Below are 576,716 nucleotides of genomic sequence, written 5' to 3' on the forward strand. Positions count from 1 at the left end.
TCATATCTGTTTCTTTGTCTTGTACTCTTTTGTTGCACAATGTACATTTTAATATTTTGAAATGTTAACCCTGAGATTTACTCTCTGGAATGTCTGTTTCCTGGTTTTGTAACCAGCTGGTGATAAGACAGACATTTTCTTGAGCTTCAGTCCTCCTGTCAGGAAGGTCTGCCCAAGGTGAATGCACTGTGCTGGGTTTTCCCTGTCTTATTTGGTCTCCATCTTGTCCTGGGCTTTTGCTTGTTGGTTGTTTTGGAGTTCCCTGTTTACAGGAGTTTGGTTGTCCCCTCTGATTCCCAGAGGACAGACCTCCCTCTCCTGGGTATGTGAAGCCAGCAGACCTTTGCCCAGACTCTCTTCCTCTGTAGCTTTTTACACTCCTTTTTTGTCTCCTGGTGCTTTTGGCCAGAGGGCAAATTCTGTGAAGAAGGCCACCCCAGCGAGGACTTTCTCAGTTCTGTCTTTCCCCGCCAGAACAGGGCCAGGGACCACAAAATGGGTACAGACTGGCTCCAAAGTGCTTTGTGGAGGGGGGCCAGGAAGGGCACCAAAAACTTCTCCAATGTCTCTCCAAAGCTGCGCTTTCCTTGCCTGCCCAGTGAATACATCCCTTCAGCTAACTTTCCCCCTGCAGTCCTGAGGAAGCGCTGCATCTTTAAATCTCCACTGCTTCTGCCCTGTCTGGGGAGGGTTGAAACAATGGCTGCCATCGCCTTTGGTCAAGACAGGGTTGCCAATAGCTGCCCTCAGAGCCAGGACCCAGTGATCCAAATTGTTAATCAAAAGCCATGATCAGTGATTGGCCATGAACACCCTGTTCTTGGGGAAGAGGACTTTTCTGTCCTTTGCTGTCACCAGCAGCTAACCAGGGACTGGACCCCACGGGAGCCCGTTGTGAGAGTGGGGGATGAGCACTGGCAGCCGCCATGCAGAGAGGGCAATGTACAATTCTTTACCAGAATTTTTCAGCCTCTTCCTCCTGTTCTTCCCTGAATAGTGTACAGTGTTCTTCTGGCCTCTGGAGTTTCAAAATAGCCGTTTCAGACAGTTCTGGCTGTTCAATAGTTGTTTTAGTGGAAGGACTCAGTCCCAGAGCTCTTATTCCACCACCTTTCCCAGTACTCTCCTCCTCTATTAGGCTTTTAAGCAAGTGTTATGAAAATATGTGTACACAAAACACTTGTACAATAATATTCATAGCAGCTTTATTCATAATAACCCCAAACTGGAAGCAACCCAGGTGTCTATCAATAGGGGAAATTAATAAACACATGGGGGTAGATCTCACAATAGGATAATGCTCAGCAATTCAATGGAATGGATTACTGATATCCACAACGTCATGCAATAACCTCAGAACCATTATTCTAAGTGACATGTCTTACTCCAAAGAGTACAGACTGTGAGATTCTATTCATATGAAGTCCAAGAACTGGCAAAATCAATCTATGGTGGAAAATAATCAAAACAGTGTTTGCCTCTGGAGGGTAGAGGCAATGACTGACTGACAAGGGAACTTTCTGGGGTAATGGCTAAGTTCTGTATCTTATAGGAGTTTGGGCTGCACAGGGGTATATATGTGCCAAAAACTCAGCAAATGTAGCCTCAATATTTGTGCATTTCATTACATGTACATGTTACTTCAAATGAAAATACACTGAAAAGAAATATTGAACTATAGTTGGTGATGTCAATGCTCAAATACTTAGGGGAGTGTAAACTGATGTTGCAAATTACTTTGAAATGTACCAAAACAGATGAATTAATGGATCAATAGAGGGATAGATTTGTGGGTAGATATCTGATCACGTAAAATTAGTAAAAGTGTTAATGATAGAAACTGAATAACAGGTATGTGTGTGTTCACTGTATAATTCTTTCAACATTGCTGTATGTTTGAAATTTTTCATAATAAAATGTTGGAAATACAATGAAGAGGAGACTCCCAACTTCTTGAGTTTCCTAAATTTGAATCTTGTAGGAGCCCCATAGGCACCAACCCAGCCAGGACTGTGATAGTGGGACTCAGTGGGCTCTCATAGCTGCTAGAAATTCAGACGTAAGGGATCTCTTCTTTTTCACAACCCTTTTCCTTTGTAAAATGAGTTAGAATAGAATAGTTTCCTCTAATGTTTAAACATTCATTTATGTCTTCAAATTCATAAGAGGGATAGCAGAGAATAGCTGAGAAACAAACATATTTGGAATTTGACAAACGCCTGCCTGTCGACTTCACAGGAGAAGATGAGCCTGAGATATTAGGTGCTTTGACAGAACTAGTCAATTATGGTTTTCAGAAATAATAACCTGTAGTTGTTAAAAAAAACTATCAAATATACATGGAAAGCCGGAGTTTACCTCCAATCCATCCATTAATGCTCCCAGGCTGAACAATCCGCTTCTGGGGATAAAAGTCTTTGTAAAAGGATTCTGTGCAGTATGGGATCTGCAGACGCTGACGCAGGGCTGGAGGTAGAAATCTGAGGGAGGAGAGAAACACCACAGTGGGAGGGGAGTTGAAATCCAAGGTGATTTAGGTCACTGCAAAGTTGACTTCAAAGGCTCTCTATCAGTCTTTTGTTGATACTGGTTTGGACTCCATATGTTGCAGATTTTCCTGTTCAGTCCCAGTGTCGGGAGTTTGCTCACTGGATAAAGGCAGCACAATAAATGTGTAACTAAACATGTGTTCCTCTAGATGTTTTTGGTAAATGTCTTTCATATTAAGAAATTAACACATCAGAAAAATTTTATAAGCTGTCTTCACACAATTTTTTAATTCAAGAACAATCATTGGATGTAGCAATAATAGCGTAAGAACAATCATTGGATGTAGCAATAATAGTGTTAGGAACCTCTATTTACGGAGTGCCTACTATGTGTAACATGATTCACCAGATTCTATGCCCCCACTACCTCCAATCCTCAAAGTGTGCCAAGAATGTCCATTTCACACACTTGGAAACTACAGCTGGGACTGGATTAGTGCCAGCATCACACAGCTGGTAAGCAGTGAGGTCAAGATTTGAACTATATCTATCTCCATGTTCCTTCCATATCATCCTCTTCTTGTATTCTGCGGCTAGTCTGCTTCCACAGGGTTTCTCTGTCCACCAACTGAAGAAGGGACTCAGATCATCTCATAATTGAAAGCAGCAGCACCAGCTAAGTAACTCACTGTTGTATGTTGAAGACCATCTAAGGCTCCAAAAAAGCCAGACTAAGTCCGAGGAAGCCAGCGCAAGAGCCAGGACCTCGGTGGGCTGTGGGGCAGAATGAGCCCTCCTAAACCCTAGAAAACTCAAAATGCATTTTTCCCTTGATGGCTGGGGAGAGTACTGGAATAGAAGCTTCCTGTGTGTTATGGGCATTATTCCAGGAGGCTAGAACCAGTGAAGTGAAGCCCTCCAGAGCGCTTCCTCCTGCCGAGATGCAGGTCAAGTTCATGGCCATCTGCCAGATCTGGATTCAACTTCCCAGACTGTCCATCATTTGCTCCAGGAATTTCCCATATCAGGTTATCTAACTTAACCTGACTTAACCAACAAAATTTTCTCTAAGTTCCCTTCCGTCATTAATTAATCTCTCTGAGATCAGGAGTTTTCAGTTTCACTTTGATATAATGGTCTTTAGAAATCAATTGCTCTCAATTATTTTAGTAAATTGTTAGAAACATACACTCTTAAAACAAGCTCCGTCTAACGTAGCGTGAGGGACGAGGAGGGGTCGGGCCGTGAAACACATCCAGGGAATGAATCCAGTTCTAAATTTGGTTCTCTTTGGGCACCTGCTCTGTGCCAGGTGTCGTGTGTGGCACTTCACTTCTATTATCTTCCTTATTCTGTATAATGCTCTAAAGGTAAATATTATTAGCCACATTTCATGGCAAGGTAATTGGAAAGAAGAGAATTTAACTTGCCTGGTTAACATGTGGAAGAATCCAGGTCCAAGCCAAGGTTTTACTTCAAGCCCAACACCATAAAGCTCTGCTCTTAGCTCCTCAAACCCTGGACATTTGAAACTCTTATCTAAAGGGTTTAATTTGTATGCCTTATCTAAGGTAAGTGATCATAAAAGAACAATCCACCACGGCAGGTGGTTGGGGGCAATTTTACCTCCCAGGAGGTATTTGGCAATGTGTGGAGACAGTTTTGGTTGTCACTCCTGGGGATCCCCACCTGGATCCTAGTAGGTAGCGGCCAGGGATGCTGCTAAACATCCTACAGTTCACAGAAAAAAGAATAATCTGACCTAAAATGCAAATTGTGCCAAGGTTGAGAAATAGAGAGGTGAGAGATGAGGGTGGGGAAGGGCTGGGGAGGAAAGCATCTGAATTAATATGTCCAAAATTTTACTAGAGCATGATAAAAGAGATTTTCTTTCCTTTTGATGCTGGGTCTTATGCAGATCCAGAAGAATTAAGAAAAATCAAAGTTTGAAGACAATCATGCATTCTTAGCATTACAAAGCATAACAAACACATACCATTTATTTGATGGTAAGGTCCTTCAACACACATTCTGTCTGGGAAAGGGAAGGGATGCAAGATTTCAATGAAACCTAATATGGTACACTCAACTTGCAGGCTCTGAAGCCTGAGGGTGGATAATGAGGGGAGAAGGCCGTAGCAAAGATGTACTGCCAGAAATCTGCAAAGCCCTGCACAGGCCAAGCCTGCTCCATCGACTCAGTAATATATCCCCCACAGGCATGTGCTACAGATTTGAAATATTTGTAGTTGATGCCATGATCAATAAAATATAAATTCATTTAGAAATACTACTGAATGCATGGGTGCTTTCTCATGATTTGTCTTTTTAGTCAGTGTAATAAAAAATTAAATAACTATTATGGTGGCTGGAGGAGGGGTGATTGAGACTAACTGGAAAGCATTTGGAAGAGGTATAAAAACTGAGGCAGAGCCTGAGATGTCACTGGACCCAATATGGAAACATCACAAGCCCTGGATAGATTGACAACTGTGTCAACCCTGCGAGAGAAAGTGCAGAGTTGGTTTTAGTTGGTGGAGCAATTTTTCTGGTTAATGCTGTTATCAGATTAGACGCTGACATGATAATCAGTTCTGGGGATCCTAAATGACTGGTCTTCCAGAATCCCAGAGGGACTCTGGGTCCAGTCTATGGAGTAGAATAAAGGGCAGGCCTGTATCCCTGCAAACCCTGGGATCAGCCCGGGACCCCAGGCTTACAAAGGCAGCATCTTTCCCCTATAGAGAAAAGGCCCTTTTATTCACTTTCTGGCAGGAGCTTCATTTCCTGGGAACAAATGTCCCCACCACACCTCCCAATATATGAAGGTGAGAATGTAATTTAGAGATAAAAGGAAGAGAAGGGAACTAGATTTGGAAATAACCCTCTCACACAAATTTCTGAGTAAACCAATCTACTGGGTGCATAAAACACCTGAAACGTCATAACACCACTTGGGAAATATTCCTTTTTAAAAACCCTGATTATTGCCTGCCATTCATGAAACTCACCACTGGTCGAGTGTGCTCTGCCTCCCAGAAGCTCCTCAAAGTGGGCATCTGCTCGGGGCCCGCATGTGTTCACACGTTGGCCTCCCCCAGCGCCTGGGGGGTAGCGTAGGATGGTGAACAGCACGGGCTCTGCCATCAGCTAGACCAGGATCAAATCCCAACTCCAAATCCACCCAGGCGTGTGACCACAAAGTACCCTAAGCCTCCGTTTTTCTCCTGTGTCAAATGGGGCCAAATAGATCTACTTGTAGGGTTTGTCTGAGGTTGAAAGGGGACAGTGTGGGTTTAATCCAAGTGTCCTCAAGTCTGATAGCATTCAGGAGACACCCTTTCCATTCATACCCAGAAGAGCATAATAGGGCACAGCCAACCCCCAGGGAGGGAGTCACCTGGACTCACCTGGACTGAAGATTCTGAAGAGTCCCAGAGCCAAGGGTGCTCAGGTTTTGCTGGCACTGCTTGCATTGTATTTACGTACCTTTCTGTGTTCTTCTGCTGGAGGAATTTTCAGTCATCCCACCATGGGATGCCTGTAGCCCCTCTCCTCTCATTGCCCTGAACATCTCCATCTCCTTCATTCCCAAAGCCCAGCAGACCCAAGGTTGCAAGTGGATAGCAGGCTCACCAAGGTCTTAGAGCAAGCTCCTCAGCCTCAGAGCTACTGATGTTTGCAACTGGATCATTCTCTGTCATAGGGAACTGTCCTGTGCAATGTGGGATATTTAGCAATGTCCATGGCTTCTACCTGCTAGATGCCAGTGGCACCTCCCCCAAATTGTGACAGCCCAAAATGTCTCCAGACTGCCAAATATCCTATCAGGGAAAATTACCCCTCTGCTGAGAACCTTGCTTTGAAGGTAAAAGAGAAGGGATTAGACCATGGCATAAAGGGTAATGCAAGTAAACACTTAACGGTAGACATGGTAAGTCCTTCTTTCTCCTGGGCCCCTGATGCTTTACTGAGTTCTTCTCCTTCTCTCTACTTTTGCAGAACCCACCCCTCTGCATTTCCCACTTCTTGGGCCTGTTGCTTTACTCAGTAGGACCATTTCATTCTTTCTTAATCTTAGCCCACTCTTGCTTAGACAAACCACTAGTCCATGACCATCAAAGTGTTTTCCTAAAACAACAAGGAGGGTCTTTTACTCCTTAAAAGAATTACTTCACAGACTTGAGCAGAAGGCTCAGGCTGCCTCCACTTTTTAAAATAGCACTCTCCACACCCACTCTCCCCACCCCCCAAGCTACAAAGGCAAACTGCCTGACACAGGACCTGGCACAGAGCAGACCCTTTATGGACGACGGCTCTTAATTTTATGACTATTGTCAACGGCCCCAAAGCTGTGTGTAGGCTTTCTCAGTCATCCTACTAGATACCTTAGAAGAGGAACTTAATCAGCTCTTGACTCTGGAATTGGTCCATGGCAGTTAATTAAAAGCAGGACTTTTCCTTCCAGCTCTGTATCATTGAGAAACACAGGGAAGCAGTGTTTCCAGGAATGAAAATGCCTTCTGCTTAAGACAGGAAGTCACATACTCAATAACTTCTATTGAGCATCTAGGGAGTGGGGGGTGTGTGTGTGTGTCTGTGTGTGTCTGTGTGTGTGTGTAAAGGAGGAACTGGGGGCACAGTGCCATGATTTGGAGTACATGGAGGTAAGATCAAAGAAGGGCATCCAGGCTATTGAGCAAGGAGGGGGTTTAACACCCACTGCACCTCCAAAGGCCCATTTCCCTCTCTTGCCAAAGCCCAGCAGAGTCAGCCAAGTGCAGGCTGCCGATGCTACCGCTGCGTTTTAAGGCCTCACTGCCCTTGCCTTATTGTTTCCAGCTTCATGGGCTTAAGTGTCTCCTTTTGCCAATAACATTTCCCCTGATGCTTATGTCCTTTTCCATCTGACTTCTATTGATTGCCTCCTCCCAGGCCACAAGTTCAAAAAGCTGCAGTAGCCTCAGAATTGTCCTCTCTGCACATGGCCTGGGTGGATGAAGCTTCAGCCCCAGAGCAGACAGAGGGGTCCATGCGGAGGGCTTTGGAGCCACGTCCTGCCTAGAACGCCAGAGCTGGGAACGGCGGATCCTTGCTGTTCGTTTTACAGGTGAGAGATAAAGGCACAGGAGGCATTAAGGATTTTACCCAATGACATCCAGAGAGCTCGTACAAAGCTAGGACTCTAAGCCAGGGCTTTTACTCCTGAGCCACAGAGGACAGTTTCCTCCACTCTTCGCTCCGCTTCACCAGCAAAAATCCCTGATGACTGTGAAATAATCCTATTTGGGGTACATGCAACCCTCTTGGGGCTGAACTTGGAGGGTGAGCCAAGGGACTCAAATGGTGCTTGGGGTTTAGGGGCCTGACCATGCTGGGAGTTTCCCTGACATGGTGGCGGCTCCAGAGAATCTTCTCCCAACATAACATCCCGCCTTTAGAAGCCGTCATCTTCCAGGTAGCTGCTGCCGGTTGCTATCCCTGGGGCTTTCTGTCTTGCTTTACGTGAGAGGCGGATTTCTGAAAAAATTGCCTATCTAATGAAACGTTGATTCACCAACGCTCTGAGTCTAAATCTTTTAATGAATCCTTGCTGGATACTGCACAAGAGGGGCAGCCATGGGGATGGCATTTACCGGTAAAACGAACAGGACTTTTTAAATGAAATCCTATTTTCTCATTGACTTCCATGATAGTTCCCATGAAGCATTAATGTCTCATCGATTCTGATTGATTTAGTAGCTTTTAATACTTTGGCTTGATGGTTTCTTACTCTATTTCCTTAAAATAAGCAATTTGTGATCTATCAGTGCACACTTAAATATCTGGAGATGGAGGATTTTATTTGGGGGGGGGATGGAGGTGGGTGAGGGGATAGTGCTGTTATTAGGTGTCTGCTATTTAAACATAATTTAGTGGTGAATCCCTGGGTAAACCAAAGAGTCATGTAATAAAAATAATTGGCCTGTTTGGTAACTATGGATTGCTTTTTTCTTGTTCTATCAGTTTTCCTTGGGAGGCACCGTGGAGCATTAGGAACAATCTGTAAAGTGAGTCCAATAATTGGGGTTTGACACTCTGCCATTTATCTGTTTGACCATTTAGGGAAAATCGTTTACCCTCTCTAGGCCTCAATTTCTCCATCTGCAGGATGGGGTGATCCCGACAATAAATAACCACACAGCCTCCCTCCCTCTTATCGTCTTGTCCTCCCTCCCTCTGGCCACCTTTTTCTTTCTAGGGGCAAATAGTCCAGGCTGGAGGAGCCAAAGGCAACTGGTACAATTTAAGGGCAGAGTGCTTCTAGCTCCCCTACCACCGTGGTCCCAGTTGAGGCTCATGAGCATCACCATGTGACCTATCACTGACCTTCAGGGTCAGTCACCACCTCCCTTGGTGTGCTCCTTTCTCCCTGTGAGTGGATTCTGCACCCCTTTTCCAGCATCAGTGCCAAAGCCTTGCAGAACCCCAAACCCAAGGGCTTCAAGGTCCCCATAACTTTGTGCACACTGGTGCAACCACCAGAGCACTCTCCCTGCCCTCATAGTCCAACCCCCAAGCGTTTTGATGATTTCTGGAAAAACTCAACACAAGTACCACCTCTCCTAGGAAAGCTTTCTTGACCCATGCTCTTTCATGGCAGACCTTATGAACAGGGTCTTATCATTGGCTCCATAAACCTCTATAAACCTCTACTGAGCTTTCTTGTGGACACACGTGTATCCCCTATGTTCAACAAATCTGTAAGAGTCTTATGGAAAAAGACCTTGACATAATTGACAAGTTTCCGCATGGTGTCTGGCACAGACTAAGTGCTCAGGAAATGTTTGCTGAATGAGTGAATAGATGAATAAGCGTGTTAGCTCTAGGCTGAGGTTGATGGCTTAGTGGGGTAAAAGCTGGTGAAGCAATGAGAGGAAGGTCTTCTCCGACGTGGATCCTTTTCATTGGATGGATTCCCAACCACATCTCTCTAGCTTCCTCTCTGTCACTTTCTCACTTTCATTTTAAAATGTTGCCTCTTCATTAATAATGCCCATCTGCTCCATTTCCCACACCATTCTTACCTTTCCTGATTCCTCAACGCCCAGTCACTCCACAAACCTTTACAGAGCACCAAATACATACTAGACTCTGAACAGAGACCAAACAGACTTGAATACGATCCGTCCTGCCTTGGGGAAGTTCAAGTTCGCTGAATTCTCACAACTCATGAGGTGTTTATGATTAGCCCCATTTAACACTGGGAAACCTGAAACTCACAGGGGCTGGTTTAATTTCTTTAGGTCACACTGGCAGTCAAGGAGGGGCTGGCTTCTAAACCCAGGCTTGTCTGGCATCTGAAGGGTTCCTCTCGCCCCTGCAGTCCCCTGCCTGGACATTCCTGGAGAGGAGCCCCATGAGAAGGTGGAAGGTCTCAAACCAGAGCACTTCTATTATTCGCAGCTCTTCTTTCTTTTGTTACAGTTTGGGAGGCAGCCCAGCCTCTGGACTCATCTTCCTGGGCCCACTTCTGTCATCCCCACTGGTGATCATGGGCATGCCACCTCCCTTCTTTATACCTCAGTTTCCTGCCTTGTGGAGCTATTTTGAATTAATGCAAATGCAAAGCTCTTACTATGGAATGTAGTAAATGCTCAATAAATGTTAGCTCCTGCTACTACTACAACTGCTAGTTCATTATCATTACCATCATTATTTTTATTCTCAACTTCCACCTCCACTCTATTCCCCAGCCCCCACCCTCATCTCCATGATTCCTTTAGCCAGTCATGATATGCACCATCATGAGAAGACCCAGCTTTTTGAGTTCCAACCTAACCAAAGCCCAGCTCCAGACAGATATATTAGCTTGAGCCACATGGCATTGCCTATGTAAATTTCTTTCTGACCTACACAAATGGGACTTTCGTATAGTTCATCTATATAGTTTCTAATAGACGCCAACTCTCTTTGTCCTTAAAATAGAGGGACACAAACAAAGGTGTCATGCTAGGGTTTCCGGAAGAGAAATTTAAAAATAACAAAAATGGTAAATAGCCAGCTGGAAGGAGCTATGGAAACTTATGCCCTTTGCAGTCTCCCCTGGCAGGAAAGGACCAAAATCCAGGAAGTGGAGCCTCTCTGGGAGGGAGTGGGTCCCAGAGCCCAGCTCCAGGCTGCAACGCGAGATCAGGAACGAGCAGTGCAGCCTCCCTCCATCTCTGTGCAGGCAGAGGCTAAGACATCTGACCCAGAGCACAATAATTAGTAATTATGATGAGGAGGTTAATTTAAAAAACCGTGAGACAGAGAACAAGAGGATCTGTTCTTAGAAACTCGGAGCTGTCCTCTTCCACCCTCTAAAATGACCTTCAGATTGGCTTAGGGCAGGTGGGCAGAGCCGCCTTTTCAAACTCCTGGCTCAACTCCTTTGAAACCCTGCTCGGAATTGATTTCTCCCAGAAAGCCCAGCCTGCCTCCCTCCCCGGTGTTAGCACCTCATTAGCACCCTGCCAGCAAAAAATATCTATTTAAACAGCTCTTGCTGACACAGTAAGCCTTCCCCCTCCCATTGAGGATTGTCTTTAGGTCCCCTTCTGACTGCATAGCTGAGTGTGGAGCCCTGCCCTGCTCAGCCCCAGGACACCTGGTCTTTGAGCTTGTTCTGCCCAAGTCCTGCCAGCCCCTAGTCTCCCAGACCCACCCAGACTGAAGGAGGGTCTCCAATAATCAGGCTGTGTGTGCCCCCAGCAAGCCCAGTCTCCTCTGCCTTTGTGTGTAAAGCTTGGGCTTTCACCCAGGTATGGAAGGAGGCACCTCCAGGATGTGTTGTTAAAGGACTCCAGAGCCAGCCTTCTTTCAGAGATGTCCATTCCACCAGCACAAGCTCTCCCCCTACTTTTGGGTTACTACATTTCTAAGGGCTGCTGAAAGACAATAAATGTCAGAGACACATTATTAACCATTGACTTTGGCTTGCTTTGGTGTGCTCATGCAATTACTTCAACATTTATTGAACAACTACCATATGGGAGATCCTATTTTGGGTTTGCTCTGGTCTCAGCTTCTTTTGTCAGGGGAGGTACGATGACAATAGCGCCAGATGGGAATTGACAAGGGTTGGCCCAAATGGGTAATATCTTCAATGGTGAGTTTTGGAGGTTCTGACCAGATAAGGAGTCCTGCTAGCTTCAGAAAGATCAAAGATTTGCAGTATTTGTGCACCTGATGGGTGATGGCAAAATAAAAGGGAACAGCTAGGGGCACTGAATATTGCTGAAGTATCTCTAGCCTCTGGTCCTATTTAGAATTCCCCCAGCAATGTTGGAGTTTTTAGGATGTAGTAGTCTTTTTGGAGCCTTCCCAGCCTAAGTCCCTTCTATGTGAAACCATCTAATGCTAGCATCCACTCAAGGGTTAGGCTTGGGCAGCCACATTTTGTATCACATGATACATCCTGCTAACCCAGCTGATCCGGCCAGGGTGCACACCTTACAGGGGTAGCCCTTCTGTAGATTAGTGGTCAGTGGCTCTGTGCAAAAAGAGAAGCTGAGATCATCAGAATTCTCTTTGTCCTCTTGTGACATGTAGGAAGACAGAAGCACATAGCAGCAGAAAAAAGGAAGCACAGAATTATAGTTGGATGTACCTGAGTTTATGAGGGACTAAAAATGGTGAGTAAGCAAAGGAAATCAGGGGGGTAAAGGAGAAGTTTCCTATAAATGAGTAGGGATGTAGAGAGAAGAGAGGAAGGGAAGGGGAGGGGAGAGGAGGGGAGGAGGAAGGGGAGGAGGAGGAGGAGGAGAAGAAGAAAACAGGGACCATGCAGCAACCCCATGAGAGATTGGAAGAAAAATGTGGTATGTGTGTGAGTGTGTGTGTGTGTGTGTGTGTGTGTGTGTGTGAGAGAGAGAGAGAGAGAGAGAGAGAGAGAGAGAGAGAGAGAGAGAGAAACTAAAGCTGCCTCCATCTACAATGACTCTCCAGTTTTTCATCCAGTTCCCACTCTCATTTTTACAGCCCCCCCTTTTTCTGAGGTTCCTTGAGCATCCTAATTCCTTGCATTCAGAAGCTGCCAGCTAAACAAGACCAACATTCCATTACTCAATGCTAGTATGTAAATGGAAAATTATAAGAGAAGTAAGTGCTCTCTAAGTCTTTGGGGCCAGCTATGTTTCAGGATTCAGACTTTTTCAGACTTCAAAAAGGGAACACATGTATATGCTGTGCATTCCGTGACACCCTCAAGAGGGTCTGGGCTGCACCTGTGATCAAAGATGTCAGTACCCTGCAAGGAAGCATATGGCCATTCACACTAAACAGATAACCTCACATCAAATTAGGTCACATTTTGCAGCCAAATGAGTTGGATCAGTTCAGGTTTTACTGCCAAGTAAGTTATGAAGAAAGTTTCCATTTTCTGAGCTGTTTGGATGTTGGAATTGCAGATAAGGGACTGTGGACCTGCTGTATTTGGCAGGGAAGTACCAAACTCACTGTCTGTGGCCTTCTTACAACAAACACAAGGAAGTCCTGTGGTGCCTGCTGGGGCCATCAAGGAGATAGATGCCCATGCAGGAAGCCTCCAGTGGTCCTTGGTGTGCGGCCATCCCTCTTGCTGGCAGCCCCCTCCAGGCTTGGTGAGCTCTGGGCTCTGACAACTCACAGCCCCACCCATGAGCCCTCAGCCTCCTTGACTCTCCCGCTGAGCAGTGCCACCTTTCACAAGACTCCCACAAATCCAGCCCCGGAGGGAGCAGGCCCAGAGTCACCTGGCTGGTGCCAAAGGGACCTCATTAGGCTCTGCCCACCCTGAGAACCTGGGCCCTCCTCACCTCACCATTCCTGGACCCGTAAGAGGGAAGTTGTGGGTAGAGGCTTCCCTCTTCATGCACATTGCCCTTCCCCAGCTGGCTCTGTGCTCAGGGGAATTTGTCTGAGGAGAGGCCAGGGTCCTGAATCTGAGAATTGGCTGGTGCGTTCTGGCAGTGCAGGGGGGGATCTGCAGATTCACCTCAATTTGCTACCTCTTGAGTGAGCACCCACTGTGCAAGATCCCAGTCTAAACCTACTATCATGAGGCCCTAATCTCGACCCTTCAGGGGGCACCTGCTGTATGCAAGGCCTTAGTCTGGACACCGGAGTAAGCACCAACTGTGTACAGCTCTGAGTCTAGACACTTGGGGGACCACACAGATGAAGAAGGCATGGTCGCTGTTCTCAAGGAAAGGGAAGAGTATTTCTTGAGACTTGCTGAGTGTTAGATGTTTTACCTACACGTGACACCCGAGAGATTTCTGAGAGACCAGTTGGCTCATTGACGTTACAGTGGGGACCGTGGGCAATGGGCCATCTCTCTGCACTCCTGGGGGTCCAGGTCTGGGGAGATGAGAGAATAACAGCAGGACCAAAAGCCCCACTGTGGGCAGGTAGAATTTTCTTTAGTAGCTTCCCTCATGTAAAATGTCCTCACATCTGTATTTCATTTTGTCTTCCTAGACTAATGATATAATTAGGGCTGGGATTAATTTATATATATTATATCATAAAATAACTATACATATGACATGATTTAATGCAAAGCAATACAATATACTACAATACAATATAATATAATATTTATTTATTTATATATTCATTTTATGTATGGAAAATTGCAATACCAGGTAGATACGATACTTACCCAGGGCTGCCCAGGGTCACATCAGCATTTCCAAATTCAGCATCCCAGAAGGATATGTCCCAGACCCAGAATTATTCAAGTGAATTGATTTGTTGGTATATGCATGTGTGTTGAGTGAAGCTGGAGGTAGAAAGGAGTAGGCATTAACCCTGATTGGAAACTGAATTAAGACTGATCAGGGTGCAACTGTGAAGTAATGGGTTTGAACTATATAAGCTGTTTTGTTTCAGTAAACCTTTCCTAACCCTCTGTGTGGCTGGCTGTCAGAAATGCAAGTAATAAACTGCCCTCAAGGAGTTTGCCATGTTGCAGATAGGAGGATTTGTACCCAAGTCCCTGTAGAATAGGGCGATTGTGTTTTCTTTTAAGTTCCATGGCTCCTTAATACACACACCCACACACACACACACACACATGCAAAACCTTAGCAGAACTCTAGCACCAAGAAAACATGCTTGGTAAGGCTTGGGGAATGAATGAATGAACAAGTGAGTGTTGAGTCCTCTTAATCTTTGGCCAGAATCCATCTGTCTCCTGGTTGGAGAAACTTGATCCCTTTTCAAGGGCTCAGTGCTGCCCTAAGGCTGAGTACCAACTTGACCTTGGATAGGAAGGTGTTTTGGTTTGCTAAAGCTGTAGGAACGCAATATACCAGACATGGACTGACTTTTAACAATGGGAATTTGTTAGCTTACAAATTTACAGTTCTATGGTTGTGAAAATGTCCCGATTAAGGCATCAACAGGACTATACCTTCTCTGAAGACCAGTTACTGGTAAGCCTGGTCTCCTCTATCAGATGGCAAGGCACATGGTGACATCTGCAGGCCCTTCTCTCCTGGGTTTTGTTGCTTCCAGCTTCTGGCTTCAGTGGCTTCCTTTTTTCACTACAGTGGTGTGTCCTTGTCTCTCAGCTCTCTGGTGATTTTTTCTCTGTGAGCTTCTCTGGGTTTTCTGTGTGCCCTTTATCCTCTTATAAAGGACTCCAGTAAGAAGATTAAGACCCACCTTTAATGAGGTGGGTCACATCTCAATTGAAATAACCTAATTAAAAGGTCCCACCTACAATATGTTTACACCCATGGAATGGATTAAGAGAGTATGACCTTTTCTGGGACACATAAACCACCGAACTACCACAGAGGGTTTTAATCTGCCACTTCTAATAACCAGTCTCCACCATTCCTGAGACACTTTGAGACACCAAGTCCCTGCCCCCTCTCTTATAGCTCAGGTATGAATATTTCATTTCTGCCTGGTCATCACACCCTCTAGACCAAAACTTAGACTATTTTGACCAGTTGGTCACTGGAAGCAGAGTTTTGTCTTTAACTTCATTCTAGGGACTGGAGTCAAGCTGGTGGATTTTTAGTGTGTCCCAGGTGCTGCTTCCTGGACAGCTTTGGATGGGCCGTTGTTGGTTTCCTGACCCCGAGCTCTGCCCTTCTGCTGAGATCCCTGTGACTGTGTGCTAGACTTGGTCATGCAACACTGGGTGACTATTTGCTCCTGCACCACCTGCCTCCCATTGCCGAGCCTTCCAGTCACCGCACTCTGCAGCCAATACCTGCAGCTTGGACAGCCCCACTTGCTGGCTGGATCTAGTTCTGGGACTCACCCCAACCCAAGGAGCATATCGCATTACACTTGGCCCAGTCATGCTTAGCCTTGTCACTAGATAGAGCAGACAGTGTTGCCCAGGCCCATAAACTAGAGTGTTGCTGGGGGCGGAAACCTGCTTTGAGAGAAACAATGCAAGGAAAGGGCTGCAGCTTGCTGAGTGACCCAGAGCCCCAAAGGCCAAAGCCTATGCATGATTAAGGCAGAAATTGTTACAAAATACCTCCTATTTGTAGATATTTTTTAGCACAACTCCTCCCCTCCCCTGTTCCCTACATCATAATGCATGAGTCTGTGGCCCTGTAGAGGATCTTGCTTTAATGTGAAGCCAATCTTGGAATATGCAGATGTGGATGTATATAAACTGTGTACAGCATCCCTAAGGCAGGAAAATGCACTTACGGGAAGATAGGAGAATATGCACATATTATTCCTTGCTTTCTGACCCCAAATGCCCTGGCAGTTGCAGACGAAGGCTGAGCGCCCGCCATGAATCCCAACCTCTAGCATAAGCGTGAGCTGCTCAGGGGCCGCCTTCCTCCCTCAGCTCCCAGATCACGCCAAGACCTGAAATCCTCTCACTGGGGACCGAATACAATTTTCTTATGGTACAATTCATTTCATTCCCAGCTGCAGGATTAAATTTATTCCTTTCTGAAGTGTTTTCTGTGCTTATAAATCATTTAAGTTTATATGTTTTCGTTGTCATAGAAACTGGGTGGCTAATTGAATTCCAAAGTGTCTTTCTCAATTTCAGAGCCATGATAAAGAGCCAGAGCACTTAACGGTGGGAGTCAGAACAGAGGCATTGGAGGCGGTGGAAGCAAAATTAAAATGACACATACTCCAACAGGCTCCCGAGATCCCAGAACAATGGCGTTCTGACAAGCCGAGCAAGACAGGGCCCGGCCTTGCCACCAGGTGATCTCTACTGAATTGGTTGTCTGGGCTTCTTTGCAGGCGCCTCTGCAACTTTGACCCCATAGTTCCACTGCATCCCTCTTCTCATTCTACCAGGCTGCTCTCTGCCAAGAGCAGGGACTGTATCTTTTCACATTGAGCATTTACTAGCAGTTAGTAACACCCGTTCCATAAATGCTTGCAAATGGATGAATAGATGGAGCAAAAACATTTACTAAAATGCAGTGCAAAAGGAAACCAGCATTTGTTAAGTGACTGTCCAACACTCACCATCCAATGGCACACCACCACAAACTCATAGCAACTGAGAAGTCAGTGAGATTGTTTCTCTCTTCATAGATGAGGAAACTTCAGACTTTAGTTGCCTGAGAAACCCACAGTTAAATCCCCAATTCAACCCCCAAGTCTGTAAAACTCTAAATCCTGTATACATTCTACACTTTCCACTCTAGCTTACTCCCTCCTCAAATCGTACTCTTCCCGTGGGGTATCTGCCTATCTATTTTGGCTCCAATTCTCCTTCTCGCTTCCTTCCTCTTTGCTTCTTTGTTTCCCTCCCTTCCTTCCTTCTTTCCTCTCTCCCTCCCTCCTTCCTTCCCTTCCTTTCTCCTTCCCTTCCTCCCTCCCTTCCTCTCTTCCTCCCTTTCTCCCTTCCTTCTTTCCATCTCTTCCTTCTTTCTTTCCTTTCTTGAATGACTTAATTCTTATTTGTCAATATGATATATGAACACTATAAAAAATTAAACAACACAGAAAAAAAACAGAAAAAAGGTAAACAACAACAACCTTTCAACACCCAGAAGTAATACTCCCATAGGTGAGCATGGTTTCAGCATCCATCTGTACACACACCATATGCAGATAACATGTTTAATGGGTTCTAATAGACATGCTATTTTAGATAGAAATGTGGAAATGAATTATTGCTCAACTTCCAATCGATCTTTCCTCATCACAAGAAACAATAATTTCTAAAAGTCAATTCAAGGTTGAGATAAAAGATTATGAGAGCCATTAAAATGTTGGAGTCTTTTTTTTTTTAATTATTTGTTTCACTTTAGATAATATTGACCGACACACCACCAGGACAAAGGGAGAAATTAGCAATTTGCATTGTCTTCCACCAATTTTTGTTACTTTTAGAGTATAATTTTTATGTTATCAATTTTTATATTATTTCCACTATTTAAGCCAGAATTTTGACAATTTAAATACCAATAATTTAGACTGATGTTAAAGGGTTATTAAAATGGTTCATTGCTCATCATCCTCACAGGTCACCTTTCTGGAGTTGATTTCCCTGTTTTGTTGGTGGAGGAGGAGGCAGAGGGCAGTGGGGTTTTGCAGCACAGTGACCCCTTCTGTCCTTTAACAATGACAGTTTGTCTGGGTTTGTGTTTCTTTATTTGTAAACTTGTAGCAATTACTTTACTGTTTTAGAATACTGAGGGTGTAACTGGTATTTCCTTTTATAACCACAGTTCTTTGTTTAATTTTTGGATGACGAGATTTCATCCTCAAGGAGTTTTTTTTCCAAGTAGGGTCCTGTGGGTCTCTGTTCCCTTATTTTCTGTCATCTGAGAACACCTGATGGTACCTCTAATTTGAATAGCAACAGAGCTGCCTAGAATACTGTCTTTCCTTTCCTGCTGAACTTTGTAGACACAGCTCCATTGCTTCTACACATTATTTCTTTGAAAAAATATAAGACCAGACAGATTTTCTCTGATTGTAGAAAACTTGCTTTCTCATTCCTGGATGCCTCAAAGTTCTTTCTTTATATATGAAATTCAATAATTTAGGCAGCAATGTCTTTATGATCCTTTGGAACCCAGCTTGATTTTTCAATGTGAAAATTCATTTCTTCCTATATTTGAGGATAATTTTCTTTTATTATATCTTCAAACATTATTTGTATTCCATTTGTTAGATTCTTTTCTACAGGGACATCAATTAACCTGAGTTGATCTGCCTTGAACATCCATGTCTAATCTCCTCTTTCTGATTTCTTTAAGCTCCTTCACTTGCACACACAGTGATTTTCTCAAGCTGTTCCTCTGTGCCAGTAATTTCATTTTCGACTATGTCCTTTATATTGCTGACTATCTATTTATTTATTTATTTGTCAGAAAAGTATACTGGTTTTGGTTTTCAATTTGCTTTCTTAATTCTGTAAGTTCATTTGTTTTCTTTCATTCTGCTGTTTAGCATCTGATCACAAAGTTCATTTTATTAAAATGCTATCAATAATTTCTTCAATAATTTCAAGCATTCCTGGGGAATTTTCTCCTCCCTTTTTTATTTATTCTTCCAGAATCAATTCTCTGAATGTATTTTGAATGCTTTTTTTTCCCTTTTATCTATCTATCCATCCATCATTTATGCATTTCTCTATTTTTGTTATATGTATATTTATTCATATACATCTCATATATACCATCCATATATATACACACACACATTATACATATACCTATATATATCTTGTTCATCATTGCATTTTTTTACTAGTTCTTTCTTGAAATGGGCAATTCTGTCCAGACCTTCTATTTATTCTGATCTAGAGGGGGTGAATTCTCTTTCATACCCTTCCCACCCTAACCGAAACTCATGCCACCAATATTTCTGTAGCTTGAGAAAATCAGAGGCAAGGAAAGAGGGGCTACTCAGCAAGGACAGAGTTTTTGGAGGGCTTGGCTGGGTGACAATATTCTTTGAGAAAATAGTTGTCTTATATCCCAGCAGTGATAGGACACCCTTGTGGGATGACTGGATCTCTCCCTAGAGTAGACCTTGGGGTGAGGAAGACGTAAACAGATTCCCTACCTCTAATGACACCCCCACATTGTAACCAGGGGCTGCTATACTCTAGGGTTTGCCCGTGGCTTTCCTATGCACACTCAGGCCACTTCTCTGCACATCCCAGCATTTTCCAACTCACATTCTTTCCCCAGCATCATTTCTAGGGGCTGAGGGTAGGAAAAGGGGCCAAGTCCACAAGAATTAGTTGCTTATAATTTTAGCTACCACTTTTTGAGGTTTATGGCAAGAAGTTATAATCTGCTACCTATTAATGTCCTGCCAGTCAGTTGTTTTCAGTTTCTTTTTCATTTTATCTTTTTTAATTATTGAGAGGAGATTCTGTGCCTGTGTTTAACTCCACCCTCTTTACCACATGCCCTGCCTTAGTTTCTGATTCCTTGAGCTGTAAAATGGCTCTGCGGTTAGGATACCTACAGGCACCCACCTCCATCCCTTAGGACAGCAGTTAGCAACTGGGACCAATGTCTGGAGACATTTTTGATTGTTATGACAATCACAGGTGCTATGACAACCAGTGAGCAGAGGCCATGGATGCTGTGAAAGATCATACAGTGCACAAAACCCAGCCTTGGCAGACTGCAGTGGGCAGCTTTTTTAGCCTCCCTGAGCTTTGGCAACTTTGTCTTTAAAATGAGCATAATAATGCTTGTCCAAGACAGTTCTGACAGAGAAGATTTTTAATGTTAGTAACAGTCATAATAATATAATGACAATGTTTGTCATTATGATCAAGCAACATTATTATTAGTGATAAAATTGTCGTTTTTTGAACAGCTATAAAATGAAAACAATTACCTCGCTTATCCTGAGCTTTAATTATTGCAGACAAACTTGATTTAACTTTGGGGGCAGGATTGTCTTTTGCTGACTCCTACTGACTCATCTGTTTTTTTTTGTTTGTTTGTTGTTTTAACTTGTATTCTTTTTTTAAAGAATGTTTGACATTTTTGCTTGTTTATTGCAAATGTATATTTTGCTTGCTTCCTTTTATACAAATTTTTGATATTTCATGTCCTCCAAACTCGCACAGCCCCTGAAGGTCAGAGCTAGGATTATTTTTAGAGATCATCAAATTCTTGTCTTTTACAGATGGTGAAAGTAGTCTCAGACCATGGTGGCTGTAGCTCCAGAATGAAAGTGGGAGAGAGCCAGTTTCTAGCACCATGTGCCAGGAAGTTTGACCTGGACATCGGATCAGAGGAGCCTTGGTGACAGGGATCTCAGGATTGCAGAGTGAAAGGCTCAAATGTTTTGCTCTGCCTTAGTGGGAGAGAGTGGCCATAGTTCAAAAATGCCCAATACTTGTTTTTGGCTGTGTGTTCAAGCTAATAGCTCAGAATACCATTTGGTCATCCTATTGTAAGACCAGTAAAGTGGATAGCAGAAGCGGCCTTCCTAAGAATAGAGAGCCTGATACAGATGCAGTCACAATTTCCAGACTTTCTCCTTTTGCTTTGGAGTTCTCAAAGCAACGTGATCATGGTTCAGGGCTTCATAAAGCACTTCTTCCTTGACCCATGTCTTCAAGGAAAAAATACCACATGGGACAGGCCTTGGAGTCCCTTGCTCTGCAAGCTCACCAGCCCCAGGCCTGCTCAGAGAAGCCCCTGGGAAACTTGCAGTGTGTACACAAGCACGTGCAAGGGTATATGTGCCTGCAAGCCCTTGTGAATTTATAAAAGCAGCAGGGCATTGTGCAAATAGCATGGGCTTCAGAATCAGATGGACTGAGGTTCAAATTCCACCTCTGCCATTTACTAGCTGGGTGACCTTAGGCCAGCCAATTAACCTCTTTGGGATTCACTTTTCTTGTTTGAAAAATGGGAATAACGAGGTCCATCTAAGCAACCAGCAGATCAACCTAAAATGGCAGCTTCTGTCCTCCCCTGCCCCTTTACATCTCTCAGATTGTGACAGCAGGAAAATTTTTACTTTTGTAAAATATATTCTCCATCTGAAGCTCTGAGAGCCCTGATTATTCCTGGATCCATTAGTGGCTGCCAGTGACCTTCTCCTTGTACGACAGTCAGAGACAAATAGCCGTTACCAGGCTGGGGGAAGCTGGAGAGAGATGGATTGAATTTGGGCAATGCTTGGGAAAGTGAAGAAGCTGGGGTTTTCTTTTATTGTTTGATTTAATGAATCTCAATAGGGCTTGGCCTTGGGAGGCTCAAATCAATAATGCAATGTCCGTGTTGTCAGGGGGGCTGCCTGTCAACCTCCATACAGAGAAAGCCTCCCAAAGAATAGTAAAGCCCAGTCGATGAGGCATTTCATTCTTAGTAATTGGGGTGGGTGACAGAGACCACTGTCAAGCAGACAAGGAAAGTGGTGATGATGGTGATAGGGCAGTAATGATGGTGATTCCTACTGTTTATTTATGGTCTATTAAATGCAAGACCCTGCACTAAACTCTGTGCATGCCATGATACATCCCTTGCTACAACAACAGAACATCGATATGACAATGTGTCTTTTACCTATGAGAAAACCAAGGCCCAGAGAAATTAAATGACTTGCCCAAGACCCCCTCAATGGGCTAATGGATGAAGAAGATCCTGAGAGAGAGAGGAGTGGTTTTTTTTTAAGTTCCTACTTGGTCAGGGAGCAAAGTGGTGATGAAAAAATCAGAAATTTGCCTTGAAAAATCTTCACTAGTACCAAGTAGAAACAAAAATGTGCTTTGCAATCAGAAAGACATAGACTTGAATTTCTTCTCTACCTCATACTTGTTTTGTGTTCTTGACAAGGAAATTCATCTTTCTAAGACTCAGCCTCTTCAAGCCTCAGTTTCTCCATCTGCAAAAGTGAAGATAAAGGTGCATAACTCACAGTGGGTGGTAATAATGACTCAGTGAGGGTTTATTGAGGGGCCCCTCTGGCCTGATATGGCAGGAGCTTAGTGAAAGTTAGTTTCCTTCTCAGGGACACAGATGAGAGTGCAGAGCAGGGAAAGCTCAGGGTCGGGGCTGGCTCTGCCTTGTCTAGACTACAGAAGTTGGGGCAGCCAAGTCTGATGGAGAGTGAAAGTGAGGAGAATCCAAATGGAGGGTGTGACACTAGAGAAAAACAAACAACATGATGAAATGTGACCTCATTTCTCTGAGGAAGTGGAAAGTTCCCACAGAGAGATTCATAGCTATAAAAATAATAAAATCACCATTTTGTCTCAGGAAGATTTGCTGATCTCTCATTTCTGAATAAAAGGCCCTACATTTGTGGTATGAAGGAAAAAAACAGCTATAATGTCATGGGTTTTTGGATAACCTCCAATCTCTCCTGCTTAAGTATGGGAATCCTCTTGGACATTTCAGAATGGCTTTCTCACCCCCATCCTCTGGTTATATTTGAATGATGGAAATGTAAACATGGTGAAAACATCAACTAAAGGTCAGTAAGCCCAATTCTCTTTTCTCTGCATTAACCTTGTGCTTCCCCTAAGCCCCAACTAAGCATTGAAGACTAGTGGTCAATTGGTTCTATCTGTGGACTGGAAGGGAAGAAAGGAGAAGGACCAGTAGCCATCATTTAGGCAAGAACTTGCATGCCATACCCTGTCCCGACAGACCTCTTCCAAGTGGACAAGCACAGCTTTGACTCTGAGTTACTCTTTGCCATTTATTTCCACCAGTTCTGACTCATAAGAACAATCCATTACAAGTGGCCATATCTCTAAGATATAAACAGGTGTCTGCCACAAGTCACAAGAGGTAACAGTAAAGACCTCTCACTTTGGGGATGTCAGGGTGCTAGCCTCACCCTGATTGATAGACACACCCTGATAGAACTGGGGGTTCAGACCCCAGCTCAACCTGCCAGAGGACAGGCATGTCATCAATAAATACCTGAGCAGACACCATGAAATTCCAATCAGAAGAATTTATAATGTGAAGTCAAATGTTGTATAGTGAGAAATAAATAAACAGAAACTGTCAGTCAACTCCTAGAAGCTGGGGCTGGCATCAGAGGCAATAAATGAACTAACTCCATAAATCATATTTATGATCAGCCCCATTGTGCATAACTCAGCCAGTGGGGTTTTCCATCATGTAGCAGGAGACAAAGCCATGTTGTGTCTCACAGTGATGAGAAATGAGTGGTGCCAGAGTGTCCCTGGAGCAGTGACTTAAGGGTGTCAGACCATGATTGAGGTGTTGCCTTGCTCTCTAGGTCAGTGTGAGAATAAGGGCTTGGAAGATAGCTTCTGGTTTCCCACCCTGAGTAAAATCCAGGAGAAGGTCAAGGTTCCCACTGAATCCCGGTTAGATGTATCTCAAGGTCCTAGCACTTACCTTACACAGGGCAAGGCACGGGGGCAGGAGAACATGGCTGTGTTCTTCAAGAATCCCAGGGGAATCTCATCAAACATTCTTCTTTTAGACATCACTTTAAGCATGGGCTGAAATCCTCTCCTCCTTTTCTCTCCTTCTGCATCATGTTCCCTTGCTCTTAGCAACTAGGCAAGTTTTTGTCCACTGTGGCCTCCAAAATGTGGAGCACTGAGGGGGATGGTGTTGGGGGATGAGGGGATTAAGATTATATTTCCAGGGTCAAGCCTGTCTAAAAGTGCTCCTAAATGTATTCTGTGAATGAATGAATGAACAATTATCCTAAAGGAGATGTCTTCCAAATTGCATTTGCCTCTATTCATCTTTACTTAGAATCTTTCACTGTGGTTTTGGGTAACTATCTCAATGTGACAGCAGTGTCACATGTGTCCCATGTGACAGAGTGGCGATTACATGTATTAAACTCAACTGCTTGGTTCAAATCCTAATTCTGCCTCAGGTGGATCCTGGGGAGCCTTGAACAACTTCTTCGGAACCTTGATTAGCACGTCTATACAATGGTAATATTATTAGTAGCTACCCCTGTTAAAAGAATTAACTAGTGTACAGCCCTGTGCAGAGAGCTTAGCAAATAGTGGTTTGCCTTAAATTTGAATGCTCATTACCCCGTCCTGGTACTTCTCCCCTTTTATGGCATCTTTCCATCATATCTTAGCATGTTTAAGCTAAGACTGTTTGAGCTTGAGCGACAAAATGGGTGCATAGGTGTTCTCCAAATTCTGAGGAGGAAAGAACTATAACTAAGACACTCATAAAGATTCTCTGATTCAATCCAAAGACTGTGCTTTATCCTAAGTAAGAGTATCTGGCAATGATCTATAGTCAGAATATGGCATTATCCAGTAACCTATCACAGGCTATCCCATCTATCTTTCCCTGGTAAGACAGAGACTCCCAGAGAACTTTCCAAAGAAGCTTACCTGCCCCACTCAACTGTTTAAAAGTTATTCTCTGGTCTTTGCAGCTCATCAGCAAGAGATGAGCAGACCAGTAATTAGACCCTCTGCTGAGCCCTGCACTGGCGATTTGAATAATTGAGAACATTGCAAACATTGGTGATGGAGAAAAAAGAGTGGCTAAAATAGAACATCTCCCTTGTTACTAGCTAAGTAATCTTAAGTATCCCTGCCTGGGCAAGGAACAGGACATGATCAGGGAAAGGTGTCCCACTGTGCATGGAAACATTAGGGAAAATGTTCTGAGAGGATCAAATGCTATTCCTAGAAGCTCACTCCTACATATGTCAAAGATCCACACCAAGTGACCCCAACCTTGATATCAGCTTTCAGATTAATTGTGTCCCTACCCTGTCTAAGAGGACCTTCCTGGAACTGCTGATATTGATCCTGGGATAGGCAGCCTCCAGGTTGATGCTCAGGAATGGCCAATTGCTCTTTCTGAAGTTTCTCTGCTACACTGTGTTATTTCTTTGCATCACGTTTTTGGCCCATGCTATCTTTATAAGGGAAGCCATGCTTTCTGGCATTGAAAGATGCTTTCCTTTTGGGAGGTTGTCCTCATTTTTGTTTACCTGACAATTCTGGCTACGGGAAGGAAATGAATGAGATCAATCAAGGATATTCCAGACTTAGAAGCCCATGACCTTAATTAAGTAGTCAGTGAATTTTAATTTCAAAGTAGATGGCAGTAAGACACCAAATAATGCGGACATTCTGAAGTATCGATGAGAACTCCCAAAGTGTCCATGGCCTTTGTGTGGAGTAAGAAAGACTCTATGGAGAAGGATGAATTGGGGATTGAGGATTTCAGGTGGTGGAGATGGACCAGTTGTCCTTCACTACACTTTAGTGATTTGCTGTCACTGGCTTAGGCTCTGGAAAGTTAAAGCCAACAGACCTAGACTCCAGGGGTCATTCAGACTCTGAGAAACATCTACTTTTGCCTTAAGGCAACTCAATTCTGCTATTGATGCTGTTAAGGAAGCCACTGATGCAAAGGTAGTCACATGCTGGTGCAAATAGGTTGTCAGGCCTCTAGCTTGTCAGGCCATTCAAAATTTTGGATCTGAGTGTTTCCACGAGTGAGGCTCACCAGTGTAATGACAGCACTTTTGAGTGCTGCACAAATGATCCCAGGCCTTGGAGAATGATAAATCCAGCTCAACTCAACAAGTCCATTAAATGTGTAATAAGTGCCTATCACTGTCATTAGCCCTTGGCTGGAAAAACTTCAATGTGCATTCTACTTACTCATCAAAAGGGGTTTAAACACTGTAGACTTTTCTCTAAGTTCTAAAAGGAGCCACATTCTGACCTTGTAATTTATGTAACCATGTGTCAAGGATCAGTGGAAAATATGATTTGTTATAAAGGACAATTGATGGACAAAAGCTTTGGTCCATTAGGCACACCAGCTTCTTTCACAGGGACATAACCTTTGAATGGGCATTTTGGGTTTCTTCCCACTCATATCCAATGGGATTAACCACATACTAATCATAGATTTTTTTAAAAGGTAGTATGAATAGAGGTCCTAGGGATGAAGATATTTTCGATATACAGTGATGAGGAAGGTATTCCTATCGCTGTCTAAATTCCAAATATGGTGTTGTAATTTGAACCTCAGCAATTGGCTTCTAAGGGAGAAGAAGTGCTGAGAGAAAAGTGTCAAGTTTCCCACATGTTATAGTTCAGTAGCTGGTCTAGAAACAGCTGGAGCACAACCCAGGGCTCTCACATTTCCTGAATTTGATTCTTCTGTTAATACTGTGTGATGCTGTATGGTAGGATATAAAACCTTAGTCCAGTGGTTCCCAACTGGGGCAATTTTGTCCCCCAAGGGGTGTTTGGCAATGCTTGGAGACATTTTTCGTTGTCACACAGGTGCAGGGGAAGGCTGCTGGACAGTAGGGAGGCTACTAAACATCTGACAATGCACAGGACAGCCCCCCACAACAAAGAATTATCTGGCCCCAAATGTTAATAATGCTGATGTTGAGAAAGCCTACCTTAAACCTTTCTACAGCTATTGAACTCTTATAAGTGAAATTACAACATGTGCCTTTCTGTCTATCCTCCACATCCTTTTTCCTACAAGTCATTGATGCTTTTGAAAAAAAAAAAAAAATGAAAACAAGTTTTGAAAGCTCATTAAAGGAAACACACTATATGAATTAAAGAAAGAAAGGAGTAGAGAAAGAATGGGAGATTGGAAAGAAAGCAGAGAGAAGAGAAAAAAGAGAGAAGGAATTTTAAAGTAATTATGGCACAAAAATTATAAAATTTGGGGGTTAACAAATTTCAACTGAGCCTTACCTTAGGAGTTCACTTAAATGACCATAAGTGGGAAGGTGAATAACAACATACATGGAATGACAGGACATCACCACGACACAGTTGGAGGTATCCAAACATTTGCTTGGCCCCTTGCCTCAAAACATAAATGTGTGTGTATTCCTTTTGAAGCCCTCATCTCAATCCAATATTCAACTCTGAGCCACCTTAAAAATTGTGCAAGCCTCGTTTACCCTCAGCAAAGCAGGATCACAGCTCTCAAGAGGATGCCGGATCTCACAGTCTTTGTACACATTCAGACCTTCTCAAACTTCAGCCTACCCTTAGATTCAACACACTTCCCTACTAAAGAATGAATCCAAATAAACCAGGACATTGTTGTTTTATATTTTATTTGAGAAGAGACCCTACATAAACTATGTCAGGAGGATACACATCTACACACGATTTCAATCAATAAATGGAGCTGTTAACATAACACTGAAGATATGATGCTATGAGGAAGACAGACATATGACCAAGGAGTATTTACAACTCTCACATATGATATATTTATATTGAGATGGATATATACATATATACATGTACATGTGCATATACATACATATGGTCATACATACACACACATATATACATATATATGTATAAAATGTTTTTAAACAAAAATCAAGAAAAGTTTACCTTCTTGTAGCAATTAACCATTTGAAAATGAAGAATGGTTGGTTTTCATTAGTGTCAAATCTCTGCCCCAACATTTACTCCAACACTGATAGGTTCCAGTGAAGATACATGTTTGCTCTGAGATGGAAGCATGAGGGTGAAGAATGGGGTGATAGGGAAGGGGCCGAGAGTAAAGGGCATGCACAATGGGGAAAATGAACTTTGGTGATACCATTAAGTCATCCTTTTTGTATTAAACATAAATTATTAATACAGTTTAAAAAAATAATTTTCTGTTTTCTTTTGAGGTTGGGAAGGAAGGAAGGGTGTGGTCAGGAATAGAGAAAGGGTGGGCATTGCCCTTTCAACACATCCCTTTATACCAACCAGAGAACATTTTCCCCCTACCCTTGGGGCCATCTGACCAAGTTAGAATATGTATGTTTTTCACATAAAGGAAACCTTACATAAGAGTTTTGCTTAGACAATAAGCCTCTTCTCTCAAGATAAACGCAGTCATTATTTTTACCAAATTGATTCGCCAAGACTGGCCAGGATGCAAATTGATTTAACTTAACCAATGGATTCATACGTCACAAAGGAAAGGAAATGAAGAGATAGAAGTTTAAGGAAGAGGCAGAAAACCCAGTTTTACTAAAACCTCAGTCACCCATTGGAAGTTAACAACTTTGGGTTCCAAATAATGGGAAGCAAGCACGATCATCACTTCTCAGTGGGCTGGAAAAAACAAATGAACATCAGGGAGGAATATTTCTAAGCCATAAAAGAGAGCTGAGGAAAAATCAATTGAGATTAAAATAAAAAACATAGAATCCAGTTGAGCACACTCAACCCTGATGCTGTCAAGTTCTCCACCAATGAATGATGGCTTGACAACACTATGCTCATTGTTAAACTTCTTCCCAAGCCAATCCACGCTGTTTTTTTTCTAAATTCCATGAGTAAGATTAATGTGGCCTCAGAACAGATGTGCGCAGGTACCACATATTTCCCAGGTACCATATGCACCACTGTCCAGTGTTTACCATAATCCAATTAACCCTTCAGATGGCCAATATATTTATACAAACATTGGGAAGCACACACAAACACACAGGATCAGACACGATATAATCACTTTACATATATTTAGGACAGAAAGCTTAGGGATGGGAAATCAGTTACAACAGCACCTGAACTTCATTTGCCAAGTTGCTTTCGGAGAACATAATATCCTACTAGTGCACTGAAGTAGGTGCCAGCTGATTTTCCAGATATTGAAAGTTTGCTGCTCATCAGCCTAAAGATAAAGGGACATGTAATGTCCAGTAGGAAACAAATCTGTGTACATTATTTACACTGCAATAAATCCTTCATTTCCCTTGGAATAAGATATGTAAAGTAGCACTTAGTTTAATACAAGTTTTGTTCTGCTTTAGACCTAGCTGTAAAAAGCCATTCATGCAAAAAGTTACCTCCAGTTTTAGCTGGATGTTTAAAGGACACTTCTCCTGAAAACAAGACCCTTTCACATAGGGAAGGGGAAAGAAATCCCACTCGTGGTAGCCAATGCTGGCTGAGAGTGGAAAATACAAGACTTTGGTGTTTGTAGGGCATTTGCCTTAAGAACCCAGAAGATGCACTGAGCTCACCTATGAAGAGGAAGAGGGCTAGAAGTACCCTTGAAATTTGTAGGAATTTTCCAGAAGAAAGCACTAAGAACCTTTATGGGGTTGTATCCTCTGGCCTGTTGTCTCCTGAGGTTTCCTTTGGCATCACCCCTAATTCTAAAGATGCCTGCCCTGCATCTCCAGGCTCATGCCATTTTCTCCCCTGGCCAGCATTGTATTTGTTCCCAACCAGTCAGCTTGAAACTCCTTTATCTTTGTTCTAAGGAGAAAGAACTTCTCTGGTTAGGCTCTCCTCTAGCTCTTGGTCCTTTAAATACATATTCATCTAAACTAGGATTATTCTTTTATTTAAATATTAAACAAAGCTTCCCTATTCAAAAGGACTCTGATACAAAAATTTTGACCCTGCCTTCCCAAAATCCTCATGTAAATAATCCAGAGGAACTTGTGCAGTGGCCTTTATTGAGTGGTAAGTGTGAGCACTGCAACTGATTCACTCACGAGGACTAGAAATGGAGGGAATGGATGGCTTCTCCTTAGACCCAACCCAAGACCCAATCCAAACAGTTCCACTGAACTTTGTCCTCTGAGATCTGGCTCTGACCTGCTTCCACCAACTTATTTATAGTTAAAAAAAGAAGCCAGTATGGTTTACATCACTAAATGTTATGAATGATGCTAAGCAACACTGAGGGCTGGGAGGAAGTGGGAGAGAGGGTGTGGGGGAGATGGGTGGTTCAGAGGCATTTTAAGGAGTTTATCGAACATCTGTGAAACATAAGAAAGTTTTAAGATGAAATCCGTGGTGACTTTCTTGCCTTCCCAGCACAGAAGCTATCCGGACATGAGTGGATGCTACCAATTAGTTAAGGGAAGAGGACACTGCCTCCAAGATGATGTCTGTGTATTCTGGTGCTACATGACAGCTGTCCAATCACCAAGCAAAGTAGCAACATGTGCTTCTGCTACCCTCATTTTCTCAGCTGGCCTGATGGAGGCCATAGGGGCCATCTACACTCTACTGTGATTGCTTATGGCAGAGTCAGCTGCTCAACAGCACTCAGGGTTGAAGGATGCCTGTTGAGATTAAAGCAGTGCCCCACCTTGAGTAACCAAAAATGCTAAAACAGCACCACCCTGCACTCTTTTCTGACCCCACAGTTTGCAGCTTCTGCTCAACTCCCGTTTAATTCTGTCTCCAACTGCACACTGAGTTAAACATAGACTTATACAATGTGGGAAATGTGCGGAACTTTTAAAAAGACTTATTACCAACAAGTAGTGCACCGTTTGGGGGGTTACAAGTCAATGGTGCCTTGTAAAGGGCTCTTGCAGAAGGGTGCCCATGCCAAGACATGACTTCCACCAATGTGTGTCTTTCTTTCCATTCCTCCCAGCCAGGAGACCTGAGGGTTAGTCCAGCCCCCACCATTTGTTAGCAGGCCGAGAACGTGACAGAAACAGCTGAGCTATCAGGCTTGGGAAACAAATAAAATATGTAAGCACCAGAACTTAAAAATAAATTCTTCCCAGCTGAGGCCCCAGTGGATAAATAGTAAAAGAAAAATGCACCCTTCCTTGTCAGGAAGGACATTGAGAATAACGAGCCTTGGTTCAACTGAGGGGCTGTTTGCTGTCCTTGGTGCTGAAAAGAGAAACCCACGAATCGCTGACAGAATTTACATTTTGCGATAGAAGGAGCAAGCAACCTGCCTATCAAACTGCAACCTCTTTCAGCAGTGGTTGACCTTAGGTGGCAGGCCTCAAAACAGGTTTCAAAAGCCTCTTTTGGTGTGCCATTTCAAACAAAAGCAGTTCTGAAGTGCCCCTAGTTTTCCTGTGGGCCAGGGTTAATGCATTGCCAAAACACTGATGGGGTAGCTTATCTAAACCATCTCCCCATTGAGACCCTATTGGCTTATTCCTTCATGTGAATTAAGGACTTTGCACCCTTAGAAAATAAGCCTATAAACCGATGCAGCATGAGGGTCTGCAGAGGCTGCCTGCTGATTTCTTCACCCTGGTATCTACTGCAGACATTGGATCAATTTGGCGTGCCATGATAAATGTTTCTGAAGGAAATATTTGAGTAAAGCTTCTAAATTCCTCCTTGTCACATTCTGAGAAACTGGGCAGAGCTTTTACTGTGCTCAAGGAAAAGTCTAAACTCATAAACTACTTCCTATCTCCCCACCCCACCCCCACCCCCAGCCAACATGCACACAAGAAATCTCAGAAAGTAAAACCTACTTTAGAAAGAACATGATTCTTCCTTTAACAGTACACAAAGCTTTGCCAGAGAGAATGGGACTGCTGTTTTTCTCTCACTTACAATGTGAGAATTTTCTTGCTCCAACTTGCTTTCTTTTCATTTATTTTGACAATCCCCTTGAACTCACCCTCCTCGGCCCATTGATGTTATCAAGGAGGGTCCTGGATGCTGTGGATGACAGAAGATTCACATGTGTTGTTTTTGGTTGCCAAAAACTCCAGTGGTCTTTGCTTCCGATGTGAAATACAGTCAACATCTTCTGGCCTTGAAAAAGATATATCCCAAGGGCGTCCAAGAAAGGCTAAACTCTCAGAACTTAGAAAAAATTGAAATCAGTTCTTGTTGTTTCTTATAACCTATTAGATCAAGTATTTCCAGATCCAGTGAATTACTTCTCAAATGAAACCTTCGAAACCCTTAAATAAGCAGTCTTGTCGCTAGGAAGTTATACAGTGAAATTGCCTGTTAGAGGCAGGACTTAAAACTTCTGTGAAGGAGCCCATCTCCTCAGGATTGCCAGGATGAATCATGGAACACTACCCAGAATAAGCTTGCCTTCTCTGATTTCACAACATTATTTAAATTCTTAGTCATAAGCCAATATGGACTCTCATTTCAAAGAAAGCTGGGTGCTTTCTGTCTGCTGGACAGCTGCAGAAGGACAGAGCCTGGACAGATGCTCAGAAGAGAGTTATTGTTTTCTATATAAAATAAACAAAAACTGAACCAAAGGTAAAGAGAAAAAGGGAAACCAAGATAGTCTGAACTTGGGCAAAACATTTGTGAATTTCTCAGGGTTTCGGGTACTCATCTTTAACCTGATTTCTCTCTAGAGTGGTCTAAATCCTTTTTCTCTTCTTTTAGTCATGCACAGCATTTAGTCACTTGCATCACACCTGATCTTCGCTTGGAGATCTAAGGGAAATAACATCTGAAACATTTAACTTGCCAAGTAGTCATGATTGCAAGGTACTTCAAAAATAGTGGCTGGGATCACAAACACCTGGGATTTTTTTAGGGGTTGTTAATGACATCATTGTGGTATCCTTAGGAATCTGGCCTCAGGATTTATTGTCGGGGTTTCATTTTCAGTCAGATACAATTCTCAGTGGGAATTCCAGTCATGCCTGTTTGTTGGTGCCCAGGGATATAAGAAGTGTGGTTTAATGTTTGGTCTTTACAAGAGCAGTTCTTTCCAGTTTAAGTTACTTCCCCATATACAAATTCTGCCCCTAAATTGAAGGTGATAGTGCTTCCAGATCATTTTCACCTTGGGTGCTTCCTGCAGAATTAGTTTCACCATCCAATTTTTGGAGCAAGTTTCATACAGTGTTACCTCACAAAATGTTACATTTAAAGACATAGAACCTCATGAAAGAGACAATGGACAGGAAGGAGTTAAGTCCAGCAAGAGATGCCACTTTGCTACAAAACGTTCAGGGTTCCAGGCCTGAAAAAAATCTACCACCAATCCTCTTTCACTGAAATAGCCAAACAGGTAAAACATCCTCTTTCTGCTTGTATTTTTTAACGTATTGTCCATCACTAAATACTCAATAATGATTCAAAGAGGAAGATGCCAATGGCCAAAGCTCTGGACACCAGATGCCAAGACAGGCTCACAGAAGGGGTACCTCAAACCACATACACCCCAAAGGCAGGATCACGGTTCACCACCATCAGGACAGTTTGCAGCACTCACTACCTACAGAGTGGGTTCTGTCTATTGGTGGGGCTGCCCAGCCCACAGAGCACACTGACAGCTAGGATCTCATTTAATGCTCATAATAACCCTTTGAGGAAGGCAGGGAGCTGTTAGAAGTCCTTTTTGGTAGATAAGGAAACTGAGGTATAGAGGATATAATGCCCTTTTCAAGGTCACTCAGCAGGAAATCAGAACTCACAAGTCTTCTGCCTCTTACTTCCTTAGCTGACCCTTCTCCCTGTCAAACTGTCTTACCATTTTATCCTACACAGCATTTAAAAAAGACCTCAAGTCTTCCCAAAAGAAAGAAAAGTAAAATTTTTTAGATAGTTCATTGAGAAAAAAAATCAAACTATGCCCAGAGCTACAATAAAAAAATGATATTTTCAGAAAATAAGGGATTAGGTTGGGTGTGATGAACTTGTTTTAAAAGGCAAATGTGAATAGTTTGATCATGGTTCATTACTGTGTTTTCCAGAGCCATGAAGGGACAGGCTTGAAACATGTGTTGATACATAATGATTTGGAGAATACAGGGTCTGGTTTCACTGCTCCCCCGGGTAATTTCTTCCACCTCAGTGTTCCCTAGAGAGGGAGCATGTTATCAGGTTCAGTTCTGTTCTTAAGGTATAAATCTTTCTGGTGCCAGCACAGTAAAGACCTCATTTGATCGAAGAACACTCTTTTCTCCCCCTTGAGATTTGGATGCTGTTTCAAATCTGTGTGTCAATATTACAGCCGCTCACTCCACTAAATAAATAAATATTTTGGTGATAGTTGTTTTTCTAGTCCAAAGAGATACAGTACATCTCACTGATCAGGGTCTAGAAAAAGACAAAACCATGGTTTACCATTTGTTGGTATATTTAACAGCTAGAAAACAGCAGAGAGAATTGAAGGCAAAATGTTTGTAGGGAGGCTTGCCTTTCCTAACCAAGCCAGAAAGATGGGAAGACTTCAAAAAGACAGAATGCAGCATTGTAACAGGCTTGTTGTTCCGGGGTCTCTTGTGCAAAGGCAACTGATGAGATGCTAATGAGGAGCTAATCACTTGGTCCAGGGAGCTGGAAAGAGCCTGATGGATGCCTGGGAGAACACACTTGTTTTCTTCCCCAGAAACCTAGGCTACATCACAAGCTTAGTTGATGCTCAGGCTAGGGAAGCTGGAGATGAGCCATGGGGGCTTTCCTGACTTTCCAGTGATAGAATCCAGCCTTTATGAGGTCAGATGGGAAGCAGAGGATGAACGCCAAGAGTTCAGAATTTAGAGAGCATGCAACGGATTGCTCCAAGAGTTTAAGACGAAAATGGAGCTGACTCTCTGCATTGAAGAAGTTTACAAACTTGTTCTAGGTGAGACCTTGAGAAGATATATTTTAACGACAACTGATATGGGCAATAAATGAGAAATTGATTGGATTGCCCCATGACTGGAATCAGAGAGGGGTAAGAGGCTAGAACTAGCTGCCAGCTGCCTTGTTTAAATTAAGGACACCTCTACCTAGACCCAGATAATTGAGGTGACTTGTGTACAGTCACCCAGCCAAGTAATCTTTAGTCCTCCCTTCTCACTGCTAGCCCAGGCTCTACATATGTCACCATGCAGATTGCATGGCATATTCAGATATGATTTGAATGTTTTAATTTTATATTTAATTGTTTCAGCACAAAGACAGTTTCAATAACCTACGTGAACTAGTTCACATTCAAATTTGCAGTTAATGCTTTTTTCAAGCTCGTTTCAGTGTGCTTTTCTCCAGAATATTAAGTAAAATTTGAATCAAGGTTCAGTTTGGTTTTTGCTTCTCTGAGAAAACTAGTCCAACTTTTAAATATGAAGTTTCTGATTAGCTCAAGGTTTAGTCTCCCCTGGAAAAGTTGGAACTTCATAAATGATCCACAGTGCAGCGAGTCAAAGGCTACATGTTGATAATAGAAGAGAATGTGAGCTATATATATGTGTATGAAACACAAGAAACACACAGATGTACAATTATTTGCATGTGCATGCACACAGAGATCAATGCAAACACAATAAATGTGTACATATTGGTTTGTATACAGGTGAGGCATTTGTGTACCTGTGTATGCATAAATGTGCATGTGAATAAGAATCATAATATAAATCATAAAAAGGAAAAAGAATGTGAGCTTGAGAATCTAGAACAAAATACAACATTTATAATTGTTTATAAATAAGGTCATCAAGGTGGCCTCTCTATGTATAATGGTTACATTACTGGGCCCAGAACTCTATTTCTCAACCAATTTACACAATGACCTGGACTAGAAATTTTCATTTCTCTTAAAGAAATATCTAAGAATATATGAAGATATACTTATGGCCCATATTAAAGACAATAAGCAAAAAGTAAAACAATTTCAAAGAAAATCAGAATCAGTAAAACCTCAAAGAAATTTGTTCTCTAGGCTTTAGGGTAAAATATTCTAAAATCCTGAGGCAAGATTACAAAATCTCCTATGATGACGTGGAGCAGCTCCTTGGAGTCTGAAAGTGGCTGAATCCGAGTGGAAGGCCTTGTCTTGAAACTTTTGATGCAATTAAGTGCCCTCCTTTGCAAAGAAGGTGTTATTTTAGCTTTGAGATTTCAATTGTCTGCCGTGCCTCCACATGGCATCTCACAGTGAGTTAAAAGTTATCGGTTCATTCTGGAGCCCACCATCCCTTAGGGAGGGAGTTGACAACTGGGGGCTTAAAGGACAGCTCCACCTTCTGCCCAACCAGGAGAAAAAGGAGTTGGGGACTGTGTCTCTTGTAAAGACCATAAGAGACCCCTGCATCGACAAAGGACAAGCCATTTGTTCATCAGAATCCACCTACCTCCCTCACCCCACCCCAACCCCAACCCCAGTCTTTACCTTGTTGCTCCTGGGCCTTGAAGCATTGGAGGAGGATTGGGGAGATCAGAACAGGCCTCAGTGACTCAGGGCACAATTCTTTATAAACCATTTCACTTTGTGCAATGACAAGATACACTGCAAAACTGTTTGCTATCAGCAGAGTGGCTTCGGTGCCTTGATTTGCTGTCCCCTTGGCGGGGGAACAAATTGATGACAACCACTGGCACGCTTACTGAGCACAAAGCCTGGTTCAGCACTGTAGCTGGAGAGATGTCAAAACTCTTTTTCCTGGGGTCAGATCTCAGCCACGGCTCCTCTGCTTCTGGAAGAAGCAGTAGGAGATGTAGAGAGTAGGGGATGGGAAGGGAGAAGGGGGCTGCTGTGGGTGGGCCACCAAGGGTTCCAGATGGGATTTGCAGAGACACACCACATATAACTCAATGAGCTTTACAGTAAAATTCACTGCACGGAGGTTAATCTAGATGTCAACATTGTCTGACAGCACTGAAATTACTCCAGGGCAGGTCTCTTTTAGAAGTCTTAATATAACAGTCAATTCCATCCTGCCTTGCAGGAAATGAAAGTTTTCTGCTTTGTGTGCCAAATCATTCAGCAGCAATTTTCTCACTGTTTGAAGTCCAAACTGTTTGTGATCTTAGGATTCACCTTGTATTAAGACTTTCACGGAGTTTGAGAAGCTGCATTGTCAGTCCCACAGAAGCAGGAGCCAAAAGAAAAACTAAAAGAAGAAAAATGAAAACAAAACAAAACAAAAAAAACAATATATATTTCTTTACTGAGGACAGCAGAAATCAAATCACCTAGACCAGGTTTAATTTTTCACTCCAGAGGTGGACTCAGAGGAATAAACCACGTCAGGCTGCTGTTATATGGAGAGGGACTATGGACAGATTGGCGAGAAGAAAACAGAAAATGTTTAAGGAAGCTGTTCATTTGAGTATGTCCGACCGTTAATATATTACAAAATTAATTTATTTAATGACGTCCATGTACCCTTCTTACGTGAAGAAATAACTACTTTATTTAGATTTAGAAGTGTTCACATTTCTCATTGGCTTTTATGGATTTTGCATCCAAAGGAATGTCTGAATATACAGTGGCTATCTGGGCTCTCAATCTGACTTGGTCTCCCAGGAAGGAGGTCTAAATTTCTCATGGCTCAAAGTAAGAAGAAACTAATTCCTCTCATAAGATGTTAAACTGAAAAGCAAGAACTGAGTGCCTAGGCACTCCTGAGAAGTAGAAGTCCAATAGTTGTTTCCTCATATATGTTATCTTGATGTTTCTTCTATTAGAAACTTCTTGCTTTGTTGGCCATAAGTATCTCTCTTGCAAGCTACAAGCTTGTGCCTTGGCCCCTACTCCAAGCATCATTCATCTTGGTGACTAAGAAAAATTAATAGAGCTTACTGTCCTGCTTCTGTTTGATGGAAGAGGGAGATCCAAATTCATTAGTTTAAGACATTGTCCTCTACTTCAAATATCAAACCAAGACTCGTTTTGAATTTGGAACTTAGTAGTTAGCTAAAGAGAAAGGGGAATCTGAGTTTTCTTACTTTGATGAAGAATTCCAAGTACTTTGAAGGGGCTCCCGATTTCCACAGATCTCCTTATAAAACAGAAATGTGTCCATATCAGCACACTGAGACTTGGTCCAAAGACATCTTCTTTTGCAAAGAATAGAATTTTTATAGGCATTCAAGGAATGTTTGGAGGGAGTGCACCAGGCACACAGAAATCCTGTCCTAAGCCAAGATTCAGGTCCTTGGAGTGGAGCAGCCCACAAAAGTCCTACTAGCTAAAGCAATGACATAAAAATTCACTGCATCTGCCATTGTCAGTAAAGCCTTTCAGAAAGAGGCAGCAAAGATCATTATCTCACATTCTCTCTAACCCATCCCTCTTAGGGGGCAGATGTGCCTACAGTCCTTATGAGTTCAGTACCATGCCCCCAAACAGGACATGGTAGAAACGATACCTGTGTGCTGAACTGGTGAACTTAGAGAGCAAGTTGATCTATCAAAGAACCATGAAGACTGATTTTCAGATGCTCAGAATGTTATCATCAGCATAATTTAATTCAGGGAGCACCAACCAATCAAATTTTTACAAGACGACAAATGTCCCATCAGTACTTTTCTGAAGTCTCTTAGGCCAGTCCATCTCAGGATTTCTTATCCCCTAGAAACCTAAGGCTCAAAGAAAACCACAAGCATTTATAGAATCAATATGCTGACACCAAAGCCCTTCCAATAAAATATAGATAGAAACATACAATGTATGTATGCCTGTACTTAGGGGGACACTCAAAACATTTTCTGAAACTTGTATTGATGTCTTAATAATGATACAAAAACCTGGAATTTTCCTTTAAAACCTAGTAAGTGTTGTCAAAACCAAAATTATTTGGTGTCAAATAAGAAAGTGATGCTCCAGGGACCAAACAGTGGCTACAGTGACTAAGCACTGGGCCAAAGGTGCTGCTTTTTACCTTAAGTTAGGGGAACATTATAAAAAAAAAAAAAAAAAAAGCAAATGCCATTGAGTATTCTACTAGGTTGGCTCCCAACCAAAGCGGTCAACAGACATCTCAAGGGCATTTGAGGGCAGCTCTCTGGGCTTCCATCACACGGCTCATTCAACAAATATCTATAGATGTTTCCATGCTCTAGTCTCTGGGAAATGCACCAGGAAGACCCCAAATCTCAGCACTGCCCATTGCAATAACTACACCACCAGGTCAAGATAATACTGCTGCTGTTCGGTTTGGAGAAGAGGAGCAAGGAAGCTGTTAGTCATCCCTGAACTGAAAGGATATGTGTGAATAGTCTGCAATTTAAAATGCTACCCTTTTTCTAATGCTCTTTATAACTAGCAGTTAAGATAAAAATCTCTTGGCCTGGAACTAGAGTTCAGATCACCCGTGGCCTGCATGAGAGGTGGTCAGTCTTGTCTCCATCTCTTGGACTAGCCCTTGACAACTTTGGGCATGTCAATGTTGAATGGGGTAGGATGGTTAGTGGATAGGATAGTTAGTAGGATAGTTTGGTGCAAGTCAGCCAAGTGGCCAGGCAGGAAGCCTCCCTTGAAGAGTTTGAACACAGGGTCCCTGACTTGCCTATTGGCTCCCCCATCAGTATCCCTCAAACCTGCCAATCACCGAACCTTCCTAACTCGCCTTCTGTAATGAATTCCTTGGCATTGGTGGCTCTTCCTCCCTCATCCTCCTCACTTAATCTTTCATTTTCTCTCATTTCTAATAAGCAAATTTTAAAAACAGGTGGGGCTAGAATAGAGCTTTTTTGTTTTGTATTTTAGAACTGAAAGTGATCCTAAGGTTATCCATTCCTGCCTCTTAAATGTCTCAGATGATATATCTGATAATCTGAGAAATTAGTTGACCTGACCAAGGTCAGCTGGATATTTAGGAGCAAAGCCAGGAATTCCAATGGTCTTTCCACTACTCCACGTGCTACCAAACTTCTGATGCATCCTGTATTTTCCTGTCTTGACTGACTCACTTCTACTTCTGAGCTGAGTCTCATGCAGGCCTGGAAGTTGGCTGACAGCTCCCCTGTTGGTGTCAGTTTCCGTAGTGTTTAGCACCAAAGATCCTTGCACTAGTGTGTTCTGCAGAGTAAGCATCACCAGAGAAGAATAGGACAGTTCAACCTGAACCTGGAAGAATCAGTCCTCCTTTGCCTCCACTGAGAATTGTCTCTCCAGGGATCATTTGTGCATGATCTGCTGAGTAGACGAAGCAGCAAATCCCTTGTCTACTGACTAGACAAGGCTTAGTGACCCCCAATGTCCACTCAAGTTCAGGACTTTAATTAGAGGGCAGCATTTGGTTCACATCCAGAGCAAAGAAGAATCGGGAGGACCCTTGGCCATGGCACCCCACTGCAAGGTGAACATCCAATAGCAAGTCACTTTTGCTCAGTCCAGGAGGGGACCAGGTGAGGGCAGAGATCAGCCTGTATGTCCTGAGCATTGGAGCTGGCTTCAAGCTAAACTCTCACAGTTGTTCTGGCATAGTCTTTTAAAATGTAGATCATAGTATAGTAGGGATGAGGGTAGAGACTACTTAGGTGGCCATATTGGCTACTGGGATGTATTTCAAGACTCATTTAACCACATAGGTTCTTTAAGAAAATCAATGAATAAGCCTTCATCAATGCTTTACTAGTGTGTAGGAAGGGTAGGACAAACCCAGAGGAGTTTCAGACACTTCAGTCTCTGAGCTGCAAAGGAGGAGGGGTGTCTTATTGGAACCCACCCCTGCTCAGGCCTCCTGCCGCCATGCTGGGCCCAAAGAGAGCTATCCTAGCATTGCACACTGGCACTGAGAAAAATGACACAGTGACTCAATGCTGTCAGAATCTAAGAAAATCTGAGCCGGGAGGGGTCAGAGATTCAGACATGCACCTCTCATTTGGCAGATGGGGAAACTGAGGCACGGCAGTGTGAGTCTTGTACTGTCCTAGTATAGGAGGAATAATGCACTCCAGTCTCCTCACCCACAGAGCCCTAGAATACCCTATCAATTTTCACAGCCCTATTTGCTATTCTTCACACTCCAAAAAAGTGTTTCATATCTTTACATGCTCAGGTTAATATGTCAAGATGTAAACTCCACACAGAGCCTACAGCAAGGGCAGTGAGAAAGCAGGCCCTCCCTCTCTACCTCCTTGCTCTGCCATCCTCTTTCTTCCATAGGCAGCTGCTTACAAGGGGCACGGCAAAGAAATGACCCTGCAGACAACATGGAGACCTGTGAGACCAAAGCTAGGGCCACCTGATGACTTCAGTCTCTTTCTGTGCTCCAGGTCCCCAAGGGGATTGCTTTCTTTCATCAAGCCGTGATGACTCAGTGGTGCCCTGACTGAAGCCCTAACACATTCCTCATTTCCAGTTGTCACAACAGCCACCAAGACCTTCTTTCCAGCCCGCCCATGACTATATGAAGTTCCAGAAACACACAGCCAAGAAGATAGAAGCCACGCAGTGTCTGTTTGGGGGAGGGTGGGGGGAGGGACAGCCACTGGAGCCTTGGAATCTCACATCTGACTGGAAGAGACTTCCCCCTCAGGCCCCTCCAGATGGTTCCCTCCCTGAACCCCTTTCTCCTAGGTACCCAGATCAAAACCAGGCCTGGCAATCACAGCCCCAGGACAGACACAGCAGGGGCCTCCAGGTGGAAAGACGAGAGGAGTGGCCATGGGATAGCTAAGTGTTCTCTTCATGTGGTCAACCAAGGTGCTTTCCCCAAAGTCCTCAGGGGCTGTGAGCCCAGCACAGGGAGAAGACTCCCACCAAACTCCCAGCTCCCCTCCCTCCCCTCCCAGACCAGCTGGGCTGCCTCGCTGACCCCTGAGTCTCCACCACGGCCGACAATCTGAGCACAGCTCTTTTCTATTTGAATAAAAACATTTCTTGGTCTAAAAAAGAAGTAAAACCACATACACATCATTCAGTCCTGAGTCCCACATGGAGACGCCAACACTTTAGCTGCCTCCAGCTGACCAGGACGTCTCAGGCTGCCGACAGTCCCGCTGGCAAGGAAGGGGGCAGCTCAGAAGCCCCCAGGAGGCTCCAGTTAGGCCCAGGCCAGTCTGTGCAGGAGCTCTGTGCTTGGGTGAGGTGGAGGGGCTGGGTGGCCTGTGAGGGGCACTTCCTCTGCTCCCAAGAAGAAGGGCTCTGTGGGGTTCGGCTGTTGGCTTCTGCGGGCTTTCCGTTGTCATGTGCCAGAGATCTGACCCTGGAGCCATCCTTGGCAGCAGCCGGGAAGGCAGTGATCTCCCTAGTGCTGGGGCAGAGGGAGCTGGCCCCGGCCCAGATGCTGGGTTCTCTCTCCCTGGTCAGGGCTCCATCCTCATTAAGATACGCAGCCCGCAGCAGCGGCAGCTCATGGGCCGTTGCCCAGAGAAGCCTCAGCCCCTCCCCGCACCACAGCCCACAAAAGCGATTCCTCAGTCCCCGCATTTTCACAACAGCTCAAAGGCAGATGCATCAATCCTTCCAGGGGCTGGGAACGTGAGGAGAATGCCAAGGGGCCCAGTGCCGAGGCCAGGGAGACTCTCCGCTGCTGGCTCCTGCCCTCTCCCGGCCTGGCCCCAGCCTCTCACTCACCAGCCCTGGCTCCCTTCCCTGGCAGGGTCTTGGTGGAGACCCAAGAAGTGGGGGCTCCCAGCTGGGGGGGGGGGGGCAGGATATGAAATGGAGAGGACCCAGAGGGACATACCTTACCATGACCTGCAAGCAACTAAGTCCCCTTCTGTGGGAACCCTGAAGCCTGCCATGTCCACAGTCGCAGGGCCACACGGGGGTCCATCCCCTAAACCCCACAATGCTCCGGGGTGGGAAAATGGGAGGTGGAGTCCAGGGATCTTTCCAGTGACAGAAAGATGGGTGGCAGTGCCTTGCGAGGGTCAGGTTTCAGCTGTTTTATTCTTCTGCGGTTCTTGAGGTCCAGAAAGTCCAGTTCTTTAAGTTCAGAGGAGAGATGACACATCCCACTCAACTCCAGCAGGGATCTTGAGCATGGCTGACACCCAAAAGGAGGCAGGCTGCTGCAGTCGGGGTTTTGTGTTGTATTGTTTGTTCAGTACTTACCCATAGGCGCCACCATTGTAATCCCAAAGACTCAAGTCCACATTTTAAGAACTAGCAACTTAGAAAACTGTCCTGAAGTGGAGGAAAGAGGGAAAGGCGTAGAGGTGAGGGGTGGGAGAAGCACGGTGGCTTCCCAGATCCCCTGGTCCGGTGTCATTTCCTTGCCCAGCGCAGTCGAGGCGGGCTGCCCATGTGCACCTGCAGGGCTTCCGCGGGGATCACCGAGGCGCAGCAGCTATGTGCACCCTACCCCAGCTCCTCCCGTCCTAACCGGAAGATTGTCTCTCTGCATCGTCAAGCTCTTCTGCTCCGAGAAGCCGGAGCTGAAGAAGCTCGTGCCGCAGCTGAAGTCAAAGGGAATTTTCATTTGCATTAATTATATGTAAGATTTTCTGAGTTGTTGCTCAAGTCGTGTGGTTTTCTGTATCAGCAGCTTCTCTCTGTATTAGTGAAGAACATATCTCTCTGTAGATATAGATAGATAGATAGTTAGATATATAAATATATATATATATATATATATATACTCCAAACTGCCTTACAGGTTTTCTTCTTTCTATTTTTGTTTGTTTTCAGTGTTGTATGTATAGCAGGCACTTGAGTTTATATGAAGATGTTTGCTTCAGTCAAGGATGGGAGAAAGGAGCGAGGGAGGCAGGGAGAGAAGAGGCAACACAGTAGGGATTCTTGGCCACTGGCCACCACTAGCCAAGGATGTCCAGGTAGATTGGCGTGGCCTTCCCCAGAGCATGGAGGATTTTATAGATCTCCTTGATGTTCAGCCGCTGCTGTGGCTCCCTCTGCCAGCACCCCAGCATGACGTCGTAGACCTCCTTGGGGCAGACTCGAGGCCGCTCCAAAACACGACCTTGTGTAATGCACTCGATGACCTAAAGAAGAGCGGGAGGAGAACAAGGAAGTTACATCCAACGTCCAGCCTTGGCCTTGTGGCTCATACTCAGCAAAAGGCAACAACTTCACTGATGAGCTGCAATGCAGAGCTGGGGTACCCACAAGCATGGACTAGAGGCTGGTCTGGACCTAGCACTGCTTTTCTTGCCGGTTCTGTGCATGGGTTATGAGGCAACGGATGGTGGTGGCTGGTCAAGCCCTTTCTTCTCCACCTTTTGGGTCAGGCCTTCACGGATTCCCACTATATCTGACTCCCAGCACAAAGTCATTCTTTTACTTCACTCTTCCTCTCTAGTCCTGAATCTCATCTGATCACCTGAGCTGCATTCCTTTTCCACTAGGGGAATGGCTTCCCAATTTTGTGAACCTGCACAATCTGGGCCTCCATACCCAGCCCCTCTCAGCTCCCACTTGTTGCAGGCTCCCCTCTCCAGCTGCCACCATGCTCAGCCCACAGAGTATCTTATAGAACCCTTTCTCAGCAAGGTCCATGCTCCCCTGCTCTTCACACTAAACCATGTATCCTCTTTCTTTGAAAATCTTTCTTAACCCTGGGATTAACTGCTCAATTCACACTGCCTCGCTGGGCAGCCAGGGCAGGGCAGCCAACACTGCAGGATCTCAGCATCCCCATCTATAAGATGGGGATAGAACGTCTGCCTTGCCTGCCTCCTGGAAATGCTATTTGGACCAAATGAGATCAGGAAAAGGGACTGTAGTAGGAAGAAAATGAATAAAGCGTGGCTGTGCGAATCGTAGCCAGCCACTGGGGTTCATTTCCTGTTAATTTGTGGTCCTGTAATTTCCAATTCCTCAAAGGCACTTCTTAACTAACACAAAATATGTGCATTCTCAAGGTTTCATGTTCCAGCTTCAGGTTAGTCTTAACTCTTTCTAACTCTACCACTGTGCACTCTCAGGTAAGTTATTCAACTCGAACTTCAGTTTCCTCATTTGAAATTGGTTATGATGATAAAAATACAGGGAATAGTCTCTAGTTTAGTACCTGAACAAATGCTATTTCCCCTCTCTGTCCCCATTAGTCTGTATTTAGTTGGGCAAGAGAACTGCCTTTTTTCTCCCCATTCCTCCCTATACCACCCCAACAGCACCTTGCCTGGGTGCTGCCCCATGTCACCCGGGCCCTGGGAGGGGCTTGTCAAACCATCACTGCGACAGACACTTCCTGGTCATATTGGCTCCGGAGCCTGGGGTGGCCCGCCAGGCTCATTTCTTTGCCATCCTCGTAACTTTCCAGCTACTCATATTCCTTATTCATATTAGAGCCCCATTTCCACCCTCCACCATCTTCAGCTCCATGAAAAGGGACCCAGTGCAAACCGCAATGACAGCTGCTGGTGCTAAGATCCCTAGTGTGGTTGGTAGAGGTAGTGCCTCCTCCAGTGGGGGACTCTTCACTCTGTCAATTTCCATAGAGAAACCCATCACCAGTAACTACCAATCCGTGCATGCTGGGGTGGGTGAGATGGAAGAGGTGGCTGGGGGCAGGAACCCTGCCTTCGAGGCCGGTGCCTCACCAGGCAGTCTGAGAAGAGCTCAGAAGTTAAACACCCTGTTAACTACAACGAGCCAGCTTGGAGGTCCAGGACAATTCTTCTGCCGAGACCTACAGTACCCGAGGCCAGTTCCTCTCTTTACTGGGACCACCAAACTACAGGGACGCTGTGCTCAAGGGGTATGTGGCCACATGCACGTGTGTGCATGTGTGTATTCACATCGCTGTGTGCACATATGTGTTCATCACCAATTCACCCCTCAGGAAGATGGGAACAATTTTTTCACAATACTGTAACAAATAGGGTTCTGATATAAATTCTGTCATTTTTTAAAAGGTTGTTAAAAAGTTTTGTGTGACTTTGGGTGGTGTGGTCAGGCCCCACTGAGCTTGTGAATGGGAGCTAACACAGATTTAAAGAAAGGCCTTCTTTTCACTCTTTAACTGGTCAAGTGGTCAAGGCATAGAAGAGCAGCGATGGACACAACATCCTAGAAAAAAAGACTGTCTTGAATATTTTGGTGAGATTCCAATATTAAAAGTTGCTTCTGTTTATGTTTTCCCAGAAAACAGGAGACCATAAAAAGAATTGCCATATTGCCATTTCTTATAGGTCTGCTGGGTTGGGAAGCCCAGCCTTTTCCTTTTACAAACTGAACAGAGTTCTCTGGGCCAATGCCACTCTGATCCAGACATAACTGAGAAGCAGCTTCATGGCTTTGAAGGCTGAGGAATCACGTGACCACGGTCCACTCCTTCCCCTGCCCTGGAGGCTCTCAGCTCTGAGCCCTCGGCGAGTCCACTGCAGGAATCCAAAGAGCTCCCTTTCCTTTGTCCTCAATATTAACAGGTGCTTTTGTGAAAATTTACAAGTTAATATAGCTAACCTCCTTAGAAAAAATGCCTGGCATTAAGTGTTAGCTACTATTAAAATTTATTATTTTTATTATTGCAAATTAAAAGTATTAAAAATGTAAAATATTGCAAATATAAAAATGTGCTTATTATTGTTTATTTATGTTTATTATTCATGTGTTCACTGTTATGTTTCATTATATTCCTGGAACCTTGTGTAATTCTTCAATAACATGAAATTTACCTCCTTAAACTAGCCTCCTCTACATCTCTGGGCCCGGCATGCCTAAAATCTTTGGGTACCCAGACTATTTGGGCGTACTAAGCAAGGGGTGTTTCCACAAGATGGCACAATTGAAAAACTCATACTGTTTCCTTGTTCTCATTTTCTGCCTTAGTGAAACACTTGTGATTAAAGTGTAGCAGAAAAAACAGAATTGTGACTTGCATCTCCACTTTGATAACTGATTTCGGGCTTTTTTGACAATTCTGCCACATTTCCTCCAGTTGCACTTCTTTCCAACTCAGAGTTCTCCCCTCCTGACATGGTGCTTCTGCACCCTCATTCTGGTGGCTCTGACCCCCACCCAACATTATGTACACCGGGCCCAAGTCATCTCGGAGGTATCTCTTCTCAGCATCCCCAAATCAAGTTTCCCACTTCCCCCTTCTTTACCTCTGTGTTTGAGAGCTGGAACCACGGCTGTTTTCCGTAGGTGAAGATCTCCCAGAGGATCACCCCAAAGCTCCACACATCACTCTCTGTGGTGAACTTCCGGTACATGATGCTTTCGGGGGGCATCCAACGGATGGGGAGCATGGTGTGTCCTCCCACCTAAAAGGGGACAAGCAGAGGCACACGCAGGGTGACCAGATGGCCACACACTTCATACATAGATGCACTCATGACACATCATATTCTAACACAGCCACAACCTTATGTCACTCATGTCAGAGGGCAGGTGGATACATTGACTGACATCCAAGGCCTACAAGGCTGGGGCAGATAAGATGGCAATTAGAGAGAACACCCGAGGGAAGGTAGGCTCCTTGGCACTAAGTGTGAAGAAAGACCAGAAGATGGCTAATGAGGTAAGAGAGAAGGTTTTCAGAATCTGGTACTACTGCAAGCCCTTATCTTGAGAGGAAATCCAGAGGGGACTCAGCGGAATCACTGAGAGAGGCCATCAAGTATCAGAGTATTTGTAGATGTCAGGTTTAGAAACTTTGGCCAAGGTAGCTAGGGCACAATATATTCCATATGCATCTAATGTCTAAAACTATAACTCTATCTTCTATCTGACAATCCTGAATTTCTCCCCATGACTTAGGACTTTGTTTCAAGGGAAGGGGATGAGGAAATTCACAAAGTATGGAAGGTCATGGGCTAATAAGAAATCAGATGGAGCAAAGAGGACTCCTGACAGCTCTTGGCAGAGCCCCAAAGGTCAATAATGGGAGTCTAAAAATAGCTTAAGGGGGCCATCCAGCCATCCCGGGGTCTGCTGAGCTGACAGCTAAGAGCAAGATGAAATGACTGACAAGGAACACTCCCAGGGTACCCCTTACTGATAAAGACATTAGGGAAATCCTCACTGCCTGGCAAGTGAGTGGTATTGGCATAAGTGGAAATAAATTCATAACACAAAGATCAGGAACAAGCTGCTTGTTAGTAAATAAAGCATCAGAAACTAGAACTTTTGACCAATATATGGAATCTGTTGTTACAAAAATGCTTATCATTTGATTTAATAATTTAAAAAAAGAGCTCTCTCTAAATGTCCTAATAAACAATAAACTTGAAGTTCTCATTTCTCTAGTGGGCCAGCTGGGGGTGGGAGTGGGGGATAACAAGCACTTAAGAAAAAATAACTTATTGGGAGATGGGAAATCTTATTTCTAAAAAGGGAAATCATATGTGACTTATCCACTTGAAATATTTTGAGGAGATAAAAGATAATATGGGTTTTCAGAAAAATTATTTTCAACCTAGAATCAGGATAGCTCTCTATCAAGTGCAAAGACAAATGAAGATGTTTCTTCAGGCAAGCAAGGACTCATCAAGTTTACCATTCACAGACTTTCAGATGATGAAGGAGCAAAAAGTAATCCTGGGTACGGTGCAGAAAAACTGGAAAAAGTAACCAAAATATACAAGGACTTGAAACATAGCTATGCAGAGAAAATTAACCAGGAAAATGCAATTTAAATTTAAATAACAGTTGCTAATTTTGTAGTAAAATGTAATGCATTTGCTAATAAAATCTTCCTATAAAATAGAGATATAAAGTAAATAATAACACTAATAATGCTAATATTACTACTAGTAGTACTACCAACAATACTCATCTGGAATGAAAATTCCAGATAATTTCAAATATACGGGCACAAAACAGTAGGTAGGGAAATAATTAAAAGTCTAAAAAAGACTTTGTCTTCTATAAGAGAAGGAAAGAAAGGTTACAGACTGATCAATTGTTATTTATAACAGTTTAAATTTAAATATGCTTGTTAAATTTTAAAACAGCACTTAGAAGAATAGAAATAGAACATACTAATCTATTTCCAAACCATTTTTTAGGAAAAAGAGAACCAAAAATCTTTAATCAATGCCAAAAAAAAAAAAAAATGCAAAAAGAGAGGGAAGGGTGCGCATGACAAAAAAATATGAAATGAGACAAAAGTAAAAATAATATTACCATAAACAATAAACACAAGCGGGTTATACTACTTCTTAAATATAGATGTGTGTTGTTTAGAAAAGCCATATCTAAAGCAAATTAGCAGAAAATACTGAAAATGAAAGGCTGGAGAAACACAATCAACAATAAAAGGAAAATGTAATTGGCCATATTAATATAAGGAGAAAGAAGAATTCAAGAATGCCAAGAATTAACTGGTAACAAGAGGTCTATAGCATATTTAAAGATGACAAAATTAGTCATTATGCTAATCATGAACTTTTATGCACCAATCAAAGTAGCAAAAAAAAAATGTAAAGATTAAAAACAGGTCATGAATAAAAGAAAATTGACAAAGCTACAGTTATAATGGGAAGCTAAAACACCTGTTTCACAAATTCACAGCTCAAGAAGACAACATAGATAAATGAAGATACATTTTTAAAATATTAATAATGAATTGAATAGATATGAATGTATGTGATCATGTGTGATTTTCAACCTCCCTAAAGAGTTGCATCATTTAAAAAAACACTAAAAAAATTATAAAAGTCAATCATATACTAGATCTCAAAGAAAATCTTAAATTCCAAGAGTAAAAATAAACAGAAAGCAAAAACAAGAAACCTTTACCATACCAAAGAAAGTTAAAAGGAAATTAACAACAAAAGGATACATTTTTTAAAGAGCTGTCCTTGGGGAATTCAAAAAAATATTTGGTAAAGATAAAAAATAAAAATAAAATTTGAAGCTATTTAAATTAATAATAAAAAATTTTAAGAAAAGATAGAAAACCTGAACACAAAAACAATGAAAAAATGTATTAAAAAATCTGTCCATGTAAAAGCTACAAGGTCCAGACTTATGGGTGAGTTCTACTAAAGTTTTCTACACTAAAGTTATCTGCTAGCATATAATGATAGACTGTCCCAAGTCACTCTCTTTGGCTTAAATGTCTCTGATGACAAGACCAGCCAAATTTAGCATAGAGCCTTACTATATAAATTAAGATACAGATATCTATGTAAGTGTAAAACTATCTCTGTTATGACGATGCTCTCCAAATCGGAATACAATACTATCATTTTGAGTGTGCGATATAGTACAAGAATTCTATATTATAGCTCAATAAGGCCTATACTATAAATGCAAGAATGTATCAGCCTGAGGAAACATACTATTTAATTTGGTATATTAGGAGATGAAAGACAAAAGAGCATAATATCCTTTCAAAAGATGTCAAAAATTTCAATACCCTTTCCTGATTTCAAAGCCTTAATTCATTAGAAATAGAGGTGATTTTCTTTATTCAGCTCACTAAATATCATATATATTTATAAAACATTAGAAACATTACAATTAAAATCAAGAGTAGGATAGAAGATATCTTCTGTCACTGATTTTATGCAACCCACTGCTCAGGAGGTCCTAGCCAATGCAATACAGCAAGGGAAACAATAAGGCAGAAATAATGAAAAGAGAGAGTCGATACTGCCATTGTTTACATATGCTGTGACTGTCCCAAAAGTTCAAGACAATTAACTAAAATGCAATTAGAGTCAGTTACATGATTTAGTAAGTTACTCAGGTATAAGATCAGCATATAAAAATCAAACCACTCCCATACACCAGCAGTAATGACCTTGAAATACAATGGAAAGGAAGTAAGATTGTTTGTACAATAGCTACCAAAAAAATTTTTGAAATCTCCTAGGCATAGGAGAAAATGCATAAGGTCTATTTAAAGAAAGGTATTGAAGAATATAAAAGAATATCTGAATAAAATAGAAATATACACCATTTCCTTAGATAGAAAGACTTATTATAAATCTCTTATTAACCCTTCAATTTCATCTAAAAATCCAACCCAATCTAAATGAAAACCCCAGTGGAATGCTGGATGGAAATTCACAAGACGATTCTAAAATTAATCTGGAGGAGTACATTGTGGATAAAAGCTAAGATATATTGGAAACAGAATGACAAGGGAGATTCGCTGTACCAGATAGCAAAACATATTATAAAACTACAATAATGAGCACACCGTGTTATTGGCATAGGAAAAGACAAACTTGTCAATGAAGCAAAATAGAGGGTCCAGAAGCAGACCCATGTATAAATATTGTAATTCAATATATGAAATGATGGGTTAGTAATTAAAGTGTTGGGACAATGGACTATTCATTTAAAAATAAATACACTTAGATACCTACCTCACACCATATACAAAAATCATTTCCAGATGGATTAAAGAGCTAAACATAAAAACAAAACAATAATCATATTAGAAGAAAACTCATAAAAGTATTTGTATAACCTCAGGAGAGGAGGGCCTTCCTAAATAAGACACATGTCCAAGAATCCATAAAGGATAAAATTTATAAAAAAATTAAATACTTCTACATGGCAAAATACAAAATAAGCATATTTAAATGACAGAGAAAATGTTTGCAATATATGTAACAGAAAAAGAATAAAACAGACAATACAAAGTGCTCCTTCAAATTAGAAGAAAACATTCCAATAGAAAAAATGGATAAAGGATAAGAGCAAATGAGAGACAAAATAATTATGAATGTCCACAAATATATGAGAGGTGCCAATTAAAACAAGAGACACATTTGTCAGCAGCACTTGGGAAAAATTGTAAAAGAGTGATTCTATACAGTGTTGGAGAGAGAATGGGAAAAGGGTTACTGTCAAATGCCATGGCTGAGGCTGGGACAGACTTTTTTGAGGGCAGCTTGGCAGAATCTGACCACCTAAACATGCCTTTCAACTCAGCAATTTTACTTCTAGGAGTCTTAGAAAAACACTTGTTTGTAGAAGCAAAGACATTTAGTTGAAGACGTTTATTTTACTGTTTTTAAGGGCAAAATACACAGTAGTCAGAGATAATATAGCAGAGGTATGTGTCCTGATATATAAAGATGTTTAGGATATACTAAATGAAAAAGTAAGACATTGAAAATATACACTGGCATTCTCGTTCATGTAAAATGTACATGTGTATGCATAAGCAAATATAGCATTTCTTAAATGCATAGAGAAAGGCCCAGAGAGAGAGCTACAGAATGAGTGGTTTTCTCTAGAGAAGAAAGTGAGGGTGGTAGTGACCAGAAAGAAAATTCCGTTTTTTACTACATGGATTTCCATATTGTTTGGCATTTTATCATGATCCTGTGTAACATTTGAAATTTTAAACAATAAAAGGAAAAAAATAGATACACGAATAAAGGGAAACCAGTGGAAGTAACTTATTCAAGTTATCTATCAAAATATATTTTTTAAGGAAAAATTAAGTTGGTGATAGGATCTGGTGGAATCGTTTATGGTACCTGGTTTCTTGATGAAAACAGTTAGAAGTCAGGAATATAGGAACACTTCTCTTGATGAAAAATTTTAAATAATGGAGTCCTCCAAATTGTTCCTGAGGTTTGTCTCTTTTGATGATTTTATACACAATCCAGAAGAGGTGTTAGAAACAGAGAGAAATCCAGTGTGATGGGTATAAACTGTGATGTTTGGGCAGAAAAGTGTCAGAAAAATATTAAACACAGAGGCTCGTTAAGGAGTATTGTATCAAGATTTTCACTGGGCAGCACCACTGAAGTGGAAGAAATTTATACTGCATTCTTCCAGATGTGGCCCAAAATATTTCAAGAGGCCTCTGGCATAACAAAAAGAAAAATACATCGGAAGTCCTTGGTTCAGATGTGACTTTTGACAAGCTCTTAACCTCTTGAGCTACAATTTCCTCATCTTCAAAATAGAAGTTTAACAACCATCCTTCCTAAGGTGAGATTATGTATGTAAAACACACTGAACATCATTCAGTGCTAAAGATATACCCCTAAAGTACAATGACTGTTTACTTTGTCCTCATGTACAGCATAACAAACCTCATCTCCTGGACTTTCCATATTTCCCATGAAAAGCCTTCAAGACTCAGCTGATTTTCCTCTGGGGTCACCTACATCATTTTGCCACCCAGCCTGGAAAAGCTAGTAAGCAAATATCTTTCCAGTAAAAAATTACTGACAAATATCCCCTTGATAAAAGCTAGACAGGCAAGCAATGGGTTGAAATAATCATCTTAATGATAAACATAAATCTAATATACACTGAGTACCAGCCCTTGTGTGTTACATACATTCCTCATTAATCCTCTCTCCCATCCTATGTGAAGGAAACACCTATGATGCCCATTTCACAGATTAGGTGTGTGAAAAATATTAGCTAATGATCCAAGTTCTCAAAGAGATACATTAAGGATTAAGGCTGAGCCTTGAAACAGGAGTCATATAATAATAAGACACAGCAAAGAACCCGAGAAATGATCCTGGAAATAAAATAAGTAGTTGGAGGGAAACAGATCTTTGGGTTGCCGATGCCTAGCTTGGATGATAACCTCCTTCCACCAGGCCAACGACAGCCATCCTCTGCCCTCTCACACACAAACACAGACAAGGAGGGTGGGAATTGGGAAACGCTGAGAGGTTGGAAGTGCTTATGGGCTCTTTAGTTGGGGGTCAGGATGCTTGGGTTGTTCAGACTTCAGTGTGGAGGATTTGGAGATCATAAGATCCTAGGATATGTTCCCATTTTTGCCCCTGACTTGAATTTACTGGAATCTTTGTTCCTTTGAATAACCATGCTAATGTGAGAGGGCAATCCTGCTATTGGCATCGTTGAGTCTGTTTCTCAGGAAAACAATCACACCTGGTATATTTAGGGGATCATGCTATAACAGAGTGCAGGTACCACTATGCCCATAAAATTCCCTTTTCGTGCAGCCAGATGAGTTCTGAATCATTCCAGATTTCACGTAGCGACACCAGAGGTACCTTGTTGACTCAAGCTTTAGATCTGCCCCAAGTTCAACGGCAGACCAAGGAATTGTAGGCGAAGGTCAAAAGGTCTCAAAATCTAGCCAGGTCAGGGAAGCCCAGTCTCTGTGACCTCTGTACCTTCTCTCTGAACAGCTTCCTGGTGATATTTGTTGTCCCTTGGCAGGGGTGCCCTTGACCCCTTGCCTAGCAATATTTTGCTAAATGCTTTCACTGATTTCAGGTATTTCATACTTCAGTAGGGCTGCCAGAGAAAATACAGAATGCGCAGTTAAATTTGAATTTCAGGTAAAATGAATACTTCTTTATTATAATTATGTTCCAAATATGGTATGGTGCATGCTTATACAAAAAAAAATTATTCATTTACCTAAAATTCAAATTTAACTAAGTATCCCGTGTTTTTATTTGTTAAATCTGGCAACCTTAGATTTCAGACCCAGGTAGGGAAGTTGACGTTATGCCCTAGACGCCCCTTTTTATTTGTTGGGCTTTACATGTGCATTATTACTCAGTTTCTTCCTCCTTTTGTCTTCTCCCCTGTTCTAACAGAGACTGCTGAGTTAGGTATGCACCGTACAGAAATACTCCTTCTCCCTCCACCTGTGCTGTCCTCAGCCTCCCCTCCCTATTCCTCTTTAGCATTTTCCTGGGACTGAGTGTGACAGAGACAGGGCATGGCAGCCTGGATTTTACTGGAGAAACTCAGCCCTGCCACCTTCTGACTGTGGATCCCTGGGCAAATCACTTCTCTTGCCTAAGCTTCAGTCTTCTCATCCAAAATAGGGACTGACAACTATAATTACCTCCCAGGGATGCTTGCCTGACCATTAAGTGCTTGGCACACTTGTTAAAAATGCAGATTCCTAGGTTTTACCCCAGACCCAATGAATTAGACCAGGGATCAGCAAACTATGGCCTGTCCACTTGTTTCCCTAAATAAAGTTTGACTGGCACACAGCCATGTCTATTCGTTTCCAAATTGTCGATGGCTACTTTCACACTAAAATGACAGGGTTCAGTAGATGCAACAGAGACCACCCACAAAGCCTAAAATATTTTCTTTCTGGCCCTTTACAAAGAAAGTTTGATGACCACTCAGCTCAACTCAAAGGGGTAGAAGAACCAGAAACCTTTTTTAAAAAAACACAGAAACAAAAATAATGTTTCTTTTTGTTATGTTGTAAGATAACCAAAATACCAATAATCCTTTAATAATATCAAATACCATTCAGTGTTAAATTTTTCCATCATCTAAAATGCTTTCCAAAAGTGTGATCCAAAAGAGCTATACATTGCATTTAGTGATATGTTTTTAGCTTCTTAGTTAGGATCCTCCCCTTTTCTTGATTGAAGAAAGTGGGTCATTTGCCCCTAGAATTACTCACATTTGGGTTTCGCTTACTATATACTTGTGGTATCATTTCACATATTCCTTTACTGGCTGCATTTTCTGTGATCAGATAGCTACCTGCTCATACTTGATCATGAGCGAGGGTCCTGATCTGACCCGGATTCATAGACGGTGTAGGGACCTCCTTCTGCATCACAACAGGAGGCAAATGGTATCTGGTTGTCTCACTTTTATGTGATGTTAAGATCGACCACTGGGATCATCCATTATAAAGTTCCCTTTCTCCTAGTGATTTTAGCAGCCATTGATGACCATTGCACAGATGCATTACTTCATTAGTGGCTGCAAAGAGGTGAAATTCTAATTCTAGCATTCCCTCTTCATATTAGCTGGAAATCTTCTATAAAGGAAAACTTTTCTACCATTGATTATTTGGTTATCTTGAAGTACAGTCAACACAGGAAATGCAGGATAAATGCTTGATTCTTTCCCTTTATTTACCAGTTTTCAGAATAATGAATTGGTTCACTAGCATCCTCCAAAGGTCACTATTGAGAAGATTGTTTTGTTTTTGAGAAGAAATTTGAACTCTTATTTTGTTTTTTGTTTTTGTTTTTGTTTTTGTTTTTGTTTTGCTTGGTTGATTTTAACACATTTGAAAGGTTTCAATCTATTGAAGTCATTATTCCTTTGAAACTCAATATCCCATCTTTGGTCAATGGAAGCCTCTCCCATAATCCCAGCATTACTTGATAACATCCTTGCTTTCCAGCATGAAAAATATTCTAGGCTCATTTTATATAGTTACTACCCCAGACCTGGAATCAGCCATTCCTCCAAGAAGCTCTGGATCCTTTTTGTGGGCAATGGATTTAGAGACCACAGTACAGTGTGTTAAGAGTGCTCATTGATCCTGGGATGGTCATTATTTCTAGGTCTTTTCAGTGGAAATAGCTTTGGAAGAACTGTTTTTTACAAGAAAGTACACCATGGGACTCATATTGATTTTTCCAACTCAAATTTAGGATAACGGGGTTTATATTTCTTTGATTTTATATTTGTATTTTTTTCTCTTATGCTGAAAATTTTGATTCCTACAACATTAATGTTACTTATTTGCTTTATCCTAATATATGTAATATATATAGTAGAAAGAGAGCATTTCAAAATAACAGCTCAAATATTTTTACTAACAATGATTACTGTAAACAGCCTACAATCTTTTTATCCTTAGGATATACCTACTAGGAACATACAGCCACTTGAAATAATTCCTGTCAGTGTGGTGAAACCACTAAATTAATACACAGACTTTTATTTCATTTTGCTCTTTATTTTTAGGAATTTCTTTGCATTTTCTTTTCCATTTGATTTAATGTTGTTTTATAATTATGTAGAAAGTTACCTGGCTCCAAAGTCAAAACTACAAAGCAAAGTACATCAAGTAAAGTTTAGTTCCTGCCCACTCCCTCCCCTCTGATTCTCCCCCTCCCTCATAGTTAGCCAATTTTGTTTTTAGTTTATTCTTTCATTATTTTTAATATCGGAAAATATGGATTTATAATCATTTCCCTCATTTTCTTAGATAAAAGGTAATATCCCATACCTGCTGTATAGTTTGTTTTGTTTTGTTTTTTTCATTTACTGTATCCTGGGGCTCACTCATTTATTGTATAGCTGTATAGGACTCCACTATGTAGCTATGCCAGTTGATTCCGTCGGTCTCCCACTGATAGGTATTTGGGTCATTTCCAGTCTTTGGCTATGATCAATAGGGAAGTGCACTTTGCACATGTACCCCAGGTGATTCTCATGCAACCCAAACAGTGAGAGCCACATTCCATAGGATGAGGTCTTAAATCTCTTTGCAGTTTAATAGATCCCAGCATCCACTTTCCAATGTGTACACAAGATAACTTTCAAGGGTTTTGCAGATCGACTCCCATATATAGATTTTTCTACAATTGATTCAAGGACCTCCTCTGGTCCAGCAATCCCCTGTCCCAATTGCTCACACGCAAAAAGAAAGGCAGCCGGCTCTCTCATTCTAAATCTCAGGAGTAAAAACCTACAGACTACAAATGAAGGAACTCTGTGAAATACTGGTGTAGATGTAAAAAAACAATAAATGTCCCTAATGACTGGGAAACAAATCTTTTTGCAATGCTGGTAGTTCCCAATTACTTTTTATAAAGACTGAAAGAGAAACCTAAAAAAATTATCAGCTGAGAGATGATTTAAAATAATTTTTGACAAAAGACCAATATATAATTTTAGGCAAATGACTAGGTAATAATTTAAAGAATTCAGTGATATTGCTATAACAAAACTCCTTCCTTTCCTATCTGTTTATGTAATAACATTTCTCAGTTCTTACATCTATAAAAATGAAAAATAAGAATAGAACTCATACTGTGCCTTCTTTACTTTAGTAATAAATAATATCCATTAATGAATATGGGGACTAATTGAAAAACTTAAAGATGCATTTCCAGAAATATTTTACTTTTTATCTTTCATGTTCATCAAAAGTTGTAATACATTCACATTGCTTTGATCAACTGTATGTCTCCATGTATTACTAATAATTGTAATGATAACTCAATTCAGAAGAACTTTTATCATCTACAAACTTATGACCATTGGACATTAAAAATTAAATTTAAGTCTTTATATGTATTTTTACTGTAGTAAATTATGATGGAGTGACCAATAAAAGGCTTTCATGCATAAAAATACATTAAAATTCTGTGGGGTAAGTGGAATGAAAATATAAATTCAAGAAGAAAAAAGGAATCATGTAAAACTGACAGTTTAAGGGCTTGTTCATGTGTTTAATAGATGATGTATCAAATTGCTCTGGCATTTAAAGTTCATTAGATGCATTAAAGGGGTGATGTATTTATTTTTATAATATCAATATTTACAATGTTCTGGAAATGGCATAGTTTGCAACTGTTTAAAATTATTTTGAAGATTTTGGATGACAACTAAATGTGTGAGAGGCATACATGGTTTTTCAAAATTCTTTTAGAGGCATTAAAGTTTGAAGACCTCAGATCTGAGATTGAGCACCTAACGTGCAATGTCTAGGGTCTTGTCTTTCTGGCTAAATTCAATCACTCCCCAAGGCTGTACCCCAACCATTCCTAAAGCTATGGTGCGGGATACTGATTACGTGCTTCAACCTGGCGGGCCTGGGCCGGGGGACCGGATCCACCCCTGGGGAGGGTAGTGGGTACGGGTGACAGCGCCCTCCACAGCCCCCCGGGCCTGAGAAGGTGAGGCCGGAGGCAGGCCCCAATTCCTCACCCAAAACCAACCGTTGGAGGAAGCTTGCCGGGTAAGACCGCCTCCCTCGTCTAACCACTCAACCCCTCCGTTACAATGCAACGTCCCCTACTGCCAGTGCGCATGCACCAATCATTGTGCAACACCCAACAACCAAAGACAACCTCCGCGCCCTCTCAGAACCAATCCAAGCCTTTAACCTCTACAGCTACCCCGCCCTCTAAACCGCCCGTTATAAGCTTGCACTCTCCCCTAATAAACTCTCTTGGTTTCTTCACCCTAAAAAGAAACGTGTCCCGCCTGTTCCTTTCTCGCTGCCCTCCATACTTTGCACGCCTCCGCCAGGGACCTGGCCAAGTCCCCCGCCTCGCCCTCGCCTCCGGGAAAGAGCCCCCGCCGCCGGTACCCTCCTAGCAATCCTGAGAGCCTAGGACTTAGCAACCGGCCGCCGCCGCCACCCCCCCCCCAGACGAATCAACTGCGACCGCAACTGGCGCCCAACGTGGGGCTCGAACCCACGACCCTGAGATTAAGAGTCTCATGCTCTACCGACTGAGCTAGCCGGGCCTGGGATTAAAAGCCGACCCTGGGATTCAAAGTCCTCTCCACGCAGCGGTCCAGTGAAACCACCCGCTCGCCCGGACGCCTCTCCAGCTCCCCTTCTCCTCGCCTGCAAAGTAAGGGCCGCCTCTCCCTCGCCGCCCCGCGGAGCCACCTCTCCCTCGCCGCTCCACGTCTGGAGCCGCCTCTCCCACGCCGCTCCGCGCCCGGGCCACTCTTCCTTTCCCGCATTAACCTAGCTTTTGCCCCCGACTACCTTTCGTCTTCTCTTCCTATGTCCCCCCATTCCTCCTAACACTCTTACTCCAGTGGCTCTCCCTCTTCCCCTCCATTACTTTGCTGTGGTCCTTTGTGTCTTTGTTTCTTTGTTTGGCGCGGTGTGCCTCTTTGCGACCGCCCCCCCAAACTGCTCTCGCTACTAGAGGCTCCTGCCTTCTATTCTCGCCGTCTCCTTCGGCCTCGCGACCACGGTTTACCTCATTTTCTTTACTCAATAATCAACCCCCCTCTTTTTTTTCTTTTCTCACTCCGCTATGGGTAATCGTCTATCTGCACGCCAAGCACCCCAAGTTCGCGCTCTGGCGGGTCTCCTAGACACACATCGCTGTAAGGTGTCTGTCCGGCAGCTGCAAGTATACTGGGACCTCCTGCTGCCCTTTAACCCATGGCTCACCACTTGCCACCTTTGGGACCCCGTCACTTATGATCGCCTTATTGATCGGGTCACCAACGCCATGGAACATGAGAACAAGCGCTTCCCTCCCGGCTTGCTCCCCACCTTAATAACCGTCCGCTCCTGCCTTCAAGGCTCCCTCCCCCCTGATCGAGGCCCCATTAAATCCAAGGAGGCCCTATCAACCCAGTCAACAGATTCAGACAGCGATACTAATGTAGACCACGATTCGGACACAGAATCCTTAGTCGAGCAAATTAACAACACGCTCGAAGTCGCCCCCCGTAAACAAAGCAATACTAAGCCTCTCCAAAATGGCGAACTTCCTCCTTCTTCTTCCACTGAGGGGAGGAAGTGCTCTAGTGATGACGTCAGCCCTAAGCCGGGCCGGAAACCGCATGCGTTTTACCCCGCCCTTTCACAGGGCGGAGTTAGTCCGCCATCTTATGCCTTGGGCCCCGCCCTTTCACAGGACGGGGCTAGTCCACCATCTTATGCCTTAGCCACTCCCACCGCGCCGCTGTCTCGCGACGCTTGGGGCCTCCCACTTCCGCCTCCCCCTTAGGCGAGCTCCCCCTCGGAGCCGCTACCGACAGCTGCCGCCGCTCCTCCCACCCTGCCGACTAACAACCCCTGGCTGCCTTCTACACCTCAAGGCAACCCTTGGGGCAACGCTGCCCCTGCCCCCACCCCTGTGCCAGGCCCTCTGCAAGCGCGTCCTCCTTTCTCTCGTGCTTTTCGCTGCTTTCCTCTTAACCTTACCCCCACACCTCAGAAACCGTACGACTGGTATCCCATTGACTCAGATACTATCAAGCAGCTTCGCAGGGCCGTCAAGGAGGACGGGTTAGGTAGCCCATACGCTTCCCAAATACTGCAGGATCTCGCCATGGACTTTTGCCTCCCCCAAGACTGGGCCTCGCTTGCCCGTTCCATTCTTAACCCCGGCCAGTTTATTGATTGGCGTGCTCACTTCCAGGCGGAAGCAGCTAAGCAAAGCGAGCAAGACGCAGCCACTGGAGTCTATCATCACCCCGAAGCCTACTTAGGCACGGGAGCGTTTATAAATGCATCTGCTTATATTAACGTACCTGCCACCTTTTGGCCTATCCTTCGGGGAATCGCCTTGCGAGCATTTGCCAACTGTTCCGCCTGTCGGCCTACCAAATTCACCAAGCTCCTCCAAGAGCCAAATGAGCCTTTTGCCACCTTTGTCTCCAGAGTCGAAGAAACCTGCGCTCAAAAGGTAAGTGATCCCCAGGCCCAATATTACATGTGCCCATCCTCAAATCCTGGAAAATCGTACTGCAATTCCCCCAACGAGTACTACTGTGCATACTGGGGGTGTGAAACATTAGCCACTAATTGGAAGCCTCCTGTTCCTGATCAATACCTTACCTTAAAGTGGGCCCCTACAGGGTGCAAACTCCCTACAGTTAACTGGCTCGGCCAAGAAAGCGAGGAATCCTGCACACATCTTAATCTTACAGTGCAGCTCCCCACTGATCCCTCCTGGTTACTCGGTCGAACTTGGGGCTTCAGAATCTATGAGAAAGGAGCCGACCGAGGATCACTTATTCTCATAAAGAAGGAGGCTGCAAGCCAACCATGCCAAAATACTGCATTAAAAACACCCTCTGGCATAGGTCCCAACCAAGTCATTCACCCCCTTTTTCCACAGCTCTCCAGCCGTACCTCAGCTGCAAACAGTGCATCGCCAACTCCACCACCCCAACCTTTTCTGCCACCCTCTCGTTACTCCTCTCCCCTCCTCGGCCTTATCCAAGCAGCCTTCACCTCAGTGAATTCCTCCAACCCCAATCTTACCTCCTCCTGCTGGCTTTGCCTCTGCACCTCCTCCTCCCTGTATGAGCCAGTCGCCTCCAACCTCTCCTTTTCAGAAAATGCAGAAGACAGCCCCTCGGAATGCAATTGGAATACCTCTGCCGTCCCCCTAACCTTTCATTCAGTCTCCTTTACAGGAAAGTGCATCCGCCCTCGCTCAAGTAACTCTCCCAACCTCACAGCTTGTGCCAACTACTCATCTCCCAGCAGCCCTGCCAAATTTCTTATTCCTCACAACTCCTCTCAATGGCTCTGCTCCTCTACAGGACTTACCCCCTGCCTTAACGTGCAAACCCTCAATACAACTAATGAAACTTGCCTCCTAATTGTCCTTATCCCTAGGGTCCTATACCACAGCGAGGAAGACTTCTTCCTCCGCCTGGAAAGAACTGCAGTTCCTGCCCCTCTGCAAAAGCGAGAACCCATCACCGTCCTCACGATTGCCTCCCTCCTAGGTCTTGCAGGCGCTGGCACCGGAATCGCTGCATTAGCCAGTCAAGGCTCCGCCCTAACTCACCTCCGGGCGGCTGTTGACGAGGACATTCGTCACCTACAAGACGCTATTTCCCATCTTAAAAATTCTGTCAATTCCCTCTCTGAGGTAGTGCTCCAAAACCGCCGAGGTCTCGACCTTCTCCTCCTCAAAGAAGGAGGCCTTTGCGCCGCCCTAGGAGAAGAGTGCTGTGTATATGCCAATTCCACAGGTCTCGCCGAGGACAGCCTAAAGAAGGTCCGAGAGGGACTGGAACAACGCAAAAGAGACCGTGAAGCCACCAGCTATTGGTCCCACATCTTTACCCCCCTCCTCCCTTACCTCCTCCCCCTCCTCGGCCCCCTACTAATGATTATTCTAGCTCTCACCTTAGGACCCTGCATTATCCGCAGAATTGTCCAGCTTGTAAGGAAACAAACGGATGCTATTTTTTCCTCGTTCGTGCAAGTCCAGTACCAGCGACTCGCCACCTCTGACGCTCCCTACTCCGAGATGACAACCAACCCTCCGCGACCTCACCGCCACCGGTCAACCCGCCGACCGCGAGGCCCTTCTCGATCACCTGAACATCGCACCAACCTCGAGCTCCAGCTTCTCTGAACCTTCAACTTTAAACCCCCCACCCTCGTCCATCCCGCAAGCAGCAAGGCCCCTGTCGAGCGCCCGGGCGCCACACCAACGCCGAGCTCCAGCCTCGCTGAGCCACCGTCAACCCCTTTTCCCCTCCCCGGCCTCCCCCTTCCCTCATCCCTTAGCGGACCTCTCCGGTAAGCTTCTTCCTTTAATTAGAAAAGAAGGGGGAATTGCGGGATACTGATTACGTGCTTCAACCTGGCGGGCCTGGGCCGGGGGACCGGATCCACCCCTGGGGAGGGTAGTGGGTACGGGTGACAGCGCCCTCCGCAGCCCCCCGGGCCTGAGAAGATGAGGCCGGAGGCAGGCCCCAATTCCTCACCCAAAACCAACCGTTGGAGGAAGCTTGCCGGGTAAGACCGCCTCCCTCGTCTAACCACTCAACCCCTCCGTTACAATGCAACGTCCCCTACTGCCAGTGCGCATGCACCAATCATTGTGCAACACCCAACAACCAAAGACAACCTCCGCGCCCTCTCAGAACCAATCCAAGCCTTTAACCTCTACAGCTACCCCGCCCTCTAAACCGCCCGTTATAAGCTTGCACTCTCCCCTAATAAACTCTCTTGGTTTCTTCACCCTAAAAAGAAACGTGTCCCGCCTGTTCCTTTCTCGCCGCCCTCCATACTTTGCACGCCTCCGCCGGGGACCTGGCCAAGTCCCCCGCCTCGCCCTCGCCTCCGGGAAAGAGCCCCCGCTGCCGGTACCCTCCTAGCAATCCTGAGAGCCTAGGACTTAGCAACCGGCCGCCACCCCCCCCCCAGACGAATTAACTGCGACCGCACTATGGGTGGCTTAAGAGGAAAGGATGGAAAAAGAGGGAAGCAAAAGCAGCAGGAGTTGTAAAAACCCAAGGTTTTGCAACAGATGTTAATGAGAAGGTAAATCAATTAGGAGATTGTCTCTGCTCACAGTCTCCTACCTAAAAGCCCAAAAACCATCTGTCTCATTTAAGTCTCAGAGTGCAGCAACCCTCATTTCCAGAAGTGGAACCTGTGTTGGAAGTGGAGTGGCTGCTGGCTCCAATTCCCTCTGTGGGGAGAAGATCCTCCACTGCAGAGGATCCTTCTCCATGGACCTCCATTCCCATACCTGCTTTCCCCACTCATACACAATCGTCCCTTCTCTTCTGAACCAGCCTTTCCTGAACAAGGAATTGTGTTTGCTCATTTCCACTGCGTGACTCCAACTTCCCTGATGTCAGGGGAGCCCAATGCTCTGGGTTAAAGAGAAACTCAGCTGAGCTCTAGAAGGTTCTCAATCTTCCGTGGCTCACTGCACAGAAAAAGTGGCAGCTGTTGGATTCAAAAGAATACACAAGAAACCTGCAGTCCTCCAAGAGGTTCAAAACGCCTATCTTCATACAACTATGACAAGGTACAGAGGAGACAAAGTAACTGATATTCCAGACAAAAACCACTGAAACCCAGAAAAGGTAGACAAACATGGATTGACAGGCAAGGCACTTCTAGAACCACTGGAAGGATTCAAGTTTCTCCTGCTTGTGCTAAACTGTATGAGCTGAATCAGAATCTTCTCAAGCAGATGAGAAGGCAGTGACTTTCTGAGGAGTTGTAAAAACCCAAGGTTTTGCAACAGATGTTAATGAGAAGGGATTTTGTCATAAAGATTACCATGGATGGTAAGCACCATTATTTTTTATTTATTCAACTTTAATCTTTCTTGATTACATGTCTGAACACATAGAAGAGCCTCCATGTGCATTAAGATAAAAATAAAAGGCTTAGCAGATGCCTTCTTCACCTCTTCGAAAGTCTCCTGGTTTCCCAGATGCCCCAGCAAGCTTTGTCTCTTCTAACCTGCTCTGCCATGGCTGAGGGGAGCATCAGCTAGGGGTGGCCATTATCTTGAACATGACCTCAGAAGTACTCACAGCAGCCACAGCTACACTCTTTGAAATCATTGCTGCCCTTGTCACAGAAGGTTTGGGGATTTCACACATTTGGGATGTGCATCAATATTAGCTACCTAAAATATATACTACACATATCCATACATCTGAAGGGAGAAGGTTTAAACAAACATATGTGCATGGAAATGCTCATGCATTGGGTGTACATTGACAGACACAAACACAGGCCAGTAGATCATGCCCTGATCATATGGGGTTGATGAAATCTCACACACACATATATGTGTCCATTTGTGGCTTCACCCCAGATATGGAAATTCTATGGATGAAGAGATTGAGAATCTTCAGGCATTTCCTGAAGTACTTCTAAGCACCCTACCTAAATGTAGGAGGAAAGGTCCAAAGCCCTCTCCTAATATATCTTATCTCCAAGACCATAAAAATAAATGGTTTCGCTATAAACTAGTTGAATAGCTTTGCTTTCCAGAACGACTTAGCTAGCCCTGCTTCCTGGAATTTACATTCCTCTGGCCTGCCCCCTCCAGCTGCTGGGGACTTCTAATAGCTTCCCACCCCTCCCCTCCCCCCATATACAGGAGGCCACCAGAGCTTTAGAAATGGCAGGCTGCCTTGGGAAACTCTTCCCCAGTTCTATCTTCTCTTCCTTCCTTCCCCACCCTCTCCCCTCACTTTCTCCACTTGGCTGTCCTGAGTTGAGAATGCTGTATTTTGCATCTGTTTTTCACCTCTCTGTCTGGTCCCATGTGATCTCTCACTAGGCATGATTCTTTGGTGCTTGAGCCTACATTTCCTCCAGATGCCATCTGATGTCCTAGTTCTCCCTTGAGAGACCAGCCTTGACCTATAACTGTACACACTCCGGCTTCTTAAATCCAAACTTCATCAGTATCCAGGACTTAAAAGGAGAGCATTAATACTAAAGCTGTAGCTTATGAGCACACAGGATTAGAAGGAACCTTAGAAGTTACCTAGACCACCTCCAGATGTGGACGCCTTTGCTGAAACAGAGGCAGTGATTTGCTCAAGTTAATAATAGTAAGTGCAATGGAACCAGAATCTCAGTCTTTTTTGTTTTGTTTCACTCTTCATGTCAATTTATTACTGGATATGGTATATATATATATATATATATATATATATATATATATATATATACACATACATACAGAAGGGCATACAAATAAAAACAGAGATTGAATCTCATGAAATTTAAATTTCAATTCTATAGTTTCCTTCTTTCCCACCCTGATCTTTGTAGACCTTGGGCCACGCTTCTCCCAACTGTATGGGTGTGTGCCCAGAGATGTATTACTTCAAATATTCTTCTGATAGATCTACAATATGTGTGGTGCATGCACATATACGTGTCCATTTGTGGCTTCACCCCAGATATGGAAATTCTGTGGATGAAGAGATTGAGAATCTTCTACTGTCACACCAGACTTCTGACTTAAGGCACAATTGCTTGCCCTCTTTTGGCATCTGCTCTTCTTCTCGTTAAAGAAGAGCATACATTACCTACCTTCTTATAGACACAAATGGAAGATCTCAGCTCCGGGTGCTCTGAACTCTTTGGAGGGAAGGTGCAGAGAAACCTCTCAAGGCATCAACACTGCGTTGCCCCCTCCCAGCAGGACTTGGCAACAGCACATGCATGGGGCAGCCATTCAACACAACCTCAGTGGGAAGGTTGTCTCAGGCTGAGCCTCTAGCCCCAGGATTAGGAAAAACACTTCGAGTCTTCCACAACTATAAGGAGTTTAAGAGCCAAGCTGTTTAGCAGTGGGAGCCTAGAGAATAAATAGGCCCATTGTGATACTCTCCAGCTCTCTTACCTAGAGCTGCATCTGCCAGGAGCAAAGTTTCAGATGGAAGCCCCAGGAACACACACCTTTTATAACTTGTCCTTTTGTTTTCCCATTTCTAAATCCTGTCTAAACACTGGCACTCTTTCTGAGACCTCACTGTCCTTTACTGCCCCCAAGCAATATCTTTTTTTTATAGAGCAGACACTGCAAGTCTAAAGATGTGGTTTGAAAAATAATCCAGCCCTTATTTTTATTTCCAAATGCCTAGACTCAGAGTCTACCGTCTGCACTGAAATCTCCTGGTGGAACCAAAATTTAGGGATGTTGTTAAGAAAGCTCAATTCATTGAACAAAGCTGGATGTCTCCATTCAGCTCATATCCATGGATCATACTGGATTCAAATTGTTCCACTGAGACCTAGAGTGTTTGCTAAACATTAATGTGTAAAGGAAGGCAGGAGAATAATTCTTCATTGGTATAAACCTAGATTTTTAAAATTTATCCTCTACAGTTCAGGCACTGATAGTTAGATTCCAGTGTAGATTCACATACTTTATTACTGAAAATAAGGTAATTCCTTCCAAACAAGGTTGACTTCACCAAATACAAAGATGCCAAAAAATAAAAATTTTTAAATCTAAAAATTATAACTAATATTGAAAATTTGCGTACAGGATGGAGAAACTGAGGGTCCAAAGGAACTAGAGGATAATGTATAACTTATTCAGTGCCATTTACTAGCTAAGTAACCTTAGGGAATTTATCCTTTGTAAGACTCAGCTTCCTCATGTGTAAAATGGGGATAATATTACATTTACTCCGAACACATACAGAAATTAAACAAGATGTTCAATAAGACAAAGGCATTGCAGGTTTCCAATACACATACACATGCACGTTGCTTTGAATCTAAATGTTCCTCAAGGATGCTAATTTCTCAATGGTAATGTTTGTGTGCATTGCATAGCACTTCCCAATTTTTCAAGGAACTCTTGACATACTGACTAGCTATCCTTACAAGAATGAGGCAACCATCCCACACAGACCAACTCTGCAATGAAATGCCAGCAAGTCCGGGGTAGAGCCCAAACTAGAAGTCAATCCCTCACCACATTCCAAGTCCCTCTCATTATGCGCTTTGTGGGTTCCTGACAACTCCACCTACATGCATTGGGAGCAGCTTAAGGGCCTTCCAGGATCAGAGTGGCTGCCAATCTGAGTCCTTGGAATATTTGGCTGTTTACAAAAAGGAGGGCTTAGACATTCAGGAAGCTCAGCTAAAGCAAATCCCAGAGAAGACAAGATCAGGCTGGTTTGACTATGCAGTGTTCTCCTTCGGACTGAGGCTCAAAGACTGTACATCCTCCGTGTGAGTCCTCATGGAAGAAAACAAGAAAGAGCAAGGTGATTTGGATTTAATAAGGCAGACAATGAGACGGGTCTTTTTCCTCAAAAGGCAAACTTAGCTAGGAATCGAAGCCCCCAGCAGTCCTCTCACCATCTCTAATAACGATAACAAACAATAACACCTCCTGTTGATTGAATATCCTGGCAGTCTTACAGATGATGGGCACTGGTTTCTTTAATCACAATTCTAGTTTTATTACAAAATCTTACAAGCCTGCACTTCTGGCTTGAGTGCAATGGTGAACAGGCAGCAGATATGCACCAGGGGTGCTCAGAGAGAAGGACATTTTCTAATAATTGTTGGACCATTCAACCTCACAAACCAGCAAGACCCCCATCTCCAAGTAAGATCGGGCACTGGGTGCCTGCCTCTTAAGTTTGGGATGAGAGGCTAGGTGAGATGGCCTTCTTAACTGAAGACTTTTTCTAATCCCAAGGCTCTAGCAGCCTGGAGAACTCAACCTGCCCTTTGCATGGTCTGCTAAGCAGACCCCACAGCTGAATCCTGGGAGAACCTTGCACATCCACTACCAGAGCCCCACATTGGCTGCCCTAAAAGCAGACAGCTTAAAACAGCATCCGTTTGGTGCTCCTTATCTTCATTTATCTCAGACACAGCTTGTGAGGACTCATGAGGGAATGTTTATAAAGTGTAGCCGACAGCATGAAACTACCCATGTAAGTGTTAAGGTGTAGCATTATTTCCTACAATGACAAGGATTTCTGTGCTGATCTGACATCTGCTATAATTAGGGGCTGCTTCCAAACTGCCTCTGCAAGATTTGCCCACTGTGGTTTCCCCATATTCCTTGCTGTAAGAATTCCCAGTGTAGGATGCAGTTCATGCTCCTTTCGTCTCTCAGAGCCAAGGGTTCCTGGAGGTGGGGCAGGCTAGGAGGAAGCAAGCAGTTGTGTGTGTCTAGGGGCTGGGGAGAGGTAAACTGAGGCAGGGCCTGACGGTTCTTGCAAACTCAGCAGCCTGCACACTCCACTCAGTGCTGCAGGGCTAAGACCTCCCATGAGAACAGCTAGTGGTCCCCAGGATGGGAAAAGAGGGGAGCCCATCCTTGAACAGACCCGAAGGGAGAAGCAGTATAATATCGAGATTCAGCCAGACACACAGCCCCAAGTTCATTGCATGTTACTCAGTAATTAAGCTCTTTAAGCCTCAGTTTCCCATTTGTTAAACATCAACTGGATTAATCTCCTAGGATGGTAGTGAGGATTAGATAAGACAATGCATAATAAACATTCATCATTGCCTGGCTAATGGTAAGCCACAGTATATATCAGCAAGTAACAATCACAAAAATAGTGTGGTAGAGCTAGCAGTGTCTGTGAGAAACACTTTCAAGGTCCAGGATTTAGATAGCATAGGGGAATGGGTTTTGAATTTTTAGGTGTGCACCTAGATGGGGTATTTGGTGGTGAGGGATAGGAAACATTTAGACTGGTTTAGGAAGTAAATGTCCAGTGTTCTTGACTCTTTCCATGTAAGGCAACCCTGAGGAAAGATGAGAAGTCTTCTCTGGTTTTGTGCTGCTATAATAAGCAAACCATGCCCTTGTCCCTTTTCTCCTCCCTCCCTTTTCCCTGCCTTACTGAAGCATTTGCAGTTGCTTATGGCGCTGGTTGTAGGACCCACAGATCAGCCAGAAAGGCACGGCTGTTGCTTGAGGTAAAATCTGTTACTTCCAAACCACTCCGAATTAATCATTCTGGCTGAAGGGAGGCTCGGGCCTTTGGGACCCCCTTTTGTTTTATTAGCTGCCAACTCAAAATGCCAGGAGGAGCTGGGGAAGAAGCGCAAAGTGGGGGACAGGGAACACTTGCATATTTTAATGACTTCTGTAAACAACATATACCACAGCAGAAACCCACCATCATGGCTACATCCCCAGGCCAAAGGAAGTTGAAAGAGCATCATGGGAAAGGACATAAAAATACGCAATTCCTCCTTAGACTAGAGGCTGCCTTATCAAGCTTCTTGGAGCTGGAACCAAACATCCAACCCATTCACCGATTTAGCTGCTGGAACAGCTCTGAATAGGACAAGAAGGTAGAGAAAATCAGACTTTTCATGCACCTAAAGTTTTTCTGAAAACCAAATCCACCTCTTTACCTAAGGGAAGGAATGAGACTCTTTTCTGATTCATGAGACAAGACCCTTTAATTCTAAAACAAGAATGCTTGGCGCATGAGAGGAAGGAGCCCACAGCTCGCTTGCTAGATCTCTGGCAGGACCACAAATGAGAGGTAGTGGATAACATCCTTCATCATCACTGAAAGGTGGGAATCAACTCAGAAAAATTAACAGGCTTCATTTCTCAGGGGAAGCCTGAGGATGGGTGATAGGAGCAGTGAAAACACTCTGTGACCTGCAAAATGATTAACCAAGGTAAGTGAGAATCACTACTATTTTTATACATCACAGGTTCATAGTTAACCCTTCCCCTGAGAAATTCCAGGAAAAGGGGTCTTGATTAACCAGCTACACACAGTGTCTACCATGACTAGAGCCATTGCCAGCATCCCGGGAAGGAGGTAGCCAGAGGGAAGAGCTCACACCAAGGAGAGTCTGGATAGAGTGGTGAGAGCCCTGCTTGCAAGTCCAGCCATGCGCGTTCTTGTCCCAGTTCTACCAGGAAGTGCTACTCTGTGGCTTTGATCTCAATGCTCACACTGTAATAGTGACATAGTTGGACTAGAGGATTGCCACTATTCTTCTCCCCTTGGAAACTGCATGCTTTGCATGAGATCGTCCAAAGCATCATTTTCTTATCTGAATCAATACATCAAGAGTGCTGAACATCAGCTCAGCCCAAGGCCCTTCCCAACATCTGCAGCACTGGCAGCCTGACTTTCCAGAGTGGTGTTGGTGCATGTTACGGGCAGGCCAATGAGAGCCATGGGCTAGTACTCAGGGACTCTGGGGCCCGGCCTCAGGTTTACATCATAACACCTGGCTCATCCTTAAGGCCCTGTGTCCTCAACTATAAAATCGGTAGGGTGAGGGAAAGGTTGGACCAGTTGACCTTGAGGTAGCATCTGGTTCCAATACACTGTGATTCAGCAAAGCGGGGCCAGGATGACTTCTGGATGCCCCTCCCAGCCCTGAGGAAAGGTTAGAGTTCTGGGGCCCGCTTTTTTCCACATAGACCACTGCTCTGCAGCTACGTCCCAGGGTGCCTCTTTGCAGTGAAGGGTGTGGAGCACAGGCAGGCTCAGATGAAAGGGATGAAGGGGCTGAACCTCCACACAGCATCTGGCATCCCAGGCCTGCAGCTGTGGGCTGCTCCTTCTCCCTTTATAAACAGGCCCTACCCCTTGGCTTCGCCTTCAAGGTCAAAAGGCGGGGAAGACTGCACTGGGGATGAACCCAGGAGAAAGTCTTAAATGCTAAGCCAGCAATCCAGTTGGGCTATTTTTTTTTTTTTTTTTTTTTTTTTTTCCAGATCACTCCTAGTCAGTTATAGGCATTCATGTTTCCAAAAGCATAGAAAGAAGATGAGAGCAAGTGGGCTTTCTCTTCCCAAGTTAGTGAAACTGGGAGGAAGTGTCTTTCTCAGGGTCACCTAGTGGTAAAGAGGTGAAGCCAGGCTAAGGGGCTGGGGTAGGTAATCTCCAAGGTAGAGCCCCTGTCTTGATTTTTCTAAACCTTGGCCACCAACATAATAGAGGCAAAAAAGAGATGGTTTCAACATCCCAAGGGTGGCAATAGGGGCAGAAGGCTTGCCTTATTGCATGCCTATTCTGTGCAGGATCTCTGCTAAATGAATTAAAATGCTCTGGTTCATTCAATCATCCAACATGTCTAGGCACTAGGTTTTATTATTATCATCATTGCACACATGCAGAAAGGGTGAGTGATTTATGAGAATTCAAAAGGCTGAAGAGCAGAAGATCCAAACCTCAGATCTGAACTATTCCAATTCCCAAACCAATGTTTTTAGGTACCATAAAACACTCTCCCTCAAAATTGAAGGAATATTTACTAATAAAGTATTTTTTTTAGCACTTGTATCCCTCTGTTTATTTTTTAACAGTTTTATTCACACACTACACAATCCAACCTAAGTAAACAATGATTCCCAGTATAATCACATAATTATGCATTCATCACCACAATCTATATGAGGACATTCCCCTTCTTCCCCAAAGAAAGAGGAAAAGGAAAAAAAAAAAAATGAGATTAAACATACAAAAGACAGAAGAAAGATAAAAATAAAATACAATGAAAAGGTCAGACAACATCACCACCATCAAGAATCCCATTTCACTCCCATATATCCCCCTCTTACATACATTTAGCTTTGGTATATTGCCTTTGTTAGAATTAATGGAAGCACATTACAATGATACTGTTAACTATAGCCTCTAATTTGCATTGACTGTATTTTTTCCCCTATACCATCTAATTTTCAATGCCTTGGAATGTAGACATTCATTTGTTCTCCCTCGTTTAAAAACATTCTTATATTTGTATATTTAATCACCATCATTGACCACTCTAGGTTTCACTAAGTTATACAATCCCAGTCTTTATCTTCTATCTTTGCTCTGGTGTCATACATGCCCTTAGCCCTCCTCTTTCAACCATACTCACACTCATCTTTGTTCATAGTACTTAGGATATTATGCTGCCATCACACAGTATTGTGCTTTCCATTTCTGGATCTATACAATCAGTCCTGTTGAACCTTCTGTACTCCTTCAGCATCAAATGCCCAATCTCTAACCTCTTTCTATCTCCCAATAACCTGTGATCTCAACTCTCAAATTCTGCTCATCACTGTTAGTCCATATTGGTGAGATCCATCCTTTTGTTTCTGGCTAATTTCACTCAATATAATGTCTACTGTCTATCATTTTGTCTTTTGGATTTAATATGTCATATCTTATTTTATTTTTATTTTTTCATCTCTCACTCCTTTTACCATTACTGATAGTCTTCATTTCTACACTCTTCTTCGAACCTCTCTTTCCTGTCTTTTCCTATCTGCCTGTAGTGCTCCCCTTAGGATTTCTTGTAGAGCAGATATCTTGTTCACAAACTCTCTCAGTGTCTGTTTGTCTAAAAATATTTTAAGCTCTCCCTCATACTTGAAGGACTAATAAAGCATTTTAAGTAATATAAATCAGTAGGTTGGGGGTAGCAGATTTTGGAAATTGTGATAGAACCCCTGGAATTTGATTTCTATTGATGTTTTGGGTAAACATACATGAAGGCTGAGGGGGGATTTTCATGCAGAAATACCTAAATCAATGAAGGAAGATGGGAGCCTCTATCAGCCCAGAGAGTGTTCATAAAGTGACACCAGAACACATCATATGTTCCTCAAAAACAGATGGAAAACGCAGCCAGTTGTGGGCTTTGCTTCCTCGGGCTTTCCTTGCTGCTTTTGGCTGCATACTGCCCTGCCCAACTCCTGGGCACTGATTATTTCATGCCCGGTCAGCTGAATTCCTGATGGAAAAGCCTCCATGGTGCAGACAAGTCTTTGCTACTGAGCATCTAGGTCCCAGATAATCCATTCAACTGCTACTGCATTTATCATCATAATTTTCAATGATTGTTTGGAAATCTATTTCCCATTAATGTCTCTTTCTGTAAAATTGTTGTCTACCGCAGAAAAAAGAGGGAGGCAGAGTGAGGCAGAGGGAGCACAGGAAGAAGGCTGAGTGGAGATGAGAGGGAGGGAGGGCAAGAGGAAGCAACATAAATTGAGGCTGGTGACATTATTTGGGTCCTAGAATTAAGTCATGCCGGAAATCAGTCTTAAACCTGAATCCTCTTTTTTTTTTTATATTTTTGAGACAAGAAATTCTCTTTTTTGCTTACAGTAGATTGAGTTAGGCTTTCCGTCACTTGCAGTGAAAAGAATACTGATATACCACTGGAAAAGTCAACTCTCATTAGTCTCTATTTCTAGGATTCAAATATCTATTTCTAGAAATAATCCTAAGAAGAAAGACTCTGAGGTACCAGAGGCCCATGAGCAAAGCCACTTGCCAAGCCAAAGTGGAACTACATAAATCCTTTTCTCACTGCTGATTGTGGAGTTTTTTCCTTCCCTGCCCTGCTTGGCAGCACTCACACCGCAGGGCTTTACCAGCCACAAAGCATGGCAGAGATGCAGATCACTACGTGTGGCTCTGAAACCAGCATCTGAGCAGAAATCTTTCGTTGTATGGCTGCCTGAGCCCGGACGCCAAGCTTCTTTAACCAGTGGCATTTGGCCGGAGGTCACATCAGACAACCACTTTCCATTAGCGTCAGCCACAAGTGGCAGGATGGGAGGTGGCCACAAAAGTCAGAGGAACTAGCTAATGCTCAGGAGAGGCAGGAACCAGCCCCGCAGACCCGGGTCGAGGAGATGGCTTAACTCATGTCATCCCCACCAGAAGAGCCAGACAGGAGGTTGTGCCACAGTTCTTCCAGACGCACGAACTTCTCATGAGTCATTTGCCCCCAAAGAATTGTGGGAACAAATGGACTTGACCAACTTTGAAGATAAGACCCAGAACAAGGAGTATAGAATCATGTCCCAAGGATTAGGGCAAATTTCCTATTGAGTAGTCTTGGATGGTCCCCTTCTCTGTCGCCTTCCCTCTGATTCCCACAGCCCCTTGACATGAGGACCTGAGTCCCCACTTGATTCCAGGAAACTCCTGCCATCCTGTTCTGGGGACTTGCTATGCTCTGAGACACTCTATTTCTTCAGATTAGCAGAGAGCAAAATGCTAAGGGAACTAGGAGTTCAAAGGCTAATTGCCATTTAATGGGCAGAGTTCCTATCTGTGGATAAATCTCCAGGCGAGAACCCAGAGGACTGGGCTTGGGAACACACAACCAATTTCCCTGAAGTTATAAGGGCATGAGGCACCATACAATTAAGAGGCATCTGGCAGGGAAGAATGTATGGGGTTCCCCAAAGACCACTCTTAACTATCTCAAATAGCAAGATTGGGAATAACAATGAGAAGGTAGGAATCACATTCCACAACTTCAGGGCCATTAAACCATGTAGGCATTTGACTCCATCCAAGTCCTAGGGCGTTCTGTAATACTCTTGAGCTCACAGACAACTTCACTGCCACTGAGCCCACATCAGAGATAGCTGAAAGACAGTAATATCTAGCAGGCAGGGAAAGGAGCTCATCTTGAGTTCTCCTGGTATGTCTGGGCATGCGAAGAGACAGGTACGTGTTCTCAGGTTCCTTAGAAAGACTGGGTGTGTTTGGGTGTGGAGATAAATCCTGGGCTCCCTGGCAAAGCAAACAAGCAAACTACCTTTTCTTTCCACCCATCTCAATATCATTTGGCTTCTCTCTTCTGCATGCATGTGCTCTGTAGAGTCCTAATTGAGAACAGGGGTAAAGATTTGAGATGTCTGATGATATTTCAAGTGGACAGGGGTATCCCTTCTTTCTCTGGTTGTACGAGGCCCATCCTGCCACTCACACATACAGGTTGCAGCTAGGACAATGGCCCACCCTTAGACACAAGTCTGCGGGGGCACAGGGTCACAAGTGTGCTCCAGCCCAGGAGATTGCTGACTCAGGGGGAGAAGTCGGGAAGAAGTATCCTATGGAGGAAGAAGAATGATGAGCGTTGCTCCTAAGTCTTTAAGTATCGAAGTGAGGATGGGAACTCAGACTACAGGCGATAAGCAGTAAAGAACCAGGAATTGATAGGAAGCCATAATCCAATAGCTAGAAAACCACAGTGAGGGACATTCAAGTGACTGGATTATATTCCTAGGTGATGCTGACGTAATGATAAAGAAAATTCTGGGTGAAAGACAGACTTCTCCCTACCCATATGACACTTATCATGAAACTAAAAGAGGCACTGTCCTGAAGGGCATTGAGATACCTGGATAAATATGTTATAGAAGTCCCAGGAAATACCAGCATTGCAGGTGGAGAGAGCCTGCTTTCACATCAAAGGAAAACTGGAGAGGGTCACAGACACCCCAAAATAATCTTCCTTTTGCCGCAGCTGGCCTCTCTGGTGCATCTAAGTGGTGGTTTGTTTGCTACACAATTTTACCAGGAACCTACCTTATGCATATAGCAAGTCGCTACCCAATTATTTTTTTTTCTGAGAAGCACATGAATGTATACCACAAATAACTACAAGGTTATCCAATGATACTGATGTTCAGTATAGCCACAATATCTGAGATGCGGTCCAGAGACATCCTGCTTCTTGCTAATAGCAGTCCCAAGACTGGATGAGGTCAATCTGTGGATTCCATTCACAAAGGCAGACATGAAATTTAGGATAATCATCAAACTTAACTCTTCACTCAGATCCCTGTAGAAAAACCTTCTTCCAGACTTAAACTCCATTTGCATTTGCCCCACCCCTATTATCTATACACAGACCCCATGCGTCATCCCTCCTCCCCACGTGCGTGAAACCCAGGAACATGATACGCTGAAGTCAAGTCTCTGCCTCCTGCCGGGGGATGGATACCACAACAGGAAGACTTGCTTTCATGCCCCAAACAGTTTCCATGCCTGTCCCCATTCCCAGTGACAACAACACATGGAGAAGCAGCAGACATTGCTGTACCTTCATGCACAGTCAGCAAAGACATCGACAACCACCCCCACACATCCACTGCTCCACATCCGCTGGATCGCCATGCATATCAGCCCCTGTGCAGGACCTTCACATAACCCAGTGGGTCCTATTCCTCTTTTCTTTCTCCCACTACCTAGCGACTGGTATCTATGGATGGATGCTGGTAGTAATTGATAAAGGCAGAATTTCAGACTCAGTTTGATATAGGCTCCACTGTTTTCTAGTTCTGCCTTTAAACCTCAGTGTTTGCATCCGTTAAGTGTGACAATGATAACTTTTCATGGCTTCAGTGTGGACTGAATTAATTTACTCAAAGCGCCTAGCAAAGTGCCTATAGTAGTAGCTCAGCAAATGTAAGTTGTTTTCCCCCCACGATTCCAAAGGACACCGGATGAAAGAAAGCTACCAGATGGCTTAAAGATATCCTGAATAGCCAGTGCAATCAAAGAAAGGGGGACTTTCTATGAAGATCCTCCCCCAAATAGACTGATCCACTTCCTTATTCCTTTTCTGATGTTCTCTCAGTGATGTCAGGAGGGGATGAAACTTGCGTTAACCATCAAGCAAAGGCTTTAGACATCCAATGTCATGGCCACCTGATTCTTCAGCCTCGATTTTTGTCATTCTGAAGCTTATGAATATTTCTTGATTTGACTAAGATTCTCCAGATATGACTTGTTTCTGAAAGTTTTGGCCAAGCCATGGAAACCTGCTTTGGCTTAATAAACTAAAACACATTACATTCTTTAGGCAACTCAATTGCTTTGACTTCCCTATCTAAAACTCTAAAATTCTTCTCTCTCTCTCTCTCTCTCTCTCTCTCTCTCTCTCTCTCTCTCTCTCTCTCTCTCTCTCTCTCTCTCTCTCTCACACACACACACACACACACACACACACAAACAGTAGCAGCCAGCAGCATATCCACCCGACACTTCTTTTTTTCTTCTTGGCTGTATTTTTCTCCTAAGGACCTATTACTCTCTAACATACCATATATTTTACTTTGTTTATCTTTATTTTCTGTCTCCCTTTTGAAGGCAGGGACTTTTGTATATTTGACTCACAGCCATATCCTTACTTAGTTCATGGTAAATGGATAGAGTAACCATACTTCCCAATTTACCCAAGAAGATCCCAGTTTATGCCTTAATTCCTAGTTGATTATGACTAGCTTCTCCTTTCATTCTCAGAACTGTCAGAGTTTATTAATGATTAATAATAAATATTCATTTATTTTAATTAGTACATTTGACCAATTTGATACTTTAATGACTCTCATCAGCTCCTGAAACCAAGAATTTGACCCTGATGTGACTGAAACCCACATGATATTTTAAAAGCATGAGAAGAGGCTGATTCATTTCTTATAAATGCTTTCAAAATTTTCACTGTGTCAGCAAGCATGTTCTTTCTGATCTATCCTAGCTAAATACAGCTATCAGCATTGAAAAATCCTAAACTTCAGTGCTGTTCGTAGTAGCAGGACCAAGATGAGATGACTATAAAAATGTGATCCCGGGAGAATTTGGAAAGCTATGCTTAATTTGCTTCCTTAACCAAGTCATGAGAGAAATGAATGAAATTGTAAAAGCATTCCCAGGTACTTGCTGATAAGACTGCAGCATCAGGATAATATCATGTATTAAAACCAGAAGTTTCTCATTTCAGAATTAACTCAGCTACAGCACACCCAGTCTGTGCTCACAACCAGCATCTGGCCTGTGCAAAAGCTTCTCAAGATGGAAAGCAAGACTTCAGTCTTCCAAGTCTGGCCTGGATTTTTAAGACTGGATAGGTAAATTCTGTGATACTGTTTTCCCAAGTGCACCATTCCCTGAACAGAAGGAAAAGGTCCCTCAACTTTTGAAAGGAAGACATCCAAGTCAGTCTGACCATCAAGGAGGGGCAGGTGGGACTTGCACCAGCTCTGCAGCATGTACACCTCCATGCTGGAAATTAAAGGGGGTAGAGTTAAAGCCTCCCCCAAAATACTTGGGGATATGACCCAGTCCCGGAGGCTCTGTAATTGTTCTGCACACCAAATTTCCTAGGCAAAGCTTTATCTGAGGTCGATGGAGAGACTCCCGGTTCTCCAGACCCTTTAACCTATGTGGTTCCTTAAAGGAAGTCTCTTGTGGAGAGTAGGCACCCTAAGTGTACTCACAACTAATGCTCACACCTCCTGAAATGCAAGAAAGCAGCCAAACCACCGTCCATGCAGAAAGCCTCTAGCTACCACCACACACACGAGCCTGGATGGGGATCCCTGCCAGCCACCTTGTCTCCGCAGCAATCCCAGCTGTGCACCGACTTTGAGCAGATCACAGCACCTCCGTCCCCACCATGCTGCCTCCCGATGAGATATCCCAAGCATATCAACAGCTTTGGCAGGAAACTTCCGTGGAAGTTAAATAATGCTGCCATAGCGGGAGGCCAGGAAACAGAGGTTGGAAGCAGCAACCCCCCCAGCCCATGGAAGGTCCTCTCCAAAGCCTGCGAGCTGTCCATCTGTGTGTGCAAGACCCTGCCCAGGCCCCTGGCCCCAGAAATGAAATCCAAATCCAAACTCACTGTGGAAGCTGCTGGTTCTGCTAGCCTCTGCCGCTGCCACGACACGCTGAACGGGCCCTTCTGGCCTGGCCCTTCCTGACAGTGAATAGAGGGAGAGAGCAGGGTGGGGGGAGAGAGAAGAAAAGGGATGAAGGGAGAGGATGGAAGAAGGGGAGGATGAAAGCAGGAGGAGAAGGCAAGTGGGTGTCTCTTTAACTGAAGAGCACATCTCTCCTGGCCACAGGCTCCAAACGCCTCTCCCACATCACTAAAGAGGAAGAACGACCAGGGGATCCACCTCCAGGACCCTCACTCAGGAGTCCATCCAAAGACAGACACCACCTGCCGCTTAGCAGACACACCGCCGTAGCAGTCCTAAGGCATGACACCCAGCTCTCTCCCTATTTGAGCCACCGAGATTCAGATGTCTTGCCTCCAGGAACCCACTCCTACTCCTGATAGGATGAACCTCCCAGCCTCTCTACCACTGTGAAAGGAAATGAATTTTATCTAAAACTGTCAACCCATCATGCCAAAGAAATGTTACATCTCCAGAGCTTGTGAGGGAGTATATGTCCTTCCTGTTTCCAGCAGAAAATCCTTGTGTTCACCACCATTATAGGGCTTTCTGAATCTCCCTCCCTGCCTTTCTGACTTGGAAAGGAGGCTCACTAGCTGGATGCCATCATCAGGGAACCCCAGCACCCCTCCTCGCTGTCAACAGAGTCAGCATTTATGGTTCCCATTACATACTGTTCAGGGAAAACCCACTTCCCCTGAAAGGGTAAGAGGAGGTGGTGTGAGGGACAATCAGAAAGTTAGCAATGGCATTTCCTGGCCTGGATCAAGAGCTGTGTGCAAAAGGCGAGAGACACAGCCCTGGCCCTCAGTCGAGCCAGAGGCAGAGAAGGGGCACAGGAATGACCAAAGAGCACATTCACAAAGCGACACGTTCATGCGTGTGAGTCAATACGGTGATGCTGAGGAGACCTTTCGATGAAGACAATGAAATGGGGCTCCTGGGTTTTGATGGCAGTGAGGAACAGATAGAGGGAAAGAGGGAAGAAAGAGATGAAAGAGTATGTGGGGAGTTGGAAAGAGGCCTCATGCAAAGGTGGACATGAACCAGTGGCATTGTGCAGTAGGGGACAGGGTGGCTGGGGTGGAGCTGAGGGGGCTTCCTATGGGAGAGGCCAGGTAGGAGACCCGAAGAGTGCTTGAGGATCCTTCAGGCCAGAGTGGGAATTTCACATTTTTGAGAAATGAGGAATCACTCAAGGCTCTTAAAGAAGCGGGTGGAATGATGAAAAGATTGTGGAGTCTGGGGAGGGTGGCTTTGAACCTGAAAGTATGGGCACTACCCCAGGTGTTGGTCTGATCAGGGTGTACTCTAGGATACTTTCTACCAACATTAGAAAGAACAAGTGAAACTTAGGTGCTGCAAAGAGAGACCTAGCAGGATTTGGTGAGGAATTAGGTGCAGATGATGAAGAGAGAGTTTGAAAAATGACTCTGCTTTTGGAAACCTTTTGTTGAGGCTAACGGGCTGCCAATGAGCATGAATCAGCCATAGTAAGTTTTCTTTCTAACATGCCAAGTTTCCATGAGCTCTCCAGGGGAGCCTCACAGATTAGGCCATCCACGAGAGAAGAGATAGAGGCTAAAACTGTACATCCAACAGCTTCTGCATAAAAGCAAAAAGCGGTTATAATCATGTGCATATCTGAGGTTTCCACAGTAGAGATCTAAAACCGCAACATCAGAACTTGCAGCAGAAAGAATAGACGCCAACAAGAGAGGTAGATAATGGCTGGAAAGGGGAATAATTTGTGGAGCAAGGCATCACTAAGGCAATGAATAAGAATATTAAGCAGTGGGATGAAGGAATGAGGTGGTTATTAATAAGGTTATTCGATAGAGAGTTCAAAAAAGGTTTAGGCTGGAGGAAAGACACTTGAATTTGCCCATGATGAGATAATTAGTGACCCTCAAAACGCAGTTTCAATGAAGTGGTAAGATCAGAAGCCTTAAAATTAAGACAGAAGATGAAAACTACCTATTTCAGTAGTTCAGGAGCAAAATGGAATTTGGAAGGGGCAAAAAGGTCAAATGAAGGTCTTTTTTAATGTTGAAGAGAAGATGGATTTTTGTGGCAGAAAGGAAGGAGAAAGGCTTCAAGATAGAGTGAAACAAACATAGTCACAGAGATAGGTGGGCTAGAGGTTGGCAGGTGACAGAGGATGAGGAACGAAGGTAAGAGATTAGCCCTAGGATAAAGGATCATCTTCTTGTAGGGAAAAGAACGTGTGCATTTGTAGATTTTCAGAGGGTGGAGATGGCCTAATATTTTGTAGCATCACAGATATATATACGTGACACAGTTCCTTGCACATGCACAATAATGATTCCTTAAGTTACTATTCTTCTTTGCACTTACCTAAGCACTCTCTATTACAGAATCTGAGATTTGATGCATTGAATTCAGAATTGGAAAAAAGTAAAACTTTGAGGTCACCTACCACAACTTCATGTCTAAGGCATGTGACTCCATAACGTTTCTAAAATGTGGTTATCAGGATTTTCTGGAAAACCACAGGGGATGGAGAACCCACTGTCTTAGAGGTAGCCATTCCATTTTCAGATAATAAGGCTAACTGCCTGCAGCACTGTGCTTCACCACCCTCGTTTCTCAAATATGCCTAGACTTTTCTATTCTTGCCACCTCTGGGTCTAAGGGAACTTTTTGCAGAGTCATTTACCAAACCAAAATGGTGAAGACAAATCCATCAGAGTATCTCTGTACTGAAACCTGATTTTGTGATTTCTGATTGAGCCAAACTTGAGTGCCCATGAGAGCATTCCAGAGCAGCTACTCACCAAGAAGGACACCCGTCTCCTTGTTTATTTCATTTCACATGCATTTATGGGATGCCTATTGTATGCCAGGCAGGGTATTAGATACATGTGATATGTAACTGGGGAAATAATATATAGACACCGCCCTTGCAGGAATCCCACACTACTATGAACAAATATGTGTTGACAGATGCCCTTGAGAATGTATTTTCACAATAACATTTTACAAATCCCTTCCTGCAATGCATTTGGAGATTCTAGGGCAGCATTCCTCATCTCTGACCATCACCTCCTCTGCTTCTAGCATCCCTTCCTCACCCTTTGGTTTCACTGACTCTGTTACATTTTGGGGACTACTCTTGACTCCAATCACCCCAGACACCCCAAACCTCCTGAATTAGGGTCTCCTTTCTTGCTGTAGTGGCCATTGATGACTCATCCCACCATCTTCCTCCTTTACCTTGAATGACCTTGCCACGGAGCCCTACTCAAAAAAAAAAGTCATGGAACAGGCTCATTATAACTTCATACTTCTAATTCTAAACTCTACCTAACCTTGTAGAGAAAGTACTATTCTGGGACACTATTAACAAATCCTATTCACAAATAACCTCACATCCCATTAAAAAAACAAAAACAAAATATAACTTAAAAGTCAGAACCCTGAACCAACTCTGGCTCTCATTTATTTTGCAATCTGAGGAGTATTGATTAATCTCTTGGAGGCTTGGCTTGCTAGTCTGTAAATAGGAAAAATAAAGCCTGTCCGGTTGACACACAGTACTTTTATGATGATCATAGATGAGCACTGGACCTGTGAGATGGGAAACTAAGAATCTTGTCTTGATGCCACCATGAACTAGATGTATGAACTTGAGAGACACCCGCTTCCTCTCTGAGGTTCAGTGTCTTCATCTGTCAAGTAAGTGCCAAGAAGACCTCCAAGTTCATTTCCAGCCAGGAATTTACCATTTTACCAATCTAGATTGCTTATCCAAACTTCAGCAAAAAGGACAACTGTATATAGGAAAAGAGACCAATTAGGCAGACTCCATGGAAAGACCATATCCAAAGAACACTGAGAATTGGCTCAACATTCACTAGGGGGCAGGACCCCAGCTGCAAACCCAATCCTGGGTTGTTCAACTTTCCAAACTATAAGAGTGTGCTTAAAGGCATTGTTGGTGCATTGATAAAAATTGCACATGGCGCAAAGCTGAGAGGGACAGCTGTACCTGGGCCCACAAATCTTTGGCAGACGGGAAAGGGGAACCAAATGGACCAAAAGAGGCATTTTTGCTACACATAAGTACTAAATCACAACTGCTTACGTGAAATTTAGGCTGGCTGATAATAATTTAGGATACTGGGATACCAGTCCCATTTATGTGAGGTTGGGCAAATAAACCTAAATTAGCCTCAGTCATGCATGCCCACCAGCAAACTACGGCAAAACCCTATCTCTGTGGCTGATTCTGCAACACAGGTACATTCAATAAACTCACACCTAGGCATCAAGAGAAACCATTTGTGAGAAGCCAAGGTTAGAGCATGCTGAAAAGGGTCCAGTAGAAATCCTGATTGGGATGGCATATGCCAGGACTGGAAACAATATGGCACATTTGTCACAATTCCCCTTCCTATACTCATGGCCGACATCATCTGTTGATCACCACACACATTTCCAGTGAACTTAGATGGAGCCACCAAATTCTTCTCATCCCTCCACTCCAGGCAGCTACTACCAGTCAGTCCGAACTGGCACCTGAGATAAAATCTACTTGACATCCCTAGGGCATACAATATTTGGCATCAAGGCAATTAGATTTACAAACAGCAAAAGTTTTGAAAGCGATTCCGGGACATGGAAAGCACTGGGGACTATAATAAAGTGATTCCCAAGTATTTAAAAATGAAAAATATAAGATTGCCCTCTTTAGGATCAGCATAAAAGAGATAAAAGACCAATACCCCAAATTGTCCGAAAAAGTGGCTCCTAACCTGCTTGACACATATGAAGGAAGAATATGTCTTTTTAAAGGGGCACTGGCTGGTCACTGAGGCCTGGATGGATTAGTGGATGGTGGCAATATTCTCCCCATCCTGGCTTTGGTCACAGGAGAAGGGTATTTAGGGAAGGACGTAGAGTATTTCTGGATCTACTAGCAAGTCAAGGAATCCCTGTGAGGAGAGGGACATGTCGATCTTTCTTAGCAGTCTCTCATTAATCTTCTGATTCATCTGACTTTATCACTCAGATTCCTTCCTCCTTAAGCAGTCAGCTCATTAGGATCAGGCTTCCCATATAGGCTGGCTTGCCAGGGCTGAAGGTTTTGATCATATAGCCTCTGAATAAGCTGGTGCCCTATGTGCATTAATAAATTGTCCTTCGGATGTTAACTCCAGTCTCATGGGCATTTTAATTATTCTACATACTCTCAGAAACTCTTCACTGATAAGCAGGTATTTCGTCCCTTGGTTGGGAATCAGATCACATTGACTCTCCCTTAGGTGATACCATTTTACCTTCCAGATGTACACATCCAGAGCTCCCATGTACTCATCACTGGTGCCTAGCAATTGCAGAACCATGAGGAGCAACTTAAGAATGTTTAAGCCAGTGGGGGCACTATCCCTTACCCATGATAAGTATCCAACGTGGTACTGCATAGTTTAAAGTTAATGCATTTTTGGTAAGCACTTCCTATGTGTAAATCTCTCTGCTACAAAAGAGGTGGGTTCTCCAGACTTCAAGGGAATTGATGCTGTAGAAAGGTATAGGACAGAATGTACCCAAATGATTCAAGGGAATGAACAAAAAATTCGAAGATCAAGGAATTAGTGGTTGGTCTGTTGGGTAAGGAAATGAACAACTTCAAAAATAAGTTGGTTGGCAAATCAAAGGTCCAATCTAAATGGGAGGCTGGAGAGTATGACCCAGTGGAGGAGAGATAGCCAAACTGTGGCAATGATTGGCAGATTGGCAAAAATGGTGCACCAACCACCCCTGCCAACCAACTTTGGGATATTGTTGAACCCAACTCCTTTTTTCCCCCAAAGCACAGAGAACAATGCTGAAAAGGGTGATAAAACCAACTGCACCAAAGCCAGTAGTTTGCAAGGCTCTTGCATATCCATTATCTCATGTTATTCACAATAATGAGCAGGGATCAGCAATGATCATCACCTTTCTAATGATAAAGAGAGAGAAAGGAGGGAGGGGCTGGACTTAAGCCATCCCTGTCTCATCCCCAAGGCTCCAGGGTATATGACCCTTAAATCTTCCTTCCAGGCAGCACCAGGAGAGAAAACCCTAAGGAGGTCTGGAGAGTGGGGCTCTAATTCTGAAGACTTTCCTCCACTGCAGAATTCATGGTCCATAGTTATCAAAAGTCTAGCTCCTGTGAAGAGCTACTAATTCCACAATGGGAAATCTCTTGCTACAGCCAACTAGAAGGGCCTTCTTTTTACTCCCCAGCTTCCAACAGACCAACTCAGATGTCTAAACCAGTCCTGGAGCAGTGATCAGTAAAGTCTGAGTAAATTAATTAGGCACCTCTCCCCTTCAATTTCCATACCCAGCACCAAAGACTCACCATAGGAAATACCTTAGTTCGTAACCTAAAATTATTAAAATTTCTTGTAGGAAATTTCTACCTTATTCACTTATATAGAATGATAACCATCTACAGAGTGCCTAATAGGTACCAGGTAATTTGCATACCTTATCTGATTTAATCCACACAAAAGAAGAAATTGTTATCAGTTTTTTCAGATGAGGAATCAAAGACTTAGGCAATTAAAGTAAGTTTCTTAAGGTGATATAGCTAGTAAGCAGAAGCTCGGGCATTCAAAGGAACATCTGCCAGGCTCTGGAGATGGCAAGTGCCCATCCCAGCACCTGCCCACCTTCTCTGGGCCCTCCCCACTCCCCCACCTCCAGCTTTGTCTAAACTTGGGGGGAGGGGAACAACCAGAGGTTAAAACCGCACTTAACATTCTCAATTCCGGAGGGCGAATTGATCCTGTCTTCTGCTTCCCCCTCCTCCTGCAGACCCACCCACAGATCACACTAATGTTCCGCTTTGAAACTTAGGAGAGAAATACAATCCTGGACCAGGAGGAAGTCAAGGGAATAGGACGTTCTCTTTACATGCAAATATCTTAATTACAGCTGGTAAAGAAGATATTTGTATGGAAATTTATGTATCTTTATATGTTGTGTATTCAGTTTGACTCAGAGAGGAAAAAAAGGCCTTTTACCCTTGAGGAACCAAAACAGGGCCCTTTATAATACATCCCCTGTCAGGTGATCAAGGTGCTGTCATCACCCTCCAGGACCCCAGTGGAAAGTCGAGCCCCCACACTACACACATCCAGTCACCTGGTTCCTGGCCTCACTGCCTCCTCTCCTTTCTGGAGGATGGGCTCCAATTTAAGCACGTCTCCTTGGCTCCTAGGCATTCTTCTGATGGGGAACCTGCTCTGTCTTTTTTTCCACTATCTGTCAAGGTGGAGATAAGGCTGACAACTACACTGTCAATCCCAGGCCTGCCCCACCCTCACTGACACTCTAAAGCCATGAGATTTCAAAATTACAGGGAGACAAGATCAAGTTTAGGAGACCACTCACTGAAAATTAAATTGCTCTCAGAAAGAGGTTTTGTTTTTTTTTCCTTGTTTCTATTTTGCAGGGGAGGGATATAATTTTATTCCATTGGTACCCACCACTCAAGATACAACCAGCATATTGAAACTATAACCGATCAATCCATTTATCTATGAAAAGCTCAAGGCTATTTCGTTTACACTGAGCTGCTTCTTAGCATTCACCTGAGTTATAATGTCTATTTTATAATATAAATCACTTTCATCTCTGCTAAGGATAAAGGATGAAATAGACTTACCTTGCAGCAAGCGGGATTCTGGCTAGATATATCTAAGGACTTCCCACCTCTAAAAGGTGTTATGAATTAGAATGAAAAAGATAAATCTCTCATTGATAATAGCTTTCCTCTGTCACTGCTGGAAGGACTAAGGGGAAAACCTGTGGACTCTCAGGAGATGCACAGGAATAGAGCAGGCCAACCATCTGTCTGGGATGATTTTGATGCTATTCTGCCTGGGGCCACAGGGGTGAATTAGATGACATTTAAGGCTCTTTCCAGCTTCATGTTTCTTTAAAACTGAATGATCTGGCATTTGCTCATCTGTTTCAAGCACGCTAGGGATTCAAAACGGACTGGTGGCCTAAAAGACACATTTACAAAAATCCACCCTGACCCTCAATTTCACTGCTATTCTTTTTCAAGGTTACCATCTAAACAGCAAGGGTCCTTGAAGCCAAGGCCTTCACTTCATCTTTCCAGGTCCCACTGATTCCAGGCTTCTCTTCCACACTCCACGTCTACCACTGTGGCTAGAGCCTCGTTGCCTCTTTGCCTGGACCACTGCAACATCCTGCCTTAGTGTCTCTGCTTCCAGCCGTCTATCCACAACCACTGCCAGATGACTCATCCTCACATACAGCCTCATTTCTCATTTACACGTCTACGTTATTGTCCATCAGCTACCCAGGTCAGAACACTTGGCCTCTCAAAGGCTGCCATAGTGCAGCCTCGTCCTTCCTTCACAAGTATTTCCTTCCATACTCAGCTGCACAGGACACAGAAGCCCTCCCCAAAGCAAAGCTGGGCCAAGAGTCAGGAGAGGGTGGGGATGATGGGGGCAGACAGCTGTGGCTCCTTGCTCTCTCACTTCAACTACAGCAGCTCTGGGTTTGCCTATTTTATATGTTGGTCTGTTTTATAAGGTTCCTTTTGAAGAAAAAGTTTTCATTGTTGTAAAAAAAAAAATTGTTTGGGAAAACTATGCTTTGAATGCAACCTTAGGAGTTGAGAGCCAAGAACATTGATCTAAAGTCAATGGCCCTAAGTTTCATGAATGATGGAACTAGAGCCCAATCCTTTATGTCCCGGTCAAGGAAAAGGAACAATGAAGCCACCAATGCATTAAAAGATGAAACTTCAGTATATTCCTCAAACTCTCAATACCAGGTTTTCTATGAAGTGACAGAACACAAAAATGCAAAGCTATCTGTGCAGCCAGCACCTCCGAAGAGACAAAAGTCTCAATACAACGAAGAAGAGGGATGGGAACTGCCCACTTCACATGACGAACTCAGGTTCTCGGCAAGCAAGAGATGTGCTCCATGTCAGTGGAACTGGCAAGGACTGAACCTGGGCTTCCTGGCTTCTACTCCTGAATTCTAGTCACCACATTATTCAGTGAAGCAAAGATAGAAGAGACTTCCCAGGACTAGAACTCCCAAGCCATCTTGGGGGCGATGGGCAGTGCTCAAAATAATCTGCTCACTTCATTGTTACCGTTGGACTGTTTGCATCTCAACCTGCAAGTCATCTTGTCCTCTGCCAGACCATCTTCACATCAGATTTCTGGAGTGTCCCTTGGCTAAAAACACAATCCTGTCCCATATTTATTTCTGTACTTTGAGGGATGCCCATGTTGTAGGTAGGGTAGATGAACCCACAAAGTATAATATAGTCTAGGAAGGATGGTGGCATGGGAGTGTGGAGATGGAGAGAAGAATTCAGATAACCCCCATCACTGAAAAAATATCAAGAAATTCTGCCTGCCAGGCTGATTTTGAACAAATTGCCCTCAAAAGGGAAGAAGAGAGAGGGCAGAAAGAAAACTTGTGGCACTAAATTAGATCCAGGATAAAGTGGTATCTAGTTTCCAAATTGCTTCCAAATTGAAACTTGGTGCCTTATTTATCAGGAGGGGAAAAAGGGGCTGGGCTATGGAACAACCATGGTCTCTTCCTCTCCCTTCTTGAGATGGCCTTGGCTTTATTCTTGTACATCTGCCCAGTCTCCCTCCTGACCTATGGAAACTAAGCCTCTTGCAGCTCACTTATCATTACATACAGAGCTTAGTCTCACAGAAGATAAAACCTGGAAGAGATTATAGAACTGGAATCCAAACCCCAGATTTTACACATGAAAGTGAAGCTTCTAATTGGCAACTCAGATGCAAAGCTGGCCCTGAGACTGAGGTGTCCTAAACGTCAGGCCTGTCCCTCAACAGACTTTTGCATTCCAAAATGGTTGATGTTTTGTAGATAATTAGTGTGCAAATCCTTTGGCTTTAATCAAGGAAATAAGGTTGTAATACTTCAATTAGCATAAATCAATCCCACACATTTTCCACCATTTTCATTCCCTCTGCAGTTTTGTGCAGCTTTATAAGTCTTAGCATTTCAGCTTTTTGTCAAAATTCACTCGAGGTGTGTATACTGTGGCATCCAGGCCTACAACAGATGCTTGGGCGGTAAGAGCTGTGGTCATATCTCCCGGTCAGCACCGGGCACCCTTTCCCAAAGCTGAAGAAAAGAGTAAGAACATGACTTTGGGAATGGGAATCTCAGGAGACCCCAGGCTTGCCTCTAGCCTCCTGCTGTAAGCTCCATCAGGGAAAATTAACTCCAGCTCTGTCCTTTTGCAGTACAAAGATGGCCAACTGAGAAAGCATAGTTGTAAAGAATTACTGAAAGAGTCTAGAGTTTCCAATTGCTCAGGAAATAGGGTTCCTCAGCAGCTGTGGACTTTGGCATTGGCGGAGGGCTTCTTATAGCTCAACTACATTGCCCCCCACACACCCCTTCTAGAAAACAGTGAGCACTAGAACCCTGGGGTCTTGCATCAAGGGTAGTCCTGGGGGTGGGGGCAGGGGACAAGAAAAAGACTGCAGTTTCCACCCCTCTTCAACCAAGGTAGGTCAACTGCCATTAAATAGGAATTGGCTAATTGCAATCTGACACCCTGGAGTGGATTCTGGAACAGTAAAAAGGACAGTGCTGGAAAAACTGGTGAAATCCAACTAAAATCTGTAGCTTAGTTAATAATGATATACTGATGTAAATTTCTTAGTTTTGACAAATAACACCATGGTTATGTATGATGTTAGTATTAGGAGAAACTGGCTGACCAGGACAAAGGAACTGTCTGTACTATCTTTGCAACTTTTCAGTAAATCTAAAATTACTCCAAAATAATTAAAAATGCATTAAAAAATAATTAGGGAAGTCACATTTCTCGGGAATGGATTACAAATCTTCCCTATTGCTCTCCTTCATATAACCAAGGGCCATGAGTAACAAGTTATTAGGCTTTTTCCAAAATAGCAAGGGAATAATCAGGCCCAGTAACTGAGGTCTTGGCCACTGGACATATTGCACGAGACCCCACCTCGTCTGACTCTCAGCATCGCTTTTCCTTCCCTAGTGCCTGAGTCTACTCAGGAAAGCCTAATCGCTGAAACCACAGGGTCAAGTCTGGCTAAGCCCTCTCCAGCATCCCTTAAGGACTGGTATGCCCAGCTGTTGATCTTTTCTCAGCCAGGTAAGCCGGGTTCAGGTCTCCCTTCCCTTGCTGTCCAAGGAAGGAGCCCTGATTCTGAGGGTGATTGGCACGTGATGGATGGTGATGAATGAATGGAGCCATGAGGGCCCCTTGCCCTAGTGCTGCTTCAGGTTTCCAGCTGGAGGGACATCCACTGGAGCAGTACTCCAGGCAGCTCCGCAGCCCTAATCCTGCACCTAGGACAGAATGACTTGTCTGATTGGTGACCTTGTAGCCACAGCCCCTTCCCCCTTCTAATGGGACTCTGCCTGCCTACAAAGAGCAGAAATGAGCAGTAGAAACTGTGTCTTTTTAGGCAAAACTTGCAAAAATTCCGAGGCTGCTGTGACTGCACTGGCAGGTCTAATCTGAGATTCGGGATGAGGAAACCTGTTGTTGCACAGTGAGGTCACCACCATCAAAAGCCCTATTGGTATTGAAGTGTGCATTATGATCCACATCTGCCTGGCTTCTCTGTCTCAGTGGGCTCAGAACTCAGCTTTCAGGCAGGAAAGAGGAGTGCTAGTTACTGGCCAGGAGCATGGTGGCACTCTGTGATCTGAAAGTCAATTGGCTTATGTCCCCACCACCAGCTTTTAAAGGTAAAAATAAAGTACAAGTTATTTCATTGACCACTGGGTCTCCTCAGCACAAGGTCAATCGCTTGACTCCCATCCAGAAACCCTTCCCCACTCTAAGCCAAGGAGCAATTAGGTAAGGAGTCTTTGAGGAACCTCAGGCTTTCAGCTCAGGTTGTTCTGTGATCAGTCAACAATCTTACTGATCAAAACTGTGAGGAGCCTGAAGATGACATGATAAAGGCTCGGCCCTTCTTTGACCTCAGGACCTAATTCAACTAATAATGGGCTTCTTCTCTGTCCATCAGGTTGCTGGAGTTCCTGGGTCCCTATCTTGTTCTTCTAGGACTGACATGATATACATCTAGGAAACGCATGCCCAGGAAGGCATTGGACATTGGTTGTACATTGGACCAAAAACATCTTCAGGATTCTTTTGAAAGCTCTGAGCCCTCAAAAAAGAAAGGAGGAGGGGAACACCTCAGATGCAACATTGCTCATACAATTTCAGGGGATTTATAGTTTCTGAGGCCCTTGGACCTGCCACTGGCTGAGAACTTGGGCTTTACGTCAAAGGACTAACCCTGCTCTATACAGTACTGGGTGGCCTCAGTTAGAATTTGGAGCATATTCAGAATTCTAAGTTAATTCCCCCTTAATTGCCATGCTCTGGAATTGAAGCTGCTCTAGTTTGAATCTCTTTCCCATTATTCTCCAAGGTGTCAGTATTTTCCTATCTATGAAAAGGTTACCCAGTCATAAATTAGACTCATTTTGATTTTGAGCACCCACCCTCTTCACCACCTAATTCCTAGGATGTGTTTACTTGTGCACATGGCCTTTCTGCTTTCCAGATGGCAGATCCAAGGCACCAGGATGGCTGAGGGGGACAAGCTCCTCCATTGGACACCAAAAGTTCACAGCAGAAGGAAAAAGGAGGCCTCTCAGTTTAAATATCTCCATGTTTTGGATGGGTCAGGATAGGAATAGTAATAGAAAGCAAGGATGCTTTGTCCCATCTTTCCTGATAATTCATCAGACGTTGGATGACACGCTGTTGAGAAGGTGTGATGGTTAGGTTCATGTGTCAACTTGGCCAGGTAATGGGGTCCAGGTGTCTGGTCAAGCAAGCACTGGCCTAACCATTACTGCAAGGACATTTGTGGCTGGTTGATAAAACCAGACAGCTGGTTTCTTAAATCATCAGTTAATTGACTGCACCTGTGACTGATTACATCAATGAAGGGTGTGTCTTCCACAATGAGATAATACAATCAGATGGATTTAATCCAATCAGTTGAAGACTTTTAAGGGAGAAAGAGAGAGAACCTTCACTTCTTCTTCGGCTAGCTGGCGAAGTGCTTCCTGAGGAGTTCATCAGACACCTTCATCGGAGTTGCCAGTTTGCTGCCTGCCCTACAGAATTTGGACTTGTGCATCCCCACAGTTGCGTGAGACACTTTTATAAAATCTTATATTTACAGATATCTCTGGCTGGTTCTGTTTCCCTAGGGAACCCTAACTAATACAGATGGGATTTTAGAAGAGAAAGGAGTTTTCCTACATCCTTACTGAAGAAGAGGTTACCAGCTGTTCAATTTAATCCACATCCCTCTCTTCTACTTGGGGACCCAGCACACTCCACTTCTCAGGCTCCCTTATAGACAGGTAAGGCCAGGTGAGTAGGTTCTTTTGATGAGGGGAAGTGACCAGCACTATTTTTAGGCTAGGCCCATCAGCAACATCCCACACACATTCCTTCATGCTCTCATTTCCCCTTCCCGCAGGCTGGAATGGGGGTGAACGCTTAAGGTGACCTAAGAAAGCACCGAGGAAGAGGGCAGAGCCTCTGTCAGCCTGAATGACCATGTGGAAGAGGGCCAATGGTCTGGCGTGTTCACCTGCTCACACTGTCAACTAACCTGGAAATAAGCTTCTCTTCGTGTTGGAACCATTTTATACATATATATATATTTTGTATCTATGTGTCATAGTTGTTGGCCTACCTTAAACAACACACTGATGTAAGCCTTGTCGAGATGTCCATTTTGGAATGGAAGAAGACATTTGTATTTTAGCTCCAATAATGGTAAAAATAGTTAACATTTATTAAGCATTTGTTGTTCTAAGGAGTTTATATTTATTAACTCTCAGTCTTCACAGGAAGTGCAAAAGTTAGGGGCTACTATTAGCCCCATTTTACAGTGGGGGCACAGAAAGTTTAAATAACTAGCCCTGGGTCACACAGCCGCCAATTATGGGAGCTGAGATTCCAACCCAGGCAGTGTGGGTCCAAGAGCCTACACTTTAAATCACTCTGCTCTGGGTGTACCATGACATTAAAAAAAATCAAAGATCCTGCCAGCCATACCAGTTTCTTATCAAATATTCCTGTATCTTAAGGATAACTTTTATGTGCCTTTCCAGAGGATTCAAGGATCCCTGACACAGAATCCCCAGCTCGGAACCCATGGCCACCAGCTGCCGGGCCTGCCTTGTGTCCTGCCTGGAGATGTGTATCTGTCTGGATTTTTGGCATAGTTTTCCTTCCCTTGTCCTTGACACTCAGGTCCATCTGCTTCTGGGATCCCAATTCTGACCTTGAGGGGGTCATACCTGATGCAGACGCTGTGGACCCAGATACTGAGTCTACGTGCCTTGACAAGGCTTTCTCCTGCCACCTACTGCTGGATCCCCCGCATCAAAGGCTCACCTTACCGTGGGGCCATCCACTTGCCCTGTCAGGCTCTGTCTGGCCCAGGTCCTCTTCCTGCCTGACTTTGAATTCCCATTCTGACTTCATCCATCCATCCATTCATATTCTTTTGGGTGTCTACCAAGAGTCAGGTACGGTGCGAGGTACAGAGGACAACAGGGTGTCCTAAGAAGGCACCCTCCTTCCTGGCCACTGAGCCCCTCCAATCCCAAACTTCTCAATCTCACCACATCACCTCCCCTGCTCATCAAAACAGCTGAAAACATGACAGCATTTCGATTCTGGAGTCCCAGCCTCCTCCTCTTCAGGACTCTCAAAACTTTCTTCAATTCCAGACTTGACCTCCAATCTTTTAGTGTTCTCTGATTTTCTGATAAGAGTACGATGGTACCCCAAACTCACCCTCGTCAAAGCCACTTTAAAGGCAATCTCAGAAGCAGCGAGTCAGTAATCCACAGGAGGAACAAATGTCTATCAGTTTCCTGGGGCTGCCGTAGAAAATACCACAAACTGGGTAGCTTAAAACAAGAGCAGTTTATTGTCCCACGGTTCTGGAGGCTGGAGGTCTGAAATCAAGGTGTCAGCAAGGCCACAGTCCCCAAGAAGCCTGAAGGGGCACATCCTTCCCCGCCTCTCCCGTCTTCTGGTGGTTTGCCAGCAGTCCTTGGCCTTCCTTGGCTGGCGGCTGCAGCCCTGCAGTCTCTGCCTGTTGTCACATGGCCTGATGGCCTGTCCCCTACGCCTGTCCTGTGCCCACATTTCCTCTAAAAGGATACCAGTCCTATTGGAGTAGGGCCCATCCCAATCCAGTTGGGCTTCATTTTAACTATTACATCTTCAAGGACCCTATTTCCAGACAAAGTCACATTCCCAGGACCAGGGGTCAGGACTTAAATGTGTCATTTTGAGGGGACAAAATTCAACCCATAACACCACCTCTTTAGGCACCATCTTTAGAGGACAGAAGAACAAAGCGCTCTCGTGTTCTGGTGTGGGTATATTTGTTTTCTCTAAATGTGTAACAGGAAATTGAGCAGTTCACCTTTGTAAATCATTTGCATACCACTTGTGCATGAGCCAGATGGTAGCTCTTTGTTTTAAGAAATGAAAAATGAAAAAAAAAAAAAATAATGCTACCCCTGCCCTCACATGCACACTCTGGAGTAAATGCTGGGTAGGCACGCACCAACAGACAGACAGACGCGTGCATGCACACATGCACATGCACGCACACACGTGCGCACACACACACACCACAGCCCTGAATAAACTGTTGTATTGGGCATAGAAGCCAGCTCCTCAGGTGTCAGCTTGCAGAGAGAATCCTTCACAGTGTTCTCAGTGTCTGATAAATCACTGCGTTCCCCCCAGGGCCTCAGCCGGTATACACCAAACAACAACAAAATATTATATAAATCTCCTGAACCTGGACTTACCTCTGAGATTCATGAGCAACACCATATAAACCCTGACCAGAAGAACAGGCAGTGCTGAGGACTCTGTATTTCTATCTACATGGGAACCTTGGGAAGGATATTTTCGTGGGGTAGTCAGTTTAAAGACCCTACCAGTTTAGGAACAGCTGCATGATCCCAGCCCCATCCCACCCCAAAGAGCTCTCTCTGACCCAGGAATTGCATCAGGAAATAAGATGAACCCTGGGGTTTTCCTGCATTGAGTGCAATGATGGCCAAGTAAGATAAGAGAAACAATAGTTTGAGCAACTATTGTATTCCCGGCTGTTTACAGAAATTAACTTGTTTAATATCAAAATAACTCTGCTGACTGAATATTCCCATCTTCATTTTACAATTGAGAAAATAGGACAGAGGTTAGGGAAAAAGTATTGAGGTCACATGGCTGTAAATGGTGGCATCAGGATGCAAGCACAAGTAAGATTAGGCATAAAGCCCAAGAATTCCTGTTCCTTGATATCTCCCAACATGGGTAATGTCTTCAGGGTTCACTACTGATCCGATCTCAGACAAATCTCTTTCTGCTTTTCGTTCTGTGGAAGAGCAGGGGAGGAGAGCTGTGCATACATTTGGAAATTCTGAGTGATCGTGAAGATATGGCCCAAGTTGCTCTTTGAATATGGAGAGAGCAATATCTGCCTTCATCAGGCAATATGCAGTTCTCTAATGGTATGCTGAGTTTTTACTATAAAGGCTATACTTTTTTTCATTTCATACATACTTGGGACCAAAGGCATACATTTTTGGGGCCATCTGGCCTCAGCTAACACCTGGCATAGAATCCATGAAGAAGAAATTGAAAGGAATTGAGGATACTTGGAGTGTGGACATTTTCTTTCCCCACTCTTCCTTTCTTAAATTCCAGTCTGTGCTGGCACCAACAGAAATGAGATGGATTTACCAAAATCAAAGAGCAACAGTTGACAGTTTCAAAACCAAATGCAAACCAGGATCATTTAGAGATATGATTTGTTTTCCTTGTTTTTCATTTGTTTGTTTTTTTAAACCAGAATCAAGAAATACTAATTGCATGCCCTGAAGCCTGTTTGAAGGCTCAGTTTGCACACACACTAGTCAGACAGTGTCCCAAGACCCCAGTGAAGCCAGGGGAGACCAGCTTGGCATAATCAAACATCTGTCTGGCACAGAAAAATGGATACACCACTCTTTGCTTCCATTGACACCAACATAAATGTGAGCTCAGCTGGCCAGGTAAGAAACCCCCATTACCAAGAGTCCAAAGGCAATTAAATAGTGCCAGCACCAGCCAAGCTCAAGAATCTATGACCCATGGGCCCTTAGTAACCCCCTCACTAATGCCTCTCCAAAGGCTAGGGAAAGAAAAACTAGTCTGGATGCTAAAGAAAGTTTCCACTTTGATATTTCCTGGTAGGTCAGCCCTGGCCATCTTGCTCTTTCTACAGTACCTGGGGATGTTGGCTTGAGAAGCTGCCCAGTTCACTGTGGACACTCCACTCTGCCTGTTATTTGGTCTATTTTGCCCTGTGGTCTCCCAGGATGGTGTATCACCTTCCAACTTCTGCTTGTACCATGAACAAGTCACTTCTTCTGGCCACAGAGGGTATTTCCCCAACATTCCATTTTTCTCCATGCCATTGCTAAAATGAAATGTCCTGAGTGACTAGTTTTAATGTCTGAACAATCTCTTTAGGCAAAGCCATCAGGAGCACCCAGATAGAACTGATATAAAGAAGCCAACCCTAAACTCCCAGCCTTCTGGTCCACCATGCTCAGGCTAACAGAGAGTAGACACACATTTCTGGGCTCTTTGACACCCAATATGCTCATGTATTCCCTACAAAGAAGACTAGACAAATGGCTGCCATGCCCCTCCACTTCCAAAACATGGCCCCACTCTTTCCATACATCTCCCATCGAAACTCCTTGCCCCATTCAATATCCCCAAAGTAAATCTTCCATATCTTTGGAGCATCTGCCTCCCAATCAGTATGCTAGAAGTTATTCCATCGGTGTCTCAGTGTACACCCACATTTCACCTGTCTAGTATAAGTGACACTCACACCCACTTGTCCTTTCCCTGGCAATAATAACACTGTCAGAACCACTCAAACGATCCATGGAAAGTAGATTCCCAAGAATGGAAGGAGAAAATAACTATGGGAGCAAAATAAGACACCAGTTACTATATAGGAGGCAATTGTATATAAGCAAAGCTAAACATGATGTCTCTCTCTCTAAAGTCTAATGTGCACCTCTCTCTAAAGTCAGTAACAGATAACCTGCTTTCTTTCCTCGTCTTTCCTAAGCCATTTGGATAACTCTGCTCAGCAATGCATTAACTATATTTGTTGCCTTACTTTGGGTTCTGGTTCATCATCAAGATCTATTTTGGGAAACAAGATAAAGCCTGACAAGGTCAACAGATAATTTCAGCAAATAAAATCTGTAGTGGGTGAGGCTGGATTGGGGACTGGGCTGGGAGATGTTAAAATGTGGCACCAAAGTGGACTTGTCTGTGTGTGCATTTGAATATACATATGTGCCTCTGTGTATACACGAAGGATGGGAGTTAATTGCAAGTAAGAACACAATGCATGCATCCTTGCACTATAAGAACACAGCTAAGGTAAATGCCCAAGAGGAAGAGAGGAGTGGATTACAGAGAGTATCATAAAGATGTATGTGAAGATGAAGGAATGGCCTGATGTTTACTGTTGAGTATAAGTCTGGGCATGGGTGTGTATGTGTGTGGGCTGGAGTGACAGGGTTAATGGACAATGACAAAGACATGTGAGCAAGGTGCTAGCTCTGCCGCTGAATCCTGCAGCTGGGGAAGCCGCCTTACCCTGTAGTAATCGGTGCTGTAGACATCCCTCGACATGCCAAAGTCTCCGATCTTCACCAGCAGGTTGGCTCCAACCAGGCAGTTCCTGGTGGCCAGGTCCCGGTGTACGAAGTGTTGGGAAGCCAGGTACACCATGCCCGAGGCGATCTGACTGGCGATGTGGAGCATTTGGGAGAGCCCCAGCTCACCCTTTGCCTGGCGAGGCTGCCCGTCCACGAGGATCATCGCATCTGGCCCGTGGGCCCTGTGCAGGGTGGAAAGAAGGAGGTAGCAGGGAGAATTCAGGAGATCAAGAGGAAAGGCCTTGCTTCCCTGGTCTCTGGAAGGCCCCACTAAAAAATGAATGAAATCTCTCTTTTCAGTCTGCTGGTGGCCTATTTCTGTCTATCCAAAATGATATTACATGATATCGGGTATGGGTGAAATGTTACAACCAGGTTCCCAGCAGCTCTCCAGTAGGATGACACCTGACACAGACATGCTTGCGTGGGTCAGGGGAATCATCTACTCTCTTCCGTATTTTACTGCTACCCAAAGGTTTCTCAGGTTCTAGATGTCATTACAGAATAATCAGTACAACAACAATGACCAGCTCTTTCATAGCCCTAATTATGTGCCAGGCACTGCCCTAAGGGTTTTAAATACATTAATTCACTTAATCCTTCTGCCTCAATTTTGAGATAAAGAAACCGAGGCACAAAATGATCTGATCAAATCACTTGGCCAAAGCCACAGAGGTCACAGAGTGGCCACATGGTCATCAGCAGGCAGAATTTGGAACCAGACAGGTGGCTATGGACGGGGAACTTCTCCAACTTTAAGGAGCATGAGGAGGGCTTGTTAAGAGATTCCCAGGCCCCACCCCTGAGATTCCGATTCAGTAGGCGGGCCCAGCCCATTAATTTGCATTTCCAACAAGCTCCTATGGCTGACGCAGCTGGTCAGCAGTCCACACTCTGAGGGGCAAGACCCTGGAGGTGACACTGCCAACTGCTCCCCCACCCTGCTTAGGGCTGGGCAACACATCACAGGACCGGAAGCAGAGGTCTGGGAGCCCTGCCATACCTCCCATCCCAAACTGAGGCCAGGATTTGTTGTCCTCACACCTTGCCCTGTCATATCGGTCACTTTTAGTGTTCACTCTTTTCTCCAGAGAGCCCAACGAGCCATAACACACCCAGGGCCCCTGTTTATGAAGTTGTGGGCTGAGGAGCCCTGTGCAGAGAGAGGCCACAGCCTGCTTTACTGCTTCTCCAATCCCTACTGAAAGGCGCCGTTAAATACGAGCACACTCATTTTATTATCTCCTGTGAGCTCTGCCTTCCTCATTCCTACGGGGGAGAGCTGCTGCATCAACTTGCAAGGAAGGGAGTAGGTCAGCAGACAAGCCCCCACTCCTGTCTCCTGGGAGGGTAACCTCCAGCCTGCCCCTAAAACCAGCGACATGGAAATGTGAGAGCAGACGGGGCCAGATAGGGGGTCACCGAAGCTGTGTTTGTGAAAGCAGCCAGCCAGCCAGCTCCTGGGAAGGGCTGGGGAGACCCACTGCTAAGAACTTCAGGCACCAGGGGGCTCAGAAGCTCAAGCTTGACAGATTCAGCCCAGGAAGACAGATCCATGGTGTCCACTGGGAATTTGGTCAACAGTGGATGCCGAAGCCCAGACTGTGTTCCAAACAATACCCCCAGGAGGACTTTGGGGGCTTGATTTGGATAGACTCCCCCATGCTGTCTTCAGGAAGGGACTCCATAGAAAGACATAGAGCTCTTAAGACCTCTCAGTACCCTCTTGTGTCAATGTGCCTCCTCTCACAGCTTCCTCACCTGTTCCCTGCCATGGAGAACAAGGAGGCATGGGAGCATCAGGGGTTGCCCTGGCCAACACAGATGCTGGTCCCCACCTTCTTCTCTTCTTTTTTTCTGCATCTACCACTCTTTGCCTCTACTCTTGCCTCCCACTCTCTCCCCTCTACTCTTTGCTATCTTCTCCCTTATACCGGGCATGACAGTGGCACAGAGAGGCACCCAGGGGCTCTTTTTAGCCCTGCTGGTAGCACTTAGAGCTGAAGGCTCTGCTGAGCCAATGGAGAGGATGTGGTGGGAAACGGGGCATGTGCCCCCTACCCGGGAGGGGGGTGGGCATTGGGGCACACAGGGAGAGGAAGGTCCTGAGTGCTGAGGAAGGCTGTCCCCTGGATTAGAAGCTGTCATTGTTCACAGCTTTGATAAAATAATAAAAGTAATAATTGTAACAATAGCTACCATTGATTGAACACCTGGCTACATGGAAACCTATTCTTGGCATGACACAAATATAATCACGTAATACTCAAAATAACAATCTTGCTAATAGTCTTGTTTTCTGGGGGGTGGGGGTGGAATTAAGGTTTAATAACTAGCTCCAGGTTACACCACCATCAAATGACAAATCCAGCATTTAAACACAAGTCTGGATTGAGTTCTTGAAGAAAGGAATACCTTTCACCGTGAAACCAGGATCAGGGGACTTAAAGCATCTTACAGATACTTTCAATTCCTCCTGGGACTTTTTTTTTTTTTTCAGGCACTCTAGCTCATAAGCAGAGCTTTAATTCATTTCTGGTACCAACACTTACCATCTTCCCCTCAAAGCCACAATACCCGATTGAAGGTCCTCTTTCAAGAGGATGCTCATAAATTTTTGTTGGGTGGACTGGAGCCTTGTATAACCTGTGTTTGGACTCTGGAACTATGGAATTCAAAAGGTGATGGTGGCAGAGACCACATGCCAAGTGTCCAGGGCCTGAGCATTTAGCCTGCTTCCTGGGACCCAGACTCCACAGAGCCTCACACATGGCTCTGGGATCTCCTCTCCCCTTCCAAGCATTACTTGGATAAAGTGGAAGGAAGATATCTTCCCTTGGCTCTACTGGTGAGATGTTATGTCTTCTCTGGGGAAGGTAGATCCACCTGTGCAGCTCCATGCACAAATTCTGAGGGGGGTTCTAATCTCTTACCAGTTCTATTAAGAACCTCTCAAACTTCAAATGATCTTCCTCCAGGCTTGGGAAATCTTCTTACAATAAATCTACTCTTTCCAGGACTCTCTATATCCGTGGAAATGTTCTATATCTGCACTCCCCAATATGGGACCCACCAGTCGATGTGGCCACTGAGGAACTGAAATGCAGCTAGTACAATTGGGGAACTAAATTTTTAAATGTTATTTAATTTTAAATAAGTTAAATTTAAAGTCAAATAGCCACATGTGGCTAATGTGGCTACCATTTTGGACAGCACAATTCTAGGATTTATCCAAGGAAAATCTGATGACCTTCCTCCCTTTGTTTAACTGTCTCTGTCTCCTGATGAGTTTATAACTTTCTACTTTCTTATTTGTCATCAAAAACCCCCAGGCAAGGTTTCCAGGAGGGGTGTAAGATACTATCCTCATTTTGCAAATGAGGAACCTAAGGCATAAAGGGGGAAAGCTATTTGCAAGATCAGGGAATCTTGGTGTTGTAACCTCCAGCCTGGCTGGCCCTCAGGGCTCCCCCGAACCCCATTCCTGACACTGCTCTTCTTTTCAGCCCACCTTGGAATTAGGAAGGAGAGTACCAGTTACCTGTCATAACATCTCCAACTTCCCACCCCAGAAATCAGGCACAAAAGCCTGAATCCAGTTGATCAGGAGATGATGTATAAGAATGAAGGGTTGCTTCTTATTTCTTGTTCTCAGACTTAAGTGTTCAGAAAGGGAAGCGTGACTTTTGGCTCCAGAGGAAACCCCTGGGGGGTGGTAGGACCAAGAAGGGGGCAGCCCTTGCTTACCTGAGGAACTTGTTCAGGTCTCCATGCTTCATGTACTCAAAGACCATGATGAGGGGGTCTCCATCACCGCACACCCCGTAGAACTTGACAATGTGTTCGTGCTGCAGGTTGGTGAGCAGCTCGGCCTCCCTCTGGAAGTCCTTCCGGGCAGCCAGGGTGGGGTCCTTCAGGGCCTGAAAACGCAGGATGGGGGCCTTTAGTATCTAGAACTCAGGGGTCTGTTCTCATCCCAGGAATAAACCTGGCACCACACGCTGCTGAATTTCCAATAAATAGGACGCTAATTGGGGTTTAAAGACAGAGTCTAAATCACAACAGCAGGCCTGACTCCTTCCTCCTTCAGCACTTTGATCCTTGTAGCAATAGAAGCCAACTTTGCTGACACCCAAGAACCAGGCACCAGCCCAGTGATTTTAAACTGTGTTCATTTCAGAGCACTGGGGTTCCTCAGAGATTGGTGTAAATGCCTAACAAAGCCCCTTCTGAGGTTTCCTTTGAAGAAACAGTCCCACTGTTAAAATAAACAGGTTGAAAGCATTGCCCCAACTGGTTTAACTTTATAAATTAGCATACGCCCACGGTCTACAAGAAATCAGGCTGACAATGTACAAAAGTTCTCTTGCCCTTTCTATTTCCTTCTTTTTAGACTGCTAAGGAGTCTGCACTTGCAGAGGAAGGTGAACAGTTTGGTTCCTAGAAGACACTGTGCCCTCCTAATAGGGGTTTCAAAGGACGCACTGGATGGGGGTTAGTGGGGCAGCCGCTGTTGTAAGGGCAGCTGATGGGCAGAAGGTTTCAGGATGCTGAGGACCTGGTAAAATGCCAGTGTCCCAGGGCAGGACAGGAAGGCACGCCACGGCTCAGCCCCTGTGGGGTGAGAGACCCCATTGCATGGGAGAAACACCAGCTGAGGTAACTCCCCAGGGCCCCGGAAGGTAAATGGAAAGGTGATGGCCTGGGAATGTGGATTTCACAGAACCAGCATTGGACCACGAGATCAAAGCGGAAGTGTTTGAAGTGCACCTGAGGGAGCATGGAGAGGGCGGTGATGTGTGGATGCAGCAATGCTGGCCACGACTGGACATGAACTTTCCTGCCAGAGGAGCAGCCTGTGCAGGTGTGCCTCACACCTGTCTCCTGCCTCCACGTCCTCCCCATGAGGTCAGAAGGCAGATGGGACCAGGTATCCACGTGTGTAAACATACAGACCAGCCTCCCCTGGAGATCAGGCAAATGCAGACAGACCTCCCTGGCCAGAGATCTGCCTTCATTCTGCCCCAGCCCCCACTACCTGAAATTCACAGGTTTGCCTTGACTTAAGGCCAAGCAGGAGTGGGGATATGCAAAAATGTACCTGGGGTGGGGCTGATCAGCCTCTGTCAGTCATTAGCATACATTAGAGATGATGGGCTCTCAGCACTAAAAAGGTCTTTGATATCACCTGCTCCCACCTGCTCATTTCAGAGTTGGAGAAACTGAGGCCCAGCTCTTTCCCGGTATCAGCCCACATTCACACATCTTAAATTACAGGAGCTCAGCATTATTAGACTAAATGGCAGAGATCCCCCGGTCCAGGGCTCTGGGCTGGGCTCCAGGTGCATTGGAGCTCAGCAGTGACATCCCTGGACAATCAGGGGTCCATGGCTGCTCACCCAGAGATCAAGTCCAACTTCAACCAGTGCCATCTTTCATTCTTGTAAAATGTGGGGTTCCACAAAAATAGCATTTGATTAAGTTTTGACTAACAAAAACATTGATAGTTATCAAGTATAACTTCCCTTATTTTATGGATGAGAAAACTGAGATCCAAAATGGGGACTTTCCAAAAATCAGTCAGCAGGTTAGGGTAAGTGCTTGGAGCTGGAACCCAGGATACTTTCCCGTCCAGCTGGAATTAATTTACCCGATGAATTATTTACTAGGCAGATCACCAAGGACACAGTGGCAGAGGGACGAAAGATGTGGAAGGGCAGGGAAGAGGCTGGGAGGCAAGGGGAGGGGCTGTCAACGGGGAGCCTGGGCCTGGCAAGGGTGCCTAGTTTGAAGGGCAGGCCCAGGACAGAAGGAAAGTTGGAGATCCACTGGCCCATTGCTGACTTGTCCCAGCCCTGATTTTACATGCTCTGAGAGCAAAGAGGAAAGTAGGGCTCCACTCTGTCCACCCCACCTCCTCTGGAAGTTACCTCTTAATAAAGGAATGGGCTGTAGCCTCCACATGCAACCAGAAGAAGGATATTCAGGAAGCTTTGTTGATGTGAGTGGAAGAAGTCAGAGAGCGAGCCTCCCCCAGGTCCCAGCTCCCGACTGCAGCTCCCAGCCCCATGAGCTAGGACGTGGTTACAGTATGGCTGCCAGTGATCTATTTATTTTCATGGAGAATAAAAAAAAAAAGAACTCAGCATGGGTGGGATGGAGAGAATATAAAGATTTATGTGAACGCTGGATTTATGAGAGGGAAAAGTAGATCAAATTTGGGGCCAGCCAAATGGCCTCTCTCCATCTCGTTAAATCATTCTCTCACACAGTCTGGAACGCCAGTAGCAGCCTTTTGATATTTCTGTCCTCAGCCCTTAAGGCTGGTACCCTGCACCGCAAGGCAGATAAGAGGTCCTGAATGGGAGACAGGACACAAAGCAAATGCTCTTTTAGACTTCTGCACCTGCCTTCATTCCCCTGACCTTGCTAACAACACTACCTGCCTTCAAAATGGGTTTTCCAGTATCTGAGTCAAATCTCATGTTGTTGGCAAATAGTGGGGGTGCAGCCACTGGAGTTCAGAGCTGCAAGTGGCCCCATTCCCCAGGGCTGTGATGCAAATGGGGCAGATATGACAAGATGAGAATAATGAGGAAAGGAAAATTGGGCCAAAGTCTCTCTGCCCCTCAGTGGAGTCCAGATATGAAACAGGCAGTCTAGTTGGCACAAGTATCAAAAGTTCTCAACAGCTTCCAACTACTTCAAAGTCACTTCACATCTTCGTCTTGTTCAGCCTAGGGGTTCTGCTGCCTTCCATCATTCTTTTCTTTTGTTGGTGGGAGATATTTTAAGGGATAGCCATTTTCAAATTTCCTTAATACAAAAAATCCATTTTATTACTTGCCCATGGATGCACACACTCCTAAATTTTCAAACTTGAGAGGGAAACATACACATGCACACACACAGACACACATCAATCCTTTTTAATTACAAAAATTACCTTTTCCATCACCCTTCAGAATCTACTGTCACTTCCCTTTGCTGAGATTCCCAAACGACTTAACCAGAGTGGAAGAAGGGTTAACACACACAGATGCCTGTCCCTCATCTCTCTCTCTCCCTAGCTTAAAACTGGTCATTGGCTGCCTTCCCGTCATTTTTAGGATAAATCCAATCTCCTTAACACAGCCCTGGGCACTAAATATCTGGTATCTTCTCCAACCACCTCAACTCTTCCTACCTCCCACCCCCCATACACTACATTTCAGTCTCAGGGACTTTCTGTCCCTTGCACCCTCCAATTTTTTCCCTGCCTCGGGGCATTTACACTTGCTCCTTCCTTGGCCACAAAGACTCTCAACAGAGCTACATCTACATGACAGGCTAGATTAGTGGGAACATCCTAACTGATGCTCAGTATACCCTAAAAACTCCTGCTTAGGAGGACATACAGAAAGATATTTCTGTGCCAGAGAAGGATTTACCAAGAGTTGGTTATAGTTGTTCCCAAGCTCATTTATATGGTTAAACCTTTCAATGTAATTGCCTCATGTAATAAAATGTTAGGGAAACCGATGAAATATGCAGAGCGAGCTGTTTTTATGGGACCTAGGATGAATGCTTTAGACTGCCCTGCTAAAGGTCAATGGTTAAAAATAAAATGTTAAGAGTGGGAGGAAAAACTATTAAAAAGTTGAGAAAACACTAAACATCTGAGATTCTGCACTTACAAATCAAGATTGCCTCACAAATATTTCAAGTTCCTGCTCCAATTTAAAGTAACCAAAACTAGAAATCATGAACACCCCAAACGAAAACAAAACAACTCTCCAAACCAAATGGAGTCTGAAAGTTGAAATTCAGACATCTTGGGAGAAATCTAATGCTAAATCCAAACAGCTAAAAGATCAATATCCACAGTATGAGTCTCCTGCAGATAAAAGCAATTTCACGGGACAAGCTGATAAAGATTTTAAAATTAGTAAATGTTCAAAGAAAGTGAAGAAATAACAATCATTAAAAAGAGCAAGACAGTACATTGTAAAAATAAAAACAAGCGGAAATGAAATGAGTTCAGGTGAAACTTAAGAACTATTTAGAAATATTGGAAATAAAACATATGGCATTAAAAAAAAAAACATATGGCATTTGAAATTAAAACAAAACCTCTTACAGACAGGACAAACTCTAGATGAGGGAAAAAAAAAGAATGAATGAATTGAAAGGGTGCTGAGGTATTCACCCAGAACAAATTTGGAAAGACAGAAAGGGAAAGCAGTAAAAACTTACAAGGGCCTTATTTCCTCATCTGTAAGGTAAGAAAGAGGGTTGCTTGGGTTTGAATACCTCCTCTACCACTGAGTGGCTGTGGGACCTTGGGCAAATGGCTTAACCTCACTCTGTGTGCCTCAATGTCCTCTTCTGTAACATGGGGATACAATAGTACCTACCTCCTAAGGTTGATGAGACTTAAACACTAATATGCATCCATCACTTATAGCAGAGCCTGGAATATTGTGAGCACAGTGTTTGCTGTGAGATGCTATCATCATCATCATCACCAGCACCGCTATCCCCTCCTTAAATGTCCCTCCTGGGCTCAAATATTCTATGACTCTAACACCTAAGCTACATAGGCCTATGTGTCTCCTTTACTCTTAGATCCCCAAAGACGCATATGATTCCAGGCACTAAAATACTCAAGATAGATCAATAGATCGATAGATCAACAGATAGGATATAGATCTAAATATATCAATGTCCTAGTTTGCTAATGCTGCAGAATGCAAAACACCAGAGATGGATAGGCTTTTATAAAACGGGGGTTTATTTCACTACACAATTATACTCTTAAGGCCACAAAGCGTCCAAGGTAACACATCAACAATCGGGTACCCTCACCGGAGGATGGCCAATGGCCTCCGGAAAACCTCTGTTAGCTAGGAAGGCAGCTGGCATCTGCTCCAAAGCTCCGGCCTCAAAATGGCTTTCTCCCAGGACGTTCCTTTCTAGCAAGCTTGTGCCTCTTCAAAACATCACTCCCAGCTGCACTCTCTTTGAGTCAGCATGTTTTATATGGCTCCACTGATCAAGACCCACCCTGAATGGGTGGGGTCACGCCTCCATGGGAGTATCCCACCAAAGTCACCACCCACAGCTGGGTGGGGCACATTCCAAGCAAATCTAACCAGCACCAAAACGTCTGTCCCACAAGACCACAATGATAATGGCATTTGGGGGACACAATACATTCAAACTGGCACAATCAATATAATTTTCCATTGTATAAATGCACTACGATTTACTTGTGTATTGTACTATTGATAGACATTTGGGTTATTTCTAGTTTGGGGCTGTTATAAATAATGCTGTTATGAACATTCGTATACATGTCTCTTGGTTTCATATATTGGTTGGGTATAGGCCTCGGTCATGCGGTATATCAATGTTTGCTGCTACAGGAAATATGGCAACTGATAGTAGCAAAGCCTTTTCTTTACTGTCCCAAGCTATCCGATTCTCACTGTAAATCTGCACAGGCTGCTCAGTTATACAAAGCCCTGCAGGTAACGGACCCGAGAAGCTGCACCACAGGCACAGGCCTTTTCAGGGCTACAGCTCTGGACCTCCGAAGCCAAAGGAAGTCATTGTGGCCAGAGGAAATGTCATGGACCTTGGAGCAAGATCCCCTGATTGCATCTAAGGAAGTCAGTTCTGCCCCATCTTCTAGAATGGAATGAGCCTTCGCCTCCCACTCCCTGGGCCCTCGCCATCCCCCTTCCTGGTGCACTCAGGCCTCTGAGATTTACCTTCACTGCCACGAGCATCTTGTCTTTAGTTGGGCTGAGGTTGTAGCACTCGGCCAGGAAGACCTTCCCAAAGGCTCCCTCGCCCAGTTCTCTCTTCAGCACGATGTCCCTTCTCTTAATGTGCTGCACATCTGTAGAGGGGGACAAAGAGGAGACACAGTCAGTCCCAGGGGAACATCCACATTAGGGGCCTGGGACACAGGAGATGGCAGAGTCTCTCTAGAATGGAGAGAAGAAAGCCCTGCCTCCTAGGCCACCCCAGGGAAAGGCAGACTCTAGCACCCCAACCTCGGTGTGAAAGCTGGCATCGCTTTGTGGCTGGAGAGCCTGGCCCTAAATCAAATCTCACTCTGCCCCTTAGCCTCGCTAAACATTTTCTCAGCTGGAAAAGGGAGTCTCTCTTGGTTAAAACACAAGATTCTGGTATGAATTAGCTCTAATTGCTGGAGGTAGTATAGGGAAATCTCAAAATTCAATGTGCAGAGGAATCCCCTGGAGAAGTCGCTCAAATGCAGATTCTGACTCAGTGTGTCTGGGGTGGAATCTGAGAATCTGCATTTCTAACTAACTCCTAGGTGGTGTCTATGGCATTTGGTGCGTTGACTGCACACTGAATAGCGAGGTCTCTAGGGCATGGCTGAGAACTGGGCATGAATCCTGGCTCTACATCTTGCTAGTTTTTTGAGCTTGGGAACATTTACCCCAGAACCTCAATTTCCTCATCTGTAAAATGAGATTAACACTGATACCTTCCTCACTCAATTCTTGTGATGATTAATGAGATAATCTATGTAAAAAACTTGGCCTGTGCAAGGAACACACACACACACGCACACACACACATGCTCTTGTCACATAATGGATGTAACACACCTCGCATAGTGCCTGGCTCGTGATAGCAACCACTAAGTGGTAGCTGAAATTATTTGGAAGACCCCTCTACTTGACAGATCTCGCTCCTATGAGAGAGAGGGAAAGACCAATGAAATTATGACTGGGAAAGTTCACAGACTGCCCAGAACAAGGCCTGTACAAAGAGAAGGGCTGCCTTTGCTTCTGCTAATTTAGCGTCCTAATGCAAGTCTGACAGCCAGGAGAAAGCCAAGACGTGACCTCGGCCCTCCCAGCTATTTGGAAATAATGCTACAAAGGAATTGTACAAGCAGTGGGCTGGCAATGAAAGGAGCGAGCCCGGAGATTGCTCGCTGACCTTTATGTTAATTGTTCAACAGGCAGAAGCCCATTAAGTACCTGTATTAACCTAATGAAGAGCATCACGGAGCCAGGAAAGAAGCTTGTCTCAAACGACCTTGTCGGAAAGTGAAAACCGGACTCTGAGGACCACAGCAGAGAAGACAAGGGATGGGCACAGAGGGGCGTGGCTGGGAGGCTTGGGTTAGTGTTTGGTTGGCTTTGGGATTCATTTCAGAAAAGACTACCGTAATAATTTCTTTCCCCTATCAGAGTCCTTGGCATCCCCACTGTGTCCTGGAGGACCCACCAGGCAAGGATCTGTGCAGACCATCATCTTCGCCTCCGCAGCACGTTAGAGCTGCAGGCTGACAGCTGTTGGCAGCCAATCCTCCCAGGCCACAGGGCCACGGGGTCCACGCCATAGGGCTACAGCCCAGTCTTTACAACAAGGTGATTAAAAATTGGTTCCCTTCTCTGCACCCAGTCTCTACTTCCAGCTTCTGAGAAGCGGTATGTATTTGTCTTGAGGGGGAAGGCTAAGAGTCTCCCACTGACAGGAATTGGGAGATCAGGACCTCTTCCTGGAGGCCATCTGCTCAGCACTGCCTAACCATTTCCAGTGCCTCTGAAGGGTGGGCACCCCGGCGAGGCCTGAGCATGGAGATGGTGCCCCCGCTTCTGCACACACGGGGATTGGTGAGGGATGGGAAGGCAGGAGCACATGCCTCAATGCCTGGCTCCTCCGTGTATACCATAGGCTTGTGCCTCTCATAGAACATCTTGGCTCTCCATTTCCTCTACTTACCTATCATATGCGCTAATGCAGATAGAAGTTGTAAACATAAAGTCCTTAGAAATGCTGGTTGTATTTTGGTGTTTTGATCATTATCGATATTATTTTACAAGAAAGGGAAACGAGAGCCATGTCAGGACTCTCTAACCGGTGGCTGAGATGGGAAGGGGGTCCTCGGTGCACACACACATGCCAGAGGAGCCGAGCTGCTTGGGGAAGATGTTCCTCTCACCCCAGACCCCGTCTCCACTCCACCCTCCTCTCCATTGGAATAGGACAGTGGTTCTCAAACTGGACAGTACATCAAAATCACTTGGAGGGCTTGTTAAAATTGATTTGGTAGGGACTGGTTGGGGTCTGAGAATTTGCATTTCTAGCAAGTTCCCAGGTGCTGCTGCTGGTTGTGGTCCAGGGACCTCCGTTTCAGAATCACTGGAACAGGACAATATTGATGGGATGGGGAATTAACCAGGTGAAGACCAATGTTCACCTTCACAGCCTGGCGACAACACGTAACAGTGCCCACAAACATTTTGGTGATGCCTCACCTCCTGAAGATCAAGAGGAGGCTAGAAGTCCTGGCCTCATCTCAGAGCTCCTACCCTCCCTAGCTGTGTGACCTGGGCTGAGTCAAGTCCTCTCTCTGATCCTCAATGACCCATCCGTGCAATACAGATTATACCTCTTTTGCCTTCTTGGGGAGCAATGCCCAGGACACATCTACACAAAAGCAAAGCAATATTATTTATTTTCCTGGGTCCTTTACTTCAACCCTGGTCTGGGTGACCCAGAGCTTCTCACTCTCAGCTCCAATAAGTGCAAAATGAGCACAAAGGAGTTCCACAAAATGCCAGGCTCTGGTTTTCAGTTACTGAGCCTGGATCACATCTTGGAGCCCTCCCTTCCCCTCTGCCTCCCTCTGCCGTGAGAATCATGGGCCCTAAAAGAGTCAGACAAGCCAAGTGGGAGCATCACATGGAGAGCCATTTCCCAACCCATCCTCAACACTCCAAGGGCTGAGAGTCTGGCAGCTGCAGACCCCAGGCTGCTGGAGGGAAGCTTTGACTCTGTGGGCCTGGAACATAGCAGGGGGCAGGTGACCACATTTCTCGAAACTCTTCTGTTTCATGCAAATACATGGAAAAAAAACCTAGCATAAGCCCTCCCATGGGCCAAAGTGTCTTCCCCAAATCTGCAAAGAGGTCTTTTTCGGAGACGTGGAACATCCAGTGGCGCAGAATGGAAGAACCTTGGCTCGTTCATGTTGTCTTCAGGGAAAAGGCATTTTGAGACCAATGCCTATCTTAATTCATCCATGCAGTGCTGAGAGCTGGGGATGGGTGCCGGAGACTGGAAATAAAAACAGGCCCCTGTCCCTCATAAACCCTCCCCCAGGAGAGGACTTCTTCCCAGGGGGAGGGGATAAGAGAGGCTCTACAAGGTAACCAGCCATGTTGTTTTGACGAGAAAGGCTGGCTTTGGGCCAAATGCATAAAGCAAATAATTTCCATGTATAGACCCCCATGTGCCAGTAAGACCCCAGGCTGCAAAATCTCATCTGAGCATCTTCTTTCCCTGAACCTAGCTAGGAAGAAGAAGGGCAAAGGGAATTCATTTTTGCTCCCAACCCATAATTTTCTCAACATTTGGTTCTTATAATACCCTGAGAGATCAGTGTTATTGTATCCCTTTCACAGATGAGAAAACTGAGGCAAAGAGTAACTTCCTCACGTTCAGAGAGCAAAAAAGGTGGCCAAGGAAACCCTCACTCTTCCCGTTTTATAGCTCCCGAGCTGTGTTCTTTCCATTACACAGGCTGCCTTTACTTGGCTCTCCCCTACTTCATTGCCACCCAGATGATCCTGTCTCCACCAGCTCAATGCTCCATCATCCTCCTTCTAAATCCTGCCCATTTTTCTCTTATGCAATTCCTCCTGGGACTCTCTTACAGCATCTTCCCAAGGGAAAGGGCAGGAGCTCCCCGCTGGAGGCTGTTCTGAGCAGACAAAGCCTTGGGGAGGAGGGTGTGGATGGGGCAAAAATCTGGGAGGGCCGAGGTCTGCTCAGGCTCTGGGGAATGGCTGGAGCGAGCCGTTTCCATCTCTGACATCTTTTGGGTCCCTGTTGGTGCTTAATTTTAGCTCACAGTGCTGTTCAGAGCTGCCTCTGGTGAAGCCATCTGACCCTCACGCCAAAAAGTGATGGATTTTCCTAGGAGGAGAGGGCATTCGTCTGCTTTTACTGCCTGGCTGGCTGGCCCAGCAGCGTCTGGGTCACAAGGCTCAGATGCTGGAACACTGGAAAAATGGGGGAGAGAGGGGCATGCAGAGCCCAGGCCGTGGGAAGACCTCCCAATCTCCAGCCATGGAGGGGCTGCTGGAATAAGCAGGGTGCTGACGTACAAATGGGAGGGTTCCTTGGGAACTGAAAAGGGTTCCTGAATCTTCTGGCCTGGCTCTTCCCTAACTCCTTAGTTGCGAGAGCGCCACCAATTGGGTTCCACCGGAGAAAGCCACCTGTAGATTTTCTACACATGGACAACCGGCTCACCAGACATAATACACGGGATAAGGATGTCTATGTTTCTGTTATGACATCAAGAATTCTCCCTCTGTTCTGGGAACCAGGATGGCTATTCCATATGTCTGGGACTCACTTCTGGGAGGTCTTCCAGGCCTATAGCAAGCTTGACCTAGAGCAGGTCACCAGGCACCTCTGTACAGAAGACTTCCGAGCCCTAGGGGGTCAGTGGGCAGACTCGGGTTGGCCCCTAGCCCTGCCTCTGTTCACCTGGGCTGCTTCATTCCTTCTGGGGGACAGGGAGAGAATTTCCTGCAGCCCCTTCTGTGGCCTGAATAGGTCTACCACACAGACAGATGTGGCCACTGTCCATTTTACCTCTATGTTCCAGGGAAACTGGCTTTTCCCTATGTTCCAGGGAAACTGAGGCATAAATTACTCAGCCCCGCTGCTGATCAGGATGAAAACGAGGCAATTATCCCTCAAAATTGGTATTGTTGAAAGATCAAGGATTTCGGGGGGAAAAGAGTTCTGTGTTTGAATCCTAACCCTGCCACTTATTAATTATGTCTTATCCTCCCTCAGCTTCTGGTTCTTTATCTTTGAGATGGGAACAAGAATATCTACCTGGCAGAATCATTAAGAGGACTGAATTAAACTTTTCAGATAGTAGAGATAACAGGAAATATCTGTTTCATATCTGAAGCATAATGGGCATTTAACAAAAGTTTGTTTCCTTCCATTATGCAAGATTTTCCTTTTAACTAAGACCTCAACCTACCTGCTGACAAAATAGTTGCTTGGAAAGAAACTTGGAAAAGGATGAGTATTTTGTCCTGAAATAAAGTGGCTCAAGTTTGCTTGGTGTGAGCCAGCCCTGACTTGGGGGTGCACAGCCACCTGTCCAGACATGTCACCACGATATCCTACCCCCTTGTCCTTCCAAGTCCAAAATAGTTTGCGGGAGGAGGTTGGTGAGACAATGAAATAAAGACATCCAAAGCAGAGTCAGCCACCTGCTATAGATGCGTATTGATCAGTAGAGAGAAAGCAGATTTCCCAGGGCCTGTGGTTATAAATAATGGTGATCTTGACTCTGCCGTATGCCAAGCAGCAGGCTCAGGCCCCACAAGTGAGCATCCTCCTGCAGTCAGACCCAGAAGGCCTTCACAGGAATTCATTTGTCACCTCAGTTCCGGGGCTAGTTATTGTCCCTAGTGGCCGGGCACGTGGGCAGTGCTGAGATCAACCCTTCACTGAAGTCCCCCGAGGGCTGGACAGTTGCTTTCTTAGCCAGCCTCTCACAGTTTCTCCCGATCACCCTGCCCTTTCCTTCTTCGCTGACCCATTTTAACTTCCAGGTCCTAACTTGTCCCTGGCCTCACTGCTGAGACCTCTCAGATTTTTCCCTGTGGACTCCAGCTCACTCTGCCCTGTCTCTTTCAGCATATTGCTATCCCCTTGTGCCCTGTGTTAATAACAAAAATAACTTCCACCAGTTGGGCACTTAACCCTGAGTCAGGCACTGTGCTAAGCTCTCTGCATGCCTTCCCTCATCCATCTCACAATTCTCCTATACACAAGATGTTGCTATCTCAGGTCTACAGATGAGAAAGTGGAAACTCAGGGTGATTAAGTAATTTGCCCAAGATCACCTAGCTGCTTGAGGAGGAGCCCAGGACAGAAAACCAGGCCCATTGGATTCTAAAGTTTTGCCTGAGAAGAGTGTGGCACCTTGCCAACTTTAGTCATGACAGCCCCCTGCCCCTTGCCTCTACAACTCCTGCTCCACAGACAGCCTCTGCCTTCAGAACAGATAGTGGTACCCAAAACCAATCATATCTATAAGGACAGAGGCAGCATCATCTCATCACAGAACCCATTCTTGCTGCCCAGGTTGCCACCCTCTGAGCTCAGCATGAGCTGCTAATATTCCTTCTGGAGAGGTGGACAACACCAGAAGGCAGAAATACAAAGCCCCAGTGCCTCATGGAAGAACAGAGGGTCTCCCCAACCTCAGGAGCTCCACGTTACAAGGTAAGTTCTGAAGGCAACTGTGTATATGGAGGTGGAGGGAGATTCTTGGCAGGAAAGGGAGAAAGAGGGAGTAGGGAGAGGCAGGGAGGATCTCTGAGAAGTGTGTGTTTTCTTTGCACTAGCCAGACCCTAGGGTCTCAGGCTGCCAAAAATGCTCAGAAGAAAACATTAATTCAATACCACACATTTAATTACACATGAAATGCAATGTCCTTACATGGAGAAGAATAACATTCCCAGAGCTCCAACTGTGGGTTTTTGAAGTGCCAGGAGAGAGATAGAGGGCTGGCTCTGAATCTTTGAGGGAGATTGGAGACCATCAAGTGGATGGGGCCCCTGCCTTTACTAGTAGTAGGACTTTCTGTCTGCTTTGACAGGCCTGCCCTCATCTTTTCTTGTGGCCCCACTGGCTGTGTATTGCCCAGACCTACAAGCAGTGGGACAAATTGAGCTAATTCCCCTTCCAGTATTGCATAAAAGTGTAACCAAGTGAACATGTCCCCTGGCCAGCTACAAATGCTTTGTAGTGATCTGTAGCCAGCCCAGCTAGTTCTCCACCTGGACAGAAGAGCATAATACAGTTAAACTGCTCAAATAACCAGTCACTTCTTACAAAGCAATATCTGGATGGTTTAAGTGGTTTAAGGACTAGGTAAAAAAGAGGGCCTGTTGGGTTCATGACAAGGACATTTCTAGGAGAAGACATTTCAAAGCCTGGAGAGCTGATGATGAAAGAAGTTCACATAATTTTTCCTGGAGGTCTGGCACTTAAAATCTGCCCCTAGTGACCCACTGGAGAGGGTGTCAGTGATGTGGAAAAGGATTTCAGGTTGAATGAGCCCCAGAGCTCTCTGTTGCTATGGCCGCCCTGGAGAGAGGTTGGTCAAGATTGCCTAAAAACCCCAATATTTCTGTTGGCCATCCTATGTTCCATCCCAGAACCTGTTTCACTGGATTGGGGATTCCCTCCCACATTCTCTTCAAAGTGCTGCGGCTCTGCTAAGGGGGTCCAAATTGGGCTGGCAGCTGCTCAAGCCAAAAGGCCAAACTCATGTGTTACTTAACTTTGCAGACTGGGCCCAGCATAGGCCTAAGACACAGCAGCCACTCAATAAATATTTGATGAATAAATCAATGCCCGAATGAATGAAAACTCCCTCTTAAGTACTGCAAGAGACTATAGCAGGGAGAACACTACAAGAAGGGAGGAAGAAGGGAACCTGAGAGAATAGTAAAAAAAAAAAAAAAAAAGGAAAGATGAGCAAGAATGGGAAGGGAGCCAGGAAGTTCCAAAGAGCTGACTTATTTACGTCCTGTCTCCAAAACCAGGGTCATATGGGCCAGAGCAGGGCTAAGACCCACTTCCTAACCCTCAGGCTCCAGCACCTCGGATGTCCAAACATGGTGTCTCTGCTGCTCGTGTTTGATGAGCAATCATCAGGTCTCCTCTCCAGGGCACGTGTGCACCCTTAGGCTAGAGGTAGCTGTCTACGATGCAGACACTGTGTTCCCACCAAGACGAATAAATAAATAAGACACCCTGCTGTTCCTGGAAGCAGAGAAGAGAGAGGATCAGCAGAGGACTGTCTGTTCTGGGGCGATTTCCAGCTCACGTTTCCTGACGCAAGAAGTTCAGAGAATGAGGCTGAAGTTCAGAAGTGTCCCTGCCCCCAGGTGCTGCCCCGCTGAGCTTGGCCACCGTCAGTCCAGACACCTACTGACACTACGGGCTCCTGACCCTGGGCTCCCTGCCTACCCCTGCCCTTCCATACCCTCTTCCTTCAACTTCATGTCATATTGGCTTTATCTATGGCGAGAGGACCGCTCTGGCTCTTGTTCAGCATAGACTTCCCGAGCCAAGAGTAAAGAGCAAAGTAACTCCCCAAGGAAAGCCATCTGGAATTGAAAAGTTAGGTGCTGAAAGATGCATCTCAGATGCTGAATAAGAATCTGTCCCTCCAACTACTTGTCCAGTTTCCCCCTTTTCCCCCCTTTCTGGCCTGCAAATTTCCTTTCCAACTTGACAGTGACAAACCCTCATTCAAAATACCCATACAAGGGGCTCATTCCCTGTCTCAATCTCCCCACAGGCTCTTCTACTCTAGCAGCTGCCCAGGGACACTGCCTTGTTGGCTCATCTTTGGCATCTAACTCCAGCCTGCAAATCCTTCCTGGGATGTCACATTCCCTCATCAACAAACACAGAGGATAATGTGTTCAAATTTGTCACTTCCAGCTCTGGAGGGGAGCTCTGGCCCAAGACCTACAGACTGCTGGGCACCTTGGCTCCCCAAGGATGCAGGCTCGTGCAGAAGCTCTGAGGTCAGGCAGCAGAAACACCTCTGAGGACACAGGGTGAACCAGAAGAGGGTCAACCAAGGGACCATCATCACCAACTTATGGTTCGCGTCATTGACCTTTACAACCACCAACCACCTCGGAACGAGAAAAGCAAACCCTTTCAATCAGGAGGGAAAGGAAAGGGCATTATGAGACCTGAATTGTCAGTGGCAACAATATATCCAAATATACCAAACACATACAAAAAGAAGTCATTTACATGAAATATCCAAGAATAGCAAATCCATATGGTCAGAATACAGAGTGGTGGTCGCCAGGGTGAGGGGAAGAGGGAAATGGGGAGTGACTGCTTCATGGGTACAGGCTTTCCTGTTGGGGTGATGCCAATATTCTAAAATCAGATGAACTAGATAGTGGTGACGGATGTTCAATATTGTGAACATCCTTAATGCCTTTGAATTGAACACTTTAAAAATGCTTAAAATGGTGAGTTTTATGTTATGTTATCTGTATTTTACCACAATAAAAAATAAAGAGAAAAACCCAAAATACTAAAAAAAAAAAAAAAGGAAGAACAGGTAGAGGACCTTGAAAATAAACACAAGCATTATATAGCAAGGGGCGTGTAAAAGAGCATGGCTTTGGAATAAGGCAGACCCAGGTGTAAATTCACATTTGACTACATATCCTAGGAGATGACATTTGGCAATTTACTAAACCGGTCTCAAGCCTTGATTTTTTCATGAGTGAGATTAAGAAAATATCCGTCTCATTGAATTGACATGAGGAACCAATGAAATTATGTGTGCTAAGGGATGAGTTTAAGGGATTGTGAATCAATGAAAGACTGCAAAGGCTCACGAAGAACTGCGCCAGCTCCTTTCTCCCACCCGGCCCCTACTCAGTGATCTTCCCTGATGAGTTAACCTCTCTGAGCCCCAGTTTCTTCACCTATAAAATGGAGTTAATAAAAAGGAGCCTAGTGCATGGAGTTGTGGGTTTTTTTAATGATATAGATGGGAAATGCTTAGAACAGTGAGGGACACACCTTAGGTGGGTGCTCCAAACGCCTTAGCCGATGGTAGCATCAGTGTCTTCAGGGGAAAGCCTTAATCTTTCGTCTGATAATTGAGAACTCTAATAAATAGGTTTCTTCCTCTTAAATTCCCTACATATTGCTTTAAATAGGTCCACTGGGCTGGTCATTCCCATCCTCTGAGCACAATTTGGGAGCTCATGACTTGTACCCCCCACCACACCATTCCTCCATCTGGAGACCTTCTCCCACATCCACTGGTAGAAATCAACCCATGTCCCAAGACCAGGCTCCAATCCAGATGCTTTCCATGCAATCATCTTTCTTCTTTGAAAAGATCTCTCTCCTTCCTCAGAATGTCTATTCCTAATGCAAAAAATAGGTGCAGGGACCACCTGTGCTTACTCTGCTCAACTCACCCTTGGCAGCTCAGAGAAAACAATTCCCAAACATCCTTGCTACATAATTAGAGAGAACAAGGGGTGTTAGAAAAGACCAGTTTTAGATTTTAATGTAATATAAGTAAGGTATATGGAGGCACAGGGTTCAGGTTTATTTGTGGGCATAGCCCCACCCAGCCCTTAGATTTCCAACATGCACCAGCTGCAGGGAGAACATTGCTGCAAAATGTTGCTGCTGTCTTGCAGACTGAAGAAATTTGCACCCTCATTCCTTCCCCAGCAATGAACTTAGTGATATGAAAGATTTTGGTTTAGACACAAGAAACCCTAGGAAATCTAAGAAATGAACAGGTAACTGAGTGAGGCCATGGGACCCCTAACTTAGAGACCTGTGAGGTCTTTCTTTAAGAAGATTTAACTTGAGTCCTGCCTAACGCAAGGAGCAGGATTCAAACACCAGAGATCTGGCGATTCTATATTTCAGAAGGGAAGGGAGGCAGGACACAGACTCTTCAGAAATTTACAGAGAAATATCCCCACATGGGACAATCCCTAATCCTAAGAGGCTTTTTTCAGGAAAGCCTCATCTTTCCTCTTCTGTGTGCAGTGCTTCAACTGTAAGCATGATCTTTCAGGCCTTTCCTCTCAGAGCGGGAGGGAGACCTCGCCAGGCTGTTTTGGTCACCCAGAGCTTAGCTTCCCATCTTCCTACAGCTGTGTGTAGGGGTGCTGGTGATAAACCTCACCCGCTAATCCCCACATCCTCTCCCTGCCCCAGGGACTGACAGCTCCCTCACTCTCCCCAGCTCAGCTTGCAGAAGCTTCCTTTAGCCCTATCTGTGCAGTGTTCTTTACTGTTAGCTCACCGCGTACCCACCCCATTATCCTAGGCTGGTCCCCCCTTTCCCTGGCCTTGCCATTTGGATTCCCTTCCTTCAGACTCTGGTTGGAGACCCTGAAGCCCACCTCCATGGACTGCAGCCCATAGATTAAGAACCAGGGAAGCTGTCGGGGGAAGCCCAGGGAATCAGCAGCTGGGCCCCTTCCAAGGGGGGATGTTTCCATTTCTGGCTCCCACTCCTGGAAGTCAGGCTTCTGCCAGGCACCCCTTGCCTCCCCGGTTCCCAGTTCACCCTCTCTAAGCTTCCTGCTCTGGTTCTCTCTCCCTTCAGCCCTGTATCTGATAGGGAACAAGGTCAGAGGCCAAAGCCCATGGGCCCCGGCCACGCAGTCCCTCCACATGGGCAGCCTGAGCTGGGAACAGCCAGCAGATTCGTTCTGCACGGCCTCCGTGATCCGGGATCTGTGCTTTCCCCTGACGAAGCCCACTCGCTCTGCCAGGTGTTTTCCCACCACATTCTCTGAGCTGATTTCCAAGAGTTCCCCCACACCAGATGTTAAATTCACTGGCCGGCAGTTTCCTGGCCTGTCTCCTGAACCTCCCCTTACCCTACAACCCTTTAAAAATCAAAGAAAAAGTCAGAACTGATGGAACTCTGGGTGCCCCCGCATCCCTCTGGGGGCTTGGTGTTTCCGGTCGCTTGGTACTTCAGATCAAGTCTATTCAAATCCACCAAGTTCCAAGTTTGTGGCCCCGAAAATCTTCAGCAAACACTTACATGGAGCTTTAGATCAGAAGACATTTCTTTATGGTTCTCCTGGTGCCAAAAGAAATGGAGCCACAGAGGAAAGGGTGGGCTTCGAGCAATGTAAATAGCATCATCACTTACCAATTCTTTTGAAAGAGCCCAGAAGTTGGGGATCAAGGGGTGGCTGGAACTGCTGGTCAGTGGAAAGTCAAGCGTGGGGAGAAGTCTTCAGTGAACTTCATTACACCTGTGTTGCTGACAAATGGCCACCTCTTACTGGTTGGTCTAGACATCCTTGACTGAACCCCAAAGGGTCGAGATGGGGCCTCTGGCTTCGGGGACATCAGCCTCAGGAATCTACCTGAGACAGTCATACTCAGGAGCCCGGAGAGAAGCCAGCTTTCCCCAACCCTGTTCCTACCAGCCTTAGGGATGTATCCTCTCACTTTCAGAAGAAATTGTTTGCTTTGATGCCTGTGAGATGTGGAGACACCTAGACACCCTCTGTCCACCATGGTGACCACCTTCACCACAGACCCCCACAGCTCTTCCTCTGCTGACCCTCACCCACCACTGCCTCTACCCTTTTTCTTCTCCTGCCCTTTCTCCACCTGGGTTTTTGGCTTCCACTCTGGCCTGCTCTTTGCTGCTTTCTTCAGCTGCTCTGCTCCTTTTTTCAGTGTGTGTGGGTAGCTTTCTTTCCCTCTGGAATAGATCTTGATGGCAGGCTCTCCAGGCAGATATGAATGGCTCCACAAACCATCTTGCAGAGCCCAGGCTGAGCCCATGGCCCTGGGCTCCTGTCTCTCCTGCAAGCTGTCTGAAGGGACAGCCCTGAGCACAGCTACCTTTGCAAAGCATCTCTTTGCCCCACAGGGTGCAGCCAGAAGAGCTGTGTGAGACAAGGCGTTCCCCACACCAGCTCCTTCACCCCACAAACTGGCCCTGGCCCTCTGCACCTCTGCCCTGAGCATTCATCCATTTCCTCATCTTTGGCACATAAAGCCCAGAAGCTGAGTGACCAGGGAGCTATGGCCCTGAAAAGGCATCTTGCATCAATCGCATATGGATGTCATCCCGTACAACTTCTCCTTATCCATGGGATTTTGAATCAAACATGTGTGAATCTCCAGTTACTCCAGGTCATGACTCAGGCAGAATGATTTAGGGAATCCAAGGTTGTAAAATCAGGAAGGAATTAAATATTTGGATGGAAGACGAGTCATAAAAAAAAAATGTTATCTGCAACAGAGCAAAACCACTTGATGAATGTCCCATTGAAATGAAGAGCCCACAAAAAAGTTTCTGGCAGGCCAGGGTTTAGCAAATGGAATTTGTTGTAGAAGTGTCTGTGATTACTAATTCAACATATTTAAAAAGCCATGCTTTTCTCTTCACCTGTTGGGCTGTCTGTGCGGTTTTAGTTTAGTGACTGCTAATCTTTAATATGCAGATTAATACCAAACCACGTAGAGGTGCATTTGTAAGTTTCCTGATGGCCCAGGGATTTCAGAGGAGCTGATTTGTTTTGATCAGTCCTTTCATTTCTCACGTGTAAGTCTTTAGCCATGGATTTCCCACGAGGGTGGTAGAGAATAGCACTGAACTGCAGGAAGGTTTCCTGGTCTTGTGGGGACAGAGAGGCACTGCTCAAGCTGTGATGGTTTAAGGCTCCCGGATTGGCTTTAGACTTAGTCATCTCTGCTCCTGACAAGCTGTGTGATACTGGGTACGTCAGTTAACCTCTCTGATAAATGAGCCAATTGGAATATTAGTTGGTAATCCTCTTAGCGTGATGCCTGGCATCTGGGGAGTGCTAAGACAAAAATTCATCTCTACTTTCTAATGCGAGATTTCTCAGTTTGAGCTGCCACACAAACACTCACTCACCTTCATGCCCAAGGGGACAGAGACAAACAGAGATTCTCAGGTACTCCCCTGCTCTAAGAACACACCTATTCCAGCTGCCCACCTGAAACAGGAATTCATCTGCAGAAGCCTCTGCCTACCACTTCCAGCCATAGAGAACTCTGATGGCTCCTAGGTCATAGGTGTTCAAATGGGACTAGCTGTAGACAGTCAGGAGACCTGGGGACATAGCAAGGCCTGGAGAAGCTGGATGGCTGCAGACAACAGATGATAACCTCCCAGGAGGTGGAAGTCACAAACAGTGACCTTGCCTAGTGGCTTTTTCTTCGGCACATGGATCCCAGCCAACACCAGAGCCTTAGGAGTGGCTGAATGGTCCTTTGGTAAGTGAGGGGCTCTGTGCCTAGGTCCCGGCTAAGGGAGAGGGGAAAAGAGGGCATGGCGAGAGCTAGAAAATGTCTACCCACACCAGTGCCTTTAAGTAACTTGCTCCAAGCCTACTTGACAGGCACAGTCATGGGGGCTCACCCAAGCCCCCTGCATGATGGTCTTGGACAGAGAAGAGGCCAGTTAAACAAAAAAAAAAGATGGAAACCAGGGTACCAACTGTGGCCGTCCCACTACTTGCTGAGGGACCACATATCTGTTCAATTACATATTCAACAAATGTGTATTAAAGTTACAATGTGCCAGGAACTGGGCAACGTGTTGGGGACACAGTGGAGAACGACATTCTCTGGGTCCCCCAGGAGACAGTTAGTCTAGAGGGGAAGGCAAATGGATTTCTGGCAATTCCAATACAGCATGATAAGCCCCGTGGTGGGCTAAGGAAGGCCCCTCGGGGTATTAGAAAGTGCATATAGTTTGGTCTTGAGGGATCAGGGAAGACTATTTTAAGTGAAAACTTCCTAATCTCTCACCTCAATTTTTTTCATGTATAAATGTGAGGATATATATAAAAGTGACTGGCACACCATATCAGGAAGAAAATGTTCTAGGTCTATCATCCTCCAACCACAGCAATAAAATTTTCTTAGCAACGTGTTGCAAAGTGACCCCAGACCCTCATAAACTAGCCACTCTGCTTTGTACTTGTGTCACCCTATCCCCCTCCCTGGGGACCCTGAACATAAGCTATGTGGGGAGGGAGGGGGTTGCAGTTTAAAGCTACGCACTCCGGAAAAAAAACATGTTCCTGATTGTAAACCATTCATGCAGGTGTGAACCTATTGTAGATTGAATCTTTTGAAGATGTTATTTTTAGTTAAGGTGTGGCCACCTGAATCAGGATAGGTCTTAATCCTGTTACTAGAGGTCTTACAAAGAGAAAGCCACGGGGAAGAGCCAGAAGGCAAAATCAACAGAACCCTGAGGAGAAAAGAGAGGGTATCATCATGTGACATGAGGTGGACACAAGCCAAAGAACCCCAAGGATCACCAGCAGCCAGCACCAGAATGTTACATGGTTCGGGAGAAAAGTGTTGCCTTGCTGATGACTCAATTTTAGACTTCCCCTAGCCTCAAAACTGTGAGCCATTAAATTTCTGTTGTTTAAGCCAAACTTTTATGTGGCATTTGTCATAGCAGCCTGGCAAAGTAAGACAGAGGTTCATTCAGAGGAGAGCTGCCCAGGAAAGCCCACCTTATGGCCACATCGCATTCCCCAGGCTGGGACTAGAAATCTCCAGAAGCTGGAGCAGAGCTGTAGGTATTGCCTCCTCACCCAATCTGCTTAACTCTGGCCAACTCCATATGGGAGTTGACTTATGGGACCATACTGGCATGATCAGATCCCACCTACATCTAGAATTTAGCTCTGTGAGCTTGGGAAAGTTACCTAACTTCTCTTCTGTTTGCTTATGTGTAAAATGGATCTGATACTAATAGTGCCCACTTAATAGAATAGTTTTGAGTATAAATGTGTGTATGTGTGTGTGTGTATGTGTATATATATTTTCTATATAACCTAAATTAGGCAAGCATCATCAAGTGCTAGCTATCATCGTCATCTTCTTCTTCATCATCATCATCATCATGATGTCAAAACCTGACAGAGGGAGGCTCTACACTTTGCTTGATAAATCCTTTGCTTGGCTTACATAGGCTATTTGTCATGTGCTATATCAGGAGTGGAAATGTCTAGGAGTCAATATTTGGTAAGTTTTTATGTGTTGCTAATAATACCACCTTCCCTTATAACAGCAAGATTACAGCAAAGGCCACACCACACACAAACTTCTCATATAAGTGATGTTTTGAGCAGAAACCATTGAAAAAAAGGAATACTTCACATATTAGGGATGAAGATTCAGAAAAGCAACAGTCCATGGAAGATGCTGAGACAGTCTGTAAACTGACCCCTCTTGATGAATGCAGGGATTTTGACGGTTTCACAAGAGCAAGACAACCTCAACATAAGCATCCCTGGAGAAGCAAGGTGGGATGTATGGGTGTGGTGAGTTATAAGTATTTCTTCTAAAACTACTAGCTATTCTCTGGCTTGTGAAATCATCATCAAGGTCCAACCCCTGACTCAACATCTCGACTTGAGTGTCTAGTAATCTCTCCCATGGGAGAACTCTGTAATTCACCACCTGATCCTGCTCCTGTCCACAGCCTCTTCACTTGGTAAATGGCATTCCCATTCCCCCCGTGGCTCGGGCCCCTATTCTGGGAGTTTTCCTTGATGACTATTTCTATCAGTTCTCTCACCCCTCTACCCATAAATAAGTCCTATCTACTCCACCTCCCAAACATTTCTGAAATCTGTCCGTTTGTCCCCAGTCCACTGTCCCCATCCTAACCCAAGCAATTATGCTGTCTAGGTTGGGCCATGGCCTCGTAACTGAATCTCTGCTTCCATTGTCCCCCCACCCCCTCACCACCGTCCCCCATCTCCAATCCCCCACCCCCATAACACTTGCAGCCAGTCAGGGTGACCTTTAAAACAATGTCAATTCCCCTCCCCTATGTCAAACTCCAGTTTAGAATAAAATCCAAACTCCCTACAGCAGTGTTTACAAAGCCCACAGGACCTGACCCTGCCTAGCCCTCTGACCTCATCCCCACCCCCTCTTCTCCCACTCTCTCCACTGTACCCCACTGCCCTTCCTTCTTTTCTCAAAATCCCGTGCTCAGGTTCACCCTAGGCCTCGGCAGCAGCTGCTATACTGTCTCTGGAACGTTCGCTCCCAAACCACTTACCCAAAAGCCACCCAGTTGCTTCTCTCACAGGACTCTTATTTTGATTTTCAGGCTTTGCACTACCACCATCAGATAATTTTATTTACTTATTTTGTCTAACTGTTGGTTTATTTATTTATTTGTCTATCTGTTTGTCACCCAGTCTCCCCCGTGGAATGCAAGATCCATGGGCCTTTTGCGTCTCCATTAGCGCCATGCCGGCACCTTTGCCACTGCCTTGCACACACACGGGTGTTCAACAGGTACCTGCATCAGTGAGGGGTTCTTATTATTCCACAGGCTCCTGTGACTCTCTGAAAACATGGAATGAGGGATGGAGATCCAGGAGCAGCCCAGGGAGCTGCAGCTTTAGCATAACCAGATTCTGAAACCAAGGCAGATATGCTACTTATTAAACCAGGGCAGTGTCCAGCAGGAGGGGTAGCACAGCTTCCGGGTTAATATCAAGCTTAAGACCAGAGATGTCTGAGCACAGATTCTGCCAGCAAAAACATGAACCTCAAAGTTACTGAAAATTAGAACCTCAGGTCCCCCATCTCCCCTGATCACTGCCTCCTGCTTCTCAACCTAGGTCCTCCATTCCAGCCAGGGCTTGATCACGGCTAACTCATCAAAGCATTGGCACAAACAAGTCAGGGGCCACTTCATCAACAGGGGACACTGCAATCAAGTGGGCTCTGTGAGCCTCTTCATGGATAACAGGTAGGAGAGGACCAGGCATGGAAACTTTCCCCTCTCTGGAACACACGATGGGTGCCCTTGTATGGGCCCAGCCTACTCTGCCGTAGCTGCCAAGGTGAATTCTCAAGAGTGGAAAATTGGGGATGGAGGAGCGGGCCGGCTGCATTTTCCCAGCCACTCCCTGCCAGACAGAGTGAGGAGCAGAATCAAAATCTGACTATGACGTGAGCCAAAGTTAAATTTTCAGAGCCATTTAGTTCAGCTAAAATCCACAGTGGTGGAAGCAGGTGATTTTCTGCCACCTTTGCAAATGAAAGTTCCTCAATATCTGGGTCTCCTTCCCAAACTAGACTGACCCAGGGCTTCCTTCCAAGGGACCATGACAAAACTCATCCAGCATAAACCAACGCACTCCCAGATGACTTTGTTCTCTACTTCACCAAGGAAATAGGAATAATTTCACTCAATTTCTTCTCTCTTCAGCTCTACTTATCTCATCTTTTTCTTTCCCTCTTGTCTTGAATTAATGAATAGTTCTTTTGGCCCTGAGGTTAATCCCTCCATCCAAGCTTCTGCCTCCAGTTTTTTTCCATCTTACTTTCTGTATGTTGATCCATCTAGTCTACACCTCTCTTGAATGCTATAACCCTCTCCTTCCCACTGACTTCTCGCCCACAGGGTAAAAGTCCCCCATCCTAATTTCAGCCATTCCTTTGACCCCACCCCTCTGGAACACCTTGTTCCCCTCCATCACCAGACTTGTGGCTGAGTAGTCTACCTGCTCCTGACATCTACCATTCGTCACTCCACACTCATTTATTAAGCCTTGACACTCTCATTTCCACCCATTTACTGCATGACACACCTGTCACAAAATCACAGCGACTTCCCAATTCCCATGTTCAGTTGCTTTTTTATTAGCCTTCATTCAACACAGGAGATTCTCAAGTCCTTCACAGTCTGACCAAGCTCACCTAATCCCTCCCATCATTAGCTACCTTGCACATGACTGGGGCTACTCACTTATCTCAGCAGACATGGGTATGATCAGGATTCTGAAATTTCAGGGGGCACAGAATATACAAGTACCAGTCATAATGTGTCATATGACTTAATTATATATTACCCTCTTCCTATGATGCATTTGACCAGGTTTGAATCGTCTTTGTAACCCTGATGCATAGCCCAGCACTTTGCATTAAGTGAAAACACTGATTAAATGACGGACCATCATTGAAAGAAGAACATGTGCAACTGATAAATTAAAAAAAAAAAAACAAAAAAAAAAAAACCTCAATTAGTTGTATGTGTAGACTTCCAAGGAATCTGGAAACACTCCTTCCTTGGAGAATGTTAAAAATGAAAGGAACATTTAATCAGTACCTTTGCCGAATTTTAAAAAGTGAACAACTATTTGTTGAGCACCCACAGTTCTGGGCACTCTAGCATTAGATTTTCAGACCAGCCTACCAGCTACAATAGGACCTGGGAAGGGAGAGGGCAAAGGCAGGCAGGCAGGAAGCAAGCCAGGTCTGAAGTGGCTGCAGTGGTCATGCCAAGTCCTTGGTGGGAAACTGAGAGCCCCTGTTTCCTGAGCAAGGGTAGGTCCTTCCAGGGGCATATCCAGATGGAAGAAGCAATGAATGGACATTAGTGTGCCTGGGAAGGCCCCAGGTTAACTTCTGCCTATAGTTGGTTCCTTGCAATCTCAAGGAGGGAGAAGGGCCATCTCTCATACTCCCTTCCCATCCTTGTAGTCCTCTCTATTCCTTGATTACCCTGGCTTCCAGGAGGACACCCAGAGAATCCCAGATGACTGGACACACATGCTTGAGTGGGCTTCCAGGGCTGGCATCCATTGTCCCTCCTTTAGTCTGGTAGATAGGAAAGCATGAGCACTCAGGGATCCTGGAATGCACATGGCATCTTGGCAGCCACCTCTAACAGATGACCAGTGAGTAGCTTGCTTGGGCTGTAGGAAGTGACATAAACCTAATTGCACTCATTGGTTTCAACTCTACTGCTCCTCCCAAGCCTGGCTCTTTCCTCCTTTCCCTGTTGCCACCAGATCTTGATCTTTTTATCACCCCCATGCTTGTCTGTGCCCCCATATGTTGGGCTCCTTCTGCATCCTCTGCTCCACTGTCCATGGAACTTGGTTTCCCCCACAAGCTCATTTCCAGCAGACAAGAGTGCAGGAACTCAGAAGAGGGGAGGATAAATCCCACCTGCCCAGCCTAGCCCAGAAGGGTGCTCAGGGTCCTTTAGGAAAAAGAGGAGGAAATGTGTTAGAACCACAGCACAGGCTTTCCTATCACCACCGGAAGCTACCAGAGAAAAACCACGGCTATCATTTGGCCCTGAAAGCTGCAGATTTAGATAATCGCATGATCAATCTCTCCACCCCTTCACCTCTTCTGTTGCTATTTCCTTGAATTTGTGCCAGCTGGATGACTTCTCTCCAGTTTGGGGCCTCCCTGCCCCAAGCCCAGATCAACGGTTTGGCTGGAAACACCTCTCTGAATTGTGTGCGGCCTTTGAACAGCCGGCTTCAATCTCTACTGCCGTGCCCCACCCGGTGTGCTCCCAGGAGGCCACTGCTAAAAGGCCAGGGCAGGGGGGTCAAGACACATGGGTACTGCCTCCCAGCCCTCACACTGACCTTGAGAAAGTCATGGTGCCACGCATGGTTAGCCATCTGTATGACATGTGAGATCAGAGGCTCCGCACAGAATCCCATTAACATTTCTGGACTGTGCAGCTCAGAATCCCCAGCCATAAAGGCTCTGTCCAGAAGGGCCTTTTGGGGAATGGCAATTATGTGAATGTTGGCAGCACTCTGAAATCACTCGAGAAGAGGTTATGGCCTTTGCATATGCCGATTTTGCATCCTGAGCTCTGATGCCATCATGTTCTAGAAAGAGACAGTTGTCCCTAAGTCAGCTCTCTGCTTCTAGAAGACAGCTGTCTATCAAGAGAATCCTCTGTGTACACGCTCTGGGGTTTCTAAATATCCAGGAGTATCTGGAATGAGCCACAAGGGCAGGGCACACAGTGCCTCTGGTTGGGGCTGTCCCTGAGCCATCACTCTAGCTCAGATGAGCTGTCAAAAATAACTGGATACCTGGTCTGTTATTCATAAGAGTTGATAAACAAAGCAAAACAACCTGAGTTTTTCCAATCATAGGGGACTATTGAAATAAAATGGGGTCTCAGCCAAGGAACCTTAGGTTCAGCCATTAAAAATCAGGCCTTGACTTTCTGTTGTTGAGGCTACAAGGAGCCTCATTCTCCTAAATTAATATTGGAGGTATAAATCAGCATAACCCCAAATGGGTTGTACCTTCAAAACAGATGCACCAAATAGTCTACTGGGACTATCTGTCCTTGTATTAATATCACATTTAGGTTGAACCATAGGAAATTGCCATAAAACCCTTTGGTCCACCAATTGAATTTCCAGGAATATTTCCAATAGTAATAAATACACATGTGCAAAATAACATATAAAGAAGGTTATCATTGAAGAGCTACTTAGGAGAGCAAAACATTGTTAAAAAATTAAATAAATTTGGATCTATTTAAATAAATGGAACACTACGTAGCTATAAAAAAAGAAAAAGGAAGCTCTCAAAGCACCTTTATAAAAGAGCCCCAAGAAACTGGGGGAAAACTTTTTTAAAAAGTGCAGAAGAATATATAGTTTGTGCACAATAGAGGGAAAATAATAACATGTATTCATATTTATTTATATATAATTTGCTTCAATATAATTTATAAGGACACATAATAACAGCAGTTATCTGTCTGGTGACAATAGCAATAAAAACCTGCACATGAGGGATGGGATAAGGAAAGGAATTCTCACAGTGTTTATTTTACACACACACACACACACACACACACACACATACACCCCTCAACTTTATTGAAGTGCTATTTACATACTGTAACATTCACCCATTTCAATGTAGAATTCAGTGATTTTAGTAAATTTAGCAAGTTGTGCCATCATCACCACAATCGAGTTTTAGAACAGTTCCATCACTCCGATAAGATCCCTTGGACTGACTGACAGTTCATCTGGGTCCCCACCCCCAAAACCTGGCAACCACTTAATCTGCTTTTTGTCTCTATGGATTTGCCTTCTGGATAGTACATTTGAGAGGAGCCATACAATACAGGGTCTTTTGTGTCTGGATTCTTTCATATTGCATAATGTTGTTGAGCTTGTACTATATATCAATACTTCATTCTTTTTATTGTTGAGTCGTATTCCAATGGAGGCTGTACCGCATTTTGTTTATCCATTCATCTTGAAGGACATCTGAGTGATTTCCACATTTTTAGCTTTTATGAGAAACTCTGCTATGAATATTGGTATACAGGTCTTTGTGTGTGTGTGTGTGTGTGTGTATTTTTGAACCATGTGAATATATTACCTATACAAATTTGAATATTATAAAATATTAGGTATGTGGCCCATGCAAGCCATCTTATAAAAAAGGAAGTAGCAAAACAGTTCGTGTGCGTGCATGTGCACAGAGAATGATTTGATTCTGTTAAATAATTAAATAAGAACATAAAAAAAGATTAGATGGCAAAAAGCTGAAATGTTAACCATGTTGTCTCTGGATGATGAGATGGTGGATAATTTATGTGTTTGTGTGCTTTTCTGTATTTCACCCAATTTTCTACTGTGACTAGAAATTACTTTTGTAATCAGAAAAAAACAAAACAAAACACATTCCTAAAAGAAAAATACAACACTCTTCCCACTCCATTTGTCCAGGGTGTTTACTGCTCTGTCACAAGAGATTGCCTCTCAACAGTCCACAAACCGGGGAGGTGAGGGTGCAGCCCCTCTCGCTTCTCTATCATGCTGGTCACGGCATCCAGGAAACTGCAGCTCCCCAATAAACACGAATCAATTGTGGAGACCTTGCGATCAGTCTCCATGGCAACCTAACAAGGGCAGGACACTGCATGAGCACTGCCCCAGTGTGGAGCGGCGCTGGCAGGTAGCATGTCCATCTCGTGCAGCCCCAGGTTGCCAAAGGATCACGGTGTTTAGCCATGCGGCAATGGGATCGGGCTTCCCAAGGCTTGAGGAGACTCACATCTTTCAAAATGACAGCATATTTAAAGCCTTAATTGGCCATCCTGCTTGTAGGGTTCCCTGAACTGCCATTTCTATTTATACAGCTGCAAGCAGACATCGTGATTCAGTATTTTTAAGAACTAAATTTAAGAATGAGATGCCCCTCCTCTGTGTTCACCTCTAGCATAATGTCATCATATTGCTTTATCATCACTCACTTGTCTGTACCAGGCCTGTCCCTTACATTTGCAGGACCTGGTCAAAAGAGAATAATTGGAAACCTGCCTCTCATATGTGCAAAGCTCTATAAGGCAAGCTAATACACAGTTAAATAAAATGCATCTTACCCTCCTATCCTGTTACTTATAACTTCAGAATGACCTGAAGGGCCAGGTTTGAACTTAGACTTTTCAGGCTCTTTGGAGTGGTGAGTTGAGGTGGGTATGGCCAGGAATGTTGGCGCCCAGCTCTCTCTTCTCTTCCAATCCTGGCTCTATCCCACACCAAAAGGGGCCTTGTGTGCATATCTGTGCACACCTTGGCTGCAACGTCCACTTCCCATAACCAGCCCTTCCCTCGCACTCCCCACTGACCCTGCACAGCCAGCCTTGGCCATCCCTTGCATCTAGTGGTGCACACACCTGCAATACAGCCCCTCCTAAGGAGGACAGGCCATCACAGAGGCCTGCACAAGCCCTGGAGGTGGGCTCATGACCATTTTGGTAAGGAATTCTGGCTTGGACAAATGCAATGTAGCCTAGAAAGCTCCGGGTGGTAATTTTCCATGGCTCTTGGACTCCTGGCCACTGAAGAAGGACCAAAACAGGGTCCTGGAAAGTATACGGCCTCCCTGCCCAAGGGTGGGCCAGGTCTGTATTCCCAGTAAACTGGAGTTTCTCAACTTTGGCACTATTGGCATTTGGGGTTAGAGATTTTTTTTTTTTGGGGGGGGGGGGGGGGGGGGCTTCAGTAGCATCCATCCCTAGTTGGGACAACCAAAAATGGTGGCACACAATCCTAAATGCCCCTAGGGGGCAAGACCATCCTCAGTTGAGAATCACTATACCAGACCATGATGCTTGCAAAGCAGGAATTATACAGAGTGCATGGCTCAGTGCAGATGCCCAATAAATGTTGGAGGGAGGCATCAGTGCACTGCCATCCACTCGTGATCTCAAGGGCATTCTGGAAAGACCCTATTCTCTTGGGAGGGTTTTGAAATATTCATGGCAAAGAGCTCCTCGGAGCAGCTCAGAATAGTTCTTGCTCACAGGGGTATAAATGATGAATACTAGGAGTCATAAACAGTGTCCCCCACCTAAGATCTCATGATCAGTTGGCTCCTCTGCCAGATGGTGGGTTGGGAGCTACATGGAGTTAGCCTCTGGAGACTCCCTAAGACATTACGCATTTCATAGTCCAATCTTCTACCTAAGCTGCTCAGGTAAGGTAAGCACAGGAGGTGCCAGGGTCTCAAAACTTAGACTCCCCTGCGGACCCTGGCTAGAGCACTGCTGAGGCCCACATGTTCCCAAGGCAAATCCAAATGTGACACACAACACGGGCTGCAATATATCTGATGCGACTTCTGACTTGCAAGGTGCTGATTGTAAATTCTCTTCATCTCCCTGTCATTCATTCCTCCAGCTCTGACCAAGTGGATTTGCAAACCCCATTCGTGCTGAGTCTTTTTAATCAGCCGATAGTGTTTACTGCTGTTTCAAGCCCACGTTCCTTCTTTGCAGCAAGAAAACACCCACCGCCTAGTTTTCTCTAGTATAGATGCAGTAAGTCCTTTTTGTGCATTTCCCATATTCCTGGCAACTGAGTATATATGGTTACATCCAGTTTGGTTTGCATAAACACTTATGGGATAGTCAGTGAAGTTTGCATGAAGAAATGGGATTCTAACAGAACCTAAACTCAGAGCCAAGTGCACAGCCAGGACACTACCACCAAGGGGACCCAGACCCGTGATTTCAGAATCTGCTTGGGTCTCAGTTTTCCCTAGAGAAACAATTCTCAAAATGTGGTCCAGAGACCCCTGGCAGCCCAAGACACTTTCAGATCCATATGTCAAAACCATTTTCATAATAATACTAAGATGGCATTTGTATTTTTTCACTCGTTCTCTCATCATTATACCTGGGGTTTTCCAGTGGCTTTGAGTCATGATGACTCATCCGTTATGTGCATGTACATGTGTTTTGAGTTTTTCTGAATTTTAATTTCAAAGAACTTAAATAATGATAGATATAACCCATAAACACAAGACCTCTTTGGGGACCCCAATAATTTTTAAGAGTGTAAAAGCTCCTAAGACAAAAAAGTTTGAGAACCACTGCCTATGGCAATGATACCAGTCACACTTTCACATCATAGAAAGTAGGGAGTGGAGGAAAAACATTTGAAAGACCTTTCTGTGAGGTAGATTAAGTTACTGAGTATAAAAATAAGTACATTTTCAGAGTTTTATAACAGGAGTGTCACCGTGACATTTTAGCTGCAAAATGTTCTCTAGATTCTTCAAGGTGGAAAAAAACCAGTCTAGAAAAAAAGCAAAATTATTAATATTTTCAATAAAAGCATTCTATGTACAATGCTGAGTGCTTGGAGGTTTACTGACGATTCAATTTGCACTTTGGCCTCAACTCACCACCTCTGTCCAAACTTGGCCCTGTTTGTTTGCATCTCTGAGGGTGCAGAAACAATTAGAGGCTGAGAGCACATTCGTATTATTTGAGGAAAGGGAAGGGGCAGCATCTGAAGACTGTAATTCTACTTTAACTATAATTGTGGAACTGTTGGTGGATTTTAATCACCCATGCTAGAGAATGAGGATTTGATTATCAACTAGAAGCATTTTTTTACATATCTAAATGACATCACTGGCCAAAATAAACAAAGGACCCCATTTCCTCCATCTTTACAACCAATCTTTTGATCACTGTCGATTTGTCCTTTTTTTTATTTCTTTACTTTTCTTTCTCCATCGCATAACATAGATGCTATTTTCTCCCCCCAAGGTACTGGGGTCTTTTGAACACCCAGCATCATTCATAAGTCCAGCACAGCCAGAAGAGACGCATGACAATTGCCTCCACTTTTCAGATGGAAATCTGGGAAATCCACCTCCCCAGGTCCACATGGCCATTTGGTGACAAGGCCAAAGTCAAGATGTCTCCCACCCATACTGGAGCAGGGCCTCCCGGAGTCCTTGTCTGAAGAGGTACAGGCTGGACACTTATGGGCGTGGAGAGAGCTGATGAAGGAGGGCTGGAGACCCTTTCAGGGAAAGAAAAGAACCCTGCCTTTTGCAACAATCATTGCTAGGAAATGTTCCCAACCTCCATATCAAAGGATGTTCATGTTATTAATTACAATAATAATAGGTAACTCAAGGAGCGTTCAATGGCATGTCACCAGCAAGATAAGTTTTACCAGTTCAAGGCTGGGGCAGTTAAATAATGGAATTTAGATTACCATCCCAAGCCTGGCCACTTTTCTGCAGCCTGCTTCCATCTTTGGTACTATAAATAATACAGAGTTTTTTTTTTTCCCCCTTAAATATCACAAAACCAAGTCAGAATCTTTATGTGAAGGATTCTGCTGTGTCCCTCTCTCCCTCCTCCTCTCCCTCCCTAGCCAGTCCAGGCAACTCCCTGGGAAATGACCCCTCAAGCTTTCACATTTATTTTTTGACATTTCAGACTATTTCTTAGGCAGAGCTGCCTTCTTGAGATCAAAGTCGGAAAATCTTGCCGAGAACTCCCGCTTGGCCCTGTGCAACCATGACAGAGAGCGTGTATTAACCCTTAGCCATCTGCTTCTTCCCTAATCCAGAGAAATCCACCAGCCCTCACCCAAAAGGGCAGCTACGCCTCTCACTCTTCCAGGGGCAAGTTCACTCTTCCCCTCGATACACCAACACATTCAGCAGAGAGAAGGACCCAAGACCTAAAATCTGTCCCCCACCAGGAGACAAGAGTGAATCATGGGGCATAGCGTTGAGGGCCCCTATCTAGGAAGGATCTTTTACATGAGGAACGCCACACACTTCACCAGCTACTCCGAGGCATTGTGGAATAAGGAAAGGTAACTTACCCAAGACATTTTGCTAGTGGCAGTTCTGAGACGGGGATCCATGTCTTCATTCCTGGGCGCTACCGCTAGATGATGTCACTTCCACCAGCTGGGATGGTGGCCACATTTAGTGTTGAAGTCTCAAGCCCCAATGGGAAATGACTTACCATTTTCTTCTGAGGTATCACAGTGAAGGTGTCCTGCTCTTCACGAGAGTACCTACCTACTAACACCCAGAATCTTTTCTGACTCTATGTGAAGTAGAGGAGAAGTGAGGGACTGAAGCTATAGCTGGGCAGAGGTTCTGGGGCTCACCTTGACATAAGCTGGTGGTTGATTAACACATCCTCCTCGATTCTTCTTTAAAAGCTTCTAATTACATCATAAACCCAGTGTTTCCTAAGGCATGTGTGCTGAGCCCATTAACAGATTTTAAGCAAAGAACAGTCTATGTTCAATTAGGCTTGAAAAGTGGTAGGATAAGAAGGGTTATCTATAGCAGGACTTCTTCTAGCCTTTAATAACTTAATGCACATTGTGAATCTACAAGAAGTGGCTATACCATGCAACATTCTCCAAAGTCATTTAAAGGTCTTTGACTAAAAGGAAATACTTCTGCAGCCAAAAGAGGAGCACTTGAGCCTCACAACATCATTAACTGGAGTAACAGAAAAAGATTTTTCTGCAAGTTGGAGATTTCAACTTAAGAGAGAACCATATTGCAGAAACTTAAGCCTTGCCAGGAACACTGATCAATTCATATGGGACGACAGTTCGTCAAGTTGTTGACCCAAGAAAACTATAACATGGCCAAGACACAACTTGCAAATGCTCAGTGGGGTTATTCTGTTTCTCTCAATGACCAGATTGTCCATTTCGTAGCAAGGGTACTCTTCAGCAACTGCCTGTTACAGTGGCAGGAAATGCCAAATTGACAGCCATAAAGATTGAATGAGTCCATGAATCATTTAAACATGGACTCAGAATTTAAATTCTCCCAGGAAGAGCAATCTCAGAATATGTTCTACATTGATGTCGCCTCTCCTTGACTGTGGGAAACAACACCAGCTCTCATGGGCAGCTCTGCATCTGGCCCCTTCTGAAGCAAAAGGCCCCGGTCTAGAACTGGGAACTGAGATGGGAGTTCCCAGAGAGGGCTGCCGTTCCCTACTGTGCCCACTAGGCTAGGTTGAACTTTCAGAGACTAACCAGTCATGACAAAGGTTGCTTTGGGACACACTTTCTGGTTGTCATGTGAGTTTTCTTCTAGAATTAATAGCAAGAGAATGCTTACACTTTGATGTGTATATAAGACATAGGCTAGATTTCGTCAGCAACGAGCCAATCTACTGGAATTTTTCTTCTCCCTAAGATTGTTTTTATGGAGTTCTTGGGAGAGGCATCTACAGTGGCAGACCCATGGGACACAGACTTTAGGACTTGCCCTAGCCTTGGCTTTGGAAGCAGGAGGACAGATCTCGGAGACTGGACGCCTGGCCAATGCTGGGAAAGACCAGAGGTGAAAGAGTCTACGTAGGTCCATTGGTGGTCCCTGCGTCATGGAGGCTAAACTCAAGGACTCTCCATGTCATGTGCTCCCACACCCTCAAAAATCTGCTTGTGTGCAGTAAATAGTCCCCTAGGTCTGTGCAGTTGGTAAGAACTGTCACAGGCTCTGTAGACAGACTTCACCCCTCTAACAGCATATGTTCCCTCCTCCAAACCCCACACCCTTTCTTCCCTTGAGAAGTCCATTGGAGGGTCAGGATTTCATAGTTTTGGGCCAAAGGCTGTTGCAAGCTTTGCAGAGTAAAGAGTGTTGCAGTGGGATTTTAAGACAACATCATAACGACCTAAACAGACTGAAGCTAGAGCAAGTTTCAGAGGGAAAAAGTAGGAGGCATGTCAGAATTCTGTACAGGAAGTGCCACTGTGCCATATTTGACAGCAGTGAAAGAAAAGTCCCTTTATTGGGAATGGGTCCTTGCCCTTCTCACTGTAGGCTCAGGCTGAATTCAGGTACAAGGGAGAAAAGAATACAGCCTTCTAAGGGAAATGGGTATCTTCCTCTAGAGAGACCCCCAAAGGCGGAAACTGGCTCCATTTTGCTGCAGTCGTAGCAGCACACAGGCAACAGAAACTGAGGGGAGCAGACAAGTTGCCTTGACTTGTTACCCACCATGACCACCAGTTCTACTTACCATGATCAGGCTGGCTGGTGTTCTCTGTGGCTGACACGATGCTCTGCCCCTCATTTTTGGATGAAGCCACAAGTCAGGGGCTGCCTTCCTGGAATTCATATTTCTAGGCAGCCTCATTCCTTCCTCTTCAAACCCTCTCCATGGCTGAGTGGGGAATTGTTACCAGCCCTCCAGACTCTCAGACATCACTTGATGTTACTCTTAGACATAGGGTGGAGGGAGAAATGCTCAGTGTTTTGGGCTCTCAGAAGAACCAAGCTCCATATTCCTTGTCTTGGACCACATGCTTCATCTCCACTCTCAGCTACATCAAAGTCAGGTTCCACTACCTCAGAGAGGCATATCGGCAGAGAAAGTTCCTTCTGCTAGGGTCGCAGAAAACACCGTGATCCTGAGAAGCCCAGAGTTGCCTCTGGTCCCATGTGGGAACCTCATGTGTGTCCTGTTTTATAGGCTTGAAGGCCCCATCAAAGCCATCAAGCCAGGATTTCTCTACAGCTGTGGCTGTTCTCAGGGGACTTGGCAATCCTGCCTTTCCTCTCTGCCCCAGAGAGTTCCAAGTTCCTTCCTGAACAGGATCCCGATGGACCTGGGCTGGAGGTCCTTGGCACAGTATCTGAACTATTGGCACCCCCTTCTCAGGTGTGTGCCCCAGATAGGTCTGGATTGGAGGGAAATGGGACCAGGTAGAAGGGACAAAAAGGCAAAGAAGGTTTGGACCTTATCACCCATGTGGAAATCTCCCTGAGCGAGGAGTTTTCACTCCAAGGGGAAACTGGGGCCACTCTATGGAGTTTTACCCACTGAGTGGGAGGAAGTGGGATTAAAATCCTACTCAAAAAGGCCTCGGAATCCTGATGGAATTTCTGAACAACCAAGATAGCAGACAAGGGATCTTCTCTCTCTTATCCTTTGGCTCACTTTTGGTATCCCGGAGGGTTGGCGAAGGAGTGTGATTTAGCTCCAAGAAAATATTTGTCAGATCTAGGCTGAGGTTTTCTTGTGGGGTGGGAAGGGCAGGTGGTGGAATCAGTAGGATTTCTAAAGGGAAAATACAGAACCTCAGCTAGCCAAGAAACTAGAGACTGTGAGAAAGCCTGCCCATGTCCACCAGCCCTGAAGAATAGGACAGTGGCCAGTAGGGTAGAGCTGGGAGAGGAGGGGAAAAGGAAGAGCTCCAGGCTGTCTCTGGAAAAATCCAGACCCAAATAAGGCTCCTGGATGTCCCCCTACCCTCCCCCCTGCCTCACCTCCACCTCCACTTGTCAGGCTTGGCTTCCCCTCATCCTTCCCAGGGAAGCCTCAGGGCTGTGCCCTCTTCCATCCTCACCTTTGCTTGTGCCTCCCTGCACTGCTCGCTCATTCTGCTCTTGCTTTCAGAGTGACACTGGTAGCAATGCCCAAGCCAAGCCAGAACACACAGTTCAGAAAGTCAAACAACAGTGAAGTGGCCCCGCATTGATCTTTCCTATCTTGCGCTTTCCCCGTGGTGGAAAACCCTCCCTTGCTGCCTCACTTCTGTACCTGAGACTCTAAATCCTTCCCCAGTCCTGGGCTTGACTGGGGGAAACCAGGCCCCACCAGGCGAGGTGTCACAGCCCTAGTGTGTACTCCCATGGCTGGGCAGGCAGAAGTGAGGATGTGTCTGTTGGGAATCTGGGAGTCTTGGAATTCCCACACAAGAAGAGAGAGACACGAGGCCCGCTTCTTTGCTTCCCAATTGAACATGTTTAGCAACTGTTCTTTCCTTGGGTAGGAATCAAAGGACTGAGCTACCACACACCGGGAGATAGTTGAGTTAGGGTGAATAAAGTTCAAATAGGGGTGGGCTAATTAGGTAAAGATCTTCCTTCTACTATCTCCCTTTCTGAAGCTACTCACACTTGCCTGGACCCTGGACGACCTAAAGTACCTTCCTGGGGATTGGGTTTGTCACATCCAACAAGCCCTCCCATGCATCAAAGATGTCCTCATCATTCTATTTGGGAATCTCACAAACTACAGACTAGAAGATTTACCTGAGGCCTAAGACCAACCCACACTTGCAGGTAGCCAAGTCCACTAACTGCTAGAATGAATGAAGAACATGGCAGATCTTCTTTTCTGGAGAGTTTTTAAAATCACCCTGGACAGGTGGGTCCAAAGGATGTTAGGGGATGGCCTCACTTGATGGCCTCTGAAAAATTTTGTCTTGGGAGTGGGGTGGAAGGCAGTGATTGTGGAATCCGTAGGATGGCAGCTTTCTAGGAGTAAAAGATAGGGTTCTTTCCTGGAGCACAGAGTGGCTAAGAGCACTTAACTGTCAAGCAGGCCTCGTCTCCAGACCTAGTTCTGCCAGTCACAGACTGAAACCTCAGGCTTGTTATTTAATCTCTCTGCACCTCGGCTTTCTCATGGGTAAACATGCATGGCTCCAAGCAGGTGCTTCCTAAGGTAGATGCAGTGAACGTTATTAACGCTCCACAAGTGAGCTTCTGGCCCATTCTTTGGTGCTTGCAATTTGTTCTAGGGTCTGGCCACCTAACCCTGGGAAGTTCCTACACCTGACTCCACCACTGTTGTCCACAAACCTTCAGGCTTTGGGGAATAGGGTTCAGAAACAGCACCCCTTAACCACCCTCTCCAGAATAGAGACCCAGAGAGCCCCTGGCAAGTGTGGGGTTCATGGCCCATGCCAACAAAATCCCCTTGAGTCAGAATGTAAGCGTCAGTTCAAGAAAGCCACTCTGAAATTATCCTGGTAAGACTCAGAATCCAGACAGCAGGTCTCTCTGGTCCCCTGAGTATCCTGAATGGAAGCCAAGCCTCCTGCCTGGGCTGAGTCAGTCTCCAGGTCTGCCCTGTGCCTAGGAGCCCTAACACTGGGGAAGATGCCATGGAGGCTTTATTACCAAGCAGGAAAACACAGAAACTAAACATCATTTTCCCATCTCAGCCGGGTTGTCAGTCTGCCCGACAACACCACTAGGCTTCTTGTCACCTGCCTTGGTGTCTCCACCTGCCGTTTTAGACCTTCTCAACTCTCCTCAGATCTCATTCACAGCGCAACATCTCGCAGGAAAAATTGAAGCCACCAGAAAAGCACCCCCTCACATTCTTGCCCCCAAACCTGTCAACTAACCCACATCCCTCCATCCTTTCCTCTTGCCTCCTGCCGCATCAGAAGAGCTCTCCTTCCATGCTGTATTGTTAGCTGTGGATGCTTTTCCCTCCCATCTCCCCAGGGGACATTTCTACCAGTTCTCTCTTCTCCCATGCACTGACAGGCTCTATGCAGCAGAGTACAAGCAAGCTTAAATCTCACCCATATTAAATCTAGAAGGTCTCCTTTGAACCCCTGCATCCCCCGATGGGTGAAGGATGATCTCAATCTTTGGGGCACCCCTGTTCCAATGCTGGGCCACTGAGAACAGGAGAATGCAGAACCGAGGCATCCTGGGGGTGGGGTGGGGTGGTCCATTTGGGGCAGGGAGGCCTCAAACCAAACCAGCCTTAAATAGGAGACAAAGTATGCAGGAAAGTGGACAAAGTTGATATCTCATCTGATCAATTCCTTGTCAGATTTCCAACTTGAGCTCATGCACTGTACTTCACTTCTCACTTTTACCTCCTACGTAACCATGCTCTGATGCCCACTGAGGCAGGGTTCAGGGTCTAAATTCACCCAGAAGCCCCCTTGCTCCCCTCCCAAGACCTCATCCCCCACTCTACTCTTGTTCCATATCTCCCACATACAGACCCTTGTACAGTGTCCCTTCCTCCTTATAGGAGAGTGTGCACCCTATAGGAGGCATTTCAAACCTTTTAGCTGTGTCAGGGACAGAGAACAAGGACAGGCAGACATGCCCACACCATCTACAGATTTTACTCTCAGTAGGACCCTGGGACTCTTTAGCCTCCCCTCCTCTGGCAGCAAGGGGAGAATGAGAATTCCCATGGGGATTTGACCACCTCAGCATGTGTGTGCGTTTGCATGTGTAGCAACTCTGAATAATCAGTGGGTTGACCTGTAAGCCAATAGCCCACCTTTCTCTGGGCAAGGTCACATCCCCAAGATGCACAGTAAAGACATAAAACCACTTTGTCTGAGGGAGGATTCCACTAGCTTGCCGGTGAACCAAAGATAAAGTCTCCCCAACCCCACTCACAGACCTCCTTAAGCATCAGCTCTGAGGAGGGTATCTCAGTGAGCCTTGGCTGTTTGGGCAACAGAACGGTCCCCTGGCCACCAAGGAAGTAAGGATCTCTGTGGCCCAAGGAGTGTCTGAGAAGTCAAGTTAGACTCTTGTGTTTGCCTCTTGTGCTGTGTGACCCTGGGCATATCACTCAACCTCTCTGTGCCTCCAATTCCTTTTCAGTAAGGTCCAACTGTGTGGACCTGACCTATCTGAAGGGGTCCACTATAAAAGCAACCAATGGACCAGATTGGAAACACCTTTACAAGTGGGACTGAGCTGAGGAAATTCTTTAAGGAATATCAGGAAAAGAAGGAAAAAATGTGGGTAGCTCTGGAATTTCGCTATCTTACATATTCTTTCCAAAATTTCCAAATAAGAGGTCTGATCCAGTCATTTCATTAGAAAATAAAGTGTTTATTAAGAAACTATACACTGAACACTCCTATAAGTCTCTGTGGAAACACAACGCCCCATTGTCATAGCACAAGGTGAGGAAAATGGCAGAAAAAAGATGCTGGGATGGATGGAGCCTGGGCGGCTGGAAATGAGGTAATGATTTACAACAATTTAAAAACATCATCCTCAAGCTTACTCCGTGAAGCCACACTCGGGAGTAGGCCCTGGACCCAAAGATTCAGCAGGGCCTGATAGGGAGTATCCTGGCATGAAGCAATGGGGAGCAGGCTGGGGGAGCCAGAAGGGGCCAGACAAGCACACACGTTGAGGCCCTGGAGAAAACCTGACTCCCCATGGGATATTACGGAAACTTGGGTGCCTAGGAGGCCACCCCAGATGCTGGGCAAGAACTTGGAAAGCTCTATGATTTTATGCTCCATGGAGGCATCTGCAGAATCAGGCTGGGAACCTGACATGAAAAACCACCATCCAACAGGACCCAGGAACTAAAACCCAAAGTGGGAATCTTACCTCCCACATAAATTTTTCCAAAGGTGTAGGATCCACTACCTATTGCTGATTAAAACCACTCTGAAACTTAGAGGGTTAAAACCGCCACCAATTTTGTTCCAATAGCTCCCCATGGAGGCCCTTGTTCCATGCTCTTCACCAGCAAGTGGGCAGCTACGTTTACTTCTCACAACGGAGCCACCTGGAGTGGGGGAAGCTGGGCCAAGCCAACCAATCCGAGAGTTTCAGGTCCTACAACCATGCCCTTTCTAGTGAAGCAGGGGAAAGCCATCCCCTTCCCTCTCCCCGATGGATCAAGTTAAAAATGAGGGAAACAATCTCCTTCTTTGGGAGTGGGTGGCCATGGAGTAAGGCATGAGTCAAAGCAAACAAAGGAAACACATATATTGACCAGAGGACAGGATGATACTTCCATGGGAGCCATGAGAGGGGCTGGAGGAGGCCAATTTTTACTTCTCTTCCCCTTCAGTTCATCTTGGCCTTGAAATGGTGATTCCATTGGCTTCTGAAAGTTCTCAGATTCAAGAGTAAGTGAAACTGGGGGAAGAGAGCCATTCCCGGGACCACAGACTAGCAGGAAGGGCCTTGGTACCTGATTCTCTTGGTTCCTTTGGTGCTAGTAGGATGGCCAATTCACGAGCAGGACCTCCTGCAGCAAAAGCTTGTAGGAACTGCAGATTTAGGGGCCAAAGAAGAGCCCTGGAGAAATTCTCCTCTCCAAGGAGTTTTCTAATATCACACTCCCTATGAGACGTTCCGGAGAGAGGAGGAAGTAGGGGGTAAGTGTGTCCAAAAACAGTATGATTTTCTCCACCAAAAAAATATAAAATGATTGGTTTCCATTCTTTCCTCTGAGACCTAATCTGGTATCAACATTTGAGCCTGGCTCCCCCTCCTCTTACCACGCCGTCTCCACCTCTGCTTAGGTGCTCTCTGTGACACTTCCCCAGCTGGAGGTTGCAGGGTGACGAGGCCACTAAGAGGAAAGCGTGGTATCCTAGAGAGAGCCAGGGAGACCCGTGTTTCCAGGCAGGGAAAGTGAGGCCACAGGACGGCTGGACTTCATCAGGACTTGTCGTGGTGGTTGGGTTGTTTTTGGAAAGCAAGTGAATGGCTAGTATGTTTAAAAGATGGTTCCTGGTGCACAGGTTTTAAATTTTCTTTATTGGCTCTAAAGATGGTGGCAGGAGCTGCCTCATAGGCCGGACAAAAAATGAGCACAGTGATGACTGGAGGGAAAGGGTAGCCCTGCCAGTGGTAGATGGGGGAAAACACCCGTCTTGGCTGTGTTAGAGGGTGCAGGGGCACTGGTGGCTCATGCAGTCTCTACTTAGCATCCCCGGATCCAAAGAGAACAACGCCTAGAGCTTCCAACCTCTCAGAGGGCCCAGCCTACCAAGGTGACATCACAACAGGGAGGCTTAAAGGAGTTTCTAAAAGCCATGACGTCCTTTGCTGAAATAAACATTGACATCCTCAACATAGATGCCACGGTTAAGAGGCTTGGAATGTCCGGGAAGGCTTATTGGATTCAACATAATTTCTCTGAAACCTATAAAAAACAGAAACAAACAAAAAAAAAAACAGAAAAACAGAAAAAAGCAAAATAAAGTAAAAACCAAAATCCCTCAGAGAAGATCAAAACTAGGAGGGGAAACAGAGAGGGAGCTTAAAGGGGGAGGAACTGGAGCTATGGATGCAGACATATTGGAAATAGCCAAATGAATTGTCAGCAAAGGGGAGGGAGAGGAGGAGGGGATTAACTTAAAACCAAGCATGGTCAGAAACACTCCATTTTGCTGCTGCCTCCACCAAACTGAGAAAGGGAAGTGAGCAAAATATTTGGGGCTAGGCCTTGCATTGTCATGCAAAAGGAGGAGCATCTCATCTATGTGGGGCTTGGTCCACAACCATCATTCTGATGGAGGAGCCCATGACGACGATAAGCTGATGGCCAGGTGGGAGAAGGCGTGTGCTCGCCAGGGTCACTAGAGGGCTAAGGGTTGGGAGAAGAAAGCTATGCTTTCTCAGAACTTACATTTTCTTGGGATTCCATATGGTCGTTTCTAATTCTAGGAGCTGGAATTACATAGACGACTTTTGGCCTGGGGGTGGGGATGCTATACTTTCAAGCCTGAGAGCTCTTTCTCATTGGCCTGTTCTTTTCACCTCATTTTACCAGGTGAGTGGAAAGTTTAGGAAATGAAAGCTTAACCTTCCCATAATTCCAAGTCTTAGATAGGATGGAAATACCCTAGAGGAGTAACAGCGGAGTAACTGGACAATGGGCAGCCTCAAACAAGGAGAACTTCCATGACATCTCAGCTGCTTTCTGACCACATAGCCCTGGACTGAATTAGGATGTCTAGAGATGTTTGAATCTCCAAAGTAAGTTGCTCAATCAACCCCAGATTATAATAATGTCTGTGAAGAGTGTGTTTGTTTGTGTGTGTGTGTGTGTGTGTGTGTGTGTGTGTGCAGGCTAAGGGAGTCAGCCTACCTTTTAATGACAGCTCTGTGTGGAGGGTATAATGGGCAGCTGGATGTTGGGAATATGCTGGAGAGAGACTGAAATCCAATCCAGTTGAATTGAGAATGTCCTCTCCTGTGCCCAGGACATTACGATCAAAAAAGAGTTGCGTCATCTTGGGTGTTGGGGCCTCTCCCTCCGTAGAGATTTGTGAAGATGGAGGGAAACTTCCTTGTCTACAATATCATGTTTGGGGAGAGACTCAGTTTCTGCATAAGAAGTTGCTGAGATAGCTTCCCTGTGATAACCTGGGACAAGGGCCATCGCTTTGAGCAGCCTGCTGAAAAAGCTGTGACACCAGCTTCTCTCCAGGCCATTGACCCTCTCTTGCTTCCTCCACATTCCTCAACTAGGGCCTATGAAGTTTCCACTCCTGAAAGAGGCTCCTCTAACCTGAGGGCTTTTAGCAACAACCCCAAACTGGGCACCTAGTCATTCCCCGGTCCTCTGGGACGTATGGAGATTTGATGAAGTCTTAAACTCTTTAGAATAAAAATTGGTGGGAGAGGGGTCTATACTGTACAAAAAGATGTCAAACGAGGTAACTCACCATGTGACCTTGGGTAAGACACTTCCCCACTCTGGACCTCAGGTTCCTCATATATATAGTGAGTTGATGGGACTAGATGATCTCTATTGTCCTTCAAGTTTAATATCCCATGATTGTCTATGTTTGAAAAGACCCCTGGCAGAAGAGGCAGACATGGGGAAGTTAATGGTCAGTATTGAGCCCCAAGTGCAAACAAACAGGGAAGTATTTTTCTTAGTGCACAGTGCCAGAAATAGAAATCCAGGGGTTCCCAGCTCCTATACTCACACTGCTTCACCTGGACAGGTACCTGGTCTACTCTATGCATAAAATCTACATGCATTATCCTCTGACCATTGCACAGTAGCATTAAAGTACTAGTACAAGCCAGAATCCTGGAAGAAAGATTCGCCATCACCATCAACTATGTACATCCCTTTCCCTAACATATGTACCCCCCATTCTCCTTTCTGGACCAGAGTGTCCTGAAACGATACCCGTATTGTCACTCTGAGTGTCATTCCAGGGTCAGGAAGGATGATTCTGATGCTTGAGAGATGATCCTACTGGACCCAAGACCCCTTACCTCCCATAGAGGAAATTCAGTTAAACTCCAATAGGGAAGCAAAATGATAAGGGAGGATGATGAGGAGATGAGAGGTGGGGTAGTGTTCGGCTCCTTAAAATCTTCCTTGCCTAGTTAGAGCATAAACAGTTGGAACAACAAAACTGTTGGTTGACTGGAGACCCCAGGACTACAAACTCTATGAAAGCGCTGTCATTATAGCTCTGAGAGTGAAATCTCCTTTGGAGGCCATGCAGTTTCCATGGGCCCTGGAAGGCTCCATGTTGGATCCATTAAAGGCAGGGGCCAAGACCACTTGAGTCTCTGCCAAGGTCCCTGAAGCTGCCTCCATGAACATGAGCCTTTTCCCATATGAGCCGGGATCTGAAGTTTGTTTTCTCTGGAACTCTTTCCCAGGTGGAGCCTTTCCAAGATTCTAAAGGCTGAAGCCTGATAGCATAAGAGGCACTGTTCCAAAATCCTCCATTCTTCTCCCCCTTCCTTGAACAACCCAGAGCAGGAAGGAAAAGACAATTACTGAGAGGGTGGAAAGGGGAGACTAGGACCACAGTGGACACCGGGAAGAGGGCAGATGGGTGGAGGGAAGGCCAAAGAGGGGCAAAGAAATCTCCAAGAAGGTTGGTCAGTGGCCCATTGACTCTCCTATCTGACCTTTGCCTCCATCTGTCAACAGCTTCCCCCAAAGTCATTCAGCACAAAGTTACTTGTGGGCCCCCTGTAACTCAGAACAGAGTCCGGTCCTCGGGGATTGTCTAGGTATGTTTGCTGAGAGCAAGCCAGAGACTCTGGAAGCATTGTGGGAAAGTGAGAGGACTCGTGAAGGAGTAGGCTAGGGGAGAAGAGGGCTGAGCACCCATAGGGTTGGATGAGTGACTTTGGAGCCAATCTCACTGAGCCACGAGTAGGTTCAACCTTCCAGGGCGTGTCTGTGAATATTCACTGCAGTAAGGAAAGGGCCAGCTTCCTATGGTCCTGCAATGCAAAAGTAGATCAGGACTTTCAAACCTCTCTGTTGTCCCAAGGAGCTCCCAGATGCTAATCATCTCTCCTTTGCTGCGGTTTCACCACTGCCCACTCCTACACACTGACCTTGGGCTTCCAGAGCCATCAGCTTTCCAGCACCTTCCAGCGAAGCAAACTTCCCTGCATCTTCTGCCTACACAACTCTTCATCTCAAAGGCCGCTCTTTCTGTCCCTGCTTCTTCCTTTTGTTATCTGACATGATAATTTTATTACCTAACTCCAAAACGTGGTTAAGGTTATGGCCTTGATAAAAGGCCCAATACCAAATGCAGCTCTACTGGATTACTTGCAAACATTTCCCCTTTGAATGCCTTCATTTGTCATCTTAAAACTGCTACATCACAGTAACACTTAGCACTTACACAGCACTGGCTGTGAGAAAAGCACTTTACACTCAGGTGTGAGTTGAAGTGTACAGCAGCCCTGGTGCTGAGGTCACGTGCAGCTTACAAATAGGGAACCCGAGGCACAGAGCAAGGTGGATCCCTGTCCAGAGAAAGTGAGAACAGGAGGGGGCAACCAGCTAGGTTTGGGGCACAGGGAGCCTGCTCCCCACCCCTCCCCAGTCAGAGGGGTCTCCCGCCACGGCCTCATCTCTTCTCCCCAAGGGGCAAGAAGAGGTGAAATGTTCACAAGCTGCACCGCAGCAGGGACTGGATAAAGAAGGGAGCTCCATGCCATGCCCATCTGCAGCAATCCTCCCATCAGCTGCACCGCTGATCACCATGGACCCACAGACCATAATGGTTGCCCTGTATTGAGTCTATACATGGGCCAGGCACTGCCTACGGTTAATTCTCTATCGCCTCCAGCATCCTTACGAGGTAGGTATTATTAACTCTGTTTTACAAGTGGGAAAACCTGAGGCTCCATAAAATGAAATAGCTCCAAGATCACACAGGCACCTTGTGGCAGAGGCTGAATTTGCACTCAGCTCTTATGACCGCAAAGACCTTGTAATTCGCTACTTTGCACTATGGCTTCCATTTCTTGGAAAACAGTATCTGGGGCAAGGAGGCTGAGATGGAGACCAAGGCTGCAGTGGAGGGACATTCTCCAAGGGAAAGCAGAGCTATGAGTCTGGCCCCTCCAGCCAGCCCCATATGGGGGGGACAAGGGTTTTATTCCATCCTAACAGCTTTCCTAGCCTGGAGATAAACCTTCCCTCGCCCTGCCTTGCCCCTCCCTTCTAACCCTTTCACAGGCAGCTTCATTTCTGCACTCCATAGCCTTGTGATGCCCACCACCCCCACAAAACACTTTGTATGTCTTGGGACCTTCCAAGCAAGGCATCCCAAACTCTATCCAGCCATTCATGCCTTCATTTTTATGTTCCTTCTGGGAGTTCAGCTTGGGAAGGATAAAAAATAAACCTCATGAGCTAGAGCTATGAATCGCTCATAGTCAAACCCATGGCAAAGGTGTGGAATTACTGAGAAGGTCCCTGGGAATCCAGGCATGCCACCCAGAACTCTCTCCCTGGGCACTGCGGTGATGGGAGCTGCAGCTGTGGTGAACAAGGGCAGGCAGAAAAGAAGGCATCGTAGCAAAGAAAAGCTCCCTCATGGGCAAGCATCTCTTGCTTCATGTCCTACCTATGTGGCAGTGCCTCCAAGTTCATGGGTCACCAAGGATCACTGATGGTCCCTGGCATGTGCTTTTGGTTGCTTTGTTCTGCACCTTTGCCTCCTGATGTGGCTACTGCTCTTTTTAATCTATATCCTTTCTTCTCCTGCAGAATCCTTCAGATTCAATAGAAGGCTAGTGGTGCTGGCTCAAGGGGGTGAGGACCCAATGTCTAGGCTTGCTGGCCAAAAACTAGCTTACTTTTTAAAACTCTCATTCTTCTCTCATTCTGAGGTTACAAACCTAATGCATAGGCCATATGTGTCCCATAGACATGACTTTTTCTAGCATAAATGGTATTTTTAATGAATTTTTGACTTGGTTGCTGACATTTAAAAAAATGGAGTGATTTCACATTTAAAATATCCCCATTTCTAGCATCCCTTGAAAACCCAAGAGTTCTGGTAATGCTGGGCAACACTTCTGCACAGTGATAATCAGCTAGAGCAGAGTAGTGGCTAATTGATTCAGACAAGGCATAAGTTCTCCAGTTTGCCATATTCCCCACCCTGCCCTATTACACTCCACCTGGCCTCTTCATTTATTTGAAAGACTCGTCTGGTTTGTCTCGGCATTTGAGTTTAAAACTTTACAGTAAATAAGAAACCCACACCAGGCTTAAAGGCCGTGCAATAAAGATCAGGGAATGACATCCCAGCAAGCCTCACTCACTGCCCCAATAATGGCCAAACATGTGCTCCTTATGGTCATGACAAATTTTGAAGTGGCTGGAAACCAACAACAGAGACAAACCTACCACAGAAAGGGAAGATAGTTCAGAAACTAACCTGTATGGGTTGAGAAATCAGGTGCCCAACAAGAAAACATGCCGGAGATTGCTTACAACACTTCCCATGGGAAACAGGGTGGCACTCAGCTCAGCAGCCAACGGCATGTTCCATGTTTCCTGACCACAGGAAGCTCTCAACAAAAGGTTGTTGAGTGCCAGCTAGCAGGACTTTTTAGTGTCACTGTTATAGTTCATGGGGCATGAATTGATCCAAAGTATTCTCATTCTCCTATAAGAACAAACATGCTACAAAGGGTTCTGTATGATATTAAAATACACTTGGAAGCAAAATGTCCCTGCTGTAGATTCCTTGGCAACGAGTGTCAAACTGAGATCTCCAGCTTTAGGGCATGGCACCTCTTCCTGTAAAGATGCCTGTATACTGCTGCGAATGAATAATGACATTTGTCCTGGCCCACTCGCCAGCCTTGTCAAGTCTGGTTCCAGCTAAAGGCAGATGCTCCATGGGAGGGGGTGGAGGTTGCATGGACCACGAATATGATTTTGCTCATGGACTCATGCTCTCGGAAGTCACGGTGGGAGACAGAGTCCATGCCCGGGTGAGAGGAAAAAGCACAGAACACAGGTTCTCAGACAAAAGGAAAGGACTGTCCCTGAAGGAATCTTGAAGGCTCTCCCAACATTTCCCTGCCCAGTGTTTGAAAGTGCTCCCAAGAAAGGAGGAATGATGATGGGGGCTTGCCTTTGGCATCACCAAGACTGCCCCAATGATAAGCTGATCTTGGCTTAAAGGAGTGAAATGTTAGACCCAGAGAAAATGAAATTCCTTCCACTCTGTGACATGGATGAAGTGACCTCTAAAGTCAAAACACTTCGTAAGTCTTGAAAGTAAAATGAGCAATATGGCAAAACCTCACCACCCTTCTCAAAATTGTAACGGATGATTTGAATTACTGGAACATCTTCTCTTGCTTAATTGAGGAGAGAGAGCATCCGATTTAATAACCCTTCTCTCTCTTCATTTCCCTTCTTGCTCTTCAAATATGTCTTTATATCCAGCATAGTTTTTCCTTTCTTGATATTTTGTCTCTTCAAATTTTTGAAATATCAGGAATATTAGAAAAGTATAGAGAATATCAAAGCTTCAGTGCCCGTCACCCAGCATTAACAATTTATAATAGTTTGATATTCTCTTTTCAAAAAAGAAAGAATGCATTACAGCTGTGGTTGAGAATCCAGGTGAGCTCATCCATAATCTCGTCCCTCTCCCTCCCCCTCACCACTGCCCCAAAATAGACGGTTATCATTTCCACGCATTTTTAAAAATAATTTTTCTACCTACATATGTACCCATGAACAAACTTTAGTATTGTTTTGCATAACTTTAAGCTTTAAATAAAAAGGGCTGTTTTCTAGATGTGTCCAAGTGGATTCATGCAGCTCTCATTCATTAATTTTAACAGATGTAGTCCACGGTGTCAATAAACTACAAGTTATTTGCCTGTTCTACTAACTGACACCTGTTATTTTTCTATTTTTTATTATTCCAAAAAATGTTGCGATACAAATTATTATACAAGTCTCTTTATGTGCATGCGGAGGAGTTCCTCTAAGGCAGTGATTGGCAAACTTTTCCTGTAAAAGGCCAGTTAGTAAATATTTTAAGCTTAGAAGGCCATACGGTCTCTGACGCAACTACTCAGTTCTACCAGTATAGCCTGAAAGCGCCCACAGATGATATTTCAACAAATGAGCATGGCTGTGTTCCAATAAAACTTTATTTACAAAAACAGGCAGGGGCCAGATTTAGCCCTTGGCCAGGAAGCCAGTGTTCTGATCCCTGCTCTAAAGCCTTTCTACTCAAGTGTGGGTGCAGGGGCCAGTGGCATCAGTGTCAGCTAGGAGTTTGGTAGAAACGGAGAATCTCAGACCCCAGCGAATCAACAGCTGCAGTTTAACAAGATGCTCAGGTGATTCCTATGAACAAAAATGTTTGAGAAACCCGGCTTTAGAGAATATTCCTATAATTTCATGTATATAAATCCTTGATTTAATTCTACTGTTAAATGTTTTCCCAAAGCGATGGTACCGACTCATATTTCTTAATCACTAAATGGATGAGGTTTTACCCTGTATCCCCATATCTGATATTATCAAATATTTTTCTTTCCCGACTGCTGGGTGGTAAATGCTATCTTCTTGTAGTTTTAAGATGTGCTCCCTAATTACTACTGAGGTTGCACATCATTTCATGTTTACTGGCTGTTAGGGTTGCCTATTCTTTGAATTTTCTATCATATCCTTTCCTCAGTTTTTTATGTGTAATGGGTTGTTGGTTTTCCCTTTTTCTATTTGTGGGAGCTTGTTATTTATTTGGCATGCTAATTCTTTCTTGGGTACATATTGGAATCATATACTCTTAGTCTATAGTTTGTCTTTTACCTTTCTATGTGTTATATAGATTTGCTTTTAAATTAACATCATAAAATGTATTCATCTTTCCTTTATGTTATGCATTATCTGCCTCTTAAGAAATTCTTCCCTCCTCAAAGTCTAATAATCTTCTCCTTTCCTTTAAAAGTAGTACATTTGTTTTACCCTTGGGAAGATGGTTGCTGCAAAGGAGAGGCTAGGCCTCCCTATGGTTGTGCCTAAGAGCCTCCTCTCGAATGCCTCTTTGTTGCTCAGATGTGGCCCTGTCTCTCTAGCTGAGCCAACTTGAAAGGTGAAATCACTGCCCTCCCCCCTACGTGGGATCAGACACCCAGGGGAGTTAATCTCCCTGGCAACGTGGAATATGACTCCCAGGGAGGAATGTAGACCTGACATCGTGGGACGGAGAACATCTTCTTGACCAAAAGGGGGATGTGAAAGGAAATGAAATAAGCTTCAGTGGCAGAGAGATTCCAAAAGGAGCCGAGAGGTCACTCTGGTGGGCACTCTTATGCACACTTTAGACAACCCTTTTTAGGTTCTAAAGAATTGGGGTAGCTGGTGGTGGATACCTGAAACTATCAAACTACAACCCAGAACCCATGAATCTCGAAGACAGTTGTATAAAAATGTAGCTTATGAGGGGTGCCAAGGGGATTGGGAAAGCCATAAGGACCACACTCCACTTTGTCTAGTTTAGGGATGGATGAGTAGAAAAATAGGGGAAGGAAACAAACAGACAAAGGTACCCAGTGTTCTTTTTTACTTCAATTGCTCTTTTTCACTCTAATTATTATTCTTGTTATTTTTGTGTGTGTGCTAATGAAGGTGTCAGGGATTGATTTGGGTGATGAATGTACCACTATGTAACGGTACTGTAAACAATCGAAAGTACGATTTGTTTTGTATGACTGCGTGGTATGTGAATATATCTCAATAAAATGAAGATTAAAAAAAAAAAAAAAGTAGTACATTTAATAAATCTCTCTTCCAAAAGAATTCCAAATAATTTTTCAAGAGGCTCCCCCTTCAAGGAGATGGAGCTTTACTTCCCACCCTTTTAGTGTGTGCTGTGTCTATTGGCTTGACTCCAAAAACTAGAGTATGGCAAGGAGGAAACTGGACAAACACAGTCTCAGCCAGGAGACCAGGGTTCACATCATCGGTGACGAACCACGTGAAAGGTGTCAACTCCTGATGTGATGTGATGAGAATGGTTTTCCAGCTCTCTCACAGAGGTTTCCACGTCTGTGGTCTACCCCTGACCCAAACCCATGACCCCATCAGGCAAAACCAACTCGAGGGGCATTCTGTATAAAACCTGACCAGGGCTGCTCAAAACTGTCAAGGTCATCTGAGAAACCGAGGAGGTGAAGGAGGCAGGAGCACTAAATGGAACATGGTACCCTGGATGGGATCCTGGGACAGAGAAAGGGCATTTGGGGGAAAACTAGTGAAGGCAGAATAAAGTGCTGAGTTTAGGTAATAGTAATGTACCAATGTTGGTTTCTTAGTTACAGCAAATGTGCCAGGGTGATATAAGATGTTAACAATGGAGGAAACTGGGCAAGGGGTATCTGTGAATTCTCTTTTCTATTGTTGCAACTTTTCTGTAACTCTAAAACTATTCTGAAATTAAAAGCTCATTTTTAAAAAAAAGTTCAACTTATAAATTTCACCAGGAATTTGTAATTTATTTTGGGATTGGTATGAGGTAACAGTATATAACTTGATCTTTTTCCGATGTGGATAACCAAGTTTTTCCTACTATACATTGAATAGTCTATACATTTCATATTGATTTGCTAAGACATGTCAAAATGTATATATATAAATACACATATCTCCATACATCTGTATGTCTAGCTGTTTATTTCTCCATCTATCTACATACATGTACACATGTTTTTGGGTGCTTTAAAAAACTTTTTTCCATAGCCTACTTGTCTCCCCATATCTAAACAATACTATCTTTGTCATAAAATTATAATGTCTTTTTGTTTACTAAGGCAAGTCTCCTTCATCTTTTTCTTTTTTATAAAAAATATCTTGGCTATTCTTGCCCTTTCATTTTTCCATATGAATTATAGGATAAGCTAATCAAGTAAGTGCCTCTTTGGGATTTTTAGTGGCATTGTATTTAATTTATAGATTTGGGGGGAGAATCTATGTTTTTATTTTATTGGTTCTCAGATTAACAAGGTGTTTCTTTAGTTGCTGTTGTTGTTGCCTCTTGGAACTTCGATCACAAACCAAATCCTATAATGACGGTTTGAGGTCCTACAGGGTAATAATGAGGACATAGCAGAGTGCTTACCAAGTCAGTTGAGTGGCTTATTTCATTCTCTGGTCTCAAGGCTGAGTTTTTATCACCCTGCTTCCTTAGCTTACAGATTCTCTTTAGCTGCATTCCCAGACAGGGGTTAGCAACATTATTTTTTTCATACTCTTTCCAAAGACTATTTCAGACTTTTTCCAAGAGTGTGGAAGACTATCCTCAGTCCACAGCTTCCAGCAGTGAGCTTAGCTCTGATCTTCCAACAATTTGAAGCAGCACATATAGTACTACAAATCCTTACTCTTTGCCTCCAGACTGGGAACCCAGCACAAGCACGAATGTGGCTTTACACATCACCTTTTATATCTGTGCCATTTCTGGTCCACCAAGTTACTTATCTTGTTTTTGTGCCCAGCAATTTTGTTTTATATTTTTATGTCTTCGCTATATGTTTGGAGCAGAGGGGTGGCACTAAAGCATGAACTTACTGCACTATCTTGACCAGAGCCCAATTATCTTTTTCTTTCTATATTAGAGTAAAAATGTATTTTCCTTGTTTCCAAAGCCAACCTTTTAACGGGTGCCTTCAATCTTGTCTCCAACATCCTCCTTCCATAATTTCCTGTCTCTCCAACATATTCCATCTCTCCTGTTCTATTCCCCTTTCTATGGAGATCTATATATGGTCACCTCTATCATTTGGTATATGCACTTATACCAAAACTCCCATATGCCCACACACCTACTCTCTCACCTAGTAAGTGATCGAGACACGTCCTTTACTTTACCACCATTTGCAAACATCCCAATCTTTAGTTCCTTTGGGTATGAATATTTTGCAGGATTTTATTCCAATCCTATTCTCCACTGTCTCACAACTCACTCACACATAAATTCCTTTAATCCAAATTTTACTCCCTCCACAGAAACTGCCCCCTTGAAGGTCACCAAGGGTTACAACCCAGTGATAAGATTTTCTCCTGTCTTCTTTGCCTTGGTCATTCCATGGGGTGTGTCACCTTCACCGCCCCACCCCACCCCCCATGACAGGTAGAATGCTGGGCTACCCTGGTCATCATTCTACCTCTCTGTGCCCCTTCTTTCTGTTGGCTTCTCTTCCTTCACCTGTCCCTAATGTGGCTTCTTAAGAGCCAGTCCTCTCTCTCTCCTGGCTACATAACGTGTCGTTAGACCATCAGTGGCAGCATCTGGGAGCCTGCTATAAATGCTGAATCCCAGGCTCCATCCCAAGCCTGCTGAATCTGAAACTGCATGTGAGTACAATAAAGTGTGAAGTGTGGGAAGTGCTGCTCTAGCCTTCTGCTCCTCTCTCTCTTATATCTCCCTGTACATGTCATCATCAACGTCCACCCCCAGGGGGTGATTTTAACCCTTTATCTCCAGCCATAAACGTTCTTCCAAATTTCATTTTCACCATGCCAACTGCCTATTTGCATTTCCGTCACTGTGCATCATCACTACAAACATGCTATTTCTACAAACCCTATCCCAAATAATTTTCCTTCCTGACAGGCCAATTATTTAAAGTTATCACCATGCTTAAAATTACCTAGGCACAAACTCTTGGAGCATCCTCATTTCTTACTAGTGCTTTCCTAGGCCTCCAAATCTACTCAAATATCAGATTTCAAATACCCATTTAGTGGTATCTCATGTACCCATCCTTTCTCTTTCATTCTCACTTAAGCAAAAAATGGCAGAATGACCTAGATTTCAAATCCTTGTTCTACCACCTCTTAGTTGTGTGTGACCTTAAAACCTTAAGTAAATTACTTAACCTCTCTGAGACTCACTTTCCCCTTCTGTAAAATGGGGATATTGTTATCTGTCTCACAGGTACTGCTGTGAATAAAAGCACTCAGGTCAGCGCTTGGCACACGGCACACATCAGGTGCTTAACAAGAGTTGGTTTATGCCCCTCCCCCCACCGTCCTTCTTTTCAGGTCACTGTTTGGGATTTCTTATTTCCCTGCTTCCAGTCCCTAAAGTAATCCATCCAACACAGCATTGTCAACTCATGTCACTCAACCATCGCTTTCACCAATCCACCACCCGATTCAGAAGCCATCAATGACTTGAAAGTGTCACTGCATGACGCTCAGCAAGCTTAGACTGCCAGCTTGGTCTTGCCACAGCCTGTCTCCAACCAAACATTCCTGCCCCTGCTCCTCCCCTATCCACACCCTCTGATTCAGACAAACTCTAAGCTGATTACACTTCACACATTTTAGCTTCAGTCCTTAGTTCCATAGTTTTCTGAATTTATTTCTCTATATTATTTCTCTAAATTAGTTTTCTCTAATTTATTTTTCCCATCTAATTCTCATTAATCTTTCAATAACCAACTCAAATCCCACTGTCTCTATAAGTCACTTGGCAATTAATTTGGAATTTCTATGTCCTATTTTTCTCTTGCCATCTGGGGCTGTTTTAAATGCATACACTACAATGTTACTTTTCACGTATGTATTGCTCATTTCTCAACAAGATCATCATTAAAATCCTAACAACCAATATCTATAAACTTTTACCATGTGTCCATGCAATGTGCTAAGTACTGTGCATGGATTTCCTCATTTAACTATCATAGAATCATGATGAGGTGAGAACTGTTATGGTCATTGTTTGTGGGTAAAGAAACTGAGGAGCACAGACACTCAGTAATTTGTCCCAAGTTGCCCTGTTAATAAGAAGTAGAGTCAGGATTTGAATTCAGGCTTTCCCATTCCACTCCTATTCTCTTAGGCCCTCTGCTATTTTGCCACACAAGGTAGGAAGCACTTCCAACAGCTCTCCCTGTTTCCCACAAGGTAAACCAGAAGTTTAGAGAATAAAATACTTGTTTTTCAGGAGTATGTGATCTGACTCATATGTCTGTGAATCTGTGTAACAATATGGCACATTATTGTGAGGTTCTGCTATAGTATCTTGGCATTTGCAAAACATTTCTACTTCCAAAGGACTTGAAATAATGGTTATGTTAGCCTCAAAATAACACGGTGAAGAAAAGAAAGAAAGAAAAAGTTCCTTATATCAGTGCCTCCTACCCCAATAGATCATGTGGCCAAAGACAAAATCCTCAGGTTCCCTCTAGTACCCCCGGCGTGCCCAGCCCTCCTCAGCATCATGCCATGTTGTTTAGGATACGGTGGGCAAAGGGGAAAGGCTGGAGTTTAGCAGGAAATGTAATCAATAAAGTCCAAATCATTAGATGGCATCAATTTTAATCAGATTGTCTTAGAGCAATTCATAGCTAATAGGATCAGATAGCTGATGCATTTTAAATTTATAGCCCTAAAAGTCAAATAACATAAACCTTTGAGTTACTTTTTTGGCTCTGAATTTCTATGATGACGTTATTAAAGGTGATGATGACAGGGAAAATAGAAAATAGAGGAGAAAAAAACATTCCACCATACATCTCTATGGAGCAATCATCCTTCACCTTTCTTTGGACCTTTTTTCATTTGATGAAAGCATGCACATATACTCAGCCACATACCAAAAAAAAATAATAATAATAATAAAAAAATCCTAATTCAGTGTGGTTTGCAGGGTGTCATCATCTCCCTGAAGACCAAGAGTAGCAGATACTCACTGCACAGGTAATGAAGTGTCCGCACTTCCTGGTACTCTGGACACTAGTTAGGGGCACTGTAGCAGATCCCAGGAAATGCAGGATCAACTCCCTGCTTTCCCAGTGCTCCAGATCTCACTGGCACTATGTTTGCAACTGGGGAAAGGGAGAGGGAATACCAATGAGTAAGGCATAAACACTGCCCTAGAAAAGCTTAAAATCCAGGGCCAAGAATGTGAGGGCTATACTTTCCTAAGCTTAGTTAAGCAGTAATGCTGCAAAGGCCTGAGAATCGACCTGCCAGGAACAAAAACAAACAAACAAACAAAAGGAAGGAGAAGCTTATAGTCAATTGAGGTCCTACAACAAATAATTATACTAAGGATTATACTCTAACACGTGTCTAGAAATAAGTACCAACCCAGGGCTGTGGGAGTTATTAGTGAGGGAGAAATGACATGTGGGAAAGATGATCACCAAGCAACCAGGCAGAAGTGGGGAGGGGGATTCCAAATGGTGGGCACAGCATGGACAGAGCATAGCAAATGGGGAATGTTTTCCCAGAAAGGCAGAGAGTCTAACTTGGCTGGAGCATAAAGCAGGAGTAAGGGAGAAATGAGGCACCAGCTCAGAAGGGAAGTTTAAAAGCATGGTATCAAAGGCATACCTTTGAATGATCTCATATAAATGGGATGTCACCAATCAAGTGACAATTCTGGAGCTGCACTGGGGAGAGAAGTTGGAAGCAGGGACTGGTATGAATAGATGGATAGATCGATGAGGACAGGCAGATAGACAGATAGATGGGTAAATGAAGATAGATAGGCAATGGATCAATAGATACAGATATGGATGGATACATGGTTAAAAGACTTAGATTAAATAATTTATCATCAACTAATGGCAATGATCCTCCTACTTAATATGAAAAATAAATTTCCAAATGTTGAATTCTGTTTCTTACTTTCAAAACAATGTCTCTGGTTTTGAGAGAATAAAAGTTCTGTAAATTACTATGTTCTTACAGAGTCAGACCCCCTTCCCATTTTGCTACCATCCAAGGATTTACATACCTGGGAAAGTAGAGTGCACCTGGGAGCCCTGCTCAGGCTGCATCTGCCATCCCTAAGTGGGGGTTGGGTACTCAGCCCTTAGGGACCTCACATCTAGTAAGGGACATACAGCCTAGGCAGAATCAGCCAGAGCATAACAGAAAGGAACTAATATCCTATTCATAAAAGCAGAAGAGGAAGAGTGTTAGGACATCCCTGGGAGGGGATGGAACATTATAGAATTGGAAGCATCGACTTCTTTGGAGGAGGCTTACTTGTGGTAAGGCTTAAAGGAGAGAGAATTCAGTCAAAGAAGATGGGAAAGAAAGGACTTCTTGGCAGAAAGAACCATGTGAGTGATGCTCAGAGTGGGAAGATGCAAGACACACCTGGGGATGTGCAAGGAATTCCCACAGGGAAATAAATGGTGGTGATTAGCTTGGGGAAGATCATGAGGGAACTTCAGGAGTTTGGCAATGGGTGAGTCTTGAAGGATTTGAAAGAGGGGCGACCTGGCAGCAGATAAAGTTGAATGGAAGAAGCAAGGGATTGGCGATGGTGGGCCAGTTAGGGTGGGGGCCAGCAGTTTTTTTCTGAAAAGGGCAGATAATGAATCCTTTAGGCTCTACAGGCCATAGAGTTTCAGACACAACTACCCAACTCTGCTGCTGTAGCATGAAAACAGCTAAGGACCATATTTAATGAATGAGCATGGCTGTGTCCCAATAAACTTTATTTATGGACACTGAAATTTGAATTTCATATAATTTTCACATGCCATGAAGTATGATTCTTCTTTTGATTTTTTTGACTAGTTAAAAATGTAAAAACCATTCTTGGCTCATGAGCTGCGTAACAGCAGGCGGTGGGCTGGGTTGGGCTCGCAGGCTGTAGGTTATGGACCCCTGGTTTAAGGTGCAATCACAGCCACCTGGACAAGTAATAGATTAGGGCTGGGGCCATGGGAGGAGAACCAAGAGGGATGGCAGAGGAATGCAAAGGCAGAGTTACCGAGAGGCATCTGATTAAATGTGGGAAGTGGGGAAGAGGTGGGGTGTGGGTGACCAGGGGCTCTCCACTGTGCCTGATGGTAGGACTGTTAGCAGAACCATCAGCAACCCTGGGGAGTGCCAGAAAGGAGCCAGCATGGAAGCAGATAGTATGTTCAGCACAAACCCAAGAGAGCAAGGAGCACGCCCGAAACCCTCAAAGGAAGTGTGGCAACACTCAGAATAGGAATTAGGAACCTCATGCCCTTGACTTTATTTCATCAGACCTGAGGCAAGACACTTGCTGTTAAATGATGCTTGTCATCAAGCCTTGCAGCACACAGTGCTTCTCAGCTCCAAACACCGGCATCTATTCCATTTGGAGTAGAGCCACTTAAGAGTTGATAAGATCATTGGAAGAACTGTGACTAACGCCAGGTCAGTTTGTTTCAGGAACTTTTATTGGATGAATTCTTTAGGGCTCTCCCCATGTCTATTATCCCCCTAACAGGACTCGCTGCCTTAGGAGACAGGAAATATGATTTCAAGGCTCTGGACTACCGCCTTAGTCAATTCATTCAAAGCTTTAGTGCCCCTGTTTTCTCTTCTGTACAATGAGGATGACAGTATCTTTTCTAAGTGAGGGTGAAGGGGAATGCACAATTTCTGTGCTTTCTTTTTAATAGAAAGAGGCAGCATGGTAAAGGGGAATGAGAATATCCTGAGTTTCATTTCTGTATTGGCTTTGGATCATGCACAAGTGACCTCATTTCATTGACTCAGTCTTTTCACCTGCAAAATGGGGATAATGTCATTTCCCTTGGAGGCCTGAGGGATTACAGATGTGCATGTGGAGTGCACAGCACAGTGGCAGACCACAATCAATGCAAGTTTTATGCTAATTCCAAATGTGACCCCTAGACTGTGCAACCATGCAGCATAGGTCACCGAGGAAGGTGACCAACCATAGGTGGTGACCAACCATAGGTGACCAAGAAAGGCAGGCAAGGCAGTGAGATGATGAGACACTTGCTTTGTACTTTCAGGTGTAGAATCTTCTAATTCTTCACATCCTTCAAAATTCCCAGGCAAAGATGGTATGAATACAGCTGTATTCTTATCACTCTCTGTGACATTCTCAGGTTTATTGTCAACAAACACACTGATGTTTGAGGGGTGCATGATTGTGTATGTGTGTATGTGAATGCTTTTTGGCAGAGCATGTACTCTCAGTTCCACAGACCACTTCCTAGTGTCACACCAGACCATGTCACACACTAGGACACTTCCAGGGCCCCAAAGCATTTGAGTGTGTGAACTGGCACCAATCTATGCAAATAGTCAGGTTCTATCTACTGTAAAGACTCTCTCCCTGTCCAAGTATAAACTGTGATCAAGTCTTACCATCATTGGGTCCTTTTGATGGATATGTGTTCTTTGATACCCTAGGGAAATATACGGAGCCTAGTTACCTCTTCTACCTAAGGAGCCTGGGCTCATGATTTCTCCAAGATATGCCATAGGCATTTAGATAAAGCTTGAACCCCTTTGGGACACCTGTATAGATCCCAAAGTTCACATCATCACATGCACTGAGTGTGAGAGGGCAGGAAAATAAGAACCAGAAGACCAGTCGGATGACCTGGCCTGTGGGGGCTTCTCTGAGCTTCTGTTTTCCTACCCTCAAAATGGAGACACAATTTTTACATCTTTACCTCACAAGGCCATCATGAGCTTTAAATCAGGTAATTTAGGAGCCTGGTTTGAAAGCTATACTGCAGAATTTCTCAGCTTTGGCACTATTAACATTTGGGGTTGGATATATATTTTTTTTGCTGTTGGGAGGCTGCCCTGTGCTTTGTAGGATGTTTAGCAGCATCCTTGGCCTCTAGATGCCAGTAGCACCACCTGCCCCATTGTGGCAACCAGATATCCAGACACTGCTAAATGACACTGGGGATGGGGATGGGAGATGAGGAACAAAATCCTCCCTGCTCCAGTATGTTCTATACCAGGAGGGGATTTTCAGTGAATCCTGTATTTTAGGAACTGGGAGAATCGGGACCTGTAATGCTTACTAGAGCTTTGTCTTCAGCCCTAACGTCTTCAGATACTCCCCAAAGCCCATGGACCAATAACAAAGGCTGCAAACGCTGTGGCTGGATGTGTCCTGGTGGTGGGCGAGGTAGCCACGGAAGCCTTGGCTGCAGGAGTGAGCTGTCAGTGGTGTGGTTTTGGGAGCCGCGGCTGGGGGGGTCGGCAAATCAGCTGTGGATGCCTGCACAGCAGTGGTGTGGGCCGTGGCTGTGGAAGCCATGGCAACCAAGAACCCTAAGGAGTGAATTTTTTTTACAACTACGTGGGTTCACATAGTGGTGCAAACTCATCTCCAACCACCTCTTATTGTAACATATTAAGAGGTTGAGTCACTTTTAATCAGAATCTTTCCTAAATGACCAGAAACAGTAACTAGAGAACCTTCAGTAGTCATGACGCCAACCAGAGCAATCCATCCTGCCATTGGAGCAATCTCCTGCACTGCAATCATGCTAATTAAAGGCCCCCAGAAGAGTCAAGATAAAAATGTCAACCGAGATTTGTTCTGGACTTCAATGATTTACTACCTCACGTGACCAAATTCCAATGAGCCTGGGAAGGAAAGCCTGGGTTGGGGGCTGGGGGAGAGTGCTGCTGGCTGCAAGAGCCCACCAGCAAGGCCCCAGAAGTAGGATGTGATAGGGTACTGGGATGGGGGAAGGTAATTCCAACAATCCGCAACAACGGGTTCCTCAAAGGCTTCCCATTTCCAGGTATTGCCTGGGTCACCCCAGCGTCGAAAGGCTTCTCTCCTCCACCACCCCCCCCCCCCACCTCTTGAAGTGGCTTTTGTGCCAGAAGCTACTGACTTGCATCAAACGATGTTTTAACCAACACCCCCAAGAGGTGCACAGTTGAATCTATTGCCAGGATGCTGAAGATAATGCTGTTTCCTACACTCTGCCGTTTAAGAGGTCCTGAGGTCCTGAGGAGAAGCTCCTGGCAGGCCATGACACTTGGAAAATGTATGCTTCCCCTGAAAAAAGATCTGCAATCTATGATGGTGCCCTCTGTGCTTTGGCTTCTAGGATGCTCAAAGCCAAATCTGCAGGCCTCCTCCTGAAGCAGGAACTTAATATTCCAACCTTGCCACTAGCTTTTTTATTTTCTTATACTTATTCTATTTTCTTATACTTATATCGTCATCTCCTTAATTCATCTCATTGCATTGCCTGTGTATTTTTTGGCAAACCACCTCAAACTCTTTGCAATGAGATGGATTATCACTGAATAAGTAACATACATAAGTCTTCCCTGCCCCCATGTAAATTCCATTTCCCATGCATTGAGCCCTGTAGGAATTTCCCTAAGAGGGAGCTGCCAGACCCCACCACACAAAGCTACTGTGGGTAGGGGCATGATGATGAGTTGAGGAACATCGCTGACTTGGGAGAGTTCACCTCCAAGATCATATCTCTGAGATGTAGAATTCTGAACGAGAGGAGGAAGATGGCATTGGGACAGAAAACTGAGGCTTTCTGGAGAATTCAAATGAGCCTGATCACAAAAGAGAGAGAATGAGAGGAAATTTTATAATGCATTGCAATACGCTTCAAGAGAACTAGATACACGTCCACCATCCTCTGTCAGGCCCTCTGCAAAAGTACTGATTGAGATGCGGATTTCATCAGCTGCTGACCCACTGACTTCAGGGTTCTAAGACTGCAGAGCTCAGCATTCTGGGTGCCACAATGTTGATCATTAAGTCATGTGTGGGGCATATATACTTTCTATTGCTCCCAGTGGGCAGGAGAGGAGCCCTGAGTGGAAATCACAGGATTAAGACATGGTCAGTGGATCTGTACCAGGACGCTCAGACCTGTTGTTAAAGTGTTGAAATACTTCCATCCCAGTAGATCAATAGCCACTGCATTGAATACCCAGCCCTCTGACACTATCGAACTGACTCCAGGGCTATCTTCTGGGAATCCCCACTACCAAAAACAAGGGTTCCATGCCTGTTGTGGTGCAGCCATCTGTCGAAATTGTTCAGTGGCCATGCAGCACCAGATTTTGTTCTTTGAGAATTTTTTTATCAATATGTAATTCACATACTATAAAATTCACCCTTTTAAAGTGTACAGCTCGGTGGGTTTTAGTGTATTCACAAAGTTGTGTAACAATCACCACTATCTAATTTCAGAACATTTTCATCACTCCAGAAAGAAACTCCATACTCATTAGCTCTTACTCCCCATTCTCCCGTCTCCCCAGCCCTAGGCAATTACTCATCTGCTTTCTGTTATGGATTTGACCATTCTAGACATAAATGGAATCATACAGTACGTGGTCTTTTGCATCTGGCTCCTTTCACTCAGCCTGATATTTTTTAAGGTTCATCCATGTTGTACCATGTATCATCATTTCATTCCTTTTTTGTGGCTGAGTAATATTCCATCATATGTAAATACCACATTTTATTTATCCATTCATTTATCGATGGGCATTTAGATTGTCTCTCCTTCTGGGCTGTTATGAATAATGCTGCTATGAACATTTGTGTACAGGTTTTTGCATAGACATGTATTTTCAATTCTCTTTAATTGAATATGCTTAACTTTTTTAGGAACTGCCAAACTGATTTCCAAAGTGGTTAGACCACTTGACATTTCCACTAGCAATGCATGAGGGTTCCAATTCCTCCACATCCTTGACAACACTTGTTATTGTTCAAATTTTTTATTTTGGTCATCCTAGTGAGTGTGAAGTGGTATCTCATTGTGGTTTAGAATGTCTATTCAAATACCCATTTTTAATTGGGTTATCTTTTCACTGTAGAGTTGTAAGAGTCATTTATATATTCCAGATACTAGTCCTTGACCAGACATATGATTGAAAATATTTTCTCCCTTTCTATGAGTTGTCTTTTCACTTTCTTGGTAGTGTCCTTTGAAGCACAAAAGTTTTTCATTTTGATGATGTCCAATTTATTTATCTTTTCTTTCGCTCTTTGTGCTTTTGGAATCATATCTAAGAAATCTTTGCCTATTCCAAGGTCATGAAGATTTACGCCTATGATTTCTCCTATGATTTTTATAGTTTTGAATCTTATATTTTGGCTTTTGATCCATTTTGAGTATCACCATTTTTCAATTGCTGTAGGTTTGTAATAAGTTTTAAAGTTGGGAAGTGTGAGTCCTCCAACTTTGTTCTTCTTTTTCAAGATTTTTCAGCTATTCTGGGTTCCTTCATTTCCATACACATTTTAGGATAAGGATGTTCAATTTTTGCAAAAAAAAAAAAAGCAGCTGGGATTTGATAGGGATTGTGTTGAATCAGTAGACTGACTCGGGAAGTAGTGCCACCTTAACAAAATTAAGTCTTCTAATTCATGGACGTGTGTATCAGTTGTTATGTTAAAACAACATTTGATTAAAAAATAAAGTTTAAAAATTGTAAATATTTATGCACTGATATAATAATGGCCCATGGACGTTTGTAAGCTCCCCATCAATGGAAATCTTCATGGGAAGACTGATAATTCAGGCCAGATTTAAAGTAGCAGAAGAATATTGTTCCTTTCAAAGTGAAAATCCAGAAATTAGGGTATTTTGAGATTTCTCCACACTTCAAGCTATAAAGCACACAGGAGAACTATACAGCCATAAAATCTCAAAGGACAGTCATAAGTTCAGTCAGGGATGGAAAAAGGCAGATCTTGTTCCAGACATTTCCACCAGCAACCAGACCCTGCCCTCAAGGAAATGTGGAATCTGTTGATAGTGTTTACAACACCTAACCTCCTTCCCTGACAATTGAGGTTGCCAGAGATTACAAGGAAGACAGATGAGCCCTGCTCCAATCAACACACCAATCTAACACTAAACTAGGAATTGCCATTCAGGGAATTTTGAAGAGCGCTTCTTTAATCCATAAGATAGACTTTTGATGCCAGAGTAACAAATCAGAGCAATAGACAAATACGTGCACAATTTCACTGTTAACCCCACTTTGCAATGGAAAGAAACAGTTTTCAGAACTAAGACTCAACAGAAAACCTGAGAGGCTATGTAAAAAAACAACTTACTGGAAGCACAGGGAAGACAAGCTCCTAGGAATCAATGTACCCAGACCCTTAAAAACCAACAGAAAATGAAAACAGGCACAGATAACTGGTGAATTTCACCTTATCGCAACAAGTGGGTTATATTAAACAAAACAAAACAAAACAGACTCTCAAGCAAGAAGAGGAAAGAAGCCTGGGAAGCTTGACCAGCAAGCCCAAATCAGACCTGCCAAAACAGAGAAGACTTTCAATCTATCAAAGGCAGTACATGAATATTGGAATCCTTAGACACCTAATAATTACAGAGCAAAAGGTGTGCTTAGGGATGAAAAGGGGGCAAGGGAGAAAAATCAATGACTTCTTTGACTAATTCTTTACTGAGGACATCAAATGCTAGTCACTCCCTTGTCTTTTTAAAGAGAAAGGTGTGAAACATAAACAGAATATTCTGGATCTAATTGATAAATAGATGACGTGGTGGTTTGCAGCAATGTACCCCAGAAAAACATGTTCTTTAACATGTGGGTGAGAATTCATTGTAAGTAGGACCTTTTGATGAGGTTACTTCAGTTAAGGTGTGACCCAGGATGGGTCTTAATCCTATTACTGGAGTCCTTTATAAGAAGAATATAAACTCAGAGAGACAGAGTCACAGGAAGCAAAAAGTTGAGTATCAGCAGAACACAGAAGAGAAGGGAGAGCCCAGGAGAGGCCGCCATATGCATTGCCATGCGACAAAGGAGCCCAGGACCAATGACCACCAGCAGCCAGCCCCAGAGCACCACTCTTTGGGAGAAAGCATCATCTTGATGATGCCTTGATTATGACTTTTTCCCCATCCTCAAAACTGTGAAGCTACTAAATGCCCATTGTCCAAATAAGCATAATCCTGGTATATGCTTGAGCAGCCCAGGGGAACTAAAATAGATGAGATAAATTGGGGGGTCTGCAAGCAGCCATCTCTGGGTTTTAAAGCAATGCTATGAACTTGTAGGCTGTTGGCTAAAATATCCATGTGTCTTCATAGAGAGCCAGGGCCCCAAAGGTGAACTGTGTGCCACTGTTTTTCAGATCTTCCCAGAGAAAAGTCATAGCTGGCATTTTGAGGGCTTACTACGTACCAGACATGGTTCTGAGCACCTGCCAGGTAGTTTAACCACATAACAACCACATGATGTAAGTAACATACTGGCCTAATTTTACCGATGAGAAAAGCAAGGCACAGAGAGAGGTTAAATGACTTACCCAATGTTACTCAGTTACTAAAGGCAAGGCCAAGATTTGAACCTAGGAGGAAATCCTCCAGCATCCACACACCTAATGAATATAGTATTGTGCTCCTCTAAGAAGTAAGGACCATGGAACAAATTTCCAACTAGGGAATCACTCATTGCTTAAGCCAACATAACATATGGGCGAATAAACACTTTCTCCATAAAGAAAGTCAAACCTGATGAAAATCCTTGAGGGAGTAAATAGGCACGAGAGTATGGGGAACCAACTGCTATGATATATTTGGTATTTTTCCCCACTAAGATTTCACTGCAATGAATATTTTTAAGACAGAAAGCACCATGATAATTGAGGAGATATATCATCACAGATGGGAAGCTGGTCAAAGAATCTTTTGAAAATCCTTCTCTCATCAAGACAAGACCTCTTGCCTCATTCAGCTTATAACTATGTTTCCAGGGCTACCCACCTATAAGGAGAGACAGGTAAATGAACATCTTTCCTAGGAGCTGGCTTGCTTGTAGTGCTTCTGTTGCTGTGCCTCTTACTTGACTTGGCTTACAAGACCTTATCTGTCTTGTATCTAAGTATCTGTGCCATCCTCCACCCTGGTTTGATGCTCTATAAGTCATCTATCACAATCTCCATCACCATCCCCCTGACCGCTCCCTCCTCAATGCACCACACTGGCATCCGTGGTCTATAAGAAAGACCACACCAAGGTGTTTCTGACTTTCAAATGATCCTAAGCATTTTCAGGTAATATAATGCTAAGAAAAAAAAGGCATAAAGTACAGGTAGATCTCAAGAGATCTTCTGTTTTTGTGTGTGCTTTGGGGATTAGGCAGGGCACAGAATATATGCAGATGAACTTTTATGTGGGCAAGCAAAAGGGAGTGCTTTTCATCAATGGAAAATCCAAACCATGCAGCCTAGAAGAGTCTTACGACAGATTGAAAAGTATTCCTTTAGGATATGGTCTCAATATGCACTACTTTGGCCAGAAATGTCAACACTGTGCCAAGCATTATCAAAACAGCTATTGGCAAAAGAACATGTTGTCCTACCCCCGTGCACAAAAGGCACATTACTATGCATTACTGCCTTCCACAGGGTAGGAAAAATATGAAGAAGCTAGGGAAGGCTGAAGGAAGAGAAAACATTTAAGATAATTTGATAGGTGTGGGGAGAGGGTAAGAGGAAAAACTTAAAAGCTCTATGAGACTCAGCCCAGAAATACAGGGGTGAACATGAACAGAAGGGGAGGCTAGAGTGAACAATGGTCTTACCACCGTTCAACTCCCCTCGATCTGTGGCAGCATAAGGAAGGAATTCATCAAACAACTGGAATATTCCATATGTTAAATGGCCTCACATTTCATCCTTCTAATGCCTAGCAAAGTGAAATTTATTATTTCCATCTTTCAGATGAAACAAAAAAAGGAGTCCCAGAGAAGTTAAGTAATTTGTGCAAAGATGTGGCAGTAGAGCTTGTATTTTAAACCTACGTTTGTATAACTCCAAAGGTTCAACCACCTCATTTTCCCTCTATTCACCATGGGCTCCTTACTCACTGGGAGCCATCCCTGTTAGGCACTCGCTGTAGTTTTCCCTGATAGATGCTTCCTGGACACACTTGTACCACCCAAGAGAGGCTTAAGTACAGGCCACCATGTTTCCCCAAAGAGGAACCAGGAACACTACGAGGTGAGCCCCGAGGTCAGACAAGACTTCTGAAGGCCCTGTAGAGGCCCATGAAGTAATATTGTCATCACCTAGGATGTTTCTGCTAAGGCAAGAGTCTTGCGGGGCAGGCTTCTCTTGTCAACTGCCCCAAACAATTAGTAACTCCATCAATGAGTCTGTCAAAGGGCATGTCCCTAAACTGTGGGCTCACCCTGGTTTTCACAGTCTCCTTCACAAAGCCACCTGATTCGACCCTCTGTACAGGATTCCCCACTGCAATCTATGTGAAAATCCCATTCATCTGTAAAATCTTCAAACTTCACAGTCTCTTAGATATGTTAGAGATATCTCAGAGACAGGGTGATAACTTGTAGGGAGCTGTCTTCAGATACATGCGGTAAATCCAAGGTTAAATAGAGCATAACAGATTTCTCTAGCAAATATGGGTTTTTCAGCCCATAATATGCTGATATGCCATTGGGCTCTCTAAGAGGCAGATAGGATAGGCAGCATTTCCCAAATTATTTACAGAGGAACCCTTTCTTCAAGAGCTCCTCACGGGCCCATTGGTCTTCAGAACACACTTAATTTTAGCATCTGTCAAAATAGCCTCTGACTTTAAGGAAGAAAATAAAAATGCTCATTACCAGATCCAGCAGGCACTGGGGTGGGTGATTAAACAAGAACATTTCAGTCATCAAAAAAAATTAAAATAAAACAAAAATGTTTCCCACAACCTCCTCTAACGATTCTAGGCTTTTCTCTCCCTCTCCTACTCCCTCCATAACAGTATAACTTGGGAAAGAGATTTAAATTACACGGGAACAAAACCTCTACAGCTATCAATATCTTACACGTCTCAGGTGTCGGTCCACACCAAGTGCTTTTCAGATTAGCAATGGTGGCAGCTTTTCTCCTGAAGCACCTGGAGCAATGCTACACCCCACCAGGAGCTGTGGACACAGGATGGACAGTGATCATCATGAACGCCCACGGGTCAGGGGGAAATGGATCGCTGGCCGTGGTGGCGGCTTCAGCAATATGGCAGCTCCATCGGGGTGGCAGTCCTCCACATCTAGCACATGAGGCCTAAGGTTTGTAAATAAGGGATGAGCCGGGGAGCCCTGGCCCATGGAAAGTCCTATTTCTGGGACTTGAAGAAGCAGCAGGTACATCCTTGATGTGAAAAATTGACAAATACATCTGCAGTTTTAACATTGAGTTTGAGGGGAAAACGTGTGCACAGACCCATACACACCCATGGAGAGGCACACACCCAGACTGTCACACACGCACACACCCTTACAGATATGTTCACACACACACACACACACACGTGCGCGCGCGCGCCCCTCACACATGCATAGCCCATGACGGTCTCCCAACTGTGGATTTCTGGAATGTAGAGGCATGGAGTTAATGCCACAGGTCATTTCCACATTGCCTTCCTAACGCCCAAAGGAGAAACTGAGATCCATGCCTTAAAAATTCTGCTCAGCCATGACACTGTCAAAAAACACATAGACCACTTCAATGGGAGCCATGTGAGGAGCAACTGAAGGGAGTGTGAAGGTTGAATATGATAAAGGGAAGACCACAGCCCTCCAAAGCGTGGACGAGTGGGAGCCAAGGCACAGCACACACCATAGCCTGGGTTACGATCATGATGACTCTCCAATGCAAGCACCTTATTATTCCCATCTTGCAGACAAAAACTAAGGCTACAAAAGTTGAAGTGGTTTATCAGAGATACACAAGCAGTAGCAGAGTGGAACTAAAACCCAGACCTGACGTACAAGCCCTTGCTTGGCTCTGACGCCACACCATTTGCTGAGTGGCTCCAGGCAGAGCAACCAGATCCAGTGAGTGGGTCCCAAGGAGGTTGGTTCCACAGCCAAGACAGGATGGATGTTTGCACAATTAGAACTGCCCGAGGGAACTGACCTGCCCTGGAAGGAGCGAGCTTTGGGTCACTAGAAGCATTAACTGAGACCGGATGCTCAGCTGCAAAGGATAATATAGAGAAGAACAATCATGCAAAGAGTGATCTCTTGTATCTTTTTCCATCCCAAGATTTTCCAACTTGGACTTTTGTTGAGAAACAAGAAAAAGCTCACACTTAAGAAACCTGTTTCCTCCTGGCTTCAGCCTGTTTCCAGACGTGTGAAACTCTGTCACTACACATGTGCTCATTTGAATCAATGTGGTTCTGGTGGAACAAGGACTGGACAGGGGAATCTGAAGGCCTGAGTTCTAATGATTCCTCTCTTACAAACCAGCCACACCTGTGTCCTTGGCAGCCACCTGAACTCTGACCACCTCAGCAACTTTGTCTGCAACATAGGGTAGGTGGATGGGACAGGAAGTCTCCTTCCCATCCTAAGATACTGTGTTGCCAGGAGACCCCCTGTTCTGGTTTGCTAAAGCTGCCATTATGCAAAATACCAGAAATGGATTGGCTTTTATAAAGGGGATTTATTATGTCACAAATTTATAGTTCTCGGGCCATAAGTGTCCAAACCAAGGCATCAACAGGAGGATACCTTCAATGAGGAAAGGCTGATGGTGTCTGGAACATCTCTGTCAGCTGGGAAGGCATGTGGCTGGTGTCTGCTGGTCCTTTGCTCCTGGGTCCTGGTTTCAAAATGGTTTTCTACAAAATGTCTCTGGGCTTCTGTATCTCTTAGCTTCTCCCTCTCAGCCTCTGTGCATCGTTGCTTGTTCTCCCAGGGCATTTCTTTCTAAGCATCTAGGGGTCCTCTCTTAGCTTCTCCAGGGCAAACCTGGGCTTCATCTCTTAGCTTAGTATCTCCAAAAGTCCTTCGGTCTACATCTCTCAGTGTCTCCAAGTATCTGGGTCTGTGTCGGCTCTTAGCTTCTCCAGGGGGGCAAACTCTGGGTTATGTATCTTAGCTTCTCTCCAAAGTGTCTCTCTCAGTTTCTCTGAGCTTCTCCTCTCTGTGAGCTCTCTTAAAGGACTCCAGTGAACTAATCACTGGATGGGTGGGGTCACACCTCCATGGAAATGATCTAATCAAAAGGTTTCACCTACGGTTGGGTGGGTCCCATCTCCATGCAAACAACCTAACAAACATCCTACCCTAATCAAAAGACGAATAAGTCCGCCCCACAAGACTGCATTAAAGAACATGGCTTTTGTGGGGGACATAATAGAGTCAAACCAGCACACCTCCATTACTAGGCAAATACCCCTTTATGACTATAACTCTCCAGCTTCATGGGTGGAGAGCATTTGTCAAGGAATTACGTGGCCATCTAGAGATCTAGGGAACCAATATGCTTTCATACACTAGGAAGAAAAAGTATCCTATCCAGAATGGAAGTGTCTCCTGGTAGAAAGAAGCTAAAAAGTAAATTTGGATTGAGCCTATCCAAAAGAAGAATCCTGAGATGTACAGAAGAAGGAATATCCCTCCAGAATTTGAGAAAGGGAAAGGGGTGGTGCTGAGAGAAGTGGCATCTGTGGGGATGCCACCAAGTCAGTATGTCTCTAGGGGCAAGTATCTCAGCTATTCGGGGCTCCAGTTTACTCCATCGGTAAAACAACAGGATTGGACAAAATCAGCAGTTGCCAAACTTGGTCTTGCCTCTGAACCCGGTGAGAAGCTGGCAGGCACCACACTCAGGCCACAACCCAGGATCTCTCGAGTTGGATGTCTAGGACACAGTGGTTTTTAAAGGCTCCCAGGTGATTCCAATACAGACTCCTGAGGACATGTATTTGGTATATAGGGAAACAGGAGACTTTAAAAAGGTTTGTATTTTAAATTCAATGATTCCAGCAAGCGAGTTTGTCTTGCCCTTGTCAATCCCAGTCTCTGGCACTCAAAGTTCTTGGGGGCAGTGGAGTTACACTGAAGGATAACCGGGGCTCTGCCCAGTGATTCTTCAAGTTAAAAAGATGCTACAATTCCTTTGACCCATGCTCCATTATTCATAAAGTAGTATCAATTACTGAAATAGTATCTTTACCACTACCAGGAAATTGAATCATAAGACCCACCTCCATGAGCATCACCTCCCTTTGCTATCCCTGCTGGAAGATTCCCTTTCCATTAGCAGCAGCTCAGATGTCCCAGACTTCACAGCCCAGCCCCCTTCTTTGGCCCAGAGAAGAAACAAAACAAGACTGTAAGAGAGGGATGGGAACTCTCAGCTAAGAGAAGGAAAGCTTCCTCGTTTTGTTTTCTGTCTGCCTCACTGTGCCATCTACTTGAGGGAGAAGAGGTCAGCCCAGTGAGAAGAGTTGTCAATGTCTGCATATTTAGAAACTTATAAGGCTAAAAACATCTGGGAGAAATCCCAGTCTCAGTGGTATATTCAAGGACTTTAATTCTCCATTTGGTTAAAATTACAGTAATTTTGATGATAATGAGATGATGATGATGATGATGATGATGCAGATAACAATGTTAGCTAACATTCAATTTTTGGAGCTATTGCTATATGCCAAGTACTTTGCATACATTTCCTTTTTCCTGTCCAAAAAAAAGAGGGTCATATACTAAAATGCCCACAAAAATGAGGTGAGCAATGTAAATGAGTGGGAAGAGTCAGCTGTAAGACAATGGGAGTGAAGGGGACTCAAGCAAAAATGAGGAAAGCATGCTCTGTCTAAAGAGAACTGCTGCCTCTAGCAAATAGCTGCCATGCACAGATGCAACCCGGTGTTGCCAGATCCTTCCATGTTTCAAGAGAAAGTGAAAATGCAGAATTTTTTACTGCAAACTTTCCTGAGTTTAAATGGTTAGCAAACAATTTTTAAAAAAATCTAAAATCCTAGGTTGGCCAAACAACACACTTCTGTGGGCTGCACACAGCCATGGGGCTATTGGTTTACAAGTTCTAGTCTACAGGAACTCTAAAGATGAGAGGTTCAATGACCTGCTTAAGGACTCACAGATTGTGAGGGCTAGAGCTAGGGTTGGCACCCAAATCCAGAGTTTTCTACTAGGACATGAGACCTCTAGGTTCCTTTCCACAAGGAAATTTTGCTCATTGTCAGAGCCTCTTCAAATCCAGGTGGGAAAGAAAACACCATATACCATCCTTTTCCTTCTGAACAATATTGTGGACTCCTTTGTCCTCTGATTCACATAACCTATCCAAGCCCATATACAAGACATAAAAAGAGGAAGACATCATCTTCCAAAGGATCAGCCCATGGAACTTGGCCCTGAATTTCCTTTAACTCTAGAAGACAAAGGCTATGTGGGCTTCTACAGCCATCTTGTCTGTTTCTCATGATCGCTTCATTGGTCTGTGGCCTGTTTCCTCACTTCCAGCCACCTCTTGACCCTTGCACGCTGGAGATCACCTTCACCACCCTACTCCAGGCTTCCAGTGCCGGCTCTTCACCAAATCTGCAGGCTCACCTCTGATTCCTCCTTCTGTCTCCGACACCACCCTTCTTTTGCAAACTCTTTTCCCTTTGGATGCTGTAGCTCCTTCCAACAGCCCCTCTCATCTTCCTTCCACCTTCCCTTTCTCTCCCTAGCACATGGTCCCATGCAGGGCTCTAGTTGGAACTATTGTTCTTCTGTATATTCTCTCATTCCATGTTGATGGATTCTCAAGTCTCCAACCACCACCTCTATGATGATTTAAAACATGAGTATCCTGGGGAAAGGAGAACAATTTATTTAAATTAAATGGGTAGTTGTTTCTCCAAGCTTTTTAGTATTCTTTTCCCTGGAAGAAACAAAAATTGAGAAGAATTAAACTATACTTTTTGCGAATGATGAATAATATGTTAAAGATGTCCATATATTACTAACAGATTTTCTTCCTAAAAAGGAATGTAATAAATTTATTGAATAAGGATACTTTTATTTTAAAAGATACACATTGTATTTTTGTGCACTTTAAGGTCCAATAACAGATCTCGCAAATGTAAGAGCAAAATGTATTTTTACCTCCAGGGCTGCTGGAGTCGACACATACCCACACACACAGACACGCCAAGCTTTGAAGAATTGTCACACTAGAGATCCAGCTGGTCTAATCATATCACTCGCAGGTACAGTCACTCGGTTAACACCACACTGTGGGCTAACAGCAGCTACCTGGATCTGGCTTACCGATTTTTAATTCAGAATTTTCGCCATCACACAACACTGCCAACCTTACATTAGCCAAGAAGGGAAAAATAATCCATAATCCATCTTTTTGACAGATATTCTTCTTTCTGTTTCTTTCTGATCTGTGGCTTGTTGTGAGGCTATTCCTGTCCTTCAATATTAGCGTCAAATGGTTTGGAATGAATAAGCCTGACGACGGGCCCTTCTGCACCTGGCTCCTGCCCACATCCCTCAGCCTCTGCTCCTCCTGAGTTACTGGCACTTCTCAAAACACTCCTCCACACGTTGGACTTGGCTGTGCCCCCTGCCTGGTTGCCTCTAGCCTCTTGCTATCTATGATTCATAGATCATATGCATTTGCAGACAGAAGACTCAGTCTCCAGCTTGCATTGGAAAATCAGAACAGAGAAGAACTTGAGGAGTTTAGCTGGGAACAAATTAGAATGTGGCTCTACTTCGTCTAGGAAGGACTTCAATTCAATATTGAACAGAAGAGAGTCAATATATCTAAACTCAACACATGAAGCATGTGCTATAGATTTTCAGAAACTTTGGAAATCAAAATTAAAAGCTCACTAATCTGATGTTTTCTGGTCAAATCACCCTCACAAACTAGGCCATGAGGTGAAGTTTCGAGGTCGGATCATAGTTTGTGGTTAACCCTGAAGAGACTCATGTCCTAGATGCATGTAGAGAAGCCCGACACCGAACCACATGGCAAAATGGTGAAACTAGCGTCAACATGGGGTGGCATTTCCCTGCACACATTATTTTGTGGAGGGTAATGCGATTTGCAAAGGAGGTCAAACCAAATCTGCATGGCCAAATACCCCAGGATGACCTAGTAGGGAAGACGTGTCCTCACGGAATTTGAAATTCCTTCTTTAGTGTAACTGAGGCAGATAGTAATAGTAGTAATAATAGCTAGAAGGAAAGATGGCTTCCTGAATGTTCTGAACCCCCTATGCTACCCATCACCTCAATTATTCCCAGCATGACCCCGTGAGGCAGGTCCTCCCGTTGGCCCCACTTTAGGATGGAGACATGGAGCCTGAAAGAGATGACCAAGCAGCAAGGAGAAGCAACAGTGCCCAAATCTAGGTCTGTCTGACCACAGAGCTTGAGCCTCTCACTCCTGAGTCATGCTCCTGCCTCACAGACCATGAACGAAGAAATACAGGTGGTTCTTTGCAGAATTCTAGATCCAGCCATTAGACTCACATTCCTGCCGTCTCTACATCATCCACAACCCATGAGACAATGTGCTGCTGGATGGATTGGGATGTTCTGATGGCAGCCACTCTGACAGACCTGCTATGGGATGGTAGGCTTGACACAGGGGAAGCATTTTAACACAACCTAAAATACAAACTTTAGACTCTCATCCTTACTATTTCCAAATGAAATGCAAAACTGTCACCCTCACCCCCTTCCAGACCTTTCCCCATACCTTGCTAAAACCCCATCTCTCACTCTTGCAACACTCTGACCCCATGCTTTGACAGTTCCCATCCACAGCGGCCAGCCAGGGACAGCATAGAAGTCACTGGTGGGGTGAGGATAAGGGATAAGGGTGAGCGTTTGGCGCTCTTGTTTATAGTATTGTTACAAAAAAAAAAAAAAAAAAAAAAGTGTTTTACATATTTATATCAAAACAACCACATCAAAATGACCTATTTGCTTGTTTATTTGCATATCCCCACCACCCAATACAGGACTTAGAACTTAGTAGATGCTCAACAAAATGTCTACTGAATAAATAAAATTTTAAAAATAACAAAACAATTGTAATGAAACACCTCTTAACTTCTTCAAATATTTTAAGATCAGGAAGAAAACCTCACTATGGATATCTTACACAGAGCTTCTCAAACTTCTGCACACAACAACATTGTATGAAGAGAGCTATTAAAACACAGATTGTTGAGCCTCACCCCCAGAGTTTCTGGATCTGGAGTGGGGCCTGGAAATTCACATTTCTAACACATTTCCAGGTGATGGTAAGGGTGCTGATCTGTGGACCACTTTTTGAGAACTGTCCTCTTGCAAGAACAATGGGCTTCTGAAATTTCACTGCCAATAGCTAAAACCATATACTGGTAAGATGTTTTAAAATAACAAGTGCCATCTTACTTTGGGTCAGAGTATTTAACCAGGTAATGGAAGGTATGCAATGAAACAGGGAGTCTTGCCTAGTGCAAGGCTCTGGGCATAGTGGGCCACCAGCCAGAGTTTGTTGTTGAAATACCTGGGGACAAGAAGTCATGAACTTGGCGATGCTATTACCAATCAGTTTTGCACAGAAATAATGAAACGGAGGAAGAGTCCAAGTGTGGTGTTTGTTAACTGTAAATCATGTGAAGTCATTTAGAGGTTGGGGAGTAGAAATAAATTCCCTTTGTGAACTGACAGCAGTAAGTAACATGAAAGCTGAATGGGGAATCCAATAGATGCCTTGCCACACATTTGCTTCCTTTTTAATACCATTAGGAACTCAGACACTCTTCTAAAAGATCTATCAAGTGCAAATGACATTTAAGATCATGTGCAAGTGACTCCGATAGCAGCAGCAGTGACTTCAAGAAGCCAGAGGATATATTAGGACAATAACACTGTACCGCACTCAAGAACCCAGTGGGGGCAGAGTGGCAGTGTCCCTTGGAAGTTTACTAAACTAACAAAGAATCACTCCAAAGACAAACAGTGATATTTGAGGTTCTTAAAATTTGTGGAGGTGTTGGAACAATCAGTACTTGATAAGGATGCCTTCTGGATTCCAGTACAGAATTCCCCACAGACACTAAAACCAATTTCTGTAGCAATTACTGCACCTGAGCCAGACAGTTCACTTTTGTCAGACATTCCTTATTAAATGGCCCAGACAAAATCAACTTCCTTTGGTGAAATGAAAAGATTGCATTTCCACTTTCAGGCTTGGAAGACGAGGGACACATTGTGAGACAAGAGCCATTGGTTCTAAGTCCCACTACTGCGTCCAAATAATGATGCGGCTTTAGGTCATTATAGCCTGTTACTGGCCTCAGTTTTCTAATCATTTGAATGAGGAGAGATTGGTCTCGATAGAGCTCTTTGGTTTTTTTTTCCCCAGATTCAAAAATTCCATGTTCTATAAGGAAGTTAAATGAAAGAATTAAAGACTGGGAAAGGGAAAACTGCTTTCGGCCAAGTCCTACTGCTGGAATAACTTCGGGTCCAAGATTTGAAGACAAAAGTATAAATGAGGTTCACATTACAACTGCAACTGACTGGTTATAAAACAAAGCCCAGTCCAGCCTTGACATTGGGCTGCCACTTTTAAACATGGCAAACCTACAAGAGCTCTCAGGTGCTTGAGGAATGCAGGCTTCTGGGAATCTGCCCTGCATCTCTCTTCGACAATGTAGAATTAAGTTCTTATGGGAACATGCTCTCTAGTTGCTCTTTTTACCAGCTTCAGAGACTCTGGTTGTTTATTTTTGTTTGTTTTGTATTCAAAAGCAGAAGACATTGGTCTCTCTGTGTTTAGAAATACAGACAACAAATCAAGAATTGAAGTCATATGTGAAAGGACAGAAATGCTAGTCTCAAAATCCAGGCAAACTTCCATTTTTATAAGCCTACGAAGACCATATAAATAAATCAGGAGTAGAACCTGTTGGCAGCAATCGCTAAATCTGTCTCATTTTCCAAATAACACTTCTTGTGGTGAAAGGGGTATTGAGTGAGTGTTTCATCTCAGCTTCTTTCTGGAATAGGGGTCCCTTCCTTGTCTGCTTGAAACTGTGGCCACCCTTCAATTCATAAAGAATAAACATACTTCATTTTGCCTTTTTTATTACACTGCTGATGGTTTCTTTATTTCACAAGTCATTACCTACTTCTGAGCAACTGATAACAAGACAAGTGTGGTAAGCAAAGACTCAAACTATTTACGTGCAAATTCTATGAATAAATTAATAATCAATGCTTCAAGAACCTACACAATTGAATACAACAGCAGAACCTGCTACCTCTACCAGGGGTTCTTCACTAGTTAAACCTGAGCTGCAATTCTGCCCCTCCCAAGTCCTCTCTCTACTTCCAGCCACTCCTACTGCAGCCCATGCATCTCTTCCCATCTCATTCCTCTGTGACTTTCCAGCTCAAGTCCTCCCTCCTCCGTGAAATCTGTACCCAAGCCTCTGCTCCCCCAGGATAAAACAAGCCCTTGCTCTCCAGGCACCTGGCCCTTTAAAGGTCCTGTGGCGTGCATCACATTGTGCACGTGTCACTGGGAAGTGATTTGCGACCTGGCTCCCCAGCCAGAGGGGACGATGCCACTCTGCCCATGGCTCATTCTCATTCCATCGATTCTGCTGCGTGGGAGATGCTCCATAATTATGAAGTCTGTGGGAAAATCATCTCTGTGCTCATTTTTCTCCCACACTCTGTTTACTCTGGAGTTGGCACTGTGATAGAGAACAAACGGGTGTATTTTGATTGCTTGCCAGCATTCTGATGGCCCCGATGTGAATATGGCCCTGGCCATATAGCTGCGTAATTTTTAATGACCTGAAATCTATGATATATCGTTAAGTGACAAAACCAGATTATAAAACCATAGGCAGAGAATGATCTCATTTTTGTATAATGTATGTATGTTGCATGTGCAATCGGAATGCATACCCATGCAAAGAGAAAAGAGGTGAACCAGAGTTCCGAATCGTGGGTCACCGTCAGTAAAGGATGAGTTATTGAATATGAAATCCCAGTGACACTCAACAAACCCAATGAAGCTCGGTGCCTGGTCAGGATATATAGGGAGAAGCCAGAGAAAAAATCTGCTTAAGGACCAGGAATTTACATAGGTATCACTAACCACCTCAAAGCATTCCATCACCGTTCCCTAAGAACTTTCTCTATGGGAGTTTGAGCTAATTGGGTCACTTTGCAGAAACCAAGAGGAATGAATGAGTTTCACTCCAGTTTCAGAATTAGGCCAAGCTCCAGGGCCAGCTTCTTCCCCCGCAGGGAACTGGGAGGCATGCCCCTTCCCAGGGGCCTCTCATTCAATGTCTCCCGCCATTTACATTCCAACAATGTAAAATGACTGACACTTTTAATACAAGGGACCTGTCATTTATTTATTAGCTGGGGACAGGCTCTGCAGCCAGGAAGGATGCATTATAAATCAACTCCCTTCTCAGCCATTAAAAATTAATAGTTCATAATGTAGAACGTCAGTGATTTCTTTATTAGAGCGGAGTGTAATTTTTTCCTTTACTTCGAGGTTTTGTCTGTACCTCCTCCCTTCCTTAACGATATTGTTTTTTCTCATGTTTGGTTCGGTGTTAACATACCCTGAGAAAGGGGATACACCCTTTCTGACAGAGGTTAAATGGAGGAGTGGAAGCTCTTGAAAAAAGGCTGCTGACAGATTTTCCCACAGAAATATGATCTCACTGTCACTTCCCATCTTGCCTCATGCAGGCGCACTTGTGACAGTCCTCAGTGGCTTCTGACCCACCCTGCACCAAAAATGGAAGGCAGTCTAGGACTCTGACAGGCCAGGTGGGGAGAAATACACAATGTTTTCGGTTGTCTCTATGTATTACATGCTGAAGGTTGCTCCCTGAAGATGCAGGAGCCCACGTAACTCTTCTATCATCTCCAGATTCACTCAACAATAACCAAAAGAAGCAAGGGTATTAAAAGCCCAGGCCAAGAACTTGGCAGGAACCCACTGCCCTCCCCCCTACATGGGATCTGACTCCCAGGGGTGTAAATCTCCCTGGCAATGCAGGATATGACTCCCGGGAATGAATCTGGACCTGGCATCGTGGGATCGAGAACATCTTCGTGACTAAAAAGGGGAGGTGAAATGAAACAAAATAAAGTGTCAGTGGCTGAGAGATTTCAAATGGAGTCGAGAGGTCACTTGGTAGACATTCTTATGCACTATACAGATAACCCTTTTTAGGTTTTAGTGTATTGAAACAGCTAGAACTAAATACCTGAAACTATCAAACTCCAACCCAGCAGCCTTGACTCTTGACGACGATTGTATAACAATGTAGCTTACAAGGGGTGACAGTGTGATTGTGAAAACCTTGTGGATAGCACTCCCTTTATCCAGTGTATGGATGGATGAGTAGAAAAATAGGGTCAAAAACTAAATAGGGTGGGATGGAGGGGATGATTTAGGTGTTCTTTTTTACTTTTATTTTGTATTCTTATTTTTATTCTTTCTGGTGTAAGGAAAATGTTCAAAAACAGATTGGGGTGATGAATGCACAACTATATGATGGTACTGTGAACAGTTGATTGCATAGCATGCATGACTGTATGGTATGTGAACACATCTCAGTAAAACTGAATTTAAAAAAAAAAAAAAAAAGCCTAGGCCGAAGCCAGAAATCCTTCCCACAGCTCCCCTTTTAGGCCTGAGATTCAGGAATGCCTAGCAGTCACGATGGTCCCAGTCCACGCTGAAGGCTGAAGGGGAGATCCAAGTACCTCCCACTTCACTGACTTGAATTTAAGTGAAAGGGAGACTCCATCCCACTTTTGGACTATGAAGGGTTTGTAGTGGCCAGCTCAGACAAGATGACCATCTGAAGACTCCTGCAAAAGAGCGAGGGGCCACCCCAGCCTGCCCACATCCCCTCTGGCAAGCTGTGGTGGTCCTGGTGGGTCTCACAGGGATGGACATCATGGTCGAGGCACAAACCACCAGCATTGATGTCTTTGTCAACCCAGCCACGATTGAGTTAAAGCTCCTAAGTAACAAATCCCCACAAATCCCCAAGCACATATTTAAAATCTATTTTCAGAATTATACTGAGCATAATTCAACCAGTCAATAAGCCATTAGGAGTTTAGTCCCAACACTTCTTCATTACCAGTGGCCTTAGAGCCGCCCGACTCAGCAGAATCCAGTGCGAAGAGTTGCCGCGTCACCAGCAATGCTAGGTCTGGGGATGGAAGCTAATGCAGAGCTGATGAGAGCCCTGGTCACAATCTGGGTGACCAATTAAGCTACACAGCCACCAAGCACAGGATAAAAGCAGGCTTGGCCCAGCAAGAGGCCAACTTGGCTCCAAGAACTTTCATCCCTCTCCTTTGGTGTGGATCTTGGCATCACCTCCAACAATCTTCTCTAGCTGGACCCCCGCTTCTAGAAGTCTCACCTCCCAGGCCTCTGAAGCTCCAGATGACCTCCTGCTTACTTAGGAGCTCAGGAGCTCTAGAAAGGGACTGTGTTCCACTGCCTCCCTGGTGGGCACCAGGGCTCCTAAGTAAGCATCTGTCAGCAAGTCTCCAACATCATCCTCCAACTCCCAGAAGGTGGGGTGCAAATGAAGTGGAGGTCCGCTAACAGGGAGAGGAGGCAGCCCCAGCCAGAAGAGGCATGCTTGCAAACCCCTGAGCTGGAATCCTGGTTCCTCCAATGGCCAGCTAGCTACTCACCTTGGGCAGGTCCCTTAAATGCTCTGAGTTCCAGTTTCCTAATCGGTAACATGGGGTCATAACACTTACATGACCTAACATACAGAGAAAAACCTAATTAGAAGAGGAGAGGTGGTGGACTTGGTCAGAACCCTGTTTTGTCCTTCCCTAGCTGTGAAACTATGGCAAATGACGTAACTCTCCATGCCTCAGTTTCCTCTTTTGCAGAATGAGAAAGTCACAGCACTTACCTCATTTGGCAGGTGTGAGGATTAAACGACTTACTGTATTTAAAAAGTTTTCAGTGCCCAGCACATAGTAAATGCTGGATAAGTGTAAGCTTTTTTTGTTATTTTAACGGATTTAAAGTACAGAACCTGGCCCAAATAGATGCTCATTTGTTTCTCTTCTCTTCAGTATTCCCCGCCCCCGATTCCCTCCTTACCACCTCCTGCTCCCAACTACTCTCCAGAAACTACACTCTCTAGGGATCCCACAGCAGCTCCCAGGAATTCACACAGCTTGCTCAGCCAGAGGAGTCGGGTCCAGCTAAAACCACATCACAAAGAAACTCTTCTTTGCTGGGGCATAAAAGTATAGCTTTGAAAATTAATAGGCAATTTACCAGACTAGAACAGCAGTGACAGCCACCACAAATCACCAGCCTGCTCTCCCTAGGAGGAGAGATGCAAGGAGTAAAATTCAAATGGGATCCACTTTCTCATCTTCCTTCTATCACTCCCAACCCCACCCCGGAGGTTCCTACAAGAGCAGTACAATGGCTGTTTGCAAAGCTGAATAAGTGGGTGGGCATGTATTTAACCCTGGAGAAGAATCAGGGTGTCAGGCCCTCTAATTTCTTAAAACCACTCTCCCTTTCTTCCTGGCTTCCACAGCTATGATTCTGTGGAGGTCTTCACTCCCCTCCAGGCAGCCATATGCATCAGGGGAAGTAAGTTCCAGCCCCAGCCCCAGCCTTGGTGATTGGGACAATTTCATTCACCTCTGAGAAACTAGTTTAGGAGTAAACATAGGATACAATTCTGACCCATGATACAGGAGTGAAAGAATGCTGGGGGCTTTAGGGAAAGGCTTTCTCAATTTCAATCAACATAAGAAAAGACAATTCTATTCCACCCGTGGTCCATGTGACTGTGATGGAGCTACTGCAACCATCTTGTAACCATGAGGAAAGTCAGTGGTGGGAGCAAAGTCAAAACACTGAGGAAAGCAGAGGTAAGAGAACCACAGAAAGGCAAGGCTAGAGTCCTGCCATACCTCACCAGGAGCCTTCCCTACATGTTTACTTGGGTTATGTGATGATAAATGCCCTTCTTGTTTAAGTCCAGGGGATCAGGATTATCTAGTACTTTCAGTCAAAAGGGCCTCAACTGAGACAACTGGTGTCCAAAACATGAGACATATCCACTTGCATGAACAAAACTAATAGACATATACTTCTGTGTCTGGAGGTCCTATGTACAAATTTGCTGGGAAAGAATGAATGGACTGTGTACTCATGTATAAGGAAAAAGGAAGCCACCTGAGCACATAGGCATCAAAGTCCCATCTATGGTGGATAAACAGCATGGGCACAGACATACGAGTAACTCAGTGGGACACACCCAGGCGGTATACAGGTGAGCAGAGGAAGCTTGGGAGCACTGCTGTTTTCAACAAAGTTTTGCTGACAATGGGGAGGATAAAACAAAGTCAAAAGGATCTCACTCTGAATCTCTCTGCCATCTCCTAGTTGAGCCCACAGCTCCTTGGTCTCATTAACCAAAAAGGAAATTGGTGTGGGGCCTCTGCTCATCTACATCAATCATTTTCTGACAACCAACATATTACAATCCCATCTTCATGGCTCTGGATCTGGGTGATAAAATGCTATGTCTTAGAGTTGGGGGAAAGAAGTCACAGGATGGAAGGATAGTTATCTCTGCAGAAATAACTTAAAGCTTTGAAAGCATGTATTTGTAGTACCATCAAGTAGGTTTTCCCCAACAGCACATAATGAATTGTAATCATTGTAAAAATATTGTTGTAAAAGCAAGGATGATCACATATATCTGACTTATGTAGGTCCGCAGAGTACTTTCAAATTCTCATACCTCTTCATCTCAGAAATACCTGTTAGCAAGTGTTTCTTAGGGTGGTCACATGGTCTTACCTTACCTTAGAGAGGGCCAGTAACTTCCTTGCCCACAGTCAAGCACTCATCCACTTGGTAGGCTGGGACCAGGGTCTAAGACCACCCACTCCCATTCCACTTTCTTTTCTAATGAAAAGGGATCCCCTACAAACAAGGGTAATTTAAACCCTAGCCACTCAGTTGGCCAGACCACACCCTGAACTCTACAAGTCAACAGTATCACAAGCCCTTCTTGAAACATAGAGGGGTTTTGACCTTCCCCACAGTGGCTTGGAATCAGTGGCTATGGAGAAGGCAGCTTGCATCTTGGATTGTGCCTTTCTCCTGAGATTCTAATCCTAAGTGGCAGATCTGGCTGGAAATGAGGAATGCAATAAATATTTGGCCATGACCAAGATCTCCGGATATGGCAGTTTAGGGAGTGTTAGAAGCACCTGCAGGAGCTTTTAGGCAGTGAACAAGAGCCAAAGAGTCCTGATCCATTTGAATGAAGGGTACCTGTTGCTCTGCCAGAAATGCTGAAAAATGTCACCTCCCCAACTCGGTACTCCCATGGAAGGCAGCCACTTCCTGTCCCTCCCGGGGGCTTGGGAAGAAATGCAACAGTGCATTTGCCAGAAGGGTTCAGGCCCATCTGGGCATTCTGTCACAGTGAGTTCCCACATCTGCTGGGGAGGCACGAACTGAGCCCGGGACCACCAGAACAGCCTGAATGTAATCCATTGAACATAAGTGTCCACAGAGATATTGGTGGGTACACATCAAAAATTGGGTCATAGGCCCCATATATTTTCTGGAAATGCCACAGACCTGGATCCCCTCTTGGAAAATCACAATGTCCTTTAGCATTAAGGCTCTCTGAAATCTCACAGTAAGGAATTTATTTAATCCAGGTTTTCCCATACGTATTTGACCATGGAATGTTTTTTTGAGGAATGCCTATTGACATCCCTCAGAGCACAATTTGGGAAACACAGCTTTAAAGGCAGCTGGGGAGAAAATGTAAGGGCAGTTGGGCTCTTGGATTCTTGGCTGATGGATGGGTGGAGCTTTGGTTTTTAGTTATTGACCTTAAAAATTAGGGAATGAGAACCTCCTGATGGTCTCCTTGGCACAGCTCCCTTCAGGAATGTGACTCATGCTCATTCGTAGGACATGGAGATGATGACCATTTTCCCCAATAAATGGCTTCTTCTGGCTTCTGGAAAGAGAAGACTAATAGGGACCACCTCGAACAACAGGAGACCCTCATTGCCCCTAATGAACAGGAAGGCAGGGGTAGGGGGACCTATTTTCCCTTCTCTTGCCTTTTAACAGCAGCACCTGGTAAATCAGCCATCTCTTCTCAGAAATAGGAATTTCTGTCATTTTGGAGATGCTAGAAGTAATTCCCAGCCCTTCCCTCAAACCCTTTTCCTGGCTCTTCCCCTGTGAGAGAAGAAGCGACTTATCTGATTGGTGAGATGGGCAGAATAATCCGTCATCTACCATCCATGCTTCTCTTCTGGGTAGGGTTATTACATAAAAGGGAGAGTGCCCTGCATGGGTGGTCTTCCTGTGGACTCCTAAGCTCTCTGCCCTGCAAAAGGCGAGGCAGACCATGACTCTCCAAGCACCATGACTCTCCAAGCACCTGCTCTTTCAAACCCAACTCCTCTCTGTGCATTCAAGTTCAAGACTGGGGAGACATCAAGAAGTCCATTTTGGCCTCAAGTCCAAGCAACCTTCCTCAGTCCAGCAATAAAGCCCATCTTTTGACTCCTATATGACCCCTGTGTGTATTTCTCAGCTGGTTCAGAATTATCGCTCTTAAAAACCCTAACACAGATTGGAATCCCTTGATCCACCTGAAGGAGAAAAGAGTAAACTTATCTCTGGGAAAACTTGAGCTAAAGAGGATCTCGGGAGGGGATTGACTCCTCCTCCTTGAAGACAAGACTGAGGTCAAATCCATGCCAAGCAGATGAGCAGTACGTCAGTTTCTCGGACTCTGGGAAGGAAATGAAGGACCCATCCCCAAATCTTATTCACTCTTGGCTCTTGGGCACAACATCTCCCTGGGGTCCCATTGCCCTGTGAAATGACATTCCTCCAGGAAGCAGATGCTTATTCTCAAGTACTTTTTTTAGCCAATTACCATGTATTTACAGTGAGCATAATTATACCTAATTACTTAATTAGTATGACTGCATGCCACTACTAACTTTGAATATGTGATTATGGCAGTGAAGCTTGGAATAGATTAAGTCAGGAAAATCAACAGGAAGACAGGTTGTCTTGATCCAAGGAGACAGGCTTGAATGTGTCTCTTTGGATGAGTTGGCCACAGCTCCAAATGGCGTGCCCAGAAATGCCTGGGGTTTTCAGAAAATTTAGGGGAAATGACAGTATTTGATTCTTTTTTTTTCTTTCTTTTCTGGGATAGAGAAAAAAAATGGCAAGCACCATGCTTGGATTGTTCCAAGATCTAGGGAACTCAGGAGTCAGTGCCCAGCAGGGATTAATATCCAGGGGCTGAGACACTCAGGACAGGTTTGAGATATTACAGCTCAAACATGTGCACCCAGAACTTACTTCCTTGGTGCCCAGTTCCTCCCATTCTGGCACCATCTGCTCTTTCTAGAAAGCAAGAAAACTGGTAACGTGTTTGGTGAAATCCTTCCTCCAGAAACCTTGGGCTCACCAAACCTAGCATCACAGGATTTCTCAAGGGTCTGCTACTCATTCTAATTGAATCTGAATATAGGATTGAAAAATCAGAAGGGAACAATCCTAATTTATGTTCATTTAGAATGTGCTATAAAAGACTGCCTGGCAAGTAGGGCCTGGAGATATGCAACTGATAAAACAAGTAAGGCTAAATGTCGCCATTATCTTCACCCAGGATTTCACCTTTGTTTCCCCTAAGGCGGGCTGTCAAGATCCAACCTGCAGAATAGAGGAGGAGATGCAGAACCCCCCACCTCCATCATTCCTGCTTCTCTCCCAAGTCAGATCTAGTCACACCCGCCTCCTGAACCAACCAAGGAGCAAACAGCAGCTCCTGAGATGCCAGCCTCCTCTTCTCAGCTGCACTTCCAGAGGAGGGGCTCCCAGCCGAGCCCTGTAACCAGATCCTGTTCCTTTAATCAGACAAGTCTACTTCTACTAGAGAAAACCTAGAAAGGCTTATTCTGCAGCTGCCGCTGCCTTTGCTGCTGGTTCCAGAAGGGTCCTTATCCTCTGAGACAAAGGAGCCCATTTTCCATATTTCATCTGCGAGTCCATTATGCTGAACTAAATGGCTGGGAATAAACACCCACCATTACCCCGTGCTAAGCAATGTTTGTCGGTATAGAAGGTGACAGAAATCTCTATCATGCTGATGCACTATTAATACTGCATTGTGCACGAGGGGCTGTGCTGCCTGCTGCAGCTGGGCAACTGGCCTTGGCAGTTTCTGTTCCAGAAATGGTGAACTCCATGGCTAATTGACCTGGAAGAGGAGGAGGAGACAAGCCACTCGCTGACTCCTGAGGGAGGAAGCAGTGGTCCCAGGGAAGGGGACCTAGACCCAGAAGTTCCAGATTTGGTTATCTTTGTGGATGCCCTTGCTTTGTTGTTAAAGGGAGTTCATCAAGCAATTGCCCTGGGGAAAAAGAGTGAGGGCAGGACTTCCAAATTTGCCTTGTAGACAAAGAGGAGTAAGGAAGGATGGGTTTTCTACTCCACTCTGTCCCCTTGGTCGGTTACAGACTACCTGGAGCTTAATAAGGGCTCAATAGACATTGATTGATTGACTCGAGGAATGAAGGAGAAAAGGGAGTTGGAGAGACCTATCATCTTGACAGCATTCTGAGAGCGACAGGCTAAGAAGAGGACCCCCAGGACACAGCTGCCAGGTCAGCCAGGGGAGGATGCATGACAGAAAAAGGGAGGCAGCATGAGGGATGACTAGCCAGAAGGGGCTGAAAGTCAAATGCACACTTATATTCCCAAACTGCGGAGACTCATGTGGAAAAATGGAATCAATAAGGGGGGTCTGAGAGACCAGAGCCAGCTTGAGAGTGAGGCATGGGGAAAGAGAAGGCATTAGCCAGACTGCAGGAAAACCAAAAAGCAAAAGGATATGGATGCTTGGGAAGGTGAGGGCTGATGGGGGGCTCAGGGCTGGCACTGGAATGCTGGGTTGAAGATGCTATGAAGGCTTGAACACATCAAGGGGCCAGTACTATAGTGCACATGCAATTGGCCTCTGATCAACGACATGTGAAAAGTGAAGGATGCTCACTAGAAGCCTATAGAAATATCCAATAAGAATGGTGCAATCATCCCTTGCTGATATAGGTTGGAGCAGAAGAGAGACAGGTCTATGTGTACATGTGTACACACACACACACACACACAGCAGAAAGCACACTAAGAAAAGGTGTTGTGCAACTACAGTGCCTGGACATCCTTGGAAAAGAGCTGATTGGGGAAGCCAGTCTACTATGAGATGAAAAGAACCTGACTTAACCCCAGGCCAGGTATCATCTTGTCTGAAGGAAATATGGTCCCCTGGGGAGTTGATTCAGTGGGGATTTTTGAAAGGGAGAGAAGCACCATGGTCAGGCCAAGAGTCTCCTGGGAATCACACCCCAAACAGCTTACACACAGGCTGTCCTTAGCCTGGAAACTGGGAGAAGAGCCAGCCACCCTAAGACAATAAAACCATCCTCATCCTCAGCAGCCTGCTTCCCTGAGTCCAAGAGGTGTAGAGGAAATGTTTGTCTGCCGCTGGAATTCTAGGCAATGCAATTTGGTGGGGAAAGAATGGATGCTGGAGTCAGCAGATCTGGGTTTTAATCTCAGTCCCTCTCTTTTTTTAAAAACTTTTTACTGTAATAGCATATATACAACTCAAAGTTTCCCATTTTAGCACTTCCAAGTGTACAATTCAGTGATATTAGTAACATTTGCAATATTGCGCTACCATCACCAACACCCATTACCCCAACTTTTTCATCACCTCAAAAAGAAACTTAGCACCCATTAAGCAGTAACTCCCCCTTCCTCTACCCACCCCACCCCCCACCCCTGGTAACCTATAATCTACTATTGCTCTCAATGAAGCATGCTTATTCTAGGTATTTCATATAAGCAATGTCATACAATATTTATCTCTCTGTATCTGGCTTATTTCACTCAACATGATGTTTTCAAGGTTCATCCATGTCTTGGCATACATCAGAACTTCATTTCTTTTTATGGCTAAATAATATTCCATTGTACAGACACTTCTTTTCACAGCAGTCATCTAGAACAAGTTACTTCAGCTCACTGAGCCTCAGTTTTTTATCTATAAAATGGGAGTAATAATCCCTCCAGTTCAAACTGAATGAGATAAAACATGTAAAGCACCAGCACAAAAGGCTGGTCCACAGGAGGCTGTCGATACAGATCAACTACCTTCCCCCTCCCGCCCAGAGAGCCTGGGCTGTAGAGTGGGGGGCACGTTCATCCAGGGGTCTTCTTTGACTCTGGCACCCTGCTGTGCTTTCTACAGAAAACAGATTTGTGACACTTAGTGGCTACTCCTTAGAATGAACTCCAAGTCAGGTTTGGGAAACTGGACACGTGTATTTCAGAAGTGACAGGATGACCTAGAGTTTGAGGCAAAGTAATGCCAGCCCAGTACATGGCACTTACTGCAAACCACGAGTTTCAAGGAGAGAAAGGTCACCTGGGACCACATGGACCTCGGGAGAATCCACACGAGATCGGAAATGAACCAGGCATTAAAAGATGAAGAAGATCAGCCGTAAAAAGGAATGATTTGCTGATACATGTGTCAATGTGGATGAACCTTGAAGACATCATGTTGGGTGAAATAAGCCAGATGCTAAAGCACAAATTTTATATGATCTCTCTGATATGAAATAATTAGAATAAGCAACTTGATAAGAGTCAAAAACTAGAACACAGGTTACCAGGGGTCAGTGTGGGGGTAGGGAAGGGGGAGTTAATGCTTAAATGGTACAGAGCTTATATTTGGGGTGATAGAAAAATTGGGTAATGGATGGTGGTGATAGTAGCACAATATTGCGAAAGTAATTAACAGCACTGAATTATATATTTTAATGTGGTTAAAGGGGAGATTTTGGGTTGTATGTATGTTGCTAGAATAAAAATTTTAAAAACCACATAGGATTGTATAACACAGTGAACCCTAATGTAAAACATGGGCTATAGTTAAAGTACAATTATAATAACATTCTTTTATCAATTGTAACCACTAGACCACACCAATGCAAGGTGTTAATAATGGAGGGGAGGGTGTACGAGAACTCTGTATTTTCTGCATAATATTCTGTAAAACTACAACTTCCCTAATAACAAAATAAATCAGTAAAAAGAGGAATAGGGTTTAGAAGGGAAGAAAAGGATGTCAGGATTGTAGAGAGGGGAGATGGGCAGGAAAATTATTCTAAGGTAGCAACTGAAGGTGTGTGATCGGTGATCAGGAAAGAAGAGACCAGGGATAAAGGTAAAAGTTGAAAACAGGAGGTTTCTTGAGTTGTCCCAAGGGGGCAGAGGGAGTGGTGGCATCTCAGGACCAGCCCCGGTCAGCAGTAAACCTGTGAGGGGAGGGACCCTGCTTTTCTTGTTCTTTTTTCCAGAACCTAACAGAAGGCCTGATACAAGCTGTCAATAAATATTTACTGAATAAATGAAAGGGAAAAAAATCAGAACAGGATCAGTGACTCAGATGCTAACAAAGAGACTCAAAGGCATAAGGTCAAGTTTTGCAAAGAGCTCAAAGTTGGAGAGCTTGAGGAGTCCTGGGGAAATGGAAATAGAAATGGAACTGCAGAACAAGGAAAGTTAAGGGATTCAGGGGTGAGTGGAAGGAGCGAACAGACAATATTCAGAGAGGGAGATGAGCGGAATGGAGGGGCTGACCCGGAAGAGAAGAGAGGAATGGGGGCTGCGAGCGGGAAGGAGGGGCTGTCACCCATCTGTGAACAAGGGCAGGTATCTGATCTGGGCTGAGAAGGAAGAAGAAAGGAGACAGGTTACCTCGCCACATTTCTTCTGAAAATGGATTTCAGAAAAGAGGATGAACAGACAGCCCTGGGGCCTTGAAGAAAGCAGAGGAACCTTCCAACTGGTCTTACAGGAAAGGGCCAAGGAGCGATTCCTCAGACAGCAGCAAGCAGTCCAGCCCCAGCGCGTGAGCGACTCTATTGCAGCCGAAAGATGTCATAAGGTGACAAAGGTCACCGAGGGCCCCACGATGCTACAAATGCCTTTTCACTTCTCCCCGGTGGCCCATCTGGACTGGCCCCTTGACGTCTCATTCTGTAGGACCCAGCCCAAAGTCCAGGACCCTCAGCTGTATGATGGGGAGGACTGTCTCCATTTCCTGATGCTTTTGAGAACCAGGGGGGCTTTAAATAAATAATGAGGGGGCTCTTTCTATGGCTTCAGATTCCATACACATTGACAAGGAGGAGCATCTTTATTCAGGGCCTTCAGAATCCCTGGGAAGGCAGAAAAAATTTAGAATAAAGACAATGCTGAATGCACAGCCCTTGTTGGGAATGCAGGCAGGGGGGTGCCAGCATCTGATAAGGGATTAAACTGGCTGATTTCTAAATATCCTTTCATCCCTGACATGCTATGAAAAATGCCATGGACCAGTCTGAAGACATTAAAAGGGCCAGGAGAGGAGTGGCATTCTACCCATTCTGGTCAAAAATGTTCCACCATTTATTAATAAACGTGTGTAGAAGGGAGCATTTGTGCTAAATCCCTCACCAGGGGACGGGGGGAAGGATGTCTGAAGCCAGGTAGCTCTGTTGTACCTGTAATTTCTTCCCACCTGACACATTTTCAAATGGGATGAGAAAGAAATCAGATGGGGAGAGCCCTCATAAGAGCCAAAGATGAGTATTTCTCTTCTCTTAATCCCCCAGTTTCTCACCATCCCCCCAAAGGAGTGAACCCGGTCTTGTCCGCTGCACCATAAATGTACTCTGCTTAGTTACTGGCCAAGGCACATGTGCTTTTAATTATTTACGATGGTGTCTCATCACACATGGGGATGTCTTGGAGCGAGTTCCCCAGGCTGATCCTGACTTTGTAATCCGAGACCTCGCTGCCTTCTCGGCTGGTAAATCTCCGCCAAGGAGTGCAGTGGGTGCTCCCTTTGCTTTGTTGGGGCCAGCCACGGATTAGCAGAGGAGGATTAGCCAACTCCACTGACAATGCTCCTGCATGCTGTCTGTCGTGCCACACGTGTTTTACATGTTTTCTGAAAACAATTAGAAGCCACCTACTGTCTACTGACAGGACAAAACTGTCACTTCCCTGAAAAAGACACTTGTCCTAATACCAGAGGGTTTTGACAATCTGGAGTCACCTCTTGATTTTCCTGTGGCAGCCACTGGTCCCAGGCCCCTCTACTGCTCCACCCACACTTCATCAATAAACCTACTTCCCTCCATCTCCGCTGACCCCTTCTTGTTTACACAGAATTACCGCCGAGATCCTTAAGAGGAAAACTTTGAATCACAAACCTGAAGAGCTCTAGAAGGAAGGTTTTTCCTCCATATGGTTTTCCTGGTGTGATAGCTCCTTGGCTTTGTGCTCATGATTATCCTGATATTGAAACATTCACTCAAATCTCACAGCTCTCCACAGCTCCCAAGTTTCTACCTGGACACTTATTCTGACGGATCAGAGGAAACTTCCTTCTCACCCGCCAGATCCAGGCTTTCTGACAATTGTGCCAGTAACAGGGTATCATGCCAACAAAGACATGACTCGGGGATCACTTCTGCACCAGCAGCCCAGAACCTTTATTGTAGGGAATATATTCAACACAGCAATGCCTGATCTCTGTTCAAGTATCAACAGCTTCCTAGAAAACTGCAACATCAACCGTGGTCCAGAACTTGGAACCATGCTAGCAACACAGAAGGGCTTTCTTCCTTCTACACCCAGGTCAGATCAGGAGTGTGCCTGCTCCTAAGCAAGAGTTTTAACCAGAGCAGAAACTTTCTTTGAGCTATATTTCTCACTATTTATCTGAAACACAGGCACTTTCTTCCCTTGCCCAGCCCTGGTCCAGACCCCAGGTATCCTTCCCCTGATGCTGATGGCCAGTGTCTGATATTCACTGAGACAGAGTCTGAAGCACATCCAACCTTGGGAGGCAAATGATGACCTTATGCTGATTCCAGCCCACTCCCTCCCACTGTGCCAATCCTCTCCCTAAAACTCAGAGCCAGGGGGACTGAAGCAAAGGCCAAGGGCATAGCCAAATGCCCCCTCCTGCTGTGAGATAAAACTGCATGAGCAGCAGTGGTTCTGTGAGCTACAGAGAGTGTGGTCCAAGTACAGAGAGCTCAGCCCAGGGATGAGCAAGCTCAGAACCGACTTTTTTCTAGGCCTATGATGGGACCCACTGAAGGATGAAGAGAACCCCTGGTGGGAAGTTTTCCTGTCTGTAAAGTGAGGTCTGAACCTAGCCAATCCTTGCTGCCCTCCCAGTTCAAAGACAGTCACTGGAGCTCCTGCTCTCCTGGCACCTCTGTGCTCTCTCCTAAAGCATCGGCTCATTTTCAGGGGGCAGCAGTAGGGAAAGGGGGTGAGGAATGATGCTGCTGGGCCTACTGAACCTGCAGACACCAAAGAGGAACCCATGCTGGATAAAAGAGCAAGCCAGAAGCTCCAGGCGCTGAGAGAGGCCTTAGCAGAGCTCAGCCAGAAGTGCAAAGAGAGGGGCTGGAACCAAAAGGAGATGAGAGATGAGGAGATGGGTGCCCTGAGCCCTCTGAAATGAGGGGGGATGTCTGCAGTGAGGAGCTGAGGGTTCCTGGCTTGGGCTGGGATCCCCTTCTCAGAAAGAGAACGTTTCAGGGCACTGGAGGGGCAGCTAGAGAGATGTTTCCATCCAAACAGGACCCATGGCCCTTCATTCCTTGCCCCTATCATGGAGGCTTGGGTGGAGGTTCCATGGCCCCAAGGGATGTTGACTGAACAGTCGAGTTCCCTAATGGTCAGGTCCCTAAGAGAAGACTAGCTTCGTCTGTGTCCCCACCGCATTGCCAGCTCACTCCACATGAGGCTGGGCCTCCTGCCTCCAGGCTGCTCCCACCCCAGCCCTTCCTACCCAGGGCCCCGTTGAACCCAGGTGAAGAAAAGAGGGAAGGAGTCAGGCCTGGGGACCTCCCTTCCCAGCTGGCTCTGCCCCAGTAGGGTCTCCCTGCCCAGGCTGGTCTTCAAGTTTGGAGACAAGCATGAGGGGCCTGGTAGAGCGTGGGAGGCTGGCAGGAAGCAGGTCCCCCCAGAATCTCAGGAGTCCCAACCACCTGGTCTGGCCACACCACCCTCCCCTCCCAGGAGGGACAGCATCCCGTTCCAGTACTCACACGTGTCTGGCTTGTGGCAATTGTGGCCCTGGCGGAAGTACTGGGGGTTCTCGATGACCGGGATGCGTGTCATGCCGATGACCACCGTGTCGGGCCCCGTGTCCAGCGACGAGGGCGTGGTGATGCCGTGGTTGATGTGGTGCAGCGGGCTGGCTGAGTCCTCCTCGCCACTGATGACGGCCACGGGACCTGCACAGGCCACGGGGACAGGAGACCCCGTGAAGTCACATCCGGCCGGTCAGACCCCTACCCTCAGACCTCCTCACTATTTATTTGGGGAGGGGGTGCTCAACAAGCAATGAGGCTTTTCATTAATTAATATCGGTTTAGGTTAATATATCATATTATCACTTAAAGACCTCCCAGCAATGGCCCTTTTGTACACTTTTTAATTACCGTGGTGTTGAATAATGGCCTTCCTTTATTTTAAAGTCTTGAACACAGGAATGTTTTTTAGTGAGGGGAAATTCACTTAACATAAAATTAACCATTTTAAAGTAAACAATTCCATGGCAGGTAGAACATTCACACTGTTATGCAACCACCACCTCTATCAAGTTCCAAAACACTTCATCACCCCAAAAAGACAACCCCATACCCATTAAGCAGATACTGCTTGAGAGAAATACCCACCCAATCAAACTGTGGAAACAGCTGCAAAATAAAAGATTCAATCCAAATGACTATGCTATGAATTATTTTCACTTCCCCACAAATCAAATTCATTCAAAATAATAAAAAGTATAAATAAATATTGCTCAAATAGCAATAACAAGATTTGAAAAAAATCAGTCTAACAGCAGTTGACACCCCCGGCCTACTTCCCCTGAGGAGCTTTAAAAACTAGTGGACACCAGGGCGTCACCACCTGAGATTCTAATTTAATTGGTCTGGGAGTATAACCTGGGCATCAGGATTTCAGGAGCTCCCATGTGATGTACAGCCAGGATCTAGAACCTCTGCTGAAGACCTTGGAGCTCGAGAGCCTTCCCAGTGGCGCTGTCAGGTTCCTAAATGGTTTTGATACAGCTTTCACTGGACCTGCCATCAACCCTCACCTGTCCATAGGGACCTAAGCCCATCAAGGCCTGGATCTAACCTGAGCCAGGTTTCACAGGTGACAGCACTGTAATTAGGCTGCATCGCTGTTGGCCTGCTGGCAGCTGGGTCAACTTTGCCACTCTTGAAAAACCCCTATTTTCCCAAAGACTTCAAAGAACATTATTTATGTCTTCACCAATCCTAACACCAACATTTCCTAACCCAAAGAAGAAGCCTGATAAATAACATTATTCAAAAGCACAAGTTGACAGAGATAATTGATGCTGCAGTCTTTGTAGAACAATTATTGTATTTGGTAGTGCAGCTGTCCCATAGATACACATAAAACTCCTGTAAAGTGAATTAGCTGTGCTCATCCATGGCCTTATGTAGCTGGAGTTTGAAATGGCTGTTTGCTAGACACATGGTCTCCAGACAGAGTGCCCACTGCAATTTGGTTTTTCAGCTTGAACAATATTGCCACTGTAGAAATTTATTACATCTCACATAAGTTTATGAAGAGACTATTTCCCATCAAATAGCAAGGTAAAGCACCAACGAGGCAGAACTAAATGGAAGGCTGGAAATGCAAACTAAGGACACTGACTTCCACTCAGCACAGGCAGGCTTATCCCAACCCATGACAAATGTGTGACTGTGTTTGGAGAACATGTGGAAAAATAACAATAAGTGGTTGCCCAAAGACTTGCAATAATCACCTGCCTTGCAAAATGAAGCCAATTCTTTACACCTTGTAAACTTTTTGAGAAACATCATAGTGACTTCCAGTTAAATAGGGAAAGCTGAACCCTGGTCTTTATTCTCCTTGCCTCCCCAAATGCCACTAAAATACAAAGGAATTAAAGAAACATTTGTGCACAAGGACAAAAAAGAAGAGAGAGGAGACAATAGCAAATAAATATTTCAACAATAGTCTGGAGGATGCAAAGCCAAAGGAGAAAAGCTGACCTATATAGAGAGTGGAGGACAGAACAACCAATGGGCCTGCAGGGGTGGAATGTTTATGGGAAGGTCATTTCCCTGGAGAGTCTCAGTATTTGAAGAAGCAGGATACTTAAGGAGGCTGGGGTGAGGCTCAGGGCTGGAAACGGCACCCATGCCACCACCTCGTCCCACCCACAGCAGTCCAATGGTTTTTCTCCCGGAACCGAACTCAAAAGGCTTGGAGGTGGGTGGCAATGAAGCACAAAGCTGAGCGCCTCCTTTCTGCCCCTAAAACTAGAGAATCTAGGCATAACCCTGCCTACCCACACCCCCCTAAGCTCACCTCACACCATTACCTCGCAGGGATTACAGAGTGCTTTCCTGGAAGAAGTGAGTATCTCAAAAAAGACTTCTAGATATTTGACATGTAGGGGTCTCCCAATGGTAAGTCAAGCTCACTCTGTGATTATGCCCCAGGGAAGTTTGCCAGTTGACAATTCACACACACCACCCCCAACTCCCCATGGGATCTTATTTGCTTTCTAGTGCATAATTCCTAAATAAGAAGAAACAATCAAGGATCACAAGACTTCAGCAAAACTTTCAGCGTGAAAAAGAGCACAAAACGAACAGAAAAGCAAAGATTTGCAGGAAACAGAGGCACTGCAGAGAGCAGAAGAAAACTTTTAAAAATCACTAATATCCTCAGAATGATAAACAAAGACATCACATCCATTAAGCAAGAAGATACATAAAATGTGAACAATTAGAGAGTATGAAAGAGCCCTTGAGAATTAAAAACATGATCATCAAAATTTAAACGTCAAAAGAAGAGTGAAAGATAATGTCAAGGAAATATTCCAGAGAGTCAAACAGAAAGGAGAGAGATAGTAAATAGGAAAGAAAAGTTAAGAAAATTAAAGGCTCCATCCAGAGATCCAATATCTGATTAAAAGAAGTTACAGGGCTTCTTTGTTGAATCAGATAATTGTTTTCAAATACTGGAAGACTATTTCCTCATTTTTGTGCTATTTACAATGTGATGGCTACAGAAGCAATACACTTTTAAGTTACAGGGAGAGGGAGAGAGGAATAGAAAAGATGGAAGGACAAATGAAATCTTTATGGAAAAGTTTTCCCAAACTACCTTTCCAGTTCCCAGCACAATTAACACACCACACACACACATACACACTCATTAAGGCAGAACCCTGGAAATAAAAGAAGATGCTAAGATCTTCCAGGAGAGAGGGATTGGTCACATTTACAAAGGAACACTAATCAGAAAAACAATGGAATTCTCCAAAACAACATTGTTGTTTTTATTGTATTGAGCAATTCTTTTCAAGACATTTTGATGGACAAATTTTCAACCTAGAAGTCTACACCTAAAAGAAAAAATAGTATTAATCCACCCCAAGGGTAAAAGGAAGGTACATGCAGATGTGTAAAATTTCACCTTATATGTGCACTTTCTTTGGAAGCTATAGGAAGAGGGACTTCAGAAAAACAAGGGCGAGGACGGCAAACCAGGAAAGAGGAAGTGGGGGATCCTGTACCAGAAAACAAGTCTCAGGCCACAGGGCTGTGGGGAGGAGGTTTCCAGAGCAGAAGAGCCTAGAGATGTCCAGGGATACAGTGGCAAGGGCAGCACCCACGTGTGGGCAGCCACACTCCAAAGTTCATGCCCTTATCTTAGTCTGTCCACAGATCACTTGCTTTATCAGAATTATAGACCATGGACAATAAGAACCAAACAATAGAACCTCTCCCTTCTGTCATCATCATTGTTGTTAGAGCGACATAGGGGAAGGACACAGAATGGGGAGGAGTTTGGAAAAAAATTAAAATTGAGATTTAAACTCTTCATGAAAGGTTGTTTCTTTGAATCTGTTCTCATAAAGTTAACGGACAGTGAGTGGTCAACATAATTTTCCAAGAGCCTGATGTAAAACTCTCCCCATCTTCTCTACATTATTCTGGAATCTGGAAGGGCTGGAGTAAGAGCTCCAGGGAGAAGGCTACCAAGCCATGGGAAAGACTGCAGAGGGACAAAAGAATAAAGCCAGAGATCAGAACCCCAGAGAACTCCAATGTTTAAAATGTGGCCAAAGAAGAGGAGCAATAGAATGAGAAGAAATGGCCAGAGAAGTAGAGAAGAAGCACAAGTTCAAGACTACCATATCCTAAGGCCAAGTAGGATAAGAATGAAAATAGGCCTTTGTATTTGACAACGAGGAATTTACCTTAATGAGAGCAGCTTCCATAGAGTGATGGGTTGAGAAGTTAATTGGAGAAACCACCATGACCACCATCACCACCACTACCACCACCACCATCATCATCATCAACATTATCATCATCTTCATCATCATCACCATCATCATCATCATCATCATCATCATCATAATTTTTATTATTGACTGCTCCCTATATATTGGGCCCTGTAAATGCAACTTCTTTAATCTTGTAACAATTCCATGAGGTTGATACTATTATTTTCCCCATTTTATAGATAGAGACATTGAGGCACAGAGCAGTGACCTGCTAAGGACAACAATTAATAAAGTGGTGCTGCTGGAATTCAGACCAAGCATTCTGGCCCCAGAGCCTGTGCTTGTTACCATTTCCCAGCCCTGTCTGCCTGAAAGTGCAGACTCTGGTGGGGAAAGTAGCTGTTCAAGAGGACACTTGATCAATTCAGGTATATCATCCTCCTCATGAGCAGCTGCCTTTGTTTGCAGGTCCCTGGGACCTTTGGAAAAGTTGTTCCTCTTGACCCTTTGACAACGGGGATGAGAATGAGTCACTCATTAGACGCACCTAGAGAGATTACAGAAAATCCATCATCTCCTCCTCTTCCCAGTGCTGCTGGATGTTCTTAGCAAACTACTTCCAAATCAGAAAAAAAGGGCATTGTGCCCTCAGACCTTCATCATCTAACCGCTAAGACCCTCTTACTCACCTCTGCCCTTCTTTCTCTGCATTTCTTAAAATAAAGGCCAATAAAGAATACAAGACCTGTCACTTCAAAGGATGTAAGAGGAGACCCTAAAGCTTGGCCTGCCTGGGCTGCTGGTCCATGGTGCTCCTCAGTAGGACTGGCCTGGAGCACAGAAAGTCCCACTTGCAGAGCAGTGTTCTGGATATGGCAGGATATTTGGCACCCCTGGACCTGAGCATGAAAGCCAGACCCTTCTCTCCACATTACCAAATGTCCCGTGGGCTGCTGGAACTGCCCTAGTTTGAGAACTACTCATCCACCCACCAGCCTTTCCCTCTAAGAACCAATTTGCCTTTCCGCTCCAGCCATTTCTCAGGTCACCGGCCTCGGTGGAAAACTCATAGAGCTGTGGCCGCTCTGGAGGAGGAAGCATTTCTTTTCACTTTAATAACCCCAGCAGAGAATTTATTAAGATACCAAAGAAGGGACGAATGATAGAAACAAAAACTCTCAGCTGTCAGGGGAGCTCTCTTCTATTTTCTTGAAGCTGCCACGGGCTAAGGCAGGTCAGGGAAATGAGTCAAGCTTGCTGTATCTTCTGAGCTTGCAACACACACATACACACACACACACACACAGACTGTCTTGTACCTGCTATTGGCCTCTCTGCTGTCACTAATCCATTCCTAATTACACAATTACTTTGTTATGTAGCACTAATAAACAAAAAGAAAAAGAAACATCCTCGCAGCCTTTTTGGTAAGTGCAATCTTCTGAGAGAGATCTGCTCAGACATTCACATGGCATTCTCTTCCCAAATTGTTGCCTTTTTTCTCAGATCTGCAGTGGGTTTTGTTCTTCCAACCACACCGTAACAGAACAAGTGCATAATTAGGGAACGCTTGATGCCCTGACAGGTGTTTTGCCCAGCAGGATAGTCCAAAACTGTCTCTCCAGAGACTTTCCCTTTCCCTTTCTGCTCCTTTGATAGGGGAAAAACAAGGGAGCAGAGTTGGCAATGCCTCAGATTGTCCTAAGTGGTCGATTCCAATTTGGAGCTCCAGTTCCCAGAGCAGGCAAAGGTCTCTGATGAGAACACTGTAGACTGAACCTGGCTGCAGTAGAGTGAGCTCAGACCTAGGCAGGCTGAGCCCCATCAAGAGGCAGTGGAAGGCTGCAAGTCAGAAGGACCCGCAGGGGCATGAGCATCCTGCAAAAGCCTCTGATGATTCCAGAGATACTTGTTCTCAGGCTCCATAGTGCAAAAGTGGAAGAAGGAAAGGAGTGTATCCCACAAGATGATGGATTAATACATTAAGACATAAACACTCACTCTCCCTTTCAGATCTGGGTGTAGACTTAGAAACAGATCCCCAATGTCCTATCCATGTCATAGGGAAAAGTGGAGTGGTCACTAGAATCCACTTCCATTCAGTCAACTATCTGACATACAGAGGATTAACAGTTCTCGGGGATTTGGCCCCAGAAAGATCCAGTTATTGGATCAACACTGTGGCATGTGCCCAGCCAATCACAGAAGCAGTTCTCCAATTTCCCAAGGAAGGACTCAGGGTCCCAGGGATGTTAGTGGTTTATAACTAAAGGAAAAGGAAGGGAAATGAACTAACCTACTGTATGTCAGCTATGTCACTGGGCATTTTGTTCTTACCTTATTTGATCTTATTAGATAGACAAGAAAACTGAGCCTCACATAGGTTTAATTTGCAAAAAAATCTTCTCTACAGGAAGTAATGCAATCTTTATTTGAACCCAGATCTGTTGGTCTCCAATGTTCTTGCTCTTTCTACCAAACTACTCAAAAGTGGCTGACATCAATGAATTTTACAAACAAATGGAACTTGGTGTGAATATATGCAAAGAAAGTGACGCATCTGAACTGATGCATCTACAAATAAATCAACAAATAGCTTCAAGGTTGCACCAAGCTATAAAGGATAACTCTGGAATAGCCAAAACAGAAGAGACATGCTATCATGTCCCCACTGGGTGTGGGTACAACTATAAGCGCACTTGGAAGGCCAATGTTTATGGCTAAATTGTAAAATCCTGGGGCCAGAGCTCCCGCCTCTCTGCATTCTTTCATGTATCCTTGCACCTCCTCCCAAGCAGGGAAGGGTAACCTCATCTCCCCTTTCAGAAAGCCCTTTTAGGAACTGTGGGTCATGGCCTCCATTCACCAACATTCTCCTTCCAGGTACACGGTGGGCTTGGAGTATTCTATATCTCTGAAGTCAGGCAGCACCTAGCTAATGAAAACTGAGCAGAGGTGGTATGTGTCATTTCCACAAGGAAGCTTTAAGACCCAGTGTGTGATTTGCCATATTCCCTTTTTCCTGCCAGTAGGAAACAGCAGAGAACCCTGGCCAACCCCTGGTGATTGTGTGGCTTAAGTAAGAAATATAGCTTTGTAGTTAATCCATGGAGACTTGGAGGGAGGGATGTCTGTTGTCACAGCATAACTGAGTCCCTCCTGACTATTATAGAAATGAAGCCCTTTCCACATTTAACCATGTGACTTTTAATCTTTTGTGCATGCCTCACACCACCTTGAACCCATCTCTACAAAACTGCCTAAAGTAAAAGATGGGCTTGTTGCCCCCAATGATGTGATTCACCCTAAAATGCCTCCTCCCCACTCTGTGTCCCAAAGTTGAGCTTTAATCTTCCATTCCACAAAGAGCCAGCCCATGACCACCATTGGTGAAAGAGGCTCCCCCACCTAGCCCTGACTCGAGAAGTGAAAGAAAACAAACCTGGATGTGTCTCATGCTTTTTTAATGTGTCAGAATGAAGCAAGCAAGCCAACCTTTGGATTAAAAAAAGTGATTTTTTAAAAACCTCAACCTTTTCCTACCGATAAAAATCAAACATTGATGTGTCCCCGGTGGGCAAAAGCTTTGCAGCAACAAATCTGGGAGCAGGAACTCATAAAACAGAATAAGTGAAAGCACAACAAACACAATTAAAAATCCAGCCATGCTCAGAGAGGGATTCCATTTACCATCTCATAAAAAGAGCCCGGTCCTCAGAGGCAAACAAAGAAAATCAATTTCTTAATTTTTATTGGCAGATGCGGGACCGAGGCCAAGTGAACACAGGCTGCTCCCAAGAGCACGCCTGGGGACAAGTCACCACCTCCGTTCCAGGACCAGCTCCTCCCCTCCCTGTCTTCCCAGCTTCCAGACAGACCACGCTGCTGTGATCTCGGGGGCACATGGGGTCCCACTGGCTGCCAAATGATATGCTTCTTGCTTCTCTGCTCCTCTCCCTGAACCATTTCCCAAAAGATAAACTTCAGTCTCTGGCTTGAATTCCCTCCCAGCGTTTTACAGGAACACACAGCGTTGTTCATGCCTCGTAGCCTTCATAGCTTGGAGTTACCACTCGGTGGTTGAAAATGATGTTGCTGATCAACCAGCCTCGAGAACACACACTTAAGGAAAGGGGAGGCAGAATGGGTGCTCTGAACACGTGGCTTCCCTTATCTCACTTCATCATCATGACAGCCCCGGGGGTAGATCTTGTTATCCCCAATGTTGCAGTGGAGGAAACTGAAGCTCAAAGTTTCATTATGTGCCCAAGGGTATACAGTTAATACATGGCAGACCCCGGTCTATCCGATGTCATAGTTTGACTCTTTTCAATGCGCCTTGCTGCCTCAGACCCCAGGCTTGAGGTTCTGATAACCACAAGTTATGACAGGTCAGCCACAGTCTGCCACCCATGCCCAACCTTTACTCCCTTGAGACTCATTTGGAAGTGAATCAGCTTCACTTCCAGGGAACTTTAACCCATAACCCTGTGGCACCAGGTTGTAGGTGGATAGGGTGACCTGGAGCTCATAGGCAGAGCAATGTTGGATAGCAAGTAACCTGAGAACGCAGAAATTCGAAGCCTGGAGACAAAACAAATGTCATCATATTTCTCTGAGACTTTTTGTAGAGCCAGTATTTCAGATTATCCCAGGCATAAACAGGAAGCATCTTCCTTCTGATGGTATATGTAAGTCAAGTGGAGTACAAAATGCTGGTGTTTTGGTCCAAGGCCCCATAAAGGGATCATAGCTCAAGTCTCAGGATTTCTAAATTCAGCTCTAGCCACTGTCCTGTGACTAGCCAGCATTAACCCAAAAGAGAAGCATTTATTTCCCCTAGGGATTTTTTTCATCACTTTGCCCCCAACCTCTTGGGGACTTTGGGGTAATGGAGGAAACACTGTTTCAGATCAAGCTATATTAGGTGCTGCCAGGTCAAATCCCTGAGGTCTCCATGCCCTTTACCTATCTGCTCAGCTCACTTTCTGCATTAATTTAGTGTATGGCATAATCTGATTTTAACACAAAGACTGAGAGAAAAAAAGCCCCAAAGTCCTGGGGGCTAAGCCCAAATTGCCTCTGATTTTACCAGGCTCACAAGTGGGAAATCCAATATCTAAAATACCACTGGTTGATCCCTGAGTGGTTTAAATGTGAGGATCTTTAAATAGAGTGAGAAGAGATACAGCCAACTGATAACTAGCGCTAATGCTTTTCAGGAGAAAACTGGGGGCTTGTAAGACACTGGCTGAGCTGGGACTTCCAAACTGGCAAAGCCATTTTAGGGGCATGAGTGTCACACACTGCTTTCCAGGCAATAGCTTATCCAGAGAATGTCTGAAGAAAATCTTCCTCTCCATATTTCTAGGTATTTGTGGAATGATGCCCTGTCATGCTTCCACCCATAGAAAACCCAGCTTCATTCCCTGGAGCACTGGCCTCATACAGTCTCACAACAAAAGAGTAAATTAGCTAGTATCTGTTAAGCACTTATTGATGACTAGGCATTGTGCTGGGCTTTGTATATGTGCGATCTTATTCCGTGCTCAAGTGACTCAGGCTGGTGGGTCTGTAATTAGAATTAGAGCAGTCAGGTAGCCTGCCCAAGGTCACACAGCTAGCAAGTGGCAGAGTCAATATTCCAGCTGGGGAGTGTTCTCATCGGTTCTGTTGTTGGGTTGTCCTGGGGCCAACACTGGCCCATCTCCATGCCCATCCCAATTCAAACTCCTCCCCTGGTCCTGGAAGTCTCTAGATCATAAATCTCTGATAGTCAAGGAGGCTATCCTCTATATCTTTGAATTTCCTTGAGCCCTAGCAAAATGTCTTTAGTAGAGTAAGTGATTAGAAAATACATGTTGCCCAAGTGCTAGCCCAGAAAATACGTGTTGCTCAAGTGCCAGTCCAAGTCTTCCAGGCGCCTCACTCTCAGCACCCAGGTCTGAACTGCAAATGCAGGCACAGAGGATCAAACTGCATTATAAGGATGGCAGGTTCTGAGGCGGGTTGGGAATACACTCTGCAGGCATTTAACCTCCCAGGGCAACTGTTCAGTAATTGTAGCAGTGTACCCACTCCACAATCCTCCAAAGGGACCTACACAATGGAGTACATGATTCATCCCACCCCTTCCACATCGGCCTTTCCCACCCCACGTGTTCACCAAATTCTGCCTGAACATCCCATGTGCTAGGCTCTGAGCTAAGTACTAGGGAGGGAGAGGAAGGAGGTACAGTGCCAGCCCTGAAGAGGCCCCCAGGCCTACAGGTGGGACACACAGATAAACCAACAGAGATGGCACCTGTGACGAAGGCCATGTTACAGGTATGCCGGGGCACCAAGGGAGACACTCAGCCAGGTGAGGAAAGAGGGAGGGAGGTCAGAGAAGACTCCCCAGCCCCACAAACACTCTAGCTGTGAGGCCCATCTGCCCTCACCCTTCCTTTCTGCAAACAGCCCTTGCCCCACCCCCAGAGGACTTGGCTCCCTCCTGCCCTGCAGATCCTATCTCTGCTTTCAGAGTGGCTGGCACGTCCTAGGGCTGTCGCCTCTGAGGCACATTGAACCTTGGCCGCTGTCTCTTCTCCCCACACACCTGGGCAGCAGTTGGGCAAAGGCCTCAGCAGCCTCTATTAATCTCCTGGCTCACTCATCCCTTTCACAGACATACCATAAAAATGATATAAACATTTCATTTGAACAGCCCTGCAGAGGGAGTGGGCATGGTGCAGAAGGTCGATTGATTTCCAGCATGTGAAGGTATAAATACAACACCAAAATCAATCGAAATAACACTGTATCAGCTGTGCAATCTCTTCCCTCGTATGCCATGCTTTATATAGTGTAGTACCTGCTCCTGTTTACATACCTGTCCCCCATGACCCTCAGCAGCAGCTCCGCTGGCCAGGCCAGCAGCCATTGCCCCATGGTCTCTAAGAAGTCCCTTTAGTCACACAAGGCAAGGAGACGATGTCACATGCATGGTCACAACCAGACCCCCATAAGTGTGCCAGAAATCCTGTGCATGTGCTCATATGGCTGTGCTCCTGAGCTCATTTAACAGGTGTGTAAGGATATTTGCTGGCCTATGTCCCTTTACAACTTCATTCCCTCCTCCTACTCCCCAAAATATTTCTACAGATAATGCATATAATGCACTTCAGTGTGAAATACTCAAGGACACTGAAGACCCAAACAGATTACCCCAAAATGAGTGATGAAGTGCATGGTAGAACTCCCTGGTCATCAGTTAGCCACTTATTTCTTTAAAGACAGAAACACGGGCTAGATTGGTATAAGGAGAAAGGGAATGATCCAAAGACCCAACTATCTACTTTGAAAATGCACATTCTCCTTCAATTGCGTGACTTCCTGCAATCACTTTTAAGGCACTGTCCTTGTACTGACTGCCAGATCAGGTAATAATACTAAACTTGCAAATTCATAAAAACCCCTCACCTTCATGGGACCTCCTCCTCATCATAAACCTGTCTCCTAATGCATCCCTTAACCTAAAGGAGGTTCAGATAAGAAATTAAACCCTGCCAAAAAGGGAGTATCTCCTCCTTCCGCTCAGCTATGGCTGGCTTTATAAAACGGAGGGTGACCATGCGTACTGATTTGTCCAGGGCAGCTCTTGTTTATATCTGTTGTTCCAGCAAACCTATTCATAGTGCCCTCTTCAATTCTGGGTGATAAATGAAATAGCAGCCCTTGTTTATATCTGTTGTTCCAGCATACCTATTCATAGTGCTCTCTTTGATTCTGGGTGATAAATAAAATAGTCACCCTAATAAAAGGTAATTTAGGTCTCCTCTGCATGGGGTAGGTGGGTGGAGAAAAGATAAGTCATGGGTAAAAATCAACTGCCGTTTTGGACTCCCAACACTAGGGGGCGATAATACTAGTGAGGCTGAGAACCACTCTAGCCGACAGCCTTCTTTCCTAATCTTCTAAATTCCCTTTGAGCTGTCTATGGCAGGGCCTGGAATGTATGTTCAGAATATCCATCTAGGACATTGTCCTTCTTAGGCAGTCAATAAATATCAGTGGATGATGATGATGCAGCCATTGATTTTCCATTCCCTCTTCTCCCTCTGCTACCTTCTCCCTTCCCGCGTCCTCAGGGTACAGGTCAATCAATCTTTGGCCATCTTGATCTACTTGGAAAGCTTGACTGCCGTGAAACTAAACCACTTGTCCTCTGGCTCCAGTCTCTTAGAGAAATTAGTGCCAATGGAAGTGTCAGTATCAATTTCATAATGTTATTGGATGAAGGCAAGGCTGGACGAAGTCCATATTCCTGACGGGCTATCAAAGTGATGAGGATTATGGGTAAGGAGACAGACAACTCTGACAGGAGAGGGAATGACTCAAGATCAATTAGACTGACAAGACTATCTTTAAGCCTCATCGCTTAATGCTGACACCAGTCCACTCCCCACAGAGATTTGGGATACAGGATGCAGATTTTTCCTGGTATCTCCAGGGGTAACTGGAGAGCCTGGAGGCTCACAAAACAGCCCTTGGCCCTACACCTCTCCCAAGAGGATCTGAACAAAGGGTTCTAGTGAAAGGGAAGGACTTTCCCCTCCTGATGGGAAGACTGAATACCTGCCTTCCCCACCTTTTCCTTCTTTTTCCCACCTTCTAAAGAAAATGTCAAGATAAAACGTAAGCACCTTATTTAAATTTAATTCCTTTGCAGAGTCAAGGGAAGTCTTGGGGTTATTAAAATGGAAATCAAGATCTTGTAAAAGTCAAATCATCCTAGCAGGAGAGAAGATGTGGCAGGGCGAACAAGAACAACAGATGAATGCCACAAGGGTCCTGAGTTCTAATCCAAGTTATTTTCCCAGCATTACTGTGTGCACAACCGGCTGTGCACAATCAGGAATGAGTTGCTTTGTCTCTCTAGGGCTTCAAATTCCTCATGTAAGGTCAACCATAACCTCCCGTTGCCCTGCAATACTGTGAGGAAATAAAGTGTCAACAGTGCCAAGGACAACAAAGTCATAATAGGATGTTTTTAAAGACCTGGCAAAGTGAACAGAAATCGCTTTTCTTCTGTGCTGGATAGAAAATGTGCAGAAGTGGTTCTGCAGCTGAAGATGCAGCGGATGGTGGGACTGCACAAAGAGAAAAGCAAGTCTTCTCTCCTTCTCAAATGTACCGCACGCGAAGGGCATGGAAGTGGTACCCAAACTACTTCCATAGTATGCCTAGTCTATTTTAAACCCTCTAGCTTAACAGTTTATTTCTCCTAGTTCACATGAGTTTGTGTTCCCAGTGCAGCAGGCATAATTTTGAGCCTGTGAGGTTACAGCTATTTAAGCAGGTTTGCCTTATTATTTTTTAATTGCTTAACAATATTGTTTGTGGTGTTCTTTTAAAAAGCCCCACAGTGTTTTGTAATGGAATTTAAAATTCATCCTACTTTAAGTGTCCATTTCAGAGTAGGGGCCTGTATACATGTGTGTTTATGGGGTTAGCTAACAACAATATTAATGAGCTGATCTTGACATTGACCCTAAGCAGTTAAGCTAAGCAAAATGATTTATGGAAAAGATCATATTAGCAAGCCTTAGCTGGATAATGTCAACTCTGGCCAAGACACTGTTGTCAATACTATCTGGAACTGCTGGCTTCCCAAACACACTCAGAACCTTGGCCTCCCAAGGTGCCTTTAAATAGCAGGCTTTTAAAGGCACTGCTGTGCTGTGACTATATTTTAAGATCATTAACCAATTGAAAGAGAAGTTGGGCAGAGAAGCTTGAAGTGTCAGAAGTTAGTCTAGTCAAAGATGGTGCAGAATCAATGACTGAGTGTCTGCGGAATAGCTGGAGAAAGCTAGAGGAAAACATCATCCCATAAACAAGCTGTGGTAGACACACACATGGCCCCGTACTTCTGGTGATCACAGACGCGAGGGTGATGTAATTTACACTCGACAATTAGGAATCATATCTATGGGGAAACTTTGATCAGGTTATCAATTTTCACATTTTACTTTCACAAAATAGTATCTTTGTAGAAGGCAGAAGGCTTTCATTAAATCATCTCACCCCCAGAATTTAAAAAAAAGAAAAAGATGCAGTTAAACTCCACAAATATAAACAAGAAGACTTCCAAACACAGCATAAAGGAAGTGTCAATGTAGCATTAGAAATTTGGTTCCCTGTCCTTCCATACTGTTGGCATAAACTCCAGCCCTACGCAGGGAAAACTGGACTTGCACAGGTGGGAGGAACTCTGGGATCCCCAAAAGACCCCTCTCAAAGGTACTGACTGCATTGCAACTTTTAAGCATATAAGTGACATTTGCATTTCTCTCAGATCCTTTCCAAAGTATTTTTTGCCACTTGGTTGACTTCTAATGGGCTTATGCATCATTTCCATTTTGCCTGGGTTCATTGAGAATCTATACGTGGAATGTTTTCTACTTCAAATGTATGCATGCTTCTTCTCAAAGGTTAATGGGTAGTTTGATCTATGGAAAGATAGATTACACACACACACACACACACACACACACACACACACACACATCAGAAGGGAAGGGACTGGTTTGACCCCATCTTTTTATCCCTCCCAAGAAAAGGGATGATGTTCATCACTATGAGGTGAATATGTCTAAGTCATGAGCATATTTCCAATATTCTATTAACTACTGTTATCTTGGTCAAATCACTTAACTTCTTGAGTGTTCATGTCCACATCTATAAAGTGGTGTTAACAATAGTAACTGCTTCATCAAGCTAGTGGTAGGGTTAAATAAAATATTTATGTAAAGCACTTGACAAAGTATAAGTGCTTAGTAAATGTTAACAGATAATAATAACACTAATAAAGTTAAAAAAAATAATGGTTAGCTGACTCAAGAACTTTGCTGTTGATACTTTTAATCCCAACACTAGTTCTTACTTTAATATGGCCACTAATGACAGTGTGTGCATTTCCACCAGTCTTCCATTGCACACTAGCGAATCAGAGTTAGCCAATGCCTCCCATCCCTAATCAAAGAAGGACTTGATGCAAATAAGAAATTAGTTTTGTTAGAAGTAGAAAAAGAACCTTAATCAATAGATTTGCTAACTCTTCTTGACTTCCATGGACTTTAGCCCAATTCTACATCTATCTAGGCATTTAGTAGGGATTCAGTGACTATTAAAGGGCAGTGATGTTGACTATTCTGGATAGATACAGTTCCTTACTTTCCACACATAGAGGGAAAATGCAGAGGAAATAATGTAAATAAATAGTCCTGGGTGGTCATCTAAAGTACCTAAAGAGCACAAAGGGAAGTACGCAGCACTTGGCACAGGGATCCCTCAGCCCGCACCGTGTCCTGGAGGGAGGCTGGGGGGAGGAACTCGTGTGTCCTGTGGTTTAAGCTCCCAGTGTCATGGGGTATCTAGGAAGCCATGGCTCAGAGAGGCAAGGTGACTTGCATCACACATGGATAGAAAGCAGAAAGGCCAACTGGAACCCAAGTCTGTTGGACTAACAAGCTCTTACTCTAGTTTTGGGAAGGAAGGCCATTGCTGTAGTCCCAACACATCAAAGCCCATGGCCTCTTTTGAAGGGGCATCAGAACTTCTGCTACTAGAGATCTCGGGCTGCCATGTCCAACATCTGAGTCTCCCTGGAGCCATGCATTGTGTGATACTATAAGGTTAAACATAATTAATGCTGATTGTAATCACAAGGAAATAATAGATTTATTATAATAGTGAGCTAAAAATGGCTTATGCTAATTGATCAATGAGGAATGATGAGAAAGTGAAAAACCTTTGAGTAATGGTGGGGTGGGAAATGGTTGGCAGGGAGTGGATGTGCAGAAAGTTGCCAGTAGACATGACAGCTCAAGGAATCAATGCAACAGAAGCTCTCACCCAGGGAAAAGGGTGATCAGCCTCCAGATATTTTAGGAACAGGTTGCTGAAAATTAAAAAGAGGCTATGCACTCATGAGGAATCAGCTGATAAGTAAGGGGACATCATTAGCTGTTAGCTGTGTGATTTTAGATAAGTTGCTTAACTTCTCTGGCACCTCGATTCCTCATCAGTAAATGGGTAAAGTCTATGTCCTAAGAGCATCCATTAGTCAAATTAAACAGACATTAAGAGCCTACTATGTGTTGGTGCTATTCTAGGATCTGGGGTACAACAGTAAAGCAAAGCCCCCCACCCTTGTGGAATTAACATTCCAGGGCAGGGGCAGATTATAGATAAATGAACTAATAATCATATGTGAGGTGGTAATAAGTACCATACTGAAGGTGTACAGAAGGGTAAGGGGGTAGAGAGTGGCAGGACTAATTTTATATAGGGTGGTCATAGGTTAGAGGAGTTAATATGTTCACAGGGCCTGGCAGGGAGTCAGCACACAGTTGCTCCGCGTGGTAGGTGAGGCAGGTGATCTCTGACTTAGTAAAGAGAGGAAGTGTTGAGGCAACGAGAGGCTTGAGCAGCTTCCTGGTACTGATTGAGACTCACTACCCTTGTAAAGGATACTCTTCAGAAACAGACCTTGGAGCCCACAACCTCAGGTGCCTACAAATTCACCCTGAGTTTGACAAGAGCAAGCTAACATGGGATCTGAGCCCCAACATGCCTCCAACAACATCCCCAACCATAAGGCACATTAGTTAAGGGTAAGGGCTATGGTGGGAGACTCTCCAAGTTCAAATCCAGGCTCTTTGTGACCTTAGCTGGGCAACTTAGTTGGCCTCTCTCTGCCTCAGTTTCCCCATCTGAATAATGGGAAAAATAACACTGTTTACCTTATAAGATTGTTGTGAGATTCAAATGAAGAAATGACTGTAAAATATTTAGTACAGCATCTAGCATGCAGTAGGGGCTAAATGAGTGTTAGCTCTTCTTAATAGTGTTATTCAGTTTGTATATGTGTATGAATATTTTATTGAGATGAAATGTTGTGATTAATGGAACAGCTAAGAATTGGAATTTTATGTCCCTTAGCAATTTGCCGTGAGTTCTCTCCCCTGAAGTTGTGTTCTGCAGAAATGCACCAATTGTTTAATTTGACGCTATGGGAAGGTGATGGGTGGAAGGCTTTCTCCCTTCTGTGCCAAGGTAGATGGAATGTGCGTTGATGCCAAAAGAGCGGGAATAAGGCTGATCAATCAGCACGTGGTGATATCTCTGGCCCCGCCCCTGAGACTGATGGCATACTGAGCCCAGATCAGTATAAGCCTGAGGCCCTTTGGGGCAAAAAGAAATGGGACTAATAAAACCCACCTCATTTCTTTGTCCTGCCAGTTAAGCAGTCAGTCAATCCAAAAATATATATATATATTGAATGTCGGTTGTGAGCAAAGCATTAAATAATAACATTAATAGCTACCATTTGTTAGGAACTTAATATAAGCTAGGCATGGCATTCTATATATCCTACTGACCCAGCTCACAATCGTTTCCACCATCAAACCTGATCTGAGCACCATGCTTTCCTTCCCCCCAACCTGCCTCCAGCTGGAAGAAATCCCTCCTTCATTGGCATCCAACCCCAGTCCCCAGCCCGGCACACAGTCCACCTTGTGCTGTAGCTGGCTATCGGGTCTTAGGTGCTGTGCCAAGTGCATGCTCCTGGGGAGCAGGGACATATTAGAGTCAGGTTGATGTCCTGCAAAATGAGCAGTAAATCAAGAGGCATTCCACACCATTAGCATCAGGGAGCGATTGAATGAATGGATACAGCAAAACAATATGGTGCCTTATCTTTCAGTTGCTGAGTTTCTGCACAGGACTTGAGAGCTAACGTTATGGTGGCAACCCCAGGGATCCAGGCCAGAATGCTCTGGGGACTCAATTTCCCCCCTTGGTGCCCCTATCTTCTTAAAATAGTGACACTAGACAATAATAATAACAGCGATAGTAGTCACCGCAGGAAACATTTAGCCAGTGCTTGCTCTGCGCTAGACGTGGTACTCTGAGTGCCTTTTTTTTCCATTTGATTCTCACAAGTCTATGAGATAGGTACTATTAATATCACCATTTACAGATGAGGAAATTGAGCCTCAGAAATGTGTGTTCCTTGCCCAACATCAAGCAGGTGGAAAGGAAAAGAGCTGGGATTTCAACCCATATGTGTCTGACCTCAGAGCCCAACCCTTTCCTGTGCTTTAAAGAGCCATGAGGTGGCAGAGGGTCACGGGAAGGTGGTAAGTCTGAAGGTGTGATGCATGCTGTGAGCTTGGATTCTGGCTATGGATGCAAATCCCAACCCCGCAGTGGAGCCCCCAGGGTCTCAGCATTCTGTAGAGGAACTCAGAGCTCCTTGCCAACAGTACCCTGTTAGCCTACCCCACCTCTCTGTAGGAAAGATATTAAGGAGATCTGCACCGCTTACAAAATTAATGCAGAAAGAGTGGGCAGATGGGACATATGGCATCTTCATGACCACATTCAACCAATGCCACTGGTGAATCAGTGGCAGTTTCAGGAGAGAAAACACTTCCCAAGTTTTGGACTGGGCTTCAGCTCAGCTTCTAATAATGCAATTTTATAAGAACAACCAAATAACATATTTCCTGGGCATATAAAATGTATCAGTCCAAAGACCTTTGGAAACATCATATCACCATGATAATCTTCATCATAATATCTCCTTGAATTGGCACAGCACTTTGTGATTCCAAGTGGTCAACATTCTTTGGTTCATTTGCTTCCCTCTCACAATTATCTTCTGACACAGATAAGGCAGGTGACATCCTGCCTTTCCAAACAGTGCAGAAACAAAGGTTCATGACTTGACCAAGGCCATCCCATCAACCCAGAATGAGAACCGTAGATTTCCAACTTAGCAACCCAACGCTATGGAACCACGTCACTCGGATTCCGTGTTGTAAAATGGCCATGAGCAAGAGTGAGGCATTTAAATGGGGCAGCCACGGAGGTTTCATAAATCCAAAGTCAACATTTTCCCCTCCTGGCAGCTGGAAAAGACTTAGAATTCAGGTTGCCTTGATGAGGAGAGGAGGATCAGATTGAAAGGGGCTCCCATCTTATCTCCCCATCATAGCTGAAATGAGCTGACAAAACTGCAAAGAGCCTGCGATTGGCAAAGAAAAATGCTCCAGTAGCAGAATAGCACTGAATGTAGGTTAGGGCAAGATGTGCAGTCAAACCGGAGGGAAAGCAGGCAGGAGAGAAAAGGAGAGTGGAAGGTGTCTGGTTCCTTTGGTTGATGTTGCCTAGAGCTCTCAACAGAACAAATGAGTTAATACAAGTTGGGGGAGGAATAGTGAGCACAGACCCTTTTCATATATATGTATTTTTAATGTGGAACCTTGATCACATGATAAAGGATTGAAGAAATATGTGTATGAAATGGAACAAGAGCAAAATTTATGACTTTTTATGGCCAATGTTTCATCCAGGGTGATAGGTCTGAAATATTAATAATTACATTTTTAGGGCCTAAGTTTGGAGATGAAGGGAGATGATAAAATTTCTCCATTTTTTGTTCATGATCCAGATTTAGAAAAATTAACAGTGAAATATTTTACCTAGAGGCGGCAATACTTATATAGTTCGATATCTGCCTTGGGGCCTTCATTCTGCTTGGGAACAAATACACTGTTTCAACTTGACACTGAGATCATAATTTGGAGCTGAGAAGGAACTCGGGTGAAGAATTAAAATAATCTCACATCAATTTCAAAGATAAAAAAGAGACTGTATTTTCACAACAGCGTGCAGCTCACTCATCACCTACATCCATAAAACCTTAGCATGTTTCCTCTTGGTTGGAAAATCTCTGAATTAAGAGGGTCTTGAGGAAAAATCCCTTCTCCCACTCTCCTAGAGTCTTCCCACTGTGACTCAACAGAGGACAGAGAGCTTTTTCTCTCTGGCTGGCACTAGTAGATGGGCTTAGGGGAGGGACGAAGTCCCTTGTGACTGTCAGCCTCGCTTGAACAATGACTTCATTCAGGTGGCATCAGGAGTGGAGAGATATGTGACCTGTCCAAGGGCAGTGTGGTGACTTGGAGCTATCTACCCCCAAAAAAACATGTTCTTAAACTCATTCCATTACTGTGGCTGTGAACTCTTATAAATAGGAACTTTGAATGAGGTTACTTCAGATAAAGATGGATCTGAATCCTATTACTGAAGGCCTTATAGCAAAGGTGACAGAGAGAGAAAGCCACAGAGACAGCAGCCAGAAGCCGAAATCAACAGTACCCAGACAAGAAAGGAGAGGAAGAGAGAGACCACCATGTGCTTTGCCATGTGACAGAGGAAGCCAAGGACCAAGGATCACTGCAGCCAGATCCAGAACGCAAGTCTTCAGGAAGAAAGCGTCACCCTGATGACACCTTGATTTGGACTTCTCCTAGTCTCAAAACTGTAAGCCAATAAATTCTCATTGTTTAAGCCAACACATGGCATGGTATTTGCTTTAGCAACAAGGAAACTAAAACAGGCAGTTACTTGAGTTCCTTGGTCATTCTTGGACAGTGGAAAAACCGGAAGCTTCTGATGACCTTCAAGGAAAGGTGAAGGCACTTCTATGTTGCTATCAACTGCAACTTTAGGAGAGCATCTGGTGTGTAGGGTGCATTTCTCCCAGCACAGAACTCTGCACCCAGGACCCGCAAGCAAGATGCTGATACAACCCCTGACTCCCAATTTCCCAGGAAGCCAAGCCTGCTCCCATATCTGCCTATCTGACAGCTTTTGAGAATCCCACTTCTCAAGCCCACTCAAAATTGCTCCTAATATCTTTCCGGAGGAGGAGGACTGGCCTCTGCCTTCGGTGATAATGGTGGGGAGAAGCCTGCTGCCAGTGTGGAGGGGACACACCATGGACACAGTGATTCACTTGCAAAGAGAAAGGAAAGGCCAGCAATGAAGAGCAGATGCCCAGACCCCAGAAGCCGAGGGGTGACAGCTCACTCTCCCTGGGAGAGATCTCACAGGCTCTCCCAGCCCATCCCTCTTTCTGGCAAGTAAAATGTGAAAGCAGATGGCAGGGAGCAAAATCCAGTGCCCTGGACTTTGACAGGGTCAAGAGAGCATGTACAGGAACTCAGGCTGCTTTGGCCAAAGGAAAAAGCCCGAATGTACTGTCTAGCAATTAAGTACAAGGACTCTGGCAGCAGACAGATCATGGGTTCAAATCTGTTTCTTCCTTTACTAGTTAAGTGACACTGGGGAGGTTACTGAACTTCTCCCTCAGTTTCTTTGTCTATAAAATAGTGATAATCCCACCACCAAACTCATAAGGTTGTGGTGAGAGTTAAAGCTCTTAATACATGAAAAATGTTTAGCATTTATTATTATTCTCCTAAGTGTAGCTGAACAGCTTCCCTCCAAATGTCAAAGGTTGGTGAAAGTCTTTGGGGTGCCTTTGAGCCTCTCTCCTTTCCTAAAAGACTCCTTAGCATTCCATGTTCTCTCTCTCCCCAAAATTCTTATAACAACCCTAGCACCATTACTCTCTACCATGCTCCAGTATCCCAGTTCTGAGAAAAGAACTCTCCAGCTAATTCTCACTTTCTGCTTCTTCACCTGGTGCCTGGCAGGGTGCTGAACTCAAGCCAGAACACACCTCAGAGAGGCCGGGCTGGTTCCAGGGCCTCCAGACCCCATATCCAAGCCTCCCTCTTGGAGCTGTCTGCAAAGCAGTGTAGCTGTCAGAGACATTCGGAGCTGAGGTGCAGATGCAGTGATCCCCAACCACTCTATCTCCCTCCCTATATGACCAAAAACACATTCAGGAGAGCAATTCAAGAGCCATGTGTTGTTAGATTCTGGAAACATCAATGTCATTGAATGTGGGAGGATGACGATGGTGGTGAGGGGAGGATCTAGTCAGCAAAGCATCCCCTTTCACTGTCTGAATGGAGAGAAAGTGGGACTCTGACTCTGGCTTCTTCCCAGTGATGTAGACGTTAGTCATGAGCAGCAAGCTAATTGCTTATCTACGCCATAGAAGGTGTGCCACCGCTGCTTATTTCACACAAGCACTGCTCTCTGCCTGGGGCCTGTTACAGCTCTCCCGGAAAAGATAAAATATTCCAGCAGCAACAGGTCAGGGGTCAGGAGACGGGATCGTGCCATTTCAAGAATTTGACGAGCACCTGATACCAGCAGCATAAATAAGCCCTTTAATAAATTAGAGAGCTATTCATTTAAATGGATTCTGCTGTCCCTTCGGTGCCAGTTAATCTGTAATTCTGATAGATCAGGGAAGGCTCTGCTGGGAGACAAGAGTCCAGAATAGAGAATGATTTTATCCCCTGAGATCTGGAGATTTCACTTGGTAAGCAGCACACATGTCCTGTGTGTTCGTTTTACTACCTCCCCTCTCTCTCCATCACCTACCAGCCAGCGTTACAGGTACAAACCTGGAGCAAAATGCACCCTCTCCCAGAGGCACAAAAATGGTCCCTGTGCATGCCCCAATATGGCTAAATGAACATGCTGGCAAGTGCTTGCCCCATGGCCCAGCACACCTTCCATGTCCATAGTGTTCCCATGCGGGCCCACATCAGGGACCCCAGGGTCACTAAGCCAGTAGTGCACTGCTCCCAGTGTCACTCAGCCACCATCAAGGGGGCTCAACCAGTCAGCCCCTGCATGGGACCCTGCAGAGGGAGCTGGCGGAAGGCCTGAGATGTAGGGTAGTGTCCTTAGGCCACAAACAGATGTTCAAAAGGTCTGTCAACTGGGCCATAGGACCAAAGGTTTCCAGGCACTGCTCCTGCCTCTACTGTGGCATGGGTGAGCCCCAAGCAACAGCAGATGCTGAGCATCCCCAGATCGTCCAAAGACCACCGACTAACGACAACCATTACAGCCATAAAAGGACTGACAGTTTTGAGTGGCTCAATGTGCCAGGCCTGTGCTAGGCCCTTTCACCCCATTATCCCACTGTACACTCACAACAATCCCAACCAATCTTTATGTTAGAATGGAGGAAACTGAAGTTCAGAGAGATTGACGGCAATTGGATAAGTGATGAGCTGGGACACAAGCATGCATGACTTAGTCACTACAATAATTTAGGTTCTATTCGGTTCCACAAACATTGACTGAGTTTTCTTTTCCGGGCCCCAGGGTGGGAGGTGCTGGAAAATGTCTGGTCCTTTCGGACAGGTGCCTGCCGGGGTCCCTGAAGGTCACGGGCGTGGCCTCATAAGCCAAGATCTCCCTTGAACAGCTGATGCAGGTACACCAGAAAATTCGTGTCTCTGATGTGACTCAGTAAGCAGGGAGGGAAAGAGGAGAACTGGCCTGAGCACCAGGGGCCCTGGGTTTAGTCCTGGGCCTGCCAAGCTGGAGACCAGCTAGAGACCTCTCAGCAAACTGGGGGTCAGAGCATCAGTCCTGGCCAGCAGGCAGGGTTGCTGTGAGGTCTGAATGAAATAATAAAATGAGGGGAAGCATATGCCATGTCAAACAATGCAGCCTCACTTAACACACGTGTACTGAGTTTCTACCAGTGCCAGGTAGTGTTCCAGGCACCAGGACAGCAGTGAACACAGCAGCCCAAGTCCCTGCCCTCCCTGCATTTGCATTCCAGCAGGTGAGATCGATGATAAAGAGGAAATAATTGGATATACAATATAACATTAGGAAGTGATAAGCACTATGGGGGAAAATGAATTAGGGTAAGGGGCTGGGGCATGATGGTGGAAGGTGGGGGGTGATTCTGGATAGTGTGGTCAGGGAAAACTCCCTGAGGAGGTGACATCTGAGCAGAGGCTTGGACCCAGGTGGAGTGAGTCACAGAGGGAAGCACGTTCTATGCAAATGGGACCACAGGTGTGAAGGCCCAATCCCCAGCCCCAAGGAAACAGTGAGCTCGAGCTCAGCATAGCCAAGGAATAGCAAGGAGGCTGGTGTGGCTGGAAGGCAGTGCCAATGGGAAGAGATGGGGGAAGGCGCAGAGAGGCAGCCCCAAGGCAGTGATGCTCGGCCTCATGGCCAAGGGAAGGAATATGCATTTTGTTCCTAAACGTGACAGGTAGCCCTGGGGCACAGCATGCTCCAACTGCCCTAATTTAAACAGGATGGCTCTGGCTTCCGTGTGCAGAATGGGCTGCAGGTTTGGGAGGAGCGGAAGCAAGGAGCTCTGTTCAAAGGAGAGAGATGACGGCAGCATACCCCAAGTATGGGAAATTATTTTTGCTCAAGAATATTTACTTGTAGCCATTAGTATCATCTTCAAATTTACCATCAATTTATTCCAAAACTGCAAAGTGTGTTCATTTTATATCTTGCTATCAGATAAGGAGTTGCAATGCTTCACTTTTCTTTTCTTTCTTTTATATAATTTTTTAACTTTTAGAATGATCATCATTAAGAGATTTTAAAAAAAAAGAGTTGTTTTTAATTTGCTCATCCATTCCAATTTTTTCATGTACCTTTACTGATTTTTATATTGAAATATTTCTTTTAATATTTCAAAAACAGACTCCTTGTTTAGCGGCTTTCAAAGCTGGCACTGGGTAATAACTCGCTTGCCAAGAAAGTGTGCTTCTCCCCCACGCTAATAAAAAAATCAATAATTCATTAGAGATGTCTTTAATAAAGACTAAAGAAATGAATGAATTTAACTTTTACCTGACCATGAAATCCGTACTTGCAATAGTAAAACAGTTGGTCAAGTTTGAAGGCCTGATGATCAAACTGAGCAGAGAGTGTCATTCTCCACTGCAGGGTTTGTCCCCACTGGTCAAAAGGGACAGCAGATGCTGATGTTTCACTCCCCAAGATGAGGAGAGGGCCAGCCTGGGGCTGATACGGGCATCTTGAATGCAGGTCCACAGAAGGTGGGAACGGGCTGACATTAATCAAGGAAGCCAACTGGAGCAGGAGCAACAGCCCAAAACCATGAGGCAGCCTGGCTGAAGCGGGTGGTGCTCGCTGACCCTCCCCTCCCCACAGGCTAGTCCTTCTCACTTCCTGCTGCTTCACCTGGTGCCTGGCAGGGTGGTGAACTCAGGCCAGAGCAGACGTCAGAGAGGCTGGGCTGGTTCCAGGACTTCAGGATCCCATATCCAAGCCTCTCTCTTGGAGCTGTCTGCAAAGCAGTATAGCTGTTGGGGACACTCAGAGCTGCATTTGAGCCTCAGCTCTGCCTCTTACTCACAGTGTGATCTGTTTCCTTCCTGAGCCTCAGGTTCCTTGTCAATAAAATGGGGGTGTCTTGCTCAGCAAATACTCCACAAATGATAGCTGTTTCTGGCACTACCAGTTGCCTACCCACTAACCCATTTTTACTTGGGTATATGGCTTCCCAACATAAAGACTACATTTCCCATCACCTCTTGCAGCTAGGATGGCCGTGTGACTCCTTTTTGGCCAATGAGATGTAAGCAGAAGTGTTGGGCGATACTTCTAGGAAGTCTCCTTTAAAAGGATGGGGTAGGATAATCTTCTGCCCTATCTCCCTCCTGCCCCTGAAATGCTGATATAATGGCTAGAGCTCTCTCCACCACAAAGCAACATGGTGAAGATAGTGGAGCAGCAACATAGGAGGACTCTGGTGATTACAGAACCAAAATATAAACTTTTGACTATCTCCAGACTTCTTTTACACAAGAGAGAAATAAATATCTATATTTAAGCCTTGTGATTTGGGGTTTTCCTGCAACTCACAGTCAAACAAATTCTAAAGTATATCCATTTGTATCATTATTACTTTTGTCAGAAGGATGAAGAACCCTCCTTTCTTTGGGCTACCTGGGGGTCAGCCCTGGGTATCCCTCTCCGGTGGGCCCACTTCTGCCACCCTCCCCTGTATCAAAGACGTAAGGCCCCCTCTTCTCTCTAATTCCAGAATCCCAGGCATTTGTAACTTCTAGTTTTCTTGTTTTCTCCACATGAAGGTATTTGGAGAATAAGTCACTGTCTCATGCCCTCTCCCCTCTACACACACACACACACACACACACACACACACACACACACACACACACATACACACACACACACACACACACTCCCAGTAGTACTGGGGGAAAAGGCCAAATTCCTTACACCAGGGTGCAAAGCTGGGCTCCATCACTCACGGTCTGTGTGAAGCAGGGCAAATCGCTGAACCCAGCTCATCTGCACACCTGGGATCCTACCAGTGCTGTGAAGATTAATTCAAGTGATATGCTTGAAGAGGGCATGGTCCCCACAGGAGCACAGAGTAGGTGCTCCGTAAACTGTAGGGAGCTACTGATGATGCCCTTGCCCCCCCCAGCCTGCACACTCACACACCCTCCACAGGCAGGTCTAGCTGTTGGTGGCTCTCTGAAATGGCACGTTCTCTCATGTCTCCTGGTTTTACACTCTTTGGATTTCCTATCTGTCTGGATAAACCTCCTCCAACTAGTGGATGCTATATGTCCCTCAAGGCTCAGCCCAGATGCCACCTCTCTCAGGAGTCCTTTCTTGCAGCCTCTCCTCCCACTGCAGTCCTCATCTCTCCTTAGGGATCTGCTGCGCTCCCAGGCAGAGCACTCTGCACTCTGGGTGGCCCTCTTTTCATCACCCACACTCTTCCTCTCGATACTGGGAGTTCTCCTGGGGCAGCAAGCATGGCCTTCATATCTGTACCCAGGACGAGTGCAGCACTGGCCTGGGGGCCTCCGATCACTAGCGGCATGCTTCTATTTTATCTTGGGACCCCTGCACCTGGCACAGTTTCCATGTTGGTGCAGCAGTGTTCAATGGAAACATGTAGGCTGGGTGGATGGATGGATGAATAAACCACTCCCCAGAGCTTACTTTTTAAGGTCAGGAGCCCTGAAGTAAGAAATGGATGATATGGCTCTGTCTTGTCTCTTAGGAATAGACCAACTGATTTTATAGGCAGTCCATCAAGGCCACATGCTTCCTTACTCCAACTCTAAACTTCACGCCTATGACCTCCACATCCTCTACTTCCTTGCTCCCTACCCTTTCCTTTTCTTTTTACTTTTAAAGTGCTACAAAAGGTGCCAAAGGCTTTGTTGATGCTGTCTCATTTAATACTCCCACAGCCTTATGGAGTAAATTCTATTATGATTCCCATTTTACAGATAAGGAAACCAAGTTTTATAGAGCTAGAGTAATTTGCTCCATCTTGCCCAGTAAGCAGATAGATTCGGGACACCCATTCAGGTCTGTCTGGCTTCCGTGATCATAAATACTATATTGTCACACATTCCAGTCCTACTTCCACTGCAGTGGGACTCAAGGTCTAAATTAAGAAAGGCTGGAGAAATGTTTTAGGTGAGCAAGGCGGAGCCTTTGGAAGCACATATGGTCCCTGTCCTCAAATCAGATGGCTTGAGGCTCTGCCCGGTGACCAGATGGCTGCTTAGGGCTGCCCATTCTCTGGGACACCCTCCTTGTTCCAGACGGCCAGGACTGGGCAGATACCCCAGAATATTGCTGGAGCAGAACCCACACCCCTACCAGATACCATCTGGATGCCTGTCCCCTTGATTTTTATTCTCATGAATCCTCTGGGGACAAGTCCAGCTAGAGACTTGATGAGCCAAAGTCCTATTAGAAACCTTCTCTTGGAACTGTTCCTCTTCTTTATAGAAACCTTGCACATCTAAAAATATGGCAGGAATTTTAATCCAACCGTTTCTGTGCCCCAAGTTCCCCCACTGAATTCCATCTAAAAGTCTCTAATAAAACAGCATTAAGACTTCTCAAGTTTTTCCAGTGTGCCCCTGACTGATCCTTTCCGTGTGACTGGGAATCATACTGTCATAATTCTTGTCACACAGAGGGGGAGAGAGCTTGATTCAGAGATGGATGGTGGCTTTGCCAAAATGGCCTGCTGTCAGGGCCAGGGCCAGAAGAACACATCTGGGCTTTACGGCATGTAAACTAATGCCATAGCAGCTAAATCGTGTATGGAAGGCAAAATTCTTCATAGAAAAGAAACCACCACTGGGGCTCTGTCTCCCCATTAGAGAACCTCAGCTTGGCTTTTTTCCATTAAAGATTCTGACGTCAAATTCCTTAGAGATAAAGACTTCGCTGTTCCCATGCGTCATAGCACCTAACCCTCCCCAGAACTCAGTGGGTATCCCAAACGTGGATGGGAAAATGGTGGGTAGGTGTCCATCAAAGACAAGGTCCACTTCAAAGACAGTGTACGTCTTCCCCTTCCAACCTGGGAGAGGAGAGTGCAATCTAAAAACGGGATCACTGTCCTGGAAGAAAGGCCAGACCTAATGACTGTAGAACCCTTCCTATTCAATCATTCAAAGAAATGACTGAAGGCCCACGGTGAGATGGATACACTGCCCTGCCTTCCGGAACCACAGCCCTGTCCTGCCAATTTTGTATGCCCTTGAATGGAAAATTCTACATCCAAATAGCACAGCTATTTGCCCAACAGATCTACAGAGTCCTCCAAGCAGTCTGTTGGATGGACGGGAGAGGGAAGAGGCAGGGACCAGGGAGGGGAGAAGAGCACGTGAGTGGCTGCCTATCCCAAGTTCACCCCAGCTCTCCATAATCCTCACTGGCTGCCTGTAGGAAGAGCCTTGCCCGAGCCCATATCCAATCAAAGAAAGACATAATCGACAAAGACAGAAACAGTAAGTAAACCCTGGGATGGATTTTGCTCCCTGTGGTTATTATATTGGCGTGCAGCCTCCCAACATAACACCCCCCACCCTGGTGCAGAGAGCCCTGCCCAACTGGCTCACCTCTGGGATGGAAGGATGTGGCAGTCTTCTCTGAATGCCTACAGGGACCGGAGCCCCGACCCTCACTTAGTTGGGCAGCAGAAGAGCATGATCCCACTCCCCTTCATTCCAGCTAGCCCCCTTTCTCCAGGGCCCCGCTCAGCCTTCCACATCCCTTATGTCAGCTTCAAAGGCTGACCCCCACTACACCCTCCCAGGTCTGCCTTCACCCTCCCCCCACCCCTCTCCCAGCCCCACTCAGACAGGCCTCAATTAATTCCACTCACTCACTCTGCCCAGCATGCTGCGTGGCTCCTGGAAGCTTGCAGTCCACGTACATATTCAGACCTTCTCTTGGATCAACTCCATTGAACGTGTGGCAGTGGAGGGCTTACTCCCATTCAGCATAGACTCCCACACGCTGTTTTAGTTTCATTTCCTCTATATTATTCTACTATTCTAGGAATCTATATATTTATCTGTAGAGCCTCCCATTGAGCACAAATCCCTACAATAATTACCTGCGGTTTCCATGTATTTATCTCTGGTATCTATTTAGCTAGAGTATCAACCATCCCTCCTGGATCTATTTTCATGTCTCTCTCTGTCTATAGTATTTATCTCTATTTTAACATGCTTGCCTTTTTTTTTAATCCCTCAAACTGGGACAGTTCCCAGGTGGACGGGATTTTGCCTGCAGTTAAAGGCACGGTGTGACTCTACATGCTCAGCAGCTAAATTCGTGGTGGATCAGGTCAGTGGAATGATTGTTCAGCAGAAATGCTTGGACTTGTGAAAGCCAAGGGAGGCCGAGAGGATGTGAGGTGGGGGGAGAGGGCTGGAGGCCCTTCAGGGATCCTCCCCTGGTGAATCTACCCATGAGGGAGGAGGGTAGGACAGAAGAGGGGAAGGATGGAAGGATCTGGAGGCACATTTGGGGTTCAAATGCCAAGTCTACCTCTTATTTAAACTTTCAGCCTCAGTTTTCACTTCTCTAAAATGGGAATGAGTCCCTGACTCCTAGGATGGGGGCAGGATTAAACAAGATATTGCATGAAAAGTCTTTGACACAGGGCTTGAGAGAGTAAGCGCTCATTAATGATAACAACTATTGCATTTATCATTACCAATATTATTCACATTATGTTGTCATTCCTTGTAAGATAAGAGAGTCAATGCCCTCCAGGCTGTAACTGTCTTAGGATAGAGACTTAGGACATGTATATCCTAGCTCACGAACAGATAACAGACAAATGTTTAATGAATGGGCTCATCTATTCAGACTAGTTCTTTAAGTGATACAGAAGGAAAGGTGAGAATACAGAAAAACACCGACGTTTAGAAGGAGGAGTACTGCAAATGCCAGCAGTGAGCAGCTTCAAGATCAGGAAAGGATGTGAGATATTTAACTGACAGTTAAAAAGCTAAGCTATGGAGCCTAAAAGGGATGGGCAGAGCCTGGAACAGCTGTTGTAGGATCAACAGGAGCTGATCAAAGGCCTGCCGAAAAGCAGTGAGGGTCCTGCTGGGATTTGAACGCTGAATGTATGGTGGACCCACGTAGCACAGGTTCATGGTTTCCTGTTCAGCCACTTAAGACTAAAAATGTGCATGATGGGGATCAGAAGAGTAGAGGTTGTCAACACAGACATAGCAAGAAAAGCAAGGAGTGGGAGAGATTAGCACCCCCAGAAAATACCCCTGAACAGCTAACCATGGGTTTGGCCTGGATGGGGAAGCAAATGGAGCCAAGAGGATCCAGGAGCCAAGGGTCCAAAAGACTGGAGTTCAAGGTAGGGTATAAAGAGAAGGTATAGCAGGAGGAAGGAGGGGAGAGAGCTGGGAAAATCTGGAAATTCCAAGTCATAGGGCAAGCCAAGGAGTGGCCTTACTGTGTGCATGGCTGAAACACAATGGAAGTGGAGGGGAAGAAGGGGCCATGGGAATGGAGTCACAAAGAGTGTCACAGGTCATCAGCCATCAGCATGGACTCAGATCTCAGAACTTCAGTCCTGTTCTCAAGTTCTACAGCAGCAGAATGACCCTTCAGAATGACCTTACAGAAAGAGATCCATCATAACAACCCCCGGGGAAATTCCTCTTGGCTTCTCAATCCAAGATGACATTGCACTGTAAGAAGTTGTCAGCTCTGTGACTTTACTCCAAGTCCTGGTGTCATCATCATCTCTATGAGTCACTTTCAGCTTTCCAAAAGTTTCCCCCAAGAGGGAAAAAAATTAAAAGGTACCATGCAAATATCTGGGATCCCAATGTCCATGTAGTCGTGGCAGTAGGAGCAAGATATTTGTGGAAGCCACGCCAACGCCTCCCAGAAGGAGGCATGTCCCCTGTAGAGTAATGCCTATGGCAGGTGAAAAATAGTAAGAAGCAGGCCGCCGCCACCCGGGATCCAGAGCTGCCCAAGTCCATGTGAACAGGACTGGCAGACAGATGGGGCCACGACATGGAGGAAGTTGGCACAGAACGTGCAGGATTTCACTTCCAAACTGCCAGATGCCAGCTACAGCTTTCCATCTGCCTCTTCTCATCCTCCCCTTTAGCAGTTCACTATTTACATGGTACACATCCAAATGCATTCACGGACCTCACACAGGGAGGCTGGCTTGGTGAAAAGGCCAGGGACCCCAGCACCCACGCGTCTCAGACATGCAGGGTGCCTCCTCTATGGCATTTCCCAGGAAGCCAGAATTCACAGGTTTACAGCCTAGGGAGAGCTCAGAATAACTGGGGATGCCATTGCAAGAACCGTACTCATGATGGCAGAATGTGCACTAGCAGCCCAGCAGCTTCAGCCACTGCTCACCAATCTGCCACTTTTTCTGTCCTGCTCCCTTCACCCATGTGACATGGAACAACCAAGTGGAAAAATGAAGACCTCAATGGTGAATGGAACAGAAAACTGGCCTCCATGGAGGTGAATGGCTAGCAATGGAAGGAGCTCTAGAAAGTACCACCTGCCCTGGGACCTAACCCAGCCCTGGGCAGCTTCCTAAGCATTGCCCATGGCAGCTCTGATATACACAGCAAGAGCCCTCCCTTCTCCCTTCCCACCGCCTGCCTTCAGCACCCACCAACTGGAGCCCAGAGGAGGGCAAGCAGGGGTGTGGCACCATCTGAGAGGGGCACTGAGCTAGCACTCTGAAGATGAAGTCGGTCAGGACATGTAGGATCACAGGTCCAGAGGTGGTGAGAGGGGCAGAGAAACATGATAGATGTCGAGGGAGAACAGCTTCTCCCTTCATTTGGAGAAGTCAAGTTTAAGTTTAAGGAACTAGAGGGTTCTTTAAATTCAGATGGCCAGAAATTAGTTCTAGTCCTTTTCTGTCCACGAACTCCTTCTGCCCTAACTCCCACTGTCGTATTCATTCCCCCCCTTCCCCTCCCTGAGCATCATATGCTTCTCCTTGCCCCCCACGACTCCCCTACACCAATGAAACACAACTCTACCCACTTGTCTTCTCAGTGCCCATCGGAGTTTATAGGGTCATCTGGGACCACAGCAAAATACCCCTTCTTGTCATGACCTGTAAGTCAATGAATGATGCTCTTAGCATCCAGGAATCTAAGGACCACTTTTACCTGGCACCAAAGAAGAAAAGGAACAACTAAAGCCAAGGAGAGAGAAAGGAGGACAAGATGAAAGGAGGAGAAAGGACAGCCCTAATCTTCAAGCTGAAAAATAGATCAATAATGCCTATTAGGGAATAAATAAAAGATACAGAAAGAGACATCAGCCTGGGCCTGGTGTGATTTTTCTCCCTCTGGCTGCAGTAATGACCTGATTGGGGTCCAATCCTACCACATTCTTCACGTCCTAGCTCATCTTCGCCTCCGGGAGATGGATGGCAGTGACGTGGAAGGCGGCTCCGGTGAAGTCCCAGGCCCGAGGAGCTGGGGATTGCACACATCTCCCTGCACCTGAGGCCCGGGGCTACACCACCTCCTGGGGGTAAGGGGGAGATGTGAGTGCCACTTCCCCCATCGACTGATTCTGCAGGGAGTGGCCTGGGTGGCCTCTCTCCAGCTTGCCTGGATGCACGAAGGTAAAGGTGGAATAAAGGAGCTGCCATCCCCACTGCTTTGAAGATTCCAACTCACCCATTCTGCTTGGGTTTCTCTTCCAGTGTGTCTGTCCAGTCTGACCAAGGCTAGAATCCCAGGGGAGCACAGGGAGTGACCAAGCCAATAAATTCAAGAGCACCACCTTCATCTTTGGACATCTAGACCAGTGCTCCCAATAGAGCTGAGATAAGGAAGAAGGAACCCATATTTATGTCTGATTTTATGAATGTTATCGCATTTAATCTGAACAGTGACCCTATAGGGAAAGATGTCATTATTCCCACTTTATAACTAGGAAAACTGAAGCTCGGGGAGAGTAATGAACATACTCCAAGTCACATAGCTGGAAAAGGCTGATGCTTCTGATGGGAAAATGTAGGAGAAGATGGATTAACTAGTCAGACTAAAAGTATCAGGATTATGCTAGAAGCAGAAATTAGCAGGCATATCATTTTAGCTTTTGTATTTGCTATTCCACAAGGTGTCCTACCCCCAGCCTCTGCCCAGCTTTGAGTCCTGCTTCTGTGCTTCAGCTTGGTCTGCAAAAAATCCTGAAAACATTGTCTTGGTTCCCATAGAACCCAGGACAAAACCAACTCTCCTCACACTCTCTCAGGAAGGAGCCCTAACCCCAGACCAGCCCAGACCCAGGACGGCTCTCTCATGGGGACTCCAGGACAGTACACGCCACTGAAAGGAAGGCAGCAATTTATGGGGGGTGGGGAAGTACCCCGCCCTCCCAAATCTTACATCAGGATGAAGTCACCCTCTTATTTACTTTCTGTTACTGTTTTGCTTTTCTTTCTTTTTAACTGCTTTTAGTTACATTTAGGCAACATGGCCCAATGCCCCAGGTCATCTAGAAATAAACACAGTTTATTCTTATTGAAGCGCAGTGAATGCACAATTTGCTAAGACATGCAATTTGTTTGGGAAATTTGGGAAAGTGGTAGCAAGAGGGCAGAGGGTGGGCACTTGAAAGCTGAGAGATTTGACAGCCTGGCTGTGAGGAGAGAGAGAGCAGGCAAATGGGCCCTGTCAGGCTGGGCAGAGGCGCTGGCTGGGGGAGCGGAAAGCCAGAGATGGGCAAATCTGGAGCTATGAATAATCTGTTTCCCGGCAGCCTCATTGCAGCCCAAGCAGGACAGCTCATGTTTAGCAGAAAAGAAATTGGTCATTTTTAAAGCACCTACTATTAGTTTATTCGATCTTTTCCCATTAGGAGCCCTTATTTCCATTTGGCAGATGGGGAAACTGAGGTTAGGGAGCATAAGGTCACAGAGTGGTAGAAACGGGCTTTAGCCTCATATCTGACTGATTCCAGAGCCAGCATGGGTGTAAAGACACGAGAGGTTCTCAAAGTGTGGTCCCTGAACAAGCAGCACCAGTGTCCCTGGGGACTTGTTAGAGATGCCAGTTCTCGGGCCCCATCCCCAGACCTGCTAAATCAGAAACTCTGGAGCTGGAGTCTAACACTCTGTCATTTAACAAGCCCTCCAAGTGCATTGATATGAATATTCCTTCAAGGACATTCAGCTGACAGGTGCAAGCATGGATTAAAACAGTGATTCTCAAATCACTGGGACCAAGCAGCATCAGGGTGACCTAAGAGATTGTCAGAAATGCAAATTCTTGAGCTCCATCCCAGACCTACCCTCTGAAACAAGGCTTCAACAAGCTGGCCAAGTGATCCGAGTGCACTGTCGGGTTTGGGAAACACTGCTTTACCCTCTGCTGGCACTCCGTCATCTAGGCGGGGGCAGCATGTGTGAAAAAAACATGGAGACCTTCCCGGTGGGCCGTGAAAAGACACCCTCTGCTTGCCCAACTGCAAAATGATGGGGATTCCGTCACTTATTAACAGGCACTGGGAATTAAATGTTTCCATTTGCTACAGATGCATAAAGGACCCATGGAGAAGAAAGCGAGAGAGGAAATCTGAAGATGCAAGACCCAGGGGAAGGTTCAGAGCGCCACAGCCCCCCGGGAAGCGGAAGCAGCGAGGCTCAGCATGATGGCAAGAGGGCAGCTTTCATGTAAGAGGATGCAGGAAAAAGCAGGTGCCTCCCATTGTCTTTTTTTTCCTATTTCTGGTGATATTTATTCCGAAAGCCACTGTGATGAAGCAGCTGGATAGACTTGTGGTTTCAGGTAAATCAAACTGAAGGAGAAATGGGCCAGGCTGGGGTGTGGGGAAGAAGTTTGCATTTGTCTCTGCATCAACACGCAGGTGATGCCAGCCTCCGGTGAGCACCTACTATGTGCTGAGACCTACTATGTGCTTTACACCAGCATCTGGTTTAGTACTCACAATAGCCCCATCTTGCCATTTTACAGGAGAGAAAACAGAGGCTCAAAGAAACGAAGTGTTTTACTCACACAGTTTGTAAGTGGAGTGGCAGCATCCTCTGTTGCCTTACTGCTGGAAAGAGCCAAGTTCCAGCCCCTTCCACTGGAACGTGGGTGATGAGGGAAACATTTGGTGCTCTCCTATGTGGTACCCTCTTGCCACATGTAGTCATGGGGCACTTGACATGTGGCTAGTACCACTAGGAAGCTGCTTTTCACATTTTATTTCATCTTAATTTATATAAATTTAAATGGCCACACATGGCTAGTGGCCATTGTATAGGACAGGGCAGGTGTGGACCACCAGTGAGCCCCCTCTCTGATTTCAGGCTTATCCTTGTCCCAGGATGACTCAAGCTCTGAGAGAAGTGGAGACATAATTCTAGCCCAGGCCCTAGTCATAAAACTGAGCAACAGACTCTGTTTCACCAGGTTCACCCTGACCCACCATCCTCTTGCTGGTAAATGGTGATGTCGATAGCCAGGCATGGCCCGGCTTTCCTGGGGCTTTGCCAAAGCCAATCTCTCCTGCCCTGGACATTCCCATTCTACCTTCCAGCTAGAGAAATTCATTTTGATGTAAAGGCTTCCCAGGATTGGAGTCAGCTAGAACTGGTCAGAAAGCCAACTTGGTCCTTAAGTATGGTGTGGCCTTAAGCAAGTTACTGGGGCACCCAGAACCTCTTTCCCCATCGTAAAATGGGAATAAAATAATTACCTTAAGGGAACCACATGAGCTGATGCACGACGTAAGCACCTCCCACATCGCCTGGCACCCTTTCCCCTCACCCTATATGCCACTGCACAATTCCTCCCTGACCTGGAATTTCTCATGTTGTCCTGACTATTTGTGAATTATAAGACACTTCACATCCCTGCCTTAAAAAACATTGCCCCAAACTCCTGGGGTTAGGGTTCACAAACTATCAGCATATTGGATAGTCACCTGGTTTAGGGTGCAGCCAAACCCCCCAGCAATGTGCACCCCTCAGCTGCCTGAATCAGCTGGGTCTCATCTGCATGGGCTCAGCCACAATGGCTGCTCCATGCTTGGCCAGAACTGAGGCCGCTCAAGAGACTTCACTGCCATCCACAAGATCAACGATTCTATTCATGTAACTTTGGCCCCCGTCCAGCCGGGTCCCGCATCTAAGATGTCTAAAATAAAATTAATTTTGCCTTCACCAATGTGATTGTCAATAAAAAGTTATTATTCAGCCAGTGTACATTTTAATCACCCACACATCAAGCACTGTCATCTTCCATTAGCAGTTTAATAGTCCTAATAGAAAATGCCTTGAAAAGAACCCTAGGAGGCTCCATGCCCCACTCTTGCCCGAGAGGACCCCACCAGAACCCCTCACACTAACCATTACACATTCCCTTCTTAAAAGTCCCCAAAGGCAGAAATTCTCTGAGTCTCTTAAAGAGCAATCTGTGTACTCCAAAGTTCCCTTTACCCAGCTGGAATCTCTCTTACTTCATTCCTGTGATAGTTATTTGCAAGAACAGTAGACATCAGTTTGCAGGCAACAAAGTGGAGGGACTCTAAGCAGGTGTTGGAAGTCATAGGAGAGTCCCGATCTGCTACTTGCTGACTGTGTGCTAGGGGCCAATTATTCAGCTTCCCTGGGCCTCAGCTTCCACATCCTGCAAAGTAGGGATAGTCATACTCATATTATATGAGATGATTGTATGTGAAACATTTCGCCAGAAGCTCAGCACACACAGCATTCAGGGTATGGAGACACCTGCTTTGTCAGTGATGGTGAGATTGCTGTTGCTATATTTTAGGCAGCAATAGAGCAGATTCAGTGGAAATTCCTCCAGTCCTTTCCTGACTCCCCATGATATCCTCCTTTATTCCTCTAATGCACCATACAAAGCTTCCTCACTTCATTCATTTGTGGTTTCGTTGATCCAACTAATATTTATTGAATGCCTACCTTGTGCCCAAACTGCCTGCTGGCTGGTATTGCACAAAGAAGAAGGATAGGGTCCTTATCATCCAGCTTACAGGAAGGGAGCTGAATATTCAACCAATAAGCATTGTGTGCAAACACACGCACAAAAGTATTTAAGATTGTGCTGAGTGCAATGGAGGAAGAGTGCAGAATGCAATGAGAGGGAATTGTGGAGAACACTTAACACTGTCCAGCAAGACTGGGAATCACAGGACTTAAAGTACTTTAGGGAAAGAAGTTGCATTTCTCCAGCTAGACTCTGAGTTCCAGCAGGGCAGGCAAAGGACCAGTTCTCAAAATCCAGCAGAGTTTCCAGCTGATTGTGCATATTTACTAAAAGTTAAACTAATGAAGGAATTGGTGGTTGGATGGATGGATATAAATATTTTTGCCATACCTTGCATTATCAAAACTGACCCCGGCGTCTGGCCCTCTTCTCCTGTATCTGCCTCCATTCACTGTGGTTTTGTCTTCATTTTCTCTGCTTCTCAGCGTCATTTTGGCCCTGCCCCAATGCTGAGACTCCAATCATGAAATGCAAGCCTTCAAAAGCTCGCCTGCAATGCCAGTTCTCCTTAAAAAACCCTCACGTAGCCAACATTTTCCACTCTGCCCTCCCAGCCCTGCTTCCCCCCCACTCACCCTCACCTCAGAGTTGTCTCCACTTCTTCCAAGGGGAGTTTAAAAGTGGAAAGCCACGCGCAAAGAAAAGCCCCGAGAAAGCTGACACCTTGGAGAGGTGAGCACCTTCTGCAGGAATGAGGTTTATGCCAGCATCGTTTGTCTGGTTAGAAAGAATGCAAAGCCTCAGGCCTGACGGGATGACTTCATGACTCCGAGAGCACTGAGCACAGTAGGGGCACTGACCAAATCATAAATAACGATGGGGATGAGGCAGGAACTGGGAGGACAGTGTGGAAGGCTCTGTGGGAGCCTCCTTCCCACATACAAGGGGCAAGACGCCATTTCCAGCCTGTGCCTCAAGGCAGTGCGAACCAGAGCCCACGCTGGACCCTCACAGGGGGTCAGGGAACTTTACCCCATGGGAAAAAAGCAGACGGGTCTCCTTCCCAGACACCCCTATTTAGAAACACTGGCACTGGCAGCCACACAGCTTATATGACCCATGGGCACAGCCGAGTGAGGAGGGACCAGTGTGGGCTGCAAACAAGAAAGGCAGAAACTCTTGGGAAATCTCAGATCATCCCCTAATGGGACTCCCCAGGCCTCCCAGGCAATAAAGGATTCAACCGGCATTTCCTGCTGGTTTGGGAAAGGCGGAAAAGAGAGCCTCTCCCCCCAGCACTGGGGACCATACAGACGTCTCTCAGAATGGAGAGAAAACAGGCTTGGGAGCTGGACAGAATGTTGGCTCTACAAGTTGTTGACATCCTGACCTTAAACAGGTGCAGGTGAACATCTCTGGGCCTAGCTCTGCCCTCTGCAGCTTGGGGCTCAGGAACTGTTCAAGAATTTACCTCTAGCTGAAACAATGTAGACAAGTCCCTGCTCTCAGGGAGCTTCCATTCTAGTTGGGGAACAAGGAACACATAAATATCTTTTCTGGCAGGTTGCAATAGGTACTACAATGAAAAATAAGGCAGGTTAGGGGAAAGTGAGGTCAGAGAAGGTGTGTGTGATTGCATGATCTCTGAACAAGGACAAAAATGAAGTGAGGGGTAAACCAGGAGGAGGGCTCGGGAAGCAACATTCCAGCCAGAGGAATAAGCAGGGGCAAAGGTCCTAAGGCAGGAGAGGAGGATCAGCAAAGAGGTCGACCTGGCCAGAGGGGAGCAAGCAAGGGGGAGGTGGGAGGGGTTTGCAAGGTCTTTGGTGTTCTCCTGCATGAGAGGGAGACATGGTGGGTTTAAGGGAGTGGAGTGAAATCTGTGGTGTGTTCCAAAAGGATCTGTGTAGCTGTTGCGTAGACGATTAGCAGGCGGCGGGGCAAGGGTAAAGCAGGGAGACCACTGCAGCTGGGAAGCAAGAGGGGACAGTGGAGGGCACTGGTAGTACTGGCGAAAAAAGAGCAGAGTCTTGACATGGTTTGAAGGCAAAACTAAGAGGTTGGGATTAGATGTGGGGAAAGAGAAGTGAAAAATGTTCCAGGGTTTTGCCAAGAGCTAGCCCAGCACCTGGCACAGGGTGGGAGCTCACTACATATTAGAGCCCCTCCTCCCTTCTCATGCCCTGCCTGCCAGCAGCCACAAACGGGAGACCGGGAGAGGGAGACCAGGATATCTCCTGCTTCCAGAAGCTTAGGAGACAAACAGGTACTGGGACAACTTGGGAAAAGAAAGACGCCAGAGCCCAGGTCACCAAGAAATCCTATCTTCAAGGCCCTGGAAATCACATACTCCCTGCTCCCAGTTTAACGAAGAGAGTGGACATGATAAAGGGTTAATAAGGGGCAAGAGAATTCTAGAACAAAACCCTCAAAGTGGACATGCCGTTTGATTCAAAACTCTTCTTATATAACTTGTCAGAGGTCTGCACAAAAATTTAGATAAAGGATGTTCATCAAAGAATTATCGACAATGGAAAATTGTAAACAATCCAAGTTTCAAACAATTAAGGATGTATTAAATTCCTAATTTGAAAAATGGCAAAAGAAAAGCACAAACAAGAAAATAAAACTCACCAGTAATCTCTATACCCAGAAATAAGCATAATTAAATTGCTGATGTATGGCTTTCCAACTTTTTTCCACGCATCCATATGAACTTTTTGCTGTTTATATAACTTTGGGATTGTACCGAATACATTGCTTTACAATCTGACTTTTGCTATATAACAAATATTGTAAATATTTTTCATGCCGTTAAATATTATTCTATAACATATTTTAATGGTTTCATGGTGTTTCATTATTTGTATGAACCATGATTTGTATAACAGATTCTATATTGTTGGATATTTGTCATTTCCAATTTTCCATCATTATAAATAGTACTTCAGTGTACAACCTTAAACATGAACTTTTGTGAACATCTCTGATTATTTCCTTAAGGCAAAAGAAATGCCAAGATGTGGAATTGCTGAGTCAAAGAGAATATCCATCTTTAGGGCATTTGAAAAATACTGCCAAACATTCCTCCAGATAAGTTGTACCAATTTATAACCCCGTCAGCAGGAAATGAGAACCCCCATTTCTCCACATCTACACCATTAGGTATTATTATTTTTGCCAATTTAATAGGGGACAGCAGAATTTTGTAACTGATTTAATTAGTGTTTCTTTGATCCTTACTTAAGCTGAACAAATTTCCATATGTTTAATAGCCATTTTATTTTTATTATTCTGGGAATTGCCTGTTCCTGACTTTTGTTTATCTTCTTCATGCTGATTTTTGAGAGCTTATTAAAGCCCAACAGCAATTTGCAAGGGAAAGTTACTCCAAAAGTCACTGCAGGCTTGAGGACCAAACATCACTCATGGAAAGTCCCAGGAGGTTTGGCGAAACCGCATGGTGACTTGGCCCTTTGAACCTCAGAGTCAAAGGACCACAAGATGGTGATGAGGGGAGCTGAGAACCAGAGCAGAAAAGACAGAGGCCATTTGTGGCCTGGTTACCATCGGCGGTGAGCAGCAGAAGGCTGGGGAAGCAGGCATGGCTCTGGTGGCCTCAACATGGCAGAGATTTGGCACCTCCATTGGAAAAGGAGGAAAGAGGGCACACACAGATGCAACCAGCACTGTTGGTTCAACCAGTCAAGTCCAGAGAAATGACTTATCTGGCAAGAAAGAAAATCTCAGGCCATCGCAACTTAGGTCTCTGAGACTTGCCATGTTTGGTTTTCCTTGCCTTTACCCCGAGCAGAAAGAGGCTGGGACAAATTAACTGGGATGGAGAATTTTAAAGGAGAGTTGTGTATAGTTCACTTCTATCCCTGATTGGCAGAGGGCAGCTGCTTAGGTTGGAAAGAAAACTGCTTTCCAGAAGAGAGCTAAAATTCCCCTCCTGCACGAGTCTGCCTGGCCTGGCAGAGGTTCAGCCTCCACATATGGACTCTAGAGAGGAGCCAGAAAGCCCCAGGGGCTGGATCCAATGACCAGTGCAAAGGCTCAGGAGGAGACAGAAGAGTTGGGATGGGGCTGGGTGGGAGATGTCTCATCCCTGCTAGATAACAGAGAACAGCCCGAATGGCCCTTCCACTCTCATGCCTTGTCAGGACACATTCCTCAATCCCACTGACTGATAGCATTTCCCAACCAGAGCCACACTTGCTAGCCCAACAAGACTAATTCCATCTCATGGAGCAACCCTCCAAGTGCCTAGGACATGCTCAACTCCTTTCTGGAAGCCTGGCAGCCTGGTCGTGGGCACTGTCCTCTTGCTTGCTGCCAAACTGCAAAGTCCCTCACGGCATAGGAATGGGGACTGGGGGGGCCTGAGGGCTTTGAAGGCAATGTCCTTCTTTCTTCACAGCTCCAAGATTCCTCTGCATATCAGGATGGTATAGATTTGGGCTTAGGTGATTCCTCTGTATATGGTGGCAAGAAGTACCTGAGGCAGGCTGGCTCACTCACCTACATGTTCTGCCATACTGCAATCCCCACAGAGGCCCCACCAAGCCCCCGTCCATGGCCTCACACTGAGATCTACCTTGGTGATGAGACTGAGGTTATTCAAACATAAACCACTCAGGTGTCCTCGGCTCCACTGCGGCCCTCTTTCTCACTAAAATCCTGCTCTGAGGAGGAAATACAACCCTTATTTTCTGAGACTGACACTTCCCCATGCCTTGCTTCATCTGGATCTGCCTTCATCCCTGCACCACCAAACTCCAAGCCAGACTGTCAACACCTGTGCTAAGAGGTTAGGCTGACAGTGGTGCTCACCGACATTTCTGGGGGGAGGAGGTGATGATGATTTACCTGACTGCTTTCTAATTAACATAACACATACATACAATTTGGAGTATTAAGTGCACCAATCTTAAGTGAACAGTTCAAGAAATGTTCATAGGTATATATTCCTATATAACCATCACTCAGTAAAGACAGAACATTTCCAGCACCCCGGAAAGTTCTCTCATGCTTCCTCCCAATCACTACCAGAAGCAATGATTATTTGACTTCCATCACCATTGACTAGCTTTGCTTATTTCTGAACTTCATATAAATGGAATCATACCGTTTGCTCACATTTGTATCTGGCTTCTTTCACTCAGCATGATGTCTGTGAGATGTCTGTTAGCTTTGCTGGGATACTAAGGGCCAAAGAATTTAGCGATTCCTACTCTAGAATGCTGCATATGTTTTGAACCTATTTTCCAAAGAGACCTACAGGTTGACTGAGCAGAGTAGAAAGAGGCAAGAGGGTCTAATGGGGAGGGGACAGTTACCCACCGCCTCATCTGATGTTCTCCCTGTATCTATTTTCCACAGCCGGCTTCTATTCAGGTATCTCTCACCCAAAGAGTTCTAAGGAAAACAACAACAACATGGTTCTAGAAGCTTCTTAGAGTCTTGCCAAATACATTGGGTTTCTCTGCTCCTTGACCAAGGATTGAGAAAGAAAGGATAAAAGCAGCATGGCCAACACAGTTTGAGGCACCAGGAGGATTCTGGGCAGGAAAAGCTGATTCTCCTTTGGGCATCCCTATTCCCAGGATGAGCCAGGAGATCTCCCAGCTCCTGCTCTCTGCTGACAGCAGGAATGGGTATCTAGGAGATCCAAGACAGAAAGTTCTAAGTCCTTGGTCCTCTCCCACCACGGTCCTCCTCTTGGCTGTCACGGAGTGTGGGGTGGGAGTAGCAGGGGAGGGGGTATTTCTAACAGCTCATGTCTATTAGCAGGAAGGTTAGGACACGGTGGGCCAAATGGGATGGTTCATAGTCAAGAAGGGTGGGCAGCCACTGAATTGTATGCTTAAGAGGGGATGAGATGGAAAATTTTACATTGCATATATGTTACCACAATTTTTTAAAAAGAGAGACACTAATGAGATGATGACAATTAAATGTAAATACATTATCCTGGACTGGATCTATTAATGGAGGAGAATGCCCAAAAGGACACTGTTGGAACAAGTTGAAAAACAGAATATGGACTATATGTTTTATATCAATGTTAAGTTTCTTAAACTTGATAATTGTACTTAATGTGGTTTCATTAAGGGACTATCCTTGTTCTTTGGAAATGTATATGGAATTATTAAGTGTCAGAGGAGCATGATGAAGTATTACGTGTTAGAGGAGTGTGATGTATATAACCTATACTCAAATGTTTAAAAATATAACCAGCTAGCTAGATATATAGATAGGACGACAAATTATGTGGCAAAATTTCAAAAGTTGAAAAATCTGGATATCAAGGTAGAGGGTAGATTGAGTTCTGTGTATCATTTTTGCATTATGATTGCAACTTTCCTGTAAGTTTGAAATTATTTCAAAATGAGACATTTTAAAAACTAAAATAAAGAAGGGTGGGCAGCAATATCTCACATACCAATGTGGCTCATCTCTCTCTCTTTCCCCCGCAGGGTGAAGATCTTTGCAGGAGATAGACAATGGCCCATGCCCCGCAATTGGAGGCACAGGGACATGTGTGAGGAACAACTCGATTAGGAACTAAAGGACTGCAGGCTCGAGGAATGCAAAGAACAAACCCAGGGCTTGCTGGTGGCATCCTGGACTCTAAGCCTCCTGATTGGGGGCAAGAGGATGGGAAGGGCAATGGGCAAGCAAAGCTTCTCCAGCTGCTCCACCGCCTTTGATTGTGTCCCATTCGCGGAGACAGACACACATTTTGACAAACACTCTTCCCCTAATTTTGAAGCCCCTGTGTATTGCAAGGGAAATTTAATCCAGATGTCTCTGATTCATTTATACTTAACTCATCAACATGTTGTTTTGTAAGAGCTGCTTCGTGTCCAAGTGGTTTTTTTAAAAAAAGCTCTTAAAACCCTGGATTTTTTTTTATTTCGAAACAGGAAATTATACTATGCCAAGAGAAAAGGAACTTAAGCCCTCGAGGCCCAAACTGGGTTCAAAGCTCCTGCTCCCCTAGAGACCCCAACCAGCTAGAAAGGAATCTCACTGCCCTGCTCACTCCCCAGCACCACCTTGGGAGGCAGAGATCCTAAAAACAGCCAGATCAGACCAGACCTTTCTCTTTTCTGAGGAAGAAGCAGAGCTGGACTCTTTTAGAGAACAATCGTTCTCCGAGCCCACGGAGACCTGCAGGCTGCAGGAGGGAGAGAAAACAGGCCAGGAGTTCCGTTCTGCTTCATTAGAAGCAGCATCTTTACTCAAAACAGAATCGCTCCAAGCAGGTTCCTCTGGAAATGACCCAGAGCCCCCGGTCTGAGCTCAGTCGTGGGCTTTTTGTTGAGGTATCTGGAACGGCACTGAACTTGGAAGGTTCGAACCAGATGGGAGGAAAGATGACGCGCTGCTCCAGCTTCCCCTCCCTCTCTCCCACTCCCCTCGTCTCTGGAGGTCTCCCTCTGGCCCAGAGATGCTGAAGGTTGTCAAAGTGACAGTAAATAAGTGGGTCCAGTATCTTAAACGTCAGGAAAAGCTTTGAATTGCAGGCAAATCTACAACTGGCCCTCAGCTGAGGAGGTGCTACGAGCCACGGGAGCTCTGGGTGGCCTGTGGACAGCCATCTCCTACAAGGAGAATACAGAATCAATAGCCCGTGCATGCCCAAATACAGGTATGCACGTGGTTTCCACACTCTGCACAGCTCAGATAACCTATATTTCAGAGGGAGACACACCTCGACTATTTCCCTAGAGAGCAAGCAGAGAGTTTAAAATGAATTCTTATGTTAACTAATTCACTGGGTCACAAGGGTGGAAAACAAGACAGCCAATGTCAAATAAAGCAGAGGCAACCTCAATGCAGTAAGGAAGCTGGGGCTAAAAAAAATCCCCAATCCAATTCTCTTCTTACACTGAACAGAAATAAGCTTGAAATAAAATATCAACCAAGATGCAGGATACAGCTTTGGGAGGCAGGAGCCCCATCTCCTGCAGCCAGAGAAGCATATTGCAGCATGCTAGATTAGAATGTTGTTCAACAAATTTTCACTCCCCTCCCCCTCCCTGCCCTGCTGACTGTGTCAGCTTCACTCAGTGAAACATGGGTAGAAGTGACAGTGACGATGCCAGTTCCAAGCCGAGGCTTTAAGAGGCGTGGTGTGTTTCACTCATTATCTTGTGTTCCTGCCACTTACCGGGAGAACATGCTCTGCCCCTTTCAGCCTGGGACCCAGAATGAGAAGCCTGGAGCCTCCCTGAACCTACCGTGCAGCCTGGAACCAAACCTGGCCGAGCCAAGCTGGAATGAGTCAAACCCCAGCCAACCCAAAGAAAGATGAGCCGAGTTACAGAACCCAAAAATGCTTGTTGGAAGCAAATGAGTCTTGGGGTGGTTGGGGTGGTTTGTTACCCAGCATTATGCAGCAATAGCTGACTCAGATACATGGTTACAAACTCTACTAACCAGATGACAAAAGCATTTGTGTCAGCTCTGCTTTCTGCCCAGGACCTCCCCAATCTTGTCCCATAAACCTGGTCTCTATGGAGGTAGAGACTTCTCTCCATGTTATTGTCAGTTTGTTCCTTCATTCCATCAACATCTACTGAATAAAAACTGTGCTGGCACTATGAATACAAAGATTAATTAGGACATGACCATGACCTTCAGGAACTTACAGATTAAGTGGAAGACAGACACATAAACAGAGGATTCCAGTTACACACAGAGTACTGAGGTTCTGCAGTCTAAGGGATACACCCAACTAAGCCACAGGGCTGGGGTAAAGGGGTGGGACAAAGGCTGATGGGGGAAGGCTTCAAGGATGGGATTGGGGGCTGGGGCCTGAATCTGAACGTTCTCTGCAGAGAGTGCTGCCAATGCACCACATTTATCTAAAACTTTGGAGCAGCTGTCCAGTTTCACTATTAGAATATGACACATGGCTGCTTCCATTGTTTGTTCATTTGCTCAGAAAACCTTTTATTAAGCATCTACTACATACCAAACCTGCACTGTCCAATGCAGTGTGCTTGACTAATCGAAATCGAGACGTGTTCTCAGTGTACAAATGCAATGGATTTTGAAGACTTCATACGACGAAAGAATGAGAAATATCCAATGAATAATTTTTTAAGTGGATTACATGTTGAAATGAAAATATTTGGGATCTATTGGGTTAAATAAGATAAATTATTAAAAATAATTTCACCTGCTTCTTTTTACTTTTTTTTAATAGGGCTACTAGGAAACTTAAAAGTACATATGTGGCTCCCATTGTATTTCAATGAAAGAGTGCTGTGCTAGACTCTAGGCCCAAACTTGGCTGCATAATAGAATTATCTGGGGATCTTTTAAAAATTCCAAAGTCCTGCCCACACCCAAGACTTAATAAAACACAGTCTCTGGGGGCGGGACCCAAGCCTCAGAATTTTTCAGACCTCCCCAGGTGATTCCAAGGCACAGACAAGTTTAGGAACCATCTGTCTAGCAACACACAAGGGGAAAGGCTTTTATAGTCTCACAGGGAGACAGACATGGCCCCTGCTCAGTCACTGTGGCCTGTGTGTGATCAAGACAAATGGGCTGGGATCCTAGAGGCAGGGTCTGGCCTCTCGCAGACTAGTGGGCTCCCCAGCAGCTCTCCCCATCCAGGAGGAATTTCAGTGAGAAGTTGGAATGTCCCCCACCTTCTCCTTGCCTGATCAGCCAAGTCTCTCCCCTCACAGATGTCCCCATGTGCAGCTCTCTGCCAGCTGGCCATCAGGAGCCCCGTTTTTCCATGGGCCAAGCATGGCCTAAGCAAGCTGACAGCCATGGCCTCCTTCCCAACTGTGCACCACCCTGGGCTGTGATTTGATAGCAGCTACTTAACCTCTCTGTACCTTAGCAGACCCAGCTCTAAAATGGTTGCATCACTGCATTAGGTCACAGAGAGGTTTCTAAGAAATGGCACACACGTACCAACATGCACACACACAAACCAATTCAACATTGTTTTCCCCATACCGGGTCATGTGAATATTACCCGAGTGTGATGTGGTGATAATATCCCAGTTAACAGCGCACAAGTTCCCCAGAGGCACAGCGTGCACCCCAGGGAGTTAAAAATAACGTGGAACGTGGGGAGGGGAGGACTGAGAAGTGGCCCTGCAGAGTCAAGGGGATGAAGCAGAAAATGGACTGGGCCTCCAGCAGCCACTGGTCAGCCAGGTTTTCCTTCTACAAGTGGCCCAGGGGAACTCCAGTACTTCCCTCAGAGTGGGCTGCTGTCTGGGTCTCATCCACCTTGCATTTTTGCCCCACTGTGTTCCTCTTGCAAGAAGACACTGTCCCAGAAATAAATTCCCACTGTTGCTCCATCCTGCGAATTCTGATCCTTGGCCCCAGAAAGCACCATTCCAAGTGGGCACTGGAGGGTGACTGGGCAGCAGACACGCAGGCTGTGAAAACACCCTGGGCGGTGCAGGGACTCTCCTCCTGGGAGGCCACGGGAAGCCAAACAGGGCTGCACCCACAGACAGATGGGGGCTCCTCAAAGGAGGCCCCCCCAGCACCAGAGCCCAAAGGAGAGGTTCACTAGCTTCACTATGGTGACGGTTTCACAGCCTATGCCTATGTCGACACTCCTCAGTCGTACACTTTAAATATTCCCAGATTACTGTGTGTAAATTGCATAGCAGTAAAACTGTTCAAAGAAAGAGCAGGGCCAGGCTTTGGGACCTGGAATACTTTATGGAACTTTCTGGGCCTCAGTTTCCCCAACTGTAGAGTGAGTAAAAGGAAAGTGTCACCCTTCAGGGGGATGGTGTGAGGAAAATCAGCAAAGCACTTAGCCCAGTGGCTGGCTTGTAAATATCAGCCTATGTTTAATAAACTAATAATAATAAGTAATAATAGTAACAGTGTAAGAGGCAATAACTTAAGAGGCATGACACATTTCTGCTCACCCTCTGGTGTTCTTGCTGTCTGTCATGAGAAAAGCATGCTCTGTCCCTGCAGCCTGGGGCCCAGGATGAGAAGCATGGAGCATGGCAATAGTAACAATATAGTAATGGTGGTGACTGTATACAGTAATAGTAATATCATACGTAATATCAGTACATAGAATATTATATATGCCAATATATTAGTATAATAATATAACATACAGTAATAATAATAAAAGTAATACAATAATAATTGTAATCATAGTGATTATTATTAAAGCTAGAGAAGCATGGAAGCTGTCAGGTCAAGTGTGGGCAATGAAATGGATTATTGGCAGCTAAGGTGAGCTGATATTTTATTTATCATTCAAGGAACTACTAGAAATGATTGCCATCTTGGAAGGCACTTGAAAGAGGATGGTAAAGAAGCAGGCCTGTTTTCTAGCCAGGTGGGAGGCTTAACTGCTCTGACCTTCTGTGGCCTCACCTCATAGGGTTACTGGGGTGTCCAGTGGGAAGATCCACATTCTGTGCTGAGCACAGTCCCCAGCACAGAGCTGATTAAAGAAGGTCAGCTAGTTGCTGCTCCCCAGCCATCATCATCATCAAAGTCACCAAAGCCGAGGCCACCTGTCCCCAGGGCTCTGGGTTGGGCGGCATCTAAGCTGCCCTTCATGTGATGCATTGGAGAGAAGATGGGTCTGCAAGCCGCCATGGCTGCACTCAAGGCCTGCTCTCCTTCACTTGCTGGCTCCACGCCTGGGGACCAGTTACTCAACCTTCCTGGGCCTCAGCTATGGTATCTGTAAAGTAATTTAATAACCAAGAGCCTTAAAAATGCATATTATTTAACCCAACCGGTCTGCTTCTAGAAATTTAGCCCAGGGAAATAATCAGAGATATACACGGAGATTTATATACAATGAGCCCCACTGGCACATTTTTGAAATAGTGAATAAAATGGGGTATAACTTATATGTCTAGCATAGGAGATTAATTACATTATGGTACAACCAAATGATGTAATACTGTTCAAACATTAAAAAGCATGTTGTCAAAGACTATTTAAAGACCTGGGAGAAACGTTTGAGACATATTAAGAGGAAAGAGCAGTTTACAAAACTAGCTGGGTCACAGTCAGCCTTAGGGCACCTTGGATGAATGCAAGAAAGCTGCATTTATCTAGGTGGGCTCTGCCTCACTTCCAGGTGCCACCTCGAGTCCCCACCTCCAGGTGACCTTGAGCAGGGCACAGCCTGTACTACTGAACCCAGGAGCCCTTTCTGCTTCTCCCCTTACCCACTTTGGTTTATGTCCCACGCAGTGGCCAGCATGGTCTTCTTAAAATACAAGTTTGGTCATGTCCCCCCTCTGCTTTACACTCTTCATGGACAACCCCACTCACTCAGGAAGGTTGCCAGGGTCTTTACTATAGCCGAGAAGATAATCTCACCGACATCTTCTTCTACTACCTTCCTGTGCTCTGTCACTCCCTCCACCCCAGTCACGCTGGCCTGCTTGCTGTTCTTCTAACAGGCCAGACACACTCTCACCCCAGGGCCTTTGCACGGGAGGTTCCCAGAGCCTAGAATGCTCTTTCCCAGATATTAGATGACTTTCGGCCTCCCCTCTTCCACATCTACTCAAATACTCCTGTGACACCCTTTCAGAGAGGATTTCCATAGCCACCCTGTCAAAAGCTGCAGCACCACCTCCCACTGCTACTCTCTCCACCCCTCTGGGACTCCATTTTTGTTTGTTTGTTTTTGCATTTGTCACCACCTGACATTTTATGTGTTTTGCTTGTTTGCTGATTTTTCTGTATCTCCCTAAAGGCAGGTTTTTATAGTCTGTTTTGTTCACTGACACATCCCCAGTGATTAAAAAAGTTCCTCTCTAGGACATAACTGGTGCTCAGTACACTCATGTTGGATAAATGACACAGACAGAGTACAAGCCAATTTTGATTTTATATAAAGCAGTGCATTGATAGGAAGTCTCTCAGGATGGAAGAAAATCAGGCAACTGTTATTTTCTTTTTGCGCTTTTCAGTATTTGCCAAAACTTCAACATGACTATGTTAGACTTCAGCCCTCGAAACAACGAGTCCCAGGCATCCGTTTTCAATGGATATAACAAACCAGCTTTGCTTTGCATAAGGTAGTAAGACTGACTGCACTTCCCACATCAGGCAAGGCAATTTCAGGAAGGCAAAGTCAGTGTCCAGGTTATTTCAAGGATCACAAAAGAGAATAAGGCGATGTCCATTTGTATCAAAAAAAGCCAAACCAAAATCTGGGCCCTGCCTCTACCACAGAGGCCCTGCTTAATGGAGTCTGTTCCCCCAGGGGATGGAGGCCTGTCCTTGCCACCCATCCTGGGACCCAGGCCCAGCTTCCTGACTCCAGCCCTCCCTACAGCCCACTGCCCACCCAGGTCACCAGCGTCTCACCCTGGCCAAGCTGGCTGGATCCAGGGCCTCTGTTCTTACTGTTCCTTCTCCCAGAAACACCCTTCCCCCAGCTGTCCCTAAGAGTGCATCTGCTCTCGCCCTGCTCCCTGCATTCAGAGGCTCTCCTTAGGAAAAGCGCTCCCCAGCCCTCTCCACCAGCCTCCACCCTCGGAACTTTAGTCTTCCCATCTTAGCACTTCTCCACTAGAATGGAAATTTCACCAGAGCAAAGACTCTTTTATTTGCCAATTTACCACTAAATCCCAATATGTAAACTAACCCTTGGTTCAGAGCAAATGCTCAATCAGTGGTGGATGAGTGAATGAATGAATCAATGAAGGAGTCCCCAGCGCCACACAGATAAGCATTTTTCTATTCGTTTTTATATCAAGAAGGAGAACAAACTAGATGTGCTCAGAATCTCCCTCGCAGAGCATCACTTGACCACCCCAGTAAGAAACCTGAAATGCAAGTCCAGCCATGGCTATTTATCCTACAGAAATGGCAGGGCAGCGGATTTCTCTCCAGCCACTGCTAGGTGTGTAATGCCAAACAGATAAACACAGTCACAACAGCAGCTTTCTGATAATTCCAGAACTCAGCTTTGCAGCTGTGCTCCTCCTGCAGACCTCATCCCACCACCCCCTGACCCACCCACAGCCCCACGATATCCCTCTGCCCAGGCACCAGGCACCACACGCTGGCAAAGCCAAGGGAGAAATGGTGGCTCCTGCCTCACAGATGCTTCCTTCCCATCTCCTCCACACAGGCAGCAAGCACACGGCCTCCAGCCCTATGGGGTGCAAAAAAGCAGTTTCCAGGAGAAGCTGGACACCATCCTCCCCCCGCCCATCCCTCTGGGGCCTGGTACCCAGCAGCCTGCATGCTCAAGGCATCTGACCAAGATCCTCACCTTCAAAATACCAGTGACACCCTACCTTAGGAGAGCTGCTGATTTCTAAATTTAGTCCCCATGCCTTCCCGTGCGATTCCTGCAACAGGGAGAAGAGCCATGTGAGGCAGGAGGTAAGGGCCTCAACTCTCCTTTGAGTTTTGCCATGGCTGCAAAAGGAAAACCAGGGCAAACCAGGAAGTGGTTTTGCTACCTGCAGTTCATCTTTCCTCAAAAGCAAAAGCAGGTGTTAGACTTCTGTCGAATGGGTGCTTTAAAAGGGACATTGGAAATTCATACTGTCTTAAAGTTGGGGAAGAAATTAGCAGGAATGGCAAACATGTCACCTGACATGTCAACCCTGATCAGTTGGTAGTGGATTACTAATGCACTGTGTTGAGAAGGATTCCACAATTTGTGGATTGTGGGGAAGGGATAAGTGGTCCTCAGTCATGACTCTTGGACTAACTTTATCTCCATGACTCACCTGTCAGATGAGTGTCCCCAAAGTATGAGCAATTCCCAGTGTGCTAACTATAACCCCACCCTATCTTTCCAACTCAAGAAAACATATCAGAAAGCAAGTGAGTGAAAGCACCATGAATCTGCCCTAATTTATTTTAAAAATAAATCTTCTGCAAAAGATGGAATTTTAATTTGATAACAAATTGCTTGCATCTCATCTTGGGGTGGGCCGTATATCATAAAAGGCAGGTGAGAACTACAGCTCTAAGGCTCCCCTCCTGCCTTACAAAGGTGCAGCAATACCCAAGGCCCAGCTCCAAAGCAGCTTGCTTCTACTTCTCCCGCAGCTGAGACCCAGCCTCCAACTCCTTCTCAACAGACAGGCAGCCTCCACCAAGCAGTCAGAGCTGGCATGTAAAAGGACACATGATTGTCCTGTTTACAGAAGCCCTTTAACTGGTATCATCGTGGCTCCCATGTACAGCCACAAAAATCAGGGCCCTGGAAGTTCTGTCTAAGACCAGATTCCTCTGACCTTCAACCTGGAGCATCTGAACAACTGCCATGCCTACGGCAGGAATGTACCCAAAAGGAGGGGCGCTCAGTTAAATCTCATGTAGACAGAGGTCCCCTTTCCACATATCACCAGGATGCTGACCATCCCAGGGAAATCAGGCCGCCAGCAAGGTTGACCAGATGTTTGCCCTGGAAATGTCCATTTCCTGTGGCTGTATTGTATTGCTGCAAGTTTAGGGGCTTACAACAGAAGTGTATTCTCTCACAGTTCTGGAGGCCAGACGTCCAAAATCAGGTTCTGAATCAGGACTGAAATCAAGATGCAAACAGGGTCATGCTCCCTTCCTTGCTTCTTCCAGCTGCCAGTGGCTTCCAGCACTCCTTGGCATGTGGCCACATCCCTCCATCCTCAAGGCCAGCGTCTTCACATCTCTCTCTGCTCCATCTCCACATGGCCTTGTCTCTGGGTGTGCACGTCTCCCTCCGCCTCTCTTAGAAGGGCACTAGGGATTGCATTTGGGGCACACCCAGATAATCCAGGACCTCTCTCTACCTCAAAATCTTTAACTTAATCCCATCTCCAAAATCCCTTTCCTTCATAAGGTAGCATTCACAGGTTCCAGGGATTAGGACCTGATGTTTTTGGAGGGGACTTGGGTCTCCATTATTCTGCCTGCCACAGAAGGTAAAACCAAGTGTCACTTTTACTTATCTCCCTAAATGTTTCTCTCCTTGATCAGGAATCTCAAACAGAAGGGAAAGCATTTCCCCAAGGAAGAACCTCCATTTGAGTCACAAAGTCAAACATCTATTCTTCCTCTGGAAAAAAAGCCAATTCTGTCTGCAGGGAGCAGAAGGAAAAGGGGGAGAGGGGGAGGGGAAGGGAAGGAAGATAATATTATATTACCAACAACTTCAACCACAGGCAGCTGAATCTTAGGGTAGCATGACTGGGGAGCAGGGAAGGGAAGGATTTGGAAAGGCTACTTCCAGAAGGGACACTAAGTGTCCAGCAGCCTGCTGAGTGCTCCCCTTACACCCACTCCTCTGGGTATGCTTAAGGATGGGTGTCAGCATCTCTAGGTGACAGATAAGGAGACCTAGCACCACAAAGCCAAGTGGCTCTCCCTGGATCCCACAGCTCATCAATGGCAGAGTCAGGATTTAAACAGACAGGCACTGTCTGAATCTAAAATTCATATTATTTTCATCCCAGCAGCCTTGTCCCAGGAGATGCTTTCAGCAGTGATGACATGAGGACAAATGGGCAGCCTGACCCCACAGCCGGTGTCCTAGCTATGAGCAAGTGGGCTCTCTGGACTAGAAGGCAGGTTCTCGCCGCTGACACTATAACAATCCCTTTGCTTCTCTCTCCAGGCTGTGGTATTCCCTGTTAATATTAATAATCTTAGTCCCCTATTTATCTTGTATACATAGCTAACATTTGTTGTCTCTCTCAACAGCACAATGTGGAATCACTGTCCCCAATTCTGCAGGAAGCAAGGCTCGGGAAGGGAAAAGAGCCTCAGCAAGGGCACCCTCGTGGTGGAGCCAGGATTAGATCCGAGTCCTCCATCACTCCAATTCCATGACGCTGACTGCATGCTTGCTCCTCTCCAGGAACACTGTGTGGCTCCTTGGAAACTCTAGTAAATGCCGGTGCAGTGATGTTTGGAGGAAGGTAAGCAGCAGAAGGGGTCTTAGGAAAAAGAAGGAACCTTCCAGCACCAACCACAACACAGATCCCTCCCAGCCTCCAGAGAATGCAGGGTGGGGGGTGGGGGGGAGCATGAGATCATGCCCATAAAACACTCCACTGCCTGGGTAAGAAGATGATGTGTGGATCTGAGCAGAGCACGGATCCGGAGGTCTGGGCCTCGGGGGGACCATCGGGTGCCACACAACCCAACTGACTGAGCAATGCCCCGTGCCCTGAAGAAGTTAATGCACCTCCAGAAACACTGGATTTGCTCCCGGGGAATAACTTGGTGGGAAGAATATGGCTCAGTGTTTTGTAACACTGTGAATTATTACTATCATTATTGCTAAGATTAAGCTTGTCTAAACCCATCATAACAGAACACGTATGACTGGCTAAATGCTTATTGCAGAATTATTAGTAGAAATGTAATGGCTAAATGAGGATGGAAGTCTCCCAGATCTTGTTTAGGTGAGCAACGACTCCCCAGTACCCATTCCAGGGGAGTTGTGCAAATATTCAAAGCGAGGGTTCTCTGGGCTAGCAGCCTTAGCAGTACCTGTCACCAAGGGCCTAAACTCTCTCTTAATTCCATTGACATCCACTATTGCAAGAAGAAATAATGAAAGCATCTCACATTATCAAGAGGGTGACTGCCTTCCTATAAAAGGTCATGTTCTAGAATACAGTTAAAAGGGGAAATTTTGAGCAACTCTTTTGCTCTTCTCTGGAGGTGACTCTTAGGCTTAATTATAGGTGAGCTTCGTCTCCCCTTACAACCGTAAGTTTCACATGAGCAAGCCTCAAGATCAAGGACTTGATTTATAAAGTAGGGGGTTCCTAAGTTCACATAGCATCTATTATGTCCATGATAATTCATCCATATCTCCCATTATCATCACTTAGTTGTCTAATCCTCATCACTCTCCATTTTAAACAATTCTCATGACCCAAACACCCCATAGGGCGATAACCTCTTCAAGAACATCAACCAGCTGTGTCCCCTTTGCTCATAAACTTGACACCGCTCTTCAACATGAACAGGTTAGGGTGGTCACTGCCTAGACATCCCTGAACATCAGGAAAGTGATTAAACTAGAGGAAGGGGTAGAAGCAGACAAGATGGACTTTAACAAAGGATTATGAATACTGAATCTTTATATAATTTTCTTCTTCTTAGTTGCTAGGGTACTAGAATAGCTAGAAGAAAAGAATTGAAATGGTGGAACTGTAACCCGTAGCATTCTTCGAAATTTGCCCTATAGCTACTTGTTAAATTGTAATTTGAAAGTCATCACCTTTTTGTATATATGTTACATTCCACAATAAAAAAATATGATTTAAAAAGGGGGGGGAAATTGTAGGTTGTATATATGTTACTAGAATTTTTTTTAAAAATTACAGTGAACCCTACTGTAGGTGATGGACTATGGTTAATAGTACAATTATAAAAATGTTCTTTCATGAGTTGTAACAAACATACCACACTAACACAAGATGTTAATAATAGGGTGGTATATGGGAACTCTATATTGTATGCATGCTTTTTCTGTAAATCTACAACTTCTCTAATAAAAATAAAATAAAGTTCTAGAACTTAATATCACCCCCCTCCCCCAAAACACCCCGACTGGAAAGCCACATAAAGAAATAGCGGCTATTTGGAACAAGTTTAGGTCTAAAGATTTAGCTCCAGTAATTTGGGTGCTCTCAAGGAGGAGGTTAGGAGTAAAGGTGAAATTTGGATACAACAGGACCAACCCAATTTTACTCCAAAGGAACATACATTTCTGAGCCCAATCCCCCTTTATTTTTTTTTTTTTCCTTTTTATAGACCCACAAGAAGTTGTAAAATTAATAGAGAGGTCCCATGTACCCATCACACAGTTTCCCTGACTGGTGTCATCTTATATAACTACATTGCATTGACAGAAGCAGAAAACTGATTGACACAATACAACTAACTATAGATCTTACTCAGATTTCACCAGAAAGCCCAGTCCCCTTTTGCAGTGGACATTTGTCATTTTGGGCTGCCCAGCATCCATTCCCATTCCCTGGTAGCACCTTGACTTCCTATTGAGGAATTATCGTTCCTTCCATGTGTGTTATATAAGTGGAGGATAATTTTAAGAGGCCAAATTTAGGCTTCCAAAAGGAAGCCAAAGGGGCCATTCTGTCCATTTCAGAACAAGCAAGAGTCAATAGGGCATTTTAACCATACCATTCTGCTAGAAGATGTCCACTGGGCTGCCAGCTGCTGTATCATGGAAAAAGATACTATTCCTGCCCATTCCCAAACCTGCCCAGAGCCTCCCTCCCCAGCTCCATTGCATTCTGAGAGTCCCTTAGCATGATTTGCCTTACCTGGATAGCCAGAGTCAGCTGTCGCAGATATGCAAGAACGCAGACTGAATTGCCCATGATTGCTCTAGACTGAGAATGACCTGGCCTGGCACTACGGGCCATCCCAGGAGACTCCACTCTACTTGACGGAGATCCAGAAGCAGATGTTGCTGAGGCCCCACCCCACATCCCTGGCCCACCTGTGTTCACTAGCAATTATGGCAGGCAGCCTCTAGCACCCTGCAGCAGCCCATCTCAAGAGGCTGCATCTTTCTTCTTTGTCTGACAGCTTTCTCCAGTGGCCCCAAGCAGATGCAATCCAGAAGCATGGGAGAGATAATGCCCCTGCAGGCAACCCCAACTAATGGAAGAGAGGGGTCCATGAAAAAGTGTCCCAGCCCCTCTATAACAGTGGGGAGCAACTTTGAGGCATGTTCCACCCATGTTCTCAGATGGTCTCCAGATGAATTGTCCACAGCAGTAATCTGTATACTGTCATGCCCTCCAGTAGCCTTCTTGGTTTCCATCATGCTCCCCTATACTTCCTGGAATCACCTCCCAGATAGACTACCTGCAGGCCTGATCTCAGAGTCAGCTTTTGGGGGACTCTGAGCTAAGACCAAAAAAAACAGAAAAGAATTTAGCAGCCTAACTACCAGAAAGAAGAGAGGGTTTGATAGGGCATTGGGCCTACTGGGTCTAAGGCTGTGACGTGTAGTACAGGAGCCTCTAGTCACCTGTGCCCACTTGCACCTGAACTGTGGCTAGTGCCTGGAGAGGCTAAAATGGTAATGGTTTGGATACACTGGGTTAAACAGACTATAACATTACAATTAAATTCACCTGCTTCTTTTTACCTTTATCCTTATGGCTACTGAGAAGATTAACATCACTTATGTGGCTCTCACTACATTTCTCTCGGACAGTGCTGTTCTAAAGAATTGCCAGGTGACAGTCAGGATGTTCTCATTTTGACCACTGAAGCTGTCAGCATGACAAAATAAACACCCAGAGGTCTAGGAAGCATGCCAGGATTATTTATATGTCTATCTGAGGAACTCCTCTATCTGAGGGCAATAGTAACACATTGATAAGAATTATTTTTACCCAGTGCTGGAATAGGAGTGGGGAGAGGTACCCACACATCGATAATGGCTTTGTCGATTGATAAGAAGCTTCTGTAAGGCAATATGTGCATCCTTGTCCTTAGTACAGTAGCTCTACCACCAGGAATCTAAGCTATTTGAACAATCCTAACTAAAGAAAAATGTCATGCACAAAGATGTTCACCTCATTGTTATTTATAACAGTATTTCTACTTTAAATGACCAATAAAACGATACTGATTAAATAAAATAGATAGGTTTACTTGGATTGAAAAAGGAAAAGTATGCGATCTTTAAACATGGCAGTTGCAATGATTATGCAATGATATGAAAAATATTTATGGCACTATGCTATGTGAAAGCAAAAGCACAAAATCACATCTCTAGCATGATAAACATGTGAAAAGAGCTGAAATAAAATTTTCCAAGACATAAACCGTGATTATTTTGGGGCGCTAGGACAAGGGTGATTTAATTTTTTTTCTCCATTTCCCAAGTTAGTTTTACAGGGCCTCTGCTATTTTAATAGTGAAGAACAAAGAAAGCAACAATGATTTTTATATGTGAGCTGCTAAATGCGAGTACTTGTTTGCAAAGGATATATTCTTCCATGTTGCCAAATTTATATTATAAAATCTATTGCTTTCTTTGACCACAAGAAATGAAGGTAAATCTAGTTGAAGCTGTTTCTGATACAATGGAGCCAATATGAGCACATTTCATACATGGCACATGGAACTATAAGTATGAAAGAACAACCAGGGCTTATAAAGAGCAAATCACACCCTGCCATTGCAGTGATGTCTTTTCTTAATTGAAAAAAAATGGAGTGGCCAAGGAGACTGGAGGCAATATGAGAGAGTGGGACATCAGAAAAGCCACTGACATGACGTCTACCAAAATCTGCCTTAAAAAATTAATCCGGGTTGGCAGGAATATGCATGCTGTCAGCTCCCAACATCAGCAAGGATCATAAGCTTTATTTACAGCCATTATCTTTCAAGCCATTCGTGGAGCTTCAGAAATCCTCACACATGAGCCATTAAGACGCTTGGAGGAGGATAACAAAAACCAGGGTGGGATGGAAACACTGGCTGGTAAGCAGCAGAGCTGATGATAAAATGCAGTTTCTTTTCTTGAGAGGAGGTCCCCAGCTAAAGGGCAGGCTATGGACAGGTTGGAGAGAGGCCTAGAGAATGTTAACATCTTTATTAACAACCTGGAGGAACACATAAACAGAACATCAATTTCACAAGGAATAAATCTGCAAGGGTCAGAAGACTAGAGGAAGAGCAGAAAAGGATGGATACAGAAGGGAGAAAGGAACAAAACCAAGACAAGAGGGGCCTGGAAGAGATGAAGGTGTGAAAGCGCATGGAGTGTGAAAGATGGAGCCAGACTAGGGTGAGGCAAGCAAGGCATTCACCTTAGGAACAAAATTTAAGGCGGTGCCAAAAAACTCAGTAATCAAGATAAATAATATTTGAATGCAATCTTCTTAAATATTTATTTTTTAATTAAAAAAAATTAATTTAAAAAAATTTTTGACAACGGAGTTTTGGGGGCACCCCCTTAAATTCTGCACACAAGGCAAGTGCCTCACTCAGCTCACCTTATTCCTGAAAGATACTCAGGAAATGGGGTAAGGGTGTCAATGACAGGGTGTAACAGCAAATGCTGACTGGAGAGCACGGGATTGAAAGAGCAGAGCATGTGGCCTAAGCCCTGGATATTCCAGAACCGTGTCTCAGCACCATCCAGGAGACTGGGAGAGGTCCTGGATGGTGACCAGTGGAATTGCTGTGGGCAGCTGTTAGCTAGAAGATGGCGACAACTTGGAGGGAATTCACAGAACCAGGGAAAGCAGTCAACACCTGAATCATGACTGCTTTTGGAGGAGGAAGGGAAAACATGGCCCAGCTGATGAAAAGCAAAAAGACAAATTGGAGGGGGGACATGGGAAAGGGAAGGTGCCTTGGCAGCAGTGTCAGCTAAAAGCTGGCAAAGTCTCATCACGAGAACCTGGATGAGGGAAAATGATGGCAATGGTGTGTATTCCGAAAAACGGCATGAATTCAACATTCAGGTCCTAAATTTTTCTTCTTTACCCCCATCCCTTATTGGCTCAAGTATTTCCTGAAATTTTTAAGGATTCGTGAACAAAGAGGCCAGAATCTAAGCCCACAGAATTTTGAAAATGCTCTGGTGGAAGGAGCATGCATTGGGCATCAGGAAATCTGGGGTCTAGCCTGGCTGCACCCCTAACCAACAGTGTGTCCTCAGAAAAGTTACTCGATCACTCCAAGTCTCCATTTCCACCTCAAATGGGGGGGAGCTAAAAAAAAAAAAGAACCTAAGACCATTTGTCTTTTATTCTATCTGTTGACCTGATAGTGAAGAGTTCATCTGAAAGGGAAATGAACACTGAAACCTGAAATCAAACATTGCAGTGGGGCAGCCCATGGCCTTGGTGACAGCCCACAGTGAGGGCCCTAGTCCCCACGTGCACCTGCTGAAAAGGCTTGAAGATTTGCGAAGAGGAATACGGAGATGGCTGGAAGATTTGGGGCTTCTCTGGCCCTCTGAGAACGCTATGACTGAGTGTTTTTCCCAAGGGCAGTAATGAGCAAAGTTTAAACTGTAGGTGGTGTGCACACTTTACAAATTCTGCTACTGAAGAGGATGAAGATCTTAATGTTGAATTCTTTGAGGCTCACTCTCTCCCCTATATCCCCAATCCCCATTCCCAGCCCCCGTGTTGGCCACCTTTCAGCCATTAAGCTCTCCCCAGAATCTATTGTGAAAGTGAGAGACACGTAGCAAAGAGAGGAAGGAAGATCCCAGCTATGCTCCAAAGAACAATTCAAGGGTGTTGGGTGCTGTTGTAAGAGTACTATGATCAAAGAGGCAAGAGGGAATGATCTGACACTACCCATCTACAGAGCCACATGCAGTAAACAACGGCCAAAGGGGAAGCAAGCATCACATGGTTAGCCACTGGTCCAGCAGCCAGCACCCCAATAGAGAGTGCTGGTAAACCTTACCTGGCCTACACAGAGCTTTCCTACTCCCCGCTCTGTGGATTTAAGAGGGCCTCACCTAATTTACCCACCTCATAGCTGGCAGAGTAGGTGGAACAGTGGGATGCCCAGCCAGATTATGTCATAAGAGATGGTCATAAGAGAGAGTGATGGGTAGTGACATTTAAGGCATAGTAAACAAGCCCACTATGAAAACATGGCCCTATAAATAAATGTCCAGGGTTCTGTCCAAGCTCATTAGAAACTCCCCCTTCCTTGGGGATGGGCTGGCAAGGGAAAGAGGAGAGGGGGGCTCCCCATCCACCATGACAGCCAGGACCCACCCTGGAAGTGGTTTCCTGCCCCAGATTAAGAACAACATCTCCCCTGATTCTACAAAGCATAATCAATGCTGCTATGGGAAGAGGATGCTGACAGAAGCAGCAAGAGGCTCTTCCTGGTGGTGTCCCCACCCTAAGGAACATTCTGGAAGATGCTTCAAATTCCTCATGAGCTGCTAGACCTGAATGACAGTGCGTCTATTTAATTATACTAAAAATTCTTTCTACTAGTAGACCACCTGGAAAGGACAGAAAAAGAGAAACTCGGAGAATAAAGAATGTGCTTAAATGTTCTCAGAATCTGCCATCCCCCAAGGTTTCCCAAAGAAGATCCACCAATGGACTGCATTTCAGTCAGTGCCCTCCTTGCTGAGGGATGCCCCAATCCAGCCTGAGGAGGACCTTCCTGAACCCTTCAGCCCTCAGGGCTCGTCTGTACTAACATACAGGCCTGTTGCAAAAAAGCATAATCATCCTGCAGTCACAGCTGACGGAGAGTGTGTTTCAGCAGTCCCTGGTAGCTGATGGCCTTTTGGATGATACTGCAACTGGGAGCCGCCATTTTTGAGCACCTAGTGGGCACAGAGTGAGAACTATATGGATATCAATATATTTAATCCTCACCCAACTATCCTATAGTTATTGTAACTCCATTTTACAGATAAGGAACACTGAGGCTCAAGGAAGTTAGGCAACTTACTAAAGGGCACTGAGCCAGTGAGGAGAGAGAAGATTTAAGCCTTGATCTGTGGCCTCATGACCCAATTCTAAACCACTGTGTTGTCAGGTTATTACAATGATAAAGGATGACATTGCTATGGGTGGGGGGGGGGGGGGCAGAGTACAGCACCTGATTTCTGATTCTTATCCACTGAGTGGTGAAAAGGTGGGTCTGCTTCAGCACTGCCCATGGGCTCAAAGATAGAGACCTCTTTCCTTCTTTGCATCAAAAGCCCATCCTCCCATGTCTGACTTCTATCCTCAATAAAACTTCTGGGAGGGAAACCATAGGGGACAGTGACTCTCAAAAGGGCACAAGTCTTCAGTGCTGAGGCCACAAGTCTGCCCAACAGGTGGTGGGGAGAAGCAGACTTATAGGGATCTACCCCACATATCCCATACAGGGAGCCATCCATCCCTTACCTCATAGAGTCCCCACCTTAAAAGAGGCAAAGAGCCATCCCTTCTGAGAGCCAAAGAGCAGAAGGAGATTCTAGAAGCATCCCAGAGGTCCTGACTGGAGCAGCAAAGCCTGGACTTCCATTTAGGGCATCGTGGGAAAATTCTAGACTGTAGACATGCTTCTATGGATAGTCGGCCACTGACTTTGGTTTGCTGTGCTAGTCTAGCATTCCTGTTATAGTGGAGCCCCCAAATAGACAGATATCTGGAGCTTAGCTAAAAAGCTTAACACTAACTTAAGATTGCTGGTTTCAATGTGACAATTTTGATGAGAGATGTAAGGCACTTATCCATCTTTAATATTTAAAGACGTTGTTTGTTGTTGTTGCATGCAGGTATGACTAAGAGAACTCTTGCCCGGGATTCCTTCTGCCCAGGCATAGTTTCTAAGTAAAAAGCTATTTCTCAGCCTCCTTTTGAAATCCATTCTACTGTCCCTAATGAAGATGTGCGTTTCCTTAGACAATCAGTTCCCTCCTGCAATCCAAGCCCATGACTTCCTGTTTGGCCACTTGCTCCTTGCTGTGTGGACTTCCTTAACACTCTTTTATAAGCATGGTGATCACAGCTGTTGGCTTCGCACTTTGTCATTAGTACAGTGTTTTGATTTAACGTGAGTTGCCCTTGACAGCTTCATGCTGGCGCCACTTCCCAGCTATCAACACCGAAAATCAGTTGCTTCAAATTGCATGTGTGTGTGTGTGTGTGTGTGTGTGTGTGTGTCTGACCACTTCCTGGCTGACTGTCCTTTCCCAGTCCTTTCTGCAGCCTGAGGCCTGCACCTCAGAGTCCCCCGCAGATGAACTCAAGGAAACTGTGCCTGTGGCAGTGAGACGGGAAGACATTCCAAACATCTCACTGGCAGCAGCGGTGAAGACCGAGGGGAGAGATATCCACCTGGAAGGGCTAAGAGGTCAGAAGCAAGGGGTTAATTCTCTCCTCACCTGCCAGTTTAGAAGTTTAGAAGACTTCACAGTTACTGCGCTTCTGCCAGTCGAGCTACGACTTAGCCTGGTGGAACTCTGCTAGTTATCCCCGGACTTGATCGCGAGCCCTGACATTCTCAAGTCTTGGTGCTCTGAATGGACTGACGTCTCAATAGACATCTGCCAAGAGAAGGCTATGCAAGGGCTCTGATTACTGAGACTTCATTAATCTTCCCAAACAACTATGAAGGATCCTCATAAATAATTCAAACAAAACTATACTGAGAGAGCACGCATTCCAGTGGGGCAGAGGACGTACGATTGTTATCACGGCTTCCCCAGCTCATTCATGACATTGCCAAGTTCCAGCAGCTGCAGTGGCCCTCCTGGCTACCAGTGAGCCCTGCCCTGACCATCCACACTTAATGCTTCAGAAATACCCACCCAGAATGAGGGGAACAGCCAAGGATGGATGACCCCAGCCACTGCTGCCTTAGGGTCATAGAGAGTTAGGGTTGGAAGAGACCTTAGCAATGAGCTGGCTCGTTTTAAGTCATGGAAGCAGAGGATCAGAGAAAGGAAGGGACTGGCCCCAGGTCACACAGCCATTCACTACAAGAGGCAAGAGGAGAAAGTGCATCTCCTTACAATTGGTCCCCTACTCTTTCTCGACTCCATGACCTGCTGTTTCTTCTCTGGCTCTGAATTTATCTTTCTATTAAATGAGAGCAGAGCTGCATCTTTTCTCTATGCTTTACACCAATATTGAACGAAAATAACTCCATAAAGCACTCTAAGTTCATCCAAAAAAAAAAAAAAATAGCAATATCATAAGTGGAAATGCACCAAAAAAAAAAAAAAAAAAAAATGATAACGCTGCCTTTCTCCCACCTATGACAGCCCTAAAAATATGCCACTTTCTGAGCGCCAACTACGTGGCAGTCACTGTATCAAGCACTTCACACATGTAATCCCAGTGCATTCTCTCAAAGCCTATAAAGGAGGCATGACTTATTCACATCTGCAGATGAGGGAAAATGAGGTTTGGAGAGTTTATGGGACTCACTTAAGTCCCAAAGAAAGGGGCAAATCTAGGACCCAAAGACCAGGATTCCTCAAAAGAATGCATCCATAACCATTGCCTTCCCCTGCCTATGAGCATGTTGGGGTGTGCATGTATAAAGTTATGCATATGCTTAAGATTCTGTTGTCAAAATTACACATCACCAATTGGGTCCATCCTTGCTTCCCCAGCAGTCTCTGCTCCTAGAGGAACGTTTGAAACGCCCCACAGCGGGTGATCCATCGTTGTTGATTGCCTGCTGCTGTCGGCTGCCCCAGTCAACAGGAGAAGGCTAGCTTGGCTTCTGCCAAGCCTTTGGTACCTGATGCTTCCTACTGAACAAAGCAGGCCAAGGCACGCACAGACGGGGCTGAGTGCTGCCAAGGGCCTGAGAAGGCGGGGCCCGTCTCTTTCTTGTACTCACATTTTATAAATGCACCCTTTGCCCCTTTGCCATGCATCCTCAAGGCAAATGGATTAAACTTTGAATTAACTAAATGAAATGGCATAAAACACAAGCAACATGGAAAGAAGAAATATTAGCTTTGAAGAGAATGGCAAAACTAAAGAGATGGGCCTGTTTAATGATATGGGAAGATGTTTAAGAAATAGTTAACTGGGGAAAAAAAAAGAAAAGCCAAAAAACTGACTGGATTGCTAAAGGCCATTTTCATTTTAAATATACGTGTAAAATATTTATGTGACTATAAATACTTAGGTATAGAGATACATAGATACATGCATTCACATGCTTCATGCTAATACTGTAATCTCTCTGATTGATGGAATTACCACTGATTTTTTTTCAGTACTTTCTAGATTTTTCTATAATGAAGTTATACTCCTTTTACAAAAACAATTTTAAAATACAAAATAAGAATAAAGGCAAGCACCTTCCTGGGGCTACCTTATGACAGGGATCCACAGATTTTGATAGCTTTTGTTGGTCCAATAGATGGCAGAGGTGTGGCAGCTGTCCCACCCAGACTCCCTTTCCAAGCTCCATGGACTCCCTGGGAAAAGGCAGGCAGAGGATCAACTGTGACAGCCCCCTCCCCCGCCTCACTGCCCCCACCATGGCCCATTCCAGGCTTGCAAGCAGCAATGATAAAGACATTATTAGCCCAGACGTATCCAGGCATGTCTAGTTGGGAAGGGCAGGAGAAGCCTGCCCATGTGTGGAAACCTCTTCAGGGAGAACGAAATGAAAACATCACATAATGTCTGACCTGAACTCACCAAATAAAATAAGACATCATCCCTGAGTTCCAGTTGGCAGTGGGAGAGGCCAGACAGGAAGTGGTCAGGACCAGGAGCTCCAACAGATCAACCAAGTAGAGAGGAGCAGGCAACTGGGAAACATCCCAATAGCAGATAAGTGGAGGAACCCAAGGCAGAGAGCAAATGACACCCTAGAGACGTGGCAGTGGGTCAACAGGGGCAGGTGTCGGGGGACTCGAACAGCAATCCATAGGCAGAGGTCTAAGTTGCTGGGCCCACAGCATCAGGTAGAAGGATTCCAGTCTGAAGAACAAGGTGAGACTCAAGGTTCTGAAAGATACAGTGTTCTCTTAAACTCTGTGCTTGCTAAGAACAAAAATGTGCCTTACTCATGACTGCATTCCCAGGGTCTAGCTCCAAGTCAGCAGAGAGAAGGCCCCCCATGGAACCTGGAGAACGGCAGGTGACTCCAAGCACACTCCTGTCATCCAGAGAAGCTAAGCAAGCCAGTTAAGGAGTAAGAGCAAGTCAGTTAAGGAGTAAGAGCCAGGAGTTCACAGTCTACCCTGGGATCTTGAACACACAGCACAAAGAAAGTTCATTGCACATCTCCCTCACCTCAGGCCTCTCGGGATTCAACCCTGGTGATCCTGAAGGGACTTGCCAATTGATGCTGTAGACATCCCCCAGACTCCCACCTCCCAGTAATTCCCATCCACCCCCTCTTGTTTCCCTCAACTGATGGAACCATAGAATGTCACAACTGTAAGGGATCTTAGAGGTCACTTTATTCAAATCTCTCCTTTTATGGAAAAGAAAAGCAAAGCTCACAAGATATCTAAAGATAAATTAGAGTACAGCCAGGGCTAGAACCCAGATTTCTAAACTCCCACTTAGGCATATTTTCAACCATTCTTTTACGCTTCCCAAAATAGAAATTGCAGGGGTCAGAAAATAGACCTGGGTCTCTATCATGGCAAACTGGAGACTCGCTAAGCCAAGTGTGGTTGGCAGACCAACAGAATCAGCCTCCCCTGGGAGCTTGGGAGAAATGCAGACTCTCAGGGCCTTGCTCAGACTATAGACCTATGGAGTGAAAATCTGCTTTTAAAAAGAACCCTTAGTGCTGCATTTGCACAGTGAACTTTGGGAAGCCTTGAGCTAGATAATTCTCCTTCTGAACCCTTCTTGCAGTCGGGCAAGAAAAAAAATCTCTTCTCTGTGCTCACCACACCTCTCGCTTTTCCCTAACCCCATAGTGTCTGGAAATTGATGGCAATAAAAAACAAAGCAATAACAATGCTCCCATCTCTAATTGTCAAATGCTTCTCACCCCTGTCCATGGCAGGTCTTTGCAAGGCACTTAAATCTCTGTTAAACACAGGGCATGAAGGTGCATGGAAGAGCAGGAGGCAGATCACTGGCAGGGGCCCCCGTGAGCAGCAAGCGGGCTGGGTCATTACCACCAAAGATGGACAGGTGTCATAGCAAGCCCCCACATGCAAGGGGTGATGAAAACCAACTGGGGTGCCCAGTCACCTCACTGAGAGAGTGTGGCTATAGGAGGGAGAGAAGGCACTGAAAAAAAAGAGAGAATGCTCCAGCCCCAAACCGTTTCTTGGTCCTTTACCCTTAAGCCAAATGAAGCCCACTGGATGCCTGACCTTAAGCTTCCTTCCTGAAGCTCATACAAAAATCAGGGGGAATAATGCTTATATCACAAGTTCATAGCGAAAGTCAAATGAGAACATGCAATCAAGTGCCAGTATCATGGGGACCAAATAAATGAGAGCTTTCCCCACCATGGCTTGGTCTCCACCCTTCCCATCCTCCACTTTCTGGAGGGTCACAGTCGGTCTGAAAGCAACAGAGGTGGCTGTAATGTAGGTTCACAACTCTGACAGCACATTGAGATCACCTGGGCAGTTAAAAAATGTCCAAAGCCTGGATCCCAACCCTTGAATTCTGATTTCATGGGTGGTGGGCATAGCCCAGCCACTGGAATGTTTCCAAGATCCCAAGGTGACACTAATGCAGGACCAAGGCTACAAACTATAGATTACTTGTAGCCTTTCCAAATGGAGCAAAAATAACAATGATTTCTAACTTCACTACATTAATTGAGTGATTACTAAATGGCCAGGGACTAAGCTAATTGCTTCGAGTACATAACTTTCATTTAATTCTCATAAAATCCTGGTAAGGATTATCCCTCTCATTTGTCAGCTGAGGAAATGGAGGCACAGATGGTTAATAAGCCACAAGTCCCACAGCTCCCAAGCAGCAGAACTGGATTCAACTTCAAGCCGGTCTGATTCTAAGCTTTAAGGAGCAGAAGCAGCATGGTTGGGGAAAAAAAAATTTTAGGAATGTGGCATGGAAGAGGACACCATTTGATTGGCCTGGTCATTCTAAGGTGGTGGGTAAAGGAAGAGACATCGAGGGAGAAAGAGGACCAGATAAACATGGTGGAAGCTTAGGAAACAACAGTTCACCTCTAGAATCTTCCTCTCCATGGGAAGCCTGGGGTGGCAAGGGGAAAATAATGCATAAGAAGAACTATTAGCTGCAGTGGAATAGACTTTTCTCTACTGTGCCGGTTTAGATATATTATGTCCCCCTCAAAAGCCATATTCTTTAATGCAATCTTGTGGGGGCAGATTTATTAATCTTTCTGATTAGGTTGTGACCTCTTGATTGAACTTTTCCATGGAGATTTGACCCCGCCCATTCAGCATGGGTCTTGTTTAGCTCACTGGAGTCCTTTAAAGGAGCAGACCCAGAAGCTTGCTGACACTTTTGAGATGCTAGCCCAGAGTTTGTTCCGGAGAAGCTAAGAGAGGACGAAACTCCCAAAGAGCAGCTGCAAGAAACTTCTGGAGAGCTGCTTGCTGATGCTTTGGAGATGCTAGCCCAGAGTTTGCTCCAGAGAAGCTAAGAGAGACAAGCCCAGAGACATTTTAGAGGACACCATTTTGAAACGCAGGAGCTGGAACACAACCTGGGACAAGCAGATGCCAGCCACATGCCTTCCCAGCTGATGGAGGTGTTCCAAATGCCATCAGCCATTCTTCATTGAAGGTATCCTCTTGCTGATGCCTTAGTTTGGACACTTTTATTGCCTTAGAACTGTAAATTTGTAACTTGATAAATCCCCTTTACAAAAGTCAATTCATTTCCGGTATTTTGCATAGTGGCAACCCTAGCAAACTGGAACATCTACCTTAAGAGCAATTAACAGGCACCAAAAGAAAATGCCAGGATCCTTGCCCCATTACAGTAACACAACTGGAGGTGCTGGTTGGGGAAGGGGGAACCCAAGGCACCACCCCTTTGGCTGCTAAGCCCAAGGTGCCCAGTGGGCAGTCATGGCTCCCGATGCCCTAGGCACCCTGCCGGACATCAGTGACACTGTCTGAGATGAGCCCATGTGCAGGTCAGTCTCCTGGGAGAGGCAAGCATTACCAAACACTGCCATCAATCACTGTGGAAAGGTCAGGATGCCATGAAGGCCTGGTGCAGAGCATGAAGGGCATGCCTGCTTGGTGAGCAAATAGAGAGCCGGAGCCTGAAGGTTGGGGAGCTGGTCCCCATAAGTAGGGACCCCTGGAGGAGTCCAGGCAGAAGCCCTGTGGTCTTGGGGAGCATGACACAGTGGAGAAGCAGAGGAAAGGCTCTCGTAGAAGGAGTGAAAACTCTATTAGCATGCAGCAGGGGCCACACCATGCTGGGCCTGGGTCCCCATGTGCAGGGCTGATTTCTCCCATGAGGAAACCTGGGATGGCTGGAGCAGGGATTGGGAAGCAACTGAATTTCCATGCCAAAGCTCTGACTCTGACCCTGTGACTGCAGGGTAGAGAAAGTATCGAAGGGGCCAAGGGCCAAAGGGCGGTGGCGAGTGTAGCTAGCAAGACGAGGCAGGAGTGCTGGAGGGAAAGGACCTGGACCGGGGACCATTCAAGAAGGGCAGTGGTGTGCAAAGAGAGAGGGGGACAACTTCAGGAGCTAGTTGGGACTGGGGAGGGCTGGGGACGTGAGGGTGGGCAAAGGAGAAGAGGGTGACAAGAACGACTCCTGAGTGTCTGACTTCTGGGACGTTCCCTGCGATGCAGGTGATGGGGTAGGAGGGGTGGTACCCATGAGCACCGCCTGGGGCACTGTGGTGGCACAAAGCATCCCTGGGAGCTGCTGACCCTCACCTGCCTCCTCCGCCTCTTTGAACCTGGGCCACGCCTTCCCAGAGCAGGCGGCTGGAAGCTCACGACTTCGGAGGAATCTGGAAATGGAGTTCCTGCCAGGGGATGAATGGGTTGTTCCTGGGAGTGCTTGTGTACTTTGGAGAGACAGAAGAAGAGAGCACAGAAGGGGCAGGGAAGCACGGATTAAAGGGCCAGGATGGGGCCACAAAAGGCCCCATTAGCCTGCAGTCTAAATGTCCGCCTGAGGCAGGATGAGCAGCTGATTAACTGATAAGAGCAGTTGGCTTTAGGGAGTTTGCTACTGACTTGGGTGAGGCAGACAACTCTCAGATGGTGGAGGGAAATACAGCAGAATCTGTCAAGGGCTTTCAGCAGCTCTGGGTCTCCTTATATTCTGACTTTAAAATTCATGATAGTGGCTAAGGGTGCATATCTTGGGAGTCAGACAGGCCTGATGACTTTGCCAGGATTCTCTGAATCTCAGCTTTCCTACCTGTAAAATAAAAAATGGGACAATAACATCGACTTTGGAGGACCGCTGCAAGGATCCCTGGTTGCTATAATAATGGCAGTAATAATGTAACTAGCTAATCTTTGGTTGGACTCTGACTATGTTCTGACAACACACACGTGCACATATGGCCATTTCCACAGCAAGGATGCTCCCTAGGCCACTTTAAGGAACTGAATTCTGCCACCTCACCCTGCATTTTCCCCACACAACCTGGTGGACCCCAAGACCGCTTGGAACCCCACTTGGCTGAGGTGTCTGTGAGGTGCAAAGCAATCCCAGTACTTGCCCATCCCCAAGCACATGGCCGTGGCTATTCCTCCTTAGTTTGGGATTCAAGGGCACCTGATGACCTGGGTTGAGATTTTGAGATCCTTCTTTTCCCAAGGCCAGAGAAAAATGGGACTTGAGCATGACAACTTTCCCCCCAGCTTGGGATTCAGGCAGACCTGCTATTACTGACCATGTGGCCTTGGACTAATCAGTCTCCTTCAGTTCACTTGTGAGTAAAATGCAGATAATAGCTACTGTGCAGGGTTATTTTAAGGTTTAGTGTGTGTATGAAAAGTTCCTGGCATTTAATAAGCACTTGATAAATAACTACTTATAATATGACATGCTTCTTTAAATATAAGGAACTCTTGGCAGATCACCGCACCCCACCCCCCACCCCCCCATCTTCTGAATAGATTTTTAGGGTACTTAGGTCAATCTACTCCAGGGGTCTGAACTCAGATACACAGGCCAAATTGGCTGGCTGCCTGTATCTGTTAATAAAGTTTTACTGGGACACAGCCATGCCCATCTGTTCACATATCATCCATGACCGTTTCCATACTAAAAGAGCAGAGTTGAGTAGTAGCGACAGAGACTGTCTGGCCAACCAAACCTAAAACACTGGTAAGAGCGCCTAATAATATAAAAATAATGCACTGAAAAGTTAGCCTCCATCTCCCCTAATTCCTGCTGCTAAACCACTCTTCAGAGTTTTTTGCATATTCTTCCAGAGATAGTCAGGGCTTTAACGAAGATATATGTATCCCTGGTGCTTTTACACAGATAGGAAGCTTATATTCACCTTGTTCAGTACCATATTATTTGCACTAACAATCTGTCTGTGAGGTTACTTCATAGCCATTCAAAGAGATCTGCTGCATAGCAAGAATGCAATTTTAGAGCAATATTTACTGACTCGTGAAAATGTTTACAATATATTTCCAAATGAGAAGGGATTGCAGTTCTTCCTATTTTTGGTCAACAAAACATACATCTTTTCATACATACACCTAAGAAAAATATTGGGAGTATTTAGAATGCAGGCCAAAATGAAACAGCAGTGATCTTTGGGATGATGGGATTATGGACACTATTTATTTTATCCTTTGTGGTTTTTAAACTTTGTTTTCTAAGTTTTTTGCATTGAACCTTAAAACAAAGCAAAACAGATCTGAGATCCATGGGAAAAGCAGGGCTCCTGGGGATGCTGACCAGAAAATACTAAAAATCTCTTCTTAACAATCGTCATTTATAATGTCTACATCATCTGGATGGACCTTAATGGACTTAACTTTTATTGTTAGGTATTCAAACAGTTCTTAATTTATCAAGTTTTCTCTAAAAGCCACAGTGGGGTGACCATCCACACATAAATATGGCCATCCATTTAGTGCAAGCTGCCAAACCACCTTCCAGAAAGGCTGCCCCAACCCCCCCCACACAGCAACAGCCAATGTGAGTGTCCATTTTTCCTTCCTCTTAGATGCCCCCCTGATTTCTGATAGCACTTCTCAGAAGGCAGCAATCAGGCAAAACTTCCTCCTGCAAAACCAGCACAGGGGTGCTGTTGGAGTCAAATCTGCATGTAACAGCTAACAGCAGTGCACCGATCCGGCCTGCTTCTTCCAGGGGCTGGGCCAACCATGGGGTGCCCTCTGCACCACTCCACTGGTCCAAGGCCAACCACTGAACTCTATTTTGCAAGGATTCACTTTCAAAGGCAGTTCCTGGAGCCACCCAATGTCGGGGGGGTAGGGTGGGCACCCTCCTCGGGGCTTCACATTGAGGCCTGCCAGCAGACGGACAGACACTGGTTTTCTTCTTCCCCTGCCTGGGAGTAGGTTTGCACAGCCAGGACAGCGTAGAGGCCCTTTGAGTTCAAGATGCCTGCCAGGTAGAAAGACCTGGAATTTCCGGGACTAACAAAGAAACTGCTCCTGTCTTGGGCCAACTATGCAACTCTTATTACATGGTAAATTGGAGGGCAGGGCAGGTTTCCAGGGCAAATAGCAATGGAGCAGCAGGGCTGAGAAGAAAGGGCTCGAGGCCATGCAAATGGGATCCACCTCAGCATCTCTGAAGCAGGTGGCAGGCTGGGCGGCCACCAAATTAACCCACGGGCTTCCCCGAGGCGATCCTCTGATGCCTCCAGGGCCTCCCAGCCCAAGTTTCTCCAGTTTCCTACAGCTCCCACCACCACCAAGATCAGCTGTGGGAGGGAGAGCCAAAAAAAAAAGGACATGGAAGTTTCTGGAAAAGGAGACAAAAGCCTGCCCCAGCAGCACAAGGAACTCTAGGCTGGGAATGCCGGCCAGTTCACTGACTGCCTCTCTGGAGCTCTTCTCCCAACCTTTTTGCAATGGGGATGTCAGTGTGGATCGATCTCAAAATCGTCACTGAGATCAATTGGTTTTGAACCAAGGAAGCTACTTCTGAAACTGCTTTAGGAAAGAAGAGAGGTTTATTTACCCCAAGAGGGTAAAAGCAAAATGCCTTAGAAGTAATGGTTATAGCTTGTAATCTCACAGCCACATTATTCCAACCAGTGAGTCTTTGAGGCAGGTTAGTTGTGTTAATGGCACACATGAAGAAATCGAAAACAGAGAGGTGACCTAAGTCCCCAAGTCACAGGCCTGAGGTTTTTACCTGTGGCCTCGTACCCTGTGACTAGACGCACAGCCAAGTTGCAGAATCTTCTGGAAGCTCTCAGAAATGCTGACTCTCAGTCTGTTATGGTTTGCTAATGCTGCCGTATTGCAAAACACCAGAAATGGATTGGCCTTTAAAAAGGGAGTTTGTTTGGTCTCAAAATCACAGTCCTAAAGCCATAAAAGTGTCCAAACAAAGGCATCAACAATAGGGTACCGTCACTGAAGAACACCAATGGTGTCCAGAAAACCTCTGTTGGCTGGGAAGGCACAGGCATGTGGCTGGCATCTGCTCTGGGGTTCTGGTTTCAAATGGCTTTCTCCCAGGACGTTCCCCTCTAGGCATCTGGGGGTGTTCTCTTAGTTTCTCCCAGGCAAACTCTGGAGCAGCAAAAGTCTACTTTCAATGGCTGCCTCCAAAATGTCTCTCTTGGCTGCAGCACTGAGCTCCTTCTGTCTGAGCTCTTATAGGGCTCAGATAAACTAATCAAGACCCAAACACATCTCCATGGAAATAATCTAATCAGAGTTATCACCCACAGTTGGGTGGGTCACATCTCCGTGGAAACAGCCTAATCCAAAGATTCCAACCTAATCAACACTAATAGTCTGCCCCCACAAGATTGCATTAAAGAACATGGCATTTTGGGGGACATAATACATCTAAACCAGCAAATAGCCCTTACCCCAGCCCTGTTGAATCATTTTAACAAGATCCCCAGGTGATTCATAGGCACATTAAAGTTTGAGAAGCATTGGACATATTCTCATCCATTATTTCCATACAGGTATAAGACACTGGTACCCAAACACTGATGAGCATCAGAAACAGCTGGAGAGAGTGTCTGATTCATGGGTGTGGGGTGGGCCCCAGCCATCTATGTGCATCCTTAGCAAGCTCCCATGGTGCTTAGATGAGCTGGTCTGCAGTTTACGGCGCAGTGTAATAACCAGCTGCATCGGAATGATCCAGGGAACTAGTTAGATATGCAGATGACATCTTGCATTCAGACCATTTAGTCTCAAATTTGGCTGCACATTGGAATCACCTGGGGAATTAGAAAAGTATGCCCATGCCTAGGTTCACGTGCAGAAAATCTCATTTAACTGGTCTGGGGTGTGGCCTGGACTTTGGGATTTATATAATTTCACAGGGTAATTGGAATGTGCAGCTAAGGTTGAGGACTACTGTTTTAGTGAGACCTGGTTTAAACCCTGGTTTTGATACCTACCACCTACATGACCTTGAGCAAGTCAGCCACCCTGAGCAGCTGCCTCAGCTCTAAAACGTGGCTAATAGCTACCTAAGAAAACAAAGTATTAAAGGATCTGTTAGGTATCTGGTACAAAGTAAGTACTCAATAAATGTTCACAGCCTCCCACTCTCTTCTCCACTATGATCAGAGGGGGAAAACCAGCTGATATTCTTGCCTTTACCCCCAAAGGTACTTTTCTAAAAAGTAAGCATAGAAATATTTGTTGCTTCCTTCATCACCACCCAGGAAGACGTGTGTGAGCTAGGATCCAAAACCACCTCGGATTCTGTATTCAGAGAGCAGAGCCAGCTTCACGAGTGTGCCACCTGGGCAGGTGCAGAGGGCCTGCACTTGGGGTTCAACTCTCTGCTGTAGTTGTCCTGAAATTCTTAATACAGTGCATTTTTTATTTTGCACTAGACAAAATTAGGAAATTAGCTAGCTGGTCCTGATAGGCAGGAAGATGGTTTGAAGTCTGGGGCCTCTAGTTACTGTAGAGATGCCAGCTAAACCCTCTGCTTGTGACAGCAGAGTTAGTAGAAGAAAAGAGAATAAAGGCATGTGTATCAGAGCTATTCCATCCATATAAAACATGCCCTGGGGTAGCAAGGAAGGGAGGAGGAGAGGATGTTAGGAATGCATCTGTGTACGGGAGCCAGGAACAGACACCTGAGGACATGTCTTCTTTCCCCCGGTTGCTCCAGGCCTGGAACAAAAGGCAGCCACGCCTGGTGGCTGGGGCCTCTGCTGGACACAGGATGCCATCCCTCCTCCTGCAGTGCCCCCCACTCCCACCACCCCATCCAGCACAGCATCTCCCCGGGATGAACAAATGCTTGGCCAGAGAGAAGGGAAGGAGCAGGCCCAGGGATTTGCAGCGTTTGGCTTGTTTGCTGTTGTTTTCACCGTGTGGTTTTTCTCCTCTAATCTAAAAACATGTTTCCTGATTAACAGTTGTTTTGATCTCTCTGCTCTGCTGCCTGTGATTTCCTCTGTCCACGTAGAGACCTCTGCAGAGTTCACAGGAGAGCAGGCGGCTTAAACACAGGGCATGAGCGCTGAAGCCACACTGAAGTTCCCCATGAGCCAAAGCCCACGGCTGCTCCTCCTACGAGCTAGTGAAAGCCCCAGGGACCCGAGGGAGAAGATGAAGGGAGAGAAAGAATGTGCCTGGAGGAGAGAGGTGGGGATTCTGCTAGAGCAGTTTCTGCAACTTGACTTGGCCAGTACAAAAATCATCTTGGAAAAAGAGCATTGTGAGAAAATCCAGGTTAGCAACCCCCTCCCCTCTAGGTTTTCCATCCTGGTGCCTCGACACAGTGGGATGTCTGGACCAGTGAGGGAGGATGTCACGAGCATTTCAGATGAATAATAAAAAGCAAAAATTTGAGAACTTTAAAAAGTAAAAATCAGTATGAATGTGAATCCATTTCTTGCTTTAAAAATCCCTTTTGGTAACCCACCTTCTGACACATTATCTTATGCGTGAAATGATTGTGAAGGGCAGAGCTTTCTGCAAGCCGTTTATACCCACAGAAGTGTGGAAGGCATGCAACTGTCATCTGTCACACGTGTAGCAGTGGACGAAGGGTGAGAACCTCCAAACTAAGGTATCGAAAAGCTGCTAACCCTGAGGGAACCAGCTGCAGCAACACAGATCAGTAAGAACAGTGTTTCACTGCCAAAACGAAGTGAATGAGAGAGGCAATCACTTTGGCTAGAGAGCCAAGCCTATTGGCCATCCGTGGCCTTGCTGAACAGGATACAGGGACCTGTCAAGAACAGCCAGCTAGCAGATAGCCACAGAGGAAAAATATTTCATTATCGGACTCAATTTCCAGGGATTTCCCTTCAAATAGAAGAAACGGTGTTGGAGAACAGTCGGCTGCCTAGAACCTTGAGGGTAGGAAATGAAGAGGGGTGCAGAGAGCAGCCCAGCCTTACCGCAGCCAATGGTGACAGTACAGGAACTTCTAGGAGGAGGAGTCACTGCAAGCCCGCACAGCTTTCTCAAAGGACAGGGCAGCAAAGGCCCCATACTTAGCACATGACCTTCCAAGCCTTCTTCTCAAAAGCTGCATGGCACCACATTCTAGGGCTCAGTCACCAAGCAGGGTGGGGCTCCATCTGTAGCCAGACGCTCTCGATGACATCCAAAGCAGAAGGCTCCAGACTTCAATTAATTTGTGTCCCACCTGTGGGCTTGCCACAAACTTAAACCTATTTGATGTAACTTGGCCAAATGCTAGGCATGTTCTTTGGGATTGGAGGGTCTGTCAATGTCACTGAAAAGAGGGAAGGGGCATACAAATGTTTCGTACGATAATACAAGGACCTTAGGATAATAAGATAGGAAAGGAAGCCAGAAACCATCTGCAACATTATGTTCAATGAGTCATCTTAGGCTGGCATCCGAAGCCAGGAATCCCAATACAGGGTCACTGCAGGGCCCAAAGGTAACTTCCTCCCTTGCATATCTCAATTCAGATTCAGAAGAGGAAACAGAAAAAGAAGTCAAGAAAAACAGGCAAAAAGGGAGAAAAAGGGAGAATGGACAGATCGTGTTAAAAACTCAAGCAACCCAAGTGCTTCACCTAGTTTCATTTCTGACTTCCATTGCTCTTGGCTTCTGATTCCCTGTTAAATAGAGGTCAAATAAGCATACTTTTAAGGGCAAAAGACACCATTTTATCAATGACACCAATGACGACTCTGTCCGGGGACCAGGCCCCCTTTTGATAGTCCCACTAGTCTCCCACCCCCACAGCATCCTCATCGCACCAACTCCCCTGCCTGTATTCAAGGTTACAGACACACGGACCCTCTATCCCAGCTGAGAAAGAGATGCCAAGTTAGAGCATCAAACCTGAGGAGTTAAAAGCCCAAGGTCTCTCCTACTCCTCCTTCCACATGGCTGCAAGAAAACCTTCTCTGTCTGTCCAGTGTTCCAACCGTGCTTCTTCAACCAAGGAGTTAAACCAAAGGGATAACAAGACCACTCAGTGCAGGCAGCAGCCCCCGAGATCTTTTGGCAGGATCCATTCCCCCCAAATCAAGACTCTGGCATGATTCTACAGTCCACTCAGAGGACGGTTACCATCTGTTTATGGGAAAAAATGTTAATAACCCCCAATCATAATCAAATAGGCAACCGCTTTACTTTAAGTACCTTTTAACTAGCAGTAATTTACGATGGAACAGTTCTGGGAGCACTCATCCACAGGCCACCAGGGGCACCAGCTCAAATCCAACCATTAGGACGAAGAGCAAATGGCTGATGATGAGGCACTTAAGGCATTGCCGGAAGCTCGAGCGGCCATTCTTGAGTCCCTTCTTTTCTAGCCTTCTGGCTTCTGTGGCCCTGCCCCACCACACAGTCTCCACCGTGTCCGGTAAGAAATAAGGGAAGTCCTCTCAGCCTGGGAGCAAAGGTGAGGCTCTGGTCAGCTCTCACCTTTCCCCAAGGCCAGGTGTGTCCCAGGTTAAACAACTGGGTTAATAAATGGCATTTTGAAAGCCTCTATACAAGGAGGACAACATTCAAATATAATTAGACTAAGCTTCGGAAGAAATGGGCTGATAATTCACAATTGTCCCAGACCCTCCCAAGCTCTTTGCACTCACCAAGTACTTTACATATGTGTGTAAGTAAAACCTATGTACAAGGATAGCTCTCTCTAGCTATGTGTTGCATTTCTTTGGGCCTCGCTTTCCCTATCTGTAAAATGGGGATTTAGCCTAACAAGCCTAAGGTCCCTTTCAGTTCTAATAAACCATTATTTTATTCTGTTTCCTTGGTGAGAGTAAGTGGCCAAGGAGTATGAAGCTAACTCTCATGGTATCCCTGATATAGAAGTATTTGAAGATGGTACCTTGGCCCAAGTGTTCACAAGAAAAGAGGCAGATAATGCATATGCTTTTCACAGGCTGCAAAAATCCATATACTTCCTTTTTTCTCCCATTAAACAGAAATGATACTCACCTTATATGAAAACTACAGGGTGTTTTTAATATTTTAAATGATATTTTAAAAACAGGCTAGTATCTTTTACCTTGTTGTGATTCTAGTAACCATGTGCTAGAGAAAAGGAAGTCAGGTCTTATGCTGCAGTGAAAAGAAGGTAGGACTGCAAGGTAGGGAGTCTGGTTTTTAGACCCAACTCTGCCTAACCAGATGGGGAAACTGAGGCACATCACTTTCTTTTCCCTCAGTTTCTTCATCCATAAACACTGATGTTGGAAGGGCTGGCTAGATAATTGTGAAGGTCTTCTGATAGTTCATTTAACAATATTTTGTGAAGATGAGCTTGGCATAAAGTCTGAACCATCTGATTTCCAGGTCCAGGATGTACTAACTTAATACAGTGGATGTTAAGATACTGAAATGCCTCCACACTTCCTAGTAAGTAGCCACTGCCCTGAGCCTCCCAAGTTCCCACCTCCCAACCTGGCCACCGCATGATCCAGCAATCAAAGAGCTGACCCCTGGCACATTGGGGAGCCTCCAGGACCCTACTCCGGCAAAAGGGCTGGCATGCATATTCCGAAGGGTCGGTTTCCAGGCTATACCAAATACCTTAAATATCGCCCTTGCCACTCTAAGGCGTGGGGTTTCATCAACAGCAAAAAGAAGCCACCATCGTATGCTCATCACTCTGCTAAAACCTTGTGACTCTATCCATCTTCCCAAGTCAAGATTTTGATCAAGATGACAGTTGATAAAAGTAAAGAGTCTGAGGTGATGCATTTTCAGTTAGTTTCTGAGTTAGGATTTGGTTAACATATTCATCTCCCACAGATAAGAGTCCATAGGAATTCCTATACATACCATATGGTTAGATCTCTAACACATGTTTCAAGTCAATAAAGCAAAATGCACAGAGATATTAGAGCATCAATATTTACACACACATTATAACATACAAAGTAATGTTGTATTTTGTAAATGTTTACCTATATATACGTGCATGGATATGTATATACATATACATATGTGTGTAAGTATAAAAATGGGCTGGTTACCAGCCTTGACCACTAGCATTGCCACGTGGTGGAGGAAGGTGCTGGTTTGGCAGTCTGTGGAGTATGAGTTTGGCTGGGAGGGCGGCCATGAGGAGACAATAGGTGAGCAGAGAGATACAGGAGAGACCAGAGAAGTGGATATACAGGACAAGAGACAAAAACTAATAAACTGGTAGAAAACCCCCAAACTCAGATTAATGGCTGCCTAGGGAGATGGGGGTGGGAATGGGGCCAGGGTGATGGTTAAAGTAGTTTTAGTTTTATCTGTTTACTTCTAGGAATAAAATATTAAATACAAATATAAAACAAAACAGTAGCATTGGCTTTTTCTGGATGGTGGGAATACAGATGTGTGTGTTACATTACTCTTGGCATTTTTCTCTATTTTTTGTTTCTCAGAAGGAGGTAAAGATCATATCAAAAGGTTCTCCTCCCCCACATTACAGACGTGGATGGTGAGGAGATATTTTTAAGGTCCTCCGATCACGTCCACTCTATCTCCCACCACCCAGACGTCCTACACTCTTCTCTAGGATTTCCAAGTTGACCCTATCCAGCCCATTACTGACTTACAAATGAATTCATTCATTTGTGCATTCAACAAGCATTTGACAAACACCGTGCTGAGCCCAGGTAGACCAAGGCTAGCGATGCATGGCTTCTGCCACAGTCGCTCATGCTCTAGTAGGAGGGAGAAATGGTGTGGGAGCAAAATAATCACATTGCACTGAGATAAGTGGTATAATAAAGCATTTTTATAAAATGTTGTGTGGGACAAAAAAAGGCATGATTTACTCTTGTGGGGGCAGTTAGCGGTGGGGAGGGGCAAGGGCCTTTCATGGAAAAGCCTCTAGGGGAAGTAAGGAAGGGGAAAAACAAAACTCATAGAGCCCCTTTTATATGCCAATTACACTCAGATCCCAAAGCCCAATACTCACAGCAACCAGTGAGGTAGGTAGTAGTATTCCCATTTTGACGACGCAGTCACAGAGGCTCCCAGAACTTAGGTAACTTTCCTGAAGTCAAAGAGCAATTAAGGGGCATCACAGATTCTAACCTAGATTTGAACATTCAAAGCTGAGGATGGAGTGGACACGAAGAGATGGAGGTTCACCTAAGTCAGAACTGGAGGACTTCTGGTACACACACCTTCACTCTTTATCCTGAACTGGGATGTTCACCAGCAACAAAAGATGGAGACTTCGTACAGCCTGGGGCACTTGCATAGTCATCCTAAGACGAGACCTAATCCACCTTAATAAACATCAGAGAGATCCAGGCTTAATTCTAGACAAGGCTAGTCTTGGATACACCATTCCATCTTGCCTCTAACACTAGCCTAATTTCTTCAAGTTGCCTGACTTTAGCTTAGAGGATATTTCACTCCCACCTACATAGAAATGCACCCCTGGCTCAATCAGGGCCAAGGAAGGTAGCTCAGCCTGGAAGAGGGGAGCAGGGGCCGAGAGGCTCTGAGGACAGCTGAGGGGAGGCACCGCCCTGGGTGCTGCCTAATCCATCCGACATGGGGACACGTCGTTCCAGAAACCGGATGACAATTAATAGGAAAAATCTGCTCTCCCAGCCCTGCCAAGCAAGTTGCAGGCGCTCATCTGGTGGTATGCCTCCTCGGGGGGGATGAGAGATAATGCCCCATTCTTCTCTTTGGTCGAGGCCCTGATGTTTTCTCAGGAGGAAGGAGGAACAGCTAAGAAGGTTTCCAGGAACCCAAGGATCCGTCCTAAGACGGAAGTCTCTGAGAGCTGCCCCAACCCTTGGAGCTCGCCCAGTGGGTTGTCTCCCCTTCCAAACCTGCGAAGCCCTGTTTGGCACATGGTGAGTTATGGCAGATGAAACATTTCCAATCAAGATGCCCAAGATGGGTCTGATCTTGTTTAATTCGTCTGGCCTGGGGCCACACTTCTATCCCCTCTTTATAATTTGCCTGCCATATGTATTTCTGTTGACAAAAATATTTCACAGGATTCAAGTAAAACTGGCCTGCCTTGGTGTGCCTTGTTCAGATTAATCAAGACCAGAAAGAGTGTGCAGAAGCCGTCTGTTAGTCCCCATGCCTCTGTCCTTCTAGTTCTCCCTGGATATCTCTTTCTACATATCAGTGTTCTAAGCTCTTGGGGGAAGTCATGATATTTTTGAGACTAAAATAAAAGCTATGGTCTAGTTCAATGTTTACTTCCAAGCCATGAACAAACATTCTAACGTTTGCATATAAGGGCAGGGAATCCCTGAATTCTCCCTTAGTCCCTGAGCCCCAGGGTCAGAACCCCCACCACAGACACTATCTCTTGTACAAAGAAATCCATCCTTCTAGTTCCCATAATCTCATACGAAAACACGAACCTGAATCTGGCTCAGCAAACCAATTGTCTGACCTTTCGCCATTCCTCCCCACTGCCCCCCACCCCACCCCACATCCACCATGAATAGAAATCCGAACTGGGAGCAGATCTTCAAGTTCAAGTTTCTGCTTTGGAACAGGTATTCAGCCTCTGCTGAGCCATTTGGTCAGATGCATCCCTGTGACCAGGCAGATGGATGCTAATTCACCATGTTAACCCCTGTCATGCCAGTCCCCTTACCCGAGCCTTGGCAGAGAGCCACCCCTCCCCCTGACGATAATGGGGTTGAGTGCTCTGTGTCATGGAAGCTGGCCAGCAGATTAAGCAGTCATGTTGCTCTTGGCATCCGTTCTGGGACTTTGTGTAGAGCTACGTGCCGAGATACCACTGCACAGGCAGCTTTTCAGTGCTGGAGTCCACCGCCCTACATCTAGCTATGCTAGTACCTTTTCATCACCACTCCAAAGATGGGCGCCAACATGAGAAAAAACCAAGTTGCTCAAACAAGGAGTCACTTTACCCACCAATAATGAAAAGAAACATGCATCCTCTTCATTTGCCTGAAATCCAACTCCCCTCCCAAATTATCTTCACTGCTAAACGATGTCTACCGGCAGCTACAGGAAACCAGGTGGCCCACCACTTGGTCCACACAGATCACACCACTGCCTTCGAGCCACAATTACCAGTAACTAAAGGTGCAGACAGGAATCTCCACCAGCACCACTTAGGTCTCACCACCAGAGGCCCTTTCAGAGAGAGCAGGAGATTAAAACAGCTTTTGATGGAAAGGAACCATGCCCTCCACCCTCCATGACAGCCCCATGAGTGAAAATCCCACCTTACCTTTCATTCCAAATTTGGATCGTCGACCATACTTGTTGATCATGATAAAGAGAACCACCAACAGGACACAGGCAAAAGCAGCAAGTCCAACTGCTATGGAGACCTATTGGGAGCCAAAAAGCAGGTGTTAGGAAAGAGGCACAGAGAATGTGGGTGCCATGAGGACAGTTCTATTGCAGGAGCAGCTGTGAGCTGTGGCCCTCTCAGAACTTTGCAACTGGGCAAAGGCTTTAGAAATAAATTATGAGACCCTAAGAACATTTTTTTTAAATTGCTCAACTTGATGGGAACAAGTTCCAAGAATCAATGTTCTGAATACTTCTCATCTTAGGCAAGAGCAAGCCTTGCATTTGTTTGCCTGTTGTTTTAATAATTCTGCATCTTCACCTTGAAATTCTTTACTTAACATTTTTATCCAGGAGGTTCTAAGAGAGCTGAACTCTAAAAAGAGTCCTTTCCTCTCCTCTCCAGGGAAATCTCAGGCTCAGAGAGAGGAATGGGGGTGGGGGCTAGTGGCTTGAAAAATCTACCCAAAGAGATGCCCTTGGCAAGTGGGACTTTTGTAGAAGCAGGCTCCTAACAGAGGGGGGATTTTCAAACTGCTTTCTTCTGAACCCTAGGGCTCTGAGCAGATCCTCAAAGACATCCTCAAACAATGAGTTATTCTTCATCAAACAAGGAAGGTTTTAAACTGCCTGAAAGGAGGCCATTCATCACGGCTTTTTGCTGTCATAGACACTATGGTTCCAAGTAAGATAATATTTGTAAAAGTTGGCTGCTAAGACAAAGTCTGAAAACGACTGCACCCTCCTCTTGACCAAGAAATGACTCACCCCAAAAGTGTCTTCCTCTGGTTTGTGGGTCACAGTGATAGGAGGTGTGGGGCTCACATCGTATACTGAAGACCAAACACAAAAGGAGGAGGGTGGTTAGCTTAGTAGCCCAGAGAGGCTCATCCCCAGATACCACCCAACTCCCAGGGCCTTGGAGAGCTCTTGCAGGAGAATCACCTCTTCAAGCCAGATCCTACCCACTCCCTGACCTCTCCAGGCCTTGCCCGTGTCCCCAGATACCAGGTCCCCTGTCCTGCGGCCTGGCTGGTCCATATAGAGTAAAGGACCTTCAACCCCATCCTCCTACCAACACCCCAGAGAAAATAAGGTAACCTGGGCAATGTGGACCAGGAGCTTTTGGAGAGAAGAGGAAAAAGGTTTGGGATGCTGGCCAGCTCTGGATTAGGCAAATTTTGTTGGTGATGGCAGCTGCTGTTGACATTTTGCCACTCCCAGCCCCAGGCATTGCTTTACTTATCCTTGGCTCTCCCATGCACTTCCTCTTTCCCTCTTTATCCCTCAGGGAGATGTGGCTCCATAAAGAATCCACTATCTATTCTTCTAACACTGATTTCAGAACACAACGGCAGCTCAAGTTATACAGCAGATCCATCTGACTGGGAAACACCACCTTTACCCAGTGGGCACTGGATAGAAAGCCAAGTGTCTGTTTGCCCTCCATCTAGAATCACCTCCTTGGTGAGAGACAGCCTCAACTGAGTATTCTCTGACAGTCCTCTATAGGAATAAAAATATTTACATCCATGCTGAATGGCTGGTGGGGATGTTCTTAAACAGGACCGATGGGTCTGCTCCCTGAGGCCAGGCCCTGGAGGCAGGGGGAGGGAAGACAGAGCTACTTTTGCTCCCACCTTCCACAGGGGGAAATGAGGAGACAGAGGAATAGACAGGTTTCCCCACAGCCATGAGCAAAACCCCAAGTCTTCTTGGAGTTGTCTCACCCTAGTCCCAGTGGCTTAACAACTGGCCTCGATAACCCCATTTGAGCATGCACGAGTCTGTTGTGAGCCTTGTAAATCACAGCTCTACTCAAGGTGGGTCCCAGCAAAATTCTCAGGCTGGAAGCAGGTGAGACACACTACCAGGTTTATAGGTCCCATATTCTCTCTGCAAGGGCAATAGAAAAGATGATCATCAGGGGTCTGCCAGGGCAAGTGAAGTCCCACAGCCTTCCTGACACAGTCCATTTTCATCCAGGTAGGGAGACCCAAAACATGTTGAGACCTTGGGAAACTCCTTGGGGGAAACTGAGTCACGGAGGGGCTGCCCAAGAGATGAAGGCTTAGAAATGCTCCCACTGTCCAGTTACTCAGATGCCCTCAGCTGCCATGGAGCTGGGGAGGGTGACAGATGAGGGCAAAGGGCGATTTGGATTCAACAGTTAGAGAAAGTACCAAAATATGATTTCCAAACGAAAAATAAAGCAGACTTACAAGACACAAAGTTATCCGTGCTCTCTGAAAAAAAAGACAAAGAGGTAATTAACAACTGTAATAAAAGCCAGAACAGAAACAGTCTGTCTTCCCAACAGCTATGGCCTCTCCCCCTCACTATGGGCCCCTGTTATCTCGGCAACTGACAAACTAAAATCCTTGGCACATCACTCTGGCCCCAGGCAACCAGATCTTAGGGTATAGTTCTCAGAAAGTAGAGAAGGAATAAGTGATAAGATTCCTGGTTTCAAGGGAGGTGGTTCTTCTGGGAACCAGAAAGCAAGTTAGGTCCATACAGACCACCCTCAGCCCCCTCGTCCCTTCTCCAGGTGTCGAGAACCTAAGAGGAAGTACTGCAAGACCATCCAAGAGTGGGCTTCCCCGGACCTGTTTTGAAAATACCAGCTATGCTGTCGGGACAGAATTCCTCAAATCGGTATGTGGAGTTGATTCCAGTAGGTCCTTGAGAAGTTCTTGGGAATTACCCTAGCATCTGCCCACCCCCTGAGCAGAAATCCCTGGAACCATGTTCTGTGATCTTTGGCCTCTAGAAACGGCTCACCTAATAATGAAAGCTAATCCTTTGTTGGACATTGATTATGTGCCAGGGACTGTGCTAAATGCTTTACACACTATATATCCCTTCATCCTTATAGTCATCTAGGATGTGGACATCAGATAAAGAAACAGAGTTACAGAAATTAAGTAACTAATTCAAGGTCACTCAGCCAGGAAGGGGAAGAGCTGGATTCAAATCCAAGTCTACCAGAGGTTCTCAAGCTTTAGAATGCAATAGAATCAAATCATCCAAAGGGCTATTAAAACAAAGATTGCTCCCATTCTTTAATAAAAAGAAAGAGGACTCCTCGAAATGAAAGGCTGATTCCAAGGTTGGCTCAGGGAAAGTACAAGAGGAAGCAGGAATATCTTGGGGATTCCAATGGCCAAATTCAAGCAACAAAATAAGTAATGACAGCAATGAATTATCACCCAAAGAATAAAACAAATACCTGTGATCCCATCCTAATGTAAATAAATAGTTGAATAATTCCTTCCAATTAATAAAAGTAGAAGGAATGACAGAAATAGAAATATCACCATTTGGCAAATACCACAGTAATAATTGCTTCAGGCAAGAATCATCAATGGATGCTAAAATTAGTCGGTGAAAGAAGGATGAGAAAAAATATATTTACATAGCTTCAAAATACTAGACTTAGTAATCTGTAGATTTGACAACAGTGTTGTATTAATAATAATTTCCTGATTTGATGATTGTACTGTGGTTATGGAAGATGCTAACATTTGGGGGAGGTGGGTGAAAGATGTAAGTTCTTTGTAATATTTTGCAACTTCTGTCATAAGTCTCAAACTATTTCAAAATGAAGAATTAACAATCTTTACAAATTTTTGAAAAAGGAAACATGGATTGCTGGTCCCCACTCCCAGAGTTTCTGACTCAGCAGTCTTGAGAATTTGCATTCCTGACACATTCCCAGGTGATGCTGATGCCGCTGGTCCAGGGACCAAACTTGAGAACCACTGCACTAGACGACACTTCCTCCTGCCATATACCACACCTCCTTCTAAAAAATAAGAACAAGTGGTCCATCCACCCATCCATCCATCCATCCATTCATCAAGGGCCCTCATAGTCACTGCAATCACAGCTCCACCAGGAATGAATCAGCAAATATTCTTCTCTAACTACCTGCAGTGAAAATATTACTTTCAGAGTCCTTCAGAGAAAGTCTTATTTCAGTAAGTGCACAGTTGCCTGGTTGCTGGTTAGTTGCCTGCTTTGTATTGTTTTAGGGGAGAGCAATCATGCTTTCTCCAAATTCCTGAGCATGCTCTTCATGCCACTATCTTCTTTCAAACTGCAGGTCACCAAATGCCTGACTTGGGAGGTGGGAGGAGAAGGGGATGCTAGCCTTGACTTCAGAGCCCAAGAGAAGACAGATGCCAGCTCAGCTCATGGTTTACACTGATTTGTATATTTCTCATAAGGTTCCCATTTACTAGAGAATATTCTCACGTCAGCCAAATGTTTTGGCCGAGTCTGAGAACCCTGTAATCTCCCAATCAGCCTATGAATGCTTAACTCCTTTGTGGCTGCTTGAAAACACGTATACATCCAGGAAGCACATGGACCCTGGAACAGGGAGATACCTTGGCTGCCCTATGGTCAGTGGGGGGCACTCAGACCTTCACAGTGGAAAAGGACGGTACCCAGGCACGGTCCTCACCTCTGACCCCTACCAGCAGGACTGGCCCAGTAGGCCAAGGTACAACCTGAATGCAAACAGGGTGTACAGTGAATGCAAGGCACATGTCTCTATGGTCCCAGAGGCAAGACCCCTCAAGAAGGGCTCTTGGGGGAAAAGCCAGTGGGGTCCAGAGAAGGAGAAGAGAGGGAGCAGCTTGGGTCCAGGCAGAGGGAGATGGACTGAGAAGCAATGACAAGAAATGGCCCGACTTTGATGTGAGCAGGGAGGAGGGAGGAGACCCCAGGCACTGACCACCACTGCAGGTCCCTCAGGTCAGGCAGAGAGAAATTAAATGACAGCCTCCTTTTGCCCCAGCATCTGCAGGCTGGGACCACATTTTAGTCTCAAGCCGGCTTTTCAGGGGAAGGAAGCCAGCCTTGACAAGGCTGAGGGCACAGGGCAATGGTTTCTCCCATTTTTCACAACCAGGGCCCTGAGGGAACTCTGGTTTCTGCTGTCACAAAAATCATGACGAAGGCTCTTCCTGGCCAAGTAAAATATGAGAATTCAAGTCTTATGGTGGCTCACTTATTCCTAAATATTTTCTCAAAGTTCCTCAGATATTTGTTGCATAGACATGTACACACACACACACACACACACACACACACACACACACACACACAGACTCCTTGGCAATATTCCTCCCTCCATCACATCACCATCGAAGGATTCTCCAACTTTACGATCTCTCTCATATTGTTTCAGCTGCCGCCTCCTACAGTGACGTGATTCCCAGCTTCCCCTGCTCCTCACCGCCTGATCCACTCTGATCCCTAATTCCATGTGGCTTCCCACACTTATGCCCAGATCCCATCCGACAGCTCCTCTAAAGACCCGAAACACCAAAGGGGATTTGACTTCATGCTTCCCGAATGAATCTTCTTAACCAATTCCTCCAGCAACCTCTTAAACTAAGGCTGAATCCCATGTTGAACATGCTAGTGCTTCTCTGGAGATGCAGAAGGAACACAACGCCAACACTGCACAGCATGTGCAGTTTACAGAAAGCCTTCCTAGAACATTGTTCCTTTTAGTTCCTTACTCTGAGCAAAGCCTTACTGATGGAAGCCCCTGTGCTTGCAAATTGCTTCAGTGAATATATTCATTCTACTCAAATCCCTCCCACTGACTCTTGGGCCCATGAATAGCCAGGAAAGAAGACGGTTATTTCCAGATCTCTACCCTCTCCCTTCCCTCCCCTCCTCCCCAAAAAAAGACTTCCTTTCACTTGCCCTTGGGTGTTCTCAAAAAACAAACCAAAAAAAAAACAAAAAACAAAAACAAGAGTAATCTCATGCTTACTATGTGCCAAGCACTGTTGCAAAATACCTTACATGGATTAGCCCATTTAATCTTCACTACAACCCCACAAGGTAGAAGCAGGGGGCTAAAGAATTTGTCTGAGGTCACAGAGCTGGGAAGTGCTTGAGTGAGAATTTGAATGTGGGCAATACGGCTCCATCACCACTATCCTAGACTGCCTGAAGATTAGGGTGTAGAGCTTACTGGGTTGATCAGAGAATGTCTACTGTTCTCATACTCTTGAACTCAGCCCATCACCCCACCTCGAGAATCCTAACAGCCAACTACTGAGCCTTGCACGGGGCTAAGTACTCTGCTTACAGCACTTCATCTGCTCCCCCATGAGAACTGTAGACAGGAGATGTTATCATTCCCATTTGGAAGATGACAAAGTGGAGGCAAAGAGTCATGGGGGTTGTTTGTTGAGTGACCACCATGTACTAATCCCCATTCTAGGAGCCGAGGCCATCTGACAACTGGGGCCAGAGATGGGATTTGTACCCAGTTCTGTCGGATTTCAGAGCCTTGCTCTCAATCTCTACGCCTTGCTGTCTGAGAGTGAGAGAGAGGTGCACATGATAAATATGTCTCCACACTTCCACTTCAAGACAGTAGATCAGGAATCACGGACCGGCTTTGTATCCAGGGCTTAGCAGGTGTGAGGTTTAGCTAAATGGCTTATGATGTATCCTTGCCCTGCTCCCTGAGATAATTTACGGTCCTGAATGTGGAAACATTTTGTCACTTGACACGACTGGCCCATTTTTCCCTGTCACTGCCTGTTCATCATCCATTGATTCCTTTAACATCAAGGCTCACAAAACAGAGTGGCCCTGGCAGGGTTTAGATGGATCTGAAGAAGTGACCTCAGCTGCTTCCTTTCAAGCCTCTCTGTGACTCTATCCTCCCTCTCTCCTCCTGAGGCCAGATTCCAACCATGGCAGAGGGTAGCAAACTCGAGTGGGCATCAGAGTCACCTGGAGATCTAGTTAAAACACAGAGCGCTGGGTTCTGCCCCAGAGCTTCTAAGTCAGTGGGTCTGAGTGGAGCCCGGAAATTTGTTTTAACACACTCCCAGGTGATGCTGAGGCTGCTGGTCCGGGGACCACACCTTGAGAACCGCTGACCTAAGGAGAGTTGACAAACAACTAAATGGTGACAAGGGTATTCAGAGACTATAGAGAAGGGCGTGCTATGTCTCATGGGAATACAGGAGGTGTCAGCATGACTGGGAGGATGCAGAGAATGGCTTCCCTCCCAAGCCGAGGGAGGCAATGGAAAAGCTGTGTCCACCACCCTATCCCACTGCTCCCTGAGCCTCGGATGCCCCATCTGCCAAGTGGAAAGAAGGGCTCTTAAGCCCCAGGAGCTTCCCCCTGGGAGAAGCACTACTTCATCCCTTGCCTAGTGGGGAGTGCAGACTCTCCTCTTTATAACGAGCATTCATTCCCTAATCGGTAGAGGTGCACAGGCAGGGCAAAAAGTCACTTGAGCCCTTTGTGTCAACAGGCCTGCCCTGACTTAACGGCCCGTGGGAGCAAAGCATCTGCATCCAAAAGCCTCTACTTCCAGAGCATAGACCCGGACTCTTCTACCTCCCTCTTCTACCACCGCCGTGGCCCATGGTGGGAGGTGTCCTAAGACCTTTTGCAGAGGGCTTGCTGGGGATGAGGTTGGAAACGTCAAACCCCATGGGACTGCCAGGCTCTCAAACTTCAGCACGTTCACCATCCTCTCCTGAAAGATTGTTCCATTACCCTCTGGACCTAAGTGGCAAGCATTTGGCGGCAAGCATTTAGCTTCACATGCAGCCTCATTTTTCCGTGTTTTCACTCCCAGGGCCTAGAGGTCATCCACTGTATTCCCCAATAGAAAAGCACCAAGGTCATCAATAATCTGTGGTTTCACTGACAGAAACTTATCAATCACTGAGCCCTCCAAGAGATGCTGCACTTGCTGCACTTGAAATAAGCTCTTTCAGTGTTTTCTTCTCCTCCAACTTCAGGAAGGTATTGGGAGTGTTCTAGCCCCAACACGAAGGACAGAATCACCTCCCACTTATTCAATCAAGCAAAGTTCTTTACTTCAATTATTACCCCTGGTTTGCTTGACATCAGCCCCACTACAGGCTGACAGCATCGGTGCTTCCCATTTTCTCGCCATGAAACAAGAGAGGCAGAGTCACAAACCCAGAGGCCTAGATCCTGGCCAAGCCCTGTCACTAACCAGCAAGTAAATGGAGTTCAATTTACTCACTGTTAAATGTGGGGCTGAACAAAATGGGAAGGTTATCAAGCCATCATTACGTGCCAAGCCCTGTGACATATACTTTCAAGACTTGAACTCATTTAAAAGGCACACGACACTTACTGGAGAAGCATAATCATGCCCATTTCACAGATGAGGGAACCGAGGCTCATAAAAAGTAAACCAGCAGGCCCAGGGCCTCGAAGACAAAGTAAGTGTTGGGTCAAGATTCCACCACTATTGTCCAACTGCAAAGTCCCTTCTTGCACAATTGCATGTTTTTAAGGGGACATTTTTATTTTTTTCAAATTAATCTAGTTTTTAATTGGACGAAAACTTCTCTTTATTACAGAAGTTGCAGGTTTACAGAAAAATCAGATTTCCAATATATTCCTCCTATTATTAACACCTTGCATTAGTGTGATACATTTGTTACAATTGATGAAAGAATATTATTATAATATATTACCTATAGTCCTTGATTTACCTTAGGGTTCATGTTTGTGTGGTACATTCCTATGCTGATTTTTTTTTTTTTTATTCTAGTAACATATATACAACCTAAAATCTCTCCCCCTTTTAACTGCATTCAAAAATGTAATTCAGTGCTGCCATTTAGCATGCGGTATATTTAAGGGGTCTGGTTCATACTGTGACAGCTACTGGGAAATGGGGAGCGTGTCCTAATTTGCACAGCATGCTGACGGGTGACTGACATGTTCCAGTGTGGGCTTGGTTATCCGTTAGACAGAATCAGTGTTGCTGCTGCTTCCCCACCTCGACTACCACACCCCATCCAAACCCACAAGCTTCCAGAAGGAACCTGTGCACCCCAGCGCTGACTGCACTGCCCTCACCTGGAAAGGGTTCCTTGAGGAAGTGGCCATTGATGGTCTGGTTGGCCGAGCCCAGTGGGTTCCTGGCGATTAGGGTGTAGTTGCCGTTGTTGTAGTGGGTGGGCTTGTTGAAGAGCAGGCAGCCCTCGGAGACCTCGCCCTCCTGGTAGAACTCCACGTGGGCGATCTTGGACTCCCGCAGCGGCTGCCCGTTGTGCAGCCAGTGCAGCGTTGGCGGGGGGTTCCCGCGCACCACGAACTCGATGCAATGCTCCAGGCGCAGCTCGGGCTCCTCCAGGCTCACCACGCGCGGGGGGTCTGTCGGGGAGAGGCCAGCTGGAGCCCAGGACACAGAGCTCCCCATGTCCTGGAGCAGCCTTCTAGGAACTCGATGGGAATCCCAAGACTTCCCCACCATTATGCATTGAACTGCATTCCCCAAAAAGGTATGTTCAAGTCCTAGACCCCAGTCCTGTGACTGAGGCCCTATTGGGAAATGGGGCCTTTGAAGATATTATGAGTTGAGTCCAAACTGGATTAGGGTGGGTCTTAATTCAATATGAACAGTGTTCTTATAAGAAAAAGGAAATTGGGCACAGACAGAAAGAGGCACAGGGGAGAATACCGTGTAATGACTGAGGCACAGAACACCATGGATTTCCTCCAAAGCCACCACCAGAAGCCAGGAGAGAGGCAGGAGACAGATTTTGCCCTACATACTTCAGAGGGAGCATAGCCATGCCGACACCTTGATTTTGAACTTCCGGCCTCCAACAGAGTGAGACAATATATTTCTGTTTTTTAAGCCACCCAGTTTGTGGCACTTTGTCAGGGCAGTCCAAGAACTCTAAGACACCCACCCAACCCAACCCTTAAAAGGCTTGAAGGAACCAGAGGTCCCTATCACCACCACCCCACAGAGAGGAAGAGATGTCTGTCTTCACCCAAGTTTCCTGGATCCACCTTAGCTGGAGGGCATCCTCTCAGGACTTCTTATGGATTTAACAAAAAGCAGAATTGGGCAAACCTGGGAGCATCCTAAAGACATAGTTGAGTTGGAGGCACAACATCTTCTGAGGGTCAGGGACACCCTTTCTGGAGTTACTACCCAAGCGCCACTTGCTCAGTCTTGCCCTCCAACAGTCTGCCTGTCCCTCCTGGCAGACCAGGCCCCCTATGCCAGCCCGGGGACACCCCTGCCCCTCTGCCCAGGCTCCCGCTGCACAGTAGCATCCACTTACAGTAGACGGTGAGGGCAACACTCGCGTTGCTCATGCCCACCACGTTCTCTGCGATGCAGGTCAGGGCAAAGCCATTGTCCTCGCTCGTCACATTCACCAGCGTCAGGTTGATGGCGTGCACATTGGTCCAATTCAGGTTTGTCTGAAGACCCCGACAAAAGGACAACTGTCCAAAGGTTTCTGCATGGGCAGCCTCTCACCCACTTAACTGCCAAATACTGCTACAGGCCAAGAGGTGAAGGGGGCTTTCCAGTGATTGCAGAATTTTAACAACACATTTTATTGATTATTTATTCTGTAAATATGTATTGTATCAATATTGAAAAATTAGTTAATATATAAACAATACATAAATATTAAGTAAATACATTATTTAATAAATTTCACATTATCTATTAAAATGGCACCAACCAAATGCCAGGCTCTTTATAGTCCATATCTCACATCATCCTCAGATTGACCCACAAGGTGAGAGCTACTATGATACCCATTGTACAGATGAGGAAACTAAGGTTCAGAGACATTTAGTGGCACGTATAATGGCAAAATGGCTACACAACATTGCAGCTGGATAGAACCCAAGTGTACTTGCTTCTTCCTGTACAGACAGAACCACAAATGTCCCCTCTTCTTCTCCTTTATTCTCACATCTCTTGCTTCTGCTCACATTTTAGCTCAGTAAGATGAAGAGGCAATGGCTCCCCAGCCTCCTGGGTGGGGCCCAGCCTAGGACACCTACCTGGTGGGTGTTGATAGACTGCAGCCCTGTGACTATCCAGTCCACATCAGGCAAGGGGGACCCAGAGCCATTGCAAGTGATGACCGCGTTGTCACCCTCTCGTACAGTTAGGTTGACATGGCTCACGCTGATCTCAGGAAGGTCTGGAATGGGGAAGGGAGACAGCATGGGGGGAAAAGACAGGCAAGCACTTACTAACCAAAGGAAGTTCTATCCTAGGGGTGATGATGCCATTTCTTGCCTTGCCCAGTACCAATTCCCAGTACAATCTGCTTGAGATCTTGGAAGACCCTCAAGCCCCAGAAGCTTCGCATCACTCCTCAGAAAATGTCAGAGCTCAGATTTTAAGTATATGCAGTTGGACTTGCCTACATGACAGGGGGATGGGGTGGGGCGGAGAAGCAGTGGCTGCTCAAGAAATGCAGATCTAGCAATTAAACCAAATTGCATCATTCCACATTGGGGGCTGGTTCTCAAAATTTGGTAAGCTTCAGAGTCCACAGGCAGCTTGCTAGAAATTCAGATTTCCAGGACCCATCCCCAGAGATTCTGATCTAGTAAGTGTGTGGTTGGGCCCAGGAATCTGCTTTTATAAAAGCATCTTAGTTGCTCTGATCCAGGGAGTGTGAAGGCCACACTTTGAGATACACTACTACTCTACTTCAGGTTTGAGTGGCAGGTAAACTCAGAGAGAAAGAGATTCTTGTCTGATGAGAAGGGGTGCACTTAACTCCTTTCTGCATTCCTGAAATCGACCTTCTCATGGCTCACTCATGAATGGACAGGAATGACCAAGGAGGTTACAAGATGGGCCAGATCTGCACCCAAATGCAGAGTTCCCTGGGAGGGCAGTGGGGAGAGGAATGCCCTAGGTCTCTGGCATAAGGTGTCTGGGAGATGCCTCCCTGGAGCCAGCTCGGGCCAGGCTGCCCACTCACCACACTGACTGATGTTCATGCGGAAGAGGGGCAGCTGAGAGCCGTCAGCACTGATGCAGTAGAGGTTCTGGCTGTTCAGCTTGGCCTCCCCCTGCTCCTGCCACAGCTGCATCCAGCGGATGTCACAGCTGCAGTTGAAGAAGTTCTGCTCCAATCTCCTATGGGCAAGGAGAGAGGGGAAAGGAACTCCTGAGCCAAAGATGGCCCAGCTCCCTCCCACAGCTGTGAGGCCAGCAAGGCCCTACCCGCTCTTCAGGGATCAAGGAAAGATGGAGTTTAGCAAAGTCTTGAAAGAAGCAAAACAAAAACAGTCATAAGTACATGAATTGATTTAGTTTATAAACTAATAGGCTCATTTTTAAAAAGTCTACCCCACCTAACTCACCTGGCAAAGAGACCCTCTTAAATATGTCAACCTGGGATGCTCCTCTCCTCAAAACCCTCCAATGGCTTTCCATCCCATTGAAAGTCAAAGCAGAGGCCCTACATGATCTACACCACTCTCCATCCTCTCTGACCTCATCTCCTATTTACTCACTCCTTTTCAGTCACACTGATCTCCTTGCATCTATCCAATTCACCAGCATGACTAGCATGCTCTCGCCTCAGGGCCTTTGCACTCACTGCTCCCTCTGCCTGCAATGCTCTTACCCAACATATCTGCAAGATGGGCTCCCTCACTTCATTAAGGAATCAGATGGCCTTCACCCCATCAGAAAAGCCACCACCACCACCCCTGCCCTACCACTGCCGACTCCTTTACCCTGCTCTATTATTTTTTCTAGCATTTATCAAGCATTACTTTAAATATTTATTTGTTTGTTTATTAACAGTCTCCCCAAATACAAAGTAAGCTCCACTGAGGTCAGAGATAAAGCTTCTTTTATTCATTGCTGCATCCCCAGTACGTAACAACTGAGCCTGACACATACATATTTATTGAATGAAATAATGAATGAATGAATGAATGAATGAGTTACTTCCCCTGGGGGAGAAGGTGATTAGCTCTTTCCAAGATCTGTTATCTCCAAGGTCCCATCTTGGGACCAGTTTTATTCCCTCATGAATTTAATAAATCCTTAATAAAAATCCATTTCCGTATCTGGCCCTGGGCTGGGTGTTGTAGATAGAGAGAGGAATAACACAGTCCCTGTTCCCAAGGAGCACTCGGCCTGGTGAGTGAAGACTGTCTGATGAGGGAGGAGTTGAGTTCAAGACCCACATTCTCCACTGACTTTCCTTGGGACTTGGACCAAGTCACCTCTCCTCTCCACCGGGTTATCACATCAGGAGCCAATGAGCAGCATTCATTGATCTAAAACTCTTAAAGTAAAGGGCACCCGGTAAATCTGAATGCTGGATTTTGAGGTGGAAGATGATTCTCTTTCTGGGTCACTCAGGGGATGAATCTGTTGGTGCCCAGAGGGAGTGGCTCTGAGACCCACAATATTTTTAACAGCAGCAAATTCCAAAATACCTAAGCCTGCATCGGACTTAATCAGCTTTCTAGGAAAAAGTGAAGGAATCAACGTTTTCTAGCCACTAGGAGACCACAGGTAGAATGTGGGTTTTTTCCCATTTCTCTGGACTTTCCTCGGGGAGAATGAAGCACACACACACACACACACAGCAAAAAAGCATTTGATTCTTAAAACAATGGCGCCTTGGGCATCTGGCTGAGCAAATCCACAGCATCTTCATTTCCTGCCAAGCAAGTGTTCAAACAGTGAGGTGGGCAAGAAGCAAGCAAGGGCAAGCCCTAGTTCTGAATGATGCAGTCCCCTGGTGTCCCTTCCTCCATCAAATCAGGTCTCTAGCAAAGGAGACTTCCTCCTTGGCTCAAGGGACAGCCTGTCAGAGCCCAAAGCAGGGCTTTCCCTGCTCCATCAATAATGCAGGTGGCCCCTGAATAATGTAGCAGCAGTGCTTCAGGGCAAACCTTACCAACCGCCAGCCCTTGACCCAAGATGGCCCCAGGCCTAGTCACTGGGCCCTGGGGACTTCCCACAGATTAGCTCAGCCCCATTCCAACTCAGCCCCATTTCGGCATGTGCACACTTTGCCCAAAACACTGATTTGCCTCCAGTCGTCATTCTGGTTGCTTGCTTCTCTCCTCCACAGCATCAATGCTGAGTGTGGCAATCCCTTGGCAAGGGAGTGAAAATTGGGGAGGGAACCCAGCTCTGCAAAGGCAGCCCTGCTCGGGGCAGCAGACAGGATGTCTAAAGGGCTGAGCAATCAGCACAGGCCTTCTTGAGATTACTACAGTCAGATGGTGGGAAAAGCATATAAACAGAAGCTCTGAGTTGGGCCACTGGGTCACCTTGGATAACTGTAGTGGGTTGAACTGTGCCTCCCAAAAAGATATGTGCAAGTCCTCACCCCAGTACCTGTGAACGTGACCTTATGTGGAAATAGGGTCTTTGCAGATGTAAAGTTAAGGAATTCAGGAGGAGGTCATTCTGGAGATAGGGTGGGCCTCTCCTAAAAGAAAGGAGAGGAAGAGAGACCCAGAGACACAGCGCTGAGAAGACACAGGCAGAGATTAGAATGAGATAGCCATAAACCAAGGAACACCTGGAGCCACCAGAAGCTGGAGAAGGCATGAAAGGATTCTCTCCGAGGGCTTCAGAGGGAGTGTGGCCCTGCCAACCCCTTAATTTTGGACTTCGCCATGGGAGAATAAATTGCTGTTGTTTTAAGCCATCAAGTTTGTAGTAATTTGTTACGGTGGCCATAGAAATCTAATGCAGCAAGTAACTTAATTCTCCAAGGCTCTGTCTAACAACTGTAAAATGGGGATAATTGTGTTCAACCTTCCTTCTTCACAAAGTTATTATGAAGATTCAAAATCATATATGTTAACATGCTTTGTGAATGAAAAGGGGCCATAAAGAGGTGAGAAATTATTACTATTGCAATGCTAACATAGTATCGTTTATTGACCACTCTCAGAGCCTTGGAAAGTAGTCATGGACAAGACTGGGAGAAGAAAAGTGCCAGCCCAAACCCATCCCCAATGCTGAATTAATATTTTACCAAGTCAATTAGATTTTCAAATTATACTAGAGATATTTATCACTTTGATTTAAGAAAATGAAATCTTCCCATCTATGTTAATCACATCTGCTCTCTGTGTGCAGGGTATTAAAGAAGCCTGATTAGGACACACTAATGGTCCTTGGGACATTTCTGTTGGGTTTCTGGGCTGTAGGCCTATGTCTTCTGATGCCTCTTGCCTTTGTCTATATTATATCATGTTATTATGACTCCAAGTTACTTTCCTTTCTAATTCATTCTTTCCCTCTGAGAAAACCTCTTTGATTCTTGCTGATTTCTGGATGGACAGTTCCAGTCTTCTCTATAAGGAAAAATACACCCTCTTGCCAAAACCAGAAATTTCTGAGTGTCCTACTCAATACCAAGGCAAATTTCTTCAAATCCATGCCATGAAAATAGTACCAGCTACTCCAAACCAAGTCTCGACAGATATTTCCAGTTTGTTCAGTAAGGAAAACACAACCTGGCCTGGCAGGAGGCAGTGGGCCAGGGACTCAGCCAAAACTATCCCCTCATCTCACAGACATCAATAAGATAAGGTAAATAAAGGGTCTGGCCTGTAGCAGATCTCTGAGATGATAAATTTTGTTTATTTTTTTTTATTTTTTTTTTTGGTCCTGTGATTCCATTCAGAGGAGCCGCCATCTTGAAATTGGCTTCTGGAAGGTGATGCTAAGTACAGAGGGTGTGAGACCAAGTTGTATAAGGGAAAATGTATGGTCTTTGGCAACAACAGACCTGGATGGCGGTAATGCTAATAATCACAATTCTAATTCCCAGAGTTGCCATTTACTAGCCATGTGATCTCAGACCAGTGTAACTTGGCCAAGCCTCAAATCCCACATTTGTAAAACTGATTACAATAACACCTCCCTAGTGAGGATTGTTTCATCTGAAGATAAAATGAAATTATGGATGTGGAAGTGGTTTTTATAGGGCAAACATATGCCTCTTCCTTCTCCGTCTCACTACTAAAAAAGTTTCCCACACTCAGCCCTTCCAATGGGGAATCTCAGCAGCATCAGCATCAGTTCTTATATCAAGGATCCTCTGATGGAGGAAGGGACTGGTTGGGGTTATGCCAGAGATCCTCAAGGATGGACTGAAATGTGCTAAGGAATGGTTGAATACCCTAGGTTTTCCCTTCTGTGGGACCATCACCCATATTTTCCCCAAGGTCACTTGAAACCTCACACTATGGCTTTGTCACACTGAGCCATCTCCCCCTGGTCTCTCTTCTCCGGGGCCAGAATTCTTCCTTCCTGGCAGTACCCGACCCACCCCCACTCCCCAGCCCACAGCCTCCATTGGGCAGACTCTGGCAGTCTAGATGGCTCATGACAGATGGCGCCATGTGGACTAATCAGGAAGTCAGACAAGAAAATACTACCCCCTCTTCCATTTGCCAGGAACTGGGATTGTTTGGATTTTAATCACAGTCACAGCTAAGAGCCAACACACAGCCCCTCCAGCCACCAACATACAGCCCCTCCAGCCAAAAGATAAATTTTCCACACTTAACATGCAATTCTTGCACACAAAATAGACCCCTACCAAGGAAGTTGTTTCTTAGAGAAAGGCTCCTTTATTTTCCATTATAATTTTTTCTTATTTAACAGTATGAGAGAAATAAAATGCTCCACGGACATGGTGGCGCTCTCACACTGACTCACATGGGAGGGAAAGTCTTCATTCCTCTGTAAGTCACATCCAGCTCACCAGGGCATCAATCCCGGCAAAGATGGATGCAGAATCCCATGATCCTCTGGGAGAAATCTGGCATTTCCTTTAAATATATATCTACCGACCAACTGTTTCTAAAACTCCACAAAACAGGTCACCAGGGATGTACACCATTGATTTTGCATCCAGTGGTTTTATTTGAAAGGACCACTGAACGTTTTCTCAATAATTCAGCCAACTGCAGACTCTAGATGTCCCCTAGAGAGACACTGTCCCTGGTCTCCCAAAGATGAAGGGACAGGTGTCTCAGGAGAACCAGACGCAAGGCTCCCAAGAAAACTCCAAGTGGCTCCGTTACGGCAATACCCACAATCGGTTCTAGGGCAACTTAAGAAAGAACTATAACTACACACTTTTTGGAGTAATGTGAGGGGTAGATCCTTGCATTGGAAACAGATTGAAAAGCCTGGGAGATAAGTGAGCCTAGTGGTCAAGGGCTTGAATCCATACTCTACCATTCATTTAATGGATGAACTCAAACAAGCTACTTAACCTTGTCAAACAACTCAGTGTCCTCAAATGTAAAGTGATAGTAGTAATTCCTACCTTATAGAATGGATACAAGAATTAAATTAAATAATGCATATAATTTCATAGATTTCAAGACACAGTGCTTGGCAGAGAGTAAGGTCTCAGAAAAAAAGTGTCAGTCATCATAGTAGTCATGTTCATTTACTTCTAAAGTCTCTTCCATTCACAAAGATGGGACTGAATACAACATATCAAGTGTAACAGCCTGACATTTAGGTTGTCTTCTGATAACCTGTAACAGAGTCTATTTTTTTAGTGTTTTATAGACAAAAAAGTATTCATTTACTTTATTCCAAGCTCAGGTAGAAGTTTCAACTAATGAACATCTGGATTTCACCATACATGACAAAAGAATGCTCATCACTATGCCTGTTCCACCCATACCAGAGCAGCAGACTGGTGGGGAGGAGCAAAATTCTGAGAAAGGAAAGCAACCCACTACAGGATGGTCCTGGGCAATCCAACAATTAAAGAGAGGACTCCAGTACTTCCTAACCCTGGAACGGCCTTTTGAAGCATTGTATGGACACTCATGCTCTCTCTTTCCAGAGGCAAGCAGGGTGCACAAGGCCTTCCTGGGGTGATAGGTTATGGGGATGCTGCCCAGATGGGTCTGAAAAGGTAAGGTCCTGACTCATCCGTGAACTCAGCTCTTGACAGGTGGAGGGAGAATGAGTTGAAAGACCAACAGGATGGGCATGAGTTCAAGGTCATTGCCTCTTGTTAAAGACAGAGAAGCAATCCACACTCAGAGACTTGGGATCTGAGTCACCAAGTAAAAGGGAACACATGAGCAGTGTCTCTAGAACTCTGACGTCCTAATTTCATCCCTGCCTCAATTCCTTTCCAATTTATTCCTTGATTTATTCCCTCAACATAATATGCTGTCCTTCATGCACAGAGATGACCCCAATGACTCACACGTTAACATGAGTTATTTTTTTCCAGCAGTGGTCATGAATTTTCACTCATCCATTCAACATTTGTTTGCACAAAATGGCTGGCTGGGCTAGGGGGCACATTGATCAACCTTGGAATGCAGCAAAGCAAGACAGCCCACATACTGACTGAATCAATACATTGCCCTGGCCCCTGGGATGCCTGTACTCAAGCCAAATAAGCTGAGAGACATCAGGAGTGGTGAAAAGGACACGGAACTGGAAGTCAAAAGGCTTGAGTTCAAGACCTGACTCTGCCAATCTCTAGCAATGTGATCTTGGCTGAATCCGCATATGTAAAATGTAGAGAGTGATAATACCTACCTTCCATGACGCTTGTGACGATAAAACTAAGGTCATGTAAGTGAAAACACTTGATAATCTGTAGAGTCATGTATTAGAAATGTTATTTATTGTATAAGATAAATATTATTATAAATATTAATAGTGGTATATATTAATAACCTACACATCACGAACTAGGTCCTGCTGAAAGATGAGATCCCCATCTTCTGAAACGTATTGTGCCCAGAAAAAAGATGAGAAACCAAGTGATGGGTGGATCTTCCCACCTCTCACTGAACATGGTACACCCTGTGTCATCTGACCCCAGTACCCCCTTAGGGTGGTTCCATCTCTTGGTCTGCCTCCCCACCCACCACTCCACAACTTGGACCATCTTCAAAACTGAACTTACAGTTCCCGAAGACTCAGCGTCTGGAAGAGCTGCCAGGACAACGTGGTGAGCCGGTTACTCGAAAGGTTTCTGCAAGATTAACACATCACGGGGCAAGAATTAAAGAACAGATCTGACATAAATAATGCTCTCCATATAAGCTTGGTGATTTCCCTTCTTCTTTGCTCTATTCTGCTAAAGACACATCCGCTAATAGTTGAGGCCGCAGATCAGGTTTGGAGGGGATGCTGAGGCCTCTCAAAGGGCAAGGTTTTACAAACTGAAGAAACAGTAAAATCCCGTTAGTCATTCTTCCATATCCCCTCACCACAAAAAAAGTTCAGGAAGCCCTTCGGAAGCCACTCCTCCGCAGAAGGACAGAGAACTCATAGGGCCAAGGAGCCAACACGCCTTCTTGATAATCACACAGATCAAAACAAAATCCCGCAGGTCATCTACAATTCCTTCTAGCCGGTCCCTCCCACAGCAAGCATGCCCATCAAAGATCAAGACGTCAGCCTTTTGTTCACACTTCTGTTCTCCTCCTAATGGCCATTTAATTGTTCTCATTAGGGTGTACAGGGAAAAGGAGCAGCCATTAGTCTTCCAAATAAAAGAAGAAACCCACCCACGATTATTTCTTTGCCAGGCTCAACAAATAACTTTTGATGTGATAAGGGCCCTCGAAGGCAGCAGTTGGTCGCTGCTGGAACGAAGTGGCACGCCAGGAACAGCGAGCTCGCCTACTGACGGGAGCAGGTGGCAGTGCTGAATTCATTCCGGTGTAACCTCTGCCCCCACATCCCCGAGCTTGTGCATATCTGTGTCTATTAAACACGTAGGCATTAAATGCAGACACAGACTCTTGTTTATGCTCACACACATATGCTTACCCGTGGACCTGTATTTAGATGACTTCTATGACAAATATTTGGTGAGAGTCATGTGTAGGCTACATTGAGGAGTGAGGAGGTAGACCATACAGAAAAGGTCCCCCTGGAACTTCTATTCAAGTTACAGATGAATAAACAAGAGAATAGCAGTTTGTGCTAAGCAGAAGGAAGGGTATAAATAAAGGGATGTAAGTCGCTGGTGCAGGAGCAGGGAGAGGCTACTTTCAATGGGAGGCTCAGAGCAACAGCTTCCAAGAAGGTAACATCTGAGCTGAGACAAGAAGAGCCAGAATGAGCCAACTGAGCCCAAGGGAAGGAGGGATCCAGGCAGCGCAAGTAGCAAGTGCAAAGGCCTAAGGCGTGGTCAGGAGGCCAGAAAGGAGGCCAGCGAGGAAAGAATCAGGGGGAGGTAGTTTGAGAATAGGGAGAGAGGGAGGCACAAAGTTTGGATTTTATTTTAAAGAACGATGGTCATGGTATGTGAATAGATCTCAATAAAATTGAATTATTAAAAAAAAAAAAGAACAATGGGAAGGCAAATAGGAATGAAAGAGGTTTTCATTCAAAGCAGCACCACAAATATAGATAGGTGCTTGCATGATATACTTCTAAAATATGACACTAGCACAGAGAGTTGACAAAAGAAGAGTACATTGGAAAAATCTACACATTGCATACTAGGGACTATAATTAATAGGAACACCATACTAGTATTACACAAATACTAGGGGCAAATAATTAAGGGCTGACAAGATGTTTTGGGTCATGAGAATTGCTTAAAATGGAGAGTAATGAGGATTGTGCAACTAAGTGATGATAGTGTGAGATATGGATGGATTATCGTAGATATAACATATGTTATGTGAACTTAGGAACCCCCTATTATATAAGTCAAGCTCTCGATATTGAGGCTTGCTCTGGTGAAACTTACGGCTATAAAGAGGAGGCTGAGCCCACCTGTAATTATGCCTAGGAGTCACCTCCAGAGAACCTCTTTTGTTGCTCAAATGTGGACTTTCTCTAAGTCTAACTCTGCAAATGAATTCATCACCCTCCTCCTGATGTGGGACAGGACCCCCAAGATGAATGAGTCTTCCTGGCGACATGAGACATGGATTCCCGGAATGAGCCTGACCCTAGCATCGAGGGATGGAGAATGCCTTTTTGACCAAAAGTGGGGGAAAGAAAAGCAACAAAATAAGGTTTTCATGGCTAAGAGAATTCAAATAGAGTCTGGAAGTTGTCCTAGAGGTTAGTCCTATGCAAGCTTCACCTAGATATGCAAAATGACCGCAAAAGCCCAAGTCAACAGTTCTCCCGAAAACCTTAGAGAACACCAGGATCCCTATCTGAGACTCTATAAAGTTTCATTCACTAAGTTTATCCTTCAGAGACTTAAATCTGTCAGAGTGCTCCTTTGACAGCTAAGTCCCAAAACCAAGAGGCAATAGCCTCTTCAAGAATATCAGCTAGATGTGTCCCCTTTGCTCATAAAGTTGACACCCCTTTTCAACATGAACAGGTTAGTGCAGTCACTGCCTAGACATCCCTGAATATTGGAAAGTGATTGAACTAGAGGAAGGGGTAGCAACAGACAAGATGGAATTTAACAAAGGATTATGAATGCATCCTTTGAAATTTGTTCTATAGCTACTTGTTAAATGGTAACTTGAAAGCTATACTTCTTTGTATATATGTTACATTTCACAAAAAGGAAATGTCTGAAACTATGGTACTATAACTCATAATAACTTTGGAAATTTCCCATATATCTACTTGTTAAATCATACTTCAAAAGATATTACCTTTTTGTATATATGTTATATTTCATAATAAGGAAATAACTGAAACTGTGGAATTGTAACCTATGATATTCTTTGAAATTTGCTAACTACTTATTAAATTGCATTTGGAAAGTTATCACTTTTATGTATATATGTTATATTCTACAATATAAAAAAATATGATTTAAAAAAAGAGCAATGGGAGGGAATTGGGTGGCTATAAGCAGGGAAGTGACAATCTAATTACCATTTTTAAAACTAAGAAACCAAGACAGGAAGCTGGAGAATCAGTTAGGAGGCTGCTTGCAGTATCCCAGGCAGGGGAAAAGGGTAAAGAGAATAAAGCAGTGGATTCAAGAGAATAGTGTTGGAGCCAGCCAGAAATTTCTATTGGATTGGATCTGGGAGAGGAGGGAAAGAGACTTGGGCAACCAGCTGAGCTGAGATGTCATTTATTGAGATGACGAAGACAGAAAAAGGATCACCTTGAGAGGGCGGGATCAAGAATCCTCCCTCCCCTTTGCAAATGTTAAATTTGAGACCACTGTTCGATACTCAAAGAGAGAAATCCAGTAGGCCATTGGGCACATGGGTCGGAGCTCATGGGAGATGACACAGGAAGAGGGTGCCCACAGATTGCAATTGGAACAGAAACTCAAAGACAAGAACAACCTAAGGGATTGGGCCTCCACTTCTCATTCGATGCAGCCCTTTGGTGGCTTGGCTTGGTAATAGATTGGCCTGAACTGGATAGACCCTGAGACAGCTCTGGACTGTCTTGGGGATGTGGCCCCACTCCGAGAGCCCAGGGCCCTGGTAGAGAAGGAAAGGTGGCCCCCAAGTTTACTGAACCCAGCAGGGCTATTCTGCTCTTCCCCTCTGGAGTCTGGATTTTATCTTAAAGAACAACAGGAAGGCATCAGATGGTTTTAAGTGGGAAATTGACATAATCGGCACCCTCTCTTTTCAGAGTCAGTAAGCCCACACAGTAATCTCTGGACAAGCCCCCCAGGCTCCCACGTTCTCGCCCTATCACCCCTCTGCATGGCTGCAAGGCTCTGGTGGGACAACACACACTCCCTAAAAACCATCTAGCATGCTCAGCAAAACCCCAAACAACTGTATATCTGACACCTATCAACTTCCAAAACTCCCCCACTGAACAGAAGGAAAGGGGTGATAAAAGAAGAACTTGAGGACACACTGGGGCAAGGCTCCTGGCAGGGGCCAGCTCCTGTTGGAAGGGTGGGACAGGGGACCAGACGCGCCCCCTCGTGTGAGGACCTTACACAAGGCATGAACCTGGCACTCAGAACTTGGGGTCAAAGGCAACAGGTTTAGGGACCATTCTGTGAGTCCCCATTGGCTTTGGTCTTTATGGTGTTTTAATAAACACGAGTCTTGATTCATCCAGGTGAAAGCTTTTTGTTTGTTTGTTTTGCTGGTTGACTGTCTATGCACAATAGCGACAACGGCAGTGAAAGCTAGGCAAACCCCAAACTTCCAAATGCACTGGGGAATCCCTGCCGAGCTTTGGGAAGACTTCCAACACCCTCCTTGCGCTCCCTCTGCCACTCCAGTGTTCTCCTGAACAAAACCTGGGGTTCTGAATCCTGTGGGGAGTCAGCAGCCAGAACCCCCAGACGCACTGATCCTGGGGAAGCACATCCTCAGAAAAATTCAAAAGCAGCTGCCAGGAACAAGTAGGCCAGAGGACAGGAGTATTCCAGGTGTAATGGGTGCCTGCACCCAACCTCGAGTGAGGAGCAGGCAGGGAGCCTGCCAGGAGTTCTTGGGGACCATGAGGCCGCGAGCAGGCTGCCAGCAATATCCTTTCTCAAAGGTCATGTTTTGCTACATTAGGCAGAAATGTCAAGAGAAAATTGGATTCTGAAAGAAAGAAAATAACAGGCATTCCAGACAAATAAAGAGTAAGAAATAGCATTATCTCCTTACTGCACGTTGGAGGAGGGAAGGGGTCCATGACCCCCAGGTAAGGGGGTGGTGGGGTCCGGCTCTCCCAGCCGGTTCTCCAGGAGTGTCTTGGCTTCATCTCCTCCCCTCCCATCCCTGCTCTCACCAAGCCGCACCTGGAAGAGAACATTCCCCTTCGATTCCTCCAGCCCTTTGTCCAGATACACCACGCATCTTATCGAGGCCAGCCATGGACTTCACCACTGCCCGCTCTCCGCCTCCCCAGCTGCCTCGCCAGGGTACAGATCATCTTTGCCTCTTGCTGGAGCTTAAGGGCTGCCCTGCCTTAATCCACATGCTAGCTGCTCTCTGCTGCTCCCTGTATCACCACCACAATCAACATTTGCCATTTATCCAGTACATGTGCCCAGAGACAGGGACACTGCATTGCACAAGTCCAGGAAGGGGGTTCGTGCACACAACCTGTACGGTTGTACGCAGCAGCCCTGCCAGAAACACACAATAGAAGCCTCTATCCCACAGACAAACGTGTCCATGCAAAAGACAAGCAGCAAGGCCAGCAGATACACACCACAAGACAAGGAGAGCTCACCTCTGGTCATCCTGCCATCATGGGAATCTATAAATGCTCAGGGTGCAGGACAAATGGGGAAGCTGAGGCACAGGGCTTCAACAGGGCTTCCCACCCACTCAGAATTCTGCCCCTGATGTTCCTTCTAGACAGCATCTCACCTGTATTCACCTGTCATCAGTTGTTGATGAGCTGGTGACCCTGCTCATCAGACAGGAGCTTAATTAAGAATCATCCTGCCTCTGAGTCCCACGGCAGCTTCCTCCCTAGCAGACCCATCATCACCATCTCTGACTTCTTCTTGGGTCAGTGGCCAGTTTCCAAGGCACCTGACCAATGGAATTAATTTGGTGAGCAAGATTTTACAAGACGATGCATCAGACACTTTTCCAAAATCAGGCTCCATGACATCGCCCCCTCTATCCCTCAACTGACACTACCAGACAAAGCCATTAATTTTGTCCTGCACAACTGGCTCTCTCCCCGTCTGGACTCTGGGGTCTAGAAGTGATGAATGATGTTGATGCAGCCACCGGACACTCCGACAGCAAGGAGCCAGACACACACACGTGGCCAAATTCTGGGTCCTGAGGGAAATAGCGCTGAAATGGCTCCACCTGCATTTGATCTGTGGTGAATGGAGATCCCTCCTGGACCTACCGATGCCCGGGCAACCTCACCGCTGACCAGTGGAAGCCTCAGCATGGTAAGCAGACCCCTGGCCCTCCCTACAGCAGGGAGGGAGCCCCACGATGGGGGAGGATGTCACTCTGTACCCGTGAACCCCTGACACCCTGCATGAGGTTCACTCAAGATGAGCCCTGTTGCCAAGAGGAACAAACCAAGTGAGTTCTTCTCTTGCCCCAACACAAGCCATGTCCTTCTTATACTAAGGGTTGAGAAGGAGCCATCCATAAAGCTATGCTGAAGATGGAAGTCTCCATGGCTTTCTTCAATTAAAAGTGGGTCTGCCATTAGGAAGCACCTCCACATCTCCAGGCAAAGGCTGTCCCAGTGGGCAGGCACGCCTTAGGATTTGAGTGTGTAAGGGATTGTTGGTAGCCAGTGTCCTGCCGTCCCTATGCCACTAAACCAGACTGCCCCCACCTTCCCACTGTGCAGCCAGGCATCCCCATCTGTTTGCATCCACATCAGAGGTGCTTGGTTAGCTCTGCTCTTCCATCTGCCCCTTCCTGCTCACTCCATCCCTGCATCTCCTTGGCCCATCTCTCTTTGTTCTTGCCCCCATTCTCAGTCCCTTATTTGCCCTGTGGTCCTGACAGCCACATTGACTACCTAGTTGTGATCCTTGAAAGACTCTCTATCATGCTTTTCCATCATTCCCTTGCTCTGTCTACTCCTGGTCATGCTGGCTGACCAGCCTCCCTAACAGGTGCCTGCCCCTAAGATTTAATCTGGTGTCTGTCCAGTTAGCCAGCTCCCTCCCCTGCACAGCCCCTCCTGCTGAGGACTGGTGAAAGAGAAAGCAGAGAACCAGGCATAAGCTCAGCTTGCAGCCCAAAGTCACTGAGTTTTCCTAGAGGATTCATTCTGCTGCTTGCAAGAGGCATGGCTATGAGCAGTTCCCAGGCTCAGTGCACCGAGTACAGCTAGTCAGTAATACAACAAGTGTCTGGCAGGCTCTCAGAGGCTATGGCTTACTGACCGCAGTCATCGTGAGGCAAATCGTACTTCTTTCATTTACAAAGGCAGCATTTTCACTTTGAAAGGTGCAAGGCCCCCTTTTTTAAGATCCAGCCCCTCCTCAGCAATCTGCCCGTCCTCACCTACGTTTCCCCATAAAAGAAATAGCTGCTTGGTCCTCTTGGAGAAAACCTGCCCCTTCCCCCACCACACATAGCCAGGATTCTTTTGAAATTGCAGAAGAATTTGGAGGAAAGGTCAAGAAAGGAGAATTCCCTGATGCAGCACCAAAGCCCACACAGTTTAATAAGAAGGATCAAAAGTTGGGAGAAGGATGGTGCTAGCAGCCCAACACCTACATCCCCAAGAGCCAGGGAGTTCTCACACCCCATCATCTTGACACTTTGAGTCCCATGCACAGTCTGTCGCACATCAGAGATGGCTGCAGCCAGTTCTAGATGGCTGAGAGTAGTTGAAGTGGCTGCTGTCAACTTCCTTGGGTTGAACTGGGTGGGAAGGAACGAAGCATCCTGCAATTTTGTCACCAAGACCTGCTGCCACTCACCAAGGAGGCCCTGCTTGTGACACGGAAGCAGGTACAGCTGTCCAATGTTCCTCTAGAAGGCCAAGAAATATTTTTCTACATCATTGATATATTTGCTTTTCCCTCAATTAAATTGCTGTAAAGGGGGAGTGGGAGTTAAAGCCATTTGAGCCATTTTTATTCAGCTAAATTATAGTAGATGGCTCATTTAACGAACTTTAATGAAGCCAAAATGCTTTCTCTAATCAAATCTCAAGTGATGGGGCTGGTGTCTTGACCTTCAATCAGGAGACAGGAGGCAGCTTTGCTACAAGACCCTGTGCTAGGCTAAACCAGGGCTTCCCAGAGTGTGTCCCTGGGAATATGAGGTCTGCAGAACATTAATAGGTAATACAAGGGGGAAAAATCATATTGCCTGAAAAATGTTGTACTAAACAAAATTAAGCAGACTTAATGACTGCAGAATTTTTCCAAGTCTTTACCAAGAAAGGATCTGGCCAACTCAGTCTCCCAAACTTACTGGACCACAGAACCTTCTCCATGGACAGTCTACAGCCACATAATGTACTTAGAACAATCAGTTGTGATCTAGATCAGGAGCCAGCAAGCTACAGCCTGTGGGCCACCAGTCTGTTCTTGCAAATACAGTTTACTGGAACTCGGCCACACCCTGTCATTTACATTTGGTCTACAGATGGCCTTGTGACAGGCAGAATAATGGTCCTCCAATCACGACCACATCCTAATCCCCAGAATCTAGGAGAATGTGACCTTAAATGGCAAAAGGGACTTTGCAGCTGTGATTAAGAGCCTGGACCTTGAGATGGGGAGATGATCCTGGATAATCCAATGGCCCCAGTGTTAACACATAGGTCCTTAATAGTGAAGAGGGAGACAGAAGAGAGAGTCGGAGAGAGATGTGACTATGGAAGACAAGCACAGAGGGATACACTGGAGCTGGCTTTGAAGAAGGAGGAAGGTGCCACAAGCCAAGGAATGTAGGCAGCCTCTAGAAGCTGGAAAAGGCAAGGCCATGGAGTCTCCAGAAGGTAATGCAGCCTTGCTGACACCTAAATTTTAGCCTAAGGAGACCCGGGTTGGACTTCTAACGTACAGAAGTATAAGACAGTAAATCGGTGCTGTTTTAAGCTGTGAATTTTGTAGTCATTTGTGATAGCAGCAACAAGAAACTACAACAGGCCACTTTCATATTACAATGGCAGAGACCAGGAATCCAAGGAATAAATGCAGTTCAGTATGAGCAGGGTGTAGCTGCCACCCCCTCTCTACCACCCTCCCTCACCTACTGTCCTGGGACCTCTTTCTGCCCATGTGATACTTGACCTCTCCACTGCCATGAATTCACACAACCACTGGACAGCCAAGCCAGGCACTTCCAAAGCTGCCAGGAGGGTGAAGATACCCCTCTCACACATACTCACCACACACACTCACCACCATACATACACACACACGTGCTTACACACACCTCAACACCACACACACACGTACACAAACATGTACACACCTACACCCACACATGCACACACCGTAACACTCATATACACACTACACACACTCACCCTCATGTACACATACCACACACACATATGTACACACAACTCACAACACATACATACACACACACATACACATACACACTCACTATAACACTCATATACATGCTACATGCACTCACCCTCATGTACAGACACATACCACCCCACACACTTGCATGCTCACACACATACACTCATACACAAGTTCTGAGAATTCTGCCTCCATGGCCCTTCCCTGCCTCTAAAAGGATTCCTATTTAGCTTGCATTTTGATGGCAAGTTGACTTGCCTCAACAAACACATTCAGATTCCTCCCTTGAGGAGCCTGTACAACAGCCCCCCACCCTAGCTGGGGACTCCGCTCTCCATCCCAGCCTTCAGTCTTGAGCCACGTAGGCAAGGCCAGCCCCGTACCCCCGGCATTCTGGCCAGAGCGTGAATGGGTTAGCAGGACTGCCAGGGGCTGAGCCCATGAGCCAAGCATCCTGGAGCCGACAGCCCTCCCCACCCTGTCGAGGCACAAACCTCGGCATCTCAGGGCTGAGGGTCAGAACCTCACAGCTGGAAGGGACAGTGGAGAGCACCAGGTCCACCTCCCTTGGTTTACACAGCTGGGAATTGAGACCCGTGAGTCCAGCCTGTGGAGACGGCTCCCTGATGTCACCGGGCAAGTCAGGACTGGAGCCAGGACCCGAGCCCAGCATTCTGGGTTCTGCCTGCAGGAGAGGAAAACAGGGACCTGAGAGGTTAAGTAATTTCCCCAAGATAACCCAGCTGAAGGGCTGCAGCAGCTGGGCAGTGACCCAAGTCTCCTGACACCTAAACACTGTGGCTGAGGATCCTCTCCTCTCGGCTGATTGGGGTCACGGGGGGACCGCTGATCCTCTGTGCAGCAGGGTGGGTAAAGCCATGGTCTCTGGCATCACACAGCTTTGGGTGCCAGCCCCACCTCTGCCACTTCCATGCCCCGGGACCCTGTGGAAGTGACAACCTCTCAGAGCCTTGGTTTGCTCATCTATAAAGTGGGCCTAATGATAATAGGGCCTGTCCCTTTGGATTATGGTGGAGATCAAAGGGGATATGATCTGGAATCACTTGGCACAGTGCCTGGCCCTTAGCCAGCCCTCAATAATCACAAGCTCTCCTTGTTCTTGCACCGCATCTTTCCCCTCTTCTGCCCAGCTCCAGTTACTCCCAGAGTCACAGCTGCTCCAAGCCCATTCAAACATATACCAGGCAGTCTCTGGGCAGCAGGAGGAGATCAGAGGCCCAGACAACAACTCCTCAGTGCAAGCGTGATGCAATTCAGCAAAATTCCAGTTCAGCAAAATAATGCAGAAGCCCATTTTCAAGAGACAACAAGTAACATTACTTCCCTGTGGATCCACTGGTGCCAGTGCCCTTGCCTCTTGGCAGAGCCAAAAGCCCCACAGTGCAGGGAAGATTCAGCCCTAAAGGTCCCAGGAATGGTAGGATATTGTGCTGCATCTGGGTGTTTGCCACCCCATAAGGCCCAAGAAACAGCCATTAAAATCAGCATGGTTTCTTCATGCCATCTGATTCACACCAGACCTTGAGTGTTATTGAGATTATTCTGAGGGATTCTGCTCCTTGGGAGTTTCTTTTTAGACAAATTAACCGAAAGCTAATTGCTTTGAAAGTGTGCAAGCTCTCTCTGGAGCCCTGGGTGAACTCTGTCTGGCAGGCGCTGAGCCCTCCCACCCGTGGCCCACCGGGGGGCAGAGCAGGCTGGGTCTGGCCGGTGGAGCCCACTGACCCCCAGGGACGTCCTAGTGTGTGAACAATGACGTGGGGATGTGGCCCGGGCACTGTGCTCATTTTTTACTCCAGAGCTGTCAGGACAAGAGAAAAACAAAACACAGGGACCATTTGAGGAAAAATCGGCTGTGAGGTTTACTGACTAAAAGCAAAGCAGAGTTTGCTGAGGAAGGAGGACCCGAGCACCCATGGCTGCAGGCCACACCCCTGGGTGGAGAGAGAACTGCCAGAGGGGATCATCAGGGCCACACTGATCATCCTGAGTCCAAGGGAAGGCAGGCAGGGAGCAAGCAGAGGGCCAGGGCTCCAAGCTGCTCTTCAAAGATGGAGGAAGCGCATGGCCTTCACCTACCTGGTCTGGTAAAGGGTTGGGTGCCTATCCTCTTTCTGAGATCAACTCTATGAATTAAAGGAAAATCTACGGCGCTCTTAAAAACAATAAAATTGTGAAAAGAAATCTACTTTGGGCATTTTTATAAAGAAATCTGATAAGGCAATACTGTATCTGATCTCTCCTAGAGGAATGATTGGAGGGAACACAGGGCAAGTGTGGATTTGGAGGGTGTTTCTCAAACTTTGGAGTGTTTCAGAATCACAGTGGAGGGCTTGTGAAAATGCAGATCACCAGGTTCCACCTACCAAAGTTTCTGATTCACTAAGTCTAACAGAGAATTTGCATTTCTAAGCAGTTCCCAGGAGATGTTGGTGTTGCTGATATAGCAAAATTTCGCTTACCTGATGAGCTGACTTCAGCTCCAATCAAATCCTCCTGTCCTGAGAAGTTGGATGATCATACATACATGAAATATTAAAACAGCCCTGTTTGCCAGACACGGAGTCACTTCATCAGGAGCCAAAGAATTACTGCAAGGGCTCCCAGGAACAAATGCCATTACTGATAACTGGAAAAGGGAGTTAACAACTGGGTTCTGACCCATGGTGGGGGTGCCACTAGGTGGCCCGGAAAAGGCTGTCCCAGCATTGGAAATGGGCAAAAACAAGGAAGTTAGGACCCTGCTGGCCAACGTGCCTCATGAATTTGCAGGATGAATCTTTTCAATCTTCCAAAAAGATAGCCATTTGCTCAGTGGGATTTCTCTGGGTGTAAGGCCTGAGTTCACCATCTGGAGACTCTTTAGGGAAACGCTGGGGTGCTCCTTTGAGCTCCATGCCTGCTGGTGCCCAGAGGTAGGGGGAGGGTCAGAAACTAGAGAAAAGGAGAGGGATGAAAGAGGTCCAGGCTGTCCCAAGGGAGATGGACCAGAGAGGGAAGGAGATAAGACCAGAGCAGCTAAACGGATGAGTGTGACCAAAAGCTGGAGCTGGGGAGCAGTGAGAAGAGGGGAGGCTCAGTGTTGGCCAAGAGGAGGGGGCTGGGCAGGGAGGAGAGACAGGGTGCAGCAACAAGGCGGGCCGGAGTAGCATGACTGTGCTTGGGCCTACTGAGGGGGCCCACACGCCTGGCTGCTGGGCAAGGGAGTCCCCATGAAGCCAGAGGATGAACAAAGAAGCAGGTGCCTTAACCCAGAGCCTGAGCATTGTCCTAGGAGCTCAGGGTCAAAGGATTAAGTTGCTCTCTGGAGCACCAGGGAAGAACACAGTGGGGGCTTTGCTGACAGCTGCCTGAGGCCTTTGGGTGCCTTTGAACCAGAGCAGATCGGCCTCCCTGCCCCTCTCCCTTCCCAGACCAGATCCTGCAGATGTAAAGAATTCTAGCTGGACTCAGTCTCCTTCCCTCCAGCAGAGCCCAAAGGGACAGGTGAATGCCACCAGCAGCGGGGCCTTCTTGTCCCCCAGGGCTGATCAGAAGGCTCAGTCATGAAGTTCATGTGAGGAACAAGGCAACAAATTAACTTTTAGGATGGAAGGAATGAGCATCTGACATAGCAAGGGAATCCCAGTCAAACTCTATGATGGGGAACCTCATTATGTCCTTAGTATCCCACTCCGAGAGGTCAGTGGTTCTCAAAGTGTGGTCCCGGGACCAGCAGCTTGTTAGGAACGCAAATTCTCAGAGCCCCACCCAGACCCCATGTATCAGAAGCTCTAGGGATGGGGCCCAGCACTTTGCATATACTCCAGTGTCTCAAGCCCCCAGGTGATGCTGATGTGAGAACCACCAGCTTAGCGGCATGTAAGAGCAGGGACTTTGGAGCCAGATGGACTTGGGCCAGACCCTCCTGAATTGTGTGACCCTGAGAAAGTTATTTAACCTCTCCAGGTCTCAGTAGCTTCATCTCAACCAGAAAAGTAATAATACTGTCAACCTTAAGGGGCAGCACTAAGGGTTAAAACAAATCAATACACTTGAAGTGCCCAACATGGTGCTGTCACATAGTAGGAACTCAGCACTTGGCTGCTGGGGTGGCAGGGTATTGGAGGTGACAGTGACAATGCTAACACACACACACGGTGCCAACACCATTTGAGAGTTTTAGATATAAGGGTTCACTTAACACTACACTAGTTAAACAGTAGGCACTACAAAAACCCTATGAGGGACAATGTGCAACTGCCATCATCACCAAAGTCATCATCATCACCATCATCATCAGCACTATCATCATCGTCTCATCATCACCACCACCACCATCATCACCGTCTTCACCAACATTATCATCATCACCACCACAACAAGCACCATCATCATCACCATCATCACCATCATCATCACAATCATCATCTCTGCATTACAGAGGGGAAATCACAGGGCAAGGAGGTTAAGTAACCTTCCCTGAGTCATCTGCTGCTGCATGGGGGAGCCAGGAATTGACAGCTCCCTGCAGTCTGGCTGCAGAGTCTGTGCTCTTTACTACCTGCTGCATTACTGGGGTCCTGTCTCCTGTGCTCCCAATGATGTCCATTATCCCCCTTCCTGTCACCACCACCAGGACAGGATCCTACTGTTCTTCAGTAGAATTTGGAAAGCCATCTCTACCCTCAAGTCTGGAAGAACTAGAAGTCCTGGTCTCTGAAAGGGGAACTTGAGTCATGTTTTCCACTGTGTTCCCTGGACTAAGTGGAGCCACGTGTGGAAGCCATAAAGGATGGAGAACCGCTAGCATCGAGGGGCCCACACGGGCAGGTGTGAAGCACGGTCCACCAGACACAACCTACCTATTCCCACTTTGGCTGCAGCCCAGACCCCAGGCAGTAAGGGGTTTGCTAGAGTCATGTGCATGCTAACAAGCCCAAGGTAGGCACATCCTGGAGCCCATCCCCAGAAGAGATCGGAAAGAGAATTGAGTCTGAACAAGTATGCCAGGCTGCCCATGAGGCTAGCAGAGGTTGGCCTTTTCGTGTGATTGCATCATGCTGGGCTCTGGGCATAGTCGGAGAGATTCTCCTTATCCACAAGCATTCTGCTCTGCACTCAAGCTGCTGAGGAATTCCTTCTGCATACAACAGATTTTAAAGACAACATACAAAACTAAAATGCAATAAAGAAAGACCAGGGAAGTCCAACTTCACATCAAATGCTTGTTCCTCTGATGAAGCAGCAGTCCCTGGGACTAAAGATTCTACATAAGACCCTAACCACAACCACCCAAGTCTCCTCCCAGATACTCCTCAGAACCAACCCCATACAGGTTCCAGAAGGTCTCATCCTTGTTTGGCCACTCTCTAGCCATATATTCTTGGATGGCTCACTCAGCTGTGCTTCTGTCCTCTGAAATTGGGGAGTAAAATCTCTACCGTATCCGGTGCTGAGAATCAAATAAAATAATACATATGGGACACACCCAGTATGGTGTCCCTCAAAGGCAATTAATGGAAATGGAAGCTATTATTATTAGGGACACACAAAGAAAAAAGCTGGTAAGACAGCACCTCTGAAGCTAACTGTGTGCAAGAGGAGGTCTACCAGGGCAGGGAGAGGGATGGAGGGCAGTTTCCAAATCCTTGGAGGAAAACAGGAGCGTGGAAGGAACCATCTCTGCAGGAGCAACAAAACAAGAAAACTCGCACCAGACAACGCACTCGGCAGACGCTGCTAAATGGTTTCCAATTAATTAACTGATTACATGATAGAACAGAAGGGGATTTGAAAGAGCGCTGTTAACCTTTAAGAATAATTAATATCATCAGGATAGCAAACTCATCCAAGGAAAATAATGAGGAACATTTTAATATTGCATTCAAAATCTCTGGATGGGAAGGCAGATGGGCCTTATCTAAGCAACATCCCAGCTCCCTCCTCCTCCTCTGGCTTCCTGTCTGCTCTTCCCAGCATCCCACTACCTCCCACTAAGCCTCCTCCTCGCTACCCTGAATCTCCCAGCACTGTGGCCACTCTGTTTGCCCAGGCTACAACAGCAGAAAGAGGAGGGCAAGAAAGAATGCTGAAAAGGTTACGCCAAGCCTCCCCTACATAGTCCACTTGGGCATCTAGAAGCCTCTCTTGTCACCTAGAAATGACACCACCCCAGATCTGGGTTAAGTGTTCCTCATCCTGGCTCCCATCTCAAACCATAGTTCCCCATTATAGCCTGATGGGTTCGATATTGTATGACCCATGAGGTCAAGGGCCCTATCTGTCTTAGTTGCAATTCTGTTCCCAGCATCCAGGAATGTGTGCTGTTGAACTCATCTGGAATAACATCTCTGCCTTGGACAGACTTCCTTGACTCTGGCCCCTCCTGGAATGCCAGGAAAATTCCTAATCATTCTCCTTGACTCCCCTGAAATATCCCTCCTCTGAAAAGACTTCCTTGGCCCCACCCACATGCTCCTGGAACATTCTGTCCATCCCTTTGGTATAGCAGTGATCATAGTGTCGGAAAATGTTAACTGTCAGCAGTCCTTTGTCCTAGAAGATAGTGGGCATCCCGAGAGTGAACACAGGGTTTTCTCTGTCTTTTTGTGTCCCTGGTGCCTAGAAAAATACCTGGTACATAGTAGGTATCTTAGTAAATATATTTTGAATGAGCCCAAGGATAAACGAAGTTAATTTGGCTAAAAGGAGGCAAAACTCCTAAAACTTTAATTATTCTTCGGTTAGCTCCAAGACTAAAAGATTAATTCACTCAATAAATACTGATGATAGGTGACTGCACATCCTGATCTGTCCTGGAATCCCCATCTAGTTGGCTCCCCTTTTCACTCTCAAAAATGCCCAGTTTGGACAATAGATTATATGACTGCCCCATTTACCAAATTACTACTAGGTGCAATGCACTGTTATAGGTGTTAGTTTACAGAAACAAACAAAAGAAATAAGCAAATTCTCTAAACGAAAAAAGTATTGGAATCATCCTAGCCTCCTATAGAGTGAAAGGCAATCTTCACTCACTCATCATTCTATGTACTAATATTCCATATCGAGCAATACTCAGGTCTGGGTGTTTGGGGTTAAAAAGACATGGTCTTCCATGGAAATCTGTCCACTTACTATGTTTACAAAAGAATCCAGGGAAGGGAAGGGACTATAGTGGGTTGAATGGTGACCCACAAAAGATACATCCACGTCCTAACCACTGGAACTTGTGGATGTGAACTTATTTGGAAAAGGGTCTTTGCAGATGTGTTATGTTAAGGATCTTTAGATGAGGTCATCCTGGGTTACTCCATGAGCTCTAAATCCAATGGCCAATGTCCTTATAAGAGACAGAACAGGGCAAGACACAGGCACAAAGGAGAAGACCATGTGGTGGCAGAGGCAGAGGCTGGAGTGATGGTGCCACAAGCCAAGGAACACCTGGAGCTATCAGAAGTTGGAAGAGTCAAGGAAGGATTCTCCCCAAGAGCCTCCGGAGGGAACACAGCTCTGCCAGCACCTTGATTTCAGACTTCTGCCCTCTACAACTGCGAGAGAATATATTCCTGTTGTTTTAAGCCACACAGTTTGTAATAATTTGTTATAGAAGTTCTAGGAAACAAGGTACCTGGCTGAAAATGTTTGCTGGTGGCTCCGAATATGAACCTGACCCATGGTATTGAACCCTTGCTAACCCCCAGATGGGATGCAGGGAGCCTGGTCACAGACCCCATATCCATATATATTAGCTGGCCCAAGACAGGAGCCCTTGTTCTAAAATGCCTTGAGTTATTCTAATCCTTAGAAAAGGCAGGTCAGGGGGTATTTGCAAGCAAGTCCAGAGCTGCAGATACAAGACACCCTGGAGAACAATCCCCAGAACCCTCTGAATCCAAGGAGACCCAGCCTACCCCTGATGCCCCTCCTCATCCCTCGGGATCTCGTGTCTTTACAAGGAACTCTTCCATCTCAGCTTTTTCTCAATTACTGCAACATTCAGGGTCTGACTGTTATCCTCATTTCCAAAAACCCATGTGGCTCTGCCTCTACTAAAATTCTCCATGTCATCACTCTCTCTCTTCCCTGCTTTCAGGAACGCTGGCCTCCATCCTCACCTTCCTTGGATGCCAGTAGCAGCCGTGCCCTCTCCCTCTTCTGGGGACTTGGGAATGGCCCCCATCTACCCACCCCACCCCCATTTATATCTCACTTCCAGTGTCACCTGAAAACATCTCTTTTCTCCCTTTAATTACATTTCCTCTGCTCCCTCTCTGGTATTGGTCTCATGACTCAGGGCTTTAATTTATTCACCAAACAATGTCATTACACCACTGTTTTCTATAATTTATACAATGCACTGTCTGTTGGCCTCCATTGCCCAGCTCTGTGAAATGTTTGGGAAAAGCAGTGTTCACTTCTATTCCCATGGCTTCTCTCCTGCTGACACCTGGCAGAGACCACGGAGACAAGGTGCAAGAAAAAGAAGAGATAGGGACTCTCATCTCACACTGAATATTTGGAGCCCAGGACCAATCCCCACCCCACTCCATCCCATGTAGGTTCTCAAGAAGCTGTTTCTTCGACTTTCTCCCAGGCTGTCTGAGGATCGAATGTTAACTGGACTGGAAAGCATTTCTCTACATGCACAAAGCACTTTGAATTGAGACTCAGAGAAATGAGAGGGAAAAGAAGAATGAGCACCTGGATGCCTGGGCTTGGCCAAAGGCTGGCATTCCCAGAAACACCATCAACATTAGGATCTGTGAATTGTGTTTCTGCTCATGGCTCTTGTCACAAAGAGGAAGGAATAGTTCATACCTTGGTCATAATCACTGGGAAATAAATGCGCATGGGTAAATTTCAATGCATGGTTTGAATTTCATGAATCTTACACTGAACAAGGTGACAAACTCAACTAATTCTTCTTTATCCAGTACTACTATGGCTGACCTCAACTTAATTTAAAGCCTTGAGCTTTCAACACAAGTGCAAACAATTAATTAACTTGCTAATTATTTTTCCCAGCTATGGGGATTGTCCAGAGTCATTAACAATAATCATGTGAATAAACTAAAGAAAATTGGGATACAGAAATAATTTTCTGAGAAACAAATGATGGGTGACATTTATTGAGTGCTTGTTAAGAACTAATCATCATATGCTTTAAAGACATTAATCCATCAAACATTACTAATAACCTTTCATGGTCAGTATTATGATGATGATTTGTTCTGGTTTTAAGACAAAGAATCCATGGCTTAGAGGTTAGATAGCTAGTTCAAGGTCATGAAGCTGGTAATTTTAAGCCAGGGACTGAACCCATTGTGTCTGATTCAAAAGTTAATGCCATGTGTGTGTGTGCCTGTGCAAATGAGTGTGTGTGTATTGTGTTCTGTGTGCACAATCACACATTGGAAGTTAGAGGTTGTCCAGTTTTCTAGTTGGGAACTTTGTTTTACGTCATCCAGGTGGAAGCCTTCCAAGAATGAAGAAGGCACATCATCACGACAGACAAACTTACCTACATCAAAACTCAGCCACCTCTGCTTCTCCCACTGTTTTTCTGCTCATCCCCACTGGCCTACTCCTATATTCCTGAGAGAAAGCAAATGACAAACCCACTTGCTCAGGGCTCCCTTCAAGAGAAACAGAACAGGTTTGATAATGGGAAGGACAGAGCAACCCTGGACAACAAACACTGAGTTTTTCTCAGTGTTTTTTCTCCAGGGAGAAAAAACAGTCTCAGGCCCTTCGGAATCCCAGGGCCGCTAACCGGCTCCCCAGTTCAGGGAAACCAAAGGAACAAACCATAATCCTCCTCCCTTTGGTTTGGGCCGGGCCTTTCTCACATCCCCTCCCCTGCTTAAACCTGGCTGCCACGAGGCGGGCCCATAGACGGGAGCAGGCCACCTGTCTACCATGGGTGCCCAGCTTTGCAGCACTTGCTTGGGAACACAGGTCAGGCGTCAACATTGTGGTGATGCCAGACGGGAGATGAAGGGGAGATCAGGACTAAGAGCCCTTCTCAGGGGAGCTGGTCACAGCTCACTATGTCATGGAGGGAAGGGAGAATGAACTGGGATCTGGCCATGGTGCTGAATCCCCAGGGAGGGGGACGTGATGGCTGAGAGTGGGGTAAGCAAAGATAATGGTAGTATTTGCAGGGAAAAAGAAAAAAGGAGGACCCCTGCTCTCCCACCATAAACAAAAATCAACTCAAAATGGACCAAAGACCTTAACATAAGAGCTAGAACTATCAAACTTCTCAAAGAGGACCTTGTGTTAGGCAAAGGTTTCTCAGACTTTACACCCAAAGCACAAGCAACAAAAGAAAAAACAGACAAATGGGACCTCACCGAAACGAAAAACTTTTGTTCCTTAAAGGACTTTATCAGCAAGTGAAACGACAACCTACATAATTGGAGAAAATATTTGTATCCAATAAAGGTTTAATATCCAAAATATACAAAGAAATCCTTCAGCTTAATAAGAAAAAGACAAACAATCCAATTTTAAAAATGGGCAAAAGATTTGAACAGACATTTCTCCAAAGAAGATATACAAATGGCCAGAATGCACAAGAAAAGATGCTCAACAACATTAGCCATCAGGGAAATACCAATCAAAACCACAATGAGATACCATTTCATACCCATTAGAATGGCTGCTATTTAAAAAAAAAAAAACACACAGAAAATAACAAGTGTTGGAAAGGATTCAGAAAAATAAGAAAACTCATTCATTCCTAGTGGCAATGTAAAACGGTGGAGCCACTGTGGAAGACATTTTCGCAGTTCCTCAGAAAGCTAAATAGAGAACTACTGTATGACCTGACAATCCCACCATTAGAGATATACCCAAAAGAATAAAAGCTGGGACTTGAACAGATATTTGCACACCAATGTTCATAGTGGCATTATTCACAGTTGCCAAAAGATGGAAGCAACTCATGTGTCCATCAACAGATGAATGGATAAACAAAATTTGATATATACATACAATGGAATGCTATTCAGCCATAAAAAAAGGAATTAAGTCCTGATACATGCAACAACGTGGATGAACCCAGAGGTCCAGGAACCAGGCAAGTCTCCTTCCAGGTATAAGGAATGGTAGGAAACAGTTCAGTGTAGCAAAAAAGACATAGAACTTGGAGCCTGAGACCTGGGCACTGTCCCATATTCCGCTACTTCTGGCTATATGGCCTTGGGCAAGTTCATGTTCTCAGATTTTTCAGCAATAAAAATGGGAATGATAGTAATTGCTACTTCCCCCTCATAGTGCATATTAAATGAGATGGCACTTTTGAGAAGCAACTTATAAATTGCTATAGCAGTGTTGTTTAGGCTCGCATATTGCTTAGGGAATTGGCCTTCAGCAATTAGAGGAAACATGTCAGTGGGACCCTCAGAACAGGACCCTGGGCATTACTGATCTTCCCCACTCTATGGCCTCCTGCAGGGCCCCAAACAGATGCATCCATTCATTTCACAGGTGTTCAGGGAGGCCTATAGTTGCCTGCTATGTTCTATGTACGTCAGTGGAAGTGTGCGTCCAGAACAAGGGAAATAAGAAACTCAATAAAATTCTGGTATGATCTAAAGGTACAGAAAAGATCTAACACTTATAAGGAACTTGCTATGTGCCAGGACTTCAAATGTATTATCTCAACCAAGTCTCAAGACAACCTGATGAGGGAGATGTTTTTATTGCCAGAGGAAAGAATCCACTCAATGAGATTAAATGACTTGGCCAAGGTATCACTGCCCATTATCAGCCAAGCTGGGAATGGAGGTTAGCCTTGACTGACTCCAATAACAGTGTCCTCAACACAATATTATGCCACGTCTCAGTGATTAACCAAAAAAAAGTTGGGGGAGGTAGAGCAAGAAAATCCTAGTACAGCCCAATGCTCATGAAATCACTTTAGGAATGCTGTTGATGATCTTTGAAGAGCCCAGTGTGGGCTCACAGCTCTATCTGGTCACAGCCAGGGAGGTTTTCCAGGGATTGCTGAGGTCCAGGAAGGGGTCTGCCCTGATGAGGGAGACAAAGTGGGAGACGGATGAGAGGAGAGGGGAAAAGCAGAATGAGAGACAGCGGCTGGGGATCAGGGCGGGGAAAGGCAATTATTAATATTCTAAATGGAGTCATGACTGCTTAAGCTTTATTTAAGAACATGCCTGACTGTATAACTACAAGGGCTTAATTTGTTTTCTTTTCTGCACAATAAATAAGGAGCACACAGTTGCTCTTTGCAAACACCACACTTCTGGCATCGGCAGAGGCTCCTAAGCTGCAGATGGACAGCTGGTATGAGGGGAGCCCCGTTGCTGCCTGGAAGGGCTGAGCCACCTGCCCTGCTGTTGCCCTGCTGGGCTTGCCAGATGTGTTGAAAAGCAAGAGGATCAAGGTGCCCTTTCCCTCTTGGAGGCAGACACTGGGGTGAGCAGTGGATGGGTGGGTGGCAAGGCACTCTCCCTAATTCCCCTATGGAGCAGGCGCTACTGGTGGGACCTGGTTCTGCAAGGCACCGATACCACATGGATCAGGCATCAGAAGAGCCTGTTCAGTCTCCCCCAGGGAGAAAAAGTCTACTTTCAACCTGCCCTGTGGCTTTGGCCAACTTACCGGCTGGAGGTTACTGGGCTTCGTACCTAACCAGTGAGTAGAAGGAAACAAGTGATCACCCAGCCCATCCATCCAATCACCCATGCATTCACTCGCTGACTCACAACTATGTACTGCTTGTCTGCCGTGGGCCAGGGCTTGCCACGTACTAGGTATTATGTGGTAAAGCAAAGAGACACGATGCCTTTTCTAGGAGTTTTCAGTCAAGTCAGAAAGACCGGCATCACTCAAATGATCACACAACTATACACCTACAATTATAATTATTACAATCAAATGTATAAAAATTCAGATGCACTGATTGGGACAAGTGCAATGGAAGCAAAGAGCAGTGACCTAAAGAGAGAGACAGGGTAACAGCATCTACTTGGGAGGGTGACGTAAGACTTTCAACTTACACTTGGTCTGAAACTTGAAGGCACCAACTAATGAGAGTCAGAGGCTGGATAAAAGCCTTCCTGCCTGAGGGACCTGAGTAGGCAACGACCCTGAGTGAGAGATAGCAAGGCACACTGGAAGTGCTGAGAGAAGCACGGCACTGCTGGAACAGAGAGCCTGAGAGGAGGTGTAGTGGGACATGTGAGTGGAGACGCTGAGCGTGGTCTTGCCCCCATAGCACGCTGTCCCTCCCAGGTCTCTCTGCCTGGCTATGCACCCACTTTGTAGACAGCAGCTGGGGGTATGGCTCTTATCCCAGAAACTTCAGGGGCATATTTAGAAGAGACATGATCAGATTAAAATTTTTAAAAGTCTCCCTGCCAGTTGCATGGCATATGAATGCAGGATGGAGTGGAGAGTGACAGCTCCAAGGAGATCTCTTAGGATGCTGTAGCCCTCAGGACCTTTGTATGTAAGAGAGACTGTGGACCTGGGGGCGGGGAGGGGCGGGTATGAGGAGCTCCCTCTGGAAGAGGCATAGAGGTATCAGACACCTGCAGTCTGGCAGCAAAGGGGCACACCAAGAGGGGATGCTATCCTTCTGCAGCCCTGAATCCCCCTTCTGCACTGGCCACTTTAACATACATGCTCAGCACCTCAACTTTAAGGAGAGGGGTGTCAGGTCATAGGATCAACCTGGAAGGAAGGGGAGCTACAAGCAAAGATTCTAAAGACATTTGTGTTCTTAAATTTAAGGCCACAGGGCAGAAAGATGGTGACAGTCATATTGTCAGTGTGATTCCAGTATCAGCGCGGGGAGCCCATGACTTCACACACAGACGCTACTTTCTCTTTCATATCCAGGTCTCTTGAGCATACACCACATGGTTCCCTCTACCTGGAATTGCCTTCACTGAGCCCCCAACATCATTTCCCCCACTAAGACTTTCTCAGCTGGCTGGCTCCCACCCATCCTCAGGTTCCAGGTTGTCTCTCATCACCCCAGGAAGCCTGCTCAGCCTGCAATTCTCACCCTCCCCAAAGATGCATCACCTGCATTTGCTAATTGCTCCCAGGGAACCCTGAGAACTCATCACATTGTATAGGAATAACTTCCTGTATACTTTGTCTCCCTTCTCTGCCCCCAGATGATCTCATTGAAGCCAAAGAGGTAAGCTTAAATCACATTTACATCTTTGCCTGGGACAGGGCAGGATCTCAATAAATGCTGCTGGAGGGAATTAATGAATTCATGTCTTGGGAAAGTCCATATGACCCAAGGCCAACCATATGACCCAAGGCCAACCATATGACCCAAGGGTACTTTACAGGATTCTGGGGCACAAAATAAAGATGTTAATGGTTGAATGCCAGGCTCGGGAGAGAGCCTCAGGGATCTCTCAGGGAATAAGGTCAAAGGCACTCGCATCAGCAACAGTCTTTATAAAACCTTTATAACTTGATCTTCAAGAAAAGACAGAATTTCATTTTTGCCTCCATGTTTAGCCAAAACCCAAGAGGTGGTCAAATTTTCCCAGAGCACCCAATGCTTTGGTGAGATTCCCTCCCTACATCCCATATCAGCATCTGCTCTTGAGCACTGAGGTCCCAGGAGAGTGACACACAGACCACAACCCAATACCCTCCACCCCCAGCCCAACATCACAGGACACAACAACCTCTTGACTGTCCTGACGGTTCTAAGGTTCTACACCCATCAAAGTCCTTCCCCCAAATTATTCACTCCCGGACTCCTCGCAATAACTCTGTGGAATGAAGACAACAAGCCTGGACCCATTCAATATGAGAGGAAACAGATGCAGAGAGGAGGAGGTCACCTGCTCACTCTCTAAACAGAACAGGTCTTCAGATTTCTACTTCCCCATAAGAACATATTGACCATCACAAGGACACTAGAGATCAGACCTCCACCCAACAGACTGCCATGTCCTCAGGGCTGGGCTCTGGGTACTTGGGTCTGAGAACTTTGTTCAGGTTTCCCACAAGCCCCCAGCAGGGTCACCAAGGGCTCCTGAGCTCTCATCACACTTGGAAGTCAAATGAGCCGAGATGACCCTGCTAACCCCGATCCCAGGTAATTCTAATTGGCAGCCCAGGTCCTAGATCAGGCAAGACAGATGCAGCCCCATTCAGCCAGTCTACCATCTTGCAGAGAGAGGCAGGTGGCCCTGAAGGGTATCTAGTGCCTTAAAACCCAGGCATGGGGCAGCCTTCTGGAGAATTCAACCCCTTCTGCCTGTACAAACTGGCCCTTTGCCAGAGGCAAATAGAATGGGAGTTATTCTGGGTGGAGGCTTGAGAGTCATGGAAAAAGCCAAAGGCTTAGTCACATTAAAAAAAAAAGAAAAAAAAAAAATCAGATGTAAACTCTGAGGTGAAGAGATGACCAGAACCAAGGAGAAACTTCCATCCAGGAGGAAGAGCAGGGCTCTGGGCCGAAGTGGGCAGCAATGGGTGCTGAGGAACCAGAGAGCCACATGGTCTAAATCCAGCTCTCACCACTCCCCACATGACCTGCTCCAAGTCACTACCAGCCCTTTTATCCTATCTCACTTCCCTCATGGAGGATGACAATAATACACTAATACAGCTTCCTCCCTGATGATAATAATACACTAAGACTTCAAGTTTGTATAGCAACTTGATAGTTGATGCAGTGCTTCCATATCACTTATCTCCTATGAGCCCACAAGGGCACCAGAGCCTTGAAATTGCCCAGGAAGACTTAGAGGAATTCCACAGGGTTCCAGCCAGCTCCCAGTAGGATCCTCTAACTTCTCTACCCCTTGAGTTCCTGGTCTCCCCACATAGTGGGTCAGAATTTCTCAAGAACCTCAGAGAAACCCCAAATCCACTTGCTCAGAGCTTGAGCTTCTGAATCTCTTTAACAAAGATCAAAGTTCTGAAATAGCTACCAATGAGGAGAAGGTAATTGTTCTTGAGCACCTACTAGGTCAAGTCCCTGAGGAAGGTGCTTTACGTTCACTCCATGTTTTAATCCTATAACCACCACCAACCCTGATGAGACAGGAAATATATTCCCAATATTCTAGGTAAGCATACCAAGGCTCGATTCCTTGGACAAGAAACCAAATGTAAAGAGTTGGCCAAATCGGGGTTCAAGCCTGGTCTGTCTGGCTCCAAAGTGCATGCTCTTTCACTCATTCATTTACTCCCTCATTTATTTATTCACTTAGTCATTCATTCTTCAAATATGCATTCAACATTGAAGAAACATGGTTGAAGAAGAACTAGCCTTTGTCCCTCAAGGAGCTTGCACATCAGGGGGAGAGATACAAGTTTCTCAACATGTACTTCAGGTCTGACCTGGACTCGTCAAGTGGGTTTCAAGGTGTACCTGGGGAGCAGGTCCTCTCTACAGCCAATGATGAGGCCGGCCAGGTGCAGCACATGGCGTAGCCAGCCCCTGGGCGACCCAATGCTCCCAATCCCAGAACAATTCTAACAGCAGTGGATCACCCAGAAGACCACCCAGGTCTCCACCCAGTGGGGAGAACCCTCAGGACCAAGGCAAGTCCCAAGGGGTTAACCCAGGAACAAAAGAGGCTTTCGCAGATCCATCAGGAAGAAAGAAGGAGGACAAAGACACAAGGCTGCTGGGCTGCTAAGGAATGAAGAGAGACAAAAATTAATAATGGTTCCAAAATAGCCAAGAGACTAAACTCATTTTCTAAATCTGTTCTTAACAAGAAAAATGGAGAAAAGAGATGTGGACAAATGGGAAGTAATGAAGCCTTAGGGGGAGGCAAAAAAAGAAAATAAGATCTATTGAGAGTCATCAAGGCTGGAAAATATGAGCACACTGTTCAATCCCCAAGACTAGGAGACATGTGGCCTGGAGGCCAGAGTGTTTACTCACTCAGTATTAGATGGAGTTTTTAAATAGCAAAAACTGACAAGGTGATCAGAAAACCCGAAGTTCAGTCCAGAGGATCCTACAGAACAGAGATTCCTGCAGTCAGGTATCTGATTCACCTCTAAGGTGAAGGCAGGGCTAAATATCGTAAGCACAGAAGAGGGGTGTGGCCACGTTATCTGGGCCATGCTTTTTCCGCAGGGTGGATCAGAATGTTAACCAGAAAACAAAGAGGACACAAAAAAAAACGATCAGGGAGGACCTGGTTAACCCCAGAACCCCAGGAAGTCTGGAGGAGAGACACAAATGGACAAGAAAAGAAGAATCTCTACTATTTGCAAAGTGAGGGAATGGTGTGACGTAAGTCACCAATAACCCACAACCTCTAATAAAGAACCACCTTTTGAGTGTACTTCTTTATTCATAGAAATTGGTGCTATCCCCGTAATAGCACCCCTCTCACTTGTGTTCTGAGACCCTTTCTTGAGTAGGAGAGAAAGGGGCAGAGTGACAGTTAGGGCACCGAGGATTACCAACCACCCCCCACAGCCAATCTATCCCACACATTGATTATGGGCACTGTCATTCCTGCTTTATCTTTTACTGTTTGTTTGCTTGTTTGTTTTCACTACTACAAAAGTTTATTTCTCTCTTACCCTGTGGCTCTCCTCCCTGCCGTCTTCCCTGCAAAACTCAGGCTACAGCCTCCATCTGGAACACTGACAGTCTTGTGGTGGTGGGAAAAGGGACATGGTAGACCACCCGCTGGCTCTGAACACTTCTGCTAAGCAGTGATAGAGGCCCCTTACACACATAACACACACACACACACACACACACTTAATTGGAATATAATTCACATTCCATACAATTCACCCATTTAGAGTAAACAATTCAAGGGTTTCTAGTATATTCGCAGACTTGGGCAACCATCACCACAATCAAATTTAGAGCAATTTTAGAGCACCAAATCCCATACCAATTAGGCTCCCGGTTTATCTCAATCTATAAATTATGAAGGCATGCTTTCATGCCCACAAGAACATGACAAAATAAATAACAACCGTCACCCCTGGAAGAGTATTTGTAAAATGGCTGAGATCTGCTCAGGGTAACCCACCCACCCCAGCCCCTGCACACCTCTCTCCAGAACATCCCTGAAAAAGAGTTCTTAATCCAGGGCCTGAGGGAAGTCTGTAAATCCATGAAAATATGTAAGAAATGTTCTGTGTATGAAAATATGGGACATTTGTTCAAGGAAGTCCATAGCTTTAGACAAATCTCAAAAGATTCGAGAAAAAGAAATAAAGATTAGGACTACTGTCCTAACTTTGTCAAGGTTCCATGTTCCCAAATACATGGCAAGCTCCTTGAGGACAGAAACCATGTCTTGCACATTGAAAAATTTCCTGCAGCATGCAGCACTCTGGAAGGAAAGTAGAAGACTCCAAACACATACATCTCTATGTGTTTATTCAGCTGCATCCTCAAAGGGGGACTGTCACACTCTCTCCTAAAGAATAATAATAATAATGGCTAACATTTATTGGGGTTCTTATTATGTGCCAAACATTGTTCTCAATGTTTTATATGTATTAACTCATTTAATCTTGCCAATAACCATATTATCCCCATTTTCCTAGTGAGGAGACTGAGGCCCAGAGTTGCTAAGTAACTTGCCCAAGATATTCTAATAAAAATGACAGAGTCAGAATTAGAACCCAGGCAGTGTGGCTACAGAGCACATACTCATAATCACTCATTCAAATAGCCAAATTAGTGCCAGGGTTTAGTTAAAGGTCATAGCTCAAGCAACAGTGTTTGATTGAAGTTTCTGAGCACATAGAGCTGTATGAAAAATGAAGCTCAAAGAGATGAGTGGCCATCAATGCACATTATTGTGTGGTATTTCAGTAGAGTGAATGTGTGATATGATTCTGTAGTATTTATACTTATACTTTCTTATTGTGTCAATGCTTCATATAAAATATTTGCTCATACATGCTTCCCCTTAAATAGGAGTACAATGTGCTCTGTCATACACACACACCTGAGGAGTGCTGGTTAGATGGGACCCAAGGAAAGTAGACATGATGATCGAGTGGAAAGAATGTCAAACCAGGAGGACCAAACCCTGGATTCCAGTCCAGCCTAGCTCTTACTCATGGGGATCTTGGATAGAATTTCCTCCCGCTCTGGACATCTGCTCTCTTATCCATACAATGATCAGGTTAGACTAGATTCACTCGTGCAGTCAACAAATAACTACAAGCATTGTCCTAGGTGCTGGGGTTACGGCAGTGTACAGCACAAATCCCTGCTCCATGGAAGTTCACATTCTAGTGTGTGAGATACAAATGACTGATTGAAATACTTGCAGAGTCAGTAGTGATAAGGGCCATGGGGACTACTAAGCCAGATGATGCAATAAGAGTGACAGATTGGTAGGGAGAAGGAAGGCCACTAGGTTTGAGTGCTCAGAGAAGACCTTGTCAAGAAAGTGACGTTAGAGCGAATAATGAGGAGGAGTCATCCACACAGAGATCTGGGGGCAGAGCATTCATTCTAGTCAGGATCGATCAGCAAAGACAAAATCCCCAAGGAATGTTCAAGGCACTGGAAGAAGGTACACAAGGCTACAGCAGAGAGAGCAAGGGGAAGAGTGAAAGGAACTTAGAGAGGGAGATAGGAACCAATTCCATTTGAATCCTGTAGCCGTGGTAAGGGGCTTAGATTTTTATTGTAAGTAAAAAGGAAAGTAATTGGAGGGCTTTAAGGAGCAGAGAGGCACAATTGAATTCATGTGTTTAAAATATCACTCGGGCAACTGTGTCGAGAATGAAATGTAGGGGATAAAAGTGGAAGCAAGAAAACCTAACTTAGGAGGCTATTGCCACAGTCCTAGAAGGAAAGCTAATGGCATGGATCAAGACGGTACATACAGAGGAGAGATCAGTGGGTGGACAAATAAAATACTCTATGACTTGATGGATTAAATGGTGAAAGGTGGGGAGGGCAGGTAAAGGAAAGAGAAGAGTCAAGAATGACTCCTAAGGTTCTGGCCTCAGTAACTTTGCAGGAGGGTGCTGTTTACAAAAATAAGAAACACTGAAGAGGAACAGGTTTGCAATGAGGCAGCAGCACAAAATCAAGAATTCTGTTTCTGCCAAGTTACGCTTGACATGTATCTTAGCCACCCAAGCCAAGGTGTCAGGTAGGCAGTTTGATCCATGAGTCTAAAATTCAGGATGGGGGCAGCGAGAGGAATACAAATTTGAGAATCTAGTTTGGGGGCCCCTTCCAGCTTTAACCATCAATGATTTTGTGAAATTAGAGACCAATGAGCTGGGAAGAATTAATTAATAGTAGCAAAAGATGTATTGAGTCTTTTGTAAAGCACTGTCTTCAGCACTTTCTCAGCATTCTTTTCTTTCAGTCTCAGAACAATACTATGATGTAGCAGCTCTCACTTTCCCTTCAAAGGTGACAGCAGTTTTGTAGCTGCTCTGAGGTCAGCAAGATAAAGAAGATCTATGAGTGAAGCCAAGTCTCTCCTTCTCCAAAGTCCATTCTCCTAAGGGTTAGCAACCCAGGCTTCAATGTCTGAAGGCCCCAAGGAGGGGGGCACATGTGGAGAAACAACGAGGGGGCAAGTGTGCTGGTTTTCAATCCCTTTTGGACTCAGAGAAAAGTTTCAGTGCAGAGGTAAGGGGCAGGCAGAGGCAACTTTACTAATATGGTATCTGCATATTGTCTCAGAACCCAGAATAGGGAGTTACTTCAAGGAGAAAAAATGTTTAGTGATTTACAATCCCTCACTGTGTTTTCACTCAACAATCTTAAGAGAAACATCCACCTATTCTTCTAGGGTTCTGACAGAATAGCAACTCTGGCCATGTCCTCTTTTGCTACCTGCTCAGTAGGGCTGACTTTCTCTTCTTGTGACCATAACACAGAGACAGCTGACATAATCACGCTCAAATTAGGACGCAGTCATTGGGATGGAATGCAAAACTCCCTGAGCACAAAGCCGAGGGGGCATCGTTTTTCTCCTCCCCCCTGCACACCCACCCTCGCCTCCCCACCCCATCACGCTCCCGGATGGGTCAGCTCTGGGTCGGCTCTCCCACCTGAAGGTCCAGTGCACATTTGCTTATGACAGAGAGAGAAATAACACAGTCTGGAGTCCAGAGCTTTCTGGGAAAGAACAAGAAACTCAGCACAAGGGAGATCCGTCCACAACCAATCCTAAGGGATTAAGTAAATTCTTTTTGCTTGCTGCAATCTTACACTAAATATTCTTGGAAATAAGTGGGCCATGGGCTAATGCTTAGAAATCTTCTGTAATAGAGATATTCAGGTTGTACTATAACTCTTGTTATAGGACTTGACCTGAATAGGAAAAGAAACCAAATGGAGCTCTTTAAGGATGGATTGTGCTATATTACCAGGGGAAATAGAAGTTCTCTAGAAAAATTTTAAAGACCAACCTCCCCCCTCCCCACCCCCAAGGAGTTCTTGTCATAAAAACTGGAGAGAGAGGCAAAATGTTCCTAGGATAAAGGAAAGTGTGTAGACTTCAGCATCAGAGGGATCAGAGTTCAAATCCCAGCCGTGCCACTAACTGACTCTGTGACCTTGGGAAGATTGGTTATGCCTTCAGAGCCTCAACATTGTCATCTACGCAATGGAAACAGAGGAGCACTAATTCATAGTTCCTGGGAGGAGAAAGGGAGATTGTACTTGGAAAAGTATCAAACACAATCCTTGACACACAGTAAGTTCACAAACAATATTAGCCTTTCCCTCATCTCTTATGATACCAGCATTTTTATGCCACTTTCTAAACATTTTAGCAATTTTTTTCAATTACTTCAGGGAAGAAACATTGCCACTTCTGGCCCAGGAGGTATAGTGGGAAGACTCCTTGAAAGAGAATCGGAAGACTTAGATGCAATTCTAGTAAAGCTCTTATATATTAGACACTCTATGGATCTGTCTCCTGGGCTGTAGACGAGGCTGCCGACCCCACTTCAGGATGGTTATGAGAACTAAATGTGAGCATGAATGGGGGAGCACTCTGCAAAGGGTGAGGTGCTCTACAGAGGAAACGAGGTAGCAGGACAGTTCATAGTTCATATCAACTGTCCATGCAGTTCATCGGCAAGTGTGAGCATTACCCTACTTCTGGGGACCCCAACCGTGGAGACTGGGTCTGTGTATGAACCCACTAGAGCAAACAAGCTCCCTGAAGGGAGAGATGAGCCAGCTGCAGAGATGGAGCTCAGTGGGCTCAGGGAACAAGCCACGTTCAGTTTTCCAGATGAGCAAGCATCTGCTCCAGTTTGGCTTCCCCAAATCCTTGGGATCAGGAGAGGCATACAGGTGTCAAGAATATTCCAGTCTCTCAAAAGAAAGATTTTCCATAATGGATATTAACCCACACCCTATTTTTCACATTCCATAAAAGGTAGAGAAAGCAGTCAAAAGGAGATGGCAAATCACTCGTAAACCTTGAAGTGGGCCTCTAGAGTCCTGATCTGCAGCCTTCCTTGAGGCAGACAATTTGGCCTTAACATCGTTGTTTCTTTTTCTGGCATCAGGAAGAATTACACTGACTGACGTAAGGGCAGCTTAGGGGTGGGGGACAGTTAAACCAATCGGAAGGTTTGACATCTGTACACTGGGCAGTGATTTCACTTCCTGCTTCTTATTCTGTATACGGGGAGAAGAAAAGACTTCTCAGCCATCGTCCAAAAAAAAGCCACCAAGTCAGGGCTGGGCAATTAGTGTTGGAGTAAGTGATCATCTTGTGATTGCTCAGCTGGGGCCTGAAAACTTGTAAATGCATTTAGAGGACAGAAATAGAAGATGTTGTGAGAGAGAAGAGAAACCTGGCCCATTTGCCAGGAGAAAATGTCCCGGAGCTGCTGGGAAATGGACTCAGTTGGGATGTGGGGTGTGTCTGTATAAATGGGAAAAGCGAATAAATAAAACCCCATCATTGAAGCTAGTCCCTACACCTCATCCTCCTGGCTCCCTCCCTGCATAGCCAGGCTCCTCTGGAAGCCCCCCTGCACCTATCAGAGCCCCTTGACCGGGTACCATCCTTCTCCCACCAAGATCAGGATCCCAACTCAGCCCCAATGGGCAGCCAGGCTAAGGTGGGGACCGTTTTCCCCATGGTGGGGTGGACTACTGATGCCCTTATAGTCAAAAGCAAGTACTGGGTAAGAGCTCCAATACGGCCAGGAGAAAACAGAGCCCAAGGTCACGGGCAGGCCATTGGCATTGCTGGGCCCTGCTCCAGCCAGGCATGGGCCTCCCTGCCTCCAAAGTCTTGGGAATCTTGCAAAGCCCCATGACCTGTCACTGCCACCACCCAGCTGACCCCAGATCATCCCAAAAGAGACACTGGGTCACGCCCCTCTTCTGGGGGTCCTTAAGGTATAGCATGTTCTGGTACAGCTCACTTCAGAGGCCCCTATCCCCCGAGATGCCCTTCCACTCCCACTTCTGTGGCTGGTAGAAGCATGATGGGTCCCAGAGCCCTCTCGACATCCCTGAATGCTGTAAGTGACACAATCCCCTATGAGGCTCTGGGGCATGAGCACCCAGCCCCTATCCTCAAAAGAGATGAGCTTCCCCCACATCGATGGCTTCCCACCCACAAATATGACTCTAGACCACTAACTGGCCCTCCACGTGCCATATGCCACATGCCACACATGGAGAGGTTGTGTTTGGCCTCTGAGTTGAAGGATTTTGTTTTGGTTTTAGTTGCCAACATTAAAACTTGAGAGGTTCCACTGGATTTCCAGCTCTTCTTGAAAAAACGGCAAGCTTGGCAACACTGGGCCTCATTGCCACAGGGCAGCAGTCAGCTGGAACTGCTTACAGGATGCCCCCCTTCAGAAGGACATGTGGGCATTTGGCTTTCTGAGCCTTGTTCAAGTCAGTATGAAAACGGAGATTTCTCGGATGCTGAAGACCTCTTTTCCTGGGATGTTTTAGAGCAAAACTCGAAGCCCCAATAAAATAAACACCTGGAACATCTAAGCCAAGGGCCTCCTCTTGTCCCCACCATGCCACCAGCTGGAAAGACCAGATGTCACAAGGATGCCACCACAGGGGCTAAAGCTAGGCTAGAGGGCAACAGCTAAACAAGACAATTGGAAGGGAGGCCTCAGTCCCCCATTGCTAACAAATCTGGTCCTGAGCAAAGGCCACAGAGCTTTCTATTTCCAGAGGCAGGAAAGAAAGTTGAGTACAAAGCAGGGGTAGCCATAATTGATAAACAAATATTTTTTGAGCACTCACTTTGTGCTTAGGAAAACATACAGGGCCCTGGGGGTGAGGTCTGGATCCCCCAGAAGAGAGGCAACTCCCCCAGTGATTCTCCGGAATCTCAACCCTTTCCCCACCCCCACCCCCACCCCCTGCCCTCCACTTGCCAATGGCTTCCCTTGTCTGCTCTGCCTCTTCATCTGAGATCCCCATCCAGACATGCTGCCCATCCACTATCAAATGCAAGGTGCCTCTGCCAGTAAGACTCTCAAGTAGCCAAGGGTGAAGCCTTGTCTGCACACCATCCTTCCACATGTCTCCCAAGATGCAGTAGACCCCACCACCACCACCACCTGGCTCCTGAGGAATCTCTGCCCTTTGGAGCATGCCCCATGGTTGTCCAAGGTTGCACCATCCTAAAAGAGTTGATTCAGAAGAGCTTCTGCCTTCTGGGGGCAATGGGTTGGCATTTCCCCTGATTGTTCAGCCTAAGCAGGGCCATCCCTCCCCGGGCAATGGCAGCCCTCACAGTGAACCCCAGGACCTCTCAGCCCAGACCTGGGCTCAGAGAGGAAGCATCAAGCTCTGGTGATTCTACCCCCACTGGGTCTAGCCAGAGCCAATCTGAGGAGGTCATTCCACCATCAGACATGGTAAGCTGGGGAGAGGGGAGGGGTGAGTGAAGGAGGCCCACACTGACAGAAATCTCCACCCATAGCCATGTGGCATCCAGCTTGACCTAAACAAACCTGTGTGACCTTCTACAGGTGCTTCCACTTCTCTGAGCTCTTCTCCACTGAACCAGAATCTATATAGGCATAGTGCTTGGTCTGGCCCTGTTTTACAGCCCCCATCCCCCCCACACACACATACATGTACACACACTTAAGGACCCACAAATGGTCTCAGAAGTATTTGTATCATGTATCAGTGGAATTTCCCATCATTTATAAAATTGCAAATTTCATCGTGAAAAGTGAGCAAACATGTGCATCAGGAGACCCTCCCTCTAAGCTCTGGTCCTAGATTTTTCCTCTTGAAGTGAACCTTAGAGATCATCAAATCCAAAATCCTCATTTTAAGAGGAAAATCTGAGGCCCAGAGATGTTGAGGGACTTGCCCAAGGGCAAACAGCAACAAAGTCAGGCCTAGAACTCAAGGCTCTGGCTTCCTGTGAGGACTCCCTCCCTGCCCCCTGCCCCCCACTCCAAACACCCACCCCCTGCAGCCCAGGACCCAGCTCTACTCACATATAGCGCAAGTGGGGGTTCTTGGCAAAGGCTCTGGGCTGGATGCTCCGAAGTCCTGAGTTCTTAATGGTCCTGAACAGACAGGAAAAGAGGGTCAGCAGAGCCCAAGAGGCACAGGGACATTTGCTCTGGCTTGAGGCTGACAACGGTCAGGCCAAGGCCAGGACTGCTAGGGGTCATCTGTATATCTTCATCTCCAGCCATCACTGGGTGGTCCTACTGGTGGGTGCTCAGTGGGAAGAATCTGGGTACACACCCCATGGGGACCTGGGTGAGGACCCAGGATGTAAGCTGGCAGGTTTGGGGAAATATGCTGGCAGGTGAGCCAGCATGGGGATCCCAGCTCAAGTACATAATGACGGCAGGGCACAGCTCCTCCTGTGCCTCCTCCCTGCTCCCCACCCAGAACACCCATGGCCAGTAGCACTTAAGTCCAGAGGAGGAGGTGGCTGGAAAACTTATTCTCTAGGGGACCATCAGCCTGGGACCTGGGTTCAGATCCTGCCTTAAAATCCTCACTATGGGGTGTGACTTTACACAACCCCCTTTCTTCTCAGGGATAAGCTAAAATGCAGGGGTGTGAAGAGATAGCTTTTGAAGCCCCCAACACCCCTAAGTGGGTGATGCCACTTCTACCTAAAGACAGGAACCATAGAGGGGAAGGGCAGGCAGCAGCCTTGCTATGCCCAACACCCAGCCCTAGAAGACCCCAGGCAACACCCCCAGCCCCTGGCCAAGGAGGCCTCTCCCGGGACCGTGTGCACTCACAGCTTCTGGAGTCCCGTGTAGAGCTCCATGTCCACAGCGTTGAGCGTGTGCAGGCTGCGCCAGTTCTCTATGTGTCTGCAGGGGAGGAAGAGGCAAGGGTTTAGGTCAACTCGGGGTGTGCCAGTTTGAATGTATTGTGTCCCCCAAATGCCATTATCTTTGTGGTCTTGTGTGGGGCAGAAGTTTTGGTGTTGGTTAGATTTGCTTGGAGTGTGCCCCACCCAGCTGTCGGAGACAATTTTGATGAGATGTTCCCATGGAGGCGTGGCCCCGCCCATTCGGGGTGGGCCTTGATCAGTGGAGCTATATAAATGAGCTGACTCAAAGAGGAAAGGGAGTGCAGCTGGGAGTGATGTTTTGAAGAGGAGCAAGCTTGCTAGAGAGGAACGTCCTGGGAGAAAGCCATTTTGAGGCCGGAGCTTTGGAGCAGATGCCAGCTGCTTTCCTAGCTAACAGAGGTTTTCCGGAGGCCATTGGCCATCCTCCGGTGAGGTTACCCGATTGCTGATGTGTTACCTTGGATGCTTTGTGGCCTTAAGACTGTAATTGTGTAGTGAAATAAATCCCCATTTTATAAAAGCCTATCCATCTCTGGTGTTTTGCATTCTCCAGCATTAGCAAACTAAGACACGGGGCAACAGGAGAGACTCTGGGGTTAAACCAGAAAGGGCTGGGCTTGAATCCTGGGTTGGCCAAATGCAAGCCAGGCCTCCCAACAAATCAACAAGAACCTCTGAGCCTCAGTTTCCCCCACTGCGTGCCGGGCTCCGCACCATCTGCCCAATGGGGTTGTGGTGATGTGGTGAGGGCCAGGTGGACTCACTGACCCAAAGCGCCTGGCCCATGGGTGGCATTTAACGTCTTCCCTCCTCTCTAGAAAGTCTGCAATCTTTAGAGACTAAGTCTTCGTGACTCAGTTTCCCTCTGTTCCCTCTCTTTCCTTTTCCTTTTTAGAGTCTCCTAAGGACAAGATCTTTGTCTTAGTTCCTGAAGATAATACAAAAATACCAATGACACAGCAAAAGCCGGGAGGTGAGGTCTCTCCAGCATTGCCAGTGGGTAGAGCTTCTGGGCAGGGAAATCCCACCTCAGGCTGGGGACTGCTCCCCGCCGTCCCCCACTATGGCCCAGAGAGCAAGAGCCCCTGTTGGGTCAGACCATGGTCCAGTCCATCCTGGAGCTTAAGAGAACCAACTGCTTGATGTGGCAGAGCTCACTCCAGAGGAGCAGGGGACCACCTAAGAACCAGGGAGCACTGTGTATCAATGGGGAAATGTGAGATTGGTATCTGAGAGCCAAATCTAGCTTCATCTCTGGGACTTAAGTAGCCGGTGACTGGGCAAGTGTCTGATCCTCTCTAGGCCACTGTTGTCTTCATTTGCAAAGGCAGAGGGTTGCACTTAGATCAGCAGTTTCTTCCCTTTTCATCACGAAGATCTCCTTTTAGAACATTCCCCCAAGGACCTCATGTTTTAAGGAGGTTTTTGTCTAGCAAGCACAAAGCATTTATTTAGTAATAATTAATTCATCTGCTCAGATTTATTAACCAAAGCTATAAATCACTGTTAACCAGAGCTTTTTATCCACAGAACCAAACCAGTGTTAATTCATTCAATGGATAAATTCCAATCAAAACAAAAAAAACTCAAAAGTTGGGTTGGAGTGGGAATACTTGTCAAGGGCATAGGTTTGGTTTCTGTTAGTTATTTTGATACAAGGGACAAACACCCCCCATTATTGCTTTTTGGGTCCCATTAGGCAATTGCTACCCAAAGCCCTCCTCAGCTGTAAAGCTGTGTGAAAGATAGCCATCCACGGATGCCGTGCCACAGCTATCCCAGAGAGCACCACAGGGCCTCAGGACAAGGCCTTCCTTTGCCCACCTCTTCCCTCCTGGGATCTGATTTTCTGGTGCCCATGCACTCTAGTGCCCACTTAGTGAGGCATGCAGCACAGTGGCAGCTCACCCTGGGGCCAAGCAACCGAGGGCACACTCAGGCCAGAAATGTGACAGCCCCTTGTCCAGACATCCCACCCCTGGCCCACCACTCCCATGGCTCTGCCATCTGCCACCAAGTCGAGCCGGAGCCAGGAAGGCAGCAGGGTGACAAGGTATACTGACAGCCCACTTTGTGCAGCATTCTCTCAGAGCCCCTGCTGAGGCGCCAGAGATACTGGTGTCTGCTGAGGACGAGAAGCAGGTGGCCAGGTGGTACAGAATTCCAATTCCAAAGTCTTTGCCCTGGAAGCGTCATGGCCCCAGCCCAATTTGTTTGGTCTGGCTCCACGTCAGATGAAAAGGGAGGCCGGAAGGAGCAGAGCTACCTGGGCCGATGGATCCCCCGATGTATTCCCTGAGCCCTCGGTCCATGTAAATTACCAAGTAGTAACTGGGGAGTGCCATTCATTCAAGACAGCCTAGCCTCATACAGCGATCTGCTCCCAAGTGCTAAAAACCAATTGCTCTAAATAAACGAAAACATTTTTCTCAGCACACATAAGAATTCCAGAAATGTGTTTTTCTTACATGCCAACCATTATGGCGTTCTAAAACTTTCCCCTTCTCAGCCCTAATGTCCTTATGCCCACAAATCGACCCTCCCTCAACATAAACACACACTGAAATAAGACAGGGAAATGAATGAACTCCTTGGGGTAAGGGATCCTTGAGTAAAAAAGAATAACAACCCTTCCTTCCTCTTTTGGGTCTGAGATTTTCTAAATTGGGGAACAGCATTTTTGCAGCCACAGTGCAATTGGTGTGGTTAGGAGGTGGGGCTCCAGAGCAGGAGTCTGCAAACCAGAGCCTGTAGGTCAAATCCAGCCCACTGCCTGTTTTTGGACAACCCAAGAGCTAAGAATGGGTTTAGTCATTTTTAAAAATCAAAAGAAAAATCGTATTTCGTGGCCCATGCAATTAAATGAAATTCAAATTTCAGAGTCCATACCTATCCATTTATAAATTATCTATGGCTGTTCTCTTGCTATGACAACAGAGCTGAGTAGTGGCAGCAGAGTCAGTACAGCCCACAAAGCCTGAAATATTTACTTTCTGGCCCTTTGCAGAAAAATACTGCTGGCTCCTGGTCTAGAGACAGACTCCCCGGACACACGTCCTGGCCCATCTCTACCTCGACCTGCGTGACCTGGTCGAGGTTACATCAACTGCCTGTGCCTCAGTTTCCTCATCTGATAAATGGGGATAATAAAACTCTTCCCTCATAAGAACATGGTGAGGATTAAATGACTTCCTTTAAAAGCCCTCACGGCAGAACCTGGCACGCAATTAGCCCGCAGGAAGTGTGAGCCGCCAGGATGAGTTTTCCCCTGTGCCTTCCAAAGGCTGAGCAGTCTATTCTCAGACATTTTCAAGCTAAAAATGGTTGGAAGTTGTCATTACTAAGCAATCGTTGATTAAAAAAAAAAGAAAGAAAGAAACGTGGAAGGATGGAGGGGTAGTAAATCTGTCATTCATGACCTCCAGGGAAACGGCACAAGTAGAAATTACAAACTGGTTCAAGGAACGCATGGGTGGCCAGTGATGGGGCAAGTGCAGGACGGTTAAGGTGCAGCCCTGACACTGGCAGAGGACATCGGCAGGGCACCTGCCAAGCTTTCCCGTGACTCACCACTTGGTACCAGACCAGGGGCTCAGTTATGGTAACTCCGCTGGCTATTAGGGAGGCCACGGGTCTAAGAGGGAAAGGCAGGCTCTGTAGGAATAACCCTACTAAGACACAGTATGAAAGCAGGTTTGGTGGGGTTTTGGTTCACTGTGAACAGTGGTTACCTCTGCCTTGTAGGATTACACATGGCTTCTCCTTCTCTGTGCTCTTCCCTATTGTCCAGATTGTCTTTACTGAGCATTTATTTCGTAATTTGAAAAACAATAACTATAATTTTTTAAAGCAAGGTCAGGCACTTGAGTCCTGGGCAGGGCAGTCTCTGGTCACCCTGTACCAGGACCACAGGCTGGACCAGCCTCCCCCTGCAGTGACATCTCACAAACCCACCCCTGCTGCAGGAGGGGGGAGTAACTCAGAGCAATGCAGATGCACAGGCCAGTGAGAACACATGATTCTGCATTCATCTGCTTGTGCACAGGATGCAAGGCAGTGGCTGGCCCTCACAGAGACCTGCAGCCTCAATCTCAATCTATATGTCCCTGCTTCAATCAGAGGCCAGGGATGCTGCCAAGCATCCTACAAGGCACAGGACAGCCCCCCACAACAAAGAACCATTCAATCCAAAATGTCAGCAGTGCCAAAGTTGACGAACCCCACTTTATTATATACGGCTTCTGCCTAAGCTTGCCTTTGAAGAAAGAGTTCCATGGCTTAAAACAACAATAAGAACAATTTTGAAAATGACTACTTTGCAGCAAACACTAAAGAACCCCAGGCCAAAGCAAAAAATCTTGCTTCTAGGTCACTGGGTTCAAGTGAGAGGAGAAAATTGAAAGCCATGGGTCCCAGGACCCTCTCAAGTCAAAGGCACCACTTGAAAGGAAACGAGGGGCTCTTTGGCCCACTGGACCATGCCTCAAGCCAAGCCAAACATTCCAGAAGCAACACAATGGTCTCTTCTCATGAATGCGCCAGTGGCCATTGGCGGCCCAGTCGCCTTTCCCCTTCCCTGCCCAACTTGAAAGCATCTCCCCTGCATTTCTAAGACCTCTTTAATCCACGGAAAGGAGAAACACCCCATACAGAAAGTCAGCTCAATGCCCTGTCCTTATCCGCTCGCCACTGCCCTTCCTTGACACCACCCAGTCTGTTCCAAGAGCTAATGTGCAAAACTTTTCCAGAGAGGAAGGAAGTGGGGAATAATGCATGACCACATTGACCGCCAGGTCCCGGTTAGGGGTGCAGCTCAGAAAAGCTCAGCACGGTGAAAGTGGCTCCCCATAATCAAAGAGCACCTCCGCAGTCCTCTCAGGTGGGCTTGGGTGGGACGGAGCCAGGTGACCTCTACTCAGGGTCTCTTTAGAAGTATTAGAAAAACTGTCAGTGACAAAGTCACACTCGATTATTCACAGTAGCAACACCGAGTCCTGGAACAGATACGCCCAAACCACAGACACCCATTTTTGGAATGAAGCAGGGCGTAAATTAAATATTAATTGATACACCCATACGGAATACAAAAATCCTGTGTGCTAGACGAAATTAGATTATATTTTTGTACCATAATGTTCTCTTTCTCCTTCTGTTTTGCTCGTGCCAATATGGAAATGAACTGGCAATCTCCAAGCATCTACAAATTAGATGATACGGGAAGAGGACACAGATACACATGGTGTGGGGAGAAGGGTCTGTATTGTAATTTAAAACATGTCATGTATATATGTTTAAGGAGCTGTTTATACCTTCAATATTTAAGCCCCATACACAGAAGACACTAGAACCCTGAGACATCCACCTCCATCCAAATCCAGGGGATTTAAGAGGCAATTGGGACACCTATGAGAGAAGCAAGTTATCCTTCCGCCTGGCAGAGCGTCCCCTGGTCATGTGGGCAGCCGGCAAGTCAAGGGCATGGCTGACTTTCTTTAGGTATGGCAGGCCCAGTATTGCCTCATTTTTCCAGTCCTTTCTCTCTCCTCCCTTGCCGTCAGATTGCTGTTATTTTCATTATGACTTCTCACTGCTATTAATGAGCTGTTCTTCATAACCAAATTTTCCAGACAACTAAATTTAAATGCAAAACCTTTGCATTTTCAACTTCCTTGCTGGATGTTTCTTTCTTCCCCTACAATGCATTACACACTTCCTTGCCTTTTAAGCAGAGAGGACAGAACACGATTTAACATTTTCTTAATGACCTTCGATCATAACGACAAACCTAAAGTGTCTGCCTGGCTACAACACAGCAACACCCTCAGAGGCTCTTGAAGTATACAGAACTTGCATCACTACCCAAAATGGCCCTCACCCGATATGAATTTTGAACTCTAATGGTCATTGTGTCCATTTTTAATGGTTTTATCAGGCTGTGGGCCATCACCTCTGGCCACCAGGGACCCTCCTCCCCACTGATGTGCCAGGCCCAGTCTGCAGAGTGGCCTTTTGGAGCACGGCAGTTAAGAGCTGACACCCTGGAGGTGGGCTGACCTGGAGACGACTCCCACTTTGGCACTTGGAAGCTGAACAGCCTTGGGAAAGTTACTCAGCCTCTCTGGTGGTCAGTTTCCTCCTAGGTGTAACAAGGATCAAAACACCATGCCCCTGTCTGGTTGAGAAGATGCATTCGTCCTCAAACCAGTGCTGATTGAGAGAACTAGAACAAAAAATAAATAGCTAGTTCCATTACTTTATTGGAATTGTGTGTTAAGAGCAAACAGAATCTGAACAAGGATCTAGGGGGATATGAAGAAATTCAGACACACCTACACACACAGAAAGAGAGTTATTTGCCCTTGTTTTCCTTCTTATTTCTCATCTGCTTTCTTGATAACTGAGGTTGCCAGATAAGTGAAGCATTCCTGAAGGCGTGGTCATAATTCGCATTTACCTGTTGGTACCCAAGTGTATCCCACTAGTATTATGTTCGGTGTATCCATTCCTGGAGGTACTTCCCAGCAGGAAGAAATTGGAACTGGTGTTTCCTCCATGTTTTCATGTTATCAAGAGCCTCTGATAACAACAAGGCAGTGCACAGATGTCCCTTCCATCCAGACGGTTCCCCGAGGCTCCCAGCACCTTCTCACCTGAATCCTGTGCTGAGAGGGAGGCCCTAATGGAGGTGGAGGTTTGGGGGCCTGGGGTAAACCAGCCCAGAATTCCATTTCCTAGCAATGCAGTGCTGGAGCAGCAACATATGCACACACACACACGTGCACACACGTATACATGCACACACGGGTGCACCTGTGCACGCACACACACACAAGAATGCACTGGGCACTTGACTTCAAAGCCTTGTAGGGCAATGAGGAAATTGATTTGTTACCCAGGCATATTATGTCTAGTGATCCAGACAGAAGCATTAGCTTTCAATTATCTGATATGTTTAGCATTATAAACAAGCCGTCTGGAGCAACGGCTCCACGTGCTCAGGCACCAAGGGGGCTGGGGGCTGGGGGGGAGCTGCACCGGATCGCGCCAGCCAAGCCACCCAGCTCTCCCTCCCTTGGCATCTGTTAAGGGGGTTACTAGATGCCTGGGGAGCCAGACACAAAAGCCCTGGGGGTGGGCATGGGCTGGCAACCCACATGCCAGTATGTCAGCACACAGCCAGCTCTACAAGCAGCTGCATGCCAAGGACCAGGGTGAACCAGCTCCGCATCTGGGACCCCCAGGGGACCGCAGAAAGGAACATTCAGACCATGCAGTGAACAGATGGGAGACGGCAGCATCTGTGTCAGCTTCCTGATCAATTCCAAAGCGCGTGCCGGAAATAGGGAACGTTTGTGCACACACCTGTGCTCATCAGGTGCTGAGATGCTGCATCTCCCAACAGAAGAGAAAGATCAAAGGCACAGCCTCTCTGCCACCCCCCCTAATAAGAGGCAGTAAACACCCAGGAGCAAGATTCCCTCAGATAGCAGATAGTCAGGGACTGCTCTGCTCTAATCTCAGCCTGTAACCAGCCTGCCCTACCCCTCGCCAATCTGTCAGGGTCTCCCCAGTTTCCGCTGCTGCTGCCTGGGTGCTGGCTTGGGCTGGAGACCCCCACACGCCCACACAACATCAGTTCCCTAAGTTACCAACACTTCCAGCCTGGAGATGACAATCGCCTCCTAACTGGCCTCCCCGATTTCACTCTTCTCCTCCAACAGCCTCTACTCCAGGGAGATCACACCTTCCCCTGCTTAAAACCCTCTAATGGCTTCCTGTCGCTCTTGCAATGAAACCCAAACACCACGTCGTGGCCCCCAAGGCCCTGCATGAGCTGGCCACTGTCTACCTCCACAGCTTCTTCTCCCAACACGCCGCCTTGTTTCTCTGGGCTCTCACCACACTGTCCAGGCTTATTCCCAACCGGAGCCTCTACAAGAAACACCCGTCCCCAGCTCCTTTTAATCCCTCAGTTCTCAGCACAATAATCACCTTCTCAGGAAAGCCTGCCCTGACCCTCCTAGGCTAGCAGCCCACCCCCTTCTCCAGAAACTCTCTGGCACACGCCCTCGTCTGTGTCCTCCACAGCACTTATGACCATCCATAATGATCTTATTGAATTATTCGATTAAACATCTGTTGTCAGGGTCTCTACACTAGAAGGATAATGCGTGAGAACAGGAATCATATCTGTCTTATTCACCACTTATTCACTACCAGAAGCTCAAACAGGGGCAGTCACCCCAGGATAAGCACAGGCCAGGGAGTGATGCCCCAGCTCACCGCCAGAGGCTCTCGAGGCTCAGCACCCGCCTGGACCACGCCCTGCCCTCCTCAGGGGCCAAGAGCCCCGGCCAGACCCTGGGGGCCCCTTGAACTTGGTCTCTAATGAGGAACGTGGCTCATCACTCAACATTCCACCAGGGTCAACCATCCTGGGGAAATCCCTGCAGGGCAGGTCCACAACACGGAGGCGGGTCCCACATGCACAGCTGTCTGCCAGGACCCGAGCCTCAGGTCTGATTGTTCCCTACCGCTGGTCAGCAGTGGGGAAGAGGGCAGGGCCCCCGCCGGCCAAGCATGGGGGGGACAGGAATGCCCCCAGCACCCTGTCATGTCTTCTCCATCTTTCCTTCATCACAGCATGAGTTTTCCGAGGGCAGTGACCTGGAGTTTGGATTCCCAATGTCACACAAATGCTCAGGGACATCTAAGTGAATGAATGAATGAACGAACCCCCCCACTCCCCTCCAATGTGAGTCAACAGCTGAACTGAAGCCTTTCAGACTCTATCAGCTCCCCACGTGGAACTTGAAGCCCTCTTGCCTTCTCAAGGACTTCTCAAGGACACTGTTCATTTTGTTTCCCCTCTCTTCTCCGTAGCACTAGATTTTTCCATCATCATACAAACACGGTCTAGGAAAGCAAGACTTTAAAACAAGAAATCTCCTTTACTCTATGTCCTGCTCCAACTGCTACCACATGTTTCTACATCCTTTTATGGCAAATATCTTTAAAAGAATTGTCTATGCTCCCAGTCCCCACATCCCCACCTTCCTTTGATTCTTTATCACAATTTGTCTTCTGCCCCCACCACTCTACTGAAACCACATTGTCAAGGTCACCAGTGACTTCTACGTTAGCAAATCTAAGAGGCCTTTTTCTGCCATCCAATTACCCACTTCTCGGCAGCATTTACCTAGTTAGCCATTCTCTCCCTCTGGAAACATTCTTTTCTCTTTGGCTTCCTTGACACCACTCTCTTCTGGGTTTCTTTCTACTCCCTGGCTATTCCTTCTAAGTCTCCTTTGCTGTAACAGATTCTTTGCCTTATCTCTAAATGTTGGAGTCTCCGAGGCCTCACCCTGGGTCCCCTCCCTGCTCCCCACCTGCCATGGTGATCTCACCCAGTGCCCAGCTCTGAATACCATTTATGTGCTGATAGTGCCCAAATTTGTGTCTCTAGACAGACTCCCCTGAGTTCCAGGCTCTTTCCTGGTATTCTAGAACAAACCCTTGCTTTCTTCCCACTGAGCAGTCTCCATTTCAGTAAATAACACCAGTATTACCCAGTTGTCCAAACCAAACTCCATCCTTGATTACCACCTTTCCCTCCCCTCCTAATGTCCAAGCCACCAGCAAGTCTACCTCGAAGAAAGAGCTATCAACTCGGTCCACTTCTCACCATCTCTTTTATCATCACCTGGCTCAAGACAACTGTCTCCTCTCCCAAAGGCCACTGCTTCCTGCTTCCACTCCAGCCACAAGACAATCTGTCCGCCCCCACAGAAGCCTGAATGAAGTTTTTATAACATTAATCTGATCATGCTCCCTTCCCCCCCCCCACCCATCCCCCAAAAGAACCTCCAATGGCTTCTCCCACACTTGGAATGAAATTCAGAGTCTTCCCCACATCAGGGCCCTATATGACCCGGCTCAGGTCTCTCCCTCCTCAGCTCAAACAAACCTCACCCTCGTTCACTCGGCTTCAGCCCCACTGGCCTCCTTTCTGTTCTCCAGAACACCACGCTCCCTCCCTTCTCTCAGGCTCTTGTGCTTGGGTTTTCCTCTGCCTGAGATGTCAGATTCTGGATTCTCCTTACGTGTCACCCCCTCAAGAGCCTTCCCTGACCAACTTAGCTGAAGTCATTCTCTAGAACCTCCCCTACATCAGTGGTTCTCAACCAAGGGACCAAGGCTGCCCCCCAGGAGGCATGTGGCAAGGTCTGGAGATATGTTTCATCGTCACAACTGGGGCAGTGCTATTGGCTCCTGGTGGGTGGAGGCCGGGGATGCTCCTAAACATCCAACAGTCACAGGATGCAATTCCCCACCCAGCAGAAAATTACCCAGTCCAATATGTCCATAGTGCTGAGATTGAGAAATACCACTCTCCATATTTCCCTTATATCATTTGTCAAAATCTATAATTGGCTCACTTATGTGTTTGTTTATTGTGTCTCTCCCCTAACAGAATGCAAGCTCCATAAGGGCAGGCAATGTGTCTATTTTGCTCACTACTGTAGCCACAACACTTGACCCAGTTCCTGGTACACAGTTGAAAATTTAAGTGAATGAATGGATAAATGACTGTCCCTCTGCAGAACCCTGAGCCCTTGTGGCAACTCATCAAGAGGCTATGGGTCTTGATAGGGGACAGCACTTTCTCCAAACATTTGATGAGACTAAAGCATGAAGAAGCAAGTTGTAGCCCTGGGGTGGGGAGAGGGGTCAGCAGCCCTGGGGGCCCTGGGAACCCATCCTCTCCTGTCTAAGAGTGAGAGTCAAGACTCAGTGATGATAAAACCTTCCATCCCTACTAGACGTCTCAGCTCTGAGCCAGGAGAGAAAGAGAAGTCCTTTGATCCAGAGCAGGGACAGCCTGAAGCTGAGAGAGAGAAAAACACTGACTGTGACCCTCTCTCCCCATAGGGCCTTGCATGAGAAAGTCAGAGCAAGAGCCGCGCTGGGTGCAGAACCAAGCAGCTGGCTTGGAAACAGTCCAAGAGAGGAAGCAGTTGCTCTGTGCTAAGAGCAGTTTGCCCCCAGGGGTCCTGAGAGTGCTGCCCTTCGGGTGGCCAATTTCCTTAGGAAAATATGAAACGGCCAGGCCACCCTTTAATGAATTATAAACCACTTATCACTTCTTTAATAACTACCCGCATGGAGGACTTAATTCACTCAATATGGAAGTTATAAAGCCGAATTGGTAAGTGAGCATTAAGCTCAAGTGCGTTGCATGAAGACTTACGAGGGCAATATTTTCCCCTATTAAGAGGGTAGATTTCCTCACTGCAACACTGCCTCAGAGTTAACACGGGACAAGTCGCTCCAGGGCTCGGGGGCATTTCCATTGTTAGAGGGTAATTCCAGGTCACCGGGAGGAAAGGGAGTCCTTGGCTCTGCGGGAATAATTATGCCGGGAATGTCAGAGTGATTAGTCAAGGTAACCACCAGCAAGGCAAGATCGCCTTTGTGCGGCCCGGGTCTCTCCTCTCTGCACAGTAAGCCGGGATATGACCAACTACAGAGAGGAAAGAGAAGTCACTGAGGGAGGAGGGAGGCAGGCTCGGCAGGAGAGAGATGTGGCGTGGGAGGCTGCGAGCAGGGCAGCCTGCAGCCGGCTCCTCTGAAGATGCAGGCATGGAAGAAACACTGGCTTAGCCCTTGTATCTGTAAGGAAACCAGCCCTGGACCCCCTGAAGGTTCCAAAGGGTTCCATTCAGGGGGGCTGGAGAGATGCTCTCTCTCTCTCCCCACCCAGTGAGAGAAATTCAGGTTTCCCTCTTGTGAGCTCTTCTCTCCCTTGCTTCAGCAAAATGAGCAGTTTTCTTCTGTCTGGCAATAAACAGTCTGTTCTTTTCCTCACATACTCTCCAGGAAGGCATCTTTCTTCACATGACTTCAATTACTGCCTAATTAGAGTTTAATTCCAGTTCCATGGCTCCACCCTTGACGTCTAACCTCTCCTCTGTCCTGGGGTTCTTGTTCTCACAATATGCCTTCTCCTCTACACCTAACAGATACAAACAGAACAGCTTGCTCTTAGCTCCGGAAGTCTCCCAAACCACCTCCACTGAGTCCTCCTGACTGGAAACTTAAGAGCAAGGACAGCAAGTCGACATCACCTTATGTACAATGCCAGTGGGCTGGCAAGAGCTACCCAGATTGCTGTATTTAGGAGTCTGTGGTTGAGCAGGAAAAAGAGCTGTGATCGATTAAGGATGTCTGCCATGGGCAAAGTACCGGAGAGACAGAATTGCAGTCATCCATTATCTGGATCCATCCAAGAGACTTTTGATCTCTCTCCCTTAGAGTCAAGCCTTACCAATCCCTCTTCCCTGGTTCTTCTAGTAGTTTCCCTATCTTTTCATTTCCACAGTCTCTACGCTAAGCGACCCTCATGACTAGACAAATCCAACTGGCTCTAAGCAGAACTTTCAGCTTCCAGCTTTTGTTTTCTAACCTGCTCTAGACTCCACTTTCTCAAAAATGACTTTGAAGGTGTCCCTCATAGGCTCAAGACCCTCCCAATGGCTGTCAAATGCCTCTCACCCCACACTAAAACTTCTGTTAGGAAGCCTGAAGCCTGCAGGGAAATCTGTAACTGAGGAAAAGGGGTTGTGAAAAGAGTCACACATACCCCTTGAGGACAGAAGCAATTTATTCTCTTCTCTGTGGGTCCAATGCAACCTATTTAAATGCTTCCCTAAGGCTCCAATCCAGGTTGAAGTTGAGAGGGAAAGGGCATTGTTAGTGGGCCCTGCAGGAATAGCTTTTGTGGCCCTATATTCCTTCTTCATAGAAAATAAAATAATCAAGCCACTCCAGGGAGTGTGCTCATGTTAAATCAACAGAAAGTCAGTCTGCCAGGCATCGTTCTGCCTTCCCCTCCATGGTTCTCCTCTGGACTTTTGGAAACAGTTATTTTGGAAAAAAATAATGGGCTTTGGAGTGGTTTGAATCTCTAGCCTGTCACTTCCTAGCTGGTAAATCTCCCATGGCCTTGGGTTCCCCATCTATAAAATGGGGATAGTACTGCTGACCTCACAGATGCATCCTAAAGCTGAATTAAAATTGTCTTTAGAAAGGACCCAGCACAGTGCCTGAAACAGGCTGGGATTCAGTGAATGGTTCTTCTACCCTCCAGAAAGAAAAGAAGCCATTGAAATAGGCGGGGATTAAGGTTAGGAACTGGGAACACCATGGCCAGGAGAGCAACCCTGCTTGTAGCTTCGTGGCTAAGTCTGTGACACAAGTGTTGCGCTGAGACACCCCCGCCCCCAGCCACCTCTGCCCCATATCTACCCACTGCTTCCTGCTCCTGTTAGGACCCAGCCTGCACTTACATTCAGCCAAACAAAGCCCTTGCCACCCAGATCTGCTTCCCTCCCTCCTCCTCTCCCTGCCAGCCCCGAGGTCCTCAGTGAGCATTTGTGCACCCGAACATCTCCTTCTGAGGTTCCAAATCTCTCTGTATCTTCCTCCCTCCACTAAGCTTTGATCAAACCCTCATCACCCAATCGCAGCCAACCAGTGATCCCAACCTCACCCTTCCAATTACTGCAGAATTATTTCTGTGTGGCTGCTGATGTACGTGTGTGATCCCATCATCTGTGTGTCTAGGTATTATTTGCCCAGCTTCCCTCACGAGAGCATAAATTCCTTGACAACAAAGACTGCTGCTGCATTCTATATTTTGTTCACCCTCCTCTCGCCCTCTGTTCGATTCTGCGCTCAGCGAGTGTTCAGACCCCACAGCGATTTCCAGCAGCTTCTCCTTGAAACTGGTACCATCTAATCTCCATCCTGCATTTAGAGAACAGCTCTCTGGGGTCCGAGGCAGGGCTCAGGGTCAATGTCAAGGGCCAGAAAAGCACAAAGCACCGAGCCAAGGAGAGATGCTCACTGGCACACTCTCACCCCCAAAGCTCAGCTCAGGAGTCACCTCCTTCTGAGGGCCTTCCTTGAGCCCCTCTTTCTAGATCATGAGCCCCTCTGCTGCACTGTCACAAAATCAGGCTGGTATTGGAACTAGGCAACAGCTGAGAGAGCATCACCTCAGAACAAAACAGGCTCCATGAGCCAAGGTCCCAGGGCTTCCTCCTGAGCCAGGCAATGACTCTCAGTTATGGGACTTTGGGAAGGTCACTGGTGAAGCGGCCACTGCTACCCACCCACCACTACAGAATTATTTCAATATTTCAACAACTTCTCGGCCTTAACAGGTGTGGGCTGGTTGGGTATCAGGTCTGAACAGAATCCACACTTTGCACAGGACACACATTATATTGTCTTGTCCTCTTGGACCTGCCCATCTCTCACACAAGACTTTGAGATCCTTGGGGGCAGGAACTCTGTCATATTTTATCTCAGCATCCCCAGCGCCAAGTGAGACACCTGGGTCCTAGACAGCACTCCATGACTGAGGCCTGATGCTGCAGGAATTCTCCTTGCCCAAGCTGTCAGCTTCACCGTCGGGCAAGAGCATGTAATATCCTGGAAGGAACCATCAAAACCAGGGAAGGGAGGCCTAAGGCACCATCTGGGGAGCGCCACATTGGGAAAGGAAAGGAGAATATGGCAAGTACACTAACCAGAGCCCTGTTGGAGAAGTTGGTCAAACATGTCCACTGGAGATGAACATTCATTATAGGGCTATTAGAAGATGGTGCTTGGCCTCAGATTCCAACACCTGGGGAAAATGTCTTGGGAAACCCAGCCTTTGATCCCCACCTGTGATGGTTTGGAGGCTTTATGGACCCCAGAAGATCATGTTCTTAAAGCTAATCCATTCCTGTGGTTGTAGACCTACTGTGGGTGGGATCTTTTGTTGATTTTATTTCATCTGAGGCATGCCCCAGGTGGGTCTTAATCCTCTTAAGGGAGTCCTTTATAAAAAGATGAAAGGCAAAGAGAAAGAAAGACACAGAACACAGAAAGACATAGAAGCTCAGAGAGAAAGCCATGGAAGCTGGAAGCTGAAAGCAATGAAGCCTGAAAGAAAACAGAGACCAGCAGATACTCCTCTTTCCCTTGCCATGTGACAGAGGAGTCCAAGACTGCTGGTAGCCAGTCTTTGGGGAGAAAGCATCGCCCATCAATGCCTTAATTTGGACATTTCCACAGCCTCAGAACTGTAAGCTTGTAAAGTAATAAATACCCATTTAGTAAAAGCCAACCAGTTTCTGGTATACTGCACTTCAGCAGCTTTAGCAACAAGAATACCACCCTTGCATGCATTCTGCTTCTCGATGCCCCAAAATGCTGGGGTTCAGTCAAGGAACCAAGGTGCCTGTCAATGAGGACCCCCACAGCAGGCTCCCAAAATGGAGTCCACCAGGCAGGACAGCCTGGACTCTCTCACCCAGGAGGAAAGAGCAGTGGAGCCCAGTGAGTAAGCACAAGGAAAACACTACACCCTGGACAGGGGAGTCCAAGCCAGGAAGCACTGGGGATTTTCCCGCTGTACCCTGGTCAGCTCTCCTCTCTCACAATGTGTTGAAGAGAAGCACAGAGCGCACGGCTGGGTGGGCACAGGGTAGCAGCCAAATAAACAAGCGGCGCTACTGAACACAGATGGTCACCTCTGACGACTAAGTGAATCCCAGACCAGTGGATACTGAGATGAGGAGAGATTTGAGGGCCTGAAGCCGCTCCTCAGTGGCACCAGCCCCACCCAGCCTTCCATGTGAAGCACCTCCCGAGCCCGCGTCAGGTTGATCCAGCCAGGCCAAAACCCAGCAGCAGGCTGTGCCAACAACTCAACTCATCCATTCATTTATAAAGCACCTAACTCTGCACCAGCTGCCTCAGCCCAGTGTCTGGTGTCCCTACAGAGACCAGCCAGCCGCAGCCCTCTCTCCATGCCCACTGGGAGCCCCTCATCCCCATGACAGCGTCTCTAGCCCAGTCTTGACTGGCTGCTTCAACGAGCCAGTGAGTCTGGCCCAAGGCCTAGCCACATGATGGGGCCCTGACAACCACCCAGCCAGCAACCTGTCAGCCTGTCTTACCTAGTGGGTGGATCCAGGTTCTGCTCATACATTCTCATTACTGCTTTGCTGTCATCTAGGGACCAGTTTCAAACCGTGTGGACCCCCATCTAACCCTTGGAATCACAGCACTATCAATTTTCCACTAACAAGTTTCACCACCTGGATCCACCATACGAGATCCCACAGTTAGCCACACAAGCCCAGATCAGACTCCTGCCTCACTCCCCCATCCCACCATGATGGTTGGAATTGGAATCCTGGCTAGACCTCTGGGGACCAGCCGAACACCTGTGTTCATTTCCCTTGGCATCCTCACCACTACGCCACTGGAAATTCAAATGCTTAAGAGCTGCCCTTCATGAGTGTTAAAAACACCACCAATGGGTCCCTGGGCCTAAGGCTGTATGAGGGCATGCAGGGACCACTCATGCCATTCAAGAACACAAAGCTCAGACCGCTGTGGGACTTGCCTGTGCATTTGCTAAGGTGAAAATCCACCCAGGAGTATTCAGCTCAGACCCTGGGGAAACTGTGTGTGGTACCAAACCCTCACTTCCTGAGCACTTCTCAGATGCTACATGGGTACAGGGCTCCCAAGGAAGACACTCTCGGCCATCTGAACTAAACGCTGGCTTTGGCCAGTCTGCTAAGGAAAACATGACATCGAGTCTCTGCTCTTGCCCCTACTTAAACCTGTGTAATGTTAGCCATTGTTGGGGGATGCCACCCCTTTAGAACGCAAGGCCAGGATACCATGATGGTGTGCTTTTCTCAGTGGAACCAGCCTGCTTGCTAAGGAGGGACAGTACCAAACTCCACTGGAGCTGCTTCTAATGGGTTCCTTTTATGCCACTGGAATAAACATTTGCATAGAGCATACAAAGCTCTTCTTATCGATGGCAGCTTTATGAAATAAATGTGAATGGTGCTCTAAGTGACCCTACCTCTCTTCTATTCCCTCCCTCCTTTCTTTGTAAAAGATAGCACACATCTATGAGTTCTGTCTGGATTCCCGAAAAGACTAGACCAGTGCTTAAATCTGCAAATCTACTTGCATCTAAAAGGGCCAGGGGTCCACAGATCAGCATTCCCAAACACCCTTTAATGGCTTTTCACCAATTGACTGCTGCTGCCTAAAGCCTGCGGGAGCCCTCCTCTTGCTCTCCATTTCTTTCCTTCTAGGAGCTCTCGTAATTAATCTAACCCTGGCTGGAGAGGCAGGAGGGAAGCTTTTCTTCTCCTCAACCTTGCATTTCAGCAGACTGGTTGGGTGTCCTCCAACCCTGCTCCCATCTGACATCTCCCCCACATCCTTGGCTTTCTCTCCCTGCCTTTCCCTTCAGTCATTCATCTCCATGTTTGGGATAAACGGCTCCTCTCCCAGCCGGCTGATTTGTGCAGTCTGAAATCATAGTTGGCAGCAACTGACAGAATGCCCCATTCTCTAAAGCAGAAGGAGCTTCAAAGAACCCAAAGAGTGAGTCAGGGTTTCGGAAAGCCATCCCGTGCTCAGCCATCTCCTCTGGACAGTTGTTAGGAGGACAGGGATAAATGTATCCGTGCTCCATGCTCATCTTCAGCTCAGCCATGCACCTGTCCCTGTCCGAATCCCCCGGGGCACCTCCCATCGCTGGTCCAGCCCCCTCCTCTCCACTTTTGCAGCTGTGTACAGAGCTTTCCCTGGAGAGGAGGATGCTACCCGGTGTCTTAGTTTTCTAGGGCTGCCTTAACTTAGGACCACAAACTGTGTAGCTTAAAACAACAGAAAACGTATCCTCTCACAGTTTTGGAGGCCAGAAGTCTGAAATCAAGGTGTCGACAGAGCCACACTCCCTCAGAAGGTCCCAGGGAAGAGTCCTTCCTTGCCCCTTCCTAGCTTCTGGGGGTCCCAGGCATTCCTTGGCTGGTGACAGCATCGCTCCAGTCTCTGTCTCCATCTTCCCCGGATGGTTTCCCCTCTGCCTCTGGGCCTGTGTCCAAGTCCCCCTCTTCTTCTAAGGGCACCCGTCCTATTGGATTTAGGGCTCACCCTAAGCCAGCATGACCTCATCTTAACTTGATTACATCAGCAGCAACCCTATTTCCAAATAAGGCTACATTCGGGGGTTAGGGTTTGAACATGTCATTTTCTGAGTGGGAAAGAATTGAACCCACAGCACTATGAGAGCATGCACATTTGCAGTGTGATACCAATCTGCAGCCCCACGTAGCTGAGCAGGTCCCATGGACCTGTTTTTCAGAGCCTAGAATGGACAAGGCCAAAACCCAAAAGGGGTATAAAAAAAGGTCGGTGGGGAGCACTGCTGATTCCCTAGGAAATAAATGTGCAGATTGCTAGCAGAAAAATATGGTCAGGCAGGGGCCGGCGGAGACACCATGTGTGCCCCATGGGACCCCTGGGACTTTCCCAGTCCAGTGCTCCCTGCTGACTCCAATGGCCAGAATCTCTGTCTCTTCCCCTGAGAGCTCTCCCCAGGGCTGGCCAAGTGAGAGGGGGCAGCCCTCCTGGGGGTGATGGGGACACATATCCCAGGTCCCACACCCCCTCCCCTGGGATGATCCTGAGGCCTTTGCTCTACCAAGGGATTAGGCTCAAAATGTCCGTGGTGGTTGCTGGGTTGGAAAACACACCTCTTCTGGCTTCCTTTCCCACTCCCCAACTTGTGTTTCCTGGTATTACTTCCCAAATAAACTACTTGCGCTTGAGTATTATTTTCAAGGTCTGTTTCTAGGGGGTCCCGAACAAAGATACCTTCTTGCCAACCAGCTGCTAGACACAGGGTCCCATGTCTGCCCTTCCTGCTACTTCACATATTATGTGACTCAGACCCAACAATCAATTTAAAAGAACAAATAGTTACCACTGTTAATCTCTTACTGTATCAGGCTTGGCACTTACATAATCTCATTCCAATCCCACCGTTGCCCTAATAGATAGGTTTTATCATTCTTGTTTGGAGATGAAGGCCGAGCTTATGAGACATAGGGGGACCTTCCCAAATGTCACACAGCCAGGAATGGGGAGCACAGAGCAAACCCTGCTCAGTTGGGTTCTGAAGCAATTGCTCTTAATCTACCTGTTTTCCTTTCTACCATCTGGGTTTCTCTATGTTCCTTGTACTTTCTCTCCCTCCAGCATACCCCTCTTCCAATATCTTCTAAAAATGCTCTGTCTGGTTCACACAATTATTGAGATGACCAAACTACAGTATATAAGAAAAACCATACAAAACTCTAACACATAAGAGAAATGTACGAGAATGATATTATGATCATTATTTGTCCATTCTTAATGCCACTCACTCTGCAACGTCTTCCCTTGATCACCCCATCCTGGCCCAAGATTCTCTTTGAGCCCTTATCATGCTCTGCTCAGAGCTGGAGCTTTTTTGTGGGCACATCTTCTCTCCCCTCGGGAAGGCCCCCTCTTTGCTCCCTACTCGCACCATAGGATGTGCTGAAAACTTCTTTTCAAATGAACTTGTCGGTTATATCTAGGTGTGACTAGTGGGAATACACAAGAACCATATGTCCTCTCCATTTCAGTATCCAGAGCTGCAGGTGGATGAGGAGCAAGGCTGTACTCATTTGCTGGATGATCCCTGCAGGCCTGCTACCTGTCGGCACAGCCCTCTGCCCTGGCACATTCAGCAGGTGTCATTTCCAGCAGGGTGAGCTACCTGTGTGACTGAGTGACGAGGCCCAAGACCATTACAGCTGGGCCAATCCCAGTTTGCCCCATTGGGCTCCACCATGATGGGAAGGGAGGGGAAAGGGAGGGGAAAAGATGGAAGAGACTATGCATTTCTAGACTCAATGTTTAATGAAAAGCAAATTTTAAAGTCTGAGCCATACCCTCCCCTCACCCTCCCACCAGGGAAATACACATTTCCAGCAGCACCATGAAACTGGGGAGTAAAGAAGAAAACAATCGACAGTCATTAAAAGTGGTTTTCTCCCCCTACTGCTAGGCTTGGCATTTGGTTCTCTACATGGGGTGAAGACAAGAGATTCAAGTTCCAATCGGAGGCCTATGCCTTGGTGTCTGTGTGGGGTGAGAAGTGGGGGGCAGGACCTCTCTGGCCTGAGAAAACACATGAGCAGCAGCAAGACAAGACAAGCCCAGCACCCAGATCTGCCAGTGGGGGTCTGGGCTCTCAGACCCTCCCACCTATCACCCCACAGGCCTTTGGGTCACTCTGGCAAACATTCGTCCAAACTTCTATGGGGGTTCCAGACCACCGCAGAGTAATGATCTTACATGGAATTACACTCATTACCTGCTCTGCCATGGACTTCTCAGGAGGCTCTGACCTTCCATAGATACAAACTCTGGCAAAGTCCTCCTAGGGGTACAGGAAGCCACCTAGCCAAAAGCCCTCAGGTTCCTGAGCACCAAGAGGTGATTTAGACACATCCAGTCCTTCTGTATGATGGCTATACTAGGCCCAGGCCTGGTGACTGCAGGGTCAGCCCTCTCAAGGGTCAGCTGGACCCCAAATGATAAAATGGCAGCCCTCACTGCAGGAGATGGGTTCTGGGTAGTTTGGGGATGGAGGGCACACAGGCTGAGGAGAGGTCTTCCACGACCCCCCTTACCTTATTTGAACCTGTCCAAACCCCTCTCCCAGCCATGCACAAGGGAGTCAACAGGGTCCTGCTCCCACCCGCAGACATGGAGGGTGCCATGGGATATACAGCCGAAAGAAGAGGTATTCAGTGGCAACGGCTGCCTATCTGGTCTTCCAGGATCTGTTGTGCCCACTTTCCATTCCATTCTCTACAACGGCTAGATACGTTCTTAAAACACACTTAAAGCTTTTCAATGGGGGCCCCGGATCTGAGGATAAAGCCCAACCCCTTGACATGGCCAAGCAGTGTGGGGCTGGCACTTGCAGGCCCCCCAGCCTCCTCTTCCCATCCTCCGCCTCACTCACCTCACTGCAGCCACAGGAAACCGCTGGCAACGTCAGGCCCCTGCTACTCAGGGCCTTTGCCAGGGTCTCCCTGGGAGACTATCTCCATCCCCCTTTCTACCTGTCCGGCTCCTTCAAGTGCTGGGGGATGTGCTTTCTCAGAGAAGACCTTGCAGCCTCCAGGACCGGGCTGGGTTTCCCGAGGTGGACACCATCACAGAGCCTGTGGTCCCCCTTCATAGTGCCTGTCGTTAAACATGTAGTAAATGGTTTGGTGTTGAGCTCCTCTGCTATACTGTGGGTCCATCAGGGCCTGCCGTGTTCATGGCTGTACCCTCAGCACTTGAGCCAGGAGCACAACAGTATTTGACAGGCTGCTTGATCCAGAAAGGATAGTTTTACAGGAGAGTGATTGCTAGGACTGTGCATCAGCTCCTCCCAGCAAGCGTCCAAGCACCTGCATCCAGGATGACACTGCTCGTGGAGGTGTCCCTTGAGCTGGTTGGTTGAGCCAGTTTGGACATCTGAACCTGCCCAGACAACTGAGTCAAGATGCTGCCCCTTCACCCGAACTTTCTGACTCCCTGCTCACAGCCCAACCTTAATACATCATTCCTAAAATAAAATCCGGTTCCTCCAAAAGCTTCTGTTTAAACACATCTGAAGAGCTCAAAGTGAAATACACACAGCTTCCATTCTAAAGCAGGTTATGTGTTAGCACTGTGGACTAATCCAACAACAAACTTGGGAGGCAAAGCAGCTTGTTACAGGAGCTAGAGCTTTCTTCTCCAGAGAAGGGTATCCCATTGCTTGCTTGGCCTCTCAAAGATCCAGCACTGATTGTGAAAAAACACACAGCGGAGGCCTCTGTCAAAAGCAAAGAGGCAGATCCCAGAGAGGGACCCAGACCAGGGGCCCTCCCAGATAAGACACGGCCCCTCCTGGCTTTCTGACACAGAGGCCAGACTCTCCAGCTCTGCAGAGTTGGCAGAGACATAGTCAGTTATGGAAAGGGCCTTGTCCTCCTCCAGGTAGTTTTTGCAAACACAGCTCATCATGTTGCATTTTAACTTCAATAATGGATAACCTTGTAGCTCCTGATAGGCCAGCCTCCAGAAACTTCCTCCTGGGCATGAATCCCAAAAGCATGAGGCAAGCAAGGCTGCTTTATGTACGTCAATGCCAACCTGCTCCCTGGCAATCAGATCTGCCGCCGGCCTCCATCAGACAGCATACCTCCAGCACACCTGAATCATTCCCAAGGGATGTCAGAGAAGGGAGCCATGACTTCCAAGCAGCCCCTCCCCAGAGCCTCCCATACACTGGTAATCAGTGTGCCCTGAAATGCTCCCATCCCTCAAAGGCCACCCATCCTCCTCCTCTTTCCTCCAACACTCAAGGGAGCCACATCTCTCACATCTGCCTGGCCTCAAGCCCCTTTGGATGTTCCATTTTAGCTGGAGAAAAGAATATAAAAGAATGCAAAACAGAGTGGGCAATTAAAGGAATAAGAGTCACAGGGAGCAAACAACTAAACCTTTCTGTGATGTCTGTACCATTGCTTCTCAGACTCTCATGGGCATGCAGATCACCTGGGGAACTTGTCAAGATGCAGATTCTGACTCAAGCAGTCTGGGATGGGGCCTGAGGTTCCACCTTTCTAACAAGATCCCAGTGAGGCTGATGCTGCTGGTCCAGAGACTACACTTAGAGTGGCAGCGCTCTGTGTACACGTTGCTCGGCACAGAGCCAGCACTTAAAAAAATATCTGTTAAATCAAATTAAATTGCAAGAGGAGCTGGGCTCATTAACAAAGAGCAAGTGATAAGTTAAAGCCGTCAATTAAATCCATGGTTCACAATGCTGGCGCACAGTAAAATTACCTAGAGAGTCTTCCTAACATGTCTGGACCCCATCCTCAGAGATTCTGATTTAATTGGTCTGGGGTGGAGTCCGGACATTGGTATCTTTTAGACGCGCCCCGATGATCCAGATATGCAGCCAAGCTTCAGAACCACCGAATTCAATAAAATTCTCCACCGCCTGCTCTGTGCCAGCCCTTGTGCACTAGGTGAGATGCTGGACGTACAAAGTTGAGTGAAACAAAGTCCTTGCTGTCAGTGGACTTCTAGATTAAAAGAATAAACAGGTCCCCAACTGACTATAATGGAGAAAGTACTAGGAAGCATACTTATGTAAACTGCTCTGGGAATACAGATGAAGGAGCATCTGATCCAGCTTGGGGAAAAAGGAGAAAAAAAGGACAGTGACCAAGAGGTAATATCTGGGTCTTGAAGGTGGAGTAGGAGTTTTCTAGGCAGTCAAGGGAAGTAACTGTCCCAAAGTTCTGCTCTTCCCGGTTATTGGTCACGGAGACTTGATGTTTGGCCAGGACCTGGGGTGCTGAATTATAAGCCAGCTGTCTTCTGCTGCCACTGGTTTATGAGGAAGGCATATGCACAGAGAACAAGGTCAACCCAGCACATGTTCTCTGTTACCAGCTGGAGCTATTTGGAAGGCCATGTGTGAGCCGCCAGGATGCCAGATCAGTTGGAGTCCTCAGAAAAACGGAGCCCACACCAGATACCTGATAGGGGAAATTTGATAGGGGAACTAGAGATGGCTTGGAATTGCTGAAAAGCCAAAGAGGGAACCACAGCGCAACCCAGAGATTAGCAAAAGCAGGAAGCCCACTAGCTGTAGGGATAAAAGGAAGAGGTGGTGTTACAGAGCCCATGGTCAGAACCAACAGGCAGGAGATGGAACCAGCAGGGACAGCACAACAGAGGCTGGAGCTACTAAGAAATACAGCCACTGCTAAAGATGGCCCCCAAAGGGAGATGGGTGGGAAAGCCTGGCTTTTCCCTTCTGCCCACCAGCCTGCACTAATGCCTCTCATAGACCAAACCCAGCCAGGAACCAGTTGGCAAAGGAGCCTGTGAGGTGTAGTTTTCAGGGGTCATCCCCTAAAGGGCAGGAAATGGATCTGAGCACTTACAGATAAATAACAGGATTCACTATGGGTGTGTAGCAAAAGCAGGCTAAGCAGCAACCTCATCCCATTCCCTTACACTTAAAACTTTATCTTGGCCTAAAGCAGAGTTTTCCAATCAGTGTGCTGCAGACAGGGTCACCCCAGGACTGAGGAGGCCTCTAGAACCCTGGGCAGGTCACCTTGAGCTACAAAGAGCCTCTTTCATTTACCACCATGGTGCTCCAGAAATATAATCAATTTCTCTGCAATGATGTAAAAATGTTTGGGAAACTTGCTCTAGGAAGAAGCAAAGAAAGAGGGGTTAGAGGGAACCCACATCTAGGAAGGGAAGATTCTTCTCCTCAAGCAGGAAGGGTCTCTTAAGGGGATGCAGTCCCCAACCCATCTAATTGTGCTGGCTATCTGGGAGCACCAAGAGAGAGGCAATCCAAAGAGGCGGCTGATATCAAAAATGGACAGTATGACCAAATCTATCTCCTTCACGGAATCCTGAAGATGGAGAAATACTTAAAATGAAGCCAAAAGATGCCCCAGCCTCAGGTTTTGAAGGAACTAAGAGACACTACAGAATGTCCATTATCTCATGTAGTTGGTTCTCTCACTTCCTAAATTCCTTTCTAGGATTCCCACATGATGGTTTGGGAACTGACCAGAGGGAAGCTCAGATGCAGTAACCAAGACACCTGGGCATTGCCCCTGAAAATGACCAGGTCAGGTCCCACCCAGACCCATGGGGGGCCTAAGACCTGGAGTCACGTACCTCTGGTTTCATTTAGAAATTCTCTACGTTCATCTCCAGCAAGTCCATGGAGAAAGCTCAGGCCCGCCCTCACGACAGCCAATATCATCAAGTTCTTCTGATTTATTTATTTGCAAATGGACCATGAAAGCTCATCCTGAGATTCCAGCCAAGAAGGTAGAACCACTACTGCACCTTTGACCTTGACCTGGGACCGTGGCCATCTTCAAAGGGGCACAGGTCCAGGAGAGCCCCACAGCGAGCAGTGAGCAAGGAGGGAGATGGCCTCCCTACTACCCAAGGCATCCAAACATTCCATCCCGATCCCCATCACTCCATTTCTGTTGAAGTTGGATTCTTATTGCACTCACTTTACAGGATATTAGGGAACATAAAATATATACATGGTATAAAATAGGAAAACTGGAGAAATAAACAAAGCACAGATCTTTGAAAGGAAACAGACTATATGTTAACAGGAACCCAAAGATAAACTAATTCCCACAATCGGGCACTGAAATTGGCCATCAGTTTCCTAGCAGCTAAGGTGCAAAGGGAAACACAACAAGTCAAGGTCATCTTAGAGATAAACCTTTTTTCCCTGACATTAAATTCAGAAAGGCTTCTATAACACGGATCCTTGTCTAAAAGATTGTGTGTGACATTGCAGAAAAACATATTTTCTATATTTCTGCAAGAGAAAGAAATGGCTCTTCAGATTAGTGGTTTGGTGTTTTTTCTTTTTAATCAACTCTATATGGATCATGAATACATTTAAACCGTAATTCAATAAAGTCAGTTCTGTAGGATAAAGATAGGAAACTACTGTCTAGACACTTTGCTTTCTAAACACCAAATTTAATGCATGAATCAAACATGTAGAGTTCCAAAGAAATAATAGTTGAAGTGCCCATTAAAAGTCCCTCTCTAACAGTTGATTTCTTCAGCATGCCTCAGAATTCTTTAACATGCATCCACAGTGCAGATATTTTGTGCTGCTGTTTAAAGGCAGTGTTAAGCAAGCACAAAGTACAGTTGTCATTCATTTGTGGAAGTTTATGAGTCAGATCTGCCACCTCTTGCCCTCCCTTCTCCAATTCCTCCCACCTCCCCAACCTGGTCCAGGTGTCGTCCCAAGCTATTCTGATTGCTGCATGTCACACAAACACACACACACACACACCTGACAGGCCCTCCCCAGCCAGCACCATGTCACACTGCCCATGACGGCCATGGGCTGAAACCCACCAGGCAGGCATCCAAATACTTTGGCTGAGAGTGCATGTTAGAAGAGGAAATGTTGGGGTCTCTGGACTGGGTGGGCCAGACCCTGCCCTCACCCTACACTGGGGTCAGAAGCAGCTCCAGGAATGCACGTCACTCCGCAGCATACCCACCAAGCCCAGCAGGGTGAAGAGGTTCCCGCCCTCCAATGCCATGTGACCTCAGTGGTCTGAGATTTAGCATTTAGTGAAAACAAACCTATGGCCATACCTGACAGGTATCAACTTTCACCTTGCATGGATCCTCCTGACATACGGGGAAGGGTAAAGGAGCATTTGACTGATCACCTACTACCTGCCAGGCATCATATAGGTCTTCCTTCACATAATCCCCCAGCAATCCTTTGAGGTTGTATTATTGTTCTTGTTTTAGACGTGAGAGACCCAAGGCATGAAGGATTGAGCAACTTGCTCAAAATCACACCGCGGGTGGTTCACAGCCTGTCCTGGTCAGAGAAAACTGCTTTCCCCTACCTCCTTGCTTTGGAATCTGAATAACATGAAAGGCAGGACAAGGACAAATGAAAGAAGACAAGGACAAGTGGCCTGCAATATCCACCTGAGATTCTGTTCAAGTTTGTCCACAGCCCTACTCTAGGAAAAGTTGAGATTGGAAAGCCCAGACAGATGAACAAGGCAGCTTTGGTATCACTCACGGTGAGGGGAGAGCTCTGTAGTTCAGAAGAATGAGTATAGGTTGACTTCAAATAATAAAAGCAACCACACAGTGTTTACTGTTTACGAGGCACTATTTTAAATGCCCATGGTAACCCTCACACAACCCTATGAGGTAAACACAGCTACTATCTCCATTTTACAGAGATGAGACCAAGGCACAGACTGGTCAAGCAACTTGCCAAAGGTTACACAGCTTAACCAGGATTTGAATGGAGGCAACATGGCTGTGGCACTTATGCTCTTAGCCACCATGCTCTACTGCTTCTTGAATGGAAGGTATTTAGAGCTATGACCCCTTTAGGCCAAGAAAATATAAAGCAGAAATGAAACCAAGGAGAATCAAGAAAGAAGATGTGCCCCCAGTGAACACTTCTCCATCTTTCCCAGATGAAACACAGGTAAGCCTTCCTTTACGATCCTGGCTTGGTTTGAACTCGCCATCTCTTCCTCGTGACCAGCTGGCTACAGTCTGTCCACTAGGAGGTGAGCTCCTTACAGGTAGGGCCCAGGAAGAAGCCCTCATGCCCCAGTGCCCAGAGCGGTGCCCGGCACGTAACAGAGTGGGGAGAAGACAGCTGTCTGGACATTTCTCTTCTCCCCACCCCTGTCCCTGGTTTCCCCCAACCCAGCATGCCACCTCAGGGAGCAATTCTGAAGTTCAGGTGTATCAGAGGGCAAACATCCCAGTTTGTTCACAGCTTCCCTAATAAATCCAAATTCAAATCGAGCATCACCTTTAGGGGTCCGGGAAGGAGAGCTGCTGCCACCGGGGATAGGCCATCACAGCAGGCCCTGCTCCAGGGCAAACAGACTGCTTGCAGGCTCTCGTGATCCTCAGCACACACTGCCTCATTCATTTACTCACTCTACATGCATGCGTTCATTCCTGCATCACACAGTCACTCACCCAGCACCCTGCAAGACTCAGTGCTCGGTGCCATGTCCTGGATGCCAGGTGGGAATCAAGAGGGTCAACTGGCAGCTCTTAGTTGACTTAGGCTGAGGCAAGGGTAAAGATGGGAACAGAACAGGCCTAAGGAATTCTAGAAGGAGAGATCCAGAAACTTAGCAGCTGATGCTAGCAATAAGAAATACAGGGGCAAGATGCAAATTGAATACAAGGTGGACCTTGTATTACTGGCTATATCAAGGGAAGAGCACTGGCCAGTGGGCCAAGTGGTAGCACGGCAGTTTTTCACTAAACCTTTTGAATACTGAATCACATAGAATGAATGACTTATTCCAAGAATAAATAAAACTGGAAAAAGGAAACATGAATGCAAAGGTTTAGAATTCACTGCGCCATTCTTCCCCAAGGGTCAGGGCTCCTCGTGATTCCCCTAGGAAGGGCTGGGGTGGAGATCTGGACCTAGGTGGCCTGGCTTGGGAGGGTCTCTGCTCTTAATCATAAAGTGGGAAACCATTTTGCAGCTCATTAGATTGTTATGAGAATTGAGTAAGATAATGTCCATACATCACCCAGGATGGTGCCTGGCCCAAGTCACTGCTCAGGAATGTTATCCAACCCCCAACGGCACCCCCGTTTCATCTGGAACCAACTAAAGGAGAGGTGGATGGGGAAGGCAGGTTGCCATGTTGTAACTCACCTGGGGCAGGGAGGGCAGGAGCTATTGACCACAACCCCAGAAAGACAAATTGCCACGGTATCAAAAGGGCACCCCTGTGCCAAGTTTGGTTTGCATTAGTGCTGCCTCCTGAAATCAGATGGTATATCTTGCCCCTGTGGCTCAAGATCCAATATTTTGGCCACGGCTGGCTGGGTAATGAAAACAACACATGGCAGCCCCAGACACTTGTCTCTGCTCAGAGAAAAGCCACACCAGTGAGCCTGGAATCTGGGAAGGAGAGAAACCTTACTGCAGAATAAAGTGGGTGCCAACACCCCTCCCCGGAGCCAACCAGCCCAGCAGGCCAGGCCCAGTGTGGGGGAAGGGGGGAGGTTCTGCAAGGCCACACTGGAGATGCAGCTGTCACTCCTGACAGAGGGCTGCTGCATGTGGGTCCAGCCAGAGGGAGAGCTGCCTCTTTAATCCATGCTCAGCAGCTGAAACTGCCTTCTGCCGTGACAACCGTCCTATCCTAGAAACAGAGCCCATGAGAATGGGGAGGGCCAGACACCAGGCCCTTGACTATTTGCTCAGGAATTACCATCACTCCTCGTGGGGGTGCCCAGGTTACCTCCAAGTCACCTCCTGCTAACCCTGCAAGATCCCCAGAACCTCTTATCTGCCCCTCTCCTAGGGAACTTACCTCACCCTGCCTTGCCCAAGCTGTCTCTGGAATGGCCCAAGGCCCCTCTTGTCTTCAGCTCCAAATCCCTTCAGGAAAAGAACTATTTTGGTTGTGGCCCCAAAGTACACAGGGAATGAGGTGACCTCAGCAGTTTGGGGTTTGTGGTTAACAGGTGTTTTCATTTCCCAGCTGCTAAAACAAATACCATATGAGGGGTTGGCTTAACACCAGGAATTTATTGGCTCACAGTTTCAGAAGCTAGAAGGCTTCTGGCTTGCTGACAATCTTTGGGATTTCTTGCCTTTTCCGTCACACGGCAATGCACATTGCGGCATCTTCTCCTTTCTCTTCTGGGTTCCATTGATTTCCAGCATCTGGCTGCTCCCTGTAGCTGCTCTCTGTGGCCTTCTCTATAGGAATAAGACCCAACCTGAAAGTTCTGTTCAACCAAGATGAAAGCAAAAGATGTTCCAGAGTGCTGTTCCCCACATAAGCTTTGAACAACTAGCAAAATCCACCAGAGCCATTTTCCTCAAAACTCCAAAAAACAGTTAAAGGTAACTAGACAAGTGATGGATCAAGAAAATGCAGCTTTAAAAATGAAAGGAAAACCTCATGGTGTGTAACAAAGATTAAAGACAAACAAAGAAACAGTAAATGATGGCCCATCCAAAGGAACAAGATAAAAATCCAGAAACCATCAGCAAAGAAGACCAGACTCTGGGCATACCAGACAAAGACTTTTAAAAAAATGATCCTCAATGTACTCAAGGAGATAAAGGAAAATACAGAGAAAGAACTAAGCATATGAGGAAAACAATGAAGAAATAATATGAGAATCTCAATGAAGAGACAGAAATTTTTAAAAAGGAACCAAATGGAAATGCTGGTATTGAAGACCACAATAACTGAAATGAAAAATTATCTGAAGGGTTTTGGCACCAGATTATAGCTGGAAGGAGAGAGAATCCATGATCTCAAAGACAAGACAATTGAAATGATTCAGGCTGAGAAAAGACAATTTTTTAAAAAGCAAGCAGAGCCTAAGAGGCCTGTGAAACACCATCAAGTATATCAATATATGCATTATGGGAGCCCCAGAAGGAGAAGAAAGGGAGAAAGGGGTAGAGGACTATTCAAAGAAATAATGGCAAAAAATTTCCCAAATTTAATGAAAGACATGAATATGCCCATTCAAGAATACCAACAAACCCCAAACAGGATAAACTGGAAGAGAACCATGCCCAGAAACATAGTAGTCAAACTGTCAAATGCCAAGGAAACAGAGAGAATTCTGAAAGCTGCAAGACAAAAATAACGTTATATAGAAAACAGTCCCAACAAGATTAAGTGCCAATTTCTCATCAGAAATCATGAAGGCAATAAGGCAGCAGGACAAAATATTTAAAGTGCTAAAAGAAAACAATTGCCGCCCAAGAATTTTAAATCTGCTTTCCTAAAATGAGGGAGAAAAGAAGACATTCCCAGACAAACAAATGCTGAGGGGGTTCATCACCAGTAGACCTGCCCTAAAAGCAATGCTAAAGGGAGCTCTTCAGAATGAAAATTAAGGGCACTAGGTGGGATGTTAAATTTAAGTGTCATGACCACAAAGAAAATATATGAAATGTATACAGAAAGAAATGAGAAGAGACTCAAAATGGTACACTACAAAAAATCAAATACAAAAGTAGGCATTAACCAGAAGCTTTACAAAGACTAAAACGAAAAACAGCACAAAACAGTTTTGTATTGTCAATACTTCCTTTAAATGTACATGGATTAAACCCTCTCATCAAAAGGCAGAGATTGGGAGACTAGATTAAAAAAAGCATGACCCAACTATACACAGTTTACCAGAGACTCGCCTTAAATTCAAAGACACAAGTAAGATGAAAGTGAAAGGATGGAGAAAAATATATCATGAAAATGTAAACAAAAGAGAGATGGGGTAGCTACACTAATATCAAATAAAATAGGCTTTGAGTCAAAACTGTTATAAAGGACAAAGAAGGTCACCATATACCAATAAAGTGTCAACACAACATGAATACATAATAATTATATATACACCTAATGGCAGAGCCCCAAAATATATGAAGCAAATATTGACAGATTAAAAGGAGAAATAGATAGTTCTAGTTTAATAGGAGGAGACTTTAATACATCACTTTCAATAATGGCTAGAACATCTAGACAGGAGGTCAATAAGGCCATAGCAGACTTGAACAAAACCAACTGATCTTAGTGAACATACATTGCACACTACACCTAACAGAAGCTGCATACACTTTCTCCTCTGCTGCACATGGATCATTCTCTAAAATAGACCATATATGAGGTCAAAACACAATTCTCAACAAATTTAAAAAAACTGAAGTCATACACTGTAACTTCTGTGATTACAAAGGAATAAAGCTAAAAATATATAAAAGAGGGAGAAATGGAGAATCCATAAATATCTGGAAATTAAACAACACATTCTCAAACAACCAATGGGTGAAAGAAGAAATCACAAGGGAAATTAGGAAATATCTTGAGGCAAATGAAAATGAAAACACAATCTACCAAACTTGATGGAATGCAGCAAAAGAAGCGCTGAGAGGGAAATTTATAGGCCTAAAGGCTTACATTAAAAAAGAAAAAAAATCTCATATCAGAGACCTAACCTCACAACTGGAGGATCTAGAAAAGGAAGTGCAAACTAAGCCCAAAGAGAAGTAAAAGAAGAAAATAACAAAAGATTATAGCAGAGACAAATGAAATTGAGAATAAAAAATAACAGAATCCATGAAACCAAAGGATTTTTTGTAAAGCTCAGTAAAACTGATAAACCTTTAGCTAGACTGACAGAAAAACAGAGGGAAAGAGAGAGAGAGAAGACACAAATAACTAAAATCAGGAATGAAAGGGGGGATGTTACTACTGTCCCACAGAAATAAAAAGGATTATGAGGATATTATGAACAACTTTACACCAACAAATCAGATAGCCTAAATGAAATGGAAAAAGTCCTAGAGATAAACAAACTACTTACACTGACTCAAGAAGAAGTAAAAGATCTCAACAGACCAATAACAAGTAAATAGAATTAGTAATCAAAAACCTCCCAAAAAAGAAAAACCCAGGATCAGATGGCTTCACTGGTGAATTTTACCAAACATTCAAAGAATTAACACCAATACTGATCAAAAAAATTGAAAAGGAGACAAAACTTTCTAACTCATTCTATGAGGCCAACATCATCCTAATAACAAAACCAGATAAAGATACCACAAGAAAATAAAATTAGTTCAGTACCCTTATGAATATAGATGCAAAAATCCTCAACAAAATACTAGCAAACTGAATCCAACAGCACGCTGAAAGAATTATACACCATGATCAGGTAGGATTTATCCCAGCTATGCAAGAGTGGTTCAACAGAAAAAGTTAATTAATGTAATATACCACATTAACAGAACAAAGGGAAAAAAACACATGATCATCTCCATTGATGTAGAAAAAGCACTTGACAAAACCCAGCACCCTTTCTTGATTAAAAAAAAAAAAACTTAGAAAACTAGGAACAGAAAGAAACTTCCTCAATATGATAAAAGGCATTTATGAAAAACCGACAGTCAACATCATACTCAATGGTGAAGCCTTCCCTCTAAGATCAGGAACGAGACACGGAGGCCCACTGTGACCACTGCTATCTAACACTGCACTGCAAGTTCCAGCCAGAGCAGTTAGACAAGAGAAAAAATAAAAGGAATCCAAATTCGAAAGGAAGAAGCAAAACTTTCCCTATTTACAGATGACATGATGCTATACAGAGACTATCCCGAAAAATCCACAACAAAGCTAGTAGAGTTAATAAATGAATTTAGCAAAGTGGTAAGGTGTAAGATCAACATGCAAAAATCAGTAGTGCTTCTATACACACAATGAACAATGTGAAGAGGAAATCAAGAAAAAATTCTGTTTACAATAACAACTAAAAGAATCAAGTATCTAGGAATAAAGTTAATCAAGGATGCAAGGATTCATACATGGAAAATCAGAAAACATTGCTAAAATAAAACAAAGATCTAAATAAATGGAAGGACCTTCCATATTCATGGATTGGAAGACTAAATACTGTTAAGTCAATTCTATACCCAAAGTGATTTACAGATTCAATGCAATCCCAATCAAAATTCCAATAACCTACTTTACAGAAATGGAAAAGCCAATTACCAAATTTATATAGAAGGTTAGACCCCAAATAGCAAAAACCATCCTAGAAAGAAGACTGAAGTTGAAGGACTTACACTTCCAGGTTTAAAACTTATTACAAATCTACTATCATAAAAACAGCATGGTAGTGGCACAAGGGCAGACATATAGACCAATGGAATCAAACTGAGAGTTCAGAAATAATCCCTCACATGTATAGTCAATTGATTCATGACAAGGATGCCAAGTATAGTCAATGGGGAAAGAATAGTCTCATCAACAAATGAGCTGGGAAAACTGAATAGCCATATGCAAAAGAATGAAGGTGGACACCCCTACCTCCTACCATATACAGAAATTAATTCAAAATGGATCAAAAACCTAAGATAAGAATAAAAACTATAAAACTCCAATAAGAAAACAAAGGAAAGTATCTTCAGGACCTTATGTTAAGCAATGGTCCCTTAAACTTTACACCATAAGCACAAAAAACAACAGAATAAATAGATAAATGGAACTTCATCAAAATTAGAGACTTTTCTGCATCAAAGGACTTCATCATGAAAGTACAAAGACAATTTACAGAATGGGAGAAAATATTTGGCAAACACCTATCTCATAAGGCTTTGATATCCAAAATATGTAAAGAAATTCTACAATTCAACAACTAAGACAACCAACCAATTTTGAAAATGGGCAAAAGAATTGAATCAACATTTTTCCAAAGAAGATATACAAATGGCTAAAAAGCATGAAAAGATGCTCAACATCATTAGCCATTATGGAAATGCAAATCAAAACCACAATGAGATGCCATTTCACAGCCGCTAGGATGACTATTACTAAAATCACAGAAAATAACAAATGTTGGCGAAGACAGAGAAATAGGAACCCTCCAAACACTATTGGCAGGAATGTAAAAATGGTGCAGCCACTGTGGAAAACAGTTTAGCAGTTCCTTATATGTTACCATGTAACCTGGCAATGTCATCTGTAGACACATACCCAAAATAATCGAAAGGAGGGATTCAAACAGATATCTGCACACAGATGTTCATAGCAGCATTATTTACAATTACCAAAAGATGGAAGCAACCCAAGGATCCATCCACAGATAAATGTGGTATATACATACATTGGAATATTATTCAGCCATAAAAAGAAATGGAGTTCTGATATACGTGACAACACAGATGAACCCTGAAGACATCATGTTGAGTGAAATAAGCCATTAACAAAAGGACAAATATTGTATGATCTCACTGATATGAAATAATTAGAATAAATATATGCATAAAGTCAAAAACTAGAATACAGGTTACCACAGGCCAGGGAGGGGGTAGGGGATGGGGAGTTAATGCTTAATTGGCACAGCATTCCTGTTTGGGGTGATGGAAAAGTTTTAGTAATGGATGGTCGTAATGGCAGCACAACATTGTGAATATAATTAACACCACTGAATTATGTATTTGAATGTGAATAGAAGGGGAAATTTTAGGTGGTATTTTTGTTATGAGAATAAAAATTTTAAAAAACATGTAAGTCTATACAACACCATGAACCTTAATGTAAACTATGAATTATAATTAATAGCACAATTTTAATGCTCTTTCATCAATTGAAACAAAGGTACCACCTTAATGCAAAGTGTTAATAATAGGGAAAACTGTGCGTTCGAGAGGGGTCTATGGAAACTATGTATTTTCTGCATTATTTTTCTGTAAACCTATAATTCTTTTATTTAAAAAATAAAAAAGGTTGAGCTTAAAAACAAACAAACAAAAAAGACCCATCTTGATTGACAACATAGATGAACCTTGAAAGACATCATGTTGAGTGAAATAAGCTATTCCTGGGATGGAGTCAGACAGACCTGGGTTTGAAACCTGCCCATGCCTTTTAGTAGCTTTGTGATCCTGAGTTGAGCCACACTGTAACTGAAGTAATCTCACCAAAAGGTCCTATTAACACCCCTACAGGAATAGATTAAGTTTAAGATCATGTTTTTCCAGGACACACACCTCTGCAACAGGTCTCAAACACCTCTCTTGTACCTATTCTCAAGGCTGCCCCCGGGGGCCACCTTGGAAGAACCCCAGAAAGAATGGAAACTCAGAGCCCCGGAACACCTCTGTTCCCCTGAGTGGAGCAGAGAACCCTGCAAGGAGCCACTTCTAATTCAGCCTGAACCACTGCGTGGCACCATGCAACCACATGACACGTTGCCGATAAAACTGGAGGAGGGGCGTCTCCTTTGGGTATAAAAGGGAGCCCTGAGCGAAACCTCTTAGGGACATACTCCAAAGAAGACTACCCAAGGGGACATAACAGGCCTTTGTTACCTGGTGAAGGAGACCTGGGATGGAGTCAGACAGACCTGGGTTTGAAACCTGCCCATGCCCTTTAGTAGCTTTGTGCTCCCATGCAGCTTTCTAGATCTTTCTGTGCTTGAATTTCCTCCTCTGTAAAATGGGATAATAATGCTTTTCTGCTAGGGCTGTTCTAAGGATTAGCAATAAGGCTTGTTATGAAGCCAGCACATAGAAGGCACTTGATAAGTGGTATTATCGTGTTTATTCTTACTGTCATCACCATTCTGAGTTTTAACCATCGTGCCATGAGCTGGAGCCCCCACAGTTCTGCTCTCAGCCACCAGGTCCCACTGCAGGGCCCGGGGTCCCCGGGAGGTGCCCTCCCCAGGCCACGTGCACCTGGCACCAGATGAACTGTGTCAGATCTGCTCCAAGGTCTCCAGCGATGCCCCTGCCAGCTTGGAGCCTGCGTCAGCTCACAGGGCGCTTTCATTTCCAAGGAGCCCTTCTAGAAGGTGGTGTTTTAGAGTGCCAAGGTTCTGCCCAGGCCTGAGGTTCTGCAATCTCATCCAAGCCCCCTGCTGCCCATCAGCGCCTTTCTCCATCCCAGCAGTAGGGACTATCCTTGCTGAAGAGGCCTGAGGTTGCCCCCCTGGTGTCACTTGCAGCCCTGCCTGGATGACAGATGCCAAATTAGCACACCAAGCAACAAGGACAGGAGACAATCTCTTGCACACGGACTGAAGGGAAATATGGAAACAACAGCCAATGGTGTATGGAGCAGGGGTTGCGGAAGGCCAGAGCACAGCACGTGCCCAGGGCGGCACTGCTCAGCCCCAAGGGGGCCCCCACAGCTGAGGCGACCTCCCCTGCAACATCAAAGCCAGCTACTCAATAGGAAAGGGACAGGGGAGGCCTGAAATCCCTTTGACCTGCAGCAAATTTAGTTTAATCCTCTCCAGCCAGCTGTGTGGCTGTTGAAGTGCAACTGTGCTCTCTCCTGGGTAACTGACAGCTCCCAGACAAACTGAGGGAGCTAAGTGGAGAAGCCTGGCCACGGCGGAGACAACCCAGAGACCCCCGCCACTGCGGCTGGGCGCTCAGGGCAGAAGGCTATGGCCTCCTGGCTTCAATGTCCATCCCCAATGGAGCTGGGCAAAAGCCTAGAAGTTAGAGCCAATCCTCTTCCCTGGCTGTCACTGAGGCCGACTCTGGAAGCTGTCATTCTCCCTAGACAAGGTCTCCTGAGCCCAGGTCTCCACCAGTTCAGGAAATGGACTGAAGCTCCTGGAGTGGGTGACTTGTCCAGGCTTCCAGGGGCAGTCAAGGTCAAAGTCACAGCCAGAATAATATTGGTGGTAATGACTAACACACATGAGCCCTTCCGGGCACCGGGTCCAGCTCCATGTTATAAGTAACTTCTCTTGCCATACTCGCCACCCCCATCCGGAGTGGAAGCACAAATGATGAAGCAAGGCCCATGGGATGACTTGCCCAAGGCCACACACACTCACATGGGAAACTTGTTCTCACACCCAGGAACACCCCCACCTCCTCCCTCGTTCCTACTAGCCCAGCCTCAAATCTAACCTCTACTGCCAGGAGAAAGACCACCTGAAGAAAATCCCCAAGTAAATCTGGCTATAATTTAACAGGCTTTGGTTTCAGAGACGATACAATCAGAAAACCAAAATACAATAAGGTAAAATAGAATAAATGAAATAAACAAAAGAGAAGATTCCAGCCGCAAGGATGAGAATGACCACAAGGGCTCTGGATCTTCACCCAGGGACACTGCAAAAGGTCCCCACGTGGCTTAAGCGTTTCCATGTGGGATCGTGCTGGAGGCGAGGAGAAGGCAGGAAGACTGCAAGAAAAGCCACCAATAATAAAACTCCAGCTTGTCCTACCCAGAGGGACAACTGGGACCCCAGAGAGCACCCTGCCAGAGACTTCGATGGGAAATGTTCGAAGACCAACTGCCCCAGACACACAGGGACAGATGGGGTTCGAATCCAGGCTCTGCCACACAGTGGCTGTGTGACGTTGGGCAAGTCACTTAGCTTTCCTGGGCCTCAGGTTGCCCACACAAGAAAGGGGCAGAGCAAGACCGAGCTCTAGAGGATGGACTGTGATCAGAGATGGGAAATGGCCCAATCGTGGCAGGCTGTTAGGAAATGTTGGCTAAGGAAAGCCCCCTCCAGGCAGCCATGGAAGCCCCACATCTTTTTGCAGGCCACTCGTTTCTGAGGGCTGTTTCTTTCTGCAGACAGCCACACACGCCTGTGCCAGCTTCTTTCCAGCTGGAGCAGGAAAAGTCTAGAGGCACCTCCCTCAGGCCAGATCTGGCTCTCCCAACCCCACCCCATTCACAGCAAAGGGCCATGTCAGAAACGACCCAAGAGATCAACCCATCCAGGGTCTGGACCCTGTGTGTGCCTTTCACAGGTGGGGAAACCAAGGAACGGAGAGGTCAAAGACTGGCCTAAATAATGCAGGTCACCCAGTTATGAGGTTGAACTACATAAAACTGCCGTAAAGGTAGATCAAAAACAGCCAGATATTGGTACTTTGACATGAATTCACTGCTTCCTGGAGGTAATCGCCATAATCTATAGCCGGAGCACCCACTTCTAGGATAATGTCCAAAATGCTGGTTCCTGGCTACTGGATCAGACCCTGGGGATGGCACTGAGCCCGCTGCACCGTGGACACGTCCTCCAGGCATTCTGGTACTCGGTCTCGGTTGGGGATCTAGTCCAACTCTTATTTCACAAATGAGGCAACTCTATCACTGGTGGACGGAATGCTGATTCATTCCAATCACGCATTTCCTGGTTATAAAGTAATACAGATTCATTGTGGGGAGTCTGGGGAGAAAAATGAAAAGATATAAAGACAGTTAATGTCCCTAACAGTCACATCTCCCCGAGATAACCACGCTGGATGTCGGCTACATTTCCCCCAGTCTTCATTCTCGGTGGATGAGTTAAGGATGAAGGCGCGACTTGAATCCTGGCTGCTTTCCTCTCGGTATCTGATTTTCTGACATCATTACAAATACATAAGAAAAAAAATCAATAAAGATGAAAAAGCTGGGAACCAAAGAGATTTTAAACATGCTATCAAGGTAAATATCTAGTGAAAGCCCAGGGCAGGGCCAGAGCCCAGGTAGCTGGACTCCTGGTCCAGTGCTCATTTCCCCACCCTCCGAACGCCCATGCCTTAACAGGGAGCCCAGGTCAGGACGAAGGGGGTGCTGGCAGCCAGTGCCCTGGGGAGGGGAGCAAGGGGAGGGATGAAGGCTGGGGTCCCTTTCCATGACTCACAAAGGCTAGCCCAGGGAGGCAGCTTGCAACGAACATAAACTAATGACACAGATGTTCAGACTGATTAGGCTGCACAATAGAAAAACTACAGAGCTGTTTGGGCCCAACAATATGAGATTAATTTATCAATACAGCTTATGTGACCCTGGAGAGATAACAAACCGAAAAAAAGGCTTCTTGCACACCCTGTATGCAATGGGAATTTCCTGCCCACAGAGGCCTACCATGACTGAAAGGATGAGCCAGGGAGGCTGGCTACGCCAGGTCGGGGAGTGGGGCACGGAGGAGTTGGAATGGGGTCTGCTTTCCAAGATTCTCTCTCTAGATCCTGGAGCCCATCTAGGACACATATGTGAACCTACAAAATTGTCCACTGCTTGCCTAACGTGGAATCTGACACAAAGCCAGCGCTCAAACCTCCCAACAACTTTGAGATACTATTACGATTCCCATTTTACAGATCAGGAAACTGAGGCACAGAAAGGTTAAATGACTTGGCCAGGGTCGCACAGCTGGGAACAGCAACCTGAGGATTCACACCCAGGCAGCCAGGCCCCACAATCTGTGCTCTTAACCCTGAGACTGCCTTTCGCTAATGCAACAATAACATTTTTAAAAATAATAATTAAAAAAACCCTTCAATCTTCCCATCACTCTCACAAACCATTTTGCATTGAACTCACAGCGTATGACTTCCATTTGATAGTTGGGGAAATGGAGGCACAGGAGGTCAAAGACTTGCCCAAGATATTTAGTTGCCCAGTTATGAGATTGGACTATATAAAACTGCCAAGATTGTAGATCCAAAAAATAGCCAAGTCAAAAGGACAAATACTGTATGATCTCACTGCTTTGAAACCATTAGAATAAGCAAACTCATAGAGTCAGAATCTAGAGTTAGGTCACCAGGGGATGGATGGGGATAGGGAATGGGTAGTTAAGGCATAAAATGTACAGGGTTCCTATTTAAAATGACAGAAATGTTTTGGTAATGGATGGTGGGGATGGTAGCACAACATTGTCAACGCAACTAAGAGCATTGAAGTGTATATCTGAATATGATTAAAAGGCAAAATGTTACAGTGTATATATGGTAATAGAATAAAAAATTGTTAAATAATCCATGGAGCTACATTACTCAAACAGTGAACCCTAAGTTAAACCATGGACTGTAATTAATAGTACAAGTATAAAAAAGTGCACTCATCAATTATAAAACAAATGTTCCACACCAATGCAAGAAGGTTTGGGGTGCAGGTATATAGGAATCCTGTATTTTCTGCATGGTTGTTCTGTAAGCCCACAACTTCTCTAACAAAGAAACAAAAAACCAGCAAATTACTGGCACTTTCCTGGGTGGACAGCGTCCCGGAGGTAACTGCCAAAGTCTATAGCCAGATGCCCACTTCCAGAGAGTGCGGTGCTAGGTCCGGTGCTCGGCACCTGGAATGATCACAACAGCCCTAGGAGGTGCCACTATTAGCAGCAGAAAAGGAAACTGAGGCCCAGAGAGGCTCGGTGCTCATTTAACGTCCCATAATCAGGCAGTGGCCCAATGACCGTCAAGGGTCATTATGAGGCCAACAAGATCCTTTAGGGATGAGGGCCTCCCTCACACCCTGCACTGAGTGCCCTCCAAACTCAACCCAAGCAGTGGGGTGAGAAAGGCCAGGCTGGGAGAGGAGCTGGAGGCAGGTGGGGAGGGTGTACGGCAGGGGTGAGAGGGCACTGGCTTCCCTTAGGCTCCAGCCAGAGCTGCAGAGGCTGGGGCGGGGGCTGGGGCTTGGCAGCGGAAGGCAGATGTCAGCAGCTCCAAGCTGGAAACCACCCATCAGCACAGGGGCCCCAGGGAAGACAGTGACCTTCCCCCAAATCAGACGCGTGGAACGTCCTTGACCAGCTGGCTGGGACAGAGCGTCACAGCGAGGCCACCCTGGAGAACTCAGTGGCCCGTGTCACCAGGCATGAGTGCTGGAGAGGAGGGGGCGGGAAGCTGGTCACAGCTGTGCCCCCTGCTGCCTCATTGCCCCTTCCTCCCCAGAGCCCCTGTCTGCCCATGTGTTCAGAGGCAGGGGGAGCAGCTGGCAGGCGGAGGACTGCCCCAAGGACGACAAGGCAGAGGCCACGGGCAGAAAGGGCGGACAGAGGGTGAGTTTCCCAGGGCTGGACATCCTGGGGCAGGGACTGGGCAGGCCCAGGGTGCTCCAGCGCTGGCCAGCGGAGGGGGAGGGATGTCCAGTCCAAGGAGAAAGGATGATATCTGAAAACAACAGCAGTGTTGCATGGCCTTGGACAAGTTACTCCACCTTTCCGGATATCCATTTGTTTCTTTATACATTAAAATGGGTATAAAAACATTATCTGCCTCTCTGGGCCATGGGAAGATTTGAGATGCTGCATATTAAAAGCCTGTAGCATAAAGCAAATGCTTGATTAAAGGTGGTCATTATCATAATAAACGGGGTGGGAGCAGAAGATTTGGAAAGCTCTGGCCCAAGGTGCAGGCTGGAGACAAAAGGCCATGCCCCAAAGGCAGAGGACCAAAGGGACAATATTTGTTCTGTCTGCAACTCCTGGGAGTGCAAAGTTAACAGGACACAGGGCTGGCCTCCAGCAACACTGGCATAACCAAGAGGCACCAACCACGCCCCAAGGCCTGAGGCTCCTGCCCTCAGACCCACCCAGAGCAGTTGCAGATGCTGTAGGACAAGAGCCACGCAGCTCCCGCCCTGCGGAGTGCCTGAAGGCCCCTGTTTGAGCATCAGGCCTGAGGGGCGTGAGGCCCCAAGTTCGGATGCTGGGTGAGGGGTGATCCCTGCACCAAGCACCAGGGCTCAGAGCCTAGAACTGCAGGAGAGGGTCCAGGGCAGGCTGGAAACAAGTAGCTGGGCATCTTCCAGAACCTGCGGACAGCCCTCATCCCCCACCCCACCAGTCTGTGCTTTGGGGCCAGAGCAAGTTGGGTGGGAGCACTCTCTCCTCATCGGCTGGGTGACTTTGAGCACGTGACCTACAAACCTCTCTGACCCTCAGTTTTCTCATCTGTCAAACGGAGCTCATGGAGGCATTAATTCCGACGTCAGATAAACACTGCAATTATTAATGCAATCATCTCCATCAAGTCGGCAGCAGGGTCTGGTAGCTGTCACGATCTGTCATTATCCTTCGTGTTTATGTTCTTTTGCCTGTGACGCTCCTCCTTGGACCGGAGTGTCCCTGCCCAGGCACCTCCCAGGAGAGCGGTGATGCTGAGAAGGCAAGTAACGGTAAGACGCGCTGGCCGCTGACCTTGAGGAGTCCCAGCTGGTTAGTGAGGCAGCTGAATAAATAACCGAGGCTCCGCGGAGGCGGGCAGAGCAGGGAGGGGTGCACAGAGACCCCCGCAGGCCAGGAGCCACAGAGGCAGCCTCACGGCAGGGGGAGGTGGGAAATTCAACCAGCCCCCAGGAAGCAGGAGTAACAAGAGCCCTTTACTTTGAAAAGCTGACTGTTTGGATATTGTTTGCTTTTTTTTTCCCTCTATAATTATCTCCACTTTATTCTCCCTTAATACATAGTGAAGTTCTTTAAAAAAAAAAAAAAAATGGCAGCTGGTACCAAAAGGAGGCAGGAAAGATGGTGTTTCTCATGGGGAAGGGGAGGTGGGGAGCGTATCCCTAGGAGTGATGCCAGGAATAATCAAAGGGGATGAACCCGAAGATGAAACTAAGGGGGACACATCAATGGATCTCTACCCCACCAATGATGGGGGAGCAGCAGCCTTGGATGGCTGGGGTTGTGTTTGAGCCCGAGAAGCCATTTCTGCACAGAAAACATCAAATGCTGAGCTGAAGCAGATGCATGCCCTCTGCTCGGCTGGGGAGACCAGGGGCTGCACCCTTTGTGCCCCTCCCCACAGACGTGCAGAAGCTGCCCACCCCTGCCTCCTAAGAATGTTCTGGTTCCTGAAGGAGGGACCCCTGGTGCTGTTCAGAGCAGCCTCCAAAGCAAGCAGCAGATGAATGAAATGTGACGATGAGGAGTCCAGGAGAGGGGACAAGAGCAGCACGGAAGAGTGGGGCAGGCAGGGCATGGGAAGGCCCCTCTCCTGACATCTCTGCCTTAAGTCACCCCACAGTTCCGATTCATAAAGCAGGACCACACTTCTGAGAGCCGGCCAGGCAAAGCCCACTTCCCCTCTTCTGACAGTGCCCATGTTTCCACCCAGACCTGCTCAGGCCAGATCTTAAGTCCCTTCCAGAAAAGCAAGGACCTCTGGCAGCCCCACACGCAACACTCCATGGAAGACAAGGGAAGGCTGAAGGAAGGGGCAGAATAACAAGGCACAGATACCTTCCTAGGGCCCAAGTAACCATGGCCAATGGTCACTTGAGGCCACAGCTGCTTCCAGTGCTGGCCCTGAGCCCCTCAGAGCCTGGACCCCAGACAGGTGCCCCTTCCAAAGGGCCAAGCACTGGACTGAGAGGTAAAGGCACTGGGGGACTCCAGGCAAGTCCTCCTCATCTCTGGGCCTCGGTTTCCCCACCTGAGAATGAGGGAAGTGGACCAGACCATCTCTAAGTCCCACTCCATTCCACGCCCAGCTCTGACACTAGGTGTCCTAAGACCAGGGCAGAATCCTGCAGAAATGCATCAGGAGGACCCAGCAGCACCCACTGGTAGCCCTGTCTGCAACACTGGGCCCCTCCACCCAGCCATCCACCCCCTTAGGGGCCTCTAACGCCACTCTTCCCTGCTACCAGGGCTGCCAGAGCCCTCAGAACCCCAGAGGGTGCAGCCCCCGGAGGACCTCTCGGGGTATAAGCTGGGGAGTGCCAACTGGGTGGCATGAATGGATGGGAGACAGGTCCCCCAGTGGCCTACAAGGTGGTCCGCAGATGCCCAGGGAGGCTGGGATTGGGGTGCACTAAGATGACCCATATGGGTGGCATGTCTTCATTCACCGTTTTCACTTCCTAGAGAACTGTCTGGCTCCAGCAGGTTCAGATACACGTTGTTCCAGACTCGGACCCACAGTGGGTGGGCAGAGGGGCCTAGAGGATGCTGGCCACCCCAGGATCCTCTGGCCAGGCAAGGTCTTGGGGCCAGAAAAGTTCAGCCACAGGAGCCCTTCCTCCCCATTCTCGGGCCCACCTCTGTCCTGACTCCCGTGCCCAGGTGGAGCATCAAGCCTTCTGTGCATAGCCCGACACCCATGGCTGATAAAATCAGCTCCATGTTCCTCAAATCCCCATCCCAACCCATGGGCCCATGTACATGTGAAGCAGGTGATCTTATGTCCTAGTCCACTATTAGTGAGTCAGTGTAATCATAACGTCCAACTTGTATAGAGCCTTCACCGTGTGTCAAGCAGTGTGGTGACCGTTTTGCAGAAGTCATCTTCCTTAATCCTCTCCATAGCCCATGAAGGAGGTACTTATTACCCCCATTTTACAGATGAGGAAACTGAGCTCAGAGAGGTTAAGTGACTCATTGAGAAGCTCTGAAACATCTGACTTGAGCTTTCTCATCTTCTTTCCACTTCCCTAATGCATCTGAAGATTCACCCTGCCCACTTCCCCTCCTTTTATTCATTCACAAATCCAGTGTTCTGCCAGGCACTGCAGAGCCAGAGCTGTACAAGATCTCCAGAAAACCACAGTTTAGGATCGTGTCCTTCATTCTCTCCCTCCCAACCTCCAGGCCTTTGATTTCCCCCCTGCCCCATCTCTCCTGCTTCCTCAGGTTCTCCTTTCTACTGGCTCCTTCCAGTCTGCCCACAACCACATTTGGGTCTCCTCAACTTTTAAAAAAAACTGCACTACCTACCAGCCTAGCACTGGCCTTCCCTTCCCCTCCAAGGAAGAGTCTGCGCTCACTGCTTCAACACGCTCATTTCTTCCCCTTGCCCCTTTTTTAACCCACTGTCACTTTGTGGCCCCCGGGGTCATGGTCACTGCCCTCGTCCTTGAAGCTGCTTTCCTCCTTGGTAGCAGCAGCACGGGGCCAGCACTGGAAGCAGCTGTGAGCCGTGGATGCCAGAGCTGCTAGTGACCACTGGCCGTGGCTACTTGGGCCCTAGGAGGGCGTCTGTGCCTTGTTATTCTGCCCCTTCCTTCAGCCTTCTCGTCTTCCATGGAGTGTTGCATGTGGGGCCATCAGGAGTCCTTGCTTTTCTGGAAGGGACTTAGGATCTGGCCTGAGCAGGTCTGGGTGGAAACATGGGCACTGTCAGAAGAGGGGAAGTGGGCTTTGCCTGGCCGGCTCCCAGGTTCACTCCCTCTCTGGTCCTTCCTCCTGCCTCCTGCCTGCAAATGTAGACAGCTGCGTTTCCCTCCTTGGCCCTCACCCCTTCTTAACGGTCCACACACACCATTGGCTTCCACCCTCACTTCTAGGCACATCATCTACAACCCTTCAGGCCTGGTTTTAGGCCCAGGGCCAGCCCTGCACTTCCAGCAGCCAGCCAGACACCGGCCTCTGAATTGCCAAGCCCCAACCCACGTCCAGTGTGTGAAGTCAGGCTCATTCCTTTCCTTCCCACGTCCACTTCCAGCATGATTTTCCCCTCTCTGTGGGCACATCACTCCTCTCTCTCCCAGGCTCCCAGCTAGGAACCCCAGCACTCAGACCCCTAATCTGCTTCACTGCATTATATCCCATCGTTTGTTGAATGACTCAGTGAGTGAAAAGATCACTCAAGTTACAAAATCCTCTTCTGTATGACTCTTCAGAGATGTGGGGAAGGGCTCCATCCTCCCCAAACTGGGTACCCTGATCCCTCCCCAGTTAGTCGCTAATGCATCTATAATCAGGCTGTTAAAAGTAACCTCAGAGGAGCCTTCCACTTGCTTGTCACAGTGAGATGTGAGTGCAACAGGCAATGCCCCCGGGGCCACCAGCAGCCCTGAGGCTCTGCCCTGTAGGCTCCACACACACAGGCTCGTGCAGCCTCCCTCACCTGCTCACGTGCACCTGCTCGCTCCCACCTCCTGTCCACACGAAATAAAGCAATCAAAGGCACACATGTTTTATCTAGCTCCCCACACGGTTATTTTATTTGAGGTGAATGAATCACTGTAGCCCAGGGAGTATGGAGCAGAATTTCTCATTGAACTGACATCAGGAACATTTGTTCCAGCTTGGATAATCTAAACCAAGTTATATTGCAGCCAATCTACAGAGCTGGGGGACAAAGAGAGGCCTCACCAACTCCAGGTACAGGCAGGGCCTGGACCCTCATCCAGAAACGCAGGGGTGGGAGCTCAGGCTCTGGGGATGCTGTCAGAGCTCCAGTCCACTTAGAGCTTGCTAGCTGGGTGACCTGGGGCACGTTACCTTAGTTCTCGTTGCCTCTGTTTCCTCACCTTAAAAAATGGTAATAATAATACCTACATCACTCAGCTGTATGAGGATTAAAGCTACAAAATTATTACCCAAGCTGCAAAGAGCTCAGCTGTAAACATCCAAGGTGGATGATGCTAGTATCAAGTCTGTCGTCAGCATCATTATAAACACTTCTTCAACCAGGAAAAGGATGCCTAGATTTTCCAAGACAGCTCAGAGATGTTCCCATAAGTGTGCTCATCTCTCCAGAGCATGCATATTTATTTTCAATTCAGAGAACATGATGGTGGTGAGGCTGGATATTGTGTAAAGGTCCACATTTAGCACTCAACAGACTGGTGGATCTTGGATAAGTCGTTTGCCTTCTCCCCCATGCAATCTGACAAGACTTCCTCGCAGAGTAGGAAAAAGTTATTTTGAAAAACTACTTGAGGGTAAGTTGACAATTAACATTTTAATTTTTCACATCCTTATTAACAATCATATAACCCCCAATCTTTTCACCACTCTCCCAGAATGCCAGCATCTGGACTCCACCTGGCAGCACACCTGCTCTGAAGTCAGCTTAAAGCAAGACAGAGGCATGATCCTACCTGCAGAAGTGGCAAGGTGGAGTGGGGGGAGAACAGGCAGAAAGAAGCTAAAAGGACCCTGTAAATAAAGACAAAAGTAAAATGGATTTGGAGCCACCCATTTTTAATGAAGCTCCCAAGAGAGAAAGCCCCTCTCCTGAGGAAATGCCAGTTGGTTGGACACCCACCGAGAAGATCGAGAAGACTGGCTGGGAACCAAGAATGAGCTCCGGGAACACGGCCAAGTCTTGCCCTGCTTCTAACACGCATCCTGTTGGTGAGATGTAGCAGACACAGGCTTCCGGGTCAGAGACCACATGGCTTGCTCCAGACCAGTTTCGAACCTGCCTGCAAATCATCTCTCACAAGCACCATCAACTCAGGTGTCCCAAACACCAGTTACCATCCTTTCCACCTGACAGATTCCCGCTCCAGACAGCACCATGACCCCCTCACCCTCGCTGGAAACTTCCGTGCCCTTAACCCCTCCTCGCTCATACTCAATGCATGGAACCGGTTGCCAGAGTTGTTTCAAATGCTTGAATAGGCTTTGAAATACTTTCCCTCCCATTCCCCTTGCCCTGCCCACATCTCCCACCCACCCCCAAGTCACTGCCACTGCCTCCCACCTTCTTTCTCTATTCTCTGCTTCTCCCCGTCTTCAATCCACGGCGCACTCGATTTGCAGGTTCTTCTTCTTAAATCGAAAATACCAACTCAGATCAGACACATGGAAATACACGCACATGGAGCGGTGTCGCTTCATCCTCACATTTAATTTATGCAAATTTAGCCACATGCACCCAGGGAGGGTGAAAAGAGAAATAGTAACTGCTTTTAAAGTGCTTTGTGCTTCTGCCCCCATCTCGCTCCATAAGGGAGGCAGCCTGCATCCGCTGTCCCCTCATCTGGCCTCAGCACTCACAGCAGGCACAGCTCGCTGGCGCTCCTGGGTGATTTAAAGGCTTGCAAAGGTCGTGCGTTGACTCTAGAGCCAACCCTACTATAAGACTTGAAGGAAATCCTTCAAAATAAGGGGGTATTTCTCAATGCTTGGACTACGAGTGATTTCTTTTACTATTTTCTACTTTCTGCTACTTCAAATTTTCCATTAACAACGTACTTAAAAAAAATATTTAAAGCCATTTGAACTTTCTTTATTAAAGATTGTCTTCCTCTACCTTTATCAACTCCAACACAAGCTCAATAAAGTACAAATGCCCCAGCCTGACACTCGCCCCACCTCCACCCCCACCCCCAAGTGAGTCCCAGGGCTCCCTGCTCTGCTCCTCCAAGATCTCTATTCTTTGGTCTAACTGGAACCGAGATCCTCATGTTTCCTCAAACCCACAGGGCACTTTCTGCCTTATACTGCCCCCTCGACCCAAAATGTCCCCCTTCTCCTCCCTCCCGCTCCATACCCCACTTCCTTCCTCTCCAAATCCCAGCTGTCCATCAAGGGACACCCCTGTGTTGCCTCCTTCACAAACATTTTCCTGAAACCCCCAGCCCCACCGTATCCTGCTCTGTGGCGACCTCACTTGGTCCATCTGCCTTCTCTTGAACAATAGGTCTGCTTGTCTGATCTCTCCCAGATATCATTTATTCATTTCTGTATCCTCTGCAATATCTCACACCCTGCTTTGCACACCACAGAGGCCCAAAGACAGAGGGAGTGAACTGGGTAAATCAGATGGCACCAAATCAGGCTCCCAGGATAGGACTGGCTTGACTTGGTTTGATTTAATAATCATATTTCTCCAATCAAAATGTTCATAATTTTGGAAAATTAAACATTCAGCAAACAGCTTTTTGGTGAAACGCCTGTAGGCAAATTGGCCATTGGCTCAGTGGTCATTTGGGCAATTGGCCCTCCAGTCACTTGGCTTCCGGTGAATTGGCTCTTGATAAGTTGGTTCCTCAATGAAGTGGCTTCTGAAGAGCTGATTTTTGAGAAATTGACCCAGACCTGCTGGTGAGTGGCTGGGAGAGGAGCAATGGGATGGAACAAGGAACCACTAATCCCTGAGCTCTGTGGGGACACTTCAGAGACACTCCAGAATATTCCAGCTACATGTGAGCTGGGAAAAGTCAGGCATCACGCACCTTAAAGAGTTTAGGTGTCACTACCCCCAAGCACCCAGGAAACTGTCCATCCAACCTAGAACTTCCTTCTTGAGGACTAAGAGCTACTGGGGGTTAAGAAGGGTTCCAAGTTGCCCCTGCCCTCGCTCTTCTCCCAGCCCAGAGCAAAAGTTTGACTAAAGCTCAGTGTCTTTGCTTTTATAAATCTCTGCCTTTTAATGATGGCTTCAAGGCTGAGGGGAAAAAGGACCATTAAACTCACTGAATAAGTTAATGGGGCAGAGAGAATCTATTTCAGAGCCACCCCAGGCTATTTTCCTCTGGAGCTAAAGCCTGAATAAGCAAAAAGAAAAAATTAAAACCGTAGAGCACATTGCCAATAAATAACCCCCAATGTAATCTCACAGCATCCAGGACTTCATTTGCAGAGATATTATAATGCAGATCACTTGTGAAATACCTCTGGTTTCACAGCTACCTAGCAGCAGTGGTAGCTGGGGGCCTTATCTGTCCAGGTTCTTCCACACCTGAGAAGATGACACACCCTGAGGGTGTCACCCTAAGAAGGAGCACCGCACAAAACTTAGCACGCTAAGACAGACGTCCTCATAAGGAGAAACCCCAAGACCCTCCAAGCTCCCAGCTGTAGAGATTTCCCCAAGGACTCCCTAGTTCTCACCAGCCTTCTTAACTTGCAGCCTGATCCCACTGTCCTGAAACTCCAAAGGTCTCTCTACTCTCTGCACACACCAAACACAGTATCTTGGTTTCTTTTGCCTGGACAGCTCCACCTCTTCAGAAAACTCTCCTCCTCTCCAGCCTTCTCCTCCTCCTGCTCTTTACCTTCCTTTCCTCCTTTCTTCCCTCCTTATCCTTGCTCCCCCTGCTCTGACTCCCTTCTCCCCTCTGCCCACTTCCCTGCCTTGTCCAGGGAGAACCTACACTCCCCAGGGCTGGAAACAAAATGGTTAGGGAAACACAGATAATTAAATAAGTCAGAACTCCTATTGGTAAATGTTGAGTCCCACTAGACACACGTTGTTTACTCTTTAATATTTAAACACGTTAATTAAATCTCTGAATAAACAAATATATTTTAGCAAGTGGCATTCCTGCGCCGGAGTTCCTTTCCGCCAGCACGTACCTCGGTGCCTTTCAGGCGGGGCCAGGCCTTCCCTGTTGGCCAACGAGGGCCAGAACCTCTGCCCCTTCTTCCGGTCAGGCAGCCTGGACTTCCGGTCAAGAGGTGATGGGCTCCGCCCCAGTCCAACCCATCCACCCCTCTCAGGACCCAAGGCTCCCGCTCATCAACCCTAACCTTCAGAAAGCCCTCACAGCCACACAGGTCCCAGCCTGAGCTCTCCTCATTCATTCGTTCATTCATTCATTCATTAGTTACCCCAACATTTTTTTAGCCAAGCACTATGCTGAGCAGTGGATAAACAAGACCACACCTCAATCCACCAAGAGCTCACAGCTGTCCTTAGGAGAGGCCCAAACCCCTCAGGCCTTGCATGGTCTGGCCCTGCCCCCCTGCTCCAGCCAGAATGGGCGCCCTTTTCTTCCTTAAATGTTTGCTTCCTTTCAGGGTTTTATTCCGGCGCCTCCCTCTACCCAGAATGAGCTTCCCACACAAAGGGTCCCTGAAAGGAGCTGCCGCCTGCCCTGAGGTTTCAGCTCAGTTGTCCTTTCCCAAGGAACCTTCTCTGGATACCCCAGCCTGGATTAAGTACCCTCCCTTGGGGTCCCACACACCCTGTGCTTCCTCTAACATCTATTGCACCCATCAGTTAAGATGCAAATCAAATCATATCCTGTTTAAAAAGAAAATCCCTCCAGGGCCTCCTATCTCATGAACATTGGCATGTTTGCCATTCCCATGGTCCGCAAAGCCCTGCTTGATCTGCTCCCTAACCTCGCCTCTCTCCCTTGCTCACTCCACTCCTGCTCTCGCCCACACGCCTACTCTTTTTCTGTCCTTTCAACAAGCATCTACCCCGCCCCCACCTCAGAAGCGGTGCCCTGGGCCTGGAACATTCTGCCTTCAGATTTTCAGGTGGTCCTGACTCTTCCTCATTATTGAGGTCTGAGCTGGGCTTCCCTAGAGCCCACCCTGCCCCAAACACACACCAAAGTTGCCTCCCCACCTCCTCAGCAGCTCCATATCACACCACTGGTTAGTTCCAGCATAGGACATATTGTTCCCTGACATTTTCGTAGTGATTTCTTCACTTACATATATACCTATGGCCCCTGACCACTGAATTGTAAGGTCCCAGGCCAGACACCGTATCTGTCTCATGTCTCACAGCACCACCAACCTGAAGAAATGAAACCTGCCTGTTTCTCCATCTGTCGTCCACGGGCCCCTCAAGTCTGTGGCCTGACTGACTGCTCTGCATGCTGCCTCGGAACACACACTTGTCCCGGGGCATCTCCAGACTCCATGTTCTGAGCAAGCAGGGCTCCGATTAAATCATTTCAGGTGGGAGATGTAAGCCCAGGGGAGTTGCCTGGCATCTGTCTGTCCATTGCACACTTGGCCCAGCCAAGGCCCGTGGGAGTGGCAGCATTCCTGGGGTGAATGGAGAACTCTAAGAGTGGAGAAAACCTGCCACAGAGACTGAATGCCCATATGGACACAGCTCCCTCAGTGTCAGAGTGAGCAGGGGGCTCCAAGAGGACAGGACTGGGGACACTGGAAGGTCAGCCACTTGCTTTTTCTGCCTGCTGCAGCCCTGCCTCTGCATAGCAAAAAAACAAACAAAGAAACCCAGTAGGTCATCATGGAAACCCCACCAGCTTTGAGCCACACAGAATCCCAGCTCTGACATCTACCAGTTGGGTGTTCTTCTCCTCATCTGCAAGACAAAGGTAGCATAGGACCTGTTTTGATGAGTCACTGACATGTGTCTGTCCTAGTGACATCAGTCCAAATGAGTCCAATTGTGTGAACTAGTACAACCACTTTGAAAAGAGCTTGGCAGTGTCTTACAAAGTTCAACATAAATTTATCACACAACTCAGAAATTCCACTCCCAGAGAATGACCCAAGAGAAATGAAAGTGGATATTCACAAAAAGACTTGTGCAAGAATGTTCCTAGCTGCTCTATTCACAATAGCCCCAAACTGGAGTCAACCCAGGGTTTCCAACCACAGAAGAGATATGGACAGACACACATACCTGTGGGATGGAATACTACTCGGTCATGAAAAGGAATGCCTTGCTGATGTCTGCAACAAGGATGAATCTCAAGAACATTTTTGTAAATACACACTGATGATTCCATTTATAGGAAGTTGCAGAACAGGCAAAATTAATGCATGATGAAAATATCAGAACAGCAGTTTCCTCATGAGGTGGGGACAGAGACTGACCAAGGAGGGGCATTAGGGAAGTTTCTGGGGTGATGGTGATATTCTGAATCCTGATGTGTTTGGGTGCCACAGGTGTTTACATTTGTCAAAATTCAGAGAACATACACTTAAATTTTCTGCATTTCATTGAACATAAAAACTACCTCAAAAGAAAGGAATGAAAACAAATATTGAACCTTAGTTTAATGACAGTATTGCTAACGTATTTAGTGGAAGTATACCGACGTCTGCAATTTACTTTCAAATGCATCAGACACAGGATGGATTGACGGGTGGAGAGAGGGATGGATAGACAGATTATGGGATAAGCAAGTAGAATAAAACACTAATTGTAGACTCTATGTGGTGGGTATATGGATATTCACTGTAAAATTTACAACCTTTCTGTAGGTTTTTAAATTTTCATAATGAAACAATGGCATGGGGAATCCTATTTATTTACATGTCCCAAGGAAAGCAACTCCATAACCTTGTTTTGTGGCCTGCCCTCTTGAGAACTTCTTGGTTACTGCTAAGCCAAATCCCCACAGGATGCAGTCCCAGCCAAGCTTGACGACTGCCACAAGAAAGATGCTCACTCATAGCTGTTGAAATAATTGATTAATTAGTTAATTAATTAATGAGAGAGATAGTGAAAATTGCACTCGATGCATGAGCTGTTTTGCTCATTTACACCTGCGATCTCCTAAAGGAAGACAGAGAACTGTACCCCTGGGTCCTTCTCGGAATTGGCACGTGCCTGTGCACGTCCTTCCCCTTATCCCCTTATCCCCCTCCTGTGCACAGCCTTCTCCCAGGGCTGCCCAGCTCGCAAGGCAGACAGAGCAACTGCTCGGGGAGTCTCTGGGGAAGAGGCACCAGAACACGAGAAGAACGCAGCTGGCATGAACTTCTGCAGATCTTTGCACTCAGAAAATCTAAGGAAGACTATATTTGAATTTCAGCAGACATCCAAGTAGTTTCGTTTGTTTGTTTATGATTTAATATTGTTTTCATTTTGAATTATAAAGAGTATAGATATGATCATCTTTTTACTGCTTGGGGCTTCTCGAGTCATTTTTTTAAAATAGAGAAAAAAACAAAGGATGATATATTGAACACCTATTTTCCTGTCACCTAGAATTAATACATATTACCATTTGGTCTTGTGCTAAGATCTTTTTTAAAAAAAAAGATAAGAGAAGGAAAACGTAACAAAATTCAAGAGTCCCCTGGATACCCTTCTTTTCCCCTTCTCCTGGAGGCCAAGGCTATCGTGAAATTGGTTTGTACCCAGTCTGTGATTTTATCTTTTTACTACATATCTTTGTCCATAAGCAGTATGATATATTGGTCATTGGGTTTTTTAACTTACATATGATGTATAACATTCTGCAAGTTATTTTTCTCATCGGCATTTTGTTCTCAAAATATAGCCATGTTACTGCCTACAGAACAGTGTTTTATTGTACCTGCTATATAATGTTCCATCTTATGAATATGCCATGGCTCATTTACCTCTTCCCCTCCTGGTGACACTCTAGCTTATCGCCAGTTGTCCTGCTCTGGTGCACACTGCTGCAATAAACACAGGACTGTGGGCTCCAGAAGCAGCCCGGGTTTGAACCCTAACTCTGCCCCTTTTGAGTGTGGCCTTAGGCAAGTCCTTGCAACTAATGACCTCAATTCCTTTAGCCGTCAAACATGGATGTCAGCTGTTCTTGGGATTTGTTTCTTGTGGGGATTTCATGAGATGCTATATATGTAAACTTCCTGGCCTGGAGAAAGTGCTGAACACATACTGGCAGCTATGACTGCACCCCTGGGGCTAAAAAGATAGAATAATCAATAAAAAGAGGGTCTTGGGTGACGGGTGGGGCCAGGGTAGGCAAAAGGAAGGTGGAGGCCTTCCAGGATGGGGGATCAGCATGGCCAAAAGACCAAGGGTGGGAAATGCTTGGCGATATTTAGGGAATGAACAATAGGTCCCGTATGGCTGGGGTGGGGGGTTCCCACGGGGGAAATATGGAAGATGAGTTTCCACAGAGAGACGATGCAGACTGTGCAGGAAATGCTCTGGCTGCCACACAGAGGAGTCTGAGCTTTATCCTGGGACAATTGGGAGCCAATTATGTTCTTGAGCTGCAGATGTAGAATTACTTCCCCTGCCCCACAAACAGTTAAAAAGAATTCACTTGAGTCTGGCAGAGCATTTTGAAAAACACAATTGTGTGTCCATTTCCGAACTGCATGTCAGATCATGTAGGTCAGAGGACATTTAGGTCAAGTCCAGCTCTGTGGGGCAAATGAGCATTGGGCTGAGGTCAGGTTGGGGTCAGGCACCCTATTTGGGGTGCAGAGAGATGAGGTGAGAGGGAAACCGAGAGCAAGCCTGGCACAGGGGCAAGCTGTCAGAATGTGCTTGGGGGTGGGCTCACCTTCTTCCAGAACGGGGGTTTTCAAACACTTTGCAGCCTGGGAAACCTTATTCATCAAAATCATATGCAGAACACCACCCCACCTTGGATCCCATTCCAAGGAGTACAGCTGGAAAGCCAGTGATGTAAAGTCATTTTCAAGGTGCAGGCCCCGGGACCAGTGGCACCAGCAGTGCCTGGGAACTCATTAGAAATGCAAATTCACAGAATCGGAAACCCTGGGGGTGGAGCCGGCAGTCTAGGCTTCAACAAACCCTCCAGGTGACGGGGCTGCATGCTCAAGCTTGGGAATCACTGGGCTCTGCTCTCCAGAAAACACACACAAACACCTACTCTCAGATGTGGGACTGGTCAGGTTCCCAGCCAGGCACAAGGGACAGGGGGCAGTCCCCGGGGCCCAACCTTCCAACACCATGTGGAGCCAAGTCTCTCCCTCCCATCCAGGGCACTTATCTGCCCCAGGCTCACCTCCACTCTGCACTTGGGGGAGACAGGCTGCCCCCAAAGATCCCTCTGATGGAAACTCCTCTGGGGGTCCTTCCAGGACCCTGGCTCTGGGGCCTGAGGGACTCTGCCAAGCCCCCTCAGCACACCTGGCCCACCTCCCCCACAGTCCAGAGGCCAATTCTGATGAGCACAGTCCAAGCGACAAGAGATAGAGACCAAGAGCTGCTTGGCCTTGCATACCTTAAAACCCGAGTCCCACAAGGGCAGGGACCCCCTCTTGGCCGGTTCACGCCCGGCCCTCCTGCTTTCACAAAAGTGGCTGGCCCACCCAGGCTCTCAAACCAGCACATGGTGAAGAAATGCATGAATAAAGAAATGAATGACGAGGGGCCTCAGAGAGCTTGCCATACCCCTCCATACGGTAACGACCTCATGAGCACACCCTTCCTTGGCTGATTTCCTTCCCTTCCTGGGATCACCTTGCAAATGAACTACTTGCTCCCAACTCTTTGTCTCACACAGCCAGAAAGTGACAAAAGAAATGGGACTCAGCCCTCTTGCCTTCTAGGTGCTTCCCCCGAAAGCACCACGGGCCCTCTAGTGGGCAACAGCCAAGGACAACGGATCAAGTTCATGGCCAGAGGGGCAAGATCTTGACAAGCTACTCCACTGTCACCCACCTTCAACAGACCTGAGAGCAGGTCAAGCTAGAAGCTTTAAATCGCAATTTAGAAAAAGTGCGGCCTGCTCCGTCTTAGGGAAGCCACATTTTCAAATATGTACATTTTCCTTTAAACTTTTATATTAAATACATTTTCTACAATTCTGCTTCCCTTAAGACAGTCCTTTCAGCAGGACCATCTGTCTAATGTCTGCCTCCCCCACTCAATTCTAAATACCAAGAGGGAAGGGTCATGGCCTCTTGTTTACTCATCATTGTGCCCCAGGGCCTAGGGGCTGGGGCCAGGGACCAGGATGACAGAAGGTGGTGGCCATCTCTCCTCTCCTGTCCTCTCTGGGCCCTGCTAATGCATCAACTCCTCTTCCTTTGCTAGTCCAGGTGCTCGGATGGGCCTTGGCAGGCAGCCCAACACCTGGGAACCCTGCAATCCAGGTGCAGATGCAGCTCAGCCTTCACAGCAGGGAGCACACACCGCCAGTAGCTCCCATTAGCTCCTGTTACGTACTTGGAAGACAGTCCTTTGTAAAATGGAATATGGGGCCCTCCCCTCCACCACCTGCCCCAGACACAGAAGCCAGGAGCCCCCATGACACACAGGGCCCTACTTTGAGTAAGGAAAGCCATAGGCCCCATGCCCTACAAATCAGACACTTCTTTCCCAGAGCTCTACCTCTTCCCCCTCCTTGCCAGGGGCTTCAGGAGGCCCTAACTTCTCTCCCATTATTCTCTCACCTCCAAGTCCCTCAAGGGCAGGGTTTTTGCCAAGGGAATAAAGCTGTACCCCTCCTCCATCCCCCCTGCCCTCTCCCCATTTCTCGTGTTATTTCCCACTTGGTGTCATATCACCACATTTGTTAAAATGACTGCCACTTAAGAGGTGGCAGGGAGTCAGAAACACAATCTGGAGCAAAGCTGATATTAAATAACTTCCTGAGCCTGGCAGGTCTGCCAGTGCTCCCTCCTGGATCTCAGGTGAATAAATGAAGAGGCTGCACAAGACGAGGAGCCAGAGACACCCCAGTTCCAGCCACGGAGCCACAGCTCCGCTAATCGAAGTCCTCTCCCTTCTCTGGGCTGGAGTTTCTGTACCAGTAAAGCCTGAAGCTTAGCAATTGTCACTACCCTCCCTTCCCAGTGTGTGCAAACACACGGACACACTCACACTCACACACACACTGAGCAAAAGGTATGAAACAATGTCTGAAGTTCAAATTCAAGCTGGAAGAGCCTTCCCAATCAATCAGCCCAACCCCACATCTTCCAGAAAAACATACTGAAACCCAGAGAACTTCAGTCTCTTGGCTGAGGCCAACCAGGTTGATGGTATTTTTAAACATCTCAAAAAGAGCAGTACCCAAGGAAAACACCAGAAAGTCTCTGGCTAGTTGCCAGAGGATTGGTCGGCTACAATAAAGTTAATCAGTCACACATATGTTTTCTCCAGCTGTGACTGCATAACATTGGCCCAGGCAGGGAAAAAAAAAAAAAACCATCCCCTACAGCCATCATAAAATTGACTCCCTCAGGAAAACATCTCTAGCCACTAACATCTGAAGAGGAGAAATTCTATTGATGGATCTTCTGGAGCCAATATCCCTTGACCCAGGTTCGGTCTCAATTGGCCCCAACAACACCAAACAACTCGCCAACAATCCTTACCATCACCCTACAAGATTACCAGCAGAACACACTTGCTATGCACCATACCAGCCACTGGGTGTCACTGCTGCCCCCCACTGAATTGGAACCATAGAGCAGGGGAAGTAAAATGACCCCACCAGGCAGACAGGATCACAAATACATTTCCTGACTTCATCCTCCTTCCAGAAAGTAACAGATAGCCAATCACTGAGTATCCACCATGTTCCAGACACTCTCTGTACATCATATAATTTAATCCTCACAGCAACATCTCACAGCAACACCTCCTAATAACACCTTACTTAGCAGGTGAAGAAAATGAGATCCAGAGAAATTAAATAACCTACTCATAGTTTTTTAAAAAATAAGCAAGTAGGACAGCAAGTATTGTAACTCCAGTTTCATGCCAAATCCCATAAACTTTCCTTCCACTAACAATTCAGCCTCCCTTGAGATATCAGATTCAGTGTTATGGGCTCTGGTTAAATCGAATTGTTTTGTGATGACCCTCAGATGCTGGCAACCAGGAAGAAACCACTTGCAGGTCAGACTTTCATCAAAGAACAACCCCATCAGGCAGGGCTGAATAGGACCTCCCTCCCTGCAGAAACCATGGTCTAGTGCCCTCTTGTGGCTGAACATGGAACTGGGATGACTGCATCAGGAGCTCTCAAGGATGGTTTGGAGGGATTTAGAGGTCTACCAGTCACCTCCATTCCACTGGATTTTTAAATTATTCCTACAAGGGTTGGTCCTGGAGTCCCATCTGTGGCTGCCAGACTTGGTCTATTACAACAGCCAGAAAGAAATCAGCTAGTGGCTGGGAAGATGCATGGAGCACGAATAACAGTAAAACCACATGGGGCGGCATGTGCAAGGAGCTAGATGCTACTGAGCTGTCCTGGATGAAGATTCCTGGCATCTAAACTCTTGGGGTGGGAGTGAGGTGAGGGTGGGGAAGAAGGAAGGCTTTGCCTGGGACAATCTGCCACTTAGTATCCCAATGGGGTCTCTCCTCTGTGGGAACCATGATAATCTCCTTGTCCCTGTGGCAGACACGTGCTCAACCACTTCATCACCTTTTCCTAATATAGATCATCTTGGTCCTCCTGGTGCCTCCCTCAGCCTTGGCCCAAGTACCAGTTCCCATCATATAATTCCAAGCCCACTCTTCAAAGACTCAGAAATGTCTCTGCCCATCACCTCTTAGAAACTCCCACAAGCCCCTTGCCAGTTTGGCCTCTACACACCCATCATATACCACCATCTCATTTAATAATCATGACCACCCTATAAAGATGGTTATACTTAGCCCAATTTTTCAGATGAGGAAGCTGCAGCTCAGAAATGTTAAATAACTTGCCTAAGCTCACACAGAGACAGAGACAGGATTTAAACCAAAGGTCATCTGACCAAAGAAGCTGCTACTCTTCTCAATACACTGAGCTGCCTCTCAAAGAGAACAGGAATTGTTCCAGCTGAGCTTGCTATGTTAGAAGGTTAATCTGTCAAGGTGTGTAGGGTGAGCTGGAAGGAGGAGAGGCTGGAAGAGGAAGAACAGAGGAGGGCCATAAGAATTATTCAGGCAAGCATGGACGAGGTTCTGGAGTGTGGTAAAGGGAAGGAGGAGGGAACGAGCACTAAAAGTTTTGCGCGTGCATGCATGCACGTTCTCACTGAAATTCTTACAATAATCCTGAGGGATTTGATAATCTCCGTTTCCTGAGGTTTTTTATAATCTCCACTTTCTAGATGAGGCAACTGAGGATCCAGAACATTAAGCAGTCAGCCCAGGGTCATACAGCTGGTAAGAGGCAGAGTTGTGACCTGAAGCTGCACTTAGTAGTTGCCACAAGTAAGTATGATTGTATATGCAAATGACCTCTGTTCCAGTAGGAGGGCCACAAACCTAAGCTTCATTCTGCTCTCAACCTAATCAGCCTTGAAAAAAGAATCATAGATAAGAAGGTGGAAGAGGACTGACCCAAACAGAAAGGGCCCTGCCCTCAGCCCTCAGGACAGATTTGCAAGGCCTACCTGGGTAAACCCAGCACCCACCCAGCAGACCCAGGCCCCGAGGCTGCTGACCGAGTCAGTGGGGCTCATTCCTGGGCCAACTAGTTATGGAACAACGAGGCACCTGCTCAAATACAAGCCTGACTGGGGCAGACGGTGAGGGGCCCAAGTACTCACGGGAAGCAGCAGTCAAAACCAGCTGGCCCAGGGCAGGGCCCATTACCGTGACTGGCGAGACAGCGTCACATCCATTGCTTTATACCAAAATCCCTGAAAGCAGAGACAGGGGCTAGAGCATTTAAGAGTCTGCCTCCAAGATCTCAGCTCTGGTAAATGGCAGCACCTGATATTTACTGAGCAACTGCTTTGTACCTAGTAATTCCTAAACTTGGGAGGTGAGGAGACAGAGAGAGATGAAAGACACGCCCACACTTGAACAGGGGTATCAGACAGCCTGAGGGGGTACATAGAGCTCACTTCTCCCATGACAAAACCATCTGTCAACTTGTCTGCGTCCTCATCAAGACCGTGAACTCCTGAGCAGGAGCTTTGCCCCATTCATTCGTCTCCATCACTGCCCCTGCAAATGCACAGATCCTTCTGCATTCCCAGCAGACTTCCATCCACCCAGAGCACTCTCCTGGACATCTCCAGGAGGAAGCCATGAGCTCCTGGGTCAGAAAGACCAGGTCTGCGAGACTTACCTCACAGAGCTGCAGGGACACGATGGGGGCAGGGCCAGCTCTGCTGAGAGAGGCTCCACCTAGAGGAGAGCCGACATCCCTGGTCCCCCTAGCTCAGGAAAGACTCTCAAAGATGAGTTGCCAAGCATATCCCACCAGGCTAGCTCCACAACCCCAGCTCCCACCCTGCCGCAATCGTCTTGTGCGCAGCACTGCCCTCTGGTGGCCACTGCGGGTCCAGGCGCACACGATCTCGGCAGGCAGGAAGCCAAAGGCTTTAGGGTTTGTTTACCCAGACCTCAGACTTGCTGAGCACAGAACACAGGAGATGCACTTGTGCATGTGCAGGGACGCCCCCAGATGCACCCAGTTTACCGTGGGAGGCAGCCAGGCTTAGGACTGAGAAGCTACGATTGCTGCCTTCATCCTTCCCCTCTCTCAGCAGGAAGCTGAGGGCTCCAAGGAACCATGCTCCTTTCCCTGCCTCTGCCAGAGCCCACATCCCTCGGCCTCAGAGCAGACAGCAGCACAGGGCAGGGGGCTGGAGAAGCACACCAGCCAGAGAGGCAGGGCCCGCTGTTCTGGTCTGGCTCATGCCAGCAACTCCCTGGGCGATTGGGATACATAAAGTTACCTCTCATAAGCCACAAATTCCTCATCTATAAAACTGGGTGGCTACTAAGACCCTTTCCAGGTCTAATGATTTATGGTTTGCAGTCTTGATCTTCCTAATGCAAAATCCCTCCCAGATGACTGGAAATGGAAATAGCCAACATGGTACCTGATTGTTTACAAAGCCCCATCAAACATGTCATCATTGATCATAAGTGACCCTATGAGGGAGCCAGCCTGAAGATGGTAACTCCCAGAAATGGAAACTGAGGCCCAAAGAGGTTCCATGACTTGGCAAACTCATTCAGCCAAGCAGCAGCAAACTGGGGGTATTCACGCTAATGCTTGTCCCCAGTCTTAGGTGTGTTGCAGGACACTCCAGCTCTCTCCATGGGGACTAAGCCATGGCCATCTCCATGCCCACAGTTCACTCCCGCAGCTGCATCCCTGCAGGAGACAGATGGCTCTTCCTTGACAAACGAGGGCAGAGAGATACGGACATGAGGGAGAATGGGGAATTAAGGCCACTCACTTGAGAAAGGGGCAAAGCACCCAGGCAGACTTGGAATTCACCCTTCAGGAAAGATGCTCTAAATATCAGCTTCCAACTCTAGCTGCCCAGCACTTCAGCAAGCTACCCTTTTGTTCTGCATCCAGAAGCAGCCCTGGTACCCAAAGCTCTATCTGGTAGAAGCCACCCATCCCTCTCCTCACACCACCCCACCTCCACCCAGGCCCTCAGGCCCTTTCTGGCCATAGCAGCCAGGGGCATGGTCCCGCTGGCCTCGTCTCAGCCCACAGTGGAACTGGCTGGGACCCAGCCACCAGCTTCCTGAATCCCCGCCAGCCTCAGCTGGCACCTGCTCAATGGTGGGGTTGACCTGGCCTCAGAGGCCAGGACATCATGGGGTGGTCAAGGAAGCCTGGGGAGACGGCTTGGCTGGGACACAGCCTCAGGGGACCTGTCTATGGGGAAGAGGTCAGGAGAGACACCCAAAGCCTCCCCCACCGGTAAAGGCTTGTGACTCTGCGGTGGCCCCCACTATACCCAGAATTATCCCATTTGCCTTCCCGTCCAACCCCAGCCACAGCAATTCCCACCAGGGAACTGGAATGGTACAAAATAAAGGACCCTCTAGTTCTGCACATCAACCCTTTTATTCTGCTATTTAGTAGTAGTAACAGTCGTCATTTATCATAATAGTCACATATTCATGCATGCATGTGTATATGTATATGTGTATAAAATATTAGCATGCAAAAGAGTATAGCAAAAGGGTACAGGCAATATGGCTTAGCAGTTAGACACAAAATTGCTCTACCATTGACTGGCTGCGTGAAATGAAGCAACTCAAGTTCCTTCTTCGGACTCAGTATCCCCACCAAGATGAGGCTAATAACAGTACTTATCCCTCTGGGTTGTTGGGAGGCCACAATGAGGGATGGCATATAAAGAGCTCAGAACAGTGTCTGGAATGTAAGGGCTCAGAAAACGCTGGCTATTATTAGTTATCATGCACTGACAGCTTACGATTTGCCAGGTATGATACAAGGCACTGAATTTCAACAGAGCGCTGCTATAAGGTAATTATTCTCCTCATTTTACAGATAAGGAAATTGAGACCCAGAGGAGGGAAGCAGTTTATCTAAAGCTAGGGAGGGGCCAGGCCCAGAGTTGCCGCTGGAAACACCAGGGCACAGGAAGAGGGCAGCTGCCAGGGTCCTCCCCACACTTGGGATGTCTGGCCAGAGAAGGAATCGAACTCAACAGAAGCCCTGGTTCAGTTTCCTTCTAATTGGCATGGGCTACAGGCTGTGAGGAGCCCTGGGGCCACCAGCCTCGCTTAGTGGCTGCCTCTGGGGATCCTGGATTTGGAAACATCACCCCAGAGGGGAGACACAGTCATGGGGGAGGCACTGGCTTTGACAAAGTGCCTGAATCAGTAGCCAGGGAGGACTAGGAGAAGGTGGCACCTGCACCAACAGCAGAGGAAGCTCGGCCGAGAAGAGACATCTTCCAGCCACCCCCTGGCCTCAGGAAGTTCCTCCCCAGTAACATGCGGGAGGAGCTACTGCAGTGGCCCCTCTAGCTCTGGGTGCTGTGGAGTCTCACCCTTGGGCCTAGGTGGCCATTTGGAGATCATCTGGGAGGGTTCTGAGGGCCCCACTGGGCACCTCCAGCTTTTGCCTTGGTTTCCTGAAGTCCTCGCCCTTTATGATCCAACCCATCTAAGAGGAGCTGCCAATGTATCCAGAGCACAAGGACTATTTGTGTTTCCCAAAGTAGAGTCAGATGAAGCTCCAGGAGACAGATGACTTGAGAAGGTCACTCGGTCGGTCACCAACAGGCCTCCACTCGGCCCCTCTTAGACCTGCTTGCCAGGACACTCAGCCACCCTCCAATCAAGGCCTCCAGAGACATGCCATTCCCATCTTGGGAGATAAGAACTCTCCAGGTGAAATCACCTCTGGGTCTCCCTTCCCACCACACCACGATGTGCCCAGCTGAAGGGCCAAGGGCCAGTAGAGGAGGGAGCCCCAGACCAGAGAGGTGGGGCAGCGAGAGGCACCCCAGAGGAGGGGCCAAAGAGACTCGGGTCCTCCTTCTAGACCTTTCCTTTCATGAGCCAAGGCAACTTAACCACGTGGGGCTCAGGTTGTGCTGTTGTGCTTTGTTCATCTGTAAAATGGGACTAATAATCCCTGCTTAGGTACCTCAGGCAGCTGTTCCAAAAGTAATCTCAACAGCTGTTAAATGGAAAGCAGGATATAAATGAATGATGAGGACCTTATTAATGGAGCTGAAAAATCTGCTGCCTGGGGACAGAAGGCAGGCTCCGGTGGGCACTAGGACACTGTCTTTTGAGACCAGCCCACAGGAGGGGGTGAGTGGGGCCTTAGGAATCTGACAGGGAACCGACGGCCCCTATTGCCCCCAGCCCAATGCCTTCTCACATTCCCCCAGCCCCCTAGCTTAGCAACCCCTCCTTAGAACAGAGCCAAGAGGGGGAGTCGGGGGCTTCAGGGTGGCCTCTCCTGCCACCAATCTCAAGCTCAGACCCTTCTGTCACCAGAAGAGTAGGCACCAAGCTCTTCTGATCATGTAGGCTTCATCAACTAATACATTTTATCTGGTAACCCCCAATATTCACATTATTTATATTGCATGCTTACATATCTTCAATCCATATATTAAAAATTCCTTTTATTGAGGTAAAAAATAATTTGAAATAGAAGCCCTACCATTTTCTCCTTGCATCTAGCAGCGGCCCCTGCCCCAGGGATGAGGGAAGGACATCCCCTCCCTGCCCTGAGCTCAGAGTGGGGCGTGGGGAGCCAGCCAGCCGGGGTCAGGCCTCTAGGGAACGCTGGCAGCCCCAGCACTTTCTTGTTAAGTGTGGCATTTGCTCTGGGCGTTAGTTGCACTTTCTGGAGGCCTAGAGGTTTCTAGAGTGGGAGAGGAAGGAAGGGGAGAATGGCCAAAGCCTGTCAGGCAGTGCCCTCTGCTCTCTTCCTAACCTGCCTACCCCTGGGGCTGTCACCTGGGTGGGCCCCAAATCCCAAAGGAGGTGCCCTTAGAAGCTCCATCCAGTGGCCTTGCCAGGCCTCCAGGGGTGTTCCTTGGGCCCTGGAATGGCATGTGTCCGAGCCAGGAGGGACATTGTGCTCCGTGGCCTCAATTCACAGTGGAATTAGACTCAGAAAGACTATACGCTGCTAATAAGGCTCACAGAGGGTCAGGCGCAGGGCCAGGGGTGAACCCACGTGTCCTGACTCTTTCCCTAGTCCTACCCCACCACTGGCCGACTGGAGGCCACCAGGGGAGGCTGGAGCTGGGGCCCAGCAGCCCATCACAAGCCGCGCAGTGGAGGGCTTGAGACGGGGCGGGGGCAGCAGCAGAGATGTTATGATATTGGCAAGGCCTTCCCCAAGAGAGGGCTGCAAGCTACCCACACTCCCACCCAAAAGCCAGCAGGGCTGGGGGCCTGCTCCCTCCCCAGAGCCAGAAGGAGCCAACAGACAGACAGGCAGAGCCAGGGTGGAGAGCACCTCCCTTCGCAGAGCACTCACTTCAGCTGGGCAGGGGGACAGGCAGCATCTCCTGGGACCCACCCCACCCCACCCCCAGGCCAGTTGACAAGCATTTTCCGAGCTCCAGCCAGGCTGGGCTGGTTTTGTCCAAAGCGGCCATGTTCTCAGGTACCCTGGAGCTCCAGAGCTGACGTCCTAGCCCCGGGGTACACAGCCAAGGACTGACCCAGGGCCCACCAGCAGCCCCAGCCTCCATGTGAACTCAGGGCCTCTGGAGTCCAGGGTCCCAGCTTTCATCCTGGAAGGACCTCATCCCCCAGGACTGTGCTGCCCTCCCTTAAAGGCCTCCCAATTCTCTGCCTACCCTTCTGACGCCTAGTCCCAATGCTGGGTCTCCATGACACGTGACACGTGACTCACACACCTGCCCAGGTCCTAGCTCTCACTGGTAATCATCATGATTGGGTCTCCCCTTGATCCTTAGGCTGAGAATCAAGGAGCCAATACAGCAACCAACGCCCCAAATGATCCATGACCCAGCCAGGGGAGGGCCTAAGAGGAGGGGAAATAAAGGGTCCAGATGGCCGCCAAACCCCAGAGACCCTAGGGTGGCTGGGGTGAGACCCAGCTGGAGGCTCCTAGTGCCACTCAAGAGCCCAGGGTCTTGGCAAGCCCAGGAAGCCATCCCCAAGAACGCTGGCCCAGGTAGCACACAATGCCATCCTCTCCCCAGTGATCTTTCTAACAGCCAGAGTCAACCCAGACAGCTCCCTCCCAGCCACCGCCCTCCTGCCTTTGTGATGTCACAGTGAGGACACCATGGATGAAGCGTTTTGCTGGCAAGAGGCTGGGCCTCCTGACCAGAAAGAGGCCAAAAGGGAGGCACCTTTGGAGCAGCTTGGCTCTCAGAGGGGTGGAGGTGAGAGCCACACTTCCGCCCTGAGGCCATGCAGCTGATTTCCCCCTGATACTAACCGGGCAGCCAAGTGGAGAGGCTGCTCCTCACCAGAGGCAGATCTCAGCCAAGCCCTGGAGAAGTCACCAGAGCCACCCCACGTCAGCCCCAGGAAGCAGAACCACAGGCTTTGCTTTCTCTCTGACCCCTCTTAAAGCTCAGGTGCCATGTGTCCAGCACTTGAAGGGAGTCTTCAGGATACCACAGGCCAAAATAGATCAGCAAGCCTGAGAAGAGGAGGGGGGAGTCTGTGGGGACCCAGTGGCTCCAGACCCATCCCCAGGTTCCCTTCTCTGGGCCTGAGGGAAATCCAGCTTCTGCCCCCAGCCTCTTCCTCACACTCCTAGAGTCTGCCCAAGGCAGCACCAGCACCAAGCGCTTCAGGCTGGTGGGGGACTGGGGACCGCAGGAGCCCACATCTCTGGCAACAGCAGAAACCTGAAGAATGCCCATCTCTCCAGCAAAGCACTGACCTCCTCCTAGGCCACACTGAAGGAAGGCCCCTCCCCTGCTGGGACAGCTCCTCTCTGCCTGCAAGCCCCTGCTTCATGCCTGCCCTCCACGGGCAGCCCCCCAGAGTGGTGGGCCTGGGCTTCAGCACTGGGTAGTCCAAGGTTCTAAACCAGGCTACTCCCCTGGGCTGGGCGCACCTGGGAAAGTTCCTTTACCACCCTGAGCCTCCATTTCCTCAGGCATAAAATAAGGAGGGCAACATCTGCCACCCAGGGCAAGTACAGTCCCCCTGGCTCTCTGGACTCAGGGACGGACGGCTGGGCCCTTCCCCGGTTTAGTCAATACCAGCCACAGATATAACAGGGCACTGGGGAGAAGATGGGGCAGGAGGGGTCATCTGACCCATGACCTCCGACCCTCCCCCATCTGCCTCTCCTTGCGTTCCTGTGGGAAACCAGCTCCTTTGCTCTTAGGTGTTGAGGTGGGTTTAGGGAAAGGGGTCATGACTTCCAGCCACAGAGTCAGAGCAAGGACGGGGGACACTCACAGAGGGGATCCCAATCTATTTCCTGCTCACTGTTGCCCCAGCTGCCCCCCTGGGGCCCTCCAATGACCAAGGGGTTAAGAGGCTGCTCCAAACCCCTCCATCACCAACCTTTCCAGCAGCCGCATCTTGGAACTTCAGCCTGGAGAGACCAACCCAACTCTTCCCTATCAAACTGCTTCTGCAAGCATCATTTACAGAGGAGCGACACGACACCTCCGTGTGGCTCTGAAGAGCCTACGTGATTGTAACCATGCCTGCCTCCCCACAGCTTCCTACAGATACAACAGCCTTCCATCAGACAGCAGGCTGGCTGGGGCACGCCGCTCCCAGAGACACACAGTGGGCACCCAGGGCACTGTCCCTCCAATCCTTGGCCCATCCAGTCCCCTGGAAATTCCTAGGTGTGCCCCTGAGCCCTTGAACCTGCCACTAAGCCCCCCACCCCCACCCCCAGCCTCTCCAGTGTACTTCCAAGTCTGAGTTTCCCTGACAATCCCACTCTGGACCCTCCTCCCTGCATGCTTTCACGCCGGAATGCCATGGCCTGCAGGGAGTGAGAGGCAGGATTGGCTCCAGCCTGTTTCTTCTGACCTCCTCCCTGTCCACCGCCCCCCATGGCCATTTATCGTGTCATCTCTGGCTGGGTTGAAGGGTGTCGAGGGGGCAAGTGGCAGAATGGGCAGAGCAGGGATATGGGTCGAGCCTGCCTCCTGGGCTGGAGTCAGGGGCATTTCCTGGGTTGTGCATTTCCCTCAAACTGTTAGCTGCCAGAGCTCCAACGGGGTCTCCATCGAGCCAAGAGGGCCAGCAGATTTTTGGAAGGGGAAGGTAGGACTGCAATTCCTCTGGGCTTTGCAGCCCCATCACACTGGGGCCAAGGCAAAGGGGAGCTGCTGATGCCTGGGAGAGCAGCGCCAAGGGCAGATCTGGCCCATCTCTATTCCGCCCAAGGGGTAAAGGGTCACCCCAAATGTCTTCCTCTGATCCCAGCCAGGACTTCGTGCAAACCCTTCTCAGCATCCCACCCACTCCCGCAGGTCCCCAAGGGGTGGGGTACCTTGGAGGACAGTAGGCATGAGCTATTTCCCGAACAATCCCAGTGCCATCCATGCCTCCTTCTGGCGTGGCAGGATGGGAGGGGGTCGCCTGGCCTGGTGGGCTCCCCAAAGCTGAGGTGGGTGGAAGACAAGATGGGCAGCCTCGCAGGTCCCTGAGCTCTTGCTTTCCCCGCTTCCATGCTTCTGCTCCTCCCGCCCCATCCCCACTAAAGAAAAATAACAAGAGAAAAGAGCAGGCCACCACAGGCAGAACTAGACAAATGTCAGTCAGAGTTGGCTTTTCCAAATAAACGGATCTGCACGATCACATATCCCCTTTCCCTAAAACACACACCCTGTCCTCTGCCTGCACCCTCCTGGCTCGGAATTATCCGAAGCAGTTAGCAAAACCCAAACAGGGAAGGGATCTGTAGGCGCCCAGATGCAGATGAGGGTGGGAAAAGGGGGTGTCTCGGAAATGCCCAAAATGGGGTTGGAGAGGGCGGGCTGGAGGGAAGGGGAAGAGGTAGGCGTCCATGACGGCCTCGACACGTCCAAAGTCTCCCCACGAGCAGCCAGCTCCAACTTGTTTACCTGTCAGCACGTTTTGCTGTTTCCAAAAGGAAATTGTTAAACATCTCGGCTGGGTCGTGAGCAGTCCCTATCTGTCACCTTCCCTCTGGGCTAAGCACTGCCGCCGCCGCCGCTGTCGCCGCCGCTGCCAGGGAATCGAACCTCGTCTACTTTATTCCACTTGAGCGTGGCCAAACTGTTGCTATTTAGTGGGGGGCAAAGAACCCGATTCGCATCCTAAACATCAGCCAGCAGCGGGTGGGGGCGGGGGCGGGAGCTGGGCCCCGCGCGCCCTCGGCGGGCTGGGGTCCTCTCCGGAGAGAGTCACACATGCATCACCGGATCGCGCCTCGCCAGGGCCGGAGACACCTGGAATACGCAGCCCGTGAGCATCTCCCGAGCCAGAGCGAGCCTGACGCGCGCCCGGCGGACGGCGGGCAGCGGCGAGCTGGGGCGGGCGGAGGGCCCGCTCCGCGCCGCGAGCGGTGGACAGGGCGACGCTGAGCCAGCGGGGAAGCGGGCTGGGGAGCGGCCGCCTGACTTACATGGAAGTGATGTTCCTTGAGATGTCCGTGATGTTGATGTTGGCGTTCCCATTGCTGTTCCCTGAATCCTGCCCTTCCAGGAGCGGGAAGAGGTTCCCATCGTCCGGCCGCCGGCAATTGATCTCCGTCTTGCTGCAGACACAATTTGCAGGGCAAGCCAGCACAGAGCCCACATAGTCCAGCCAGACGCTTCCCAGCAAGAAAATCCTCCAGAAACTACACTTGGCTGGGCAAAGAGAGACATCCATCTCCGATCGCTGCTTCTAAAAAAGAGGAGGAGGAGAGGAGAGGGGGGTGGGGTGGGGGGAGTGGGGAGAGCAGGGGGGGAAGGAAACAAAGACAGCAAGGGAGGGGGGAAGGGGGAGGGGGGCCTCTGCCTTTGAAACGCCGAGCGATCAGATGCAAAATCCTTCAGCGTCTGAAACCATCGCGGCCGCCGCAGCCGCCGGGTGGGAGCCGCGGGGAGCGCCTAGTGGCGCGTTCTGCCGGGCATGGTGGCCGGCTCGGCGTTCGCCGGCTCGCCGGGTCCGGGGGCTCGGGAAGCGAGCCGCACTCTCCGACTCCCGAGACTTTGCAGGGTTGCAACAGACGGTGGGGAGGCAAAAAGAAAAAAGGAAAAAAATGGTGCTAAAGTCACCAAGTCCCACCTACTGGGCAGAATTAAAACGGACACACCTGCAAAACACACATTCACACACACTCACACACACACATATACACACACACCCGGAGCCCGGGGGAAGGAGGAGGAGGAAGATGCAGTCCGAGCTGCAGCAGCCGCCGCTAATGGCTCTCCGCGCGCCTGCAGAAATGTACAAGTGCTCGGAACCTTACGAAACGCACGGGTTATCGGAGCGTCTTTCACGGCTCCCTCCTTCCCCCTCCCTCCTCCCCTCCCTCCTCGCAGCCTCCTCCCCCCGTCCCCCGCCCAGGCTGGGAGCGGCAGAAGAGCGGAATCTCCCCCTCCCTCTCTCCCTCTATCCCCTCCCCACACCCCTCTCTCTCCTTTCCCGTCCTCTCCCTCTTCGCTCCCTACCCACCCACCCACCCACCCACTCGCCGGCTCGCGGCTCTCGGCGGCTCCGCCACCCGCAGCAGCGCAGCCGCCCGCACGCCTGCTCCACGCCCTGCGGCCCCGCGCCCGCTCGCCGCAGCCAAGGGGAAACCGAGACCGAAGGGAAAAAGTTGCAGTTGGGATTGCGAGGGTCGGGGCTGAGGAAGGGGAGTTGACGAGCTGGCTGCGCGACGCGGAAGGGCGCTCTCCTTTCCACTTTTTGGCCCTCGCGCTGCCCGGTTTTGCTGCAGTCCGGACCGCGGGAGGAAGTGAAATGAACGCGGCCAAGGTGGCCGGGGAGTGCTCCCAAGCCCGGGTGGGGGGGCGCAGGCTCGCGGACGGCGACAGGGGGAGCCGGGAGCGCACAGGAACCCCGGAGAGAGCCCGGAGCCAGGGAAAGGGGCCGCGGACGTGCGGTCCTTCGTCTGAACGACACTCATTTCCGTAATCAAGAGTCCGGGGAGCCGGGCTCGGCTGGGAGGGGACCCTGCTCCTCCTTGGCGGTGGGTTTTTTCGTTCGGCCTTGGGCAGGCAGGGAGCGAGAAAGCAAGGAACGAGCGCCGAAAGAGCTGCGCTGCGGGGCCGAGGTGGCCCGGAGCGAGCCACGCGTGCGAGAGAAACGGCCAGAGAAATTGAGATGCAAGGGGCATTTTTTGGCAAGCGCCACGCCAGCACTGTCAGAGGCCGGCTTCTGGGGCTCGGCTCTCTCGGATGCGCTGCGCTGGCTGCCGGGTGAGGGGGCGGGCGGGCTGCTTTCCCCGGAATCGGGGTCGCAGAACCTCCCTCCTTCCCTCCCACACAGGCACCCCTTCCTGGTAGGGCGTAAAGCAGGTGCAACCCTAGACGCGAGCTCAGATTCTGTCGAGAAGACAGTGTCCCCGCTTTTTGCCTTGGGTATGTTTTGGTTTTTTGTGTGTGTGTGTGTGTGTTTTTTTTAATAAAACGTAAAGATGCCAAGTGTGAGTTGTTGGCTGAGAAAACCCGAGCATTCGCTGTCAGGAAGGAAAAGAAAGGGTTAGGGGAGTTAGAGCAAGCAAACACACTACGGCATTCACACACAGAAGAAAGCTGGGCTCGCCTCCCCGAGCTTGGATGAGGGCAGGCGAGGGAGCAAAATACGTTGAATTCAACTGCATCCAGTATCTGAAAGGATTCTCCCCTGCCCCCCTCTGAATTCCGATGCAGGTCATGCAACTTGCAGGCGAGATGGGGGAAGGGGTAGGCGGGTGCCACCGGGCTGCCCCAGGCGCAACCACAGACAGGCTGGGCGCCTGCGAGTGGCACTGTCACTTGGAGTCAACTTGGAAGAAGAAAAAGAAAGAACGAAAAGAACATGCCTATAAAAGGCAGTTTTCCCGACTTCCCGGCACATTCCGCCTTCCCTTGGCCTCAGTGAGACTTTTACCCCCTGTCGCCATTATGGCCTTGTCCCCAGACTGGCATTTTGCCTTCCCACCAGCAGGAGGGGACAGAGAGTGGAGACCTCCTTGGATTCTCAAACCAGTTCCTGCTGGCCCTATGCCAATCGCTGGCATTCTTAGTCCACTGGGAATCTCCCTGGCACTTCCAGTGCCATGCTGTGATTGGTTTTAGAATATCTGTTTAAGAGTCGGGAAAACTGAGATGTAGTCCAAAGCACTACCTTGGCCTCTATGGGGAGGTGACAGGTGGTGGCAGAGAAACACAGGGAACCTTTCTTGGACCTCTCCAGGGGAGGATCCGTAAGCAGGAAATGCCACGTGGATTTAGCCCAGCATCAGCATCAGCTCTCCAGCCTAAAATTGTTGCGTCGAAAAGATACTTTTTTTTTTTTTGAGGGGGTGGGGGTGGAGAGAAAGAAATGATTTTTAACATTTCCAGCAGAGAGGGGGAGGTGTCCATAAGAACAAATAAAAAAAACCTTTGGAAATGGTAAAAATGCAGGCTGTGAGGCAAGGGGCCCCGATAGAACCAGAGTTCTTTCATCCTACCAGTAAATGGAATTAAAATGAGATGTTATGTTTTTAGAACTTTGGGCCTGAGCGGGAAATGGCAGCCAAAATGGAGGAAGGCTGTTTTTAAAGATGATGGACTGGGAATGAGGAGAGCTGAGTTCTATTTCTGACAACAGGCAAATTTCGTCAGCCTTCTGGGCCCCAGTTTTCACCTCTAAAAATGACTAGGTTGGAGCAGTTCCTTGCTACCCAAAATGGTGCCCTCTGACCAGCAGAATCCACATCACCTGGAAGCTTCTTAGAAATGCAGTCTCTGGGGCCTCATACTAGACCTACTAAACCAGAATATCCATTTTCACAAAATATCCAGGCGACTCAGAAGCACATTATAGTTTGAGACGTACTGAGATGGTTCCCAAAGTCCCTTCCAGCTGAAATGTTCTCTGATTCTACATGGACCTGAGCTGGAGGAGCCATTATGGAAAAAAGAGGGGTCAGTGCATTGGGTTCTCAGAATATTATTTATTTAAGGTGAGATAGACTGGATATTTCAGATTCAAGGACCTGGTCAAAAATAGACCTGTGAATTTCCACTACAAGTTCAAGAGAATAAACTGCTCACATTGCCCACAGAAATATACTCATTCTGCCATAGTTTTTAGCCTCCAAGGTAGGCCAGGTTTGGGGATTTGAGGAAGCAGAAAAGAGACTCCAACTTAGAGACCCTTCTCTCAGTTAACGGGTCCAGAGCATTTGGCGGCAGCATTTTTCCTGTATCTTCTCTTCTTAGTCACCCAGTAACAATGTCCCAGATGACAAGGAGGAATACCTGTCATGTCATCCAGACTTCCCAGTCTGCAGACATCACAGGGTCCTGGGGAGATTCCTGGCCCATCTCAGCATCCTGCCAGTCCAGGGATAACTCCCCTCTCCCCATCTGCTTTGCTACCTGCTGAAGCCCTAGAAATGACGAAACCCACCAGTGTACCCCCTGCTGATCAATAAGAGGCAGGGATGGGCAAAGTTTTTTTAAACAGAAAGTAAAGCTGAGCAGACACCTTGCGGTACCAAGGCTTTGGAGAAGATGGGAAAGTTCCCAAGATTCAGATGTGGTTTCCTACCCGACAGGCCAGAGTGGTGGTTCAACTTTCCTATGACCCAGAGAAACTGAACACGTCTCTTTCCCAAAGGGAATGTTCAAGCTCTGTGAGCACCAGAGATTTCTACTTGTCTACTTGTTTTTGAAGTCTCCCCAGCAGCCAAACTTCCCTGCCATCCAAAAATGGAGGAAGGGAATGGACACTCAGGACATATACACAAACATGCAATGTTGACCCCAGGAAGCATCACTTCCCAGTACTTCCAAGTACCTCCCAGACACTTGTTGGTCCACAGCTTGCCCGTCTGACTTTCCAGTCCAGCCTCATCCCCTTCTCCAATGGAGCCACACCTCTGAGTCCGTGGTCACATTATTAAAAAGGATGCAGGCGAGACCCCATGCATTTTGGATTGCCCCATCATCTAGAGTCAGCCTCAGTCCAGGACCTGTGCACAACTTTCCAGTTTAAGCAGAAATATGACTCACTGCCCTACATCTGAGCTGGGAAAGGAAGTGTGGTACCTACCAGTAGTGACTGGTGATGGTGGGGTGTTGCAGGGGGCGAGGCAGGGAAGACTGGGCCCTGAAGAACTTACTGTTCCAAGGAGCTAGCTGCAGCTGGCAGGCCTGGGCTAGGGTCGGGGGAAGAGGGGATATCCCAGGTAGCCCATCCTCAAGATGCGTGGTGGGATCTGGGGAGGTGTAATGATGTCCAAAAGGCCAAATGCCAAGGATGGAGTGTGGAGGATGAAAGCCCACCCATAAAGGGAAAGCAGTCAAACGCCAAAGTGGTCCCAGAAAACAGGAAAATCCAACTGCAGGTGGCCCCAGTCAGGATCCTGACTCAAGTCCCAAGATCTTGGACTCACACCTGCCAAGAAATTAGAGCTACTTGTCAGGGGCAAGGAACTCCCTGCCTCTCACTCTTGTCCTTTTAAGGAAGATTTCTTACAGGATTCCTAGACTCTCCCTGCCCTGGCAGAGATGTGCAGGAGGGGTTGGACCTGAATGACAGATTCATAGAGTCTCACTCTGTCCCTTCTTGAATACCTTCAGTGACAGAAAGCTCATTACCACCCAAGGCCTCCCACTGTTCTCAGGCAGCTTTATTCCTGGGCATCTTTCATCCTTTAAATAAGCTTCCACCCTTGGTACTGGTGCTGCCACCTAGAGCCCCAGGAAAAAGTCTAATCCCTTTTCTACAGGACACTCTGGAGGCTGCCTTCCTCCCACGTCTTCTCTGAGCAAAATACCCTCAATTCGGCCCCTATACTTCAAAAGCCCAGCTTTCTGACCTTTCACCACCCTAGTCATTGGGGATACATTTGGGTTTGTCAATGATCCCTTTAAAATGTGGCTCCAAGCCACAGAGCCTTCAAGATGCTCTGTCACAGCTGTATTATGACTAAATATGGTGTCATGTAACAGACCCACTGAGCTGAATTCATCATCTGTGAGCATCTGAACATAGGCAAGGCACTTAACTCCCCGTGCCTCGGTTTCCCCATCTGCAAAGTAGGGGTTCAACCGTACCCAACTCACAAGGTTGTTGTGAAATGATGCTGTAAAGCTCTTCAAATAGTACCTGATACACAGCTAAGTGTTAACTTCGGTATGCCTAGTTTTGAGGTTCCCAGAGGGCTTTACTGTCAGCGACAGCGAAGCCTAGCACCGCTATTCCCAAACAACCAAACACACCGCCACCCTAAAGCTGGCCCCACAGACGCGCGGAGCAGCGCCCCCTGGCAGGTTCGCTCTCCAGGCTGCGGAGCTGTCCGTTGCAGCCTCCGCCCACCGAGGCTCTCGGGTTCCTCTTCCAGACCCCGGGGGTACTGAGTTGCGCGCCGCCAGGGAAAGTGCGGTGGGTCCTGAGTTCCTGGGAAAGAAGACCTAGGACCCAGGCTGGCGTGCGCCTCCTCTCTACGAAGCAACCCCTCGGTCCCTCGCTGGTTCCCTCTCCCTCTCTCTGCTCCTCTGGGTCGCGTCCATAGCGGCGAGTAACCCCTGCTGAGTCACCGCTGGTTGTGAGCGGTTGCACTGGGCTGGGAATTCAGCGCCGCGCGGTCCCTGGTCCCGCGTAGACACCGACAGGTGGAGGTAGCCGGGGCCGCTCACATCCTCGATGGGGGCCCTGCCCAAGCAGGTGCCCGGGGCCCGTCTACAGAGAACAGGGTTCAGGTCAAACAGATGGACTCCTGCCAGCAGGTGAGCACCGCTGGCGGGAGGGGAGGAGCCCGGGAAGGGGCGCCTCCCGCTCCATCGGCCCACTTCCCTAAGGAATGAAATCACGGCATCACGAATTATGCTTCTGGGGAGTCGGAGGCGTGAGCACTGACACGTGGTCAGAAAAGGCTCCAGCCTCACTCCTGACAGGGAGTGGGGGAGGGGGGCTAGGAGAATTGTCCCTTCTCGCCCCCAAGGTGCACCCACACACCCACCCTCCATCATATACACGGCCCTCATGTGCCTTCCCACATCAGCTTTCAGCAGTAACTTCCTCATTGCCTCCCTTTGCAGGATGCCCAGCTATTTACCTGTTTACTGGTCAGAAGGCAGCCAGGACAATGGTCTTCCTTTTGCAAAGGGGAACCTAAGACTGACAGGGTGGGGTAGAGAAGTCTGGGAGTCTTCCTGACCCAAAGCTCATGTTCTCCCTATTACCAACTTTTAAAATGTAAGTTCCTTCAGGCCAGGAACTTTGTCTGTTTTATTTACTGATTTGCCAACCCCTTGAAAAGTACTAAGAACCAAATAGGGGCTCAATACCTATGTGTTAAATGAATGACTGCTTCCAGCATCCCCTGCACTTTGCAGCACTCAACACACTTGTAGTAAGAGTTCAATGTCTGCCATGCCCCTGGGCTGTAAGCCCCAGATGTGTGAACAATGCATATTTGGGGGGGGGGGCGGGGGGCGGAGTTTAATGAATGATTTGTTGCCTGAAATCCCATGAGTGTCCAAGAGAGAAATTTCAGACTGGGGATGCTTTGAACTAACCACACTCCCAGAACTGCACTTTCTGCTACAAACTTCTCCCTAACAGGGCAAATACCAAGGCGCTTCCAGAAGCAGAAAGATAAAGAGCTCCTGTTCTCAGCTCCAAGTCAGGAAAAGGTTGGGAACAGCAGCTTCCAGGGCAATGTCCAATCACCTGGGTCCTTGCCAGTCTTCTCCTGCCCCCAATCCCCTGGCCTGGGGCTGTGTGAAAAGCCTGCGCAGGACCAGCAGCCCCAAAACTGTGGCCCCTGACCCACAGAAGCCAAGACCTTCTCCAAGTCAGTCTCCCCGTCACCCCACCCTGTCTCCAAAGGCCCCCCCTAGATCCCATTGTCTATAGCCCATACAGCCCACTCCTGCTCAGCTCCCGCCTCTGCATTCACCACTTCCCACAGCTGCCCTTCTCTCCACCTGCTCCTCACCGGAGTGTCCTGTGTCACATCTTCCCCCTGCCCTGGCTCTGAGCCTCTGATTCAGACATGCAGAATATTGGCTTATCAGACTCAGCATGACCACTAATTCTCTCATTTATACACCAAAACCATATTGGGCTCTGTCACCGTGGGTATGCTACTTCACTTCCCTGGCCCTCTGCTTCCTCCTCTGTATTCTGGGGGACCAGTGACCACAGGGATCAAATATGATGATAGATGTAAAATGGCTTGTGGGTGTTAAACACTGCAGACACGAAAGCCACTGGCTCCTACTAACCAGGCAGTGGGCCCCAGGATCTTTGCATGCTCCATTAGCATTTCATATCTGTCTGACCTGATCAACCTCCAGATGATCAGGGTAGGGGAAATGCCAAGACAACAGCCTCCATCTACATGGGGCATTACATTCTCTCTGTACGGGGGCAGCTACAGCATGAGCTTTAGCTCCAGGCAGATATGGTTCAAACTCCAGCTCTAGCACTTACTAGCTGTGCCTGGGCATATCACTGCAGCTTGCTGAGCCTCATTCTCCTCACCTGAAAAATGTACCCATCAATATGACTCATGGATATTTCCCAGGGCTTGACATATAGTAAGTCTCCCTTCCCTTCTTTCTCTTTCTTTCTTCTCTTCTCCACTGGGGTCCCCCTGTACCAGATGGCTCAACCCCCATATTAGGATGCTCACAAACTCCACTCTCCCCACTTTCTAGAAACCATCCTGGTTTCTATTTCTTTAAACAAAACAGAACTCCAGCAGCCCAGAGGGCCTGAGACATAATGCCCCAGTATCCTCAGACCTCGAGAAGAGGAAACCAGATACTGGCCAGCAGATTTGGGACTCAGAGCAAGAAATCACCAATCTGCTCCAATTTCCTCTGACACTGACAATTACTAGGAACAGTGCACACACGTGGAAGTCAGTATCGAGAGCAAATGGAAAACCAACAAATTAAATCTTATTTGCTGAAACACTAGTGTGAAAATTTGGGAGAGCATTGTACTGGGGGGAGGGGGCTTGGGAAGCCACGCTTGCCTTTGGAACTAAGAGACAGCTCCCTCCCACGGGCTCTCTGCTGCACCCTCCACCCCCTCTCCTGCCCACAGCACCAGCTGCACTGCCTGGGAACCGTGGGAACAGGAGCCCAGCCCAGAGAGATGTGGGAGTGAAGGTGGCAGTGGAGGAAGATGCAAACCAGGCCTGATGAGCCCTGCATGGAGGCTGGGTCAGACCCAAGCTGTGGGGGAATGTACAGTGGGGGGGTAGGTGTCTCAGAGACCAGGCCTCTGGGAGCACACCTGAAAGACACCTGAAAGGTGGGTGCTCTCAGTCTTCTCCTTGAATGCCCTCTTCCTGGTGTCACGTTCTAAGAAGCATCCTCAGTACTCCAAGGGAGAGAGCACAGGAGCCAACCCTGCAGGTGGCCGGTTGTGACACTGCCCCAGTGTGCCCTGGAGGCTGTGCTTTCCTGGCTCATGGGGACACGCCCTGGGATGAGAACTTCCCCAGAGCTAGTCTGAATGTTGAACCTCTTTCCTGCATAGAGTTCATGGCTGCTCTGGGGCTCAGTTTCCCTCCTGTGTTTAGATGTAGCAGGGGCCATCCAGAGGCTGCACCCACATACTAAAAGGGGAGCTTCACCTTGGGCCACAGCACACCAGCTGCTAGGATGCTGGGGTTCCAGAGACAAAGGTGAACAGGGTGATGGTGACATGACAATGGTGACAACCACAACCACTACATATTGCCTTTTCTATGTGGATCAATTTTCTACACTTACAAGCACTGTTTCATTGAATCCTCACAAAAGCTTTCTTTTGCAGGTGACAAAACAGAATCAGAGAGGTTAAATCACTTGTCTAAGGTCACCCAGCTGGTATGCGGCAGAGGCAGTTTCAAACCTAGGTCTCCTAACCTCTAAACAGAACCACTTCTCTCAGTAAATTACCCCCTGAGAAGCTGTGAGGAAAGGGGGGGGGGTGGTGCCACCTCCATGGGGGGCAGGGGGAGCAAGGATCCTGCCCCTTGGCCCAGATTTTCTGGTTGTAATAGGGAAGAGGAGGGAGAGAAGACCCCAGCTGTGGTCACTGGTCCGGGCCAGGGCTAGTACAGCTTCTGGCCACAATGTGGTTGGGGTGTGGGCACAGCCTGCGGCCTGTCCAGTGGGTGTCACTTAACACCCAGCTAACCCCTTCCCAAGAGGAGATTAGCAGCCTAGCCTTCTCTCTGGGAAAGGCAGGGACTCTAGAGATGGGTCCTTGGCTCAGCAGCCGCCTTGAATGCCCTACCCAAGCGTCTGTAATAAACAAATCAATAATTAAGAGAGGATGCACATTAGCCTTTGAAAAGGTTCCAGACAGAGTTGATTTTTGATCTTACACGAGGTGAACAAGTGTGTGTTCCAAGCCTGGGGGAGGCTGTGGGCAGTGACAGAGAGATGGGGAGTGGGGGGGAGGGGGACAGGTGTGGATGCACTGCCTGAGGCCCAAGGCACCTGCTGGGGGTAGCAGGAACCTCCAGGGGCCTGAGGGTGCCTGGCTGGAGGTGAGCACTGGGGAGTGGGGTGGTGGGTGGGCTTTTCGAATGGGCGGCATGGTAGGTGGGTGGGCTGTAGATCATGCTGGATGTGTACATACGTGTGCAGGCGTGAGAAGAAGGGAAGGGAGGGGGAGAGGGACAGAGAGTGGGGTGCCTGTGGACTGTGTGTGTGGTGAAGGCAGGTGCCGGGGCTGGGGACAAGGAAACTCCTTTGTAAAAGGTGTTTGGGGGCAGTCTTCATTCCCTGATATCAGACTGAGTGAGAAGCCATGCTTTCAATCTGTTAACTCTCTGGCACCAGGATTACAAAATGGAACATTTTAAATATCAAGCCCACTTCCCGACTCCCACTTCTCTCTTCTCTCACTCATGCTATCCCGGGGTGACCAAGGAAGCCCATGCATTTTCCTTTCTGATTGTTTTCCTTCTACTTCCAGGTCCCCTGGGTTTCTATCCTGATGAAGAAAAAAGAGAGGATTTTATCCATAAAGTCACTATCAGGAATCCCCCTCCCCCCCCAACACACACACTGAAAATAATAACCATAATAATATGGCAGATCTTATAATTATAGAATGCTGACATTTCAACAGACCTTAGAGATTAACCAGTCCAGCAATGCTCACATTTTCCAACCAGAAGCCCCGACAGATGAGGAGGATGAACGAGTATCTGTGGATGAGGGAGAGAAAAAGGGGGCCTGTAGGAGACCACAGCAGGCATGAAACTTTTTGGAAGCTTCACAATAAAACATGTGAATGTTTTATTCTACATACATGAAGTGCCCATGTACATTTTGGTATAAATTAATGTTTTAAAAATCTCTCCGTGTAGTGAAATGGATGCTTCTGGAAGTTGCATGCCACGTCTACTTATCCCTGTGTTTTTCAAGACCACTGGTCCATTATTGCAAAACCCTCTGTGGAAACTTGCAAATTTAAGAAGCTCACATTTAATCTGACCCCACCACCACCACAACCACCACCACATCCCTACCGTTTTATAGGTAGAAATCGTAGGCCCAAGATGGCTGAGTAATGGCCCCAAGGCCCTACAGCCACGCAGCTAGCTAGGGCCTGAATCGAGGCATCCATTCTGCCTATCCAAAAAGGCAAAAACTAAAACCAGATTCTGGCTGGAGTTTTCAGCACCTCAAGTCCCAAATGCTGCTGACCCCTCCTGGACCACCTTTTTAACACAGCACCATTTTATGACAGTTTTTTATGACATCGTCTCCTTAAGCATCTCTCTCCAAGAAACACAAAATTTTCCAACACAACCTCACCCAGCTTTTTGCAACATCTCTCAGAATTTGACAGAGTATAGCAATTTGGGGTATTTATTGAATTCATATTTATCTTGCCTCTTTTCCAAAATGGATTTGCAGATAAATGTGATGACCTCTCCATTTTACAGATGGGAATAAGGTGGGGACATGATTTTCTCAAGGTCACATCATAAATTTTGGGCTGTGCAGTAGATGAGTTCTCTGGCTTAAATTGTACACTGAAGGAAGTCTACCTGGCCTCAATGGATGATTAGATCAGCTTCTGCTCTGCCCGGGCCTAGGCTATGAGGGATAAGACTTGACGAGGCTGAGCTGGGCAGGAGCTGTGGTTGAGCTGGGGCTGGGCTGGGGTTGGGGTTAGATGGACAGTGGCTCTGACTGCCTCCTGCTGAGCTCAGGAGTGCAGACTTGAAAATCTTCTAAAAATACCAAGCATGTTTCTTGCAGGGGGCTGATTCAGCTGACCTTTCCTGAGGATGGCCAATTTGCTGACTCTGTGCTGGGGACCTGTGGGCAGAAAGGCCCCCTGTTTCTCTCCAGCAGCCTCTAGGGCTGAACAGAGGCAGGATGAGAATATCCTCTTTGTCCCAACATCCCTCACCTCAGATGGGCCCAGTGAGAATGAGAAAGAAGGACTCTATAGCATCCCAGGACAGGCAAGAGGAGGGCCAGAGACAAGGAGGAAAGACACCCTGAAGATCAGGCTGGCCTGGCCTCAAAGGTGTAAAGTCTACAGGACTGAGGTTCCCAGGCAATCAGAGGCCCATAAGCCAAACCCAATCTGATGCAGCAAAACTTTTGCTGGGCACCTATTGCCAGGGTGGAGGATGCAGTGAGGCCCAGGATACAGGTGGCCCTGGCTGTCACAGAACCTGTGGTCTCCTGCATTAATCTACCCCACAGCATCCATGACAAGTGCTCGTCACACCTCTGCTCAGACAATGCCAGTGATGGGGGCTCATTCCCTCCGGAAACTGCCCCCTCCGTAGGTGGTCAGCTGTTATGATCAGAAAGGTCTTCCTCATGTGGACTTTGGATCTGTCACTGGTGGCCCCCAATCATAATTTCAGGCTCTGTTCCTGGGACCTCCCCCATAACGAGTCAGAGCCTCCTTCCATGTGGCATGTGGGGGCCCCAGAAATGCTTGAAGATCGCTGTTAGGGCTTCCAGAACCTGCGCCCTAAGGCCCGTCAACCCCGTTAGAGGTGACTGGTGTCGTCCTCTGGGCCCAGAGCTGAGGTGCCACAGTGACATCCGGGTGTGGCAGCCCAGGGACGCACAGCCGTCTCCTCCCTGCTCTGGGCCCTGTTAGTGCAGTCGGAGGGAGGGGTTCTTTGCTTATGGCGTCCAACACTCAGCTCTTGGCCCTCTAACAAGGGCCTTTGCAGAGCAGGCACAGAGTGGTCTCCCTTGACAGAACGTTCCATTCAGCTGTGCACACATGGAGTCCCCTCTGGAGGGGGGCACTCTGCTAGTGCTAGGCATCCCAACACAAGGACACCATCCCTGCTCTAGAGGAGCCATGGCATCTCCTTTGGCTAGCCACTCTGGGATAAAGGGAATCAAGAATCTGCTAGGAAAGGGTTGTACTGAAATAGGACCAAGAATCAGCCGTGAAGCCAGAAAGAAAATGAATAAGCTGTGCAATCTTGGGCATCACACTTCTCCCTCTGGGCCTCAGTCTCCTCTGCAAAAGGCAAGGCTGACCTAAGGCACCCCCTAACACCCCTCCCGGTCTGTGAGTCAGTGACCAACTATGCAGGAAAGACGGAGTGCTCGTGCAGGGGAGAAAGGTGAGGGTGGTGGAGGGAAGAGAAGAAAAGACAGTCCTGGTGTCCTTCTCTCCTCTTCCCAGCCCTGGATTCTTGCAACTCTTTAACCCCTCGAACATTTAGCTAGCATCTTCCAAGTGCAAGCAGTGGGCTAGGGGAGACACCTGGAACTGTCAGACTTACTCTCTGGTCTCAGGTAGCTCAAGGTCTGCCCAGCTCAGCTAAGAACAGCAGACCATCACCTGTGACACTTTGCAAACACCGGAGGCATGGGAGGGTGGGCTGCATTTGATCAGGGAGAGCTGAGGAGCTGCAGTTCTCTTCACTTGTTCATTGTTTGTCCAAGATTTATTGGGAATCTGCTCTGTGCACATGAAATCCTAAGCCAGGCGACTCAGGACTAAGACCCTGGTCACCCAATCAGCTCCCACCTGGGTCTCATTTTCCTTATCTGTAAAGTGGGCACCCAGTTTAGGGTGATTTCCAAAGCTCTTCCCAACTGGGACATCTGAGCTGGCTGGATCCCAGCAGAAGTGGGAGGTCTCCGTTGCCCAAGTCCCAAGGTTCTGCAGTGCCACCCAATTACCATCCCCGACTCTCTTGGAACTAGTTTGTGCCCCGCCCCCATAAGTCACTCAGAGGAGGAGGAGAAGGGGGAAGCTGTCCTTACTGGGGTCTCTATACCCAAGTTTCCTGGTGGGAGATGCTCTTTCTTCCATCTCTGGCAGATATAGCCCCTGGCAAGCCTAGGTCTCACCCTGGCTCCCTGGCATTCGGGGGAGAAGACTCTAGTCTCCACCGGTCTGACAGCTCTTGGTTTCTGACCCAGGGTTCATGTGGGCCAGAAAGGTGGTTCAGGGAGGACAGGCCCCTGGGGGAGTCACAGCACCTGCTGTTCCAACCCACACAGCCCTGTGGCCCTCAGGTGAAGAATCAAGGCACTTATTCAATGTAGCAAGTGAAGAGACCAGGAGTCAAACTTGGGTCTGTCCAACCTCAAAGCCCAGTCTCTCAGCAGCGAGGGAGCAGTGGGCTGGTGGGGGAATGAGAAGGCAGGTCCCTGCTGTGAGGAGAAGACGGTGTCAGGAGGGGTGAGACTGGGGAAGAAGAGGGGAGGGGAAGCATGGAGGAAGAAAGACGCGACTCCATGTCTCTGGAGAAACGGATTCTGTCTGAGGAAGATGTGAGGAGAGGACAGGCCAACTCCAGCCTTTGTGCTCGGCTGCTCCGGCCTAGGAGTAGAGTGGAGCCAGTTGCCAGAGCCTCCCTAGGCCTGTCTAAGACCTCTGTCCCCCAGGTTTGGAAAGGAAGGACAAGACTGCCCCTGTGGAGGAAAAGGCTGGCCCAGTTCCTCATTTAAGAATAAAAAGGAAAAGAGGGTCAGGGATAGAAGTTGCAGGGTGGCTGATATTTTGTCAAAAGATGGCTGGGTTTCTGGCTCTCTCCTGCTTTAAAACCTTCCACAATTTACCACTGCCCACAGAGTCTATTCCAAGCTCCATTCCCTGGCAGCCAATACTTTCCAGGACCCCTACTCTGCCTTCCTTTACAACCTTCTCAGCCACCTGCCTGCCCTTTGTCCCCAGTGCCCAGGCTACAGCCCATCTGAGGTCTCACCTTCCCTCACCTTTCTCTTTACTCTTGATCCTTGTATCCCCACAGCCAAAAGGGTGCTTACCCCAGCCGTTACCTGTCAAAATCCTGCCCAGCTTTCAAAGTCTAAGGTCTTCCACTTCCTAAGGCGTCCCCACGTTCTACAACCTCCTCCACCACCTGTGTGTTCAGAGGGTGCCAGCCCTCTATCACAGCATTCATCAGAGCCTTCCACAGCTCAGCGATGGCCGTGTACCTTTATTTCTCCCTCCCTCCCAAATCTCTAAGTTCCTTGGAGCCAGGGTTACTGAATTAGCCCAGAGCCCAGCGCCCTGCAGTTGCCCCATCAATGTGTGTGGATCTGCATGGAATTAAACTAGAAGATAAAGTCTCCTTTTCTTTCCCTCTCCCTGCCTTCCATCCCAACAGAATTTTTCTTTGGGTCTCAAGGACAAAATCTGCAAACTGTGCAGAGTGGTTTTTGGACAAGAGTTTTAAGTAAAAGGCAGGCGGGCTCAGAGGCCCCTGTCCAACTCTGTGTGAAGACAGAGTTTGTGTTTCTAAGGAAGATTGTTCTTTAAATGGTCTGGAAGGAGCTTCAGCAATGTGGGATCCCGTGGTCATTAGGAAACTGGCCTCACATTCCCACAGGGCTTTTGGACAATTTGAAAGGAAGTCAAAATATCTGAGAACTGAACCAGTAACCGCAATCATTTCCCTGCCCCAAGGAAAGTCATGTACTGAGCCCAACATCAACTTTGCTCATCCCTGGAGAGTGAGGTGTTTTCAAGAAGAGGACCAGGCTCCCAGAGGCCACAGGGCCATCAGGGTTTACTGGAGACCACAGAAAGCAAAGGCTGTGGCCCCTGCAAGCTCTGCCTGAACCCGTAGCACCTCCTCCTCCTTATCCCCGTCTCTCCAACAGTGGATGGCCCAGGGCACTGGATTCCCAAAATGGAATGGAGGGGAAAAGCTATGTTAATTTCCAGATCCATCAGCAATTCCAGAGGAGAATGAATGATTGCCAAATGGGAAAGGGAGAGGCAAACCCTAAAAAGTGAGATGCTTCCCTCGGGCCCTGGGGGATTACAAACAGTGTCGAGATGAAGGGACAGAGCATCACACCTCAGCATCTGCCCCCAAGTCATCTTTCAGCAAGTCCCTGGCTTAGGACTGACAGCCAGACTTGGCTAGTGGCCAGGGAAGAGAAAGATGGATGGGGTCTCCAACCAGGGTGATCAACTTGTCCTAGCTTCACAGTGACTTTCCAGATCTTAGCACTGAAAGCCCCACAACCCGGGAACCCCCTCAGTCCCATGCAAACTGGGGCAGTCCATCACCTTACCTCCAATAGGTAGATGTTGTCAAACCAGGACCCAACAGCCTCTGGTTGTAGGTGTCTCATAACACAGTATGGGAGGTGGGGAGGATGGCTCTTAGGGATGGCCCATGAAAATGGTACCTGCTACCACCCAGCAGGTACCCATTCTGAGGCTCAGGGAGATTGTCTGACTTGTCCAAGACCACACAGCTAGGATTTGAACCCTGATTCTTTGCTGGGGAGGAGATAGGAAGGAAGCAGCAAAAGCCTGCTTTTGTCTGAGCTGTCCTGCCTCTAGGAGCCATGGGCGTGCATGCTCTGCTGATGGCTCTTGCCCTCACCCACAAGGGAATTCGGCGCAATTAGCAGTCCCAGGATCTGCAAAGTGCTGGGGCGCAGTGCCACAGGGCTAGTGGGAGGGGAGGAGCCAGGAGGCCACTGACCCTTACAGCTGCTTGAAGGAAGCCCCCAGGGTACAGAGGGATTGAGAGAGACTGCTCTTAGTTTCTGAGGCCCAGAAGGAAAATTGGGACTTCAAACTCAACCCCCTTCCTGAACGGGAAGCTCCTCTCTGCTTGTAAACCCCTGGGGAGCTCATCAGCTCTTGAGGCTGCCCATTTCATGTCCATTGAACCGGTCATCTCAAATTGCTCACCCACAGTTTTATGCCCCCCAGGCCTTTTTTTCTCCAAGATGAAGAGCTCCAGGTCCTTCAGTGGTTCCTCCTGTGAGCTGGTCTTGAGTCTTGACCTCGTCCTTCTAGCCCCACTCTGGGTCTGTTTTAGAATGTCTTCTTGTATTTTAAAATGGGGTTCCCAGAACTAAATGCAGAATTCCAACAGTGGTCTCATCAGAGCAGACCAGAACTCAGCTCTTCATTTTAACACTCTCCCAACACTAAGCTCTTGTTTAGCATCCTCAGGCCATGGCTGATTCCGTGCTGTAAGAAATACTGAAGTCTTCATATGGGCAACCCTGGAGCCATGTCTCCCTCATCCAGTTGGCTTTGGAGCAGAACTTTTACTTTTATTTTTTATACCCATTAAATCTCATCTCATTTGATTCATCCCTTCCCAGTCTTGCTTGTACAGATGTTTGGGGATCCAGCAAGCTTCCTATCCCTTCCTCACTTCACAATCTGCAAGTCCGGTTGACCTGCCTCATTGGAGTCCTCGAGAAAATTGCACCATTCTGCAGAGTTTAAGCCTCAGAAAAATAGTTTTGTCTGAGGAGCAAATGCCTGCCCAGATCCCTTCAATGCTTGTTCACCTAATTGCCTAGAAAATATCTCCCCCATATACACACACACTGGCTGTGCATTCTAAGCCCACCAGCTCTGGTCCTGCCCAGCAAGAGCTCCCAAGAATATCCTCTCTTTCCATTTTTTGATGGTTAGTCCCCAAAATCCAGCCATTTTTTCCTAAGTCCTGCACACCTGGGGAGCTAAGACCAACGTCCGAGTGCTCCAATGCCAAGGCTGCATAACATTCTTCTTCTTTGTGTAAGTGTGGAGGTTTCTTTGCTTAGGGAGAGGTATCTGGCACGTTGTGAGCATGCAATGAATGTTCATCAAATGAAGGAAAATGGAACACAAGACCAAGTCTAGGAATCCATCCATTCATTCACTCATTCAACATATATTCACGAGGTACGGAGCTAGGGTGTGCCTTCAGTGGTCTTCAAGGTCCATGTTGCCCACAGCTTATCCATTGGGCCGTTTTTAAAGCCCCAAGTCAGAAGCACTACCTGTCCTCTGAGATCTCCAAGAGAGAAAGGCAATACATTCTCTTGGCAGCCAGCAGGAAATATTGAGCTCATGCACTCATGGGCCCCGGCACTCATTTACTGAGCGTATGCTATGTGCCAGGCCTGGGCAAAATGGAGATGATTAGAAAATTACCTCCGGTTGCTGACAGTCCACTGAGGCAGGGAGCTATGGGCACAATTCATTTCTGCCATGTGTGGAGTGGCACAAGGGAAGGAAAGCTTGTTAAGTGTGCCTACAGGAGGGAGACACTATCCCTACTCGGACGGTAAGTTAGAGCAAGGGTGGAGGCAAGTTCTTATAACCCAGAAGTTTCAATCTCCTTGGGGAGGAAAAGGTGAGGTATGTTCCCTTTTCAACCTTTCCAAATTCCTAGAGGGGAGACCAGCCAGTAAAAAGGCCATGGGGTTTACTGAAAGGAAAAAAAAATGTATTTTCCTAGCCCCTCCTATGTTCTGAACCAGCCTGCAAGCCCGCAGTGCCTTGCATTCTCACCCAAAAGGGCTGCTTGGCAGGCACAGCCCTTTCCTGTAAAGGATGGCTGCAGCTGCACTGCCAGGGCTCCAGCTGGGCCTCGACCGGCATCTAGCACCACCTACCGGCCACAAGAGGAAAAGCGGAGGCTCAGCCGCTACCTCTCCCCCTGTAGGGCTCCGGAAGTCACCCCTGGCCTGGCTGTCACAACCCTTCACCCTGGTGGTCCCCAAAGCCAGAAGGCAACCTCCAAAGGTGACACGGATGCTCTGACAGAAACAAGGAGGTGGTCCCACACAGTCAGCCGGAGCATTAAGACACCCAGGAACAGAGCCTGTGCCCACGAGCAGCAGAGAGCTTAGACAGAGCTAGGTCACTGGCACGGCTATGCAGACAGAGCAGGAGGGCTGCTGGCAAAAGGGATGGGGCACAGAGAAAGAGGGAGGAGAAGTGAATCAGGGTTAGAATCAGGCAACAAAGACATGGAAGATGCCCGAGGCTTGTATGGAGTCTTCTTGGAGAAGGGCTCAAATCCTCTGAGAAAGTTTGAGGTCTCGGGAAAGAGTGGCATTCTGGCCACTGCCAGCCAGCCAGGTGCTGATAGCTGCCTTCTTTCTAGACAATGTCACTCCTCTCGTACCCAGGTGCTTCGAGGTAGATTCTCCTGGCTGTCCAACCTCAGGTGAACTGCAGTTGTCCATGGGTTCATCCAGAACTGGGACCTTGAGTCCAGAAGCATCTTTCCTGGTACCTGTAGCTTTAGCTCTTCTTGTGGGAGACAGCAACGGGGTGAGGGCTCCTACACAAGCTGATATAAAATGAATTTACACGTAAAGTTCCCCAGATAAAATTTATTCTCAATTAAGCATCCCTCTGTTTTAAATCACCAGCTCAGGGATATCTGCTTAGAACAGAGCTTCCTGGGCACTAGCAGAAGCTGACAACCCTGCTGGCCCACGCTCCTTCCTCTGCCTGGCACTCCACAGAAGGACCACGCCTGACCTACAGCCCATGGAAGAGTTTATGGAGCTGCAGATAAAAGCATTGACTTTGGAATCTGACAGCCTCGCTGTTGACCTTGGGCAAGTTGCTTAACCTCTCTGGGCGCCACTCTTCTCCTCTAGAAAACAATGCTAACAGTACCATTTCACAGGACTATTGTAAAGTTAAGTACTACAAACCACTTAGCACAATAACTGGAAAAATAAGCTCAATAAATGAAGGCTACAAAAAAAAAAAGAGAGAGAGACAGACAGACCTTGCCAGCCTTGTCACTCAGCGCCCGGCAGTCCCTTGCTTGGAATTCTACGGCTTGGCTTGGCAGCCTCCCCCAGCCAGCTCTCAGCTCCCGTGGGTGAAGAAAAAAAGGCGGGGGCCGAGGCCTTTTCTCACCCGAGGAAGATTGCTCTTGGGGTGGGTGATGACTGTGCACCTCACCCACTAGGAGAGGTGCTCAGTGAGCAAACAGAAAAAGCCAGCACCCCTCTCTGCTGCATTCATTATTCAGAACTCCCCACAGCCTGGTGCCTGCTATGGGGGTGTGTGAGAAGCACCAGCCAAGGCTGGTTTTGCCTTCTCTGCCTGAGGTGTGGACCACAAACCCTGTGCAGAGACCCGAAGGCAGGTGGGGGCTGTCTTCCGGAGCCCTGGCTCTCCAAAGATGCAGGAGACCAGGTGGCATTCAAAGAGGAGCTGGGGCTTCCCAAGGGGTTGGTCCTGGTTGGGTGCTTCTCAAACTTCCCTGTGCATGAAAACCGCCCCAAGGGTGCTGGGCTCCACCCCCAGAGAGTTCCATCCAGCAGGTCCGGGGTAAGACCCAAGATGCAGCATTTCTAACAAGTTCCCAGGTGATGCTGACACTGCCAGCTCGGGGGCTAGTAAACCACTAGTCACATGTGTGGCTATTACTTTTGAATTTAAGTTCATTGAAATGAAATAAAACTAAAAATACAGCTCCTCAGCTACACTGGCCACATTTCCAGGGCTCAGTAGCCAAGTGTGGCCAGTGGCTACCATATTGGATGGCGCAGATCTAGAATGTCTATCTTGATTGATGAAGCTAAGCAAGGAAGATGAGGGTGGAGAAAAGGGAGTATGCATCTAAAGGCTTTCTTGGAGCTTGAGGAACCCAAGGGGGAAAGGGGGACAGGCCCCTCAAAGACTTTCCAGAAGGATCAAGGCATAGTGTGAAGTTCCAAGCAAGTGGTAGCCCAGCTCCTTGCTGACCATGATGGAGAACCAGGAGGCGAAGGGGCAGGGCATTTTTTAAAAGCCTGCCCAAGGGAGGCCATGGACATGAGGCAGCAGCTGAAATCTGCAGGGAGGGTGAGTCTGGTTTTCTGCTCAACCATGATCTGCTCGCCCACGAGCCTGAGAGTATCTGCGTCACTCAGGACGCGAGCAAGTGGTGGGGTTTTGTTTGTGGGGCAGGGGCAGTCTGTGCCAGAGAAGGTCCCCGGATAATTTGATGCCTGCTCCAAGGAGAAGCATGCCTCAGAGTTCTGAACAGATGGCCCAGCAAAAGGGGTTAAGTAAAGACATCATTGCGAGGAGATTTGTCACTCGCATTCAAGCGGAGACCCAGGAGGAACAGACTTTCGGTGGGTCAGAAATAGCTAGTGCCAGGGACGACTGCAAGGCAGCCTCCCGCCACCCCCCCAACCCCCTCCACCTGCACGCACACCCTCCCCACCGCCCAGTTCTCCCTCCAGGGACAGATAGGGGCTTCGTACAACAGCTTTCCAAGGGAGGGGAGGAGGAGCTCAGGCATGTGTGTTTTTGTCACACAGAAAAGCAGCTCCATCCTTGAACACAAAGGAATCGGCGTGGCGGGGCAAGGATCCTCCCAGCTTGACTGCACTCAGAATTCTGGGAGTTCAGAGCTCTCTTCCAAGTGTTCTGATCCCAACCTCACAGTGTTTGCTCTTTCCTCTATGCTTCTTTTCATGCACTTTCTGTTAGGGAGACTGCCAAGCAGACTGCTCCCCACCCCACGCTCCACCACCAGCCACCCTAGGGCACAAAGCTGCTTGGCTAGATGTAGAAACCCGCGACCAAAGGAGATGCTGGTTCACTTACAGGGGCTCAGTCCCCCACTTGTCAACCCTCAGCCCATTTTATCCCCTTTGCTTCTGCTCCATTTCCAGACAGTGTTCTCAACTGTCTGCCTTTCTTTTCCGCTCTCCTTTCACGTGCTTCCTTCCCTCTCCTTCTTTCTCTCCCTTTCTCTGCCTTTCTTTCTGCCCCTTGGATCTTCCTCTTAAGGAAGCCAAGTCCATTCTCTAGTTGTAGGTGGAAACTGAGCTTCAAAATGCATCTGACCCCTGTCTCTCCTGCCTCAGGTCCCAGCAGTCCCCGGGACTGGTCTCTCCCCTTGACACACAGACCAAGAACAGCATCGACTGCGTTTCTCCTCTCCTGGAGGCTCTGTCTATCTAGACCTTTCATCTCCAAGCCTCTTCTAACTACTCCTTTCTGGCAATCCCTCAATCCAGAACCAACAGCTCATGGTGGATTTTTCTTTTCAGTTTCCCCAAGTTATGTAACCTGGACTCTGGTCCTATAGTCCTTTTCCCTGTCAGGCAGTCATATCTTTGCCATTTATAAAACTCACTTTTATATCTGATAACTTTTTTGGTGTACAGGGAAAGAAGATTTTATGATGCCTTAAAAGAAAAAAAGAGTATATATTTGGCATATGAAAAATTGCAAATGGCAAAAAGAAATCACCCACCAACTGAAACTTAATACTTCCAAGGAACTTTGCCTGGCTGGGCTTCCTTCTGGAATATGGTGAAAAAATTATCACCACCTTGGGCTGAGGGTGGGGGTGCTATTCTGATAGGAGGAGTACAAAGGCACAAGTATTTCTCAAATTTCCTTTAAAAATCTATTTCTTGCTGGGAACACCTGGATCAGGGTTTTTCAACCTCATCACTATGGTTTGGGTCTGGATAAATTGTTTGTTCTGGAAGCTGTCCTACACATTGTAGGATGTTTAGAGGCATCCTTGGCCTCTACGCATTAGAAGCCAGTGGCACCCTCCCTCCTCCCAGTGATGCCAGACATTGCCCTGGTTGAGAACCACTGACCTGGACAAAGTCAGGTTGTTTTCATGGGAGAGGGAAGAGATGAGTGGCTTTGGACAACCTCCTGAGGCCCCAGGGGAAGGCATTTGATTCTTTCTGACTTGAGCAGGGCCATTTCTCAGCTTGGACCTAAGCCTTGGCCTCTTGGTCTCAAGAACAGTGATGGTGGCTCATGCATATTGAGCTTCTCCATGTCCTAGGCATGGAGCTATAGACTGTTTCCTACCCATTATCTCATGCAATCCCACCACAGCACGTGAGGAAACCAAGGCTTGGGGAGGCTGAAAGTTAGACTTAGCCCTTAATCCTACCTCTGTGTTTGGATGTCTGTCCCTTATCCTCTTGGTCGCCTCTTTGTGGAAATGGATGAATGCAGAGCAAGTACAAAGCTTGTGCTATAAACCCCACTGTGCAAGATATTTGCAAATATTACTTTCAAGAACTTTGTATAATTCTGATCTTAAGCTTCCTTCTGCCTGGTTGGCAGAAATGTAGCCTTAGTCCTTCTTGAGACTTTCCCACCCCACTCTCCAAACTACCCAGGCTGAGGTCTGGGTCTTAAGCTGTGCCAAGACATGACAGAGGAGAATAGGCAGGTGAAGGATGATGTCAGCCATTCAGACACCACTGTTATTTTTTATGTGGCCCATTCAGGTCTGATAGCTCATGACTTCATCTGCATAGTACTTAAGACAAGGCACCCTTTTTCAAGGCTGTATTTAGTCCCAAGTGGCAAGCTGTATTTTCCAAAGATCACCACAACAATATCTTCCAACCCATATGTTCTTCTTATAACATGACTTAGAAGTTCAAGAGGTGGGGCCTGATGACTGTGGCAAAGGTGACCCTATGTGATTTCTAAGGTCCTAAAAATAGATACAGCTCTGCCTGTTTCTCCTGGGATGCTTGTTCTTGGAGCATAGCCACCATGCTCTGAGGAAGCCCAAGCAGCCCCATCAAGAAGACACACAAAGGTATTCTGGATGACAAATCTCAGGTGAGATACCAGCCATCAGTCAACATTGGCTGCCAGATGGAAGAGTGAACCAGTCTTCTGATGACTCCAGCTCCCAGCCAGCCAGACTCCCCACCTCCCATTCTTGAAGTCCTCCCAGACATCATGAAGCAGAGACAAGCTATCCCTGCTATGCCCTTTCTGAATTCCTGACCCAGAAAATGCATGAGGGTAATAAAATGATTGTTTTACAAAATACAGGATGGTTTGTTTTGCATCCACAGTAGCTGGGACATTCTATCTGCACAAATGCATCAATATGTAGACACCTCTCTGGGATCTTGCCTTGTCACTGGGGGCCTTGCCAGGAAACAAGGTGCAGGTCCTCCACTGATGTGGAATTTCCAAACCTCTCTCCTCCTCTCCCTTGCCAGGGGATCTCTTTCCTGTCCAAGGTAGGAAGTCTAGCTTGCTTTTTTGTTGCTCCAGGCATCTCTTTGTTTATACCCAAGCATCTCTTCCTCCTTCCTTTTACCTCTTCCACAGCTCATCAAACTTTGCCTAATGGTTAACCTTTTGAAGCACAAAGGCAATAAGACCTGCGAGCTTTTCGCTTTTCCCACCAGTCCTAGGGTAAGGGGTACAAAGTCAGTTACCTTCTTCAATGGGAGAAGGTAAAGGGAAAACCCCTAGGATAAGAATAAGAAGATGCATCGATTTTTAAGAAAAAACAGCTTTATTGAGATATAATTCACATATCATAGAATTCACCCATTCAGTGTGTACAACTTTCAGTAATTCACAAAGTTGTATAACCTTATTGCAGTCAATTTTGGAGCATTTCCATCACACCTGCACCCCTTAGCCATCACCCCAAACACCACTCCCCTGTCCTCCCCCCAGCCCTAGGCAACCACTAATGTACTTTCTGTCTCCCTAGATTTGCCTATATTGGACATTTCATATAAATAGACTCATACAGTGTGTGGTCTTTTGTTACTTGCTTCTTTCACTTAGCATAGTTTTCAAAGTTCATCCATGGAATAGCAGATGCATAGATTTATTTAACTCAAGATATCATCAAGCTAAAGATATACTTTTGGCTTCTCCTACTCCATCCCAAATTGTGGAGAATGTTCTTTGGTTGTAAAAGGGAAGTCCTGCCCTCGCCCACACAATCATTCCACATATGAATTGCAGTGGGGATCAGCAACTGAGCCCCAAATTTCACAAAGTGAAATGGTCACGGAGCTCCTGACAGACCCTCTCTCTGGCCCCTTTCCCTGTGGGAATAAAGCCCCTGCTGAACCATATGGATCTGTCCCCATACAGATGTGTGCTACCCTGGTGCCATGAGCTCAGATAGAAGTCAAGGAGCAAAGGGGAAATCCGGAAGGACTCCCTAGCATTGTCGATGGTCTCCAAAACACAAGGCTAAGGGCAAGGGCTCCGATTCCGGATTCTCAGGATTGTTGGCAGGTGGAGAGCCGTGAGCAGGCAGGACTTAGGACCCAGAGCCAGTGAGGGTGGCAGTGGGGGCTGCCAGAAGAGGGCTTGTGGTTCACCTAAGAAATGGATGAAGAATGGGCTGGAGAGGAACATGACCATCAATGAACCACAAAGCCTTTTAGCGTCCATTTGCAACTGCTGCTGAACAAACAATTGCAAACACACAAGTCACTAACTGGGGCTTGGGTCTGTCTCCTGGGACAGCCTTGAACTCTAGCCCGGAGCCCCATCCCCAAACAAAGAAGAGTTGCCCTCAGCAGCCCCATCTCAGTCTCTGCAGCTAAATCCAGACCTGGTATGTTCCAGCCCTCTGTCTCTCCTGCCACCCCCATTCCTGCTCTGCCCCCTTGGCAAGGAGGAGACCCCAACAGCTTTAGCTCGGTGAACTCTGCTCCTGGCTCAGGCAGCTCTGTGATGAATAGAGATAAGTTGTCCGGGCTTTGCTGTCTCAGTAACAACTGTAAGATATCAGCTTTCAGCCTCAAATCCTGTTTATCTAATCCACCCATCGCTTATGATTCCATTGCTGGAGGAAGACGCAGTTCCTCTGTGCCTTGAGGATTGTGCAACAAGTTCTGTTCCCCCAAAACAAAAGAGAGGGGGCTTGGAGAGCCATGTGTCACCTCAACATTCCCCTTTGGTCTCCACTTCTGTAGGGCACCAGACCCAAAAGTCTGATCACCTAGGCTTGGCTTGAAGGCCAAGAGTAGGGTTTGGAACCATCAAAGCCCCAGTGAGCCCCATAAGGGGATATTAATTCCTCATGAGGAACAAAAGATAAGGCCCACCCACCCACACCATGCCCCCTCTGATTGTTGGACCAGCCAAATCCTTCTAGTTCTCCTTCCCATCCTTTGTCCTTTCCAGGCAGAAGGGCTGGGGATGGGGTGGGTAGATGCTGTCTCTCCACTCAGAAGTAAATAAGAGAACTAAAGCATTGGGAGGACCAAGGGATCAGGGCAGCCTTCCAGCCCCACTAGCTGACTCTGTTGTATCCATCGGATGGAGCAGTAGATTTTACTAAGATGGAAAACTCCTATTTACAGACCAGAACATAGTAGATGCTCAATAAGGTCTTGTTTACTCTGAATTTGTCGATTCCCCAGCGCTTTAGGACTCATTGGTGAAGCAGGGCTAAAAGGATATCAGGGGAAGTCAGATACTGTGAGCAAGGGCTCAACATGAAATTTAGCCAAGGCGAGAGATCCCTCTCCCCAGATCCACGGCCCCAGGGCTACAACTGAGCAGGTAGAAGGGTCAACATCACTATAGAGCTCTGCCGTGAAACATGCCCCTTGCCCCCCTCCCCCATCCTCCCTGCCCTGCTGCCCCCTCACTCCCCCCAGCCCACCCAATGGCGTCCGCCTGTTTATTTGCTGAGCCCTGGTTTAACAATGCACTGTTTTTATGAGTTGTGCTGTAGTTCTTGGTAAAGCACTTTAATCCACTTTAATGCCCCCACTCTGTTCCTCCATGACAGCCTGGTGGTTACTCTAATGCATCCCTCTCACCTCAGGGTTACTAATGAGGTCAGAGGGAACGCAATATCCCAACTGAATAATTCACTAATCAGATGCTACAGACTCCAGTGGTAAAATTTATTTCTGACACCTAAACAGCAAAATGGGTTTGTGGACACACTCCCACCCTCTCTCTGCTCCAGAGCTATTTCTGCTAAATGGAGGGCCGCTGTGTTTGCTTAACAAAAGCGCTCTGATCTGGCCACAAACACATCTTGTCATCTGGGGCCTTGCATTTCTTCAGGGGAGCCTGGGGGGCTGGTGGGAAGAGAGGGTGGAGGACAATTGAAGTGGGGCTCACGGCAGGCTCCAGGGTGAACAGGCCAGGCTCCTGCAACCTTCAGACCCCACTTTCCCCTTTCCTGACTGGCCACAAGTGACCCTCTGCACCCCTGTTGCCCCCAGCAGTGGACTTGAAAGCCTGGAACCCTGCTCCATGTCCTCCACCGTTTGATTAATGATTCTAGACATTTCTAGCTGCAGGCACCTTTGGAATATACAGAAAGCTCTCCAGGAAAATGCACACATTTGTCATCATTTGGTCCTCCGTTTTAAGGGGTTCCTGGCTCTCTGAAGGCCTCAGTCTCAGAATAAGACTCTTCCCTCCTTAAGCTCTGGTAGATTATCACTAGATTCTTTTCCATCCTAGGAATCCATTTTCCCAGTTTGTAAAATGGGAAAAAGCACCAGGGCCCAGTTCTTTACGCATCAGCATGCCCCAGGGGCCTAGGACCCCTAGGTGGACAGCAGCCGGGCAGGGAGGGCCCTCTCCTCTCACCTCCCCTCCCTCCAGGGGCTGGAAGGACACAAACACATTTTGCGATTCCACTCGGGGAGAGCTTTCCTTAGACATGACGTGAAGCTGCTGTTTGAATTCCAGCCAAAGCTTCTGCAGGAGCCAGAGCAACTTCCCTTGCTCTGGAACATTCCAGGCTCCGTTGGATCATGCCGGGTCTCATTTTACCCCTTCAAGTAACCAGTGGCCGTCAGGTGCAAGTTCACCCACCGTCCCTGTGCTTGGACTCAGAGCCTCAGAGAAACAGGAATGCGGAGCCCCGCTCAGCCTGCCTGCCTTTCAGGGTCCCATCTCTCCCAGCCTTGGCCCACCAAGCAGAAGGCTCTGTTAACATCAACTGAATTTAATTGACTAAAAAAATTCATACATGCATATATGTACATGAGATGTGAACCTGCATATCCCTCAAAAACATACACTGTAAATTGAAACTAGCTTCCGTTCTCAAACACACTCTACCAATCAGACATTGTTCTTCACGGAATTCAAATCAGAACCTCGGGGGGGGGGTCCCCGTCCCCTTCCCAAAGCCCTGCACAGCTCACTGGGGGGCAGAGCTCTCTCAGGTACCTCCCTGCTCTGACCAAAGGGCTGAATGGGGGAGAAGACTTGCACAGGTGGGTCCAGCCACAGCCTCTTCCCTGCCCAGGGGCAGGAGCAGAGTGTTCCAGAAGAGGCGCTGGCAAAGTGTGGGATTTCCAAAACAGCCGGCTGACGGGAAGCAAGCACGGCGCTCGTCCATGGGTTTTTATTAATCAGCTCCCGTGCCACCTGGACACACCGAGATGCTGGAGTCAGGCAGCTAATGAAGGGCCCTCGTTGCACAAGGGGGAGGACAGGCATCACAGAGGCTGGCAGCACCGGCAGGCTTAATTGCCTGGCCCCTGGCCTGGCCCCTCCCGGGCTCCCTCCTTCATCCTGGCCCCCTCTGTCTCTGCAAGAAGATAAATGGGCCTCTGCTCTGTGCCCAGAGGCCCCCAGGGTTGGACCCTGGGGCTGAGGTCCCTCGGGCTGAGTCCTGTGTGCCTCCAGGTCTGTTTTCTGTAAACAGTGGCCAAGGTGTCAGCTCCCCACCACCCTGCCTGAGCCTCCCTGGCCTGCTGAATGAAGCAGCTCCCCTGCTTGACCCTTGCTCTGAGGCGTGACCCCAGCTTTGCACTCTGATTCTAATTTAGGAAGCTTCTCCGCGCCTGGCTCCTGGGAGCCTTGTGCCTGGGATATGGAACCTGGGTTCTGCGGGCAGCTTAACACCATCACTCCCGGCCCTGAGCCCAGCTGGGCTGGCAGACTCTGTCACCAGCTAGGCCAGCCACCAGGGTCCAGCTCTGGGTCCCTGAGAGCAGGTAGTGCTTGTTGCTGCTGTGTTTTCCAGAATCCATCTCTGCCCACTCCCCAACTCGGGCATCAGTCTTGAGCCCTGAAGATTTCATTCCCTTTGACTCCAGAGTAAGACTCACCCTCAGCCTGACACTCTATGACTCGGAGGCCCCAGGTGCTCAGAAAAGCCAAGGAAACTGATGTTTGATGAATTGCTTCCATGTGCCAGGCCCTGTGCTGGAGATTTTAATTCTCGAGACAACCCTAGGACCAGTCACTATTACCATTCAAAGATGAGGAAGGTGAGACTCTAGTAGGTTCTGTAAGTCATGTTGGGAAAAAGTGGAGGAGCAGGGATGAAAACCCAGGTCTGACTCCAACACCTATGCCCCTCACCTCTTTGAAAACTCATTTAACTCAGGAATAGAGTTGCTGAGGCCAGAAAGACATGCTGAAGACGGACAAGATGCTCCATGGGAGCATCAGGTGCCCCACAGCAAGGAAGAGAGAACCGTAGTTCAGGACCCTTAAGCTGGGAGCGAAGTGCCCACCCCAACAGGAAGTTAGCACAAGCTCCGGTTTTCAGGGGGAGGCTGCGGGGGGCGGTGAAAAGAGAACAAACAGGATCTTATAGCAGGGCTCTGTCCCTTATCAGCTGCATGGTCTTGGACAGGTCATTTCACGCTCTAACCCTTGGAGTCTCCATAATGGGATGGGCTGGATGGGCCAATGGGCACAGATATTTTATAAGGAACGTGATGATGAACATGATATGACCAAGATGCTAATGATAATAAGTCAGAAAAGGAACTAACATCATGTGCCAGGCATTGCTTTATTTAAGTGGATTATCTTATTTCACCCTCACATCAATCCTATGAAAGCCAGTATTAACCCTGTTTTCCAAATGAGGAAACTGAGGCTCAGAGATGTTCAGCAGCTTGCCCAGGGTCACACAGTCATGTAATGGTAGAGCCAGGAAATCACACTCAGGCTCTCTGACTCCAGAAATTGTGCTCTGAGCCACAATGCTGGACCTGTCTCTACTGTGCTACCTAAAAGGCTTCACCTATCCCTGGCCAGGCTGTCTTGAGCCCCAGTGTGAGAGACAAGGCATGTTATTCCAAGGAGCAGCAGACTGAAAGGAAGCTGGGACACATGCAATGGCCTTGACCTGCTCCATGGCTCAATTTTCATCAGAAAAATGGGACAAAATAATCCTTCTTAAAAGAACCTGTGGAGGGACGTAAATCTCCCTGGCAATGCAGGATATAACTCCCGGGGATGAATCTGGACCCGGCATTGTGGGATTGAGAACATCTTTTTGACCAAGAGGGGGATGCAAAATGAAACGAAATAAAGCTTCAGTGGCTGAGAGATTCCAAATGGAGTCGAGAGGTCACTCTGGTGGACATTCTTACGCACTATATAGATAACACCTCTTAGGTTTTAATGTATTGGAATAGCTAGAAGTAAATACCTGAAACTATCAAACTCCAACCCAGTAGTCTGGACTCCTGAAGATGATTGTATAACAATGTAGATTACAAGGGTGACAGTGTGATTGTGAAAACCTTGTGGATCACACTCCCTTTAGTGTATGGATGGATAAGTAGACAAATAGGGACAAAAACTAAATGAAAAATAGGGGGGGGATGGGGGATGATTTGGGTGTTCTTTTTTACTTTTATTTTTTATTCTTATTCTGATTCTTTCTGATGTAAGGAAAATGTTCAGAAATAGATTGTGGTGATGAATACACAACTATATGATCGTACTGTGAATGGTTGATTGTATACCATGGATGATTGTATGGTATGTGAATATATTTCGACAGAACTGAATTTAATTTTAAAAAAAAATAGATTGGGGTGATGAATGCACAACTATATGATGGTACTGGGAACAGCTGATTGTACACCATGGATGATTGTATGGTGTGTGAATATATTTCAAGAAAACTGAATTTAATAAAAAAAAAAAGAAAAGAAAAGAAAAGAACTTGTGGAAACTCAAAAGGAGTTCCCAGGTGGAAAGATTGTCTATAAATGCAAAGTTAGAAGTGTGGGTTCCCTCACAGTTCTGTCACTCAGGATGAATTTTATGCCCTGCCTCATTGACTCAGTTTCTCCCTCCAGGCTGCCCAAGTGAGGAGACAGGTGAGAGGACCTGGCAATCACAAGAGGATGTGCTGTCTTCTTCACTGACTTACTCATATATCCTTCCACTCATGTTCATTCTATCCATTCATCCACCCATTCATAAACTGAGCAGGTTAATGCACTCAAACATTAACCCATCCATCCATGCACCCGTCTGTACATCTATTCACCACGCACCCATCCATCTACCCACTGACTTATTTACCTTTCTACTCATCCATCTATCCATTCATCCATTCATCTACCTATCCACTCTCCCATTTATCTACCCAGCCATCTCTCCATTCATCCATCCTTCTATCTCTCCTCTCATCCATTTATTAATTCTTTCATAAATTCCATTCATTAACTTTTCCATTAAACTACTTTCCCATCAGCCCACCTACAAACTCATCTGTCTATCAATTCACTCATCCACACATCCATCAATCCATCTACCTTCCCATCCATTCTTCCACTCATTCACCCAATACATTTTGACCACCTAATATATTCCAGGCCCTATATTATGTGCTGGAGATAAAGAACTGAATAAATCACAGGTTCTGCCTTTAAAAAGTATGAAGAGTATAAGCTTGGAGAGACATGGGGCTTGTAAGAAGGGTCTCTGACCCTGAATGATGTGGGGGTCAGGGAGCTGACACTTGGCCGGGGTTTCAAAAGATGATCAGGAATTTTTTAGGTGAGCCCAAGTTTTGCCTAGAAATCTCTGTTTCTGGCCATTCTGAATATAGAAACCATCTCTGCCTGTCCCCATCTGTTTCCAGGGGGAAGGGGCAGCCCACACAGATGACCCAATGAGAGCCTGCCCCTATAACTTTTCCAGGTCATTCTGGAGGGACAGTGCTGCTGCCTTTTGGGCATCACGTTCACCTCTAAGAGAGCTACACACTCTCCCACGATCCCTTACCACCCTACCCCTATACCCCATCACTCACACACAAACACACACACACACACACATATATACACACACACAACAAGTCTGAGGCTTTAATGGACACTGCTCATCACACAAGAGAGATGGTTTGCTAAAGAAAAAGCCTGTTCCCTGGCCCCACTGCTCTGAGCCGCAGCAGGGTGAAAGGCTCACAGAGAATCAATTTCATCCAAGAAATCTGAAAAGAGACAGGGAAGGGGAGGGGCTGGCTTTGGCAGCAGCCAGAGAGAGAAGGAAAGGGAGCTATAGCCCAGGCCAGGGAAAGTCTTTGCAAATTGAATTTCTGATCATGGTGGGGAGACAAGTCTGGGCAGCAGGAGAGGCCTGACCTCTGGGAAAGGAGCACAGTGCTCCTGGGTCAGGCATTGCCCTTTGCCTTCCTCAGGAGACAAGGGAAAAGAATAGGGAAAACCTGTCCCAGGGGAGCAGACCTTCTCTGCCAGGCTGCCCCACTGGCTTCTCACAGCCATCCCTTTCTCCTTCACCCCCTAGCATCTCCGCACCCTCCTGGTAAAGAGAGGAGAAGGGAGGGGACTCCAGTGACCCTGAGGCCTGAGAAGCAGGGCAAATCCAGGCAAGAAGGAGGCGTGATGCTGAGACAGGCCATTACCTTCTACCTGTAGGGGCCCCAAGGAGGAGGCAGCTCCAAGGCCCTGCTCCATTGCCCTGGATCCAAAGGGAACGTTCAGCCACTGATCAACTGGATTTGGTGGCCCCTGCCTTCCACTTCTCCCCTTAGAGAGCACCTGAGCAGACTGTGCTTGGCTGAGCTGGGAGGTCATGGTCAGTGCTAGTCCACAGAGGACTGTGCTGGGGAAGTATGGGTCATGGGTGTGGGAAAAGGGATGTGTGTGGATGTATGCATGAATGTGCATGTTTGTGTGTATATTTGTGTGTGCATGTGTGTGTATTCATGAGTGTATACCCATGTGTGTGTATATGTGTGCATGGGCATGCACCCAGAGCACCAAGCAGCAGGAGTCATCCTTCGCCTACTTCTTAGGAGAGAGGACAGACTGCCCGGCCAGCCTTCCCTGGCTCTGAGCTGATGGACCAGACACCATTGTCTTCACTTGGCCTCAGCTGTGAAGAACAAGACCTCAGAAGCTTGCAGAAAGAAACCTGAGGACACAGGCTTAGAGAGTGCTGGGAAACCAGTCCCTCCAGCCAGCAAAGGCTGTCCTCACCCTGGAGCGAGAGGGCAGGGCTGCAGTCCCTCTGCCTCTGAGACGGGCAGACATAAGGGTCCCCAACAGCATTAGCAGCAATGCAAACCCTCCCCAAAGTAAAAACCTCCCAAGTGGTACCATCGTGGTTCCTCCCCCATTTCATCAAAGATCTGTCACCCTGCCAAGTACTTTTATATGTATTTTATATGCATTGCATGCGTTATATCCACCAGGACTGCTTTGTTTAGTGAGGCAAAGCCCCCGGAACAGGGCCTGGAATGTCCTAGGCTCTCAGTGAATACTCCTTGAAGGAATGTATGTATTGCTTTATTTAGTCCTCACAGCAGCCCTGGAAGGAAGACAGTGCTATCATGCATGATTAGCGGATAAAGACGCAAAGGCTTACAGAAGCCAAGTACTCACCAGGTCCCTTAACTGGTAAGAGGCGGAGGCCAGATTTGACTCCATGTCCGCCTCACTCCAGAGCTCATGTCCATCCTTGTCCCGACACTATGTGATCTCACATCACAATCAAAGATGCATCATATCCAACATGAGAGTTGTGATGCACTAAACAGGCTACCGCTGAAATAAAAGAGTGAACTCCCATGGCCCGAACCAGCTATAGGATGGAGGCCTCATGAGGAACCAGTTGTGGGGAGGGTTGGGGGGAAGACTTCAAAGAGCCCCAAGGCTGTCTCTGTCCGGAATGGTAAGCACAGGGTCCGCAACGAGAAAGGCCATTCACCAGCAGCCATGGAAAGACCTTAGAGGGACACAGAACCCTTAGGGTCAGGAGCCTGCTTGCCACAAACCCTGGATCTGGTAGAGCACATCCACCAGCACAAACAACCGAGCCATCTTTGAATAAAGAAATGATCCCCTGTCCCTTGATATTGGGCATTCGTGATCTAGGACCTCTGTCCCTGCCCCAACCCTCCCTTTCCCCACCCCTCCCTGGTAAATTAGCCATCACCATTCTGGGGCATCTGGTGGGTTTAGACATGTGAGTGACAACCAAGTCCTGTGGGTGGGTCCTGGTGCTGCTTCCCCAGCCCAGCTCATCTGAGACCCAGCCCCCTTCCCATCCCCCTCCCTTCCAGCCCAGGCCCTCTGCACCCTAACAGAGCATAATTTCCCGTCCCAGTGGCCCCTCCCCCAGACCAGGGCTGCTCAAACCACTGCAGAGGGGTCAGGCTCTCTCGACCGTGGGAAGATCATTATTTTAGAATGTGCCCGCACCTCTGGGAAGTGTCAGTGCACAGAGCAGAGTGAAAATAACGAACCAACACCACCCAACAACAAACGCCACACATCACAACAGGGACCTGACAAATGAAGAAAATAACTTGGAAGAGGGGGGAAAGTTCAAGGTTCTGAATCTTGGCAGGGCAAGATTCACAAAGGGTGAGGGACCCCAAACTAGGGCATTGTCCCCAAGGCCCTTTCTGTGATCCTCCTCCCCAAGTCAGGTGGCAGGTGGCAAGGGCAAATATGGATTCAGAAAGCAGACCCTGGAAGTCCTATCAAGAAGGAGGTTAAGTTTGGGGCCAGACTGAATTATCTGAAATGGGGTCATCAACCCCAGGGCTAAAGAGAGAGCAGGGGCCATGGAGAAAAGCCAAAATGGGACTCAGAAACTAGGGGAGACACTGACTGTGGTGGGACACAGTGGGAGAAGGGGATGGGCATGAGCTTCAAGAAATTCCTAAGCCCAGGGTAGCTACTCCTGCCCTGCTCATGTATCATGAATAGGCTTTGAAAGTGGGTCTGTGTCTCTGCCTCTATTTGTGTTCATCAGATAACAGCACCCAGTTCTCCTTCTGGGACCCACTTCTCCCTCATGCTCAGCCCAGGCGGTTGTGGGAGAGAGAACTGCACCCACCCACTGGTTCAGAGGTGAGCAAGTGACCTCCCTGGACATATGAAGAGCTCGTGGATGGGCTCAAGACTAAATCCTATGGAGAAAAAGAAACTTGGGACTGAGTAGTAGCCAAACGCTTGATGTAAGCATATTGCTGCCAAGACTCACCATGTGGAGAGGCCCTGCCTGACACAAAGACAAATGGAAAAGAAACGGCGGAGGGAGAGAGTTAATGGCACCATTTGAACCCCTGGAGCCAGCTGTATCTGACATTTTTAACAAGTCAATAAATTTTATTTCAGTTTAAGCCAGCTTGAGTGTGGTTTCTGTCACTTGCAACCAAAAGAGACTTGATTCATCCAGATACTCTAAGTGCATTTAAAGAGGCCAAAACAGGATGTCAGCTCTGGCTGATGCCAAAACGATGCAAGCTGTGCCTTATTAGAAGGTCAGAGAAGCCATTGGATGGGCAGAAGATTTCCCAGATTATTGCTGGGGCTGATTCCAGAGGGCACCTTACAGGAGGTCAAGGGCGCCAGCAGATTAGGCCATGAGGAAGGTTTCACTGCATCGTGGTCTTGCCTCCTTGTTGCCATAGAGACACACTTGCTGGAAGCCTGGGCTGCATGCCAGGACTAGAGGTCTGAAGCTTGCCTATAACCCCTTCCAACACAGGACTGAATGCTTGGGGTCTAACCTCACACAGTACCATTAGCCTCCTCACTATGTTTCGTACACTTACCTTGAACACTTGGGTGGTGACACACAATGCTCATTCCATCTTGAATCCTGGTCTGTGTCGTTGTGACTTTTGTGCATGGGTTATCACCCCACTAAGTTGTGCTCCCTCTGTTGTCTCTTTTATGTAATGATGTTCTCAAAAGTTTTGTTTTATATTAGAGAATAAGACTCCACTACTATTTTTTTTCCACCACTATTCTTTAAATTTTGAAAAAAGTGCATAAAACTCATTCTGAGGCCATGATTAGCCTTTGCTAGGACAGGGAGTTAACCTGTGCATCTGCTTACCTACATGTCTCAATACTGCAAATTGCATTTCTTGTCCTTGCAGTCCCACAGTAAGCAGCAGTGCTTTTGAGACATTTTGTGGGCATATCTAGAGACCGGGATGCTGCGACCGTTTTCTGAGATGGCCAACGCACTTCACTTCATACCTAGGGAAGGTGAAGTTCCGAGAAGGGAATCTGTGTTTTAAAGTACAAGCCCAGCACCATGTCAGCAGACTTGCATAATTACTCCCAGAACTGAGTTGCTCTTTCCTGATCCATCTGGTAAACCTTCCTCTTGAAATCCTTGAACCAAATGATGGCTCTATCCAGAAACCCTCACCCCCCAAAATAGAAGAAGGTGATCTCATGACTCCAGGAAAAAGTGTCTATCTGTTGACTTGCTTCTCCCTCCTTGCATTTCCATCTAACCTCCTAAGTTTGGAGGATGGTGGTTGTAGAAAATCTATAGTCAGGTTAAGTGTGTGATGCCTTGCCCCGTCTCAGAAAATAAAACTTTTATCTGAGCAAATTGAGTGAATTCACATGGACCTGGAAATGACTGACCTATTGTTCCTGAGACTCCCATTTAAAAAAAAAAAAGAACCAGGTGTACCCATGGACGTACTCACACATAAACTCCATCAGAGGACACTGGATCCTTCTTCTGGAACTTTTCCAGATCACCCATTCCAACCCATTACTTCTTTCTCTAGTCATTCCTGAGTTCTATGTGAGTTTTCTCTGCAGCTAGGTTTCCACTCTTTATCTCAGGCCCCCAGCACTTTGTAGATGCTCCAACAGCCCTAACCTAGCATTCTCCCTCAGATGGTTGAGACTCCACCTCTAGCCCCATTCATTGTCCCAAACCAGCTTTGGAGTCCAGCTGCTTCTGGTCCCAACCTCGAAAACAAATGGTCCAGGCTCATTTCTTGCCAGGGAAGGGGACTGGACAGTACCCCTGGAGAGCCATTTCTCCCACCACATCTGATCCTGGCCCATGGGGGGACAAAAGGAAAACCTGGCATAAGCATGTACACACATAAAACAAGAGTTCTCATTCCTTTTGACTGGTCTTTTCTCCAGCACAAAGCTAAGGGAATCTGTACATACTACCTTCTGTCCTACAGGAACACCCCTTGGCTTAGCCAGGAAGATAAGGCCAATGGAGAGTAAGCCTACCATGTACCTATTAGGAAAAAAATGCAATACCTGACATTGCCTTTTAACCTAGGTGAAGTCACTTGGGCCTCATATTAGGGGCTAGGCTTGATATTACTAGAGATTCTGTGAGACACTTGATATTCCCCTGGTTGAACTGACAGATAAGTTTTGCTACATTGGCATGATTAATAAGAGCCTGGATTAGAAGTGGATTCAGAACTTGTGTGGTCTCTTTCATTATCCAATAAGCAGACCTGTCCCACCTAAGTGGACAACTGGAAAATGGTAGGTGGAAAGAGATCTGAATGGGTCCAGATTCAAATGCTGATACTTTTTTGATTCTTTTACATTAATTTTGCATCCATAAAATGAAGATTATAGTTTCTACTTCAAAGGATTGCCAATAATTAGTGAAATAGTGGATGAAAAGCGTTTCACATATTGCCTGACACATAGAAGATTCTGAGTGTCCCCTCCCTTCCTCTCTCCTTCCCTCCCTTCTTTCTTTCCCTCCTTCCTTCCTTCCCTCCTTCCTTCCTTCTTTCCTTCCCTCCCTCCCTCCTTCCTTCCTTCCTTCCTCCCTTCCTCCCTCCCTCTCCCCTTTTCCTCAAATAAGCAATAATTTACTGAGGGATTAGAGCAGCTTAGGCATTTCCCTTCCAACTTGCCCACAACCACCTCACCACAATCCCAGGAAGAAAGAAGCATCTGATTGTTCAAGACATAAAACCTGAACTGGGCCATGTGCACCAGTGCACTGCATCGCTGCATGTTTAAAGCTTGTGCATCCACACTCAGCCCTCTCTTCCCTGCAGTCTCTGCAGAGTACCCTCTTGGGTCCTGGATGTTGATCTCTTCAATGCCTCCCTCTGTTCAGCTGGCCACAGGTAGTAAACCCCAAAGATTTGCATTGGGGCTTTAAGGCATTCTTTACCATAGAGTCCCACATGGGCCCAGCATGGATAAAGTAGCTCTTTATTCTCATTTGGCTCTTGTTTCTTCCATAACAGGGCAGTTAGCAGGTCAAGACAGGGACCTTCCTGGGTCTCTGGCAGATGCACCATCAAACTTGACCCTGACTTGTGCTACCCCTCCCCCACCAACAGAACAACTTCTGCAGGGTCTGGCAGTGTTCCCTAGGTGCTAGAAGGAATTCCTTCAGCCTTGACCCTTACCCAAGCCCCAGCAGACCTGTCCATCTTCCTCAGACAACCTCCCCCTGGCCAGGACACACACCCCCCATCTCTACCCCCATCCATTCCCTGCAGTGGGGAGCTGAGGGAGGTGTGCAAGAGGCTGACACCCACCCACAAGGAGACAGCCAGCTGGCAACACATAATGCACAAGACAACCCTTCACGCAAGAATACTCATTAAGAGAAAAAGGCACCTAACAGGCTGGAAGGCAAAAAAATTTTAAAAAGGCAGACTCTCGCTAAAGAGGTCAGGGGTCTCCACCTCCAGCCCTAGACCAGCAGTCCAGTTCTCTTGCCATCTGTTTTAGGTAGGTCAGATTTTGTGGCTAAAAAAATTGATGCTGTCCCCATAAATATAGTTCATATTGCATTGCACATATTTATAAATATAAGTGCTGTAGCACCACCACATCGCTTGTGAAGAATACAAGCAGGTTGTGATTAGAGGTGAGCCAGTTCCTGATTGTGGGTTAATTAGCTCTGCTAATAAACTGCCTGTAGCTTTACTTAAGAAAAATAACATATTTCATCTCAGAGAGAACAATTACAGTGCATGTAAAATACATATTTTTGCCTAATGAGCATTTGAAATGCTTTCTTTGGGGGAAAAACACACACACACACACACACCACTTTCTTTTCTTTAAAAACAGAAAAGACATCCACCCCACACACACCTCCACCCCCAGCTTTCCCCTACTTAGATTGTGGGGAAGATGAACTTCAAAGGAGTTTGAGTGGTTTTCCAGTCCAAAAACTGATCGTCACCAATGGTCATTGGCAACAGAGCAAGTCCTAATGAAATCAAAGTTGGATCTCAGTGGGAGTCTGGGGGCTGTGGGATAAAGAGCAGTATGAGTTGCTAAACAAGGGGGCTCAGAAGAAATACCTCAATTAGCAAGGAGAGGGAAGCCTGGGATGGGCATCGCTAGGACTTAGGGAAGATGCCAGCAAGGAAAGAGAGCCAATGAAAGAGTGGCAGCAGCAGCAGACTGCAGAAGTGTAGGTGGTCCAAGGCAGCAGGACAGAAATATTATTCCAGGCACCATATGGGGGCATATTTGGATCCTGGGTCTGCATAAAACTCTGATCAAGAAGGATCTTAGAATCGTGGGTCAGGAAGAGACCCTAAAACTCATCTGACTCTGGGATGGCAGGTATCTGACATAGACACTACCATCCTCTCCTCCAGCATCCCTTTGCAGACATGGCTAATTGCTCATGGCATTCTTACTGGCACTAGAAAGCCATTATGAATTGACTGGAACTGGCAAACCTCTTTGTCAGCCCCAATCTCATCTTGTCTCTTTGTTTCAAGGTCAGAACACTGAGATCCAAGAGGTAAGTGACCCTGAAAAAGGTCTCCCAACTTTTTCCACTATCAACCACATCCAGGAGACTTCCAGATATCTGTAGTCCTTGGGTTCATCAAGGCTGCCCACAAAGGAGTCAAGAGAAACCTTCCAGAAACCAGAAAAATAATCCACAGGGATGCAGGCAAAGAAAGAGAAGGAAAAGAAATGTTTGATTCAAAGACTTAACTGAGGATGAAGGAAGACCCAATAATATGGATTGGAGGGAGAGGAAGGATCAACAAAGCCATTTGGTTGCACACCAGCAATAAAATTCCTCCTGAGCCAGGTGAGATGGCAACTTCAACTAAGATCAACACTGCTCCAGCCAGGATCGTCAAATTGCAGCTCTTAGAGCTAGAGGCATCTGCTCCTACCCTCTGTCCAGTGCAGGGCTCCCTCTTAGGACATGAGGACGCCCTTCCAGCCTCTGCCCCTCCAGCCTCTGCCCCAACAGTGACAGAAACTCCCCATCCACACAAACACAGGTGCATGGAGGAGGAGCTACCGATGCTGCCCAATGATGCTTATCAACCTGCCACTGTGGTAGGCAGGATTACAGACCCCCAAAGCTGTCTGTCCTAGTCCCTGGGAACTCGTGAATGTGTTAGGTGACATGGCAGAGGGGAAATTAAGGCTGCAGGTGGAATTAAGGTTGATAATCAGCTGACCTTAAAATGGGGAGATTTTCCTGGATTATCTGGTGGCCCCAATGTAATCACAAGGTTCCTGTAAGAAGGAAGAGGGAGGCAGAAAAGGAGAGTCGGAGGAGGTGTGACCATGCCAGAAAGGCACGGAGAGATGCCATGTTGCTCGCTTTGAAGATGGAGAAAGGGATCAGGAATCAATGAATGTGGGCCGCTTCTAGAAGGCAAGGAAACCGATTCATCCCTTAAGCCTCCAGAAAGGAAGGCACCCCTCTGACACCTTGATTTCAGCCCAGTGAGAACCACGTCAGACTTCTAACATACAGAGCTGTAAAGTATTAAATTTGCATTATTTTAAGCCACAAGTTTGTGGTAATTTGTTACAGCAGCCATAGAAAACTGAAATAACCACCTGGACACTTATGAGGTTCTTCCAAATACTGAGAAAGGAGAAAGGACACAAGCCCCAGAAGGAAAACTGGCAGATGGTCCAGAAAAGGAGAAACGGCAGGTCCCCTATCACTAGGAGAGCCCCCCATCCCCACCGCCACTGCCACAGTTCCCAGTTGATAAAGCATCTTACACACGCACTCACTTTGCCAAGTGTGACGAATCCATGCACACAGCTCGGTGCCTGGCACAGAGCAAAGACTCATCAGCATTTCTTACAGCTTCACGGAGCCCCGTATCATGGGGCCTCTAGCCTCTCAAGGACAATATTGGTTGGCAGGAGTGTCTACAGCCATACTGCCAGCTCCTTGGGTCCGAGCTATCAGCTCTTCATAAGGGTTACAAGATCATTTTTGGAGTCAAGCCTGGGTTTTCAATAAACATTTGAAAAGAAAAGAGACCCAGGGTTCCATTTGCCTATACAAAAGTTAGCCTCCTTAAAAGTCAGGCTGTAAAGTCTTTTCTTTCTGACCCAGAGCTCTTCGAGGTAGCAACTTAACCTGTTGAATGGGGCCTTGCCTGGAATGTCACTGTCTTCTTTCTGAACTGTCCCCTAGGCCCTTGGTAGACAAGTCCCTGAGCCATGGAGATCTCAGCCCTGCCTTGGGCAGGTTCCCTGGGGAGGGGAGAAAGCCAAGCAGGGAAGGAAGGCAGGGGTGCCTTTGAAGCCATGGTTCCTGCCAGGCAAGGGAGCCAAACTGAAGAAATTCTGTCCAATCCTGGAGAGATTGGCACTGACTAGCACAGTCAGTTTTCCCTTCTCTCCCAGAGCCCGGAACCCAGGGACATGTGCAAGGCACGTCTGGGCTTCAGTGTAAAAATAAACCCGGGGCTGTCAAGCCCCAGCATATTAACGACAATTAATGATTCGCTCTAATCCTCCCCAGCTCTCCGTGGGCATGTGTGACATGCTTTGGGCTGGACACCCCTCCCTACTCCCTCCGCCTCCTGCAGATTCCATCCATATGCTGAGCTGTTCGGGAACGGAGGTCTAGGGGGGAAATTTTTTAAAAAATAACAATAATGACTACATTAATTGAGGACTTATTAAGTGCCGGGCATAGGATACATGTATGATCTTCCCTGCAACAAATCACGCAGTAGGAATGATTACGCCCATTTGACAAATGAGGAAACTGAGGAACAGAAAGGAGACATGATCAAAGACCTAGGAAATTATAGGGATTAGAACTTGGGTTCCCAGAATCCAGAGCCTGTAGGCTGCCCAAGTGAGCTCTCCACCCTGGGCTACTACACAGGACTGTGTACTGCCACGCTTCCTTGTTGCATGGCTGGGAAGGCTTCACTCCTGCCTTTCTCCATCCATTCCTCCACCTGCACCTGGCACCTTCAACACAGCCCTGGGCATCTGGCTCTGAGCCAATTCCTTGGCTTGGGGTATAAGGGCAGAATAGAGCCCCAGGGCATGTGTTTGCATCCAGGTCTGGGGCTCCAGGAGGAAGGGACAGAAGAACTAGGAGGGTTGAGTGAGACCTTTGTAAGGGGGGCATTTGGGAGGAGTAGTGATAGAGGAATGTTCTATTGATTCACACTTTCCCTTGGAGAACTTCTGTGTGACCTTGGAGATATCGCTCAACTTTCAGGTACCTCATCTGTAAAATGGGCCTGACAGGTCCAGTCCCGCCTGCTTCTGAAGGTTGATGGGAGGCTTGACCTTGGGACATGATAGTCATTGTAAAGTGCCATGGACCTGAGAGGGGTTTGTGGTTCAGCAAGTGGTGGATACTGAGTTAGGAAGGGGGAATATTGCCACTTTTAACCTTATTTGGAACAGGCAAAGTAAACATAAAACAGATGGGGTGTTTGTTGCTCAGCTGTGGCCCTCTTTCTCTAGCTAAGCCAACTCAGCAGGTGATCTCACTGCCCTCCCCCCTACATAGGACATGACTCCCAGGGGTATAAATCTCCCTGGCAATGCAGGATATGACTCCTGGGAATGAATCTGGACCCGGCATCGTGGAATTGAGAACATCTTCTTGACCAAAAGGGGGATGCAAAATGAAACGAAATAAAGTGTCAGTGGCTGAGAGATTTCAAATGGAGTCAAGAGGTCACTCTGATGGACATTCTTACTCACTATATAGATAACACTTTTTAGGTTTTAAGGTATTGGAACAGCTAGAAGTAAATACCTGAAACTACCAAACTCCAACCCAGTAGCCTGGACTCTTGAAGACGACTGTATAACAATGTAGATTAGAGGGGTGACAGTGTGATTGTGAAAACCTTGTGGATCGCACTCCCTTTATCCAGTGTATGGATGGATGAGTAGATAAATGGGGACAAAAACTAAATGAAAATTAGGGTGGAATGTGGGGGGGGGGGTGAGTTGGGTGTTCTTTCTTATTTTTATTTTTTATTCTTATTCTGATTCTTTCTGGTATAAGGAAAATGTTCAAAAATAGATTGGGGTGATGAATGCATAACTATATGATGGTACTGTGAGCAGCTGATTGTACATCATGGATGATTGTATGGTATGTGAATATATCTCAATAAAACTGAATTTAAAAAAAAAAAGATGGGGTGTAAAACCAGCTTCTCTTCCTACTCTCCTTTGCTGACGGTGCAGGGATATTTCAGCACTCACTGTGCCTTTCTGTTTACCTTCTGTGCAGCGGGACTGTGGTTGGTGCTGTGCAGAACATGTAAATTTCTTAGTAACTCTCAGCAGCAAGGAAGGTGCCAGGTGAGTACAAGAGGTCACCACTGCGGAGAGTCCCCTTCAGGGACTTGGCATCACCGCTGATTTCTAGGAGAAAAATGTAATAGGAAGAAATGTCAAAACGCCTGCCCCGAAGGTCGTGGGAGAAGGGCGGCCCATCAGAAATGGGTGGGACCTGCAGGGGTTGGGTTGCCAGCCCCTCCTTACAGGAACCCTGGCACTGAGAGCCGGAGCCAGGGAAACTGACACCTCAGAAACACGCTCCAGAAGGTCACCCTTCCACCTTTCAGGGGCTCAGGCATATCAGCTCAGACCTGACCCAGAGAGCAGCACCAGGTCCGAAAGGCGAATGAATGACAGCCCCTCCCAGCACCAGAAAGACTCCATCCTCCCTTAACTGCTCCTGTGGGCTGGAGTTTCTCAGAGACAATGGGGCCCCTTTATGCGTTCCCACGGCATCCTGTCTTCCCCCGTGAAGCACCAGGCCCTCCATGGCGCGTGCACAGTCTCGCAGTCTCCTCCCCCAGATGCAACCCGGGAAGGCATCTGCTCATTCACCAATCTGTCCCCATTACCTGGAGCGGCGCCCAACAGGTCACAGGTGCATAATAAATGCAGGCCATGTGCACCGAGGGCTCCGGGCTGCACCTTACCTGTGCTAAGTACCCTGTGAGGGTTAGCTCTTGCTTTTGCACACACACTGCCTCATTTAACCCTCCCACCACCCTGTGCCTTCAGGACTATTATTACTCCCATTATTTAGAAGAAGAAAATCAAGTTCCTACAGCTGAAATAATTTGCCCAGGCCTCATAGCTCACCGGAGCTGAAGCTGAGAGTCAAACCCAGGTTGTGTCTGCTACTTTACGCCAAGGTCACTCAGCATGAAGATATGTCACAGCCCGGCCAAACCCCAACAACTAAGGTCATTTGCTCCTGGGTGACCAGTCTGGCCTTCACAGCAGTCCCCAGGAGCTGGATTTTTGTTAAAGACCCCCATTTTACAGGTGAGGAAACTGAGGCTTAGAAGAGCGGAGTCAATTTCTCCAAGTCACAGAGTGGAGCTGGGGTTCCAAGAAAACATTTGTGGATGATGATGATCTGCACATTTCTGCCTGGTCAATACTGTGGGTAGTGGGTGCAGAAGGCTGAAGAAGGAGGGCCTAGCAAAGGCAGGCGGGGATGTTCAGAACACTTATCCTGAGGTCAGGGTTCATCCCTGTACAGTTAGAGGCAGGAAGGCTGTTGGGGTCGCAGGAGGTAAAATTATTTGCATTGCTAATCATCAGGCCCGAATTTCTCTGCAAAACCAGGGGTGTGTGCCTGCGGGGCTGAAGCCCAGCCCCTGCTTCTGTAACCCACGCACGTTGGAAACGGGGCGGGGCCTCCAGAGGCTCTGCCAACTTCTCCCTGCACAATGAGCAAGAGATAAACTTTGCCTAGATAACGCACTGCCTTTTTATGCTAGTTACATTTGGAATTAAAACCACGATGAAACAAAGTGCATCAGAAAGGCCCAGGAAAACCAAGTACCTTGAAGACTGCCCCCCACCACCCTCACCCCCCGCCCCGCTTTTAAATCACTTTAATTGGGTGCTTATCTGGGGGCAGGAACACAGGCTTTTCCAAGCCATTACAGAAACACGCACAATGAGGAAATTGTTGCCTTCTTAGTCTTATAAGGAATGCCTATTATTCCTTGCTGAGGCTGCACTTGGGTTTCCACACTGAAAGTCTTTGGTGGTAAAGGAACGCTCCCTCCCCAAGCCCCCAGCTGGCTTTAGCCACCAAATTCTCTCTTTAAAACACAACCCCTGCACAAGCAGTCCTGTGATGTGATGCAAAACACCCAGTTCTATAACGTGCATGCTTCCATTTCAGGCATCAAGGCGGCTGGGAGGATTTAAACTGCTCACTGCTGTGCTTTCCTGTGGAGTTCAGCGCTCGCCTCTGCTACTGCTGCTTCACTTTCCACACAGCCTCTCCATTCTCTGGCTTTTCTCATCTCCTTCAGCCTGGGTGTGGCTCCCAGGGGGACCCAGGCTGAGAATCGCCTTCTATCCTTGTCCTTCCCCGAATCCCCAAGACATAGAATTGTGAGATTTCCATCCCAGCAGCAGTCCTCCCTTCCTCAGATTTAGGTTTTTTTAGAAAAAATATCAACAGTATCCACCCCTTCACCTAAGGAACCAGCACATTCCTTGAGCTTTTCTTAAAGAAGAGGAGGGAGGTTTGGGCCAAGCCTCTGCTATCTTGACCTGTGTTCCTAGCAGGAGCAAGCACAGAGTTGACACAAAACACATACCTGTTGAGCTATTAAACCAAATCCTGCATTAGGGTCTGTGCTGGTTTGAAGCTGTTATGTACCCCAGAAATCACCATGTTCTTTTAATCCATCCCTGTGGGGGCAGACCTATTGCAGGTAGGAACTTTTGATTAAGTTGTTTCATTTGAGATGTGACCCTGCCCATTCAAGGTGGAGTCCTTTATGAGAGGATAAAAGACAGAGACATTTGGAGAGAGCTTAGAGAGAAAAAAAAGCCCTCAGATGCTAAGAGAGAACCTACATACACTCAGAGAGAAAGCCACTGGAATCAGAAGGTGAAAGCAATGAAACCCGGGAGCAAAGGACCAGCAGACACCAGCCATGTGCCTTACTATCTGTCAGAGGAACCCCGGATGCCAGCAGCCTTTCTTCAGAGAAGGTATCCTCTTATTGATGCCTTAATTTGGACATTTTCACAGCCTTAGAATTGTAACTTGTAACTTAATAAATCCCCCTTGTTAAAAGCCAACCCATTTCTGATGTATTGCATTCCAGCAGCTTTAGCAAACTGAAACAGGGGCTTTTATGACTAACCCCTCTCCTTTTCCTCTTCCCATTGCCTCTGCCACCGTGGTTATCCAGGCTGTCTTACCCTTTCTCCAGACTATTGCAATAGCCTCCCATCCGGTCTCACATCGCTTGTCTCTCCCCACTGATCCATCCCTGCACACTTTTCCAAGCTTGGTGCCTTGCTCAGAACCTGCAGTGTCCTCCCATTGCCCCCAGAATAAAGGTGATCTCTTCAGCCGATATGATTCAAAACCTTTCCTAACCTGGCCCCAGCAAGTCTCTCCAGCTGCATTCTTCAGGCCACCCACATGTCCTCTGGCCAACTGGCCTACTCCCCATCCCCTGCATACACACCCACGCTTCTCCTCTCTGTGAGTTTGCTCATTCCACATCCTCCCCCTAGATTGCTGTCCCTGCCATCTCTACCTGTCAAATCCCACCTAGCCTTCAAAGCCCAGCTCAGGTGTCACCTCCTCCACAAAACTGCCCACTCTTCACACAGTGCCTGGAAAAAGCAAGACATTTTTACATGGCCAACTTGATGCAGTCTTTGCAAAGCAACTGATTTGGCTCAGCACTGCCAACATTTAAAAACCCTCAATCCTTCCTTATCCTAATTCCCATCCCATCCCTGATTCTCACCCTTGGGGTAAAGGTTGACCAGGGGATGAAGTTCAGGGATAAGGTGAGGTTTGGGGATGGGGTGAAGAGGTCTGTTTTATACATGTCTTAGTTAAAAAAAGAGCTGGGAGTGTAAAGGTTTTGGTTTTCAATGCACCAAAATGCCTCATAAAATATCATAAAATATCCTGTTCTCTGCCTGCCCCATGGTATGTCCTCCATATGCTTATTGAATAAATGGTTGAATAGGTGAATGAAGGACTCTCCCACAGCTTGTTGTAGCTTCTTCTCTCCGTGGCTCACTCTGAGGTAAACAGCCTGACACCCTCCCCACCTCCCCACTGCTGGAACCACTGAGCTCCCCCCATCCTCTCAGCCTCTCCCTGCCCTTGATGCTAAGGCAAAAAGAAGGAAATACAGGAGTTCTCTGGCAACCCACCTGCTTGGAGACAGGTCACTGCCAAGGGGTCTCCATCTTTTGCCTCTGCTCTAGTCAGCTTTTGCCTTGATCTTGAGGCCAGAGCCTAACATTTCCCCTAGTCTTGAACTTCACTATATTCCCAATTCTCCACTTCCTTCTACCCAGAACCTCAGCTACAGGACTAGAACTCAGCCCGGCGGCCCAACTTCCCTGACGCTACCACCCATGTCACTGCCCAATGCTTCCCCAAATGGCTTATTACCAGAACTGTCATTCTCTTCTGCCAGATTTCTTGTGGCAGAGTCTGAGCTCACCAAACCTGCTCCCCTTCTTGTTGACACACAGCTGGACTTCATTCTGGGAAATACAGCACAGCCAAATGATTGTGTTCCAAGCAGTGCACTGGGGGAGAAAGTGATGAGCTTCTATACTTCATCTCCAGGCCCAGCCCATAAACTGCTTGTTCAGTTCTCCTCTCTTCTTTCTCTCTCGTTTGCTTTCCTCTCCCTCTCCTCTCTCTCCCTCTCTCTCCCTCTTTCTTTCCGTCTCTCTTCTCCCTCTCTGTTTCATCCAATTCTCCCCGTGTGTGTTTCTCTCCCTCTCTCCCCCTCCCCTCTCTCTTGTTCAATTCTCTCCCTTTGCCTCTCCCCTCCCTTGACCAATCCTCTCCCTTCTCTCCCTTAGCATTTACAATCACTGGATGATTGTAAATGCAGATGAGATCCTGGACTGCACTGTCCAATATGGTGGCCATTACCACATATGGTTATTTAAATTCAAATGTCTTAAAATGAAAAACCTTAAAACTCACTTTCTCAGTTGCACTAACCACATTTCAAGTGCTCAGTAACCCCATCACAGATCAAGAAAAAGTTCACTTTTGCAGAAAGCTCATTTGGATGACACTGCTCTAGGGACCCTGGGGTGAGTGGAGTCTGGGCCCTTGAATAACTGCACGAAGTGGAGTCATCTCCCCCTTCACTACTGACCTGAACGAGAATTTAATGTGGGTGAATCAGAAATAAACTTTCATTGTGCTATGCCAAAGACTTTGAGATCATTTGTGGCAGCAATTAGTAAACCCTGACACCAGCTACCCACTGCCCCCCGAACACTCAAACCCCAGAGCCCAGCTTCCCTGACTGGTCACCCGTGCCTCCCTCCTTAGGACCCTGAGGATGGGACAAGCAGTCAGGATTTAAGCCTCACTCTTCTCCACTGTTCCTCTGGCTCAGTTCTCTGGCTCTTTGCATCCATCCTCCAACCTCTGCATTTCCCACACTTTTTTCACAATGTTTTGCCAAACTACTACTAAGATCATTTATTTAACAGCTTTCCTTAAATGTACTCCTTTTCTTATTGGAATAAACATACTGAATTAGGATATGCAACTCCTTAAATGGAATACTGGTATTACTTGCCACAAATAGAAGGTAAATGTGATGAAAACAAAACAACATTATTTAAGTCCAGCTGGAATCTCTGTGGCCAGCCTTAGGCTCTGAGCCTGAAGCCAGCTATTTTTTCTTTATTTAAAAGACAGATTAGCAAGTGTTGGGGGAGTGTTAAAGGCAAACTGATACCAAACCCAGACTTTCTCATCTGTTTTAGTTTTCTAGCTGCTAAAACAAATACCATATAATGGGTTGGCTTAAACAACTGGAATTTTTTGGTTCACAGTTTTGAGAACAGAAGCCCAAAATTAAGGGTCAGCCTGGCAAGACTTGTTCCCAGAAGATGTGGCGTTCTGGGGCTGGCGTCGGACATCCTTGGTTCTTGGCTTTTCCATCACACGGCAATGCACATGGTGGCCTCTTCTCCTTTCTCTTCCGGTTCCTTGACTTCTAGCCTCTGGCGGCTCCCAATGGCTTCTCTCTCCCTCTGTCTTTCACTCTGTTTATTAAGGACTTCAGATTAAAGCCCAGCCCAATTCAGTGGGGCCACACCTTAACTGAAGTCACATCTTGAAGAGATCTTATTTACAATGGGTCCACACCCACCAGAATGTCTACCAAGACCAAGAACATGTCCACACTGGGATACACAGTTCAATCCACCACAGCATCCAAAAGCGGTCTCCTTTCTCCCTGTGTCATTCAGCTCTTCAATGCCATATTCCACCTCATCTTATCCCCCGTGCCTGCCAGTGGGATCTACTCCCACTTTGGGTGCCACCATCCTGGACTCTGCAGGCTGAGGCCACGTCTTAATGACAGTCACATCCCCTGTGTGGCCTCACACATAGGAGCCATTCAAGAGACATTAAACAAGTGAGGAATGGTGGGGAAAAGTCTCTGATCTAGTTGGCGGTTTCCGTCAGAAGCAGAACATCAGGACAGAGGAAATGGAACTAGCCTGTGAAACCACACTAAAAGTTCCGTCCACCAAATAGATCCTGCGGCGCTTTGAGGGCAGGGCTGTGTCTAAGGGAATTAAAACAGTCAGTGGCTCCAGGGCCAGATTAAGACATTCTGAGGCTCCAAACTGTGTCCCACGTCATCCCAAACACCAGAATGTGTTTTCACAGAAAGAACATAGAACATTTACATCTAAACAAAAATTAAAGCTGCATTATGCAAAAGCATGGAGTATGAAGAGAGAAAAAGAAAGAGATAGAAAAAGGAGCAAGAGGAAAGATGGGAAAGAAGAAGAAATGAGAAAAGTGGGGGAAGAGGAAAATAAGAGGAGAAAGGAAAAATGGTCTCCAAAATCTGATCATGGCTCTCCCCTGCTTGAAGTTCTTCAGTGATTTTTTTTTCCCTTCATATAAAGGACAGATCTGAGCTCCCTTTTAGACACACAAAGTGTTGGACAGTTTATATCTAAATTTAGCCGCCAACCACCACCCAGTGTCTGCAGGTCCCCGGGGGGGAGAGTTGAGAAGAACCATTCCTTTGCATACTCACGGTTTATCCCTGGGGGCATCTTCAGCTGATGGGGCCCTAATTGCACAAGATACTCCCAGGGCTGCAGGAATTCTCAAAGGTCTATAGAACTTCGGGAGCTATTTTCAAATTTCCTAAAAGACCTAAGGGGAATCATGCATTTATTTTCCTGCAACAAAACCTACTAGATTATCTGCAATCTTATAGCGGGGTCCTGTACTTACCTCTAACATGGCGCTTTATTTTCTATTTTCTTGTCTGTCTCCCTCCAAAGAATACTATTTGCATTTTGGAACCGTGTGTTTGCCTGGTTTCTTTCTTCTACTTTTTATAACATCCTCAATGCCTGGTACATAATGGTGCTTAAAGAATGCCTGATGAATAAATGAGCATATGAATGCATAAACTAATAAAATGTGATACTCTACTGTTTTAATTGCATGCTTGGTTATATATGCTTTCAATTAATCAACGTGAAGGCAAATTTATTAGTAGTAAATGTAGATTATTGGGAAGGAAAAAGCACTCAAAACATGTGAGAAAAATCATGAAAGGGTATCTAGGCAACAAAGAGGTTGAGAGTCTTTAACAATGCACATATATGCATTTGTCCCCATGTGCACAGCCTAAGAAACCCAAATCTCCCGGGGGAACTGAGCCCTGGGACTCAGTCTGCTTCTAAGGCAGCATTCTCAAAGTGAGGTCTGGAGACCACCACTATCAGAATCACCGGGAAATCTGTCTCAATGAGGATCCCTAGGTCCTACCCCAGACCCAGGGAGACTGAACATCCCAGACCAGGACCTGGGACTCGACGTGTCTAAGAAGTTCTTTGGGTCATTCTAAAGCACACTCACTTAAGAGAACCAATGACCCCATGGTTCCTGTGCAAATCCCATCCCCGGCTGCCTGCCTCCCAGAGCTGGGGATGGGCTCAGAGCGGATGTCTCAACCCCACACTCCAGCTGCGAGCGCTCATCCCTCACCTGGGACCAATAAACATTGTGCTGGAGAAAAGACCTAGTGAGAATTGGGTGTAAATCACCCTCCTCTGTTCTCCTCCCCACCCCACCCCCGCCTACCCTTAAGGAAGGCCCTGGCCCCAAGAGACTGCTCCCCGGGTATTTCAATAAACTCCAACTGGCCCTTTTTCAGATGGTCCAGTCAATTAGAACCTCATCAGGAATCAATCTGTGAGGCCCAGCTGAGATGTAACTATAGATCAGGACGATGGCAACTGATTATCCCACTAATGGAATATTCCATTGATTAATTGGGTATTTAAATCTTTCAGAAATGGCCGTGTTTGCTGCCATTGTCCCTGGATGAAAGGGGTAAGGAGAGTTTCTGTGTCAAAGAAAAAGCTGATGGTTCCTTCTTCATTCATCAGGTCTCAGCAAAACAACGGGTCTGCCTCGGATTCTCAGAAAGCAGGAAGATTGACAGGCCCTGGGCGCAGAGCAGAAACCGCCCACCAGCTGACTCAACCAATCAGGTGAAGAGTTTGAATTCTCCGTTTCCCTGCAGAGCAGTACACGGAGTGTTTTAAAGAAGCCCCTGCACCAGTGCTTCTTGCACTTTGGAATCACCCAGAGACTTGTTAAAACACAGATCCCTGGGCCTTCTGTACAGTCCGGTTCAGGAGATTTGGGGCGGGGCCTGGGAATTTGCATCTAACAAGCTCCTAGGAGAAGCGGGAACCACACTTTGAATAACCCTGATCTACAATTTATAAACATATATTTTAATCAAGCAGCAGGGACAGACAATATCTAATACCTATCTGGGTCACATTAGAGTTCTTAATTTTAAAATGCACATTACCAGTGCATCACAGTGCTGACAACAGTTGAGATGTGCATGCATTGCTACAGCAATAACAAGTTGCATTTATTGGGACCTTCTATTAAGAGCGAGGATTTTGTTTTGCAATTGCATCCTGACTCCAGTTCTACTTAGCTGCGTAATTCTGGACAAGCAACTTCGCTGCTCCAGGCCTGGGTTTCCTTATCCTGAGGATGCTTATTCCTGCATCATGGATAGGCTTGTGGTAAAGCACTTAACGCTATGCTTGGCACATAGTAAAAACGCAATAAACGGAAGCTATTACTATTATTACCCTGACACCCAATACCTAAAAAGGTCCCAGAAGTAGGGCTCCCTTTGGGGAAAAGAACGATGTGATTGCTGTTTGCCGAGAAACAGATGCTTAAAGAAGGGAAAAGCAGTGGAAAAGCTCTTTGCTCCCTGCAACTTCTCGAGGTTGCCGCCCGGGGTCTTTACCTCGTGACTGTGATGTTTATGATGTGCAGGCCTTCCAGGGGGTGGAACCAAATTTCCCCAAGCAGTCGGTGGATTGTGAGGGAAAAGGAAAGAAGAAAGAAAATTGGTATTTATCGAGGCCCTTCTAAATGCTATGCACATTTTCATATGTGGTCTCATTTCATCTTTAATAAAACCCTGAGAGGTTGATCCAACTATCCCCACTGTTTTTTGGAAGAGGAAACTGAGACCAAGAAGGGAAAGAGATTCACTCCAGGTAATCAGCTGGTGGGGTGGGATTGGAGCTCAGATTTGCTTACCTCCAGAGTCCGTGGAATTTCCCCCACACCCACCCACCCTGTCCCAGGTCTGGGTGTCTGTGCAGGTGCAGGTGTGTGTCTGGGTGTGCCCCATGGTCACAAGACACAAGGCTGGATAGAGACATATACACATGCCTCACAGGCCAGCGTGGCCATCTGCATTCAAAGCACCCTCCAGTAAATTCTTCTAGGCACTAGGAGGTCAGCCTCTCCCCCAAGGACTTTTTTTTCCTTCATTTTTTTAAATTCAGTTTTATTGAGATATATTCACATACCATACAGTCATCCATGGTATACAATCAACTGTTCACAGTACCATCATACAGTTGTGCATTCATCACCCCAAATCTATTTTTTAAACATTTTTCTTATACCAGAAAAAGTTAAAAATAAGAATAAAAAATAAAAATAAAGAAGAACACCAAAATCATCCCCCCCACCCACCCTATTTTTCATTTAGTTTTTGTCCCCATTTTTCTACTCATCCATCCACACAATGGATAAAGGGAGTGCAATCCACAAGGTTTTCACAATCACACTGTCACCCCTTATAAGCTACATTGTTACACAATTGTCTTCAAGAATCAAGGTTACTGGGTTGCAGTTTGATAGTTGCAGGTATTTACTTCAAGCTATTCCAGCACATTAAAACCTAAAAAAGGTTATCTATATAGTGTGTAAGAATGCCCACCAGAGTAACCTCCCAACTCCATTTGAAATCTCTCAGCCACTGAAACTTCAGTTTGTTTCATTTCACATCCCCCTTTTGGTCAAGAAGGTGTTCTCAATCCCACGATGTTAGGTCAAGATTCATTCTTCCCCGAGGACTTTTATTACTGAGATCCACATTGTGGAGTCCACTATCCCTGGCAAACACTAATTGCTTCATTGGTTCTTAAATTTTCATTGAGTGACTGATAAAGCACCAACAATGACAGGGGTTCTTGAATTATTTTAGCCTGTAAACCACTTCAGCAGAGAAAACACCCCATAAGCTGTCAATTGTCTAGGTCCTGAAAATAAAAATCATTGCTGGAATTAATGTCAAGACTGGCACTGCATTTGACGATACCCCAATGAGTGATGTCTGATTTTCAGAAAATAACAGAGGTAAGTTATTCATGCATGCCACACCAAATCGGATCCATCGTCATCTTGCAAAAATTAATCCTACAAGAGTTGTACCCATCAAACCCTGAGGATCTCTCATGGCTACGTCTGGGAACCCCCAGGCTCTGATACAACCTCCCAGACTTTGAGCCCAAGTCTGGGAAGGTAATAAAAAGTCTGAGAAAGTAAAATACTTGGATGAATCTGTCTGCCCTTAGCCTCAACGTTCATGAACAAACTTTCCCATGCTTTTTTTTATTTCAGCTGATTTGGGGGCACCCATGGAATGGATTTGTATATTATTTAGTACACAGAGAGTGCACAAAGCTGGGAGTGCAGGAGGTTGACTCTAAACCAGGCTTTTCACAAACCACCTGGTGATTTAGAAAATGATCCCTTCCTTTCTGGGCTTCTGCGTCCTCAGTTCTAAAGCTCTGCGATTCCAAAAGATGTACTCCAACTTGGCAGATGGGATTTGAAAGGATACTGCCCTTGCTGTGAGGTCTCCTGCTCTAGACAAGGATGTGTTTCCTAAGGGTAATTTGAGCCTGAGCAGACTGGGTATGATACAGACAACTTTTTCATAACCAGGTTGATAGGAGACAAGGGACAGCATGAAAAATTCATAAAGCAAAGATCAAAATTTAGCACGTGGTCTCAGGTCACGCCCCAGCCAAGACTTTTCTGACTTCCACCAAATTCTGTGTGGGTTCTGAACCCTGCCAACTGCAGGTTCATCCTGGCTAGTCCCTGAGCCAAGAACCATTCAGCCACACAGCATATTAGGACTTCCTCTCCACTCTTGAAGGACTTTTAGAGGTGGTCTAGGACTCGGATGCCACCTCCTAGGTGGGCATGGGGTGAGAGTAGCTCCCTGGACACTTCCGAGAGGGTAACGCTGTAATCTGCCTGCCCAGCTTGCTGGGAATGACCTTGTGCCCTGGTGCCTGGTGCCTGGTTCCTTGAACTCACTCCAGTTCTTATCCAGAGCTGAGATCTAATCTGATTAAGTCATCTATTGCCTACCAATCCCTGACTCACCACAGGAAAGTAGCAGAAGTGCTGGAATTGATACCCAGACTGTCTCCTGCTAATCCAGTACCTCTTCCCCACCACCCACACTGCCACGCATTTATGGTGGTAGATGGGAGGATGGATATATCAGTTTTGAAGCTTTGGGCTGCATGTAGCAGAAAACCTGATAAGGATTAATTGAGAAGGGCATTTGATTACTTTACCTAATAAGTTACAGAAGCAGGGAAATTCAAAGGTCAGTCCAGGGTTCCAGCAATGTCATCAAGGATCCAAGCTCTTTCTACCCCACTCTACCATTAGCATCATTTACCCTGGGGCTTGTCTCCTCATGGTCCCAAGATGACTGCCTTGGATCCAGGCATCATATCCTCACACACCCATATTCATAATATGGGCATTTTCTCCTCATGTAACTCTTTTTTTTATCAGAGAGGAAAATCTTTCTCAGCAACCTCTCTGGACATTTCGTCATAGGTGCCATTGGCAAAGATTAGGTCCCATTGCCCATACTCTGGATGCAAGAGAGCCTGGAAAAGTGACTATCTGACATTTTTTTAACACATAGTGGAAGGCTAACTTTAACAGCAAGGGAGAATTTGGGGTACAGAGAGATCTGCTAGGTAGGCAACCAGCAGTATCTGCCCTAACCAATAAGACAGTCATTTATCTGGGCATGGTTGAGCCACAAATATCATTCAGACTATGAAACTGCTTCTTGAATGAGTTTGTAGTTCTACAATGGTATCAATATTAGAGATATTAGAGATATTTTTTATGGGGCGTGAAAGCCATTCCAGGCATGAAGCTTAACCTAAGCAGGCAGGAGAAGCAGACGCACAGGGCCATTAGGACAGAAGCCACAGATAAGAGAGCAGAAGACAGATAAATGTAGTAAGTTGAGACAAAACTGAGGGTGTACGATATCTTTGCCATCATCAAAGCCCAGGTTGGCAAATAATTATCCCTATTCATATCAAGGTTTGTAGGAGGGAAAAAAAAAAGCTAAGGGCTCAGCTGGGGAAAGCTAACTGGCCTTTTGGGTTCCTGCTCTGTGTCATACATGAGGTGAGTGTTACCTTATGTACATTAAGCACAACTAATAAAAATGAGTCAGGCCCAATACAGAGTCTGATGTGGACCACGTTCTTCCTAGTTCATCTGTAAATGATAAAATGAGTTCCCCTCCTTTCTCCTTGAAGAAGGGCAAGTGGGTTTGGAAAAGCAGTATGAGGTTTTGAGTGATGAGATGGGGCCGAGGGCAGGTGGTTTGGGGGCGGGTGGTGTCTGAGTGTGTCTGTGTTTGTAGCTCACCAGAGAGCAGAGAAGGGATGGTTTGAGCCATGATGAGGAGAGCATCCATCCAAGGTGGGAGCAGGAAGTAATGAAGAAGGAAAATTATATCAACTTGAAAGATGGTAAAAACAAACAAACAAAACAGGAAACTTAGGACAAATAGAGAGCAAAAGCTCTCTTTTGGTGGTGGAGTTTCTGTGACTCGAATGCTGCCTCCAGTCTCCATAGCTGCCCAAGGCAGCAGCAGAGCGACTGGGGTGTGAGCTGAGATCAGCCCCTCCTGCACCCACTGAGCCTGACCGGCCCCTCAGCCCAGGAACCCACACTTCCACATGCTTCCCTGGGAGGAAGCCTATTTGGAGTTTTCACAGCCATAGGCCCCTGTGCAACCCATCAGCTCCCTTGGTTTTGTGTGCCCACTGCTCCCTCGGAACTCCAGGCGGTTAGTATTGTCCCCTCCCTTCCATTCTGCATAAGAGACATCAAGCAATCCTCCTGAGGACACACAGCTAACGGGTGGCTGATCTTGGATTTGACGTGTGATCCTCCTGACTTCAGAGCACTTGCAGGGGACAAGGGACCCGATTTCCTTGGGATGGGGATGGAGGTTCTCAGGGCGCCCAAGGGTAATAGAAGACAGTTGCTTTGCCCACATGTGTCTGGTACATTTTTGTAGTGTGAGAAGCTCTCCTCTCCTGTAGCAACCATTTGGAGTTTTCAGCTACTAACCCCTTCCCCCAGGACAATAGCAGTTGAGGGTAGGCAGGACTGTGTTCCCACACCCCCTTCCAACCTCTTTGTCTTAGTAAACCCTGGATCCCTCTTCTTTCTTCCCAGCTTCTTGTTTATTTTTCCAAAGAGCACAATAAGCACAATTGATTTTAAAATAAAAATCTCTGGCTTATGCACAGAGGCATTATTCAGAAAGGTTAAAAATGATGAGGATGCATTATTTCCCCATTATCCTCACTTTGTAACCTTGCAGCTGAAACACCACAAGACCAGGGTGACCTCCCGTGATGGCATCACGTGTGGGCGGCCGTCTCAGGTGGGGAACTTGTGTTCCAGTGCCCGGGTACCCTTGGCTCAGGGCTGGGGCAAACCACAAAGGACGAAGGCTTGTGAATCAGCAGAGCTGGAAGGGGACTTCTGGACGTTCCAGTACAACCCCTTCAGTTGCTAGCTGGGGAGAGTGAAGGTAGTTTCAGCCAGAGAGAAGGAAACCTTGGGAATTCCTAAGGCAGTGGAGCAGAAAGCTACATGGAAGCCTCGAGAAAATCCAGTCCAAAAGGGAACTTTGGTCATCCCTTTTCTTCCTCCACCTCCTGCCCTATCTCTCTCCTCCCCTTCAGAACCCAAGTTTTATAAAGAATCATTCATTGTCATTATCTCAGTTTCCTCATTTCCCACTCATTTCTCAAGCCATTCCAATTTGGCTTCTATCCAGATATTTAATTATCAAAATGGCCTGCAGACCAATCAGTCCACCAAAAGGTTCCGGCAGGGCCCTAGCAACCCCCTGCTTCTGGGAGGTCACTTTTGTTGCTGTATCATGGAGAGGTCCACAGGTGAGTCACAGTAAGGGTCAATGGACTGCGGTGGTGGAGAACCACTCAGGAGGCTTGCATGGCAGCTATTTACCAACCAATACAGAAGTATTTCAATATTTTGACAACTAGAATGGCTGTATCACTATGAGTTGTCCGAATACCAGCCTTGGTCCATCCCCCCACATAAACAGCTCTCACTAAGGTCAGCTGTAACTTCCATGTCACTAAATCTGGTTAAGGATATTTTTCCTCATCTTACTTGATCTTTGAGCAACTGCATCCCACTGTTGACCATCCCCTCCTTCTTGACACACTCCCTTCTGTTGTCTCACTTGGCCTCACACATTCCTGGGTTTTCTCCTACATTTTTGGCAGCTCTTTCTCGGTCACCTTGTCTAGCTCATCCCTTACATGTGGTTCTTAATTTTCTAATTTTTAAAGGCTCAGTCTTAAGCTATCTCCTCTTCCAATTTCATTCTTTGTCTCTAGGCATATGTACCCATTCCCATGTCTTCAATTTCAATTTAAACACCAATTAGGTCACATTTTATATCACCAGCCTAGAACTTCCCTCTGAGCGTAAGCTCCAACCACTTGAGTGCCTCAAAAGCACTTCAGAAGAAAATGTTTATGAAACACATATCTGGTTAAGGATTTGTATCCAGAATACATATTGTTTTAATTCCCAAAACTTGATAATAAGAAAACAAACAACCCAAGTAGGTAAGAGATTTGAAAAGACACTTTACCAAAGAAGATATATAGCTGGTAAATAAGCATGTAAAAAGTTGCTCAACATCATTAGTCATTAGGGAACTGCAAAATAAAACCGCAATGAGATACCACTAAACACCTATTAAAATACAAAATACCGGCAACACCCAATACTGGCAAGGATGTGGAGCAACCGGAACCCTTGTTCATTCCTGGTGGCAATGCAAAATGGTACACTCATTTTGGAAGACAGTCTGGCAGTTTCTCATAAAGTTGAACAGAAACTTACAATACAACCCAGCAATCCCATTCCTAAATATCTGCCCAAGTGAAATGAAAGCATATGCTTACACAAAAACCTATATATGAACGTTAACTGTGGTTTTATTCATAATTGACAAATACTGAAAAAAACTCAAATGTCCTCCATCTGGTGAATGACTAAACAGACTGGTGCATCTATACAATGGAATAATTCTCACAGTAAAAGGCGGCAAACTGTTGATAGCTGGAACAACGGGGATGAATATCAGGTATATTATGCTAACTAAAAGAAACCAGATTCAAAAGGAGATGTGTTGCTTGATTCCTTTTATATGGCATCTGGAAAAGGCAAAACTATAGGAACAGAAAACAGAACAGTGGTTTCCAAGGGTCTTGGGATGGGAGAAGAAATCAACTACAAAGAGCAGGAGGAAATTTTTGGTGTGATAGAAAAAGAACCAGCTACATCATTTGCAGAGCCCACTGAAAATTCAGGCCCCTTGTTCACAAATTATCAAGAATGTCAGGCAGTAGGAGCAGAGCGGTAAACCAAGCGTGGGTCCTTCTAACATCGCAAACCCATGAAGCAAGCCCTGAATGGAGAGCTTCTATACCTTTATTGTGTTGGGGTTCACATTGCTATCTATGACTTTGTCAAAACTCCCAGAACTGTGAACTAAACAGGATGAATGTTACTGTGTGCAAATTATGCCTCAATAAACCTAGCACACCAAAGTCTGAGCCTGAACACAAGGGAGCCTCACACTGGTCCAAGCTGAGATTCATCCTCCAGAAAGAAAAGCCTGCACTCTCCAAACTGTACGTGAAAGTCAGGGAAATACTGAGAAATACTTCAGGTGGGAGGAGACTAAAAAGACACGGTAACTAAGTGCAACATGTGTTCCTGGATGGGGTCTTGGGACAGAAGGGAGTAAAAGAGATCTTCTTAGGCCATTTGGTGGAATTTGAATGGGATTGGTGGTTTACTTCCTGATTTGAGACTTGTACGGTGGTCATGAAGGAGAGTCTCCTTGTTTGGGGTAATAAAGTGTCAGTTACTGGGGAATCTGCGAGAGGGGGATACAGCTGGATTGTATTTGCAACTCTCCCTTAAGTTTAAAATTACTTCACAATAAATTATTTTTAAAGTTCAAGTCAGGTCCCAAACCAAACTCCTGATCCCCACCACCACCACCTCCCATCCCTAAACTTGGCTCCTTCCAAGTTTCCCTGTCTTGGGAAATGGCTCCACCTTCAATTGTTAGGTAAGACAGAAGCTTGGAAGGCTCCCCTGAGGTTTCCCTCTTCTCCTATGCCCCCTTCATACCTTCCAGCCTTACCTGGCATCCCTTTCCCCTTCATTTCTTGCCTTTAGCCAGACTGACCTTCCACCTGCTGCAGGGTCCACATACACACTGCCCGCCACCAAATGCCACTGCCTCCAGGAAGCCCCCAGCACTCCCACTTGAGGGCAGATTCCTGTGTGCTACAGCCTCAAAGCACCTGGGACATCACCCTCATTGGGAAATCACAATTGAAAGTTTACACTTCTTTGCATGATGCTCTGGCTAATGCTTACCTCCATCACTTGGCTGTATTGTCCACATGTGCAGGGATGGGTTTGGGTTTGCTCACAACTGTCCTTGGTTCCATGGACACACATAGTTGCTGCATAAAAGTGTGTTGAATGAATGCATGCATGAATGAATGAATTTCAGCACCTCTTTTTAGAAGGCCAAATTCCCATCAGATTGCTACTTTGATAAGTTTCAGTTCAAAGCAAGGGGAATGAGCTAGTTGTGAGATCAGAAGGCCAAGGGAGTCTTCTGTTGGTTTGGTTTCTCTAAATATTCATCGCCCAAACTCTTGTTTTTTCCTCTTTTAAGCTTAACCCCTTTGAAGCGCAACCCCTTCTGAGGGACGCTCTTGTAACTGTGCTGATTTGCCCAACTTCCCCGGTTTAACTTGTCCTGTGACCTGTTATTTTGCCTCTCTCTCATTGACATTGTATATGTGTCTTTTGTGTGGGTTTAACTCTTACCACGTGTGCCGGTTTGTATATATTATGTCCCCCAGAAAAAGCCACATTCTTTAACGTATTCTTGTGGGGGCAGATGTATTAGTGTGTATTGGGTTGGAACCTATTGGTTCAGTGTCCATGGAGATGTGACCCACCCAAATGTAGGTGATAACTGATTGGATAATTTCCATGGAGGCGTGGCCCCGCCCATTCGGCATGGGCCTTGTTTAGTTTACTGGGGCACTACATAAGCTCAGACAGAAGGAGCTCATAGCGAGCTGGAGCTGAGACAGACATTTTGAAGATGGCCATTGGAAGCTGATGCAGACATTTTGGAGAATGCCATTTTGAAACGCAACCTGGGAGCAAGCAGACACCAGCCACATGCCTTCCCAGCTAACAGAGGTTTTCCGGAAGCCAATGGCCTTTCTCCAGTGAAGGTACCCTTTGTTGATGGACACTTTATGGCCTTAAGACTGTAACTGTGCAACCAAATAAACCCCCTTTTATAAAAGCCAGTCCATTTCTGGTGTTTTGCATTCTGGCAGCATTAGCAAACCGGAACACCATGTAACTAAATATTCCTTTATTAATAAATTCTGGGACACCATGTGGGAGGGTAAGAGCCCAGAAGAAGGCCCTCTGTCCAGGCCTCCCCCTTCTCTTCCCACCCCCAACTCATTTTCACACCACGGGGAGCCTGGTGAACTCCTGCCTGGGGACTCCAAGCCCTGCAAGCTCTGGGGACACCCTCTGGGGCCAGGGTGCATGCGGCAGTGGGTCTGTCCAGGTTAGGTGGTCCAAGGGCACTGGCCTACACAGGCCCCTGAGTGGGATCGGGGCATTCAGGCAGCATGGTTAGGAGGAGAGAGTGGGTCAGAAGCAAGAATACAGGCAACCAGGGGCCCAGGGTGAGGGTGGGGGGAGTGTCATGGATTGAATCGTGTATCCCAGTGTAGACAAGTTCTTGGTCTTGGTCAGCATTCTGGTGAGTGGATGCACTTAAAATAAGATCTCTTGAAGATGTTACTTCATTTAAGGAACAGCCCAACTGAATCAGCATTATTGGAATCCTTTACAAACAGAATGAAATTCAGACACAGAGGGGAGAAGTCACGGGAAGCAGCCAGAAGTCAATGGAACACATAAGAGAAAGGAGAAGACACCACCATGTGTATTGCCATGTGACGGAAAAGCCAAGGAACCACAAAAATTGCCGGCAACCAGAAGATACCAACCAGGAGGAAGCAAGCCTTCTGGCCAATCAATTCCTGTTGCTAAACCAACCCATTACATGGTACTTGTTTGAGCAGCTGGAGAACTAAAGCAGGTAGTTAATACTTATCACTGCAGAATTTCTGTTTTGGGTGATGGAAACTTTTGGTAACAGACAGTGGTGATGACAGTACAACATTGCGGATATATTTAACAATCCTGAATTGTATATTTGAAAATGGTTAAAAGGGGAAATTTTAGGTTTAAAAAAAAAACAACTAGAACCATACAGCACAAAGAGCAGGCCCTAATGTAAACTGTGAACTGCAGGTAATAGTATAATTATAATATTGTTTCATCAATTGTAACAAAGGAACCACACTAATGAAAAATGTTAATAATAGGGAAAACTGTGTGTGGGAGGGAGAGGGGTCAGTACATGGGAACTCATTACTTTCTGTATGATTGTTCTGTAAACCTACAGCTGCTCTAATGAAAAAGAGAAATGAAAAACGAAGACAAGAGCACAGGTTCTGGTCAGCACATCCCCGTGGCCCCATAGAGAGGGTCACAGTCAGAGGATGGTCAGGGCACGGGCTCTGTTAGTGTGGGATGTGGGGCTGGGACGGAACCTCGTTGCAGGTCTAAGGCCAGTGCTGCCACACGGCACCCCATGGACCAGCTACTACGGCAATTGATGTTCTGGTATATTCATTTAGAGGGGGCTGGGGCACCCATTACAGAAGGGAAGCTACAAAGTGCTGGAACATATGTACCTTTCTAATTGATATTGAATGTTGAAGATTGCCTGAATTAGTGATGAGGTTTGAATACAGAGCACATTTAAAGAAAGACAAAAAAGAATTTTAAAAGTATAAGGGCCCAGTCCACCTCCATGATTTGAAAGAAGAACGAACTGAGCTCCAGAAAGACCAACTACGAAGATGCCCAAGTTTGAAGATGGAAGGATAACACCATGACCTGAACCCAGGGCCCAGGCTGGGGCCGGCTCCACCTCACCTTTAATACATGCAAACTCTCTCTCAGGGCACGACGCCGGGCAGGTGCAAGGTCTAGACTGTACAGCTTAAGGGCACTAGCCCAGAGGTCAGGCTGTCCAGGCATAAATGCTGCCTCCACCTCCTCATCATGTTAAATTCAATATTCTCATCTGTAAAATGAGTGTCTCAGGAGGCCCAGATTCGCCTGGTTCAATTGTTGGGAGGATAAAAATAAAATGCATGCAGAGTAGTCAGCATAATGTCTAGCATGTAGAAAAAAAAGTCCAATAAATGTGAGCTACCATATTATTTTTTTGATGACGTGTCTTCATTTCCCAGGCTGCTATGACAAATATCACACACTGGTTGGCTTAAAGAACAAGCTCGTGGTTTCGAAGGCTAGAGGTCCAAAATCAAGGCATCAGCAAGACCATGCTTTCCCCTGGGGTCTGTAGCATTCTGGCACTGGGGTTGCCACAATCCTTAGGGCTCCTTGGCTTGCACCTCGGCCCCCACCACATGGCACTCTCTCTCTCTCTCCTTGTTTCCGCAGACTTGTTTCCGTGGCCTTCTCTGACTTCTGCCTATAAAGGCCTCCAGTAACGTGGATTAAAACCCACCCTGCTTCAGTTGGGCCACACCCTACTAAAAATAACAGCTTCCAAAGTTCCTGTATATAAATGGGTTCACACTCATAGGAACCCAGATTAAGATTAAGAACATGTGTTGGGGTATCTAATTCAATCTACCACAGACAGTAAGGCGACTAAAATTTACAAAATATTGCTGATACCCACAGGCATTAGGGAATGAAGGGTTACGCATATTGTAATTGCCATATCCATTATCAGTGTGAAAGAGTGCCAGGTGCTCTTGAATCTCAAGTACCACGTTTATAATTTACTCCCAACAATCTTGCTGAGGCAATTAATTTATATCATCTCTGTTTTCTCTCTCATTAATATTTCTCCCTCCCCTTAATCAGTCTCTCCAAACATGTTCATCTATTTTCCTAGTCTTTTCGAAGAACAAGCTGTAGGTTATATTTATCCATTCTAATATTCTTTGTTTTTCATTTCGCTAATCTCTGCTTTATCTTGATTAAATAGCCTTTTCCCATTTTCTTTGGGTTTATTCAGTTGTTCCTTTTTTTATTTCTTAAGATGGTTACTTAGTACCACCCCTTTTTTGATGATGTGGGGAGCCTTCCTTAATAATGAAGGTGTTCAAGGCTATAAATTTTCCTCTAAGAACAGCTTTTGCTGTGTCTGTTGGGTTTGAGGGACTTGTGCTGTCTCTGAAGAAAGATTTCTATACAAAGGAAAACTTAAACTTAGGTCTTTAAAAAAGCCATCACAAATTCAAAACTATTGAGACTCATCACTGAAGTGTTAATGCTTGACAACCTGTCCATAAAGCTGTCCTTCATCTCCCCTCCTCTCCCTCCCTCTGCCCCAGCCCAGCTGCCATTACCCAGGCCAGCACCATCTCTCCCTGGACTTGGAGGCTTCTCCCTACCTCCACCTCCTTCTCCATGAAGTGGCTTCTGCGACCCTTCAATTCACAAATGCCATCCCATCACTCTTCCCCCTACCTGGGTCTTCAGCATGGCTCCACACCAAAACTCCTGCCCACCTCTCCAGCCTCAGCAACACTTCCTCCCCAGGCCCATCTGCTCTCATCTTTTATTTGCCAGCAGAAGCAAACAGTGTGTTGTTCCCCACATTCCAGGCTTGCTTTATAACTTCATCCCCTTGCCCTGGGGCCACCTCTGCTTGCAGCTCCCACCCCCATCTCCTCTGCCAACCCCTGCTCTGCAGCCCGCCTTGTCTGAGCTTCGGAGTCACTTGCCCCAGGAAGTCTGCCCTGGCGCTGGCAGCAGGCTCCCAGCTTCCACATCCACCTGGACCCAGCTCTTCCCCTCCTCTTACCACAATGTACTAAAATAACCTGTTTACTTGTTTACTGCCACTTTGCTGTGGACCAAGGCAATGTTTTCTCTAACCCTGGCACCCAGCCCCTCATGGGGGCTGAACCCACCTGGTAAGTGTCTCTGAACTGCTGACCTGGAGGTTCTTCCAGCTCAGGCTTTGGAAGGGAGAAAACACAAACCTGCACCCTGCCAAGAACTGACGCGGCCCCTCTCGTAACCTCACAGCAGAGGAGGACCACGGATCACGTCATCAAGTGCCCAGGTCATATCAGTCCCAGAGCTCAGTGAAAGGCGGGCGCCTTGGCCTTTCACTGGGGTAGACAAAGTTGGTTAAGGGGCCTGGCCTTTATTGGGCACTTTCTATTTGGCAAGGTCTTTATGGGAGTTCCTGCAAGGTGGCCCCATTATCACCATTTTCCATAACAGGATATTGAGGCTTAGAGCAGTGACTCTCAAACTTTAACAGCCACTCAAGTCACCTGGGAATCTTGTTAAAATGCAGATTCTGATTTAGTCGGTCCAAAATGGGGGCTGAGATTCTGCATTTCTAACAAGCTCCCAGATAATGCCAACACTGTCATTCACGGACCACACTTTGAGTAGCAAAGATTTAAAGAACTTTCATACTGCTTCTAAGGCAGCCCTGTCTACCTTAGATAGACCTCTCTGCTGTGACGGGCATGGTCTAGCCTCTGTGCTGTCCAACAGTGCTGTCCAATAGCTAGTGCAATGGAGGAACTGAATTTTAAATTTTATTTCATTTTAATTATATTTAAATTTAAATAGCTACATGTGGCCAGTGGCTACCATATTGGGGCAGCACAGCTGCAGACAAAGCTGAGGAGAAGAAGGGGTTGTAGCAAAGACTCACAGGGGCTGAAGAGTGGCCCTTCCCCCACAGTAGTCCAGGGAGAAATAGTCAGAAGCTGGGTGGGCTCAGGCTTGCTGGACTTCAGCCCGGGTGCAAAAGTCATCCTGAGCCTCCAGCTAGCATCTGGGACAGGACTGAGACTGAAGCTGCCCATCTGGGCACTGGAAAGAGAAAACAAGCATTTTCTAGCATGCTGTACCTCCATGAAGCTACCTCCTCCCCTAAGTGGTGCCTGCAGGAAAGCCAAGCTGCCGAGGGGAGCGAGGAGGATGCAGTGGAGTTTGCAGCCATCACAGCAGGCTGAGGCTTGGGGCGAGACAGTTACCAAGCACTTAAGATGTGCCAGGTACTTTTGCACGCACAGCATGTCAGTTCCTCTCAATCTCCATAATGGTTTCCCCTTTGTACAGATAAGGCACAGAGAGTTTAAGAAACTTGGCCAAGGTCACACAGCTAGTGAGTGGCAGAGCTGGGACTCAAAGTGCCCATGTCTGTCTCCAGAGCCTACACTCTTGACTGGATGCTAAAATCAACAAGGGGGTGATCTGTCTGGCTTGGAAGTGATTGCAATAAGGGGTGACTAGGGCTTCTGGACCCCAAAGTGGACCCTTCATTGAGTTCCCAGGGTTCTTCTATCTTTTGGTCCAATGAGATGGCAGGTCCTGATGGACAATAGTTGCCGGGAAGGAGCCCAACAGCCCCTGAGCTGAGCCAGGGGATCCTGGGCAAGCTCGCCCTCCTCTCTCCACCGTACCAGCCCCAGCCCTTGTTCTGTTAGACCTGAGTTCACTCCAGCCTTATCCTCCAGCCTTATCCAACTATCTCTAAATTGCAAAGAGGGTTCCAGAGGAGAAAGGCAGAAGGCCAGGTAAGGTGGTATCCATGGGATAGAAGATTCCATTTCAGTCCAGCTGTGCAGGCAGAACACAGATCAGTGAGAGGTTCCCTCCCCCGGCCTTCTTTGCAGCCTCCACCAAGTGTACTTGGGGGCTGCTGGCCCTTTAAATGCAGCCAGCTCCCACCGGGCACTCTTGAAGCACACTTCATTCATGAATTAAGTCCCTGACATCCCATATCTGTATGATCAATATGTTTGTTTATTAGCAGCAGCTGCTGTGTTTTAGCGAAGGCCGTGGGCCCCCGTGAGAGCGCCGCTCAGTAACCACAAAGCGGGCCTGGGATGGGGAGAAGAAAGGGCTCCTGCCGGCAGATGGGAGCTGGGGCTGGGTAGGGTTTCATGGTAATGGTCCTTTAATTGAAATCACTGGTTCAGTAGGACTGCTTGGTGGGGAGCTGTGCTGGGGCCCCTGGCTGGGCGCCCTCTTTGAGACAGCCATTAACTGGTGGCTGTGCTCCTGCTACGAGAGGGGCAGCAGTGGGGGTGGCCGAGGCCACCTTGGGCCGCCCACGGCACAGCAGCTGAGGGTGGTGGGCCTCGGGGGTTGGCTGCCCTCGGGATGTTAAAACCTACGGGTTTGGCCTCCCTGGCCTGGTCCCAAACCCACGCCCCTCAGTAGTGACTCAGGGACCTCATTCTCCCGCTGAGTTATGTTTTTCCAGACAGAGGGGAAAACCTCATCCATTTCTAGTCCCAATATCTCCTCTGTGTTTGACGATTCAGGGCCCCCACCTCGCGTCCATTATTTGTGGTGTTGGGGGTCCGAGGAGCAATCAGGGGTCCAAGGAGCAATTGCAGAGTCACTACCTCATTCATTCGTGTGTCTGGAAAACACTTAGCGAGCAACTTCTTTATGCCCAGAACCATGCTAGGCGCTCGGAAGGCAAAGTTAAAAGAATGTAGTCTTGCCTCGGGTAAAGTCACGTGGGGACAAAAACATGCAAACATTGTTGACAACATAAGAAAATAATAGTTTTATTGGGGAGACAGGTGCTGCATAGTGGGAGCCAAGCATGTGAAATCCCTAAAACAGGAAGACAGACCCAGAGAGGCAGCGTTCAATCTGAGGGATTCTGCCCTGAGTTTTTACAGTAAATTTCAAGGGCCACAGGCTCATTTGTTTCTTCCAGATCCCCCATTACTGTCTGGACTGGCAAGCCTCTTTTACACTCCAGAACATGCCCTTATACCACCACCTGCCAGGGGACATCTGGCAATGTCTGGCAGCATTCGTGGTTGCCACAGCTTGAGGTGGGATGCCTCATCTAGTGAGTAAAGTCCAGTCATGCTGCTAAGCATCCTGCAGTGCACAGGACAGCCCCCCACAACAAAGAAAAATCCAGTCCAAAATGTCAACAGTGCTGAGATTGAGGGCTGTGGGCTATGGTGAAGTTATCAAAATTTATGTTGGGTGAGATTCCTTCACCTTTCCTGGCCTTTGTTCAGAACTGCCCTCCTGAGTCCAGACATCAAACCCAGTTCCAAGTATGTGGCCAACCCTACCAATGGCAAATCTTGCTGCCTGTTCTACCATTTCCATTGTCACTTTGGCCTTTGGGGTTTGATGTTGGATACCACTTTCTGGGATAGGCCCTTGGTAATTCCTATCTCAACCCCCAAATCTTCTAATCTTGCCCCAGTGAAAGGTGTTCCCACTGGGCTCACCCCATCTCCATGAACACATGCTCACTCCCACCTCCGCTCCCACTCTTGTTCTCCTGCCTCTGCCTCAAATTCTGCTTGAAGTGTGGGCATGTGGCTAAGACCACCACTTCCCACCTCTCTCACTAAAATTCCATCCTCTCAAAGTTCTCTTCCTTCAGCCCTACAGCTAGCTTGGGCATGAATGCAGGTGGTCCTAGTACACAGAAAAAATTCGGATGAATAGGTGCAACCAGTTTATAACCCTATTTTTGCTAGCACTTGGCTTAGGGCACTGACCCAGGGATATGCCTATATGCAAAAGTCTTGGGTCACTTCCAGTATCTAACTCATTAAGATATCATGAGATCAAAGATGCCGAGAGATGCTCTCCTCCCAATTTCTGTTGTACAGGATGCTCAGTGGAGAATCCCAGGCTATAGACAGTCTGCTTACTGTCCACTGGCCAACCTCCAGGAGGCTGTAGAAAATGTCAGTTGTTCTCCTTGAATGTTCTAAAACCAAGATAACACATAGCCAACTCCAATCAACTGAAGGTAGCTGCCTGGAGCAACTTGTTGGGAAGGATTCTGGGGTGGTGGGGGATGGGGGGCAAGGGATACTCTTGGGGAGGGCATCTTTGGAAGTTCTCAGTCATTCTCCCTCCATTATTGGACATAAGGCAGCTTTGATCCCACCCTCCCTCCTGTTCCAACTCAATGGATGGCCCTAAGCCCCTCTTATTATTAAAATTCTGAAACCATAACTATTTGGGGCCAAGGTTCAGGGAGAAAGATAGTCGAGATCAGTTAGCAATGTCTTCGATGCATAGAGGTGAGAGGAGTGGAGGCCCCTGTGCCAGATGTCTGCCATTCTAGTATCTAAATGGAAAATGAATTATCTTACATTCCTCTTGCTGTTTTATTGGTTGGACCCGGTGACTACAGCTGACTGTATGTGTGTGGGTCTCCTTGAGAGATCCAGACAAGGGCTGGAGACATATTGTGCCCTAAATGAGGTTGAAAATGCATTCTTGTAGGTTTTTACCTGTGGATATGTGCACATAATCTGTTTGGGAATATAATTTTAAAACAAAACTGTCTCCTTCAATCTGCAAATTTCAATGACACATCCATTGGCGAGCATGCCAAATCTGTGATTTTGTTTTCTGAATGCCAACATGCATACAACTTAGAACCTCCTGATTAGCAGGAATTTTGAAAGTTCCTAAGGACCGATTCAATGACTTACCCCATGCCTGAATACACTCTAACATTTCTACCAAGCTGCCAACATTCTAGCTCTGGCTGGCTAAAAATTTTCCTTAAAGAGAACAAAATCTGTAGACCTGTATGTTCCCTCCTTCAACCCATTTCTACCCCTAGAACACCCTTGGAACATTCCAGTCCCTTTTTCAGACAGTCTTTCAACCATCTCATGATAGGATCCTGTAGACCAGGGCTTGCAAACTACGGCCGTCGGGCCAACCTGGCCCACCACCTGTCGGTGTAAATAAAGTCTAATTGGAATACGACCACAAGTCATTCCTTTACTTATTGCCTCTGGATGTTTTCACATTTCAACGGCAAAACCATCTGGCCCTTTATAGAACATTTTTTAAAAGAGCAAAACCAGAACTGAGATCCTGCAGGGGCTGGACAAGACTTGTATCCTCGCTTTTTCTTAATACCAGGCTCCTTTTTCTGCACAGGAAGATTGCATTCTCTTCCTCATGTCCTACAGTCATGGTTGATTTACAAGATGCTCCCTTTGAGAGCCGTATTGCACCACCATTCACTAACATTTACTGAAATCGCTATGTACTGGGCCTGCGAGTAGTATTCTATATCACTGCATCGATTTATCACCATCCAACTACCCTGTAAGGTAGATTCTATCTTTATCTCCATTTCATAAATGAAGAAATTGGGAGTCTCAGAAAAGTTAGGTAAATACCCAAAACTGGGTTTCAAATTCAGGCTTATTTGACTCCCAGGTCCCTCTTATAATAACAGCTTTCCCCATCTCAGTTGTCACAACTCTGTTGGGTCACATATGGTTATTGTTCCCAGATAAGCGAATCTTGACGTGAACTTGACAGTTTAGCTCATTTGCGTTCATTCATTCAATCATTCATTTATTCAACAAATGGCTCATTGAGCAACTACACATGCAGACCTCACTCTGGGTGCTGGGATCATGGCAGTGAACAGAATAGACAAAAAAAAAATCTCTGCTTTCAGAGAGTTTTACCTTCTAGTGGGCTGAGGGAGACATAAAAAAGATCAATTAAAAAAAAGATCAGAAGGTAGAAAATGCTGTTACAAAAAGAAAAAAAAAGTAATGAGTCAGGGAAGGAGCTTGCTGGAGAGGGGCAGGGTTGCAATTTTAAGTATGTAGACAGCAGGGCTTTCTGCGGAGGTAACCTGTAGGAGGGAACAGAGTGAGCCAGGTGGGCACCGAAGAAGAGCCTTCCAGGCCCAGGGAGAGTGTGCTGGTTTGAATCTACTATTTACCCCAGAAAAGCCATGTTATTTTAATCCAATCTTGTGGGTGCAGACTTACTGTGGGTAGGACCTTTTGATTAGGTTGTTCCATGGAGATGTGACCCCACCCAATTCAAGGTGGGCCTTGATTAGTTCACTGGGGTCCTCATGAGAGCTCAGAGTCAACACAGACCCAGACGTTGGGAGAAGCTGAGAGAGACAGTTTGGAGAGAAGCTAAGATATTTGATCCAGTGTTTGCCCCTGGAAGAAGCTAAGAGAGAAGCTAAGAGAGACGCTTAGAGAGAAAACACCCAGAGACATTTTGGAGAAAGCCATTTTGAATTTGGAGCCCCAGAGAAAAGGACAAGCAAATGTCACCATGTGCCTTCCCATAACAGAGGAACCCCAGATGCCTTCAGCCTTCCTTCAGTGAAGCTATCCCCTTATTGATGCCTTAGTTTGCACACTTCTATGGCCTGAAAACTATAAATTTGTAACCTAATATATGCCCTTTATAAAAGCCAATCCTTTTCTGGTATTTTGCATTTCAGCAGCTCTAGCACACCGGAACAGAGAGCAAGTGCAAAGGCCCTGAGGCAGGTGTGTGGCTAGCACGGTCAAGGAGTGGCAGAGAGCTCAGCCGGCTGGATCGGAGGCACAAAGGGCAGAGTATTGGGAGCTGAGGTGAGAGAGGCAACGAGGGGGCAGGTCATGCAGAGCGTGAGGCCTCAGTAAGGCTTGCGGGTTTCACTTTAGGGGACAAATGTGCAAGCAGGCAGAGCGGTTAAGAAGCTACTGAAATAATACAGGAGAGAGATAATGGTGACTCAGATCAGGGACACAGCAGTAGAGGTAGGGAGGAGAGGCGGGATTCTGGATAATTTTTGAAGGGACAGCCAACAGGATTTCCTTATGAATACAGGATGAGGCATGTGAGAGAATGAGAAGAGTCAGGGAAACCACCATGATTTGTAGCCTGAACAACCAGAACGATGGAATTCCTTTAACTGAGATGGAGAAGGCTGTGTGAGGAACAAGTCTGGAGGGGATGATCATGGGTTAAGTTTGGACACATTAAGTCTGAGATGCCTGCTAAACATCTGAGCGGAGGTGCTGAGTGACCAGGTGTCTACAAGAGACGGAAGTTCAGGAAGGTTCTTTGTGTTCATTCAGTCCCTCATTTATTCTCAGTTGTTTATTCGAGTGCTTACTTCAGCCCAGCAAGTTGCAAAGGCATTGAAATGTCTCTAGAGAAAAAAATAAACTTGTATTTAGATCAATACTAAATGGCACATCCTATTATCTTAGACTAGTCACAAGCATCGCTCCTCCATCGGCAGCACCAGCACCCCGACACACACACCACACACACACACTCACATGTGCTCACACACACGCACAGTCACATACACACTCTTGCACACATATGTTTGCACACACATGCATGCACACACCACAGAATGATGGAGGCTCCACACAGGAAATTCTGGGAGACGAGAAAGGGAGAAGATGAGGCAGATGCACCCCAGATCGGCCCTCTTGGAGCTCACTGCTCTGCACTCCTGCACCTCCTAACACTGAGCCCCTGCAACCCTGGCCACCATCTCTTTCTAAGAGAAATGATCCAGCAGGTACTGCTGTCCAAGGAATGTGTGTGGCCTGGCTTTAGGACCGCAGCAAGGGAAGATCCCTGTGGTTTCAGGTAACATCATTTTTTTGTTGTTTTTTCAGCTTAATTATGGCTTCCGGCAGAGAGGGCTCAGCTGGTGCAGAAACCTGCACTCCGAACTCACTGGCACAAAGGTTCCCGCCAGACAGACCTGGGGAGACTTGTCCCTTGGACTTAGGCTGGAAGATGGAGACTTTTTAATTAGAAGTTGTTATTAATGGGAAATGCTGCAAATTAAAATTAGGCCTCCTCCCTCTCCCTCCTTCCTTCCCCACTATATTTATCCCTGATCTCAATTAGAGTTCAGGGACTTGCTGCTGAATAGAATTTGTGGAGATGAAAGCTTCTGGATTTGACACCGGGAGGGGTGAAGGTGTGGGAGTGGAGGGTGGGGGCTGGGGCTGGAGGGAACCCAGGCAGGTGGGGACTAGGTGGGGCAGAAGGCAGAAGTCGTAGGTGGCACCTGCAGCCCCCAGCCCCAAGTATGTCCTGCAACTGACCCAGGAAAGTTCCCCTCAGCCTTTTCCGCCTCTCACACTGGTGACAACTGTCTCCACCCCTTGGAGAGGCAATACCGAACCACTAACACGGAGGAGACATCGGAGGTGTCTTCACTCAGAAAAGAGGTTGTTCAGGGAGAGTAAGTGAGACAGGCCTGCAGTTTGATAAGGCTTTTAAATTTTCAAAATTCTTCAAATGAAAAATGACTATTTTTCCCAATTGTGAAGAGAATGAATGTCCACTACCTTTAAAATTCACACCTGACAGGTGAGGAAAGTAGAAATGAATAAAGTGAAAATCATTTAAAATCTCACCACCTAAAGATCTACACTGTTAACAGCTTTAGTGAACATCCAGCTAACTATCTGTCGCTTTCACTATTTTATGTCCTTGGGATAATGCTATATATATATATATAAAATGTCCTGAGGCTCTCTATGTAAAATGTCCCTCTACAAAATATATGGTGAGATATCTTTCTATATCAATCAACATAAATCTATGCCATAATTTTTAATGGTTGCACAGCATTCCCTTCTTTGGGTGTATCATAATTTCTTTAACCAGGTCCATCCTGGGGGGCCGTTGAGATTGTTTCCACGATCTGCCCTCCCAAACAGTGCTGCGCCTTCCCTTTAAGGGAGCCGAGCTGGGACAGACCCGCATCCCCAGTTCCCAGACGTGGCCGCCAGATTTCCCAGAGTGCAATAGCTCCACCTATGGGCTGGAGGACCCCGCGGCGCCTGTCCTCAGCCCCCTCCGTCTACTCAGAGATGGACGCTGTCATCATAGGGCTTCCAGCCCCGGATGCTCTGCCTAGGGGCCAAGAGCCGTGGAAAGCTGCACGGGCAGTGGGTTTAGAGCAGAGAGCAAGCCTCCCCTCGGGCCCTCAGAGGAGCCTTCGCGTGGACCTGGCCCAGAGGGGCTGCTTAGCAGGCTCAGCAGGGGGAGCAGTTATCACTCCATGGGATCATGAAATGATATTCGTATAAGGAACCCATTTTCAGTGTCCTGTAGCTAAGAATTCTCCTAAGGATATAAGAGGCCTGCCCTGGAAGAAGGCTGATTACAATAATCCAATCCCACCAAAAAAAGGAATGGCCTTTGGTGGCAGACAGCCATACATCCTGGCTGTGTGACGTGGCCTCTCTGAGTCCCATTGCCTTCATGTGAAAATGGTAACACCTCCCTTGCAGGTTGGTTTGACAATTAGAAATGATGGATTAAATGCCCAACATATAGTCAGTCAGTGGTAGTTTTAACCATCATCATCATCATTAATAATAAATTATAAATAGCAAATTCTCTCTATCATGCCTTCTCTGATCTTACAGGAATAGTTACAAGACACAGCCCCTGCAGGCACAAATCTATCTGTAAGTGACTAACCCGGGAAGCTGGTTCTTAGGAGAGGCACAAGGCGTCTGCGGAGGTCTTCAAGGAGGCGGCAGCACAAAGGACAGAATGGAAGGAACATGAAATGCACTGAGATAAATTTAGAAATTGGGGTGGGAAGAGACCTAAAGGTCATCAGGGCCAATCCCCTGTTTCCACACCTAAATCAAACCCCTCTTCACACGGGCCTGGTGTGTTTGCCTAACTCCAGGAAGGCATCAGCCATAACTGGGAGGCTGCCCATGCCTCTGCCAACTGCTTAGCATTAGAAAATTTCATGCTCAAAGTTGGGGAAGTGCTAGAGTAGGCTTTCTGGACTGTCAGGGTGATTAAATGCAGACCATGGAGGGGAAGAGAGATTGTGGAGTTATGATACAGGTTGAGCAGTCACAGTCTTGGGTGGGTTTGGTGTTCATCTGTCAAGGGCAAGAATGGGTCCAGATGACCAGATGACCTCCTGGCTACACTAGCCTTGTGCCCCACATTTTACATGCATGTTATACATGGCCTATGTTTCCCACCCAGGCTGAGGTCCAACCACTGCTGAGGACCTCAGAGCCCCCTGATGAGAGCCAGGGCAGCGCTGAGGGCAGAGTGTTAGATGGGGCAGGTGGATGGGGTCCTCTCTGCTCCATTATGGCCCCGTCCCAATTCAGCCTCTTACTGCCTCTTCTATGCACTGCTACAACAATACCTAACTTGACTTCAAAAGTCATCCTCTTCCTACTCCAGGTCTTTCCCTCTACCAGATTAAGCTTCTACTGCAGCCACTCCCCAGCTCAAAAACCATCCATAGCTCCCCACTGCCTATACTGTGAGATCCAAACCCATCCAGCCAGCATGCAAAACCCTCCATTATCTGATCTCAACTATTCCCCTAGCTCTACCCTCCTTTCCAGACAAATTGAAATGTTCAGTGTGTCTCTTACACCAAACACATCCCCTGCTTTCCCTCCTTCCTGTCTTTGCCCACATAATGCCCTCTGCTATAGCAGTCTCTCTCCTCCAGACCTCTATGTGCACAAATTTCACCCACCTCTGCAGTGACGCCTCTGCTGGTCACCCATCCAGAAGTAACGCCTCTTTTCTGGACTTCATTTGTGCCTTTCCTATGGCGGTTAGCATTTAAGATCACTTGCAATTATTTTTTATTCTAGGGTATGAGCCTTGTAGACTACAAAATCCTAGAGGACGGGGATAATGTCATTCACATTTATCTGAACACTAACGAACAGTGACTACTTGGATGGACGTTCAGAACACACCCTTGAGTCTTAGGTCCCCTCTATCGCTCATCACTGATGTGACCCAGCTAACTCGCAATGGAAGGCCTCAGTTTTCTCATCTGTAAAATGGAGCTGATGATATCTTCCCAAGGTTATTTGTGCATCACCAAAGCTGATGAACAGGATCCCACACTCCACACCAAAAGTGGTGATTAATGGGGTATTGAGCAGAGCCATTTACAGGTAAGCGGAATGGAACAGAAAAAAACTGAGATGGGGGTGGGTCTGTTTCCCCCACCTGTTTCCCAAAGCTGGCTTTCTTGAAGGCAGGGCTTGGAACCACCAGGAGGCTAGAGGCTCCATTATCTCCATTCTGGAAGCTCCTATTCCCCAGAAAGATGGCAGACCCCACCTCCGCCCCAGAGGCCCTGCCCTGGTTCCTTCCCCTCCACCCCGCCTTTTACCCCTGCTGGGGGACTGGAGATCCTCAAGGCAGCAGGGCCGCCCAGCCCAGATTCTGAACTTACCCCTCCCTTGTCTGCTAATTGCCCGCTGCTCTCTCTCCCTCTCAGTAGGAATATCATTGCCAGCAATTAGTACAAAGATCCTTTCCCACTCTAGTTAAGATCCCGTGCTGCAGTTAAATGCTCCCAGATCCCATTTAAATGATTTCAAATGCAATTCATTCTGGCTCATTAAATAATTCCAGGGCTGGCTTTCTTTTCCTTTGCCACCTTAGAAACCTTAGAAACCTCTTTTCCAGAAAAGGGAAAGGGAAAAAAAAAAAAAGAGAGAGAGAGAGAGAGGTTTGGTAGCCGGAGAAGGGCTGGCCTTGGAGAGGAGAGAGAGGGTTTTTCTTCTGGCCACTCTAGCTCCCTGCTTTGCAATTCACTCCCTCCCTCCAGCTCCCACCCTGACTCCCTCCTCCAGCTCTCTGCCTCCATCCTTTCCTCTCGGAAATGACTTCACCTGACAGCTATGGATTTGGAGCTTTTTTTGCCAATTACTTATGCCCAGTGAGAAAATAGGTTTTTAATGTCTCTCCTTGTTCCGCCCAGCCTGGCTACCTCATCACGAAGCGAGCCCACCGCCTTCGCTCCTGAACAGCGCATGCCCACTGCCCAAGATCCCCAGATCGGGGGCTGGGGGGGGAGGACAGCTGGACGGGGCAGGGTGGGACAGGGGCTCAGTTCTCTGAGGAGGAGGCCCCCACCGTGGCATCTGAAACCCTGCACAGCCCAGTTCAACACACACATGCCATCCATCCATTCTTCATTCATTACTAAGATTTACTGAGCACTTACTATGTGCCAGTCACCAGGGAAAGCATTTTACACACATGAATTACTAAATCTGTGAAACAGCCCTGTAAGATAGATGTTATTATTGCATCAGTTTCACAGAGAGGGAAGTTAAGCCTGCAGAGAAGCTTAATGAGCCACCCCAAATCACAGAGTAAGTAAAAGCTTATGGTGGGACTTGAACCCAAGCACTGTTGTCTCCAAACCTGTAGATATGCATAACCACTCCGGAACACAGCCTGCGCTTGGGGATCTTCTACCCTGGGTGGGGCCTGGACACATGTCGAGATAACAGGCAAGCCAAGGTTCATGCCGGAATTCACGTTCCATCTGGGAGACAAATACTTGAACTATTGTTCTAGAACATGGCATGTGGCCTGGAGAGGGCTATAATCGAGGTTTGTGCAACGTGCTTTGGGAACTCAGGGAGCAGAGATCTCACTTCTGCCTGGGGATAGGGGCAGCAGGTTGGGAAAGAGGAGGCAGCCTTGAAAGGTGTAAAGAGATGATGAGGTGAAGTAGAGGGGAGAAGGGCATTCCTGGGTGGGGATGGGGGCTGTGGGAAGGAGAGTAGGAGCAAAGGCTCAGGCTTGAAAGGGCAAGGGGTGCTTAGGGAGCAAAGCAATGTAAATTCTAGTGGAGAAAATGAGAAAAAGATCACAGATTCAGGGGGCATTGAGTAGAGCTCAAAAACGAAGAGGGATGGACATGTGGGGAAGGGGGCAAAAACACTCCTGACAAAGGAGACAGCAGGAGCAGGACTTGGAGGGTGGAGAATGAGGGATGATTTAAGGAACTGTCCCGTTGAGCTGTGTGCAGGCTTCACGAGGAGCAGGTAAGAGACAAGGGCTGAAAAAGAAGTTTCAGGCTAGATCTTCTTGAGCCTGAAAGCAACTTAGAATGGTTCTGTAAGGCAATGGGGAGCCACAGAAGGGCTTTGAGCAGTCAAGGGTGATGATCAGAGCTGTACTTTAATTAATCAGGATTTAGTTGATCAAGCAGAGGTTGGTAGAGGTTAGAGGTCGGGAGACCAGTTAGGAGGCTGTTACGATGGTCCTGGCAGGGTTTCCCCCATCATGAGCAACGAGTGTGGCAGCCACAATGGGAAGGAGATACAGTCCCATGAGCCAGTGCGGGGTGGCTGGGAGTCACCAGGACCCAGATATTAAGCGCATGTGTGGGAGGACAGAGAAGAATAATTAGAGAGGCATCTTGAGCTCTAGAGAGCAGTGGACAACACAGGCCACAAAATGGCAGGCGCTGAGGAAGCCTGGAGGATCTCTTCCTGCTGGCCATGCCTAGTGCCTCTGGGAGAAAGCTGGCAAGTGAGCACCATCGGGGCACCTACCTCACCCACAGCCATAAGGTCAGTGCAGATGGTGGACCCAGGAGGATGCAGCAGGAATGCCTGCTACAAAGGGCCTTGACAGAGGAAAGCAAAGGCTGAGCACCCAGGTCTGCTTGTGCATGATGTTGATGGTAAGAAAGAGAATAATAGCAGCTAGTCTTTATTAGAAGTTGACCTTGTGTCTGGCCCTGTGCTAAGCACAGAGCAGAAGACTGGGCCATAGCTGAGCCTCATTTTACCCAACAGACAATTCTCTAAGAGATAGGAAAATCAAGATCCTGTCAAATAATTTAAAATTTAAATGTAATTTGCTATTTTAATTCTTTAAAATAAGCTTGCATGACTTTTGTCATTTAAAACATAAGAAATTTTTGAGTGGAAATCAAGATTTTTGCACACAGATATCTATTACAGTATTTTTTAGAATAGCAAGGTGTTGGGCATCAATTGATCACCAACTATGTGTCTGCATCACACTGGGTATTTTACATGACAGAAAACAACCATTTTCTTTAAAAGGAAGAGAGAGTTTGCTTTTAAAGGAATGGCACATAATAGCTATTCAATAAAATGTGTTGAATGAATTATTTAATTTATCCTAATTGAAATGGAAGGGCTCCTGATTGGGACTGGACCTCAGAAATAAGTAAGAAACACTGCATTCATACTCGAGAGCCAGGTCATGCTGGCTTCCAGAGTGAGTGGACTTGGGGATGTGGGGATGCAGGTGCTTCAGATCAGGTCCTGGGAACCAGGGGAGCAGAGTCTATAGCAGAGGGAAATCATAGGGGTCAGCAAGAAGAACAGGACCGGTGAATGCTTTTATGAAGCCATGAGGGCTTTATTAAATCAATGCTGTAGAGCTCAGTGAGGGCTCTGAAACAACCCCAAAGTCTCCATGGCAGACAATAACCTGCACTTTTCTCCTCCCAACACCCATTTAGTCCCACAGGGACCTCAAAACAAATATGTCCAAACCAGATCTCATTATCCCCTCTCCTTGTGGATCCCTTGACTCAGTGATGTCATCATAGTGCCCTCTCCCTCCACAGACTTCACCAAGTCACATCTGCTTTCTGTCTTGCCTCCCAACTATTTCTTAAGTCCAGACTCTCCCCTCCCCCCAGTTATCCTGCCTCACTGTGGGACCCAATATCTCTTGCCTCAATACTCTCCCAACTGGTTTCCTTGACTCCCGTTTCCCCAGTCCATTCTCTACCTAACATCAGTGGCTTTTCCTAAAACCCAAATAGGATTATGAAAATCTCCTCTCTAAAAATGCATCAGGCACCCTCCATTCCTTTTTGGGAAAAGTCCTAAGTTCTTGGCAGGGCATACAAGCCAGTCTTGAGCTGGTCCCTGCCTACAAACACAGCCCCACCTCTCTTGATAAGCATCATGGTCAACGATTTGCTATTCCCAGAGCAAAAAACACACGTGCTCTCTCACCCCTGGGCCTTTGCATAGGCTTCTCCCTTTACCTCTTCCCAAATTCTACCTGGCCAACTTTCACTCTTCCTGTAAGACTCAGCTTCAACATCATCTCATCCAGAAAAACTTCTCAGACCCCAGACTGGGTTAGGTGCCCCCTCTCTGGGCTCTAACCGTACCTAGGCACTCTTCAGTCATAGCCCCAAAGAGGCTGTGCTGTCCGCAGATTGATAAATATCACATGGGCAGGATAATGTGTTGGTCTCCCAAAGGCCTTACAGCATCTGATCCAATAGCAGGTGCTCTATAAATGATATCTGAATGAATGAACAATTGAATAATGGACAAATGGATGAAACCTTGGTTGTACTGTTTACCAGTCTCTTGATACTGGGTAAATCTTGTAACTTCCATGAGTCCCAGTTTCCTCATCTGCAAAATGGAAATAATAGTCTCCATATTAAGTAATATTGGACAATGAACATGGCAATGAATTCACATGAGTGAAAATTCCATAATCAAGAAGTGCTTATTGAGGCTATATAACATGGGAAATGCAATACAATGTTAAAGTGAAAAAAGCAGGATAGAAAAATAATTTGCAAAGTGTTATTACAGCTATAGAAAAAGAACAACCACACAGAAACACACACACACACAAAGACTGGAAAGAAGCATACCAATATTTGTCTTTGGGTAGAGTGACTATGGGTGATTTCTCCTTTTTATATTTCTATATTTGCCACATTCCCTTTAGAGAATGTGGAATACTTTTAAGATAAAAAATTACACACAAAAAATAAGCTTCTAAGAAAAGACCCCTGCCTCCCCCTCACTTGGCAATGTACTGAGTGCCTCCCAGTGCTCTCAGGGAGAAAGCTCATCTTTTCTCTCCCAGCTCCTCTTATTCCTTTAAGAAGCACGTGAACTCTGCCTGCTCCACCCCATTCCAGCCCTCCCACTGTGCACCCAGATGCCTGGGGGAGGCCTCCTAAAACACGATGTCTAGATCGAACCCTGTTCCTGTTCCTGTGACAGCGGTTGGAAATGCAACACAGCCTCAGCTGCTTCCTCTAGGCCAATAAGTTCAGCACAAGGGACACGAGCATCTTTCTTAGAAACCGGCTGTGTGAGAACGGGCTCCTGGAACCAGAGCTTTGGGGTTGCCCATTTTCGAGGTTTTCAACCTCTGCCTTCCATCTGGGCCTCCCTTAGAGTCAGTGCTCTGCTAAATCAGGGCCATGGTTCTGGCCCCACATAGCAGGGGGGTTCCAGAAAACCCACATTCCCATACACCATTGCTGGGAGTGGACACTGGTACAATCTTTCTGTTGAGACATTTGGCAAGACGTGTTTGACCCTGAGTTCTACTTCTAAGGATTTATTCAGGAATGTGACAAAAGATAAAACTGAAAGAATATTCATCAAATACTGTTTATGAGATTAGAAAATCAGAAAGAATGTAGTGGCAGTAATAGGGGATTGATTAAGTACATTATGATATAATCATTAAATGGGTTACCAAGAGACCATTAAAATACGAACGGGAATAGCTAATCACATGGAAAATGCTCATGAAATATTGTGAAGTTAAAAAAGCAGACTAACAAAACAGTCTATACATATGATCCCACTTTGCCATATATATAAACTTATCCTAAATGTATCTATAAGCATAGAAAAGAGACTGATAGGATAAACAAAAAACTGTTAGTGGTTATTTCTGAGTAGTAAAATTTCAAGTGACTTTCTTCTTTTGGCTCATTTCTATTTTCTACATTTTCTGCAATGAGTTTGGACTGCTTTTGTAAGAAGAAAATATATTTTAAAAGAGCCATACTTTGGCAATCTTCCAATTCTCTTGAGTCATCTTATCTTCTAAGTCTTGTGCTGTGTATTGGCCATCTTCCCTTTGGTCCTGCTCAAGTCCACCTTCTTAAGATCTAAGGCGATGTCTGACAGTGCCCAGCCCCATCTACTCTAAGAGGGCAAAGACTCCAGTCATTCCTACTTCACCAACCAACTTCTCCTTATTGGATCATGGACTAGAGTTGGATGTCCCCTATGTGTGTCTCCTCCCGACCCAACAGGAGACAGATTTATCAGTAAGGCAAGTCATGAGAGTATTAGAGGCAAAATGGTGGAGTGGGAAGTTTCACAAATCTCTCCCTCCACTAGAAAAATGAAAGAGCTGGATATGGAGACTGGAACTAACTAGGTGGTGACACTGGAGCCAGAATGGACATTTAGAACAATGCCAGGAGGGCCAGAGGAAGTGAGGGGCTGCTGGGAGTTCAGTTTTGTAAGTCCAAGCACAAACCAGTGAGCAGCCCCCCGTGCTCAGAACCCGGGCAGTGGCCGAGGCAAAGCTGCTGGGATTCTGGGAGCAGCTGCTTGGGGCAGGGACTGGTAGAGGAAGCCTATTCCTCCAAAAGTTGAGGTTGAGCATCGAGGTCGGTGGTCTGGGGGATTGGTGAGGAAACAGCAGGGAAGCTGGACTCAGTTTCACCCTCTGGGCAGCAGCACTTCCAGCCTCCCACCAGCATCCACCTGGACTGTGCCTGGGCATTTGCAGGGGTGGCAGATCCCTGAGGGCACAGCATAGGCTCTGGTCTGGGTTTCAGCCCATCTGCAGGGGCAGCTTCTGGCCTCAGACCAGCAGCTACCAGGACTTAAAGAGCCAGTATACTTTTCTATTGGTTGGGTTTCTTCTTTCTCTTTCTTGTGCTGTTTATCCAGTGGATCCTTGAGGTCCAGGACAGAAGCTAGTCTTGCTTTCTCTCAGAAGCTGTGTCTTCTGGCCTTACATCAGCAACTAAGGGACACAGAACAAGTGCACCTCTTTCTCCTTTGTTTTTTTGTTTGTTTGTTTGTTTGTTCTGTTTTGTTTTTTGGTTTTTGGGGGGGTTGGTCATTTTGGGGGAGATATTTTTGTTGTTGGTTTTTTTTTCTTGCTCTGTTTTATATTTTGGGGTCTGGGGGTTCCCTGAGGGACAAGCAGGGATGCTGGCCTAGGTTTCGGCCTTGAAAGCAGCAGCTTCTGGCTTCCCACAAGCACATAACAAGAGACTTGGAGAGGCAGTGCACTTCATTTTTTTCCTTTTTTTCTAGAATTTTTCCTTGTATGTGTATGCACACACATGTGAGATGCATGCATATATGTTTTGTCTGTTAGTATTTTTTTTTTCTTTTTTTTCTCTCTCTCTCCCTCTTTCTTCCTTCCCTCTTTTTACTTCTTGTTCTTAACTTGGCAGATTGAAGAGGTGGAGAACTAGATTCCCAGAGTGACCACAGCACTCAGAATGCTGAGTTCTCAAAAAAAAAAAAAAAAAAAATTACAAAACATACAAGGGAGCAGGAAAGTATGACCCAGTCACAGGAAAAACATAGTTCTATAGAAAATATTCTAGAGGAAGCACAGTCTCTGGAGTTACTAATCAAAGACCTTTGAACAATTCTCATAAACAGGATCCGTGAGCTAAAGGAAAATATGGACAAAGAACTAAAGGAAGCCAGTAAAATGATATATGAATAAAATGAGAATTTCAATAATGATATCAAAATTATGAAGAAAAACCAAATGTAAATTCTGGGACCCAAAGGTATAATAACTAAAGTGAAAAATTCACTAGTGAGGTTTAAGAACAGATTGGAAAAGGCAGAAGAAAGGATCAGTGAATTCAAAGACAAAATTGAATTTGTCCAGGTTGAGGAGCAGTAAGAAAAAAAGAATAGAAAAATAAGACCAGAGACTGAGGAACCTGTGGGACACCATGAAGTACACCAATATATATGTCATAGGAGTCCCAGAAGGAGAAGAGAGGTAAAGGGCCAAAAAAGGGATTTGAAGAAATAATGGCAGAAAACATCCCAAATCTGATGAAATATAAGAATATGTAAATCTAAGTGCTTAACAAACACCAAGCAGTATGAGTCCAAACAGATCTACACTGAGACACATTATGATCAAACTGTCCAATACCAAGGACAAAGATAGACAAATAGATCAGTGGAACAGAATTGAAAGTCCAGAAATCAACCCACACATCTATGGCCAGTTGATTTTTGACAGGGGTGCTAGTACACGCAGTGGGGAAAGAACAGTCTCTTCAACAACTGGTGGAAGGAAAACTAGATATCCACAAGCAGAAGAATGACATTAGACCCCTACCTCACACCATAAACAAAATCAACTCAAAGTGGATCAAGGGCCTAAATATAAGAGTCCAAACTATAAAACTTTTAGATAACATAAGAGCAAATCTTCATGACCTGGGATTCAGCAATGGATTCTTAGATAGGACACCAAAAAGCATGAACAACAAAAGAAACGATAAATTTGATTTCATAAAACTAAAAAAAACTTTTGTACATGGAAGGACATTATCAAGAAAAGGAAAAGACAACCTACAGAATGTGAGAAAATATTTGGAAACCATGTATCTGATAAAGGTTTAACATCAAAAATATATAAAGAACCTCCACAACTCAACAGCAAAAGGACAAACAACCCAATTGAAATGGGCAAAGGACTTAGACATTTCTCCAAATAAGATATACAAATGGCACAATAAACACATGAAAATATGCTCAACATCATTAGCCATTAGGGAAATGCAAATTTAAACTACACTGATACACCCCTTATACCCACAAGTGTGGCTATTATTTTAAAAACAGAAATAGCAAGTGTTGGAGAGGATGTGGAGAAATTGGAACTCTAGTGCATTGTTGATGGGAATGTAAAATGATGTAGCCACTGTAGAAAGCAATATGGTGACTCCTCAAAAAAAAGTTAAATATAAAATTACCATTTGTCCTGGCAATCCCACTGTTAGGTGTATACTCGAAGAGAGTGAAAACAGAGTTACAGATACTTGCACACTAATGTTTCTAGCAGCATTATTCACAATAGCCAAGGGCTGGAAACAACCCAAAGCCCATCAACAAACAAACGGATAAACCAAATTGGTACATGCACACAACAGAATATTATTCAGGCATGAGAAAAAAATGAAGTCATGAGACATGCTTCAACATGGAAGCACCTTGAAAACATTATGCTCAGTGAAAGAAGCAAGACACATAAGAACAAAAATTGTATGATAACACTTAAAAGAGACAACTAGAAATAGAAAATTCACAGCGATGGAAAGCAAATGAGAGGTTACTCGGGAAGGGGCGATGAGGGGAGAGGAAAGAAGGAGCATGCGTTTGTAACAATTTTTTTTTAATTAGGAAAAAAGTGTTAAACACTCAGTTTTTAGTTGAATGGGATGCCTAGTTGATTGGACTTTCCCATTCTGGGCTGCCCCAGTACTTGAATTAGGTCATTCACTGCACAAGGCACCCATAAGACTAGGCATGTGGAGTCGGAAATCAGCCCTTTTCCTGCACACTAGCCCTTGCACCTGGTACAGCGCTATATTCTTCAGGTGGGTGGGGATGTTTTTTTCTAATTTACACAAAAGCACCCTTGGCTCTGAGTGGTCCTGTCCCTTGTGCAACAAGAAGCCAATATCAGTTTCCTCCATCAGCCCAGACATCTTCCATAAAGTTACCAGATCTATCCCTTTCTCCTATAAACGTCCCAAAAGCTCTTCAACTGCTTCTACACCAAGTTCCTCCACCTTCTCATGAAGCAAGCAACAGACTTGCATTTAACCCCATAGAGTGGCGGCAGGGTGTCTTGGGGCGCTCTACCTTAGGATGACCTGGGGGGATTTTGAAAGTCCAGCTCCCTCGGCCTTGCTTCAGACCAATTAAATCAGAATCTCTGGGGTGGTTCCAACCAAAGTTGAGAACCACTGGTTTAGTGGAAACAACTTGAGGTTAAAAAAAAAGTCTGGGTTTAAGTCTCAGTTCCCTGGCTTATCACCACATCATCTTAGACAAGTTACCTTAACTTTTTCCAACCCACTTCTTCAACTGTAAAACCACCATATCATGTTTCCTAGTCAAAATTATGCTACATGCTGGCAAATCCTATAAATATTCTACCACTGATCTGAGCATGAGAGAAAAGAGAACTACAGACAATGTATGTGACCAAAGAAAGTGAGGGCAGGGAAGAGGTATGAGGTGCTAAAATTCAGCCATCAAACAGGAGTTGAGAATTATAAAACTAGATGCTCCCTGAAGTTCCTCTTGTCTCTAAAAATTGATGTGATATACATGCATGCAAAGCTGGGGCTCTTCTGTTTTCCTTTCTTTTCTCTTTTCTTTTTTTGCAAGAAGATAAGCCTCTATGCTTCCACACAGCTCAGAGGGGATTGTAAAATGTCTAATTGTGATGTCTTTTTGTTTTTCCAGATTCAGGTCATCGGGCTCAGAGAACTTTCTGCTCCTGCCACTATTCTCCCTTACCCCACACACTATCTTGAGTCCTCAGTTTCTATGTCTTGGCCAAAATCCTTTAGTGATTGTCAGTCATTTCCAAGCAGCTGACTCCACTGAGAGAGCAGCAAGAGAAGTAAAATCGCTCAGCTAGAGAAGAAAACACCGTTCAAGGATTTTATCAAACCTCTTACCTTTTCCCACTTTTTCAGCGCCTCCTGCAAAGACAAGCCTCAACCATTTTCCTCCGTACTGGGAACCTATCCCTCCAGGTGATCTGATGCAGTAGAAAGAGTGCTGGTTGAAACCCAGTAAGACTCAGGGTCAAGACGGAGCACCCCCACTTCCTAATTGTGTGAAGAAGTACACCCTCCCTGAGCCTCATCTGTGAAATGGGCACTTTAATATCTGTTCTACTTTCCTCATAAGATTTTGTGAGGATTAGCTGATATAGTGCAAGTGAAGGCAATTCATAAATCTGTAATCTTAGCTGAAGTCACTTTTCAGCCCTGCCCAGCCTACATCCTCCCCGTTGCAGGCTCTGAGGTGCACTGGCCCTCCTGTTGGCTGAGAGATGGCTATATGACCTGGGCAGGCCCGTGAGACTGGTCTTATTGAGGAAAAGAAGTTCTCTTTCTGCTGGGAGCCATCTTGTCCCCACAAGAGAAGAGGCATTCCAGAGAACGAAGGCAACAGAGAAGCAGAGCCAAGAGATGTTAAAGACAGATTTTTTGATGATGAGTTTTAAGCTCCTGTATCAATTCATTCATTCATTCATTCATTTGGTTCCTCCTATATTCCAGGCCTGGTTTGGGGTTCTGGGAATTTGGTGGAACTTGCATTCCAGTGGGCAGCCCAGGCAATAAACTAATACCAGATATATATATATATATATATATATATATATATATATATATATATATATATATAAAATATATAATTCCAGGTAATTATAAGTGCTAGTTAGAAAAATCAAAGCAGGAAAGGGGATTAAGACTGAAGGAGAGGTATTATTTAAGTAGAGCTGCTGAACCCAGCTCTACCTCTGGACTTTTAAGGTCCACGAGTCAATAAAGCTTCATTTTGCTAAGCCAGCTTTAATTGGGTTGCTATCAGTTGTCACCAACAGTACTGATGGACACAGCTTTACAAATGGGAAGAGATGATAATGATTCTGCTGCTGATTATTATAATTGGAGCACAAAAGTCTCTTGAGAAGGCACTGGATCACACCCCTAGGAATCTGTGTCTAAGATATTTGTGTCAATGGAACAGCCCAAGGACAGGGAGTTATCAATGGATTTCAAAAGGTATTCTCCATGAATTAAGTGCATACAAGAGTCATTCCTCTGGACACGTCCACTGAGAAATTTAACCAGAAGTTTAAAAAGGTGGAGACTCTGAACTTCCAGTCAAACAAATATCATTAGTTGGCCATCTGTGGCCAGTTGGCCATGGCAACAGTGGCAGGATTGATGCCTATTGCCTAGTGGATTTGGGGGAGGCTATGAAAGCGTTGGGGATAATGCAGTTTAAGAGCAACCACATCTAGTACTCATGATCAGCTGACTTCCTTGCAGGGTAGTTAGAAGCTGATCATTTCAACCCTGACCTTGCCCTTGGTTATTGATAGCCTAATCATATCGTCATTCCCACAGGGGTTTTCTGAGTTTGGTCCCTTTGATCTCAAACTCCTAACACTCAGCAAATTTTTTAACACTTTATAACTCATCCACCCCCGTCCACAGCCCTCACACCCCCAACATATACAAACTCAAGAATTCTGGTGTGCTAATTAGTACTTAAGGGATGCCCCAACCATCCTAGCTTGAATTCTCAGAAAGACATTGGAACATCTATTTCATTTTGATGCATAGGATTGTTAAGGCCAAATAAAGAAAAATGTGAAACTGGAATTTCCATGATTGCCCTCTTTCATGGGCTGCCACACCCACGCTGTGAATAATATTCGCCTTACTCAGATTAAGACATATGCAGGCCAAGATGAGCCTACTCAAAAAACAAAGCAAGTGCTTCAAGCCTTCCTGTAGCTGCTGGAATTTTCTCATGTTTCTCTTCCACAGAATGCAATGGCTGGTGAGATGCTGCATTACCTGCTGGGGAAAGGTGTTGTGGTAGCACTGAGCTAGACAGAGTAAGGACCCTTTCCAGAATGTCAAGCAGGTATTGTCTTCTGTCGCTGTGCTGGTTTAAAGTGTTGCACACCAGGACTGAAATGAGCTTTGCAAAGAGAATATTTTGTCAAAAGTGCTATGATTATGGTTTTGGCCTACTTTTTCACCAGAGCCTTGACTTTAAGAAACACTTATGACCTACCAGATAAACATATATCTCAGCATTTCCCTAAAAATATTGGAACATCTGGTCAAGCAAGTTTGAGAAACACTAGGTTAAAAACAAAAGGATTCGTTAGACCCTTTTAGATGATAAAGTACATTGGTTAAGCAAGTTTGGGAAGCACTAGGTGTTTTGGTTGTTATTGTTTTAAAGGACTTATCAGAGACTTTTAAATGATTATGCACATAGTGGAAATCCCAGAGCGGGGTATATCAGGGTTCCTAATTTTATTTTATCACAGACCTTTTTTAGGCGGTAATACCTAGTAATACCCCCACAGAGCATAATTTGGGGCAAACTGAGCTATAACAATATTTAACTGAATTCTTTGTCTCCAGACCTCAGGGATTCAACACAATGGAATAAATGAGACTGTTTGAACTCACTCTATGGAAGGAGATTAAAGGAGATTCTAGTTTGGATTTAACTTAAGTTTAATTAAATCCAACAAACTACAGATGAGGAAAAAAAAAGCTCCGTTAGTTATGGATTTCCAAGTTACATGCTTTCATAGATACAAGCAAAGTTACAGATCAAAATCACGTCAACTTGACCTCCTGCCAAAAGATGGCGCTATTGTAGTGCCAGGTGCCTTCCGTCTCGACCATAGAGTCACTTGCTAATAAACTGAGATCTTGCTGGGGTTCCAATTAATTTTGTGGTACTCTCCAAACATTATTAATCCAGGTGTCCCTTGAGTACAAAAACAGTGACAGTTTAAAGTGCCTGAAATAAAAGGGGTGCAACTGTGACGGAGTTGAAAGAAGAGCTAATAAAAGATTGAATGTGCTGAGAAACATAATGACTATGACACTGTGTGCTGTGATTTATTCCAAAAGACAGCACAGTTCAGAAGGACTAGGTGCTTAGCATGCAACAAGCTACACGTATTCCATTGAGGATAATCAGCAAGCTGAGAAGAAGAAAAAGGACAAATGCAAAAAAAAAAAAAAAAAAAAAACTTTAGAACAGGTGACTCTAAGGTCAGCAGCCAGATGGGAGGCCCATTAGCCAGAAGGGAATTAGGAAGAAAGCTGTGGCTTTGTTAGAGGACCTATAGAGTAGAGTTAGAGAGCTGTTGTTGAGATGTTTATTCGTTTACTCAACATTTGTTTATTGAGCACCTAATATGAGCCGAATACCATGCTGGCTACTAGGAGCACATTAGTAACTAAATCAGACAGGGCCCCTGCCCTTAAGGAACTTAATGTCTAATGGGGGTGTGGGAGGGACAAGGGGACAGACAATAAATAAACAAAAATATAAAATTGTAAATTGCAGTAAGTGCTCTAAAGAAAACAAAACAGGACAGTGATAAAAAGCAATAGAAACAGAAGTGGGGCTGGTGGTGGTGTAGGGATGGTCCTTGACTGATAATCAGAAGAGATTCGTTTGTTCCAGGCCCTTCAAATCTGTGCAGCATCAGAGTGGGTGGGGAGATGGCAAGGGCAGATGGCGGAAGCTTTCCACAGGATGGGGAATGGGGGCAGGAGGGAGATACCTGGCCCCACGGATTTTCCTTATACATTGAACTAGTCTACTATGGAAAAAAAAAAAAATGACCTGTTGAATATTTATGAGCAGGAAGAAGAGTATACATTTAAAGTGTCTAAGAGCTTTCAGGGCCCCTATTCCTAAACACCTTTTGGTCCCACTGGACTCACAAATAGACTTGTAAAGAACACAACCTGTTCTTAAGTAGATGAATTTCTCTTCTAGGCAGTAGCAAGGTTCTGGTTTAAGTTTTAATTTCTCCTCACTAAAGAACTGAGGAAAGTGCTTAACTGGATTTAGCTAAGAGAATTGTCTCAGCATCACGGATCTGGATTTCTTATCTTATGTCACCTAGGAGTCTGCTGAGCCTCTTCTGTTCCTCCTTCCCTGATTTGGCCCCACACTGGTTTGCACTGCCTTGTATCAAGGTCTTCTGTTTGCTGACAATATCCCATCTTTATTTAATAGGTCAAAATTTACTTCAGAGTTTATCTATTATAATGTTATATTTATTAAGATTAGATTTGGCTATGAATAGAAGAAAAAGCCAAAATAGCAGCTTAAAAAAAGATAAAAGTTTATTTCTGTCTCAAATAGAAATTTAGAAATGAGTGGTCCAAGGATAATATGGCAGCTTCTCTCCACAAAGTTCTCATGGACTCAGGCTCCTTCTCCATCATAGCTTCACCAACCATGGCTCCCTGTTTACCTCATGAGCCAATGTAGTTGCTCCAGCCCCAGCTGTCACATCTGCTTTTCTATACAGAAGAAAGAATAAAAGGAAGAAAAGTCTCTTCAAGAACCCTTCCTGGAAATTGCACTCACCACTTCCACTTACATCCCATTGGTCAGGTTTGGTCATGTGTTCACACCTAGCTGCAAGAGAGGCTGAGAATTTAGCCTCTATCAAAATTAATGAGAGGCTGCGTTGGCCAACAAGCTCTGGAAGATATCTGTCACCAGTCTCATCCTCTAGTTTTCATGACTCTCCTGCTCTATTCTTCCTCTATATCCCTGACTCAACTCTTTCTGGGTTCAAGACATAGTTCCCTCTTCTTTGGGAGGAAAAGACACATCGTGATTTTGTCAGAGCTGAAAATGGTCCACTGGGCAAAAACACCAACACTGAGAAACAGCTTACGAATTAATAGGCAACAATTTGTCTAGATGACAGCAGCTTAAAAATTTACCATTTAACATCACCATGTCCGTTGTCCTGTGGATTAAAGTGGTAATATCATTAAATGGGTGTGAGCAAGGGAGCAAAAAAGGCATTTAATTTTTGTGGAGAACATAATGCATTTTATGATCTCAGAAACACTTTACTCACAACTCCCAAGAGATAATTATTGACTTAGAGAAGTTCATTAATTTTATGATTTCATTCAACTATTTCTTGAGAACTATGTGTCCAAAGATTTTAGCACTGGGCATACAGCAGCAAACAACACAGACGAGGTCCCTGTCCTCATGGTGCTTACATTCTAGTGGTGGGGAGGGAAGCAATAAACAAGCAAACAAATCAATAATACAATTTCAGATAGTGGAAAAGGGGAGAGAGGAGGACTGGGTGGATCTATGACTGGGGGGCTATTCCAACAGTAGGTGACTTATTATTGAATAAGAATAGCTAACCCGTATATAAACCTACCATGAGATAGGCATTATTCTAGGCACTTTATAATATACTGGCTCATTTAATCCTCACAATGATCCATTCAGGTGAGACAGAGTCTTTACCTTCTCAACATGCCAGAGCGAAGGCTGGCTCTTCGCTGTTAATGCTGCACGATAAGATCTCCGAGAATGAGACAAAGTCAGCCACATGAAGAACTGGGGAAAGAACATTCCAGGAAATGGAAAAAGCCAGGATAACGGCTGTGCCAGTTTGAATGTATTGTGTCCCCCAAACTCCATTATCTTTGATGTAGTCTTGTGGGGCAGACGTTTTGCCGCTGATTAGATTTGCTTGGAATGTGCCCCACCCAGCTGTGGGTGATGACTCTGATGAGATATTCCCATGGAGGCATGGCCCCACCCATTCAGGTGGGTCTTGATCAGTGGAGCCATATAAATGAGCTGACTCAAAGAGAAGGAACTCAGTGCAGCTGTGAGTGATGTTCTGAAGAGGAGCAAGCTTGCTAGAGAGGAACATCCTGGGAGAAAGCCATTTTGAAACCAGAACTTTGGCGCAGACGCCAGCCACGTGCCTTCCCAGCTAACAGAGGTTTTCCGGACGCCATTGGCCATCCTCCAGTGAAGGTACCCGATTACTGATGTGTTACCTTGGACACTTTATGGCCTTAAGACTGTAACTGTGTAGCCAAATAAACCCCATTTTTATAAAAGCCAATCCATCTCTGGTGTTTTGCATTTCGCAGCATTAGCAAACTAGAACAACAGCCCTGAGACTGGACTGAGCTAGGATGCTTGGAGACAGCTGGAAGATCAGCACAAGTGCAGCAGGACTGGAGGTGGAGAATGAGGCAGGGAATTCAAAGGAAGTAAGCTGAGGTCCCCTGATGTGGAGCCTTGAAGGCCCACCAGGCAAAGAATCACCCAGGAGCCACCGAAAGGGGCAGGACTGACTGCCACCTCCCTCCCCTAGCACTCAGCATCTTTGGGTATGACGCTCTGTCACAGATGCTGAGCCGCGCCCAGCCACAAAAGCGCTCAGGGACCATCTGCTTCCCACTCAAGAGTAAGGTCATCTCCAGAGAGGCATTCCGCTGACGTTGATGAGAAAGCCCATGCTTTCTTTTAGAATCTCTCCTCTATATTCTCTTGCCGGTAGGTCTGGCTGATCGCAAGCTGCCTTACAGGCTCTTTGGAGGAGGAACCCACACACTACTGTTCATCTCCATCTCCGTGTGGGCAGCGCAAATGTCTCCACGTGGGGTTTTCCAGCATGCTCTTGACAACGAGCGGGAGAAGCCAGGGGAGGCATGCGCTGGAGCAGTCTAGTGGTCTGCCTCCACAGATCTGAGTCTGCTGGGCTCTTCCCTTGGAAGTGTCAACAGTGGAAAGCCTCCCTAAAGTACACCTCTTCGGATCAGCTCACCACATCATTACCACAAATGGATCCATGGTTGATTGAGGTCTAGGGCAGATTTTAGAGACATGTCCTTAGGGAGCCCAGCCAGAGAACTCAAGTCAGTGAAGACATCTAGCACTGAGAAGTCACTTTTGTGGCTACTGCACAAGACAAATATCACCTTCTGTCTCATTCTGCTCCTTGAAAACCTTCAACAATTCCCATTCCTATAAAATAGAGCAAACACTCCTATCGTCTACATGGTTTTTTAATGACCCAATTTCTGCCTTGCTAGTCAGCTTCGTCTGCTGCCATTCTCCATCACGCCCTCTCTTGTCCTTCACATCAGACTCTACATTTCCCAAACACACGACCACTGGCTCAGGCTGCTTTCCCCACCTGGAATGTCTCCCGACCTTCCCTGGGATTCTCTGTCCTTCAAGTTTTCATTCAAAATCCACATCCTTTGTTGAGCCTTCTCTGACTCCCCCAGGCTGAGCTGGACCCTCTTTCTCCCCAGTCAAATAGCTCCTGGCACATGGTATTAATAGTTGTTATTATAAGGGCTTAACGGCAAGGACCGGTTTTTATTTATCTTTGTCCTTCAATAAAATTTTAGAGGTTTCTCCTTAAAGACCTGGCATGTATCCCATTCAGATTATTCTTGAATATTATATAAGTTTTCTTTCTCATGCCAATGGGATTTTTTTCTATATATTTTTGAGTTGACTACTGATGAGATTTTGGAAGTTTTTGTCTTCAACTTTTTATTTTAATAGAAATATGCATTTGATATAAAGAGTCATTGGGTTCAAACACTTTTGTTTAGCTAAACATCAAGCTTCAGACCTCCTTCTCCCCATACTCTAAACCCATCTTCTTAACCCATCCTCAAAGGCAAAAACTTTTAACTCTTTTGGATAATTCTTTTGGTAGTTACCTATCTCCAAATAACATTCTTATACTATTATTTCTCGATTCTTTAGTCGTAGGGATTGTCTGTTGACTTCCCACTGAGGAAGATAAAGTACTAGCGCTCTTTCCTCTCTCCTTCCCTGTCCCCTACCAACATACCACAGTTCCCATCCTTTCAAAACTACATAGTTATATCAACATTCTTGTTAAATCAATGTTTAGAATTTATATCATAATGACTCTATAGCTATTCAGAGCTGAGCCGTGTTGCAAACTGTGGCTCTGTTTCCATTCCTGAATAATTTTCTGCTTTCCCTGGAGTTCATAATTGTCTTTTTTGTTTGCTTAATTTTTTATGTTATCAATAATTCAACCAAAAATTCCCTGCCAGTTGTCTAAATCTTCTCTCATCACAGCCACTCACCTCAAGTGTTCTATCAATGTTATCTTCTTGATGAATTCTCCCCTTCGCAAGCCTTCTGACCTACTCTCATCTGCTCAAGGTGCTCTTTCGAGGATGTCCCTTCACCGTAACGCTGGAGATTCTCCTTATTTCCTGCTCTGGGATCAGATGCCTTCCTTGTTGTTAACCTTGTTTGTTTTCTTCTCCTTTCAAAATCTTTGTTTCCTTCAGTTTGCTTTTTTCTATCTGTCTTCCTGCTAGCTTGTTTTGGGCTCAGTCTTTCACAGGAGAGTCTTTCCTCGGATTTCTGGTGATCATATTTTAGAGTAGGGCATCTAAAACATTGACTGGAAGCTCAGAGCTTATTGGTGGGACTTTGTTGTTAACCACAGTTTCAGGGGCTATGGCTGGGCCGTTTGCTAGGGAACCTCGATGTCAATCTCTTGAAGTCTCCTTGAGCTTCTCGGGTTCCCCAGAGAGAAGCTTACAAATCTCCTGCGGGAGGTTAAAGACCTGGGTTCTGGGGGCTGAGGAGGGCAGGGAATGGAGGGGAGGGAAGGCTTGGAGCCTCATGATCCAACTGGCAAGCAGGCATTTTGTCCCCCATTTTCAATATGGTACCCCTAACTTCAACTGGACCTGGTATCTGCTGGTCCATGGACCCTCTCTTTCACTTCTCCATAAAATAAATTTGGCCAGAGTAGGAGGGCTCCTTACCTAGCAGCAAGGATTGAGGGAGGGGAACAAAAAGATCTAACTGCTTCTTAAACAGCTTTCAATCAACCCTCTTTATCACCCCCTCCCCCCCGCCCCCCACACACACACCTACCTCCAGTTCCAAAAGTTTCTTGTAACACTAATTCCTGAAACTTTGAGGATCCTGTAATGTAAATCTGGTTGGTTCTTGGCTTTTTCAACAGCCACCTTAGGATTCTTCTTTCTGGGGTCAGCTATATCAGTTACCATGGGTCCATCTGCTTTCTAGTTTCCAAAATGATGTTGTTGTCTCCGTCCCCATTCTCCCCATCCTTGTGACTTTATGACACAAGGGAAACCTTTATGGGTAGTTTTAATAAATTTTAAGGTAGTGTGAATTTAAACGAGTAGGCTTAATCCACCATGTTTACCAAAAAGTCAATTGAGTATGTAGATATTACATCTGGCTACCCTGCCAAATGCTCTAATTTCCAACTTTTTTCACCTGATTCTCTTGAGATATTCAAAAAGATGATCATATTGCATCCAAATAATGAGAGTTTTAAGCCTTCTTGCAATATGGTCTGCTGCTCTCCCTTCTAGCTACAAACACATAGGAATACTGGATATTATTTTTTAAACATGGCTGTACTTGAAAGAAAGGTAAATGCTATGGTGCCAGAAATCAAGAGAGAAGAGCCAAAAAGGTACAGAGAAAGGTCTGACCACCCACTAGGGGCTTGGGATCTATGGACTGGAATTCTGACACCCACATAGGTACAGAAGAAGCTTGTTTGGGTCTCTGAATGGGGAAGCTGGAGCTAAGCTGGACTAGATGTTTTTTGTCCACTCTATCACATGCTTTCAGCCAATCTCTGATTTCCATATAGCACAATGATAGCATCCCATCTCTGGGGCCAGATCATGTGGAGCCTCTTAGGCCAGGATAAGAATTTGGGAAAGGTTTTACATGGCAGAGTCATATTATCTGATTGATGTTTTCAAAAGACTCCTGTGGCTGCTGTGGGAAGAATGGATTTGGGTGGAAGCAGGGAAAAAGTTGAGAGGCTATTGCAGTGGTCGAGGGGAGTATTCTGATTTTCTACGGCTACATAACAAACCAGCCCAAATTTAGTGGCATTAAAAATCATTGTGTTATGTGCATGGATTCCATTGGTCAGGAATTAGATAATGCCTTACCTCTATTCCATGATGGCTGGATTTCAGGTGGGAAATTGCAAATGGCAAGGGATGATTTGAATGGCTGGAGACTTTTATAAAAGCTGGGCCTGGCTGGAACTGTCAACTGGAACACCTGCATGTGCCCCTCTTGAGCTTCCTCACAGCATGGCAGGTCAGTTATAAGAGGAAGCATCCAGACAGAGTGTTCCAGGGTAACCAGGAAGAAGCCTTTTATCCTATTTTCAGAAGTCACATTTCAATTGTCAAAGTAGTCCCAGGCTTACCCAGATTCAAGGGAAGGAACATCAGCCCTTCCTCTCAAGACAAGGAGTGTCAAAAAATTTGGGGGGCATGTTTTAAAACTGCTAATGGAGAGGTGATTATAGCTATAAGCAGGGTGACAGCAGTGAAGATGAAGGGAGAAAATGTATTCAAGGGGCATTCTGAAGTCAGTCCAAGAACCTTGCTGTTGAGTTATGTGCCAGAGAAAGGACAATATAAAAGATGAATCTTTGATGACTCCTAGGTTTTTAGCCTGAGCACATGGGTAGAGGGTAGTACCACTTTATGAGATGGGGAAGGAATTACTGCAAAAGATTTTATTTCAATCAAAGGAAGGGTTAAAAGAAAAGTAATGCTTGACCACCTAATATATAAAGACTGAGCTTAAAATGTGGCGTGTGTTTTTTTTTTCATTTAACATTGCTGTGAATAGGCATTTTTGGCCCCATTTTTCAGATGCAGAAACCAAGGTCTCCAAAGTAAGCTACTTGCCCAAAGTTATGCAGCAAGTAAGTGGCAGAGTCAGAATTCAAACCTGAAAGACTGCTCTTTCTCCTCAATCATCTGCTTCCCAAGGACCATTGGAGCTCAGAAAGATTATACAACTTTCCCATGATCATACAGCCAGGAAATGACAGAACCAGATTCTGAATTAAGTTCTGGCTCTAAAGCCCCTGCTCTTTGCAGTACATGGGGTGACTAAAGGCCACAGAGTGGGGGTATCACCAGGGCCCATTCAGTCAGAAGAAAGCGTGCTCTCTGTGTGAGGGACCAAGGCTCCCAGGTTCCCTGGATCCTTCTGGGCACATGGGGTGTTCTGTGAATGGTAGAAGATTCTCAAATTAAAAAAAAAAACAAAAAACAAAAAACCTGCCATTAAATGCCTTGACCTAGAAGTTACTCCCTAAAACTTGTCCATAGATTATCCCACCTGTCCCAGGCATGGTGTCATGGATTTTTCCTTGAAGACACAGAGCTGCATGGGTGTTTGTCCAACAGGAACAATGGTATCATCAATTTTTGAAATACAAGAGAGAAGCTGTTTGTTTTGTTTAAAGGCTGAATCTTTGATCATCACATCAGGTGTCTGATGCTGGTGGAAATCTGCAATTGGTGAAAATTAACACTCTGGTAGAAAACAGGTTAAAGAGGCAGCAGGAAGTGAGATTAAAGTTTGAGATCTAAACAGAGGCACTCTTTTCCTCCTTCCCCTTCCTGCTCAGAAGATGGGGCTTGTTTATCGTCTCTCTCTCCCGCTAGAATTTACATTTCTTGAGATCATGGTCTTATCCGTTGGGTTCATTCAATCTCCAGCAACTGGAAAATGGCCTGGAACGGAGTAGGTTCTCAATGAATATTTGCTGAGGGTCATGGGTTGAACTGTGTCCCCCAAAAAGACACATTTGAGTCCTAACATCCTGTCCTATGAACGTGGCCTTATTTGAAAATAGAGTCCTTGAAGACGTGATTAGTTAAGATGAGGCCAAACGGGGTTAGATGGGTCCTGATCCAGTGTGACTGGAGTCCTTATAGGAAGGGAAGAATTGGACACAGACTGACAGATGGGGGAGGATGCGATGTGACAACTGAGGCTGAGAACTCCACGGACTGCTGGCCAGCCACCGCCAGAAGCCGGGACAGACACACAGAACAGATTCTTCCCCACAGACTCCTGCGGAAGCACGGCCCTGCTGACGCCTTGATTTCAGACTTGTAGCCTCCAGAACTGTGAGATAATACATTTCTGTTGTTGTAAGCCACTCAGTTTGTGGTACTTTGGGATGGCAGCCCTAGGAAACCAAGACACTAAGTGAATGAATGAATTACCTAATTAATTTTCTTTACTCTTATACCAGAGAGAGGCTTTTCTTCTCCATTGGCAAAATCTCAGATGCCAAGTCAGTTGCAGACTTCCCGTCCCAGCCGTCCGTCCCAAAAGGGCCTTCAGTTCAAGAACAGCCCCAGGCTTTCTGGTGAGCAACATGCTGCCGGGTGGGCATCCCTCCACCCAAGAGGCTGTTGTGCCTCCGTGGGGCTCACCATCCCCAGGCCAGAGAGTGCCAGAGGCACCAGCAACCAATTCTGGGTGTCCCCCCTGTGTCCCTCTAGGATGACAGGCCTGTGGCCAGGAGAAGCTGGGACACATCCCAGCCTGCCTGTCCCTCTCTGCCTCCTGCCCACAACAGGCACAGCTTTCCCACCCAGGGAAATGACTGTCTGCGCTACTGGATTCAGCAGGCAGCTTGACTTGGGATATTTGATAACTTTAGATAGTCATAAAAGTGAGAAAAGGAAACAAGCAGAGAGGGGGCAGAAGAGACAGAGAAAAAGGATCATGGACATTATTGGTTAAAAAGGAATGAATTGCTGAGGGAGAAGATAAAAGAACAAAGTGAGGAACTCTTCCTTCTTACAATGGACTTTTCCCAAACAAGAAGTCCAATTCTCCTCCAGCAGCTTCAGCAAGCCACAATCAAAGGGTCTCGTTAACTCTGGAGGTGGATGTACCTGGTTTTGATTCTGGATTCTGGCATCTGCTTGCTCCAGTACCTCTCCAGCTTCTCTGAACCTGTTTCCTCACCTATAAAATGGAGAAATTACTTGAAGGGTGGTGATGAGAATTCAATGAGAGATTGGATGTGAACCCTCCCTGGTGCCTCACAGTCACTCAGGAATGTACTTATTATTTTCCTTTTCTTCCACTCTCCCTGAGTCTAGCCCCTTCTTTTGGTTGGATTCAATTTGTTGTGGGTTTCTGATTTTTGCACCACCTCTAGGAGGCATCTGACCCTGGACTGCAAGTTCAGGAAAGAAATATTTTTATGAGAGATATGTGTGGTGTGCCAGTTTGGATATATTATGTCCTCCCAAAAGCCATATTCTTTAATGCAGTCTTGTGAGGGCAGACGTATTAGTGTTGATTAGGTTAGAATCTTTTGAGTGTTTCCATGGAGATGTGACTCAATCAATTATGGGCGAAACATTTGATTAAATTACTTCCATGGAATATGGCCCCCGCCCATTCAGGGTGGGTCTTGATTTAATCACTGGAGTCCTATAAAATAGCTCACAAACAGAAAGACCTCAGAGCAGCTGAGAGGGACATTTTGGAGAGAAGCTAAGAGCTGACACTGTTGCTGACACTTGGAGATGCTTGGAGAAGTTTGGAGATGCTAGCCCAGAGTTTGCTCTGGAGAGGACCCCAATGTTTAGATGCACAGGAACTGAAGAAGCTAAGAGAGACCCAGAGACATTTTGGAGAAAGTCATTTTGAAACACAACCTGGGAGCAAAGGACCAGCAAATGCCAGCCACGTGCCTTCCCAGCTGACAGAGGTGTTCTGGGCGCCATCGGCGTTTCTTCAGTGAAGGTATCATCTTGTTGATTGATGTCTTACTTTGGACACTTTTATGACCTCAGGACTGTAAATCTGTAACTTAATAAATCTCCTTTATAAAATCCAATCCATTTCTGGTATTTTGCATAATGGCAGCATTAGCAAACCAGAACACGTGGTAAACAGGTTATTATGCCCCAAGCTAGCAGTCGGCTGATGATGTTCCAGGACACAAATCTGCCTTCAATGCTTCAGTTCACCCAAGACTTTTGTGGTGAGATAAATCAGGGCAACAATATGGGGCTGGTGGAGGTCATGGGGTATGGGAGGGGAAGGGGATGTGCAGCTTCAGAAAACGCAGCTCCTAAGGGAGCAAGTGAGTGGAATCCCTGCACTTAGTATTTGCTCAGGACAATTTTAATGATGATGAAGAAGTGGAGGAGGAGGAGGAAGAGAAGAAGAAGATGATGAGGGAGAAAGAGGAGAAGAAAAAGAAGACAAAGATGAAGAAGGAGAAGAAGAGGAAGAAGGAGAAGAAGAGGAAGAAGGAGAAGAGAAAGAAGAGGAAGAAGAAAAGGACAAGGAAGAAGAAGGAGGAGGAAGAGGGGAAGGAGGAGACAGCACATACATATCACACATGAGCTCAGGCTTCAAGGACACTCTGGAAGGCAGTGAAGGGCAGAGAGGGTCCTCTCTGCAGTCGGGTGACTGGGCTCCATCCTGACTCCACTATCCTAAGGCTCTGCTCCCTGCCTGAGTCTTCTCATCTATAAAGTAGGAGAGTCAGAAAAGGTGATTCTAAAGTATCCTTACACTCTGAGTGTCTGCCGCACAGAGGCTCCCACTGCCCAGGACCCCAAGCCTCAATGCCAAAAGGAACTTGGTGTCATGCTGGGTCCAACCCAGGAGATGTGAAAAGGGGGGGGGGCCAAGGGGCCCATAACCCAAGGCCACCTGTAGCAGTGGGTGTGACTGACCCATGCCAGGAGGAGCAGATCTGAGGTTGCTGGAGTCTCTTGGATCCTTACAAACCTTGTGCCAAACCTCCTGAACCCCTGCTTCCTCGTGCCAGGGCCCTGTTCCTACTGAGAGGCCAAAGCATTCAAGAAGCTCAATCTCAAGACTTCTCCCATGCCTCAGAGATGGAAGGAGGCTGGGTTTATAGGGACCCTACATTAGGTTCAGAGCAGAGCTGAGGAAAACAATCCTCTGGTATGGGCAGGAAAATGAAGTCAGTAATGAGTAATAACTTCTGCCATTGGCTGAGAGCATCAGGGAGAGGCTCTCGTTTCATTCTCCCACAGCCCCACGAGGCAGGTTCTGTTATTGTCCTCATTGGGTAGGTGAGGAAACTGGGGCCCAGGGGGCTTCATAAGCTCATCCAAGATGATGAGTTGGTGGGGTGGGGGAGGGCACAGCTGGGAGTCTGGAACTGGCTTGTCTGAAACTGAAGCCCATTCCCCTCACCCCTAAGCTGAAGGGCCTCTGCCAATATGTGGTGTTAAAAGAGGGCTCCAAAGAGGTCATCTAAGGCATGGACATCCGACATGTCCAGACATGCTGGGCACTCTCAGGGAAGCGGGAGTGAGAGGAAATGGCAGGGCAGGCTGTATCCTGGACCACAGGAGTGGACCAGAGGACTCTGGGAACTCTTTGGGGGGAATTTGGGTGTGGGCTTGTTCAGAGTATAAATGTCCCTGAAATTCTATGCATGGGAATGGTACCAGTCAGGTTCTTTGATGCAAGCAAAAAAACAAAACTCTGCTTAGTATATCTTATACAGGAAAGGAATTTATTAGAAGGGGGTCAGAAGAACTATCAGAAACCCTGGAGGACATGGCAGAAATCAACAGAACCCTGGCAGCCAAGAGCTCCCCCAAGCTTGCTCCCAAGGAAAAGGCTGACTGCAACACTGCTGATGGACCCTCTCCATCCCTCTGGCACGCCCCCTGCGGGTGATACATTGGACTCCCCTCTGCTGTCTCTGCTGCAGGTTCATCTCTGATGTGCCTTGTCTTCACTTCACACCTCCACACTCACAGGTCCAGGTAACAGTCTCCAAGGGGCATAAACCAGTGTGTGTGTGTGTGTGTGTGTGTGTGTGTGTGTGCATGTGTGCATGTGTGTATGTGTATCTGTGGCTACGAGATGGGGGGGATTCCAGGAGAGGAAATGGCTGGCACTTTAGACTCCCATGTTGAGAGGTGGGTTCCTGCCTCTCATCCAGATTCTCTCAGTGCATGAATCCTCCTAAATGAAAAGCATGTCTGGATGCTGGGCAGCCAGGCCAGGACACTGCCCATCTGAGAGGCCAAGCCATCTTGGCCTCATGCTGTATCCCAAGTTTGCAGCTCCCACACATCTCACAAAGGGCTTTCTCAGACAATCACTTCTACCTCTGTGAGGCAGGCCAGGTAGATTTTAGGATTTCCCACTGTGTATGGGGAAACTGAGATCCAGGCAGATCCCATGACTGGCCCACAGCCACTCAACAAGCTGGCGTTGAGCAGGGATGAGAGCAGGGATGAAAGGGTCCCAGTGCCAAGAGCGGTGGCCTTGCCTCCATGCTGCGCCATGTCTCTCCTAGAGCTGGGCTCACACACCCACCTTGAAGTGAGGGTCCCCAGGCACTCCCTGATGTCCCCCAGGTGCCTTCTAGGGAGCCTGGAGATTCACACAGCTGCCTAACAGATAGGCAGACCAAAACACAGCAAGGACAGAAGATACCTTCTGGTCCCTCTGTTTCTTTCTCCTGACAGGCTCAGCACACTTCCTGAGGCCGTCTCCTTCATCTTCCCCAAACGCTGGGAAATGGAAAGAGGGGAGGACATTGACGTCAGAAAAGGGAAGTCACCTGTCACATGACATCCTAAGCTCACCCCACTGTGGCTCGTGCCAGGATTCAGTGCCATATTCTCCAGGTCAAATGTCACTAGCCACTCTCTACCTGTGTGACCTTGGGCATGTCACTTACACCCCAGCATCACCTACATCAAACACAAAATAGTACAATTATTTTCCAACTCACAGTGGTGTTGTGAGAATTAAATGAGATGAGAATGCATAGTGATTATGACTATGATGTGCATGATTTTTATTGCAACCAGATCATTGAATGAGCCTCACCTGGTGGTTTACAAGCACAAGCACCTTTGTTTTTTTATCATACTGTCTGACCTTTATATGGGAAAGAGGGAGAGAGAAGAGTGAACATCAGAGGGATGTGCAGTGAGGAAGACTCCACCAGCCATCGCTGGCTTGGAAGATGGAAGGAGGCCACAAGCCAAGGAGTGTGGGTGGCTAGAAAAGGCAAGAAAGTCTCCCTTAGAGCCTGCAGCCCTGCCAACACCTTGATCTTGGCCCAGTGAGTCCCATTGTAAACTTCTGACCTACGGAACTGTAAGATTAAAAACTTGCATTGTTTGCAGCCACTAAGCTTGTAGTAATTTGTTATAGCAGCCGTAGGAAACTAATACAAATGGGTACTATCATTATCCCAGCTTCAGAAGACAAAACTGGGGCTCTGAAAGATTTAAAAATTTGTCTAAGTTCACACAACTATGAAGGGCAGTGGGAAAATTCATATGTGGACCTGGGGCTGGCTTCTTTTGCCCTTGATGAAGCCTTTGGTTGTCCCCCACCTCCACTGCACACACCCTATCTCATTGAGCAATCCCTGCAAGCTCATGAAATTGATGTCACTAACTGCTTGTAGAAGCTGAGACTCCAAAAGGTGAAGGGAATCAATCAGGGTCTCACAGCAGAATGTTCTCCCCAAGCCAAGCCCGTCTTTCCTCCAGTCACTACTGAGTAAATGGCCTACCAGGTGCTGGGCATGTTGAGTGGTCCTAGGACCACAGAGTGAGATGCAACATGGTCCCAGTCCCTGGATTCCTCAAAATCTAGGCTTCCTACAGCGCAAAGAAAAAGTCCGCCACCTTTTTCCATTCTCAGCTTCTGCATCTTGGCCCTAGATCATGGTGTTCCAGAGGTGACCAAGCAGGGCCTGAACCATTCTTCTATTTAAATTCATGTTAGCCCAAGATTCCATCCAAGGGAGAAAGCCTCTCAGCTGCTACTATGAGCCTGGTGGTCTCTGGTCAGAGGGATCTGGTTCCATTGCATTGTGAGTTTTTGGATTTCCTACCCTTTTTCTCATACACCCTCCTCAAGGCCTTTCAAGAAGCAAAGATATGTGCCATAAGCCTCCATGACACTGCATCAGTGGCTCTGCCCCACAGATAAGCGGAGCAGGCAGACAGCAGCAGTGGCAGAAAAAATGCTCCCGTGGTTGCTTGACATCCAACCACTATAGCAGACGGGAGATGGAAACAATCACTTTGGCCTTCCCATTTGATGTCCCCTGCCCAGCCTGCTGGGCTTTGTGCCCTGGACCCATGACAAGGTAGATAATTCATTGATGTCATCCCTGGCAGGAAGGTTCACCTGGCAGATGTTTGCTAGGCAAATGTTCCCCTTATTCATCACGGATCTGCCAGTTTTCACGGTGCCAATGTCTGTTATCAATTGGAAATAGGTGATTATAAATTATCAGGCCCTCTTGATTTTCACCTCAGGAAAATGTGAGCTAGGGAAAGGATTGATTTTGGTTCAAGGACATGGAGTCTGCAGACCAAGGAGAGGTTACAGGGAGGGGCCTTGCTTGTTCTTGCAGAAATACTCACCCTCAGCTCTCTGGCTACTGATTGATGTGCCTCAAAGGATCTGCTCATGAGAAACACTAAATGCTTGCTTTCTCCAGATGACATCATGTGGTGGCCAGGGTCAGCCCTCCTTGCCCCTCATTTTGTCCACCTGATCCTCAATATTTTGGTTCTGGACTTGCATCCTATCACCAGCAAAGAAAAGTAGAGAGAACTGGACATGCTCATCTTATATGACACGAAAACTCAAAAGGATTCTCAAAACATAAGGAGATCCTAGAAAGGGCCCAACAAAGAAACGTAGAGAGAACTGGACATGCTCATCTTATATGACATGAAAACTCAAAAGGATTCTCAAAACATAAGGAGATCCTAGAAAGGGCCCAACATCAGTACCAGCCTGGGGAAAGAGTAAGGTTGACAGTCTTACAGATAATGGACAAGTCAAGAAGTTGAGGGTAGGAAAAGGACTTTGACACCTATCCATTCGTAGTAGTCTGAGCTCCTAGAATGGTCAAGTCAAACATATTCATGAAGGGCAGGGGCCTCCTCTCAGGTAAAATATCTGATCTCCTTCCATTTGGAGAGAAGGGCCTAATTACAAGCTTGTTATGGAGTGGGTATAAAGAAGTGGCAAAGTTTACCTTCATTTTTACCCTGAATCTTAAATAATATCAGTAGGATCAAAACATAGGAAAACAGATAAGGGGGATACAAGCCTGAGGAGAATGAGGCCATGGCTGAGGCAGTCCTCGTGGCTGTCTGGGGTCAGGGAACATTCTTCCTGCCAGCAAGTGGTCTAGTGTGCAAGCTTCTGGAGGTGAAGGCACACTGAGAATGGGCAGAGCTGGAATGGGAAGAAGGCAACATTTAAGGATAGAGAGAGCTAAAAGAAGAAGGAAAAGAATTGGGGTAAAAGCAACAGTAAAAGAGGACAGATGGGAGAAAAAAAGAATATTAAGGAATGTTTTTAATGGGGTGAAGCATCCACCTGAGGACCAAATCAGTAAGAGGGCCCAGGAGAAGCTTTCAGGATCAGAGAGAACACCGGTGTGGGGAGGGCAGAGCCAATGCCTTCAGCCTAAAGGAGTAGATGCTTGTCAAGGCCATGGTTGCAGGAGCCCCTTTAGAGTGCGTCAGGAGCCCAGTTGCTAATGCAGTGGGAAAATAGAAGTTTCCATTTTACCAGCTGGTACCAGCAAAACTCTTAAGGAAGGAACTATCTTTGTGAAATGCCATCCGAGTTTCTTGGGTGGTACAAGGTGGAATCCAGGAGGCCTGGGGAGGATGGAGACAATAAGGAGAAAGTTGAGTCCCTTGGAAAATTAACTGCACAGAGCCTCAATGTGGAGAAAAGGAAAAGAAGGAGAGAGAAGGCCTAGGAACATCACTGGTGATTCAAGAAAAAGGAACTAAAATATTCAACTTTAAATTATCTGTTTTGCCATTCTGTAACTATCTTCAATGTGCCCCCAAATCACAAGGAAAAGTCTATGTACAATCACCTCACATGAGTTGTATTTGGGAGGTGGGAAAGTGGAAAAAGGCAGAGCAAGAAGAGCCTATTTCTCTTATTTAGGTTGTAACCAAGGTGAAGATAAAGGCTTAGAACACTAAACAGATAACAACAATAATCAAAACTCCCACATCAGAGCCATCGGTGACTAGAAAAATCCTTGAAATTTACAAATATCAGAGGAGGGGCCTGGAATGACCTCAGACTTCCCACAGGACATGGAGTTGAGATTTGGGTCAATTATACCTAGACCCTTAAAACAATGCATGCCCAACTTTCATGCACAGTGAAATCATCTGGGGTTCTCATTAAAACAGATTCCTGGGCTCCGCTGCCTGACATTCTGACTCAGCGTATCTGGGTGGGGCCCCTGCATTTGCATTCCTGACAAGTTCCCAGTGATGCTGATGCTGCAGACCCAGGGACTGGCTCTGAGAACAGCACTGCTTAGGAGGCAAGATGACCCCCAAACACCAAGACCCTTCTTTCCTGAGTCTACCTCTCCGGTCAGCTGAGAGCTCAAAAGATGTTGTAGTGTAGAGGCTCATGTAATACCCAAATCTTCTAACCACCACGGACTGCTACCACGGACTGCTACCACACCCAGAAAGCAAGGAGTGATGGCCATTTGGTTCCTGCCCCCAGACCCAAGTGGAATAGCTTGGCTACTTCTTGGAGGGTGAACATGGAAAGACTGAGAGCCACCAGAACATTCTCCATCACTCAGCATCCTCTTTACCTAATGACTTGTCCTCTTGATATAGACTGTGAGCTCCATGAGGGCAGGGTCTGGCACGTATTTGGTAGATGGGGGAGTGAGTGGATCAGTGAGTGAATTATTCCCTTGAAGTCCTGAACAAGGGAAACATCCTCCCCTGGGCCAATGTAGGCAGGAAGGTTGGGAGCCGAAGATGGAAGCAATGAGGTGGCCCCAGGTCCAAACCTTCCCCCTTTAAACTCCCACCACCCCCTGGTCTTCCAGCCTCCCTCCTCCCCTAGAGCCTCCAGAGCTTCTGGGCTCCTCTCTCCAAACCCAGGCCTAACAACCGGCCAGTGCTGGCAAAGGTGGAAGATGCCACCTCGTGGGAGAGAAAGAGGAGAAGCCAGGAGGAGCTCCGACCAGCACAGGGAAATGAAGGAAGAGTAACAGCATCTCCCCAGAGCTACAGAGGCTGTCTTGGAGCAGATGATGCAGAGATTGTGAGGAAGGCTGCCACCGCCCCCCCACCCCGAGGCCCTTCACCATCCTCCCTCTCTGCCTCTCTCCCCCTGCCCGCCTCCTACTCAGAACCAGTGACTAATTGCATCGCATTTCTCTGACTTGCGTCACCTGGCAGAGAGTGTGTGGTTGTTTTTACAGCTTATTCTTTCAGGGATCCTTACTGACATTTTTAAAGTGCTCTCCCCCTGCCTTGGAGCAGCACACCCTCCTCTACTCTCTCCCCCTCAGTCTCTCCTTCTCTCCCCCTCGCTTGTTCTCCTCTTCTGGGGGCTGCTGGAGAGAATAAGAACAGCTCAGAAGGCAGGGGCAGGCCCCAAAGAGCAGCCGAGGTGCTCTCTTGCTGCTTGTCCCTTGGGAGACCCCTACTGGGGGGAGTCCCTCAGGAGGTTACCCACCCCCCCAAATCCGCAAGAGAAGATGGGTCTGAAATCAGACCTGGGCAGCTGTCTGTCTCTCCCTTCCTCCCTTACCTCCTGCCCTTTCTCTCCCTTTTTCCTCCCCTTCCCTTCCTTTCCTTCCTTCCTTCATCTATGAACATTTTTTGAGCACTTGCTCATTGCCAACCCCAAGTGTTGAGTGGCAAGCAAAAAAATACCGTGTCTGCCCTTGAGGTAATGGTGGAGGGTGAGGTCCACTGATACCAACAAGTAGACTATTATAATGCAATAAAGTAGGTCCTGTACTCTGGAAGACTGTGGGAGCTATTCCATCACATGGAGTAGGCACCAAATGTAACTTGGGGGAGTGGAGATGATCAGGGGATGCTTCTAGGAGGTGGTGTTAGGAAATTAGGATGAGCTGCTGCAGAAAGAGTGGCAGGACATGGAGAGAAATAAGGCAAAGACCTACTATCATAACCAGTCTGAATGAGACCTTGGACAGGTCATTGTGAGCCATCAAGCAAATCTGTGGACCTCAAGTTTCCACCTCTGTAAAAGTAGGGAGTTGGGCCAGATCACCTCTATAATCCCCTCTAGCTCTAAAAATCTGATAATCAGGATCTTCCATCATCCAAGACAAATCTAACTCTAGGAAGGTGTGCTGTAGAGTGAAAGGGACAGTGAGCCTGGACTCTGAGGACCTGTATTTAAATCCAAGCCACTTACTACTTGTAGGACCAAGTTAAGCTCCCTGGGCCTCAGTTTCTTCATCTATAAACAGGAGACAATAATGTTACCTATTCCACAGGGTTATTAATAGAATGATATGAGAGAATACATTTGCCAGTGTATACTGGGCATGGAGTGACTACTTCTGAGCTACTGTTGCCAGGGGTGTGTTTATTGGCCAACACAGAATGTTACAGACATAGGGATCTCTTTTCAGTTCAAGTTTCAAGCAGGGACTCTTCCCACTAAAAAAGAGGTGGCTAAAGCACCAAATTCCAATGGTCAGAGAGCATGGGAGTACAGCCACCAACAAAGCACCACTGATGCCAAAGGGCTTTTTTTCCTGCCAGAGATGCCACTGACAGGGACAGGGGACTGTAACATCATGGAACCTTCTCCAGGTTACCAAAGACTTCCAACTCCAGAGACCTTGAAGCAAGAAGCAGGCATCTCTGCAGAGTGGACCATGGGGACAAGAGAGGAGGGAGGTACTCAGAACAAAACCCAAACCAGACTACAACTGGTCTCAAATCCACCAAATTAAGAGGACTCACCTGCTCCTTAGTGAGGAGGATGCAGACACCAACATCAGAACCACTGTGTTGTTTATGCTTGTGGGGTCACCAGTCAACTGTTACAAGATTCAGTCCTTCCCAACAAGTACTTTGGACAGCTCCCCAGAGTCCCCAGTTGAAGGAGAGCCATTGTTACATGCCTGTACCTAGGCTGGTGGACCTACCTGACAATTACAGTCAAGATTCCAGAACCAAGAGAGAGCAAAGCCAGGAGATGGTCAGCTCCCTTCCAGAATTCTGTCTGGGAGAGCCCTGCTGTTACAAAATATCTAGCATCTCATTTTGGCATGCAAGAGCTGTCCCCAAAATATTACCTGAATGGCGTCTTACTTGTGCCTAGTATTTACAAAGAGCATTTTTCATCCATTATCTCCTTTAATCCTTACAACAATCCTATGAGGAAGTTGATAAAAGACTCATTGTAGTAGCCAGTAGTGCTGTTCACCAAATAGTTTGAGTTCCTCTCCTAGGCACATGGAAAGATTGCACCTTCCTACACCCTTGGATTTAGAGGCAGCTCTGTGACTTGCTCTGACCAATGAAATGTGAGCAGAATGTGCATTACTTCCAGCTGGAAACTTTAAGAGCCAACATACCATTATATGCCCCACTCTCCCCATACCTCTGTCACAGAAATCAGCAAAGCATCAGATGGTAACTATTTTGTTCAATCCGAGTCCTGGAATGAAGGCAACATTTGGCAGAGTCCTCAGCAGGCCCAGGATGGACATGAAGGGTGAATTAGAAATAAATATTTGCTGTTCCAAGCAACCGAGATATGGGGGATTTTTGTTACTGCAGCATAAACCTACTGCTGATATACCCATGTTACAGATAAGAAAACCAAGGTTAAAATAGTAAGTGAACTAAATTGCCTTAAGTAACACAGCAAAACCAGATGGTTAGCAAAACCAGGAGTTAAAGGGTGCTCTTTTTGACTCTAAATTCAATACTCTGTAACTATTTTTAATCTTGAACTCAGACACTTTGTAACTAGAACTGCAGAACTTCTCTTACCCTAGTCGTCAATGCCTAGGAGCTCAGCTTCTGGCAGGAAAGAACAGGAGACAAGCCAGTCCATGAGTGTCCTCACTGGGTTGAGGCTTCTTCCAGAAGGCTTAGAACTTAACGATCATAGTCAAAGCTCATCCCATCAGTAAACAGATAAGGTCCTATCCTCTGCCTCAGTTTCTCAATTTAGGGCAGAAAAGAGAAGAGGGCTTAGGTCACCAGCCCTTTCTTGTTTCCTGTTTAGGGGTATAAGGCAACAAGTCCAGGCATACCAGAAGAATCAAGTAAGGGTTTCAGCAGAGGAGGCTAAAAATCCTGCCCCACTTGTGAAAACCTTGTGTCTCACACTCCCTTTATCCAGTGTATGGATGGATGAGTAGAAGAATGGGGACAAAGACTGAATGAAAAATAGGGTGGGATGGGGGGATGATTTGGGTGTTCTTTTTTACTTTTATTCCTTATTCTTATTCTGATTCTTTCTGGTGTAAGGAAAGTAGTCAAAAATAGATTGGGGTGATGAAGGCATAACTATATGATGGTACTGTGAACAGTTGATTGTACACCATGGATGACTGTATGGTATGTGAATATATCTCAATAAAACTGAATTTTTTAAAAATAATAATAAAAAAATTAAACCTGAAAAAAAAAAAAATCCTGTCCCCAAAGTATCATACCCACCCTACCCCCAGGCCAGGCCACCAGGTGATACTGGGGAAGCTCAAGAGGTCTTGGAATGCTGGGGATGATTGTTGATGGGGGCCAGTCATCAGTGCCAAAGAGGAGACTGGGCCCTAGAGGCACAGTCATGTCCAGTGCAGACTATTCCTCCATGCAAAAGATCCCCACCAAGAAGAGGAAATGGTTCAGAGGAAAACATAGCCCAGAGTCACTGCTCTCGGCTTAGGCCAGATTTCCTGATTCCAGTGCTACATCCCATCCACTCTTTCTCACTTACAGCAAAAGCAAGATAAGAGACATGTGCCAGCCCAACTCAGTCACTGCCGTCACGTCCCTGTGCCTCGATTTCCTCCTCTATAAAATGAAGATTTGGTAGGAATATATATGAGACAGAGCTTGAGAAGGAATACAGAAACACCCCAAAATCAGGAGCCACCCCCACTCAGACTTCCAGACCCAAAGCTGGAAACCATGAGAGGAAAAAAAATACATATCTCCCAAGTTTTTGTCCAACAAACTTTGAGAACTGAAATGTGGGTGTGAGCACCACTTTAAAGGTTTATAAAGTGACACATGGATCACCTGTCGGAAGCAAGGATGGGAATGCTGGTTTTAATTACACTGAATATTTCACTTTCTTATGCAGAGGCATAATCAATTATCTTATTTAAAGGCATTACGATAATGTGTGTGTAAAATGAAGCCATTCCCTGTATTGCATTAGATTCTACTAATTATAGGAGAATGTTTGGAGCTAAAATGTCAGCTTGTCATCTGGATGGCTTGTAATTCAGGATTTGCATTCACAGACGAAGGGAACTCTGACAAAAATTGCATTCAACTCGGGCTCAGCTGGCCTCCGCCTCACCGGCTCCAGCAGCCACGAGAGCACTGATCTTTGCTCTGCCCCCGCTCCCGCCTGCCACGGAAGGTTCTCCAACCTCTTCCCGGCCCGAAGAAGGCAGGGCGGGGAGGAAGGGCTGGAGGCGCAGGCTCGGAGGGCAGCCAACCACAGCAGCTGCAGAAATAGAAAAGCAAAATCCCTCTTCAAACTTCCCCACCCTCCTCCTCCTTCATTTTTCTTCCTAGTAACTGAGATTCTAAAAGTGGTTGTCAAAGAGATTCGGGCTCCTAAGAACTTACAGTCTTTGGCTTTCTTGGGAATATCGATCTAATTTAGTTCAAGTCAACAAATATTTAATGGGTGCCTACCAGGGGCCCCATATGGGGGCTTCCGCTTAGAGGCGCAGGCTGAAAGTGGGCTCTGGAGCAGACCACAGCCTCGACCTCTGCAACTTACTAGAGGTGACCTGTGAGCTGAGGTAACTCTCAGTGCCTCGGGCTTCTCATCAGTGAAATGGGTGAATAGGAGGTGCATTATAAGGATTAGATGTACGATAGCTGTAAAGCATTTAGAAGAGAACCAGATATCAGTTAAGCAATCCACAAACATTAGCAATAGTTACAGCAGGGAACCCAACATATAGCAGTCTAGTAGGGGAAATGGGCATGGAATGAGTGGGAGGGCTCCCCTGCCCCTCTGGGGTTAGTCATAATAATCCCCAACTTTGCACAGCCGTTGGCCTCATAGCAAGTTATTTCACATCCCCGATCTCACCTATCTTCCCAAAACTCAAGTAATAATCCTCCCTCCCTCAAAATTAAAAGGCCCTTTCTGAGCCGTGAGATGAGTGGGTTTTCCTCTTTCAAGATAACACCTCTGCCAAGGGGGAGCAGGTATAATAGCCCTTCTAGATGGAAGGAAGTTTTATGTTCAAGGTCTCCTCCCCACTGGCTGAAGTGCCCTCTCTCCATCCCATCTGTCCACTTCTACCCAGTCGCTCACAGGCTCAACCCCTACTCACCCTGAGTATGGCAGACCCAGGGCTGGGGCACAGCAGGAGCCATTTCTCCAATAGCAAGTAGAGAAGGAACACAGCCTGCTCAAGCAGGCCAAAGTCAAGGTACCCGCTGAACCGGGGCCAGCGTGCCTGCTGGAAGGAGTACTGAGCTTCCGTCTGCCTCCCTCACCACTGCCTGCTCTCCACGCCCAGGGCCTTCCAGGTCAGGCAGCTGACTCCTGGGCCTCCTCGGCTAACCCTTGTCCCTTCCCACCCCTGCCCAGGCCCCAGACCCCAAGGCAGCTTCCTGGCATCTACCTGCATCTCGGAATTCCCTTAACTGAGCTCTGGACTCTCACCTGACTGCCTGATGCAACCAGAAGCCCTCCCCATCGGACTCCATGCTGGCCTGTCGGGACTCCGTGACTTGGCCTGTTCCGTTCTCCTAAGAGAGTCCAACCCTCTGGCATGGCCCACCTGGACTTGCCCTGCTGGCCCCCAAGAGCTCCCATCATGGCCAGGCCAATGGAACCAACTCAAAACTAAGTACCTAGAACACTGAGTTTCCCAAAAAGCCTGTCAAGATTAGATTATTTAGCCTTCTGTATCAGTTTTCTATAGCTGCTGCAACAAAATACCATAACCTGATGGCTTAAAATGCACATACATATTCTTTCAGAGTTTTGGAGATGAGAAGTCTGAAATCAGTTTCACTGGGCTGAAGTTAAGTTTTGCACAAGGCCCTGCTCCCACCAGAGGCTCTCGAGGAGAATCCATGTCCTTGCCTTTTCCAGCATCTACAGCTGGATTCGTTGCAGTCTTTGGCTCCAGGCCCCTTCCCCTATTTTTCAATGGCAGCACAGCATCTTGCTTCAGCCATCACATTGCCTTCTTCTTCTGTAATCTGCTTCTGTGTTATAAGAATATTTGTGATTGCATTTAGGGCCCACTTGGATAATCCAAGATAATCTCCCCAATCTCATGATCCTTAATGTAATCGCATCTGCAAAGACTCTTTTGCCATAGAAAATATTCACAGATTCCAGAGTTTAGAACCATCTTTGGGGGCCATTATTCAGCTTACCACACACTGCCCTCCCCAGCTACCACCACAACCTTTCCTCAAATTTTAAGGGAACTGAAGAGGAAATACAAATGGCCAAGAAACACATGAAAAAATGTTCAGCTTCACTAGCTATTAGAGAGATGCAAATTAAGACCACAATGAGATACCATCTAACACCGGTTAGAATGGCTGCCATTAAACAAACAGGAAACTACAAATGCTGGAGGGGATGTGGAGAAATTGGAACTCTTATTCATTGTTGGTAGGACTGTATAATGGTTCAGCCACTCTGGAAGTCAGTCTGGCAGTTCCTTAGAAAACTAGATATAGAGTTACCGTTCGATCCAGCGATTGCACTTCTTGGTATATACCCAGAAGATCAGAAAGCAGTGACACGAACAGATATCTGCACGCCAATGTTCATAGCAGCTTATTCACAATTGCCAAGAAATGGAAACAACCCAAATGTCCTTCAACAGATGAGTGGATAAATAAAATGTGGTATATACACATGATGGAATACTACGCGGCAGTAAGAAGGAACAATCTCGTGAAACATATGACAACATGGATGAACCTTGAAGACATAATGCTGAGCGAAATAGCATAAAAGAGAAATATTTTATGCTACCACTAATGTGAACTTTGAAAAATGTAAAACAAATGGTTTATAATTTAGAATGTAGGGGAACTAGCAATAGAGAGCAATTAAGGAAGGGGGAACAATAATCCAAGAAGAACAGATAAGCTATTTAACGTTCTGGGGATGCCCAGGAATGACTATGGTCTGTTAATTTCTGATGGATATAGTAGGAACAAGTTCACAGAAATGTTGCTATATTAGGTAACTTTCTTGGGGTAAAGTAGGAACATGTTGGAAGTAAAGCAGTTATCTTAGGTTAGTTGTCTTTTTCTTACTCCCTTGTTATGGTCTCTTTGAAATGTTCTTTAATTGCATGTTTGTTTGTTTTTTTAATCTTTTTTTTCATACAGTTGATTTAAAAAAAAAAAAAAAAACAAGGAAAAAAATATGTAGTGCCCCCTTGAGGAGCCTGTGGAGAATGCAGGGGTATTGGCCTACCCCACCTCGATGGTTGCTAACATGACCACAGACATAGGGGACTGGTGGTTTGATGGGTTGAGCCCTCTACCATAGGTTTTACCCTGGGGAAGACGGTTGCTGCAAAGGAGAGGCTAGGCCTCCCTATAATTGTGCCTAAGAGCCTCCTCCCGAATGCCTCTTTGTTGCTCAGATGTGGCCCTCTCTCTCTAGCTAAGTCAACTTGAAAGGTGAAATCACTGCCCTCCCCCCTACGTGGGATCAGACACCCAGGGGAGTGAATCTCCCTGGCAACGTGGAATATGACTCCCGGGGAGGAATGTAGACCCGGCATCGTGGGACGGTGAACATCTTCTTGACCAAAAGGGGGATGTGAAAGGAAATGAAATAAGCTTCAGTGGCAGAGAGATTCCAAAAGGAGCCGAGAGGTCACTCTGGTGGGCACTCTTAGGCACACTTTAGACAACCCTCTTTAGGTTCTAAAGAATTGGGGTAGCTGGTGGTGGATACCTGAAACTATCACACTACAACCCAGAACCCATGAATCTCGAAGGCAATTGTATAAAAATGTAGCTTATGAGGGGTGACAGTGGGATTGGGAAAGCTATAAGGACCACACTCCACTTTGTCTAGTTTATGGATGGATGAGTAGAAAAATAGGGGAAGGAAACAAACAAACAAACATACAAAGGTACCCAGTGTTCTTTTTTACTTCAATTGCTCTTTTTCACTTTAATTATTATTCTTGTTATCTTTGTGTGTGTGCTAATGAAGGTGTCAGGGATTGATTTAGGTGATGAATGTACAACTATGTAATGGTATACTGTGAACAATCAAATGTACGATTTGTTTTGTATGACTGTGTGGTATGTGAATATATCTCAATAAAATGAAGATAAAAAAAGAAAAAAAAACAAAAAACAAAACAAACAAAAAACATAAAACCAAAGTTCGTTGATGTCAAGAAACAATTCTGAAGCATATAATGCCTTAACAACAAACAGTAATTGCCTTAAGCCTCCTTGCTTAATAATTATTCTAGTATTCAACTCTGGAATTTATCTGTAAGTTATTTTAATAATATTCTGCCTAATTCTTAAAAATAAAACACATTACACAAAAATGCCACATGAAATGTATGTAACTGTACAAAATGGACAGGGAAGCAAAACTCCCTTTGAATAAAGTACAATTTATATCAACTCAAAAAAAAAAAATTTTAAGGGAACTGAGAAGTCAAATCAGTCACTGCAATTCCCAAAGAGAGTGACCACACCCCTCCCCTAATCTTCCCTGGGCTTTGCTCTTTTGTGGGGTACTGGCGTTTGAGGGCAGAACCAAATATTTGGGACACACTTTTCCTAGAAATGAAGATCTTAACCTCTAGGGTTAAAGCTTCTTTTTTGATTTGTTTTTATAACTTTTTCCCCTTTTAAAAATACTGCATGCAATACACACACACACACACATATCATGTTTATTATAGAAAATTTGGAATGTACAAAAAGCTGAAGGAAGGAGAAAAATCACTGATTATATTTCTGCCTCTCTGGGAGGCCACTACAATTATCAACACCTTGTTGAGTTTTGTAAATGAACTTCTCAAAATTAAATCAAACCATATATTGAGATTTGAAATTAGCTGCAGCATTATGAAGTGTGGAATCACAGTGATCTCCGAGTCCCATCTGATGGTCCATATTTGTTCCTTAAACAAAGGAATTCCCGAGGATCTAACACCCTCTAGGCTGGATCTTTATTAGGCCATGCTGGGAGTTCAGCTATATCTTCACATTGGTCCCTGGAGAAACCTGTTATACCAGCAGCCCTGTGGCACTAACCTGACCCTCAAGTCAACCTCCAAGTTTCAATTTCTCCCTGCATTCCAGTGAATCCCATCTGTAGCTCCAGCCCTGACCCTCCTCCTAAGCTAGACCCACATACCCAACTTTGTCTCTGTCTTCTTCCCAAACCCAACTGCTCACGACTGAACTCATTCATCGTAGCCCTTCAGACCTGCTCCCCTCCCACCTTCCCCAGCAGCACTGTTTACTCACTTATCCAAGCTGGCAACCTCTAAGTCATCTCTGACTCATCCTTCTTGCTCGTACCAGTCATTCATCAAGTCCTGTTGTTTTGTCTCTGAAATGTCTTGCACATCATTCCTCTCCTCTCATCTGCCCCACCCCTGCCTCAGTCCAGGCCCCCAGCAGGGCCCCAATGGAGCACACCCAACGGATCTCCCTGCTCTGGCCTCTCCACCTTTTATTCACCCTTCCCACTACTGCCAGAGAGACCTGTTAAAAATGCAAATTTGGTCTTGCTGCTCTCCTGCCTACAAACCTTCCATGGTTACCCTCAGCCTCCTGAGTAATTTCACATCTCCTTACTGTGGCATTCAAAGCCCTTCATAACCAACCTCACTCTGCTTTCCCATCTCAATGACAGTCCGTCTCTCCCCATGCAGAGTTACCTTGTCCCAGGCACAGTGCTGGGCATTTTTCATTGATGAGCCTCCCAATGACAAGGGATGCATCATGCGGTCCTGTGCTTACAGCTGAAAATCCAAGGCTCAGAGAAGCTAAGCATCTCAGATATCTATTAATAAGTAGCAAACATCCTAAAACTCAGTGCCTTAAAACAACTATGCTTTTTTGTTTCTCACAATTTTACCATCAGGGGGTTCTTCTGCAGGCTCACCTGGGATCACTCACTCGGCTGCTATCATCTGACAGCTCAACTGGGGCTGGAGGGCCCAGGATGCCTCACTCACACGTCTGGCAGTTGGTGTTGGCTTGTGAGTGGGTACACCTTCTCTTCCTCATGGCTTCTCACCCTCCAGTAGGCCAGGCAGGCTTCCCTTTATGGTGGTCTCAGGGCAGCATTCCAAGAGAGTGGAAAGCAAAAGCTGGAAGGCCTCCAGGGGCCTGGGCTCTGGAACACACACAGTGCCACTTCCACCATATTCTGTTGGGCAAAGTAAGCCACAAGGTCAACCTGGTATCAAGGGGATGGAGAAATATAACTCACCTCTTGGTGAGAGGATCAGCAGCATCACTTTGCAAAGGGGTATGAATACGGGAAGGCCTGATTCATTGGGAACCATTATTATAATGAGGTCCTGCACCAAGGAACTTGTCCAAAGTAATTCAGTCAACTTGAAAATGCCAGTATTTGAACCAGGGTCTTCTGATCTGCTGACTGCAAAGTTCCCCATCTTCACACTTGCTGCCAGGCCTGTTTCCTACCAAGAGGAAGCCACAGGTGAGGAACCAGCTGTGGGTAGGTCATGCTCAATAGTCACCACTACCACACTGGCCACTTGAGCTGTGCCACCCTCTGTCCTGGATGAAAATGGCTGTCCACTAGGTCAGCACCACCTCCAATTCTGGCAACTCTGGCTGGGACAGCAGCTGCCCTCCCCACCTCCCCACTCATCTCGTCCAGCTTGGCTCCAACAAGCAGCATAATGCAAGACTTGAGAACTCCCCCAATCCCCAGACTCCATTAAGAAGCTGATTAAAATTTGATACTCCCATTTAACACCTATTAGCAAACACAGTGCCCTCCTGTTAGGAGAGAGAACTTAGAAAACGGGGCCTCCCCAGCTCCCAGCAGCCCCCTTCATGCCAGGGTGGCAGCTATTAGCTGCAAGGAAAATAAAGCAGAGGTGCATGGGGTGGGGGGGGAGGCAGTGGGGAACAGAGAGATCTGGGGGCTGCAGTCACTTACAAAGGACCATCTCTTCCTGGGCCCCTTAGCAGGACAGTGAGGTTGAGTCCCAAGCACAGTGGACAGTGGGACAAGAGGGGTCTGGGCCAGAGATGGGAATAGGCACCCAAGAATCTGCAATACTAAGGGACAGTGAGAGGCCACTGTCCCTCCCTCTGCCTTCCCCACCAGGCAAAGTCTAAATTGTCCAAGACCGGTGAGAAGCTGTGTCATGGGGATGAATGTAATCAGGATATAAGTGGTGTACATTGAAAGAACTGGATCTCCATTCCCAAGGCCAGCTATAGGAACTCCTCTCAACCCAGCCCCCCACCCCCAAAATGAAAGGGGATCCAAGAGAGGCTATGTGGTCATTCCATCTCTGCCTTCCTAAGTGGAATGACTTAGGGGCAGATAACGTTGAGCTCAGGATAGGAAGGAGGAAACCAGATAAATGTTGACTGTGGCCTACAATAAACCAGTCCCAGAGAAGGGGACTTTCACAGATGCACCAAAGTCTCTGCCCTCAAGGAGTTTATAATCTCACCAAAGCTACAGGTGCACTCACACCTGCAGAGCTAAGTAACAATGCAAAGTGTTATTAGAAGGAGCATAGAACTAGGGTTTGATTCCCATGCTTGTCACTTACTAGCTGCGTGAGAAGCTTAATAAAAAGCTAATTAAAATTATATGCTCTTGATTAACACCAAACACTGTGCGCTCCTGCTAGGAGAGAGAACTCAAAAGGGGGTGCTTCCCTGGTGTCCTTGAAGGCTGGGGTGGCCGCCATTAGGAGGAAACCAGCATCCTCACCTGTATAATGGGGACGATAATAGCCACGCAATAGGGCTGTTGTGAAGATTGAGTGATATGATGTATGTGAAAGCATGCTGTGAATGGTTGGTGGGCATGGTCTTATGATTTCTATGACGTCTGTTAGGAGGAGAACCTGCCCTTCCAGGTTGTGGGACCCCCTGGGGTCACTGAAACAACACGGAAGTTGAGACATTTTCAAGTTTATCATGGTAGCTTTATTCCTGAAACCTACCCAGTACCCATGGCCTCTACCACATCCCATAACAGGTGTTTTCACAGCAGAGCCCATGTTAGTCCTTCGGGGAATGGGAAACCAGGCAAGTGTTTGGCTCTGTGGCGAGAGTGCCCCAACACGCTCACCTCGCCCCCTCAGAACACGGGGCTAATTGATGGCTCCCGTCATCTCTGGCTCCTCTTTGGGCCTTTTGCTGTATCCAAGGGTCTTCTGATTTGGGATTTGGGACTCAAAGCCCTCGGCTTCCCTTTGCAGCCCCACCTTCTCCTTTTACTCATAAAAGTCAACCCTCAGCACCAAGCTTCCAAAGGATAATGCAGACCACGTGCCATCACGAGTTCAGGAGAAGGCTGGGCAGGCCAGGGGAGACCCAGGAGAAGGCAGGGGCCCAGCGGGACCATAAGGAACGCTTGTCCCTGGATTAACAGAGTGACGGGGGTGGTCTCAGCATAAAGGCCAGAGGATTCCACTGGGCACTGCTAGGGGCAGGACTGCATAGGGGCTCTGTTGGGAGTCGGGAGGTGGGGTAGTGGTAAGAAGTGGATGTGAAAGAATAGCCTGGGACCCAGTGGTGGTGGGCTTTCCATGCCAGGCTGAGGATCTGCCATGTGCTGTCCATGAAGTAGAGGGCCACTGAAGGTTGGACACTTTTGAGTGGTAGAGGGCCAGCATGAAATGGTGCCCTGGGAGGGGTTGGGGAGGCTCCTTTTCTGGGGAGGACAACTTAGTATGAAAGTTGACCAAAACCACTCCCAAGGCCCATGTCATCATCCTCCTGACCAGGCCGGGGCCTCAGGACTTCAGATGGCAAGACCCCCTGCAAAAGGCAGCTTCACTGTTTGCCCAAAGTCTCTTTCAGCCTCTCCCTTGATTCCTTGCTCTGAAGTCAATTCCTGACTCCCAAGCAGATAAATGACCTTCTGTCACCCTGGCTCCCTCTTATCTCCCCCGATCTGCTGTGCACTCCTCAACAATGACCAAGTGCCCATAAAGAAAACCCTTTTAACTTTGGGGTCTCCACAATCACAAATTGCTTAGAGCAATTAACCTGAGATCAGATCTCCCCTTTGCCCTTTACAAGCTGCAGGCAGCCTAGGGCAAACTGCTCTACTCTCCGAGCCTTGTTTTTCTCATTTGCAAAGTGACAGCCATAAACCACCTGCGGAGGACAGTGGTGGGATTATGCCCACAGCTTTGTGAGAAAGGAGAACCCCCTCCCCACCCCCATCCTCCCCTTGATGCACCATTAGAAACCCACCGCCCATCACAGGGAGGACACACATGGGGTGCCTTGTCATGATTCGGGCTCCATTGGGAACCTGTCACCTGAGAGGCAGCCTCTCCTGCTCCCTGGCCCCCCACGTCTGAGCTGATCCTACCTATAGATCCTTCCTCAGAAATCTCCCCAGACTGACTTCTCACTCCTGTTCCCACTGTTACTGCCTCCACTCAGGCTCTCACCCCTTCTCCTCCCGATCTGTTGGAAACCTCTCCCTGGTCCCCCTGCCACAACCAGGTGGAGCCTCCTAAGAAGCCAAGAAACCTCCCCCTGGAGTCCCACGGCCCTAAGGGTGTGCTCAACCCCTTCACACGGCTTGTAAGGGCTTCGCAATCCCACCCTACTCACCCTACTCACCCCCACACTTCCCCACCTGGCACCTTCCATCCAATCACTACCCCCATCCCCCAGACGCACCTGTTCACGCCTCCCCCACACCTGAGCAGTGGCAGTTCCCTCTGCCCAGGAGGCCCATCCCTCCCATTCTCCAACATTTGGCACCAGGGAAAACTTTACTAATCTTAGAGACCTCAATCCATGCCACCTCCTCAGCCAGGCCTTCCCTGGTACCCCTAGTGGAGTTCATTGATTTTCTCTCTATGCCAGGGGCCTGCAAACTACAGCCCATGGGCCAAATCCAGCCAACTGCCTGCTTTTGTATGGCCTACAAATTAAGACTGTTTTTTTTAAATTCAGTTTTATTGACATATATACACATACCATATAGTCATCCATGGTGTACAATCAACTGTTCACAGTACCATCATATAGTTGTTCATTCATCACCTCAATCTATTTTTGAACATTTTCCTTACACCAGAAAGAATGAGAATAAGAATAAAAAATAAGAGTAAAAAAGAACACCCAAATCATCCCCCCATCCCACCATATTTTTCATTTAGTTTTTGTCCCCATTTTTCTACTCATCGTTCCATACACTGGATAAAGGGAGTGTGATCCACAAGGTTTTCACAATCACACTGTCACCCCTTGTAAGATACATTGCTATACAATTGTCTTCAAGAGTCAAGGCTACTGGATTGGAGTTTGGTAGTTTCAGGTATTTAATTCTAGCTATTCCAATACATTAAAACCTAAAAAGTGTTATCTATGTAGTGCGTAAGAATGTCCACCAGAGTAAGAATGTTTTTTAACATGTTTAAGTGGTTGAAAAATATCAAAAGAAGAAGATAATGTCATGACAGGAAAAATTACATGAAATTCAAATTTCAGTGTTCATAAATAGTTTTATTGGAATAGCATCACACACATTTGTTTACCTGTTGTGTAAGGCTGTTTTTGTGCTGCAACAGCAGAGTCGAGTAGTTGTGACAGAGACTACGTGGCCCACACAGCTGAAATATTTATTCCTTGGCCTTGACATGATAGAAAGCTTGCTGGCCCCAGCTCCATGCTACTACAATTTTCACTGCAAATGATTCTTGTTTGAGGATTGTCTTCTTGGTAGATGTTGGGCAACTTGAGGAAGTCTTGTTCAACTCTGTTTCTTGGGCCTGTTCCTATCCCTGGTAGTAGGAGACATTCAGTTAATGTCCCGTTCCCACCGGAAACTTCTCCTCAACCATCCCAGCTCCCTCAGGCATCTGGTAATGCGACTTCCTCTCTTTGTCCCTCCAGCCCTGGAGATGATAGGGTCTGCCAGAGACACTTCCTGAAGCTGAGAGCAGAGTAGTTTAGCTCCTACCTCCTTGAAGCAGAAACTGCAGCTTAAAGGGGTGAGATGATTCGTCCAAGATCATGCAGTAGAAAGGGGCAGAGCAAAGGGTCCATTCCAGCTCTTTCCCTGCAAATTTGCAGCTACCCCTTCGTCCTGTCCAAACATGGCGGCAATGCAGCATTCAGGAAGAGCCCCTTGGCTCTGGGGAGCTGGGATTCCTTTTGCTGCAGAGTCCTGGGACCAGAAGCAACTCCCTGGGAATGTTTGTTGCGTGGGGTTTATAAGCAGCATTTGTCTAATAAAGTAATTTCTGAACATCTCACATCCCCTAATTACTTGTCACAATAATGTGAGGCATCTCCCCGCATGCTTGCTTTTCCCATCGCTGACACAGAGCGGGAGCTCCTGGGCCTGGGAGGCGGAGATAAATATAGCCGCTCATTTACTCCCCAGTTGGGTTGCCTGCATACACAACGGTGCACACCGCCACCCCAGACACATGCCAAGCCCATGCACACGTGCACTGGGTGCAATGCCGCTCAGCCACGTGGTGCCTCCAACACCTCCTGGGCCAACCCTAACTCAAGCTTGTCCAGCATGGTGTCAGCTGGCCAGAACCGGGACTCCCAAGGATGGATGTGATTTAAGGAGGAACTTTTCTAACGATAAGCAGCTAATATGCTCCACCAAGGGCATACTTCACTGAGTGAGGACAAATTGGCTACTGAGGTTCCCGTAGGTTCCAAGTGCAAGCCATTCTGCACTTGCAAATGTTCAACAGGTCTCCCCTCGGCCTCCCCTTGGACTCCAGGATCCCAAATCAGAAGCCCAGAAGAGCTGGGTGAGGCTAGGGTGATGGGAGAAGCCCTTATACAACATTCGGCAGCTGTCCTCAAGGCTTTCTTTAGAGGGTCTGACACTAGGGTCTGTCACCATCTCCACCTCTCAAGAGAACCAGTAGCAAAACTATGACAAGGTAACCCATGTGGTATCAGTTTTTCCTTTCTAAGTCCACACCCCCATGCCCCATCAGTCACTCCTCATGGTGTCCTGTGCTTCCCAAGACTCCCTAACTCCAAGCTCGCCTGCCCCACTACTCTGAGCCTTGCTGGAGCCTTTATTCCCCCACATCATGGTCTGGAAGCCCCTGATAGAGTAGTCCAGAGACAGAGAGAGAGAGAGGGTGTGTTTCCTCTCTGTCCATATGTGTACATGGACAGAGTTGCTCCCAAGTTTTCCAGAAACAAACCACCCCCTCTCCCGGTATCTTCTTGACCAGCAGAAAATTTTCTTCCTCCAGGCAAATTCTCATATCCCTCACAACCTTGCTCTCCCTTGCAAGATTTCAGGGGACACAAGAACTGAAATTTCTCAATGGGTGGTATTTATCCAGTTCATCCCAATGTGGGGATTCATTTCTGGATCACTGGGCTCCCCTGATCTCTGATATTCTGTGAAACACCAGGGCTTCTGTGTGTTCACAGCAATGGTCTCTGAACTCAGATGACTTAGGTACAATATAATGGCATTTGCCAGACACGAAGATTGATTGGAACAAGCTGTGGACAAGTGGCCAATGAGGCCACATGAAGCACATGGAAAGGCCAGGTCTGTCCAGTGTAGGTGTCTTCCCAACACCTCTGCTCAGCCACCTATGTCCATCTGATCCTTACCCAGTGTCTTAGTATGCCAGAGATGCTATGACAAATACCACATACTGGTTGACTTAACAACAGGAACCTATGGTCTCATGGTTTCAGAGGCTGAAAGTCCAAAATCAAGGCATTGGCAAGGCTGTGCTTTCTCCACCAAATCTGTAGTGTTCTGGTGCTGGCTTGCCACAATCCTTGGGGTTCTTTGGCTTGCATCTATGCCTCCATCATATGGCAATGTCGGGTTCTTTGGCTTGCATCTATGCCTCCATCATATGGCAATGTCTCTCCTTTTGTTTGCTTTTCTGGTTTCCACTGACTTCTGGTTTCTTCCAGTGACTTTTCTCTGTCTTACTACATTCGAATTTCCTCTTTATAAGGCCTCCAGTGATACAGATTAAGACCCACCATGATTCAATTTGGCCTCACCTTAACTAATAATAATATCTTCCAAGGGTCGCATTTACAAGTGGGTTCACAACCAGAGGGACATGGATTAAAACTTAAATATGTCTTTATGGGGAGACATAATTCAATACCCAACACCCTGTCAGCAGCCTTTCTCTCACTGGCTATTGCAGAAGATTGTATTTTCTTTCTTACCACTCCCTCCTCTGTTCCCTTCTACCTCCTAACCAAACTTAAGTTTCCTGGATTTCCTTGGCAAGGCTAGGAATCAAAGCAGACTAATAGAGCGAGTGCAACTTGGGTTGAAATTGCATCTCTCCTAAGTCCAAGCTGAGTAGCCTGGTACCAACCATTTAATCTCTCTTAGGCTCAGTGTCTTCATCTGTAAAATGAGTTACAATACCCAACCCAAATGGACAACTGTTACTTTTGCCTACCCAGCAGCCATTTTTCCATCTTCTGGTGTCAACACTTCGATTTTCCTTTGTGGAAACCACTTTGTTCTCACGTCTAGACCACATGGTTTAGATGGGGCAAATACCCCCATCACTGCAAGTGGGCAGATAGCCCGGGACTGACCGGTGAGAACACTGCACCTCCCTGGCTGCAGCCACTAGTGCAGAGAAGGTCACATGACCCAGGCCAGGACAATAGTAGTCAGCCCAGAGATTTTTGCTAAACTTCTCCTTCCTTTGAAACTGCTAGGAAGGTAAGACTTAACTCTAGAGCTGCTAGTGGCCATCTTTAGCAACCACATGAGGTATGCCCATCTGAAAACAAAGCTGACACAAAAGAAAACAGAACTGAGAAATAAAGAGAGAAATTCCTCAGGACATTATTTAAGGACCTGGATCTAACCAGGTCTGAAGTTTATCCTTGAACTTCCCAATAACATGAGCCAACACATTTTCTTGTTAGATTAAGCTAACTTGAGTTGGGTTTCTTTCCCTGACAACCAAGAATCCTCACTAATATACTACCTGAAGGCTTTTATCAGGATCAAATGAAATAGCATATACAACCACCTAGCAGACTGTTGGCACATAATAGGAACTCATTAAATATTAGTCTCCTTCCCAACAAGAGGAGGAAGGGAAAAGTGCCAGTGGACAAGAGACAGAGAACACAATAAAGATGTATAATCAACAGAGCGAGAGACTGGAGGAGCCAAGAAGAGCTGAGATCAACAGTTTAGCCTTAGCAAGGAAAGGGACGCTTCATCTTCGGAGGCCGGCAGGAAGAAGGCCTGGGAAATTAAGACAGGAGGAGAGGAGGGAGGTAAAGGGAATTCACAGCAGATAACTGTCTCCTCTAGGTCGGAGTTGGAGTCCTCCGCAAAACAGGGTGCATAGGGTGGCCTTGGAGGCTTGAGGAGAACAGAGGAGGGTGAGATCAGAATAGTTACCAGGAGAAAAATGGAAGGATTACTGGGTATTCAAGAGTCTGCTGCTCATGGCCCTGGGCCCTAATCCACAAGGAGTTGTGCCATTTTTCCTATAAGGCTTCTTTGGTCCTAATTCTATCTCCCTTTGAGGCTCTTAAAAACCAGCTTGGTTGTGTGGTTTTCTGTTGAGCAGCTAAAATGGGCTGGTCACAGGGTGAGTCAGTAAGAAGGGGAGGGATAAACAGACACATTTCTCCCCTAAAGAAGCTTACACCTTTGAAGAGGAAGGAAGATTACAAATAACCACAGAACAGTGACACAATGTGGTGCATGGAGGAGGGCTTGGAATGAGAGGCTTTGGGAAGAGCTAAATGAAGTAGAAAGAATTTGAGGGCAGAGAGAGCAGGGTTGGGTCCCTGAGCTTCCCGGGAGACTGGCTCCGGACCCAAGCCCAGGAACCACTTCCTCCCCCTGAGCCTGCAGCCCTTGCCTGGGGAGGATTCTTGCCAAGACCAGCCTTCCCCCTGTCCCGCTAGAGAAAGAAAAATTGGTTAACGACAGAAGCCACTCTTACACTCAAGCTCCACCCTGAGTCTTTATGCCCTCAATGTCTTTCTACTTCATCAGCTCTTCTCAAAGCCTCTCATCCCTTTCCGAGCCCTCCTCCCCGCACTGCACTACTGTTCTGTAGTAATTTGTAAACTTAATTCCACTGCAAAGGTGTAAACTCCTTGAGGACTGGAATGTGTCTGGTTTATCCCTCCCCCTCTTACCGCCTCACCCTGTCACCGGCCCATCTCAGTGGCTCAACAGAAAATCACACACAGAGGCCAGTTTTCCTTTAAATCCAAGACCACAAATCATAAAGGACACTCAGCACTAACCAGCAGCCCTAGCATGTTTTCTTACAAGTTTCTCTTGTAAGACCAGTCTACAGGAGACCAGTCTACTGAATACCTCCTCCTCTCTCCATAAACCTCCCACATCTCCCCCAATCCCTGCTCCCCAAGAACCTTCCCGCTCTCCCCAAGCCCCAGGCCCCAGTGACTGATCTCCCTCCTACTTCATTAATAAAATTGAAGTCACCCTCTGGCTCTCCCTTGGGCTCCATCACCAAATCCACAAACACCCGTCCATCGACACCCAAAGATGCCCCTCATGATCTAGACCTGGTCCTCTCGCAAACCCCATTTCCATCCCTCTCCGTTCACTTGTGCTGTCTGAGCCTCCCAAGCCCCCTGCCCTTTCTGGAACAGCCTGACCACATCCTGACTCTTCCCACCAGCCTCACTCCTTCACTCTCAAACGACCTTCCTTGGAGGTCTTCCTGGGCCACCCTATCTAAAATGGCCCTCCCTGTCCTTCTATCCCCTAGTCTTGCTTTATGCCCCCCACCCCACTCCCCACCATGGGTCTCACTCCCTGACACATCATGAATGCATTTGTATCTGTGCTTCTTGTGTGTCTCCCAACTACAGTAGGAGCTTGGCCGGGGCGAGGACCTGGTCTGTTTTCAGGAAGGCACCCAAGAATGTTCATCCAGGACAGGGTGTGTAGACTAGGTGCTCAATAAATATTTTTGAATGCACTAAGAAGAACCCAGAGTCCCAGGGAAAAAAAAAATTGCCAAATTCTCTTTCGGGAAACTTCCTGCCGCTAGGACATCCTCTCCCTATGTCCCAGAGGCCCCCAGGGGCAGGTGGAGATGGGAGACTCCCAGGGATCCCACAGGAAATACTTCACTGCCCTCCCTACCTCCCTCTGCTCCTTAGCCACATCTCCAGAGCCTGCTGGCACCTGAGCTATTTCCGGGGCCTTGTAAACTTTCTTTAACTCGGGAAGCCCAGAGTGGTGCTAGAGACCAGCAGTGCAATTATAGGGCTTTTAAACTGCCAGGCTCTTTTGTGTTCATTTCCCTGGGGCCCCCTCAGAGGCCAGGACTGAGTTAGGCCAAGAAGGGAGGAGGCGAGAGAACTCATCTTGGTCAGAGCAGAGCGTGTTTCTAGCTAGCACGGCAGCTGCTTGCCCGGGGCCTGAGAGGAAGCCAGCTCCAGGCCTGGAAGGATCCAGGGCTCTAGACTCCCAAGGCTGACCCTGAAAGTGTCCTGGCTTGGAGGGACACTCCCATAAACAACTGGGAGGCAGGGTGAGGAGGCAAGGACCGCCAAAGTTAAGCCCATGTCCTTGGCAGAAAAGCCCTAGAGACAGCCTCGCTTACCTTTCCAGAGAAGCCCCCAGAGCCTGGGCCCATGTTGTCCACCAGAGCCTGTGACCTTAGAAAGCTCCTCTTGGCTTACCTGTCTGTCTTCTTCCCCTCCAGCCCCTGGAGGATGCACAAACCCTGTCTTTTACGTCCCTGAAGTGAGTGCTCAGCCAGGAGAGGCTGCACACGTGGCTGACAGATCCCAGGCTGACAACTGCTCTGCAGCTCAAAAGAAATTGCAAGTGTGTTTCAGGGGTCGGGCAAATGTGGTAAGGAAGTAGCTGGGCACCCCCGTCTTGGCTCAAGCCCACCAGACATATGCTGGAACTGCAGAGCCACAGAAAGACAGCTCTGCAGCTCTGTCCTGCCCCCCGAGGATCGCATCTCTGTGCCACCCCAAGTTCAGCCACCCCCAGGGCAGAGATCATCTCCGGGCTCCTCCAGCCTCTGGGGTGCCTCTCCTGAAAGCACATCACATCTGAGCTGGGAGGGACTTTCAGGGTCCTCTAAGACAACCTCCTAAATCAAAACTGCTGGGAAACAGTGCTCACTTCCTAGGGCTGCTGTAACGACTTACTGCACACTGAGTGGCTTCCAACAAAAGAAGCTTCACAGTTCTGGACGCCAGAAGTCCAAAATCAAGGTTTCGGAGGGCCACACTCCCTCGGACATCCCTGAGAAAGAAGCTATCCCATGCCTCCCTCCTGGCTTCTGAAGGTGGTAGGCAATCCTTGGAGTCGGTGGGCTGGGAGACCCCTCACTCCGCTTTCCGCCTCAGCCTTCACATGGCACTCCCCTCTGTGTGTCTGCGTCTCTGTGTCCAAATCTCCTTCTGCTTGTAAGGACACCAGTCATCAGGTCAGGGCCCAGCCTGACCCAGAATCACTTCATCTGAACTAATCACATCTCCAAAGACCTGTTTCACATTCACAGGCCTTGGGGGTGAGGACTTGAACCTGACTTTTCAGGAGACGCAACTCAACCCACGGTCCCCGAGCTCTAAGGAGTAGCCTCCTGTATCCTACAGGACTGCTGCTGGGTGAGAAGGCTCAGAGTGCAGTTTGCACCTCACCAGGAACTGTGACACTGGGAGAAGAGATGCATCATCCCTCAGGGTTTGACCCTCATCATTCAAAGGGAGAAGACCCTGCCTCCCCAGGGAACAAATGAGACTGCGAGCCCAACAGACTCTGGGACCCATAGAGTCCACGGAGACTGGGACTGGGCATGTGGATGTCTGTCAGCCTCTCCCAGATCTGTCTGTACTTCAGAAGCAGCTGGGGGTCTTGTCATAAGCAAGTTTCTTGGCCCTGACAGTTCTGACCCTGTGGGTCTGGGGTGGTCTGTGAGAATCTGGACTTTCAACAAGCCCCTCAGGAGAAGCTGAAGCAGCCTTTCCAAGCACTGTTTGGGAAGAGGCGGCTCTGGATTCACTCCTGTACTGATAAATGATTAACAGCTTAGAAATGCCAAGAGATGCACTGCCCAGAACCTTCCCCTTCCTCAGCCCTGTTCCTGGTGTCCAGTTTAGATGGCACTGAGGTGGGAAGGGGAGGTTGGAGAGCCCCTCCTTGATCTCTCCTTGCCCGGGAAGGCCATGTCCCTCTGAGGGATGGACAGGACTCCTCTGAAGCTGCTACCCTCTAGGGTATTTGAGTGGCCCAGCTTCCAGGCTTGAGGAATACACCCCCATTGCTGCCCAGGCCCCCACGACTAGGAGGGCCTAATCCAATGTGAGGCCTTGCACCGGGCAATGGGGAAGGAAAAGGGAAAGCCCTACGCAGCTCCTCTGAACAGGCTCTCAGTGAACACTCACAGCCAAACCATGGGTCCTATTATTACACATATTTTGCAAATGAGGAAACAGGTTCTGAGAGGTTTAGAAGCTCCCCCAGGTCATCCAGATGCTACAAGGCAATGCCCAGGGCTTCTGACGAAGGCCAGTTTTCTCGCTTCCACCACAGCCAGGGACAGTGGTAACCTTCCAGACTGCAGATGACAGCAACAAACTAGATGTCTCTCTCCAAGAGCAGTGAGCTGAAAAACCGCCCAAGAGAGGGGAAAGGAGGGCTGTGGGTTCTAATCACAGTGGAGCCCAGGACACTCTCTAAGCCACCCTACCCTGCCAAGGCCTGCCACCAAGTCAGGAGGAGGACTTGGCTGATGTGGTGTACCTCCCTACATCTGGCCACGAACCAGGGGAACAGACAGAGCTTGCAACCTAAAGTGCTAGATGAAAGCCCATTAATAAGCCTCCTGGCAAGTCCCGGCCTTGAGCTGCGCAAGGGTGTGCCATTCAGAAATCTCTACCGCATGGTGCCCCAGCCTCCAGACAGGTCACTTGAGCGGCCTGCAGAAGAGGCCTGGAGAGGGCATGGGTGGGTTCTGTGACCTTGGAGGGGCCTCCAGATGGAGCAGCAGTGGGAACCATGCAGGACACCTGGCTGTTCTTTTTCAGGGCACCCAGGGAAACCTCACAGCTCCAGGCGGCGATCACTGGCCTGGAGCTCCAGGATCTCAGGCAGGTGCTAGACTAGTCTTCTCATCCAGAAAATGGACCAAGTGATCACTCAGACCCTTCCCACTCCACTATTCTGGGATGCCTATGAAAGCCTAATTGTGAGACTCAGTCTCCACTGTGGGGAGGGGAAGGAACTAACCGTTGAAGAATAACTGCTAAGAGCCGGCCTACCCTGCTTCTCTACTTCAATGAATCCTCTCAATAATCCAAAGAAGTAAGTCTCATCATAATCCCCATTTTGCAAAGGTGAAAACTGAGGCCCCAAAAGTAGAATAACTTCCCCAGAGTCTCAGAGCTATTAAATGAAAGGCCCTTTGGAACACGGCAAGATGTACGTAAACCAAAATAGCACAGACAGAGGTAGGATTCAAACCCAGGCTGCTGGGCCTGCAAAGCTCTGTACTGTCCCATAAAACTTTCCTCTGCATCCATGGCAATTTTGCCCCCAGGGGACTTTTGGCAATATCCGGAGACCTTTTTGGTTAACATACTGAGGCAAAAGGGTGCTGATGGCATCTAATGGGGTGAGGCCAGGCTGCTGCTAAACATCCTACAATGCACAAGACAGACCCCCAGTTCAAAGAGGTATCTGGCCCATAAGGTCAAGAGTGCTGTGTTTGAGAAACCCTGATCTACAACCACTCTGGCAGCTCCAAGGTAGGGTCAAAAAGCTTGGGGGTGGTTTTTGTTCAAAGAACTTTGGGAAACAGTGAGTTCAACAAAACTAAGGTGACCTTAGTGCAGGACTTCTCAGTGTATTTATTTATATGATAGTTTTTTGTGTCAACTTGGCTAGGCTACAGATCTCAGTTATTCAAACACTAATCTAAGTATTGCTGTGACGGTATTTTGTAGATGTGATTACAATCCATAATCAGTTGACCTTAAGTAGGGGAGATTATCCAAGACAATCTGGGTAGGACTGATTCAAAAGTTTTAAGAGTAGAGCTGGGTCTTCCTTAAAGAAGAAGAAGTTCTGCCTGTGGGTAGCAACTTCCTCCTAAGTCCAAGAGTTCCAGTCTGCCCTTTGGATTTCGGACTTGCTTGGACAGGTCACAAGTGCATGTAAGCTAATTCTCTACAAGACACCTCTTGATACATATTTCCTACCTGTTCTGCTTCTCTAGTTGAACCCTGCCTGATACAGATTGTATCACTAGCTCCAAGAGTAAAGTATAGCTTAGTGATAATTCCCAAACTGATTTGGCCAGTGAGGCCTTGAATTTGAGAAGTAACTAATCATGCTTAGCAGATTCTCACTCTCCCTCTTTCTTCCTCTCTCTCTCTCTCTCTCTTTTTCTCTCAAAGCAAACTGGGTGAGCTAATCATAATGGAACTTCAGCCCCAGCTTCTGAGGGTGGTGTCAGGAGTGTGACCATGTGCTCCCACCTTGGGCAGAGAGTCTTTAGCACTCTTGTCACATCCATCCTTTTACACAGGTCTTTGCTATTCACAACACATTCTCTACACCAGTGCTGGGGCCAGGTCAGACTCAGTGTGGCACCTCGTGGGCCCAGAGTTTTCTCAGACAACATTCTAGCCCTGGTTTGTAAAGCAGTGCTAATAAGCCCCAGCCCTTCAGGGAGGTTGTAAAGACAAAATCAGATGGTTTGTGCAAAGAACCTGGCCCACCGTGGGTGTTTAGCCAATGCCAACTCCCTCCCTCTCCTCTCCTCTGACTCAAGCTGTGCTAAAACTGGACTCCTACTATATAAGGTATAAGCAACGTTTTAAAACTACTCAAAATGTTCAGCAATTGCCAAAAGATGCTACGGAGCTCTCCTAGGCCCGTGGCCCACCCTAAATTTAACAGGCCCATGTTTACAAACCCAAATCCATGCATCTCTGAGGCTCCCACACACAGCCCAGCTGTCTTTTCCAAGAACTCCGTTTGGAGAGACTCTGGGAGTGTCACCACCAGCTGGTGCTTCTTGGAGTGTGCCTGACACTTGTGCAGGAGAGCAAGAGAACCAGGAGACCCTTCTGCTTCCTGAGGACCACCTGAGACTCCCAGGCTGGAGGGTTCAGCAGAGGCCCCAGAACCAGGACATGTGGGAAATTCCAACAGTTGAGAGCAGAGGAGCTGAGCATAAGACAGATCTCTCTCGGGGATCCCTGGCTTTTGCTCTTTCCTTCATCCTCTCTGTGTACATGCACACACACACACCCAGACTTCCTAGGACTCAGCTATCCTGAAACAGTCCAATCACACTGAACACACCCCAGAACCAGGAAGTAAAACAAGCCCCTGATCAGACAGAATCTGGATCAGAGTCAATGCTCAGAAGCACACACAGTTTCCACATAGGAGAACAACTCAGCCCTTGCTTGGACCCCCTTGGCCCTTCCTTACAGCATCGGTTCTCAAACTTCAGTGGTGTCTGAAGCAGCTTGTTAAAATACAGATCACTGGCTCCACCCCCAGAGTTTCTGATAGGGCAGGTGTGGGGTGGGGCCCAAGGATTTGCATTTCTAACAAGATCCCAGTTGACATTCATACTGCCAGGCCACTTTGGGAACCACTGCTTTACAGCTTTGATAAGCAGAGTCAACTGACCCCCAAGCAATACCTGATCAGAATCCAATCATTCAATGTGTGTGTGTGGGGTGGGGATGCTGATAGTGGCGAACCCTGCCAAAGCCAGGCTTTCTGACAGCTGTAGGAAGTGACGGTTGACAGCCTGACAGCAAGGGAAAAGACAGCAAACTATAAAAAGCAGACATAAGAACTCAAAAAGCAAAGCAGTCTAAAGCCATCTCAGTGAGATAAAATGATTGTATACTGCTAAATAAATTCTGAGGAAGCCCTCTATCGAGGCATTGTATAGTCATGATATTCACAGGGACAGCCCTAGAGTACAAAAACACTCTACCTTACGTGGCTTTAAAGGGCAGGGAAACATAAAATTAATTTTTCTAAATCTACGTCTAATTTGTTGGCAATAAAATTATCTGGGTGCTTAATGGATTATAAATATGGCAATATGGAAAATTTTTGTCTGGGGAATAATTCACTTAACCTAGTTACCTAATTACCTAGGGTTTTAATGCTGTATGTGCACCTATGTGTGTACACCTGCATATATCCACAAGTATTTTTTCACATAAATGCATTAATTCCTACCCATTCTTCCAGTCTCATCTGAAACATCATTTCCTTCTTCACCATCCAGACAAGCTTAGGTGCCCAGTTAAAGCTCCCTTAGAAGTGTTTGTTGCAGCTTTAATTGTTCAGACTCTGTCTTCCTCACCAGAATTTAAGCACTGCAAGGGAATAGGGTCACGACTGCCTTTTTATTCAGGGGATTCCATTACCTTAACAGAGTAGAACATAGTAGGTACTCAGTAAATGAATCCTGACCGCATGACAACTTTCTTTCATGCTCTCACCACCCCCTCCACCACCTCCTTTACAAAGAAAAAGAAGATGTAGATCAAGGAGTACACACCTTATACAAAGCTAGGTGTAAGTTGTGCCTATTCCTGTTAGCAAGGAAGCACATCAGTCCTCGGAGGAAAACATCTCTTCCAGCTCTTGGTTTTCATCAGAATTTGCATATTCTGGATGAGTGGAGGCCAGAAGGAGGCTGCGAACTCAGATCCTCTCCAAGTCTCCACTCCATGGGTGTTCCTAATGAAGTCAACTTCTCTCCGTCTGCCTCCCACCCACCAGTACACACACATCCCCTCCCCATCCTCTCACTCCTAACCAACCAACCTGAGAAGGACAAGCTTGGCCCTTTCTGCCCAGAGCCCCAGCAGATAGAAAATGAAACACACAACTGACTAAGGAAGAGAAAACTGTGCTTTCCATAATTGATTCATTTGCCTGTAGATAAAGAGCATTAATGAGAATCAACCTGGGCTAATCATTAGCAGGAACCCCCTGTGGGCTGGTGGGGAAGTTGGGGAGAGCTACTCCCACCTCACAAAAAATGATTGCATTAGTCAAGCAGGATTCAAGGACATTGGAAAACTCCCTGTCACATTCCCCTGCCCTTGACAACCTTATCTTCCTCTCCCCAGCTCCACTGCAGACCATCAGCACAAATGCGCACTTTCTGTGAACCCTGCAGAAGTTCCCAAGCTCATGGGGAACCCTATTAATATGGTATGCAAGTGTGGGATAACCTAGTGGCTGCCTCAGCCCGTAAAGATAGTTTTCCTCCTTTCTCTTGACCAGATTGAAATGGGTTTTGATTCTCTCAAAACTTCTATCCAGAAGGAATTTTTCAAGAGGGAACATAACTTTTTTTTTTAAGTGAGATCCCTGATTATAATGCTTTTTCTTACTTTTTTATTATGGTAACATATACAATACAACATTTCCCTTTTAACCACTTTCATTTACAATTCTGTGGTATTAGTTACATTCACAATATTGGGCTACCATCACCAACTTCCATTATCCCAACTTTTTCATTACCTCAACAGAAATGGTACCTATTAAACAATAACACCCTCTTCCACTCCCTCCATTGTCCCTAGTAACCTGTACTCTACTATTTGTCTCCATGAAATTTATATAAGTGAGATCATACAATATTTGTCCTTTTCAGCCTGGCTTATTTCACTTAACATGACGTCTTCCATTTGCAGCATGTATCAGAACTTCTTTCCCTTTTATGGCTGAATTATAGCCATTGTATTGATAAACAATATTTTGTTTATCCACTCATCTGTTGATGGACACTTGAGTTGCTTCTACCTTTTGGCTACTGTGAATAACACCCCTATAAATATTGGTGTACAAATATCTGCCCAAGTCCCTGCTTTTAATTCTTTTGGATATATACCAAGAAATGAAATTGCCAGGTTATATGGTAATTCTATGTTCAACTTTCTGAGGAACCACCAAACTATTTCCACAATGACTGCACCATTTTACAATGCTACCAACAATGTATAATGGTTTCAATTTATCCACATCCTCTCCAACATTTATTTTCTGTTTTTTTTTTTTCAATTGCAACCATCCTCGTTGGTGTGAAGTAGTATCTTGCCTTGGTTTTGATTTGCAATTCCCTGATATCCAATGATGTTGAGCATCTTTTCATGTGCTTATTGGCCATTTGTATATCTTCTTTGTAGAAATATCTAGAAATATAACTTTTTAAAGCAGTAGCTTTTCCTAACTACCACTAGCATCCCAAAGTTACATTTCCCAAACAGATGTCTTCCCCCTGTATAAGTCAGGATATATTAGATGATGCTGTGTTAAAAACTTCCTAAAATCTCACTGAATTTCAGAGACAAAGGATGACTTCTCACTCGTACTATATGTCTGACACAGGTCAGTTACAGCTCTGCTCCAAGAACCGGGCTGAAGGAGCAGCAGCAACTGGAGATTGTCAGTCACCATGGCAAAAGCATGTGCTGGTTCTTGCAGCTTCTGTATGGAAGTGGCCACATCATTTCTCATTACATCTGATTGGCTAAAGCAAGTCACATGGCCATGCTTAAGTTCAAAAGGATGGGATATATAATCCTCCCCAAGGGAAGAAAAGGAAGGAGAAGGTAGATATCCAATCTACCATAACCTTGGACTTCCCAGGGTTTCCTCATCCTTATAATACTTTTATAAGTCATCACCATGCGTTCCATCCTTCTCCATCACCACACCACTTTCACCAACCTCATCACAACCACAACAACATCACCATCAACAACATGACTATCATTATTGCCACCTGTCTTGACCCAACTCCCCTGGACAGGGGAGCCTGGGAGAGAAGATTACCTGCTAACACTATATCAGCAGGAAAAGAGGAAGAGCAAATGTAAGGGGATGTTTAACAAACAGGCCACAGTTTCATAACAAATGCAAGTGATTGTTCTATCTTGCAGGTCATCTTCATATCTTAATAATTCATCTAGTACATCTCTTAATAGTTCATTTATGGGGAAGAATGGAGAATTTATCTGATGACTCCCTCCTGTTGCCCATCTCCCATTGGTCAAAGTCTGTTCCATGGAGCATCTACTCTCTTGCTCTTTTGGAATGTGTAACCTGGCCTCCCAAGCAACCTCTGGAAAAGCCAGGGCACTGGCATAGCAGCCAATCTCTCACTGTTATGCCATACTGCTTCTGAGGATTCTCCATCTGTTGTGGGGGTGACAGCCGTGGTAGCAATCTGGCTTTACTGCTGTAAGAACAGTGTGAGCTCCTGCTAAGGCTGCTCAACCAGAGAGCAAGGCAAATAACTAAGGCCCAGAGAGAGGCAAGTGGGAGCCACATGAACCTGGGGTGGCCCAGAGCCCAGTACAGTTCACCTCTTGTGCCGTTCAGATCTACTGATAACAATTTATAATATGTGGATCTTATATTCAGAACAAGACACCTTTAGCTCTTCCCCAAGACCCATTTTGACTGGTCTGGGTTGCTTGCCTGGTGGGGTGACCTAGACCTTTATCCCTATGGGGTCTTAGTTGCCTTGTCTTTTTTCAGCCATTGTTGCTAGAATTACACACTGGCACAGTGGCATCAAAATATGCCCTTAGTAAATCCTCTATGTTCCAGACATACTCTTCCCTTCCTTCATTATGTAACAGCAAACCTAGTTCTTCATTGTAACCAGAGTCAATTACTCTCTCCAGTAACCCTTTCTTTTCCTATCTGTTTCACTGGCATAAGGAGCCCAAAGTTGCCAAGTGGTGCCTGCAATTTCTAGTTAAGTGGGAACTTTACTGTGTTCCCTGGAAGTCAAAATTCCTTTCAATCCATGGGTTTTGGGTCTGTGAACTGATACATATATATGCAGAAACTAGGCAAGGGACCATGATTTTCCATCTTGACATCAACTTCCCAAGTTGGCAGCTCTAACTTTCTCTGCATCTACGGAGATATTCATAGGGTTTTTCTGCTTTATTTTATTTATATGGTAGATTTGACTGATTTTCAAATGTTAAAGCCACCTTGTATTCTTGGAGTAAACCTCATTTGGTCATGGTGTATTAGTTTTTGCATATATTTCTAGATTTGATTTGCTAATATTTTGCTCAGGATTTTGGCATCTATATTCATGAGGGATAGTGATAATTTGTTTGTTTGTAATATTCTTGTCAGATTTTAGTATGAGCATTACGCTGGCATGATAAAACAAGATGGGAAGTGTTCCCTCTTCTTTTATTTCTTTAAAGAGTTTATTTCTTCTTTAATATTTATAGAGTTCACCAGTGAAGCCATCCAGGCAACGGTTTTCTTCGTGTGAAGGTTTTTATATTTACCCAGATATTTACCATGTCATTCCTTCCTGTAGATTCAACTTTCCATCTGGTGTCATTTCTTTTCAGCCTGAAAAACCACCCTTAGCATTTCTTGCAATTCAGGTCTGCTGGCAATGAATTGTTAGGTATCCTTTATCTGAAAATGTCATTTCACCTTCATTCTTGAAGATTATGTTCATGGGATATAGAATTCTGGATTGACTTTTTTTCAATCAGCACATTTCGGATGTTCTTCCATGACTTCTACCTTCCGTGATTACTGAGGAGAGGTCAATGGGAATTTGAATCATTGTCACTAGGTATGTAACGTATCGTTTTTCTATGGCTTCTTTCAGGATTTTATCTTTTATCTTTAGTTTTTAGCAGTTTGACTATGATTTGCCTCGGTGTGATTTTCATTGCCTTTATCCTCTTTGGGGTTCACTGATCTTGCCTCCTGTACACTTAAGTCTTCACAAAGTGTGGGAAATTTTCAGCCATTGTATCTTCAACTATTTCCCCTATGCTCTCTCCCCCTTCCTTCCGAGACTTCCACAGATGTTAGACATTTATTTTATTGCCTCACAGGTCCGTGATGCTCCATTCTCTTTTTTAGTCAACATTTTCTGTCTCTCTCTCTCTCTCTCTCTCTCTCTCTCTCTCTCTCTCTCTCTCTCTCTCTCTCTCTCTCTTTCTCTCGCTCTCTCTCTCCAGATTATATAATTTCTATTCAGCAATCTTCAAGTTCAATGAACTTCTATCATTTCCATTTTGTTTGACTATTTTCTATTTCATTGATTCATACTGATATTTTTATTATTTCCTTTTCATTCCTAACTTTAGGTTTAACTTAACTCTTTTCTAGCTTATTAATGGGGAACCCAGCTCATTGATTTTAAACCATTTTTTCCTACTTTGTTCATTTTAAAATATAATGTCCCTCTTAAGGTTGCTTTATTTTCATCCCACAGATTTTTACATGTTATTTTTTCATTAGCACTTAATTCAAAGTACTTCTAATGTCCCTTATGATTTCTTCCATTATATATGGGTTATTTAAAAGTATGTTGCTTAATTTCCAAATAATTTGTATTTCCCACATATTTTATGGTTATTGATTTATAATTTAACTTCACTGTGATCAGATAATATCTCCTGTATGATTTTAATCCCTTGAAATTCATCAAGATTAGTTTTATGATCCAGTATATTTTCTACCATAGTGAACATTCATGTGCATTTGAAAAGAATGGGAATGTTTAGTCTACAGATGTTGGATGTGTTGTTCTATAATTGTCAATCAGTCAAGTTAGTTCATAGTATTGTTCAGATTTTCTGTTTAATAACATAATTTAAATAGTGATGCTGTGAATTACTGTGAGAAGATGTGAGTATCTCCAACTGTAATTGTAGATTTTTCCATTTCTCTGACAAACTTTGTCTTTATTTGGAGCTTTTAGTATTAGTTGATGTGTACTCCATGAAATTATTGATATTGTGGGCTTAATTCTATCATCTTGCTCTTTCTTGCTATTTGCCCCTTCTGTTTTCTTTAGTTCTCTGTTTCTCCTTTCCTACTACCCTTTGGGTTAATCAAATATTTCTCAGTATTCCATTCTATCTCTTCCATTGGTTTTTATACTATACCTCTTTGCATTACTTTTTTTTTTTTTTGGTGGCTCTCTTGGGATTACAATACACTTCCTTAACTTATAATAGTCTTACCTTGAATTAATATTATGCCATTTCACATAAAAGAACCTTCTAACAGTAAAATTTTATTTACCCCTCCCACACTTTGTGCTATTGTTGTCATATATTTTCTTTCCACATTTAATAAACTATACAACACATTTTTTACATTCACCTTAAAGAATTGTCTTTTAATTAATTTATGAAAAAATGCTTTATATTTGCCCACATGTTTATCATTTACAGTACTCTTCATTCTTTTTTGTAGATCCAAATTTTAAGCTGACATCATTTCCCCTTAATGTAAAGAATTTCCTTTACCATTTCTCATAGTATGGATCTGCTGAAATATTCTCTCAGCCTTCATTTAATTGATAACATCTTTATTTTGCTGTCATTTTGAAAGATTTTTACAAGGGATATGAAATTCTAAATTGACAGATTGTTTTTTCTTTTCTGATTTAAATGTGTCATTCCATTTTTTTCTGGAATGTTTTTTATGAGAAGTCAGCTGTCATTTTAATCATCATTCGCTGTTATGCAATTTGTCTTTTTATCTGAATGCTTTTAATACTTTTTTCTTATTTATTGCTTTCCCATTTGACATTATGTGGTTTTCTTTATATTTATCTTCTTGGGGTTTGCTCTACTTTTTTAGATCTGTGACTTGCATTTTTTAATCAAATTTTGAAAATTTTGGTCAACACTTCTTCAAGTATTCCCCTACTTCATGCTTTCATTTTTCTTTTTTCTGGGACTTCAATTTTTCTGCGACTACATGTATTTTAAGCTGTTTTTGTTTTTTTTTTTTTTTCCGGAGGTCACTGAAACTCTGTTCTCTTTTCCTTTTTAATTATTTTTTTTTTCTTTCTGTCTCAGTTTGGATAATTTCTACTGACCTGTCTTCAAGTTCATTCATCCACTCTCCTGTTCAATCTGTTGTTAATTCCATCCAATAAAAATTTTTATTTTGGATATTGTTTTTTAGTTTTGGGGTTTCCATTTGGTTCTATTTTATAGTTTTCATATCTCTGCTGAAAGTCCCCTTCTCTTCACATATTATATCCATCTTTTCCTATAAACTCTTTAACATATGTATTACAATTATTTTAAAGTCCTTGTCTACTAAAACCAACAACTGTGGGTCTATTTGTATTTACTTGTTTTTCTCTTGACTGCAGGTCCCATTTTCTTGTTTCTTCTCCTATCTAATAATTGTTATTATAATGTGAACATTATGAATGATATGGATGCTGCTATCTTATTTTGAAGAGTATTGATTTTTCTTCTAGAGAGTAAATTACTGGCAGATAATCTCGATCTTGCGGAGGCTTGATTTTATGCTTTGTTAGGACAGATCTATTTCAGTTTTGAATTTATCCCACAGAGTAATCCTTAGACTTGTACATGGTTCTTTCTCATAGGATTTGGTCTTTCTGGCATTTTAATGGAAAGTGTGAGGTGTTTGTTACTTGGCAGAACTTGAACTTTAAATTGTGTGTCTGCAGTGCTGGGAGTTGTAATGTCTGCTTAATAAGATCTTTAGAACTGTTGCTTTTTTTTTTCTGAGGTTCCTTCAAGTCTTTCTCCATGCCTGCACAGTTCAGGAGTTAAGTGAAGATATGAAAGACATGTGAGGAGATTATATGCAGATTTGGGGTCCCTTCCTGTTTGACTCTTTTTCCTGCATATTCCCACCCAATTTTCTGCCACTCTGGCAACTCTGAACTCCAGTATTTGATGATTCAGTCCAATAAGAATTCTGTATTCTGACCGAGAGCTATTATTCTACATTGAGTAGTCTGGGGAGTGCCCTCAGGGAAAAGACAGATACATGCATATCTCACCTAGAGTGTTTCCCTTCCTCTGTGGGTTGTAGCTCCTCCAATTTCTCCCTGCTTTTGGTCACTCTACTGTGTTTTCTCTATTTTGTCCAGAAATTAACATTGTTTTCAGTGGGATATATAGCCTGATATAAGGTCCTCTGCCATTACCTGAAACTAGAAGTCTCTTGAAATATGTTTTTGATACAAATTGAGCAACATTGTGGTCAGTTGTCCATATATCTCACCACTTGAAACCCAGTTCTTCAGAGTTCTCTCATTCATTTTTTGAGCTAGCCAAAATCCTTCCAGGTATATCCACTTCGGTTTATGTTAGCCAGAGCAATTTCTACTGTTTACAACCAAGAACTATGACTAATACCCTGAGTTTATGTTGATCTATATTGTGCTTAAATCTCAACTACATGTGTAGCTTCAAAGACTTTCACCACAGCCACAGACCATCCATGGTTCTCCCTGAAAATATCACCACAGAATCACTGCCACCTTGAATTTTTTCCAATTTTTAACAAAAATTAATAATTTTTATCTAAAAATTAAAGCATTTCAATTTTATAATTATCACATTTCCAAGCATGGCTAAGTAAACTGCTTCCTGAAACCATTAAGTCATTTTAACCCCTGATTTGAATATTGCCTCCTCAGCCACTTTACTCTGCACCCCTAATGGTCAGAATTCCTCTCCTCCCCATTGGTTCTGAGAGTCCATAACACTGTCACCAAGCCATCTGCCTTGCTGTCCCCCCATACATACACCACACATACACATGTGCATGCCCACACACAGTCACACATCTCCCACAGCCAGTAAAGGCAAACATTCCAAACTTTCACACCCTTTCCATCCCAGCAACAGGCAGAGAAGAATGCCAGATAATTAGCAGAGGAGAAAAAGAGATGTGTATTAGGACCACTGTATGTGGCAGCAGAGGCAGCAGTCGAGAGAGAGAATGTTGTGGAAGCAGAGAAGCTGATCTGGGGAGTCCCAGGAAGTCCTCATGAGCTCACTTGGTTGTACATTGTCTGGTCATTTACAGTATTCCAAACAAAGTGCAGTACTTGTTAATGAGTATATTAACGACCCTTTAATTTACTCAGTGGAGACCAAATTCATAAAACATTCATGCTTCATTACACAGGATTTCCTGTTTCTTTTGAGGTAAATATTTGTCTCTTTGGGTAGACTAAGAATAGGAATGGATAAAATCTCTTTAAAACTGGATTCCTAGATCCCTCTTCCTGCTAAAGTCAAGAAGGAATGAAGAGGGAACAGTAGAAGATGGCGGCATAGAGAGGAGTGAATGTTAGTTAGTCCCCTGGAGCAACTAATGAACAACAAGGAACAACTAGTAATGATCTGGAATAACTGCTGGGAGACAACCGTCACTGTCCACACATCATACACCAACCTAGATTGGGGGGAATGCCTGAGATGGCAGCATGGAATCTGTGAGTAGAAACTGCAGATCCAAGCTGGGATCTCCCTCCCCTCATGGCAGCCCGAATGGCAAAGCCTCGCTGTGATAGAGAGCAGCACTCTCTGAACAAGTGAATATAACTCAATCCAGCTCCAACTGGAGTTTTAATTGGCAAATGTGAACTGCTCAATGCAAGCTGCAAATCCCCAACAAGCAGACAGAGGCTTTTAGTGACACTGACCTTAAAGAGCCAGGGGACTTCTCTGTCTCAGGAGGGGGATCCCAGAGGACTGGGTGTTATCTCTATCTGATGGGTGAAACTGGGGGCCATGGACTGACCCTGAAAGTGGGCTTTCTGTCCTCTTTTCTCTCTCTCAAACTGAGTGGCTCAGTGGAGAAAACTTCAGCCATTTTCAGCTCGCAGCGCTCTGCAGGGGAGAAAGCCTCAGCCATTTTCAGCTCACAGTGCTCTGACCCAGACAAGGGTGGAGATAGCAGAGTCAGAGAGACAAAGAACCTATTTAAATGCAAATGAAGACTCCCTAGGGGGTGTATCTTCCTCAAAGGAAAGAAGTGGTGCCCAGCTCTACTACCCACCTTCCATTCAGAACCAGACCCCAGAGCCTAGGGGAAATAGCCACAGGCCACACCTCCTTACATCAGTCTGCAGCTAAAGACTGACAGGCACCACCTGCTGGGGGAAGGTTAGGAAAAGCACAGTGGCTTGAGGCCTCACAGGGTGTGTCAATCTTCTAAGACACACCCTCAGAGAAACCAGATACTAAATATTTCCTCCTACTGCGACCTGAGCCTGTTCTGGTCTGGGAAAACCTGATTGGGATAACCAAGGAAACCAGATGCCTAGACAACAGAAAACTACAACCTACACTAAGAAAAATGAAGTTATGGCCCAGTCAAAGGAACAAACTTACACTACAACTGAGATACAGGAATTGAAACAACTAATGATAAATCAATTCAAAGAGTTTAGAGAAGATATGGCAAAAGAGATGAGGGCTATAAAGAAAACACTGGGCATACATAGGTAGCAATCAGAAGTTTGAAAAAACAACTGGCAGAAACTATGGAAATGAAAAGCACAACACAAAAAATGAAAGAAACAATGGAGACATACAACAGCAGATCTCAAGAGGCATAAGAAAACACTCAGGAACTGGAGACCAAGGCACCTGAAAGCCTACCTACACACAAAAGAACAGACAGGGAAAAGAATGGAAAAATATGAGCAACGTCTCAGGGAATTGAATGACAACATGAAACGCATGAATGTATGTGTCCTGGGTGTCCCAGAAGGAGAAGAGAAAGGAAACGGGGCAGAAGCAATAATAGAGGAAATAATCAATGAAAATTTCCCTTCTCTTATTAAAGACATAAAATTACAGATCCAAGAAGCACAGCATACCCCACACAGAACAGATCTGAGTAGGCCTACACCAAGACACTTAATAATCAGATTATCAAACATCAAAGACAAGAGACAATCCTGAAAGCAGCAAGAGAAAAGCGATCCATCACATACAAAGGCAGCTTGATAAGACTATGTGCAGATTTCTCAGCATAAACCATGGAGGCAAGAATGGAGTGGTGTGATATATTTAAGATACTGAAAGAGAAAAACCACCAACTGAGAATCCTATATCCAGCAAAACTGTCCTTCAAATATGAGGGAGAAATATTAAAATATTCTCTGACAAACAGACAATGACAGAGTCTGTGAAAAAGATACCTGCTCTACAGGAAATACTAAAGGGAGCACTAAAGACAGACAGGAAAAGACAGGAGTGAGAGGTTTGGAACACAATTTTGGTTGGTGGTAGCACAGCAATGTAAGTACACTGCACAAAGATGACTGTAAGTATGGTTGAATGAGGAAGGTTAGGAGCATGTGGGACACCAGAAGGAAAGAGGAAAGATAAAGACTGGGACTGTGTAACTCAGTGAAACCTAGAGTGCTCAACAATTGTGATAAAATATAAAAATATGTTCTTTCATGAGGGAGAACAAATGAATGTCAACCTTGCAAGGTGTTAAAAATAGGGAGGTATTGGGGGAAAAATACAGGCAATGCAAACTAAAGACTATAATTAACAGAAACATTGTATTATGCTTCCTTTAATGTAACAAAGGCAATATACCAAACCTAAATGCATGTAAGAGGGGGGCATAAGGGAGGGGTATGGGACTCTTGGCATTGGTGATGTTGTCTGACTCTTTATTCTACTTTAGTTTAATGCTCTTTCCTTTTATTTCTTCTTAGCTGTAATTTTTTTCTCTTTCTTTTTTCTTTTCCTTTTGTCTCTTCATCTTCTTTGACTCTTCCTCCTGCTTTGTGGGAGAAATGGATATGTCCTTATATAGATAGTGGTGAGGGTGGTGAATACATAAATATGTGACTATACAGGAAGCCATCGATTGTTTACTTAGGACAGAATGTATGGTGTGTGAGCAAAACCATCTTTTAAAAAATGGGTTGATGAATAAACCTTGAGTGAAATAAGTCAGACACATAAGGACAAATATTGCAGGGTCTCACTGATATGAACTAATTATACTGTGTAAACTCATAGACATGAAATATAAGTTACCAGGATATAGAATGAGCTAAAGAATGGGGGAGCAGTTGCTTATTATGGGCAGAATGTTTAACTAGGTTGAACTTAAATGTTTGGACATGAACAGAGGTGACGGTAGCACATTGTGAGGATAACTAACAGTGCTGAATGGTGCGTGAATGTGGTGGAAAGGGGAAGCTCAGAGTCATGTATGTCACCAAAAGGAAAGTTGGAGGTTAAAAGATGGGAATGTATAAAACAGTGAACCTTGCGGTGGGCAATGTCCAAGATTAACTGTACAAATATCAGAAATCTCTTTCATGAACTAGAACAAATGTATGACACTATAACTAGAAATTAATAATAGAGGAGCATATAGGGGAAAAATATACCTATTGCAAACTATATAGTACAGTTAGTGTAATGGTTAGTTTCAGGTGTCAACTTGGCCAGTTGATAGTACCCAGCTGTCTGGTAAAACAAGCACTGGCCTAACAATTGCTATGAGGATGATTGTGGCTGGTTAATAAACCAACAGGCTGGTTTATTAAATCATCAGTCAATTGGCTGCAGCTGTGACTGATGACTCACCAAAGGGCATGTCTTCCACAATGAGAGAATGCAATTGGCTGGATTTAATCCAATTAATCAGTTGAAGACTTATAAGCGAGACAGATAGAGGACCTTCACTTCTTCTTCGGCTGCCCAGTGAAGCATTTCCTGAGGAGTTTGTCGAAGTCACTGGTTCGTTTCCTGAGGAGTTCATTGGACATCTTCCTTGGAGTTGACAGTTTGCTGACTGCCCTACAGAATTTGGACTTGTGCATACCCACAGTTGCGTGAGTCACTTTTATAAATTTTATAGTCATAGGTATCTCTCATTGATTCTGTTTCCCTAGAGAACCCTAACTAATACAGTTAGTAGTATTTCAACGTTCTTTCATCAACAGTAACAAATGTACTATACCAATACGATGAGTCAACAATGGAGGGGGGGGTGGATGGGGTATGGGAGGATTTGAGTTTCCTTTTTTGGTCTTTATTTCTTGTCTGGAGTAATGAAAATGTTCTAAAAATTGAAAAAAATTGTAGTGATGGATGCACAGCTGTATGATGATACGGGGGGCAATTGATTATACACTTTGGATCTTTGGATAATTGTATGATACGTGAACAATCTCAATAAAAAATAAACAAATAAATAAATTTTAAGCTTCATACAAGAAAAAAAAAAGAAGGACTCAAGAGAAGGTGTTCTAGTTTGCCAGGCTGCTATGACAAATACCACACAATGGGTTGGCTTAACAATAGGAATTTATTGGCTCAGAATTTTGGAAGGCTAGAACTCCAAAATCATGGTATTGGCAGGGCTTGCTTTCTCACAGGAGTCTGCAGCATTCTGGTACTTGCTTGCCATAATCTTTGGAGTTCCTTGGCTTGCAGCTCTGTATCTCATCTCATGGTGATCTCTCTCTCCTTGCATCTGCTCTTCGGGTTTCTGCTGAGTTCCAGCTTCTTGATCCTGTAACTGACTGTATACAAATTTCTTCTGCTTTTAAAGAACTCCAGCAATACAGATTAAGGCCTACTCTTATTCAGTTAGGCTACATCTTAACTAAAAATAACATCCAGATGAGGACACAGAAGTGACACCTTGATTTCAGTGAGACCTTGAGCAGCAGACACAGCTTAAATGTACGCTCAACTAGGGAAAGGTTCTACCTCCAAGCTCCCTCAGGCTTTCTGCAGATTTCATTTCTTTATGGCCATATGACAGAGGTCCCTGTTTTCTGGCTAGCTGTCAGCCAGGGAACACTATCAGCTCCTAGAGGCTGCTCGGGGTCCCTGCTATGTGGGCCTCTCTATAACAGCAGATTGCTCCTTCACGGCCAGCAGGAGAACATCTGCTGTTGTTGCTTCTTGTCTCTTTTACAGGATCACCTGACTAGGTCAGAGCTGCCCAAGATATTCTCCCTTTTAATTAACCCAAAGTCAACTGATTGGGGATCTTAATTACATCTGCAAAATCCCTTTACCATATAATGCAGCATAATGATAATATCCTATCACATTCAAAAATTCTGCCCACGCTCAAAGAGAGGGGTTGAGACAAGGCTTGTCTACCAGGGAGAAAGAATCTTGGGGGCCATTTTAGAATCCTGCCTGCAATATATATACTATTTTAATTCTCTTTCTGATTGGAAAAAATGGATCCTGTTCTCTGCAGTTGATCCCTGAACACAACAATTAATAAAATAAGGAGTAGTTACAAAGCAACAGATCATTGAAGAAATAATACAGGATTGATAGACTATCTAACTTGTTTGGGTGAGGATCCAGTTATCATTAAAGGATGATACACCTATTGGCAAAACAGTTTCTTATATATGGTCTGTACCTACCAGAAATGATGAGCATGGAATGAAGACTTTGGTAGTCAGAGTGGCTATGATAGAACATTAGGATTAAGGAACACAAGGACTGTGGCGTAGACTAGCAATTTATAATTGCACTGGTAAGCGTACAGAGTAAAAATAAAAAGCTGAGGATTTCAAGTTCTCAGCTCAAAGTATATCAAAGCACCAAGGAGTTTCTGTGACTACCTAGAAAGAATCTCTTTTCTCTTATAGCTACAGGACTAATGTAGCTAAAATGAGATCCAGAGTCCGGTGCTGAGCTTTGTTTATAGACCAGAGCTTGAACTCAAAGCTCTGCCATGTCTTATGAGAGGACATTTGTTAGGCTACATTAAGGATCCAACAATTGGGATGGTGACGTTTCCTGGGATCCAGCTAAATACCCTAAACCCCACATCCCCTGCCCCAGAAGTAGCTCCTCCTTCCCCACAACACAAGGCTGGTTGTGCTTTCGTGAAGACCCCGTAATGACCTCGCCTGAGACAAGTTATATTGTAAAGGATTTCCTTTAATTGCCTCCAGACCTATAATGATGGTCAGATTTCCCAGGGAGCCAAAGTCATGCCTGGCAGAAGGCGGCCAACACACCAAAGGGAATGTAGGATCTTGCTATTATATTGTCAAAAATATGGGGAGGCACCGGGTGGGGAGCCCCAGCGCAGCGTCCAGCCCGTGCGCCCGCCGAAGGTCTCTGCCTTCCCCCACGCGTCTAGTCCGCGCCCCTGAGCTTCCGCGCCCTGAAACCCGCTGTACCCCGCGCGGCCGGGACTCCCCCGCGTGCGAGCTGCTCACCGTAAGGAGGGCCTCACCCCGGGGCCTGAGCGCCCACTCGCCGACCGGACTTCTCCGACTTGACCTGGGGTTCTGGCTCTGAGTGCTCAGCAAATAGCAGGGCCTGAGACTGCGGGAGGTCATGCCGGCTCGGTCTTGAGTGCTTGGGGAGAGTGAAGAAACCCAAAAATGGAGGACTTTTCTACCAGGACCTGTGGCATCAGTGGTGTGGACAACAGACCTCTGTTCGAGCGAGAGACGTCGGCCAAGGATCAAATCATCAATAGAGTTTTCAGAAGCTTAACATTTTTATTGAATCCAGTAACGCTGATCAGTGCTTTTATTTTCGCTCAACTACCTCCAAAACCAATGAATTTATTTTTAGCTGTTGGCATCTCTTTGAGTAGCGTTACTGCCTGCTTACTTACCTACCGATATTGACAAGGAGACTTAGAACCGAAATTTAGAAATCTAACTCTATCTTATTTGCTATCATCATGTTACGCATATGCGCAAACTTGTGCTTTCATGATGTGGCAAAGTGAGGCTGCCAGGGAGAAATCTTAACCAGGACTCTTCAAAGCTATATATTAGGACTGTGAAGGACAGCTGGGTAAGGTATGCTGAAGAATCTCCTGCAGGAGTCAGATACATGCTTTTCATGTTAATTGTAAATCTAAATTCCCTCTTGCAGGGGAGGCATAGCGTAGATGACTGCTTTTCTTTAAGGAGCTGATGTTAGTGTTGCACCTAAACATTCCAACTCTTAAAGCTCAGACAGCACAAGTAATTTTCACTTTTAAAAATTAAAAATGTTTATATTATGATTGCATGACAAAGAGCTATGTAACAAACAAAATCTTGCATTTTAAGACAAATATTCTTTTATTTCTGTTAAACCAAATATACAATTATTGTTTCTTAATGCAACCAACTTTTGCTTATAACCACAACTTAATTTCACATTAACAAAACACAGTGAAAAGACAACATTTATTGTGAAGGTCTAAGTACAAGAATAAATAAAATAATTTATTACATATATATATATATATATATATATATATATATATATATATATATAGTTCTGGTACCAGATAAGATGGAGTAAGTACACTCCACCCTTTCTCTCCCACTAAATGTATACCCATAAAACCCAAACAGAATTCATGGAGTTGTTTGTGGTCTCTGAAAGGTAAATAATAGAAGGTGGGGAATTAGACCAGAATTTGAAGAACCACAGAACTGGTGATGAGTTTCTTGTTTTCCTCTGGTATCTCCCACTCTAAACTCAAGAAAGAAACCTGAAAGTGGGCACCAAGCATAGACAAAAAGAGCTCAAGGAGGAGCCCTTTAGTTCTGGCTCAAGGAGCAGGAAAAGCTACTCCTAACGCTCAGAGGAAGTGGGGAAATCCTCCATTTTTCTTCTCTCTACTTTTTTTCCTTTCCTTTTTGCATTCTCTCATGCCCCAGCCCCCAGACAGCTTCATGGGGCTGGAGGAGTCATGGTTTCAGGAGAATGATGCAAACCCAGAGCATTTTAATTTTTCCTCTCATTCCTCCAATCACTTAGTTTCACATGTAGGCATATTCGTGGTAAATGTAAGGCAAAATGGATTATCTAAAGGCACAGTTTTCTGGCCCAAGGACAAAAAAGAGAAGGCTGGGGGATCTGGAAAGTACCAGGAAGATAACAGAAAAGGCAGAGCCTGGGAAAGCAATCCCATAAAGTTGCTTATTAATTCCTGGGCCTACCCTTGACCTGCACATGCCCGGATCTGACCCTAAACAGCATACCAAAGATGAGATTGGAACAACAGAATAGACCACTGTCCAGGTCCCAGAATGGCCACTGGGAAGTGCACAAGAATACAGAGTGAAACAGAGCTGCAAAGGCTTTGAAAACCAAACTGGCATCGAACTACAACCCACAGAAGGCTGGTTGGAATTTGCAATCTGAACCCAACTGTGTCAATTGCCTGCTGAAACAAAATTATCAACATTCTCCATAGGATTTAAATAAGACACAGCATCTCCTAATGTAATATCCAAAATGTTTAGGACACAATCCAAAATTACTCAGCATAAGAAGAACTGAAAAATCTCAACTTACATAGGAAAATACAATCGACAGATGCCAATGTTGAGATGCCACTGATATTGAAATTATCAAAGACTTTAAAAGCAATTATAAAAATGCTTGAAAAGTAAGGACAAACACTCTTGAAACAAATAGAAAGAAACTTTCAGCAAAGAAATAGAATATATAAAGAAAAACCAAAGAGAAATTATGGGACTGAAAAACACAGTAACATAAATTTTTAAAACTCACTGCTCTGTATTCTGCTCACTAGCGTAATTGGAAGATTCACAAGATAAAGATGTCAACTCTCCACAAATTGACCTTTAGGTTGAAATGCAATTCCAATCAAAATCCTAGTGGGATATTTTGTAGATATAGACAAAATAATTCTAAAATTTATATGGAAAGGCAAAGGAATTCGAATAGACAAAACAATTTTGAAAAAGAATAAAGGTGCAGGAATCACACTACACAATATTAATACTTACTATAAATCTACAGCAGTCAAGACAATGTAGTAAGAGTCAGTGGAACAGAATGGAGTCCAGAAATCAACACACATATATATGAACAAGTGATTTCTAACAAAGATGCAAAGCAATTCAATAAAGAAAGTATATTCTTTTCAACAAATTGTGCTAAAATAATTGGACACCATGTGCAAATAAAAATGAACCACATCTAAACCTCACACCTTATGCAAAATAGAACTCAAAATGGATCATAGCTCTAAATGTAAGTTTTAAAACTAAAACTTTCAGAAAAATCATAAGAAAAAATCTTTGTGTACTGGATTAGACAGAGTTGTTAGACATGATACTAAAAACCCAATTCAAAAAGAAAAGTTGACTCCATCGAAACTAAACATTTTTGCTCCATGAAAGACTGTTAAGAGAATGAAAAGACAAGCTACACTCTGGGATTAAATATTTGCAAATCACATATCTGACAAAAGACATATATATGTGTGTGTGTGTGTGTGTGTGTGTGTGTGTGTGTGTGTGTGTGTATAAAATTACATGTGTATGTTATGAATATGTATATGTATTTCTAAATCTCAAAACTCAACAGTAAGAAAATAAACAGCTTAATTTAAAATGGGCAAAAGACTTGGACACTTCACCAAAAAGGATATATAGATGGCAAATAAGCACATGAAAAGGTGTTTAATTTTATTAGCCATTAGGGAAATGCAAACTAAAACTGTGATGAAATACCACTACCAACCTACTAAAATGGCTAAAATAAAATTGAAAACTGACAAGAGCTGACAAGAATGGGGAGCAACCAAACTCTCAAACATTGCTGGCAAGAATACAAAACGGTATATTCTCTCTAAAAAGCAGTTTGGCAGTTTCTTTAAAAGAAGTTACAAAACTTCTGTATGTAAACATATACCTAATATATGCCTCAGCAATCCCATTCCTAGTTATTTATCCTAGAGAAATGAAACTTACGTTCACACAAAAATCTGTACATGTAAGTTTTTGGTAGCTCTACTCATAATCACTAAAATCTAGAAGCAACCAAAATGCCCTTCAAAGGCTGAATGGATAAACAAACCATGCTACATCCATATGATAGAATACTACTTGTGATGGGTTGAAGCTGTATATATCCCAAAAAAGATCATGCTCAGAAAGCTAATCCATTCCTGTAGGTGTGGGACCATTTGAAGCAGGATCTTAAGTAGGGATGTGACCCACCTCATTCAGAGTGAGTCTTAATCCTATTACTGGAGTCCTTTATAAGAGAGAAGACACAGAAAAAAGTCCAAGAGAAGCTCAGAGAGAAAAGCCAGAGAAGCTGAGAGACAAGGACACACACTGAAGCTCAGAGACGAAGCCACTGAAGAAGCTGGAAGCAGTGAAACCCGGGAGAGACCAGTAGACATTGCCATGTGTTTGGCCGTGTGACAGGAGTTGAGATCACCAGTAGCTGGTCTTCGGGGAGAAGGTATCGTCCTACTGATGCCTTGATTTGGACATTTCTCATGGCCTCAGAATTGTAAACCTGTAAACTAATAAATCCCCATTGCAAAAACCAATCCATTTCTGGTATATTGCATTTTGTCAGCTTTAGCAAACCAAAACACTGCTCCATAATAAAAAGGTAGCAACTGCTAATACACACCAACAATGTGGATGAATCTCAAATGCATTATATTGACTGAAAGAAGCAAATATCAAAAGCTTATATATTTTATGATTCCATTTATGACATTCTCCTAAAAGATAAAACTATAGTGATAGAGAACAAATCAGTGATTGCCAGGGATTAGCAATAGGGGGGAGGTGTTACTACAAAGGGTAATAAAGGGAGTTTTTTGGAGTGATGGAATTGCTTGTAACTCAACTGTGGTGGTGGTTATACAAATTTGTAAATGTGTTAAAACTCATAGAACTGTACACACAAAAAATCATTTTTACTGTACATTAATTTAAAATTAAAATATTTTTAGGGGAGCATAGATGAGAATGAATCCTCATGGACCTGGAACATGGAGAAATGGGCATAATTTTAGATTAGGTGGAATTTTCAATGTGTGAATACATACCAGAGATTCTGGATTCAAAATATTGACCCAAGCAGCTGGGAGAGATTCTGTTTATTTGCTTGGTTGATGGGACTAAAGACTCTACTCAACAATGGCCTAAATGAAATTGAGATGCCAGAAAGAACTTGATATAATATCAAGAAAAGAATTCAAAAAGTTGGGAAGATAGGAATATATGTACAGATTCATCATGTGTTCACAACCCTTCACTCCAAAGTCCTTTCACCATGGTATTGAGAAATACATTGGTGGTGGGAGCACCAGCATCCTTTAATGTCACATTGGAAGCTGTCCTCTATAGGCAGAGCATGAAGGTAGGAGATGCTGCCATTATCATGAGCTCCTTGATTCCAATGGTAATGATGGAAACGCAGGATGACAGAGGTCTAGGAGGTGTACTTAATGACCAGAGGAAAGGGAGCTGTACCTACCATACTAGGCCGCAGAGCCAGAGTAGCAAACAGAATGGTTTTAGTTATAGGGATCTTTGGTGATGAGGCGCTGAAATAAATGGGCTACTCTCTAAGGTTCTACTGGATGTGCATGACCAAAGAAAATGCTAGACTTGGTGAGCAGATGATTGATTTGAGCCACAGTTATAGAGACTCACGACCTCTCGGCCAGACATGTGTCAATTCATAGACCCATAGTCTTCTGATCAAAGGCTAGCTTGGGTACACTGTGAAAAGAATTATGTAATGACATCACAAGCATGTACTGTAAATTTTTCACCTGACTATTACCAAAGGGAAATACAAATATTTTTCTGTAATTGTGCTCTGGGGAAGAAGGGGATTACTGAGATCTTTGGGGTATTACTTGACCCTGGCTTTGAGCTAACACTAGTCCCTGACAACCTCGACTATCACTATAGTCCACTGGTAAGGTGGAGGCTTGTGAAATGGAGTTGGATATGAGGCCCACTTGTGGTTATTTCACCAGTTCATGATTGTATAGCCACAGTCAGAATTCCACATTAACTCCATGACCCATTGAGTGAGGGATATTCTGTAAGAAGGGTCAAGTGAAGGCCTCTGGAACTCTCTTTCCTAACAAAATGGTAAAATAAATTTATTACTGCATTTCTGGTGGGGAATGCAGAGATTAATGCCACTATCAAAGAGTTGAAAGGTGTAAGAATACTCCTGTTTTAACCTTGTAGAAAACAGATGAATTTTGGACAATAATAGATTATTGTAAGCTTAATGACTACAGATGTAATGTATTTATTGGAGAGTAATTAATTGTGGCCCCTGGAAAATAGTTGTTCTAGTTTGCTAATGCTGCCAGAATGCAAAACACCAGAAATGGGCTAGCTTTTATAAAGGTGGTTTATTTGGTTACACAGTTACAGTCTTAAGGCCATAAAGCGTCCAAGGTAATACATCAGCAATCAGGTCCCTTCACCGGAGGATGGCCAATGGTGTCCAGAAAACCTCTGTTAGCTGGGAAGGCCCATGGCTGGCGTCTGCTCCAAGTTCTAGTTTCAAAATGGCTTTCTCCCAGGACATTCCTCTCTGGCCGCAGCTCCTCTTCAAAATGTCACTCTCAGTTGCTCTTGGGGTGTTTGTCCTCTCTTAGCTTCTCCAGAGCAAGAGTCTGCTTTCAATGGCTGTCTTCAAACTGTCTCTCATCTGCAGCTCCTCTCTCAGCTTCTTCAGAGTGTCTCTCTCAGCTATAGCAAGCCCGCTCCTTCTGTCTGAGCTTATATGGTGTTCCAGTAAACTAATCAAGGGCCATGCTGAATGCGTGGGGCTACACCTCCATGGAAACTATCCAATCAGAGTCATCACCCACTGTTGGGTGGGTCACATCTCCATGGAAACACTCAAAGAATTACAATCTAATTAACACTAATATGTCTGCCCACACAAGATTACATCAAAGATAATGGGGTTTTGGGGGACACAATACATTAAAACTGGCACAATGGTATACAGCCATCTTCAAATATCTATTTTTCTTTAGCTCAATAAACAAAATACTCCAGAAGTCCTTTGCTTTCACCTGACAGAGAGAGTGATAAACCTTTACATTCAATCTGTTGTCTCAGGTATACATCCACTTTAGGTTCTGTATCAGTATTTAGTCTTCAGGGACCTTGACTGTCACACATTCACATAGAACATCACAGAGGACCACTACTTTAATGGCATCATTCTGGTAGTAGCCAGTGAGCAAGAAGCACCAATACCCTCATTGCTTTGGAGGGACAAGTGCTTGCCAGATAATGGGAGATAAATCTCAGGAAAATCCAAGGATGTGGCACCTCATAAAGTTTATGGGGCCCAAGGTCTGGAATATATCCCTCTAAAATGAAAAACACATTGTCAAAACTTACACAATGCTTGATGATTCTCTTCAGATTTGGAGGTAACATAACACATTCAATTGTACTATTCTGCCCATTTACCAAGTAACCCACATGGCTGCCATCTTTGTGTGCAATGCAGAGCAAGAAGAGGTCCCATAGTAGGCCCAGGATGCAGTACAAAACTTTTATCCCCAAGCCCTCATGACTTGGTAGATCTCTGACTGATGGAGAACCTCACAGAGCCTGTGGCAAACCCTGATATGAGTTGAGGCATTTGAGGCTTTAAAGCAAAGCTATGCCCTTTTAGCGAGTAACTGTTCTCTTGAGAAATAGCTCATGATTTGTTAATGCCCCTGGCAAAGACTGAATGTCCGATAATGGTAAAACTCATGCATTTGCATTTGAGCTGTCCATCATGAACTGAGAATTGCCAACTAGTAAGCCAGAAAGGGGTGTATCTGAAAGCACTTCATCATCAGATAGAATATGTGGTATATGTGGGATAAACTTAATAGATCCAATAGGTAAAGAAAATTGCATGAGCACATGGCTCATCGACTCACTACCATCCCCCCCTTCAACCTATGCCTATAGCACCCAGAGAGTTCCATATGACCTGCTGGCTGAAAAGGTAAAAACTAGGGCCTGTTTTTTTGGATGATTCTGCACAATATGCAGGCATCAGACACAAATTGCTTACAATCTCACATAGAGGTAGTCCTACAAGACAGTGAAGAAATGAAATCTCTCCCAGCGGGCAGAATTTTTTAAAGTATATCACATATCCCCTGCCTTTGTTTGTAAAGAAAAATGCCCTGGGATGTGGATGTTCTAGGACTCATGTGCGGTGGCTAATGATATACTAAGATTTAAATGCAACAGGATTGGAGAACTACTGAGAATGAGGATTAGAAAAGAGGCATGTGGATAGACCTCTCAGAATAGACTCTGAGTGTGAGAAGACTTGGGTCGCAAGTGAATTCCCACAAGCAGTTTCCTACAGAGGAGGAAGCTCACAATATTGTGGTGGATAAACATGCTCTGTGGGTGTTAGGGCCTCTTTCCTCAGCTACTCCTAGGTTTGCTCGATGGGTTCATGAAAAACATGGCCATAGAGACGGAGCTGGAGGTTATGCATGGACTCAACAGCATGGACTTCCCCTGACTGGTTACTACGACCACTAAGCACACAACTTGCCAGTGGTAATGACCACTCGTGCATTTTGAGACCCTTCTTCATAGAGGGGACAGTAATCTTTTGTCACTGGAACAGACACTTATTCTAAATACAGCTTTGTTTTTCTTGACCATCACGGTTTTGAAAACCATATAGTCCACAGACTTACTGAATGCCTTATTCAAAATCTTGACATCTCTTACAATGCAATTTTTGACTAGGGAATTCATGCATAGCAAAAGAATTATGGTAATGGACTGATGTGTATTACACTCACTGGTCTTCCCATGTTGTCCATCACCCAAAAGCAACTGGCCCTAGAGGCTGGAAGAATGGCCTATTGAAGTTATGGCACCAGCAGAGGGATGACACCTGGTGAGACTGAGATTCTGCCCTACAAAATGTTGTGTATGTTTTAAGTTAGTGACCACTGCTTCACCCCAAGAAACAAGAAGTGAAGGTAGGAGTGGCTCCTCTCATTATTATACCTAATGAACCACTCGCTAAATTTTTGCTTTCTGTGACTTTGGACTCTGCTGGTTTAAAGGTTTTTGAATCAAAGAGAGGAATAGTTCCACTGGGTTTCACTGAATTAGAACTTGAGACTGCCACCTGGACATCTGAGGCTTACCATGCCCTATGGGACAAAATGATTGATCCTGATTATCAAAGCACACTGCTGCCACACAACGTGGGCCAAAGTAACTATTTCTGTAAACCAAGGGACTTGTCTAAGACAACTTCAAATTTGTCCTTTCTAGTGATAAAAGTTAGTATAAGTTACTTTCAATACCATACAGACAGCTATTAGGTATTCAGAGCCCCCAGCAATGAAGGTTGATTCCCTCCACCAGATAAAGAATCATGGCCAGATAACTCACTTCTGAGGGCACAGGCAACATGAATGAGCAGTGGAGGAAAGATATAAACACTAACAATAGCCCCATTGCAGAAATAGGGTCTGTAGTAGCTATCCACATTTTCTTCTTTGCTTTCTGTGTCATATACCTATTTATGTATGCTTAATACATTTTATTTTTCTTCCTTCTCCCTTTTCTCTACTAATTTATATAGGCAGTGTTGGCACTAGTTAACCTTACAATTTAGTTCACAGGCTACCAAATATTAATAAAATATTGTGATTTAACTAGAGGAGAAATGAATATCACCCAGAAAACCTGAACTTGGATCTGGTTGCAGCAAGTATTGAAACTTTTGTCTCCCCTTTGGGAGAGTGCATTCTCATTTGTACAAATGATAGTTGTAATATATTAGGAAAACACAAGTTACTCTTACTATTATGGTTGGAAATATAAGTATGAAAATAAGATATATGTTGACATTAGGTGGAGTGAAGTCGTATCTGTAACTTTTGAACACTCCCTCATTGTAAATCCTGCCTTTCTAACGTATCCTCCAAATACTGTATTTCCCAGCCTTCATTGTGACTAGGCTATAGACAAAACACGCTTTCTTCAAGCAGATGCCTCAGCATGAGACTTAGCAGAAGGAAACACAGTGAAGTTAAAAGCAAGCATGATGCCTTAGGCGGTTTTGCAGGAGCTGTAACAGAACTTCTGGTACAATAGAGGACCAGTGCCTGATTTTGTGGGGGTTGAACAGCAGCTGACAGCAACAGCAGGATTTCCAGATGATAAAATAATGTCACCAGGATTTTACCACACCATCTTTATCTAGAGTCTCTGCTTTCCTCTACAGTGGATTCATTTTCAAGCAGGTTCGCCCCCTCTTGGTGACTCCTGGTAGCCCCAAATCTGGTGCAGAGTCTCCCTTACCAACAATCCCAACAAAATGTCCCCGGACATTTTGGCCCAGTTTGGGTCACATTTGTCACTGAATCAGTTGCTATGGCCAAGAAGATAGAATGTGTCAGGCTTGGGTAATGTGTGTATCCCAATAGTGAGAGCAGGATGAAGTTTGAAGGTGAGAATCCACCCCAACTGGAAGGAAGGGGTAGTTCTCAAACCCAAATCAGGATGTTACCAAAGGAAAAGAGAATGGGATGCTGAGCAGGCAAAACCAAGAGCTGTCTGCTCCTCAGGAAGTCCTGGCTTCTCTCTTGGGCTGTATAGATGGGATGGGGACTGCCACAGCCTGTGACTGAGCTCCTGACTATTCTTGCCTTGTGATTCCAGCAGCATTTCCTGTTTGCTGGACTAAAATTCAGAAGACCTGGTTTCCAATTCTGACTGTAGTGCTTTCTGTATCTGTGACCTTGGGAAACTCCCTTGACTTTTTGGGGCCTCCATCTCCTTTGGTGAATGAAAAACTAGTAACGCCTGCCTTGTGAAGATTCAACAGGATAAAAGTCAAAAAACTGCCTTAAAATCTGTAAAGCACTCCATAAATGTTATGGATTATCTTTATTGCTACAAGATAACTAGGAATGGCCTGAGCTAGGCTCCTCCCATTTGCAAATGATGGGGAAACTGAGGTACGCAGAAATCGCTAAGCTAAGTGGAGGAGTTCAAAATGGAACCACTATCACATGCTTTCACAACACAGATGGGACCAATTCATCTCTTTCTAGGCTACTGATCAAAATTTTCTGAGCTCTTCCCCTTCCCTTGTTAAGTGTAAAAATGGCAGTTGAGCTAAGTACCAAAGGCTTAAAATCGTAAGTAAATTTGATACAGAATTTCTCAATGAAAAAAATATTTCTTCTAGGAAAGTGACTGGATGGAAAAACAAAGATTCATGTATATGGAAATTTATCACAGCATTTTTTTAGGAGAACAAAAGTTTAAAAGTAATCACCCTGAAATAATGACATACAAATTTTACATACCAGAAGGTCATGTAAAATGACACTGCAGATGCCTTATAGAAGATATCCAAGATACAATAAGCAAAAAGAGCATTTACAATTTGATCCCATTTTTCTCAAGCAAATCTGTCATATAGATGTATTCACTGCATAACAAAGATTGGTAAGATAAACAGTAGAGAGATATTATACTTGCATTTGATATCTCCAAATTCAACTCTCTGCCCTTCATCAGGCATGGGGTGGGGGGAATGGTAAAGCAGGGAGAAGAGAGAGAGAGAGAAATTGAGAGAGAGAGAGAGATTTAAATGGTGCAGGAGGTCCGATTTGACATTCTACTCATTGAGCACATGAGTGAGATGGGGACAACATGAGGCTGCTGAAACTTCAGTCCCATTTGCCTTTCGGAATGTGAGCATCCTCCCATGCTGTGGGACCCTAATGTTTCAAGATGTGTGTTTTTCATACAACCTGTCCTCTAAATGCAAGCCAGCTACTCTATCTGGGGGCTCAACCAACAAACAGTGATCTAGTCAAACTCCAGAGGGGAAAAAAATGACTGGGTTGGATGTATTGAGAGAAACGTCAATTTCCAATGCGGTGCATTCCTGAGCAATTTCCCAGGGCAATGTTTCTCTTTATGGACTGACTTTAGATCCTGGCCCCCTCAGTTGGAAAGAAGCTCCTGCCCAACAAAACATGTAGAACAGTGATCTCTGGGTGCAGCCATGTATCTTTACTTTGTGATAATCTATGTTTTTCAGTTTATTACAGTGAACATGTATATTTTTCAGGGCAGGTAAAACTCCCCTGTTCTATTGGGTACTTAACAGAGCACCCTCCAGAAGGGTTCCATTTAGGGATCCCAGCTTTGTCAGCCCACGAGGTCAGCTTCCTGCCAGGGCTCCGCAGAGCCCTCTGCCCTTCTGTTTGGCTGACGAGGCTGCTCTCTCCCTCTCTCTGGGCCCTTATCAAGGAGGATCTCCATGGGTTATGACATTAGGTCAGGCTGGGCAGCATTGGATGGCTACAGGGCCCAGGGTGCCAGGCAGCTCGGGGCCATCTCAGCCCATCGCTCCCAGGCTCCATCAACCCTTGTTAGTCCTCATTACCAAGCTGAGCCCAGACAGGCTGCCTCCATGCTGAGTCCTTGATTTTTCTATTTTGAGAAGGTTACGCAGGCCAAATCACTAAATCAAGTTATGTCCCTGACGTCTTAAAGTTGCAATGCTCTGACAGTCCCCCACCCTCAGTCCCCACAGTGGGGATGATTCTAGCCTAGTCCACTAGCATGTAAACATACCCTCACACACTCACATACACACAAGCACACTCTCACAGGCTCACAAGTGTACTCGTTCACCCACACTCGCATGAACAAGCATCCCCAAGCACAGTGACATAATCACCCAGACTCAGGGGTCCTCAAAGGTCATGAGAGATCCAGACCACTTGCAGTTTTGAAGTTTCCAGCATGTGAAAGAATGAGGAATTGCTGAAACTGAGCTCCAAAATGTGTGGAGCTCAACAATTGCAAACAATGTTCTAAATGTTTACATTTAATAAATTACCATCATATGTTTTAAATGCAATATAATTGTGTTATTCACAAAATAATTATAAGATTTACAAACTGTTAATTCATAGGGCACTGCAGGCAGCATGCTCTGGTTTAAAGCTGTGTGATGAATGTCTTCTCCTCTCTGTCTTGTCAGCACATCTCTCCAACTGCATGTGTAACCTCATTTGGGGATAATGTCAGGAGTCCAGAGCTGAAGCCCTCTGTAAGTGTGAGGCCCACCCACATGGCTTCTGTCTGCCCTGAATACATACCTGCCAGAGAGGGCCTGCGTCCACACACACGAATGCTCACAGTACCCACCTGCCCCTGCCAGGAGGAAACCAACAGTCCTGCCTCTCACTAGCAACCTCGGTTGCCTCTTGACAGTCATGACAATGTCTGAGAGCCCCTCTGTGCCATCTGACCCAGCCTGTCTTAGGACAGTAAGCCCCTGGATGCATGGCCGCTGTGCCGCAATTTGAGCTCATTCAGATCACTCCTGACACGGCAGGCTGGATCGACTCTAGTGGGAAGGGATGTACAGTCTGCCACCCTAGAGCTTCCATGTATTACCATCTTCCACCTCTTCCATACAGCGGCCCTGCTGAGAAGAGAAAACAGCCTCCGGAACTGCATCCATCCTGCTTTTCTCCAAGCTGAAGGGCTTCTGTTCTGTCTACCTGTGTCTGGAAAAGTATTGCTTATGTACATACGTGCACATGCACGCACGCGTACTCTCACATGCTCACACCCATACGTGGACACACACACTTTAAAAGACAGTGTTGTGTTAGGGGAAGACCCTAGCCTTTAGAATAAAGAAAAAAGTCCACAGTTTGAAGCCCCCTTTCTATCCTACTTGGAAAAGTCATTTGTCCTCTCTCAGTCTTGGTTTTCAATACCGTTAAAGTGGATCCAAAAAAAAAAACCAACCCGCACATAAGCCATTGAAAGTATCTACCTGAGATATATGCAATAGCACCCAACAAAATGCCTGGCACCTAGTTTATTTCCTGTCTTTGATACTCTGATCCATCAATTCTCTGCTTGGGACTCACCTTAAGAAATGACTCTCACCCTTGGGGAAAAAAATCCTAAATTCAAAGAGAAACTTGCTCATCTATGCAGTATAGTGGAAAGAACATCAAAACTGGGAATCTAGTGTCTGGAATCTGGCCCCAGTTCTGCCAAAAATGAGTCATGTGCCATTGGCAAGGCCTCTAATCAGACTTGCCCTCAGTTTGTCCATCGGTGAACAGAGTACACTGGAGTAAGCCTCAGGTCCTTTTCAGATTCAACAGTCGAGAACTTTTCTCAAAGGCAATGTCTTAACCAGCCTGCACACCAGTTTTCCAAGACTGGACTGGTGAACCTGGTAAATTAGAACCAAGCTCAGGCCCTTCAGCAAGACCATGCCTCTGTCATGGCACAGGAAGCCTTGCATCTTCTTTGTCCTGCACAATGAGCCAAAATGAGCCAAATGGAAGTGAAAGCCACACAGGCTGCACTGAAGGTCAAGGGTCCCGAGAGGTGAGTAGAATGGGCAGCCTAAGGCAGGGGAGGTAGAGGAAGCTCCAGAATGTAGTTGAGGGAAAAAGGAAGGTTGAATTTGCAAAGTCATAAATAGGAACCTCAGGAGCTAGGACAATCTGAGCAAGTTGGCATGTGGCAGGTAAAGTAGGAAGGAAAATGGCTCAAGACCAGTTTATTAGATACTAGATATTATTATATATTAATACTACCAATAATAATAGTAATTAATAATTACTATACACATACTAACATTGTATATTAGAATAATACTGTTTCATGTTAATATTTTTTGTGTTTGAAAGATACTAAGGTTTTAGTTTCACTGATTATTTAAAAATAAATTCTACTTATTTTAAGAATACCAGTATTAATACTGGTATTTCAGTAGAACATTAATTAAATACTTAAATGTAGTATTTATCATTTTGTTCTGATATTGCAAATCAGTACTCTCTTGGTTGCAAGAGACAGGAAACCAAGCCCAAACTGACTTAAACAAAAGAGAATTTATTATTTCCCATGTCTGAAATTTCCAGGGGATGGGCTAGCTTGGTGCAGGGGCTTAAGCAATGTCACCAGAGCCTAGGGACCCAGTCTTTTAGCCTAGCTCTGTTCTCTTGCATGGGCTGTCTCCATTCTCAGACAGGCTCACCCTCATGGCCACCAGGGGACTGTAGCATCTCTAAATCTCATACCCACTTAACTGCACATCCAAGGGGAAGAAGCTTCTTTCCCAGAACTGCGCCGTGGGGATCCTCTCATTGCATGGTGGGGTGGGGTGTCCATGGCTAAAGCAGTCCCTGTGATCCGAGTCATATGCTTCAACCACCCTTGGAACCTGAGAGTGTTTGAAAGGTATTTCAGCTTTTGCTGAAATGTCAGGGTTGAGAGTAGGAGAGAGGTGGTTAGCCCAAAGCGTAAGAAAGGAGAGCTGAATAGCAAGTGCTGGAGAGGATGAGAAGCAGGAGCCCTCCTACGTTGCTGATGGGAATGTAAATGTGGCAGTTGCTGTGGAATCCAAATTGGTGGCTCCTCAGAAGGTTGAACATGGAATTACCATATGAATCGGCAATCCCACTTCTAGGTATATACCAAAAGGATTGGAAAGAGAGACTTGAACAGATATTTGTATACCAGTGTTCACGGCAGCATTGTTCTACAATAGCCAAAAGTTGGAAAGAACCTAAGTTTAACAGATGAATGGATAAACAAAATGTGGAATACACACACACACACACACACACACACACACATATAATGGCATACTATTCCACCATAAAAAGGAACGAAGTTCATTTTGATACATACTACAACATGGATGAACCTTGAAGACATCACCAAAGAACAAATATCGTATGACTCCACTGGTGTGAAATACCTAGAATATTCAAATATGTAGAGACAGAAAGTAAATTACAGGTTACTACAGGCCAGGGGAGAAAAGTGGGGAGTTAATTCTTAATGGGTACAGAATTCCGGTTTGGGGTGATGAAAAAGTTTTAGTAATAGATGGCAGTGACAGTAGCCCAACGTTGTGAATGTAATTAATATCATGAACTGTACCCTTGAAAGTGGCTACAATGAGAAATTTTGAGCTGTATACAGGTTATGATAATAAAAATTTTAAAAAAAAGAAAAAGAAAAAGGGAGAGCTGATGTTAGGTGGTAATAACAACAGATACCCATTTCAGATGTATCCCTCTATGCTCCGTTAGAACCCTGGACTTCCCTCTTTTAGGACTCCATTCACCCTATTGGAAAAAATAAATAACTTCTGTGCCTATCTTCCCTATTAGACTAAATTCCTGGAGGACAGGGTCTATCTTGTATTTCCAATCCCTAGGAAATACCTGGCATTCCATAGTTGCTCAATAATTGCTTATTGATTGAATGTATGATTAGAAGTTCAGTGTGAGGATGGCTTGCCTGAGGATCCTTCATGCAACAGGTAGATGGGACAAAGCTTTTTAGTTCCATTTTGCATCCCAAACATAAACTTGCATGTGCCTAGGAATTGCTTGGAGAGCTTCTGAAGACACACGTTGTCCAGTCCCAGCCCCAGAGACCCTGACTTAGGAGTCTGGGGTGGGGTCTGGGATACACCATTTCAAGCAAGCTCCCAGCTGATGCCGCTGCTGCTGGTCCTGGACCCCACTTTGAGTGACACTGCTCGAGAGAACTTACAAGGATGGCCCTGAGCATCGAGGAAGAGTGTGGTTCTGGCCAAGAGCTGGGATCCTCAGAATCATACGACAACCAGATTCAAAATGGTGCTCCAGTGACTGCTATATTAACAGAGCATTTTCAAATGGCTTTGCTCGATGAGGCTCATAATGAAATGACTGGAATTTTCAGAACTATCTGGTAAAAGAATTTATCCAATTAAAATGATTCAATTTTTAAAGGTATTTGTCCTTCCATGAAAGCAAAGCCGTGCGTTTCTAATTAAAAGCTAATTACTGGCTATTATGCAGATCTCACTGCTGCTCTCAGCACAATGAGGCAGAAGGAAGGGGAGAGCCTGGGAGGCTGTGCTGGAAAGCTAAGGAATGAAGGAAATATGGGCACTTCTCCCCACTCCCTCAGAGACTCTGCCAGAAAGAAGCTTACACCTACTCTTTTCATTCATCAACAATCATCTTAAACATTTTAAAAGAGGGATTTAAAAATTATATGCAAACCAGACCATGTCACTCCCCTGCTGAAGACCTTTCAAAGTCTCCTGATTGCAAAGGATGAAGTAGAAAATTTTTGCTATGGCTCCTGAGTCCTAATCCAGCCTTCCCCACCTCTCCAGCCCCATCTCGTCCCACTTGCTCCCTGTCTTGGGTGCCAGCCGCACTGGCTTCTCTGTTGGTTCCTCTAATAGGCCACGTCCTTTTCTGCCTCAAAGCCCTCACACATACTGTTCCCTCCCTGCCACTGTCCCATTCTTGCCTCGTCCTCCAGGCCTCAGCTGAAATGTCACCTCCTCACATGGGCCTTCTCTGACCACTCCTCCTTTCCTTCAGAAAACCAAGTAGTGAAACAGATTTCAGATTCTAGAAACATACCCAAATACAAGTGAAAATATGGTGCATGATCAACATAACATTTCCCTGGGAAAAACTGGGCCTCCAGCTAGGGGAAAAGAAAAAAAGGTTGTTTTCAACCTTTTTCCTTCCCAAAATAAATTCCTAATGGAAGAAAGATTCAAATGTATAAAATAAAACTATGAAAGTACTGCAAAACTGTTACATTCTTGGAATGGGAAAAGGCCTTTTTAAAAGAATGATACAAACCAAGAAACTACATTAGAAAGTATTGATGACACTAATCCACAAAACTTAAAATTTCCTTTGTGGAAAATAATATGATAAACAAGGTCATACAAAGAGTAACAAACTGAGGGAAATATTTGCAATACACTTCACAGACAAAAGGCTAAATTTCCTTAATATATAAAGAGCTTCTGCAAATCAAGAAGATCAACATTCCAATTGGAAAATGTAGGAAAGATATAATAGACAGTTAACAGTAACTGAAATAAAATGGCTTTTAAACATATAAAAACATTTGCAGATTAAAATCAGATTCCAATTTTTACCTATCTAGTTGGCCAAATTAAAGCTTAATAACAGATGGCTGGCAAGAGGGTGGGGAAACTGGCACTCTCATTCATATGCACTCTCAATTCATGTGAACTTTAAGGGAATAAACCATAATATTTAAAATGTGCAGATTTTTTAATCCAGCAATTACAGTTCCAGGAAATTATCCTACAGATATGCTAGCACATGCATGAAATGACATATGTATAAGATTATTCATTGAAGCTTTGTTAAAAATTCAAAAGACTGGAAACAAACTATTCTTAATAGCAGACTGGTAAAGTAAAGTATGATATAATCCATACAATTGAGTATTACACAGCCTTAAAATGAATGAGGCAGCTCCTATGAACGGATGTGGAGTAATCTTTAAGATAAATTGTTATGTGAAAAAGTAAGTTATTGAACAGGGTATATGCCATGCTAAAATGTGTGTTTAAAAATAAAAGAATATGCATGCATATATTATATGTGCATTGATTAGTTTTGGAACGAAACAGGGGACTAGTACTGAGGCTGCCTTCCAGGAAGGGAACTGGGTGATTGGGAGACAAGGAAGAGGAGGGAGACTTATTTTTCACAACCCTATATAACTTTTGAATTTTGTATGCACTATGTATCAAAATAACTTTTGATTAAAAATAAATGAATTAAAAGCATACTCACAGAGAGAAAATACCAAAAGGAAAAAAAAAACAGCAGAAACAAAATGTTACCAATGGTTCTGTGTTGGTACTGGAAGTGCCTTTTATTTTTTCTTTGTATTTTTCTATGTTTAACCCTATTCTTTAATGAGCCTGTACTGATTTAAAATGAAAAAAAGAATCATTTTTTAAAAGCATTGGCAGAGTCACTAATCACCATCCTTCCTGTTGAGCTGCATGTGTTCCCAGCTGGAAACCCCCCAACCACATCTGTTAATCCCAAGCTTTTCCTTGCAAAGACCCTCCAAGCCTCTGCATGTGGCTTCAGGGAACCAGGTCATCCCAGCTGGTTCCCTGGTCCCACTCCAAGCAGGCTGGGGGTGGGACCTATGCATAAATGACGGCAGAGCTCGATCTCCAAGAGAAGGGGAGGCACAGCAGGCCCCAGACAAACTTGGAAAGACCACAAAAAGCAGGCAACATTTGAACAGTGCTATAGAGTTTGCCAAAAGCTTCTTATGCAACATTTTATTTGATTCTCACAACTGACCTGAGATGTAGCTCTAATTATGTTCCCTTTCTGAAAACTAATGCAACTGATATTCTTACAGAAAAAGTGACTCATCCAAGGTCACAAAGCTATATGTCTTGGGGGGGCGTGGTATAAATCTGTGTCTTCCCTGCCTTTCTTACAATTAAGTGTGGCCATGGGGCTGAATTTTTTCTAGCCAATGGAGTGTGAGCAGAAGTGAAAGATGCCACTTCCACAGCTGGTCCATAAAAGCCTCCCATGTGGTTTTCTCCTTCTCCTTCTCCTTCTCCTTCTCCTTCTCCCTCTCCAAGTCTGTCTCTCATACCATCTACTGCCTGGATATAGAGCATCCAGCAGAGTATTCTGTGGTCCTAGGAGATGGTGGATCTACAAAATGGAAGGATACTGGATCCCTGAATCACCACATGGAAGGCCACCTGCCAAACACCTATGTCATACTGTTATATGAGCAAAAAATAAACTTCTATTATGTATGCTAAGACATCACAATCTTGAGTTTCTCTGCTACAGCAATTGGCTTCTCCTGACTAATTTGGTTTCCAAAGCACATCTCTGGTTATTTTTACCTTCTACTATATTTCTTCTTATCTCCCAAACACCTGGCCCTCCTCTTCTCCATTCTCCCCAGGGTCTGAAGGCTCTACAGTTCCCCTCAGATTGCCTAAAACCCCCTAGAAAAGCAGCCCATTCAAATATGTTCCCCCAAATTCTATTCCACAATGTCTCCTAATCACCTACCATATGCCAGTCACAGAACAGGACGTGAGACAAAGATCCCAGCCAGGAGTCCAGAATCCATAGGCAGAGATGTCCACAGAGACACCTTAAATGAAGGCAAAATGTGAGTCCTGGTATAAAAGAGCCTCCACGAAGGGCTCCAAGAGCACAAAGACAGGATCCATTGGTTCCAACAAGGAGGACTGGGAGGTTTTCATAGAGGAGCAGGTAATTGAACTGGGCTTGTTCCATCCATCACCCCTGTTAAATGCAGGAGGCCATTCAGGTGAGGCTCACATCTCTGCCCTCTCAGCACTGCCCAGCCCCATGAAAGCCTAAGGACCCAGAAGGAATGTAACCATTCTGAGCCTGTTTCATCCCCTCTAGAATGGTAATAATAATACCTACTTCATAAGGGTGATTGTGGTAATTAAATAAAATTGCATTTATACTTTGCTGAACTTGGGGCTGTCCTCAAAGCAATGATCAGTACATGGCAGGTACTGTTAGCACTATAACTCCAATTACAGAGGCATCTATTGCATCCTTCTGACTTCCACTCTCAGTGCTCCCTATGCTGGTTGTGTGCCAAGCCCTGGGGGACTCTGCCTCCCTCACAGTGAGAAGAGATGATGCATTGTGGTGCCAAGGCCCTGCTGCCCACCTGGAACTGGGGAACCCTCCAGAGACATCTGGTAAAAGAAGTGGGAGGGTGTGGATGTGAGCCCAAGGTCCATCTAAAACATGTTCTTTTCTGTATAGATGTCTTACCAGTTCACTGGTGTCTTCATGACCATGGAGAAGGCTGGGGCTCACTTGAAGGGTGGCATCAAGACCAGAGAAACCCTGGGCCCACCCTTCAGGCATCCTTCTCAGCCTGGAAAAGCACTCAGAAGTCTAGGATCAAGGAGAGTCCCTTCAGAGGCTCAGAGTTCTCTATCATGGCCCCAAAGAACCCTTGCCCCGAGCTTTGCTCTTCCATCCCTCACTGGCAGATCCAAGCCCTTCCCCTGAGCTCTCTCTGTCCCTGCTTTATGATACCCCATTATCAGTCCCAGCTATAGCCCATAACCCCTAACCCCTGAGCATAGCTCTACCCCAGAGTGGAGCAACCTGTTGAGTGCAATCCCTAGGATCCTTTGTACTATGAGCCTCTCCACAGGCAGAGCCATCCCAGCCCTATGGGGGGCCTGGGTACCAGCCACTGGGCGTCAGGAACTACGCTGGGTCCAGGTGACACAGGGATGAACCAGAAAATACCTAAGTATTCAGTTTCAAGAAAAAAGGAAAAGAGGGAGGAGGAGAAAGAGAGGGAGAAGGGGAGGGAGGGAATGAGATTGCAATTAATTGAGACTCAAAGAACTGGGGCAAGACTGCAGGCAAAAGGGAGGAATAGGGTCCTAAAGGATAGGTAAGGAGAGAAGCCAGAAGTCAGAGAAAGCCACAAAGAGACCATGTGATATAGGCAGAGATGGAAGCTAAGGAACACCAAGGAGTGCAGCAAGCCAGCGCCAGAACACTACAGACTTCAGGGAGAAAGCATGGCCTGTTGCAACCTTGATGTTGGACTTCTAACTTTCAACAGGTTCTCTGCTTCTCCCCGCTCGACAGACAGCCGCATCTTTTTGTGCAGTGCCAGACGCATCTCTGAGAAATGATGGTGAAGTCAGAATAAGCAGATTTGGCCATACTGGGCCCCTGGACACCAGGGCTGCTGTAAACTCCAGCAAGGTTTAGGTTTTGTTGACCTCAACTACATGGGCTACATGTTGCAGTATGATTCCACCCATGGCAAGTTCAATGGCACCATAAAGGCTGAGAATAGGAAGGTTGTCACCTGTGGGAATCCTATTACTATCTCCTAGGAGCAAGATCCCACCAACATCAAATGGGGTGATGCTCATGCTGAATATGTTGTGGAATTCACTGGTATCTTCATGACCATGGAGAAGGTCGGGGTTCACTTGATGGGTGGCACCAAAAGGGTCATTCATTATCTCTGCCCCTTCGGATAATGCCCCCATGTTTGTGATGGACTTAAACCATGAGAAGTATGACAACTCCCTCAAGATCATCAGCAATGTTACCTGCACCACCAACCACCTGGCCCCCCTGGCCAAGATCATCCATGACAACTCTGGCATCATGGAGGGACTCATGACCACTGTCCACACCATCACTACTACCCAGAAGACTGTGGATGGCCTCTTTGGATAGATGTGGGGCTGCCTGGATCATCATCCCTGCATCTACTAGCACTGCCAAGGCAGTAGTTATCCCAGAGCTGAATGGGAAGCTCACTAGCATGTCCCCATCCCCAAACTGTCCATCGTAGATCTGACCTGCTGACTGGAGAAAGTGGCCAAATACAATGACATCTAGAAGTTGGTGAAGCAGGCATCAGAGGGCCCTCTAAAGGGCATCCTGGGCTACACTGAGGACCAGATTGTCTCCTGTGACTTTAACAGTGACACCCACTCTTCCACTTTTGACAATGACCACGTTGTCAAGCTCGTTTCCTAGTGTGACAATGAACTAGGCTACAGCAAGAGGGTGGTGGACCTAATGGTCTACATGGCCTCCAAGGAGTAAGAGCCCCTGGACCACTAGTCCCAGCAACAGCACAAAAGGAAGAGAGAGGCCATCAGCTGCCAGGGATTCCTACCCCCAACTGGATCCCCCAACACTGAGAATCACCCATCCTCCACAGCATCCACCTCAGACCCCCTGAGGAAGGGGAGGAGCTGAGAGCTCTACCTTGTCATGTACCACCAATAAAGAAAAAAAAAATGAGACAACAAATGCTTGTTGTTTAGGATCCCGCCCCACTCCACCAACCCAAGAAAGAGGGTGAGCAAGAACCCTGGAGACAAGCAACACCATGTCCCAGGTGGTTTTGAAGAGGACACCAGAGCTAATAGCCTTCTGTCCCTAGAATCAATCCTCCCTTATGGACATACCAGAAATACCCAGGTAAAAGCAGCTAGAGATGCACCCTTCCTCCCCAGTGTTCTTTTTTAGGTTAAGAAGCATTAGTGTCTGAATCTGGGGCCACCTGGACTGTTGAATGTGCCTCCATTGCAGCTGCACAGCCCTCAGGGCACATGTGTGCATTCAGCAAACACAGGGTTTGCTGTGATGAGCTGGAGATGCAGCATAAATGAGACACTCTCTTAATCAGGGACCATTTCGTTACAAGGAACAGAAACTCCCTCAAACTAGTTCAACCAATAGAGGATTTTACTGAAGAGCTACAAAGGAAAGTTGAGGAAGTATAGAATAAGAAGCGAAAGTAACTCCCACAGGAGCTGGAAAATCACTTGGAGCTTCTCTCCCTCCTCTGGTTCTGGATGGTGCAATCATGTTTTCGGTTCTCTCTGTTGAAGGGTTTCTCCCAGGTGCTGTGGTTCTGGCTCATCCAGAACAGGCTTTCCATAGCTGACACAGGCTCTCAGTCCTTCTGACCTCCCAGCTCAGCACCCCACTCATTCTCTCAGGGTCTTGATTTCAAATTCTTGGGAAAGGAACTGATAAGGTAGATCACATGTCTATCCCTGATCAAATAAGCTAAGGAGACAGATAACATGGAACACAGAGTTGCCCCTTCTCAGGACTGGGGTCCTTACCGATGAGTAAGAAGAATATATAGGAAGTCACACAAACTCATTCATATATCCACTGCACACTGGTCCCAGCTCCCAAAAAGCTTTCAGTCCACTTGGAGAGCTTATCCCCCATGCAGTGAAATCAGAGTGAAACATAAGGCCCATTTCTCTTGGAGGAGCAATGACTCCAAAGGATATAGTCCCCATGGCAGAACAAGAATTCAATTGGGCTCCTGTGGGAATGTCCCACCCCACACTTCACACAGACCCAGCCTATATCTACCACTGGCCAGCCCGAGGTTTGGGTCTCCAGAGTCGCTGGCCCAAAGCAACCTCTCCATCCCCAATTTTCATCATCAGTACCTCCTGTTGCACTCTCATTTGAGCAGAATGCCAAATTTGAGGCCCAGCTCAAATGACAGCATCTCTGCTCCCTAGAAGCTTAAATGCCAAGACAGGCAACACTGACCTAAAAGCACCTGAGATACCACAGTGCAAAAACACAGAATGTAAATAAAACTTGTCACATGGTGGTGGAAGGAGGGCTGAAATAGAAATCCAGAAACCTGGTTGCTTGTGTTGACCCTTGAACTAAGTGAAGTTGGACAAGTCACTTCCTCTTTCTGCACCTAAATGATCTCTAAGATTTGGCCTTCTAGCTCTGACCTTCCCTGGTTGAGGGACAACTTAAACAAGCAAGAAGGATTTTCTATGAGATGGTTTTCCCAGAGCTGGTTAAAAGAGATAAGGAAGAGTACAGTAGACTAAGATAGGAAGGGATCTTTCAGGTTGGGGTGACCCTTGGAAGGAGTCGCTGAGTCACTGCCATGTAATAGGTCCATCTGACTGAACAGCAGACTGGTATCTGTTGAAAGATTTTGGTCCTGATGTGCTTCATGGTTTTAAGTAGGTGTGGGTGTGCATATGGAGGAGCTGTAGTAGTAGGGAATGCTGAAAGGTAAAATATTTGGTTTGTGTGGTTTTCTCTACACGGTCTCCAAGATACCGATTGGAGGATTTCAATAGGCATCCTAGTTTGCATTTCTGTCACAAGGCACAGAAAACTCCACCCAAACTGTCTTAAAGCAAAAGAGAATTTGGTGACACATGTGGCTGAAAAGTTGAGAGATATGGCTGCCTTCAGGCACGGCTGGATGCAGGTGCCCAAAGAGTGTCACCACTCATCACTAAGGTCTGCTTTCTCTGGATAAAATTCATTCTCAGAAAGTCTCCCCTGTCATAACCACAAGATGACGATGGCAGTTATAATATCACATACTGCCAGGTTCAAATCCTGAAAGAAAAAGTGAGTCTGCTTCCCCAAGTACTCAAACAAATGAACAAAAATCCCAGAATTGACTCTCATTGGATCTGATTGGCCTGACTTAAGTGCTAGTTCCTGAACCAGTCACTGTCAGCAAGGGACTGAAATACATTGATTGATACAAAATGGAGCCTTAGGCTCCCTCTCTTCCATTCCATTTGGTGCTCATTTGGTTACTGACTTTGTAAGAATTGATATGCTTCTGAGTATTCGTTTTTTAAATTAAATTTAGAATTTGTACAGTATTGATATTAAATATGTGCCATCTATTTTAAACTGCATATAAAAATGTTGTAAGAATTGTGTGTGTTTCTGAGTGTTTATTTAATCTTCTAGATTAACCTTTGCATTTCTGCAAAGTATCTCATTAATTAAGCATGTCACTTCTTTCTCTCTTAACACAGGGCATAAAAATATTCAAAAGAATTGCATTGTTTTTGAGCATTTCGCTACTTAATCAAAAATATGCATGTGTTTGTGCACACTTATTTACTTCATTGAGGGTTTTAACTTTTCACGGAGGGTAAAAACGGCTAACCAAATGTAAGAATTCTGAGAAACCCCAAAAGAACAGCTTACTCAAATTTAAAGAACCAATAAAATAAATTCCAATGCTGAAATAAAACAGTCACAGTGAAGATGAGTAGAGAGGCCTGAGGGCAGAAAAAAAAAGACTGGAAATGAGAGGAAAAGTAAATGCTGCAAAACTGACTTGACAAAGAGATGGTCCAGACATAAAACATCAACAAGCTATGATCACCCAGGTTGGGGCCAAGGTAGGAAATGGGTGTAACAAATGTGCACATCATGGTAAACTCAAACTACACACCGCTCACTCCTTCCGTTGTCACCCATAGTCAAAAGAACAGGTTTCTGGCTTTGTCAATGATCACCTACAAGTCCGAAGGACAGACTTTTGGCAGAACTTCAGAACTTGGAGAATGATATACCCTGTCAAGAGTTTGATCATTGGGCTTATTAAGGGTTATATATGAGAAGAATAAGATAAACTGTTCACTACAAAATGCATGAAAAAATATAATTTTATTAATAACAGGTTAAGAGCTGCAGGACTGCAGTGTGTTACTCTGGGTATTGCTCATTCTCTATTTTGAGGGTCCCTCTGACAGGCATCCTGATGCACGTCTCAAGCACTCACTGGGCTTGGAGAAAGGAAGCCCAGCATCCTGCACAGGGCCTTGGGATTATACACCACATTGGATTTGGTAATTTGGACTCCTGGCTCCTTCTTCCCATCCTAATGCATTTCTCTTGCCCCATCTTGCTCCCTATGCACACACACAGCCCTGCCGACCTCAGCTCTTTCTCTTCTCCCCACCAGGAGATACCTTCATATTTGCAGTCAAGACAAGGCCTGCTGTGAACCAGGAACTTAAGTGGTGGGAAGAATAAACCACAGGCACCAATGGACTCTTAACAGCAGATTCTTAACTTCTTTCCCTATCACTTGTGAAAGATGTGAAGAACATATGCATGACATACTCCCTAAGTACAGTACATTTCAATGAAAATCCAAAGCCATTTTTCAGGGAAATAAGGTATTATAGTAATTCACAATTATCCCATCAATGATGAATGATTTCAGATCAGGGCTACAAATTTATGAAAGCAGCCTAGCCTATAGAAGCATTTCCCTTGGCTTGCTTAATACTTTTTAAATATTTAAAGTTTTGCTACCTTGAAAATGGAATTTTCATATTAAAATAAAAATGTTCTGGGCTTCCAGTTAGGATGGAGAATATCATAAAAAAAAAAGTCACTCCCACTGTAACAATGACAAAACATAAGATAAACTACAAAATCATATTTTGTAAACCTCATCAGAGAGCTGAAGATGCAGAGATATAAATGAACCAAATTCTAGAGAAAGACAACCCCTTCATAAGTGAGTGGAGACCAGTGGCTGGTTTTAGCCTTACGCTTTTTATGCTTTTATTTGAGGACACAGGCAGGCAGAGAAGGATACTTAGAAACAGATAGGGGTACTTAGATGGATTAAGGAGAAAACAGATAAACTTGTAATGGTCGTAAGTGCTGGTAGGACAGATTCTATTCTGATTAAGTCCTCCAAACAGAGATGGCCCTCACTGCCTACAAATTTTCCCCCACAGGACTTTTATTGAGTATGCAGCAGAGCACAGGCCTGAGCAGAAAAAACAGAGCTAGAGATCTCCCAGTGGATTAAAATCTGAAAGCAGGAAAACAATTAGAAAGAGATCTGATGACCATGTAATACTTAGGTCCCAAGGGAGAAGCCTAACCCCGTCCTCAAGACATTTGATACCAGACTTGAATGAAAACCATCATTTTAGCAGCTGAGAGAAAAGGGCATCTGCTTCCAGGGAGTAAATATTGCCCACTTCAGTTTCTATTGTTCTTTTATACATAACATCTAACATATCATCAAAAATCAAAATAAATGCAAAAAAAAAAACACATGAAAACTATAATCAAGAGGAAAAACAGTCAATAGAAGCAGACTTACAGATGTCTCAGATAATGAAATTAGCAGACCAGAATTTTGAAATTACAATTATAAACATATTAAAGGAATTGGAGGAAAACATAAAACATCATGGGGGAAATGTGGAGAATTTCATCAGAGAAACAGAAACTCTAGAGAAGAATTAAATGTAAATTTCAGACCTAAAAAAATAAATATCTGAAATGAAAAAGTAATTAATAACTAATTGGACATAGCATAAGAAAGGATCAATAAACTCAAAGACAGGTCAATAAAAAAATAAAACTGAAGCACAAGAAAAAAAAGAATTAAAAACAGAATGTATCACTGGAGTGTGTGAAAAAGTATCAATTAGTGTAATATAAATAAAATTGCAGTCCAATAGGAGAGCAAAGAGAATTAAAGCAAAAGAAGTATTTGAAGGGATAAGGGCACAGAATTTTCAATATTTTGTGAAACACATCAACCCAAAAAGCTCAGTAAATCACAAATTGGATAAATACAGAGAAAACCATAGCTAAGTACATGGTAATCAAACTACTGAAATCCAAAGATAACAAGAAAATATTAAAGGCAGCCCTTGGGGGAGGGGGAGAGAAACATTAAATTTAGAAGGATGACAATAACATTGACAGCAAACTTCTCAACAGAAACAATAAAGCTGAGAAAACAATGCAATGATGTTTTTAAAGTGCTGAAAGAAAAAATCTGCAGATCTCTAATTCTATACACTGTGAAAGTATTCAAAAATAAAGGCAAATTAAGACATTTTTAAACAAACAGAAGAGAAAAATCATCACCAGTAGACTTCACTAAAAGAAATACTAAAGGATGTTCTTTAGACTGAGGAACAAATGAAATCCCAGATCTTCAGGAAGGGAGATCACAGGAAAAGGTTAAATGTATGCAGAAATACATATTTATAGACACACACACACGTACTATTTCAACCAAAAAATAGTAACATTGAACTGTGGGATTTATAATATGTGTAGATGTAAAATACATGACAAATACCATAATTGGAAGGAGAATTAAAAGTAATCATACTTTATAAGATTCTGACATGTTTGTTAAATGGGATAAACTAATTACATGGTTATTTAAATGTGAAAAATTACAGATGCACATTATAATTTCTAGAAAAAATATTTTTGTAAAAATACAAAGAAGTATAGTTAAAAAGCCAACAAAGGAATAAAATGGAATAAGAAAAATGTGATTAATTCAAAAGAAGGCACTAAATGAAGAACAAATATATAAGAAACAGATGGGACACAAAGTAAGAGGCCAAACTTAAACCCAACCATATCCATAATTATTTTAAATGCAAATACACTAAACGCTCCAATTTAAAAAATAAAGATTGTCAATCTAGACAAAAAAAAAATCTCCAGTTATGCTGGTTGCAAGAGACACACTTTAAATACAAGGGCACAGATTAAAAGTAAAAAGATGAGAAAAGACACTAACATAAACTCTAATCATAAGAGAGTTTGGTGGCTATATTAATATTAAATAAATAAACTTGAAGATAAGTATTGCCAGAGATAAAGGGGCATGTTATAATCATAAAAGGGTCAATTCATCAGGAAGACATAACAATCATAAATGCATATGCATCTAATAGAGCTTAAAAATAAATGAAGCAGGGAGGCGGGGCAAGATGGCAGACTGGTGAGCTGTATGTTTTAGTTACTCCTCCAGGAAAGTAGGTAAAAAGCCAGGAACTGCGTGGACTGGACACCACAGAGCAATCTGTCTTTGGGCATACTTCATACAACACTCATGAAAACGTGGAACTGCTGAGATCAGCGAAATCTGTAAGTTTTTGCGGCCAGGGGACCCGCGCCCCTCCCTGCCAGGCTCAGTCCCGGGGGAGGAGGGGCTGTCAGCTCCGGGAAGGAGAAGGGAGAATTGCAGTGGCTGCTCTTATCGGAAACTCATTCTACTGATTCAAACTCCAACCATAGATAGACTGAGACCAGACACCAGAGACTCTGAGAGCAGCCAGCCCAGCAGAGAGGAGACAGGCATAGAAAAAAAAACAACACGAAAAACTCCAAAATAAAAGCAGAGGATTTTTGGAGTTCTGGTGAACACAGAAAGGGGAAGGGCGGAGATCAGGCCTTGAGGCGCATATGCAAATCCCGAAGCAAGGCTGATCTCTCTGCCCTGTGGACCTTTCCTTAATGGCCCTGGTTGCTTTGTCTATTAGCATTTCAATAACCCATTAGATCTCTGAGGAGGGCCTTTTTTTTTTTTTTTTTTTTTTTTTTAAATCCTTTTTGCTTTTTCTAAAACAATTACTCTAAGAAGCTCAATACAGAAAGCTTCAAAGAATTGAAATTTGGGCACGTCAAGTCAAGAGCAGAACTAAGAGAGCTCTGAGACAAAAG

At 46.1% G+C, this 576,716-nt stretch overlaps 1 protein-coding gene, 1 non-coding gene and 2 pseudogenes across 8 annotated transcripts; 2 read left to right on the plus strand and 2 right to left on the minus strand.

Annotated features, from left to right (window-relative positions):
• Positions 1-41,711: 41,711 nt before the first annotated feature.
• Positions 41,712-400,317, minus strand: NTRK3 (neurotrophic receptor tyrosine kinase 3). 7 transcript variants are annotated; one of them, XM_037832992.1, is made up of 20 exons: positions 400,187-400,312; positions 399,838-400,029; positions 399,461-399,723; positions 330,697-330,771; positions 329,929-330,000; positions 295,540-295,608; positions 288,571-288,728; positions 287,633-287,775; positions 286,894-287,035; positions 285,674-285,970; positions 278,995-279,018; positions 277,541-277,605; positions 276,708-276,810; positions 194,115-194,303; positions 107,499-107,629; positions 101,491-101,663; positions 97,682-97,925; positions 78,828-78,902; positions 46,846-47,004; positions 41,712-43,776 (listed from the first exon to the last, which is right to left on the minus strand). In XM_037832992.1, exons 3-20 carry the CDS (start codon positions 399,706-399,708, stop codon positions 43,591-43,593), a joined length of 2,553 nt encoding a protein of 850 aa, XP_037688920.1. In that variant the 5' UTR covers positions 399,709-399,723; positions 399,838-400,029; positions 400,187-400,312; the 3' UTR covers positions 41,712-43,590. The 7 variants fall into 7 exon arrangements, with proteins under 7 accessions (XP_037688920.1, XP_037688922.1, XP_037688918.1 ...); XM_037832994.1 differs by lacking the exon at positions 78,828-78,902 and adding an exon at positions 51,064-51,105 and having other exon boundaries at positions 399,838-400,317; XM_037832990.1 differs by having other exon boundaries at positions 399,838-400,317.
• TRNAK-CUU lies at positions 58,840-58,912 on the minus strand. Its single transcript has one exon. It is a non-coding gene; the product is annotated as a tRNA-Lys (tRNA).
• A 147,258-nt stretch (positions 400,318-547,575) lies between the features above and the next one.
• On the plus strand, positions 547,576-547,931 carry LOC119530964 (annotated as a pseudogene).
• Positions 547,932-567,171: 19,240 nt separating this feature from the next.
• Positions 567,172-569,495, plus strand: LOC119532731 (annotated as a pseudogene).
• Positions 569,496-576,716: the final 7,221 nt, after the last annotated feature.

Source organism: Choloepus didactylus, chromosome 4, assembly GCF_015220235.1.
Source record: "Choloepus didactylus isolate mChoDid1 chromosome 4, mChoDid1.pri, whole genome shotgun sequence".
Taxonomy (NCBI): domain Eukaryota; kingdom Metazoa; phylum Chordata; class Mammalia; order Pilosa; family Megalonychidae; genus Choloepus; species Choloepus didactylus.

Coding starts and splice junctions, on each gene's coding strand:
- NTRK3 (XM_037832990.1), bottom strand. CDS start 399,708: ATGGATGTCTCTCTTTGCCCAGCCAAGTGTAGTTTCTGGAGGATTTTC. Junction 330,001..330,696: donor TACACGGGACTCCAGAAGCT/GTGAGTGCACAC, acceptor CTGTCTGTTCAG/GACCATTAAGAACTCAGGAC. Junction 287,776..288,570: donor CATGAACATCAGTCAGTGTG/GTGAGTGGGCAG, acceptor TCCCCATTCCAG/ACCTTCCTGAGATCAGCGTG.